This window comes from Hemitrygon akajei, unplaced genomic scaffold (genome assembly GCF_048418815.1).
Source record: "Hemitrygon akajei unplaced genomic scaffold, sHemAka1.3 Scf000037, whole genome shotgun sequence".
Lineage (NCBI taxonomy): Eukaryota > Metazoa > Chordata > Chondrichthyes > Myliobatiformes > Dasyatidae > Hemitrygon > Hemitrygon akajei.
The window spans coordinates 2,534,328-3,111,043 of record NW_027331923.1 but is presented as its reverse complement, the minus strand read 5'-3'; the positions used below and the strand labels follow the sequence as shown (position 1 = coordinate 3,111,043).

Below are 576,716 nucleotides of genomic sequence, written 5' to 3'. Positions count from 1 at the left end.
ACCCTCATTCTACAGACCACAAGAACCTTGAATAACTCCAGACCGCCAAACGCCTGAATTCACGCCAGGCCCGTTGGTCATTATTTTTTGGCCGGTGCAGGTTTACCCTCGCCTTTCGTCCGGGGTCCAAGAACGGGAAGCCCGATGCTCTCTCCCGTCAATACGTTTCCGAGAAGGACCTTCCCAACCCCGAGACCATCCTTCCACCATCCTGTGTAGTGGCTGCCCTCGCCTGGGAGATCGAGTCCAGAGTCAAAGAGGCCCAACGGACTCAACCTGACCCAGGCATCGGATCTCACAATCGCCTCTTTGTACTCGACTCTGCTCGATCGCAGGTTCTCCATGTGGGGGCACACTTCTCGTTTCGCCTGCCATCCCGGGATCGATCGGCCTCTGACCCTCCTGAAGAGACATTTCTGATGGCCCTCCATGGACGCCGACACCCGTTCCTGTGTTTCTGCATGTTCCGTCTGCGCCCGGGGAAAAGCCTCTATCCAGGCCCATATACAAGGTGCCGAAAGATCTGGGAAGACACACGCACGGCCCTGCCTCGCTCAGCCAACCGTAACCGAAAAATTGCCGAACGCCATCGTACCCCTGCTCCTGAGTATCGACCTGGGAAGATGGTGTGGCTCTCGGCTAGAGACATTCCTCTCAAGAACGAGCCCAAGAAGCTCGCCACCCGCTTCCTGGGACCTTCGAGTTTGAGAGCATTATCAATCCCACGGCAATCCGGCTCAAACTACCTACGTCAATGCAGATCCACCCTATAGTTCACGTCTCCCAGTTAAAACCGGTTTCTGTCAGCCCGTTATGCCCTCCGACCGAACCCCCTCTAACCCCACCTACCCTCCGATCATCGACGACCATCCGGCGTACACCTTCCGGCAGTTATTGGATGTTCGCCGTAGAGGGAGGGTCTCCAGTACCTGGTCGACTGGGAGGGGTACGGCCCGGAAGAACGTTCCTGGATTCCCCTCTCCTTTATCCTGGACCCTTCTGTCATCTCGGATCCCAATTGGGACCATGCAAACGAGCCTGGGGGGTCGCCTGGAGCCTCCCGTTGAGGGAGGGGTACTGTCATGTTTCCGTTTGGTTATTCACCTTTACCGCTCCTTTATCCCTGATTTATGCCCTAATATCACTCATTAGATTTCCAATTGCTCTAGTTTACTTTATTACAGTACACCTGGTTTTTATCAGAGACTGTGAAATAATAACGATGGCGTCACTATCACAGGCTGCCAGTTTGTTGGTTTATTCTCGTTTGATACTTCGTTCCCTTATCCAATCAGAACCGTTAGTTCTCTGTTCCGCTCTAGTTTCAAGACAGTCCCTATAAATCCCGTCTCCTTGTCAAGATTCCTCCGGTTTGCTGTTCTTCGTTCACGTCTAAGCCAGCATCCCCAACTCAGTCGACGTGCCGGTGTCCCGCACTTAGGTTCTCCTTAGTCGCCGCATGCAACAGTGAATTCTACTGATCAAACACCTCGTCCTACTGGGGAAATTAAAATTATTGTTACAGCTGCAGAAAGATATCTTGGTGTAACTGGTGTTACCAGTTTTATAAGGAAAAGGGCAGCGTATAGAGTTGTGAATGTGAGTTAAACGTATGTAGCATATGTAGTAGAAATATATCATTCAAAAGGTGGGGTATTAAAGTGGTTCATTTTTATAACTTGTGGAAAATGACTTGTATTGCCTATTTTAAACTCGGAGCTCCTCGTCTGATCCTTCCAGTTATGGACCAATATGGTTAACCTCTCATTTATGTAAACTTATGGACGTATAGTACTGAAACGGTTGAATTATATTTTTGAAGAGGGAGGCAATTTATCGTTTGATCAGAGTATATTTTGGAAGAGGAGAATGACATTGGATTCAGTTTTATATTTGGAATACGATATTAGGAAAACACAGTTAAAGTAAGTTGTTGCAATGACAGAACTTTTGACATTGAAAAGGCATGTAATATTTATGGAAGGAAGGACTTTTGGAAATTAGGAGAGGGGAGATTGCAGCATTTTTTATGATATTTTTTGTCATTTGGAAGGTCCCTGCAAGTAAGGGTGGGAAAGATATATCCTGGTGTGTATGAGATAGCGAATGGGACCGCACAAGACTGTATTTGTAACACTTTATTATTTAATAATGTGATTAATGATATTTCCCGAGATAGCGTCGGTAAATTACAATGTACAAATGAAGGAGCTTTCTGGATTAGAGGCAGAAATTTGAATTTTAGTGTATGGAGCTGCAATTATTTATTAATATTTTTGAAAAAAAAGAAATATATGACGATGTAAGCTTTCAGTAGCTAAACATAAGTTATGTGTTTTACAAATAAGATTAATTGATCTGCAGATGATTTGAACTTATATGGCCAAAATCTTGAAGACATGCCAGAACAAAGATTTTCAGGCATATGGGTGGACAATAAGCTGACATGGAAGCGCTACATCGTTATAATAACTGATCAATAAAAAGGAGCATTAAATATTCTCAGCTGTCTATGTGGATATTCTTGGGTGTTACACGAAAATCTTTGTTAATCATTTAGAATTGTTTAATTAGATCTGTTCTAGATTCTGACTGTGAGGCTTATGGATCAGCTTCATCTTCAGCTTTAAAATGGTTGTATGTGATGCAAGCATGGACTTTAAGATTGTGTTGTTATGCAGTAAAGTCGTCCCATGTTTCGGTTTTACTGGGTGAAATGGGATAATCACCCTCACGATTGCGGCGGCTGAAATTGATATTAACATACCCGATTAATTTCAGGGGGCAGAGACATCATCATGCTGTTGAAAGTGTGTTAGAGGACGGGTGGGAACACTCAGGAAGAGTGTTTTCAGTTTTCGATATCTGGGCTCTTATCACGCTTGGAGTATGGGCTTGTTGGATTATGCAATATGTCCCAGTGTCGCGTTCTCAGTAACTCTACTTTGTTTTCTTTTCCCAATCACATTAGTCGATTTCGGGTTGAACAGTTTAATACAATGTAAATATTCTGTTCTGCCGGAGAATCTGTTGTCTCATCAGTATATTAAGGAAAATTATTATGATATGTTAACCATCAATGGTTACGAATCGTGTCAAGTTTGTTAGCATTTTTACAGATGGAACGAAAGATAATTTGACTGGGAATGCTGGAGTAGCCCATTCTTTTTGCCTAAAGTACAGAAAACGATATGAAATTACTTTGCAACCATTTATCAGTATATACAGCTCAACTGGTTACCATCATTTTAAGCTTAAGGTGGGTGAAGAAATTTTTTCCCATGTAATGTTATATTTGTTCAGATTACATTTCGGTTTTGATGACTCTTAAACATGTTATGCTAGCAGTCGGTCAGATTTACTGTTGGAAACTCACCAGGCATTAATTCATAGTCAAGTACTTGTTTATATATTTTCTTCTTATAGGTCCCTGAACACAGAGGTATTGAGGGGAATGAATGGGTTGACTCTGTGTTACAAAAGTTCAACAGTGGATAAAGACGCTTCACTTAGCAAATCAGAAGTTCAGAGTTATGTATGTTGAGAATTAGGAGCTTATGGAAAGACTGATGGGAAAATGGGTACACCTTTACCGAATACAGAAACGGGTTGGGTGTATGGGGAGAAAGGGGTAAAACAAGAACGGACGGAATTATATTGATGTGAACTAGAATGGGAACATAGAAGTTTATGGTTTATGGGAGAACCAAGAAGGGAAGGAATTATATCGCCATAACTTACTATGCTTAATGATTCCTTTTGTCCTGTTGCAAAACATGTTTCCGGATCGTGCAGGCTTTTTCATTATGAAACGGTTGAACACAGGCCATTTCAGGGTGAAGCATATCAGGGAATAAATCATGCAGGCTTCATTGCAATCCTGGGAGGGCTTGATTGATTTCATTTAACCGTTTTCTTGGTTAAAGTCATGGGTGTGCCTTTAATTAAATTCGCAGTATTGTGCGTGCAATTACGTATATACGTGTAATCGGATAATACGTATAATCGATTTGATTTATTGGGGGTAATTTAGCTTTCATTAGAAGACAGAAGTAGTCAAGATGTTATTTCCCAATTGTCTACATCACACTCCAGTCCAGTTGACAGCGGGAAAGCGCCTTTAAGTTGCAGTGTCAGCCGCCGTTTATCCAATGCCCGACCTACTTCAAAATTTAGTCAATCATTCAAGGAGATAGCGGAGACTGGTGTGATTCGCATTGGGTTAGTAAATGAGCATCTGACTTGACTCACACCGTCTTGTGGGAATGTCTGACAGTGAAGTTGGTGAGCGGAATGGGAATAGATGGACATATCCGCAGACGAATGTGCGGGCGGCATTCCGGACTAGTTCTTTGTCTGGCATCTGGCGGGAAGAATAAGGTACCTAATCTCTTGGACGGTGTTTTGCACCTCCCGACGCAGACACTATCTCAACGTCCCGGACTGCCGGTCGATGGGACAATCCGCCCGGGAATAACACCTGGAAGATCAGGCGGTGAATCTGAGGAGCTAGAGTCCGGACTGGAGACTCTGCCGCCGCCTGTGGCGACTACTCAGGATGCGGCGCCATTAATCAACTGAAGCATCGAAGTGACGGGATATTTAACAGGGCTGATCACCTGCTGCCTGAATTTCGACTGAGTCACCATGTAAATAAATGTGTTTGTGCAGCAGCTGAGATCCATCAGGAAAATCTCGAAGTTATAAAAGATCCTTTCAGAATCATTGAAATCGTGTCCTTTTCCTGAGACCTGATAATATATGAAATTTACAACCATTGTCATGCACAGGAGGATGAAGCTGCCGGAGATGGTGAAGAGTAAAACCACAGATCTCCTCCTGCTCTCCGTCTCCGGGTCACGGCGGTTCTCCCCCTTGCTCTGACCCTTCAGCCCCTTACGGACCCGACTGGCCACTAAAATGTGCCTGACTGTAGGAGCGTTGAGCAGCAGGATCCCAGCGAAAGGGATGAACGGAGTTAAAACCGTATCGAACCAGTCATATCCTACCCACCCGGGGTCAGTGAAAACATTGTCCTTGGTAATACAGAGCCACGGTCCATTGTTGATGATCTCATTGGGTTCCCGTACAAAGAATCGGGGAACGTTTCTCAGACAGAACAGTCCGCCGGTTGTTGTTAGAACCACAGCCGCAGTTTTCCCGATGCAATATTTCCTTTTCCGTTTCTGGCAGCAAATGCGACAAACCGGTCAAAAGTGAAAGTGACGGTGAACCAGACAGAACAGTGTGTGGCTGTGTAGCTCAGTACATCGATAACACTGCACACAGGGGTGATGCCCAGGAAGATCCACGGGAAGTGATGCATTCTGATTCGAGTCAAAATGACGTTCGTGACAATGGTCAGTAGATCGGCCGCTGCCATGGCCACCAGGTACCGAGTAGTGCAGGTAGAGAGGCCGCACTTTCCCCGGGACAGGATCACAATGCCACTACATTCACTGGAGAGAGAGAATAGACACTGGGCATTACTGAAACAGAGAGAGGGATCGGACTGTGACAGACTCCACAGGGAGACGTGAAGCGCAGGACTAGAGTTTCCGTCTGATCAATAACCTCGGAAAAGTGTACTTCAGAATGCAAACATCTCCTAGTCACAACTTCCCGGAGAGATCCCTGGCCCCAGCACTGGAACATCTCTGGACAAGGTGTCATTCAAGGCAAGAACAGCGTTCTATTCGATCCCGTGAGTTAGAGGAGAAACATAGACTTAGTTCCACTTGTTATTAAATATGAAAATTCAGAATGTGAAATTGACTGGATCAATATCTCTGATGGATATTTGCGCAGTGATGATCAGGTTGTAAGCTTGTAACATTATCTTAAACAGGTTCACACCGATTACCACACAGAAATACCAAACATGAAATGCTCTGCTCATTCACCCGGAACTCCAATGACGGCAATGAACATGTAGAGCATTTTCTCCACACTGATTTACCGATCTATCATTGCAGATATTTTTTCCTGGCCAGTGATTTGTCTCTTTGTGCGACAGGCGATCTCTCGGAATGAAATGTTAAGGCAGCACATGCCTAGGGTTTTTAAAGCCATTTAGTAATTCCACAGGGACAGATTTCAACAGATTGAAAAATAAAGGTTTTAAAATTATTTACAAACCAATTACTTCAGATAGGTGCAGTCCTTGCGATGACAGATTGTGATTAAATTAATGAATAATATTTAGATCATTTGTGGGAGTTAGATTATACAACAAAGGTGACTGAACCGTCCCAGGTGTCTTATCAATTAAAAATGACTCCTGCCTCCCAAGGTCTCAACAATGTTCCGTTCTATGTGGATTCAATATTCGATAGCTTTCAAACTGATTTCAGAGGGCTCGTCTAGGGAGGCTATTTGGGTGGAATTGAGAATGGGAAACACGCACAGAAACACACTGACACACACTAAGACGTATAGACAGACAGACACACACACACACACACACACACACACACACACACACACACACACACACACACACACACACTTACTTTCTTACCGCCTCTGCGGCACTCAGTTGTGTTCTTTGACACATATAGTGTGCTATGATGAGAACATGCTCCCCCACACTAGACTGGTGAGTTTGATGGCGATTTGTCAGGGTTAGTGGTGGGTCCTGGACGAGCCCCCAAATGTTCTGAGTATGACTGAGTCACTGAAGTCTTTGAGCGTTTCATGGATAGAAAAGTGTTTAATCATCACCACAGACAGACATTATTTTGGAAAACCCCTCGGTAGAGTCCCCTAAACATAAACTTCATCAAGAGTTTATGCTCTTGAGGAGATTGGTAAGGGTCGGTGATTCAATACAGTTTCACAAGCTACTATGACATAATTTACTTCCATATTCTGTGTCTGACAAATGGTGCATATGTACAGTGGAAGCACCATTAGCTGCTAAGACACCTCGGGAAGTTCAGTCTTCATTGTTGGGTCAAATTAAATGCAGCAAATGTTCTAAATAATAACTCATCAGTTTTTTTCTGAATCGGTCACAGCGAGGATTGCACCTGCTTGACGTAATTGGTTTGTAAGGAAATTAAAAATGTTTACTCTAAAACCTGTTGAAATCTGTCTCCCTGGAGTTGCTAAATTATATTAAAAACCTTTGGCATGTGTAATCTCAACATCTCATTCCGAGAGATCGTCTGTAGCACAGGAGGACAAACCACTGGACAGAGAAAATGCCTGCAATGTTGGATAGGTACTTGAGTGTGGAGAAAATATTGTACCTGTTCATTGCGGTCATTGGAGTTCCTGGTGAGTGAGCAGAGCAATTCATGTTCGCTATTTCTGTCAAGGCTCTGGAGTAGGGATCCAATCGCAGACCCAGTACAGCGCACACAGTGATATATACTGAGTCACAAATCCCGAGGTACAAACAAAGTCAGCGTCAAAATTCAGGTAGAGATCAAAACATCCAGAGAAATCCAAACACCAGAATCGGGAAACAGGCAGAGTCGATATTCAGACGGACAGGGTACAGATACGAATGCTGGAAACGCTCAGGAAAATTCACTGACACAATCTGGCAACAAACCGGTGAAAGTACCGGACTGAAATACACTGAGCAATAAGCAGAGCGGCAGGTGATAGGTGGAGCACAATGAGACACAGGTGGCAGCAATACAGGTAATAATGAGAAACAGATGAGAGACGGAGTACTCAGTAACACGGGGGACGGAGTAGAGTAGGAGCGGGGACAGGAACACATGGCAATGCTAAACCACAGACTGACAGCTGGAGGAAACATACAAAAAGACAGAGTTCAACTGGAGGTACTGACAGTACCCCCGCCCCCGGCACACACACACTACGGACGCCTCCTGGCGTCGCGGCGGGTAGAGCTGGGTGCTGGCGATGAAAGTCCCTCATGAGCCAGGCCTCCAGGATATTACGAGTTGGGACCCAGCACCTCTCCTCAGGTCCGTAGCCCTCCTAGTCCACAAGGTACTGGAGGCCACGCCCCCGGTGACGAACGTCCAGCAGCCGACGCACCGTGAACACCTCTGACCCATCGATGAGCCTGGAGGGAGGGGGGTTTGGTACAAGACACAGTGGTGGCCTATAATACGCTGTATGCGGGAGACGTGGAAGGTGAGTTGAATACGGCGGAGAATGGAGGGGAGTTTGAGACGGACTGCAGCATGGCTGCTGACTTAGCAATGGCAAAGAGGCCGATGAAGCAGGGGGGTGGGGTGGTACGAATTTGTGGGGATTCACCTTGCGGGGTAGGTCTGAAGTTGAAAACCACACACGCTGTCCCTGTCGGTAATGTGGGGCCTTGGAGCGATGGCCGTCAGCTTGACGATTGATCCTGACAGAGGCTCGGAGAAGAGCATTGAGGTGAAAAGTCAGGAGATTAATCTGCAACTTTTTAAAACTCTGGCTCGGCCACATCTGGAGTATTTCATACAGTTCTGGTCATCCCACTTTTGGAAGGATGCTGACATTTTGGAGAGGGTGACTTCGTCAGTGACTTCGTTCTGCTGACATTTGATTTTATGCCGCAGTTTCGTTTCGAAAGTGGAGTTTTCATTTCTACTGTAAGAAAAGTTATGCCGGCAGTTCTGAAAATCACTGCTGGTTAAACTCCAGTCGGAGAGTGAAGAACTATCTAAGTTTGGGAAGTTGAAGGATGGAGAAAAATTGTTGTTGTCGGCGATACAACAGGTTCGACCTTACTTAATCTTCATTCGGAAGGAATCAGTAACCTGCTATCCAAGATAGTCCCTGCTAAAGAGCAGAAAGGACTGGAGCAGGGTTTTTCCAAGGAAAGGTCAGCGCCTTTAAGCCGTTTTATTTCCTTCATCGTAAATCCTTCGGGCAAGGCATTTTTCACTTGGGATCGGCAGTAACGTCACGTCGTAGGATAATTTAGTACTTCAAGGAAAGTCTCTCCTAATTGACTGTGTAAATCAATTGGACTTTTGTATTTACTACTTTAAAGAACTGAGTTCCCGTTTCTCGTTATAAGAACTGTTCGAGCTGCCGTATAGCAGTCCACTTCCGGTTAAGTAAGTCGTTTGTTTACTTTTATGTTTTCTTGAGCAGTGTTTAATAAAAGATTCATTTGATGATTAAAAAAAAACCTGTCTCAATTCTATATTCATTGTTGCCATATCGTAACAGCTAATTAAGGTCTGACACCTTTGTAAAAGTTATCTGAGAGCTTAATTCTTTTGGGATGCCCAACATTTTGCATGGTTCTCCTTTCCTTTTATTCACTCTAAAATTGTACAAAACAGAAATAATACACTAATCTTGCTTAAAATGTTGAAAAGAATGTTTTGTATTTAACCGTATGACTTTCGGAGACCAGTTCATCTTCTATTCACTAAGCGATTCACAGTAACAGAAATTTTGACCAGGGGTGCCCAAACCTTTGCATGCCACTTTAAGTATTTGGATTTCAGTGGTAATATGGTAAACTGGATTTACAGATGACACCTAGATTCAGAGCGCGAGTGGACAACGAAGTAGATTATCGAAAGTTGAAGATGTCTGTAGCAGCTGGGTAAATCGGCTGAAGATTTTGTAGTGCAATGAATTGTGGACCAGTGTGATGTGTTGCACTTTGCCAGGAACAGCCAGTGTAGGGTGAATGGTAAGAGATTGTGGTCTGCAGAGAGCAGAGGAATCTGGGAATGCAGGAAAAATATCAGGAAGTTTGAAAAATACAGACAAAAGTTCGCAATGGTGACCCCTGGTCTGTCTTGGTGGGCACCAAGTTCGGCCTGTAAGTGCCGGTGGCAATATTGAAAGTGAAGGGTATCATCCGCTCATTAGATGGTGCCTGGCCTGGTATGTTTCCTGAAATACTGCATTCAGCTCCCGTTAGCATTTTATACAAAGGATAGTTTGTGCTGGAGGACTCCGCAGGACATCAAGCGGGATTGTGGCGGATCCCAGTGTATAACTCCCTGAAAGTGGCTACTCAGGGTGGGTGGTAAAGGCGGTGTCGGGACTGCCTGTCTTTAGTAGTCGAGGCACTGTGGTCCAGTGTCAGCCAGATACTGTATTTTGCAGTTTTACTGAATCTGAAGCGCTGCCATTCTATTATAGGAAAATATGGAGGTTTTGGACCGTGGGTATAGAGGTTTGCCAGGATTCTGGCTAGATAAGGAGAGTTTGGAAAATTAGGGATATTCGTTCTGGAGCGGTAGATCCTGAGGGGTGTCTGGCAGAAGTTTATTGGAATATGAGAGGCGCAGACAGAGTGGACAACATGTATCTTCGTCCCCCCAGAGGGAAATGTCTAATTGCAGAGCGCATGTACTTAAGGTAAAAGTTAGAACCCCAACTGATGAGTCAGTGTAATTTTGTATCTTTTCTTAATACCGCTGATATCAGCAACTGGCTGCACTTCGCCAGGGTGATGGAGTGGAAGAGGAGGGGCTGAGGATGGCACAGATTTCCACGCGGCCTATCGTAGTTCAGACCCACCGCTGTCCCCTGCTCTTACTGGCTGAGCTACCTGTCGTTCAAGTAGCTCATCTGAACGTCACTCACGAGAGAGGTGGAAATGTGAAAATAGTATCTATGTTGCTTGAGAAAATAGAGGCAGTTACAGTTCAACGCGCTAAAGTACAGTTGAGTGTACTCCGCAACGTCGAAGGAGCAGAAGAAGAGGGGCTGAGCATGGGGCAGATTTCCACCCGGCCTATCGTAGCTCAGACGGACCGCTGTCCCCTGCTGTCACTCGCTTAGGTGCCTATCGGTTAATTGAGAAGATTAGTTGATATGAAAGTCAGTAATGGAGAGAGGTGGAAATGTGAAAATGGTATCTATGTTGCTTTATGAAAACAGAGGCAGTTTCAGTTCAACCGATTAAAGTGAAGTTCTACGTGTCTTATCCAGAGGCCTTCAAAAAGTTTAACATGTCTGTCACTGGTAAACTTGATAACTTTTCCCAAACAGAGAACAGGCAGTGAAGTCAGTGAATATGTGTCGTCTTCACAGTTCTCTCAATAAAGATACTTTATTGCTGGATGAAATGGAGCTTGTGATGTTTATAACATGTGGTGAATTGTACTGAGCAAATACCTCGTCCTACTGAGGAAATTAAAATTATTATGACAGCTGCAGAAAGACATCTTGGTGTAACTGGTGTTACCAGTTTCATAAGGGAAAGGGCAAGGTATAGAGTTGTGAATGTGAGTTAAACGTATGTGGCATATGTAGTTCAAATATATCATTCAACAGGTGGGGTATTAAAGTGGTTAATTTGTACAACTTGTGGAAAATGACAGTAGTATTGCCTATTCTAAACCCGGAGTTCCCTGTCTGATCCTTCCAGTTATGGACCAATATGGTTAACCTCTCATTTATGTAAACTTATGGACGTATAGTACTGGAATATTTGAATTATATTTTTGAAGAGGGAAGCAAGTTATCGTTTTATCAGAGTATATTTTCGAAGGGGAGAATGAAATTGGATTCAGTTTTGTGTTTGGAATACGATATTAGGAAAGCACAGTTAAAATAAGTTGTTGCAATGACAGAACTTTTGGCATTGAAAAGGCATGTAATATTTATGGAAGGAAGGACTTTTGGAAATTAGGAGAGGGGAGCTTGCAGCATTTTTTCTGATTTTTTTTTGTCGTTTGGAATGTCCCTGCAAGTAAGGGTGAGAAAGATATATCCTGGTCTGTATGAGATAGCGAATGGGAGCAAACAAGACAGTATTTGTAACCCTTTATTATTTAATAATATGATTAATGATATTTCCCGAGATAGCGTCGGTAAATTACTATGTACAGATGAAGGAGCTTTCTGGATTAGAGGTAGAAATTTGAATTTTAGTGTATGGAGTTGCAATTATCTATTAATCTGTTTGAACAAAAGGGAAATAGATGACGATGTAAGCTTTCAGTAGCTAAACATAAGTTATGTGTTTTACAAATAAGCTTAATTGATCTGCAGATGATTTGCATTTATACGATCAAACTCTTCAGGACGTGTCAGTATAAAGATTTTCAGGCATATGGGTGTATAATAAGCTGGCATGGAAGCGCTACATCGGTATAATAACTGGGAAATGAAAAGGAACATTTAATATTCTCAGCTGTCCATGTGGATATTCTTGGGTGCTAGACGAAAATCATTTAGAATTGTTTAATTAAATCTGTTCTAGATTCTGTCTGTGTGGCTTATGGATCAGCTTCATCTTCAGCTTTAAAATGCTTGGATGAGATGCAGGCATAGACTTTAAGATCGTGTTGTTATGCAGTAAAGTCGTCCCATGTTTCGGTTTTACTGGGTGAAATGGGATAATCACCCTCACAATTGCGGCAGCTGAAATTGATATTAACATAGCCGATTAATTTCAGGGGGCAGAGACATTATCATGCTGTTGAAAATGTGTTAGAGGACGGGTAGGAACACTCAGGAAGAGAGTTTTTAGTTTTGGATATCTGGGCTCTTATCACGCTTGGAGTATGGGCTTGTTGGATTATGCAATATGTCCCAGTGTCGCGTTCTCAGTAACTCTACTTTGTTTTTTTCCCAATCACATTAGTCGATTTTAGGTTGAACAGTTTAATAGATTGTAAATATTCTGTTCTGCCGGAGAATCTGTTGTCTCATCAGTATATTAAGGAAAATTATTATGATATGTTAACCATCAATCATTACTAATCATGTCATGTTTTTAAGCATTTTTACAGATGGAACGAAAGATAATTTAACTGTGAATGTTGCAGTAGCCCATTATTGTGCCTGAAGTATAGACAATGATAGAGAAATTAATTTGCAACCATTTATCAGTATATACAGCTCAACTGGTTGCCATCATTTGAAGCTTAAGGTTTGTGAAGAAATTTTTTCCCAAGTAAAGTTATATTTGTTCAGATTACTTTTACGTTTTGATCAATCTTCAACACATTATTCTAGCAGTCGGTCAGATTTACTGTTGGAAACTCACCAGGCATTAATTCATATTCAATACTTGTTTATATATTTTCTCATTATACGTCCCTGCACACAAGGTATTGAGGGGAAGGAATGGGTTGACTGTGAGTTACAAAAGTTCAACTGTGGATAAAGACCCTTAACTTAACAAATCAGAAGTTCAGAGTTATGTATCTTGAGAATTAGGAGCTAATGGAAAGACTGATGGGAAAATGGGTACACCTTTACAGAATACATAAACGTGTTGGGTGTATGGGGAGAAAGGGGTAAAACAAGAACGGACGGAATTATATTGATATGAACTAGAATGGGAACATAAAAGTTCTGGGTTTATGTGAGAAACAAGAAGGGAAGGAATTATATCGCCATGACTTACTATGCTTAATTATTCCTTCTTTCATTCTGCAAAACATGCTTCCGGATCGTGTAGGTTTTTTTTTCATTATGTAACGATTCAACAGATGCTATTTCAGGGTGAAGCATATCAGGAAAGAAATCATGCAGGGCTTTGGAGGGCTTGATTGGTTTCTTTTAACCGCTTTCTTAAGTCATGGATGTGAATTTAATTAAATTCGCAGTATTGTGTTTCATGATGTAGAATCGATAGGATTTGTTGGGAGTAATTTAGCTTTCATTAGAAGACAGAAGCAGTAAGGATTTTATTTCCCAATTCTCCACACCACAGTCCAGTCCAGTTGATAACGGGAATGCGCCATTAAGTTGGAGTGTCTTAGTTTTGCCAATCATTAAACGAGATGGCGGAGACTGGTGTGATTCACATTGGGTTAATAAATGAGCATCTGACTCGACCTGCGCCGTCTTGTGGGAATGTCTGACAGTGAAGTTGGTGAGCGGAATGGGAATAGATGGACATAACCGCAGACGAATGTGCGGGCGGCATTCCGGAGTAGTTCTTTGTCTGGCATCTGGCAGGAAGAATGAGATTCTGACTCTCTTGGACGGTACTTTGCCCCTCCCGACACACACACTATCTTAACGTCCTGAACTGCCTGTCGATGGGACAATCCGCCCGGGAATAACAGTTGGGAGATGAGGCGTGTGAATCCGAGGAACTGGAGCCCGGACTGGAGACTCTGCCGCCGCCTCTGGCGACTACTCAGGATGCGGCGCCATTAATCAACTGAAGCATCGAAGTGACGGGATATTTTAATGCGCAGATCACCTGCTCCCTAAATTTCGACTGAGTCACCCGTAAATAAATGTGTTCGTGCAGCAGCTGAAATTCATCAGGAAAAACCCGACGTACTGAAAGATCAATACAGAATCATCGAAATCGAATCCTTTCCCTAAGACCTGATAATATATGAAATTTACAACCATTGTCATCCACAGGAGGATGAAGCTGCCGGAGAGGGTGAAGAGCAAAACCACAGACCACCTCCTGCTCTCCATCTCCGGGTCATTGCGGTTCTCCCCCTTGCTCTGACCCTTCAGCACCTTACGGACCCGACTGGCCACTAAAATGTGTCTGACTGTCAGAGCGTTGAGCATCAGGATCCCAGCGAAAGGGAGGAACGGATCTAAAACCGTATCGAGCCAGTCATATGCTATCCACCCGGGGTCAGTGAAGATGTTGTCCCTGAGATCACAGAACCACGGTAGATTGTCGATTATTACCCTGGGTTCCCTTGTGAAATATCGGGGAACGTTTCTCAGACAGGACACTGCGCCGGTTGTTGTTAGAACCACAGCTGCAGTTTTCCCGGTGCAATATTTTGTTTTCAGTTTCTGACAGCAAATGGCGACAAACCGGTCAAAGGTGAAAGTGACGGTGAACCAGACAGAACAGTGTGTGGCTGTGAACCTCAGTACATCGATAACACTGCACACAGGGGTGATGTCCAGAAAACTCCACCGGAAATAATACGCTCTGAATCGAGTCAGAATGACCTCGGTGACAATGGTCAGTAGATCGGCCGCTGCCATGGCCACCAGGTAGCGAGTGGTGCAGGTAGAGAGGCCGCACTTTCCCCAGGACAGGATCACTATCGCCACTACATTCACTGGAGAGAGAGAGGGAGAGAAACAGACACTGGGCATTACCTGACACATTCTCCGGGAATTAACACCGGATCGATTTGCAGCTAAAGATATCTGTGAACGGCTGCTAATCTAGATTCAGACGGGTCACACTATCTCTGAACTGTTTTCTTCAGTGTGGAGATAAAGCAATGTGTGGGCAATCGTCGGTGATATAAACGAGCTGAATGAACAACAACGATCGCTGTTGATCCCGATTCCAGTCGCTGATGGGGCCGGTTTCACCGACTTAACCGTGAATGACCAGGACACTGGAAAATCAGCATCTGATGTTTCCAAGATGAGATACAGAGGGGAGAAACACATTGAAAACACTGGAAACAGTATTAGCAAACAGAGACTGAGTGGCTCAGTTAACGGATTATTTCTACACCGCAGATCAATTCGATAACACTCGTGAGCAGATCCCTGGACACTAGATCGGGTGATCGGACCAAATTATTGACCAAAAGGCAGTGGGATACGATTGTGACAGACTCCATAGGGAGACGCGAATCACAGCACCAGGGGTTCTCTTTGATCAATAACTCAGAAACAATGAACATGACAATGAACTCCCCCCTCCCCAGTCCCACCTTCTCGGAGAGCTACCTGTCCTCAGCACTGCGACAAATCTGGACAAGGTATCATTAAAGGCAAGAACAGCGTTTTGTCGATCACGTGAGTTAGAGGAGATTCAGAGGTTTAGTTCCCTTTGTCAGTGAATATGAAAAATCGGAAAGTGGAATTGACAGGATCGATATCTCTGACGGATATTTGTACAATGATCATCAAGTTGTAAGATTGTAAAATGATCATGAATAGGTTCACACCGGTAACAATCAGAAATTCCAAACATGAATCCCTCTGCTCACTCACCGGGAACTCCAACAACAGCAATGAACACGTACAACTTTTTCTCCACACTCCTGTACATTTCCAACAATGCAGACATTTTCTCTGTCCAGTGATATGCCCCCCGCCCCCCCCCCCCCCCGTGTTACAAGCGATCTCTCGGAATGAAATGCTGAGGCAGCACATGCCTCGGGTTTTTAATACAATTTAGTCACTTCACAGGGACAGATTTAAAAATAAAGATTTTAAATTATTTACAAATCGATTACATCAGACAGGTGAAATTCCCGCGGTGACGGATGGCGATTAAACTATTCAATTAATATGAAGACCATTGGGAGCTAATTTGTCCCAACGCAGGTGACTGAACCGTCCGAGTTATCTTATCAATTAAATGTGCTTCCAGTGTAAATATGCACTTCAAAGTAACCATTTATCAGACACAAAATATTGAAGTAAATTATGCCATTGTAGCTTGTGAAATTGTATTGAATCACGAACACTATTCTGGCTGGTGTTGTCGTGGGATCAGCGCCGGACTTCGGAGCGAAAGTTACCGAGTTCGAATCCAGCTGGCTGCAAAAAAACCTTTGTGTGTCTGTGTGTGGGAAGACCCACTGTCTCTGCCTGACCCTGCCGGACTGTACACGTGTCCATCTCCAATTCACTTTATCCCCTTGGTTTAGTCCCTTCTCATCTGTCTCCGCAAACTGCACAGTTCCAACCCTTCACAAAATGGCTGCCTGAACAATAAAAGAGACAAGAACAGAGGGCATAATTCAAATTGCATTTATTAGTAATGAATGTACAAATGAAATAACTTTGAGACCTGTCGCAGCTCCAAATCAGGAGGCACGCCCACATGCACATTAGATTATCCCAGAGAAAGAATCATTTCAAACAGTTCACAAAAAGTTCTTCTCCATTTAAAACAGAGCAAGAACAAAGGTGAACGTTTGATATTGCATTTATTATTAAAGTATGGATAAACGGAAAAACCTCGAGATTCAACATCCCTCCAGATGCCCCGGCTCACCCAAGTTAAAGTTCACCCCCAAATCCGCCAACACACCCAACTCTGTGCAAATCAGTCTGCACCCAGAAATCTGTGCTCACCAGAAAACCCTCAACCAACCTTCAAATCAGTGTCCACCCCAAAGCCTCCGACACCACGAAATCCTTGTGCACTCACACATTCGCTGACATACCCCTGAAGCTGAGCACATCCGCAAATCTGGATGCTCCGCCAAACCCGTCCGCACCACTAGATTCACTGGCAAACCCCGAAATATGCCTGCATCCCCATTTATCTGACCAAACAATAACATGTATCATCCTGTCCTGGTGACGTCTGACCTACCGATCCCCTGAAATATTGTCACAGTATGTCCCCAGAAAATTTTTTTCACAATCTTCACCACTTTCCTCACCACGGCTTCTGCCCTTTTATACTTAATAAGGTTACTGGGACACTGATACTTCTTCACTTTCCTAAACGCCTTGTCCCACTCCCTAATCGCCTCTGCACACTCCTCAGTCCACAGTGATACAGCCTTTCTCCTATTAATTCTGTTTGTAATGGGAATCACTTCCATCTCAGTTTGCTGAATAACGTGACATAACCTTTCATTGTAAAAATACACATCTTCGTTAATATTCTGCAGCGGTTCTAGAACTACTGTGAATATTAAATCTCGTACCCATTCAGACACACAAGTTGAAAAACTGTTCTTTAATCAAACCATTACCATCATTCCGCAAACAAACACTCAGTGAACTGCGTTAAAATCTCAGCAGCAGACAACTCTTCCTGAGCGGGAACAAAATATAATTTCTCACAACTCAGTGGAATGTTTTCCACAAGCGTTGTAAACCATAATCAGTTTTATACAACTGCCTGCTGAATCAAATATTTCTACAGCAAATCCCACATACGGTTCATTCACATTCACAACTATACACCCTGCCTCCTTCCTTATAAAACTGTCAGCACTACCTCTCTATCAAATGACCAATCCCGCCAAACGACAATATAATCCTGCACAGAAAAAAACTTAACTGAAAATAATCTCTTTTCCTGAATACTCAAACCATCGGGGGATTCTGACAAATGAGAAATAGACTTCTTAATGTGTTGACGATGAAAAATCAGGCTGGGACAGACTAGGATGCAGATACTCCACCCATCAGATATTCATTTACAGCTTCCAACATAACACCGGTTACACCGAGATACCTTTCTGCAGCTTTCACAATCATTTTATGTTTTTGCCAGTAGGACGAGATGTCTGATCAGTGCAATTCACCACATCCATTATAAACATCACAAACTCCATTGTATCCACCAGTACAGAGTCTATTCCCTGACTGGGAATACTTTATTAAGTTTAGCAGTCAGAGTCAGGTTTAACTTTTTGCAAGGTCTCTCCATATGACACACCCAACTGTACTTTAACCTGTTGAACTGATCCGCCTCTATTTTCCTGAGGCAATATAGTTGCTGTTTTCACATTCCCACCTCTCTCCATGACTGAAATTCACATTATCTAATCTTCTCATTTGACCGACAGGTTCCTCAGCCATTGACAGCAGGGACAGTGAAGGGCCTGAACTACGATAGGACTGGTAGAAATCTGCCCCAAACTCAGACCCTCCTTGTCTGTTCTATCGCTATGGCGGAGTTCAGCGATACTGCTGTCGGTGGCCGTCGGCCGCGGCATCTACAGGGACCGGCGTGGCTCTCTGTCCACACCTCCGAGTGTCTGTCCCGGCGATGTTTGCCAGACCTCCCTCAGCCTCCGCCGATGCAGAGAAAATTGCGCCACTAGCCGGCAGCAGGCACTCTGGGAGTTATGAACTACGATCCTCCACACTCCTGGTGAATCTCCTCTGGAGACCTCCTGCACAAAATATACTTCGCTTAGAATTCAACAGTTTAAAAAACATACCAGGTCAGGCACAATCTCCTGAGAGGAATACTGTCGAAGCTTCGGATGAAACCCTGCAGTTTCAGCATTGAGAGTGGCCCTTTCAGGCTGCACTGGTGCCCATCAAAATTATCCCATCTGCCTGCGTGTGAGCCATTTCCTCTGGGCATGAGTTAGCTTGAATAGTCACATGGGGACAGGTGCTGGAAGCTTATTTTCCCTGCTGCAGGAGACTTTCACTAAACCTTTCCTATCCTATACTTAATCACAATGCCTTTTAAATTTGTATCAGTATTGGACCACAAAGGAGGTAGTGTTTAGTCTCTTATCGAGCAGTAAGGTGGATTATTTACTAAGAGCCTGGTAGGATATACTGCAGATTATTGAGAGAGGCAGGAAATGACATCACAAGTGACTTGACCAATATATTTGTGTTCTCTGTAGCCACGAGTAAGATCTCAGAAAAGCGCTGATCGAACTTATTCTGTTATTTAAGTAGGGGGATGGATAATCCTGGAAAATATAGAGTCACGTTAGCGGTAGACACGTTTCTGGAGAAGATTCTTAGGGATTGGATGTAGAGTTATCACACTCCTCACACATCAACATACCCAGCGTCTCCTCCAGAGTGTGATAGTCTGTTTCCCAACGGCCCTTTCGGCCGGCACCAGGACCATCCCTCCCGTCCATGTACCTGTCCACGTGTCTCAATGGAACCTCGTTTCTTCACTTCCACTGGCGTCTCATTCCACACTCACACTGTCCTCTCAGTAAAGAAGTTCCTTCACATTTTATCCTTAAACCCTTTTCCTTTCACCCCGAACTTATGACCTCTTATTCAAGCCTCACCCAACCTGAGGGGGAAAAGCCTCAGCTCCGGTGCGACAAAACCCTTTGAATCTTTCTCTCCAACTCAGATCCTCACCTCCTGGAAACATCATTATAAATGTTCGCTCTGATCGTTCAAGGTTCTTGATGTATTTTTCCGTGTAGATAGGTGACCCTGGGTAGACACACGGAGCTTAGAAAAATAGAGGGCTATGGGTAAGCCTAGGCAGTTCTAAGGACAGGTTCAGCACAGCTATGTGGGCCGAAGGACTTGTATTGTACTGTAGGTTTTCTATGATACAAACTGCACACAATACTCCGGGATTGTCCTCAGTAACGTCCTTTACAACTTCAGCATAACTTTGCAATTCGTGTGCTCAGTACATTGATTCATGAAAGCCAATGTGGCAAAGGCTCTCTTCATGACCCTGCCCGGAACTGTGGAACTGTATTCCCGGATCCCTCTGCTCTCCGCAGACCACAATCCCCGACCAGTCACTGTCTGAGTCCGACCCTGTTGTTCCCGGCAAAGCGCAACACCTCACATCGGTCCTCATTACATTCCAGCTGCAAAACCGTCAGCCCATTTATCCAGCTGCTAAATTCATCTACAAGTTTTGATAATCTGCTTCACTGCCACTCATGCTCTGTAACCCGGTGTCAGCTGCAAACCCAGTTTACCATATTCCCATTGAAATCCAAAGTTATGTGGAGCTGAGGAGGACAATGGCGCCTAACAGCGACTACTTGTTTGCAACTTCTGAAAGAGCTCTAGTTATATTTTAATATCTCTATCTTTACCTTTCATGTTTCTTTTGAAGACCCCGACCTGGAATTACAAACTGACTTTGGTTCTTTGCGGGAATGGGACCCGTTCTCGGAGTCTGACGACTGGCCGTTATTCGATATACCAAGGACGAGGGCTAAAACACCAGCGCGCCTTCAGTATTCCGGGATTTCGTGGCTCTGGACAACTAACATAAGCTGTTAGTTATGTCCCCGCTGTCGTTGTGAAACGGGGACACCCATTTTTCCCTTATTAGAGAGAGGCTGGTATGTTGAATTACCGGGTGAATGTGCACTCTTTGGGGTTTCTGCAAGTCTGTGTCCCTATTGACGCTTTGCTGCACGTTCACGCTCGGGGGGAGGGCGCTGATGCTTTCGTTTACTGGTGGGTGGAGGGGAGATGGTTGCTTTGCCACTGCTTATGCGTGGGTGGGGTGAACTGGGGGGAACTTGGGGTGCTAGCATTTAACTGTCATTCATTCTTTGGGGTAATCTGTTTTCGTGGATGATTGCGAAGAGAAGAATTTCAGGCTGTATATTGTATACATTTCTCTTACATTAACTACACATTTGAAACATTTGATACCTTTGAAATACTTCTATATCCTGTCTCTTAGAATGTCTGACAATAAGTTAACCGCTGGTGTCAGGCTCATCCGCCTCTACTTTCCCGGCTCATCGTCAGAGCCTTTCTTGAACAATGGAAGCTAATCTACAGCATCTCACAGGTGTCTAAAGACATTTTAAATACTCCTGGAGAAAGGCTAAGGCCCCTGCAGTTTCCGGACTCGACTTCCACAAGGGTCGATGCGATGCTTTGTCACTAATTGAAAATTGATCTGCCCTGATTGAGACCATTAATCTATAAGTTACAGGAGCACAATTAGGCCATTTGTCCCATCGCGTTTGCTCCGCCATTTCATCATGGCTGATCCATTTACTGTTCGCCACTGGCCCCCATCTCCATCCTTCTCTCCGTATCTGTTCATGCCCTGAGCAGTCGAGAATCTGTCAACCTCTCCCTTAAATATACGTAAGGACTGCACCCACTGCTGCCTGTGACAACGAGCGAATTCCACAGATTCGCCATTCTCCAGCTAAAGATATTCCTCTTGCTTTCATTTTAAATGGATGCCCCTCCAATCTGAGACTGTCCTCTAGTCTTACACTCTCCCACCAGTGGTCTGATCCTCTCCACAACAACTCTGTCAGAGGCATTCACCATTCGGTAGGTTTCAATCGGGCCAACCCTCATTCTACAGACCACAAGAACCTTGCATAACTCCAGTCCGCCGAACGCCTGAATTCCCGCCAGGCCCGGGGTCCGGGGTCCAAAAACGGGAAGCCCGATGCTCTCTCCCGTCAATACGTTTCCGTTTTCCCAGCCCCGAGTCCATCCTTCCACCATCCGGTGTAGTGGCTGCCCTCGCCTGGGAGATCGAGTCCAGAGTCACGGAGGCCCAACGGACTCAACCTGACCCAGGCATCGGATCTCCCAATCGCCTCTTTGTACTCGATTCTGCTCGATCGCAGGTTCTCCAGTGGGGGCACACTTCTCGATTCGCCTGCCATCCCGGGATCGATCGGACTCTGACCCTCCTGAAGAGACATTTCTGATGGCCCTCCATGGACGCCGACACCCGTTCGTGTGTCTCTGCATGTTCCGTCTGCGCCCGGGGAAAAGCCTCTATCCAGGCCCATATACAAGGTGCCGAAAGATCTGGGAAGACACACGCACGGCCCTGCCTCGCTCAGCCAACCGTAACCGAAAAATTGCCGAACGCCATCGTACCCCTGCTCCTGAGTATCGACCTGGGCAGATGGTGTGGCTCTCGGCTAGAGACATTCCTCTCAAGAACGAGCCCAAGAAGCTCACCACCCGCTTCCTGGGACCCTTCGAGTTTGAGAGCATTATCAATCCCACGGCAATCCGGCTCAAACTACCTACGTCAATGCAGATCCACCCTATAGTTCACGTCTCCCAGTTAAAACCGGTTTCTGTCAGCCCGTTATGCCCTCCGACCGAACCCCCTCTAACCCCACCTACCTTCCGATCATCGACGACCATCCGGCGTACACCTTCCGGCAGTTATTGGATGTTCGCCGTAGAGGGAGGGTCTCCAGTACCTGGTCAACTGGGAGGGGTACGGACCGGAAGAACGTTCCTGGATTCCCCTCTCCTTTATCCTGGAGCCTTCTGTCATCTCGGATCCTAATTGGGACCATGCAAACGAGCCTGGGGGGTGGGGGTCGCCTGGAGCCTCCCGTTGAGGGAGGGGTACTGTTAGGTTTCCGTTTGGTTATTCACCTTTACCGCTCCTTTATCCCTGATTTATGCCCTGATTTCAGTCTTTAGATTTCCAATTGCTCTAGTTTACTTTATTACAGTACACCTGGTTTTCATCAGAGACTGTGAAATAAGTACGATGGCGTCACTATCACAGGCTGCCAGTTTGTTGGTTTATTCTCGTTTGATACTTCGGTCCCTTGTCTGATTAGAACCGTTAGTTCTATGTTCCGCTCTAGTTTCAAGACAGTCCCTGTAAATCCCGTCTCCTTGTCAAGATTCCTCCGGTTTGCTGTTCTTCGTTCACGTCTAAGCCAGCAGCCCCAACTCAGTCGACGTGCCGGTGTCCCGCACTTGGGTTTTCCTCAGTCGCCGCATGCAACAGTGAATTGTACTGATCAAACACCTCGTCCTACTGGGGAAATTAAAATTATTGTGACAGCTGCAGAAAGATATCTTGGTGTTCCCAGTTTTATAAGGAAAAGGGCAGCGTATAGAGTTGTGAATGTGAGTTAAACGTATGTGGCATATGTAGTAGAAATATATCATTAAACAGGTGGGATATTAAAGTGGTTCATTTTTACAACTTGTGGAAAATGACTTGTATTGCCTATTCTAAACTCGGAGCTCCTCGTCTGATCCTTCCAGTTATGGACCAATATGGTTAACCTCTCATTTATGTAAACTTATGGACGTAGAGTACTGGAACGGTTGAATTATATTTTTGAAGAGGGAGGCAATTTATCATTTTATCAGAGTATATTGTGGAAGGGGAGAATGATATTGGATTCAGTTTTATATTTGGAATACGATAGTCTGACAGTCTCCCAGCTGCCTGCCTCCTGACTTTTAGGGGTGACTATCTCCCTGTAACTCCTGTTTATTTCTGCCTCTGCCTCACGAATGATCCGAAGTTCATCCAGCTGCAGCTCCTAACAAACCGAGTTAGTTTCACCCGCTCCCTTAATCTATAGGGAGAAGCACTGTCGACGTTTCGGCCGAGACCCTTCGTCAGGACTAACTGAAAGGAAAGATAGTAAGAGATTTGAAAGTGGGGGGGGGGGGGGAGGGGGAAATGCGAAATGATAGGAGAAGACCAGAGGGGGTGGGGTGAAGCTGAGAGCCGGAAAGGTGATTGGCGAAAGGGATACAGAGCTGGAGAAGGGAAAGGATCATGGGACGGGAGGCCTCAGGAGAAAGAAAGGGGGAGGGGAGCGCCGGAGAGAGATGGAGAACAGGTTGTGATGGGCAGAGAGAGAGAACAAAAAAAAACTAAATATATCAGGAATGTGGTAAGAAGGGGAGGAGGGTCATTAACGGATGTTAGAGAAGTCAATGTTCATGTCATCAGGTTGGAGGCTACCCAGCCAGTATATAAGGTGTTGTTCCTCCAACCTGTGTGGCTTCATCTTGACAGTTGAGGAGGCCATGTATAGACATCAGAATTGGAATGGGATGAGGAATTGAAATGTGTGGCCATTGGGGAAACCTGCTTTCTCTGGCGGACAGAGCGTGGGTGCTCTCGTACCGGCTGGGTAGCCTCCAACCTGATGGCATGAATATTGATCCTGGTGGTGATGGACCTGAGGAGGGCTAAGGCACCGGTGGCCCCTGTTTCCATCCAAGGGGTCAGTGTGGACATGGTGGAGGATTACAAATACCTGGGGATACGAATTGACAATAAACTGGACTGGTCAAAGAACACCGAGGCTGTATACAGGAAGGGTCAGTGCCGTCTCTATTTCCTGAGGAGACTGAGGTCCTTTACGAGTCTCTGGTGGCCAGTGCTGTCATGTTTGCTGTTGTGCGCTGGGGCAGCAGGCTGAGGGTAGCAGACACCAACAGAATCAACAAACTCATTCGTAAGGCCAGTGATGTTGTGTGGGTTGAACTGGACTCTCTGACGGTGGTATCTGGAAAGAGGATGCTGTCGAAATTGCATGCCATCTTGGACAATGTCTCCCATTCACTCCATAATGTATTGGTTAGGCACAGGAGTACATTCAGCCAGAGACTCATTCCACCGAGATGAAACGCTAAGCGTCATAGGAAGTCATTCTTGCCTGTGTTCATCAAACTTTACAACTCCTCCCTCGGAGTGTCAGACACCCTGATCCAATAGGCTGGTCCTGGACTTATTTCCACTTTGCATAATTTACTGATTATTATTTAATTATTTATGGTTTTATATTGCTATGGTTCTACCTGTTCTTGGTTGGTGCGAATGTAACGAAACCCAGTTTCCCTCGGGATCAATAAAGTATGTCTGTCTGTCTGTCTGTTTTCTAGTTATGGACCAATATGGTTAACCTCTCATTTATGTAAACATATGGACGTGTAGTACTGGAAGGGTTGAATGACATTTTTGAAGAGAGAGGCAATTTATTGTTTTATCAGTGTATATTTTGGAAGGAGAGAATGACATTGGATTCAGTTTTATGTTTGGAATACGATATTAGGAAAGCACAGTTAAAATAAGTTGTTTCACTGACAGTACTTTTGACATTGAAAAGGCATGTAATATTTATTAAAGGAAGGACTTTTGGAAATTAGGAGAGGGGAGATTGCATCATTACTTTTCTGATTTTTCTTTTGTCATTTGGATGGTCTCTGCAAGTAAGGGTGGGAAAGATATATCCTGGTGTGTATGAGATAGCGAATGGGACCGCACAAGACGGTATTTGCGAACCTTTATTATTTAATAATATGATTAATGATATTTTCCGAGATAGCGTCGGTAAATTACTATGTACAGATGAAGGAGTTTTCTGGATTAGAGGTAGAAATTTCAATTTCAGTGTATGGAGTTGCAATTATTTATTAATATGTTTTAAAAAAGGAAATAGATGACGATGTAAGCTTTCAGTAACTGAACATAAGTTATGTGTTTTACAAATATGAGTAATTGATCTGCAAATGATTTGAACTTATACGATCAAACTGAAGACGTGCCAGTACAAAGATTTTCAGGCATATGGGTGGATAATAAGCTGACATGGAAGCGCTACATCGTTATAATAACTGATAAATAAAAAGGAGCATTAAATATCCTCAGCCGTCTATGTGGATAATCTTAGGTGGTAGACGAAAGTCTTTGTTAATCATTTAGAATTGTTTAATTAGATCTGTTCTAGATTCTGTCTGTGTGGCTTATGGATCAGCTTCATCTTCAGCTTTAAAATGCTTGGATGTGATGCAAGTATAGATTTAAGATTGTGTTGTTATGCAGTAAAATCGTCTCGTGTTTCGCTTTTACTGGGTGAAATGGGATAATCACCCTCACAATTGCGGCCGCTGAACTTGATATTAACATACCCGATTAATTTCAGAGGGCAGAGACATTATCATGCTGTTGAAAGTGTGTTAGAGGACGGGTGGGAACACTCAGGAAGAGAGTTTTTAGTTTTGGATATCTGGGCTCTTATCACGCTTGGAGTATGGGCTTGTTGGATTATGCAATATGTCCCAGTGTCGTGCTCTCAGTAACTCTACTTTGTTTTTTTCCCAATCACATTAGTCGATTTAAGGTTGAACAGTTTAATACAATTTAAATATTCTGTTCAGCCGGAGAATCTGTTGACTCATCAGTATATAAAGGAAAATTATTATCTGTGAACCACCAATCGTTACTAATCATGTCAAGTTGCAGTGCCAACCGCCGTTTATCCAAATCCTGACTTAATTCCTTAATTTAGCCACTCATTAAACTAGATAGCGGAGACTGGTGTGATACACATCGGGTTAGTAAACGGGCATCTGAGTCGACCCCCGCCATCTTGTGGGAATGTCTGACAATGAATGGGAATAGATGGACATATCCGCAGACGAATGTGAGCCTTGGCGACTACTCAGGTCGCGGCTTTATTAATGAACTGAAGCACCGAGGTGACGGGATATTTCACCGCGCTGATCACCTGCTCCCTGAATTTCGACTGAGTCACCGCGTAAATAAATGTGTTCGTGCAGCAGCTGAAATTCATCAGGAAAGTCCCGACGTAGAGAAAGATCCATTCAGAATCATTGAAATCGTTTCCTTTTCCTGAGACCTGATAATATATGACATTTACAACTATTGTCATCCACAGGAGGATGAAGCTGCCGGAGAGGGTGAAGAGTAAAACCACAGACCTCCTCCTGCTCTCCATCTCCGGGTCACTGCGGTTCTCCCCCTTGCTCTGAACCTTCAGCCCCTTACGGACCCGACTGGCCACTAAAATGTGCCTGACTGTCAGAGCGTTGAGCAGCAGGATCCCAGCGAAAGGGAGGAACGGAGTTAAAACCGTATCGAGCCAGTCATATCCCACCCACCAGGGGTCAGTGAAATAATTGTCCTTGGTAATACAGGACCACGGTACATTGTCGATGATCATCCAGGGTTCCCATATGAAGTATCGGGGAACGTTTCTCAGACAGGACAGTACGCCGGTTGTTGTCAGAACCACAGCCGCAGTTTTCCCGGTGCAATATTTTGTTTTCAGTTTCTGACAGCAAATGGCGACAAACCGGTCAAAGGTGAAAGTGACGGTGAACCAGACAGAACAGTGTGTGGCTGTGAACCTCAGTACATCGATAACACTGCACACAGGGGTGATACCCAGAAAACTCCACGGGAAGTAATACACTCTGATTCGATTCAAAATGACGCTGATGACAATGGTCAGTAGATCCGCCGCTGCCATTGCTACCAGGTAGCAAGTGGAGCAGGTAGAGAGGCCGCACTTTCCCCGGGACAGGATCACAATCGCCACTACATTCACTGGAGAGGGAGAGCAGACACTGGACATTACTGAAAACATTCTCTGGGAATTAACATGGGATCGGGCTTTAGCTAATACTTGGGAGTGCTAGAGTCTGTAAAATGCTGCTAATCTAACACCAGAAATGGGTCGCACTGTCTCTGACCTGTCCTCTTCAGTGTGGAGACAAGACGATATGTGGGGAATCGTTGGCGATAAAAGCGATCTGCATGAACAACAACGATCTGTGCTGATCCCCATTCCAGTCACTGATGGGGCCGGTTTCACTGAATTAACTGTGACTGACCAGGACTCTGGAAAATCAGCATCTGATGAGGCCGAGAAGGGATACAAAGAGGAGCCACACACAAAACTGAAGGAACACACTAGGTCAGGCAGCATCCATGAAATTGAATCATCTTTCGTTTCGGGTCGAGACCCTCCCTCAGGTCGAAGCGCTGCCCCGATTTATTTCGGGTTTGAGAGGGAAAGAAGGGACCATTTAGTGACCTGTGGCTGAGTTACTCCGTTAATGGATTAATTCTACAGCGCAGTTTAATTCGATAACACACGACAGCAGATCCGTGAACACTAGTTCAGGTGATCAGACACAATTATTGACCAACAGACAGTGGGATCCGACTGTGACAGACTCCACAGGGAGACGTGAAGCACAGGACTAGGGTTTCCCTCTGATCAATAACTTCGGAAAAGTGTACTTCAGAATGCAAACATCTCCCAGTCACAACTTCCCGGAGAGATCCCTGGCCCCAGCACTGGGACATCTCTGGACAAGGTGTCATTCAAGGCAAGACCAGCGTTCTATTCGATCCCGTGAGATAGAGGAGAAACATGGACTTAGTTCCACTTGTTATTAAATATAAAAATTCAGAATGTGACCTTGGCAGGATCGATATCTCTGATGGATATTTGCGCAATGATGATCAGGTTGTAAGCTTGTAACATTATCTTAAACAGGTTCACATCGGTTAACACACAGAAATACCGAACATGAATTGCTCTGCTCACTCACCAGGAACTCCAATGACGGCAATGAACACGTACAATATTTTCTCCACACTGATATACCGATCGAACATTGCAGACATTTTCTCTGGCCAGTGATTTGTCTCTTTGTGCGACAGGCGATCTCTCGGAATGAAATGTTAAGGCAGCACATGCCTGGGGTTTTTAAAGCCATTTAGCAATTCTACAGAGACCGATTTCAACAGATTTAAAATAAATGTTTTTAAATTATTTACAAACCAATTACGTCAGACAAGTACAATCCCTGATAATTTTTAGATAATTTGTGGGAGTTAAATGTGAACCGTCCAAGATGCCTTCCCAATTAAATGAGCTTCCACTGTAAATATGTACTTTAAAGGAACCAGTTGTTGGACACAGAATATTGAAGTAAATTATGTCACTGTGCCTGTGAAATTGTACTGAATCACCTACTGTTACCATTCTCCTCAAGAGTATAAACTGTTGATGTAGTTTGTGCTTGTTGGACTCTACTGAGAGGGCCTCGAAGAAATTGTCTGTATTGATGAATAAACACAATTTCATATCCACTAAGTCCTCCAATTGCTTCAGTGACTTAGTCAAACGCAGATCGTTTGGGGGATCATCCAGGACCCATCCCTAACCCGATCACATGCCATGAAATTGAGCAGTCTGGTGTGTGGGTGTGGGGGTATGTTTTAATGATATCACTCCGTATGTGTTAAAGAACAGGGCTGAGAGCTGGAGAGGCGGATAAGGAAGTGCAATTTTGAGTGCGTGTGTGTGTGTGTGTGTGTGTGTGCGTGCGTGCGTGCGTGTGTGTGTGTGTGTGTGTGTGTGTGTGTGTGTGTGTGTGTGTGTGTGTGTGTGCGTCAGTGTCTTTTTGTGTCTGTGTCTCTGCTTGTCCCTGCCTGACTATACATGTGCCCGTACACCTCCAATTCAGTTTATCCCCCTTGGTTCAGCCCCTTCCCATCTGTCTCCGCAATGCAGATGTTCCCGAACTCTCATTTCAAACGCTTCACAAACGGCCGCTAAACCGTAACAAAGCAAGAACAGAGGCCAAATTTCAACTTGCATTGATTATTAATGTATGTAGAAATAAAACAACCTTGAGACTCGTCACAGCTCCATTTCAGCAGACAACCCCAAATGCACATTAGATTATCCCGGAGCAAGAATCATTTCACAAAATAGCTATCTCCATAAAAAAAACCAAGAACAGAGGTTAAAGTTCATATTGAATTAATTATTATTACATTTGTTATGCCGTTGGCCCCCTCCTTTGTGAAAATCGCAAGAACTCTAGTTAAGGGGGGCTCAGCTGACCCAAAAGAGAGAGACGTGCGGAAGACCACGTTCTCTCAAAAAGCAGAATAACGGTGACTTCGATTATCGTCTCATGGAAACCACGTGAAAAGCCCTCGGGCAAAGTGGGCTGGTTGAGAGAAAGATCGCATTACCTGCAACTTGATTGATACCTGCGATCCCGTGAAGAAGTATAAAGGCGGGTCTGAGGGGAGGACCCTCAGATGCACCCAGCAGACACGAGATCGATTCCCGTGGGAGCGGGACGCCATTTTGAAGGAAGCCACGTACGCTAGATTCCGACTTTGAATCTGTGGCTAAAACCAACGAAAGACTGCTTTTAAAATAACAACGGGGAAGTCTGCTTCCCTGATTCCAAGGATTTGCTCTGCCAAGACGACGGGCAAGTGTGCATCTTTTCTAAATTATAAAGGAAAAAGCCTGCAAACTTCTGAGTGACTCTTAAGACTTCCGTTGGACTCAGTATTACCCCCCCCCCCTAGACAACTGTAGAGCTTATTTCTGATTGATTATGGTTACACCGGTGTTTTAGATTGAGTTTTGACGATTTGAATGTTTTGTATTAACCATACGTTTGTGCCCTTGTTGAATAAAACGTTTGAAAATAGTAGCATCCGACTCAGCTGATCCATCTATCTTTGCTGGTAAGTTACCTGGTTACGGGGTTTTCGTAACAAGTGGGGTTCTCGTCCAGGATTTGAAACCAAACGGGAGGGTCAGTGAATCGGGCTGTAAGTCCAAACTTAAATCTGGTTACGCAGGTAGCCAGACGAGAAACCAGCAAAGATGGATGTGCAGGAATTTAGGAGAAACCCGACGGTAGAGGCGCTATGGAAAGCTACAAAATCAGACTTAGTAAGTTTGGCGCAGGCATTAGACCTCACAGCGGTGAAGCCAGCAATGAAAACGCAGGAAGTGCGAAGGGTCATACAACAGCATTACGTTGGGAAGAAGGTGTTTACAGCTGAGGATTTGGAAAATATTCCCGAAAGGAGATTAGCGAGTGGGACAAATCAGGCAGAGTTGGAGAAAGCAAGGCTGGAACATGAGTTTAAAATAAAGCAGCTAGAAATAGAAGCAGCTCAGAAGGCTGCAGAGAGAGAAGCCGAGAGAGCAGAGAGGGCAAAAGAAGCCGAGAGAGCAGAGAGGGCAAAAGAAGCCGAGAGAGCAGAGAGGGCAAAAGAAGCTGAGAGAGAAGCCGAGAGAGCTGAGAGAGAAGCCGAGAGAGCTGAGAGGGAAAGAGAGCAGGTGTTCAAACTAAAGCAGCTAGAAGCAGAAGAGAAAGAGAAACAAAGGAACCATGAATTGGAGCTGGACAGGCGAAAGCAATAGCGAAGAACTCAAGGGGGAGAGAGAGTGGAGGGGTTTGATATTAGTCGGGCGTTGAGGTTGGTCCCCCCGTTCGAGGAGACAGATGTTGATAGTTATTTCTTGCTCTTTGAAAAGGTGGCAGGGAATCAGCAGTGTCCCAGAGAGCAATGGGTGGCGTTGTTACAAAGTGTGTTACGAGGAAAAGCACAGCGGGTATATGCCGCGCTGCCCACAGAAAGGGACGGGAATTATGATCAAGTAAAGGAGGCCATTCTCCGAGGTTACGAGTTAGTACCTGAGGCGTATAGACAAAGGTTCCGAAATTTAAAAAGAGGGTGGAATCAAACGTATACCGAGCTAGCCCATGAGAAGGGTGTGCTCTTGGACCGTTGGTGCACAGCTGAAAAGGTGGCCGAGAACTATGGGCGTCTCAGGGAGCTAGTTTTGATTGAGGAATTTAAAGGTTGCGTTCCGGAAGAGATCCGAATGTATTTAAATGAGAGGACGAATCAGTCCATCTCAGAGATGGCTAGGCTCGCAGATGAATATGCCCTAACCCACAAGACAAAGTTTTCCTCGCCAAAAAGTTACCCGAGAGACCGTCGGAATGATAGGGACAGTCCGCCGGCTAAGGGAGAGACTCCACCGGGAGCTAGCACAAAAAGTGAGGATAACAGACAGGAAACCTGGAGATCTCCTGGTTTCAACTGTTTTAATTGTGGAAAGGTGGGACATATTGCATCAAAATGCACTGCTCCGAGGAAGGAGTCGGAACGAGGGAAAGCAGCTATTTCCATAGGCTGTGTTGCGTCGATCCGAAAATCGACAAGCAGGCCCCAGACAGATGGAATACAGGAGGGGCGGGAGACATTTAGGTCCGAAGGAACCGTGGCTTTGAAGGAAGGGGACCCCCCAATTCCCGTACGAATTTGGAGAGACACGGGGGCGGAACTATCGTTAATTAGCCGTAATGTGTTAAAATTCGGCCCTCGCACGGGGGAGGTAGCCCTTAGAGGTATCGGGAACCGAACCGAGGTCGTGCCTTTGCATAGGGTCTTTCTAGATTGTGAGTTGGTGTCGGGACCAGTAGATCTGGGGGTCCTGCCGGAATTGCCTGGAGAAGGAGTGGACGTCCTTCTGGGTAACGACCTAGCGGGTGGGAAGATGGGTGCCGCCGTGAAGCTGACCACCCAGCCCGTGAGAGTTGAAGACCCTCCCTCAGAAAAAAAATTATATCCCGCATGTGCGGTCACTCGCAGCATGTCGAAAAGGGCCGCTGAGACCGAGAGCGGGTGGAATCTGGCCAGTTTTGATTTGGCCGAAACTTTTTTACCGACTCTGTACCAACGAGAGTCCGAGGAAAGGAAAACGGAGAGTAGGGAGGAACGAGTGGGAAATCGGGAAGAGGTAGACCGGTCCTTAGCCAGAAGAGAGTTTGTACGGGAACAGAATGGTGACGAGGAGCTGGTAGCCTTGAGAGAGTCGGTTCTCTCCGAGACTGAACTGGAGGCAGAGCCAGAGGGTTATTATCTCCAGGAGGGGGTGTTGATGAGGAAGTGGAGACCCCCTGCGGTGCAGGCCGATGAGGACTGGGCGGTGCTACATCAGATAGTAGTCCCGAAAGTATATCGGGACGACATTCTTGACTTAGCCCATAAGGGACCTTTAGGCGGGCATTTAGGAATAAAGAAGACCGTGGAGCGGGTTCAGAGGGAATTCTATTGGCCCAATCTGAGGAAAGATGTTACTGAGTATTGTAAAAGATGTCATACCTGCCAGGTGGTGGGTAAGCCGAATCAAGTTATCCCTAAGACCCCCCTCCGACCTATTCCCGCATGTGAGGAGCCTTTCTCCCGAGTCATTGTGGATTTTGTGGGACCCTTACCTAAAACTGCGAGTGGGCGGCAGTATATCATGACCCTGATGTGTGCCGCTACACGATTTCCCGAGGCCGTGCCTCTGGGTAGTATTAGGACCTCTGCGGTGGTGAAGGCCCTTATCAAATTCTTTACCACCGTGGGGCTACCCAAGGAGATACAATCAGACCAGGGAAGTACATTCACGTCGAACGCATTTCGGCAGATGATGACCCAGCTCGGGGTGAAGCAGATTATGGCCTCTGCGTACCACCCAGAGTCACAGGGAGCGTTGGAAAGGTTCCACGCTACCCTAAAGACCATGCTTAAAGCTTATTGCCAGGAGAACGTTCGAGACTGGGATGAGGCTTTACCCCTTTTGTTATTTGCCGTAAGGGATACAGTTCAGTGCTCCCTGGGGTTCAGTCCGTTCGAGCTGGTTTTCGGTCACAGGCCCAGGGGACCCCTAACCCTACTGAAAGAAAAATGGTCTAACCCGACCGCCCAAGTCAGTGTGGTCGACTATGTGCTGAAATTCCGGGAAAGGCTGCGTCAAGTATGCGCCTTGGCAAACGAAAACCTTAAAGCCTCTCAGGAAAAAATGGGTCAGTGGTATAACAAGAGAGCGAGAGAACGAGAGTTTCACGTGGGCGACCGGGTCCTGGTCCTATTCCCGGTATACAATACTTAACTCAGTAATAATATGATATGCATCTAAATCACTAACTCAAAAAAGCATTAATAATAGCTTTAAAAAAAGTTCTTAAGTCCCGGCAGTTGAATTGTAAAGCCTAATGGCATTGGGGAGTATTGACCTCTTCATCCTGTCTGAGGAGCATTGCATCGACAGTAACCTGTCACTGAAACTGCTTCTCTGTCTCTGGATGGTGCTATGTAGAGGATGTTCAGGGTTTTCCATAATTGACCGTAGCCTACTCAGCGCCCTTCGCTCAGCTACCGATGTTAAACTCTCCAGTACTTTGCCCACGACAGAGCCCGCCCTCCTTACCAGTTTATTAAGACGTGAGGGAGTTTTTGCTACAACAAGTGTATGGGACATTGGAAAAAATGTTGAATTTCCCCATGGGGATGAATAAAGTATCTATCTATCTATCTATCTATCTACTCACCCCCTGGGGGCGAGGTTTCAAGGACCATATACAGTGCGTAAGAAAATAGACTCGCTGAATTACGTGATCGAAACCCCCGACCGACGAAAGCCGACCCAGTTAGTTCACGTGAACATGATAAAGGGGTATAACGAACCCACCCCCCCCCCCGGTTGTTGGCGCGGCCATGAAAGCCGATGAAGTTGGGGGGGACGGTAAGGAGGAACCAGAACGGTTCGACAAGATAGGTATAGTCCCTACCAGATTAGAGAACTCTGTCGTATTGGCGAATCTTGCGGGTAAAGTTGGCCACTTAAAGCCTGAACAGCGGGAGCAGGTAATACAGCTCGTTAACTGGCATGCAGACTTATGCCCAGATGTTCCCCGAAGGTGTAATGGGACACAACATGATGTGATAGCTACCTCAACCCAACCTATTAAACAAGCCCCTTATCGGATGAATCCTGAGAAAAGCCAGCTGGTAGAGAAGGAGATTGAACATATGCTAGCTGCTGGGATAATCCGCGAATCCTCATCCGCGTGGGCTTCTCCTTGCCTGGTTGTCCCAAAGCCGGACGGGACCATAAGATTCTGTACCGATTATCGGAAGGTCAACGCGGTTACCCAGACCGATGCTTACCCTCTTCCCCGGGTGGATGATTGCATTGATCAACTGGGGAAGGCAAGGTACATCACAAAAATTGACTTGCTAAAGGGGTACTGGTGCGTTCCTTTAACGGACAGGGCTCGAGAGATTTCAGCCTTTGTCACCCCGTCTGGGTTGTACGAGTACAACGTTATGCCGTTTGGGATGAAAGATGCCCCAGGGACATTTCAGCGGATGATAGACGCTGTGATAAAGGGGTTAACCCACACCAAGGCTTATCTTGACGATGTGGTAGTTTGGAATGACACCTGGGAGGAGCATCTGGGGGCTGTAGAAAGTTTGTTTACCCGAATGTCGGCAGCCCACCTTACTGTAAACCTCGCCAAGAGTGAGTTTGGTCATGCCACGATCACCTATCTGGGGTATGTGGTGGGAGACGGGCAGTTGGCCCCTGTGCAGGCGAAGGTCCGGGCTATTTCCGAGGTCCCGGTACCCTCCAATAAAAGGGCCCTGAGGAGGTTTCTGGGCATGGTGGGATACTATCGGAAATTCTGTAAAAATTTTGCGGACATTGCGCTCCCCCTTACAAAATTACTGCAGAAGGAGGAAAAATTTGAGTGGGGTCATTCTTGTCAGAATGCCTTTGAAAAGTTAAAAGCCGTACTGTGCCATGACCCGGTGTTAAAAGCGCCCGATCTGTTAACCCCCTTCTCCTTGGCCACGGACGCCAGCGATGAGGCGGCAGGAGCAGTCCTATTGCAGCAAGCGGGGGATGGAGTGGAGCACCCGGTAGCATATTTCTCTCGGAAGTTCAATAGACACCAGAGGAATTACTCTACCGTGGAAAAGGAATTGTTAGCGCTTGTGTTAGCGATACAACATTTCGAAGTGTACATTTGTCCGGCGCAAAGACTCCTAGTGGTCTATACCGATCACAACCCGCTGGTATTCTTGAACAATATGAAAAATAAAAACAGAAGGTTATTAAGCTGGAGTCTGATGCTACAAGAATTTGATATTAAGATCCAGCACATAAAGGGGAGTGATAATGTGCTAGCGGATTGTTTATCCAGGTGCTGAATTAAGTATACGATGTATGGCACGGTAGGGTAAGGTATTAAAGAAAAGGGGCACTGTACTTGTTACCTGTTTAGATAATGACTTGAATGTATAACAGTAGTACTCTGTGAAGAGAAAAGCTTGTGTAGTATGTAGATTCAAAAAGAAAGAGAGAGAAAAAAAATCCGGTGTCAACCTGTTTTTAACCGCTGGTTAAAAACCCATTATGGGGGAAGGTGTTATGCCGTTGGCCCCCTCTTTTGTGAAAATCGCAAGAACTCTAGTTAAGGGGGGGTCAGCTGACCCAAAAGAGAGAGACGTGCGGAAGACCACGTTCTCCCAAGAAGCAGAATAACGGTGACTTTGACTATTGTCTCATGGAAACCACGTGAAAAGCCCTCGGGCAAAGTGGGCTGGTTGAGAGAAAGATCGCATTACCTGCAACTTGATTGATACCTGCGATCCCGTGAAGAAGTATAAAGGCGGGTCTGAGGGGAGGACCCTCAGATGCACCCAGCAGACGCACCGAGGAGACACGAGATCGATTCCCGTGGGAGCGGGACGCCATTTTGAAGGAAGCCACGTACGCTAGATTCCTACTTTGAATCTGTGGCTAAAACCAACGAAAGACTGCTTTTAGAATAACAACGGGGAAGTCTGCTCCCCTGATTCCAAGGATTTGCTCTGCCAAGACGACGGGCAAGTGTGCATCTTTTCTAAATTATAAAGGAAAAAGCCTGCAAACTTCTGAGTGACTCTTAAGACTTCCGTTGGACTCAGTATTACCCCCTAGACAACTGTAGAGCTTATTTCTGATTGATTATGGTTACACCGGTGTTTTAGATTGAGTTTTGACGATCTGAATGTTTTGTATTAACCATACGTTTGTGCCCTTGTTGAATAAAACGTTTGAAAATAGTAGCATCCGACTCAGCTGATCCATCTATCTTTGCTGGTAAGTTACCTGGTTACGGGGTTTTCGTAACAACACAAAAATAATTCCGGACATTGTCCGTGGTGTAGTGGAAAAAAAACCTAAAATATGAAAAGAGGTGCAGATTGTGTTCAATGATGCAGATAATGAAATACACTGGGGAACATAAAAATATCGAGACTCCATCACTTACAGCTTTACACAGCTGCTTCTTTTTCTGATCTCGCATACCGCCAAGAACAGAATAAATAAGTATAATTTAAAATATTGCGCACGGAAGTAAACATACGTATAACTCTGAAAAATATTGTGAATAGTGCTGCAAATAAACGTTCAGGCTGATGTTGTTCCGAGCAGGCTGTGCACAACAAAGAGAATTATTGCACATCACAAATCAGATTAATTACAGTCAGAAATAGATGTTGTTAACCCGTTGTAGTTCAGCACAGGCAGAAATACGGGATACACCACATGTTGGTATATAATGAAAATGGGACACATTATTATTAAAGGTTTGACATAATTTGATTTGTTGCTCTGATAGGAGTAAACATTCCAACGAAGATTTCTCTGCAGCTGGGGAAGGATGTGAAACACAGACTTGATGAATCTGCCCAAAATCTCCACTAGTCACACTCAGACTCTTCTCTCTGACCTCCTGGGGAACCACTTCCTGGATTGGAACTGCAAGACAGCGGACACGAACAGACACATTGAGTGTGAAGCGGGAACGTCAGAACGGTTACGGGCTCTTGTATTCAATTTGCAAAATGGTCTGTACTTTCAAAGCACGTCACTGACCACTCTGATGTCGTCATTGCTTCTCTGGATCTCAGCTCACTGAACTGAGATGATGATATCACTGCAGACCAAGCTGCCGAAGTCATTACTATTACACGCGCACCGTTGACCATGATGATAATGTAACCTCTGGAGTCTTCACACTGACCACAGTGGCAACGTTACAGCGTGTCCTGGTCATTCCCATGGCACCCTTATTTGAAATTCCTCCTCTGCGTGGAATTCAATTTGGTCACGCTTCTCCTATCCGAAGCTTGTACTCTGGGTGTGGCCACCTCTTCAGATGTTTCTTTTCAAATCTTATTAATATTATTATTATTATTCAAAAATAACACAGGTACATTGAAGTAACAACACTCACAATGCCTCAAAACAAATTATCTTAAAGATTGAACACTTTTGTGAATTAAAAAACCCTACTAAGCAAGAAAAGTGAGAGAAAAGAAACCCATTGGGGGTACAACCTCGGAGCTATGCGTCATACAGAAAGCTTCTAAAAATAAACATCAAACCGCCAACAAGAAAGAAAGATATATCAAAACACAATTAGATAGTGGAGGAAATCTATCAGTCAACTAAAATGATAATAACGAACAAATGAACCCCATCTCTTCTCAAAATCAAATAAAGTTTCAAAGGTTCGACTTCTAATTTTCTCCAAACTAAGACACAGCATCACTTGAGAGAACCATTGTGGCAATGTAGGAGCTGATATGTCCTTCCATTTCAATAAGATGACCCTTCTAGCTATCAATATAACAGACGCAATAACATGTTGGTCAGACACAGAAATACCATGGATATTTTGAGGAATTATTCCAAAAACCACAGTCAATTTATTAGGCTGTAAGTTGATTCTGAGTGCTTTAAAATTGTCGACAAGACTGACTTCCAAAACTATTTTAATATAGAACATGACCAGAACATATGTGTCAGTGTAGCTATCTCAGTTTTACATCTATTACAATACTTGTCAACATTGGAAAATATTTTAGTAAGTCTCTCCTTCGACAAATGGTAACGATGTACAATTTTAATTTGAATCAGTGAATGACTAGCACAGATCGAAGAAGAGTTAACCAGCTTCAGATTCCGTGTCCAATCCTCCCATATCAACGTCAAACTGAGTTCCTTCTCCCAATCTTGTTTAATCTTACGTAAAGGATGCTTATCCCATTGTAATAATAAATTATAAATTCTTCCAATAGAACCTTTCATCGAAGGGTTCTTATTCATAATAGTCTCGAATAAGTCAACCTCCAATATGTAAGGAAAATTACTTAAATATTTTTGAATTTTTGAAACAATATCTAACTTGAAGGTATTGTAAAAAAGTATGAATATGAGAGAGAATATTTATCGACTAATTGTTCAAAATACATCATTCAGCCTTCTTTAAATAAGTCTAAAGAAGAAGTAATACCTTTATTTTTCCAAAGTAAAAAAAAATTGGATCGCTCCAGGAAGCTTTAAAAAAGTGATTACGATAAATTATACTACAAAGTTCAAATTTTTTAAGATGAAAAAAATTGTGGAACTGGAGCCAATTTTGCAAAGAGTGCTTAGCCGCAGGATATAGGTTTTAAATTGGCAACTTTAGCCAATTGTATAGGTTGAGCAACTCCTAATAACGGAGTTAAATAAAACTGTTTCGCAGCTCTCAGTTCCAGGTTTACCTAAATTGGCCGATCATTCCTATCACCCTAATATAAGCAAAAGGACATATATCGCAAATTAACAGCCCAATAATAAATTCTTAGATTAGGCAAAGCGAGACCTCCGCCCCTTTTCAACTTTTGTAAATGACATTTACTAATTCTTGGTCTTTTATTATCTCAAATAAATGATAGAATAATAGAAAAAATCCCATCAAAATCCCCTCATAGCTGAAAAAAGGAGACCTAAAGTTATTAGTGACAACAGTGGCAATAGGAGCTTTATATATCATTTTAATCCAATTATTAAAGTTAATACCAAAACCAAATGTTTCTAAGACATTAAGTAACAATTTCCATTCAACTCGATTAAATTCTTTTTCAGCATCCAAACATACAACGCATTGTGGAGTTTTAGAATCGGGCGAATATATAATGTTAAATAGTCTCCAAACTTTTGAAAAGAATAACGACTCTTTATAAAGCCTGTTTGATCATTAAAAATGATTTTACCCAAAACACACTCCAACGGATTGGCCATTATCTTTGACAGAATCTTAGCATCAACATTCAATAATGAAATAGGTCTGTATGAGGCACAGTCAGTAGGATCTTTATCCTTTTTGAGGATTAAAGAAATAGAAGCCTCATAAAAAGTAGAGGGTAAATCACTTTTCACAAAAGAATCTCCAAGCATCTCCAACGTATATGGGGAAAGCAATTTTCCAATTTTTTATAATATTCTACAGGATAACCATAAAGTCCAGGAGCCTTACCAGATTGCATTGAAAAAATAGCTTTATGAATTTCGGATTCAGTAATTTGGGCATCCTAATGACCTACTGGTCTTCCTAATGGCCCTTACCTCTGTTGGTGGTCACGCTTCTCCTATCCAAAGCTTGTACTCTGGGTGTGGCCATCTCTTCAGATGTCTCATTGATAGTACCTTCAGGCTCCCGAATGATCCTGAGTACATCCAACTCCCTGAACCAGTCAGTCAGGCGCTGTGATTGGGTCCACCATGCAAATAATCATGAGGGAAACTGTTAGATATCCAGAATTCCCACATCTGACCGGAGGAGCATCCCATCTGCTCTGCACTAATACACACCACTGTGGGTCAGGAAGGAATTAACATATGCAAAAAAAACATCAAACGTGAATGGGTCAATGACAGTGGAAGTAGAGTGATCAATTGTCTGTGTTTTTGCCATGAGATCGAAGGAATAGAGGCTGCCATTTTTTGAAGCTGCTCTGTAACCCCCATTTTGTGAACTGATTGCTGTGGGATAACCTAATCAGATCAACTGAACACAAGAAGTTTCTGGTATTCCCATTCTAAGCCTGAAATCACTCTCACATAAACAATGTATTATGTACACTGTCAGGTTTGCAGAAGGAATCTCGTTATCTCTGAACCTGAAGTCACTCTGAGATAGGGTGTGTATGATGTACAGTGGCAGGTTTGCAGAAGGAATCTCGTTATCTCTGAAACTGAAGTCACTCTGAGATAGGGTGTGTATTATGTACAGTGGCAGGTTTGCAGAAGGAATCCCGTTATTTCTGCCGAGTGTCTGAACCAGAGCTGAAGAGAACAAAAGAATTCACCTTTGGCATGAAGTTGTGTAGCCTTTGGACTACATCCAGTGGAAATCTGTCAATCAACAACCTGATGAACTTCAGCCAACAAGAATTACATGCATCCTCTGAACTGATAAGAGTTTCTTATCAGAGTTTCTTAACAAGAGTTTCAAATGCAAAGCTGTGATAACTCCTGAGACTAGCCCTCACAAGGAAGAAACCCCATGGAAGGGACTGGAGAAGAAATGATGGCTCATTTGAACAAAATAGGATACCCTGTTTCAATGTTGTGAATTTGAGAAGTGGTCAGGGTGCGTATTACTACAGAGGGAACATGGAATTCATGTTTTAAGTTTTAGGCCTGAGATCAACATAGTTACTTTGTTGTTTGTGCAGGAACTTGATTAAATTGAACTTGAATTTGATTAATTGCGAGTTGCCTGGTGAGTTTCCAAACTGATCTCAGTTAATGAGCGGTGAACATATTTTTGCGCCCTAGGGTGCACTCGAAAAGACAGAAAAGTGGTCTGGGACCCTGGTGTCGAGTTGAACCACACACTAGGTTAGAATATTAAAATGTGAAAGGGAAAGGACAGGAAGAACCCAGGAATTCAGAGGATTTCAGAGATTACTTTCATGGTTAATTATGACGGAACTGGTCAGATTATGAGGAGTTGTTAGGAAAGTTTAAGAGTCGAGGGTCAGGGACTCTGGAGGAAGAATTGTGGAAAATAGTGAAAATAAATTAAAGAAATTATAAGGGATTAAAAATGTTATAATGTGATGTTTGTTGGATTATCTAATTGAAGTGAAGAGAGAAAACTGAAACTGGCGGAGGAATTGTGTAAGTGTCAGTTTCAGGCTCAGTGTGAAGCGTTAACAAGAGAACATGAGAAAACTGAAGAGGAGTATAAACAGGCGGATACAGAATTAGAGAAAGGAAAAGTCAGGGTCGGGATTTACGGCTGTTGTGAATGTCATGAAGAAATCGGCAGCTGAGAGGAAAGGCTGCGATGATCGCAAGTGTTTAAAACAGATGGGAAATCTGCAAAGTGAACTCTCAGCTCGGAGAGGAGTGATATGTGCGAGGACTGACGATGATGGTGATGCAGATTGGGGTGATTTAGCGAATGAAGCGACGCTTGTATCACACACCGGGTTGCTCTCTTCAGTCCCCTGATGAGGTATTCGTAGCCTTTGTACAGGGGCACATATGGTCAGGTAATGCCCAACCAGAGTGTTTCAACCCTTAACCACTACACTGTCCAGCTGGTGGATCAGAAGTGAGGGCCAAGTCACTGCCCATCTGTTCCTGACCTCCAGATCAACCCCTCTCTCCAGCTCCATACCCAGTCAGGGGCTCTTTCTGCTTCCTCCCCCATCCTGCCAGCTGCTTGCTTCTTGCTCTTTTCATCAAGGCCCAGCACAGACAGCAACCTCCATTCTGGCCGTGCCGGGAATCCACTACAGTCGATCTCCATGAGGAACAGCCACGTCTGCCATCCTTTGTCCCTGCACTCCGGGACTAACAGTACAAATACCAGGATTATTGGGGAAGTGGCCCGCCTCCCAGCTGATTTTTCCGAGCATGGGTGGAACCTTCAACACTCAGTGCCCCAATGGCGCCTGTAGTAATGGAGGGACTGCAGGACACACCAGAGCCGGGGGTGTGGGGCGTGTGTGACACGGTATTCTGTCCCTTTGACGTTTCCCAATTGAGTGCTGGAGTGGTGAATGAGGGATGATTCTCGGAAACTTTCCCAGTGCACTCAGCAGACAGGATAACTCACGGTTTATATGAAACAGACGGAGTTAAGCTAAACCTTTTCTGTCTAACTTCAGCTTTCCCTTCAGCCCTGCCGGAGGAACAGGCACCCGCCCAGGGGACACGGGGTGATTTACAGAAGGCACCATTAGAAGCTGCTGGACTAATAGAGGTGACAGTGGAGATTTTGCATAACTGCAGACAGTGGAAAGGAAGGAACCTTCTATATCTGTGACGAGGTTGTGGCCGGTTTTATCGAGTGTTTTGGGTCCTACTTTGGATACGCAGAATTTGACTCCGTGACAGAGTAGGAACTGGCCGAGGAACTTGGTATCGCACAGTACCGAGGAGAGCAGAAGGGTGTGTGAAATGATTGATCCATTCAAATCCCACACATGCTGAAGCATGGGCTCTCAGAAGGATGATGCGAACGAGGGAAAAGGGATTGAGGGAGAAAGGTACAGAGGAGGGTAAGGGGAAACAGGGTTCTAAAACGACCCTATCACAGAACAAGGTTTGCAGTGGTAGAATGAAGGGAGACGGGGTGCTGATCAGGATGACCTGCCACCGAGCTCAACAGCGCCGCCTAATGGCTGGGTTAGCAAACACGTGGTTGGAACACTTACGTTCCCACTGTTATGAGTACTGGATCCCCAAAGAAATGATGCAATTCTGGAGACAAAGTTTATTTTGCCGTTGATTGCCCACAGCCCAGGTGGGTTGGGATTTGTCAGGATGTAACAATGGCCCATTGCCCCTGGAAGGACAACTGTGTTACGTACAATGCATAGCCCATGATGCTGATGAAAAGCCACGACTTGTATCCAGAGTTACCTATGGGGAATCCAAGTTGAATGTGTGTTCACCACGTGGTTGGATGGTGCAGCTGGACCGCTTGTAGAAACTAAAGTAGGAATCCGCCCCGTAAACTTTATTTGGAATGCCGGAGACTCTTGACCCACCCTAAACATGGCCACGTTCAATGCAACACTTTGGAAAAGAGAAGATACGGGACTGAATCGAGGGGATAAATTGAACTTGAGGTCTGTGGATACGTGTATAGTCAGGCAGAGACAATGGGTCGATACACAGAGACACAGAGACACGCTACACACTTTCTTATCCGCCTCTCCAGCGCTCCGCCGTGTTCTTTATCACATACGTGGTGATATGATTGAAACATACTCAACCCCCTACTAGACTTTATGGCCATGTATTAGGGTTAAGGGTGGGTCCTGGACCGAACCGAAATTTTCTGACTGTGACTAAATCACTGAAGATGTTGGCGGGTTTTGTGGATATGAAAGTGTTTATTCACCATCACAAGCAGATCTTTTCTTGGCGACCCCCTCGTTAGAGACCCCAAACACAAACTAATCCAAGTGTTTATACTCTCGAGGAGAATGGTAACAGTAGGTGATTCAATACAATTTTACAAGCTACAATGACATAATTTACTTCAATATTCTGTGTGTCTCAGTTGGCTCCATTGAAGTACATATTTACAGTGGAAGCACATTGAATTGATAAGAAACCACTGAAGGTTCAGTCACCTTTGTTGGGACAAACTAATTCACACAAACAGTCCAAACATTGCACTAGTTAATTATTTAATCGCAATCTGTCACCACGGGGATTGTACCTGCCTGACATAATTGTTTTGTAAATAATTTTAAAACTGTTATTTTTAAATCTGTTAAAATGTGTCCCTGTGGAGTCGCTAAATGGTATTAAAAACCGCAGGCATGTGCAGCCGTAACATTTCATTCCGAGAGATCGCCTGTAGCACAGTGGGGACAGGTCACTGGACAGAGAAAATGTCTGCATTGTTCGATAGGTACAGAAGTGTGGAGAAAATATTGTACGTGTTCATCGCCGTCATTGGAGTTCCTGGTGAGTGAGCAGAGCAATTCATGTTTGGTATTTCTGTGTGTTAACCATGTGAATCTGTTTATGGTCATTTGACAAGCTTCTAACTTGATGATTATTGTAGAAATATCCGTTAGAGATATTGATCCTGTCAGTTCAACACTCTGATTTATCATATTTAATGACAAGCGGAACTAAACTCCTGTCTCTCATCTAACACACGGAATCGACTCGAGCGTTGTTCTTGCCTTCAATGATACCTTGTCCGGAGTTGTCCCAGTGTGGGGACAGGCAGCTCTCCCGCAAGCTGGGACTGGGATCGGTTTACGTTGTAAAGGTCACTGTTTCTGAGTTATTGACCAGAGAGAAACCCTGGTCCTGTGTTTCATGTCTCCCTGTGGAGTTTTTCACTGTCGGATCTCACTGCCTGTCGGTCAATAACTGGGTCTGTAAACACAAAGTACACAGCTGGGGTCAACGCAACACGTACAGCAAGCTGGATGAACTCAGCAGGTCGGACAGCATCCGTGGAAACGAGCAGTCAACGTTTCGGGCCGAGACGCGTTTCCACGGATGCTGTCCGACTTGCTGAGCTCCTCCAGCTTGTTGTACGCGTTAATAATTGGGTCTGATCATCTGAACCAGTGTCCGCGGTTCTGCTGACGAGAGTTATCGAATTGAACTGCGCTGCAGAATTAATCCATTAACGGAGCCGCTCAGCCTCAGGTTACTGAGTTGTTTCTGTTTTTTCTCTGAGACGCATCGTAAATAGATAGATAGATACTTTATTCATCCCCATGGGGAAATTCAACTTTTTTCCAATGTCCCATACACTTGTTGTAGCAAAACTAATTACATACAATACTTAACTCAGTAAAAAATATGATATGCATCTAAATCACTATCTCAAAAAGCATTAATAATAGCTTTTAAAAAGTTCTTAAGTCCTGGCGGTAGAATTGTAAAGCCTAATGGCATTGGGGAGTATTGACCACTTCATCCTGTCTGAGGAGCATTGCATCGATAGTAACCTGTCGCTGAAACTGCTTCTCTGTCTCTGGATGGTGCTATGTAGAGGATATTCAGAGTTATCCATAATTGACCGTAGCCTACTCAGCGCCCTTCGCTCAGCTACCGATGTTAAACTCTCCAGTACTTTGCCCACGACAGAGCCCGCCTTCCTTACCAGCTTATTAAGACGTGAGGCGTCCCTCTTCTTAATGCTTCCTCCCCAACACGCCACCACAAAGAAGAGGGCGCTCTCCACAACTGACCTATAGAACATCTTCAGCATCTCACTACAGACATTGAATGACGCCAACCTTCTTAGGAAGTACAGTCGACTCTGTGCCTTCCTGCACAAGGCATCTGTGTTGGCAGTCCAGTCTAGCTTCTCGTCTAACTGTACTCCCAGATAGTTGTAGGTCTTAACCTGCCCCACACATTCTCCATTAATGATCACTGGCTCCATATGAGGCCTAGATCTCCTAAAGTCCACCACCATCTCCTTGGTCTTGGTGATATTGAGACGCAGGTAGTTTGAGTTGCACCATATCACAAAGTCCTGTATCAGTTTCCTATACTCCTCCTCCTGTCCATTCCTGACACACCCCACTATGGACGTGTCATCAGCGAACTTCTGCACATGGCAGGACTCCGAGTTATATTGGAAGTCTGATGTGTACAGGGTGAACAGGACCGGAGAGAGCACGGTCCCCTGCGGCGCTCCTGTGCTGCTGACCACCGTGTCAGACCTACAGTCTCCCAACCGCACATACTGAGGTCTATCTCATTGGGGCACCGCTTCGTCCTGTTGAAAAGTCTCGGCCCAAAACCGAAGTTTGTTCAATTCCATGGATGCTGCCTGAGCTGCTGAATCCCTCCAGTACTAACTTGTGTGTTGCTTCCCTCCGTATCATTTCCCGGCCCCATTAGACGCTGAGTTTCCAGTAGCCTGGTCAGTCACGGTTAAATCAGTGAAACCGGTCACGTTAGGTCACGTTAGGATGCTATCACGTATTTGCTGCACAAATCCCTCTCTCACCTGGATGGGGTCAGTGGTGCTGTGAGGATTACATTCCTGGACTTCTCTAGTGCCTTTAACACCATCCAGCCCAAGATCTTAAGGCACAAACTAACGGAGATGGGACTAGACTCTCACATGGTGGATTGGATAGTGGACTACTTGACAGATAGACCTCAGTATGTGCGGTTGGGAGGCTGTAGGTCTGACACGGTGGTCAGCAGCACAGGAGCGCCGCAGGGGACCGTGCTCTCTCCGGTCCAGTTCACCCTGTACACATCAGACTTCCAATATAACTCGGAGTCCTGCCATGTGCAGAAGTTCGCTGATGACACGGCCATAGTGGGGTGTGACAGGAATGGACAGGAGGAAGAGTATAGGAAACTGATACAGGACTTTGTGATATGGTGCAACTCAACTACCTGCGTCTCAATATCACCAAGACCAAGGAGATGGTGGTGGACTTTAGGAGATCTAGGCCTCATATGGAGCCAGTGATCATTAATGGAGAATGTGTGGAGCAAGTTAAGACCTACAAGTATCTGGGAGTGCAGTTAAACGAGAAGCTAGACTGGACTGCCAACACAGATGCCTTGTGCAGGAAGGCACAGAGTCGACTGTACTTCCTTAGAAGGTTGGCGTCATTCAATGTTTGTAGTGAGATGCTGAAGATGTTCTATAGGTCAGTTGTGGAGAGCGCCCTCTTCTTTGTGGTGGCGTGTTGGGGAGGCAGCATTAAGTAGAGGGAAGCCTCACGTCTTAATAAGCTGGTAAGGAAGGCGGGCTCTGTCGTGGGCAAAGAACTGGAGAGTATAACATCGGTAGCAGAGCGAAGGGCGCTGAGTAGGCTACGGTCAATCATGAAAAACCCTGAACATCCTCTGCATAGCACCATCCAGAGACAGAGAAGCAGTTTCAGCGACAGGTTGCTATCGATGCAATGCTCCTCAGACAGGATGAAGAGATCAATACTCCCCAATGCCATTCGGCTTTACAATTCAACCGCCAGGAGTAAGATATGTTAAAGTGCCGGGGTTAGGACTGAGCTTAAGTTATCATTCAATGTATTTAAGTAAACTACTTAAGAACTTTTTAAAAGCTATTTATTAATGCTTTTTTAGAGGGTGATTTTAGATGCATATCATATTTTTACTGAGTTAAGTATTGTATGTAATTAGTTTTGCGACAATAAGTGCACGGGACAAAAAATGTTGAATTTCCCCATGGGGATGAATAAAGTATCTATCTATCTATCTATCTGTCTATCTATCTATCTAGTGACTGGAATCGGTATCAGCACTGATCTTTGTTGTTCATGCAGATCGCTTTTTTGGCCGACGATTGTCCACACATTGTCTTATCCCCACACTGAAGAAGGCAGGTTAGAGACAGCGACCCATTAAATTAGCAGCCGTTCATAGACTGTAGAGCTCCAGACCTTTAGTTGAAACCCGATCCCTTGAGGAATTGTTTCAGTAATGCCCTCTGTCTGTTATCTCTCTCTCTGCCTCACTCTCTCTACCCCGTCCCCCTCCCTCACCACATCGCTCTCCCCCTCCCCTTTCCTCTCCCTGTCTCCCACCCCCTCTCCCTCCTCTTTACCCCCCCTCCCCACCCAACACACAGTGAATTTAGTTGCGATTGTGATCCTGTCCCGGGGAAAGTGCGGCCTCTCTACCTGCACCACTCGCTACCTGGTTGCCATGGCAGCGGCGGATCTACTGACCATTGTCATCAGCGTCATTTTGATTCGAATTGGAATATATTATTTCCCGTGGAGTTTTCTGGGCATCACCCCTGTGTACAGTGTTACCGAGATACTGAGCTACACAGCCACAGACTGTTCTGTCTGGTTCACCGTCACTTTCACCTTTGATCGGTTTGTCGCCATTTGCTGCCAGAAGCTGAAAACAAAATATTGCACCGGGAAAACTGCGGCTGTGGTTCTAACAACAACCGGTGTACTGTCCTGTCTGAGAAACGTTCCCCGATACTTCACATGGGAACCCGGAGTGATCATTGACAATGTACCGTGGTTCTGTAAACTGATGGACAGTTATTTCACTGACCCCTGGTGGGTTGGATACGACTGGCTCGATACGGTTTTAACTCCGTTCCTCCCTTTTGCTGTGATCCTGCTGCTCAACGCTCTGACAGTCAGACACATTTTAGTGGCCAGTCGAGTCCGTAAGGGGCTGAAGGGTCAGAGCAAGGGGGAGAACCACAGTGACCCGGAGATGGAGAGCAGGAGAAGGTCTGTGGTTTTACTCTTCACTCTCTCCGCCAACTTCATCCTCCTGTGGATGACGGTGGTTGTAAACTTCATATATTATCAGGTCTCAGGAAAAGGATTCGATTTCAATGATTCTGAATTGATCTTTCACTACGTCGCGATTTTGCTGAGTGATTTCAGCTGCTGCACAAACACATTTATTTACGCGGTGACTCAGTCAAAATTCAGGGAACAGATAATTAGGGCGGTGAAATATTCTGTCCCCTCGGTGCCTCATTTCATTAATAAAGCCGCGTCCTGATCACAAGCCGGAGGCGGTCGCAGTGTCTCCAGTCCGGTAGCAGTTCCTCACATTCACCGCCTGATCTCCCAGTTGTTATTCCGAGGCAGACTGTCCCATCGACTGGCAGGACTGGGACATTAGGGTAGTGTGTTTCTGGGGAAGGACAAACCACTGTCCTGGACTCGCCAGCTGTCAGTCAACGAACGACTCTGGAATACCAGCCACCCATTAGTCTGTGAATATGTCCATCTATCCCTATTCCCGCCCACCAACCTCACAGACCGACTTTCCCACAGAACAGAGGGAATTCTAGTCTGATGCTGGTTGGATAATCCAATGTCAAACGCACCAGTTTCTGCCTTCTCCTTGAATGATTGGCTAACGTGAATATAAATAAGGCGGGCTTTGGATACATGGTGGTTGACACTCTAACTTAATGCGCGTTCCCGCCACTAATTGGACTGTAATTTGGTGTAGGGTATTGGGAAATAAAACTCTCGCTGCTTCTTTGTTCTAAGGAAAATTAAATTACCCCCCAAAATCCTACAGATTGTACCAAGTGAAACCCAATAGAGAGAATCAAATTAAACTCATTCCCACAACTGAAATGAAATATATCCGCCCCCAGCGATTGCAATGAAATCTGGATTTGATTTCTATCTACCTGGTCACCTTCACCCTGAAATATTCTGCAAATGTGTCTCCCCTTGTGCCCAGTGCCCCACTAGATTTACCATAAGCCCTTAATTCTTAACCCTGCAAACCCTGAAGCAGGTTCTGATTTGCAAAGTGGAAGGTCTTTATCTGGAGTTGAATCTTTAACAGCTTTTGTAACGAAATAGTCAACCCGCTCATTCACACCCAATTCTGAATGGACACCCAATCCAAGTGAACCACAGTATTGGACAACACAACCCGATCTGCACACATCCGCAAATCCGTGTGTACCCCGTATATGGCCTACATACCACTAAACCTGTATCCATCTGCAAATTAGTGTGCATCCCATATTGGCCGACGCATTCCCAAATCCGTGTACACCCCAAATCCATGTTCACCCCCAAATCGGTGCACTGCTCCAAATCCGCAAATCAGTGTGTACACCCAAATCCACAGACATCCCCACCCCTCGTGCTCCCCCAAATTCTCATGCAACGCCAAATCCGTCCGTCCCAAACACTCTGACACCTCGACATGCACATTAGATTATTCCTGAGCAAGAATCTTTTCAGTGCATTGATAAGGAAAGAATCTATAAATGAAACGACCTTGAGATACGTCACAACTCCAAACCCGCAGACACCACAACTCTGAGAGATCCCGAAATTCGAAAAAATCGCTATGTTGAGCTACTCACTCCTAATTCAACGAGCAACACCAAATCAGTGGGCATCCCCCTGTTTGCCGAGGTTCCCCTAAATTTACACAATCCACAAATTAGTGCGCACCACCGCATGCATAATGGGTTATGGAACAGTCGAAATCAGTTCAAACAGTTCAGAAAATGGCTGTCTTTACGCAACCGAAACCTAATTTGCAACTCCAGACCGGCTGACGTTACCAAATCGGGCTGTAACACTAAATCCGTGAGCACCCCCATATCTGCGCACATCCCGAAACAGGAGCGTACTCCATAATCCATCTGCACACCAACCAGCTGAAAACTCCACATGCACATTAGCTAATCCGAAAGAATCATTTTCAAACAGTACACAAAACGGCTGACTCGATATTAAACACTCGCACGCAACCCGGAATTCTTGTGTAAATCTAAACCGGCTGGCACACGCTGATTCGAGTGCAATCCCATATTCGACAACACACATCCCCGAATAAGAGCGCACCGCAAAATCTATGTGCGCCAATTGAAAGGGCAAAGTACATAGGTTATAAAAGTATTGGAAATTAAAACACGTCACAACTCCAAATCCGCAGTCTCCAAAAAATCTGTGATTTCAGCTGCTGCACAAACACATTTATTTCGGCGGTGACTCAGGTAAAATTCAGGGGACAGATAATTAGGGCGGTGAAATATTCTGTCCCCTCGGTGCCTCATTTTATTAATAAAGTCACGTCATGAGCACAAGCCGGACGCGGCCACAGTTTCTCCAGTCCGGAGGCCAACTCCTCACATTCATCGCCTGATCTCTCAGTTTTGATTCCGGGGACGACTGTCCCATTGACCAGCAAGTCTGGGACATTAGGATAGTGTGTTTCTGGGGAGGGGCAAACCACTGTCCTGGACTCGTCAGATGTCAGTCAACGAACTACTCTGAAATGCCGGTCATCCATTGGTCTGTGAATATGTCCATCTATCCATATTCCCGCCCACCAACCTCACAGACCGACTTTCCACCAAGACAGCGGGAGTTCTAGACTGGTGCTGACTGGATAATCCAAAGTCAAACACACCAGTTTCCGCCTTCGCCTTGAATGATTGGCTAACATGAATATAAACAGGGTGGGCTTTGAATACATGGTGGTGGACACTCCAAATTAATGGACGTTCCCGCCACTAACTGTTCTGGAATTTGGTGTAGAGAATTGAGAACTAAATCCCTCCCTGCTTCTTTGTTCTAATGAAAACTAAATTACCCCCAAAACCCTACAGATTGTACCAAATGGAGATGGCGGCGCGACGGCAGCGCGCGCGGCCACTCCAGAATGAATATCTGTAATCTGTTAAGTAGGAGGCAGTGAACAATCCTGATTTGATGGGGATGGACGTGAGAAACACCGAGGAACATCCGGTGAAATTTCTGACATGCCTGTTTCGCTGCCCGCTGCTACTGTGCGTTCGAAAAATCTCCGGAGAGAAAAGCCCCGAATCCTCGGCTTTGCCTGTTGCTTGGCGGCCGGGGCCGGGGTCGTAGCGCTCGGCAGAGACGGTGCTCGGTGTCGGAGGCTCGAAGTTTTCGGACAGACTCAGAGTTGGCTGTGATCGGATGTTTCCAGAGGCTTCATCCGGACATTTTGCAGCGCTGGAGGTTCATGGCAGGAACCTTCCTTCTACCGTCTGCGTGAGATGATGGGCTATCGAGGAGTTTGAGACTTTTTTTTTACCGTATCCATGATCTGCTCTTATCAAATTACGGTATTGCTTTGCACTGTTGTAACTATGTGCTATAATTATGTGTTTTTTGTCAGTTAGTCTTGATCTGTCTTGTGTTTCTGTGATATCATACTGGAGGAACATTGTATCATTTCTTAATGCATGCATTACTAAATGTCAATAAACGAGGACTGAGTGTCCTCATAATCTAAAGTGAAATCCAATAGAGAGAATAACACATATCAAAGATATTTCTTTTATACAAACTGTAATAATAATTTCACTTTGAACGCTGAAAATTGTTTTTATGCATTATTTAAATGTTAGGCAGTCATTTGGGGAAATTCTGAAAATGATATTTGCTCCAGGATAATCCAGGTGCACGTGGGAGAGGCAGTGCGTCAGAGGAACAGAGCGGGTGGACAGCCTGAGGTTGAAATGTCCAATACCAGAGGACACGTGCTGCAGGTGTAAGGGAGAACAGGGCCTCATTAGTCCTTTCTTGCACTGTTAGTTTATTTTGTAATTTAGTGTAATCTGTATATTTTCCTGACTGCTGCTGTAAAAAGCAAATGTTATTAGACGTTAATGTTAAACATGACTCAGAATGTTTAAAGGAGTTATGTGCTGCAGGTTTATTGGACAGCCGGTGTCTATCCCTTGGGTGAAAAGCCTAATACCAGAGGGCATGTATTCATGGTGAAAGGGGGAACACTACCTCGTTAGTCCTTTTTGAACAATTTATTCTGTAATTTAGTGTAATTTCCTGGCAGCTGCTGTAAAAAGAACAACTTACATAAGAGAGTGATGGTAAAGCTGACTCAGAATGTTTAAAGGAGATGTACGTTGCAAGTTATTTTCTCATACCCATAGTGGTGATTGACTGGGCTGAATACCAGGGGTAGAGGTGGAGGCAGATGCACTGGGGGCTATCGGATGCCATGTCAATATGTGGAGAATGGAGGGATGTGGACATTGCATAGACTGAAGGGATTGGTTTAGTAAGGCAGGAAATGACCAGTTCAATTGGTTCAGAAGAACACAGTGAGCAGAATGGACTGTTCCCTGCTGCATTGTTCTATGTTTTGGAGATCACATTTGGAGTACTGTTTGCATCTATGGACAGCCGCCACCTCGTGATTAATCGAGAAAGGCAAGACTAACCGGGACTCAAGGACTAGAGTCAGAAGGGAATTGGATAGTGACTGTCTACTGATCCCAGAACTGAAGGTGACGGATTCCCCGCTCCGCCACCACAAGCCCCATTGTTATGATGCCATTGTAGGGTAATGTAAAGGGTGATAAATGACATAAATTGTTCTTAATAGAAACTGCTACACATAAAGCACAAAAGACACGCTTTACTGGAACTAGAACTCCCGTCGGGCACCGCGCTCAATCGGCGACAACTGCCGAACAGGATGGATAATAAGCAGACATGGAAGCGCCATATCAGTAAAATAATTGATAAATGTAAATGAGCATTAAATATCTCCAGATATTTATGTGGGTATTCTTCGGGTGCAACACGGAAATATTTGTTGACCGTTTATATTTGTTTAGTTCGATTTGTACTTGAATATGACTGAATCAGTTTCATCTTCAAATTTAACATCTGTTGATGTGCTACAAGCTCAGGCTTTCAGGTTGTGCTGTGGTGCAGTTAGGTCGCCCCCTTCTTCGGCTTCACTGGTTGAAATGGGACAATTGTTCTTACAATTACAGAGGTCGAAGTTGATGCTAACATAGTAGATTAATTGGAGGAGACAAAGAAATGTTAAAGGTGTGTTGGAGGTCTGTTGTGAACATCGCTCAAAGAGTGTTTTAAATTTTAGGTGCCTGGGTTCTTATCATGCTGGGAATATGGGTGCATTGGATTATGCAATATGGATTATGAAATATGCAAGATATTTCTCGCTAGCACCACTTTTTTTCAATTGTCGTTAGGATACACGATTTAATAAATTCTTAGGATTCTGTGCTGCCTGAGAGTCTGTTTGTTCAGCAGTATATTAATGGAAATAATGGGGGCTATCAGATGCCATGTCAATGTGTGGAAAATGGAGGGATGTGGACCTTGCATAGACTTGCATATGTTAACCATTATTACACATGGATCAAAAAGTACCAATAGCTTTTTAAAAGCTATTATTAATGCTTTTTGAGAGAGTGATTTAGATGCATATCATATTTTTACTGAGTTAAGTATTGGTTGTAATTAGTTTTGCTACAATAAGTGTATGGAACATTGGAAAAAAATGTTGTATTTCCCCATGGGGATGAATAAAGTATCTATCTATCTATCTATCTATCTATCTATCTATCTATCTATCTATCTATCTATCTATCTATCTATCTATCTATCTATCTATCTATCTATCTATCTATCTATCTATCTATCTAATAGGAAATGCTGTTGTGGCTCATTTTTCTGCCTCAGTTGCAGGTAACAGCAAAGAAATAACTTACCAGTATCTGAAGCAGAATTGTTTGCCATCATTTTAGGTTTACAGTGGGTGGAGAAAATTTGTCCTTACAAACGTGTAATTGGCTCAGATTCCTTTTCTGTTTTTATGAGCCTTAAAACCGGCCATTCTAGCAGTAGGTCAGATTTACTGTTGGAAACTCATCAAACACTATTTCATATTGAAAGTTTGGTTCATATGTCTACCCCTTATGGGCCCTGCACATCGCACTGTTGAGGGAAATGATGCGGTTGACTGTTTAGCAACAAAAGCTGTTAAAAATCAGCTGTGTGTGTAAACATTCCACTTAACACATCAGTAAGATTTTGTAACTTGTAAGATAATGGACTTAATGGCAGAGACTTTTGCAGAATACATAACCCTATTGGGACAATAGAAGAAGGGGTTAAAACAAGTAACGGACGCGGAATTGCCTATCCTCTGCATAATAATGCTTTATGTCTTGTTGGAAAACATCATTCTGCGACGTGTATGTTTTGTAATTATGAAACGGTTACACATATACTATTTCAGTGTGTCGCAAATAAGGTCGAAATAAATCAAATACAGACTTCTTTACAAACTTCGGGCGTTGATAGTTTTAACGTAAACTCATTATTAAGTTATGGGAGTGACTTTAAGTTAACTCGCATAATTGAGCTGGAAAAGCCATGTATTAGGGGTAATGTCACAATTGTATCGTGGGACATAAATATGCAGGGGGATTGGGAAAATCAGGTTGGTTAGGACAGCTTGTATTTGGGCCTACTCAGAGAAGAGCTATCTTTGATTGGGTGCTGTGGAATAACCCTGACCTTATTCGGGAGTTTAATCTAAAGGAAGCCTTAGGAGGTAGTAATCGTAATATAATTCAATTCATACTGCAATTTGAGAGGGCGAAGCCTCAGTCACATTTATCTGTCTCTCAATGAAATAAAGGGAATTACAGGGGCATGAGAGAGAAACTTGCCTCAGGTGAATTAGAGGAGGATACTGGAGGGGATGACGGTTGAACAGAGGTATCTGAAGTATCTGGTAATATTGTACAACGCATAGGATAGACATGTCCCACAGAAGAAGTTCTCAAATGGTAGGGGTAGGCATCCGTTGCTGACAAGGGAAGTTAAAGACAATGTGAAACCTAAGGAAATGACAAATAAAGTAGCAAAACTGAGTGGGGTGTTCGATTATTGGCATGCTTTTAAAATCCAACAAAAGGCAACTAAAAGAGCGATAAGAATGGTAAAGATGAAACATGAGGGCAAACCAGCCAATAATATAAAACAGCATACGATTTATTTTCAATTACATAAAGAATGAAAGGGATTTGAGAGTTGATATTGGACCACTGGAAAATGATGCTTGTGAGGTAGTAATGCGGGCAAAAAAATGGCAGATGAACTTAAAGAATACGTTGCATTAGTCACTGTGGAAATAACAGCAGGAGTGATTGACTTTGCTATTACAAATGAAAAAGTGGTAGACAGCCTCAAAGGTCTTAAAGTGGACAAGTCATCCGGACCGGATGGACTAGATCGCAGAGTCCCGAGAGAGGTTGCTGAAGAGATAATGGATGCATTGGTAATCACTTGGTTCTGGAATGGTCCTGGAGACTGGAAAAGGGAAAATTGCACTCTTTAAGACGGGAGGAAGGCAAAAGAAAGGGATTCTAGGCCAGTTAGCCTGACTTCAGTGGTTGGGAAAGTATTGTAGTCTTTCAGTTTTCAAGGTATTTGGTGACTAATGTTGAACTAATTCAATGTCAGCTTTGTTTCTGCAAAAGGAAATCGTGCCTGACAAATCCTTTAGAGGGCTTTGAGGAAGTGAAAAGGAGCGGTGGATATCATTTACAGAAGGCCTTTGATAAGGCACCACACATGAGGCTACTTTTCACATAGTTTGTCAACAATTTAGATACTGGAATTAATGGCTTTCTGGCAAAGTTTGCAGATGGTATGAAGATAGGTGGAGTAGTAGGTGGTGCTGAGGAAGCAATGCGATTGCAGCAGAACTTAGATGAATTGGAAGATTGGTTAAAAAGTGGCAGAATGTATACAGTGCTGGGAAATGTATGATAATGCATTTTGGTCATAATGAGGGTTATTATGTAAATGGAGAGAAAATTCAAACATCAGAGGTGCAGGGGGACTCATTAATCTTCCTGTAAGAGTTGCCGCAGGTTATTTTGCAGATTGAGTCTACGGTAAAGAAAGGAAATGCAATGTTGGCATTTCTTTGAAGGGGAATAGAATATTTAAGAAAGGAGATAATGCATGTGCCTCTGTAAGACACAAGTAAGACCGTACTTGGAGTTTTGTCAACATTTTGAATCGCAAATCTCAGAAGGCGGGGGGGGGGAGGGTGGCAGTGGTGTTACACTTTGAAACCTATCCAGTGTTGAAAAGACTAGATAGGGTGGATATGTAGAGATTGTTTCGTGTGGTGGGGTATCCAGACTAGAGGGCACAACCGCAAAATTGTAGGGATATATTTTTGAACGGAGACAAGGGGCAATATTTGCAGCCAGAGAATAGTGACCCTGTGAAATGCTCTGTCGCAGACTGTTGGTATATTTAAGGCGGAAGTTTATCATTTCCTGATCGATCCGGGCATCACTCCACAAAGGATATGGCGAGAAGGCAGGTGTATGGGGTTGAGTTGGATCCGGGATCAGCCATGATGGAATGGCGAAGCGAAGTCGATGGGCTGAATGGCCTAATTCTGCTCCTATGTCTTACGGTCTTTCCAAGATGCACCTGACTCCCCTTTTCTAGTCAGCACCAACCCCAATTATCCCATTTAACCATGAAAGAATTTTAGGGTGGACTTTAGGACCCGGGGGTGGGGGGGGGGCGCTCAGGACAACCGCCCGCGGCTGCTGCTGAATCCGCAGTGTTTCTGTTCCGTTGACGGATGCAGTAAACGAGTTAAAATTAACGGATCGATAATTCTCATCTCGTGTTTATTTCACACTCCGCAGATCACAATCACTGGGTTTCATCTTCATTCACGAAGAGAGGATAAAGTTTCCCCGTGAAATTATTCCCAGTGAAGGTATGGAGATGGGCCTTCGTCTTCGCGTTGTAAAATGAAACAGTCCCGGACTCGTAACTGAGATAAACTCCCACCCTCCCTGGAGTGGGACCGGCAGAGAGACGGGATTCAGGGGTGGTGTCAACATTGATCACGTCATAACCCCGTTGGAACACGTCACAATAACGTCTGATGGCCCAGAATCGGGTCTCCAGTCTCAGTCCGACCCCTCTCTTCGTTTCCACAGACTATGCGGCGATTCCAAGCCACCAGACCCGAATCCCAGCCACATCCACCTCACAGTAATGTCTCCCTGATGTAAATCCCTCTGATCCCAGCACATAAGCTCAGTCTGTGAATCTCTACCCGGTGTCAGGGAGATCCCTTCGGGTCCGGGTCAGTCTCACACTCTTCCGATCCTCAGACACCTCGAGCCACGGACTCGCCATTTCCACATCCAGGGTGACAGAGGCTGGAGTGGTGGGGAAGAAAGCAGAGAATTAGAGAATATCCGGGACTGTGGGAACACTCGGACAGCGCGGTCCCAGGAAGTGAGGGGAGTCTCGGGCAGCTCTTGTCAACCAACTTGAGCTAGTCTCATTTACCAGTTATTCCTTTCCACCTTTCTTATCCACGTACCTGCCAAGAGCTATTTTTCAACATGTCACTCCACCCAACTCTAGAGTTGATCAAGTTGATCTCTAAACATAGAGATCCCTCTTCGTTGTTCACTGTACCGTGAATGTTAGTGTCATCCACAAACCTACTATCTTTGTCACCTACATCTTCACCCAAATCATTAATATGAATGTCAAACAACAGCGACACCAGCACCGACTCCCGCAGGTCACAGGCCTTCAGTCCTCTGTTTAAAACACACTTGGTCTGACACTGTAACAGGCAAGACACAGAAGGAGACTGACCTAATGTCGACCATTGTGATGAGTATAGGTGGGTAAGTAGGTCAGCACAGAGATGATGGGCTAAAGTGCAAAAATTCTATACTCTACAACGAATGGCTGTGTGACTTTAAATTAACTGTATGACGAGACTCCACAGACTCCCACCACCAGACATCCCCCACTACCCAGTTCTTCACTCCTCAGACAGGGGAAACATCCTCATTCAATCCTGCCTGTTGAGCCCTGAAAGAATTTTGTGTTTCCCTGAGATCTCCTCTCGTTCTTCTGAACAGGGAACAGAGAACATGGAACAGTACAGCACAGAAACAGGCCCATCATTCAACGTTAACATTCATTTGTGAGAGTGAAGTCTGAAATGGGGGAATCAGAATCTGAAACAGGTTTATTATCACCGGCATGTGTCCTGAAGTTTGTTACATTAGCAGCAGCAAATCATAATATCGAAGAAAAAAACAAACAAAAAATAAATTATTATTATTATTATTATTAATAATAATAATAATAATAATAATAATAATAATAATAATAATAATAATAATAATAATAATAATAATAATAATAATAACAACAACAACAACAACAACAACAACAATAACAATAATAAGTAATTTTATAGTATAGGTACTATATATTGAATAGATTAAATATATAAATATTTTTTTAAAAGTGAAGTAGTGTCCAAGGGTTCAATGTCCATTTAGGAAGAGGAGAAGAAGCTGTTCCTGAATCGCTGAGTCTGTGCCTTCGGTCTTTTGTACTTTCTACCTGATGGTAACACTGAGACCAGGCCATGCCCTGGGTGATGGAGGTTAATATTGGACGCTACCTTTCTGAGACACCACTCCTTGAAGATGTCCTGGGTACTTTGTCGGCTAGTACCAAAGTGCAGCTTTCTGCAGCTTCTTCGGTCCTGTGCACCACCCCCCACCCCCACCCCGATACCAGACAATGATGCAGCCTCGCAGAACGCTCTCCGTGGTACATCTATAGAAGTTTTATTTTGAGAGTATTTGTTGACATCCCATATCTCTTCAAACTCCTAATGAAATGTAGCCGATGGCTTGCCTTCGTTATGACTGCATCAGTATGTTGGGAGCAGTTTAGATCCTTAGATATCTTGGAACTGTTCACTCTCTCCACTTCTGATCCCTCTACGAGATAATTAGATAATTAGAGAATCCCCGGGGAATGTGGGAACACTCGGGCAGCGCGATAACAGGGACCGAGGGGAGACTCGGGCAGCTCTTGTCAACCAACCTGACGTAGTCTCATTTACCAGTTATTCCTTTCCACCTTTCTTATCCACGTACCTGCAAAGATCTATTTTTCAACATGTCACTCCACCCAACTCTAGAGTCGATCAAGTTGATCTCTAAACATAGAGATCCCTCTTCGTTGTTCACTGTATCGTGAATGTTAGTGTTATCCACAAACCTACTATCTATGTCACCTACATTCTCACCCAAATCATTAATATGAATGACAAACAACCGCGACACCAGCACCGACTTCCGCAGGTCACAGGCCTTCAGTCCTCTGTTTAAAATACACTTGGACTGACACTGTAACAGGCAAGACACAGAAGGAGACTGACCTAATGTCAACCATTAGGATGAATATAGGTGGGTAAATAGGCCAGCACAGAGGTGATAGGCCAAAGGGCAAAAATTCTATACTTTACAACGAATGGCTGTGTGACTTTAAATTAACTGCCTGGCTCAGACACCACGGGCTCCCACCACCAGCCGCTCCCCTACCCAGTCCTTCACTCCTCAGGCAAGGGATCCATTCTCTTTTAATCCTGCCTGCTGAGCCCTGAAAGAATTGTGTGTTTCCCTGAGATCTCCTCTCACTCTTCTGAACAGGGAACAGAGAACATAGAACAGTACAGCACAGGAACAGGCCCTTCTTTCAATTTCAGGATTCATTTGTGAGTGTGAAGTCTGAAATGGGGGAATCAGAATCTGAGACAGGTTTATTATCACCGGCATGTGTCGTGAAATGTGTTAACTAAGCAGCAGTCCATAACATCGAAGTAAAAAACAAAGCAATAAAAATAATAATAAATAATAATTTTACAGTATAAGTGAAGTAGTGTCCAAGGGTTCAATGTCCATTTAGGAAGAGGGGAAGTAGCTGTTCCTGAATCGCTGAGTTTGTGTATTCAGTCTTTTGTATTTTCTACCTGATGGTAACAGTGAGGCTAGGGCAACTCCTGGGTGATGGAGGTTAATAGTGGACGCTGCCTTTCTGAGACACCACTCCTTGGGAAGATGTCCTGGGTAACTTGTAGGCTAGTACCGAAGATGCAGCCGACTAAGGGTAAAGTTTTCTGCAGCTTCTTCGTTCCTGTGCACCACCCACCAACCCCCACCTCCACCCCCATACCAGACAGTGATGCAGCCTCTCAGAATACCCTCCGCGGTACATCTATGGAAGTTTTTGAGGGTATTTGTTGACATTCCAAATTCCTTCAAACTGCTAATGAAGTGTAGCCGATGTCTTGCCTTCGTTATAACAGCATCGGTATGTTGGGACCAGGTTAGATCCTTAGAGATCTTGACACCCAGGAGCTTGAAACTGTTCAGTCTCTCCACTTCTGATCCCTCTACGAGGATTGGTATGTGAACGGTCGTCTTACCCTTTCTGAACTCCACAATCATTTCTTTCATCTTACTGATGTTGAGTGGGAGGTTGTTGTTGCGACACCACTCCACTAGTTGGCGCAACTCGCTCCTATACGCCCTCTCATCATCATCTGAGAATAAGATAAGGATCCCTTTGTCCTATTTTCCACAACCCCATGGCCGGCAGTCCATAATTAGAACAGTGAAGAATTTGTAGGGACCTTTGAGCAACACAGGTCCTGATGAAGGGGTTCAGCCTGAATCGTCGACTGTTTACTGTTTTCCATAGATTCTCCGTGGCCTGCTAAGTTCCTCCAGCAATATGTGTTTGTTGCTCCGCCTTAGATATGCTCAATTTTTTACCGTCCACTGCTGCCTGTGGCAGACTCACTATCCTGGGGCAAAAGGAATTCCTCCTCATCTCTATTCACAATGGACAGCCCTCCAGTCATCCATGATAGGAAACATCCTCCTGACATCAACTCGATCCTTATAGGTTTTAGGGAGATCAGGCCGAGACCCTTCATCGGGACCTGTGTTGCTTGGATTCTAGAATCTGCAGATTTTCTTGTGTTCTATATATAAAGCGGAAGTTCGTAGGTTCTTGATAGTCAGGGGAGGAGGCATAAGAACGGCACTGAGAGGGATAACTGATCAGCCATTCTGATATTGTCCCTGCGAGACATTTCTGCCATCGTATTTCAACCATCCTGCACCACAAAACAATTCTGTTTGGCCATCCAATTCCCTGCTGTATCTGCAGTTATTTCTATACAAGAACACCCAGGTCCCTCTGAACATTTCACTCTGACATCATGTAATATGTGCTCTTCATTTCTACTTCCATTCCCGGAACCGATGATCTCACAGAGCCATCAAAGGCTCTTCATATGACACGTCCTTCAGTCCCGGAGTCATTTTCGTGAATGGCCTTTGAAACTTCTCCTGTTTCAGCACATCCTTTCGAAGATGACTGTATCGAAACGGTTCACAACGCCTGACGTGAAACCTCAGCAGTGTTTTATAAAGCCTCACCATTTAATCCTTGCATTTATATTCTAATCTTCCTGAAATTAATGGAGGATTGCGTTTGCCTTCGTCACGACTGACTCAACCTGCAACAAAGCTTTAGAGAATCCTGCACTTGGACTTCCAAGTCCCTCAGCACCTCAGTTGTTGTTGGATATTTGGTCATCCACTTCCCGACAATGTATTTCATCCGTCACTTCTTTGTCCATTCTCCTCACCGGTATCTGTCCTTCCACGGCTTTCTGCCTCCTCAAACTTTCTAAAGTCTACCCACTTGACCACAAAGCCATCAAGGATTTCAGCAAAGGCGAGGAAATCTGCAAATGCTGGAAATTCAAACAACAACACACACAAAATGCTGGTGGAACGCAGCAGGCTAGGCAGCATCTATAGGGAGAAGCGCTGTCGACGTTTCAGGCTGAGACCCTTCGTCAGGACTAAACAAAAGGAAGAGATTTAAGTAGTGGGGGGGGAGGGGGAAATGTGAAATGACAGGATTTCAGCCACAGTATTGACATATAATGTAAAAAGAAACGATCCTAACACAAACCCCTGTCGGCATCAGCCCTGTAATCAGCGGCATCAACCAGAAAATGCTCCCTGTGTTCCTGCTCTTTGATTCCTGCAAATCAGCCACTGCTTCACCCATGCTATTGTACTTCATGTAACAACATGCGCTCAAAACTTGTTAGGTTTCAAAAGTGTGTTTTTCCCCATTCAATCGAGAGTATAATACTTGATTGGAGATACTCGCTCTGCATGTCTGTGACTTGCATGGAGATATGGGTGGTTGCACTTCTGTCCTGACAGAAACGTTCAATGTTTTCTCTTTTCCGTAGTCAATGCCTGGCCTGCTGAGTTCCTCCAGCATTATGTGTGTGTGTGTTGGTTGGATTTCCAGCATCTGCAGATGTTCTGGTGCCCTGTGTGTGGGTGGAATGCTCTGTCTGTGGATGATACAACGATTGGTGGCATTATGGATTGTTTAGAAGGGATACAGCAGGATATATTTCCATTGCGGATGAGGAGAGGGAATCACCAGATGGGTTTATTGAGAACAAGTCTGTGTCATTGCATCTTTGAAAACCAAATGATAAGAGACAAAACACCGCTAATGATACGACTTTAAACAATTTGACGGACAGAGAAACCTTCGCGTCCAACTCTGTATCCTACTGAAAATGACTCCCATGTTGATGGAGTGACTGAGAAAGCACATGCCATGACGGGCTCTGGAGCAGGGAAAGCTGAGGAAAGCTCCTGATACCAGTTTATGAGACCCTGAGAGTCATAGATTAGGGAGCGAATAGCTGTCATTCTCCGAGAGATAAAGGGTTTCATATCATAGGCCATGAGCTTGTGGTCAGACGGGTAACTTCAAAGGACATGTGTTGGGCACTAATGTAGTCCCAGGGAAAATGAAAGTCGACACTGCGGCTCCTCCGTTGCTTTTATGTATTTCCATGCACGATTCGAGCATTGCAAACCAGAGCTGCACTAACCCTCTCCGCGGAATATGTTTCGAAACAGGATTAAATGAATGTCTTTCTAATTCTCTTTGAAGAGCTAAATATAAACGACAATGACTCAATAAGTAGTTACACTGCGTGTTTGTTCATTCGATTGTGTCTAATCAGACCACTGGGAGCACTAAGTGATTTAAGCGCGGTTCCTACTGGTGTATAAGAAGTCTTTGAATCAGAGCATGCAGACATTTGGGACATTTTGTGCAACCGATCGCTGCTTCACGTAGAGAATGGGATACTCCGCAATTTACAACATCGTCAGAATTTACTGCCCGGTGGTTGCTGCACTCGGAATTCCGGGTAATGTTATGTGTTTGTGTTACTCTCGGGGTATCGTAGACTAAATGAATCTTGATTCATTGTTGCATTTGCGGTCCAGTGCAAAGAAACCTTCACTCCAATTATAATTCTACTTGTAATTCTCGTTAATTAATATGTTTAATCTTACACTGATATATTATTTAGGTGTTTGATACAGTTTTATACCATCGTGGACACAACTGTATGCCAGAAATGTTCAAGTGTGCTTACAAAACGCGCAGACCGAGACTACCGCACCCACAATGCCGGCGAAACTCAGTCCAACAGGCAGCATTTATTTAGAGGAAGAAATGTTCGAGGAGACCCTTCAGCAGGACTTCATCAGATCAGTTTGCAAAGATATCGCTTCGCGTAACATCCTGATAGCGACAGTACTGACTTACCAGATCCGGTCAACGCTGAGCCTGCCCTGTGACGTAATATCTTCCTCTGACGTCCGGCTTTCCCGGCACGATTCCTCTCATAAAATCCTCAGAGTTCACTGTAGGGACGAGGAAACGCGATGCACCTCAGTTATTAAATCCCAAAGTATTATCAGCTGTTCCCGCATCTCCCCATGTTAGATTACTTCTTCCTCCCCTGTCATCATAAGCTGAAGGAATTATATATATATATGTCGTCTATTTATGCTCCACATGGTTTAGGTTTAAAATCCAAATTAATTCATAACCTCTGCAGTATTATTCAGTGAAGTAATTAAATGGTAGAACGGTCCCGCGCCCTTTTCTATTTGTTCTGAAATTACATTAAATTTGGCCAACCCTCCGAGGTACCTCGATCCTGAATGTTTCAGTGAAGTTACCTTGGTATCTGCCATTGATGTTCAATCAGCGAACGTGACTCTTTCTCATGGGTCCTCCCCGATAGCGGAGAAAATGCAGCTTTGCAGATGAAATATGATTTTTCAGAGTAGTCTGTCGGACAATTATTTATCTGTTTCTCCAAAGAAGAATAGGATTCTCCTCAAACCAGCGGCTGCGGCCATTACTCCATCACTTTGTCCTTTCCAGCGCGACTGTCTGCTGAAGTGAGGAGTATCATGTGTGTCCTGTTGTATTAACCTCCCGTTCAGTGGCTTCCCCCTTTCTCATTTTCTTTTTAACGATCCCAACAATTATTATTCAATGTGCGGTATTTAATGTTCGGGCATTGCTTTCAAATTCATTTTGATTTTTATGAGCATGCGCATTTCCCACGATTAATTCACTGATCACAACTGTCTCGGCAAAGCTCTGTTTAGCTCACCCGTGGTGCCCATTCGCAAGTTTGGCATCTCTCTTTTCGTGGGCATTTAGTATTCAGGACACATCGCTGGTACGTCCCTTGTTCTGACAGAGAGCGTAGCGTGTGAATGTGGATTTAAAATGCATTCATGATCTTTATTCGATGTAATTATGAAGCCAATTAAATGATCGCTTTTAAAGAATTGTAATTACGTAATATCGTCTGAAATTAAAATCAATCTGTCCGCCATCCGTGCCGCTTTCCGCAAGACGCTTTCCTATTAGGGACAGCTCTTGAAAACCTCGCCTTCCCTGACTGGGACACGGCCCGTTACTAACTACACAACAGAGCCGCCTGAGGATTAACTGCTGGATGCGAAACTGGCGAGATGTAAATCGTGTATTAAGTGGAATGATACCCTGACACCAAACTATGGCCCATTCGACTATTACTCACAGTAGGCAAATTAAGTCACACGAATCATTCTGCGGTTACCGATGGTATGTTTTAATAATTTATTTCAGTTAATTTAACGGCGATTGTGATCCTGTCCCGCGGGAAGTGCGGTCTGTCCAAGTGCATCACTCTCTACCTTGTGGCCATGGCGGTGGCCGATCTGATGGTGGTTATCATTGTTATTATACTACAGAGGATAAATTATATGTATTTATTTGCTAATTTCTTGCTTGTAACTCCGACGTGTTCTCTGCTACTGATCCCGATTCTCGCAAGCTTGGACTGTTCTGTTTGGTTGACGGTGGCTTTCACTTTTGATCGGTGCGTCGCCATTTGCTGTGAAAAGCTGCGGAACCGATATTGCACCGAGAGAACAGCGACTGTGGTGGTAGCAACAGTGAGTGCGGCGTGTTGTGCCCAGGCCGTTCCATATTACTTTGCAGTGGATCGATGGCGTTGTGTCCCCGTGGCTGAATACTTCACATCACCCCTGTGGAAAGCCTACGAGGTATTTGACATCATCTTAACACCGTTACTACCAATATGTTTAATTGTGCTCTTTAATGTTTCAACCGTCAAACGTATCATAGCGACAAATAGAGTTCGCCAGGTACTTCGAAAAAACAGTGAAAATTGTAATGTTCCGGAGATAGCAAACCGGAGAAAGTCTATGATACTGTTGTTCGCACTTTCAGCCAATTTCATATTATTTTGGATGCCCTGTGCTGTGTATTCTGTGAACTGGCAATCCGAAAATTATTTCTACACCGACAGATATTTCAGCTCACCGTCATTCATCCTACAGGTATGTGGGTTTATGTTGTCTTCTCTCAGTTGCTGCACCAACACGTGTATCTATGGCCTGACACAGAGAAAATTCAGGGAGGAGCTGAAGAATGGCGTAAAGTATCTGCTTGTAGCAACGGGAAGGATTTACAAATAAAATGCAAACACAATTATTCCTTCTTGCAACTTCAAAACTTCAAAACGATTACTTAGAATAGTATTTTATTTGAGCTTCAGGCGACCATGTTTTGGTATCTCACTGTTCAAACGATTTGCGGAAATAATGCAACAGTGTTTAAATTATTATTATCATCAAGGAATGTAATTCACTCGGATATCGTGAAATTTCAATCCATTGTATTTGATTACACCGTATCTAAGAGGATGCTATCACGTATTTGCTGCACAAATCACTCTCTCACCTAGATGGGGTCAGTTGTGCTGTGAGGATTACATTCCTTGACTTCTCTAGTGCCTTTAACACCATCCAGCCCAAGATCTTAAGGCACAAACTAACGGAGATGGGGGTAGACTCTCACATGGTGGATTGGATAGTGGACTACTTGACAGATAGACCTCAATATGTGCGGTTGGGAGACTGTAGGTCTGACACGGTGGTCAGCAGCACAGGAGAGCCGCAGGGAACCGTACTCTCTCCGGTCCTGTTCACCCTGTACACATCAGACTTCCAATATAACTCGGAGTCCTGCCATGTGCAGAAGTTCGCTGATGACACGGCCATAGTGGGGTGTGTCAGGAATGGACAGGAGGAGGAGTATAGGAAACTGATACAGGACTTTGTGATATGGTGCAACTCAAACTACCTGCGTCTCAATATCACCAAGACCAAGGAGATGGTGGTGGACTTTAGGAGATCTAGGCCTCATATGGAGCCAGTGATCATTAATGGAGAATGTGTGGAGCAGGTTAAGACCTACAAGTATCTGGGTGTACAGTTAGACGAGAAGCTAGACTGGACTGCCAACACAGATGCCTTGTGCAGGAAGGCACAGAGTCGACTGTACTTCCTTAGAAGGTTGGCGTCATTCAATGTCTGTAGTGAGATGCTGAAGATGTTCTATAGGTCAGTTGTGGAGAGCGCCCTCTTCTTTGTGGTGGCGTGTTGGGGAAGAAGCATTAAGAAGAGGGACGCCTCACGTCTTAATAAGCTGGTAAGGAAGGCGGGCTCTGTCGTGGGCAAAGTACTGGAGGGTTTAACATCGGTAGCTGAGCGAAGGGCGCTGAGTAGGCTACGGTCAATTATGGAAAACTCTGAACATCCTCTACATAGCACCATCCAGAGACAGAGAAGCAGTTTCAGCGACTGGTTACTGTCGATGCAATGCTCCTCAGACAGGATGAAGAGGTCAATACTCCCCAATGCCATTAGGCTTTACAATTCAACCGCCAGGACTTAAGAACTTTTTAAAAGCTATTATTAATGCTTTTTGAGATAGTGATTTAGATGCGTATCATATGTTTTACTGAGTTAAGTATTGTATGTAATTAGTTTTGCTACAACAAGTGTATGGGACATTGGAAAAAAGTTGAATTTCCCCATGGGGATGAATAAAGTATCTATCTATCTATCTATCTATCTATCTATCTATCTATCTATCTATCTATCTATCTATCTATCTATCTATCTATCTATCTATCTATCTATCTATCTATCTATCTATCTATCTATCTATCTATCTATCTATCTATTTATCTATCTATCGACGAACAGGAATGAATCTCACCGATTTGGAAGAGCATTTGATTTGAGTTTCAAGCCATTGCTATTTCAGAATCTCACTCTCCAGTCATCAGCGGGTATTAAGGAACAGGGATCAACTTATTAATATCTTCATGGAAAGACCTGACTGGGATGTCATAAAAATTCAATAAACTATGGCTGATTACAGGGTATCTGAGTATTTGAACAGGAATTAAACTGATTCGTGCAGTGGGCAAACTGTTGACAAAATATCTGCATTGTATTAAAACATACATAATATATAAAAATATATTATTGCCTAATCCGAAATTCATCATTATTGCCTCGGCTTCTACAGCATTTATGTTTCATATTACTGTCTCTGAATATCAACATCAGACGGTAAATGCAATATACTAGTTGTAGAATGATTTAGATGTTCTCCCCATCTCAGTAACATTTCCGTGCCAGAATAGTCCGGAATCGCGACGTAACAAGGATCCCTTTATACTTCCCAGTCACGAATGTGGCGTGATCAGCAGGGGCTTGGTCTTTGTACTTAAGTAATGCTGACGCTTTGAAATGCATTAATGCGAGCTGCTTGACAATTGTCATGCTTTGGTCATTGACAGTTGATATGCTTTGGTCATTTGGAGATTGCGGAGGGATGGATTCCGATGGATTCCGGCATTGTACCGGATTTCTCGAAAATTGCAAATGTTACTCTGCCAGTTAAGAAGGCAAAAATCAGAAAGGCAACTATGGACTTTTAGCCTGACATCAGTGATTGGGAAGATTTTGGAATCCGTTGTTAGGGATGAGGTTATGGAATACCTGGAGGCACACAAGATAGGCCAAAGTCAGCATGGTTTCCTGGAAGAAAAATCCTTCTTGACTAACGTACTACAGTTTCCAAGCAGGGTGGACAAAGGAGATGCAGTAGATGTTGTGTATTTGAATTTTCAGAAAGCCTTTGACAAAGTGCAGCACATGAGGCTGCTTAGCAATATTAGAGCCTATGGTATTACAAGGGAGTAAACAGCATGGATGGAGCTTTGGCTGATCAGCAGAAAGCAGAGCTTGGGAGTAATGTGATCCTTGTTCTGGCTGGCTGCCCTTTACCAGTGGAGTTCCACAGTGCTCAGTTTTGGGACCGTTGGTTTTTGCACTTGTTACGTTCCCCAGTAACCGGGTGACTTATCAGCAAAGATAGATAGGTTAGTTGAAGCCTGATGCTACTATTTTCAAACGTTTTCATTTATAAAGGGGCAAAAACGTATGGTTAATACAAAACATTCAGATCATATACGTCGTCCCAACTCAATCTAAAGCACAGGTATAGTAATAATCAATCATAAATAAGCTCTATCGTTGTCTAGGGGTAATGTAGATCTATATTGTTTACTGGATATCTAAAAGTCTTTGCGGTCACTGCAGTTCCACCAGCTGCCGTCGTTGTGGTGTCGCGTTGGTGCACTTTTGTTAGAAAGAGAGAGAGAGATGGGATTAAACAGTTACTCGACCGGTTTTCCAACCTGGAGGCGTTCGGTTTGTCGTAGCCTCGTTGGGGGAATGAACGCTCATCTGTGGCCTCCCCTGTACCTAAGCCGTTCTTCCGTTGTGGGGTCGCTAATCCCAGGCAAGGAAAAGACGCACACGAATCCCACCACCGGCTGTCGCTATCAAAACGCTGTCACAGGATCTCAAGCGCGTCTTCTGGTGCGTCTCAAGGGGTCCTCCCCCCCAGACCCTCCTTTATACTTCCTCACGGGATCGCGGGTGTCAATCTCCCTCTCAACCAGCCCACTTTGCCCGAGGGCTTTACACGTAGTCTTCATGAGAAAATAGTCAAAGAGTCGCTTTATTCTGCTTCCCGGGGAATGAGGTCTTCAGCACGTCTCCCTCTCACTCTTGGGTCATTTGACACCCCCCCCCCCTTTACTAGGGCTCTTGCGAATCACACAAAGGAGGGGGCTGGGGTCATAACACCTCCCCTCTTAAAAGTTTTTTACCAGCGGTTAAAAGCAAGTTGGTACAGAGTCTTATAGGATTTTTTTTCTAACATTTTTTTTTTTACAGTGTCCCTTTTATTTAATATCTTAACATCGCGTACCGTACTAAAGTCTGGTAGCATCAAACTTCAGCTCAATAACCACCTATTTATTTATTTTCTTCAACAACAAAACTAAGGAGGTGTGATCTTAGCTTAGGTGCATCTACAAAAGTTTATACAAATACTAATCTTTTCGGTCGTGTTATTTCACCGGCAGGTCTCCAAAGGGGTTGTCTTTATTAGGCACAGGCTTTGGCGCAAACCCGTACAACCGGCGTTGCTGTTTAAAAATGGCATTTACTATTAAACATCGCCTCTTTTCCGGAGAGTCCCCCCTTGGGGAACTTGAGTAATTTGGCGAGGTACTCTCCCGCCTTTCCTTTCCACGAGGGTTATTCTCTTAACTCCGTGTCCCCAACCTAGTCCATCATGGGAATTTTCCACCCAATTCTTTAATGCTCCACAGGTAGTTAACCCTTTTGTCAAGACCATGCAGGCTGATGTGTTTCAGTTCGAACCTTTTTCTCCGGCCGCATTTAAATTTTGGCTTCCTCACAGCGCTTTATTGAATAACAATAGCGTGTGGGGCACCTTTACATTCCAAATCAACCTGTAATCGATGCGCAGGCATCAATCTAGACTTTATTTTTTTTTTCATTCGATTTGGGAACTACAGATTTACCGTTCTCCTCCACAACAACAGTTATCTCCCCATTCGTAAACTCCACATTAACTCTGAACACCCCCTTCAGCACAACCATCGGGGAACTCACACTTCCCAAAGTTAACCCTTTCTTCCCCGAACCAAGTCTATCTGATCCAAAAGGACGGCCGTCTCGTCCAGCTGAGTCAAATACCTCAGACTTTTTCTGAGCTCCGTGACTAGGTTCGGGACCACGTGCATCTCCGTCTTGGACACACTCAAACGGGGCATTGGCCTCTTCCAGGCTTTCAATACCCGTACTCTTTTCACATTCTAACTTCCCCCAGTCCTCCCAGTTCCTCTCTGGGCAACTCACTTCCGGTGTAAACTCAACCCCGCGGGCTGAAACAACTTCATCTGTCAACCCAGCAGACTTCTTCAAGGTAATGGCATCCTTTTCATCTAGGACTGCCCTCATTTCATTATCGGGAACACCTTTAGAATTTTCAGCTTCTTCAAACAGTCCTGCCAAACCAGACAGATCATCCATGTCCAACCCTGGACCTTTTAACAGCTTTATCTGTTTCTCATCTTTATTTCCTACCTCTAGGACCTTTTTCTTCGCTAAGGGCAGTTCTACCTTCTCTCCCTTACCCCCTTTTACGTTACTATTCCTCGTTTTACCACCCTCGAAGCCCTCGTGGCACAGGGTCGGTAAAGACGTCTCGGCCAAATCAAAACTGGCCAATTTTAAACTGCTCTCGTTCTCAGCTGCCGCTCTCGACAGGCTGCGAGTGTCCGCGCATGCGGGATAGCTCGGGGACTCTATGGGCGGGGCCTCAACACGCACCGGTCGGCGGGTCATAGTCATGGCCAACCAAACTTTTCCTCCTGCTAAATCGTTCCCAAGGAGGACATCCACGTCAGTTCTCGGGAATTCTGATGGCACCCCCATTTCAACTGATCCATACACCAGCTCACAATCCAAAATGACCCTACGCAAAGACACCCTTTCTATCCCTTTTCCTATTCCTCTCAGGGCTACCTCGCCCATCGGAGGTCCGAATTGTAATACGTTACGGCTAATTAATGATAGCTCCGCCCCCGTGTCTCTCCAAATTCGTACGGGAATTGGCGGGTCCCCCTTCCTCACAGACACGGTTCCGTGTGACATATAAATCTCCGACCCCTCGCGCTCTCTGCTCCCCTGGGACCCTCTTGCCGATTTTCTGATTACCACTACACACCCGATAGGAATCGCTGCTTTCCCTCTCTCTGGCTCCTTTCTCGGAGCAAAGCATTTAGATGCAATATGATCCACCGTTCCACAATTAAAACAGGTCAAGCCAGGACCTCTCCTGCCGTCTTGCCTCTCCTCCTCAATTTTACCACTAGCTCCCAGCGGGATCATCGCCTCAGCCGGCGGACTTTCTCTACCGTTCCCACGGTCTCTCTGGGAACTTTTTGGCAAGGAAAACTTTGTCTTGTGGATTAGGGCATATTCATCTGCGAACCTAGCAATTTCTGAGATGGACTGATTCGTCCTCTCATTCAAATACATCCGGATCTCTTCCGGAACACAACCTTTAAATTCCTCAATCAAAAATAACTCCCTGAGACGCCCATAATTTCGGCCACCTTTTCCGCGGTGAACCAACGGTCCAAGAGCACACCCTTCTCATGGGCTAGCTCGTTATACGTTTGATTCCATCCTTTTCTTAAATTTCGGAACCTTTGTCTATACGCCTCAGGTACTAACTCGTAACCTCGGAGAATGGCCTCCTTTACTTGATCATAATTCCCTTTCCCTTCTGGGGGCAACGCGGCATATGCCCGCTGTGCTTTCCCTCGTAACACACTGTGTAACAACGCCACCCACTGCTCTCTGGGCCACTTCTGATTCACTGCCACCTTCTCAAAAAGCAAGAAATAACTATCAACATCCGTCTCCTCGAACGGGGGGACCAACCTCAACGTCCGACTAACATCAAACCCCTCCTCTCTCTCGTGCCCTTGAGCTCTTCGCTCTTGCTTTCCCCTGTCCAGCTCCAATTCATGGCTCCTTTGTTTCTCTTTCTCGTCTGCTTCTGCTTTTAGATGCCTTAGCTGGAGCTCATGACCTCGTTTCATCTCTAATTCCTTTAGTTTGAACACCTGCTCCCTTTCCTTTTCCTTTTCCTTTGTAGCCCGTTCCTCAACCTTTTCAGCTGCTTCTAGCTGCTTTACTTTAAGATCATGGTCCAACCTTACTTTCTCCGACTCTACCTGATCTGTCCCACTCACTAATCTCTTTTCGGGGATATTTTCCAAATCCTCAGCTGCAAACACCTCCTTTTCAATGTAATGCTGATTTATGACCCCTCGCACTTCCTGCTTTTTCATTGATGACCTCACCTCTGCGAGGCCTAACCCCTTTGCCAGATTTAACAAGTCTAATTTGGTGGCCATCCCTAGCGCCTCTACAGTCGAGTTTCTCATAAATTCACCCACATCCATCTTTGCTGGTTTCCTGTCTGGCTACCTGCGTAACCAGATTTAAGTTTGGACTTACAGCCCGATTCACTGACCCTCCCCTTTGGTTTCAAATCCCGGACGAGCTCCCACTTGTTAAGTTCCCCAGTAACCGGTTGACTTATCAGCAAAGATAGATAGGTCCGCTGAAGCCTGATGCTGCTATTTTCAAACGTTTTTATTTATAAAGGGGTACAAACGTATGGTTAATACAAAACATTCAGATCATATACGTCGTCACAACTCAATCTAAAGCACAGGTATAGTAATAATCAATCAGAAATAAGTTCTATCGTTGTGTAGGGCTAATGTAGATCTATATTGTTTACTGGATATCTAAAAGTCTTTTGCGGTCACTGCAGTTCCACCAGCTGCCGTCGTTGTGGTGTCGCGTTGGTGCACTTTTGTTAGAAAGAGAGAGAGAGAGAGATGGGATGAAACAGTTACCCGACCGGTTTTCCAACCTGGAGGCGTTCGGTTTGTCGGAGCCTCGTTGGGGGAATGAACGCTCATCTGTGACCTCCCCTGTAGCTAAGCCGTTCTTCCGTTGTGGGGTCGCCAATCCCAGGCAAGGAAAAGACGCACACGAACCCCACCACCGGCTGTCGCTCTCAAAACGCTGTCGCAGGATTTCTAGCGTCTCTTCTGGTGCGTCTCACGGGGTCGTCCACCCCCCCCCCCCCAGACCCTCCTTTATACTTCCTCCCGGGATCGCCGGTGTCAATCTCTCTCTCAACCAGCACACTTTGCCCGAGGGCTTTACACGTGGTCTTCATGAGACAATAGTCAAAGAGTCGCTTTATTCTGCTTCCCGGGGGAACGTGGTCTTCAGCAGGTCTCCCTCTCTCTCTTGGGTCATTTGACCCCCCCTTGACTAGGGCTCTTGAGAATCTCAGAAAGGAGTGGGCTGGGGTCATAACACAATGTGTGTCAATAATTTGGACTATGCGATTAATGGACTTGTGGCTAAATTTTCCGATAGTACAGAGATAGGTGGAAGAGCGGGAAATGTTGAGGAAATAGAAAGTTTGCAGAGACACTTAGATATTTTAGGGAACTGGCAAAGAGGTGGCAAATGCAATACAAACTTCGAAAATGTTTGGCCATACACTTCGTTGGAAGAAATAAACAACCGGGCGATTATTTCGATGGAGAGAGACTTCATTTCATTTTTCAATCGTTTTATTGATTTTCCAGCAAAAATGTATAAATCAGAGGAGAAATTTTAGCAAACAGATAATACAAAGTACGCATATATTGTCAAAATCAGATCAGTATAATGTTACGCTGTTAAATATACAATATAATCAAGAAACTCCTTTTAACAAATCGTAAAAAAAAATTGGAAATTTTATTTAATAATCGGAAAAAAACACTAAACTAAACTGGAGCAAAAAAAAGGAACAAAAAAGGAAAAGAAAAGAAAGGTTGGGCAGTCCATTTGAGGAAAAAATTAGAAGAAAGGGAAAGAGAGAAAACATCCTTCCAGTCACCTCCGAAACTTCGCAGATAAGGATTTTCCCTAAAGAGAATAAAGATAGATAGATAGATAGATAGATAGATAGATAGATAGATAGATAGATAGATAGATAGATAGATAAATAAATAAATAGATAAATAGATAGATAGATAGATAAATAAATAAATAAATAAATGGATCAATCAATCATATGAAAAATTGAATGAAGTGTCTTCAGACTTGCTCAAAATTAAAAGATGCATTTAAACGTCCGGCTTCTAATTCTGTCCAAACTGAAACATGACACAATGGAGGAGAGCCAATAAAAACAGTATGGGGATTAGAATCTTTCCAGTATAACAAGATAGCTCTCCCAGCCAGTAAAGTTGAAAAGGCCATCACATGTTGAGTGGAAGCAGAACCTCTACCTGCTCCTCTGGAATAATCTCAAAAATTGTCGTAAGTGAATTGGGTTGAACATCCACATCTATAACATTGGATAGTATTATAAACGCATCGCTCCAAAAATTATTTAAGCTTACACAGCACCAAAACATATGAGTCAGAGTAGCCACCTCTGCGTTACATCTGTCACAAATAGGGCTTATATTAGAGAAAATAAAAACATGCACCAATTTATCTTTGGACATATGGGCCCTGTGTACTATCTTAAACTGAATTGACGAAAGGCGTGCACCGATAGATGAATTACTAACTAGATAATAAATTTGACTCCATTAATCACCTGAAAGTGAATGTTGAAGTTCTATTTCCCTGGTGCGTTGAACCCTATCATGAGGCGACATGCGAGCATTCATTAACTGTTTATAAATGATAGCTATTTAGAGAGACTTCAAATTTCAGAATTGTAAAGGGAAATTGTGAATCCATGTGCAGGATACCCTAAAGGTTAACCTCCAGGTTGAGCCGGCTGTGAAGAAGGGGAATGCAATGTTAGCATTTATTTTTAGAGGTATAGGATATAAGAGCAGGGATGTCATGCTGAGGCTCTATAAGGTTCTCGTGTGACCACACTTGGAGTATTGTGTGCAGTTTTGGGCTCCGTATTTTGGAAAGGAGGAAATACTGACATTGGACAGGGTTCAGAGAAGATTCACGAGAATAATTCCAGGACTGAAAGGGTTACCGTATGGGTGACGTCTGTCAGCGCTGGGGTGTATTCCCTGAACTTCAGGAGAATGAAGGGGATCTTAAAGAAACTTTACGAATGCTAAACGGCTTGAAAAGATTAGATATGGCAAAGTTATTACCCATGGTAGGGGAGTCTAGGACAAGAGGGCACGGCTTCAGGATTGAAGGACGTCCATTTAGAACAGAGATGCGGAGAGAGCACTTCAGTCAGAGGGTGGTAAATCGGTAGAATTTGTTGTAGAGTGTAAGTCATTGGGGGCATTTAAGGCAGATATAGATAGGTTCTTAATTAGCCAAGGCAGGGGAGTGGGGGGGGGGGGGGACTGGAAGAATTGGATCAGCCCATGATTGAATGGCGGAGCAGACTCGATGGTCCGAATAGCCTCTTTCTCGTTGTATATCATGTAGTCTTATGACCATAAAAAACTTGAAACATGCTCCTCTGAGCTTATCAGTTGGATCAAAAGACTCCAAGATATAGGGGAAGAAGTAGGCCTTTTTCCCATCGAGTAGGCTCCGCCATTTTATCATGACTGGTGCCATGATATCTTGCGACCAAAATTCTACTCCCTTCTCACCATATCATTCATGCCCCTTACCAATTAAAAATATGTCAACTCTGTCTTAAATATACATAAAGACTAGTCCTCACAGCTCCCTGCGACAAAGAATTCCACAGATTCCCCACTCTCTGGCTGCAGAAACTCCTCCGTATCTGCATTCTAAAAGGAAACCCTTCCTTTCTGGTACTGTGTCTTCTGATCATAGACTCGACCACCACAGGAAACATCCTCTCCACATCCACTCTATTGAGCCCTTTCACCATTCAACAGGTTTCCATTAGGGCAGCATTCATACTTCTGAATTCCGCTGACTAGAGATCATTTTCGGGAACCTCCTTTGAACCCTCTCCAGTTCAGCACATTCTTTCTAAGACAGTGTACTGGGAACTACTCACTTACAGGAAGTGAAACCTCACGAGTGCTTCTAAAGTCTCAGCATTACATCCTTTCTTTTATATTCTAGTGTTCCTGAAACGAAGGTTAACATCCCGTTTGCCTACTTCAGCACAGGCACAAACTGCATATTAACCCTGACGAAATCCTGCCCAAGAGCTGCCAGGTCCCTTTGCGACTCGGTAGTTTTGTATCTTCTCTCCATTTAGAAAATGATCAAACTTTTCATTTCTTCTAAAAAAGAGCATGACCATAAACTTCCCGATATGTATTCCATCTGTCATTTTTTTGCCAGTTCTCCTAATCTGTCTAAGTCCTTCTTCAGCCTGTCCACCTCCTCAAAACTACCTGCCCCTCCATGTATCTTCAGATCGTCTGCAACCGTTGCAACAAAACCATCAATTCCATCATCCAGATCATTGATATGCAACGTAAAAAGAATTGACCCGCCACAGACCCCTATGAACACAATTGGACACTTGCCGCTAACGAGAACAGGCTTTCTGTATTCTCCAGTTTTGCCTCCTGCCAGTTAGCCGATGTGTTATCCATGCTCGAATCTTTTCTGCATTACCGCGATCGCATGGCTTGTTAAGAGGCCTCACGCGTGACACTTTGCCGTAGACATTCTGAGCATCAAGCGCACATTCACCGACTCACCTGGGTCTGTGCTGCTTGTCATTTCTGCAGCGAATTCCAAAAGGTTTTCAGGTAAGATTTTCCCTTGAGAAAACTCTGCTGCCTACGGCCTATTTTATCATGTGCCTTCAAGTGATCAGAGACCTCACCCTGCATCATCGTCCCCAGCAGCTTTCCACACACTGAGGGCAGACTAACTAGCCAATGTTTCATTTCTCCTGCCCCTGTCCGTTCCTGAAGAGTGGAATGACATTTGTAATTTTCCCGTCTTCCGGAGACATTGCAGTCTCCAGAGATTCTGAAAAGATCATTATTAATGCTTCCACGATCTCTTCAGCGTGATCGTGCACCACCTGGTCCAGGGGGCTTTTCTGCCTTCCGCAGATCTCCTTTGTTGTCTATACCGAAGGAGGGAACACAAGACTAATTAAGCAACCCCCGTGAATACTGACCACATTATGAACCGGAAGCCAATGCGACTGAGCGATCTGATATCCGGGTACAGGAGAACTCACAGGATCACTCCGAAGTTTGCTGGTTAACTGGAACCGACGCTACGTAGACAGAAACTTCTTCCACCGTCAACAGAGATGTTCCCAGATTCCTTTTCGCTTCGTCTACTCCTTGCGTCAAGCACTGGCTGAAGGAGACTCACTAATTGTGCTCTCAGTTTCTGGTAGTGAAAACAATATTTACCAACATGATTTATTGACCGAGTAATTGATCCAGAGAACGATTTGTCAGTCACGGACCTGCGGAGAGTGTTGTTGATTGTAAATCCTTCCGGACCATTCTTCAATGAATCGGGTTACCCTTCCTTACCACTGTTGTTGCCCTTACTCGCATCTTCCCCATGTCACCGCCACCCGTCCCGAACACATCTTCGCGCCTGCCTAACAGGAATACAGTTTACCTTGTACTTACCTGCCACTCCATGAGCTTCCGCATCCAGCACGTCATTCTCTATCACTTCCGCCTATTCTCCCACCAATCGTGTCTTTACTTCCCCTCTCCCGCACCACTCTTCGTTTTCTAGTGGGACCACTCTCTCTGTGATTCCTTCGGCAATTCTTCCCTACCCACCGATTTCCATTCTGGCACGTATACCAGCAGTGCTACCCCTGCCCATTCAGGCCCCCAAACAATATTCCCAGGTGAGGGAACACGTCACCGCGCCCAATCTATCGGTGCCATCCATTATATTAGGTAGTTCCGTTGCAGGCATCTCTACATCGGTGAGACCGACATAGTTTGGGGGACCGTTTTGAGCAAATCCTTTGCCCCATTCATAATATACAGGATTTCGCAGTGGTTGAGCATTTGAATTTTATGACCCATTTCCATTCCGACATGTCGTTTCACCCCCTTCTCTCATGCTGCGATGAGTAAAATTACAGATTGGACACCTCATATTCCGACCGGTTAGTGGCCAACCAGTGGAATAAACACTGATTTTGTTAATCCAGTGATTTTTAAAATCCCCTTCCCTCTGTTTTATTTTTATCATTCCCCGTCTGGATTTCCTCTTGCCTCATCTCTTCACCTCACCTGCGTTTCGCCTCTCTCGTCTCTCCCTCCTCCTCTTTCTCCACTCCCCTTTCCCATTCTTCAACCCGTTGCCTTTTGCGCCTATTATCTCCCAGCTTCTCACTTCATTCCACTCTCCAATTATCCCACCTTTACCCTGAACTGTCTCATCTTTTAACTGCTAGCTTGGACTCATTCCACCTTATTCCTACGGTGACTTCCCCCTTATTTCCCGTTCTGCTGAAGGGTCTCGAGTCGAAACGTCGCCGCTTTATTCTTCTCCATGGATGCCGGCTGACCTGCTGAGTTCATTCAGCATTTTGTATGTTTCTCTGATCTATGTGCCAGAAATTTCCATCTTGGCCCGTCATCCATCTGCCAATTAGCCTTTTTTTGTATTTATAAGACCAAATGGCCAGAAGACAAACGAGCAGAGTTATACCATTCAGCCCATCATGACTGCTATCCTATACAATCATAGCTGATCCAATTTTTCCACTCTGCAGCCACATTCCTTCCCTCTGATCCCTCTTCCTCCCATCACCTCGCTCTTCCTGAATTTCCCAACACCTCTCCCTCCAGAGACCTTCCACACTTTACCCTCCTCTGAACCCAGCCCCAACCCTTGCCGTGTCTTCACCATCCCCCTCCCCCTCCCGTCCCCATCCCAGTTTCACTCTGCCTCCACTTCCAGCTGCCTGTCACCTCTCTCATGATTTGGCCTTCTTCTACTACCCATCGTGATTTCCCCTTACATTCCTCTTCACCTCTCCTGCCTATCCCCTCCCTGCTTCCCCTCCCCCACCCCTTGATCTTTCCTCTTACTGGTTTTAATCCTGGCACCTACCACACTTCTCCTCCCCATCCTCCCCCCGCCTTCTGTATAGGGCCCCCGCCCCTTCCCTCTTCAGTCCTGATGAAGAGTCTCGGCCCGGAATGTTGACTGCTCGTTTCCACGGATGCTGCCCGACCTGCTGAGTTCATCCAGCGTGTTGTTCTGTGCATTTGCCTTCCTCACCGACGACGCAACCTGCAAGTTAACCTTCAGGATGTTTTGCACAAGGACTTTCAAGACTCATTGCAGATTCCTGTATTCTCTGATTCCTGTATTTTATTTCCATGTCGAAAACTGTCTACTCATTTACTTGTTCCACCAGAGTGCATAACCATGTATTTACCAGCGTTATATTTCATTTACCACTTACCTGCCAAGTACACCATAACGTTCTCTTAACAATTGACTCAGACATCTCCCCCAACCATTGAGTTCAGGCTGACTGGCCTATAATTGTCTTTCTGCTGCCCCTGTCCTTTCCTAAAGAGTGGAAAGACATTTGCAATTTTACAGTCCACCGCAAACACGCTGGACTCCAATGTTTCCTGAATGATCTATACTAATGCCTCCACAATCTCCAGGGTGCGGATCATCTGATCCGGGTGACAAATGAACTTCTAGGTTTTTGAGCACCTTCTCCTTTGTAATAGTAACTGCGTTCACTTCTATTACCTAACCCCCTTCAACCTGTCTTCCGCAGTGAGGACTGATGTAAAATACTCATTTAGTTCATCTACCATCTCGTTGTTCCACTTTATTCTGTCTCAGACCTCATTATCTGGCAGTCTTACATCCATTCTCATTTCTCTTTTATTTTTCAATGTGTAGTTTTCTAACCAACTTGATAGTGCATGCTAGCTTGCTTTTGACAAATTTTGCAATTTGAATATTTATTACTTTTTTCGAATTCATCTGTCCTGTATCTTCCTCGTTTTTCCTGGAAACCCCTGCAATTTCAGCTCTGCTATCAGCCCTGCCTGCCCCGCCTTCCAATTTACTTTTGACATCTCATCTCTCATAGGACTGTAATTTCCTTTACACCACTGAAGTACTGTGACGTCAGACTCGTGCGATCACCTTCTATTCAGAAGTCAGCCCGAGTCCACAGCACTTTTGTGAACTTTTGCCAGTACCTGATTCTACGAAGTTCTTTAAGTTCAAAATGAGGCGGAGAAACCCTCGTGGTTCCCCCTGTGGCAGGGCAGGGTATAGTTAGGCAGTGCATAAGGGACTTGGTAGTTAGCTGTACAAAACAGGAGATACTGTGACCACAAAAGCGACGCAGGATGCTGCCTTGCCTCCCAGGTGAAAGGGTCCAGATGTAATCGAGCGGCTGCAAGATGTTCCGAAGGGGAAGAGTGCACAGCCAGAGGTCGTGGTGCATATTGGCACCAATGTCGTTGTAAAAAAAAAGGGGAAGAGGTTCTACAGGGGGAGTATATAGAGTTAGGAAATAGGGTGAAGAGAAGGACATACAAGTTCATAATTTCTGGATTACTCCCAGTGCCATGGGCTAGTGTATCTAAGAATGTTACGATAGTACAACTGAATGAAAAACTGAGGAGACGGTAAAGAGGGCAGTGGTTTAAGCTTCTATTAATGGAACATATTTTGGGCAAGTGTGACCTGTAGAAGAGGGTCGGTTAGCAGCTGCCCTGGATGTGAAGTAATATGCTGGACTAATGCTGGACTAATTTGTTGGCTAATGCTACTCGGGAGGATTAAACTGGTATTGCAGGGGGCCGGGAATCGGAACACCAGGTCACTTTTTGAAGGACTGCACACAAAGGTAGTTATCAGTGAAAGTACGGCCAGGCAAAATCAAATAAATAGGTATGATGAGATATATATATATATATATAGTTTGAATGGTGTGTATTTGAATGCAGGGAAAAGTTGATGAACATAGAACATGGATCAATGCATGGAGGTACAATGCTGTGGCCATTACAGAGATTTGGTTGAGAGATGGGCAGGGATGCGTGATTAATCTACCAGGCTTTTGAAATTTTTCAAAAGCTGGAGAAGGAAGTAGAAGAGGTGTAAGTTGCACTACGAATCAGGGAGAATATCACAGCCGCACTCAGGGGAGACATAGTGGAGGGTTCAGACACTGAGTCCATTAGAGTAGAACTCAGGAACGGAAAGGGGGCAATCAAGCTATTGGGATTTTACTACAGCCTGCTGTTGGATAATGAATCTAGTCAGATGCCCTCTCAGTGGGTGAGCAGTAAGGTGACAGAGACCACAACTCCCTCACTTCCAAGATAGCGACAGATAAGGATGGGGTATTTGTAAACTGGAAATTACGAGGGTATGAGGCAGGAACTAAGAGCAGTTCATTGGAAGTAACTTCTCTTCTGACAAATCCACATCGGACATGTGGAGAGTGTTTAAAGAATTAATTGCACCGAGTACAGGAAAGTTATCTGCCTGTTAGAGGAATGGACAGGGATGAAAAGAGAAGAGAAATTTGGATGCCCACAGAAGTGAAGAATTTAGTCAAGAAGATAAAGAAAAATATGTTACGTCTTAGAAGTTAGGATCAAATGGAGTATGTGAAGATTATACAGAATCCAGAAAAGAGCTAAAAAAAAAGGATTTTACGAAAGCCAAGAAGGGCAATGAAATGTCCTAAGCAAGTAGAATTAAAGTGTATCCCAAGGCACTCTATACATATATCAAGTCAAGAGGATAACTGGGGAGAGGGTAGTACGCCTCAAGGGTGAAGAGGGAAACACTTGCTCGGATGTGGAGAATATGAGTAAAATACAAAATGTGCACTTTGCTTCAGTATTGTGTGTGTGTGTTGGTTGGATTTCCAGCAGCTGCAGATGTTCTCGTGCCCTGTGTGTGGGTGGAATGCTCTGTCTGTGGATGATACAACGATTGGTGGCATTATGGATTGTTCAGAAGGGATACAGCAGGATATATTTCCCTTGCGGATGTGGAGAGAGAATCACCAGATGGGTTTATTGAGAACAAGTCTGTGTCATTGCATCATTGAAAACCAAATGATAAGAGACAAAACACCGCTAATGATACGACTTTAAACAATTCGACGGACAGAGAAACTTTCGCGTCCAACTCTATATCCGACTGAAATTGACTCCCATGTTGATGGAGTGACTGAGAAAGCACATGCCATGACGGGCTCTGGAGCAGGGAAAGCTGAGGAAAACTCTTGATACTAGTTTATGAGGCCCTGAGAGTCATAGATTGGGGAGCGAATAGCTGTCATTCTCCGAGAGATAAAGGGTATCATATCACAGGCCATGAGCTTGAGGTCAGACGGGTAACTTCAAAGGACATGTGTTGGGCACTAATGTAGCCCCAGGGAAAATGAAAGTCGCCACTGCAGCTACTCTGTTGCTTTTATGTCTTTCCATGCACTGTCTGCATGCAAGTGTTATGCAGTTGCTCCACTGACCCTCGTTGGCATTTGGGAGACCTCTGGTACAACCCGATCATTGCCCGTTGCTCCCTTTGCTTTTAGAACAGTAATAATGGTTCCCCTTCTCTGTCTGTCCTTGGTAACACACAGGTATAGAAATATTCTACATTGATATTTTTACCACTCATTCTTGCTAACTCTGAGCTGAACTCCGTACCTGGAGTACGGGTTGGCCACTCTTGGTCTGGCCTCTACCGTTTGAGGTGTTTGGCAAGGGTGATTATACCCAGAGTCCAAGCACAAGTTCCTGACTCCAGACAGCACAGCTCTCAGCCACACTGAAGCACGCAACTCTCCAAACCCCTTGCGGTCCTCTTGAAGGTTCACGGATATTTCAGCTTCCGTATCGCTGAACACAGGAAATTCAGTGGTTGGAACCTGCACCAGGGCTGGATCATCCTGATGGGGTTTTCGGCCGAAACACTCACCATTTATTTCACTCCATAGTCACTGCCTGAACATGTGGAATTCCTCCAGGAATGTGTGTGTGTAACGTTCCGTATTACAATGCTCCACCGTACAGTGTCATATCGAATGAACCCTCCAGCCTGTCCTCGGTGCCACGTAGAAGATCATGAATGATCCCTCTTGCGCTCCAGAAGTTACATCTCTCTCGCTGGAAAACCTATTACAACTCCATTCCCCCCCCCCCCCCCCGAGTAGAACAGCCCTCAATCCATGATAAAACACGTCTAATATTTACATATATTTTGGGTTTTTTTGTTTATAACCCTATATCTCAAGTGGAGACTTGAAATCCACCCTTTCTGAATTGGAGTTCAAGTCAAGAGGTTCAATACAAGAGTTCTCTCATGTTTACGCTACAAGATGCCCAGGAGGGAGGAGATTGCTCGTGTCTGTTGTCAGTTTTTTACCGATTTCTGTCCTTGAAGTGCTGGTGTTGTACTCGGTTCTAACAGTGGACAAGAGTGCCGAGTGCGAGCTAGTTAGAGTCTCCACTGCCCAGCGCGTTGCGTTATTTACAGTATGTGTGCGTTTTCATTTGTAGAGTTCATTGCCCTCACAGAAAACCTCTGACAATTTCTGTACTGTTCAGTTTCTGTGTGTACGGGCTGGGCAGACTGGGAGGAGGGGGGAGGGGTGGGTGTTGGGTTGGGCGGACTGGGGGGAGGGGTGGGTGTTGGGCAGGTCGGACTGGGGGGAGGGGTGTGTGTCGGGATGGGGGAGTGGGATCTTTCTCGTGTTGAAATATTCCGGTGTAAAGCTCCTGTCCACACTGGGCAGAGTGTGGTCTGTGTTGGGTTGGGACTCCACAATGTAGATTTCGTTTTCCATGTCTAATCTGCACAGCCGAGTGGTTGGTGCTGTGAATGCGCTCTGTGGTGTATCGCTACAGAAATAAACCAACAATTCAGTACTTCCGTCCACCATTATTCTGGCCCCGCTGCAATTCCGTTCAGCGTGACTCGATCGCCCCTTCACCGGCCACTAAATGGTATCTGCTGAGCTGCAGCATCGGTGTGAGACCTGGCCATACAACTGTAAAATACCAAGTATTGCCAGCGAACCCACTGGTTAGGGTTGCTGGGCCCCTTCATCTTAGATGATGCCCCTCGTTATTGTAACGGACCCACCTGCCTTGGAAGAGAGCCCAATGATTCCCAAAACAGAAAGTATTTCACAGAAAACTTCTGACTAATTCTGTACTGTTCAGTTTCTGTGTGTACGGGTTGGGTGGACTGGGGGGAGGAGTGGGTGTTGGGCTGGGGGAGTGGGTATTGGGTTGTGTTGAGATACAGAAAGTATCTCTCTGTGACCAGTGGGGTACCGCAAGGTTCCGTGCTGGGACCTCAGCTGTTTACAATATACATTAATGATTTAGATGAAGGGAGTAAAAGTAACATTAGCAAATTTGCTGATGACACAAAGCTGGGTGGCAGTGTGAAATGTCAGGAGGATGTGATGAGAATGCATGGTGACTTGAACAGGTTGGGTGAGTGGGCAAATCGATGGCAGATGCAGTTTAATGTGGATAAATGTGAGGTTATCCACTTTGGTGGCAAGAACAGGAAGGCAGATTACTATCTATATCAGGGGTGTCAAACTCATTTTAGGTCACGGGCCGGATTGGGCAAAATGCAGCTTCATGCGGGCCGGATCAATTGGGCGCGTGCGAACGCAGCTTTCATTGCCTCCGTTTTTTCAGCCCGTTCTTATGTGTCTCAGTCTCTGCTATAACTACAAAGTGTTTCACTTCACAAATTCCGTTTCTTATGAAGAAGACTGCTGAGCAAGCATTATTTTTATGATTGGTATTAACTTACAATCATAGGCTTCATATCGCCGGGCCATTAATAATTAAAATAATAGATCTACCTAAAATGATCTCGCGGGCCGGATATAATTGTAAGCCGGGCCGGATATGGCCCGCGGGCCTTGAGTTTGACATCACTGATCTAAATGGTGTCAAGTTAGGAAAAGGGGAAGTAAAACGAGATCTAGGTGTTCTTGTACATCAGTCAATGAAAGCAAGCATGCAGGTACAGCAGGCAGTGAAGAAAGCTAATAGCATGCTGGCCTTTATAACAAGAGGAATTGAGTATAGGAGTAAAGAGGTTCTTCTGTAGCTGTACAGGGCCCTGGTGAGACCCCACCTGGAGTACTGTGTGCAGTTTTGGTCTCCAAATTTGAGGAAGGACATTCTTGCTATTGAGTGAGTGCAGCATAGATTCACAATGTTAATTCCCGGAATGGCGATACTTTCATATGTTGAAAGATTGGAGCGACTGGGCTTGTATACACTGGAATTTAGAAGGATGAGAGGGGATCTGATTGAAACATATAAGATTATTAAGGGATTGGACACGCTGGAGGCAGGAAGCATGTTCCCGCTGATGGGTGAGTCCAGAACTAGAGGCCACAGTTTAAGAATAAGGGGTAGGCCATTTAGAACAGAGATGCGGAAAAATGTTTTCACCCAGAGAGTGGTGGATATGTGGAATGCTCTGCCCCAGAAGGCAGTGGAGGCCAAGTCTCTGGACGCATTCAAGAGACAGTTAGATAGAGCTCTTATAGATAGCGGGGTCAAGGGATATGGGGAGTCGGCAGGAACGGGGTACTGATTGTGTATGATCAGCCATGATCACAGTGAATGGCGGTGCGGGCTAGAAGGGCCGAATGGCCTACTCCTGCACCTACTGTCTATTGTCTATTGAACCAACTACTCAGCCACACATTTAACTGCACTACCTTCCCAGGTCTCAGCCCGCTTTCACGCAGAACAGGGAATAATCCTGGGAACAACACAATAAAGGACATTCTCACTGTGTCTGCTCGAAGTCAATCTTAGCACTGGCATCAGTGAAGTAACGCTTTTTTCTCAAGGATTACTATAACACGATATTCCAGCACCGCTGACGCCTCTGTGATGACGACAAGCATGTTGCGCACTTCCTTCTCCATCCGGTCTGCATGGCCCAGAACAGAGGCACGTCCATTCACAAGAGAGATGACGAGGAATTTCTTCAGGCTGAGGGTGCTGAATCTGTGGTATTCATTGCCACCGGCTTCTGCAGGTTCTTATATTTGTTCGGCTTTTTGAAATCATGAGGTATACGGGCAGATATACATAAAATCAGTATTTTATGTCCCCTCCAAGGAAGGCACATCGCTCATTTTACCCACATTGAACTCAGTTCGTCTTATTGGGGCAGCTGATACTGGCAATGTTATATTGATCACAACTGAAGGAGATAGTGTTTATTAAAAAGAAATGACGGTGTATAATGATAAAATGTATGTTTAACGATTCGAGCATTGCAAAACAGAGCTGCACTCACCCTCTCCACGGAATATGTTTCGAAACAGCTTTAAATGAATGTCCTTCTAATTCTCCTGGAAGAGCTAAATATAAACGACAATGACACAATAAGTAGTTACACTGCGTGTTTGTTCATTCGGTTGTGTCTAATGAGACGAATGGGAGCACTGAGTGATTTAAGCGCGGATCCGACTGGTGTATAAGAACTCTTTGAATCAGAGCATGCGGGCATTTGGGACATTTTGTGCAACGGATCGCTGCTTCACGTAGAAAATGGGATACCCCGCAATTTACAACATCGTCAGAATTTACTACCCGGTGGTTGCTGCACTCGGAATTCCGGGTAATGTTATGTGTTTGTGTTACTCTCGGGGTATCGTAGACTAAATGAATCTTGATTCATTGTTGCATTTGCGGTCCAGTGCATTGGACGGTGAAAAAAAAAACCTTCACTCTAATTTAAATTCTAATTGTAATTCTCGTTAATATGTTTAATCTTACTCTGGTATATTATTTAGTTGTTAGTAACTGTTTTATACTATCGTGGACACAACTGTATGCCAGAAATTTTAAGTGTGCTTACAAAACGCACAGACCAAGATGACCACACCCACAGTGCCGGCGAAACTCAGTCGAACAAGCAGCATTTATGTAGAGGAACAAATGTTAGAGGAGACCCTTCAGCAAGATTTCATCAGATCCGTTTGCAAAGATATCACTTCGCGTAACATCCTGATAGCGACATTACTGACCTACCAGATCCGGCCAACGCTGAGCCTGCCCTGTGACGTAATATCTTCCTCTGACGTCCGGCTTTCCCGGCACGATTCCTCTCATAAAATCCTCAAAGTTCACTGTAGGGTCGAGGAGACGCGATGCACCTCAGTTATTAAATCCCAAAGTATTATCAGCTGTTTCCGCATCTCCCCGTGTTAAATTACTTCTTCTTCGCTTGTCATCATAAGCTGAGAGAATTGGAAAAAAATCATCTTTTTATGTTCCACGTGGTTTAGGTTTAAAATCCAAATTAATACATAACCTCTGCAGTATTATTCAGTGAAAGAATTAAATAGTAGAACGGTTTCACGCCGTTTTCCATTTTTTCTTAAATCGTGTATTAAGTAGAATGATACCCTGACACGAAACTATGGCCTGTTCGACTATTACTCACAGTATGCAAATAAAGTCACACGAATCATTCTGCGGTTTCCGATGGTATCTTTTAATAATTTCTTTCAGTTAATTTAACGGCGATTGTGATCCTGTCCCGCGGGAAGTGCGGTCTGTCCAAATGCATCACTCTCTACCTTGTGGCCATGGCGGTGGCCGATCTGATGGTGGTTATCATTGTTATTATACTGCAGAGGATAAATTATATCTATTTATTTGCTAATTTCTTGCTCGTAACTCCGACATGTTCTCTGCTACTGGTCCTGAGTCTCGCAAGCTTGGACTGTTCTGTCTGGTTGACGGTAGCTTTCACTTTTGATCGGTGCGTCGCCATTTGCTGTGAGAAGCTGCGGAACCGATATTGCACCGAGAGAACAGCGACTGTGGTGGTAGCAACAGTGAGTGCGGCGTGTTGTGCCCCGGCCATTCCATATTACTTTGCAACAGATAGATGGCGTTGTGTTACTATACCTGAATATTTCACATCACCCCTGTGGAAAGCCTACGAGGTATTTGACATCATCTTAACACCGTTATTACCAATATGTTTAATTGTGCTCTTTAATGTTTCAACCGTCAAACGTATCATAGCGACAAATAGAGTTCGCCAGGTACTTCGAAAAAGCAGTGAGAATTGTAATGATCCGGAGATAGCAAACCGGAGAAAGTCAATGATACTGTTGTTCGCACTTTCAGCCAATTTCATATTATTTTGGATGCCCTATGCTGTGCATTCTGTGAACTGGCAATCCGTAAACTATTTCTATACAGACAGATATTTGAGCTCACCGTCATACATCCTGCAGGTATGTGGGTTGATGCTGTCTTCTCTCAGTTGCTGCACCAACACGTGTATCTATGGCCTGACACAGAGAAAATTCAGGGAGGAGCTGAAGAATGGCGTAAAGTATCTGTTTGTAGCAACGCGAAAGATTTGCAGATAAAATGCAAACACAATTATTCCTTCTTGCAACTTCAAAACTTCAAAACGATTAATTAGAATAGTATTTCATTTGAGTTTCAGGCGAACCTGTTTTGGTATCTCACTGTTCAAACGATTTGCGAAAGTTAGGCAACAGACTTTACATTATTATTAGCATCAAGGAAGGTAATTCACTCGGATATCATGACATTTCAATCCATTATTGCACAGTATCTAAGCATACGGACGGGAATGAATCTTACTCATTTGGAAGAGTATTTGATTTGAGTTTCTAGGGATTTCTATTTCAGAATCTCACTATACAATTAATTAGCGGGTATTAAGGAACAGGGATTAACTTTTTAATATATTCGTGGAAAGACTTCTGGCTGGGAAGTTATGAAACTTCAATAAACTATGGCTGATTACAAGGTATCTGATCATTTGAACAGGAATTAATCTGATTCGTGCAGAGGGAAAACTGTTGACAAAATCTTTGCATTGTATTAAAACATGCATAAAATATAAAAATATATTATTGTATAATCTGAAATTCATCATTATTGCCTCGGTTTTTACGGCATTTATGTTTCATATTATTGTCTCTGAATATCAGCATCAGACGGTAAATGCAATATAATAGTTGTGCAATGATTTAGATGTTCTCCGCGTCACAGTAAAATTTCCGTGCCAGAATAGTCTGTAATCGCGACGTAACAAGGATCCTTTTATACTTACCAGTCATGAATCTGAAGTGATCAGCAGGGGCTTGGTCTTTGTATTTAAGTAATGCTGACGGTTTCAGATACATTAATGTGAGCTGGATAAATTGTTATGCTTTGGTCATTGCGGAGGCATTAACAGTTGGTATGCTTTGGTCATTCGGAGTTTGCGTAGGGATTACTGATGATTTTTCAAGAATCGATGGATTCTGGCATTGTGAGAAATTCTAAGGGTAGAAAGACCCTAATGGGAGTTATCTACAGGCCCCCAAACAGAGGTCAGGATGTAAGGTGTAAGTTCAATGAAGAGATAAAATTGGCATTTCGCAAAGGTAATGATACAGTTGTTATGGGGGATTTCAACATGCAGGTAGACTGGGAGAATCAGAATGGTACTGGACCCCAAGAAAGGGAGTTTGTGGAGTGCCTCCGAGATGGATTCTTAGAACAGCTTGTACTGGAGCCGACCAGGAAGAAGGCAATTCTAGATTTAGTGTTGTGCAATGAACCGGATTTGATCAGGGACCTGCAGGTAAAGGAACCATTAGGAGGTAGTGAACATAATATGATATGTTTTAACCTACAATTTGCGAAGGAGAAGGGAAATATCGGATGTGTCAGTATTACAGTTGAACAAAGGGAACTCTGGAGCTATGAGGGAGGAGCTGGCCAAAGTTCAATGGAACAATACCCTAGCAGGGAAGACAGTGGAACAACAATGTCAGGTATTTCTGGGTATAAAGCAGAAGGTGCAGGATCAGTTCATCCAAAGAGGAAGAAAGATCCTAAGGGGAGTAAAGGGCGGCCGTGGCTGACGAGGGAAGCAAAAGGCAGTATTAAAATAAAAGAGAAGAAGTATACGATAGCAAAGATGAGCGGGAAACCGAAGGACTGGGAAGTTTTTAAAGAGCAACAGAAGATAAGAAAAAAGGCAATACGCCAAGAAAAAAAAATGAGGTACGAAGGTAAACTAGCCAAGAATATAAAGGAGGATAGTAAAAGCTTCTTCAGGTATGTGAATAGCAAAAAAAAAAATAGTTAAGACCAAAATTGAGCCATTGAAGACAGAAACGGGTGAATTTATTATGGGGAACAAGGATATGGCAGATGAGTTGAACAAGTACTTTGGATCTGTCTTCACTAGGGAAGACACAAACAATCTCCCAGATGTAGTAGTGGCCAAAGGAACTAGGGTAAAGGATGAACTGAAGGAAATTTATATTAGGCAAGAAACGGTGTTGGATAGACTGTTGAGTCTGAAGGCTGATAAGTCCCCAGGACCTGATGGTCTGCATCCCAGGGTACTTAAAGAGGTGGCTCTAGAAATCGTGGACGCATTGGTAATCATTTTCCAATGTTCGATAGATTCAGGAACAGTTCCTACTGACTGGAGGGTGGCTAATGTTGTCCCACTTTTCAAAAAAGGAGGGAGAGAGAAAACAGGGAATTATAGACCGGTTAGCCTGACGCCAGTGGTTGGAAAGATGCTGGAGTCAATTATAAAAGAGGAAATTACGACACATTTGGATCGCAGTAGAAGGATCAGTCCGAGTCAACATGGATTTATGAAGGGAAAATCATGCTTGACTAATCTTCTGGAGTTTTGTGAGGATGTAACAATGAAAATGGACAAGGGAGAGCCAATGGATGTAGTGTATCTGGACTTCCAGAAAGCTTTTGATAAAGTGCCACATAGGAGATTAGTGGGCAAAATTAGGGCACATGGTATTGGCGGCAGAGTACTGACATGGATTGAAAATTGGCTGGCTGACAGGAAACAAAGAGTAGCGATTAACGGGTCCCTTTCGGAATGGCAGGCTGTGACCAGTGGGGTACCGCAAGGTTCGGTGCTGGGACCGCAGCTGTTTACAATATACATTAATGATTTAGATGAAGGGATTGAAAGTAACATTAGCAAATTTGCTGATGACACAAAGCTGGGTGGCAGTGTGAAATGTCAAGAAGATGTTATGAGAATGCAGGGTGACTTGGACAGGTTGGGTGAGTGGGCAAATGTGTGGCAGATGCAGTTTAATTTCGATAAATGTGAGGTTATCCACTTCGGTGGCAAGAACAGGAAGGTAGATTACTATCGAAGTGGAGTCAAGTTAGGAAAAGGGGAAGTACAACGAGATCTAGGTGTTCTTGTATGGCTAGGTAAGTACAACGAGATCTAGGTGTTTCATATGTTGAAAGATTGGAGCGACTGGGCTTGTAACACAGGAATTTAGAAGGATGAGAGGGGACCTGATTGAAACATATAAGATTATTAAGGGATTGGATACGCTGGAGGCAGGAAGCATGGTCCCGCTGATGGGTGAGTCCAGAACTAAAGGCCACAGTTTGAGAATAAGGGGTAGGCCATTTAGAACTGAGATGCGGAAAAACTTTCTCACCCAGAGAGTGGTTGATATGTGGAATGCTCTGCCCCAGAAGGCAGTGGGGGCCAAGTCTCTGGATGCATTCAAGAGAGAGTTAGATAGAGCTCTTATAGATAGCGGGGTCAAGGGATATGGGGAGAGGGCAGGAACGGGGTACTGATTGTGTATAATCAGCCATGATGACAGTGAATGGCGGTGCTGGCTAGAAGGGCCGAATGGCCTACTCCTGCACCTATTGTCTATTGTCTATTGTGTATTGTACCTGATTTCTGGAAAATTGCAAATGTTACTCCGCCAGTTAAGAAGGGTGAGAGGCAGCAGAAAGGCAACTATGGTCTTGTTAGCCTGATATCAGTGGTTGGGTAGATTTTGGAATCCGTTGTTAGGGATGAGGCTATGGAATACCGGGAGGCACACAAGATCGGCCAAAGCCAGCATGGTTTCCGAAAAGGAAAATCCTTCCTGACTAACCTACTGCAATTGCTTTGAGGAAATTACAAGCAGGGTGGACAAAGCAGATGTAGTAGATGCGGTGTACTTGAAGTTCCAGAAGGCCTTTGACAAAGTGCAGCACATGAGGCTGCTGAGCAAGATTAGAGGCCATGCTATTACCAGGGAGTCACTAGCATGGATGGAGCTTTGGCTGATCAGCAGAAAGCAGAGCGTGGGAATAAAGGAATCCTTTTCTGGCTGGCTGCCGGTTGCCAGTGGAGTTCCACAGTGGTCAGTTTTGGGACCGCTGCTTTTTACGATGTACATTAATGATTTGGACTATGCGATTAATGGATTTGTGGCTAAATTTTAATAGTAATGACTTCGGAAGCTTGGCCTGCAGTGATATCATCATCTCAGTTCAGTGAGCTGAGATCCAGAGAAGCAATGACGACATCAGAGTGCTTTGAAAGTACAGACCATTTTGCATATTGAATACAAGAGCCCGTAACCGTTCTGACGTTCCAGCTTCACACTCAATGTTTCTGTTCGTGTCCGCTGTCTTGCAGTTCCAATCCAGGAAATGGTTCTCCAGGAGGTCAGAGAGAAGAGTCTGAGTTTGACTAGTTGAGATTTTGGGCAGATTCATCAAGTCTGTGTTTCACATCCATTCCCATCTGCTGAGAAATCTTTGTTGGAATGTTTACTCCTATCAGAGCAACAAATAAAATTATTTCAAAACCTTTAATAATAAAGTGTCCCATTTTCATATTATACCAACATGTGGTGTATCCCGTATTTCTGCATGTGCTGAACTACAACGGGTTAACAAAATCTATTTCTGAATGTAATTAATCTGATTTGTGATGCGCGATAATTCTATTTGTTGTGCACAGCCTGCTCGGAACAACATAAACAATGTTTATTTGCAGCATTATTCACAATATTTTTCAGTGTTTAACTACGTTATACGTATGTTTACTTCCGTGCGCGACATTTTAAAAATTATACTTATGTATTCTTTTCTTGGTGGTACGCGAGATCAGAAAAAGAAGCAGCTGTTTATAGCTGTAAGTGATGGGGACTCGATATTTTTCTGTTCCCCAGTGTGTTTCATTATCTGCATCATTGAACACAAGCTGCAACTCTTTTCATATTTAAGTTCTTTTTCCACTACTCCGCGGACAATGTCCGGAATTATTTTTGTGTAAACTAACATTAACGTGAATTCATTCACTAAATGCCTTGTGTGCACACCGGCTAATATCCCTGACTCTCCTGTAAAGTCAAATAATAGCAAAGGTATGACCCGGGCAAAGGAGTTCCTCCTTGCCCCGATTCAGTCACCACGTGTTTCACACAGGGTTGCTCACGTTTATTTCCGTGATGGTTAATCTTCGAAGTTAATGTTACCAGCACACACGAAGTGTCGACTTTTATATCCATTCCTTATCAATTCAAATATCGCATTCCTGTGTCACTGACCACAGGTCATTTGTCTGCCAATAATACCTTGTTATTGGCTCTGCTCCAAGCCAGCATCTATTTATTGCCCTCTTCCCGTCAAGTGACAGTGGATAATTTATGGCTCTTTGTTTTCAATCAGCAATGAGCTCGAAACACTCCAGGCAGGCACCAACCCTAACATTCACAAATATGCGTGTTATATCCAATCAAAGAACATCTTACAAATAACTTCTTATTTGGAAATGATCCCCAGTCCTTCTGATTACTTGCAGTATCATTATGTGGCCTTTAAAGCATTCAACGAACTCAGCATGTCAAGCTCAGAAAATGAAGAACAGAAAATCTTCACAAAATATCAGCCTCCATCCCCAAGCATGCGGCAGAATCAAAGACAATTTTCTTTTTTTTTTACTGAGTTAAGTATTGTATGTAATTAGTTCTGCTACAACAAGTGTATGGGACATTGGAAAAAAAGTTGAATTCCCCCATGGGGATGAATAAAGTATCTATCTATCTATCTATCTATCTATCTATCTATCTATCTATCTATCTATCTATCTATCTATCTATCTATCTATCTATCTATCTATCTATCTATCTATCTATCTATCTATCTATCTATCTATCTATCTATCTAATTAGTCTGTCTGAACCACTGTTCTTGACGAATTTGAACTCGCTGATTTGTAGATTGACATTATTTTTGGCCAACATCTACCTCCTCTTGATCCAAAGATATTTATCTGAGGATCACTCTTTTCCTCTATTCTGTTGACTATCCGTTGGATTGCCCTCTTCCCTTCTCCCTACCTCCCCATCTCAAACCACAACCAGCACCACCTCGAACACTCTGACATCTCCACATCATATTATCCCTGAGCAAGAGCTCCCAGAACCTGTGCCGCAATGTTACAGCCTTCAGATTCGACTTACTTCAGAATCTGCAGATACACCAATATCATATATAAATGACACAAATTTGATAGTCATTTCAGACACAAATCCATCGACACACCAAATCCGAATGGACCCACAAAATTGTGTGCAACATCAAATCCGTCGAGACACCCGAATACGCGTTCCTCCGCAAGTCCGTGTGCACTCCAAAGTCAAAGCACATCCACAAACCTTCGCACGAAATGGCTGCCTCCACCAAAATATACACGTCACAACTCCAAATCCGCAGCCACTTCGGCACTGTGAGAACAGCGAAATCCGTAAACATCCCTACACACCGCTAAATCAATGAGCAACCCCATTTTGTGTACACCTCTGTATCGGCAGACATATCACTGCATCTGTTCGCATCCCTCAAACCACTCGACGACACCGACTTAAAAGTGTGAACCCCAATTGGGGAGATGGCACCCCCACATGCACATTCGGGATTCCAGAGCCCCACCAACAAGTGTATTGATAATAGTCCGAAGTGCATTGATTATGGAATCATCTATAAAGGAAACAAACCTGCTTGTAACGCCGTATCCGTGTGCAACTACTAAATCTGCGGCCATCCCCAAATGCACATGAACCACCAACAGCCAAGGACACCTTTCATTTTACAACAAACCTCTAAAGCTACTCAACCCACAAATCAGTGCGCATCCCCAAATCATGTTCACCCCCAAACCTTGTGCGCACACATATTCGCAGTGACTTCCCTAATACTGCGTTATCCCCAATGAGGGTCGCTCCCCAAACCCGCTGACACGCCCGCATGCAGAATAGACTCTTTCAGAGCGACAATCATTTCAAACCCTTTAGAAAATTGTTGCCTCGGCAAGAAAGCACCAGAAAATCCTTTGAAACTCCAGATTGACCGACACACACAAACCCTTGTGCAACTTCAAACAAGTGTGCACTCCCATATTGAATCACTAAATGCGTGCGTATCCCCATCTCTGCCGACACATTCATAAATCTCCAAATTCCCCAAATCAGTGCGCACCCGCATATTCGAAAATTCACCGATGAGAATCCCGAAAAACATGTTCAACTCCAATTCGCCGACAATCTGCGCTACCGCCAATTCACTGCGCAACTCGAACACGATCACATAGACATTAGTATCCCAGTCTCGGAATCATTTCTTATCAACATATTCATAATTAGAAAAATCTTGAGAAACGTGAGAATTCCAAATCCGCGGACATCACAACTGTATGAAAAACCCGAAATCTGCAAACATCCCTATATTGACGTACGCATCACTTAATCTGTTCGCATCCCCAAACCATTGTGCATTTTTATATTTTCCGACACCGCCCTAAATCTGCACAATCCCAAGCTCCGTGTGTGCCCAAATACGCTGACATCCGCACAAGCATAACAGGTTATCTCAGAGCAGGAATAATTTTTACCGTCCAAGTTGGTCGACACGGTCAAATCAGAGTGCAATCTCCAAATCCGTGTGCACCCCCATATTCGACAAAACACACCTAATACTACGAGCATCACCAAACCCATGTGCACAGACCCATCATTTCTCCGTTATTTGACGACACATCCCTAATTATACACAATCCACTAAGCAGTGAGCACCAACATTTTCTGGAATACACCACTAAATCCGTGCATTCCCGATATCCATGGGCACCCCTAAATCTGCCTGACAGAATACATTAGAACAGGAATCATTTCAAACAGTTCATCAAACGGCTGTCTCGACATTGAAGACCCCCACGCACCCCAAAATTCATTTGTAATACCAGATCGGCCGACACACCCGAATCTGGATGTAACACCGAAAGAGTGTGCACACCCTTATTTGCCAGCAAACCTCTAAATTGCTCAATCCCTAAGTCGGTGCGCACCCACATTTTTGAGAACACATCCCGAAATCCATGTGCACCACCAAAGCCGTGTGCAGACCCGCAATGGCCGTCACTAATTCAGTGCTCTATCCCAAATCCGCTGTGCACCTCAGAAGCACATGCAGATTGGATTATCTTAGAGCAAGGATCGTGTCAAACAGTTCGGAAAATAGCTGCCTCGACGTTAAAAAACCAGGCCTAAAGTTCGTGCGCAAATCTTGAGTAACAACGTCAAACTTAAAAACACAATACGAACAGATTTTTTTAAAATGTAAGTGCATTGATTAATAAATGAAATAAACTTGAGATTCATCACGATCTTAAATCCAGAAAACCTGCTCGCACCCGAGTATGCCAAAGAAAGAATAAATTCAAACACTTCACAAAATATCTGTCTTCACAATTTTACAGTGCAGTTCAATGTTTAAGTTTAAAGTTCAAAGTTTGAAATTAAATTATTTTAAAGCCTGGATAAATTAAACGACTTTGTGGCTCGTCATATCCCATATCGATCGACAGCCACAATTTCGTATGCACCGACACATCCCTAACGCTGCCTGCATCCCCAAATCCGCTTCCACCCAATATTGACGTGATTCCACCCAATGCGCACGGACTCCTAAACCCCTGTATAACCATATTTGCCGATACATTCCTAAATCCATGCACACCACCAAATCTGTGTGCAAACCCAAATCCGCTTCCACCTCACATGCATTTCAGATTATGCCAGAGGTAGAATCATTTTCAACCGTTCGCAAAACACTCCCCACCTGAAATGTCCCTCTTCTCCACAGTTACAACAGACAATATCAGCCGCTCCTCATCTTGCGAGACCCCGGCTGCTAGCAACCCTCTTCATAGTCTCTCCCCTCAGAGAATCCGTCTCCCTATCAACTCTATCAGTGGGCCACACCGGGACAGCTCAGTTCTCAACTCTGCCACAATCTCCTCTACCAATCCTTTCGGTCAGTTCAACGAAGGACACCACTAGCGAGGACCGTACCCTGCTGACGGAGGCGTCCCGGGCCTCTTACGCATTCTCTTCCTCTTGTACTTAACTGATCAGCTGAACAAATGTGGGGCGCGTCTTACGCGACGGTCAAACTCCCCAAGTGATCAGGTTCAGGGACTGGGCGCCTTTCGTTATCTGGTCCATTCTCAACTGATTCAATTCAGCCGTCCGTATGACCTCTCTGTGCCACAGGCAATTTAGCTGCCCTTTCAGCCGAAAAAAATAGCTGTAGGCGGAAAACTTCTCCCCCTCCTCCTGACACACGCTCCGAAACCCAATCATGAGCGCCACTGGGCTCTCCGTCGCAACGAGCTCCTTTTCTAGTGCTTGCATTTAGGCTGCCGGAGTGACGGCGGGATTGTGAGTTTTAAGGCTCTCAATTGGTCAGCAGCCCACCCGCTCAAACATTCACCCAATCACTGTCGGTTTACATTATCAGAGGAATGCCACTCATCTAACAACTGAGTGGGCTGCTCCGCCCAAGTCTCATACTCCTTTTCCCCTTCAGCGATGGGCTCCGTTCCTGAAAACAGAGTGACCATATCACAGCTGGGACCTTGAACTTGGGCATTTTTTCCATTTATTTACCAGGGAGTTAACCCAACGTACTCCTCGCTTGGGAGCTAAATAGACTTTCCAAATCACACTGCCCCCTGCCTCGCTTCGTAGAAACAAGAGAACCCTGTCTTTGAGGTCCCCGCCCCCGGCTTCGGGAGTCTGGACTTGCGATTCGACCCGCTCTTCCAGACTCTCCTTTTCACGGAAGTGCGGACAGTCCACGGCCCCGCCTCCTCTCCTGGGGCCCCAATATAACCAGGCAGTTCCACTGCCTTTATGTCGGCGCTGGTCTGAACTAGAACGAAGCTTGTGCCCATTATTTTATCAAATCTCCACCCCACAATCGTAACTTTCCCTACAGTTTAATTGTACTTAAAACTGGAAATAACAATTCACCAGGAGTACGAATATCGATCCCACTCGATACGCTCGCATTCATTGCCAGTAACCCCGTGGATTCACACCACCGCTCAACCCCGGCAGCATCCACACCCCCGCATCGTCATCACTTTACCTGGCCATAGTTTAGCACAGAATTAAACACACAACGCATTGGTTCAATGCAGCATCACAGAGCTTCCCAAATCACGGACCAGCCCCCACAATGGTAACCATTAGGTTCCGTTGGTTTCGTAAGTCAAGGGAAGACAATTTCTGGCCCTGCCAAGCGGGTGAGATGGAGGTGCGAGTCCACCTCGAAAATCCCTGTTTTTTGTGGACGCTGCGTCATTTGTTACCCTGTAACAAATCAGTACCACGAAATGACAGACAATACAGTGCATAAAGTTCAGCTTTATAATTCTTAATTCGACTACAGAGTTAATGAGGAGAAAGCGAAAAAAAAGAAAGGTCCCATTTTAATGAAACAGTCTAATGTGCACTCGTTGGAGATCACGGTTTATCCTTCGCTGATTCTCTTTCTATCTCCACGGCCTTCGTCGGATCATGACTCCATTTCGGCGTCTTCTCTCTTCATGTCCGCCGAACAGAAGACCCAGATCCTCGATCCTCAGAACGTGGGGTGTCACGGGCAATTTTCTCAGCAGCCGAAACGTAACTTGTCCCAACTCATTCCGAACAACCATTTCAATATCCGACTTTTCGCTCTCTGAGTTTTTTTAAAGATCAGGGTGGAATCAAGTTTGAGTAATTTATAAAATTTAAAAAAAAAAACAGAGTGGAAAGTGAAAAAAGAGCTCGCATTCTGCGGTTGGAATCTTATCGTCTCTGTGTCTCTGAAACTGTAAACAGACTCACGTAACTGACGTCCGCAATTACTTTTTATGAATTCCATTATTTTATTATAACTATGCGTCTATACAATAATTCAGCATACTTAAACACATGAATGACAAGAATCGTATCTGCTCATTAGCATTTTAGAAGACAGTCACAGTCCTTACGTGATGCAATTTTCTATATTAACTCGAAATTCAGAATCAGTGTACTAGAAATCTTGTGCAACATATTTTAACATTCTATAGAAACGCAGTGTGGAAAGGCAATTTTTCAGATTGCTCCCGAATTATACCGATCTGTCTCCCAAAATACCACATGTAAATTCGTGACTTAAATGAACACTAATCATTAATTTCCCCAATGCTCTATTCTCACTGAATTTGTTAGACTCACATCCAGGAGAGAGACCTGCACATTTCCAACACGTTGTCATGGATTCCACCTGGGCGAATGAAACTGAAAACACAGATTTAAAATGCAGAAGAATCCATGCTCCTATTTTACTTCCTTCAGAAACTTCGCAAACAACTGAAAATCTTAGAATAGTCATTACACAGTAACAGATCACTCCAGCGTAGACATCCACTTTGCTATCATCTATTTGCATGTGGAGATTTTGATAAATGCTCCTAACACATCTAGCTCTATTACCGCCCCGAGCAGGGTGTTGCACGCACCCAGCACTCTGTATAAACTGCTGTCCTCTGACGCCCACCGAAATGCTTACTTCCAATCACTTTAAAATAATGCCTTCTTATATTAGCCATTTCGGAGATGGGGAAAAAAAAGCATCTAGTCACATATTCTATCAATGCCTCTCATCATCTAGTATACCTCTGTCAATTCACACCTCATCCTCCTTATCTCCGAAGAGTAAAGTTTTGGCTCGGTTAACTTACATTCAAAAGGCATTACCTTAAGTCCAGACAGTATCCTGGTGTATCCCCCTGCACCCTCACTGAAGCTGCCAAATCCTTCCATTAATAAACTTCTACCTACGCAGAAATAATATCACCAATACTTAGTTGTTTGCCCCAATTTCCCATCCAGACTAAACTAAATTTGCAACCTCCGGCGGATGTAAGTGGATCCAGTGATCAAGCAGATGCCTCCATGAATTAATCTGTTTACCATGGAAAGGGACAGGAAATATGGAGCGTTCAGCTTACAGCGATGCCCGGAAACATGTCAACACTACGATTTAACATGCTAACGAAGAAAGGATTTTGAAGAAACATTGTTGAAATTATGAAACGAACTGACAGACAGCTAGAGATAAGTAAAACTGAAATGATTAACAGACATTCGGATAGTTACATGGATGGACTAGGTGTATCTGGATATGGCTGACAAGCGGGCATGATATAAGCGTAGGTAGGGGCCTTGACTATAAAGACCAGTTGGGCTAAATACATATTCCAGTCTTTGTAATCCCATAAATCTATGATTCAATGGATAAATGGCAGATCTGGCAAATGCACTAATGCTTCACAACATTTGCTCCCATACTCTGCCAACCTGCAACTCGCGTCGCTCGTTATCCGCACAGCAGCCCCTTAATAAACATATATACTTCATTACATTCTTCAGCTGTTTTTTGCACCCCGTCTATATTGGCCCACAAACTTATCATTTGCAAGGTAAAGCAAGCTGTTGTTTGGTAAATGGCAAACGATAGAAGATACTAACTAGGGTCTTTGAATTTGCCTGATAGAGCGAACGACATAATCATTATAACTACAAAGGCTGTTCTCTTGGTGCAGTATCATACCGCAGAGTTTGTCAACAAATTGTGATAGTGTTATGATATGGCAACAATGAATATAGAAATCAGACAAGGTTTTCATAAACAAAGAAATATTTATTTAAACACAGCTCTACAACAAATGAAAAGTAAATAAACGACTAACTTAACCGGAAGTTAACTGCTATATGGCAACTCGTACAGTTCTTAAAGCGATAAATGCGAACACAGTTCTTAAAAGTGGTAAATGCCAAAAGTCCAAATGATTTCACTGCTGATCCCCGCCGAAAAATGCCTTGCCCGAAGGATTTACGACGAAGGAAATAAAAACGGTTTAAATGAACTGATCTTTTTCTTTGGCGAATAACGTTGCACCCAACCCTTTTTGCTTTTACAGCAGGGATTATCTCGGATGCAGGTTACTACCTTCTGAACGAGGATTCAATAAGGTTGATCCTGTAGTAAACTGCTGACGACACCAACTTTACTCGATCCTTCGGGTTCTCGCAGTTCGATAAATCTTCACTCTCTGACTGGACAAAAACTAGCAGCGTTGTGGCGAAATTGCCGGCAATACCCTTTGAGACTTAAGACATAAATTAAAACTCCACTTTAAAACAAAACTGCGTCATCAGACATACGCAGCATAACGAAGTCACTGACGAATTAAACCACGAACTGACCTGCGTCACAGCAAAGCTTTCCCGTTTTATACCTGTTGAAACAGGCCATCACATGACCTCTCACTGGCGGGAAAATTACATCATGTGACCTCTCACTGGCGGGAACTTACATCACCCCATCATCACAAGACCGTTACATCATGCTCACCGGATACTTAATTACATCATGATCATAAGACAGTCACCCACGGGGTATGTAACAAGAGAAATTGAAAGAGAAACCCACTGTTAGTCAAATGACACTGTCGCTATTTACAACATTCGGTGCAAGAGCCTGACCGCAAATATGAGTGATCTGCAATAAATTAACATAATAATAGATGCAGTTCCTGTACACAATCGCAACGAAGACAACTAGTATGAGATCTCTTTTTGCCATTTCTACCTGGTACAGGGGATAGATTTCCAAATTCCACATATTCCCAGAGACAGGATCGCAATCGCCGTTAAATTAATCACAAAGAATTGAAAAGTTATTCCAGCAGAGTGAAAACTGAACCGTTTGACTTGCTGTATTGTTGATATTAAAGACAAATACTGACCGATATCAAACAAGATTTCTCACTGGCTGACATGAGACGGAAAGTCCTTCTTGTCCAAAGTCAAATGGCAAGTTCACCGAAGGAGCTGTCATGTTGTTGTTGCTGTAGAGACCCATTATTTTCTAAAGATACAAGCTGCGACATAGACACTATATATGGTAATCCTTCTTTCACTGGACACCATGACTGGCCGTGCAGGTGTTTCACGTGGGAAAGCGTGTGAGTTCCCAAACAAAATATTTATCAGAAACAGATTCTACAATAAAACAACGTGCGACTGGCGACAACAAAAACAGTTGCGAAATGATTTATCAGAGATATATTGAAGGCAGGGGTCTTCTCACAAACACGGAAAGCGCGAGTATAAGTTATTGTTATTTCGAGCGGATATCAACTCATTTCACTTTACCGCAACATGTCTTAACCCTTACATACTGTTCGGGTCAAATTTGACCCATTTTGACATTTGGCAGCAGTAACAATACCCTAAACGCCACTTTAAGCCGACATTTGATTACTTTTTCTAAAGTGACCTATTAATGTCAGACAGGCGATTTATACATTCTAAATAGACTTGTGGCTCAAAATTTGCTACAAACACTTGTTATGAGGGGATTCTCGGGCCGGGTCATAATTGATCCGGAACAAACTGTGAAGGTATAGAATATGAATAGGTTGCCTGGGTTAAATCCACTAACGGAAATATTGAGAATGCACCACCTGTGGATAAATCACCGATGTTGGACGTCATTTTCGTCCCAACATTGGACACTCTGAGCCTCGTAAAACTTGCAAAATGATGAAAGAAAAAAGATTAAGTGAACATTGTATGAAAATAACACACCTGGAAGAGATGTTAATGGAGAGAGATGGAGTGGATCGATATGTTATTGGGAGAAATACGAGTACTTCTTGTTAAACAGTACAGTTCTGTAGGAAAAATGGTATGGAATAAATCTACTTTTACGGAGAGTTTTGTGAAACAGTCTCCTGACATTAATCACAGATGACACTGCGACCCCCATATCGGTTTAGACATTAGACAATAAGTGCAGTAGTAAGCCATTCGGCCCTTCGAGCCAACACCGCCATCCACTGTGATCATGGCTGATCATTCACAATTAGTACCCTGTTCCTGCTTTCTCCCCATATCCCTTGACTCCGCTATATTTAAGAGCTCTATCTAACTCTTTCTTGAAAGCATTGGCCTCCACTGTCTTCTGAAGCACAGCATTCCACAGATCCACAACTCTCTGGGTGAAAAGTTTTTCCTCAACTCCGTTCTAAATAGCCTACTCATTATTCTTAAACTGTGGCTTCTGGTTTTGGACTCCCCCAACATCAGCAACATGTTTCCCGCCTCTAGCGTGTCCAATCCCTTAATAATCTTATATGTGTCAATCAGATCCCCTCGCATACTTCTAAATTGTGTATACAAGCTCAGTCGCTCCAATCATTCAACATATGACAGTTGTGCCGTCCCGGGAATTAACCTCGTGAACATACGCTGCACTCCCTCAATAGCAAGAACGTCCTTCCTCATATTTGGAGAACAAAACTGAACACAATACTCCAGGTGGGGTCTGAACAGGGCCCTCCACAACTGCAGAAGGAAATCTTTGCACTTATACTCAACTCCCCTTGTTATGAAAGTCAACATGCCGTTAGCTTTCTTCACTGCCTGCTGTACCTGCATGCTTACTGTCAGTGACTGATGAGCAAGGACACATAGATCTCCTTGTACTTACCCTTTTCCTAACTTGACACCATTCAGATAGTAATCTGCCTTCCTGTTCTTGCCACCAAAGTGGATAACCTCACATTAATCCACATTAAACTGCATCTGTCATGCATCTGCCCACTCACCCAACTTGTCCAAGTCACCCTGCATCCGACTGACACCCTCCTCATATTTCACTCTGCCGCCCAGCTTTGTATCATCTGCAAATTTGCTAATGTTACCTTTAATCCCTTCATCTAAATCGTTAATGCACACTGTAATGTATAATGTATAAGACTGCAGTCCCAGCACCGAGCCTTGCGGTACCCCACTATCACTGCCTGCCATTCTGAAAAGGACCCTTTAATCCCCACTCTTTGTTTCCTGTCTGACAACCAATTTTCTATCCATGTCAGTACCCTGCCCCCAATACCATGTGTTCTAATTTTCCCCACTAATGTCTTATGTGGGACCTCATCAAAGGCTTTCTGAAAGTCCAGGTACGCTACATCCACTGGCTCTACTTTGTCCATTTTCATAATTACATCCTCAAATAATTCCACAAGATTAGTCAAGCAGGATTTCCCCTTCGTAAATCCATGCTAACTCGGACCGATCCTGCCACTGCTATCCAAATGTACCGCTATTTCATCTTTTATAATTGACTCCTGTATCTTCCCCACCACTGATGTCAGGCTAACTGGTCTATAATTCCTTGTTTTCCCTGTCTCTCCTTTCTTAAAAACTAGGATAAAATTAGCTACCCTCCAATCCTCAGGAACTGATCCTAAATCTATAGAACATTGGGAAATGATTACCCATGCGACCACGATTTCCAGAGCCATCTCTTTAAGTACCCTGGGAACTGAAGTACCACCAGGCCCTGGGGATTTATCAGTCTTCAGTCCCATCAGTGTACCCAACACCATTTTCTGCCCAATCTGTATTTCCTTCAGTACCTCCGTCACCCTAGGTCCTCTGACCGCTGTTAGAACTGTCTGTGTCTACCCTAGTGAAGACAGATCCAAAGTACCTGTTCAACCCGTCTGCCATTTCTTTGTTCCCCAGCATATATTCACCCATTTCTGTCTTCAAGGTCCCAACTTTGTATTTTTTTTCCTCTTCATATACCTAAAGAAGCTTTTACTATCCTCTTTATATTCTTGGCTAGCTTACCTTCGTACCTCATCTTTGCTACCTGCATTGCCTTTTTGGTTATCGTCTGTTGCTCTTTAAAAGTTTCCCAATTTTCTGGCTTCCCACTCATCTTTGCTATGTTATACTTATTCTCTTTTAATTTTCTACTGTCCTTGACATCCCTTGTCAGCCACGTTCGCCCCTTACTCCCCTTAGAATCTTTCTTCCTCTTTGGAATGAACTGATCCTGCACCTTCCGTATTATTCCCAGAAATAGCTGCCATTGTTGTTCCATTGTCATCCCTGCTAGGGTATCCTTCCAGTTAACTTTGGCCAGCTCCTCCCTCAAGGCTCCATAGTTGACATTAGAACCGTAGTATTACCTTTGCGACATGCTACTTTTAGCTCTTGATTCAACTTGCACCCTATATCCAGGCTACTATTTGGGGGCCTGTAGATAACTCCCATTAGGGTCCTTTTGCCCTTACAATTTCTCAGTTCTATCCATACTGACTCTACATCTCCTGATTCTCTGTTACCCCTCGCAAGGGACTGAATTTCATTCCTCACCAGCAGAGCCACCCCACCCTCTCTGCCCACCTGTCTGTCCTTTCGATAGGACGTATACCCTTGAATATTCATTTCCCAGCCCTGGTCCTCTTGCAGCCATGTCTCTGTTATTCCTACTTGCCAATTTCCAACCGAGGCTCAAGCTCATCTACTTTATTTCTCACATTCGTACATTCATATATATTACTTTTTATCCATTACTCCCCTCACTTCTCACACCGATCCCTACTCCACTTGGCCATACTCTCTGATCCCTTCCTGAGCTTTCTGCCCCTTTAATTCTGTTGTCCTTCGTAACTTTTCTTATTCTCTCTTTTCCTTTAACTACATCCTTATATTTCCAGTTCGTCTCCTCACCCCCCACTTCCCGTGTTTAGACGTGATGACCTTCGAGATACATAACTAATATAATCGTTTACGAAGTTGTTTATCATCCAGACTGGCCACTGCTGTTGCACCAAACCGATCTGAAAGCAGTTGTGAGCACTCCCCTTCCAGGAAAAGATTACTGAATTCAAAAATCAAATTAACTGTCCTCCCTTAATCTCAGAATCTTAATTCATTTCGCCTATTCTTACTACTGATAATTATTTGAGAGTGATAGTCCACGTTGTAAAAGTATTGAGACGAAGGATTATTTTATGTGAAACGCACCAATTATGTGTCATGGAGAAAGAATGTACAACGTTCTCGTTTGAAGGTGTGAATAAACAAAATTAAACATAGTTGTTATTTTGTGATTCCACCGAGGAAGCGATTTTAATTGCACGATGACGAAATTGATACAAATGAAAACAATTCTGAAGTGTTTGTTCAGTGGACTATCACTGATGTGACTGACCACGTGGTGTGATTAATTGTCAGAGTGCCCGTTCCTCTCCTCTATAAGAACTTGCAAAGCAAACAACAGTAGATATCGGCAGTTGGACTATTTTCAACTGATCACCAATTCAAACAGAAAATGGGATATCCAGCAATTTACTACATCGCGAGTATTTACTATCCTGTACTAGCAGCGACTGGTGTCCCTGGTAAGTAACTGGATTTGGTTACTGCTGTACGTGCGTGGTGCCTCATCTGATGAGTGTTTGAAACGTATTTGGGTTTAAATATGTATTTTAATTTATTCTTTCATTTTTCTCTCGAAGTGTTACTCTATTCTGGTATCCGATCATTTGGTCAATATTAACAAGTGATTGAGTGTTAATATTGCTACAGTTCTAGCATTTTACCTTACTCCAACTTCCAGTGTCCCCATCAGGTATTGTTCTGAATCTGATTCTGCATCAACATTGAGACTCCCACGATTACTAACATCAAAACAAAATCTTAATCATCGTTACAGCTCTCTCTGCGAGACCCTGGCTTTTCGGCGTCGCGGGTTTTTTTTTAAAATCTCTGATATGTATATTTTTTCTGTTTATTTGTCTTTGAAATTGCCACAATAACGTGCAAAACTTCTCCGTTTTAGAACATAGAACATTGAACAGCACAGCACAGACAGGTTCTTCGGCCAACAATGTTGTGCCGGCCCTTAAACGCTGCCTCCGATATAACCCGCCTCCACCTTAAATTCCTCCATATACCTGTTTTTCTGCGTCCTTCTTCCTTAGGCGGGTTTTAATTTAGATAAAATATGATATATTGTATTTCTTACATCCATCTCACAACGTGATAATGCCATTTTTTTCTATTGCGTCTCGGTCCCAATGTACAAATTCAACATTATTTGCCACCTGTAAATCAAAGAATCAATTTAGCTCTGCCGTCGCTCCTCTCCAAAATGTTATCTCCGAAGAAGCAGCTTCCACGAGCGCATTTTATGGCCGCAATATATAAAACCTTCAACATTCTCAGCTATAATCATGGGTCTGTCTAGATCAGGGGGTCGATAAGCAGGCGATTGGAAAACCTGCTGTCAACTGCAAAGCTGCGGTTCAACTGTTACTCGGTTGCGTCGTTATCATCCAATCGTAGGACAGTGATGGAGCCTGTGCGAACAATATTTCCACTCTCGGAATCGAGGGCCGCCTGATCCCGCATACGATCAGATGTCTGAGGCTCACTCAATCCGATACAACACATTTATTTGCACCTATATCAAGTAAAAATTTCAGGGATTTTGCGCATGAACCTAACTCGTCTTTGGTTTCTTGCAGTTAATTTAGTGGCGATTGTGATCCTGTCTCTGGGAAACTGCGGACTCTCTAAATGCATCTCCCGTTACCTGTTGGCAATGGCAGCAGCTGATTTAATGTGTGTTATTATTGCTGTTGTACTCGGTGATATAAATAATATTTATATGTATTCCCTTACTTTGCTCATTACACCGGTTTGCGCCATGACTCTTGTCCTGAGGCTCGCAACCATGGACTGTTCTGTTTGGCTCACGGTGGCTTTCACGTTCGATCGCTGTATTGCAATCTGCAGTCAAAAGCTGCGGGAACGATACTGCACCGAGAGGACGGCGACTATTGTGATCGTAATTGTGTGTTTAGGAAGTTGTGCGAAAAGTGTTCCATTCTACTTTGTGGTAGAACGTTACATTATCATTGACAACATACCCTGGCGATGCATTGCGAGAGTGGAATACCGAACTTTACCAACATGGAAAGCATACCAGTTGTTTAACACTATCACTACACCTTTATTGCCGATCGGTTTGATTCTACTTTTTAATGCTTTAACAGTCAGTCATATTATCGCGGCAAACAGAGTTCGCCGGGGGCTCAGGAACAGCGGAGAGAAAAAGAATGATCCAGAGGTGGAGAACCGGAGAAAGTCAATAATTTTATTGTTTACTCTGTCAGCCAATTTCATATTGTTGTGGATCCCCTATATTGTATATACTATGAACTGGCAAGTTCAGAATTATTCTTACACTGACAGATATTTGAACACCCCGACATATATCCTGCAACAGTTTGGGTTGATGTTGCAGTTTCTCTCCACCTGCACCAACACGTGTATCTACACTCTGACACAGAGGAAATTCAGGGAGCAATTGACGTATTGACTCAAACATCTGCTCAGATTAAGTGGTCGGCTCTGTAGATAAAACGCATGTCCGATTGTAAAGTTTGTTGGGAGTTCAAATAAATGCTGATATCATTCAGATTTCCGGGAAGTTAACCATATTTTCATGTAGCCTGGTGAGAGAACGTTAATAACCTGACATTACCGGTTCGTTCAGCAAAATTAACTCAATTAACTTGGGCAGATGTGCCAACGAATGAAGACTCGCTAATGAGATCTTCACGTGAGCAGAGACTGCATTAAAAAATTCCAACCACCCACGTGATGCTGGTGTGATTTTTCTTCCATTGCTACAGGTCCATTACAATTCACAGATTAGCGGTTTCTAGCACACGAGTGGACTTTCTCGTTGAGAACCTGAGCAATATGTCGAGAACATGGAAAGCCCGTGACGGTTAAAGTGAGCTAGAATGATTGTAACATCCATTGCATTGGTGCTTTTAGAATGTCTTTCCGTTCTGGAAAAGCGTTGTCCCTTACATAAACGGAAGTTTAATAACGATACTATCGTCTGACCCATAAATGGACATGCTTAGCAGCTGACTTCAATTGGGTGTTATGCAGCTGCGGCGTGTAAATGCAAGCAGGTTTGTCTTCCACTGAGGTTTGGTGCTTATACCCAATCTAGAACCATGGTAATTCTAAGATAAGAGCCGCTTATCTTTGGAAGGATGTGCTGAAACTGGAGAGGGTTCAAAGGCGGTTACTAAAATGGTTCCAGGATTGAATGGCTTATCAAATAAAGAACATTTAATGGCTATCACTACAGCTTTATTCCCAATTGGTTTGATTCTATTGGTGAAAGTAATATTTGTAATGTTGTTTCGCTTAGGAAGCACGCGGCTCTTTTTGAAAACTGGTTTAAAGTGCCTGGTAAACGAAACTCTCATTTGACCTGTGTTACGTACCCCGTAACTGGGTTTACAGAGCAGCAGAAATAGAAAGATCCGTTGGAGTCTGGTGGTACCAAAAAACTAAAGGTGTTTATTAGTAAACTATACAATACAGTATCAAAAATGCAAATATACATATAAAACAGGTTAGCAATAATAAACATAGAAGTGTAGGAATAATAATCAACAATAATAAACAAGCTCTATCAATGTCTAGGGGTAAATGAATTGTCATAGAAGAATATAAAGTTCAGTTCAGTCCATGTGTGCAGAGGTAGTTATGGTTTTGCTGCAATCGTTGGAGAGAGAGAGAGAGAGAGTGAGAGAGATTGACCAGCTGCAGCCAGCAAACCTTCTGTTGTGTTCTGATTTCGTTGTACCGTTGTGGTCATTCGGTTATGAATGGACATGAGTGGACACACACACAAGTCCCCACCGGCCCTGCCGTCACACTGTGAGCTTTGTTGACCGATCTCCTGATTCGGTCCTCGAAGCCCCCACCTTCCTGTGGGTGCACAACACTCGGTCAGTGTCCACTGGTGTGTCTGAGGGTGTCTCCCCACACCTGTCTTTTATCCCCATTGACGGGGTATCAGCCATCCGTCAACTCAAAATGACCATGTCCATCAAATCAGGCCACACCTGCTGTCTCCTTAGGAACGTTAACGAGCAAAGTAACGCCCTTGTAGCGAAAGGTAAACAATCCAGGAAGAAGCCATAATACATAAATCAACTGTGTCTCTCTCTTATCTGTAGCAGATGTTCCTGCCTCTGTGCTTCATCTCTCTCTCTCATTAGCAGCATAGCAATAGCAATAGTTCATAGTTCTCAAAAGGTTAACTCTGCACCCCATTTCCATCAGGTCTGTTCAGCACTCATAACACCTGTAAATGGACATGTTTAGCAGTCTGATTCCGTGGAGTTCTTATCAGAAATTAAGTTGGTGAGTGAAGCTTCTCTGTACAATCAAGCATCGCTAAATAACGTTGTATTCTCGGGGGTGGGAGAAGTGACTGATCTCATCGAAGCTCTTGATTCTACCAAATACACCGCACCGAAAACCAGATGCACAGAAAGTTCCTGACTTTCTTCACCGCCGATGTAGTCTGCTGTCTGAACCTCTGGTTTCTTCCTCCTGAAACCAATAATCAGCTCCTTGGGTAACGTTGTTATTGTGTTTATTTTAGTGTTGTTGTTTATTTCATCTCCCTGCTATGGTTGCAAGGACGAGGCTGAGGATGAACCCTAGCGCAGGACAGAGGCGCGGAGGCAGAGTTGTGAGGCGTTAGCACCGTGGCGACCGGGAAACCGGTATCCAGCAGAGTCTTTACACGGAGACAGTGTTTACGTAGAGTATCCAGGAAATGATGCGGAGCTTAGAACTGGCAGTCCTGAGGAATCAGGAAACGAGGTTTACTCACACTAGAGTCGAACAACGAACTGGCAAAGCATGGCCGTGACGCCCGAGTTTTACCCTGTTTTCGCTAATGGGAACCATGTGTTCTGTAATTAGTAGAACTGAGAATGATCGGAAATCAGACGAGGGGATTAATGCCCAATTAAGGAGGTAATAGCAAGATGGGGAATTGCCAGACGGGTCCATGATAGTACCGAACCCCCCCCCCCCCCCCACTTCAGCGGGAGCCTCCAGGCGATCCTCCAGGCTTGTCCCGATGGTCCGGATGGAAGTCTTGGATGTGAGTGTAAACTGAAATTTACCAGACCAAATAACTACACCACAAACAAGTCTTTATTTAATCTTTCACCCGTTTATTTGTTCGAACTCAGCCGGCGAGAAAGGACCCGGAGCCGATCATCAGGAAGACTGAGTATCTCTCTCTCTCTCTCTCTCTCCCCGGCAGCTCGCAACGAGCTTTCTGTCTAACACTCAGAAACATGACAATTTATAGAACTGGCGAAACAAAGAACAGTCCGTTCCATGGACATTCCCACCAAATCAGTTACAGCAAAACTTAATTAATTAGATAAGAGTGTACATTAAATCACGGGTTTTACTTACAAATTCTAGCTTCATCAGTAAAACTTCAACAGACAAAGGTGGGAACATAGATCAATGACGTCACATTGTGGGGCATGATGTGGGCAACCTAGGGCTAAGGGTAAAACCTTCAACCAGGTCAGTCCAGTTTCTGGTGTAAGTTTGGTCAGCTGATCATTCACGGTACTATTGGCTGGTTCCACGATGCCGGCTGCTTTCGGAAGGCAGGTGCAGTGGAACTGCTGTTTTATAGCAAGTTCTTTACAGACTTCCGCATTTATTTTGGCTACAAAATGTGGCCCATTGACCGAGTTTATCATTTCTGGAAGTCCACAGCGAGGAATTATTTATTTTGGAAATATTTTCACAATAGTCATAGTGGTATTATTAGTTGTAGGAACAGCTTCAATTCATCTGCTAAATGCATCTACTGTCACTAAGCAATACTCATAACAATGTACTCTAGGAATTCTATAAAACCAAGCTGTAAACAAGAAAAAAGGCCCACCAGACAAGGGGGTAGATCCGGAAACACAAGGCACTTGCTTTCCAACATTCATCCTTTTACAAATTAAACATGCTTTGGCTCGCTCTTCAAGTCAAGTCAAGTCAGTTTTACTGTCATTTCGACCATAACTGCTGGTACAGTACATAGTTAAAATGAGCAACGTTTTTCAGGACCATGGTGTTACACGACACAGTACAAAAACTAGACTGAACTACGTAAAAACCAACACAAAGAAAGCTACACTACACTACATACCTACACAGGACTGCATAAAGTGCACAAAAACAGTGCAGGCATTACAATAAATAATGAACAGGACAATAGGGCAGTAACGTGTCAGTCCAGGCTTCAGGTGTTGTGGAGACTGATGGCTTGGGGGAAGAAACTGTTATATCATCTGGTCGTGAGAGCCCGAATGCTTCGGAGCCTTTTCCCAGACGGCAGGAGGGAGAAGAGTTTGTATGAGGGGTGCGTGGGGTCCTTCATAATGCTGTTTGCTTCGCGGATGCAGCGTGAAGTGTAAACGTCCGTGATGGCGGGAAGAGACACCCCGATGATCCTCTCAGCTGACCTCACTATCCGCTGCAGGGTCTTGCGATCCGAAATGGTGCAATTTCCGAACCAAGCAGTGATGCAGCTGCTCAGGATACTCTCAATACAACCCCTGTAGAATGTGATGAGGATGGGGGGTGGGAGACGGACTTTCCTCAGCCTTCGCAGAAAGTAGAGAAGCTGCTGGGCTTTCTTTGCTATAGAGCTGATGTTCAGGGACCAGATGAGATTCTCCGCCAGGTAAACACCAAGAAATTTGGTGCTCTTTACGATCTCTACCAAGGAGCCGTCGATGTTAAGCGGGGAGTGATCGCTCCGTGCCCTCCTGAAGTCAACAACCATCTCTTTTGTTTTGTTCACATTAAGAGACAGGTTGTTGGCTCTGCACCAGTCCGTTAGCCGCTGCACCTCCTCTCTGTAAGCTGACTCGTTGTTCTTGCTGATGAGAACCACCACGATGGTGTTATCGGCGAACTTGATGATATGCTTCGAGCTGTGTGTTGCAGCACAGTCATGGGTCAGCAGAGTGAACAGCAGTGGGCTGAGCACGCAGCCCTGGGGGCCCCCGTGCTCAGTGTGATGATGTTGGAGATGCTGCTCCCGATCCGGACTGACTGAGGTCTCCCAGTCAGGAAGTCTAGGATCCAGTTGCAGAGGGAGGTGTTCAGGCCCAGTAGGCTCAGCTTTCCAATCAGTTTCTGAGGGATGATTGTGTTGAATGCTGAACTGATGTCTATGAACAGCATCCGAACGCATGTGTCTTTTCTGTCCAGGTGGGTTAGGGCCAGGTGGAGGGAGGTAGCAATGGCAGCATCTGTTGAGCGGTTGGGACGGCACGCAAACTGCAGGGGGTCCAGTGAGGGTGGCAGCAGGGTCTTGATATGCCTCATGACGAGCCTCTCGAAACACTTCATGATGATAGATGTGCGTGCAACGGGACGGTAGTCATTCAGGCAGGACATTGAAGACTTCTTCGGCACGGGGACGATGGTGGCGGCCTTGAAGCACGTTGGAACGGTGGCGCTACTCAGGGAGATGTTGAAGATGTCAGTGAGAACATCTGCTAGCTGGCCTGCAGGTGATGTTGTCTTGTAATTGGTGATGTCCTGGATGCCCTTCCACATGCGCCTCGTGTCGCCGCTGTCCTGGAAGTGGCTGTGGATTAGCTGGGCGTGTGCACGCTTTGCAGCTGCTTTCTGGAAATCTGGGTGCCAGCAAGATTGTAATAATGTATTAACCATTCAACCATTCCCTCCTTGCCCAGGCGTGTACAATTATATACATAATCTATCAAAATAGGTAAGAACACAGAGGGAACACAGGCCTGACCTGCAGAGGTCACCCATAAATTGTTCTGAAGTTCAAGGTGGCAAACCATGTGGGACCATAGTTTGCGCTCTCCTTCAGGGGCGTCCTCCTGAAATGTACGTATCTCCTCCATGTCTGGCATGCCCGTCCTTCGATTGTGTCTAATAGGAGCTTGCTGGGTTCCCGAGGGGTCTAAACGTGTGGGATTCGAGGCTGTCTGTCTCGCTGCTGCATCAGCCCTGGCATTACCCTAGATATCTCATCAGATACCCCAGTATGGGCTGCACATTCCATACTAGCCAAAACTCGAGGTAGCTGTAGAGTGCTGAGTAAGTTGTTTGCAAAGGTAGGTTAAAATGGGGTAGCCAAAACAAGTCAGGAATCCCTCAAAGCTCCGTAGTCCGTGCATAACGGGAGTCTGTGTAAAAATTCTCATTTAAAGCTGTTGCTAGGATACAGGCACAAGTCAGAGTGAGCAGCTCAGCCTTCTGGGCGGAAACAGCTGTTTCGAAAGAGGCTGACGTCACTGTCCGTCATTATCACATAGCCAGAACATCGTCCCCTCGGTGGATTACCAGAGACCTTCCATCCTCATAAAACGTTGCCTCGGGCTTGAGGGGGTAATGCGGAAGGGGTGGGAGAGTCTGTCCTTCGTTCACGGTGATCCAAACAGGGGGTGGGGGGGGGGGTGAACGGTGCGGCCGACTTCATGGCCTGAAATTGTCCGGAGATGTGGTACAACGTCTTGGGTTCGGTCAATATTAAGAGTGTCTTACAAGATGTCCCGTCTTCACCTCTGACTCCTTCCAGTATCGGAGTTGGCCCACGGCCAAGTCTTGCCAGTCTCCCTTGGTGCTAGAGGCTTGTTTCGTCAGGGTGTAGGCAAGAAACCCACGCTCTTTAGCTTGAACCCAGGACAAGCCCTAATGGTGGTATGGGGAATCACCAATCCTGTCTGTCACCAAAGGAAACCTGGAACTTCGGCCAGTAATGCACTGCCCTCTTTTCCTTTAGCCTCTCCAGTCATCTTTTGAGGCTTCCAGGGTGCATACACAGGAATCACTGAGAGCTGTCCCTCCTCCGCTGCTCATGGACTAGGCAGCATTCGGGTGGGCAATTGTCTCTGTGGAGCCATTAACTCTGGGGTTTCAGTGGATTCTTCCCTCCCTGTCTCGGAATAATCCTCTGTATTCCCTTTCTGAATCTGAGGATATAGACAGCCTCCCCTTCCCCGCTGCCGCTGTTTTACCCGAGCGGCCACCGTATCTGAGTACTGGGAGGATTGGGGTTCGGGAGCACTGGGTGCACTCGGCCCCTGGTAAGGTACGGTGGGTGCCCACTCCTCATCACGGTCACCGTCCTCAAACGGGGTCGTATCCCAGACATGGGTTCGGGATCCCTTGTTTCCCTGTCAGTTCGAACTTTAGACTGACGTTCCTGCCCTTCTCTCCTACCTAGGCCGGCCTTGGTTTGCTGACGTTGTTTTTCCTGCTCTCGCTTTCGACGCCCATTCACCCATTCACACTCCGCCTTTAGCGTCTCGCAACCTTCTGCAGTATGTACCTCTCTCCCTTTGTCACACGCATTATCCCTCCAACTTGCTAATCATGTACTGTTCCACTTTGCATCTGCATTATCCTTCCATTGCCTTTTCAACAATTTCCACTTCTTCCCACAGTTCTTCTTCCATATCAAATTTACTGCTTGTTCTCAAGAGGTGATATCGCAGGCTCCCGCTCAGTGGCCACATTTCCCCCCCCCCCCCCACCCAATCTTTTTATTCAGCGCTGCGGTCAATATTCACAAATCTGTTTCCTTGTCTGGAAAACTCTCACACACATTGTGTAGGGCTGCTCTCGGCCCACTCGTATCACTCGACTCCATGCCCTCTAAGTAATTTACCCGGCACAAAGCCTCCTGCTCAATTAACAATCAGATAAATTCACCCAGCAGGCACCACCTGCTGAATTGATAAATTTACCCAGCACGTCTGTCTCCTGCCCAGTTAGTAAAATTTACCTGGTACCTTCTTCTGCTCAATTAATATATTTACCAGTATCCGACTCCTACTCAATTAATAACATTTGCCTAGCTTCTACAAGTCTTCCGACAGATACTTTCCCGATCCTGTCATGGTATGCAAGCAGCCCTCGGCGAGGAACCGTGCCTCCAAAGGAACTACCGGAGAGCGACAAAAGGTGAAATACCCGTTGGGCGCCCGGTCGGTCTCCACAGTCCCCGGAGTGGTCCGGCCGCTTACTCAGTCTGTCTGCTTCGCACTCTCTGTATTGGGATCCTGTTCGTGACGCCCAATGTTAAAGTCGAATCTGTATAAAACTCGGGAGACCAGTTTCCTCTCGGCACCACAGTTTATTGGATTCTCTTGCAAGAGTTTGAGACCCAGTTATCAAAGGGAAGGCATGTCAGTGCTGCCAACCATCTGACAAGTGGACTCTCTCAGTCAGGTTACAGCAGTATATTCATACATAGTAAGTCCCATACATCAAGTTGCAATAGTTGCAAGCTGCTATTAGAACTGGTACACCCACCAAGTCTGTTGGTGCAAAACTTAATGTCTTAGATAACAGAGTGCACTAACTCAAGGTTTGAATATAGATGGATATACAGTCCAGTCCTTATCAGCTATTCCCTTTGCAAGGTCCTGACTTCATTCCAGGCAGATGTTCATTGCTGTCCTTATCGATGAGTCCTTACTCAAACACGGGTACAATATACATTATCAAATTCTCAATGTCCCTCTGACAATTAAATGGTAACCAGTATAAGCCGTTTACTTTCTTAACTGCTGAAGACAGAGTTTACTTTAGTTCAAAAATTCCTGTTCAGTCCCAATTATTCTTTTAGCTAGAGGTTACTTGGGTTCAAAATGATTTTTTATATATCCGCATTTCCTCAGAATGGTTTATCCCCAGTGTGAATTTGCTGATGTCTCGAGAGCTGAGATGAACGACTGAATCCTTTCCCACATTCAGAGCAGGTGAACGGCCTCTCCCCAGTGTGAACAAACTGATGTTCTTTCAGCTGAGCTGAATCGGTGAATCCCTTCCCACATTCTGAGCAGATGAATGGCTTCTCCCCAGTGTGAATTCGTTGGTGTCTCAAGAGCTGAGAAGAACGACTGAATCCTTTCCCACATTCAGAGCAGATGAATGGCCTCTCGCCAGTGTGAACTCGCTGATGTAACTTCAGTTGAGATGACTGAGCGAATCCCTTCCCACATTCAGAGCAGACGAACGGCTTCTCCCCAGTGTGGATTCGCTGATGCTCCTTCAGTTGAGATGACTGGGTGAATCCTTTCCCACATTCAGAGCATGTGAATGGTTTCTCCTCACTGTGATCTAACTGGTGCGTTAATAGACTAAAACGCCGAGTGAATCCTTTCCCACAGTCTGAGCAGGTGAACGGCCTCTCCACAGTGTGAACAAACTGATGTTCTTTCAGATGAACTGAATCGGTGAATCCCTTCCCACATTCTGAGCAGATGAATGGTTTTTCCCCAGTGTGAATTTGCTGGTGTCTCAGGAGTTGAGATGAACGAATGAATCCTTTCCCACATTCTGAGCAGCTGAACGGCCTCTCACCAGTGTGAACTCGCTGATGTACCTTCAGTTCAGATGACTGAGCAAATCCCTTCCCACATTCAGAGCATATGAATGGCTTCTCTCCAGTGTGGACTCTCTGATGTATCTTCAGTTGACATGACTGGGCGAATCGTTTCCCACATTCAGAGCACGTGAATGGCTTCTCTCCAGTGTGAACTCGCTGGTGTCTGTGTAGGTTGGACGAGTGAGTGAATCCCTTCCCACAGTCAGAGCAGGTAAACGGCCTCTCACTAGTGTGAACTCGCTGATGTAACTTCAGTTCAAATGACCGAACAAATCCTTTCCCACATTCTGAGCAGGTGAATGGCTTCTCCCCAGTGTGGACTCGCTGATGTGACTTCAGTTCAGAAGACTGAGCGAATCCTTTCCCACATTCAGAGCATGTGAATGGCTTCTCCCCAGTGTGGACTCGCTGATGTCTCTGTAGGTTGGACGAGTGAGTGAATCCCTTCCCACAGTCTGAGCAGGTGAACGGCATCTCCCGAGTGTGAACTCGCTGATGTAACTTCAGTACAGATGACCGAACGAATCTTTTCCCACATTCTGAGCAAGTGAACGGCTTCTCCCCAGTGTGGACTCGCTGATGGGACTTCAGTTCAGATGACTGAGCAAATACCTTCCCACATTCAGAGCAGATAAATGGCTTCTCCCCAGTGTGAACTCGCTGGTGTCTGTGTAGGTTGGACGAGTGAGTGAATCCCTTCCCACAGTCTGAGCAGGTGAATGGCCTCTCCCCAGTGTGAACTCGCTGATGTACCTTCAGTTCAGATGACCGAGCAAATCCTTTCCCACATTCAGAGCAAGTGAACGGCTTCTCCCCAGTGTGGACTCGCTGATGTGACTTCAGTTGAGATGACTGGGTGAATCCCTTCTCACAGTCTGAGCTTGTGAATGGCATCTCCCTAGTGTGAACTAACTGATGTTGCAGCTGGTGATTTGACTGAGTGAATGCCTTCCCACAGTCTGAGCAGGTGAACGGCCTCTCCCCAGTGTGAACTCGCTGGTGTCTATGTAGTGTGGATGAGTGAGTGAATCTCTACCCACAGTCTGAGCAGGTGAATGGCCTCTTCGCGGTGTGAACTCGCTGCTGTTCATTCAGTTGAGATGATTGAGTGAACCCGTTCCCCTATTCAGAGCAGGTGAATGGCTTCTCCCCGGTGTGAACTGATTGGTGTCACTGTGGTCTGGTTGAGCGTGTGAATGTCTTCCCACCATCCGAGCAGGTCAATGTCCTCTCACTGGTGAACTTTAGGATATACCTTCAGCATCGACAATGGAACGAATTGCTTCCCACAGTCAGAACAGGTGGAGCATCTCACTAAGGTGTGAACTTGCTGATGTATCTTCAGACTGGATGACTGAGTAGTTCCCCTCCCTCACACAGAGCAGGTGAATGGCCTCTCCCCACTGTGAACTCACTGGCGTGTCTGTGGGTAGGCTGTGAGTGAATCCCCTCCCACACTGAGAGAAGGAGAATGATATCTCACTGCGATCAATTCTCTGTCAATTCAGAAAGTCAGATGTTTGAATCCCTTGTACAATCAAAGCAGCTGAAGAACTGATCTCCAGTGAACAAATGCTGATGTGTTCTCAGCACCCCGGTTCCAGTGGATTTCACTGAGTTACAACAGAAAACTTCATTTCAGTGACAGAACACATTACCAGCTGGTATGAGATAATTCTTCATCTCCGTGGATCAACAACAGATGTGTTGGTGTCGCAAAGAAAATATTTGGTCACTCCTTAAATATCCAGAGTCAGCAAAACTGATGTGTTGTTGTGTTTGAGATTCCCGTGCACAAGTGTTCTGTCATTTCAAACCTGTAAAAATATTTGCAAAAGACATCAATGGGTGAAGGACAGTATTTCAGGAGAGATTATAGTCTGTGGTAAGAACATAAGAAATAGGAGCAGGAGTCGGCCATCTGGCTCGTCGAGCCTGCTACACCATTTAATAAGATCATGGCTGATCTGGCGATGGACATCTCCACCTACCTGCCTTTTCCCCATAACCCTTAATTCCATAACTATGCCAAAATCTATCCAACCTGGTCTTAAATATATTCACTGAGGTAGTCTCCACTCCTTCATTGAGCAGAGAAATCCACAGATTCACCACCCTCTGGGAAAAACAGTTCCTCCTCATTTCCATCCCAATTTCCCCCAAATCTTGAGGCGGCGTCCTCTAGTTCTAGCCTCATCTACCAGTGGAAACAACTTTCCTACCTTTATTTTATCTATTCTTTTCATAATTTTACACGTTTCTATATGTTCCCCTCTGAATGAGAGCTCTGGCATCACAATTTTACCAATTTCAACTCAAGTTGGGGGTACTCATCTTGAGATATACCCCAGGCTACCATGGGAAGTGAGGGAGGAAAATGCTGGACGTCTGGTAATGATCTTTGCACCATCAGTAGGGAGGGGAAAAGTACCAGAGGATGAGGAGACATTGTTCCCTTTTCAGGTAAGCCAGATAAGCCAGGAAATTACAGACCAGTGGTTCTTACTTCAGAGGAGGGCACGCTGTTGGAGAAGCTCCTGAGAGGCAGCATTTCTGAGCATTTGGAGAAGCATCATCTGATGTGGGATAGTCAGCGTGGCTCTGTCTAGGGCAGATCGTGCCTTACGAACCCGATTGATTTCTTTGAGGATGTAACAAAACACACTGATGAAGGTAGAGCATTGGGTGTAGTGTGCATGGCTTTCAGTGAGACTTTTGATAAGATTCCTCATGCGAGGCTCATTCAGAAAGTAATGACGCAAGGATCCAAGTAGACCTTGCTTTGTGGATCCAGGATTGGCTTGCCCACAGAAGCCAAAAGGTGGTTGCAGATGGTTCGTATTCTGCATGGAGGACGGTGACCAGTGGTGTTCCGCAGGGATGTGTTCTGAGACTCCTTCTCTTTGTGATCTTTATAAATGGTCTTGATGAGGAAGTAGAAGGGTGAGTCAGTAAGTTTGCTGATGACACAAAAGCTGAGGGTTTTGTGAATAATCTGGACAGTTCTCCAGAGGTTGCAGCAGGACATCGATAGGATGCAGAACTGGCAGATGGAGTTCAGCCCAGATAAGTGTGCTGTGGTTTATTTCAGTACATCAGATTTGAAGACAGAATGCCATATTATGTTAGGACTCTTGGCAGTGTGGAGGATCAGTGAGATCCTGGGGTCCATGTCAATTCTACACTTAAAGCTGCAGCGTTGATTGACGTTGTTAAGAAGGCCTTCATCAACCATGGAACTGAGTTCACGAGTGGTGAGGTAATGTTGCAGCTATATAAAACCTGATTTATACCCCACTTAGAGTATTCTATTACCTCATTACAGGAAGGATGTGGATACTATAGAAAGAGTGCAGAGGAGATTTACAAGGATGTTGCATGGATTGGAGAACATGCCTTATGAGAATAGGTTGACGTCTCAAGATGGCGCTCATGGAGTAAACCACTTCTAGGCTTTGCTCCAAACCTTTTACGTCTTTTTAACCTCCAAACACCCCTTAAAGGATCTTCTTATACTTATTCTAAAGGGGTCTAAACATACAGAATTTTTCTTTTTAACTATTTGAATTATTCTCAACTTGCTGAAATGTCTAGAGCAAAAGAATCGAAACAGACGAAAGAACCGATAACTTTAGAAACAATTGTGAAGCTTATAGAAGACAACTTTGAAGAACTGGAGAGAAAAATAACCGTAAAGCTTTTTCGGTTTGATGAGCATTTGAAGCTGGTTGAACAAAAGCTCCAGACACTTACACTGGAATCACAAAAACAACAAGTAAGTATTTTGGATCTTGAAGAAGCCGCTCGCAGGAAAGATCGTATAATTGAAAAAATACAAGAAGAGCAAACTTCGACTTCTCAACAGATGGATCGTTATAAAGTTAAAATTACTGATTTTGAAAATCGCTCTCGAAGACAAAATCTTCGGTTAATTGGGATTCCGGAAAAATTTGAGAGCGGTGATCTTACCGTTTTATTCTCTAAATTTCTAATGGATGTCTTGGGTCCAAAGGTACTGGACTCTCTCCCGGTAATCGATCAGGCACACCGTGTCTCCTGTTTTCGGTCTGATTCAAGTTTGAAACCACAACATGTAATTCTCCGGATCCATTACCCTCATACCAAAGAACGTTTGATTCGGGCGGCTCGGAAAAAGGGTATGATCAGCTATCAAGAGTTTAAATTTCGCATTCTGAAAGATTATAGCCCTGAAGTCTTAAGGGCAAGAATGGCTTTTAGATCGGTTATGTCGAAATTTCACCAGAAAGGCTGCAAGCAAGTGCTGTTATTTCCAGCACACTTGAGAGTCACTCTTGAGGACGGAACTTTTCGGCTGCTTAAATCTCCAGCGGATGCTCAAAGTTTCATGGAACAATGACATTCTATCGGGCTGACTAATGTAATTTAGCCTATAGATTTGGATCTGTTACAGAATGATGTTTGGTTTTTTTTTGGGTATGGCTTACATGTATTTCTTATATACGGTTAAAGCTCTTTTTGCTGGGTTTATTTTGACTTTATTATTTTTCCGTATTATTAATCTATTAGCGTTGAAAATAACTTATTAGGGTTTTTTTTCCTTTTTGCTTTTCTGTTTAAGCTGATATACGCTTTTTTATACTCTTAACATTTAAATATTAAGATTTTTTTAAAAATAAAATGTCGTTTCTTCTTCCCGACAGACTTTAGTGCTTGGAACGTCATATCTGTTTTGATGTGTTTGAAAGTTTTAAACTTTCATTTAAAATACCAATCCAGTATTAGTTATTTATGGGTTTTATCATTTTAATTCTTTTTTAACCCTTTTGTTTATATACATTTATAATACTAATTTTATATTTTAACTTTTGTTACACCAACCCTCTCTTATAATGTGGGTTGTTTGTATTTTTTTTCAAACTTTGTTGTGTCTGAGTTGCCGTCTTGAGACACGGGGGTAATTAGATAATTAGTATTAGATTGCTTGCTTGCTTGCCTCTTTTTGGCTTTTTTCCTGGGGTTTCTAGGGTGGAGGGAGGGGGATTTTTCTTTTTTCTTTTCTTTTTGCTTGCTTTCTGCTTAGTTTTATTTCATGGGCTTATATGAAACTACAAAAATGGTCGCAGTGCCGTGACTTCCGGTTTCTCTCTGAACTTACTTCCTTCTTCCGGGTTCATGAGCTCACTTCTTTTTCAAACTTATGTGTTAACTGTAATAAATATTGTCAATATGGATAGGACTATTAACTTTGTTTCTTGGAATACTAATGGTTTAAATCATCCGATCAAATGGAAAAAAACAGTCAAAGTATTCCATAGAATGAATGCTAATGTTATTTTTGTACAAGAGACTCATGTAAGGAAGGTGGATAGTCAACGGTTGTTTAGGTTTTGGAAGGACCAACAGTATCACTCAAATTCGCAAGCCAAAGAAAGAGGTGTTTCCATTTTTATACATTCATCAACTTCTTTTATACATCATGAAACAATTTCAGATCCACAAGGTAGATTTTTGCTTATTACTGGTCTACTTTTTAATCAAAAAGTTGTTTTAGTTAATGTTTATGCTCCAAATACTGATTGTCTTGAATTTTTTAAATGTTTATTTACATCCTTTCCTAATTTGAATCAATATAGATTGATAATGGGTGGGGATTTTAACTGTTGTTTAAACCCTTTGATGGATAGATCCAAGCCCACCCAAACTCTTCCGAATAAATCGGCTTCTCTCATTAACTCTTTTATGATTGATTCAGCTATTTGTGAAATTTGGTGTGTTTTACACCCTTTTAAATATAAATATAAAATATATATATTTTAAAACTCTTTTACACAAAGAGTTTTCATACTTTTCCCATGTTTACCATAATTACTCAAGAACTGATTACTTTTTCATTGATCACCATTTACTTACAGATGTTATGGATTGTAAATATGACTCTATTACCATATCTGATCATGCACCTTTGAAGTTATCTATTAAGATGACAGATTCATATATTAATACTAAAGGTTGGAGGTTTAATCCTGTTTCATTGCAGGATTCTGACTTTGTCAACTTTATTAAACAGCAAATTGATTTGTTTTTCTCAACAAATTCTGCAGCAGAGATCTCTAGTGGAACTTTGTGGGATACTTTTAAGGCATATATTCGTGGACAGATTATTTCATATTCTGCTGGAGTTAGGAAACGAACTAATTCTAAAATATTAACACTAGTTGATAAAATCAAAGCAATTGACAAGATTTATTCAATGACCCCTAGCAAAGAACTTTATAAAGAAAGAGTGGAACTTCAAATGGAGCATAGCTTACTATTATGCTCCTTGATTGAAAGTCAGTTAATTAAATCAAAAGCCCAATTCTATATATATGGAGATAAGTCTGGTAAATTACTAGCTAACCAATTGAAAATTGCTTTGGATAAACGACAGATTACTAGGATTCGTAAACAAGATGGTACTTTGACGAGCGATCACAAAGAGAAAAATAAAGCCTTTCAAGATTTTTATAATCCCTTATATCAATCAGAATATACTAAGGACTCTTCTATAATAAATGAATTTTTAAGGAAATTGAATATTCCAAAAGTAACTGTTGAGGATAGTGTATTTTTGGATACACCTATTACGGAGTCTGAAATAGAAAAGGCTATTTTTTCAATGAATTCGGGTAAAGCTTCTGGTCCAGATGGTTTTTCTACAGAATTTTTAAAATCTTTTTCTTCCATACTTTCTCCTTGGCTTTGTAAAATTTTTAAAGATGCATTAAGTATAGGCAAACTTCCACAATCTTTTTATGAAGCTTCTATTTCTTTAATTCTTAAAAAAGATAAAGACCCTACTGAATGCGCATCCTATCGGCCTATATCCTTGTTGAATACGGATTTTAAGATTTTTAGTAAAATTTGGGCTATTAGATTAGAAAATATATTACCTCGAATTATTTCTGAAGATCAGACTGGATTTATTAAAAATCGCTATTCATCTTTTAATATTAGAAAATTAATTAATATTATTTATACCTCTTCATCTAAAATACCAGAATGTGTCATTTCTTTAGATGCCGAAAAAGCATTTGATAGAGTCGAATGGCCAAATTTATTTAATACAATGCAACATTTTAATTTTAGTTCAAAATTTATATCATGGATTAAATTAATATACCATAAACCCTTAGCTTCGGTTTTTACCAATAATCAAAGATCCCCTTTTTTTCAGCTATTTCGTGGTACAAGGCAAGGTTGTCCTTTAAGTCCTTTATTATTTGACATTGCTTTAGAACCCTATTCGCCTATTCGTGAATCACCCAATATTTTCGGTATTACCCGTGGGGAGATGACGTATAAGGTATCGTTATATGCGGATGACTTGTTATTATATATATATGACCCTGAAAGATCTATTCCTGCTCGCTCAATTTAGTAACTTTTCTGGTTATAAATTGAATTTTAATAAGAGTGAACTATTTCCATTAAATATGCATGTTCCAATTTATAATCATGTACCATATAGAATTGTTACAGATTATTTTACTTATTTAGGTATTAAAATTACTAAAAAACATAAAGATTTATTTAAAATTAATTTTCTACCTTTAATCGATCAAATTAAGCAACTTGCTAATAGGTGGTCTCCTCTATGTTTGTCTTTGGTAGGCAGAGTTAATGCCATTAAGATGATGATACTACCTAAATTTTTATATTTATTTCAAGCATTACCAATTTTTATTCCTAAATCTTTTTTTGATATGGTTGACTCTAAAATATCTTCTTATTTGTGGCAGAACAAAAATCCTAGACTAGGCAAAAAATATTTACAGAAGCCTAAGAAGGAGGGCGGCTTGGCTCTACCAAACTTAAGATTTTACTATTGGGCAGTTAATATACAGTATTTAATATTCTGGATACAAGAATCGACTACAGCTGCTTGCCCACAATGGGTAAATTTGGAATGTAAATCTGTGCAAGATTTTTCACTGATCTCAATCTTAGGATCTTCACTTCCTTTTTCGTTATTCAAAATGAATAAACAGATAACTAATCCCATAGTCAAGTATACATTACGAATTTGGTTTCAATTTCGTAAATTTCTTGGCTTGAATAAGTTTATGCTGTCATGTCCTATAATATCTAACTAGTTCTTTCGACCTTCATCTACAGATCAAGCTTTTCTTTTATGGAAAACAAAAGGTATAACATGTTTTCGTGATCTGTTTTTGGATGATAACATTATGTCCTTTGAACAGCTATCTAATAAATATAATTTACCTAAAACCCATTTTTTTAGATATTTGCAAGTCAGAAATTTTCTGTGTAATGAATTAAAGTCTTTTTCGAAAGAATGTCCATTGAACATTACAGAAAGAATTTTAGCCCTCAATCCTTGTCAAAAGGGTTTAGTAGCTATCATTTATAATATGATTATGAGTGTACAGCCAGATGTATCAAAAAAATTACGAAGGAATGGCAAGAAGAATTGCATTGTCCTATATCTACTGAGCAATGGGAAAATTTTTTATCATTGGTAAATTTGTCCTCTATTTGTGCTAAACATGCCCTAATACAATTTAAGGTTGTACATAGAGCTCACATGTCTAAAGATAAACTTGCTCGATTTTATTCTTATGTTAATTCAACCTGTGACAGATGTCATTCTGATGTTGCTTCATTGACTCATATGTTTTGGTCTTGTCCTTGTTTACATAATTATTGGAAAGATATTTTTAATATTATTTCAAGAGTTTTAAATATCAATTTCCAACCGCATCCTTTTACTGCAATTTTTGGTTTACCAATGATAGATAATAATTGTCTATCCGCTTCATCTCAACGAATGATTGCATTTGTTACATTAATGGCTAGAAGATCTATTTTACTGAATTGGAAAGAAATTAACCCTCCAACTGTATTTCAGTGGTTTTCTCAAACTACTTCTTGTTTGAGTTTAGAAAAAATTAGAAGCGTGGTTTTTGATTCATAAGTTAAATTTGAGGAAACTTGGAGACCATTTATTCAACATTTTCATATGAGTTAAATGGTCTGATCCTAAACCTTACTGTTATTATCCTTAATTATTTGGATGGAGGTTCGGAGTTATCGGCACTACTGTATGTACTTAACATTATGCAATTGCCCATGTTGGTTAGTTTTTTTTTTAAGTTTTCTTTTAGTTTTTTGGGGTTTTTTTTCTCTTTTTCGATTCTTTTACATTAATACTATGAGTTTGGGAGGCCTTATATACTGATTATTACATATCTGATTGTCTATTTAAACTATTAATTATGTACTCTCAAACGTTTTGTATTCATATTTCACTTATGGTTTTCTTTAAATTAATAAGAAGATTTAAAAAGAAAGAAAGAGAATAGGTTGAGTGAACTTTAGAGTGACAGAGGATGAGAGGTGACCTGATAGATGTGTATAAGATGATGAGAGGCATTGATCATGTGGACAGTCAGAGGCTTTTTCCTGGGGCTGAATTGTGCCTTGTGCAGGAAGGCACAGAGTCGACTGTACTTCCTTAGAAGGTTGGCATCATTCAATGCCTGCAGTGAGATGCTGAAGATGTTCTATAGGTCAGTTGTGGAGAGCGCCCTCTTTGTGGTGGCGTGTTGGGGAGGCAGCATTAAGAAGAGGGACGCCTCACGTCTTAATAAGCTGGTAAGGAAGGCGGGCTCTGTCGTGGGCAAAGTACTGGAGAGTATAACATCGGTAGCTAAGCAAAGGGCGCTGAGTAGCTACGGTCAATTATGGAAAACCCTGAACATCCTCTACATAGCACCATCCAGAGACAGAGAAGCAGTTTCAGCGGCAGGTTGCTATCGATGCAATGCTCCTCAGACAGGATGAAGAGGTCAATACTCCCCAATGCCATTAGGCTTTACAATTCAACCGCCAGGAGTAAGATATGTTAAAGTGCCGGGATTGATTGTATTTAATGTATTTAAGTAAACTACTTAAGAACTTTTTAAAAGCTATTATTAATGCTTTTGGAGAGAGTGATTTAGATGCATATCATATTTTTACTGAGTTAAGTATTGTATGTAATTAGTTTTGCTACAACAAGTGTATGGGACATTGGAAAAAATGTTGAATTTCCCCATGGGGATGAATAAAGTATCTATCTATCTATCTATCTAATTGGGAAACACAAGGGGCATTGTTTTAAGGTGCCTGGAAGTAGGGTTGATGGGGATGTCAGAGGTAGGTTTCCCACACAGAGAGTAGCAGGTGTATGGAATACACAGCCAGCGATGACAGTACAGGCAGATACCATACAGTCTTTTGAGAGACTCAGATAATTTCATGGAGCTTAGAATACACAGAGTGCAATGCAGTTGGGAAATATGTGGCAGTTTCTAGAATAGGTTACATGGACGGCACAACACTGTGGGCAGAAAGGCCTGTATTATATTGCAGACTTCTATGTTTCCATATGCACTTCTAACAAGGCACAGATCAGACATTCTGACTGACCATCAAATTATCTGACTATATCCCTGTCTTTATGAGAATGGGCTGTTTCTGACTTCAATCAGCCTGTGACTTGGCTCAATTTGTTTCTCTCCTTTGGGATTATTTCAAGTTCTGGGCATGTTCCACAATACTACAAAGATCACTGGTTACTGCATGTACGATCCTGGAGATTTACTAATTACTTGGATCGCCCCCCCATCTGCTGATTGACAGTGATGAACCCATGGATGGCAATGCCAATGAATATATAGTGGAGGGCAGTGGTTATTCTCATTGGAGTGCGGCACCTTTGTGATCTGAAAGCCAGAAGTCACGTCATCGAGGTAAAGGTGTTTCATATCGTTATTAACCCGGAGAGAACTAAATCTGCCGAAAGGTTTTATTTCCATACAGCACTAATTGACATTTTCACTGACTGGAAGGTAAACTCTTCAACCGAGCTTAACTGGGAACTATATTTTCGTTCGGATTCATAATCCTCGGATTTACATAGTGGAGCTCGGCGATGTTTGGGAGATACATCCGCTCGCACTTCCTTCGACTGAACGGAACAACACCGGCAATACCACCCATGGCTGCCTCTTTACCCAGAAACCCTCACAAAGAGAAACCTCCCGGTGTTGTTGGGCTGGTCGTGGGCTGGGCTGAGAGTTTGGAAGGTGGTGGTGCATGTGTGAATGTGGTTTGGAACTTGTTGAGGGAAAGAAAGTGGGGAAGGAGCGGGAATTGCTGGGAGGGGGTTGCCTGGGTCTGGTAATGGCAGACAAGGTGAGAGGAGGGGCTGAGGGAAAGAGAGTGGAGAAGGAGCGGGATAGGGATTTGGGATCAGAGGTAGGCAGCTGGGGAGAAATGGATTATTGTGAAGGGAGAAATAAAGGGAATAAGGAGATAGTGAGGGGATGGATGAATGAAAACCGAGACAAAGGGAATAAAAGAATAAGAAATGACAGTGGAGAGAGTTCTGAAAGTGAGGAACATGAACAAGTTCAGAGAGGAGGTGTTGTCATAATTCGGTTTAATGAGAAGGCGCAAGGACACATGAAGAAAATTAACCCGTTTGTGCTAACAACAACTCTGGCAAATAAGATAGGGGAAATAGTATTTGCAAAAGTTCTTAATGATGGCAATCTATTGGTAAGATGTGCGAATGAGGAACAACTTAAGAAAGCACTCAAGCTAAAAAAGATAGGAAAATGCAAGGTGGAATATACAGGGAGGGTGGAAGCACGAAATGGTGGTTGTAAAAGAGTGATCACGGGTGTACCAATGAGTATAAACATGAGGAGTTGAAGAGGAATATCAAAGGGGGGAAAGTAATTAATGTTCTAAGACTGAAAACAACAAAGGAGGGAATGAAAAAGGAAAGTGAAACAGTATTGATTGAATTTGAAGAAGAAAGAGTGCCAAGGAAAGTTTTCCTGGGTTTCATGAGTTACCCAGTAAGGGTGCATGTGCCAAAGCCATTGAGGTCTATAATTGTCAAAGGTTTGGACACATAGCTAAAAACTGTAAAAGGCAGAGTAGATGTGCTAGATGTGGGGATGATCATGAATATGGAAAGTGCGGAACGGGAGCGCAACCAAAATGCTGTAATTGTGGAGGAGCTCATAATGTGGCGTATAGTGGGTGTGAGGTTATGAGACGGGAGAATAAAATTCAAGAAATAAGAGTGAAAAGAAAGATCACATGCAGAAGCTGTAAGAATGTCAAGAGAACAGAGTAATGCTCCTAATGATCAGAGAGCAATAGGGATGCAAGAGATGCAGCGAAGAGTAAATGACAGGATTTATGTGGAAAAAAAAGCTGTAGTAACATTCATTGCAGGAGTCATTATTAGTACGGCAGAGGTAAAGTCAAAAAGTGACAAAATTCAGCTGGTGGTCAAAGCAGCAGTAAACCATTTAGGGTTAGTAGGACTGACATGGGAAGACGTGAGGGAGAACCTCACTAGTCAGTCAAGCCAGGAAGTGTCATAGGTTGGTTAGTACTCATTTATGGTGATTCTTTTGCAATGGAATGCAAGGAGTTTACTGGCCAATGGCCAGGAATTGAAGGAATTTATTAAGGAAATGGTTGTAAAACCGGATGTAGTGTGTATTCAGGAAACGTGGTTGAAACCAGTTTTAGACTTTGTGGTACATGGGTATACAATGATAAGGAAAGATAGAAATCTAGGGGGAGGAGGAGGTTGTGCTATGTTAATCAAGCAAAGTACACCGTAGAGAGAACTGGAAAAAGGAGTCGATCAGGAATACATAGTGCTGGAAATATGGGAGAGAGGGGAGGGAGTGGTTATAATTAACTACTACAATCCATGTAAAAGGTTGGATTTGGATACAAATACTAAGGATACAAGGACAAAATAGACACAAAGTAGTGTGGTGTTCAGATTTCAATGCTCATAGCACAATATGGGGGGATCCGATTACAGATTCAAATGGAACGGTAATTGAAGATTTGATGGAAGAAAGGGATTTGGTATGTATGAGTGATGGTAGAGGAACAAGGATAAACATGACAACAGGAACTGAGTCGGTATTAGATATTACGTTAGTGTCTAATGTCTTGGCTGGCATCAGTAACTGGGGAGTTTGGACTGCTTCAACAGTAGGCAGTGATCACTACCCAGTTTTATGTTCAGTGGGTGAAAGAGTTGAAATAAGACCAGGTGGGGGAGTCCCAAAGTGGGTGTTTGGAAAAGCAGATTGGGGTAAGTTCCAGAAGTTAAGTGAAGAAGCATTGACAAAGATTGACATTTCTGAAGATACAGATGAATTAAACAGTCAGGTGACTTCAGAGTTTAACATCGGTAGCTGAGCGAAGGGCGCTGAGTAGGCTACGGTCAATTATGGATAACTCTGAACATCCTCTACATAGCACCATCCAGAGACAGAGAAGCAGTTTCAGCGACAGGTTACTATCGATGCAATGCTCCTCAGACAGGATGAAGAGGTCAATACTCCCCAATGCCATTAGGCTTTACAATTCTACCGCCAGGACTTAAGAACTTTTTAAAAGCTATTATTAATGCTTTTTGAGATAGTGATTTAGATGCATATCATATTTTTTTTACTGAGTTAAGTATTGTATGTAATTAGTTTTGCTACAACAAGTGTATGTGACATTGGAAAAAAGTTGAATTTCCCCATGGGGATGAATAAAGTATCTATCTATCTATCTATGGCAGCAGAAGGATCTATACCCAGGAGTAAAAATAGGATGAATAGAAAAATAGTGCCATGGTGGTCAGAGGAATGTTGTCAGGCTGTAAAAACCAGAAATAGAGCACTCAGACTAGTTAAAAGAACCCATAATATGCAGCATTTGATTCAATATAAGAAGGCACAGGCAGTGGTGAGAAGAACTATACGTCAAGCTAAAAGGGCAAGTTGGAGGAGTTTTTGCAACAAAATAGGAAGAACAACGCCTGTGGGAGTGGTATGGGGAATGATTAAGAGGATGCGGGGAGATAGAAAGGATTGGGAGTATCCAGTAATGCTGTCTGAGGAGGAAACAGCAGCTTCCAGCAGGGAAAAGGCTGAGATCATGGCCAAGTCATTTGTAAAGATATATAGTTCAGAAAATTTGTCTGAAGAAGGGAGAAGGAGAAGGGAAAGAACAATGAGTCAATACCCAGGTGTGTTAAACAGGAGGGAAGAAACATATGATATAATTGATGATCCATTTACTTTGGCAGAAATGGTGAGAGCAATAAAGAGATCAAGACCAGGGAAAGATCTAATATGCTACTTTATGCTAAAAAATCTAGAAGGAGCGCTCTTGAAGTTACTGCATTTTTACAACAGTGTGGGAGGAGGGAAGATTGCCAAGTGCATGGAAAGAAGCAGTAGTAATTCCAATAAGGAAACCTGGCAAGGATCCGTCAAAACCCACTAGCTACAGGCCAATAACACTAACATCAAATATATGTAAGGTAATGGAAAGGATGATAACTGAAAGGTTATCATATGATCTTGAGAAGAGAGGAATGCTGGCAAGTTATCAGAGAGGTTTTAGGAAGGGAAGGAATTCCATGGACTCAGTGATAAGGTTAGAGACTGAAATAAGAAAGGCCCAGGCAAATAAAGAAGCAGTAGCCTATGAAAATTGAAAAAGCCTATGATATGATGTGGAAGGAAGGATTATTAATTAAACTGCACAAGATGGGGTTTGGGGGGAGAGTTTTTAATTGGATTAAAGATTTTTTGTTTGGTAGACAAATTCAAGTTCGGATTGGATCAGAATTATCAAAACAGTACATAGTGGGAAATGGCACACCTCAGGGTAGTGTGATTAGCCCCTTACTTTTCATCATTATGATCAATGATGTCTTCACAAAGGTACCAGTGGATATAGGTAGGTCACTGTTTGCGGATGATGGGGCCTTGTGGAAAAGAGGCAGGAACACGGAGCATATAATCACGAAACTACAAGGAGCAATTGATGAAGTGGTAGAGTGGGGTTATGATTGGGGATGTAGATTTTCAGTGGAAAAAACTCAAACTGTATTTTTCACTAGGAAAAGAATAGAAGTAGGGAAGAAGTTAAGGATGTATGGGATTGATTTAGAAAGGGTTGGATCATTTAAATTTCAGGGAGTTATATTTGATTCACGATTAACATGGGCAGACCATATCAGGAAAGTTGAGGAGAAATGTAAAAAAGTAATAAACGTGATGAGATGTTTGACTGGTAGGGAATGGGAGCAAGTTGTTCAGCATTAAAGAGAATGTATGTGGCTTTACTAAGATCTGTGTTGGATTATGGAAGTGTAGCATATGGATCAGCAGCTAGGTCTCTTATAAGGAAACTGGATGTGATTCAGGCTCAGGTTTTGAGAGTGTGCAGTGGGGCTTTTAAAACATCACCAGTATCAGCCTTGCAGGTAGAAATGGGAACAATGCCTTTGGAATTAAGAAGAATGCAATTGATGACAAACTACTGGGTTAATTTGCAGGGACACAATGATTCCCACCCTGCTAAAGGAGTGTTGCAGGACTCCTGGGAAAATGGGAGGTTTCAGAGGGAAAACTTTAGTCGGGTAAGGAATGATATTGCTAGATCATGTGGAGTGTTTGATCTAAGGATAAGTCCTTCAGTAGTTTATCTGGTTGTAGCTCCATGGAAGCTGGTATGGCCTGATGTAGACTGGCATTTGTTAGAGGTAAAAAGGAAAGGAAAGTATAAAACTGATTTGGTAAGTGCATTTAACTGTTATGTGATGGAAATGTATAGTGATTATACTCAGGTCTATACAGATGGTGCTAAGGAACCTGAGACAGGAGTGACAAGGTTTGGGGTGGCAATACCAGCAAAAGCAATTGCAATCAGCAGAAGAACATCTGATAAGTTAGCGGTGTGTACAGTGGAGATGATGGCAGTGTTGGTTGTGTTGCGTTGGGTGGAGAAAACTAAACTAGTCAAAGCGTTGATATGCTCAGATTCATCTTCAGTACTAGCAAGTTTAAGGTCTTCTCACTCAAACTGCCGGCAAGATGTACTTCATGAAGTCCTTCAGTCAGTCACAAGAGTTGCAAATCAGGGAGGTCAGGTTAAATTTCTATGGGTTCCAGCTCATGTAGGGGTGAAGGGCAATGAAAGGGTGGATGAGTTGGCAAAGAGGGCAATAAAGAAAGAAAATATAGAAATGCACATTAGTATTAGTAAAACAGAGGTTAAGTGTGTAATCTGGGAAAAAATTAACCAAATGTGGCAAGAAAGATGGGACAGGGAGGGGAAAGGGAGGCATTTATATCAAATACAAAAAAGTGTTGTAGGTACTAGGGTAGGAAGTAGATACAGAATAGAGGAAATTGTGTGGACTAGGTTAAGGCTGGGGCACTGTGCACTAAACCAAACACTGAAATTGATAGGGAAACACCAGGCAGGACTGTGTGAGGAATGTCAGGAAGAGGAGTCAGTAGAGCATGTAGTTCTGAGTTGCAGGAAATATGGGATACAGAGAGAGATGATGAGAATTAATCTAAGGGAACTGGGGGTGCAGGAATTCACATTAAAAGGGTTGCTGGGCATGGGTGAGAGAACACAGGTCAGGGTATTTTTAGCTTTCTTAAGGGGTACAGGGGTTTTTAATAGGATATGATGGATACACAGAAATAGGGTTCTAGGATGGGGAGGATAAAGTGTAGGTTATGTGTATGTGTCCGATTGGATGAAGGGATTCAGAATGTGAGTCCATCGCATACTCCGGAGCAGAAGGTGACGGTAATGCACCATTAAGCTGGGTGCCAACCGCTGTAAAACAAGAGAGGGAGGGGGAGAGAGAGGGAGGGGGAGAGAGAGGGAGGGGGAGAGAGGGGGGAGGGGAAGAGGGAGGGGGAGAGAGGGGGGAGGGGAAGAGGGAGAGAGAGGGGGAGGGGGAGAGGGAGAGGGAGAGAGAGACCTCCCTGGCCGCATCGAAAGGCCCAAGAATGCGCATGCGCCGGTAAGCATGCTTTGGGGCCGGGTACGGATCGTGGGGCTGCGACAGCGGGAGAGGACCAGGACCGCCGTGGGGTGCAGCACCAGTGTTGCTGGAAATCACAGTAATTGTCCTTCGGTCGCGTTTCAGACGCCGGTGAATTAGAACCCGCCCGGAACCCGCTCTTACCTTTGTCCGGTCGTTTTCGGCCTCCGGGCTACTCAGCGCATGCGCGATACTCGGGAATGGTGGCGCCGACCGCGCATGCGCAATGATTTATCAGGCGAGAATCTGCAGATGCGGAAACCCAAAGCAACACAGACAAGATGCTGGAGGAACTCAGGGGGGCAGGCGGCGACTATGGAGAGGAGTGAACAGTCGGCGTTTCAGACCGACACCCTTCCTCAGGACTGGAAAGGAAGGGAGGCAGTCAGATTGTGGGGCGACATGAGGTGATAGGAGAAAACGGGAAAGGGGGAGGCGTAAAGTCAAGAGCGGTGAAGTCGCTGAAAGAGATATAGGGCTGGAGAATAATAATAATAATAATAAATACTTTATTGGTCCCGAGTGGGGAATTCTTTCGTTACAGCAGCAATATTTAAAATCGCACTTAGCAGTGTGAAGACTTTACTAAAAATAGAGAATAATAACATACACAATACTACTGTACCAATGTGCAATAACAATGTATGAAACAATATTGCAGAGACTATTGAACTATGATCTGTCGCAGAAAGATGTATTGAATTGACTTTATTTTTTACATCCTTCCCATACATGTGGAGTAAAACTGTTTACGTTATGCCTCCGTCTAAATGTGCAATGTGCAATCGTAGTATTTCATAGTAATTTATAATAAACAGAACAGTCAAGGTAACATAGAAATGCACTCAAATCAGCGTGAGTTAAGCAGTCTGATTCCTGGTGGAAGAAGCTGTCCCGGAGCCTGTTGGTCCTGGCTTTTCTGTTGCCGTAGCGTTGCCCCGATGGTAGCAGCTGGAATAGATCATGATTACAGTGACTCAAGTGCCCCATGATCCTGCGGACCCTTTTTATACGCCAGTCTTTGTAAATTTCCTGAATCATGGGAAGTTCACAACTACAGATGCGCTGGGCTGTCCGCACCACTCTCTGCAGAATCCTTCGATTAAAGTAGGTAAAGTTCCCATACCAGGCAGTGATGCAGCCAGTCGGGATGCTCTCAGTTGTGCCCCTGTAGAAAGTCCTTGGGATTTGGGGGCCCATACCAAACTTCCTCAACGGTCTGAGGTGGAAGAGGTGCTGTTGTGCCTTTTTCACCGCACAGCTTGTGTGTACAGACCACGTGAGATCCTCGGTGATGAGGATCCTGAGGAACTTAAAGCTGTTTACCCTCTCAACCCCAGATCCATTGTTGTCACTAGGGGTTAGCCCGTCTCCATTCCTCCTGTAATCCACAACCAGCTCCCTTGATTTTCCGACATTGAAGGAGAGGTTGTTTTCTCGACACCATTGTGTCAGAGAGATGACTTCTTCCTTGCAGGCCACCTCATTATTGTTTGAGATTGGGCCAATCAATGTGGTGCTGTCGGCAAATTTAATGAAGAGATTGGAGCTGTGGGTGGCCGGTTAGCAGATGGACTGTTGTATGTGGTTATTACATCTGATAGGAAAGAGCTTCCGTAACGATCCTTGTGACAGCGGTGCTGAGTGAGTCTGTTCGAAAGGGTGCTCCGCTGCCTGTGCAGTCGCTCATGGAGAGGATGTGACCGATTGTCCCTAATGGGTGTCCATTTGTTTAGTGACACCACTCCTCTCCACCACTCACTCCAAAGAGCCCCGGTTGTGGCCAAGGACGGTTCCAACCTTTCTGATGGGTTTATTTTGCATCGATGCTGCTCCCCCAACGTAAAGCGGCAAAGAAAACTGCAGTCGCTACAACAGACTGGTAAAACATCTCCAGCATCCTGCCTGACACATTCAAGGATCTCGGCTTCCTTAGAAAATGGAGACCGCTCATCCCCTTCTTGTAAACAGCCTTACTTCTGTTACTTGTGTTCTCAGCGCCCGGTTCCAGTGGATTTCACTGAGTGACATCGAAAATATTTCAGTCACGTTTCCGGCTGAGATGAGAAACTACTTCATCCCCAAGGATCAACAACTGATATATCGGTGTTTCAATGGAAATATCTGGTCACTCCTTAAATATCCGGACAGAGGTGTGCTGTGTTTGAGAATTCCCGGACACAAATTGCTGTTTCTTTCCTGTAGAAAGATTTACAGAAGACATCAATGGATGAAGGACTGAATTTCGGGGACGGCATGGTCGTGTACTTTGGTAGAAGAAATAAAAGGGCAGACTGTTTTGTAACTGGAAAAAATATTAAAAAAAACATTAAAAATTAAAGGGCCTTCTGAATCCTCGTGTAGGATTCCCTGGAGGATAATTTGCAGGTTGAGTCGATGTTGAGGAAGTTCTCTGTGATGTTGACATTCACTTCGAGAGGAAAGGCAAGGATGCATTGGTGAGGCTTTACAAAGAGGCCTCACTTGGAGCATTGTGAACAGTTTCCGGCCTCATATCTAAGAAAAGATGTGCTGACCTCGGAAGGGGCTCAAAGGAGCCACAGGAATTTGAACAGGACCCCACTAAGTCTGTTGATGGGACATTAACCGTCTAGATTTCAACGTCCTCTCTCCAATTCCAGCCTCACCCCTTCCGAGCGTTGGACTCTCCACTCCCACCGCACTGATCCTAACCTCACCATCAAACCCGCAGATAGGGGAGGTGCTGTAGTTGTCTGTCGGACTGACCCCTACCTTGCTGAGGCCTATCGCCGACTCTCAGACACCTCCTCTTACTGACCCCTCGAACAGGACCCCAGTAAGGATCACCAGGACATCGTCTCCCACACCATCACCAACCTTTTTGACTCTGGGGATCTCCCAGCACCACCACCAACCTCATACAGTAGCTGAGCCTACTGGGCCTGAACACCTCCCGCTGCAACTGGCTCCTAGACTTCCTGACTGGGAGACCTCAGTCAGTCCGAATCGGGAGGCAGCATCTCCAACACCATCACACTGAGCACGGGGGCCCCCCAGGGCTGTGTGCTCAGTCCACTGCTGTTCACTCTGCTGACCCACGACTGTGCTGCAACACACAGCTCGAACCATATCATCAAGTTCGCCGATGACACAACCTTGGTGGGTCTCATCAGCAAGAACGACAAGTCAGCTTACAGAGAGGAAGTGCAGCAGCTAACGGACTGGTGCAGAGCCAACAACTTGTCTCTGAATGTGAACAAAAACAAAAGAGATGGTTGTTGACTTCAGGAGGGCACAGAGCGGCCACTCCCCGCTGAACATCGACGGCTCCTCGGTAGAGATCGTTAAGAGCACCAAATTTCTTGGTGTTCACCTGACGGAGAATCTCACCGGATCCCTCAACACCAGCTCCATAGCAAAGAAAGCCCAGCAGCGTCTCTACTTTCTGCGGATGCTGAGGAAAGTCCATCTCCTACCCCTCCCCCCCATTTTCATCACATTCTACAGGGGTTGTATTGAGAGCATCCTGAGCAGTTGCATCACTGCCTAGTTCGGAAATTGCACCATCTCGGATCGCAAGACCCTGCAACGGATAGTGAGGTCAGCTGAGAAGATCATCGGGGTCTCTCTTCCCGCCATTACAGACATTCAGACTACACGCTGCATCCGCAAAGGAAACAGCATTATGAAGGGCCCCACCCACCCCTCATGCAAACTCTTCTCCCTCCTGCCGTCTGGGAAAAGGCACCAAAGCTTTCGGGCTCTCACGACCAGACTATGTAACAGTTTCTTCCCCCAAGCTATCAGACTCCTCAATAGCCAGAGCCTGGACTGACACCTTACTGCCCTACTGTCCTGTTTATTATTTATTGTAATGCCTGCACTGTTTTTGTGCACTTTATACAGTCCTGGGTAGGTCTGTAGACTAGTGTAGTAGTTTCTTTTTTCTCTCTGTGTTGTTTTTTTACATAGTTCAGTCCAGTTTTTGTGACATGACACAGTAACACCATGGTCCTGAAAAACGTCGTCTCATTTTTACTATGTACTGTACACAGCAGTTATGATTGAAATGACAATAAAAGTGACTTGGCTTGACTTGACAATACTACCCGGGCCCCGAAGCTCCTGTTTCTGCCTCCTCCGCAAAATCCTAAACCCCGTGTCCAGGTAGACCCATTGTTCCAGCTTGTTCCTCCCCAATGAACACATAGCATACCCCGACTCTGTCTTATCCCCAATCTCCCACGGTTCAGTCTCTCCCGACCTACAGCGGCATGCAAAGGTTTGGGCACCCCGCTCAAAAATTCTGTTACTATGAATAGCTAAGCGAGTAAAATATGACCTGATTTCCACTTTCCATTCCCATTCTGATATGTCAATCCATGGTCTCCTCCACTGTCATAATCACGCCACACTTACACTGGAGAACCAACGCCTTATATCCCGTTTGGACAGACTGCAACCTGGTGGCATGAACGGCGATTTCTCAAAGTTCCGGTGATGTCCCTCATTCACCATTTCCCATTCCCTTTTTCCACTCTCATGTTACCTCCTTGCCTCCCTCTGGTGTTCCACTCCCGATTTTTCTCCCAATGCCTTCACCAATCAACTTCCCACCTCATCCCCCCTCCCGATTTCACCAATCACGCTGTTTCACTCCCCGCTCCTCCGACCTTTTGGATCTAATCTGAGATTTTTTTAAATCTCCAGTCCTGCCGAAGGGTTTCGACCCGAAAGGTCGACTGTTCTTTTTCTCCATAGATGCTGCCTGGCCTGCTGAGTTCCTCCGGCATTTTGTGTGTGTTGCTCACAAAAATGATTCCGGGGATGAAAGTCTTGTCATATGAGAAGCATTCGATGATTCTGGGCCTCTCTCACTGGAATTCAGAAGAATGAGGCGGACCTCATTGAAAACCCATCAGGTGTTGAAATGTCTCGATGGAATCGATGTGGAGAGGATGTTTCCTGTGGTGACCCAGAGGACAGAGGCTCAGAATAGAGCGACGTCCTTTTAGAGTGGAGATGAGGAGGAAATTCTTTACCAAGAGAGTCGCGAAACTGTGGGATTTGTGGCCTCTGGACTGACCATAAACGTCAGCCTGTGACGTAGCACAATGTCAATCTCTCATTGGTGTTACTCCCTGTTGCCGCTGTGCTGCGCGTGTGCGCGGTTGCACAGTATCTGAAACACTCCCACGCAGATCGCAGTCGGTGCGGCACTGATGGAATTTCCTTTCATTGGAAGTGCCGTGCAGTGTTCAGGCCATGCAGAAAGATTCCTGCCCAGATCAGTGGCCATGTTCCACAGCGCCACAAAGAGCTCGTGATGTTACATGGCTAATCCGGGAGACTTCCCAATTACTCTGACCCACCCACTCCAGCTGACTGACGGTGGTGAACCCATCGATGTCCAAGATCTTGTCTCTCTGCTGCCATCACATGGACGGTACAAGAACTTCAGGACTCGCACCACCAGGTTCAGGGACAGCGGCTGCCTTCCCCAGGGACAGATCCCTTCCCCAGTGATCAGGATCGTGAACAACAGAGGATAATTACACTGCCTTGTCCATCCATTGAGATGCTCCCACAACCAATGATCGCACTTTAGCGAATTTACATCTTGTTATTTCATCTCCCGTTATTTATCGGAATTTATTTATATTTGCATTTGCACAGTTTGTTGTCTTCTGGTTGATATTTCACTGATGTCACCATTCTATGGATTTTCTGAGTATTCCGCAGGTAAATGAATCTCGGGGTTGTAGGATGTGCTTTGATAATAACATTTACTTTGCACTTTGAGTTTCAGGGAGTCTCCCCTGATTCTGGGAACAAATGGAGACTGACATCTCCGGCTCTCGATAGCGTCATCAACACAATCAGCCAATCAGTGAACACCGCTGAGAGCAGCATGTTTTCATTGGCGGAGGAGTGTAGATGGGCGGGACGCTGAGCACTGGAAGACACAAGTTCTCATTGGTGGATGAGTGTAGGTGGGCGGGGGCTGAGCTCGGAGCAACATGTTCGCATTGGCGAAGGAGTGTAGGTGGGCGGGTCGCTGGGAGACGCATGTTCTCATTGGCGAGTGAGTGTAGGTGGGCGGGACGCTGAGCTCTCGGAGCGGGCCGAACATGGATCCGTGGAGAGGCGGCAGATCGCGAGTTGTATCTCGAGTAAAGGCTGCAACACCGGCCGGGGGTTTGAATCCTTCCGATAGCAGAGGTGAAGAGACTATGAGATGTTTCAGCTACACGGAGGGCACACGCCCTTTCCCCGCCGTGGATCAGGGCCTACTGTCTGGAGCTGTCTCCCAGACGGGAGCTGCCCCGCAGCGGCTGCCGATGGATCTCCGGAGCAATCCGAACGGCTGAAGGTCAAAGGAGAACAAAGCGCAAAGGTAAACCCGTGCTTTAGAAGATAAGAAACAGGAGTAGGCGTGGTCATTCGGTCCTTTACGCTTGTTCTGTCCTTTCCTGCGATTACGCCCGATCTTTGACATCAGCTCCACTTTCCTGCAACGTTCCCATAATCGCTGGGCCCCGAAATTTTTCTTTAAATTCCTAAACCTAGTGGAGAAAATTCCAAAGTTTCGCCACACTGTGGTTGAGAAAAACTCCCCTCATCCTGATGAGCTGGCCTCGGATTTTGAGTCTGTGACCCCCGGTCCCACACCCCAGTCAGGGGAAACATCATTCCTGCCCCGACCCTGTCAGTACCCTGTGAGACGGTGTCTGTCTCAGTCTGACCACCTCTTATTTCTCTCATTTTGAGACAGGCCCAGTCAGTGTAATCTCTCTGAGGACACCAGCACAACCCCGGAATCAATCTGGGAAACCTCTTCATTCCTTTTATCCCACAGACTGACTCTGAGAGGGGAGCAGACCTGTGTACTCTCTCACCAGGACCCCGGATAACTTCAGAGGAGTTCGTCATTCTTGTATTAGACCCCATAGGACCATTTTGCCGATCACGTCTGCTCCGTCATTTCATCATGGCTGATCCATTTTACCTCTCTTTCGCAGTCTCCTGCCTCACCCCCTCCACACCGCCCCGTATCCCTTCATGCCCTGACTGATCAAGGGTCTTATCAACCTCTGTCTTAAATATACATAATGACTTGGCCTCGGTAGCAGCCTGGGGCAACAATTTCCACAGATTCAGTCCTCTCTGCCACAGAAATTCCTCCTCATTTCGGTTCCAAAAGGAGAACCCTCTATTCCGAGGCTACATTCTCTGGTCTTAGACCCGCCCACCAGAGAAAACATCCTCTCCACATCCACTCTGTCAGGGTCTTTCAACATTCAATTAGGTTACCCGTCAGTCTTCTGAATTCCAGTGAAAACTGGCCCAGAGCCATCAGACGCTCTTCACATTACAAGCCGTTTAATCCTGGAATCATTTTCATGAACCATAGAACCCTTTCCAGTTTCAGCACATCTTTCCAGGATAAGGGCCCAACACTGCTTCAATACTCCAGGTGAGGCCTCACCAATGCTTTATAAAGACTCAGCATTACATCGGTGTCTTTATATTCTCATCCTCTTCTAATGAATAGTGAGATCACATTTGCTTTCCCCACTCCTGCAAATTCACCCTGCACACGGAATCCCACTTCCCTTTGCATCTCAGTTTCTGCATTTTTCTCCATTTAGAAAATAACTAACCCTTTTATTTCTGAGACCAAAGAGCATGAGCGTACATTTCCCGACAGTGTGTTCCATCTGCCACTTCATTGCTCAGTCTCCGAAGCTGTCTAAGTCCTTCTGTAGTCCCTCAAACCCCGAGTCCAATCCTCTGTATATGAAATAATGTTTGATGAGTAAATCTGACTTGCTGTGAGAATTACCTCTTTTAAGACTTTTGAAAACCGAAGGGAATCTGAACAAATGACAACTTTACATGGACAGATTCCCTGCACCCACTGTAAGCAAGAAATGATGGTGACCAGTTCCTGATAAATGGATGGTAGGTCGTTTCTTTATCATTACCTATCATTCACGCATAACACAGCAACACCAACATTCCCAGTTCAATTATATTTTCATCCTTCTGTAAAAATGGTTAAGCTAGGTCAATAACTTCCTTAATATATAGCAAACCAACACATATTCCCAGTGTGATAAAAACCCAGGCACCCAAAACTAAAAACACTCTTCTTGTGAAGTTCCCAACAGTCCTCCAATACACCTTGAACAGATTAATCATTTCTTTCCCCTTATATTAAACCAGTATGTTAACATTAAATTGAAACTCCACAATTTCAACCAGTAAAGCCGAAACAGGGGACGACCTGACTGCACCACAACACAATCTCAAAGCCTGTGCTTGTATCACACCCAAACATAATAAAGTTGAAGATGAAGCTGATCTATAAACCACAACCATAATCAAGATCAATGAAATTGGTTAACAAATATTTTCATGTAACACCCCAGAATACTCACAGGGATAACTGAGAATATTTAATGTTTCTTGATATTCATCAACTATTTTCTGCTCATCTAAATGGAAAGAACCTACTCGCATTTACGGTCTATATCCCCCATAATTTTGTAAACCTCTATCAAATCCCCCATCATTCTTCTACGCTTCAAGGAATAAAGGCCTAACCTGTTCAATCTTTCCCTGTAACTCAACTCCTGAAGACCTGGCAACATCCTAGTAAATCTCTGCACTCTTTCAATCTCTCCAACCTCTCCATGGATACCTCATGTCTGAACCTTCTGAACTGACCTCGCATGTGGGACCTTGTCAAAGACCTTACTAAGGTTCATGTAGACAACATCCAGAGCCTTTCCTTCATCTACTTTCTTGATCACCTCCTCGAAAAACTCTACAACATTCATTAAACACGATCTACCATGCACAAAGTCATACTGACTATCCTTAATCAGCCCTTGGCTGTCCAAATACTTGTAAATCCGATCTCTCTGAACATCTTACAATAATTTACATACTACTGATGTCAGGCTCACTGGCCTGTAATTACCTGGTTTACTATTGGAGCCTTTTTTAAACAATGGAATAACAAGAGCTACCCTCCAATCCTCCGGCACTGCACCCGTGGCTGAGGATATTTTAAATATTTCTGTCAGGGCCCCTGCAATTTCTACTCCAGTCTCTCTCAAGGTCCGATGAAATATCAAGTCAGGCCCGGGGGATTTATCTACCTTTATGCGCTGTAAGGCAGCAAGCACCTCCTCCTCTTTAATCTACAAATGTTCCATGACACTACTGCTTGTTTCCCTTCCTTCCACATACACTATGCCAGTTTCCTGAGTAAATACTGATGCAAAAAAACTGTTTTAAGATCTCCCCCATCTCGTAAGGCTCCACACACAGACGACCACTCTGATCTTCTCGGGGACCAATTTTGTCCCTTACTATCCTTTTACTCTTAATATACTTGTAGAAACCCTTCAGGTTTTCCTTCACATTATCTGCCAAAGCCACCTCATGTCTGTTTTTTTCTTCCTGATTTCCTTCTTTAGAATTTTCTTACGCTTTCTATACTCTTTAAGTAACTCATTTGCTCTTTGTTGCCTCTACCTGCTATACACTTCTCTCTTTTTCTTAACCAGATCGCCAATATCGGTTGAAAACCAAGGTTCCCTATGCCTGCTAACTTTGTCTTTAATCCTGGCAGGAAAATGCAAACTCTGCACCCTCAAAATTTCACATTTGGAGGCCTTCCACTTACTGAACACATCCTTGTCAGGAAAAAAAAAAACTTACCCCAATCCACTCTTCCTAGATCTTTTTTCATTTCCACAAAATTAGCCCTTCTGCTATTTACAACCTCAACTCAAGGACCAGACCTATCCTTATCCATAATTAACATGAAACTGATCACATTATGGTCACTTGATTCAAAATGTTCGCCTACACATACTTCTGTCACCTGACCTGTCTGGTTCCCTAATAGGAGATCAAGTATTGCATCCTCTCTCGTAGTTATCTCTATATATTGATTTAGAAATCTTTCCTGAAAACATTTCACAAACTCCAAGCCATCTCGCCCTATTACAGTTTGGGAGTCCCAGTCAATATGTGGAAAGTTAAAATCCCCTACTATTACAACTTCCTGTTTCTTACATCGGTCTACTAACTTTATACAGATTTGCTCCTCCAATTCTCTCTGACTATTGGGCGGTCTATAATACACCCCTATTAGTGTGGTCACACCTTTCCCGTTCCTCAGCTCCACTCATATGGCCTCTGTAGACAAGCCCTCCGGTCTGTCCTGTCTACGCACAGCTGTGATATTTTCCCTGACTAATAATGCCACTCCTCCCCCTTTCATCCCTCCCCCTCTATCACGTCTGAAACAACGAATATTTCTATCATGTATAAACCTCAGGTGGGAGGTTATCTTTTTGTATTAATGTATTAAAAATAAATTATAAATTCTACCAATGAGAATTACAAATTCTGTTACTAAAGGATTCATATTCAAAATAGTATCCAACAAATCAGATTCTTGCAAAAATGGAAACTTAGATAATTATTTTTGTAAAAAAGTCTAACCTGAAGATGTTGCAGTAAGTGTGTATGAGAGAATATTTGCTAATCAGAAAATAAATGATAATAAAAATAAATAAATCTGCAAAAAATACAGATCCCCTTAATCACTAAAGAATAAAAAGTTTGGGAGAGAGAAATTAATATGACCTTTGTTAATGAAGATGGTCAATTCTTCTTTAATATGTGCCAATCAGTGTTTAATTCAATTTAAAATTGTTCACTGTTACTATTTAACAAAGGAGAGACTATCCAAAATATTTCCTAACATAGACAATTATTGCGATAGGTGTAAAACTGAAGTATCCACTTTTTCACATATGTTCTGGTTATGTTCTTCATCAAAATCTTTTTGGAAATCTTTAGTTTCTACAATTTCTAAAGCTCTGAAAATTAATTTACAACCTAATGTACAAACCTTTGATTTCTGTCTATACATGCAGTCCTCGCATGACCTTTATCCTCCTCCACCTCACTATCTGCTCTAACACTCTGGTTCCCCTCCCTCTGCAAATCTTTTTTACCCCCCCCCCCCCCGGAGCAGCACTGGCAAATCTACCCGCAAGGATGTTAGTCCCCCTCCAGTTCAGGGGCAAATCATCCCGTCGGAACAGGCCCCACCTTCCCGGGAACAAAGCCCAATTGTCCAGAAACATGAAGCCCTCCCTCCTGCACCATCTCCTTAGCCACGTATTTAGCTGCACTCTCCGCACATTTATATTTACAGGGACTTTACTCCGGACGCCGGTCCGGGGATCCGACCCGTTTACAGACCCGGAGCGGAACCGGAGCAGATTCTCAGCCACTGGTTGACATTCCCAGTCCGGAAGAAAGGATAAAGTTTCTCTGTGAATTTATTCCCAGTGAAGGTGTGGAGGTGGGACTTGGTCTCCGCGTTGTAAAATGAAACTGTCCCGGACTCGTAACTGAGATAAACTCCCACCCTCCCGGGGATGGGACCGGCAGGGAGACGGGACTCGGGGGAGGGGAGATCACGGTACACGTCATAATCCCGATATAACACGTCATCAACCCGCCTGATGACCCAGAATCCGGTCTCCGGACTCAGATTGACCCGTCCCTTCCTCTCCCCAGACTCTGCGACGACTCCCAGACACCAGCTCCGATTCCCTGTCACCTCCGCCTCCCAGTAATGTCTCCCCGATGTGAATCCCTCCGATCCCAGCACACAAGACCAGTTTGTGAATATCTTCCGGGTGTAAAGGACATTCCTCTGGGTCCAAGTCCATCTCACACTCTTCCGATCGTCAGACACCTCGAGCCGCGGATTCGCCGTTTCCACATCCAGGGTGACAGACACTGGGGGGAGAAGCAGAGAATTAGAGAGTCCCCGGGGATCGGGGGGAGACTCGGACAGCGCGGCCCCTGGGATCGGGGGGGGGGGGGAGACTCGGGCGGCGCGGCCCCGGGGATTGGGGTGGGGGGGAGACTCGGTTAGGGCGGCCCCGGGGATCGGGGGGGAGACTCGGGGAGCGCGGCCCCGGGGATCGGGGGGTTTTCCGCTGGACGGAGAGCAGAGAGACCCCTGGCCCTTGACTCCTCAGACAGGGGAAACATCCTCCCTCACTCCTGCCTGTTGACCCCTGAAAGAATTTTGTGTTTCCATGAGATCTCCTCTCATTCTCCGAAACTGGGAACAGAGAATATAGAGCAGTACAGCACAGGAACAGGCCCGTCATACAATGTTCACATTCATTTGTGAGTGTGATGGTTTGAGACAGTAAAGGAGGTGATAATGGGAACCAGTAGGAGAGAGATGAATGGCAGATTGAACCAGGAGGGGGAGGGGTGGAAAGCCCGTGGGTGAACTGTGTGTGTAGACGTAATGAGAAGCTGGAGGGGGCAAAGATGGCAGATGAGGAATACTTTGTCCCCTTTCCCATAACCCCGTCCCCCGCAGCCCCTCTTTAGGACAGGGGATGAATTTGCAGGGACCCTGAAGCAACACAGGTCCTGATGCAGTGTTTCAGTCTGAACCGTGGACTGTTTACTCTTTTCCATTGAAACTTCCCGGCCTGCTGTTCCCCCAACAATTTGTGTGTGTTACTTTCATTTTCAAATAGGTTACAGAAAGAAAAAAACCCTTCCCCCTCCCCACAACATCGCGATAGAAAAAAAAGAAAAAATAAAGAAAGAATGCCTGGATATCGGAAGATACCCACATGCTCCATGGAGTTCATAATAGCTTTAATATGTATATTTATTTCTTTCCCCAGATAACCAATAATTTTATCTTCGGAGCACCTATATATTTATTCGTATTTTTTTGTAAATAAGGGCGCCAAATTTTCAGAAATATTTCATATTTATCTCTTAAATTATAAGTAATTTTTTCAAGTGGAATGCAGCAATAAATTCCATTCTTCCGACGATCTATAGTTAAGTATGATTCCGATTTCCAAGTAACTGCAATAGCCTTTTTGGCTACTACAAATGCAATTTTTATGAATTTTTATCCCTTCAATATTGCCTAGTAAAAAAAAATAATGGATTGTGTGGAAGTTGTATCCCAATAATTTGTTCCAGTAAAACTCTTAAATTTGTCCAAAAATGTTGAACTTTAGAACAAGACCAAGCAGAGTGTAAACAATTACCAATTTCTTGATTACATCGAAAACATTGATCAGATAAATTTGAGTTTAATCTATTTATTTTTTGTGGTGTAATATATATTTGATGTAAAAAGTTATATTGTACTAATCTGTCGAACATTTATTGTATTTGTCATACTGTCAAGACATAATCTTGACCAACTTGTTTCATCAATTTTAATATTCAAATCAGTTTCCCATTTTTGTCTTGACTTATGAATTCCTTGTTTAATTGCCTGTTTTTGAATCAAATTATACATACCAGAAATATGTTCTTAAATTTTTCCTTTATGAAATAAAGTTACTATTTCATTAGGTTTCAGCAATAACATTGTTTGACCCATTTTACCTCTTAAATAAGTCCTTAATTGGAAATAACAGAAAAGGGTGTTATTTGATATTTTATAATTATTCTTTAATTGGTCAAATGACATTAATATACCTCCTTCAAAACAGTCTCCTATATATCTAATCCCTTTGTGAAACCAGTTATATAAAAGATGATTATCCATTGTAAAAGAGATAAGTTTATTTTGAATTAAAGGTCTCTTTGCTAATAAAGATTTCTTTATCTCATCATCAACATTTATCTTATTCCATAAATCAATTAAATGTTTTAGTATAGGAGATTCTTTCTTTTCCCGTATCCATTTAGATTCCCATTTATATATAAAATCTTCTGGTATATTTTCTCCTATTTTGTCTAATTCTATTCTAATCCATGCTGGTTTATCTTCATCAAGAAAAGATGCAATAAATCTAAGTTGATTTGCTTTGTAATAATTCTTAAAATTTGGTAATTGTAACCCTCCTAGGTCAAATTTCCATGTCAATTTTTCCAACGATATTCTTGACATCTTACCTTTCCAAGGGAATTTCCTCACACATTTATTTAACTCTTGAAAAAATTTCTGTGATAATTGTATTGGTAATGTTTGGAATAAATATTGTAATCTAGGGAATATATTCATTTTTACAGCATTGACTCTACCTACTAATGTTATTGGTAACATTTATCAAGATCCTCTTGAATTTTTTTCAATAATGGCAAATAATTTAATTTATATAAATTCTTTATATCATTATCAACTCTTATACCTAAATACTTTATACCATTTATTGGCCATCTAAATAGAGTTATTAATCTACATTGACTATAATCTCCTTTCGTAAGTGGTAGAAATTCACTTTTATTCCAATTTAATTTGTATCCTGATATTTTCCCATATTCTTCCAATCTAGAAGATAATTTACGCAACGAATGTAATGGGTTAGTTAGATAAATCAGAACATCATCAGCAAATAAGCTAATCTTATATTCCTCCAGATTAACTCTGAAACCCGTAATATTTGAGTCAGTTCTAATTAATTCAGCTAATGGTTCTATCGCCAACACTAGTAAAGCAGGTGATAATGGACAACCTTGTCTAGTTGACCTTTTTAACTGAAATTATGTTGAAATTTGGCCATTTGTCACCACTTTAGCTTTGGGGTTAGTATTGAAGGTTTTAATCCATTTTATAAAAGATACTCCTAATCCATATTTTTCCAATACCTTAGATAAAAAATCCCATTCCAATCTATCAAATGCTTTTTCTGCATCCAAAGAAACTGCTACACTCATTTCTTCCCTCTTTTGTGCCAAATGAATTATGCTAAGTAACCGAGTTACATTGTCTGCCGATTGTCTATTTTTAATAAATCCTGTTTGGTCCATGTGTATTAATTTTGGTAAGTATTTAGATAATCTGTTAGATAAAATCTTTGCTCTTCTTTGTGGTGGTGTGTTGGGGAGGAAGCATTAAGAAGAGTGACGCCTCACGTCTTAATAAGCTGGTAAGGAAGTCGGGCTCTGTCGTGGGCAAAGTACTGGAGAGTTTAACATCGGTAGCTGAGCGAAGGGCGCTGAGTAGACTACGGTCAATTATGGATAACTCTGAACATCCTCTACATAGCACCATCCAGAGACAGAGAAGCAGTTTCAGCGACAGGTTACTATCGATGCAATGCTCCTTAGACAGGATGAAGAGGTCAATACTCCCCAATGCCATTAGGCTTTACAATTCTACCGCCAGTACTTAAGAACTTTTTAAAAGCTATTATTAATGCTTTTTGAGATAGTGATTTAGATGCATATCATATTTTTTACTGAGTTAAGTATTGTATGTAATTAGTTTTGCTACAACAAGTGTATGGGACATTGGAAAAAAGTTGAATTTCCCCATGGGGATGAATAAAGTATCTATCTATCTATCTATCTATCTATCTATCTATTATTTTATAATCCATGTTCAACAAAGAAATAGGTCTATATGGTGTTGGTTTTAAAAGATCTCTGTCTTTTTTTGGCACTACTATTAAAATAGCTGTCGAAAAAGTTTCTGGAAGTTTATGTGTTCTTTCCGCTTGGTGTATTAGCTCCATAAAAGGAGGAATTAATAATTCTTTAAACCTTTTGTAAAATTCAGGCGGAAAACCATCTTCTCCTGGAGATTTATTACTCTGAAGTGATCCTAGAGCTTCTTCGACCTCTTTTAATGTAAAAGGCACATCTAATCCCTTCTGTTCTTCCAAATTCAATTTTGGGAGAGTTATTTGTGATAAAAACCTTTCTATCTCAACAATATCATTCTGTGATTCTGATTGATACAATTCAGAATAAAAAAATTTAAAAGTTTATAAAGGTTTATAAATAATTTTATTTACACTCGTTCTAATTGCATTTATCGTTTTGGAAGCCTGGTCTGTTTTTAACTGCCAAGCAAGAATCTTGTGTGATCTTTCACCTAGTTCATAATATCTCTGTTTAGTTCTCATAATTGCTTTTTTCTGTTCGGTATGTCTGAAGTGTATTATATTAACAAGTTGTCTTTGTTTTTCTTCTGTCATATATCTTTGAGATTCTTTTTCTAATTTTGTAATCTCTTTTTCCAATTGATCTATTTCTACCATATATTCCTTCTTAATTTTAGAAGTATAACTTATTATCTGGCCTCTCAAATATGCCTTCATCGCTTCCCATAATATAAATTTATCATTAACTGAATGTGAGTTTGTATCTAAAAAACTTGAATCTGTTTTTTTCATAAAATCACAAAAATCTTGACGTTTTAATAATATTGAATTAAATCTCCATCTGTAAATCGCTTCCTCCTTATCCATCAAGAGGGAATGATCTGACAATATTCTTGCTTTATATTCCATATTTTTCACTCTGTCTTGAATATTCGCTGATATTAAGAAAAAAACTATCCTTGAATAAGTTTTATGTCTATTTGAATAAAATGAATAATCTCTTTCTTTTGGGTTAATTCTTCTCCATTTATCAATCAAATTTAAATCTTTCATCAATAATAAAGTTAATTTTGCTACTTTTGGTTTTGTAACAACCTTTGCTGACCTATCTAAAACTGGGTCTGGACAAAAGTTAAATTCTCCGCCTATTAATATTTTATCATGTGTGTCAGCCAAATTCAAAAAAGCCTCCTGTATAAATTTTACATCGTTTTCATTTGGTGCATAAATATTCATAAGAGTCCATAGTTCTGAAAAGATTTGACAATGTATAATTACATATCTTCCCGCAGAATCAATTAGTACATTTTGTATTTTAATTGGTAAAGTTTTGTTGACCAAAATTGCAACTCCCCTCGCTTTTGAAGTAAATGAAGCTGCTATAACATTTCCGACCCAATCTCTCTTTAATTTCTGATGTTCTATCTCTGTTAAATGTGCTTCTTGTATAAAAGCTATATCTATTTTCATTTTCTTAATGTATGTTAAAATTCTTTTTCTTTTCATCAGTCCATTAAGCCCATTAACATTAAGACTTTAAAAAATCAGGAAATTAGTCATTATTTTTAACGTGGTTACTCTGGCCTATAATCATACATAATATTTCAACTCTCATAGTACCGTGGGGAATTATTTTAAAATTCTCCATGTTGCTATGTGTCTCCCCTCCGATCATCCAGGCAAAGAAAGAAAGATAAAAGAAAAATAAAACCCCTGGTAATTTTGTGAATAAAAAAAACACAACATTACCCCCCTCCGTTGTGCGGGTCATGGCAAACGCCATGATTACACACGTGAATCCCGCAGCGATCGATCCGAAGTTCCCCCAGCTCCCCCGTAACATGAAAAAAGTATATATAAGAAAAAATATCACTACTCGATTAATATTTCTCAAATTTTAACCTGTATCATATAATTAAAAGTATATTTAAATATTCTTCTGTCCTTAATGTCCATCAACTCACTTCAGTGTCCCTGTCTTCATCTTTAATCTGTTTCACTTTTAAATCTTTACTATGACTAGCGAATATTTGGGAGTTCTTGTGCAAACTCCTCTGCACCCCGATGATCAGTAAAAATCTTCTTTTTCCGTCATCCAAAAAAATTATCAGTGTTGCTGGGTGGCGCAATAGAAATTTATAACCCTTTTCCCATAAAACATTTTTCGCTGGCTTAAATTTCTTCTTTCTCTTCAAAAGGTCATAACTTATATCAGGATAGAAAAGAACTGCTTTCCCTTCTATCATCAATGGCTCATTTTTCTTTCTGGCATATTGGGCAGCCGCCTTCAAGATCTTTTCTTTATCTTGATATCTTAAGCATTTTATCAAGATTGGTCGAGGGTTTTGATCTTAAAGCTCTGTGGACCCTTTCGATTTCAATCAACTGGGTTCCCTCTTCCATTTCCAAATTTTCCGGGATCCATTTTTCAAAACATTTTATTGGATCCTCTCCTTCTATCCCTTCTTTTAAGACCAACAATTTTAATATTATTTCCTCTACTAAAATTTTCAAGCACGTCTATTTTTTCCAACAGTCGTTTTCTTTCTGATGTCCAGGCAAGAGTATTATCCTCCATTTTCTTCACATTCTCAATAGTGTCTCCCGTTATTTCTTCCAGGTTTTTAACTTTCTTGTCCATTTTCTCCTGTTTTTTTCACCATTTTATCAAACATAGCCTTCATATTTTTAATATCTTCTTGTATTATTTTTAATATTTTAATTTCTTTTAATTCATGCATTATTTGCACCAAAGAAGGAACTCTTATGTGTCCAGAATATCTCCCACCTCCAATCTCTTCCTGTTGTTCTTCTTTTACATGTTCATCTTCATCCGTATGTTCCAGAGAATCCGAATCCACCACGGCTTCATTGTCACTTCCGCTTCCAATCGTAGCTGGGATTTGTAGTTCAATGTGCTAATGTTTGCGCATGCCCTTTCCGGCGCGCACGCGTAGTTCCTGCTGTTCCTTGGAGACGATTGATGCTGCGGGCGATTTCTGTTTTGTGTCGCCGGATTGAGATGCACTTGAGTCCGAGGCTTCTTCATGGTGGCCGGCTCCTTGTACTATCTTCAAAGTAATAGTTTTCTTCTTTGTCTATTTAGGAGGCATATCTAAGGAAAATCCTGAGTAGTTTAGACGTAGTTTTTAGGAAATATTTACTAACTTTTCTTCACTTAAACATTAATTTATTAGTTTTTTTTACGGGAGAGCTGGATATCCGCGTCTCGATCCCACGTCATCACGTGACGTCCCCCCCCCCAAACAATTTGTGTTTGATACTCCGCTTTAAATATACTCAATTATTTGGCCTCCACAGTTGCCTGTGGCAAATTCACTATCCTGTGGATAAAGGAATTCCTCCTCATCTCTGTCCTAAATGGACATCCCTATAGTCGGAGGCTGTGCTTACCGTTCTCGACCCACCCACATCCTCCCAACATCAACTCTCTCCAGACAGGTGTCAGCGAGATCTGGTGAGACCCTTCATCAGGACCTGTGTAGCTTGGATTACCAGCATCTGCAGATTTTCTCCTGTTTGATTTTTAAAGCAGAAGTTAATAAGTAAACATCTTGATTAGTCAGATTCTCAAAAGTTATGGGGAGGAAGCGGGAGAATAGGGTTCAAAGGGATAATAAATCAGCCATTCTTCTAAACTCCGGTGAGTACAGGCCCAGAGCCATCAAACACTCCTCATATGTTAACTCTTTCATTCCCGGAATTTTTCTTGTGAATCTTCTGGACCCCCTCCAATGCCAGTACATGTTTTCCGATAGAAGGGATCCAAAACTGCTCACAATACTCCGTGTGTTCTGACCAATGCCTTATAAAACCTCAGCATTACATCCTTGCTCTTGTACTCTAATCCTCTCGAAATTCAAGTTTCTGGATCATTGGGACCTCTTCTGGGGCAGGCGTGACCTGTTCAAGAAGGACGGGTTACACTTGAATCCTGGGGGGACCAATATCCTAGCGGGGAGGTTTGCTAGGGCTACAGGGCAGACTTTAAACTAGTAAGATGGGGGAACGGAAATCAATTTGAGGAAACTATGGGAGAGGAGGTTAGTTCACCAGTAGAGCAAGTAAGTAGACAGTGTGTGAGGGAGGAAAGGCAGGTGATGGAGAAGGGATGCGCTCAGCCCGAAGATGTAGGGGAGAAGAAAGAAAAGGATAATAAATTTGAATGCATTGTTAGGGATGAAAAGAGAGGAGGAGGTGGAGAGTATCTTAAATGTATCTATTTTAATGCTAGGAGCATTGTAAGAAAGGTGGATGAGCTTAAAGCGTGGATTGATACCTGGAATTATGATGTTGTAGCTATTAGTGAAACATGGTTGCAGGAAGGGTGTGATTGGCAACTAAATATTCCTGGATTTAGTTGCTTCAGGTGTGATAGAGTAGGAGGGGCCAGAGGAGGAGGTGTTGCATTGCTTGTCCGAGAAAATCTTATGGCGGTGCTTTGGAAGGATAGATTAGAGAGCTCCTCTAGGGAGGCTATTTGGGTGGAATTGAGGAATGGGAAAGGTGTAGTAACACTGATAGGAATGTATTATAGGCCACCTAATGGGGAGCGTGAGTTGGAAGAGCAAATGTGTAAGGAGACAGAAGATATTTGTAGTAAACACAAGGTGGTGATTTTGGGAGAATTTAATTTTCCACACATAGATTGGGAAGCTCATTCTGTAAAAGGGCTGGATGGTTTAGAGTTTGTGAAATGTGTGCAGGATAGTTTTTTGCAACAATATATAGAAGTACCGACTAGAGATGGGACAGTGTTGGATCTCCTGTTAGGGAATGCGATAGGTCAGCTGACAGATGTATGTGTTGGGGAGCACTTCGGGTCCAGTGATCAAAATAGCATTAGCTTCAATATAATTATGGAGAAGGACAGGACTGGACCTAGAGTTTTTAACCTTTTTTGATTTTTGATTGGAGAAAGGCTAACTTTGAAGAGATGCGCAAGGATTTAGAGAGAGTGGATTGGGACAAGTTGTTTTTTCGGAAGGATGTAATAGAAAAATGGAGGTCATTTAAGGGTGAAATTATAATGGTACAGAATCTTTATGTTCCTGTTAGGTTGAAAGGAAAGGTTAAAGGTTTGAAAGCGCCATGGTTTTCAAGGGATATTAGAAACTTGGTTCGGAAAAAGAGGTATGTCTACAATAGATATAGGCAACATGGAGTAAAGGAATTGCTCGAGGAATATAAAGAATGTAAAAGGAATCTTAAGAAAGAGATTAGAAAAGCTAAAAGAAGATACGAGTTTGGTTTGGCAAATAAGGTGGAAGTAAATCCGAAAGGTTTCTACAGTTATATTAAAAGCAAGAGGATAGTGAGGGATAAAATTGGTCCCTTAGAGAATCAGGGTGGTCAGCTATGTGTGGAGCCGAGGGAGATGGCAGAGATTTTGAACGATTTCTTCTCTTCAGTATTCACTAAGGAGAAGGATATTGAATGGTGTAAGGTGTGGGAAACAAGTAAGGAAGTTATGGAAGCTATGACAATTAAAGAGGTGGAATTACTGGCGCTTTTAAGAAATTTAAAAGTGGATAAATCTGCGGGTCCTGACAGGATATTCCCCAGGACCTTGAGGGAAGTTTGTGTAGAGATAGCAGGAGCTCTGACGGAGATCTTTCAGATGTCATTAGAAACGGGGATTGTGCCGGAGGATTGGCGTATTGCTCATGTGGTTCCATTGTTTAAAAAGGGTTCTAGAAGTAAGCCTGGCAATTATAGACCTGTCAGTTTGACATCAGTGGTGGGTAAATTAATGGAAAGTGTTCTTAGAGATAGTATTTATAATTATCTGGATAGAATGGATCTGATTAGGAGTAGCCAGCATGGATTTGTGCGTGGAAGGTCATGTTTGAAAAACCTTATTGAATTTTTTGAAGAAGTTACGAGGAATGTTGACGAGGGTAAGGCCGTGGATGTAGTCTATATGGACTTCAGCAAGGCCTTTGACAAAGTTCCACATGGAAGGTTAGTTAAGAAGGTTCAGTCGTTAGGTATTAATGCTGGAGTAATAAAATGGATTCAACAGTGGCTACATGGGAGATGTCAGAGAGTAGTGGTGGATAATTGTTTATCGGGATGGAGGCCGGTGACTAGCGGGGTGCCTCAGGGATCTGTTTTGGGCCCAATGTTGTTTGTAATATACATAAATGATCTGGATGATGGGGTGGTAAATTGGATTAGAAAGTATGCCGATGATACTAAGGTAGGAGGTGTTGTGGATAATGAGGTGGGTTTTCAAAGCTTGCAGGGAGATTTATGCCGGTTAGAAGAATGGGCTGAATGGTGGCAGATGGAGTTTAATGCTGAGAAGTGTGAGGTTCTACATTTTGGCAGGAATAATCCAAATAGAACATACAAGGTAAATGGTAGGGCATTGAGGAATGCAGTGGAACAGAGAGATCTAGGAATAACAGTGCATAGTTCCCTGAAGGTGGAGTCTCATGTAGATAGGGTGGTGAAGAAGGCTTTTGGAACGCTGGCCTTTATAAATCAGAGCATTGAGTACAGGAGTTGGGATGTAATGTTAAAATTGTACAAGGCATTGGTAAGACCAAATTTGGAATATTGTGTACAGTTCTGGTCACCGAATTATAGGAAAGATATCAATAAATTAGAGAGAGTGCAGAGACGATTTACAAGGATGTTACCTAGGTTTCAGCACTTAAGTTACAGAGAAAGGTTGAACAAGTTAGGTCTCTATTCATTGGAGCGTAGAAGGTTGAGGGGGGATTTGATCGAGGTATTTAAAATTTTGAGAGGGATAGATAGAGTTGACGTGAATAGGCTGTTTCCATTGAGAGTAGGGGAGATTCAAACGAGAGGACATGATTTGAGAGTTAGGGGGCAAAAGTTTAAGGGAAACACGAGGGCGTATTTCTTTACTCAGAGAGTGATAGCTGTGTGGAATGAGCTTCCTGTAGAAGTAGTAGAGGCCAGTTCAGTTGTGTCACTTAAGGTAAAATTGGATAGGTAAATGGACAGGAAAGGAGTGGTGGGTTATGGGCTGAGTGCGGGTAGGTGGGACTAGGTGAGATTAAGAGTTCGGCACGGACTAGGAGGGCCGGAATGGCCTGTTTCCATGCTGTGATTGTTATATGGTTATAAATGGAAGCAAACATTGAGTTTGCCAATCTTACCACTGACACAAACTGCAAGTTAACCTTCAGGGAATCCTGCACAAGGACATCCATGTCCCTTTGCAACTCTGATTTTTGAATTTCGCCCTGTTTACAGAATTGTCTATGTCTTTATTCCTTCGACCAAAGGCGTACCTGCCTAGGTTTGTACTTGCCAAACTCTACCTGTGCTACAAGATCCTTATTACGTATACTGGTTCATTCAAATAAGACCATAAGACAAAGCAGTAGAAGCCGGCCATTCGGTCGTTCGAATCTGCTCCGCCATTTAATCATGAGCTGATCCATCCTCCCATTTATTCCCACTCCCCCACCTTCTCACCATGACCTTTGATGCCCTGGCTATTCACATACCTATCAATCTCTGTCTTAAATACACCCAATGACTTGGCCTCCACTGCCGCAAGAAATTCACAGATTCACCACCCTCTGTCTAAAAAAATTTCTTCGCATCTCCCTTCTGAATGGGCGCCCGTCAATCCTTAAGTCATGCTCTCTTGTACTAGACTCCCCCATCATGGGAAACAACTTTGCCACATCCACTCTGTCCATGCCTTTTAACATTCAAATGTTTATGTGAGGTACCCCCTCATTCTTCTGAACACCAAGGAGTACAGTCCAAGAGCGGTCAAATGTTCCTCACATGTTAACCCTCTCATTCCCGGAATCATTCTAGTGAATCTTCTCTGAACCCTCTCCAATGTCAGAACATCATTTCTTAAATAAGGAGCCCAAAACTGCACACAGTATTCCAAGTGAGGTCTTACCAGTTCCTTATAGAGCCTCAACCTCACTTCCCTGCTCTTATACTCTATTCCTCTAGAAATGAATGCCAACATTGCATTCGCCTTCTTCACCACCGACTCAACCTGGAGGTTAACCTTAAGGGTATCCTGCACGAGCACTCCCAAGTCCCATTGCACCTCAGAACTTTGAATTCTCTCTCCATCTAAATAATAGTCTGCCCGTTTATTTCTTCTACCAACGTGCATGACCATACACTTTTCAACATGGTATTTCATTTGCCACTTCTTTGACCATTCTCCCAATCTATCCAAGTCTCTCTGCAGACTCTCTGTTTCCTCAGCACTACCGTCCCCTCCACCTATCTTTGTATAATCAGCAAACTTAGCCACAAAGCCATCAATTCCATAATCCAAATCGTTGATGTACAACGTAAAAAGCGGCCCCAACACGGACCCCTGTGGAACACCACTGGTAACCGGCAGACAACCAGAATGGGATCCCTTTATTCCCACTCTCTGTTTCCTGTCAATCAGCCAACGCTCTATCCACATATGTAAATTTCCAGTAATTCCATGGCCTCTTAACCTGGTTACCACCTTCATGTGTGGCACCTTGTCAAAGGCCTTCCGAGATTCCAAATTTACAACATCCCTGCATCCCCTTTATCTATCCTACTTGTAATCTCCTCAAACAATCCCAACAGGTTTGTCAGGCAGGATATTCCCTTAACGAAGCCATGCTGACTTGTCCTGTCTTGTCCAGTGTCACCAAGTATTCCATAACCTCATACTTAACAACTGACTCCAATTTCTTCCCAACCACAGGTGTGATTGTTAACTGGTCAATAATTTCCTTTCTGCTGTCTTCCTCCTTACTTAAAGAGTTAAGTGACATTTGCCATTTTCCAGTCCTCTGGCACCATGCCAGGGTCCAGTGATTTTTGAAAGATCATTTCAAATGCCTCTATAATTTCTACTGCGATCTCTTTCAGAACACTAGGGTGCAGTTCATCTGGTCCGCGTGACTTATGTACCTTTAGGTCTTTCAGCTTTTTGAGCACCTTCTCCCTTGTAACAGTAACTGCACTCACTTCTCTTCCCTCACACTCTTCAACACCGGGCACAGTGCTAGTGTCTTCCACGGTGAAGACTGGTGCAAAATATTTGGTTCATCTGCCATCTCTTTATTCTGTGTTATTATATATCCAGCCTCATTTTCCAGCGGTCCTATATCCAGTCTCATCTCTGTTTTTTTTTACAATACTTGAAAAACAATTTGATATTGTTTGCTAACTTGTTTTACAAAGACCGGTGTGTAAAAAGGGCCTGAAGGATCATTGGAGACCAGAGTCACCCCAACCACAAACTGTACCAGTTGCTACCATCCGGGATATGGTACCACAGATTAAAAGCCAGGAGCAACTGGCTCTGGGACAGCTTCTTCAACCAGGCCATCAGACTTAACTCATGCTAACACAACTGTATTTCTGTGTTATATAAACCAGCCTGTTGTACATATAATTCATCATAAATTACTATAAATTGCACATTGCACATTTAGATGGAGATGTAATGTAAAGATTTTTAATCCTCATGTATATGAAGGATGTAAGTAATAAAGTCAATTCAATTCAAATCGATTTCTTGTTTATTTTTTCCCACCCAATCATCCTTTTAGTTCCTCTCTATAGATATTTAAAAGCTTCCCAATCCTCTGTCTTCCTACTAATTTTTGTTTTGTTGTATACCCTCTCTTTTGCCTTTACATTAACTTGTCTTCCCTTGTCAGCCACGGTTTTACTATTTTGCCATTTGAGTATTTATCTATTTTTGGTATACATCTATCCTTCACCTTTCTCATTTTCCCAGAAACTGACACCATTTCTGCTCTGCTCTCATCCCTGCCAGCATCTCCTTCCAATTTGCTTTGGCCAACTCCTCTCTCAGACCTCTGTAATTTCTTTCACTTCTCTGAAATACTACAATATCAGACTTTACTTTCTCCTTATCAGATTTCAAGTTGAACTCAGTCATGTTGTGAGCACTGCCTCCTAAGGTTTCTTTTAACTACTCACCTCTGGTTCAATACATAACACCCAATCCAGTAGAGCTGTTCCCCGAGTAGGCTCAACGACAAACTGCTCCAGAAAACCATCACATTGCATTCAACAAACTTTCTTGAAATCCTTTACCAACCTGATTTTCCCAATTGCCCTGCATGTTGAAATCTCCCATGATTATCATAACATTGTCCTTTTCATCAGCCTTTTCTATTTCCAGTTGTAATCTGTGGGCCTCAACCCACTGACTGTTGGGAGGCCTGTATATGACTCGTGTCGGTGTCATTTTTACTTTTGCAGTTCCTTACCTCAACCCACAAGGATTCAACATCTTCCAATCCTATGTCACATCTTGCTGCTGATTTACCAGCAGAGCCACACCACCCCATCAGCCTTCCTTCCTTCCTCCGACACATTGTGTAATCTTCAACATTCAGCTCCCAACTACAACCATCCTTCAGCCACGATTCCGTGATGGCCACAACATCATACCTGACAATCGGTAATAGTGCAACAAGATCATCCACCTTACTTCTCATACTCCATGCATTGAGATATAACACTTTGTGTACTGTATCTGCTACCCTTTTTAATTCTGCATCCCTAATGCACTGATACTCACCTTGCTGGCTGCAATTTTCTCTTCGCATCTGTCCGCCCTATCTGACAGTCTGACTGCACGCTATCTTTGCATTTTAACCATTAGTCCTATCTCTTCTCTCCAGTTCCCGACACCCCCCCCCCCCCCCACCAAATTAGTTCAGACCCTCCCCAACAGCTCTATCAAACCTCTCTGTGAGAATATTGTTCTCGCTCGGGTCGAGGTGCGACCCATCCCTTTTGAGCAGGTCATTCCTCCACCAGATGAGATCCCAATGATCCAAGAACCTGAATCCCTGTCCCCAGCACCATCTTCTCAGCCATGTTTATCTGTCAAATTATCCTGTTTCTACCCTCACCAGCACGTGGCACAGGCAGCAATCCAGAAATTACAACCCTGGAGGTACTGCTTCTGAGCTTTCTACCAAGCTAGCCAGATTCTTTTCAGGACCTCTTTGCTTTTACTTCCAATGTCATTGTCCCAAAATTTACCAAGATGTCTGGCTCTGTTCCCTCCCTCTCTAAAATGCTGCAGACACGATTTGAGGCATCCCTGACCCTGGCACCCAGGAGGCAACATACCATTCGAGTGTCCCGTTCACACCAATAGATTCTCCTGTCTGTTCCCCTGACGATTCAGTCCCCGATCACGACCACTCCCCTCTTCTGCCTCTAACAACAGTGAGAGATGCTGATCCGGAAGGGGGAAGACCTGTGTCAGTCAGAGTCTGCACTCACAGGGAACAGAGGACGTGTGTATTTTCCAGACAATCCCAGTCACCACACTGATACCTGCTTTTATTCCCTACAATATCATCATCAGTATTAAATTCCCAGTTCCTTTGGTAGATCCAAACTCATGTCCTGGTGTGTTAGTGTATTTGCCTGGGATTGGAACACAGTGGTTCATCTGCCAGTCCGTGTATTGGTTGTATTGTGACACTGTGCTTGTGTGTCCAGGGGTCTGACATCTCCAGCTGACCATGTGACAGTGATGCCTCCCAGTGGGTGGGGTTGATGTGAAATAAACTTCACTTCCCCTTCAGCCCAGTATTACAGACAATCTTTGCATCAAATTGGAACTAAATTGAGCTTCATAAACAAGGAGAAATGAATTTTTGTAAGTTTTACCTCGATTAATAGCATCAAGCATTTCTCTCAGCACTGTGTTCAACAAATAGAGGTGATCGAATTTTTCAACTGGTAGGGTCTCATCTGTCACTGCCAATTCCTGGACATCGTCATTAATCCTGTAAGTATTAAATTGCTGGTTATAAATTGATATTCTGAACTATTTTACAAATCCATTCAGGGTTTTAGTAAAGAGCCTGTCCTACCTTCTGTTCCGACGAGCTTCCTCCTGAAATAAATAAAACACAAATCTGATTACACTTGGACTTACCGTCCACATCCTGAATTTCATCCAAATCATTACAAGGTGTTGAAAATTCCCACTCCCGCAATCACTCACACACACGGACAATACAGAACCACGGGGTAAATGACAGGGAAAGTTTCTGAATGTCAGACCATTACTGAGAGGATGAAACTTACAGGGAAGACAGGACAGGCTGTGCATTTTCATCTGGATATGACGTCAGTGTGATAGGATGGAGGAATTTAAGATCAATGATGTATGTGATTTTGTGCGGGTGGAGGAAGTACCTCTATTTATGGGGAGACTTGTGGGAAGATGTAATTCCAGATGGACTTTTAACAAATTCCACAAGAAATTTAGTGAGGAGGATGTGGAACTCAGTGCCACAGGAGTGGCTGAAATGGAACAGCAGAGATTGAATGTAATGGGGAGGCTGGATAAACACATGAGGGACCAGAGATTTCGGGGCACTGTTGCTGGTTGTGGTGAGTAGGTGGGTGGAGGATTGTGAAGCAGGGAAACTGATAGAAGATGGACCTAATGGCCTGTTTATGATAGAGAATGGGATATAATCCCATGCGAAATATATCCAAAAAATAAAGAGGCAGTGAAAATTTCCGTAATCTGATGGAAACCGGACATGGAAGATAAGTCTGATGTGTGGGTCACATTCTTTGTTCTCACTGATTGACAGAGAGACCCTCACACCCACTCACAGCCTGTGACTGGAACTGGGTGTTAATGGGAGTTTTAGAGGATATTTAATGCGGTAATTAAGGAAACAGTCAGCAGCTCTGTGTTATGATCAGAGTAAATAATTTCAGAGAGATTTGCCCAGTTTTGGGACAATAAACAATAGGTGCAGGAGTAGGCCATTCGGCCCTTCTAGCCAGCACTGCCATTCACTGTGATCATGGCTGATCATACACAATCAGTACCCCGTACCTGCCCTCTCCCCATATCCTTTGACCCCGCTATCTATAAGAGCTCTATCTAACTCTCTCTTGATAGCATCCAGAGACTTGGCCTCCACTGCCTTCTGGGGCAGAGCATTCCACATATTTACCACTCTCTGGGTGAAAAAGCTTTTCTGCATCACTGTCCTGAATGGCCTACCCCTTATTCTTAAACTGTGGCCTCCAGTTCTGGACTCACCCATCAGCGGGAACATGCTTCCTGCCTCCAGCGTGTCCAATCCCTTAATAATCTTATTATTATGGGACAACAACAACCCTGAATAGATGCATCAATTGTCTGGTGAGAAACAGTTTACTGTCATTTTAAAATGCTGTGTGTCGGAGCAACGCATCTGTTTTCCGTCTGCATTGTATTCTGTGCTATGTGTTTATTATGGTAACGCGTCACGTGAGTGGGGACGTGGTAAAAGCGAAGGGAAAAAGTTACGTATCTGTACTTTGTTCTGGGCGGTTTTGATCTGGGGTCGGGCGGATGTCATTCTGTTCTTGACCGCTGTGTTGCAGCTTACTTTACAATTAATTACCCTGAAGTTTCATCGCTTCAAGATTGTATTTTGCTAATGAAGGACTGAAAGCGTATCTTGGACATTTTGAAATGTCATTATTGGAGTGATGGGAGGGTGCATCATGCAAATATAACAACTTGTGTGAGGTCGTCAGCAGCGGCAATTGATTTGATAGAATTGGCCACTGTGCTGTGTTTATTTCGAATATACGACTGTTCATTTAGTGTCCTTTGACAGAAACAATTTGAAATATAATCCCTCACCTTGAGAAACATCACACTGTCTTTTTGATCCATCTGTTCCTTTAACTTAGTGATTTCCTCCTGAATAATCCTTATATTCTCTTGAAAAGCGAGAAGATTTTTCTCCAGTGGGTTGAGAATCCTCTTCTCTTCTTCCCTGAGATCCCTGAGTAAGCTCTGCTCTTTCTCAGTGATAATCTGGCGCAGTTCAGCAAACTGGGATGTGATGTGGGACTGAAGGCTGTGTGACTGTTCCTATCGAATGAAAGGTGAAGATTAATATACTGCATTGCTGTGCTCTGTTTCCTTTTGTCGTTAAGTTCGGTCTGTTAGAGTCCATGCTACTTCTGAGAGCATTCCCGCCAACACCATTCCCTCACGTTTTCCTGAAACCTATTCTCACTTATTGACCCATAAACTCCCATATGATTCACGCACACCCTCCCCACCTTTTCACGGTTAACGGTAATTAGCTATTCATCCGGCATGTCCTTGATATGTGTCGGAATCTCTCGTGGTCACAGGGGGAGCATGCAAACTCCACACAGACAGCAGCAGAGGTCAGGATCGAACCCAGGTCACTGGAGCTGCGATACTCGGCTATTCTGCATTAAATGGAGCAAAATTCGACAGTAATATCTGAAATTCCGCTCAGGAAGCCTCACCTGAACTCCGGAAATCTTCTCTTTCAGTTGTTGCTCCTTTTCCTGGAAGTCTGATTTCTTTTTTGTGAGAGAGTCTAAGGAAGATTTTAGCTGATCCTGGAAGTCAGAGAGTGAAGGAAATAGAAACAAAGATGCATCAAAAGAAACAGGTGATCAAACCCGATTATCACACAAAATGCCGGAGGAACTCAGTGAGTCAGGCAGCTTCTATTCAGGGGAAATAAACAGTCGGTGTTTCGGGATGAGACCCTTCATTAGGACTGGGAAGGAATGGGACAGAAGCCAGAATAAAAAAGGTTGGGGATGAGAACCAGCTGACAGGTGACGGGTGAGACAACGTGAGGGGGAACGTGGGGGAGGGTGATGAAGTGAGAAGCTGAGAGGGGCAGGTGGAAGAAGTAAAGGGCTGGAGAAGAAGGAATCTAATTCGAGAGGACAATCGACCATGGAAGAAACGGGAGGAACCGGGCTGTTTGCGGCCCTGAATGGTGACGAGGGAGGAGGTTAGGAGTCAGGTGTAGCACTTGTCCCGCTTGCAGTTGTCAGTGCCAGGAGGGAGATCAGTGGGGATGAGCGAGTGGATCAGGGCGATACAGGACGGGGAGCGATCCGTATCGAGAGCGGAGACTTGCGGGGTGAGGAGGTGGGCTGTGGGACGGAGAGATGCTAGAATCCCGTTGGAGAAGGTGGAAGTTGCAGAGAATCATGTGTTAGTTATAGAGGCTCGTGTGATGATATGTTGGATAAAAGAAATGTGTTAAGTATTTAATTAACGTTAGTTTTATCTTGTAGAGATTAACAGCTTCTTTAATCGGCTTGAAGCGGTGCTCTCTGTGTTCCTCCGCCACTGCACAGATCACACAGATCAGTGTCTTGTCCGTTTCACAAAACAGCTTCAGTTCTTCCTCATGTTCCTCGCAGTGACGTTTACTTTCCTTCCCCTTCGGATTCAGATTTATATTTTGAGCTTCTTCAGCCAGATTTGCTAAGGCCCGATTCACCCTGAGGGTGCGGTCAGCAAATACCTCTCTACATTCCGGGCAGGAGTTTCTCTCCTCCCTTTCCCAACACCGTGTGATACAAGAGCGACAGAAGTTGTGTCCGCACTCCAGTATAACCGGATCGGTGAAGAAATCCAGGCAGACGGGACAAATTACCTCATCGCTCAAACTCTCGGCCGGTCCTTTCGAAGCCATGTTAACTCCCAGCACTTCCTGATTCAGAATGATTTCACTTTCCGGGAGCTGCTGATCCCCTGCAGTACCGCGATTGTCCACTACGCGCGTTGCAGACTCGGGGAATCAAACAACACACACACAATGCTGGTGGAACACAGCAGGCCAAGCAGCATCTGTAGGGAGAAGCACTGTCGACGTTTCGGGCCGAGCCCCTTCATCAGGACAGCTGGTGTGGTATACTGCATCCGGTGCTCCCGTTGAGGCCTTTTATATATTGGTGAGACCCGACGCAGACTGGGAGACCGTTTCGCTGAACACCTACGCTCTGTCCGCCAGAGAAAGCAGGATCTCCCAGTGGCCACACATTTTAATTCCACGTCCCATTCCCATTCTGATATGTCTATCCATGGACTCCTCTAATGTCAAGATGAAGCTGTCAGGTTGGAGGAACAACACCTGGGTAGCCTCCAACCTGATGGCATGAACATTGACTTCTCTCACTTCCGTTAATGCCCCTCTTCCCCTTCTTACCCCATCCCTGACATATTTAGTTGTTTGTTTTTTTTATCTCTCTCTCTCTCCCCATCACTGCCTGTTCTCCATCTCCCTCTGGTTATCCCCTCCCCCTTTCTTTCTCCCTGGGCCACCTGTCCCATGATCCTTTCCCTTCTCCAGCTCTGTATCCCTTTTGCCAATCACCTTTCCAGCTCCGGTCTTCTCCTATCATTTCACATTTTCCCCTCCCCCTCCTACTTTCAAACCTCTTACTATCTCTCCTTTCAGTTAGTTCTGACGAAGGGTCTCGGCCCGAAACATCGACAGCGCTTCTCCCTATAGATGCTGCCTGGCCTGCTGTGTTCCACCAGCATTTTGTGTGTGTTGTTTGAATTTCCAGCATCAGCAGATTTCCTCGTGTTTGCTCAGGGAATCAACATGGTTTTGCTGGATGTGTTCAGTGGAAATTCTGACCATTTCTATGTTTAGTGTGGGATCAAAAACACATTAAACAGGCAGCAGATAAGAAAACGCGGCCATGGACTGTCTATGCCCGGCTACGAGCGGAGGAGGGTTGGCCATATGGCCAGCAACCCCATCTCTTAAAAACCTGGTGCGACAAAAACGTCAGCTGAATCTCCAAAGGCCTCATCCCTGCGGTCGGAAGGACCTTCCCCTGGAAGATGATTGAAGTCCTGCGCTGAAAGGAGAAGCCATGTGCCTCCCTGGGGTGGTTCACCACTACAATAACTGTGAGGCTTCCTCAGCCAACCCGGCCACTCCCTGTCCAGTGTAGAGGATCCCTGTAGTTCCAATGGTGTCCCTGTAGTCTGGAATGAGCCAGTCGGGTTAATGCCAAGGACCAATACCAGTAACCGTGGTCCCCAGGTTGGGAACCCCTGCTCTCCGGACATCTCGATGTGATGGCAGGCCAACAAGTTTCGAGCGTCTTTCCCCGAGTTGATGATCTTCCAGCAGCACTCGCTGTCCGTTTTCCTGCGCGTCCTGGGAACAGCCCGAGGATCAGTGAGCCTTCTGTCACGCAGATGCTGTGGCACAGGCCCTTGCATCTTTCTCCACAGATCTTCGCCAGCCCACAGTCCGCAAAGAGGTGAGTGACCGTCTCGTCTCCACTGCGCACTGTGGGAGTGATCTCCGGGCATGCAGCAAGGATCAGACTGGGAGGGGCCCTCTCGTCTCCACGGCAGTAATCTCGGGGCAGCGCGCTGTGGGAGTGATCTCCGGGCATGCAGCAAGGATCAGACTGGGAGGGGCCCTCTCGCCGCCAGACAAGTGAGGTCTTGGTGCCTGTTGGTGAGATCTGGTGATGAGGCATTCTGCCAGATGGTCTGGGCTGTCTGCTCAGGGAACCACTCCACTGTGTCCATCCAGTCCTTCTCCTGCAGTAACTGCAGGACATTCCGTGCTGACCACTGTCTGGTGTTCTTGTGGACAAAGCAGCTGGTCTGAAAGAACTGTCATCAATTTCATGAACACCAGGTTCACATGGAGAAGCTTCCTGATTGAGACAGACACAGTCTCACAGGGTATTTACAGGGTAGGGGCAGGAATGATGTTTCTCCTGGCTGGGCAGTGGAACCGGGGATCACAGTCTCAAAATCCGAGGTCACCTCAGCAGGACTGAGATGAGGAGAAATTTCCCCACCCACAGTGCAGTGAATATTTGGAGTTTTCTCCACAGGTTTTCTAAATTAAACGGACATATTCAGGGGCTCGGCGATGTTGGGAACGTTGCAGGAAAGTGGTGCTGAGGGCAAAGGTCAGCCATGTTCTGAGTGAGGGACAGAACAGCGCAACGGGCCGAATGGCAACGTCTGTTCCTGTTTCTTATTTTCTAAATCACGAGGTTACCTTTGCGCCTTGTTCTCCCTTGGCCTTCAGCCTGTCGGATTGCAGAGGGGAGCGGTGAGAGCTCCGGAGATCCATCAGCAGCCGCTGCGGTTATTTCATGTTCTTGTTCTTTATCATTATTTTTGTATTTGCATTTGCACAGATCAGCACTCTGGCTGATCTTTCACTGCCTGCTTCTGTTGTGGTTACTATTCTATACTTTTTCTAAGTATGTCCGCAGGAAAATGCTTCTCGGGGTTGTATGTGGTGACTTATCTGGACTCTGAAAATAAAATTTATTTTGAAATTTGAGTATCGGGAAACTTGCTTTAATTCTGAGAACAAACTGTGACTGACATCTCCAGCTCCCAGCAGCAGCCCGTCCTCAGACACACTCACAGCCAATCAGCGATCACCGTTGGGAGAAGGATGCTCTCATTGGCTGAGGGGAGTCAGTGGGCGGGACGCTGAGCGCCCGGCCGAGCCGGTGTTTGGAACCAGGACCGAGTGAGGCCGGAGACCGGGAGCTGAGCCTCGGGTTTCGGCTGCACCACCGGCGGGTCGTGAATCCTTTCGAAGGCAGAGCTGAAGAGACCGGCGGAGATTCCGTGAGATGTTTCAGCTACACGGAGGGCGCCCGGCCATTCCCCGCCGAGGATCGGGGCCTGTTGTCTGGAGTTGTCTCCCAGACACGTCCCTTCCTGCTGGGAGACGGGAGCTGCCCCGCAGCGGCTGCCGGTGGATCTCCGGAGCTCTCACCGCTCCCCTGTGCAATCCGAACGGCTGAAAACCAAGGGAGAACAAGGCGCAAAGGTAAACTCGTGCTTTAGAAAATAAGTAACATGAGCATGCCTGGCCGCTCGGCCCGTTGCGCCTATTCCACCCTTTCCTCAGAATACTCCTTTTTAAATCTTTTTATTGATTTTAAACAAACACAAAAATGAAACATGAATACAAAGAGCTTGAGAGTACATAATTAATAGGTGAAGGTATAAATACAAATAGATGATAATAACCTCCAAAACTCATAGTGGTTACAAAAAAATGGAGAAAATAAGAAATCCTCCCCCCAAAAAAAATGAAAAAAATCCTAACCGACATGGGCCATTGCATTATATCAATTATACACAGTAGCGTCAGTAACTCCGCACCTCCATCCAAATAATTAAGGACAATAAAAGTAAGGTTTAGGAAAAGTCAGTTTAGCTCATATGAAAATGTTGAATAAATGGTCTCCAAGTTTCTTCATATTTAACTGAAGGGACAAAGACAACACTTGTAATTTTTTCTAAACTCGAACAAGAAATAGTTTGAGAAAACCACTGAAATATAGTTGGAGGATTAATTTCTTTCCAGTTCAATAGGATAGATCTTCTAGCCATTAACGTAACAAATGCAATCATCCGCCGGGCTGAGGGGGGATAAACGACTTTTATCCACCATTGGTAAACCGAAAATTGCAGTAATAGGATGTGGTTGCAATTTGATATTCAGAACTGTTGAAATAATACCAAAAACATCTTTCCAATAATTTTGCAAACAGGGGCAAGACCGGAACATGTGGGTCAATGAAGCGACTTCAGAATGACATCTGTCACTGGTTGGATTAACATAAGAATAAAATCGAGCGAGTTTATCCTTGGACATGTGAGCCCTATGAACAACCTTAAATTGTATTAGGGCATGTTTAGCACAAATAGAAGAAGAATTGACTAATTGTAAAATTTTCTCCCACTGCTCTGTGGGTATAAGACAGTGAAGTTCTTTTTCCCATTCCTCCTTAATTATTTCTGATACTCCTGGCTGTATTTTCATGATCATATGATAAATGATGGCTACTTAACCCTTCTGGCAAGGATTCAGAGTTAGAATTTTTTCTGTAATGTCCATTGGACATAATTTCAGAAAATACTAACATTCAAGAAATTTCTAACTTGCAAGTATCTTAAAAAAAATGAGTTTTCGGCTGGATAGCTGTTCAAAGGACATAAAACTGTTATCTAAAAATAGATGACGAAAACATGTTATACCTTTTGTTTTCCAAAACACAGGGGCTTGGTCCATAAAAGAGGGCTGGAAAAAGAAGTTAGATATAATAGGGCTTGATTATTCAAGCCAAAGAATTTACGAAATTGAAACCATATTCTTAATGTATGTTTAACTATAGGATTAGTTATTTGTTTATTCAGTTTAGATAAAGCAAAAGGAAGCGAAGATCCTAAAATAAAAACAATGAGAAGTCTTGTACAGATTTACACTCCAAATTTACCCATTGTGGGCACGGTACTATGACCGATTCTTGTGTCCAAAATATTAAATACTGAATATTAACTGCCCAATAGTAAACTCTCAGGTTTGGCAAAGCAAAACCACCTTCCTTCTTAGGCTTCTGTAAATATTTTTTACTTAATCTAGGATTTTTATTCTGCCACACATACGAGGATGTTTTGGAGTCAATAATATCAAAAAAAATTTAGGAATAAAAATTGGTAAGTGTTGGGGTTAATTCGAGACTGCCATTACAGGTCAGGAGTGGCTCACGTAACACACATAATGTTAGGAGGCCGGAATGCGAGGGAGGGGGGAGCGAAACTGGGGACCCCGCTACACCGATACTATTAGTGTCACGCGATTCAGTAAACAAAAGAAACAGGTAACTCGTGAGCATATGGCTGCGGGCCAATAAGATGGACACAAGTGCCCGATATTACCTAATATGTAGCGGGGTTGTGCTGGGGGGAAAAGGGGTATAAATAAGAGCAGATTGTAAGGGGAAAACAGAACGCCTTCTCCAGCGACTCCGTGGATTCGCTGTGCCAGTTACGAATTCTGCAATAAAGCCACGTTTTGTAATATTCCGGTGTAAGTTGTCTCTCTTCCTAAACGAACACAGGGCAGAATTTCAAGCCCAACAGTAATGTTTGGAATAAATATAAAAATTTGGGTAATACTATCATCTTGATAGTATTAATTCGACCAACCAATGACAGAGGTAATGGGGACCACCTGGTAACAAGTTGCTTGATTTATTCAATTAAAGGTAAAAAATTAACTTTAAATAAACCCTTATGTTTCCTGGTAATTTTAATACCCAAATACGTAAAATGATCTGTGACAACTTTAAATGGTAAGTGTTTATAAATTGGAACTTGCATATTTAATGGAAATAATTCACTCTTATTAAAATTCAGTTTGTAGCCAGAAAAGCTACTAAACTGAGCAAGCAAGGATGAAATAGCAGGAATAGATCTCTCAGGGTCAGATATGTATAGTAACAAATCATCAGCATATAATGATAACTTATAAGTCCCTTACCCACCGAATATAAAAATTCTGCAACGTATTAAATAAATATAGCCATTCAACTCTATCGAATGCTTTTTCAGCATCTAAGGAAATGACATTCTGGTATTTTAGATGAAGAAGTATAAATTATATTAATTAATTTCTAATGTTAAAAGATGAATAACAGTTTTTAATAAATCCGGTCTGAACTTCAGAGATAATGTGAGATAATTTTCTAATTTAGTGGCCAGAATTTTGGTAAAAATCTTAGAATCGATATTCAGCAAGGATATTGGCCGATAGGATGCACATTCAGTGGGGTCTTTATCTTTTTTTAGAATTGGAGAAATGGATTGTGGTTATTTACCTACAGTTAACGCATCTTGAAAAACTTTACAAAGCCAAGGAGCGAATATAGAAGAAAAGGATTTTAAACATTCAGCAGTATAACCGTCCGAACCAGGGCTTTACCTGAATTCATTGAAAAATTCCCCTTTCCAGACCCTGCCCGGGGACTTGCCTGCACTCCTCAGGGTTATATATGGAACCTCTCGGACAGGGACAGGGAGTGGGTTCCCCTTTCCAGACCCTGCCTGGGGACTTGTGCCACTCCTCAGGGCTATATATGGAACCTCTCGGACAGGGACAGGGAGTGGGTTCCCCTTTCCAGACCCTGCCCGGGGACTTGTGCCACTCCTCAGGGTTATATATGGAACCTCTCGGACCGGGACAGGGAGTGGGTTCCCCTTTCCAGACCCTGCCCGGGGACTTGTGCCACTCCTCAGGGTTATATATGGAACCTCTCGGGCAGGGACAGGGAGTGGGTTCCCCTTTCCCAGGCAGATGCCCGAAGGTGACCGGGAGCCACCAGAGGGGCTGATGTAATATAAGCCATGGCACGGTGGGTCACTGAGGTAAGGGAACCCATTTGAATGACAGCCCGACTGCATGCGGATTTTTGTGAATTTACCCGATAACTACAGAAAAAAGGAGAATCCCTTGCGTACTTTATAGCTCGTTTTAAGGATACGTGAGAGTCCAATGCCGGCAAACCCCTGGACAGATCAGTATGTCCAGCTGGCAGTGCAGACTTTTCTAAACTGTCTCAGACCCAAGCCTGCCCACTCCTTTAAGTTAACTAATCTCAATTCGCTGTGTCAGACCTGGCCCCGAGTGACATAAATTCTGATGAATAGGGAGCGCTATTGACTCTTTAAGGGGACTGGGGAAAAGCGAGAGTGTGCACAGAGAACCGGTAGTGAGGAAATGGAGTTTGGGTCCCGACGAAGAACCCAGAACGGGTGGCAGGATCGTGCGGACGGTGCAGTTTAAGAGGACACTTGGCTAAGGACAGAGACGGGGTTTGTAGAAAGAGGGGACATTGGGCCAGAGATTGTCGCACTGCAATCACAGACAAGAATAATAAGGGGCTGGAAGACAGCCCGGATCACAGTGATACTCGACAGAGTACCATATTTACTCTCCACAAACCCTTTGGTCCCGGATAGGGCAGCCCAGAGGGGACGGTTCACAGTGATACTCGACAGAGTACCACATTTACTCTCCACAATCCCTTTGGTCCCGGATAGGGCAGGCCAGAGGGGACGGATCACAGTGATACTCGACAGAGTACCACATTTACTCTCCACAGTCCCTTTGGTCCCCGATAGGGCAGGCCAGAGGGGACGTATCACAGTAATACTCGACAGCTGGTAAGGAAGGCGGGCTCTGTCGTGGGCAAAGTACTGGAGAGTTTAACATCGGTAGCAGAGCGAAGGGCGCTGAGTAGGCTGCGGTCAATTATGGAAAACCCTGAACATCCTCTACATAGCACCATCCAGAGACAGAGAAGCAGTTTCAGCGACAGGTTACTATCGATACAATGCTCCTCAGACAGGATGAAGAGGTCAATACTCCCCAATGCCATTAGGCTTTACAATTCTACCGCCAGGACTTAAGAACTTTTTAAAAGCTATTATTAATGCTTTTTGAGATAGTGATTTAGATGCATATCATATTTTTTTACTGAGTTAAGTGTTGTATGTAATTAGTTTTGCTACAACAAGTGTATGGGACATTGGAAAAAAAGTTGAATTTCCCCATGGGGATGAATAAAGTATCTATCTATCTATCTATCTATTTACTCTCCACAATCCCTTTGGTCCCGGATAGGGCAGGCCAGAGGGGACGGATCACAGTGATACTCGACAGAGTACCACATTCACTCTCCACAATCCCTTTGGTCCCGGATAGGGCAGGCCAGAGGGGACGGATCACAGTGATAATCGACAGAGTACCACATTTACTCTCCACAATCCCTTTGGTCCCGGGTAGGGCAGGCCAGAGGGGACGGATCACAGTGATACTCGACAAAGTACCACATTTACTCTCCACAATCCCTTTCGTCCCGGGTAGGGCAGGCCAGAGGGGACGGAACACAGTGATACTCGACAGAGTACCACATTTACTCTCCACAATCCCTTTGGTCCCGGATAGGGCAGGCCAGAGGGGACGGATCACAGTGATACTCGACAGAGTACCACATTTACTCTCCACAATCCCTTTGGTCCCGGTTAGGGCAGGCCGGAAGGGACGGATCACAGTGATACTCGACAGAGTACCATATTCACTCTCCACAATCCCTTTGGTCCCGGGTAGGGCAGGACAGTAGGGACGGATCACAGTGATACTCGACAGAGTACCACATTTACTCTCCACAATCCCTTTGGTCCCGGATAGGGCAGGCCAGATGGGACAGATCACAGTGATACTCGACAGAGTACCACATTTACTCTCCACAATCCGTTTGGTCCCGGGTAGGGCAGGCCAGTAGGGACGGATCACAGTGATACTCGACAGAGTACCACATTTACTCTCCACAATCCCTTTGGTCCCGGATAGGGCAGGCCAGAGGGGACGGTGATACAGGTGGCTGTGATCAGGCTCACCACACAGACAGGCTCTTTTCTCACTGCTGTAATCAGGTAGAAGGTACAAGAGCCTCAGGACTCGCCCCACCAGGGTCAGGAACAGTTACTACCCCTCAGCTATCAGTCTGTGGAACAACACAGGATAACTGCACTCACCTGCTGTCCATAGAGATGCTCCCACAACAAATCATCGTACTGGGACTGTCTCAAAATGAGTGAAATAAGAGGTGGTTTGACTGAGACAGATCACATTCCTGTCTCAGAATTAGAGAAATTCAATCTCACAGGATATTTACAGCGGAAGGGCTGGAATGAAGTTTCCCATAAGGTGTAGAACCAGCGCTCACAGACTCTAAATCCAAGGACAACTCAGCAGGACTGAGATGAGGAGAAATTTCCTCACCCAGATTGCGGTGAATCATTGCAATTATCTCAACAAGATTTCTAAATTGAATAGACATATCCTGGGGCTCAGTGGTGATGGGAAGTTGCAGGAAACTGGTGCTGAGGTCAAAAGTCATGCATGTTCTGAGTGAAGGGTAGAAGAGGCGCAAGGGGCCGAATGGCCACACCTTCTCTATTTCTGATTTTCTGAAACACGAGTTTACCTTTGCGCCTCACTGTTTCTTGTCCTGTCAGATTGAACAGGGAGCGCTGAGAGCACCGGACATCTATTGGCAGCCGCTGCGGTTATTTCATGTTCTCGTTGTTTATTTGCATTGGCGAAGTTTGTTGTCTTCTGCACTCTGGTTGATCTTTCAGTGATCCAGATATAGTTACCGTTCTGTAGCTTTGCTCTGTATGTTTGTACGAGTTGTATGTGGCGACTTATATGTACTCTGTTAGTTTTTGGAATAGTCGCTTGGGGAATCTGAAGTGGAGGAGTATTTGGGGCTTATTTAAAATTATACATAGATATTATCCAAACAGTGTTTATTTGACAAGGGTTAATTCTGATATTGAAACTAACTGTTTTTTTTCTGGTTTATATCCAGAGAATTTATTTCATCTGTTTTGGGATTGTGAATATGTTAAAACATTTTAGTTTGATGTTGGTCAATTTATAGATCAATATATTAATGTGGATTTTACTTTTTGTTTTCAAAACATCTTATTTGGGTTTACTAATAACACCAAATCTCATAGGGATCATTTCTTTATCATAAATCTTTTGTTAATTTACAGCAAATTTTATATCCATAAATGCAATCACAGCAATAAGAAACCTTCATTTATATTTTGATGTCAGACTTCAAACTATACGTTTATCCTCTGAAAACTTCCCATCGCCAGACTGTAAAGACTGTACAAATCAGTCAAAGTTTTGGGTTATCTCTGTAAATGTTCCTGTTTTGTGACTCCTCTTAGATACAGTTCCTTCTGTCCAACAGTATTTAGAGCGGATTTCCTTGTTTATTTGTATATTTTTGAAATTAATAGTTATATATTTGTTGCTGCTTTTGTGTGACTCCCTGGCTTTTTTTTAGCATATGTTTAGTGTTTCTGTTTTTGTTTGTGTTTAATAAAAATTTAAAAAATTTAAAATGATAATAAAATTTACTTTGAACTTTGAGCCTCGGGGAACTTGCTTTGATTCTGAGAACAAATTGTGACTGACATCTCCAGCCCCCCGGCAGCAGCCCGCCCTCGGATACACTCACAGCCAATCGGAGAACACCACTGATAGACTCTTGCCTCCATTGGCTGAGGAGTGTCAGTGGGCGGGACGCTGGGCGGACCGAAGTTTGGAATCGGGAACGAGTGGACCCGGTGAGAGACCCGAGATTGGGAGCAGCTCCCCGGGTAAAGGCTGCAACAGCGGCCGGAGTTTTGAATCCTTCCGATGGCGGAGGTGAAGATTCGGGCGGAGATTCCGTCAGATGTTTCAGACACACAGGGGGAGCCCGGTCTTTCCCCGCCGTGGATCGGGGCCTGTTGTCCGGAGTTTCCTCCCAGTCCTGTCTCCTGCTGCTAGGAGACGGGAGCTGGCCCGCAGCGGCTGCCGATGGAACTCCGGTGCTGTGAGCGCTCCCCTGTGCAAAAGGACAGGCTGAAGGTCAAGGGAGAACCAGGCGCAAAGGTAAACTCGGACTTTAGAAAATAAATAACAGGAGCAGGCCTGGCCACTCGGCCCGTTGCGCCTATTCCACCCTTTCCTCAGAGTAGTCCTTTCTTTTTAAATCTTTTTATTGATTTTAAACAAACAGAAATGAAACATGAATACAAAGAGCTTGAGAGTACATAATTAATAGGTTAAGGTACAAATCAAATAGATGATAATAACCTCCCAAACTCATAGTGGTTACAAAAAATGGAGAAAATGAGAAACCCTCCCCCCCCAAAAAAAATGAAAAAATCCTAACCGACATGGGCCATTGCATTATATCAATTATACACAGTAGCGTCAATAACTCCGCACCTCCATCCAAATAATTAAGGACAATAAAAGTAAGGTTTACGGAAAGTCAGTTTAGCTCATATGAAAATGTTGAATAAATGGTCTCCAAGTTTCTTCATATTTAACTGAAGGGTCAAAGACAACACTTGTAATTTTTTCAAAACTCGAGAAAACCACTGAAATATAGTTGGAGGATTAATTTCTTTCCAGTTCAATAGGATAGATCTTCTAGCCATTAATGTAACAAATGCAATCATCCGCCGGGCTGGGGGGGGGATAAACGACTATTATCCACCATTGGTAAACCGAAAATTGCAGTAATAGGATGCGGTTGCAATTTGATATTCAGAACTGTTGAAATAATATCAAAAATATCTTTCCAATAATTTTGCAAACAGCGGCAAGACCAGAACATGCTGGTCAATGAAGCGACTTCAGTATGACATCTGTCACTGGTTGGATTAATATAAGAATAAAATCGAGCAAGTTTATCCTTGGACATGTGAGCCCTATGAACAACCTTAAATTGTATTAGGCATGTTTAGCACAAATAGAAGAAGAATTGACTAATTGTAAAATTTTCTCCCACTGTTCTGTGGGTATAAGACAGTGAAGTTCTTTTTCCCATTCCTTCTTAATTATTTCTGATACTCCTGGCTGTATTTTCATGATCATGTGATAAATGATAGCTACTTAACCCTTCTGGCAAGGATTCAGAGCTGGATTTTTTTCTGTAATGTCCATTGGAGATAATTTCAGAAAATACTAACATTCAAGAAATTTCTAACTTGCAGGTATCTACAAAAAATGAGTTTTAGGCTGGATAGCTGTTCAAAGGACATAAAACTGTTATCTAAAAATAGATGACGAAAACATGTTATACCTTTTGTTTTCCATAACACAAAGGCTTGGTCCATAAAAGAGGGCTGGAAAAAGAAGTTAGATATAATAGGGCTTGATTATTCAAGCCAAAGAATTTACGAAATTGAAACCATATTCTTAATGTATGTTTAACTATAGGATTAGTTATTTGTTTATTCGGTTTAGATAAAGCAAAAGGAAGCGAAGATCCTAAAATAGAAAACAATGAGAAGTCTTGTACAGATTTACACTCCAGATTTACCCATTGTGGGCAAGGTACTATGACCGATTCTTGTGTCCAAAATATTAAATACTGAATATTAACTGCCCAATAGTAAAATCTCAGGTTTGGCAAAGCAAAACCACCTTCTTTCTTAGGCTTCTGTAAATATTTTTTACTTAATCTCGGATTTTTACTCTGCCACACATACGAGGATATTTTGGAGTCAATAATATCAAAAAAAGATTTAGGAATAAAAATTGGTAATGCTTGGAATAAATATAAAAATTTGGGTAATACTATCATCTTGATAGTATTAATTCGACCAACCAATGGCAGAGATAATGGGGACCACCTGGTAACAAGTTGCTTGATTTGTTCAATTAAAGGTAAAAAATTAACTTTAAATAAACCCTTATGTTTCTTGGTAATTTTAATACCCAAATAAGTAAAATGATCTGTGACAACTTTAAATGGTAAGTGTTTATAAATTGGAACTTCCATATTTAATGGAAATAATTCACTCTTATTAAAATTCAGTTTGTGGCTAGAAAAGCTACTAAACTGAGCAAGCAAGGATGAAATATCAGGAATAGATCTCTCAAGGTCAGATATGTATAGTAACAAATCATCAGCATATAATGATAACTTATAAGTCCCTTACCCACAGGTAGTACCAAAAATATTAGGTGATTCACGAATGGCAACGGCTAAAGTTTCCAAAGCAATGTCAAATAATAGAGGACTTAAAGGGCAGCCTTGCCTCGTACCACGGGACAACTGATAAAAAGGAGATCTTTGATTATTGGTAAGAACCGAAGCCAAAGGTTTATAATACATTAATTTAATCCATTATATAAATTTTAAGCTAAAATTAAAATTCTGCAATGTATTAAATAAATATAGCCATTCAAATTTATTGAATGCTTTTTTAGCATCTAAGGAAATGACATTCTGTTATTTTAGATGAAGAAGTATAAATTATATAAATTAATTTTCTAATGTTAAAAGATGAATAACAGGTTTTCATAAATCCGGTCTGATCTTCAGAGATAATTTGATGTAATACATTTTCTAATCTAGTGGCCAGAATTTTGGTAAAAATTTTAGAATCCGTATTCAGAAAGGATATTGGCCAATAGGATGCACATTCAGTGGGGTCTTTATCTTTTTTAAGAATTGGAGAAATGGAGGCATCATAAAAAGATTGTGGTTATTTACCTACAGTTAACGCATCTTTAAAAATTTTACAAAGCCAAGGAGCGAGTATAGAAGAAAAGGAATTTAAACATTCAGCAGTATAACCGTCTGGACCAGGGGCTTTACCTGAATTCATTGAAAAAGGGAGTGGGTTCTCCTTTCCAGACCCTGCCCGGGGACTTGTGCCACTCCTCAGGGTTATATATGGAACCTCTCGGGCAGGGGCAGGGAGTGGGTTTCCCATTCCGGACCCTGCCCGGGGACTTGTGCCACTCCTCAGGGTTATATATGGAACCTCTCGGATAGGGACAGGGAGTGGGTTCCCCTTTCCCAGGCAGATGCCCGAAGGTGACCGGGAACCACCAGAGGGGCTGATGTAATACAAGCCATGGGACGGTGGGTCGCTGAGGTAAGGGAACCCATTTGAATGACAGCCCGTCTGCACGCGGATTTTGGTGAATTTACCCGATAACTACAGAAAAAAGGAGAATCCCTTGCGTACTTTATAGCTCGTTTTAAGGATACGTGAGAGTCCAATGCCAGCAAACCCCTGGACAGATCAGTATATCAGATCAGAATGTCCAGTTGGCAGTGCAGACTTTTCTAAACTGTCTCAGACACAATCCTGCCCACTCGTTTAAGTTAACTAATCTCAATTCGCTGTGTCAGACCTGGCCCCAGGTGACATAAATTCTGATGAATATGGAGCGCAATTGACTCTTTAAAGGGACTGGGGGTAGTGAGGAGATGGAGTACGGGTCCTGACAAAGAACCCAGAACGGGTGGCAGGATCGTGCGGACGGTGCAGATGAAGAGGACACTTGGCTAAGGACAGAAATGGGGTTTCTAGAAAGTGGGAACATTGGGCCAGAGATTGTCGCATTGCAATCACAGACAAGAATAATAAGAGGCAGGAAGAGAGACTGGATGATTGTGATACTCAACAGTAATATGTATAGTAACAAATCATCAGCATATAATGATAACTTATAAGTCCCTTACCCACCTAATATATAAATTCTGCAGCGTATTAAATAAATATAGCCATTCAACTCTATCGAACACTTTTTCAGCATCTAAGGAAATGACATTCTGGTATTTTAGATGAAGAATTATAAATTATATTAATTAAGTTTCTAATATTAAAAGATGAATAACAGTTATTAATAAATCCAGTCTTATCTTCAGAGATAATTTGAGGTAATACATTTTCTAATCTAGTGGCCAAAATTTTGGTAAAAATCTTAGAATCCGTATTCAGCAAGGATATTGGCCGATAGGATGCACATTCAGTGGGGTCTTTATCTTTTTTAAGAAATGGAGAAATGGAGGCATCATAAAAAGATTGTGCTTATTTACTACAGTTAACGCATCTTTAAAAATTTTACAAAGCCGAGGAGCGAGTATAAAAGAAAAGGATTTAAAATATTCAGCAGTATAACCGTCCAGACCAGGGGCTTTACCTGAATTTATTGAAAAAGGGAGTGGGTTCACGTTTCCAGGCCCTGCCCGGGGACTTGTGCCACTCCTCAGGGTTATATATGGAACCTCTCGGGCAGGGACAGGGAGTGGGTTCCCCTTTCCAGACCCTGCCCGGGGACTTGTACCACTCCTCAGGGTTTTATATGGAACCTCTCGGACAGGGACAGGGAGTGGGTTCCCCTTTCCTGACCCTGCCCGGGGACTTGTGCCACTCCTCAGGGTTATATATGGAACCTCTCGGACAGGGACAGGGAGTGGGTTCCCCTTTCCTGACCCTGCCCGGGGAGTTGCCTGCACTCCTCAGGATTATATATGAAACCACTCGGGCAGGGACACGGGGTCGGTTCCCCTTTCCAGACCCTGACCGGGGACTTGTGCCACTCCTCAGGGTTATATATGGAATCTCTCGGACAGGGACAGGGAGTGGGTTCCCCTTTCCAGACCCTGCCCGGGGCCGTGCCACTCCTCAGGGTTATATACGGAACCTCTCGGACAGGGACAGGGAGTGGGTTCCCCTTTCCAGACCCTGCCCGGGGACTTGTGTCACTCCTCAGGGTTATATATTGAACCTCTCGGACAGGGACAGGGAGTGGGTTCCCCTTTCCAGACCCTGCCCGGGGACTTGTGCCACTCCTCAGGGTTATATACGGAACCTCTCGGACAGGGACAGGGAGTGGATTCCCCTTTCCAGACCCTGCCCGGGGACGTGCCACTCCTCAGGGTTATATATGGAACCTCTCGGACAGGGACAGGGAGTGGGTTCCACTTTCCAGACACTGCCCGGGGACTTGTGCCACTCCTCAGGGTTATATTTGGAACCTCTCGGACAGGGACTGGGAGTGGGTTCCCCTTTCCAGACACTGCCCGGGGACTTGTGCCACTCCTCAGGGTTATATATGGAACCTCTCGGACAGGCACAGGGAGTGGGTTCCCCTTTCCAGACACTGCCCGGGGACTTGTGCCACTCCTCAGGGTTATACTTGGAACCTCTGGGACAGGGACAGGGAGTGGGATCCCCTTTCCTGACCCTGCCCGGGGACTTGCCTGCGCTCCTCAGGGTTATATATGAAACCTCTCGGGTAGGGACACGGGGTCGGTTCCCCTTTCCAGACCCTGCTCGGGGACTTGTGCCACTCCTCAGGGTTATATATGGAACCTCTCGGACAGGGACAGGGAGTGGGTTCCCCTTTCCTGACCCTGCCCGGGGACTTATGCCACTCCTCAGGGTTATATACGGAACCTCTCGGACAGGGACAGGGAGTGGGTTCCCCTTTCCAGACACTGCCCGGGGACTTGTGCCACTCCTCAGGGTTATATACAGAACCTCTCAGGCAGGGACAGGGAGTGGGTTCCCCTTTCCAGACCCTGCCCGGGGACTTGCCTGCACTCCTCAGGGTTATATATGGAACCTCTCGGACAGGGTCAGGGAGTGGGTTCCCCTTTCCAGACGCTGCCCGGGTACTTGTGCCACTCCTCAGGGTTATATATAGAACCTCTCGGGCAGGGACAGGGAGTGGGTTCCCCTTTCCAGACCCTGCCCGGGGACTTGCCTGCACTCCTCAAGGTTATATATGGGACCTCTTGGGAGGGACAGTGAGTGGGTTCCTCTTTCCAGTCCCTGCCCGGGGACTTGTGCCACTCCTCAGGGATATATATGGAACCTCTCGGGCAGGGACAGGGATTGGGTTCCCCTTTCCATTCCCTTCCCGGGGACTTGTTCCACTCCTCAGGGTTATATATGGAACCTCTCGGACAGGGACAGGGAGTGGGTTCCCCTTTCCAGACCCTGCCCGGGGACTTGTGCCACTCCTCAGGGTTATATATGGAACCTCTCGGACAGGGACAGGGAGTGGGTTCCCCTTTCCAGACCCTGCCCGGGGACTTGTCTGCACTCCTCAGGGTTATATATGGAACCTCTCGGACAGGGACAGTGAGTGGGTTCCCCTTTCCAGACCCTGCCCGGGGACTTGCCTGCACTCTTCAGGGTTATATATGGAACCTCTCGGGCAGGGACAGGGAGTGAGTTCCCCTTTCCCAGGCAGATGCCCCAAGGTGACCGGGAGCCACCAGAGGGGCTGATGTAATACAAGCCATGACACGGTGGGTCACTGAGGTAAGGGAACCCATTTGAATGACAGCCCGACTGCATGCGGATTTTGGTGAATTTACCCGATAACGACAGAAAAAAGGAGAATCCCTTGCGTACTTTATAGCTCGTTTTAAGGATCCGTGAGAGTCCAATGCCGGCAAACCCCTGGACAGATCAGTATGTCCGGCTGGCAGTGCAGACTTTTCTAAACTGTCTCAGACCCAAGCCTGCCCACTCCTTTAAGTTAACTAATCTCAATTCGCTGTGTCAGACCTGGCCCCGGGTGACATAAATTTTGATGAATAGGGAGCGCAATTGACTCTTTAAAGGGGACTGGGGGAAAGCGAGAGTGTGCACAGAGAACCGGTAGTGAGGAGATGGAGTTCGGGTCCCGACGAAGAACCCAGAACGGGTGGCAGGATCGTGCGGACGGTGCAGATGAAGACACTTGGCTAAGGACAGAGACGGTGTTTGTAGAAAGAGGGGACATTGGGCCAGAGATTGTCGCACTGCAATCACAGACAAGAATAATAAGAGGCAGGAAGACAGCCCGGATCACAGTAATACTCGACAGAGTACCACATTTACCCTCCGCAATCCCTTTGGTCCCGGATAGGGCAGGCCAGAGGGGACAGATCACAGTGATACCCGACAGAGTAACACATTTACTCTGCACAATCCCTTTGGTCCCGGATAGGGCAGGCCAGAGGGGACGGATCACAGTGATACCCGACAGAGTAACACATTTACTCTCCACAATCCCTTTGGTCCCGGATAGGGCAGGCCAGAGGGGACGGATCACAGTAATACTGGACAGAGTACCACATTTACTCTCCAGAATCCCTTTGGTTCTGGATAGGGCAGGCCAGAGGGAACGGATCACAGTAATCATCGACAGAGTAACACAAATACTCTCCACAATCCCTTTGGTCCCGGATAGGGCAGGCCAGAGGGGACGGATCACAGTGATACTCGACGGAGTAACACATTTACTCTCCAAAATCCCTTTGGTCCCGGATAGGGCAGGCCAGAGGGGACGGATCACAGTGATACTCGACAGAGTACCACATTTACTCTCCACAATCCCTTTGGTCCCGGATAGGGCAGGCCAGAGGGGATGGTGATACAGGCGGCTGTGATCAGGCTCACCACACAGGCAGGCTCTTTTCTCACTGCTGTAATCAGGTAAAAGGTATGAGAGCCTCAGGACTCGCCCCACCAGGGTCAGGAACAGTTACTACCCCATCAGGCTGTGGAACAATACAGGATAACGGCACTCACTTGCTGTCCATGGAGATGCTCCCACAACAAATCATTGTACTGGGACTGTCTCAAAATGAGTGAAATTAGAGATGGTTTGACAGAGACAGATCACATTCCTGTCTCAGAATTAGAGAAATACAATCTGACAGGATATTTACAGCAGAAGGGCTGGAATTATGTTTCCCATAAGGTGTGGAGCCAGCGCTCACAGACTCAAAATCCGAGGACAACTCAGCAGGTCTGAGATGAGGAGAAATTTCCTCACCCAGAGTGCAGTGAATCATTGCAATTATCTCCACAAGGTTTCTAAATTGAATGGACATATCCTGGGGCTCATCGGTGATGGAAAGTTGCAGGAAAGTGGTGCTGAGGTCAAAAGTCAAGCATGTTCTGAGTGAAGGGCAGAAGAGGTGCAAGGGGCCGAATGGCCATGCCTTCTCAATTTCTGATTTTCTGAAACACGAGTTTACCTTTGCGCCTCACTGTTTCTTGTCCTGTCAGATTGAACAGGGAGCGCTGAGTGCACCGGACATCTATCGGCAGCCGCTGCGGTTATTTCATGTTCTCGTTGTTTATTTGCATTGGCGAAGTTTGTTGTCTTCTGCACTCTGGTTGATCTTTCAGTGATCCAGATATAGTTACCGTTCTGTAGCTTTGCTCTGTATGTTTGTAGGAGTTGTATGTGGCGACTTATATGTAGTCTGTTAGTTTTTGGAATAGTCGCTTGGGGAATCTGAGGTGGACGAGTATCTGGGGCTTATTTAAAATTATACATAGATATTATCCAACCAATGTTTATTTGACAAGGGTTAATTCTGATATTGAAACTAACTGTTCTTTTTGCGGTTTATATCCAGAGGATTTATTTCATCTATTTTGGGATTGTGAATGTGTTAAAGCATTTTGGGTTGATGTTTGTCAATTTATAGATCAATATATTAATGTGGATTTTACTTTTTGTTTTCAAAATGTCTTATTTTGGGTTTACTAATAACACCAAATCTCATCGGGATCATTTCTTTATTATAAATCTTTTGGTAATTTGCAGCAAATTTTATATCCATAAATGCAATCACAGCAATAAGAATCCTTCATTTAGATTTTTACGTCAGACTTCAAACTATACGTTTATACTCTGAAAACTTCCCATAAACAGAAAGCTGTAAAGACTGTACAAATCTGTGAACGTTTTGGGTTATCTCTGTAAATGTTCCTGTTTCGTGACTCCTCTTAGATACAGTTCCTTCTGCCCAACAGTATTTAGAGTGGATTTCCTTGTTTATTTGTATATTTAAAGTTAGTGGTTATATATTTGTTGCTGCTTGTGTGATTCTCTGGCTTTGTTAGCATATGTTTAGTGTTTCTGTTTTTGTTTGTGTTCAATACAAATTAAAAAAAAAATAAAAAAAAATAATAAAATTTACTTTGAACTTTCAGGCTCGGTGAACTTGCTTTGATTCTGAGAACAAACTGTGACTGACATCTCCGGCTCCCGGCAGCAGCCCGCCCTCGGACACACTCAAAGCCAATCAGAGAACTCCGCTGGGAGGATCTTGCCTCCATTGGCTGAGGCGTGTCAGTGGGCGGGACGCTGGGCGGACCGAAGTTTGGAATCGGGAACGAGTGGACCCGGTGAGAGACCCGAGATTGGGAGCAGCTCCCCGGGTAAAGGCTGCAACAGCGGCCGGAGTTTTGAATCCTTCCGATGGCGGAGGTGAAGATTCGGGCGGAGATTCCGTCAGATGTTTCAGCCACACAGAGGGAGCCCGGTCTTTCCCCGCCGTGGATCGGGGCCTATTGTCCGGAGTTTCCTCCCAGTCCTGTCTCCTGCTGCTGGGATACGGGAGCTGGCCCGCAGCGGCTGCCGATGGGACTCCGGTGCTGTGAGCGCTCCCCTGTGCAAAAGGACAGGCTGAAGGCCAAGGGAGAACCAGGCGCAAAGGTAAACTCGGACTTTATAAAAAGGAAACAGGAGCAGGCCATTCGGCCCTTTGTGTCTGTTCTGCCTTTCACTCAGAACATGCCTGATCTTTGACCTCAGCGCCACTTTCGCGCAACGTTCCCAGCATCGCAGAGCCCCAAAATTTGTCTTTCGAATTTAGAAACCTTGTGGAGAAAATTCCAAAGATTCACTGCCCTCTGGGTGAGGAAATTTCTCCTCATCTCAGTCCTGCTGAGGTGAACTCGGATTCTGTGACCCCCATTCCTCACCACAGCCAAAGGAAACATCATTCCTGCCTCTACCCTGTCAATACCCTGTGAGACTGTGTCTGTCTCAGTCAGACGGCCTTTTATTTCTCTAATTTTGAGACAGGTCTGGTCAGTATAATCTCTCCGAGGACACTACCTCACCTCCTAAATCAATCTGGGAAATCTCTTCATTCCCTTTATTCCACAGGCTGACTCCGGGAGGGAGACCAGACCTGTGCACAGTGTTCCATGTACGCTCTCACCAGGGCCCCATATACCTTCAGAGGAGATCTCTATTCTTCTATTCAAACCTTCCTTCCCATTCAATGCTCTTCATTTAATATCGAACTCAAACAGTGAACAGACACAACACAGCCTCAGCCATGAATTTAAAGGGCAGGTGTTGCAACAGTTTGAGCTTCATACCGGGGGCCACGGAGCAAGCAGGGTGTCACAAAGGGAGGAATGTGGGAGTGTTGTATGTCTGAGCCCAGCTGTGTGTGTTTGTGTATCAGAATCAGGTTTAATATCATCCGCATATGTGGTGAAATTTGTCAGCAATATCTAGAAATAAAAACTACAAATTACAGTAAGTATTTATAAAATTATATTTTAAATGTAGTGCAAAAAGAGAAGGAAAATCCCGAGGAAGTGTTTATCGGCACATTGTCCATTCAGAAATCTGATGGAGGGGAAGAAGCTGTTCCTGAACCGGTGAGTGTGTCTTCAGGGTCCTGTACATCCTCCTTGATGGTAGCAATGAGAGGAAGGCATGTCCTGGGTGATGGGGGTCCTTAATGATGGATGCCACCTTTTTGTGGCATCATCTTTTGAATGTGTCCTGGATGCTGTGGAGTCCAGTGCCCATGAAGGAACTGGCTGAGTTTACAACTTTCTGCAGTATTTTCCGATCCTGTGTCGTGGCCTCTCCACACCAGGCAGTGATGCAACCAGTTAGAATGCTCTCCAAAGTACATCTGTAGAAATTTGCAAGTGTCTTTAGTGACAGACCGATTCCCCTCAATCTCCGAATGAAATATAGCCGATGTTTTGCCTTCATTGTAACTGCATCAATATGTTGGGCCCAGGGTAGTTCCTCAGAGATGTTGACAGGCAGGAAATGGAAACTGCTCACCCTTTTCACTTCTGATCCCACGATGAGGACTAGTGTGTGTTCCCTCGACTTCCCCTTCCTGAATCCACAATCAATTCCTTTGTCTTCATGATGTTGCGTGGAAGGTTGTTGCTGTGACAGCACTCAACTTGCTGATCTATCTCACTCCTGTACTCCTCCTCGTCACCATCTGAAATTCCAGCAACAATAGTTGTGTCATCAGCAAGTTTATAGATGAGCCTAGACGCACAGACGTGGGTGTAGAGAGAGTAGAGCAGTGGGCTGAGCACTCATCGTTGAGGTGTGCCAGTGTTGATTGTCAGCAAGGAGGAGATGTTATTTCTGATCCACACAGACTGGGGTCTCCTGGTGAGGATCCAGTTGCAGAAGGAGGTACAGAGGCCCAGGTTTTGGAGCTTGTTGATTACAATTGAGGGTCTGATTTTGTTGAACGCTGATCTGTAATCAGCATCCTGACTTGTGTATTGCTATTGTCCAGGTGATCTAAGGCTGAGTGGAGAGCCAATGAGATTGCATCTGCTGTAGATATATTGTGGTGATGGGCAAATTGCAGTGGGTCCAGGTCCATGCTCAGACAGGAGTTGATTCTAGTCGTGACCAACCCCTCAAAGCACTTCATCACAGTAGATGTGAGCGCCGCTGGGTGATAGTCAGTGAGGCAGTTCACCGTGTTAATGTTGGGCACTGGTATGATTGTCGCCCTTTTGATAGTATAGTGTGTGTGTGTGTGTGTGTGTGTGTGTGTGTGTGTGTGTGTGTGTGTGTGTGTGTGTGTGTGTGTGTGTGTGTGTGTGTGTGTGTGTGTGTTTGTTTTTGCTTGAAACAGGGAGCCAGAGAATCCGAGGTTCAGTTCGATTCAGGAATATTTCGTTTAACTGGGCTGCCTCGAAAGAGGGGTCACAGTGATGAACGACCATTCAGGTCAGAACAAACTCATTTACTCAGCTGATGGCGAACCTTTGGAGCTCGCAACCCGCTCTTGTGTTTGCGAGAGACATTTACAAATTTGAATGTGCAATTTAAAATGAACACAGTAAATTCATTATTTTTATAGTTTTAGTTTTTTGTGAGCATGCTCAGTAAATGCAAGAATCATAATGGAAACAATGAAAGACCACACCCAACAGGACAGACCGAAAAAAACACAACAATGTGCAAAGGACAACAAACTGTGCGAATTGAAATGAGAAAAAAATAAATAAACAAGAAATAAATATCAACAACGTAAGATGGAGTCCTTGAATGTGTCCATTGGTTGTTGGGAATTGTTCAGTCTTGGCGTGAGAGAATTTCTGTAAATTTATCCCCTTTGGTTCAGGATCATGAATCACTCCAATAAAAACGCTCTATCATTTCTCTTTTCCAAAATATAACTCAAGCGCTCGATTACCAGACATTCCATCAGTTTACATAAACGAGGCATTAACACGAGGAAATCTGAAGATGCTGGAAATTCAAACAACACACAAAAAATGCTGGTGGAACACATCAGGCCAGGCAGCATCTATAAGGAGAAGCACTGTCGAGGTTTCGGGCCGAGACACTCTGTCAGCACCAACTGAAGGGAAAGATACTAAGAGATTTCAAAGTAGTCGGGGGGGGGGGGGGGGGGTGGGTGGGGGAGTGGGAAATGCGAAATGATCGGAGAAGACCGGAGGGGATGGGATGAAGCTAAGAGCTGGAAAGGTGATTGGCAAAAGTGATACAGAGCTGGAGAAGGGAAAGAATCATGGGACTGGAGGCCTCGGGAGAAAGAAAGGGGGAGGGGGGAGCACAGAGGGAGATGGAGGACAGGCAGAGTGATGGGCAGAGAGAGAGAAAAACAATAACTAAATATGTCATGGATGGGGTAAGAAGGGAAGGAGGGGCATTAACGGAAGTTAGAGAAGTCAATGTTCATGCCAATATTCAACGATGTAAACCCACAACTGGAAGGATCAGATAGGGATCTCACAGATTTTATAAGAGGCAGTACTGCTGCCATTTCCATGGGGCCGGAAGATAATCTAACCTCCAAATACGATTGAAAACTGTGAATATTTTCTCAAGAGAGCTGTCATTCATATGTCTGGTCATACGATCATCCTTTCATGCGGATGCCAAACCTGCATTAATAATATTCTTAAATTCACACAAAAAATACTCGACATCTGTGATACTATCATTGTTACAGCTGACTTCCAACACATCAGGGTATTCACTTAGAAACATATTCCGACATTGTTTAACTTCTTCACTTAAATGATCGTGAATACGAATCGCAGCAAATGACCCAGTCAGTAACACAACCGGCCCCATTTCTGTAACGATTATTTTAACCACATTAATCAGTACTGGAATATTATGATCCCTTCAAATTCCCCAATTTTCTCAATCATTCCCCAAACATTTCCAACTTTAATGTCCCTTCCAGAATTATTTCAATATGATTCCAGTAAATCACCGCCGTCCCCACCATGGCCTGTACCGTTCTATTCTAAATAATATCACTCGGAGACTGAGACGCCATCACAGAAAACCTTTCATTTCTCTCAATTTGTTTTACCAAAAATTCCACCTCCTACAAGTAGCTTCCTGTCCCCGATATAAATCCAAACTCAGGCTTATAAAGACCGGAAAATGATCACTCCCCAATGTTTCATAATCCATAACATCCCACATACAGACTCCAGCAAGTATGTTCGAAACGAATGTTAAATCTTCTGCCGTTTCAGAATTATTATGGACACTAAATCTGGTGGTAGCAACCGGGATACCTGTATCCATATAACATCCGGAGGTTTAACAAATCAGAAATTTGTTCTTCAGTTCAACTCCCTTGTATCTGCACTCAGGATCTGTGAGAGGGAGGTGAGTCAGCTGTTCCGGAGGCAGAAGACCAGGAAAGCGCCAGGCCCAGACGGTGCGTCGCCCTCCTGCCTGAAGACCTGCGCTGATTAGCTGGCCCCCATCTACACACGGATCTTCAGTAGATCACTGGAGCTGTGTGAAGTCCCTCATTGCTTCAAGCGCTCCATTATCATTCCAGTCCCTAAGAAACCCACTATCCAGGGACTAAATGACTACAGGCCTGTTGCTTTGACATCTGTGGTCAGGAAGTCCTTTAAGAGACTAGTGTTGGCTCACCTGAAGGACATCATAGGCCCCCTGTTGGACCCCCTGCAGTTTGCTTATCGGTAAATAAGTCAGTGGATAATGCGGTCAACATGGGTCTGCATTACATTCTACAACACCTCGACAACCCAGGAACTTCTGTGACGGTCCTGTTTGTTGACTTCAGCTCGGCGTTTAACACCATCGTCCCAGAAATCCTCCACTCCAAACTCACCCAGCTTACTGTCTCCCCCGCCATCTGTCAGTGGATCACAAGCTTCCTGACTGACAGGGTACAGCAAGTGATGCTGGGGAGCATCATCACTAGCACCCGGACAATCAGTACCGTATCCCCCCAGGGATGTGAGCTCTCCCTACTGCTCTTCTCCCTTTACACTAATGACTGCCCCTCACAGTATCCATCTGTTAAACTCCTGAAGTTTGCAGCCGACACAGCTGTCATTGGCCTTATCCGAGACGGTGATACAGACGGGAGGTGGAACGGCTGGCCCTCAGGTGTGGTCAGAACAATCTGGAGCTAAATACGCTCAAGACTGTGGAGATGACAGTGGACTTCAGGAGGACCCCCCCCAATACTCCCCCCACGCACTATACTCAACAGTATTGTGTCTGCTGTGGAGACCTTCAGATTTCTGGGTGTCACAATCTCCCAGGACCTGAAGTGGACACCCAACGTGGACACTCTTATCAAAAAGTCTCAGCAGAGGTTGAATTTTCTACGTCAACACAGGAAGTACAACCTGCCTCAGAAGCTGCTGATTCAATTCTATTCAGGAATAATCCAGTCTGTTCTCTGTTCGTCCATCACTGTCTGCTTTGGATCAGCTAACAAACAAGACAAGAATAGACTCCAAAGAACCGTCAGGGCTGCGGAAAGGATTATTGATGTGAAGCTGCCCTGGATCCAGGACTTATATGCATCTAGAGTCAGGAAGAGAGCAATCAGCATTTTTGTAGACCCATCACACCCTGGACATCACCTGTTCCAACTCCTTCCTTCTGGTAGGCGCTTTAGATCACTGTATGCCAGGACAAATAGGTACAAGAACAGTTTATTCCCGTATGCCATCAATCTTATGAACACTTGAATTTTAGTCTATTATAAATCAAGTCCACCTGTACATTCATTGAGGTGGACCTCATTGTATATAGTTTATGATTATTTGCACTATTGTTTTGTTTGCTTTTAATTCTGTACAGAGAGAGCTCAGGGAAACCGGCATCAAATTCCCTGTTTGTGTCCTCATACTCGGCGATAATAAAGGATTCTGATTCTGAAATAAACTTCTTAAAGTATTAACCTTTAGAAATTAGGTTTCTCGCACTCCACTGCAATATTTTTAATCACATTATGTACCTTCACAAGTAGAGTGGGATACAGATACCACACCCAACAGAGCTTCATTTACAGCTTCCATGTATCACCAATGACAACAAAATATCTTTCTGCAGCTTTCACAATAATTTTAATTTCCTCAGTATACCGAGATGTCTGATCAGTACAATTCACCACATCCGTTATAAACATCACAAACTTCATTTTATCCACAAGTTAAGTTTATTTATTGAGAGAACTTGATGACGACATATATCCACTGACGTCAGTCCGTTCTGTGGTTGGGAACAACGAATCAACATTCCCTTTATTTGTTTGCAAGGCTGACTGACGTTCATCTTAATAAATCACCGTGTGAGCTCTCGTTTGACCGATAGGCATCTCAACCACTAAAAGCAGCAAACAGAGGTAAGTCTGAGCTACGATAGGCCGGGTTGAAATCTGCACCATACACTACCCCTCCTCTTCCGCTCCGTGCCCATGGCAGAGTTCACCGATGGTCGCCAACGTTGTTGTCCTTCAACGCCTCGGCGAGTCCGTCCGGCGTTGTTTGTGGTGGCTGAGGAGGAGTGATTTTGAAGGAAAAGTCCCGGTGAGCGAGGAGGCGAAATATTGAACTACAGCAGATGGCACCGCGGTCGCTCCAGATCGGCAGCTTCCGCCGACTGAGCGTGATGCCCGACGGGAGTTGAAGTTCATTATAAAGTGATTATACATTATGTACAACAGATTTTGTCACCCTTTGCATTACCAGACAATTGCACCGTGACAGTGGTGGCGGAGAGGAGAATCAGTGTTGCATCACACTCAGATTTGGGATCAGTGCACAGTCACTATCCAATCAACACACACAAAATGCTGGAGGAACTCAGCAGGCCAGACAGCATCTGTGGAAAATGCACAGTCGAAGTTTGGGGCCGAAACCCTTCGGCAGGACTGGAGGGAAAAAAAAAACTGAGGAGTAGATTTAAAAAGTGAGGGGAGGGGAGAGCCTACACTGGACAATAGGTAAAAGTGGGAGGGGAAGTTCATTGGAAAGTTGATTAGTGAAAGGGACAGAAGGCCATGAAAGAAAGAAAAAGAGGAAGGACGAGCAGAGAGAGGCGATGGAGACGTGCGTGAAATGGAAGAGATGCGGTTGAGGGCAGCGTTGATGGTAGAAAGGTAGCCTCTTTCTTTGAAAAAGGAGGATACCTCCTTGATTACTGCAGATTTTCTCTTGTCTGCGACAGTCACTGTCCAGTCTCCTTCTGACTCGAGTCCTGCAGTCCCGGCGGCAAAAGCCGTGAATCCCTACTCCGCAGTTCCGGGTTAATCACGTCCTTCCAGAGGTGACCACCCAGAGGTGCGCACGGTCCTCCAGCTGTGACCTCACCAACATGGAGCAGTACGGGCCCTTCTGCTCACTGTGTTGTTCTGAACCAATTGAACTGGTCATTCAATGCCTTACTATACCAAACCCTCCTGCCCGCACAAGGTCCACATACCTCCATTCGCCTCACACTCACGTGGTATCTAATAGCCTCTATCGCGTCTGCTGCCTCCATCACCTCCCCAGGCATTCATTCCAGGCACCCACCACTATGAGTGTGAAAAGAAAACTTGCACGCACATCTCCTTTAAACATTCCGAGTCAGGTTAAATATTATCGTATTACTCAGTGGTTTGCAGTAGCTAATTAAGTAGGTGGTTTCGGGGTTCCTGAAGGCACATGGTAGAATAGGCCGTAGTGAGAATGATTTTGTCAGTGGAAATCTTGCCTGAAATTTTGCTTGAGGTCTTTGAAGAAATAACAATCAGGGTAGACGAAAGAGAAACAGAGGATGTTGTCTGCTTGGATTTTCAAAAGGCCTTTGACAAGGTGCCACACATGAGGGAACATAACAAATTAATAGCACATGGTATTACATAAAAGCTGCTGGTATGTAGAAAGCATTGGCTGTTTGGCGGGTTGCGAAACGTAGGAATAAAGGGAACCTTTTCTGGTTGGCTGCCGGTAACTAGTGGTGTTCCACAGCAGGCTGTGTTGGAACCGTTTCTTTTCACATTATATGTCAATGGCTTGGATGGCGGAATTGAGCGATTTGTGGCAAAGTTTGCGAATGATACAAAGATAGATAAAGGCGCAGATAGATTTGAGGAAGTAGAGAGGCTACAGAAGGTGTTAGGCAGATTAGAAGAAAGGGCAGAATGTAGCAGATGGAATATATTGTCAAGAAGTTTATGGTCATGTACTTTGGTAGAATAAATCAAAGGGTAGTCTATTCACCAGGTGATAGAATTTTTTTTTAAAAAATGAGGCGCGAAGAGTCTTCGGAGTCTTTGTGCAGGTTGACATGAAGGCAAATTTGCAGGTTGAGTCGGTGGTGAGGAAGACATGTGCAGTGTTAGCATTCACCTCGAGAAGTCAAGAATATGAAAGGAAGGACGAAATGTTGAGACTTTATAAACCACTGGTGAAGCCTCACTTGGAGTATTGTGAGCAGTTTTGTGCCCCTTATCTTAGGAAGGATGTGCTGACGTTCACAGGTTGTTCACATGAATGGTTCCTGGATTGATCCCCTTGTCGTATTAAGAGCCAATGTGGATCTTCATTTGGTTTTATCACGTGTAGAATCACCTGCTCTTATAATGGTCGATGTGACAGAAGCTCAATTTATGACCCAATCTATGACCTGCCTAGGAATTATGAACCTGCATTCCCAGATTCCTCCATTCTCCCATACTCCTCAATTGCCTACCATTCACTGCGTATGTCCTTCTCTACTTGGTCTTCCCAAAGTGCAACACCTCACACTGATCTGCATTAAATCCCATCTGCCATTTTTAGAATTTTTCCAGCTGCTTAATTCATGCTGAAAGTTTTGATCACCTACTTCGCTGCCCACTCACGCTCTGAATTTAGGTATCATCTGCAAAACCAGTTTACCAGAATACTATTGATACTCAGAAGTTTCTATATCCTGTCCCTTAAAACGTCTTCCAATAAGTTACCCACGACTGATGTCAGGCTCTCCTGCCTCTAAGTTCCAGGCTTATTCTTCGAACTTCCCTTGATCAGCGGAAGCTAATCTGCAGCACCTCACCCGTGGCTGAGAACATTTTAAATCCCTCTGCCAAGGTCCCTGCAATTTCTTCATTTACCCACCGACATGAATCGGGGAGGACTCCCTATCTGCACCTAGGCATTCATCCACCATAATTTGTCGCAAGTCCGCAAACACCCCTTTCCCCATAATCCGTATATGGTCCATGACCTCAGTGCTGTTCTGCCCCATTTCCTTTGTCCATGTGCCTGTTTCTGAAGCACCTACAGACACAAAACATTCAAAATATCTTCCCCGTCTCTCTGGGAAGACTATTCTGATCGCCAATGGACACAATGTTTGTCCCTTGCAGTTTTCGTGCTCTTTCTACATCTCCAGAGACCCTTTGGATTCTCCTTCACCTTGTCTGCTCGAGAAAACTCATGCCTTCTTTGATTCCTGCTGAATTCCCTGTGAAGTAGTTCATGTTTTCTTATGCTTCCCGAGTGACTCATTTCATATGAGCTGTCTATGCCTCTTTCGTCGTCTTAATCAGACTCTCAGTATGTCTCTAAAATCAAGATCCCTGAAGCCTTGGCCTTTATTCCAACAGGAACATATAAACTCTGCACTGCTGAATGTTTTCAACTTAGAAAGCATTGTGACCCAATCGACACCGGCCTGAACTCTGCTGATGACATCGAAATTGTAGTGTTTCCAAACTACAGTCAGATTCCGAGGACCAGTTATATCAATCTACACAATTATCTTGAAACTGATAGAATTATAATCACTAGATACTGAGTTTTCCCGGGCACACATTTCTGTCACTTGTAAACTACGACCTCCAGCATCTCATCCACTCACTGAGGAACACTACTTCCTCGATCCGAGGTGTTTCTCACCCTGGCATGTGAGATTCAACATACCTTTCCGGAGTCTCATTCTCGTCAACAGAACCCACAGTCTGTCCCCCTAACTGGTGAATTCCCGCTTAGTACTGCTGAAAGGATGTGTAACGATTTGTAATGATTTGGAAACGTATGGCCTAATTAGGGACAAACAGTAGAATTAGAATCATAGAGAAGTACAGCAAAGAATCAGGCCATTTGCAACGCGCAGGCCACGCTGAACCATTAAATAGTCTTCTCTACCTCTACCATATTTGTACCTATCCACACTTCGCTTAAACCTTGTAATCGAGCTCACAATGACCAGCTGCTGGCAACTATTTCAACTATTGAGCGAAGAGGCTACCTGTCATGTTCCGCTTAAGCTTTTCACCTTTCACCATTAGCCCATGACTTTTGGTTGTAGTCCCACACAACGTCAGCAGAAAAATCTTGCCGATCTATACCCCCTTAATTCTGTACACCTCTATCAAATCTACTCTCAATCTTGCACTTTGCAAGGATAAAGTTTTAAGCTATTCAGTTTTTAACTCAGATAATCCAGACCTGGCAACATCTTTGTAAATTTCCCCTGTGCTCTTTCAACCTTAGTTACAGCTTTCCTGTAGCTAGGTGACGATAACCGAACACAGATCTCGTAGAAGGCCTCATCAGTATCTCACACGTTACATCCCATCTCCTATAATCGATGCATTGATTTATGAAGGCCAATGTCCCAAACAGTCTGTATCCTTTTGAAGCCACTTTGAATGAATTATAGATCTGTATTGCCAGATCCGTTTGATCTTCTACACTCCTCAGTGCCCTTCCGTTCACTTGGTAAGACCGACCCTGTTTGGTTCTATGGAAGAGCAACACCTCCCTCTTGTCTGCACTGAATTCGATCTGTTATTTTTCAGCCCGTTTTTCCAGCTGGATCAGATCATGCTGCAAAAACAGGAAAGCCATCTTCACTGTTGACTACACCCCGAATCTTGGTGGCATTCAGAAACTTGCTGATGTACTGTATCATATTATCATCTAGACCGTTGATATCGATGGTAAACAACAACGGACCCAGCACCGATCGCTGCGGCACTCCACTGGTCACAGGCCTTTATTTAGAGAGGAGACCATCTAATACCACACTCTGGCTTCTCACACAAAGCAAATGTGGCAGCGTCGGCGCATCTGAGGGTATGACGAATCTCAGGTTGTTTCATTTATAGATACCTTAATAATGAATACACTTCGAAGCTTGAACTTTGTTCTTGCTATCTTTTAGGGTGGGGCAGCTACTTGCGAACTGTTTGAAATCATTCTTGCTCTGGGATAATCAAATGAGCATGTGGAGAGTGTCAGCGGGTTTGGGGTGCGCACGAATTCGGCAGTGCACATAGATTTGGAGGTGCTCACTGATATGTGGGTGCACACAGATTTGGCGTGTCTGCGGAATTGGTACTTTGACAAAACACAAGATTGTTTCATTTTTGAATACTTTAATGATAAATGCACCTTGAACTTTGTTCTTGCTGTTAGTTTAAGATGGAGGCCGCTATTTACTGAACAGTTTGGCATGATTATTGCTCTGAGATAATATTCCATGCAGGAGGGTGTTACTGGGCTGAGGAGTGCGCTCAGATTTGGGGATAAGCGCAGGTTCTGAAGTGTGTCAGCAAACATGGGGAATTAGGGGGTGTAGGTCGATTCGGGGTGTGACGAATCTCAAGGTTGTTTCATTCAAAGTTACTTTACTGATGAATACAGTTTGAATTCTGAACTTTGTTCTTGCTGTTTTTGTAAGTTGGAGGCAGGTATTTTGTAAACGGTTTGAAATTGTTCTTGCTCTGGGGTAATCTAATGTGCAGGTGGGGTGTCAGCGTGTTGGGGCTGCACACTGATATAGGGGTACAGACCGATTTTGTGCACACAGGTTTAGGGGTGCCCCTAAACAGGGGCTGCACACTGATTTGGGGATGTCGGTGGATTTCACTCTGCACAGAGATGTGTGGGGTTCATTGGGATTTAGGGGTGCATATGGATTTTGGGATGCACACAGATCTCGGAATGTGCCGGCCAGTTTGTGGGCACACACTGATATGGGGTGTGTTCTCAAATGTGAGGGTGCACACGAATTTGGGAGAGCGGACAGATTTGGGTGCCTCGTTATATTTGGAGCGTACACACGGATTTGGGGGTGTAGGTCGCATTCGCGATGTTATGAATCTCAAGGCACTTTATGAATAAATACCGTTTGAACTTGAACTTTGTTCTTGCTGTTTTTGTCAGGTGGAGGCAAGTATTTTGTAAACGGTTTGAAATTGTTCTTGCTGGGGGGTAATCTAATGTGCAGGTGGGGTGTTAGCGTGTTGGGGCTGCACACTGTTTTGGGGGTGCAGATAGATTTTGTGCACACAGGTTTAGGGGTGTCCCTAAACAGGGGCTGCACACTGTTTTGGGGGTGTCGGTGGATTTCACTCTGCACAGTGACGTGTGGGGTGCATATGGATTTTGGGATGCACACAGATCTATGAGTGTGTCGGCCAGTTTGTGGGCACACACTGATATGGGGTGTGTTATCAAATATGAGGTTGCACACGAATGTGGGAGAGCGGACAGATTTGGGTGCCTCGTTATATTTGCAGTGTACACACGGATTTGGGGGTGCAGGTCGATTTCGGATGTGATGACTCTCAAGGTACTTTATGAATAAATAAATAAATATTGAAGTTGGACTTTGTTCTTTTTTTTTGCTATTTTTGTAAGGCGGAGGCAGCTATTTGGTGAGCTGTGTGAAATGATACCTGCTCTGGGATAATCTAGTGTGCATTTGGGGCGTCACACTTCGCTATCAGGTGTGGGGAGAGAACCCGACGAGGTCACCTGTTGAATGACAAACCGACGGACGGCAAGCCGCAACAGCAAGGAGTTTTATTTAGTGCCGGATGGAAAAGTACAAAAGCTGCCGGAAATGTGTGTAGAGAAAAATATATTTATAAAGAAACAAATGAAAACAAACGCCCATGCACAAAAAGTACAAATATACAGACGCTTTCTCAACGACAAACTTTGTCTTTTAACTTTCCCTTATAACTATTCCACAACCGTCAAATCCAACCTCGCAACGAAAGACTGGGCGTTTAAATCTGCATCCGCCGGCTGAGATTCTAACATGCTAGCGTTTTATTTCACAACATATGCCACAGTTAAATCCATAGATCAGTGTACATCTGCCCGGATGAATATAAAGTAATAATGCCCTCCCCACCAGTGGTGTTACCTGTTCAGGGTGTGGGGCACCTGACCCCACTAACCCGGGTTTTATTTCAGGACCCCTCAAACAGTCCTTCTGGTCTTTTGGGGCCGTTCTGCTGTCCACAAGCCCCTGTAACGGTATGAGTGAAAACAAATGAAAGTGTTTGGAATGACTGTGTCTAGAATCCTTATTTTTATGAGTTATAGACCAGCAGTGCAAGTTAAATGAAAGGATCGTTTTGATTAGCCAAGCCCGCCATTGTTTCACTGCGGGGTGTGTAAACGGTGAACTCCCAAGAGCTGCGGAACGGGGTGGGGGTGGGTGGGGGGGGGGAGGCGTGAACCACTGGGGAACCTAAACCATGGACAGAACGAGGACTGACTAACCGGGCAAAGGGTCAAGGTTAGCAGAGAATTATCATTCCCAACCTGTTCAGTCACAGTCTGTTTCGTTGCTGTACTGTGTCTGTGACTGTCTCTAAGGTGAAAGGAACAACAGGAAGATGGGCCGGAGAGTTTGTTTCCATGCCGTAGTGTCTGTGACTGACTCTAATGGGGGAGATGCGGCAGGAGGATGGGCCGAAATGTCTCTCCTTGTGTCTCTCCCTCTCCCATTTTCTACTGCTAATGGGATAGAATGGGTACAATGATGGGCTGAAGGGTCTGTCCCAGTGTCTGTGGACAATGGGATAGAACGGGCAGGAAGATGCGCTGAAGAGTGTTTCTGTGCTGTCGTTTCTGTGATTCACTGTAATGGGACAGAATCTGCAGGATGATGGGCAAAATGGCCTTCTCCTTCGCTGTCACGTCTGTGCCTGACTCTAACGTGACACGATTAACGGGATAATGGCCTTAACGGGCTACGTGGTGTTGTGTCTGTAACTGTCTCTTACAGCCATGATGATGTACGAAGGGTCTCTTTCTGTGCTCTACGTTTTGAGACTGACTCAAACGGGACAATAATGTTAGGTTGATGGGACCGGTCGGGTTAGTGAGTCAGTCTAACGGGACTGGAATGAACCGGTGATGGGTCGAACGGACTGTGTCTGTTGTGTCGTGTCTGTGTCTCATACTCAAGGGACAGGAACGACATGGTAATGGGCAAAGTGTCTGTTTCTGCCCTGTGGTTTCTTTGACTGTTTCTCGCGGGAGAGGAGCAGCAGGGTGACGGGCCGAAGGGCAGTTTCTGTGCTGTCATGTCTGTGACTAACTCTAAGATTGGGGAATTACATGAACAATTAAAATGGTTAAAGCCTAACTGAGTTATTGGCAGCTTGACAAGTCGTGCTGTGAGAATAATGTATGAACAAAGAAGTGTTTGTTGCATGAGAGAAGCTGCCTTGTGTGCCTTATCAGAATGTGTGTGTGTGTGATAAGGGAAGGTTTTAACAGCCGCCCAAATCGTACTCAGGAACTCAACTGACTTGTAGGTTTTCCCAAGCTCTCTGTGCGTCAACACAGCAACGCAAGCTTGCTAATAAACAGTTTGTTCCCTCATCTTGGCGGGGAAAAGCCACTAACGGGACCCAAAGAGAATAACGAGGTTCCGTTTTCTCCGGAACAGTAAGTGAAGACGGGTGATTGGAGTTCTCCGAATAGTAAGTCATGACGGGTGGTTCCAGACCCCTGGAATACGACTTAGACAATCATCGTTCCAATTGTTTAAACATTTAGGAAAAGACAATTGGCCTGCAGGAAATGCATTCGATTTGAATTTAATATGGCAGGCGGAGCAGCGAATATGGAAAGGGAAGACAGGGAAAGAGTGTGGTCGCCTGATTGGCCGATGGAGGAAAGAGGCAGAAATAAAGACATAAATTAAATTGTCGGACGGATAGCGGAAAGCGAAGATGGATAGACATCCGTGAGAAAAGAAGCAATCCTCGTAGCTGGCAGGAGCTGAGAGCAATTTGTGAAGAATGGGATAGGGGACAAAAACAGAGGAGACGGGGAATGAAATTGTATTGAAGACAAAACATACTGACCATGAAAGAACGAATAAAGGTAAAAAGGAAACGGAAAATAACAATAATTCTGGAGTAACCCCGCCGCTATCCAGACATACCGACGATGCCCCCAACGTTACTGATAATGACTGGGAATCTATAAGGCGATCTCAGCATCCCGCCGTACTACCCACAGCTGCCTCGGGGCCCGTTTTACCACGGTCAGGATCCCCACCCCCATATGGCTCTCCACCTGGTGCGACAGTCGGTACCTCGACAGTCGTTGCATCGCCACCGACCGAGGAAGCTCCTCCAGAACGGTTGCGATGCCCAGTTCCCGTTTCCGCACGCACACGCAGTCAGACTGGACCTCTCCCAGACTGGCTGCCTGAACAAGGGCCATTGGTTTTACCGGGACCGACACAGACTCAGCATCAATTACCCATGGGGGCCGTTCCTCACCCACAAGCCGGAGTGGCGGGACAAGCACCCACTATCCAAATCCATAAGCCCTGGACACCTTCCGAACTCTGCGGTTACTGAATGCCGCCCCTGACATAAACGGCCGAACCCCAAGGTATGTAAGAACCGTCCTGACTCCCGAGATTTGTTCCCTCTGGTTCCGGCCGCCCTTACTCCTACTGATCAGACGCGATTCACCACTCGGCTCGGACATGGCAACTGCGACCAGTTAATCGTGACCGGGAAAACCGAACCGCAGGTGTCTGAAAATATACTGAACGCCTTGTCCCACGTTCTGCCCCCCACCACGGATGTACCTAAGGTAATCCCAGTAAACCTGGGATCCCTGATCATTTCCTGGAACGCTTTAGTGTTGTTAATTCTCCACGACCGGGAAATCCACTTTACGCAGCGGGGAACCAGTCACCACCGTTGGTGCTCTGCTCCTCCAAGCCCTGCCCAGCAAGGTGGCTGACAGGGTCAGAGTGAACAATATCAACCGGTCAGGACCCACTCAAGTGCAACTTAATCGGGCTGTGAAGGCCTTTTGGGATCGTTCTGAAAATCCCCCTGACCAGAGTTAAGACGGAGCATGTGCAGCAAAGGAGACCCGCCTCACGCATTCCGCCCGGATTAAATCAGAGACCCGCATGGGATCCTTTCTCAGATCTGCCTAATGCCCCGTTCGCACCACCTCCCCGTCCTCGCCCCGTCTCTCGGCATGAACGCTGCAATTGTGGCCGAAGGGAACACTGGCAGCGGGATTGCTCTGATCGCCAGCGGGGCCAGAGAGACACAGCTCGGCCTGGACTCGCCGAGCCCCTTTCCAGCTCATAACCCTTTTGCGTGACAGACTGCCCTCGAGATGCCCATCCTCAACACCAATCCAGCTGATGAACCCCTCTTCACCCTCACTGTCAGCGAACATCCTTTACAGTTTATGGTCAACACTGGAGCAACTTGCTCCTCCGTACAACAGTCAGTTGTTAGCCAACTCCTTCTACCCCTTTCTGATAAGACGGCCTCCCCCCAAGGACTGGGAGATTACGTAATTAGCAAGCCCCTCCCACTTCCTGTGACGTAGTATCCCGAAAGGAGGATGAGTTTGCTGCCTCTGGCAACACTGGGATGAACATAGCGGCAAGGATATACTGTGTGGTCTGAGTTTACAGATCGAATGCAGTAATGACGGCGTATGGGTCTCTGGCCCAGTTACAATGCGACAGTATCCTAATTTCCCATCTCACAATGGTAGTGGCTCGATATAGATCCCTCGGTAATCCCATCTCCTGCCCCTCGAGACTCTCATATTGCTTTACCGATAATTCAGATTTCAAATCCTTCTACTTTCTATTGTAGCAGACTATCTCTGTGTCAGTGATGGGAGAGATTAAGGAGCTCAAAGGAACTGCTCTTGTATTAGCATAGATCCCCCGTGTGGAAACTGTCCCACCTCGTTTTTCCATATATCACCCTTACTGTTGCCCCTCATCACAAACCAAAGGATCTGGGATTTCTAGCCCGCATCCTCGTGGATCAGGCTAACACTCAGTGTTATACCCTCCAAGGTTTCCCGAAGGAATCATCCTGTACTACCACGAATCATATACCGTGACTGTGGCGTACTTACTCGCCATCTGCCCACTGTTCCAAAGAGCAAAGTGGAACCGAACTATAGGCCTCTAGTAAAGCGGAGGTGGGAAGGGTTTACATTGACAGCGTCCATATTGCCATTAGGGAAGAGGTAAAGTTACCCGCGATTTCACAATATCCACTCAAATTCCAAGGCCGAGTTTGGTTTTGAGCCTCTGATCCGTTCTTTCTTACTACACGGAATCATAGTCCGGTGCACCTCGCCCTCCGGTACGCCCATTTTCCGTGCGAAGCCCGGACGTACGGAATATCGCTTAGTACAGGACCTCAGAGCCATTAGCGATGTGGTTGCACTTGTATGCATGCTGTAGGGCGCAACCCAGCCACCATACTGGGTGGCGTCCAGTCTGACGCCTCAGTCTTTTCCCTCGTGGATTTGCAAAACGCTTCTTTATCCATCCCAGTAGCCGACACGTGCCAATGTCTCTTTGTCATTCCCTATAAAGGCCAGCAGTATACCTGGACCAGCCTAACGCAGGGTTTCATTCAGTCTCCAACAAACTTCTCCCGGTGGAGAATTGATGGCTCAGTTGACCACTTTCAAGCCCCTGAGGGCTCGACGATAGTCTAATATGTTGAGCAAGCATGTCTGAAGGATTCTACAGCCCTTCTGAATTTCCCACATCACTGTGGCTACATTGTTTCTCCCTCCAAAGTCCACGTCCCTCAAAGTCCGCATCTGAAGATCCTGGGGATGGTCATCTCTGGTTCCGACACATCTCTCCCCTCAGAACGCATAACCCCTTTTGTTAATACCTCATCCCCCACTACGCTAGCTCAGATGCGTTAATTCCAGGGCCTTGTCAATTTCTGCCGCACTTGGATTCCCCCATGTTGCCCTACTCACCAAACCCCTCGCCCCTTATTTCTCACCCAAATGCGAGATTCCCTTTCAAATCTCAGAGCAGGCCCGACAGGACTTTGCTTCCTTCAAGCAAGCGCTGATGTTGCACCCTTCCTTGGCCGGCCCCTATATGATCGCCGTTTTACACTCTGTGTGACAATCAAGGACGGGTGAGTCACCGCTGTCCTTTCCCAGAGCCACGGGGATCGACAACGATCTGCCACCTACTTCTCCATGAACTCGATCCGGTAGCTTCCGGTTTGGCTCCCTCCAATCAATTTTTCTCTGCAGTATGCAGTATGCAGTATACCTTACCTTGCACCAGCCGGTGGACAGAGTCACCTCTCAGGACGTAGTCACCTCGCTGAACATCCGCTAAACTCAGTGCTTTACACTGTCCCGCCGCACTAGATATGAGGTCCTTTTTCTACAGAACCCAGGTCTCCAATTTACTCCTGGCCTACTGCGAACCCAGCCACGTTTTTGAATGCCCACCTGAGCGTTCAGATTCAACGCCCGATGACTGTGCAACAATAAACCACCAATCGACAGAACTCCCACCTGACGCGAGTGACGTCCCTCTCGTTAACCCGGGCTTAGTCTCTTATATTGATGAACGCTCCATTACAGACAGGGAAGGCCAGCGCTGTGCATGATCTGCTGTTATTTTCAACATAGAAACCGTGGAGTCCGCTTCCTTCCTTTCACTTCACTCGGCGCAGTAAGCTGAGCTCTTTAACTCACCAAAGCATGAGCCACTGGGAAACGGCAAATATTTTACAGACATTACATATGCCTTTGGAGTCGCTCATGACTTCGGATTAGGGATTATGTCACCTCCTCTGGTATGCCCATCACTGATAAATTTACATTGACAGCCTTCTGTCCACCATCTGCCTTCCTTCACAGTTGGCCATTATTAAGTGTTCTGCACACACTCAAGGCACTACGGAGATTAACCGTGGAATCAACAGGGAGGACTCAGCTGCTCTCACGGGAGCACTGATTGTTCCCCAAATGACGAATCGACGGGGAAAAACTGAAAACCCTGGTTCCGAATCGGAGGATGTGCCTGGAACTGAGGAAGAGCGTGTTTTACAGAGGGACGACTCTGAAAAAGAGAAAGCCACCTGGGAATCGGCTGCATGTTTCCAGTCATCGACCGATGACCTCTGGCTTATTCCTGCCCGTCAGGTCTGCGGACCTGAAAACATACTGGGCTAAATAGTAGATTTTTTACACACCAATACTCACCTTGGCAAGGAGGGAATGGTAACACAGTGTTTGGAATCATGGTGGAGCCCGGACACGGAGGAAGTAGCAGAGAATATTGCCAGACGATGTCTGATATACTACGAACATAATCCAGGAAAAGGCACCCCATGCCAAAGGGCTATAGCCCGTTGCCAGGATACCCTTTCTGCCAACTACAACTCGATTTTATTGATTTACCGCGAATGCACTGTTGTAAGTATTGTCCTGTAATTCTTGATGTTTTTACTGGATGGATAAAAGCATATCCTTCTAAAGAGTCCCCCTGGAAGAAAGGAGACATCAGAGAGACAGAGGTGCAAATAATAAGGATGATGCGGAAAACCCTTCGGCTTATCCCAAGGATTACACAAATATGGACATTGATAATCTTGGTGTCATGGAATGGAAAGAAGGAAATGTGGAATTACGTGCAGAATTAAAAGAGCTAAAAACTGACTGGCTAATTGGCATCTTGACAGGTCGTGCAGTGAGAATAGTGTATGAACAAAGAGGAGTTTGTTGCATGAGAAAGCTTCTCTGTCTACCCTTATCAAAGAATGCACATAATAACGAATGTATTTCAGCAGCTGCAATCGGGACTCACTTGGGTTGAAGATTTTCCGAGGCACTGTGAGCGGGGTCCCTGTAGATCAACTGAGCGCGCAAGCTTGCTTAGACAGAGGTTGTAATTAAAAAAAAAAGCACTGTGCTTGACAATTATTCCCTGGATCTGATCCTAAAGACCTCTGGTGAAGAGGTAGAATTACAGGATGAAAGAAGATCATATAGAAGAATATGACATTATGGAGAGATAAGATAGAGGCAGGAAAGTTATTTACAATGGTAGCTGAGACGACTAGAGGGAATAGACTCAAGATTCGGAAGAGTACATTGAGGACGGAGATGACTAGGAATTGATTGTATGGAATTATTTTCCCAATACTGAAGAGATAGTTGGATAGATATTGCACAGAGGGGGGATTAAGGGTTATGGGGAAAAGGCAGGTAGGTGGAGATGAGTCGATAGTCAAATCAGCAATGATCTTACTGAATGGTGGAGCAGGCTCGACGGACCAATCGGCCTACTCCTGCTTGTATTTCTTATGTTCTTATGTCACAACTTGTGTCTCCTTGTTCAGGAAAGGAAGCAGAGCTAACACTGGAAATTATAGACCGGTGTATTTTTTTTTTAGTGGTGGGTACGATGTTGGAGAAGATCCTGAGACGCAGGATTTATGAGCATGTGGAGGAGATAATCTGATTGGGGATAGCCAGTATGGTTTTGTCAAGGGCAGGTCGTGCCTTACGATCCTGATTGAATTCTTTGAGGATGTAACAAAACGCAAAGATGAAGGTTCAGCAGTAGATGTAGCGTGTATGGATTTCAGTATGGCGTTTGATAAGGATCACCATGCCAGGCTCCTTCTTAAAGTAAGGCGGTGTGTGATCCAAGGAGACCTTGCTTTGTGCATCCAGAGTTTGCTTGCCCACAGAAGGCAAAAGATGGTTGGAGATGGTTCGTATTCTGCATGGAGTACGGTGACCAGTCGTGTTCGGCTGGGATCTGTTCTGGGACCCCTCCTCTTTGTGATTATTATAATTGACCTGGGTGAAAAAATTAGAAAGGTAGGTAAGTAATATTTCTGATGAAACAAAATGAGTGGGGGTGTTGTGGACCTTTATTCCCAGATCCGTTTGATCTTCCACGCTCCTCAGTGCCCTTCCGTTCACTTTGTAAGACCTACCCTGCTTGGTTCTATCGAAATGCAGCACCTCTCTCCTTGCTGCATTAAATTCCATCCTCTATTTTGCAGCCCATCTTTCCAGCTGGTTCAGATCCTGCTGAAGTCCACGAAAGGGTTCTTCAGTGTCAACTACACCGCCGTATGGAGTCATCCGCAAAGTTGCTGATCCAGGCTCTCACGTGATCATGCAGATCGCTGATATAGATGGCAAATAACAACGGGCCCAGCACCGATCCCTGCGGCACTCCACTGGTCTCAGGACTCCAGTCAGATAGGCAACCATCTACTGCCACCCTCTGGCTTCTCACTCACAGCAGAATTTGGAGTGTTGGTGGATTTGCGGTTGTGACACAATACAAGGTTGTTACATTTATAGACACTTTAGTAATAAATGCACTTTGATGCTTGAACTTTGTTTAAGGTGCGGCAGCTATCTGTCAACTGTTTGAAAGGATTCTTGCTCTCTGATAACCTGATGCGCATGTGGAGGGTGTCAGCAGGTTTGGGGTGCGCACAGATTTCGGAATGGACACAGATTTGGGGATGCGCAGAGATATGTGGGTGCAAACAGATTCGGGGTGTCTGCGGATCTGGGTTATGATAAAACCCAAGGTTGCTTCATTTTTGATACATTAACAATAAATGCACTTTGAACATTGCTCTTTCTATTAGTTTACAGTGCAGCTATTTATTGGAAAGCATGAAATGAATCCTGCTCTGGGATAATCTACCATATATGTGGGGTGTTTCTGGGTGCTCACAGATAAGGCGATGTGCGCAAATTTAGGGGTATGTCGACGAAAATGAGGGGTCAGGGTATGTAGGTCGATTTGAGCTGAGAGATTTCATTCACAGATTATTTGCCAATATATACAGTTTGAATTCTGAATTTTGTTCTTGCTGTTTTTGTCAGGTGGAGGCAGGTATTTTGTAAACGGTTTGAAATTGTTCTTGCTCTGGGGTAATCTCATGTTCACGTGAGGTCTCAGGGGTTTTGGCTGCACACGGATTTCGGGGTGCAGATAGATTTAGGTGTTCACACAGATTTATGGGAGTCGGTAAACAGTGGATGCACACAGTTTTTTTGCGGGGGGTCGGTGGATTTGGCGGTGCAGACTGAAGTGTGGTGTGCATTGGGATGGGGGGGGACATGGATTTTGCGATGCGCACAGTTCTCGAGATGTGTCGGCCAAAATGGGGGTGCACACCTATGTGGCGATGTATGCAAATACAGGGCTGTGTTGTCGAATATGACGGTGCGCACGAATTTGGGAGTGTTGGCAGATTTGGTGGTGCACACTAATTTGGAGGTGGAGGTCGGTTTGGGGTGTGCTGAATCTCAAGGTACTTCACTGATAAATGCACTTTGAAATAATTTGAACTTTGCTTTTGCTATTTTTGTAAGGCGGGGAAAAGTATTTTGTGAACTGTTTGAAATGATCCTTGTTCTGCACTAATCTAATGTGCACTTGGGGGTGTCACATCTCCCTGTCAGGTGTGGGGAAGCAAACCTGACGAGGGTCTACAGTTGAAAAGCAAACGGGTGGCAAGCCGCAACAGCGCGTTAGTGCGAGGGGTTTTATTCAGTGCCAGGTGGAAAAGGTGCAACACCTGCCCAAAAGCTGTGAAGAAGAAATATACTTACAAATAGACAACATGAACACAAACATGTCTGCATTAAAATTTGCAAATATACAGAGGCTTTCTCCACGACGAACATTGTCTTTTAACTTTTCCACATAACTATTCATCAACCGTCAAATCCAGACTGAGGGTTTGCATCTGCCTCCGCCTGGTTGAGAAGAACTAGGAAACCTACCGTTCATCTGCGGGCCACGTAGTCCAGACAATTCTAATTTTTCCCGATGCAGAAATGGAACATTCTAAACAGCAATCTGAAATGCTACAGTTTTATTTCTGAGTTAAACCCATAGATCAGTGTCCACATATTCAGATGAATACAAAAGAATGTTGCCCTCCCACCAATGGCCTTACCTGTGCAAGGTGTGGGGCCCCTGACCCCATAACCCAGGTATTATTTCAGGACAACCCAGACGGTCCCTCTGATCTCTTGGGGCCGTGCTGCTGTTTATAAACCGATGTAACGGTGTGAGTAAAAATGAATGAATCTGTTTGGACTGACTGTGTCTAGAATCCTTTTCTTTATCAGTTATGACCGGTAAAGCGGGTTAACTGATGGGATTGTTTTGATTAGCCAAGCTAGTCATTGTTTAACTATTGGGGAAGGTAAACGGTGAACTCCCAAGAGCTGCAGAACAGGAGGGCAAAGGGCGTGAACCACTGGGGAAAACAGACCATGGACAGAACGAGGAGGTGTGACTAACCGGTCAAGACCGAAGAATTATCATTAGCATGACAGGATGATGCGCCGAAGTGTCTGTTTCTGTGACTGTGTCTGTAACTGACTAAAGGGACAGGATTTTCAGGATGATGGGCTGAAGCGTATAGTTTGTGGTATTATGTCTGTAATTGACTGCAACAAGACAACCACTGCAGGATGATGGGCCGAAGGATCTGTTTCTGACCAAAATTACTCGCCCCTTCACTTACCGTCGCATCATAAGACCCCATGATATCGGAGCAGAATGAGGCGATTTGGCGCACCGATTCTGCTCAGCCATTTCATTATAACCGTATAACCATATGACAATAACAGCACGGAAACAGGCCATCTCAGCCCTTCCAGTCCGTGCCGTACTCTCAACTAGTCGCACTCAGCACATAACCCTACATTCCATTCCTGTCCATATACCTATCCAATTTTACTTAAGTGACAATACCGAACCTGCCTCTACCACTTCTACTGGAAGCTCGTTCCACACAGCTACCACTCTTTGAGTAAAGAAACACCCCCTCGTGTTACCCTTAAACTTTTGCCCCCTAACTCTCAACTCATGTCCACTTGTTTGAATCCCCCTACTCTCAATGGAAAAAGCCTATCCACGTCAACTCTATCTATCCCCCTCATAATTTTAATTACCTCTATCAAGTCCCCCCTCAACCTTCTACACTCCAAAGAATAAAGACCTAACTTGTTAAACCTTTCCCGGTAACTTAGGTGCTGAAGCCCAGGTAACATTTTAGTAAATCTTCCCTGTACTCTCTCTATTTGTTGACATCTTTCCTATAATTCAGTGACCGGAACTGTACACAATACTCCAAATTCGGCCTTACCAATGCCTTGTACAAATTTAACATTACATCCCAACTCCTTAACTCAATGCTCTGAGTTATAAAGGCCAGCATACGAAAAGCTTTCTACACCACCCTATCCACATGAGTTTTCACCTTCAAGGAACTATGCACCAGTATTCCTAGATCACTCTGTTCTACTGCATTCTTCAATGCCCTGTGTTACGTACCCGTGACACGTGACAGTGGTACCCTTGTCACGTGACTGGGGTTGAAGTTATACTGGACATGAGGTAATGGTTTTGTGATGGTGGAGTGATGTCATTTTCCCGCCAGTAGAGGTCATGTGACAGGTTTTTTCTACAGGGTATAAAAGGAAGACCCACCCTGTCAGGTGGGGCAGTTTGTGGCGGAATTTGCTAAGATGACTTCATGTCACTGCGTGATTTAATGTGATGACGCAGTTTAGTTAAAAATGAAGTTTTATACAATGCCTAAAGTTTAAAAGGTCACTGCCAACGGTTTCTTTGCTGATGGAGATTGGACAAAAGTTTGGAAGGATGGAGATCGAGGAAAATCGATTTTCGACGGTGGATTGAGTTCGACCTTGTTTGATCCTCATTCGGAAGGATTTCGTTGACTATTCTCGTTGGTAATCCCTGGGTTGACCAGAAAGGATTGAGAATAGTGTGGGAAGAAAGGTCAGTACTTTTGAGCCATTATATTTTATAAAATTCTTCGTGGGAAAGTTCGACGCCGGGGAATCGAAGGACATCGACGTGGAAGAGAATTTGCATCGCTTTAAAAAGTCTCTCCTTTTAAAAGTACTGTGAGCTTTTGAACTTTTGGCATATCGCTATAAAGAACTGTTTTCTTTCGCCATATCGTTCTAAAGAACTGTTTTTTCCCAATACCGCTTTAAAGACTGTTTGGGACTGCAAAGCTATTAAGAACTGTGAATGTGTCGCACAGCAGCTGTTTTCCGGTTACGTTTGGGTTTGTTTACTTTTGAGGGGGTTTGTTTCAGTGTTTAATAAACGTGTTTTTTGTTGTTAAACCCTTGCCTATCTCATCTATATTTATTGTTGCCTGAATACGTAACATTAATTATGGGGGCTACGTCCGGAATTGAATCGTTTGAGTTTAAAATGCTTTTTGAATTTTGAATCGGTGTTTTGGTAACGGGGATTGCTCGATTTTTTTTGTTTGTTTGGCTTGTGAGTGGTATTCGGCAACGATGAATATTGATGAGTTTCTGGATTCGCCAGACGCGGATTTGTTAGCGACGGCGAAAAAATCTGAAGTATCTGTGATTGCTAAGAGATTGCAATTTAAAGGTATTTTGGCGACTACATCAAAAGCTGCAATACAGAGAAAGATCGCATCACATTTTGTGGCTTCGGGTCATTTTGATGAATCGATTTTAGAATCGTTTCCAATAAGTAATCTGGAGATGCAGTTGCAAATCGAACAAATGATGTTAGAGAGGTGTAAAATGGAAGCTGAACAAAAGCAGAGAGATTTTGAATATGCAATGGCGAAATTAAGGTCTGGGAATCAGTCTTCTGATTTTAAAAAACCGTTTGTTGCTAGTCAAGAAATTAAATTGGTCCCTCCATTTAGTGAAACAGAAGTGGAAAGATATTTTCAACATTTTGAAACTATTGCTCGGATGTCAGAGTGGCCGAAAGATAAATGGTCAGTGTTGTTACAGAGTGTGATTAAAGGCAAGGCACAACAGGTTTACACAGCTTTAACTGCTGCGCAAGCATTAGATTATGATATTGTGAAAACGAATATTCTCAAAGCATACGAATTAGTCCCAGAAGCGTATAGGGAAAGATTCAGGAGTTTGAAAAAGTCTGTGGAAAAGACTTATGTGGAATTTGCCTATGATAAAGCTATGTGTTTTGAGAGATGGGTTTCTTCCAAAAATGTAAATGAGGACTATGATACATTGAGAGAGCTGATTTTAATGAAGGAATTTAAAAGAAGGATTCCTGTTGAAGTAAGGACCTACTTAAATGAGAGGGATACTGATAAATTGCAGGACTGTGCTAGATTAGCTGATGAGTATGTTTTAATCCATAAGAATAAATTTCCTCAGGGTAGAATTTTCAAGAGGAAAAATAATATGGAGACTCCCGGTAAATTAGAAATTAAATCAGAGGTTAATGAGAGAGGTAAGGAGGAAGGAAAACCTGTGAAGGAAAGACAGTTTGGTCTTATTTGTAACTATTGTAAGAAGCCTGGCCATGTAATAGCTAACTGTTTCAAATTGAAAAAGAAAGAGAAGGAAGCTGTTCCAGATGCTTGTGTGCAACATACTGAAGCACCTGTAAAGTTACAGGGTTTGGTAAACACAAATGAGGATTTGTTAGAGTCTGACAAAGTTAGAAAGGGATATGATCATTTTATAACTGAAGGGTTTGTATCCTTGAAAGAAGGATCTACTCTGGTGCCAATAAAAATTCTTAGGAATACTGGAGCTTCTCAATCACTGATGATAGATAGTGTGTTGAAGTTTAATGAAGAGAGTGATACTGGTGAGGTAAATTACATAAGAGGTGTTGGAAGTGATTTTATGCCTGTACATTTACATGAAGTAAATTTAAAGTCAGGGTTAGTTACAGGATTTGTTAAAGTAGGACTACAGCATAGCTTACCTGTGAAGGGTATTTCTTTATTGTTAGGTAATGACTTGGCAGGTGGACAAGTTTTTCCTGAAGTGCATTTGACAATGGAGTCAGAGGAACCAGAGATGAATTCTAACACAGATTCTTCCTGTGTTGTGACTAGAGCGATGGCTAAAAAAATTGATGTGAAGAATGAGGTTGTTACTCATGACTGTTCGACTCAGGATGTGAGTTTTGAGGATGTGTCAGAAACTTTCTTACCTTCGTTGTTTGAACAAGATTCTGGGAGTAAGTCTGACTATGAAGATTTATCTCTGTCTCGGAAGGAGATGATAGCAGAGCAGAATAGAGATCCTGAGATTGTAAAATTAAGGGAACAAGCTTTACTAGGTAGTGAAATTGAGAAGGTGTCAGTAGGATATTACTTGGAAAAAGGAGTGTTGATGAGGAAGTGGAGGTCGCCTACAATTCCTGCAAGTGAGGAATGGAATGTTGTTTATCAGGTAGTTGTTCCTAAAGTTTATCGAAATGAGATTTTGACTTTAGCTCATAGTGTGCCTTTAGGTGGACATCAAGGGGTAAGGAAAACTGTGGACAAGGTTTTAAAACATTTTTACTGGCCTGGTTTAAGAAAAGATGTGGCGATGTTTTGTAAGACGTGCCATACTTGTCAAATTGTGGGTAAACCAAATCAGGTTACACCAGTAGCTCCATTACAACCTATTCCAGCATTCGGTGAACCGTTTTCTAAAGTTATTGTAGATTGTGTTGGTCCATTACCAAAGACAAAAACTGGTTATCAGTATTTGTTGACTATCATGTGTACTTCGTCTAGGTTTCCAGAGGCAGTACCACTTAGGAATATAAAAGCTAAAACTGTGACGAAGGCTCTTATAAAATTCTTTACTTATTTTGGATTGCCTAAGGAAATACAAACTGATCAAGGTAGTAATTTTATGTCTGGATTGTTTCAACAGATAGTTTATAAATTGGGAGCTAAGCAAATCACTTCGTCTGCATACCATCCAGAATCGCAAGGTGCCTTAGAGAGGTTTCATTCTACTCTCAAGAATATGATTAGGACATATTGTGTGGAAAATGAAAGTGACTGGGATGAGGGTATAGTCTTACTTTTATTTGCATTAAGGGAATCGGTACAGGGATCTTTAGGTTTTAGTCCATTTGAACTTGTGTTTGGGCATAGAGTTAGAGGACCTTTAGCTTTATTGAAGGAACAGTGGATTAGTAAGGAAGTGCATGCTAATTTGTTGGACTATGTTTTGAAATTTAAGGACAGGTTACATAAAGCTTGTAGTTTAGCCAAGGAAAATTTAAAGTTGGCTCAGGAGAAAATGAAAACTTGGTATGATAAGGAAGCTAGGATGAGGATGTTTAAGCCTGGAGATAAGGTGTTGGTTCTTTTCCCAATGCAGACAAATCCTTTACAAGCTAGATTTCATGGACCTTATGAAATTGTGTCTAGAATCAATGATGTGGATTACGTAATAAAAACTCCAGATTGCAGAAGGTCAACACAACTTTGCCACATAAATATGATTAAACCATATTTTGAGAAACAATCTGATACTGTGACTGTTGTGGTTAGTGAGAATGAGTTTGATTTAACTGGGAACATGATAGATGATTCATCTGACTTTCATTCTAAATCTAACATTGTTTCTGTTAGGTTACCTAATTCGACCATTTTGGAAAATATGGATGAGAAATTAGCACATTTACAGCTAGAGCAGAAACAACAGATGAAGGAATTGATTTTTAAGTATAAGGATTTGTTTCCAGATGTTCCCAGAAGGACTACTATAGCTTCACATGATGTAGATGTTGGAGATGCCAAACCTATTAAACAACATCCATATAGGATGAACATGGAAAAATGTGAACTTGCTGAGAAAGAAATTAAATACATGTTAGAGAATGATATTATTAGACATTCTAACTCGAATTGGAGTTCGCCATGTGTTATGGTGCCAAAACCTGATGGTAGTATTAGGTTTTGTACGGACTATAGGAAGGTGAATGCTGTAACGAAAACAGATGCATATCCAATTCCTAGAGTAGATGATTGTGTAGATAAAGTTAGGAAAGCAAAGTTCCTTACAAAGATTGATTTATTGAAAGGGTATTGGTGTGTTCCATTAACAGACAGAGGTAGAGAGATTTCTGCATTTGTAACTCCATCTGGGTTATATGAGTATAATGTTCTTCCATTTGGGATGAAGAATGCCCCAGGTACTTTCCAGAGGATGATTAATTATGTGATTCAGGAATTGAAAGATACTGATGCTTATATTGATGATTTAGTGACAGGAAATGATACTTGGGAAGCACACGTAATTGCGGTGGAGAAATTGTTTGAAAAGCTTTCAAAAGCTAACTTGACTATTAATTTAGCCAAGAGTGAATTTGGACATGCCACTGTGACTTACCTTGGTTATGTTGTAGGTCAAGGTAAGGTAGCTCCTGTTCAGGCAAAAGTTCAGGCAATTTTAGAGATTCCCACTCCGACGGGGAAAAAAACTCTCAGAAGATTTTTGGGAATGGTAGGATATTATAGAAAATTTTGTAAGAATTTTGCTAATGTTGCCCTTCCATTAATTAATCTTCTGCAGAAGAATGTGAAGTTTGTGTGGACAGTGCCTTGTCAGGAAGCATTTGAAAAATTGAAAACAATGACATGTCAACAACCTGTGCTTAAGGCACCTGACTTTGAAAAACCTTTTTCATTAGCTGTAGATGCTAGTGATGAAGCTGCGGGAGCAGTATTGATGCAAAGGAATGAGGGTGATGAGGTTGATCATCCAGTAGCTTGCTTTTCTAAGAAATTTAATAAGCATCAAAGAAACTATTCAACAATAGAGAAATAATTGTTATCTCTTGTTTTGGCTTTGGAATATTTTGAGGTATATGTTGGTACAACTCAAAAACCACTTATTGTTTACACTGATCATAATCCGTTAGTTTTTCTGAGTAAGATGAAAAACAAAAACAGAAGATTGTTAAATTGGAGTTTGATGTTACAAGAGTACAATATTGTGATAACTCATATTAAAGGTAGAGATAATGTGGTTGCTGATTGTCTATCTCGATGTTGAATGTACAATGTAATATTTTTTTTGTTTGGAGTGGTTTTTTTATTGTAACATTCCTACTGTATTATATATTGTGTATGTTATATAATTTATACATTTGTTTTTTTTGTAAGAAATTGTTAAAATTTTTGTTCTTGTCAGACCAAAAATGTTTTTTTTGGAGGGAGGTGTTACGTACCCGTGACACGTGACAGTGGTACCCTTGTCACGTGACTGGGGTTGAAGTTATACTGGACATGAGGTAATGGTTTTGTGATGGTGGAGTGATGTCATTTTCCCGCCAGTAGAGGTCATGTGACAGGTTTTTTCTACAGGGTATAAAAGGAAGACCCACCCTGTCAGGTGGGGCAGTTTGTGGCGGAATTTGCTAAGATGACTTCATGTCACTGCGTGATTTAATGTGATGACGCAGTTTAGTTAAAAATGAAGTTTTATACAATGCCTAAAGTTTAAAAGGTCACTGCCAACGGTTTCTTTGCTGATGGAGAGTGAACAAAAGTTTGGAAGGATGGAGATCGAGGAAAATCGATTTTCGACGGTGGATTGAGTTCGACCTTGTTTGATCCTCATTCGGAAGGATTTCGTTGACTATTCTCGTTGGTAATCCCTGGGTTGACCAGAAAGGATTGAGAATAGTGTGGGAAGAAAGGTCAGTACTTTTGAGCCATTATATTTTATAAAATTCTTCGTGGGAAAGTTCGACGCCGGGGAATCGAAGGACATCGACGTGGAAGAGAATTTGCATCGCTTTAAAAAGTCTCTCCTTTTAAAAGTACTGTGAGCTTTTGAACTTTTGGCATATCGCTATAAAGAACTGTTTTCTTTCGCCATATCGTTCTAAAGAACTGTTTTTTCCCAATACCGCTTTAAAGACTGTTTGGGACTGCAAAGCTATTAAGAACTGTGAATGTGTCGCACAGCAGCTGTTTTCCGGTTACGTTTGGGTTTGTTTACTTTTGAGGGGGTTTGTTTACTTTTGAGGGGGTTTGTTTCAGTGTTTAATAAACGTGTTTTTTGTTGTTAAACCCTTGCCTATCTCATCTATATTTATTGTTGCCTGAATACGTAACACCTGCCATTTACGATGTATGTCCTATTTGGATTATTCCTACCAAAATGTAGCACCTCACACTTAACAGCATTAAACTCCAACTGCCATCGTTCAGCCCAGTCTTCTAACTGGCCTAAATCTCTATGCAAGCTTTGAAAACCTACTTCATTATCCACAACGCCGCCTACCTTAGTATCATCTGCATACTTACTAATCCAATTTACCACCCCATCATCCAGATTATTAATGTATATGACAAACAACATTGGACACTGTACAGATCCTTGAGGCAAACCACTAGTCACCGACCTCCAACCAGACAAACAGTTTATCCACCACTACTCTCTGGCATCTCCCAGCCAGCCACTGTTGAATCCATTTTACTACTTCATTAATACCTAATGATTGTACATTCCTAACTAACCATCCATTTGGAAGCTTGACAAAGGCCTTACTGAATTCCATATAGACAACATCCACTGCTTTACCCTCATCAACTTTCCTAGTAACCTCTTCAAAAAATTCAATGATTTGTCAAACATGACCTTCCACGCACAAATCCATGTTGACTGTTCATAATCATACTCTGTTTATCCAGATAATTATATATACTATGTTTAAGAATACTTTCCTTTAATTTACCCACCACTGACGTCAAACTGACAGGCCTATAATTGCTAGGTTTACTCTTAGAACCCTTTTTAAACGATGGAACCACATGAGCAATACGCCAATCCTCCGGCACCATCCCCGTTTCTAATGACATTTGGAATATTTCTGTCAGAGCCCCTGTTATTTCCACACTAACTTCCCTCAAGGTCCTAGGGAATACCCTGTCAGGGCCTGGAGATTTATTCACTTTTATATTCCTTAAAAGCTCCAGTACTTCCTCCTCTTTAATCGTCATAGTTTCCATAACTCCCCTACTAGTTTCCCTTACCTTACACAATTCAATATCCTTCTCCTTAGTGAATACAAAAATCTAAGGTATTTTTGTGTCCTCTCTAGCCACAGGCGAGGACTGGTTCATGGCAAATGTTGTATCTATATTTAAAAAGGGAACAAGGGAAAATCCTAGAAATCTTAGCCCGTTGATTCATACATCAGTTGTGGGGAAATTCCTCACAAAATTCTTCAGTAAAGGCAATGCAAGCATTTAGAAACAGTTGCCTAACTGGATAGAGCCATGATGGCTTTGTGTGAGGCGTAGCATGTCTTAACAACTTGGTTGAATTGTTTGACAAGATAACAAGTGAGATTGATGAAGGTAGGGCAGTGGATGGTGTCCACATGGATTTTAGTAAGGTGTTTGACAAAGTCCCTCGTGGGAGGTCAAACCAGAGGATTAAGACGCATGGGGTCTGTGGTGTATTATCTTTTTGGATTCAGAACTGGCTTGCACACCGAACACAGAGGGTAGTGTTTGAAGGGACTTATTCGAGCTGGAGGTCTGTAGTTAGTGAAGTTCCGCAGGGATCTGTGCTGGGAACTCTGCTGTTAGTAACAGATATAAATCAACTGAATGAAAATGTATGTGGGTGAGTCAGTAAATTTGCCAATGAAACGAGGACTGGTGGACTTGTGGAGAGTGCAGAAGACTGTCAAAGAATAGAACGCGATATAGACCAGTTGCAGATATGGGCTGCGAAATGGCAGATGCAGCTTAACCCACATAAGTGTGAGGCGTGCTGTGTTCCACCATTTTGTGTGCGTTAAGTGTGACGCGTTGCAGCTCGGCACGACAAATGCAAAAAGACAGAACTCTGTTTAGGGCACGATCTTTCACAGTATTGCTGAGCAGAGAGATCTTGGGATCCAAGGTCACAGCTCGATGAAAGTTGCTAAATAAGTTGATAAGGTGCTTAAGAAGGTTTATTGAATACTTGTTTTCATTAGTCGAGGCACTGAGTTCAAAAGTCAGGAGGCTCTGCTGCAGCTTGAAGAAAAAAAAAACACTGGTGAGGCCACATCTGCAGTATTGTGAACAGTTCTAATCGTCTACTATTGGAAGGATGCTGAGGATTTGAGAAGCTGCAGAGGATACACAGCTGTCTGATTTAGAGGACATGTGCTATCAGGAGAGGCTGGAGAAAATCGTTTTTTTTTTCTTCTGGAGTGTCGGAGCATGAAGAGTGATCTGTTGGATGTTTAACCGATTATAAGAGGCATAAATAGAGTGGACTGAGTATCTTTTTCCCCAAGGTTGGAATGTATAATCCTGAATTTAAAGAAGGGTTGCTTTGAAGGTATGAGACGTGAATTAGCTGAGATAGACTGGTAAATTATACTTAAGGATTTGACGGTGGATATGCAATGGCAAGCATTTAAAGATCGCATGGATGAACTACAACAAGTGTTCATCCCAGTCTGGCAAAAGAATAAAGCAGGGAAGGTAGTGCACCCGTGGCTAACAAGGGAAATTAGGGAGAGTATTAATTCCAAGGAAGAAACATACAAATTAGACAGAAAAAGCGGCACACCTGAGGACTGGGAGGAATTCAGAGTCCAACACAGGAGGACAAAGGGTTTAATTAAGAAAGGGAAAAAAAGATTATGAGAGAAGGCTGTCAGGAACATAAGAACTGACTGTAAAAGCTTTTATAGATATGTGAAAAGTAAAAGATTGGTTAAGATACATGTCGGTCCCTTACAATCAGAAACAGGTGAATTGATCATGGGGAACAAGGACATGGCAGACTAATTGAATAACTACATTGGCTTTGTCTTCACTGAGGAGGACATAAATAATCTTCCGGAAATAGTAGGGGACCGAGGGTCTAGCGAGATGCAGGAACTGAGGGAAATACATGTTAGTAGGGAAGTGGTGTTAGGTAAATTGAAGGTATTAAAGACAGATAAATCCCCAGAGCCAGATGGTCTGCATCCCAGAGTGCTTAAGGAAGTAGCCCAAGAAATAATCGATGCATCAGTGATAATTTTTCAAAACTCCTTAGATTCTGGATTAGTTCCTGAGGATTGGAGGGTGGCTAATGTAAACACACTTTTTAAAAAAAAGAGGGAGAGAAAAACCGGGGAATTATAGACCGGTTAGTCTGACATCGGTGGTGGGGAAAATGCTAGAGTCGGTTATCAAAGATGAGATAACAGCACATTTGGAAAGAGGTGAAATCATCGGACAAAGTCAGCATGGATTTGTGAAAGGAAAATCATGTCTGATGAATCTTATAGAATTTTTTGAGGATGTAACTAATAGAGTGGATAGGGGAGAACCAGTGGATGTGGTATATTTAGATTTTCAAAAGGCTTTTGACAAGGTCCCACACAGGAGATAAGTGTGCAAACTTAAAGCACACGGTATTGGGGGTATGGTATTGATGTGAATAGAGAATTGGTTGGCCAACAGGAAGCAAAGAGTGGGAATAAACGGGGCATTTTCAGATTGGCAGGCGGTGACTAGTGGGGTATCGCAAGGCTCAGTCCTGGGACACCAGTTGTTTACAATATATATTCATGATTTAGACGAGGGAATTAAATGCAGCATCTCCAAGTTTGCGGATCAGACGAAGCTGGGCGGCAGTGTTAGCTGTGAGGAGGATGCTAAGAGGATGCAGGGTGACTTGGATAGTTTAGGTGAGTGGGCAAATTCATGGCAGATGCAATTTAATGTGGATAAATGTGAGGTTATCCACTTTGGTTGCAAGAACAGGAAAACAGATTATTATCTGAATGGTGGCCAATTAGGAAAAGGGGAGGTGCAACGAGACCTGGGTGTCATTGTACACCAGTCATTGAAGGTGGGCATGCAGGTACAGCAGGCGGTGAAAAAGGCAAATGGTATGTTGGCATTCATAGCAAGAGGATTCGAGTACAGGAGCAGGGTGGTTCTACTGCAGTTGTACAAGGCCTTGGCGAGACCACAGCTGGAGCATTTTGTGCAGTTTTGGTCCCCTAATCTGAGGAAAGACATTCTTGCTATAGAGGGAGTACAGAGAAGGTTCACCACATTGATTCCTGGGATGGCAGGACTTTCATATGAAGAAAGACTGGATCGACCAGGCTTATACTCGCTGGAATTCAGAAGATTGAGGGGGGATCTTATTGAAACGTATAAAATTCTAAAGGCATTGGACAGGCTAGGTGCAGGAAGATTGTTTCCCATGTTGGGGGAGTCCAGAACGAGGGGTCACAGTTTAAGGATAAAGGGGAAGCCTTTTAGGACCGAGATGATGGAAAACTTCTTCACACAGAGAGTGGTGAATCTGTGGAATTCTCTGATGCAGGAAACAGTTGAGGCCAGTTCATTGGCTATATTTAAGAGGGAGTTAAATATGGCCCTTGTGGCTAAAGGGATCAGGGGTTATGGAGAGAAAGCAGGAACAGGGTTCTGAGTTGGATGATCAGCCATGATCATACTGAATGGCGATGCAGGCTCTAAGGGCCGAATGGCCTACTCCTGCACCTATTTTCTATGTTTCTATGTTTCAGAGGGCGTGTATTGAAGATGAGAGGGGATAGATTCAAGGGGGATGTGAGGGGTAAAATTTTTTATTCAAGTGCCTGGAATGCGCTACCTGGTATGGTGGTAGAGGCAAGTACTTTAGAGGTTTTCAAGAGACATTTGTATAGGCACATGGATGTAATGAAGATGGACATGGTGTCGCTCGAGGTGATTAGTGCTTGGGTGTTTTTCATTCGCATTTGTTTGGTTTCGGCACAACACTGAGGGCCGAATTGCCTGTTCCTGTGCTGTACTTTTCTCTGTTTAAAATAGATTGAGGTGGATTTCATGCAGATATAGAATATTTTGATGGATATGGATAGGACATATGCACATGGGCTTTTTCCACTGAAACCAACGGGTACGACTACGTGGAGGATATGGATTAAGGGTGAAAGGTGAAAGGTGAAATTCTTAAGGAAATATGAGAGGAAACGTCTTCACGGAAGATTATGCGAGTGTGGAATGAGCTGCCAGTGCAAGTGGTGCGTACGAATTCGATTTCCACGTTTAAGCGTATTTTGGATAGGTGAAGCGAGTACGCAGTTTTCATGGTTGGACATGGGCAGGATGGGCCGAATGGCTTGTGTCTCTACTGCATTGCGTAATGGCTCTGTGACAAATTGCTTTCGGAGAGCTAGAATGGGGTATGAGAAGTCATTAGCGAGTAGGATTAGGGAAAACCCTAAGGCGTTCTACAAGCTCAAAGTACATTTATTACACTGGACAACAATTTTTTTTTAAAGTGTTGCTTCCTCAGAAATGGACTTCGGTTGCTTTTGATAGACTGACTGAAACTGAAGACAAATATAACTTCAGTCTACTTGAATCACGAAGGAATTTGGACAAACAGGAAATTAACTTTTATTCAATATAACACGTTTCATTGAATATCGGTGCTGATGCTTTGCCACAGATGAACTGAGCTGAAACTCTTTTGCTGATGATTTCAAATTTCAACTGTTTATGAGGAAAGTACCTTGAGAGTCATCACACCCCAAATCGACCTCCACCCCCAAATCCGTGTGCAACCACAAAACTGCCAACACACCCAAATCTGTGTGTACTATCAAATTCGTGTGCAACCTCTTATTTGACAACACACCCCTAATTTGTGCACATCCCCATATCAGTGTGCACCCCCATATTGGCCAACACATCCCTATATCTGCGCACTTCCCAAAATCGACGGGAAACCCAAATTCTAATGGACCCCACAAATCAGTGTGCATCGCCAAATCCAACGACACCCCGAAAATCGTGTGCAGCCCGTTTCCTGGCACCACTAAATCTGTGTGCCCACTGAAATCTATCTACAGCCCAAAGCCGCTAACACCCCCACACGCACATTACATTATCCCAGAGCAGGAATAATTTCAAACAGTTTTCAAAATAGCTGCCTCCACCTTGTAAAAATAGCAAGAACAAAGTTCAGAATTCAAACTGCATGAAACAACGTTGAGATTCATCACACCTCAAATCGTCCTACACTCCCTAATACCCCATATTGGCAGACTCATTCCTAAATCTGCGCACTTCCCCAAATCTGTGGGAACTGCTAAACCACTGTCATTCAAGAGCAAGAATTATTTCAAACTCTTCAGTAAGTAGCTGTTTCCACCTTAAACTAATATCAAAAACAACGTTCAAAGTACATTTTTATTATTATTTTTATTAAGTGTCGACAATGAAATAACCTTGGGTTTTGTCATAACCCTAAACGCGAAAACACCCAAAACCTGTTTGCACGCACTTATCAATGTGTACCCCCAAATCTGTGCATTCCCAAATCCGTGCACAGCCCAAACCCATTTCCATCCTCCACATGCACATTAGATAATTGGAGAACAAGAATAATTTCAAACAGTTCACAAATAGCTGCTCCACCTTAACAAATTGCAAGAACAAAGTTCAAACTTCAAAGTGCATTTATTATTAAAGTCTTTATAACTGAAACAACATTAACACGGGCAACCTGTTCATATTCTATACCTTCACAGTATGGTCCGGGTCAATTTTGACGCGGCCCAAGAATCCCGTCATAACAAGTGTCCATTCCAAATTCTGAGCCACAGATCTATTTAGAATGTATAAATAACCTATCCGACGTTAATAAATGAGTCAGTGATCCTTAATTAAAGTTTCAGAGATGTAAAATCCTTTTCAATAGACACGGTCAAATTTGACCCGCAACAGCTTCAATGTACAAAAATTTTGTACCACCTGTAGAAAAGTATAAGATTATTAAATATTTTCATATTTGCACATTTTGGGTCACTTTAGGAAATATCGTCACATTTCGGCTAAAATTGAATTTGTTTTTTTTTACTGCTGTCAAGTGTCAAAACGGGTCAAATTTTACCCGAATAGTATGTAAGGGTTAAAATTCGTCGCAATCCCAAATCCACCGATACTCCAAACCTGCTTTGCGGGAGAAGCCACAGTTTGCTAGTAGATGGTTGCCTCTCTCACTGGAGGTCTGAGACGAGTGGAGTGCCGAAGGGATCGGTGCTGGGTTCATTTCTTTTGTCATATATATCAATGATCTGGATTATCACATGAAAATCTAGATCAGAAAATTTGTGAATGTCACAAATGAAGATTGGGGGAGTAGCAGTCAGTGACGAAGCCTATCATGGTTTCCATCTGGTTCTATAACAGCTGGAAAAATGAGCTGCAAAATAACAGATGGAATTTAACGCAGACAAGAGAGAGATGTTGCATTTGTATAGAAACAAGCAGGGTCGTCTTACAAAATGAACGGAATGGCATCGAGGAGTGTGGAAAATGAAACGGATATGGGAATACAGGTCCATCATTTCCTGAAAATTGCTTCACGTGCATGAAGAATGTTTGAAACATTGTCCTTCATAAATTAAAATATCGAGTATAGAGGATGGGATGAAATATAAAATATTTTGGTGAGGCCTCGATGGGTGTATTGCATGAAATTCTGGTCACCCACCTACAACCTACAGGAAGAGTAGAGGGAAATAATTGCAAGCATATTGCTGCGTTTGGAATGCCTGAGTTTCTTCGCAAAGACTGAATAGCTGAGGACTTTAATTGTTGTAACGTACATGATTGAGAACAAATCTGATAGACGTGAGTATAAAATTATGGAGGGTTTAGATAAGGAAGAATTTTCCACTTAAGTTGAATGGGACTAAACCCAGAATTCATGAGTTAATGGTGAAAGTTGAAAATCTTAAGCGAAACATGGAAAGGAACATCTTCACGAAGAGGGACACGATAAGTGAAGTTTGAATGGATGGTAGGAGTACGGAGGGCTATGGTCCTGGTGCAGGTCGATGGAAGTGAGGAAGTTCGAATGTTTCAGCCTGGCCATCATGTTTCTTTGCTGTGCTTTACTATGATTCTCTAATTCTGTTTTTCTTTTCTTAATTATACCATATTTTTTCCAAATCGTTTCAAGTTCTGATCGGAGATTAACTGATGAGGGATGTGTGTGCCAGGTTATGATAACTATTATGATAACTATTATCATAATGCTATTAGTTTCATGACAATTGTGAAGATTGATCTAAGTGGTCCTCGTATTGTCATTCTAAGTTGGAAAAAGACCAATTTTGACCAAGGTTTTAGGAATTTTGGTTTTAGAGGGATATTGAGGTTTTGGTTAAGTAGATGAAAGAGGCATAGACAGCGAGGATCAAATGAGTCACTTGATAAGTATAAGTCATGCATAAAATACTTCACAGAGAATTCAGCAGGAATCAAAGGCATGCGTTTCCTCCAGCGGCCAAGCTGAAAGAGAATTTCAAGGGTCTCTGGAGATATACAGGGACTGCAAGGAACAAAAACGGAGCCATTGCAATCAGAATTGTCATCCGAGAGAGTCGGAGAAGATCTTTAAAATGATTTCTATCTGCATTTTCGTCAGAGACAGGCAGTTGGACAAATGGAAATAGGCCAAAACAGCATTGAAGTTATGGACTATATACAGATTATGGGGGAAGAAGTGTTTGCCGACTTGAGACAAATTAGATGGATGAATGCCCAGGTCTAGACAGGGTGTCCGCTCGCTTCTTGAGGGTGGCTAGTACAGAAATTATGAGGACCTTGGCAGCGGGCCTTGAAATGTCCTCAGCCACGGGTGAGGTGCTGGAGTTCAGCTTCCGATGATCAAGGGATGCTCAAAGAATGAGTCTGAAAATTAGAGGCAGGTGAGTCTGACACCAGTCGTGCGTAACTTACTGGAAGACATTTTAAGGGACAGAATATAGAAGTACTTGGATTTTAGTAGTAATATGGTGAACTAGATGTAGAACTTGAGTGGGCAGCGACGTAGGAAATTAAATCTTTCATCATGCGTTACACAGTTGGAAAAATTGGTTAAAATGGCAGATGAAGTTTAATACAGTTTACTATGAGGTGATGCACTTTGGGAAGACCAAGCAGGGGCGGATTTACAATGTGAAAGGTAGGGAATGGCATTGTGTGGGAGAGCAGAGGGATCCTGGAATAGAGATCCATAATTCCTAGTTCTGTTATAGATAGGGTGACAGGGTGACAGGTGACAGGTATGACAGGGATTTCAATCCGGGAATCATTAATGTGAATCTCCTTTGAACCCGCTTCAATGATAGCACCTCCTTTTCGAGATAAGGCGTCTAAAGCTGCTCACAGTACTCCAAGTGAGGCCGCACCAGTTATTTATAGAGCCCCAATATTATATCCTTGCTTTAATTTTCTAGTTGTCTCAAAGTGAATGATGACACCGGATTTGCCTTCCTCACCATGTATTCAAACTGCAAGTTAACCTCTTAAGAATCCTGCTCAAGGAAACCGGAGTACCTTTGCACCTCATATTCTTTTTAAAATTTCTATCTATCCAGTAAAGAGTCTACCCTTCTATTTATTCTACCAAAGTACATGACTATATACTTCTTGACAATATATTACATCTGCCAGGTTTTTGCCCTTTCGTCTAAGCTGTCTAACTCCTCTGTAGCCTCTCCAGTTCCTCAAATCTCTCTGCCCATCAATCCATCTGTGTATCATCCGCAAACCTGGCCACAAAGCCTTCGATTCAGTCATCCAAGTCATTGACATACAAGGTGAAATGAAGCGTTACCAACACAGACTTCTTTGGAAAACCACTAATTTCTGGCAGCCAACCAGAAATGGTTCCCTTTATTTCCACATATTTCCACCTGCCAAACAGCCAATGCTTTATACATGCTTGCAGCTTTTGTGAAATACTATGTGTTCTAAGTTGGTTATGCAGCCTCATGTGCGGCACCTTGTCAAATGCCTTCTGAAAATCCGAACACAAAATCCTCTGATTCTCCTTCATCTATCCTGTTTGTTATTTCTTCAAAGAATTACAAATGATTTTTCAGGCAAGACTTCCATTCAGGAAGCCATGCTGACAGTGGCATATGATATCAGGTGTCTCCTCGGACGCTGAAACGATATTCTTAACAAATAATTCCAACATCTTCCCAACCCCTGGGGTCAGGTTAACAGGCCTATAGTTTCCTTTCTTCAGCCTCTCTCCCGTCCTGAAGAGTGAAACATTTCCAATGGTAATTGAGTGCTTGAGTTATAAATGAGAGGTGACATAATCTTTTATTAGAGTGGATTTCAGAAGGACATTGGGCTTAGTTTTAGTTTTGGAAGATAACGTAAGAAAACACAACTAATAAAGCTATTGAAATAGCAGTATTTTTGACATTGAAAAGTTATATGATATTTTATGGAAGGAGGACATCTGATTAAATTATGAAAGTTAGGAGTGCGGAAAAATTGTATAATTTGTGTGAGTTTTTATTTGGACGGTCTGTGCCAGTCAGGCTGTGCACATATGCATTTCTATTTCTGTGTGACACCTTATCAGTAAAATAACCTACATGTAAACGAGCATTCTCTCCTCAGGCATCGATGTGGGTGTTCTTGGTTTGCAACACGAAAAGATTTGTTAACCATTAATATTCATTTATTCGATCAGTTATTTATGTCTGTGTGGCGTATGGATCAGTTTCATCTTCAACTTTATAATGTTTGGATTTAATGCAAGCACAGGGATAAGGATTGTGTTGTGGTGCAATAATGTCGACCCCTGGTTCGGCTTTACGGTTTGAAATGGAACAATTACCCTTACAATGACAGAGGTTAAAGTTGATGTTAACATACTGGATTAATTTAAGGTGGGAAAGAAATGATCATCCTGTTAAAGGTGTGTTGGAGGACTGTAGGAAACAATACAAAAATAAAGATTTTTCTTTAGCTTTAGGTGGCTGGGCTCTTATCACTCTGGGAATATGGGTATATTGGATTATACAATAAGTCCCACTCGGTAATTCCACCTTGTTTTTTCAGTGACTTTAGTTGATATTAGGTTACATGATTGGATTCTGTTCTGTCTGATGGTTTGTTGGTTCATCAGTATTTAAATGAAAGTTATTATCATACAGTAACCATTTTTACAGATTACTCAATAGATAATTAAACGGAATGTTGGTGTGACTGTTCTAGTTTAGGGTATTCAGAATTGCAGGTAACGACAAGTAAACGACTTACCAACCATTTATCTGTTTATGAAGCAGAATTGTTTGCCAGCATTTTAGGCTGACAGTGCGTGGAGGAAATTAGTCCTTGTAATCTTGTAATTGGTTCAGATTCCTTTACGGTTTTGATGAGTCTTAAAACAGATCATTCTAGCTGTAGGTCAGATTCACTGCTGGGAACACATCAAACAGTATTTTGTATCCAAAGTTTGGTTTATATGTCTGCACCTTATGGTCCCTGCAAATAGCGCTGTTCAGAGAAATGATGGGGATCACTGCCGAGCTACAAAAGCTGTTAAAAGATTAACTGTGGATATGGACATTACACTTAGCAACTCAGAAGTTTTAAGGGGGTGTTAGGGTTAAGAAATAGGTGCTTATGTGAAATCTTGGAGGATAATGGACATAAGGGCAGACACCTTTACAGAATACATAAACCAGTTGGGTTTACCGAAGAAAGGGTTAAAACCAGAAGGGAAGGAATTATATTGACATGACATAGAATTGCCCACAATATGCTTAATTATGCCTTGTATCCAATTGAAAAAAACTTCATTCTGTGTCGTGTGAATTTTGTCGATATGAAACAGTTACACATACTATTTCAGTGTGAAGCATATAAGGTTGAAATAAATCAGGCTTCATGACAACATTTGGGGGTTGATAGTTTTCATGTACAAAATGTTATTAAGTTACGGGAGTGACTTCAGTTTAATTCAAATCTTTGAGCTGGAAAAGGCACGTAACAAGGATAATGTTAAAAGTGTATTGGGGGAATTAAATATACTGCGGAATTGGGAAAACAATGTTGGTGTCGAAGTGCAAGACAGGGAATCTGATGCATGAGATCGGAATTTGTTGTAAGAAATCTTACGAGATGCATTTTTGGAGTCACTTGTGCGTGAGCCTACTCGGGGAAAGGCTATTTCAGTTTGGGTGTTGTGTTATAACCCCGACCTTATTCGGGAGCATAAAGAAAAGTATTCCTTTGGAGTCAGTGATCATTATATGATTAACATCACACTACAATTTGAGAACGAAAGGCTTGTCACATGTAACAGTATCGCAATGAAATAATGGGAACCTGACAAATCGGTTAGGAGTTCTTCGAGAACGTAAAAAGCAGGGTGGACAGAGGAGAGCAGTGGATGTCATTTACTTGGATTTTCAGAAGTCCATCGATAAGGTACCACACATAAGGTTGCCGAAAAAGATAAAGTTCAATGCCATGACAGGAAAGATATTGGAATGGACAGAGGAATGGCTGACAGGCAGGAGGCAGCGAGTGGAAATTATGGGGGCCTGTTCAGGTTGGCTGCCAGTAATTAGTAATGTTCCTCAGGCGTCAGTATTGGGACCGCTACGTTTCACATCGTTTGGCAACAATTTAGATGAATGGTATTGCAGGCTTTGTGGCAAAGTATGCGGATGATCCGGAGGTTGGTGGAGGGGTAGGTAGTGCTGAGGAAGTAATGCGATTGCAGCAGGAATGAGACAAATTAGAAGAATGGAAAATAATTTGGCAGAAGGAATACAGTGTTGGGAAATGTATGATAATGCATTCTGGTAAAAGGAACACGAGTGCGGACTATTATCTAACTGGAGAGAAAATTCAAACATCAGAGGTACAGATGGATTACGGTATCATCGTGCATGACGCTCAGAAGGTTAATTTACAGGCTGAGTCTGTGGTAAGAAAGTCAAATGCAATGTAAAGGATAAAAAGGGCAACATGTGCCCGGAGGAGGAGGGGGCTGTGGAGGTCCTAAATGAATACTTTGCTTCAGTATTCACAAGTGAAAATAATCTTGATGAGGGTGAGGTCGACATAGAGCAGACCTGTGTGCTGGACAATGTGGCGATTAAGGAAGAAGAAGTGTTGGATTTTCTTAAAAACATGAAGATTGATAAATCCCCAGGGCCAGATATGATACACCCCAGGTTGTTGTGGAATTGAGAGAGTATATCGCAGGATCATTAGCCATGATCTTTGAATCCTCTTTAGCTACAGGGGAAGTGCCGGAGGACTGGATAATGGCAAATATATTCCCTTGTTTAAAAAAGGTAATAGGGAGAAACCTGGGAACTATAGACCGGTGAGTCTTACGTCGGTGGTCTGTAAACTACCGGAAAAGATTCTTAAGGATAGGATCTACAAGCATTTGGAGAAGTACAGTCTACTCATGGATAGTCAACATGGCTTTATGAAGGGAAGATCGTGCCTCACGAGCCTGATTGAGTTTTTTTTGAAGAGGTAACAAGAGAAATTGATGAGTGTAGGGCAGTGGATGTGGTCTACATGGAATTCAGCAAGGCATTTGACAAGGCCTTTCACGAGAGACTCATTCAGAAAGTTATGAGGCATGGGAAAAGTGGAACCTTAGCTGTTTGGATTAAAAATTGTCTTAAAGGAAGAAAGCAGGGGGTAGTTGTGGAAGGAAGGTATTCTGCCTGGAGGTCGGTGACTAGTGGAGAGACGCAGGGATTTGCCCTGGGACCCCTGCTATTTGTGATTTTTATAAATGACCTGGATGTAGAGGCGGAAGGATGGGTGAGTAAGACTGCGGATGACACGAAGATTGGAGGAGTTGTGGATGGAGCTGCAAGTTGTCAAAGGATATAGGCAGGCTGCAAAATTGGGCAGAAAAATGGCAGATGGAGTTCAATCCGGATAAGTGTGAGGTGATACATTTTGGAAGGACATGCCAGAAGACTGAGTACAGGATTAATGGTCAGTTAGCTAAGAGTGTGGATGAACAAAGGTACCTTGGGGTTCAAATCCATACATCCCTCAAGGTCGCTGCACAGGTTTATAGGGTAGTTAAGAAGGCCTATGGGATGCTGGGCTTCATTAACCGGGGGATTCCGTTCAAGAGTAGAGAGGTCATGTTGCAACTCTGCAAATCTCTGGTGAGACCACACTTAGAGTACTGTGTTCATTTCTGGTCACCTCATTATAGGAAGGATTTGGAAGCTAAGGAGAGGGTACAGAGGAGATTTACCAGGATGTTGCCTGGTTTGGAAAACATGTCATAGGAAGCAAGGTTAGCAGAGCTGGGACTTATCTCTTCGGAGCGTAGAAGAATGAGAGGGTACATGATAGAGGTCTACAAGATTATGAGAGGCATAGATAGGGTGGATAGTCAGTACCTGTTTCCCAGGGCACCAATAGTAAACACCAGAGGGCATATGTACAAAATTAAGGGAGGGAAGTTTAGGGGAGACATCAGGGGTAAGTGTTTTACACAGAGGGTTGTGAGTGCCTGGAATGACTTGCCAGGGATGGTGGTGGAGGCTAAATCAGTAGGGGTATTTAAGAGCCTCTTGGACAGAAACATAGATGAAAGAAAATGGAGGGCTATGGGGTAGTGTGGGTTTAATAATTTTTTAAGGATTATATAGGTCGGCACAACATGAAGGGCTGAAGGGCCTGTACTGTGCCGAAGTGTTCTATGGTTCTATAGTTTGCATTTATTTCAACAATATTGTCAACTGTTTTCGGCCCCATATCTCAGAAAAGATGTGTTGTCGTTGGAGAGAGCCCAGAGGAGGTTCACCAGGATGAATACGGGAATGAAAGGGTTAACATAAGAGGAGCGTTTTGCCCCTGTACTCGCTGGAATTTAGAAGAATGCGGGGTCACCTTATTGAAACCTACCGAATGTTGAAAGCATTAGATAGGGTGGATGTGGAGAGGATGTTTCCTATTACGGGAGTACCCAGAACTGGAGGGCACTGCCTCAAAATTGAGGGTCAATCTTTTCATCAGAGGTAAGGAGGAATTTTATTTTAGCCAGAGTAGCGTATCCACAGGCTGCGGGGGTGGCCAATTCCTTCGGTATATTTAAAGCGGAGTTTGATGTATCATGATCAATTAGGGCATCAGAGGATATGGCAAAAAGCAAGCCGACGGCGTTGAGTGGGATCCAGGAGATCAAAGAGATTCAATGGGCTGAATGGCTTAATTATGCTCCTATATCTTATGGCATTACCAAGAATCACCTTGTCTTCCCTCTTCCCGTCAGCACGGCCCCCGCTCGACCTATATTACTGTATCCGTGCAGGTGGATTTTGGGACCCGGGGATCTTATATCCGCAGTGTTTCTGTTCGTTAACGGATGAGGCGAACGAGTTAATAATAATGGATCATCTCGTGTTTATTTCACTCTCTGAACATTTATATTTACAGGGACTTTACTCCTGACTCCGGCACCCGGAACCAATCCTTTTACAGACCCGGAGCTGAACCGGCGCAGATTCTCAGCCACTGGTTTCTACCCCAAGTCCAGAAGAAAGGATATAGTTTCTCCGTGAATTTATTCCCAGTGAAGGTGTGCAGATGGGACTTGGTCTCCGCGTTGTAAAATGAAACTGTCCCGGAATCGTAACTGAGATAAACTCCCACCCTCCCGGGGATGGTATCAGCAAGGATACGATATTCAGGGGAGGGGAGAACTCCAAACAAGTCAAACACCCGTTTGATCACGTCATACTCCCGCTGGATGACGTTATATTACCGCCCGATGACCCAGAATCCTGTGTCCGGACTCAGTCTGACCGCTCTCGTCCTCTCCACAGACTCTGCAGCGACTCCCAGACACTAGTCCCGATTCCCCACCACATCCACCTCCCAGTAATGTCTCCCCGATGTGAATCCCTCCGATCCCAGTACACATTCCCAGTTTGTGAATCTCTTCCCGGTGTCAGGGAGATCCCTCCAGGTCTCGGTCCGTCTCACACTCTTCCGATCCTCAGACACCTCGAGCCGTGGATTCGCTGTTTCTACATCCAGGGTGACAGAGACTGTGGGGAGAAGCAGAGAATTAGAGAGTTCCCGGAGACCGGGGGGTAGTGGTTGGGGTCTTTGATTACAATCTGCCAATCCTGTTTGTGTGTGTGTGTGAGGGATCTTTGCCAGGCCGCTTAAGCTGTGTATGCTTCTCCCGAGATGTAATTTTGACCGGCATCAATGATGATCGGAGTGTACGGGCTCAGTCTCACAATGCTTCCGTGTGGTTGTTTGATAACCATAAGACATAGGAGTAGAAGTGGGCCGTTTGTCCCATAGAGTCTTCTCCGCCATTCAACCATGTTGAATCTTTTAATACCCTCCTCAAACACAGTTCCCGGCCTTCTCCCCGTAACCTTTGATGTTGCGTTCAACCTAGAAACTATCAAACTGCCTTAAACACATCCAATGACATAGCCTCCACAACTGTATGTGGTAACAAGTACCTGGAATTCCCCACACTCTGCCTAAAAAAAAAATAATTCTCTCTATCTATCACTTAAATTCCCTCCCCACTATCCCCACATGGGGAATATCCTTTCCACATCTATTCTGTCAACATTCGAAAGTTTTCAATGAGATTCACCCCCAAACCCTCATCTTTCTAAACTCCAGCGAGTACAGACACAGAGCTTTCAAACGTCCCATGTATGATAACCCTTTCACTCCTGAAATCATCCTTGTGAACCTCCTCTGAACCCTCTCCAATACGAGTACATGTGATCTGAATTGAGGAGTTAAAGAGAATTTACAGTATTCAGTGTGAGTCCTCACCAGTGCCTTTGTGAAGCCTTAGCATCTCATCCCAGCTCCCGGATTCTAAACTTCTGGATGTGAACGCTGAGATTATTTTTGCCTTCCTCACCACCGACTCCACATGCAGGTTAACCTTTAGGGTATTCTGCAGGAGACTCCTCAGTCCACTTTCATCTTTGCTTTTTGCAGTTTATCCCCATTCAAAAAATAATCCGCACATTAGTTCAACTACCAAGTTGTATGGCCATGATTTTGCCAGCATTGTATGTCATTGGGCACTTTCGTGCCCATTCTCCTCATCTGGGACTTTGTGCAGCCGACCTGTTTCCTCAACAGCACCTGCCGCTCCACCAATCTTCGTATCATCTGCAACCTGTCAACAAATCCTTCTATTCCGTCAAGTATTTCATTGATATGTCCCAACACCGACCCCTGCGGAACACCACTAGCCATTCATATTCATGATTTGCGTGAGAATGAGGGTAACATAGTTCGTAGGTTTGTGGTTGATACTAAAATGCATGGTACAGTGGAAGAGGATTATCTACGTTTACAAAGGACACTTGATTAACCGTACAGGTAGGCACACTGCTACTGCTTTAAAATGTTAATGCTGCCTTCCTAATTACTTAAAGAGTGGTGTGATATTTACAAATTTCCGGTCCTCTGGCGCCATGCCAGAGTCCAATGATTTTTGAAAGATCATTACTAACGCCTCCACATTGGCTACCGCTACCTCTGTTAGAACCCTAGGGCGCAGTTCGTCTGGTCCGGGTGACTTATGTACCTTTAGGTCTTTCACCGTTTTGAGCACCTTCTCACTTGTAACAGTAACTTCTCTTCTCTTCCCTCGCACTGTTCAACACCTGGCACAGTAGTAGTGTGTTTCACAGTGAATACTGATGCAAAATACTCATTTATTTCATCTTCCATCTCTTTGTGTCACAAGTACGCTTTCGGCAGCGCAGCAGCTTCGGCAATTGCGCTCGCGAATATGCACGTGCCAGCTAATTATTACTTCATTGTGTTCGTATTACTCCATTCATTCCGTTGTAGCGTTTGCCGAGACTTGGAACACAGCAAACGCTTCACTGCCTGCATTCGGCCTTGCCTGGGAAATTGGACTGTCCAGACAACTGACTATGAAGACTAGCGTTGTTGGTTTTATGTATAGTTGTTCTTTTCAGTCGCAGTGTAGGCTTCGTTGTAGTTAACGGCCCTGGTTGGCCTAGTCTTCTTTTCCCTTTAACACTGTCTGAACTATTAAAGTCTGAACTATTGACCCGCGCCAGTTTCTCTCAATCCGCAGTTTGGCCAATTACGCAACATTTATGCCACTTTGTCCCCCGTATTTATATATCCGCCCTCATCTTCTAGCGGTCGTACATCGACTCTCATCTCTATTTTACTGGTTTTTTTTACGTACTTGAAAAAAAAAAACACTTCTAATATCCACTGTGACATTGTTTGCTCATTTGTTTTACACAGGTGTGTAAAAATGGCTCGAACGTTCCCTGGAGACGAGTATACCCCCAACCACAAATTGTTCCAGCTGTTTCCATCCGGAAAATGGTGCCGCAGCGGAAAAGTCAGGACCAACAGACTCCGAGACAGCTTCTCAAGTCATGTCAAGTCACTTTTCATTGTCATTTCGACCATAACTGCTGGTACAGTACACAGCAAAAACGAGACAATGTTTCTCAGGACCATGGTGCTACATGAAATAGTACAACAACTACACTAAACTACGTAAAAAGAACGCAGAGCAAAAAAAAAAACTACACTAGACTACAGACCTACCCGGGACTGCATAAAGTGCACAAAACAGTGCAGGCATTACAATAAATAACAAACAAGACAGTAGGTACAGTAGTGGGCAGTAAGTTGGTGTCTTCTACAAGACCGCCAGGCTGCTTAACTCATGCTAACACAACTGTATTTCTGTGTTATATTGACTATCCTGTGCACATGCTAATTATTATAAATTGCACATTTCACATTTAGATGAAGATGTAACGTAAGGATTTTTACTCCCCGTGTACATGAAGGATATAAATAATAAAGTCAATTCAATTCAATTTTATATTTCATTTTTCCCCTTGCAATGATTCGTTTAGTTGCTCTCTAGGTATTTAAAAGTTTCTCAGTCCTCTGTCTTCCTACAAATTGTTGCTTTATTATATGCCCTCTCTTTTGCTTTTACATTAACTTGTCTTCCCTTGTCCGCCACGGTTGAACTATTTTCCCATTTGAGTATTTATTTATTTTTGGAATACATCTATCCTTCACCTTCCTCATTTCCCCAGAAACTGACACCATTTCTGTTCAACTCTCATCCCTGCCAGCATCTCCTTCCAATTTGCTCTGGTCAACTCCTCTCTCAGACCACTGTAATTTCTTTTACTCCTCTGAAATACTCCAATGTCAGACTTTACTTTCTCCTTATCAAATTTCAAGTTGAACTCAGCATGTTGTGAGCACACTGCTTCCTAAGGTTTCTTTTAACTGCTCACCTCTGGTTCAATACATAATACCTAATCCAGTAGAGCTGTTCCCCGAGTAGGCTCAACAACAAACTGCTCTAGAAAGCCATCACATAGCAATCAACAAATTCACTCTCTTGAGATCTATTACCATTCTGATATTCCCAATTGACTTGCATGTTGAAACCTCCCATACTTATCATAACATTGTCCTTTTGACATGCATTTTCTATTTCCAGTTGTAATCTGCGGACCACCTTCCAGCTGCTGCTGGAAGGCCTGTATGTGACTGCCATCAGGGTCCTCTTTACTTCTGGAATATCTTAACTCAACCCACAAGGACTGAACATCTTCCTATCCTATGTCACATCTTTTCATCGATTTACCAGCAGAGCCACGCCAGCCACTCTGCCTACCTTCCTATACCACCGATACAATGTGTAACTTTGGATACACAATTCTCAACTACAACCATCCTTCACCCACGACTCAGTGATGTCCCGAACATCAGATCCTTCAATGTGGCAAGGAGCAATAATATATCGCCCTTACTTCCTATAATCCGCGCATTGAGACACAACACTTTGAGTATTGTATTTGATATTCTGACTGCACGCAACCTTCGCGTTTTTTTGCCATCAGTCCTCTCCAGAGACCCTTCTCTTGTTTGCACACCCCAGAATTAGTTTAAACCCTCCCCAACAGCTCTAACAAACCTGTCTGCGAGAATACAGGTCCCCCCCCCCCGAGTTTAAAGTGCAACACGTCACTTTTGAGCAGGTCATACCTCCCTCTAAAAGAGGTCCCAATGATCCTGAAACCCTGCCCCCTTTACCAGCTTCTCTGTCACACATTAATCTGCCAAATGCTCCTGTTTCTACCCACGCCAACATGTAGCACAGGCGGCAATCCAGATATTACTATATTAGAGGTATTGCTTCTCAGTTTTCTACCGAGCTCTCTAAATTCTATTTTCAGGACGATTTTCCTTTTACCTCTTATGTCATTGGATCCAATATGTACCAAGATATCTGACTGTTTTCCCTCACTCTCTAAAATGCCGCAGACGGGAGCGGAAACGCCCCTGACCCTGGTATCTTGGAGGCAACAGGGTGCCTTGTTCACGTCCACAGAATATCCTAACGATTGGGCCCCCTATCACTACTGCTCCCTTCTTCTCCCTCTGACCGCAGTGAGAGTTGCGGAACCAGAATGGGGAGGACCTGTGTCAGGCACAGTCTGCACTGACAGCGCATGAAAGACTAGTGCACTTTTCTGTCAATCCCTGTCACCACACTGATACCCGCTTTTATTCCCTACAAAATCATAAAGACAGTATTAATTTCCCAGCTCCTGTGGTAGGAATCAAACTCATGCCTGCTGTGTTAGTGCAGTGTGCCTGGGATCAGGACACAGTGGTTCAATTGCCAGTCCCGTGTATTAGTTGCATTGTGACCCTGTGCTGGTGTGTCCAGGGGTCTGACATCTCCAGCTGACCATGTGACAGTGATGTCTCCCAGTTGGTGGGGCTGATGCGGAATAAACTTCAGTTCCCCTTCAGCCTGTTATTACAGCCAATCTTTGCCTCAAGTTATGAATTAATTGTGTCTGATAAACAAGAAAAAATGAATCTTTGTAGTTTTACCTCGATTAATGGCATCAAGTGTTTCTCTCAGCACTGTGTTCAACAAATAGAGGTGATCGAATTTTTCAGCCGGTAGGGCCTCATCTGTCACTGACAATTCCTGGACATCGTCATTAATCCTGTAAATATTAAACTGCAGGTTATAAACTGCAATTTTGAGCTATTTTACAAATCCCTACAGGGTTTCAGTAAAGAGCCTGTCCTACCTCCTGTTCCGACGAGCTTCCTCCTGAAATAAATAAAAACACAAATCTGATTAGACTTGGACTTACTGTCCACATCCTGAATTTCATCCAAATCACTACATGGTGTTGAAAATTGCCACTCCCACAGTCACTCACACACACGGGCAATACAGAACCACGGGGTAAATTACAGGGAAGGTTTCCGAAAGTTAGACCATTAATGAGAGGATGAAACTTACACAAAAGACAGGACAGGTTGTGGATTTTTTTATCTGGATATGATGTCAGGGAGATAAAATGGAGGAATTTAAGATTATTGATGGAATTGATTGTGTGGAAGTGGAGAAAATATCTCTATTTATGGGGAGACGTGGGGAGATGAAATTCCAGATGGATTTTAGTAAATGCCGTAAGAAATTTATTGAAGAGAATGTGCAACTCACTGCCACAGGCGTGTTTGAAGCAGAACAGCAGAGATTGAGTGTAATGGGGAGGCTGGATAAACACATGAGGGATCAGGGCACTGTTGCTGGGTGTTGTGAGTAGGTAGGAGGGGGATCGTGAAGCAGGGAAATGGATAGGGGAAGATGGTAAAATGGCCTGTTTATAATGGAGAATGTGATAAAATCCCGTGTGATACTCATCTAGCAAAGTAGAGACAGTGAACGTTTCCCTAACCTGATGGAAACCGGATATGGAGGATAAGTCTGATGTGTGGGTCACATTCATTGTTCTCACTGATTGACAGAGAGACCCTCACACCCACCGCACCAGACACACTCACAGCCTGTGACTGGAAATGGGAGTTAATGAGAGTTTTAGAGGATATTTAATGTGGTAATTAAGGACACAATCAGCAACTCTGTGCTATGATCAGAGTAAATCATTTCAGAGAAGATTGCATTCTGTCCTGGGATGCACAGAAGTCGTGGAAGTCCAGTTTCAGAACAGCAATAGTGAAAATCTGCATCAATTGTCTGCCTAAAAGCAGTTTATTCTCATTTGTAATGCTGTCAGAGGAGCAAAGCATCGGTTTTCTGTCTGCATTGTATTCTGTGTTGCGTGTTTATTATGGAAACTAGTCACGTGAGTGGGGGTGTGGTAAAAGCGAAGGGAAGAAGTTATGTATTCGAACTTTGTTCCGGGCAGTTTTGAGTTGCAGACGGACTGACGTCATATCTTTTGTTAACCACTTCATTGCTGTTTAATTTATGATTAATTACGCTTCCGTTTCATCGCTTCAAGTATGAAGGATAAGATACACATCTTTGACATTTTGTGAGGGGGTTGTCATACATGTATAACAATGTGCCCGAGGCTGCCAGCAGGGCCTATTGATTTGTTAGAATTGGCCGTTATGCTGTGATCATTTCAAACATACCACTGTTCCTTTAGTGTACATTGACAGAAGCAAACTGAAAGATAATCCCTCACCTTGAGAAATATCACACTGTCCTCTTTTTCCATCTGTTCCTTTATCTTTACGATGTTCTTCTCAATGAACCTTATATTATCTTGAATCTTTAGAAGTTTTTTCTCCATTCGATTCAGAATTCTCTCCTCTGCTTCCCTGAGATCCCTGAGTAAGCTCTGCTCTTTCTCAGTGATAATCTGGCGCAGTTCAGCAAACTGGGAGGTGATGTGGGTCTGAACGTTGTTGGACTGTTCCTATTGAATGAAACGTGAAGATTAATTTACTGTATTGCTGTGTTATATTTCCTTATGACCTTCCATTAATTTTCGGGTCCATTAAAGTCCCTGTTAGTTGTCAGAGCATTCCTCTCAAAGTCATTCCATCACGTGTTCCTGAAAGCTCTTCCCTATCACTGACCAATTATCTCCCACTTGACTCACATACACCCTCCCCCCACGTTCACAGGGTTAATTGTAATTAACCATTCATCCAGCATGTCCTTGGAATGTGTCTGAAACTGTCATGGTCACAGGGAGAGCATGCAAACTCCACACAGACAGCAGCAGAGGTCAGGATCGAACCCAGGTCACTGCAGCTGCGATACTCTGCTATTCCGCATTAAAGGGAGCAAAACTCGACAGTAATATCAGAAATTCCGCTCAGGAAGCCTCACCCGAACTCCGGAAATCTTCTCTTTCTGTTGGTGCTCCTTTTCTTGGAAGTCTGACTTCTTTTTTGTGAGAGAGTCTAGAGAAGATTTTAGCTGATCCTGGAAGTCAGAGAGTGAAGGAAATAGAAACAAAGATGCATCAAAAGAAATAGATCAGCAAACCCGATTATCACACAAAATGCCGGAGGAACTCAGTGAGTCAGGCAGCATCTGTTCAGGGGAAATAAACAGTCGGTGTTTCGGGATGAGACCCTTCATTAAGACTGGGAAGGAATGGGACAGAAGCCAGAATAAAAAGATTGGGTGTGAGAACCATCTGGCAGGTGACAGGTGAAGCAACTGGAGGGGGGCGGGGGGGGGGAGGGTGATCAAGAGAGAAACCATAAGGGAACGGGTGGAAGAAGTAAATAACTAAATACAAAGGAATCTAACAGGAGAGGGCAATCGACCATCGAAGAAACGGGAGGAATTCGAGCTGTTTGGGACCCTGAATGGTGGCGAGGGAGGATGTGTAGAAATGCGGTGTAGCACCTGATCCGTGGCAGGTATCAATGCCAGGAGGGAAATCAGTGGAGAGGAGCGCAGATAAGTGATTTACAGTCAGTAGAGAGCGATCCCTACAGATGAGCGGAGAGTTGCTCGGGTGGGTTGGGACTGGGCTGTGGGAGTGACAAATGTGCTTGGTGGTAGAATTCTGTTGGAGATGGCGAAAGGTGGGGAGAATCTTGGTTGTGGAGACCCGTGTGGAGTTAGGTAGGACAAGGGAGGATGGGGTAGGTATCGAATTCGGGTTCGTTTTACCTTGCATGTTTTAAAAGCTTCTTTAATCGGCATGATGCGGTGCTCTCTGTGTTCCTGCGCATCTCTGCAGATCAGACAGATCAGTGTCTTGTCCGTTTCACAAAACAGCTTCAGTTCTTCCTCATGTTCCTCGCAGTGAAGTTTACTTTCCTTCCCTTTTGGGTTCAGGTACATATTTCGAGCTTTTTCAGCCAGATTTGCTAAGGCCCAACTGACCCTGAGGGTGCGGTCAGCAAACACCTCTCTACATTCCGGGCAGGAGTTTCTCTGCTCCCTTTCCCAATACTGTGTGATACAAGAACGACAGAAGTTGTGCCTGCAGTCCAGTAAAACCGGATCGGTGAAGAAATCCAGGCAGATGGCACAAATTGCCTCCTCGGTTAAACTCTCGAGCTGGCCTTTCGAAGCCATGTTAACTCCCGGCTCTTCCTGATTCAGAATGCTTTCACTTTCGGGGAGCTGCTGATCCCCTGCAGTACCGCGATTGTCCACTACGCGCGCTGCAGTCTCAGGGACTTAATATTATGTCGCTGCATTTATTCAATGGGAAAGAACTGTGGCCATTATCATATCAGGATGTTATCAGAAACAAATTAAGCAGGTTGGAACAGAAATGAAAACTCTGCTATGGACTGCCCAAGCCCAGCTGCGAAAGAAGGAGGGTCGGACATGGGGCTAACAACCCCATCCAGTAAAGAAGCCAGTGCGACAGAAACGTCAAATGAATCTCCAAAGTCCTCATCCCTGGGATAGGAAGGACTTTCCCCGCAACGACGATTGAAGCCGTGTGGTGGTAAGAGAAGCCATATTGAACCTTCGCCCTAGGCAAGGGTCAATGTCGAGTTGCTGTGGGCGGCCTGTTTCCCAGTAGGCGTGATGGGCTGAAGAAGAAGTAGAACAGAAATGAAGCCGGAGAGAAGAGCCGGGTTCAGTCTGAGGCAGAACTGAAAGGGGCAACTTCTGAAAACAGAGGCACAATAGACTGCAGATTCCAGAATATCGAGTAAGAAACATGGTGCGAGAGGAACTGAGCGTGTCAGGCAGCATTTGTAGAGAGAAATGTACAATCGACTTTCCGCGTCGCGATCCTTCACCTGGACTGTTTCAATCCGAAATTTCGATTGGCACCTTGCCTCCACAGATGGCGTCTGATCGGTTGATTTCCTCCAGCAGTTTGTTTTTATTTTTCTCTAGATCTGAAGAGATTCAGACTGGGTGTAAAACGGCGACTAAGTAGATATTTGAAATAACTATTAAATTAATTTATGCCAGGCAGCTTGGAATGTAGAGAGAATATTGTGCTGCGAGGAGACAGATGCAATGGTGATGATGCAATGTGGCTGCAGGACTGGACACTTTACGTCACGGGATGGAAAACATTCTTTTTTGGTGAAGTTCTGATTTCAGCAGCCCATCATGTGAAGAAACTTTCGGACTTAACACATGTCCGTCCCAGTTTAAATGAAAGGCCCGGCCTCCCTCACTCTGAATACAGCCCAGAAGATTTTATTTTTAAATCAAATTAAACTTAATTCATCCTAAACTATTCACATGGCTAAACCGTGCAGTACCTTTACGTGGTGAATTTAGATTCGTTGGCAATGCGGTATTTAGTGTTCTTATACATTCGATAAAACCGATAGGACTGTTGTCGCTCATGTGTCCCCCCTGTGGTTCACTACTACAATAACTGTGAGGCTTCCTCAGTCAATCCGGCCACTCCCTGTCGAGTGTACAGGATCCCTATCGTTTCAATGGTATCCCTGCAGCCTGGAATGTGCCAGTAGGCAGCATTCCTGTACAACAGGGGTTCCCAACCTCTTTTATGTCATGGACCAATACCAGTAACCGTGGACCCCAGGTTGGGAACCGCTGCTCTCCGGACATCTCGATGTGATGGCAGGCCAACCAGTTTCGGGCGTCTTTCTCCGAGTTGTTGATCTTCCAGCAGCACTCGTTGTCCGTTTTCCTGCGCGTCCTGAGAACAGCCCGAGGATCAGTGAGCCTTCTGTCACGCAGCTGCTGTGGCACAGGCCCTTGCATCTTTCTCCACAGATCTTCGCCAGCCCACAGTCCGCAAAGAGGTGAGTGACCGTCTCGTCTCCACTGCAGTAATCTTGGGGCAGCGCGCAGTGGGAGTGATCTCCGGGCATGCAGCAAGGATCAGACTGGGAGGGGCCCTCTCGTCTCCACTGCAGTAATCTCGGGGCAGCGCGCTGTGGGAGTGATCTCCGGGCATGTAGCAAGGATCAGACTGGGAGGGGCCCTCTCGCCGCCAGACAGGCGAGATTTTGCTGCCTGTTGGAGAGATCTGGTGATGAGGCATTCTGCCAGATGGTCTGGACTGTCTGCTCAGGGAACCACTCCACTGTGTCCATCCAGTCCTTCTCCTGCAGTAACTGCAGGACATTCCGTGCTGACCACTGTCTGGTGTTCTTGTGGTCAAAGCCGCTGGTCTGAAAGGTTCACATGGATCGCGATGAACAAAGTAGTTCATCGCTCCGTTGATGAACCGACACAAGGTATTGTTTTCGGCCCGGTACATCACGGCTGGATCCTCCCAACCACTGAGCACATCGACATGAAACGCTGTCGGAGTAGAGCAGCATCCACCATCAGAGATGCTCACCACCCAAGCCAGGCTCTTTTCTCGCTGCTGAAATCAGGTACATGGTTTATTAGCCTCAGGACTCGCACCACCAGGTTCAGGAACAGTTACCCCTCAACCATCAGGCTCTCGAACAACAGAGGGTATCTACACTCTCTTGCCGTCCACCACGAAAAGTGATGGAACTGGGCCTGTCTCCGAATTAGAGAAATAAGAGACAGACACAATCTCACAGGATATTGACAGGGTCGGGGCAGGAATGATGTTTCGGAGGTCACCTCAGCAGGACTGAGATAATGAGAAATTTCCACACCCTGAGGGCAGTGAATCATTGGAATTTTCTCCACAAGGTTTCTACATTCAAAAGACGTATTTAAGGGTTCAGTGATGATGGGAATATTGACGGTACGTGGAACTCAGGTAAAAGATCAGGCATGTTCTGAGTGAAGCGCAGGATCCGCGTGAGGGGCCGAATGCAAAGCCTACTCCTGTTTCTTTTTTTTATTTTCCAAAGCACGAGTTGACCTTTGCGCCTTGTTCTCCCTTGGCCCTCAGTATGTCGGATTGCAGATAGGAGCGGTGAGAGCTCCAGAGATCCATCAGCAGCCGCTGCGGTTATCTCATGTCTCGTTATTTATTGCGAATTATTTATATTTGCGTTCGCACAGTTTGTTGTCATCTGCACTCTGGCTGATCTTTCACTGATGCTGGTACAGTTAAAATTCAATAGATTTTCTGAGTATGTCCGCAGGAAAATGAATCTTGGTGTTGTATGTGGTGACTTACCTGTACTCTGATTATAAAACTTACATTGAACTTTGAGTTTCGGGGAACTTCGTTTGATCCTGAGAACCGACTGTGACTGACAGCCCCTGCTCCCGGCAGCAGCCCGCCCTCAGACCCACCCACAGTCAATCAGTGACCACCGCCTGGACTAATATGCTCTCATTGGTTGAGGACTGTCAGTGGGCGGGACGCTGAGCGCGCGGTACGGAATGGCGTTTAGATCCGGGAGCGAGTGGACTCGGGGAGAGACCAAATATCGGGAGCTGCACCTCGGGTAAAGGCTGCAGCACAGGCCGGAGTCTTCAATCCTTCAGACGGCGGAGGTGAAGTGACTGACGGAGATGCCCGGCCTTCTCCTGCCGTGGAGAGGGTCTTCTTTTCCGGAGCTTCCTTCCAGATCCGTCACCTGCTGCTGAGAGACGGGAGATGCCCCGCATCGGCTGAGGATGGATCTCCGGAGATCCCACCACTTCCTTGTGACATCGGACAAGCTGAAGGTCAAGGGAGCACAAGGCGCAAAGGGAAAATCGTGCCTTCGAAAATCAGAAACAGGAGGATGTTTGGCCGTTCGGCCCCTCTCGCCTCTTCTACCCTTTGCTCAGAACATGGCTAATATTTGACCTCAGCGCCACTCTCCTGCAGCGTTCCCATCACTGCTGAGCCTCTAAATTTGCCTTTTGAATTTTTTTACAAAAGCATCCTCATCTCAGTCCTGCTCAGGTGTCTTCGAATTTTCAGTCTGTGATCCTGGTTCCGCATCCCTGCCAGGGGAAAAATCATTCCTGCCCCTACCCTGTAGGAATGTGACTGTCTCTGTCAGACCACTTATTAGTTCTCTAATTTTGAGACATTCTCAGGTCGTGTTATCTATTGGAGGACCTGACCTCACCCCCAAATCAATCTGGGAAACCTTCTCTTCATTCCCTTCATCCCACAGGCTGAGTCTGGGAGGGAGACCAGACCTGTGCACCGTGTTCCATGTACGCTCCCACCAGGACCCCATTTACCTTCTGAGGAGATTTTTGTTCTTATATTCAACCCTTCCTATTCAATGCTCTTTATTTAATATCGAACTCAAACAGTGAACAGATACAACACACCTTCAGACATGAAGTTTTCAAGTTTTATTTGATACTGATCAACAGAAATGGACTATTTCGTGGCAAATTGAAAACAGTTCTCGACAAAGTGATCTAAATTAATTACAAATATAAAACACAAAATAACTGATTGCATAAGTATTCACCCCTTTTAAGTCAGTACTCTACACCTTGCAATCCTGCGTCTCCATTTTCGAAGATTTGAGTATTTTTTTGCCAACAGAGCCTCCCCACCCCCCCTGCCTACCTGACTGTTCCTTCAATACAATCTGTATCCTTGGACATGAAGCTCCCAGCTATCATCTTCTTTTAGGCACGATTCAGTGATGCCAACAACGACATAATGCTGTTCTAAAACTGCGACACATGTTCCTCTCCCTTATTCCATATATGGCACGCAATCAATTATAACACCTTCTGTTCTGGATTCATCACCCTTTCGATTTTCTCAACATTTTGTATTGCATCTCATCTTATCCTCTGAAATTTTGTCCTATCATCAGCCTCTTATTGCTGGCAGTCTCACTACACACTGCCGCTGTTTGTAAACCAACTACCCTCTTCCTCAGCCCTATCACTCCAGTTCCCATCCGCTGCCAAATTAGTTTATACCTTTTCGAGGAACTCTAGAAACCTACCTGCATGGATATTAGCCCACATCGAGTTCAGGTGTAAGCAGTCCCATTTGTATAGATCATACACTCACTAATGATCCCGGATTCTGAAGCCCTGCCCCTCTACACTAGTTTCACAGCCACACTTTCATATGTCAAATCATCCTATTCTTCCCTTCACTGGCATGTGACACAGGCAGAACCGAGTGATTACTGTGCTGGAGGCCCTGCTTTTCAGCTTTATACCTAGCTCAAGAAAATATCTCTTGAGGACCTCCTTACCTTTCCCCCCGATGTTAATGGTGCCAATATGAACCAAGACTTCTAGCTCTTCAACCTTCCTCTTTAAAATACCGTGGAACCGATCTGAGACATCCCTACCCTCGCACCTGGGAGGCAACATACCATCCGGGTGTCTCTATCGCGTCCACAGAATCTCGTGTCTCTTCCTCTAACTATGGAATTACCGATCATTCCTGCAATACTCTTCATTTCACTTCTCCTGTGATTCACAGCGCTGGACTGTGTGGGTAAGGTCAAGTCTGCCTATAACAACACTTCCGTAGGCTGAATTAACGGTGATGATTCAGCATCGAGGAATGAGATTGAAAATGGCTGACAGGTGCCGAGAGCAACTACTTACTCAATGTCAGTAAGACAAAGGAAATGATTATTGACTTTAGCAGAAGGAAAGCATAGGACAAATCAAACCTTATCGGGGCTCACAGGTGCAGAGGGTCAGCACCCCTGAATTCCTCGCTGTTATTACTTTAGAGGACCTGTCCTGAGCACAGCACTTAGATCCAGTTATGAAGGAAGATCTGCAAAAACTCTACTTGTTTTGGAGTTTGCAGACATCTGGGATAACATCTAATACTTTGACACACTTCTAGAGATGTGTAGAGTGAAGAGTGTATTCACTGGCTGCATCACAGCCTGGTATGGAAACACCGATGTCCTTGTCTGCACTAACACTACATCTGTATCTGCCTCAAAATCAAAGTTCCGCGATACAATCTCCACTTTGCCAAAAGTTTTAACCGCACTCAAACCTCGAAGTAACTCATCATCCGGTACGCCAGTCTCCACCCCCCCCCCCCCCCAGCACGCACGCATTGCTCTCTGCCCCCTTCGCAGCCGCACACCATCGCCGAAAAGCAGCTGCCGCCATCCCGACTGTATTTTATTTAAGCCGAGTACAGCATCCACAGAATTCAATCCTGGGACGAGCAGCCCACAAATGTAACTCCCAGGGCTATCGGCTTGTATTTGTCTCGAGGAAAATCCGTCCACCCGCCAAACCGTGTCTCCCGTTTGCGTGGATGCTGTGTAATGCACACTGGTACAATCTCACACACACAATATCAGGCAGCACACAATGCACGTTTACAGAGTACACTTTATAAATCTTACTGGAACTAGGTAATTAATAGCGATACAATATAAAAAGAAAGAAGCGGGCACCAAAACTTATTAGAGTTCGATCAGTTCATGCACAACCGCTGGAGCTCAATTATTGAAGCTTTCTGTCCACCATTCGATCTTCTCCGACCTCCTCGATCCGCCGCCTGGGACCAACCTCGGTGGTGGACGAGAGCGCGTCCAGCACGTCCTTCCTCTCAGGTTCTCGTCCCGAAAAAAAGACCCGCGCCCTCAATCCAGATTCCCACTCATACAGATAGAACAACATTGCTACCATTGGTTAGTTCCTCCGTTGCCAATAATTATAACCCAAACATTCCAACTAAACAGAGCCTTACCTTATCAGTTACCCACAAATAAGCCATTTCATTATAACGCTACAGAGAAGCCATTTTGTATATGCAGTTAGCAGTTAACTGATTTGAGGAACGGGGAAGTATGAGTGTGAGGGCAGCTTGCTGTTTCGGTGTCGGATGTTGGAGGTCCTGGAGTCTCCTAGCCTCCCGGAAGACCACATACTTTAAAAGCTATTATTAATGCTTTTTGAGAGAGTGATTTTAGATGCATATCATATTTTTACTGAGTTAAGTATTGTATGTAATTAGTTTTGCTACAATAATATACAATAACATTGTTATATGTTATATGGTTATAAGTGTATGGGACATTGGAAAAAATGTTGAATTTCTCCATGGGGATGAATAAAGTATCTATCTATCTATCTATCTATCTATCTATCTATCTATCTATCTATCTATCTATCTATCTATCTATCTATCTATCTATCTATCTATCTATCTATCTATCTATCTATCTGCGCCAGGTGCACCGAGCTGCAGCTCCTAAGGGACCGTGTTAGGGAACTGGAGCTATAGCTCGATGACCTTCGCCTGGTCAGGAAGAGTGAGGAGGTGATAGAGAGGAGTTACAGGCAGGTGCTCACACCGGGACCACGGGAGGCAGACAGGTGGGTCACGGTTAGGAGGGGGAGGGGGAAAATTAAGGTACTAGAGAGTACCCCAGTGGCTGTATCCCTTGATAATAACTACTCCTGTTTGAATACTGTTGCGGGGGGGACAGCCTACCTGGGGGAATAAACAGCGGCCGTGCCTCCAGCACAGAGTCCGGCCCTGTAGCTCAGAAGGGTAGGGAAAGGAAGAGGAAGGCAGTAGTAATAGGGGACTCGATAGTTAGGGGGTCAGATAGGCAATTCTGTAGACGCGATCAGGAGACCCGGAAGGTAGTTTGCCTCCATGGTGTCAGGGTCCGGAATGTTACTGATCGCGTCCAAGATATCCTGAAGTGGGAGGGTGAGGAGCCAGACGTCGTGGTGCATATAGGTACCAATGACATAGGTAGGAAAAGGGAAGTGGCCCTGAAAGGAGAATTCAGGAAGTTGGGAAGGCAGCTGAGAAGTAGGATCGCAAAGATAGTAATCTCAGGATTACTGCCTGTGCCACGCGACAGTGAGAGTTGGAATAGAATGATGTGGAGGATAAATGCGTGGCTGAAGGTTTGGAGCAGGGGGCAAGGATTCAAGTTTCTGGATCATTGGGATCTCTTTTGGGGCATGTCTGACCTGTCCAAAAAGGACGGGTTACACTTCAATCCTAGGGGGACCAATATCCTGGCGGGGAGATTTGCTAAGGCTACTGGGGAGACATTAAACTAGAATGGTTAGGGGTGGGAATCAATTTGAAGAGACTAGGGGAGAGGAGGTTAGTTCACAAATAGTGAAAGTTAGTACACAGTGTGTGAGGGAGGATAGGCAGGTGATAGAGAAGGGGAGCGCTCAGACTGAAGATGTAAGGGAGAAGGAAGAAAGAGATAATTGATCACATTGTTAGGGATAAACAGAGAGGAAGAGGTGGAGAGATTCTTGAATGCATCTAATGCTTGGAGCATTGTAAGAAAGCTGGATGAGCTTAGAGTACGGATTGAAACATGGTTGCAGGAGGGGTATGATTGGCAACTAAATATTCCTGGATTTCGTTTCTTCAGGTGTGATAGAATCGGAGGGACAACGGGGAGGGGGAGGGTGTTGCGTTGCTTGTCACAGAAAATATTACAGTTGTGCTTTGGCAGGATAGATTAGGGTGCCCATCTAGGGATACTATTTGTGTGGAATTGAGGAATGGAAAGCTGTAGTGACACTTATAGGGGTGTATTGTAGACCACCCAATAGGCAGCGAGAATTGGAGGAGCAAATTTGTAATGAGATAGCAGATATTTGAAGTAAGCACAATGTTGTGACTATGGGAGATTTTAATTTTCCACACATAGACTGGGAAGCCCATTCTGTAAAAGGGCTGGATGGTTTGGAGTTTGTAAAATGTGTGCAGGATAGTTTTTTTGCAGCAATACATAGAAGTACCGACTAGAGAAGGGGCAGTGTTGGATCTCCTGTTAGGGAATGAGGTAGGTCAGGTGACGGACGTATGTGTTGGGGAGCACTTCGGGTCCAGTGATCACAATACCATCAGTTTCAATATAATTATGGAGAAGAATAGGACTGGACCCAGGGTTGAGATTTTTGATTGGAGAAAGACTAACTTTGAGGAGATGCGAAAGGACTTAGAAAGAGTGGATTGGGACAATTTGTTTTATGGGAAGGATGTAATAGAGAAATGGAGCTCATTTAAAAGTGAAATTTTGAGGGTACAGAATCTTTCTGTTCCTGTTAGGTTGAAAGAAAAGGTCAAAAGTTTGAGAGCGCCATGGTAGTAATTAATTGCTTTCTGGCTAAATGTTCCTTGCCTCTCAAATTCAAAATCTACGACAAGACATCCTTTCTTAGATATGGGGTCAAAACTGTTGGCATCTGTCTTCACTGCGGAAGAATCTATCATTGTGCCAGGGTCTGTGAGTATCAGTGAAACAGGAGAGGGTGTCATTGCTCTTACAAAGAAATATGTACTAGGCAAACTCAAAGGTCGTATGGTGGATAAGTCACCTGGGCCAAATGGACTAAACCCCAGCATCCTGAGGGAGGTTCTTTAACAGATAACGGATGCATTGGTTAAGATCTTTCAAGAATCAATTGGTTCTGGGATGACGCCGCATGGCTGGAAATTTGCATATTTCACTCTTCTGCTTGAGAAGGAAGGAAACGAAAGGAAATTATACGCCAGTTATCCTAACCTCAGGGGGTAGGATCATGTTGGATAGTTGAAGAGGAGGTCTCCAGGTACTTGAGACTGAAGATGAAATATATCAAAGTCAGCATGGTTTCTGCGAAGGGAAATCTTGCCCGATAGACCTGTTAGATTTCTTCGAAGACGTGACAAGATGGACAAAGGAGAGGCAGTGAATATTATATACTGGGATTTTCAGAAAAAGTTTGATAAGGTGCCTCACATGAGGCTGTGTAGCAAGGAAAAATCCCAGGGCGTTGATAGAGGAATGGCTGACAGACTGGAGTGGGAAGAAGGGGGACATTTCCGCTTGGCTGTCCGTGACTCATGATGTTCCTCAGCGGTCAGTATTGGGACCGCTGCAGGTCATATTGCTCGTCAATGATTTAGATAAGGGAATTGATGACTTAGTGTCATTCTTTGCCGATGAAATAAGTGGAGATGTCGGTTGTGCTGAGGAAGCAATGCAATTGTAGAAGGACAAATTGGAAGAATGAGCAAAATGTGGTCGATGGAATACAGTGTTGGGGATGTATGATTATGCATTTTGGTGAAAGGAGCAGTAGTGCGGACTATTATGTAAATGGGGAGAAGGCTCAAGCATCAGAGGTACAAAGGGACTTAAGAGTCCTCGTGCAAGACTCCGAGAAGGTGAATTTACAGGTCGAGTCTGTGAAAATGCAGGTAAATGCAATGTTGGCACTTATTTCAAGGAAATTAGAATATGAAAGCAAGGAGATAATGCCGAGTCTGTAGGGGACAGTAGTCAGGCTGCACTTGGAGTATTGATAACAGTATTGAGCCCATATCTAAGAAGGGATGTCTTGTCGCAGGTTTTGAATTTGAGAGCCAAGAAACATTTGGACAGAAAGCAAACACGAGTTCTCATCTGCCGATATCTGTTTGTCGAAAGGGAACTAGAACATTCACCAAAACAGCTGTCATGTTGTTGCTTCAAATCGCGAGTTTTTGTCAAGATTCAGTCCCCGTCAAAGAAGACTATATCACGGTTATCCTTATTTCACTAGACATCAACGACTGACCGTACAATGTCTCATAAACGGTATGAAGGTGTTGTCTTCCTAAATAGAAGCAGCTGGAGCAGTTTGTGTTAGGGATGACTCGGGTCCCCAGTGATCTATCGCACCCTTTTTACACACCTGTCTTTGTAAATGTCCTGAATCGTGGGAAGTTGCGCTGGGCTGTCCGCACCTCTCTCTGCCAAGTCCTGCGATTGAGGGAAATACAGCTCCCATACCAGGCAGGGATACAGCCAGTAAGGAAGCTCTCAATTGTGCCCCTGTGGAAAATTACTAGGATTTCGGGACTCTTGCCGATCTGGGGTGAAAGAGGCGCTGCTGTGCTTTCCTTTAACCACACAGCCGGGATATACAGACCACCCGAAGTCCTCGGTGATGTGCACACTTCCAGCTGTTCACCCTCTCTACCCTAGATTGGGGGCGATGGTGCCTGTTATAAAAATTATTCAGACATGGAATGGTTTCATTTGATTCGTGCCAACTCTCCGAGAACACACTGTTTCTGTGGCTCCTGGCGGGAAAACTTTAATTACCGGTGCCATCAGATATCCAAATGGACATTGAATGCATGAACAGTACTCGTTTTCCTTTCTGCACCACCACTTTAATTTAATTTGCTTCTTATTGTGATTAATAGTTTTATTTATTATTCGTTGTAAGTATTCCCGCTAGTAACAGTATATCCCAGTCACCTTGTGCCTGATTCAGATCTTGTTTCCAAATCTGAGCTACTAAGCTTCGGCGACCAGCCTGCTAGAATATGTGACGTATTTACAAGAGATGATTTATATAGAAATTAATTTGATCTGCCAGGAAAAGTTACAGTTGAATTTGTGTTTTATCCACAGAGCCGACCATATAATGTCACTAGATGTTGGGCCCAGTTCCTCATATCCACCGCGTCACGGTTTGGAATGCTTGGAAGTACGAGGACATCAAGTGTTCAGAACAGGAAATGCAACTGAGGTAGGAATGCTCCCTCAAGATGCAATTTGACTGCTTCTTCACGCTGACGTTTTTTTTAATGATTTCTATATAATTCAGCAACCGTGCCGGGTGAAGCATTGGACATGTCCTGTTCGAAGATGATCGCAATTTGCGATATTTTAAATCCATAACATTAATAGACACAATATATTAGATTCAACGCTTCTGCAGAGTGGGCATTTTAATTACGGGGAAAAGTAACACAGAAATAAAATCCACAGCTGCATCCTAATATCGTCCCCTATCAGTAAGACTGCTACACATCTCCATTTATGGGTCAGATTGGGGCATCGTGCAGTTTTAACTTCCCGCTTTGGAAGGGACCGCTCGCTTTTTGAATGAAAAGGCAGTTGTCACATATTTCGCACTGTTATAATGGAAGTTGTAGGTATTCTTTCTGACTTTAACTGACTCCGGTTTTCCATTTTTTAGGCACATTTCTCAGCAATCCCTGGAATGATCCATAGTCCAGAAAATTAGAATAGAATTCTACCAATGTAAGAGAAATCATATTTGCTTCACAGCGTTCGTATGTCGCGATTCGGTCGTTAATACAATATTAATACAAATCTCTGCTGATGTTGCGGTCGCATCAGCGCCTTTTGTTGTTTCTTCCTCCACACAATGGAATTAATTTTGCTGACCTCACTGGAAGCCGCAAACTACTAACATTCGCTCAGTCGGCTGAAGGAACATAGGCACATTTACCAGATATAAGTAATATAGAAATAGGCTTGAACTCCCGTCAGAGCTTTCAATTGGACTTGCGTTTTACTTACAGAACCGACCATTTAATGTAACCAGATATTTAAATCCATGGTTCAGCTCCGCCCTGAATTTCCTCTGTGACAGAGTGTAGATACACGTGTTGGTGCAGGTACAGAGAAACTGCAACATGAACCCAAACTGTTGCAGGATATACGTCGGGGTGTTCAAATATCTGTCAGTGTAAGAGTAATTTTCAATTTGCCAGTTCATAGTATATACAATAAAGGGGATCCACAACAATATGAAATTGGCTGACAGACCGAACAACAAATGTATTGACTTTCTCCGGTTCTCCACCTCTGGATCATTCTTTTTCTCTCCGCTGTTCCTGAGCCCCCGGCGAACTCTGTTTGCAGCGATGATATGACTAACTGTTAAAGCATTAAAAATTAGAATCAAACCGATCGGCAGTAAAGGTGTCGTGATGGTGTTAAACAGCTGGTATGCTTTCCACATTGGTAAAGTAACATATTCCGGTTTCAAAATGCATCGCCAGGGCACGTTATCAATGATAAGGTAGGGTTCTACCGCAAAATATAATGGGGCACTTTTTGCACAGCTTCCTAAACCCACAATTGCAATCGCAATAGTCGCCGTTCTGTCGGTGCAGTATCGTTCCCGCAGCTTTTGACTGCAGATTGCAACGCAGCGTTCGAACGTGAACGCCACTGTGAGCCAAACAGAACAGTCCATGGTTGCGAGCCTCAGGGCATGGGTCAGGGCGCAAACCGGTGTAATGAGTAAAGGGAGGCCATAGCTATAAATATTATTGATCTCAGAGAGTATAACAGCAATAATAACACCCAATAAGTCAGCTGCTGCCATTCCCACCAGGTAACGGGAGATGCATTTAGAGAGTCCGCAGTTTCTCAGAGACAGGATCACAATCGCCACTAAATTAACTGCAAGGAAGCAAAGAAAAGTTAGGTTCATGCGCCTAAACCCTGATCATTTATACTTGTTATACTTGCATAGAAATATGTTGAATCGGATTGAGTGAACCTCAGACATCTGATCCTATGCCGGATTAGGCAGGCTTCGATTCGGAATATGGAGATCTTGTTTGTCCGTGCTCCGTCACTGTCCTTCGATTGGATGATAATGACCGAACAGAGTAACAGTTGAGCCACAGCTTTCCAGTTGACAACTGACATTCCGGTGGGCGCCTTATTGACCCACACATCTAGACAGTCCCACCATTGTAGCGGATATTGCTCAAGGATTTATATGTTGCGGAAATAAAATGGACTCAGGGAGACCGTTTCTTTGGAGATAACATTTTGCAGTGGACTACGGGCTTCGAAGTACAGGTGGCAAATAAACCTGAATCTTCTACATCGCGACAGAGACGCAACATAAAGATTTTAACTCGCACATGTTGTGAGAAGGATGTAAGAAGTAAAATAATGCTTACCTAAATTAAAGCCGCCCAAACAAGGAGAATATGGTAAAACAAAAGAGTTTTCAAAGTTACCGTGAGAATTTCAAAGACAGTTTGACAAATAAGAGAAAAAATATACATTATGTTGTGTTACGATGAAGAATAAGAATTGGTAGACTACCAAAAAATCCGGAGAGCTCGCAGAGAGAGAAGTGCTAAAGATCTTATTTTAATTTATTAAACGTTTGAGGTTCTGCATCGATGCAGAATCAGATTTAGTGCAATATCTGCTGGTAAAGCTGTCGAGTAAGGTAAGAATGCTAGAATGGTATTGATATAAACATTCAATCAATTGTTAATATTAGCAAACAGACCGAACTTAAGAAACGAGTAACAATTCCAAAGAAACATGAAAGCATAAAATAAAATATATATTTGAACCTGAACAAGATTGAAACACACAAGACGAGCAACCATCTGTAGCAAATGCTACAAGAACAAACCACACATATAGAGCAGTAGCGAATTCCAGTTACTGACCAGGGATACCAATCGCTGCCAGTACAGGATAGTAAATACTTGCAATGTAGTAAATTGCGGGATATCCCATTTTCGGTGTAGATTGGTGATCATTTGAAAACAGTCCAACTGTCGATATCTACAGTTGATTGCTTTGCACGCTCTTATACAGGAGACGAAAGTGCACTCTGACAATTAATCACACCACATGGTTAGTCACATAAGTGACAGCCCACTAAACAAACAATTCAGATTTGTTTTCAGTTATATTAATTGTGTCATCTGCAATTAAAATCGCTCCCTCGAAGGAATCCCAAAATAACAATAATGTTTAATTTTGTTTATTCACACCTTCAAACGAGAACGTTGTACATTCTTTCTCCAAGACACAGAGTTGGTGCTTTTCACTTTTCATTTTCATTTTAGAATCTTTTTATTGATACATAATCTTCTACAGCTATACAATGATACAAAATTTCAATGAATTGATATAAGTACAATTAATAAAGCTGAAGATAAAAATCTGATCGTAATATATGAAAATGAAAAAAATTATAAGGAAAAGAAAGAAAAAAAGAGAACACCAACTAATTAAAAGAACAATAACTGCAAAAAAAAAAGAAAAAAAGGAAAAAAAAGAACATTAGGAACGCAGCAATGCGTTGTTGAAAATTTAAATAAAAATTTCGCTTCAGAGAACTAAACAATATAAGTTGTTTAAAATTTTAAAAATTGCGACACTGAAACCAAATCCGTAAAGACTGTTTAATATCAGGGTAGGGATTTAAATTTGGAATTTCAAAGAGCTGTATAGTTAATGGAGTTCCTAATAATGAGGTTCAATAAAATTGTTTGACAGCTTTTAACTCCAAATCAATCCATTTTTTTTTGGCTCCTATCGAGCCAATATAACCAAAAACATAACTGTCGGATATTAACAGCCCAATAATACAGTCTTAAATTAGGAAGTGCAAGTCCACCATCTTTTTTAGATTTTTGTAACTGATACTTATTTATTTTGGTCTTTTATTGTTCTAAAGAAATGACGAAATAGTAGAGTCAATTTGTTCAAAAAAATTAGTTTAAAAGATAGGTATATTTTGAAAAATATATAAAAGTCTTGGTAAAATCATCATTTTCACGGCATAGATACGACCTATTAAAGAAAGAGTAAGTGGATTCCATCCAGTAAATAGTTGTTTCATGGAGTCCATTAAAGGAACTACATTAGCCTTACAAAGATCTTTATATTATTTAGTAATTGTAATACCTAAATATTTAAAAGAATTAACAATTCTTAATGGAATATCATTATAAATAAAACAGGGGCATTTATGGAAACAATTCACTTTTATTTAAGTTAAGTTTATATCCTGAAAATTTTCCAAATATATCCTGGTATTTCCAAAAGATTAGGAATTAATTCCTCAGGGTTCGAAATTAAAAACAAAAGATCATCTGCGAAAAGAGAAGTCTTATGTATGGTCCCATGCATAGAAATCCCATGAATATTTTTAGCTTCACGGAGTGTTATGGCCAAAGGCTCCAGTACAAGATTAAATACTAAAGGGCTTAATGGACATCCCTGTCTAGTACCACGTGAAAATGAAAAAAAGAAGAGGACTGGAAATTATTAGTATTAACCGTAGCCCTAGGATTCTTATAGATCATTTGAATCCACCTACTGAAATTATTCCCAAAACCAATTTTTTTTCTAATACTTTAAACAAATATGACCATTCAACTCTATTAAATGCCTTTTCTGCGTCAAGAGAAATAACACATTCGGGTTCCTTAGATAATGATGAATATATAATGTTCATCAATCTCCGAACATTGGAGAAAGAGGAACGACATTTAATAAAGCCTGTTTGATCCATAGAGATGATTTTAGTTAAACTATTTTCCAAATGGTTATCCATTATCTTAGAGAGAATTTTTTCATCCACGTTCAATAACAAAATAGGTCTGTATGATGAACATTCAGTGGGATCTTTAACTTTCTTAAATATTGAGGAAATAGAAGCTTTATAAAAAGAAGAAGGTAAGCTAACCTTCTCAAAGGATTCAGGAAGTGTTTCCAAAAGGTATGGAGAAACTAATCTTCCAATTATTTTGCAAAATCCTACCGAATAACCATCATGTCCAGGTGCTTTACTTGATTGCGCTAACATCATAATCTTCTGAATTTCATGCTCAGTAATTGGACTATCAAGCATCTGTTGATCTTCAACAGTAATTTGAGGAAATTTTATCTTATCTAAAAATATCCTTCATTTTGGAGGATTCTACAGGAAATTGAGATCTATAAAGATCGAAATAATAATTCTGAAAAATATTATTGATGTCTTCATGGTAACTTGCTATATCTCCATTTTCTTTACGAATCTTTAATAATTGTCTTTTAGCCCTAGCTGCCCTTAATAGGGAAGCTAAGCGCTTATTATTTTTATCCCCAAAAATATAAAACTGTCTTTTCAATTTAAGCAAATATCCTTCAATAGGATAAGTTAATAATAAATTATATTGAGATTGTAATTCCACTCTTGTTTTGAACAAAACAACATTTGCAGAGGTTGCATTGATGTTATCTAAGTCTTTAATCTGTTTAGAGATTTTATCTAATTCCATTCTTGTCTGTTTCTTCAGTTCAGTTATATATGAAATAATCTGACCACGTAAATAGGCATTTAACTTTGAAACGTGATCAATCAACCCATAATCAATTAAAAATGAATTAATAAGTGATGCAGAACGATTAGGGAGTCGATGTTTGGATGATGATTTATCCATTAATGGATTGCAACAAGTATTAAAATCACCACCCATTAATAACATATATTCATTTAGATCAGGTAACAGAACAAAGACAGCCTTAAAAAATGAGGGATCATCAACTTTTGGTCCATAAGTATTAACCAAAACCATTTTCCTGTTATGAGCTGTTCCATTAACTATCAAAAATCTACCATTAATATCGGCTATAATATCCTCCTGGATAAAAGGATTATTGGAATCAATAAAAATAAAAACCCCTCTAATTTTATTTCAAGCGTTTGCATGAAACTGAGAAACCTTCAAAAATTTAAAAAATCGATTTTTATCACATAGCCTGATTTGTGTCTCTTGTGCAAAGATTATATCAGGTTGGAATAGGTTAATAGTTTTAAATGTTTTCTTGCGATTAATAGGATGGTTCCAACTACGGACATTCCAACTTAAAACATTTAACTATTTAAATATCATCATGAAACTTTGCATTAAAAAAGGTAGTTAGAAGCATGTCAGGATAAGATAGTCGAGAATAGCGGAGATAAACAACTTTAGTAATAATTAGCGTACGCTCCGGGATTCCATAATAGGGACAAAGAATAAGAAAAGAAAACAAAGAATAAATTCCACCAAACTACAAAGCCCGGGAAAAAAATAAGTCGATATCGATTGACGCAAGCCCCAAAGAATGCATAAAAAGCAATTATAATTCCACCTGCCTAAATGAAAAGTTAAAATGAAAAAAGTAATATCTGTCTCCTTCTTCTGGATATAAAACTCATTACAGTCGACATATAACTCAATGTAGTTGATTTGGAAGGAACAGCGTTTTTTTTAAAAAAAAAATGAAATACGACCTTCAATTTTGAGAATAGCTTTCATAATATTAGATAAGCAAAGAAAAACACGTCCAAAAATCTTGAAATGTTTGCACAGATGAAAAACAATCGCCATCTTTAAATTATCGAATCTATCTTTAAAAACTAAAGAGATCCAGATAATTACTTAAAAAAAGACCTTTACAAAAGCATGCGGAGCAAAAAAGCAATTGATTCAGTTAAATGTTACAAACAGAAAAAAAATCTAGATGGTTCAAAGTTATCTACAGTCTTTCATCAGTAGTCCCGCTTTGTCTTCTAGGGTTAAAACCATCCAAACCAGTCCATTTCAGAGATAAAGGTTCATTTTAAGGTAAAAACTTTCTATAACCATCAAATCTTCCGATTTCACCACTCCTTAGGTCGCGAGATAATCAAATATTTGTAAATCATTCAAACCTCAGGCTTCAGACTCGTCGGGCAGAGAGTTAATAAAACGCAATGCATCGGCTGGGTCATTAAAAAATACGAACCCCAGAATTTTTGACAAAAAGCCTTAATTTAGCTGGATATTGGAGCGATGAGTAGAGCTTTTTTTTTTGATAAGCTGAACGCATGACCGGAGCAAATCCAGCACGCTTCTTAACAATTTCACGTGGAAAATCTTCAAAAAGCGGATCTCCGAACTTTGAAATTGAAACAACCTTTGTTTTCTTGCAAGCTTAACAATGCGGTCTTTGTCTCTATAACGAAGAAAACGCACAACATTATGTCTGATTTACCTTGGTCCAAAAGATTTAAAGCACCGATACTGTGAGCCATTTAAATCTCTGGCGGTTGTGAGCAAGCCTCCGGAAATAAAGACTGAAATATTTTTGCAAAATACTCAACTGTGTCGGCAGGTTCTGATATCCCTATTAATCTAACAATTCGGATATTGTTCCGACGCGACCGAGCTTCCAGATCGACGATCCGTTGTTGAGCCTTTTCCAAACGAGAAGAAAGGTCAGCCGCATTTCGATTAACTTCTATAAGATTGAGGCTCAGAGAGTCATTTTTTTTTCCTAAAAGGAAGAAATTTCTCTTTTAGTTGAGTTATTTCAGTACCGATACAGCTGATTTGAGACTCTAATCTCTTTATCAACGGGGTTTCCTCCAAGAACTCGCAGCTTTTTTTAGGCTTTCCGTTGCCTGGGTCCGGGTTCCTGTTAGTGCTTCTAAGTGTAGACATAATTATAACTGTTGCTCTACAGATCCGACTGAATAAAGTTGAAATTTCAAAGTTTAAGTCGGAAAAAGGAGAGATTAAAGGCGGATAGAGAGATACTATATCTTACATGGAGAGTGATGGAGGGTTATGGGCTGAGTGCGGACCAGTGGGACCAGGTGAGAGTAAGCGTTCGGCATGGACTAGAAGGGTCCAGACGGCCTGTTTCTGTGCTGTAATTATTGTACGGTTATATGGTTAAATGGTTACATGTCCGTCAGCGGGAGGCGGAGTCCCCTAAATCTTAACTTGACTTGTAACACTGCGCATCCTTGACCGTAAATCTTAATGTGAACCTTAGCTTCCCATATCTCGGCCCCCAAACCCTAATCTGACGTCTAACTCCACTAAGACATCTGTCCCTGAACCACATTCTGACCTCTCTCTCCACACATCTCTGTCTCACTACCCCAATCTGAACAACTCCAACACACATTCTTGTCACTAAACCCAATCGGATCCCTAACCGCTTAACAAACCTATCCCTCATCCTAACCTGTCTACTAACCCCCCGTACCCCGGCCCTGAAACTAAATCTGACATCTCACAACATCGCATCCCATCCCCTGAATCTTAACCTCCACACTGCCACAACCCAGTCACTAATTATATTCTAACTTGATCACTAGCACTCCACCCCTTAATAATAATTTGATCTAACTCTCCACATCCTGGTCTCTAAAGCCCAGCCTGTCCTATGCTCCCAGATCCCTGATCCCAAACGTAAGTATGGATTCTCATAATTTCGCATCCCTACACCTTACCCTAATACGATCACTAAATCCCAGCATATCTTTCCCAAAATCCTGACTTGAACTCTAAATCCCCTGATCAGTCTCCCTGAACTTTAAACTGACCTCTAGCACTCCACCTAACTGAAACTAACCCCTCATCTAATCTGACCACCAACACGCCACAGACTTGTCCCTAAACCCTGAATTGACTTCCAGCCCAAGATAACCATGTCCGTAAACGCCAGACTCACCTCTGATTCACCACATACCTGACCCGAAACCCGAATCAGAGCTCTAAATTCCCAAATCACTGTCCCGAAAGTTTAATGTGACCTCGGAAATCCCACATCATTTAACGTAAACTCGAATCTAATCTGACCTCTAATACCTCACATACCTGTCCCTAAACCCTAACCTGAACTCTAACCCACCACAACCATGTCTCAACACGCTAATATGACCTTTGACTTCCCACATACTGACCCTAGACATAATCGGACCTCTAACCTCCCATGTCCCCGTCCCTGAACGCTAATCAGACCTGAAACACTTCGCATCTCTGACTCTGAATCATAATCGGAACTCTAAATCCCCATCCCTGGCCCTAAATCCTCATCTGAAGTAAGTCTAATGCATGGGCCAGAGCAAAGTTACAGGGTTGTGTGACACGGAATCTCGAGAGAGGAGATCAAGAAGGACAATGGCGATGCTTTTCCCACTGCCAGCATAATCACAACCGAGACAAACAGAGGCACGCTTTTCATCGCCCGGCTCACGAAATACCAATGAAAAAGATGTGATACCAAGAAACAATAGGGAACCAGATAGTTAAACCCAATTTGGGAGTTCACAAAACTATTCACCACTAAGCTCAAAGTGACAGGGTGGAAAGGCACTGAGTCGCCAGTAAACTCTGTTAATTTAACCCACGCGATCCCACCCACCCCGGTGCAAAATAAAAACCAGTGTAAATTTAAACCAGGGAAGTTGCATCTCACTTTGAAATTAAGCCTAATAACTAGGCCTCAAAACATTCCACTCCCCATATGGTAAAAAACTCATAACGAGGTCTAAGATATGTGAAACCTCGAACAGACATTGTCTTTATTACCTTGGTCCACGGGAGTAACACAAGCCGGGTGATCAGTTCTGGCCGGGTCGCCTGCCCAAGGGTGTTTAGTGATTAAAAACCCAAAAGGCACAATGACCCCTGGTTACATTACTGATGGTGTGTCCCCATGAACTTCCAGTTATAGAACCCAAGTGGTGCTGGACCAGCTGAATGAAAGGGGAGGATTAATGTGGCTCCACAACCCTATCTGCCACAGACACACATATAGATCGCCCAACTCTACCCTTAAACAGAATCCTAACATCCAAGAGCCCACACCTGCTGCTCCCTGACTAATCTTAGCATCACAAACGAACACATTTAACACCATGTCCCATTCTACTCTCTCTCCCAATGGGGAGGCTTGCATCTCCATCTCACAACCCTAATGCCTACTCCTCTCCTATAAATACAATAAACCCTAACCCACACCACAGAGCTTATTCCTTACAATCCATCATCACCCCATATCCAGCATAAGTCGAAACCCCATCACCTTAGCATAGTCATGACCATAATTTATAATTTTTTTGTTAAGGCGGAAGAATATCCCAATAAAGGCAAGTGTTGGTCCAATTTAAAGAAGTGGTAGGTCAGAGCAAAATGACAGCGTTGCATGATAGTGAATTTCGAGTGAAGTGATCAGGAAGCACAAGAGAGATGATCTTCCCACTCCCGAGTAATCACAGACCTACAAATCCCATAAAACCTAGCCAGTACAGTGCACACCGGTTAATTAGGCCAAGTGATATTCGACGAGTTTAGTGAAAGGCACGGGCCAGATTAAAGTGGCTACACAACCCTATCTGCCAGAGCCACACATATCTTCCGACACTGAACTCCAACATGCTCTTTCCTCCAGCCCCATATATACATCCACAACTTACCCTTAAAACTAATACTGAAGGCTAAGGGTCCACAACACAACGAGCCCGGACCGCACCCCATCTATGCCTGGCCACAGCCCCACGAACAAGTTTAGTTAACACCAGGACCGTTCCACGCCCCTCTCTTCCCATGGGGAGGGCTGCATTTCCATTTACCATTCCTCCCCTTAACATCACCGACCCCCCTCCTATAGATACCTATAGACACTAACCCAGCTGTCATTCACTACAATCCAACATCACCCCCACATCAATCACAAGTAGCAACCCCATCAGTGTAGCATATTAACAACCATAGACCTTAACATTTGTGTTAGGAGGAGGAAGACCCCAGTAAAGGCAAATATTGAACCGAGTTAATGAAGATGTCTACCAGAGGAAAGAGTCGGGTTTCATTGACACTGAATCTCTGTGACGAAATCAAGAAGCGCAAGAGGCATGATTTCCCCACTGCCCGCATAATCACAACATAACTATTACTTTGTGGTGAGGAGGTAGGAAAAGACAAACTTTTATTTTGCATTACTGGAAACATGGAATAGGCTATTCAGTCCTCAGTGTTGTGACATGCCAGCTAAAAATCAAAACAAAAACTCACAAATATTACTCCTTCCTACCTACACTGTACCCACCCAAATTGTCTGTTCAAAACCTCTATTATATTTTCCTCCACCACTAAACCCAGGAAGCGCATTCCAGGCATCTATGACTCACTGAGTAAAATAACTGCCTTCACATGCCCCTTGAGCCTACCCGCTCTCACCGTCAATGCCTGCCCTATGGTATTAACCATTTCAACCTTGGGAAACAGATAGAGTCTTTCCACTGTATCTGTGCCTCTCATAATCTTATAGACCTCTAACGGATCTTCCATCAGCCTCCAACTCTCTAGAAGAAACAACACAAGTTTATCCAGACTTTAATGACAGCACATGCCCTCTAAACCAGGCAGTGTCCTGGTAAATCTCCTCTGCACCCTCTCCCAAATATCAGCATCCTTCCTATAGTGGGATGACCAGAACTGTGTGAAATACTCCAGATGTGGACGAGCCAGAGTTTTAAAATGTTGCAGCTTAATCTCCTGACTTTGACCTGAGTGACTCATATGGTGAAAACAAGCATTCCATGAGTCTTCTTAACTACCTCATCGACCTGCATAGCCACTTGCAAAAAGTAATGGCTTTCGATCCCAAGATCTGTCTGCTCAGTGGCACTGAAAAGGATCTTGTCTTTAAAGGTGTATTGTCTCCTTGTATTTATCGTAGTTAACCTCCATCTGCCATTTCTCAACCCTTATCTGCAATCGATCTACAACATGTTGCATTCTTTGCAAATCTTCTACACTAATCCAAAGCTCCACAAATCCTGGCTAAGTTACTAACCCACCTATATGCATCTTCATCCAGGTTATTTATATACATGTCAGTATCTCCAGTTGAACTTGTCTTTTTGTGTGTTTCCCCCTAGCTGTCAGTCTGTTGTTTTGTATTGCCATGTGTTCCTGCTCTATTCCGGCCCCTGTGTTACTGAGAACTCCGTCTCTCATCTGTTTCTCATTGTTACCTGTATTGCTGCCACCTGTGTCTCATTGTGCTCCACCTATCACCTGCCTCTCTGTTTATTGCTCAGTGCATTTCAGTCCGGTGTTTTCACCTAAAGCCATGAATAAGTACATTCAAGAGTCTCTGGCTGGAGGCCTCATCCGGCCGTCTGCCTCCCCGGCTGGTGCCGGATTTTGTCTTTTTGACAAGAAGGACGGCTCCTCGCGTCCATGCATTGATTACCGGGGACTGAATGAAGTCACTCTTTAGAACCGTTACCCTCTTCCGCTCATGACCTCGGCATCTGAACTACCACAAGGAGCCTCAGTTTTCACCAGTCTTGATCTCCGTAACGCCTTCCATCTTGTCCGCTCCGTGAAGGCGACGAGTGGCAGACGGCCTTCAACACCGGCTCAGGCCGTTACGAGTAGCTGAGCATGCCGCTCTGTCTCGCCGTCTTCCAAGCCCTGGTGAATGATATTCTTAGGGACATGCTGAGCCAATTCGTTTTTGTGTATCTCGACGACGTTTTGATTTGTTCCAAGTCCCTTGCCGAACACACAGGTCACGTCCGCAGAGTTCCCCAGCGACTTCTGGAGAGCCAAATTGTTTTGAAGGTTGAGAAATGTGAGTTTCATCGCAATACAGTCCCTTTCCTGGAGTATGTAGTTTCAGCCGGTTCCACTCAGATGGACCAACAGAAGGTGAAGGCGGTGGTCGAATGGCCCAGACCCTCCGCTCGTCGGGAGTTGCAACGCTTCTTGGGCTTTGCAGACTTCTATCGCTGCTTCATCAGAAATTACAGTCCACTGGCTGCGACACTCACTGCTCTTACCTCATCGGCTGTCAGATTCTCCTGGTCCCCAGCTGCTGAAAAAGCATTCCCCGCCCTGAGGGAACGTTTCACTTCTGCCCCCATCCTGATTCAACCCGACACCGGCCGGCAGTTCATTGTGGAGGTGGATGCGTCTGACATTGGTGTAGGGGCTGTTCTCTCTCAGCGCTCGGCCAAGGATGAGAAGGTCCACCCCTGCGCCTCCTTCTCTCACCGCCTCAGCTCTACCCGCCGTGACGCCAGGAGGCGTGTGTGTGTGTGGCGGGGTCTGGGGTACTGCCAGTACCTCCAGTTGAACTCTGTCTTTTTGTGTGTTTCCTCCAGCTGTCAGTCTGTGGTTTTGCACTGCCATGTGTTCCTGTCCCCGCTCCTGCTCTACTCCGGCCCCTGTGTTACTGAGTACTCCGTCTCTCATCTGTTTCTCATTATTACCTGTATTGCTGCCACCTGTGTCTCATTGTGGTCCACCTATCACCTGACGCTCTGTTTATTGCTCAGTGTATTTCAGTCCGGTGCTTTCACCGGTTTGTGCCAGGGAATTTTCCTGAGCGTTTCCAGCATCCGTATTTGTACCCTATCCATCTGAATATCGACTCTGCCTGTTTCCCGATTCTGGTGTTTGGATTTCTCTGGATGTTTTGATCTTTACCTGAATTTTGTCGCCGACTTTGTTTGCACCTCGGGACTTGTGACTCGGTATATATCACTGTGTGCACTGTACTGGGTCTGCGATGGGATCCCTGTTCCAGAGCCTTGACAGAAATAGCAAACATGAATTGCTCTGCTCACTCACCAGGAACTCCAATGACCGCAATGAAACGTACAATATTTTCCCCACACTCAAGTACCTATCCAACATTGCAGACATTTTCTCTGTCCAGTGGTTTGTCCTCCTGTGGTACATACGTGCTCTCGGAATGAGATATTCCGATTACACATGCCTGAGGTTTTTAATATCACTTAGCGACTCCACGGAGACAGATTTCAGCAGAATTAAAAGTAAAGATTTTTAATTTACCTACAAACTGATTACGTCAAGCAGGTGCGATCCTCGCTGTGACAGATTCAGAACAAACTGATGAATGTATATTTAGACCATTTGTGGGAGTTAGATTGTCCCAACAATGGTGACTGAAACTTCCAAGGTGTCTTATCAGCTAAAGGTGCTTCACTGTACATATGCACCATTTGTCAGACACAGACTATGGAAGTAAATTTTGACACAGTAGCTTGTGAAACTGCATTGAATCACCGACTCTTACCAATCTCCTGAAGAGCATAAACTCTTGATGAAGTTTATGCTTAGGGGACTCTACCCAGGGGGTCTCCAAAATAATGTCTGTCTGTAGTGATGAATAAACACTTTCCTATCCATGAAACGCTTAACGACTTCCGCGACTCAGTCATACTCAGAACATTTGGGGGCTCGTCCAGGAGCCGCCCCTAACCCTGACATATCGCCATCAAACTCATCAGTCTAGAGTGGGGGAGCATGCTTTAATCGTAGCACCCTGTATAGGTCAAAGGACACTGCTGAGAGCCGGAGGCGGTAAGAAAGTCTGAGTGAGTGAGTGAGTGAGTGAGTGTGTGTGTGTGTGTGTGTGTGTGTGTGTGTGTGTGTGTGTGTGTGTGTGTGTGTGTGTGTGTGTGTGTGTGTGTGTATGTGTGTGGGTGTGTGTGTAGACCTATTGTCTCTGCTTGACCTTGGATGACTATACACTTGTCCGTCTCCAATTCAGTTTATCTCTCTTGGTTCATGCCGCTAATTTAATCTCCCTAGGCATTTAATAAGGTACCCCATGCAAGGCTTATAGAGAAAGAAAGGAGGTATGGGTTCCAAGGGGACATTGCTATGTGGATCCAGAACTGGCATGCCTACAGTAAGCAAAGAGTGGTTGTAGACGGGTCATATTCTGCATGGAGGACGTTCACCAGTGCTGTGCCTCAGTAATCTGTTATAAGACCATAACACCAAAAGATTTCGGACAGAAATAGGACATTCTGCCCAATAATCAAGAACAGAGGTCAAAATTCAAATTGTATTTATTATTATTTTATGTATAAACGAAACAGCCTTGAGAATCGTCACCTGTGCGGATCAACAGACTCCCCCACATGCACAGAGTAAGAACCATTTCATATAGTTCACAAATCGGCTGTCTCTATTAACAAAAGCAAGAACAGAAGTCAAAAATCATATTGCATTTATTATTGAAGTCTGTATAAACGGAAGAACCTTGAAATTCGATACACCTTGAAATCCAACGGTTCCCGAATCCGCCAACACACCGAACTCTGTGCAAATCAGTGTGAGCCCACAAATCTGTTCTCACTGGTAAACACGCATTCAATCCTTAAATCCGTGTGCACCCCGAAAGCAACGGCACCTCACAATTCCTGTGCACCCACCCTTCACATCCATAGCCCTAAATCTTAGCACATCCGTAAAAGCAAGATCAGCCGTCGAATCACTGCTGCCTCCCCAGGTCTTCACTGTGCCCCGTTCCGTGTGCATTCAATATTCGATAGGTTTCAAACTGATTTCTCCCTCATTTTTTAAGCCCAGAACCATCAAACGCTCCTCAAAGGTTCACTCGTTCATTCCCTGTTCAACCTCCTTAGAGTTAAGCCCACGATATTGCTGTATCCCTTACAAGCAATGCAATGCTATATAGTTCCCCGAACCAGTGTATACACATCCCTCTGTTGTCCCAGCCAAGTGTTCTCAGTAGCCAAGCCGTCACGACAAAGCGCCAGCGTTGTCTGCTAGCTACCCTCTGACACAAAGACACACACGGGAGCTTATATAAAACTCATAGATGCAGACACACAATGATACATTAATGTCGCATCTGTCGGATCGGAGACCGAACAAAGGAATCGGTCAGTTTAACTCACAGTGTTATAGCAGGGCCGGTGGGGGCTTGTATGTGTGTCCACTCGTGCCCAGAGTGACGAGTCCACCACAGAAGAATGGTCTAACTGAAGGACGGAGGGGTCATACCTCAATGGCCTCAGCAGAACGACGGATCAAGAACGTAAAGGTTTGCCTGCCTGTAGCTGTTACAGCTCACTCGCTTTCTTTCTCTCTCTCTCTCTCTCTCTCTCTCTCTCTCTTCTCTCTCTCTCTCTCTCTCTCTCTCTCTCTCTCTCTCTCTCTTCTCTTCTCTCTTCTCTCTCTCTCTCTCCCTCTCTCTCTCTCTCTCTCTCTTCTCTCTCTCCTCTCTCTCTCTCTCTCTCTCTCTCTCTCTCTCTCTCTCTCTCTCTCCAACAATTACAACACAACGACCAAGCATTTACCTCAGCACGTAAAAACTGAACTGAACTTTATATTCACATATGACAATGAACTTTGAACTTTTTTAACATGGAGGCAGCTATTTCGAGAACTGTATGAAATGAGTTTTGCTCTCGGAAGCTCGGATGTGTCTGTGGCGATTTCAGCGGGTTTGGGTGCATGAAATGGGGCTGCACATTGATTTGCTGGTGCACGGACGTTTCAGGGCATGTTGGCGAATATGGGTGTACACACTGATTTCGGAGAGTCAGTGAATTTCGGGGTGCACACAACTTCGGGAGTGTGTGAGGGTGCACAGAGATTTGGGAGTGCAAATCTATCTGAGGCACCGCACAGAATTGGGAGTGTCGGCTGGTTTGGGGTGCGCACGGATCTGGGTATGTAGGTGGATTTGGGAGTGTCGGCAGGTTTTGGGGGGTGTGCACGGATCTGGGTATGTGGGTGGATTTGGGAGTGTCGGCAGGTTTGAGGTGAGCACGGATCTGGGTATGTAGGTGGATTAGGGAGTGTGTTTAGTTTTGGGGTGAGCACGGATTTGGTGCGTTTATAGGGCACGGTAAATAGGTGGATTTGGGAGTGTCGGCAGGTTTGGGGTGCGCATGGATTTGGGGTACACACTGATTTGGGAGCGAACACTGAGTTGTGGTTTTCCTGCGGTTTTGCGGGTGTGCACAAATTTGGGAGAACACACAGTTTGCAGATTAGCGCAGATTTGGGAATCCCGGTGGATTCGGAGGTTGTCGAATCTCAAGATTGTTTCATTGATACAAACTTTAATAATAAATGCAATTTGACCTTGACCTCAGTTCTTGCTTTTTTTTTAGGGTGGAAGCAGATATTTTGTGAACTGCTTGAAATGATTCTTGCTCTGAGATAATATAACTTGCATGTGGGGGCGTCAATAGGTTTGGGGTGCGCACAGATCTGGGTAGCTCCGTAGATTTGGGGGTGTCTGCTGGTTCGGCATGGGCACGGATTTCGGGGTGCACAGGGATTTGTGGATGTGAGCAGACATAGGGGTTTGTCAGCGAATAATGGGGCTCGGTGGATTTGGGACTCCCATTGTTGAGGGGATAAAGATCGGTTTGGTGAGGTGCGAGATTCAAGGGGATGTTAATGGTTATACGAGGAATATGCACGTGGGCGTGGTGTTTGCAATTTAAACTTTGTTCTTGCTGTTTTTAAGGTGGAAGCAGCTATTTTTGTAAAGTGGTTGAAGTGAATCCTGCTCGAGTCAAAGTGTAATGTGTAGGTGTGCGCACAGATTTGGGGTGCGAACGGATTTGCGGATGTGCGCATATTCGGTATCTCTCGGTGAATCCAGGGTTGCATACGGATTTGGTGGTAAATGTTGATTTGAGGATGTGCCGAGATTTAGTAGTATGTCAGAGAATGTGTGAGTGCACTGGAATTTTCGGGTGCCGGTTGCTTTTGGGGTGTACGCTGATTTGCGGGTTGAATGAGGTTTTGCCAGTGAGCACAGATTTGTGAGTGCACCACTGATTTGCACAGAGTTGGGGTGTTGGCGGATTCGGGGGTGAGCACTGGCTTGGGGGAGCTGGAGGATTTGGAGGTGTGTCAGAACTCAGGGTTGTTCTGTTTTCAATGCAATAGCAATTAATTCAATATGTACCTTTGTTCTTGATTTTTTTAATGGAGATAGCTATTTTATGAACTGTTTGAAATGATACTTGCTCCGGGATAATCTAATGAGCATGTGGGGGTGTCTGCTGAAATGGTGTTGTGACGAGTCTCAAGGTTGTTTTATTTCTGACACAGAAATTGAAATTTTTGAAAGTTTGAAATGTGACCTCTGTTCTTGCTTTGTTACGGTTCAACAGCCATTTGTGAAGCGTTTGAAATGAGAGTTGAAAAAACATCTGCATTGCGGAGACAGATGGGAAGGGACTGAACCAATGGGGATAAACTGAATTGGATTGTGTACGGGCACGTGTATAGTCAGGCAGGGACAAGCAGAGACACAGACACAGAAACACACTGACGCACACTAACACTCATCGACAGACAGAAAGATACACACACACGCGCACACACACACACACACACACACACACACACACACACACACACACACACACACACACACACACACACACATACACACACACACACACACACACACACACACAAAACTGCACTTCCTTATCTTCCTCTCCTGCTCTCAGCCGTGTTCTTTAACACATGATTAAAACAGACCCCTCCCCCCACTGACTGCCAATTTCCATGGCATGTGTTCGGGTTAGGAGTGGTTCCTGGATCTGCTTTTGACTGAGTCGCTGAAGCAATTGGAGGATTTAGTGGATATGAATTGTGTTTATTCATCAACACAAACAGACATTTTCTTCGGGCCCTCTCAGTAGAGTCCCACAAGCACACACTACATCAAGAGTTTATACTTTTGAGGAGAATGGTAACAGTAGATGATTCAGCACAATTTCACGAGCACAGTGTCATAATTTACTTCAATATTCTGTGTCAGAAAACTGGTTCCTTGGAAGCACATTTAATTGAAAAGACACCTCGGACGGTTCAGTCACCTTTGTTGCAAACAAACTAACTTACACAAATGATTTAAATATTATTTAATAATTTATTCACAATCTATCATAACAGGGATTGTACCTGCCTGACGTAATTGTTTGTAAATAATTTTAAAACCTTTATTTTTCAATCTGTTGAAATCTGTCCCTGTGGAATTGCTGAATGGCTTTAAAAACCCCAGACATGTGCTGTCCTTAACATTTCATTCCGAGAGATCGCCTGTCGCACAAAGAGGACAAATCACTGGACAGAGAAAATGTCTGCAATGTTCGATAGGTATATCAGTGTGGAGAAAATATTGTACGTGTTCACTGCCGTCATTGGAGTTCCAGGTGAGTTAGCAGAACATTTCATGTTCCGTTATTTCTGTGTTTTCTGAGCCTGTTTAAGATAACGTTACAAGCTTACAACCTGATCATCACTGCACAAATCTCCATCAGAGATATCGATCCTGTCAATTTCACAGTCTGAAATTTCAGATTTAATAACAAGTGGAACTAAGCTTATTTCTCCTCTAACTCACGGGATCGAATAGAACGCTGTCCTTGCCTTGAATGAAAACTGGTCCAGAGATGTCCCCAGTGCTAGGGCCAGGGATCTCTCCGGGAATTTGTGACTTGGAGATGTTTGCATTCTGAAGTGCACTTTTCATAGGTTATTGATCAGAGGGAAACCCTAGTCCTGTTCTTCACGTCTCCCTGTGGAGTCTGTCCCTGTCGGACCCCACTGTCTGTTGGTCAGTTATTGGGTCTGATCGCTCTGAACCAGTGTTCGCGGATCTGCTGCCGTGTGTTATCGAATTAAACTGCGCTGCAGAATTAATCCATTAACGGATCAACTCAGCCACAGGTCACTAAGTGGTTCCTTCTTTCCCTCTGAAACCTGTCATAAATCGGGTCAGCTCTTCGTCCTGAAGGAGGGTCTCGACCCGAAACGAAAGATTATTCAATTCCATGGATGCTGCCTGACCTGCTGAGTTCCTCCAGTTTTGTGTGTGTTGCTTCTCTCTGTATCCCTTCTCGGCCTCATCAGATGCTGATTTTCCAGAGTCCTGTTCATTCGCAGTTAATTTAGTGAAACAGGCCCCATCAGCGACTAGAATGGGGATCAGCACCGATCGTTGTTGTTCATGCAGATCGCTTTTTTTCGCCAACGATTCCCCACACAACGTCTTATCTCCACACTGAAGAAGACAGGTCAGAGACGGTGCGACTCATTTCTGGTGTTAGATTAGCAGCCGTTTACAGACTCTAGCACTCCCGAGTATTTAGCCCAAGCCCGATCCCATGTTAATTCCCGGAAAATGTTTACTCTCTCTCTCCAGTGAATGTAGTGGCGATTGTGATCCTGTCTCGGGGAAAGTGCGGCCTCTCTACCTGCACCACTCGCTACCTGGTGGCCATGGCAGCGGCGGATCTGCTGACCATTATCATCAGCGTCATTTTGAATCGAATCAGAGTATATTACTTCCCGTGGAGTTTTTCTGGGCATCACCCCTGTGTGCACTGTTATCGATGTACTGAGCTACTCAGCCACACACTGTTCTGTCTGGTTCACCGTCGCTTTCACCTTTGATCGGTTTGTCGCCATTTGCTGCCAGAAACTGAAAACAAAATATTGCACTGGGAAAACTGTGACTGTTGTTCTAACAACAACCGGCGTACTGTCGTGTCTGAGAAACGTTCCCCGATACTTCGTACGGGAACCCAGAGTCATCATCGACAATGTACCGTGGCTCTGCAAACTCAGGGACAATTATTTCACTGACCCCTGGTGGGTCGGATATGACTGGCTGGATACAGTTTTAACTCCGTTCCTCCCTTACGCTGCGATACTGCTGCTCAACGCTCTGACAGTCAGACACATTTTAGTGGCCAATCGGGTCCGTAAGGGGCTGAAGGGTCAGAGCAAGTGGGCGAACCGCAGTGACCCGGAGATGGAGAGCAGGAGGAGGTCTGTGGTTTTACTCTTCTCCCTCTCCGGCAGCTTCATCCTCCTGTGGATGACATACATTGTATATTTCATATATTATCAGGTCTCAGGAAAAGGACACAATTTCAATGATTCTGAATTGATCTTTCAGTACGTCGGGTTTTTCCTGATGAATTTCAGCTGCTGCACAAACACATTTATTTACGCGGTGACTCAGTTGAAATTCAGGGAGCAGGTGATCAGCGCGGTGAAATATCCCGTCACTTCGATGCTTCAGTTGATTAATAGCGCCGCACCCTGAGTAGTCGCCAGAGGCGGCGGCAGAGTCTCCAGTCCGGGCTCCAGCTCCTCAGATTCATCGCCTGATCTCCCAACTGTTATTCCCGGGCGGATTGTCCCATTGACCGGCAGTCCGGGACGTTAAGAAAGTGTGTGTGGGGAGGGGCAACGCACCGCACAAGAGAGTCAGAACCTCATTCTTCCCGCCAGATGCCAGACAAAGAACTACTCCGGAATGCCGCCCCGCACATTCGTCTGCGGATATGTCCATCTATTCCCATTCCGCTCACCAACTTCACCGTCAGACATTCCCACAAGTCAGATGCTCAGTTACTAACCCAATGTGAATCACACCAGTCTCCGCTATCTCGTTTAATGATTGGTAAAATTAAGACACTCCAACTTAAAGGCGCATTCCCGGTATCAATTGGACTGGACTGTGGTGTACAGAATTGGGAAATAAAATCCTCACTGCTTCTGTCTTCTTATGAAAGCTAAATTACTCCCAACAAATCCTATCGATTATACGTAATGAAACACAACACTGCGAATTTAATTAAAGTCAAACCCATGACTTAAGAAAGCGATTAAGTGAAATCAAACAAACCCCCCAAAATTGCAATGAAGCCTGTACGATTTATTTCCTGATATGCTTCACCCTGATAGCATCTGTTCAACCGTTTCATAATGAAAAAACCTACCCCATCCGGAAGCATGTTTTGCAACATGACAAAAGGAATCATTAAGCATAGTAAGTCATGGCGATATAATTCCTTCCCTTCTTGTTTCTCCCATAAACCCAGCACTTTCATGTTCCCATTCCAGTTCATGTCAATATAATTCCGTCCGTTCTTGTTTTACCCCTTTCTCCCCATAGACCCAACACGTTTATGTATTCTGTAAAGGTGTACCCATTTTCCCATCAGTCTTTCCATCAGCTCCTAATTCTCATCATACATAACGCTGAACTTATGATTTGTTAAGTGAAGTGTCTTTATCCACAGTTGAACTTTTGTAACTTACAGTCAACCCACTCATTCCCCTCAATACCTCTGCGTTCAGGGACCTATAAGAAGAAATTATATAAACAAGTAATTGAACATGAATTAATGCCTGGTGAGTTTCCAACAGTAAATCTGACCGACTGCTAGAATAACGTGTTTAAGAGTCATCAAAACATAAAAGTAATCTGAACAATTATAACGCTACGTGTGAAGAAATTTTTCCACCAACCTTCAGCTTAAAATGATGGCAACCATTTCTGCTGAAAATACTGATAAATGGTTGCAAAGTAATTTCTCTATCATTGTCTATACTTCAAGCCCCAAAATGGGCTACTCCAGCATTCCCAGTTAAATTATCTTTCGTTCCATCTGTAAAAATGTTAAAACTTGGCATGGTTAGTATAATGCTTGGGTCTATCGGCTTGTATTTATCCAGGGTAAAACCCGTCCACCCGCCAAACCGTGTCTCCTGTTTGCGTAGATGCTGTGTAATGCACACTGGTACAAACTCGCACATACAATATCAGACAGCACACAATGTACGGTTTACAGATTACTCTTTATAAGCCTTACTGGAAATAGGTAATTAATAGGGATACAATATAAAAAGAAAAGAAAAAAAGGCGCCGACTTATCAGAGTTCAATCAGTTCGAGCACAACCATTGGAGCTCAGTTATCGAAGCCTTCTGTTCACCATTCGATCTTCTCCGACCTTCTCGACCCGCCGCCTGGGACCAACCTGGGACCAAAGGGTCAGGCACGTCCTTCCTCTTCGGTTCTCCTCCCGAAAAACCCGCGCACTGACTCCAGGTTCCCACACATACAGACAGAACAACATCGCTTCCAGTTGTTAGTTCCCCCGTTATCAATAATTATGACCCAAATATTTCAACTAAACAGAGCATTACCTCGTCAGTTACCTGCAAAGAATCCATTTCATTGTAACGTTACAGAGAAGTCATTTTATATATGCAGTTTACAGTTAACTTTAGAGTTAATAATCTGAGAACCCTGAATCTCCCCCCCCCCCCCCCACCGAATTAAGTCATGCCCTCATGACGTTCAGATAATTCGCCAACCCCTCCTGCAGAACACACCGCCCAATCCAAGTGCAGAAAGCAGTTGCATAACTCCCCAAATCAGTGGAGATCACACCCTGTTTCCCAGGTGCCACATAGGCCAACCTGTCTGGGGGGGTGCCTACTTCTCTGAGGCCTGCGCACTTCCTCTTCTAACTCCTCCACTTCGGACAATGCGGGAGGCTCATGGGAACTACGAGGCGAACCCTCCCGCGAATGGCCACCCAACCCCCTCTGCACCTTGGAACCCTCTATCACTTGCTGTGGCCCCACATCCTTTATTCCAACGCCTGTGGTACCCCCAACTGCCCAACACTATCCCCGTTTAACCTCTCAAACTCAGTGGTGGAAGGGCCAGGAGCTTCCCCCCCCCACCCCCCCATCTCCGGGGCGTCAGCGAACGGCAGCATGAACCGATCGTCCGAGTCATCATCCTCCGAGTCAGTATCCCTCACAGGGTCTAGGCCCGGGCCCGACTCTCCCGGTGTGGGCTCTTCCTCCACCCTGCGTGGACGCAGGGTCCTGGTACTAGGTGCAGCAGGCAGCTCGGGCTCCCGCTCTACCTGTACATCTCGCCCCACAGGCAACAAGTGATTCCGATGGAGAATGTTGATGGGCCCCCTCCCATCCTTGGGCCTCACCTGGACAACCGGTAGATTTGGCATCTGACTCTCTACTACATAGGGCGTGCCCGACCAGCGATCAGCCAGCTTGTTCCCAGGTAGTCCCAAATTCCTTTTCTCCCGGAAGTAGTTGGGAGAACTTCACCTTCTTCCCCCTCACCTCCGCCTTCATTCGGAGCCAGTAAAACCTGTCTTTGAGCAACCCATAGGTCTTCTCCACCCCAAATGTCCAGAATCATCGTGCAGGGACTTCAACAATCTTCCGATAATTCTCGGTCCGGGGGTGACGTGACCTGGTATAAAACCAATTTCCTCAACTTCAACTGAGGCCATTCCCTCAATAATGGAGGCACTGAAGCGTGTTTTGTCTTCTCCGCCCACGCCAGATCACCCTTTTCCACCGCGCACCAAACAGTGCCAACGTCCTTGTCCTCCCGCTGAGCAGATGCCACTTCCCCCGGACTGAATTCCGGCAACTGCCTAGTATTCAGCGCAGTCAGGTCACAGTAAACTGAGTGTAGCGCGTCATCAAAAGTCCCCAAAGGGTCAGCTGCTCGCTCCGGCCTCTCATTTTCCTTGGCTTTCACGATGATATCAAACTGACACATGGCTTTCACCCCAGGGGCAGGAACACTCTCCCACTCCCCGTTTGTCTCCTGTTCCTCATGGTCCCATCGTGACAAAAGCATCCGCATCGACATCTGGAGTTTTTTGAGGATGTAACTATGAAAATGGACAAGGAAGAGCCAGTGGATATAGTGTACCTGGACTTGCAGAAAGCTTTTGATAAAGTGCCACATAGGAGATTAGAAGGCAAAATTAGGGCACATGGCATTGGGGGCAATGTACTGACATTGATTGAAATTTGGCTGGCAGACAGGAAACAAAGAGTAGCGATTAAGGGGTCCCTTTCGGAATGGCAGGCTGTGACCAGTGGGGTACTGCAAGGTTCGGTGCTGGGACCACAGCTGTTTACAATATACATTAATGATTTAGATGAGGGGATTAAAAGTAACATTAGCAAATTTGCCGACGACACAAAGCTGAGTGGCAGTGTGAAATGTCAGGAGGATGTTATGAGAATGCAGGGTGACTTGGACAGGTTGGGTGAGTGGGCAAATGTATGGCAGATGCAGTTTAATATGGATAAATGTGAGGTTATCCACTTTGGTGGCAAGAACAGGAAGGCAGATTACTATCTAAATGGAGTCAAGTTATGAAAAGGGGAAGTACAACGAGATCTAGGTGTTCTTGTACATCAGTCAATGAAAGCAAACATGCAGGTACAGCAGGCAGTGAAGAAAGCTAATGGCATGCTGGCCTTTATTACAAGAGGAATTGAGCATAGGAGTAAAGAGGTCCTTCTGCAGCTGTACAGGGCCCTGGTGAGACCCCACCTGGAGTATTGTGTGCAGTTTTGATGTCCAAATTTGAGGAAGGACATTCTTGCTATTGAGGGAGTGCAGCGTAGGTTCACAAGGTTAATTCCCGGAATGGCGGGACTGACATATGTCGAAAGATTGGAGCGACTGGGCTTGTATACACTGGAATTTAGAAGGATGAGAAGGGATCTGATTGAAACATATAAGATTACTAAGGGATTGGATACGCTGGAGGCAGGAAGCATGTTCGCGCTGATGGGTGAGTCCAGAACTAGAGGCCACAGTTTAAGAATAAGGGGTAGGCCATTTAGAACAGAGATGCGGAAAAAACTTTTTCACCCAGAGAGTGGTGGATATGTGGAATGCTCTGCCGCAGAAAGCAGTGGAGGCCAAATCTCTGGATGCTTCCAAGAGAGAGTTAGATAGACCTCTTATAGATAGTGGGGTCACGGGATATGGGGAGAGGGCAGAAACGGGGTGCTGGCCAGAAGGACCGAATGGCCCTAGTCCTGCACCTGCTGTCTATTGCCCATTGTGTATTGAAGTCAGGATATTAAGTGGGTTGTTGTCCGTTCTCACTCAAACTTGGCTCCGTAGAGTTAGTCACTCAGCTTATACACCTCTGCCCACTTCAACGCCAGCAACTCCAACTTATGGGTGCGATAGCTTCTTCCGGAGGGCGACAAACTCCTGCTGACAAACGCGACAGATCTCAACCCGGTGCCGTGATCTTGATACAAGATCAATCCCTCTCGGCTGGCGTAGCGTGCAGTACATAGGGTAAACGGGGGTCAGCAAAAGCCAGCACCGGTGCCTGGGTCAGCAACTCTTTCAGCGATTTAAAAGCTTCCTCACATTTTGTATGCCACCTCTGTCCGAAGGGCTCCAACGGGTTGAGATATTCTCCAACCTGCCGTCCCCATTTTCCTTTCTTCCCCAAGGGAGGGTAACCACGCAGAAGCTGGTTCAAGGGGTGACTCACTGTGGCGTAGCCCTTCACGAATCTCCGATAATAACCACAGAACCCCAACAACGAGCGCAGAGCGGTCACAGTCTGGGGTCTCGCCCAAGTGGTCACCGCTTCTATCTTATCCGGGTCTGTAGCTACTCTAATTTGCAAGATTATGCGTCCAACATAGCTAACAGACGTCTTGCAGAACTACCACTTGTCCAGGGAGCGTTTGAACCCTTCCTTCTTCAGCCGACTTAGCACCTTCAGTAATCTCGCTTCCTGTTCTTCCAAGGTGGATCCAAACACTACCAAATCATCCAAATACACCAACACTTCAAGCAAATTCATATCCCCCACCGTCATCTCCATGACCCTCTGGAAGGTGGCAGGGGCTGCCGATATGCCCTGGGGCATCCGTTCGAACTGGATAAACCACAGCGGGCATATAAATGCCGCCTTCTCTTTGTCGGCCTCACTCATCGCGATCTGGTAATATCCACTCTTCAAGTCTAGCAAACTAAACCACTTCGCTCCACTCAGACAGGCCAACGCGTCTTCGACCCTCGGGAACGTATACTGGTCAGGGACAGTGCGCCGGCTCAGGGTCCTATAGTCCACACAGATGCGTACCTTTCCGTTCTTCTTCCGGGCCACTACTATTGGGGACGCATAGGGCCTTCGGGACTCAGTGATGATTCCAGCTTTCTTCAGCTGGTACAATTGCTGCCGCACGTTTTCCACATCTGCAGCGGCCAGTCGCCGTGACCTCTCCCTGAACAGGGTGTCCTCAGTCACTGGGTGATATGGCGAGTGCTCTTGGAACATCCCACATCAAACTCACCAAGAGAAAAAAACATCTTCCTGCTTCAACATCTTCTCCAGTAGCCTGCGTTTCCACTCTGGCGGCACAGGAGAGTCCCCAAAGTTAAAGGCCTCAGCGGCCAGCTTTCCTGTTTTCCAATCCTTCCCTCCCCCCCCCCCCCCCCCGCCTAGTGGGCCTCTCAGGGGCGCTAGACATTACCATCACCGGGAACAAATGCCCCAGCGGCATCCCTCTCTTAAATATGATTTCTCTTTTCGTAGTGTTCCTGACACTCACAGCTATCCGCCTCGTCTGTACCCCCGAGGGCCTCTGCACTTCGGCCCTCACCAGCTCCCCAGCCGGAAATCGTGTCTCCCCCTCGTGGTCCACTAAACGGGCCTCGCCATGAGGCACTCCGGGAAATCTGGGGGAAGATTTCCCATCACTCTTGTTACTTCCCCGGGCCTTATTATCACAGGCTTCGACTGGGTGCACCACACAGTCCCTCGTTTAAATTCAGTCTCCGGCCCAGGGAGATGCCGCCCTTCCTCAAACGCAGCATGAAACGCTGGGTGCACGGCCCGGGCCCCCAAGCAGTTCTCACTCGCCCTCTCCTGGCAGCCTCCGCACCACAGGGGTGATGGTCCCTACCAAGATCGAACCGCCCCCCGTGTCAACTGGGTCCGGACAAACCAGCACTAACATCTCCCAAACTTCAGACACTCCCACATCGGCTTCTAAAAACTCCAGTTTCACTGACAAATACCCGTCATACGGGTAATCCCCAGCACTGACGCCCCAAAGCTCCAGTGCACAGAATGGGGTCAATGGCAAATGCTTTAATTACTGATTGTAAAACGAACGGTATAGCAGCGTGACCCGGTGTCGAGTATGGCTTTAGCAGAGATTTCCTCTATCCGTAGTGACACGCTCGAGCGGGGTTTCACTAACCCTTCCGGAATAGGGTCTATTGATTTCGGGGGTTGCTTGGTACATTGCTGGGAACGTGTTCCCTTAGTGACATCAGGCCGTTCCCACACTGGGACCGCTCTAAGTTTCCTGACACCCCTCCCTTCTCGGATACCCGGGGACGCGCCCTCCTAGAAGTTTCCGGCCGCTCACATTCCCGCTGGAAGTGGCCCTCCTCCCCGCAGTTATAGCACACCCCTGTCTCTCACAGTCTGTCTGGAAGTTACCCACTTTCCCAATCTTTCACGCTCTACCAGCCGCCCCTCATCTCGCAGACCTCTCGCCACTCGCAGCATCCTGCGCTGTCCGTCCTCTGGGGGAGTGGGGGGCAAAGTCCTCCATACCGACCCCTCAGCCCTCAGCTCGGCCATCACCTCCTTTATCAGTTGCCGGGTGGAGCCGGCTCCTCTCTTGTCCCAACAACTGAGGATCTCACCCTGCTGACAGAGTCCTCCCGCGGCCTCAACGCGCCCTCATCCCCCCTCACATCTCTGATCAGTTGAACGAACGTCGGAGGCGGACGCGTTTTACAAGACTGCCGGAGACTCTAAATCCTCGGACTGGGTACCTGATCCATCCTGAACTGATCCACCTGTTCTGCCCGAATGACCCCCCGGCGCCGCAATCCATTAAGCTGTCTCTCCAGCCGATAAAAGGTGCGCAGAGAGCTTCTCACCCTCCTCCAGATACATGTTTTGAAACTCCCCGAGGAGCTCCCAGTCAACCCAAAAGCTCTTTCCAAAACCTCCATATCGTCCTTCAGAGTGGCCAAAGGCTGGTTAAACTTCTCACCTCGCATTAACCCAGCCGCCTCTCCCCGCAAACTTTCAACTAATCTCTGTCGCTTTTCCTCATCCGAGCACTGACACTCCTTCAACAACTGTGAAGTTTGCTCAACCCATGTCTCATAATCCTCCTCACCTTCGGGAGTGGGCGTTATCCCCGAGAAAACTCTTATCTTCTGGCGGGGACCCTCTGCCCTTCTCGCTAAGGAGGTAAGTGCAGAGGCCAACTCAGAGCTCTCGCCTTTCACGGTGGAACGGGGACTGACCAACTTTTCCAAATCTGACCACTCTTTCCCTTCATCCTCCAACACCGGTAGAATCCGTTCCCTGAGATCTCCTCCCCGCTCTGCAGGCAACTCTGCTCGCTGAGCATTGGCCCCTCCCTCCCCGACACTCTGCAGGCGCCATGGCCCCGCCTCCCCGGGGACGCTAATCTCCTCTGGCAACTCCGCCCCTGTTATGTCCTCACTTGTCTGCACTAACACTATATCTGTACCTGCCTCAAAATCAAAGTTCCGCGATACAATCTCCACTTTGCCAAACGTTTTAACCGCACTCAAACCTCGGAGTAACACTTCATCCGGTACGCCAGTCTCCACCCCCCCCCCCCCCCCACCTCAGCACGCACGCATTGCTCTCTGCCACCTTCGCAGCCGCACACCATCGCCGAAAAGCAGCTGCCGCCATCCCGACTGTATTTTATTTAAGCCGAGTGGTCACACAGCATCCACGGAATTCAATCCCGGGACGAGCGCCCCACAGATGTACCGCCCAGGGCTATCGGCTTGTATTTGTCTCGGGGAATATCCGTCCACCCGCCAAACCGTGTCTCCCGTTTGCGTGGATGCTGTGAAATGCACACTGGTACAATCTCGCACACACAATATCAGACAGCACACAGTGTACGTTTACAGAGTACATTTTATAAATCTTACTGGAACTAGGTGATTAATAGCGATAAAATATAAAAAGAAAATTTAAAAAAAAGGTGCCGACTTCTCAGAGTTCAATCAGTTCTAGCACAACCGCTGGAGTTCAATTATCGAAGCTTTCTGTCCACCATTCGATCTTCTCCGACCTTCTCGACCCGCCGCCTGGGACCAACCTGGGTGGTCGACCAGAGCGCGTCCAGCTCGTCCTTCCTCTCCGGTTCTCCTCCCGAAAATCCCGCCACCCACTCCAGGCTCCCACACATACAGATAGAACAATATCGCTTCCTCCGTTATCCGTTAGTTCCTCCGTTATCAATAATTATAACCCAAACATTTCAACTAAACAGAGCATTACCTAATCAGTTTCCCGCAAAGAAGCCATTTCATTCTAACTCTGCAGAGCAGCCATTTTATATAAGCAGTTGATAGTTAACATTACAGTTAATAATCTGACAACCTTGCATATATATTGGTGAGAACCGACGCAGAATGGGAGACCGTTTTGCTGAACGCCTACGCTCTGTCCGCCAGAGAAAGCAGGATCTCCCAGTGGCCACACATTTTAATTCCACGTCCCATTCCTAGTCTGATATGTCTATACATGGCCTCCTCTCCTGTCAAGATGAAGCCACACTCACGTTGGAGGAACAACACCTTACATTCAGTCTGGGTAGTCTCCAAACTGTTAGGATGAACATTGATTTTACTAACTCAATTAACGCCCCACCTCCCCTTCTTACCCCATCCCTCATTTATTTATTAATGTATTTATTTATTATTCTCTCTGCCTCTCTCACAATCAGTGCTTGCCTGCTCTCCATCTACCTCTGGTGCTCCCTTCCCCCTTTCTTTCTCCCTAGGCCTCTTCCCATGATCCTTTCCCTTCTCCAGCTGTGTATCCCTTTTGCCAATCAGCTTCCCAGCTCTTAGCTTCATCGCTCCCCCTCCTGTCTTCTCCTATCATTGGGGATCTCTCCCTCCCCCTCCCCCACCCACTTTCAAATCACTTAATATCTTTTCTCTCAGTTAGTCCCGACAAAGGGCCTCGGCCAGAAACGTGTTCTGTACTTATTCCTATAGATGCTGCCTGGCCTGCTGTGTCCTACCAGCACTTTGTGTGTGTTGCTAAAACTTACAATGATTCATTTCTATTTGTTTATGAGACACAGTTAAGTTATAACTTAAGGCAAAGATTGTCGATAATAATGGCTGAAGGGGAACTGAAGTTTATTCCACATCAACCGCACCGACTGGGAGACATCACTGTCACATGGTCAGCTGGAGATGTCAGACCCCTGAACAAACCAGCACAGGGTCACAATACAACCAATACACGGGACTGGCAGATAAACCACTGTGTCCTGAACCCAGGCAAATGCACAAACACACCAGGACATGAGTTTGAATCCTACCACAGGAGCTGGGATTTTAATACTGACGATGATATTGTAGAGAATAAAAGCACATATTAGTCTAATTACCGGGATTGTCAGGAAAATACGCAAATCCTTCGTGAATTGTGAGTGCTGTGTCTGATTGGCACAGGTCTTCCCCCTTCTGGATCAGCAAATCTCACTATTGTTAGAGGCAGAAGAGGGAAGTGGTCGTGATAGGGGACTCAATCTTCAGGAAGTAGACAGGAGAATTGATGGACATGAACTGGACACCTGAATGGTATGTTGCCTCATAGGTGCCAGGGAGGGTCAGGGATGCCTCGAATTGTGTTTGCAACATTTCAGAGAGGGAGAGAGAGGTAAAACAGCCAGATATCCTGGTACATTTTGGGACCAATTACATAGGAATTAAAAGCAAAGAGGTCCAGAAAATAGGATTTGGAGAGCTTGCTAGAAAGCTCAGAAGCAGTACCTCCAGGGTTGTAATTTCTAGATTGCTGCCTGTGCCACGTGCTGGTGAGGGTAGAAACAGGGTAATTTGGCAGATTAAAGATGGTTCAGAAGCTGGTGTAGGGGACCGGGCTTCACGTTTTTAGATCATTAGAAATTGTAGTCTAAGAGAGGAATTGGCCAAAGCAAATTGGAAGGAGACGCTGGCAGGGATGAGAGCAGAGCAGAAATGGGGTCAGTTTCTGGGAAAATGGGGAAGGTGAAGGATAGATATATTCCAAAAATAAATAAATACTCAAATGGCAAAATAGTAAAACCGTGGCTGACAAGGGAATTCAAGCTAATGCAAAGGCAAATGAGAGGTTATACAACTAAGCACAAATTAGAAGGAAGACAGAGGATTGGGAAGCTTTTAAATATTTACAGAGAGCAACTGAAAGAATGATTGGGAGGGGAAAAATTAAATATGAATTGACTTTATTGCTTACAGCCTTGATATACACGAGGAGTAAAAATCTTTATGTTACTTCTCCGTCCAAATATGCAATGTGTAATTTACGTAATTTATGATACAGACGTTTATAAATACAATGTACACCATGCTAGTCAATATAACATAGAAATACAGTTGTCTCAGCACGTGTTAAGCAGTTTGATGGCCTGCTTGAAGAAGCTGTCCTGGCGACTGTTGCTCCTGGCTTTTACGCTGCGGTACCGTATCCCGGATGGTAGCAACTGGAACAGTTTGTGCTCGGGTTGACTCCAGTAATCCTTCGAGCACTGTTAATAAACCTGGCTTTACAAAACAAGCCAGAAAACAATATCAAATTGTTTTTCAAGTATTGTACAAAATAAAACAGAGATGAGAGTGGATATAGAGCCACTAGAAAATGAGGCCGGATGTATAATAACGCGGGATAACGAGATGACAGATAAATTAAATATTTTGCACCATTCTTCACCGTGGAAGACACTAGCACTGTGCCAGAATTTGAAGGGTTCGAGGGAAGAGAAGTGAGTGCAGTTACTGTTACAACGGATAAGGTGCTCAAAACGCTGAAAGACCTGACGGTACATGAGTCACCCGGAGCAGATGAACTGCACTCTAATGTTCTGAAAGAAGCAACAGTGGACATTGTGGAGATATTAGGAATGATCTTTCAAAAATCAATGGACCGTGGCATAGTTTCACAGGACTGGAAAACTGCTAATGTCACTCCACTCTTTTAATCAGGAGGAAGTCAGCAGAGATGAAGTTATAGACCAGTTAGCCTCACCTCTGTGGTTGGGAAGAAGTTAGTGTCATTTGTTAAGTATGAGGTTATGGAATACTTGGTGACACTGAACAAGGTAAGACAAGTCAGAATGGCTTCCTTAAGGGAACATCTTGCCTGACAAACTTGTTTGTAATTCTTTGAGGATATTACAATTAGGATAGATAAAGGGGATGTGGTATATTTGTAATTTCAGAAGGCCTTTGACAAGATGCACAAATGAAGCTGCTTACCAAGTTAAGAGCTCATGGTATTACAGAACATTTATTGGCGTAGTCAGAACGTTGGCTGATTGGTCAGAAAAAGTGAATGAGAGTAAAGGGATACTTTTCTGTTTGGCTGCCAGTGACTAGTGGTGTTCCACAGGGGTCGGTGTTGGGACCGCCTCTTTTTATGTTATATATCAGTGATTTAGATAATAAAATATTTTGCTTTGTTGTCAAGTTTGCAGATCATACAAAGACTGGTGGAGGGCGGTAGTGTTGAGGAAACAGGCAGACTGCACAAAGACTTGAATGAGGAGAAAGGGCAAGAAAATGGCAAATGAAATACAATGCTGGAAAATTCAGGTCATGAGCTTTGGTCGTAGAAATAATGTGCAGATTATTTTTTTTTAAATGGGGAGAAAATCCAAAAAAGTTGAGATGAAAACGGACTAAGGAGTCCTTCTGCAGAACACCCTTAAAGTTAACTTGCAGGTCGAGTTAGTGGTGAGGAAGGTGTTAGGAAGGCAAATCCAATGTCAGCGTTCAATTCAAGAGCTTTAGAACAGCACTCAAATCAATAGCAGCCAAATTATGCTGTTCCTACACTAACCAGCAGGTGGCACAGACAACAATCCAGAAATTACAACACTGGAGGCACTGTTCTGAGCTTTTTACCAAGCTCTCACAATTCTATTTTCAGGACCTCTTTGCTTTTACTTCCAATGTCATTGGTCCCAGAATATACCAAGATACAGTATCTGGTTCTTTTCCCTCCCTCTCTAAATTATGCAGACACGATCCCAGGCGTTCCTGACCCTGCCACCTCGGAGGCAACACACCATTCAGGTCTTCAGTTCATGTCCATAAATTCTCCTGTCTGCTTCATGAAGATTGAGTTCCCGATCACTACCAGTCCCCTCTTCTGCCTCTGACAACAGTGAGAGTTGCTGATCCAGAAGGGGGAAGACCTGCGTCAATCAGACACTGCACTCACAATTCACGAAGAACTTGTGTATTTTCCTGACAATCCCGGTAATCACACTGATACCCACTTTTATTCTCTACAATATTATCAAGTCAGTATTAAATTCCCAGCTCCTGAGGTAGGATTCAAACTCATGTCCTGGTGTGTCAGTGCAGTGTGCCTGGGATCAGGACACATGGTTCATCTGCCACTCCCGTGTATTGGTTGTATTGTGACCCTGTGCTGGTGTGTTCAGGGGTCTGACATCTCCAACTGACCATGTGACAGCGATGCCTCCCAGTCGGTGGGGTTGATGTGGAATAAACTTCAGTTCCCCTTCAGCCCAGTATTACGGCCAATCTTTGTAAGTTTTACCTCGATTAATGGCATCAAGTGTTTTTCTTAGCACTGTGTTCAGCAAATAGCGGTGATCGGATTTTTCAACCGGTAGGGCCTCATCTGTCACTGTCAATATCCTGGACATCATCATCAGTCCTGTAAATATTTAAACTGGTGGTTATAAGCTGCTATACGGAACAATTTTACGAATCCATCCATCCAGGGTTTCGGTAAAGAGCAGGTCCTACCTCCTGTTCAGTCGAGATACCTCCCGAAATAAATAAAAACACAAATCTGATTAGACTTGGACTTCCTTTTCACATCGTGAATTTCATCCAAATCATTACAAGGTGTTCAAAATCCGCACTCCCACAGTCGCTCACACACACACACACACAAACATCACAGAACCACGGGGACCCAGTGCTGGTGTGTTCAGTGGTCTGACATCTCCAGTTGACCATGTGACTGTGATGCCTCCCAGTAGGTGGGGTTGATGTGGAATAAACTTCAGTTCCCCTTCAGCCATTTTTGCAGCCAATCCTTGCCTCAAATTATAACTTACCTGCTTCATGACAAAGCTCAGTCTTTTAACGAGGAGATGCTGGAAATTCAAGCAACACACACAAAATGCTGGTGGAACACAGCAGGCCAGCAACATCTATAGGGAGAAGCACTGTCGACGTTTCGGGCCGAGACCCTTCGTCAGGACTAACTGAAAGGAAAGATAGGAAGAGATTTGAAAGTAGGAGGGGAGGGGGAAATGCGAAATGATAGGAGAAGACCGGAGGGGGTGGGGTGAAGCTAAGAGCTGGAAAGGTGATTGGCAAAATGGATACAGAGCTGGAGAAGGGAAAGGATCATGGGACGGGAGGCCTAGGCAGAAAGAAAGGGGGAGGGGAGCACCAGAGGGAGATGGAGAACAGGTAGAGTGATAGGCAGAGAGAGAGAAAAGAACAAACAACTAAATATGTCAGGGATGGGGTAAGAAGGGGAGGAGGGTCGACGGTTCGGGCCAAGACTTTTGGACAGGACTAACTGAATGAAAAGCTAGTAAGAGATTTGGGAGGGGGAGGGGTGATCCAAAATGATAGGAGAAGACAGGAGGGGGAGGGATGAAGCTCAGAGCTGGAAAGTTGATTGGAAAAAAGGATACACAGCTGGAGAAGGGAAAGGATCATGGGACGGGTGGCCTAGGGACAAAGAAAAGGGGAGGGGAGTACCAGAGGAAGATGGAGAGCAGGCAAGGAGGGATTGCGAGAGGGGCAGAGAAAATAATAAATAAATGCATGAGGAATGGGGTAAGAAGGGGAGGAGGGGGATTAATGGAAGATAGAAACATCAATGATCATGCCATCAGCTTGGAGCCCACTCAGACAGAATATAAGGTTTTGGTCCTCCAACCTGAGTGTGGCTTCATCTTAACAGCAGAGGAGGCCATGGATAGACATATCAGAATGGGAATGGGACGTGGAATTAAATTGTGTGGCCACCGGAAGATCCTGCTTTCTCTGGTGGACCGAGCGTAGGTGTTCAGCGAAACGGACTCCCAGTCTGCGTCGGGTTTCAACAACATATATGGAGTGTTCTCTGATTATTAACTACAATGTTAACTGTTTATTGCTTACATAAAATGGCTTCTCTGTAGCGTTATAATGAAATGGCTTCTTTGTGGGTCACTGATGAGGTAATGCTCTGGTTAGTTGAAATGTTTGGGTTATGATTATTGGACAGAAGGCTTCGATAATTGAGCTCCAACGGTTGTGCACGAAATGATTGAACTCTAAAAAAAAAAGTTTTGGCGCCCATTTCTTTCCTTTTATATTGTATCGCTATTAATTACCTAGTTCCAGTAAAATTTATAAAGAGTAATCTGTAAACGTACACTGTGTGCTGTCTGATATTCTGTGTGCGAGTTTGTACCAGTGTGCATTACACAGCATCCACGCAAACGGGAGACACGGTTTGGCGGGTGGACGGATTTCCCCCTGGACGAATACAAACCGATAGTCCTAAGCGTTACACTAATCATGTCAAGTTTTTAACATTTTTACAGATGGAACGAAAGATAATTGAACTGGGAATGTTGGAGTAGCCCATTTAATGTGCCTGAAGTATAGACAAGGATAGAGAAATTTCTTTGCAAACATTTATCAGTTTCTACAGCAGAATTGGTTGTCATCATTTTAGGCTTAAGGTTGGTGGAGAAATTTCTTCCCACGTAACGTTATAATTGTTCAGATTACTTTTATGTTTTGATGACTCTTAAACAGGTTATTCTCGCAGTCGGTCAGATTTACTGTTGGAAACTCACCAGGCGTTAATTCATATTCAAGTACATGTTTATATATTTTCTTCTTATAGGTCCCTGCACACAGAGGTATTGAGGGGAATGAGTGCGTTGACTGTAAGTTACAAAAGCTCAACTGTGGATAAAGTCCCTTCATTTAACAAATCAGAAGTTCAGAGTTATGTATGTTGAGAATTAGGAGCTGATGGAAAGACTGATGGTAAAATGGGTACACCTTTACAGAAAACATAAACGTGTTGGGTGTATGGGGGGAAAGGGGTAAAACAAGAACGGACGGAATTATATTGACACGAACTAGAATGGGAACATGAAAGTGCTGGGTTTATGAGAGAAACAAGGAGGGAAGGAATTATATCGCCATGACTTACCATGCTTAAATATTCTTTTTGTCATGTTGCAAAACATGCTTCCGGATCGTGTAGGTTTTCTCATTATGAAACGGTTGAACACAGGTGAAGGATATCAGGAAAGAAATCATGCAGGCTTCATTTCCATTTTGGCGGTCTTGATTGATTGATTTCATTTAACCGCTTTCTTAAGTCATGGGTGTGTCTTTAATTAAATTCGCAGTATTATGTTTCATTACCTATAATTGATAGGATTTGTTGGGGGTAATTTAGCTTTCGTTAGAAGACAGAAGCAGTGTGGATTTTATTTCCCAGTTCTCTGCACCACAGTCCCACCCAGCTGATAACGGGAATGCGCCTTTAAGTTGGAGTGTCACCCGTCGTAAATCCATAGCCTGACCTACTTCTTAACTTAGCCAATCATTCAAGGAGATGGCGGGGAATGGTGTGATTCACATTGGGTTAGTAAATGTGCATCTAACTCGCCCTGCGCCGTCTTGTGGGAAAGTCTGACGGTGAATTTGGTGAGCGACTACTCATGATGCGGCGCCATTAATCAACTGAAGCATCGAAGTGACGGGATATTTCACCGCGCTGATCGCTTGCTCCCTGAATTTCGACTGAGTCACCGCGTAAATAAATGTGTTCGTGCAGCAGCTGAAATCCATCAGGAAATACCCGACGTACTGAAAGATCGATTCAGAATCATTGAAATCGATTCCTTTTCCTGAGACCTGATAATATATGACATTTACAACCAGTGTCATCCACAGGAGGATGAAGCTGCCGGAGATGGTGAAGAGTAAAACCACAGAACGCCTCCTGCTCTCCACCTCCGGGTCACTGCGGTTCTCCCCCTTGCTCTGACCCTTCAGCCCCTTACGGACCCGACTGGCCACTAAAATGTGTCTGACTGTCAGAGCGTTGAGCAGCAGGATCCCAGCGAAAGGGAGGAACGGAGTTAAGACCGTATCCAGCCAGTCATAACCCACCCACCAGGGGTCAGTGAAATAATTGTCCTTGATAATACAGAGCCATGGTACATTGTCGATTATTATTACAGGTTCCACTGTGAAGTATCGGGGAACGTTTCTCAGACACGACAGTACGCTGGTTGTTGTTAGAACCACAACCGCAGTTTTCCCGGTGCAATATTTTGTTTTCAGTTTCTGGCAGCAAATGGCGACAAACCGGTCAAAGGTGAAAGTGACGGTGAACCAGACAGAACAGTGTATGGCTGTGAACATCAGTACATCGATAACACTGCACACAGGGGTGATGTCGAGAAAACTCCTGCGGAAGTAATACGTTCTGATTGAAATCAAAATAACGCTGGTGACAATGGTCAGTAGATCCGCCGCTGCCATGGCCACCAGGTAGCGAGTGGTGCAGGTGGAGAGGCCGCACTTTCCCCGGGACAGGATCACAATCGCCACTACATTCACTGGAGAGAGAGAGAACAGACACTGGGCATTACTGAAAACATTCTCCGGGAATTAACATGGGAACGGGCTTTAGCCTGTAAACGGCTGATAATCTAACACCAGAAATGGGTCGCACTGTCTCTGACCTGTCTTCTTCAGTGTGGAGATAAGACGATGTGTGGGGAATCGTTGGCGATAAAAGCGATCTGCATGAACACCAACGATCGGTGCTGATCCCGATTCCAGTCGCTGATGGGGCCGGTTTCACTGAATTAACTGTAACTGACCAGGACTCTGGAAAGTCAGCATCTGATGAGGCCGACGAGGGATACAGAGAGGAGCAACACACACAAAACCGGAGGAACTCAGCAGGTCAGGCAGCATCCATGGAATCGAATTATCTTTCGTTTCGGATCGAGACCCTCTTCAGGACGAAGCGCTGCCCCGATTTATGACATTGCAGGGTTTCAGAGGGAAAGAAGGAAACACTTAGTGACCTGTGGCTGAGTTGCTCCGTTAATGGATTAATTCTACAGCGCAGTTTAATTCGATAACACACGGCAACAGATCCGCGAACACTGGTTCAGGCGATCAGACCCAATAACTGACCAACGGACAGTGGAATCCGACTGTGACAGACTCCACAGGGAGACGTGAAGCGCATGACTAGGGTTTCCCTCTGATCAATAACTTAGGAAAAGTATGCTTCAAAATGCAAACATCTCCCAGTCACAACTTCCCGGAGAGATCTCTGGCCCCAGCACTGGGACATCTCTGGACAAGGAGTCATTCAAGGCAAGAACAGCGTTCTCTTCGTTCCCGTGAATTAGAGGAGAAACACAGACTTAGTTCCACTTGTTATTAAATCGGAACATTCAGAATGTGAAATTGACAGGATCGATATCTCCGATGGGTATTTGCGCAATAATGATCAGGTTGTAAGCTTGTAACATTATCTTAAACAGGTTCACACCGGTTAACACACAGAAATAACTAACATGAAATGCTCTGCTCACTCACCAGGAACTCCAATGACGGCAATGAACATGTACAATATTTTCTCCACACTGATATCCCTATCGAACATTGCAGACATTTTCTCTGCCCAGTGATTTGTCTCTGTGCGACAGGCGATCTCTCGGAATGAAACATTAAGGAAGCACATGCCTGGGGTTTTTAAAGCCATTTAGTAATTCCACAGGGACAGATTTCAACAGATTGAAATATAAAGGTTTTTAAATTATTTAGAAACCAATTACATCAGACAGCTGCAGTCCCTGCGATGACAGATTGTGATTAAATTAATGAATAATATTTAGATCAGTTGTGGGAGTTAGTTTGTTACAACAAAGGTGACCGAACCGTCCGAGGTGTCTTATCAATTAAATGTGCTTCCACTGTAAATTTGTACTTCAATAGAACCAGTTGTCCGACAGAGAACATTTAAGTATTGAAGTATCGGGGAACGTTTCTCAGACAGGACAGTACACCGGTTGTTGTTAGAACCACAACCGCAGTTTTCCCGGTGCAATATTTTGTTTTCAGTTTCTGGCAGCAAATGGCGACAAACCGATCAAAGGTGAAAGTGACGGTGAACCAGACAGAACAGTGTGTGGCGGTGAACCTCATGACATCGATAACACTGCACACAGGGGTGATGCTCAGAAAACTCCACCGGAAGTAATACCATTTGATTTGAATGAAAATGACCTCCTTTAACAAAGGTCAGTAGATCCGCCGCTGCCATGGTCACCAGGTAGCGAGTGGTGCAGGTAGAGAAGCCGCACTTTCCCCGGGACAGGATCACGATCGCCACTACATTCACTGGAGAAAGACAGAGGGAGAGAGAGAAAGAGGAACAGATACTGGGCATTACTGACCCCATTCCTCAGGGGATTGGGTTTCAGCTTTAGATCTGGAGCAGCACAGTCTGTGAACGGCTGCTAATCTAACATCAGACACTGGTCACACTGTCTCTGACCTGCCTTCTTCAGTGTGGAGATAAGACGATGTGTGGGGAATCGTCGGCGATAAAAGCGATATGCATGAACAACAACGATCGGTGCTGATCCCCATTTCAGTCATTAACGTGGCCGGTTTCACTGATTTAACCGTGACTGACCAGGCCCTTGGAAACTAAGCATCTGATGGGGCCGGGAAGGGATACAGAGGGGAGCAACACACACTAAATACTGGAGGAACTCAGCAGGTCCAGCAGCATCCGTGGAATTGAACAAACTTCGGTTTTGGGCCGAGACTTTTCAACAGGACGAAGCGGTGCCCCAATTTACGACGCGTCTCGGAGGGAAAGCAGGAACAACTCAGTAACCTGAGGTTGAGCGGCTCCGTTAATGGATTAATTCTACAGCGCAGCTCAATTCGATAACTCTCGTCAGCAGATCCGCGGACACTGGTTCAAGTGATCAGACTCAATTATTGACTGACAGGCAGTGTGATCCGACTGTGACCAACTCCACAGGGAGACGCCAAACACAGGACCAGTGTTTCTCCCAAGGTGTCTTTGAAGTCAAGAACAACGTTCGAGTCGATCCCGTGAGTTAGATGAGAGACAGGAGTTTAGCTCCGCTTGTCATTAAATATGATAAATCAGAGTGTTGAACTGACAGGATCAGTATCTCTGACGGATATTTCCCAATGATCATCTAGTTAGAAGCTGGTCAAATGATCATAAACAGATTCACGTGGTTAACACACAGAAATGCCAAACATGAATTGCTCTGCTCACTCACCAGGAACTCCAATGACGGCGATGAACACGTACAATATTTTCACCACACTCTCGTACCTATCGAACAATGCAGGCATTTTCTCTGTCCAGTGACCTGTCCCCACTGTGCTACAGGCGATGTCTCGGAATGAAATATAAAGGCAGCACATGCCTGCGGTTTTTAATACCATTTAGCGACTCCACAGGGACACATTTCAACAGATTTAAAAATAAATGTTTTAAAATTATTTACAAAACAATTATGTCAGGCAGGTGCAATCCCCGTGGTGACAGATTGCGATTAAATAATTAACTAGTGCAATGTTTGGACAGTTTGTGTGAATTATTTTGTCCCAACAAAGGTGACTGAACCTTCAGTGGTTACTTATCAATTCAATGTGCTCCCAGTGTAAATATGTACTTCAGTGGAGCCAACTGAGACACACAGAATATTGAAGTAAATTGTGTCATTGTAGCTTGTAAAATTGTATTGAATCACCTACTGTTACCATTCTCCTCGAGAGTATAAACACTTGGATTAGTTTGTGTCTGCGGGACTCTAACGAGGGGGTCGCCAAGAAAAGATCTGCTTGTGATGGTAAATAAACACTTCCATATCCACAGAACCCTCCGCATCTTCAGTGATTTAGTCACAGTCAGAACATTTCGGTCCTCGTCCAGGACCCACCCTTAACCCTAATACATGGCCATAAAGTCTAGTAGGGGTTTGGGTATGTTTCAATCATATCACCACGTATGTGTTAAAGAACACGGCGGAGCGCTGGAGAGGCGGATAAGAAAGTGTGTAGCGTGTTTCTGTGTCTCTGTGTGGATCGACCCATTGTCTCTGCCTGACCCTGCTTGACTATACACGTATCCACAGACTTCGAGTTCAATTTATCCCCTCGCTTCAGTCCCTTCTCATCTGTCCCTGCAAACTGCACATGCTCTCGAACTCTCATTAAAAACACTTCACAAAATGGCTGCCTGAACCATAAAAATCAAGAGCAGAGGTCAGAATTCAAATTGCATTCATGATTAATCTGTGTACAAATGAAGCAACATTGAGATTCGTCAGAGCTCCAAATCAGCAGACACACTTGCACATTGGATCATCTCAGCAAAATTATTTCGAATAGTTCACAAAACGGCTGCCTCTTCCTTAGAAAATAGCAAGAGCAAACTTCAACGTACAAAATACATTTATTAATGAATTATCTCTAAATATAACAAGTCTGATAGTCGTCAGCCCTCCAAATCCTCAGAACCTTGAAATACATACACACCCCCAATGTGTGCTCCAAAACCAGCGAATCCCCAAAATCCGTATGCACCCTGAAATCCACCGACATTCCCAAATCTCTGCACACACTCAAATTCGCAATGACACACAAATAAATGTGCGCCCTCAATCCGCATGCATCCCAATTTTACCTAGAAAACACCCATTCCTGCCCACATTGCCAAATCCCTGTTCATCCACCATATTCTCCAAAGCACTCCTAAATCGGTACATATTATAAAATCCGTCTGCACCCCCGAATCCGTTGCGCACCTGAACCCACTGATTTTCCAACATGCACATTAGATTATCCCAGCGCAAAAATCATTTCAAATAGTTCACAAAAGGACTGCTTACATTTTAAAAAAAACAGCAAGTACAGAGATCAAAGTTCATATCGCGTTTATCTTTAAAAGAAACAACCTTGTGATTCGACACATCTCCAAATCCAGCAGCTCCTCAAAGTCAGTGTTCACCCCCGAACCAGCCAACACACCCAACTCTGCATATACAGTATCTGCAAATCCGTGTACACCCATAAATCTCTGCTGACCGGCAGACCCTCATTCAACTCTCAAATCAGTGTGCACCCCCAAAGCAACTGAGACCCGGACCTGGCTCTGTTGTTCATTGCCATCTGTATGTCTTGTGAATTTCTCCGGGTCTGTCAACAAAGAACCAGAAACACAGAGTGGATCTGTTCAGAGTCATGCTTACTGCGAGCTGTAATGAGAAGCATCTCCACTCTCCATGGCGAGAGATCGCTTCTGCTTTGCAGCTTACGAAGTTTGCTGGTCAATACAAATTGTCAGTCTGTGCTTTGGCTGTCATCTGTTCTGCCGGTGGCTGCTCCAGTGCATATCAACCTCCTCTCAGTAACACAGTGAACAGTGATCAATTACATGGTGCCTGTCAAGTACACACTCAGCATATAGCAAACAACTGTGGCATCTTACAGGTTCCATTCTGTTACATGACAAAGGTTCGAATATATTTTACACATTCCCGCCTTTGAGTCAGCACAATCGTCTTTTCCTGGTCCGCATCAAAGGGTAACCATTTTCAATATCATCTCTTTAGTCCTACACAAAATTACAAGATGGTGGCTGCCAATATTATAATACCGGTGGTCTTTCCATAATGTAGGGCAGCAGTCCACCATCCCAGACGGCCGCCAGCTTCCTCGGGGTTGTAATGATAGAAATGGTCTCCTTCTTCCTTCAGCTTCTCGGTGCCCTCACGGATGTGAGCTGTTACGTGAAGTATATTCTCCTGATTCATCATGTGCGTACGTGCAACGGTCTTGGCCAATCAGGACACACGTGGCCCCTTTCCCCGCGAAAACAAAGTCCAAGCCATTCGGATTTGCAATGCCACTTTACGAACCGTCACCGATTTCGCCAACAATTTAGATTTTGCTTGTAGGGTTTGTTCCAGAGTATAAGTAATTTCATTTGCTAACTTTTCCAATGCTGCTGCCATGTTAATGAGCTCCGGAGTTGCCTTGCTGATTTCCTTGGCAAGTGTCACCTTCCCTGTGAGGTTAAGAAAGCATTGAGTTCAGGAGCCGAGAGGTAACGGTACAGCTATATAGGACCCTGGGCAGACTCCACTTGGAGCGCTTTGCTCACCTCACCACAGGAATGATGTGGAAACTATAGAAAGGGTGCAGAGGAGATCCACAAGGATGTTGTCTTGTTTGAGGAGCATGGCTTAGAGAATAGGTTGAGTGAACCTGGCCTTTTCTCCTTAGAGCGACGGAGGATGAGAGGTAACCTGATAGATGTGCATAATGTGATGAGAGACATTGATCATGTGGATAGTCAGAGGCTTTTTCCCAGGGCTGAAATGGCTAACAGGAGAGGCCATAGTTTTAAGGTGCGTGGAAGAAGGGCCAGAGGAGATGTCAGGGGTAAGTTTTTTTTTGTGGTGAGTGCGTGGAATTAGCTGCCGGCGATGGAGGTGGAGACGGATACAATAGGGTATTTTAAGAGACTCATGGTTAGTTGCACGGAGCTAGAAAAATAGAGGGCTATGGGTAACCGGACTTAATTTCTAAAGTAGTTACATGTTAGGCATTGCATTATGGGCCGAAAGGCCTATAACGTGCTGTAGGTTTTCTATCTTTCTACGTTTCTATGAGGACATCACCAAGTCTTTTTAACCTTGGTTAACATTGTTGTCCTGGGGCAAATCATTCTCTACAACACTCGTTTTCAAATTTATATCTTCATTTAGACAAAGTGACATTCTGACTGTACTGATAAGGGAATGAAAGAGGTCTATGTTTCCAAGTCCCATCAGCCCTGTGCTAGAACCCAAACATACCCTGGCCTGAGGACCTGGACCAGTTAAAGTAACAGTTCATCGGTATCTCATTGAAGATCACAGTTAAACGGGACACATCCATTTCTACATGTGCCAGGACACCCATACAAACTCAGCAGCTTGGATGTTTGTGGTGACCACATCCGTCCGGGAAAGGACAAGAGCCAATCCAACCGACACCATTCGGTCTCTCAGTGGTTTTATCTTTTTCCCGTCGTCAAGCATCTTCTTGCAGTGAGAGGCGTGAATCCACGACGGCCTTTCTCTCACCATGATTAGTGACCAGCAATACCGGAAATGGTACTTCAAACCGAGGCTCCAAACACATCTCCCTTTTAAATGTCCGCACCACCACGTAGTCACCGGTTCACTGTAGTAGCATTTAACGGTCTCTACAGTTTGCTGGGCCTCTCTTACCTGTTGATGATATTCAGTGATTTTTTCAGGCGATACGATAATTGAACATGCTTTCATTCAAGTGGTGTACACGCACTTGTTTAATTCCTGATGGCGTATCAGACGGCAGTCCCGTTGTGAGGACAGCCCGATAGTTCCATTGGCAGTGGCTTCTGTAGTCATCAGAACCAAATGCAGCTCCTATTTCCACTTTAGTCTCATTTCCTCACAAATCTTCCTATGTATATTCTTAATGATTCCGTTCATATTTTCGACTCGTACCGCTGACTGTGGATGGGAGCTACAATGGAAATTTTGACCCGCTTGTTAGGCTTTGCATCCATCTTCAATGACTTTACCAGTGAACTGAGTACCGTTGTCACTGGATAGTTTGCAGGGGATCCCAGATCCCGGGTTACTTCCTTTAAAAAAACATTTTGTCACTGCAGCTGCATCAATTGATTTCCACAAACAAATGCTTCAGCCCATCGTGAGAACACATAAATAATGTCTAATACATTCTTTCACCCAAAGTGGGAGATGTCATCAGGATCAACTGAGTAGGTCGCTCGCCTTTGACACCACAAGGGTGGGCCTAACAATACCTGCACAATCTAAAATCCATTGTCTACAATATCAGATATCATTCTTAGAAAGTGTATCAGTTCTCTGTGAGTCGTTCGCATCCATCTTTAACAGAAGTCTTAATCGATGACCTTCTGTCCTGGGTACATCCTAGGTAAATAACTTCTGGTTGTAGAAACTAATTTCTGCTTTGATACTTTTTGAACTTTCATAACTGGCTTATGTACCTAGCTTATGGAGCCCTGATCACAAGTTTCCTTTCGGGGGTTTCAACAGGGGGTCATCTACGTACTGTATTAATATGGTGCCAACCAGAAAACTCTTTACCTTTTTTTCCGTTTGCAATTTACATGACAAAACACTGATTTCATCAAAACTATTTTCCAAGAAATCACAAATTCAGAATATGTCAAAAGTTTTGACATCTTTTCTGTTCTATAAAAGAACGGTATCTTGTTAGTTGAACAACTTTTAGGATTGCTCTCAAATTATTCCAATTTAAACAAAATTGTTAATTTCAAATTCCCAAACGTAACGGTACACCAATGAGTAATTTTCTCCTGGAATGTAGGCATCTCATATCCGAATACAGATGCACGGATTTCCATCTGCTAAACCAGGATTGCACATTGCCAGTGTGGAATTCGTGTGGCTTTAATATCAGTTACATGGAAAACAAATAGGGAAACACAAAGAAACACACACACACGCGTGTGCACAGAGAGAGAGAGAGAGAGAGAGAGAGAGAGAGAGAGAGAGAGAGAGAGAGAGAGAGAGAGAGAGAGAGAGAGAGAGAGAGAGAGAGAGAGAGAGAGAGAGAAGACAGCACAAAAATCCATGTTTGTATCATTCTTTCATTCCTTCATTCATGTCATTTCATGTATTATCAGAATATGTATGCAGTACACAATCCTGTGGTTCTTCTTCTCCAGATAGTCTCGAAACCAGGATAAGGAAGAACAGCAACACGATCAACAACTCCTCTTCCGCACCAAATGCACAAAAACAAATAAAAACGGAACAGAAACGTTGTCCCCTGCAGCTGTTTTGGGCCACAAAAATAATTGCAAAACTTAAAATAACCAGTCCATTTTCACATATTATAAAGAGACTGGGGTGAAGGGGGGGGGGGGTGGGGGGGTGGTGATTACTGCTGCGTGAGGCCCAGACACAATAATACATTTTTAACACAAAAGCGAATTCAAGTCAGAAAAAAATATTTCCCTTGATCACCTTATTTTTGGTCTTTCGAAGTCCAAGATTCATTCGAACTCTCTCTTATTATCGATTGAGCAAACACAGAACAACTTTTCCTCTCCCACGCTCACTCACAGAAACATACACACATACACACACACACACACACACACACACACACACACACACACACACACACACACACACACACACACACACACACACACACACACACACACACACACACACACACACAGAAATACACATACACACAGTGCGCTTATCACTTATAATGAGAAAGCCAACTCCATTCCTCAGAATAGATGGATCATTTACAGCTTACAAATTTCACTTTTATACAAGTGTTCAGGCTATTCTGGGTGTCAGCTCCTCTACTTAGCGACTGCAATACTTTTATTCAAGGACACGCAATGTGGAGACCTTTCCAGTTACACAATGAACAATGATCAGAGCACCACATGCCTCCTGCCACATCCTCACTCAGCAGATAGCAAAGCACTCTGGTATAATTCAGGGTCCATTTGTGACATTACAAGATTTAATACATAAAAAATCTCAAAGTTTCAAATATATTTCAACGGTACTCAAATTCCACGCTTCTGAATGTCAATTCAATCAATTTATAATAACCGTATCTTGTATTTCCCAAAGTGTTGCATTGAACGTAGCCATGTTTGGGGTGGTTCGAGACTCTCCTGCATTCCTAAGAAATTTTACGTGGTGGATTCCTACTTTAGTTTCTACAAGGGGTCCAGCTCCAACCATTTGCTGAACACACATACAATTTGGACTCCCCCTGGGGATAACTCTGGATGCAAGTCGTGCCTTTTCATCAGCATCATGGGCATTGCTTTTTAGGTAACGCTGTTGTCCTTCCAGGGGCGATGGGCCATTGTTACAACCTGACAAGTCTCAACCCACTTGGGTTGTGGGTAATCAATGGCAAAATAAACTTTGTGTCCGGAATTGCATCATTTCTTTGGGGATTCATAACAGTGGGAACGTAAGTACGGTATTCCAACCGCGTGTTCGACTACCTAGCCATTAGGCGGCGCTGTTGAGCTCGGTGGCAGCACATCCTGATCAGCACCCCGTCTCCCTTCATTCTGCCACTGCAAACCTTGTTCTGTGATAGGGTCGTTTTAGAACTCTGTTTCCCCTTACCCTCCTCTGTACCTTTCTCCCTTACTCCCTTTTCCCTCATTCACATCATCCTTCTGAGAGCCCATGCTTCAGCATGTGTGGGTTTTGAATGGATCACTCATTTCACACACCCTTCTGCTTTCCTCGGTACTGTGCGATACCAAGTTCCTCGGCCAGTTCCTACTCTGTCACGGAGTCAAATTCTGCGGATCCAAAGTAGGACCCAAAACACTCGAGAAAACCGGTCACAACCTCGTCACAGATATAGAAGCTTCCTTCCTTTCCACTGTCTGCAGTCATGCAAAACCTCCACTGTCACCTCTATTAGTCCAGCAGCTTCTAATGGCGCCTTCTGTCCATGACCCCGTGTCTCCTGGGCGGGTGCCTGTTCCTCCGGCAGGGCTGAAGGGAAAGCTGAAGTTAGACAGAAAAGGGTTAGCTTCCCCTCCTCCGTTTCATATAAACCGTGAGTTATCCTGTCTGCTGAATGCACTGGAAAAGTACCGGAGAATTATCACTCATTCGCAGCTCCAGCACTCAATTGGGCCACGTCAAAAGGGACAGAATACCGTGTCACACACGCCCCACACCCCCGGCTCTGGTGTGTCCTGCAGTCCCTCCATTACTACAGGCGCCATTGGGGCACTGAGTGTTGAAGGTTCCACCCACTCTCGGAAAAACCTGCTGGGAGGCGGGCCACTTCCCCAATAATCCTGGCTTTTATACTGTTAGTCCGGGAGTGCAGGGACAAAGGATGGCAGACGTGGCTGTTCCTCATGGAGACCGACTGTAGTGGGTTCCCGGCACGGCCAGAATGGAGGTTGCTGTCTGTGCTGGGCCTTGATGAAAAGAGCAAGAAGCAAGCAGCTGGCAGGATGGGGGAGGAAGCAGAAAGAGCCCCTGACTGGGTATGGAGTTGGAGAGAGGGGTTGAGCTGGAGGTCAGGAACAGATGGGCAGTGACTTGGCCCTCACTTCTGATCCACCAGCTGGACAGTGTAGTGGTTAAGGGTTGAAACACTCTATGAAGGTTGGGCACTACCTGATCATATCTGCCCCTGGCCAAAGGCTACGATTACCGCCGATTTCTTCATGACATTCACAACAGCCGTAAATCCCGACCCTGACTTTTCCTTTCTCTAATTCTGTATCCGCCTGTTTATACACCTCTTCAGTTTTCTCATGTTCTCTTGTTAACGCTTCACACAGAGCCTGAAACTGACTCATGTGGATCAAATTCACCTGAACCTGCTCCGTCAGAATTTCTAACTCTTCCCTACACTTACACAATTCCACCGCCACTTTCAGTTTTTTCTCTCTTCACTTCAATTAGATCATCCAACAAACATCACATTACAACATTTTTAATCCCTTATAATTTCTCTAATTTCTTTTCACTAACTATTTTCCACAATTCTTCCTCCAGAGTCTCTGACCCTCGACTCTCAAACTTTCCTAACCACTCCTCATAATCTGACCATTTCCTTCATAATTAACCATGAAAGTAATCTCTGAAATCCTCTGAATTCCTGGGTTCTTCCTGTCCCTTCCCTTTCACAGTTTAATATCCTAACCTACTGTGTGGTTCAACTCGACACCAGGGTCCCAGACCACTTTTCTGTCTTTTCAAGTGCACCCCAGGGCGCCAAAGTATTTTCACCGTTCATCAACTGAGATCAGTTTGGAAACTCACCAGGCAACTCGTAATTAATCAAAGCTCGCATATTATTGTTCCTGCACAAACAACAAAGTAACTACGTTGATCCCAGGCCAACAACTTAAAACATGAATTCCCCTTTCCTTCTGTAGTAATACACACCCAGATGACTTCTCAAATTCACAACATTGAAACAGGGGATCACATTTTGTCCAAATGCTCGATCATTTCTTCTCCAGTCCCTTTCATGGGGTTTCTTCCTTGTGAGGGTTAGTCTCAGGAGTTATCACACCTTTGCATTTGAAACTCTTGTTAAGAAACTCTGATAAGAAACTGTTATCAGTTCAGAGGATGCATGTAATTCTTGTTGGCTGAAGTTCATCAGGATATTGATTGACGGATTTCCATTGGATGTAGTCCAAAGGCTACACAACGTCTTGCCAAAGGTGACTTCTTTTGATCTCTTCAGCTCTGGTTCAGACACTCGGCAGAAATATCGAGATTCCTTCTGCAAACCTGCCACTGTACATAATAAACACCTTATCTCAGAGTGACTTCAGGTTCAGAGATAACGAGATTCCTTCTGCAAACCTGCCCCTGTTCATAATACACACCTTATCTCAGAGTGATTTCAGGTTCAGATATAAAGAGATTACTTCTGCAAACCTGACCGTGTACATAATACATGGTTTATGTGAGAGTGATTTCAGGCTCAGAATGGGAACACCAGAAACTTCTTGTGTTCAATTGATCTGATTAGATTATCCCATAGCAAACAGTTCCTCAATCAGTTCACATAATGGGGGTCACAGAGCAGCTTCACAAAATGGCAGCCTCTATTCCTTCGACCTCATGGCAAAAACACAGACAATTGTTCACTCTCCTTCCACTGTCATTGACCAATTAACGTTTAATGTTTTTTTTGCATGTTAATTCCTTCCTGACCCACAGTGGTGTGTTTTAGTGCAGAGCAGATGGGATGCTCCTCCGGTCAGATGTGGGAATTCTGGATATCTAACAGTTTCCCTCATGATTATTTGTATGAAGTGCACCTAATCACAGCGCCTGACGACTGGTTCAGGGAGTTGGATGTACTCAGGATCATTCGGGAGCCTGAAGATACTATCAATGAAACATCTGAAGAGATGGCCACACCCAGAGTACAAGCTTCGGATAGGAGAAGCGTGACCACCAGCAGAGGTAAGGGTCATTAGGAAACCCATTAGGTCATTAGGATGCCCAAATTACTGAATCCGAAATTCATAAACCTATTTCTTCAATGCAATCTGGTAAGGCTCCGGGACTTTATGGTTATCCTGTAGAATATTATAAAAAATTTGGAAAATTGCTTTCTCCATATATGTTGGAGATGCTTAAAGATTCTTTTGTGAAAAGTGATTAACCCTCTACTTTTTATGAGGCTTCTATTTCTTTCATCCTCAAAAAGGATAAAGATCCTATTGACTGTGCTCATACAGACCTATTTCATTATTGAATGTTGATGCGAAGATTCTGTCAAAGATAATGGGCAATCGGTTGGAGAGTCTGTGGGTAAAATCATTTTTGAAGCTCAAACAGGCTTTATAAAGGGTCGTTATTCTTTTTCAAATGTTTGGAGACTATTTAACATTATATATTCGCCCGCTTCGAAATCTCCACAATGCGATGAATCTTTGGATGCTGAAAAGGAAATTGATCGCGTTGAATGGAAATATTTACTTAATGTCTTAGAAACATTTGATTTAGGTATTAATTTTAATGATTGGATTAAAATCATATATAAATCTCCTATTGCTACTGTTGTCACTAATAACTGTAGGTCTATTTTTCAGCTATCAGGGGATTTTGATGGGATTGGTTCTATTATTCTATCTTTTATTTGGGATAATAAAAGACCAAGAATTAATAAATGTCATTTACAGAAGTTGAAAAAGGACGGAGGTCTCGCTTTGCCTAATCTAAGAATTTATTATTGGGGTGTTAATTTGCGATATATGTCCTTTTGCTTATAATAAGGTGATAGGAATGATCGGCCATTTTGGGTAAACCTGGAACTGAGAGCTGCGAAACAGTTTTATTTAACTCCGTTATTAGGAGTTGCTCTACCTATACAATTGGCTAAAGTTGCTAATTTAAACCTATATCCTGTGGTTAAGCACTCTTTGCAAATTTGGCTCCATGTCCACAATTTTTTTAATCTTAAAAAATTTAAACTGTGTAGTTTATTTTATCGTAATCACTTTTTTAAACCTTCCTGGAGCAATCCAATTTTTTTTTACTTTGGAAAAATAAAGGTATTACTTCCTTTTTAGATTTATTTAAAGAAGGCAGAATTATGTCTTTTGAACAATTAGTCGATAAATATTCTCTCTCATATTCATACTTTTTACAATACCTTCAAGTTAGATATTGTTTCAGAGATTCAAAAATATTTAAGTAATTTTCCTTACATATTGGAGGCTGACTTATTAGAGACTATTATGAATAAGAACCCTTCGATTAAAGGTTCTATTGGAAGAATTTATAATTTATTATTACAATGGGATAAGCGTCCTTTACTTAAGATTAAACAAGATTGGGAGAAGGAACTCAGTTTGACGTTGATATGGGAGAATTGGACACGGATTCTGAAGCTGGTTAACTCTTCTTCGATCTGTGCTAGTCATTCACTGATTCAAATTAAAATTGTACATCGTTACCATTTGTCGAAGGAGAGACTTTCTAAAATATTTCCCAAAGTTGACAAGTATTGTGATAGATGTAAAACTGAGAGAGTTACACTGACACATATGTTCTGGTCAAGTTCTATATTAAAATAGTTTTGGAAGTCAGTCTTTTCGATAATTTCTAAAGCACTCAGAATCAACATACAACCTAATAAATTGACTGTGCTTCCATTTAAGCAAGATTGCTCTCCTTGCTAAAAGAGAGGTAAAAACTAAACCCTGTAGGTTAGAAGTATTTAAAGTTATATCTTCATCTGCAATAATACCAAACAAGGCAGTAAAGGGATTTGGGTCAAATTGGACCCTAAAAAGTTGTGAGAAGGTATGGAATACTTCCCGCCAAATCTTTTAAATTTTAGGGCAAAACTAAAACATATGAATTAAAGAGGCATCAGCAGAGTTATATTTATTACAAAGTGGAGAAACATTCGGATAAAAACTGGACAGCTTCTTAGTCTATCCCTCCTACACATCTTCAATGGCTACGTGATATTATGTCTGATTTAAATTTAGAAAAGATCCGCTGCTCAGTCTTAAATTCGAAACAATATTTTTATGATATTTGGGGACCTTTCCAAAATTACTTTTCCAATTTATAAAGTTTAACAGTGCACAGACTTTTATGTATATTTTTATCTTCTCTTCTTAAGCGAATATGTTTTCTTTTCTAATTTATTCATTATCATCCATCAACTTTTTTCCTTTGGTAGTTGGTAGGGGGTTGACTTTTTATATATTTTTTTATGATGTATTACCTATCTTTCAATTTTTGATTACAGAGTGGTATACCTTTATGTGATATGTTATAACATTTTGATCAATTTTATCACAATATATGAATGTACACAAGTTATGTTGAGATGTATCTATGTGTTGCTCTCTGTAAATCATTCTTTTCTTCTGAATAAAAATATTGTAAAAAGAAAGAAAAGAAGTTGACTGTGCTTTTTGGAATAATTCCTCAAAATATCCGTGGTATTTCTATGTTTAACCAACATGTTATTGCATTTGTTACATTGATAGCTGGGAGGGCCATCTTGTTGAAATGGAAGGACATATCAGCTCTTACTTTGTCACGATGGTTCTCTCAAGTGATGCTGTGTCTTAGCTTGGAGAAAGTTAGAAGTCGAACCTTTGAACCTTTATTTGATTTTGAGAAGAGATGGGGCTCATTTGCTCGTTATTATCATTTCAGTTAACTGATAGATTTCCTCCACTATCTAAGTGTAATTGTTTTTTGATATATCTGTCTTTCTTGTTGGCGGTTTGATGTTTATTTTTAGAAGCTTTCTGTATGACGCATGGCTCCGGGGTTGTACCCCCAATGGGTTTCTTTTCTCTCTCACTTTTCTTGCTTAGTAGGGTTTTTTAATTCACAAAAATGTTCAATCTTTAAGATAATTTGTTTTGAGGGATTGTGAGTGTTGTTACTTCAATGTACCTGTGTTATTTTTAATAATAATAATAATAATAATAATAATAATAATATTTGAAAAGAAACATCTGAAGAGGTGGCCACACCCAGAGTACAAGCTTCGGATAGGAGATGTGTGACCACCAGCAGAGGTAAGGGTCATTAGGGAGACAGTGCGGGGCTATCCTGTGGGCGTTCTCCTCAGCAGAATACCCTGTTGGATACTGCTGGGTGGGTGGGGAGTTGATCCTTTGAGGCACGGCAGCAACAGAAAGGCCGGTAGTACTGTTGGCTCTGATGCTCAACAGGGAAGTGTAAATTCAGGCCTTGCGGTAGTTATAGGAGATGACAGTCACGGGAGAGAAAGGAGATTCTGTCAATGTGGTCATAATTTAAATGAGAACTGATTTCTGTGTCACAGATCCAAACCATTAAACTCCAGTCCCATTAAACGGGAACATTAGCCGAGGAATACCTCCCACGTCCAGTGACCAGAGTGCAGAACTGGGTTTGATAAACAGCAGCAATAATTACCGAGTTCGGCACCAACAGTCACTTTTGAACTTGATTCAGTAACTGTGATGGTGAAATATCCAGCCTGTAGCCTGTCACCTATTTAAATAGTTTCCCCAGTGTGAACTCGGTAGTGTGTCACAAGGTGGGATGACTGAGAGAATCTCTTCCCACATTGGGAGCAGGAGAATGGCCTCTCCCCAGTGTGGACTCGTCGGTGTGTCTGTAAGTCGGATGACTGACTGAATCTCTTTCCACATTCAGAGCAGGTGTACGGCCTCTCCCCAGTGTGAATACGCTGATGTATCATCAGTTGAGATGACTGAGTAAATCCCCTTCCACAGTCTGAGCAGGTGAACGGTCTGTCCCCAGTGTGAACTCGCTGATGCACCTTCAGTTGATATGACCGAATAAACCCTTTCCCACAGTCTGAGCAGGTGAATGGCCTCTCCCCAGTGTGAATTCGCTGATGTGTCTTCAGTTCAACTGATCGAATAAAGGACTTCCCACAGTCTGAGCAGGTGAATGGCCTCTCTCCAGTGTGGACTCGCTGGTGCACCTGTAGGTCAGATAAATGAGTGAATCTCTTCCCACATTCATAGCAGGAAAATGGCCTCTCTCCAGTGTGAATTCGCTGATGTACCATCACTTGAGATGACCGGGTAAATGCCTTCCCACAGTCTGAACAGGTGAACGGCCTCTCTCCAGTATGAACTCGCCGGTGGGCCTGTAGCCTGGATGAGTCAGTGAATTTCTTCCCACAGTCTGAGCACGTGAATGGTCTCTCCCCAGTGTGAATTCGCTGATGTACCTTCAGTACAGATGAATGAGTGAATCCTTTTCCACAGTCTGAGCAGGTGAACGGTCTCTCCCCTGTGTGAATTTGCTGATGCTCCTTCAGTACAGATGACTGAGTGAATCCTTTCCCACAGACTGAGCAGGTGAACGGCCTCTCCCCAGTGTGAATTCGCTGATGTACCTTCAGCTGAGATGACCGAATAAACCCTTTTCCACAGTCTGAACAGGTGAACGGCCTCTCCCCAGTGTGAGTTCGCTGATGTATCTTCAGTTCAGATGACCAAGTGAATCCCTTCCCACAGTCTGAACAGGTGAATGGCTTTTCCCCGGTGTGAACTGACTGGTGTCTCTGCAGTTGCGATGACTGAGTGAATCCCTTCCCACAGTCTGAGCAGGTGAACGGCTTCTCACCAGTGTGAACTCGCTGGTGTGTCAGTAGGCTAGATGACCGAGTGAATCCCTTCCCACAATCAGTGCAGGTGAACGACATCTTATCAGTGTGAACTCGCTGGTGTGCATGCAGGTCAGATGAGTGAGTGAAGAGTGAATCCCTTCCCACAGTTCTTTGTCAATTCATAAGTCAAATGTCAGATGTAGTAAACCCCTTGCACAATCAATGTATTTGAAGAACTGATCTCCAGTGAACAAATGCTGGTGTGTTCTCAGCTCCCCGGTTCCAGTGGATTTCACTGAGTTACCACAGGAAACTTCATTTCAGACACAAAGTACTTTTCCAGCTGTGATGACATAATTCTTCATCTCCAAGGATCGACAGTGATACATTGTTAAATATCTAGTAACTCCTTAAATATCTGGGCAGAGACAGCAAACTGACATTTTGTTCTTTTTAAAATTCCCGTACACAATGTTTGCCATTTCTAACCTGTAAAAAAGATTTACAAAAGACATCAATGAATGAAAGTCATCATTCAGAGAAGTGTATGGTCATCCACTTTGTTAGAAACAATGAGTGCAGACTGTTTTCTCAATAGAGAGGAAATAATGTTGAAGAGTACGAGAATATAAAAGCAAGGGTGTGTTGTTGAGTATTTATAAAGTGTGGCCTCACTTGGACTGTTGAGAGCAGATTCAGGCCCCTTAAGTAGAACTCATGTACTTACATTGCAGAGCGTTCAAAGGAAGTTTACAAAAATATTTCCTTAATTATAAGGTTTGTCAGATGAAGAACATTTGATGGCTCAGGGCCTCTACTCACTGGAGTTCAGAATAATGAAGGGGTCCTCATTGAAATCTACCGAACATTGAAAAGTGGAGAGTATGTTTACTTGAGTGGGGGAGTCTGAGACCAGAGGACACAGCCTCAAAATCGAGCTTTGTTCTTTCAGAATGGAGATGAGAAGGAATTTCTTTAACTGGAGTGTGGTGAATCTGTGGAATTTGTTGTTATGAGTTGCTCTGGAGGCCAAGTAATTGGGTATATTTTAGGGAAGAGGGTGATGGATTCTTGATTAGTCAAGGCAGGAAGGGATATGGGGAGAAGGCAGGAGAGTGGGGCTGAGAGGGAAATGGATCAGCTGTAATGAAATGGTGGAGCAGACTCGATGGGACAAACGACCTCATTCTGCTTCTGTATCTGATTAATTTTCACAGCCGATATATTATGAGATAATTTTAGTTTCCTTTCTGAGCTCTGACATCACACTGTTGCAGCGACGATCAACCCAAGTTTGGGGAAAAACTCACCTTCTAACTGTTCATGGTGCCAGCAACTGGTCTGTCCATCGAATTCCCCGACAGTCTTCCTGTCTGTGTGAGAATGGGACATTCAATCTGTGACTTGGCCCAGTCTGATTCCTTCCATTAGTATTATTCTCTGTCCCATATTATTCTCAGCTGTGCAGTAACTGAAATGCTCCCACACAGAGAGCCTTTCTTGCTGCACAGCTGGTATTTTGTTGATGCCGTGCTGTTTTCAGGCTGTTTAAACATTTAACTTTCAGACAAATCGTCGGTCCATATGTTGTGAGAAAAATAAATTAGGGAAAACATTGGTATTATTTCAAGTTCTGGTCATGTATGACAGCACTACAAAGAGCATGTGATGTTACATGGCAAACCCTGGAGAGTTTCAAATTACTCTGCCCCTCCGCACAGGTGATTGACGGTGGAGAGCCCATCAGAGGCAATGCCAATGAACATGATGGGGAGGGCAGTCCCGGTTCTCATTGGAGTGTGGCATATTTGTGAAGTGAAAGCTACAGGTCACTTGGTACCCAGGCCAAAGGTAATTGGTATCATTATGTACTCAAAGCGAATGGTTCTAAACATGTTCTCACAGGCAGAAAGGTCCAGATTTAGACGGAACAAAGGTGATTTCCACAAGGACTAAAACTGATGCAAGGATTTTGTTTCCTTCTTTTCATACAGTAAAAATTGACATTTTCATTGACTGGAAGGTCAGTTCCTCAGTGTTCAGTGGTGCCCGAGTGATCCATCTACTCCCCTTCCCTTCCCTTGCGATTCCAAATACGGCCTACGGACTAACTCTCACATGGCGGATTGGATAGTGGACTACTTGACAGATAGACCTCAGTATGTGCGGTTGGGAGACTGTAGGTCTGACACGGTGGTCAGCAGCACAGGAGCGCCGCAGGGGACCGTGCTCTCTCCGGTCCTGTTCACCCTGTACACATCAGACTTCCAATATAACTCGGAGTCCTGCTGTGTGGAGCAGGTTAAGACCTACAAGTATCTGGGAGTACAGTTAGACGAGAAGCTAGACTGGACTGCCAACACAGATGCCTTGTGCAAGAAGGCACAGAGTCAACTGTACTTCCTTAGAAGGTAGGCGTCATTCAATGTTTGTAGTGAGATGCTGAAGATGTTCTATAGGTCAGTTGTGGAGATGCCGGGGTTAGGACTCAATGTATTTAAGTAAACTACTTAAGAACTTTTTAAAAGCTATTATTAATACTTTTTGAGAGGGTGATTTTAGATGCATATCATATTTTTACAGAGTTAAGTATTGTATGTAATTAGTTTTGCTACAATAAGTGTATGGGACATTGGAAAAAATGTTGAATTTCCCCATGGGGATGAATAAAGTATCTATCTATCTCTCTAACGGGGAAAACGCAGGCCCTGTCATCTATGGCTGCCTCTTTACCCAGAAACCCCCACGACGAAGAGACCCATCTATCCGCCACGGCTCCAGCACCTTCGCTGGTCAGCAGAAAGTTCCCCGGAGCCCTCGTAGAGAGAGAGAGGGAAAGGACTCGGACTGTCCCGGGGTGCGGAGGAAAGGTGTGTCCGGAGCTGACAGTAATTGGACTTCGGAGTCCCGGTTCGGAGGCCGGTACCGATAATAATCCGCCCAGATCCCCGCTCCTACCTGCAGCGGAGTCTCCGAGCCTTTTGTCCACCGTGCGCACGCGCGAAACTCCCCGCGCACCGTACGCATGCGCATCTGATCGCCTGGTCACGGACGGCGATTTCTGGAACTAACAGGAGAAAGTCTGCAAATGCTGGAAATCCAAAGCGACTCACACAAAACGCTGCAGGAACTCAGCACCTCAGGCAGCATCCATAGAAAATTATAAACAGTCGGCGCTTTTTGACCGAAAGCCTTCTGCAAGGCAGAGAAGCACGGGGGAAGATGCCAGAATAAAAATGTGGTGGGGGAGGGGAGGAGGCGAGCTGGAAGCTGATGCCGGGTGGGTGGGGAAGGTCAAGAAAGGGTGGGCTGGAGAATAAAGAATCTGATAGGAGAGGAGAGTGGACCAGAGAGAGGGCAGGAGGTGGGTCCCGGGAGGAGTGTAGGCAGGTGAGAAGAAGTACAAGGTCAGAGTGGGGCACAGAGGAGGGTGACGGTAATTTGTTCTCCTGAGTGGAAATCGATGTTCATGCCATCAGATTGGAGGGTATATAATGTGACGGAATATAATGTGTTGCTCCTCCACCCCGGAGGGGGGGGGGAGCTCATCTTGGCACAAGAGGAGTCCATGGATCGACACGGCGGAACAGGACTGGGAATGAAGAATTAAAATGCTTCCTGACTGGTAAGTCACACTTGTGGAGGATGGTGCGAAGTTGCTCCTATTTGATGACTGCACCCTCAGGGTGGCGGAGCAACAACTTATATTCTGCCGTGGTACCTTCAAACGAGATGAACCAGTGCACCAGTCTTGTCTGTTTGAATCCAGAGCCCAAGAAAAGCTCTCTTTCGTGTCTCAGTCGTCTTTGACCCCCTGAAGAACTGTTTCTGAGTGACAGCTAAGATCCACCTGCAATTCCTCGGCCCACTTTCCCAACTGGTCTCGATCTCACTTATCTTAGACAACCCTCACTTTCTCCACACACCGGTTTTGGTGACATCCACAACCTCACTAATTGTTTGATCTGCATTCTCCAAATAATTAACACACTTCATTGTCCAGTTGTAAGCGGGTGAATTGACTTTCTCTTTCATCTCCCAGGGGGACGAGACTGCATGGACCCGGGGGGGGGGGCTGGGCAGGGAAACACGGGCTTTCAGTGTCTGAGCCGGTGAGGAAGCCGTGAGTGGCCAGTCCACAAGACAAGACAGCAGATTCCCTCGGCAATCAAACCGACCCTCATCAGGCCTGTCCCTCCGTGTCCAATCGCCACTGCCACTCCTTCAATGGCTCGACTGAGTCGTGCAGACGGTGTGAAACCACCTCCTTTGCCTCGGGACCATTTCCATTCCATCCATCCTCAGGCAAAGGAGCTGGTTTTAAATTTGTTTTTACATTGGTTTATTTCTGATTTTAAAAGTTGTCATTTCTGTGTACCGATGTCTGTTTGTCATCCTGACCAGTTCTGCCTGAAGTTGTTTGTCCTGATTGTTTCTTGGTGAAATTTGACAATGGCTTCTCCCCGGGTTTGGACCTTCATGTCCGTATCTCAACAGGAACCGTCCCTGCTCCCACTCCAGGCTCAGCCGAGAGTGACTGTACTGGCACTGGAGACGGCCCAGTCCCTGACCTCCCAGACTGGACCGTCGGGTAAACTCCGTTACAACTGGTACCAGGACCTCCCAGAATAAAGGACGAGCCCTTGTCTGGCATCTACTGGCTCTGAGATATCTCTACCCACCCGTACAAGTACAACACTGCCCTCCCCCCAAGCGCCGACACCTACCGTCAGTGTGTCCATCATCAGGGGCACACATCATGTTCTCTGGTGGCAACAAACCAGCCCGAAGACCCCGGTCTCCGGTTGGCAGCAGCTCATTTGAGGGACCCGCCATTTGGGCTCCACCTCATTCGGGGGCAGACGTTTTGTGGGTGGGTGAAGCTCATTTCACACTCCTGTGACCCTCTGAGTGAAGAGGTATCCCCTCATGTGCCCCATAACCTCCCCACCTTTCACCCTTAACCCCTTGTCAAGTATCTCTCTGCTGAGAATCACAGAACACAATCCCAACACTGAGTGTTTCTTCATCAAGCAGCTTTATTCTTTATTACCTGCAGGGGGTAAGTTCACCTCCATTCTCACCAGGGATGGGAGGGGACTTCAAACACAGCGTTTACAAAATATTCCTTCTGTACATAAGAACGAGACGAGGTTACTCTTCCCAGCGAGCTCCGTGTTCCCGATACATTTGTTGTTGCTGCCATCTCCGGTTGAGTCGTCTCCGCTACTTCCTCCTTTCTGCACAGCGTTCAGTGTTTGCAGTCACGAGTTCCTTTAGTAAGCACATTTCTTCTCGTTTCCTCCGGCTACTTTAGTCACCTACATATATTGCATTTACTAGCTCAAAATCCGGGGTTTGTACAGCTCCATTTTGTCTCATCAGATACTCACAATAAAATGCAAAGTTCAGTACATATTTCCCCATTCCCTCCTCTTTGTTGTCCCATGACAACAGACATCCAATATCATCAGGACTTAGGAAGTAAATGATGTCTTTATGGCGATAATGCTTCAGATCTCAGGGCTTTCTTTCCCCTTTTATCCCGTCCATTCATCATGAGGACCAGGAACCCTGATGTCGCCTCCTTTTCTGGCTCCCGACTGAGCACGAGAATCATAATCAGATTGTTGGCATTATTATTGCTCCAATGGTTATTCCATCATGTAAACCAATATCCCACCACCCTCCCAGAGTCTCAAATGGCCACCGGCTTCCTGAGGGGTTACCATTGTGGACATGTACAATGTAAACCAGTATCCCACCATTCTCCCAGAGTCCCAAATGGCCACCGGCTTCCTGGGGGGTTATCATTGTGGAACTGTACAATGTAAAACAGTGTCCCACCGTCCTCTCAGAGTCTCAAATGGCCACCGGCTTCCTGAGGGGTTATCATTGTGGAATTGTACAATGTAAACCAGTGTCCCACCATCCTCCCAGAGTCCCAAATAGCCACCGGCTTCCTGGGGGGTTATCACTGTGGAACTGTACAATGTAAAACAGTGTCCCACCATCCCCCCACAGTCCCAAATGGCCACCGACTTCCTGAGGGGTTATCATTGTGAAACTGTACAATGTAAACCAGTATCCCACCATCCTCCCAGAGTCCCAAATGGCCACCAGCTTCCTGAGGGGTTATCATTGTGGAACTGTACAATGTAAACCAGTATCCCACCATCCTCCCAGAGTCCCAAATGGTCACCGGCTTCCTGAGGGGTTATCATTGTGGAACTGTACAATGTAAACCAGTATCCCACCATCCTCCCAGAGTCCCAAATGGCCACCGGCTTCCTGAGGGGTTATCATTGTGGAACTGTACAATGTAAACCAGTATCCCACCATCCTCCCAGAGTCCCAAATGGCCACCGGCTTCCTGAGGGGTTATCATTGTGGAACTGTACAATGTAAACCAGTATCCCACCATCCTCCCAGAGTCCCAAATGGCCACCGGCTTCCTGAGGGGTTATCATTGTGGAACTGCTCTCCCAGTTCTCTCATTCTATCTGCTGCCTCTCAAATATAATCCATCAGGTGAGTTACATTTTCAGATTTGTCTGGTGTGTTGGTGCAACGTCCAATTAATGCACATGCACCCCACTTTTTATCTAATATAAAGTCTCGGGTGGCTGGAAAACGATGCTGGAGAGGCAGTGACGAGAGACAAGGAAATGGCAGACAAACTGAATAAGTATGTTGTGTCTGTCTTCACTGAGGACGACACCAGCATAATGGTGGAACTTCCAGGTGTCAGGAGTCAGAAGTTTGCAAAGTTACCAGAACCAGAGTGAAGGTTCTTGGGAAACTGAGAGGCCAAGTTAGATAAATCACGTGACCCAGATGGTGTACACCCCAGCGTTCTGAAAGAGGTGGCTAAAATGATTGTGTACCCATTAGTAATGAACATTCAAGAATCACAAGGTTCTGGAATAGTTTGGCAAGAATGGAAAATTGCCAATGTCACTCGACTCTTCAAGAAGGGAGAGTGGCAGAAGAAAGGAAACTATAGGCCAGCCAGTCTCTCCTCAGTGATTGGGAAAATGCTGGAGTCGATTATTAATGATAAGGTCTGAGAGTACCGTGTCACAAGATAAAATAGGCCATAGTCAGCATGGTTTCCTGAAGGGAAAATCTTGCCTGACAAACCTGTTGAAATTATTTTAAGAAATAACAAGCAGGATAGACAAAGTAGAATCGATTGATGTTGTTCACCTGGATTTTCATACGGCTTTTGACATGATGCCTGACATGAAGCTGCTTTAACAACCCACGAGCCCATGGTATTGCAGGAAAGATTCCAGCATGGACAGAGCCGTGGCTGATTGAGAGGAAGCAAAGAGTGGGTATAAAGGGAGCCTCTTGACGAGTGGGTTCCACAGTGGTCTGTGTTGGGACTGATACTCTTTATGTTAAGTGTCAGTGATGTGCATGATGAAACTAATGACCTTGCTGCAAAGTTTTCAGACGATATGAAGATGGTTGAGGGTCAGGTCATTTTAAGGAAATAGAGAGGCTATGGAAGGTCTTCAACAGATGAGGGGAATGGGCAAAGAAGTGTCAGATGGAATACAGTGTCAGCAAAGGGTATCAACATGCACTTTGGTAGCAGAAATGACAGGGCTGACTATTTTCTAAATTGTCCCTAAAGGTCAATTTGCAGATCGAGTCTGTGGTGAAGAAGGCAAATGTAATGTCAGCATTCATTTCAAGAGGAATGGAATATAAACGCAGGGATGTAATGCTGAAAATTTTGAAAGCACTGGTGAGGCCTCACTGGGAGTACTGTGAGCAGTTTTGGACACCTTATCTTAGAAAAGATGTGCTGAAACTGGGGAGTGTCCAAAGGAGATTCACGTAAATGATTCCCAAATTAAACGTGTTGTCATATGAAGAGTATTTGATGGTTCTGGGCCTGTGTTGATTGGAATTCAAAAGAATGAGAGGAGACCTAATTGAAATATATCAAATAGTGAAAGGATTAATAGAGTGGATATGGAGAGGATGTTTCCTATCTTGGGAGAGTCTAAGACCAGAGGACACAGCCTCAGAATAGAGGGGTGTCTTTAGAATGGAGATGAGGAGGAATTCCTTTAGCCAGAGAGTAATGAATCTATGGACTCTATGGATTGTGAATCATTGGCAGCTGTGGAGGCCAAATCTTCATGTACATTTAAGGCAGAGGTTGATAGTTTCTTGATTGGTCAGGGCATGATGGGCTACCAGGAGAAGGCAGGAGATTGGGGCCAAGAGGGAAATTGGATCAGCTAAAATGAAATGGCGGAGCAGACTCGATGGGCCAAATGGCCTAATTCTGCTCCTATATCGTATGGTCTTAAAGCAACCTCTCATTTAACTTCAGCAAGAGCCAGGAGCTGATTATTTGACTTCAGGAGGAGGAAACAGGAGATCCGTGAGCCAGTGCTCATCAGAGATCAAAGGCGGAGAGGGTCAGCAACCTTAAATTCCTCAATGTCATCACTTTCCAGGATCTGTCTTGAGCCCAGCATGGAAGTGCAATTACGAAGAAAGCACAGCAACATCTCCATTTCCTAAGAAGCCTGCAAAGATTCAGCATGACATCTACAACCTTGCCAAACTTCTATAGATATGTGTGGAGCATATGTTCAGTGGTTACATCATGGCCTGGTATGGAAACACCAAAGCCCTTGAAAGGAAAATCCTACAGAAAGTAGTGGATACGGCCCAGTACATCACGGGTAAAACCCTCCCCACCACTGCGCACATTTCTCTGGTGCGCTGTCATAGGAAAGCTACATCTATCATCAAGGAACCCACCAAGTGGCACATGATCTCTTCTCACTGATGCCATCAGGAAGAAAGAGCAGGAGTCTCAGGACCCACACCACCAGGTTCAGGAACTGTTATCACCCTTCAAACATCAAGTTCTTCAAACAGAGGGGATAATCTTACTCAAATTTAATTGCCCCATCACTGAGCTGTTCCTATAACCAAAGGAAACTTTCGCAGATTCTTCATCTCCTGTTCATGATAATTATTTCTTACTTATTATTTTCTATTTAATATTTGCACAGTCTGTTGTCTTTTGCACGTTGTATTTTATCTATGATGTTGGGTTCGGGTTTTCATTGATTCAAACATGATTCTTGGATTTACTGAGTTTGTCCGAAAAAAAACAATCTCAGGATTGAACATGGTGACATGCGTGTACTTCGAGAATAAACTTACTTGGTAAATTTTGAATTCTACAATTAAATCTGTAAATACTCTCTCAAACACACGTGTGATTTGTGATTTCTAAAGGTTCAGCATTTACTGGCTAAATTATTTGGCTCTGATCAGAATGATCGTCCCATCACGATGACCCCTCTTCTGAGGTACCCCAGCTACAGGAAAGATTCCTGAATCAAACTGGGATCACTGTTTCAAGCGTGCACGCACACACACAGACACCCAGCATTGATGAAGTACTTTGAGCGTTTGGTCATGTATAGAATCAACTGCCTGTGCATGAACCTGGACCCACTGCAATTTGCCGATTGCCACAACATGTCTACAGCAGATGCACTCTCACTGGCTCTCCACTCGGCCTTAGATCACCTGGACAATAACAATACACAAGTCAGGCTGCTGATTACAGCTCAGCGTTCAACACAATCAGACCCTCAATTGTAATCAACAAGCTCCAAAACCTGGGCCTCTGTACCTCCTTCTGCAACTGGATCCTCACCAGGAGACCACAGTCTGTGTGGATCAGAAATAACATCTCCTCCTTGCTGACAATCAACACTGGCACACCTCAACGATGCGTGCTCAGCCCACTGCTCTACTCTCTCTACACCACGTCTGTGTGTCTAGGCTCATCTATAAACTTGCCGATGACACAACAATTGTTGCTGGAATTTCAGACGGTGACGAGGAGGAGTACAGGAGTGAGATAGATCAGCAAGTTCAGTGGTGTCGCAGCAACAACCTTGCACTCAGCATCATGAAGACAAAGGAATTGATTGTGGATTCAGGAAGGGGAAGTCGAGGGAACACACACCAGTCCTCATCGTGGGATCAGAAGTGAAAAGGGTGAGCAGTTTCCATTTCCTGCCTGTCAAAATCTCTGAGGAACTATCCTGGGCCCAACATATTGATGCAGTTACAATGAAGGCACAACATCGGCTACATTTCATTCGGAGATTGAGGGGAATCGGTCCGTCACTAAAGATAATTGCAAATTTCTACAGATGTACTGTGGAGAGCATTCTAACTGGTTGCATCACTGCCTGGTGTAGAGAGGCCACTGCACAGGATCGGAAAATGCTGCAGAAAGTTGTAAACTCAGCCAGCTCCTTCATGGGCACTGGACTCCACAGCATCCAGGACACATTCAAAAGATGATGCCACAAAAAGGTGGCATCCATCATTAAGGACCCCCATCACCCAGGACATGCCTTCGTCTCATTGCTACCATCAAGGAGGATGTACAGGACCCTGGAGACACATTCACCAGTTCAGGAACAGCTTCTTCCCCACTGTCAGATTTCTGAATGGACAAAGAACCCATGAACATCCCCTCAGTATTTTCCGTCTCGTTTTGCACTACATTTTAAATATAATTTTACACATTCTAATTGTAATCTGTAGTTTTTATTACTAAATATTGCAATGTACTGCAGACACAAAGGAACAAATTTCATCACATTTGCCGGTGATATTAAACCTGATTCTGATACACAAACACACACAGCTGGGCTCAGACATACAACACTCCCACATTCCTCCCTTTGTGACACCCTGCTTGCTCCGTGGCCCCCGGTATGAAGCTCAAACTGTTGCAACACCTGCCCTTTAAATTCATGGCTGAGGCTGTGTTGTGTCTGTTCACTGTTTGAGTACGATATTAAATGAAGAGCATTGAATGGGAAGGAAGGTTTGAATAGAAGAATAAAGATCTCCTCTGAAGGTATATGGGGCCCTGGTGAGAGCGTACGTGGAACACTGTGCACAGGTCTGGTCTCCCTCCCGGAGTCAGCCTGTGGGATGAAGGGAATGAAGAGATTTCCCAGATTGATTTAGGAGGTGAGGTAGTGTCCTCGGAGAGATTATACTGACCGGGCCTGTCTCAAAATTAGAGAAATAAAAGGTCGTCTGACTGAGACAGACACAGTCTCACAGGGTATTGACAGGGTAGAGGCAGGAATGATGTTTGCTTTCGCTGTGGTGAGGAATGGGGGTCACAGAATCCGAGTTCACCACAGCACGACTGAGATGAGGAGAAATTTCCTCACCCAGAGGGCAGTGAATCTTTGGAATTTTCTCCACAAGGTTTCTAAATTTGAAGGACAAATTTTGGGGCTCTGCAATGCTGGGAACGTTGCGCGAAAGTGGCGCTGAGGTCAAAGATCAGGCATGTTCTGAATGAAAGGCAGAACAGACACAAAGGGCCGAATGGCCTGCTCCTGTTTCCTTTTTCTAAAGTCCGAGTTTACCTTTGCGCCTGGTTCTCCCTTGACCTTCAGCCTGTCCTTTTGCACAGGGGAGCGCTCACAGCACCGGAGTTCCATCGGCAGCCGCTGCGGGCCAGCTCCCGTCTCCCAGCAGCAGGAGACAGGTCTGGGAGGAAACTCCGGACAATAGGCCCCGATCCACGGCGGGGAAAGACCAGGCACCCTCTGTGTGGCTGAAACATCTCACGGAATCTCCGCCCGAATCTCACCTCCGCCATCGGAAGGATTCAAAACACCGGCCGCTGTTGCAGCCTTTACCCGGGGAGCTGCTCCCAATCTCGGGTCTCTCACCGGGTCCACTCGTTCCCGATTCCAACCTTCGGTCCGCTCAGCGTCCCGCCCACTAACTCCCATCAGCCAATGGAGGCAAGTTTCTCCCAGTAGCGTTCTCTGATTGGCTGTGAGTGTGTCCGAGGGAGGGCTGCTACCGGAAGATGGAGATTTCAGTCACAGTTTGTTCTCAGAATCAAAGCAAGTTCCCCGAGGCTCAAAGTTCAAAGTAAATTTTATTATTATTTTTAAATTTTTGAAATTTTTATTAAACACAATCAAAAACAGAAACACTAAGCATACGCTAACAAAGCCAGGGAGTCACACAAAAGCAGCAACAAATATATAACTATTAACTTTAAATATACAAATAAACAAGGAAATCCACTCTAAATACTGTTGGACAGAAGGAACTATATCTAAGAGGAGTCACAAAACAGGAACATTTACAGAGATAACCCAAAACGTTGACAGATTTGTACAGTCTTTACAGCTTTCTGGTTATGGGAAGTTTTCAGAGAATAAACGTATAGTTTGAAGTCTGACATCAAAATATAAATGGTTTCTTATTGCTGTGATTGCATTTATGGATATAAAATTTGCTGTAAATTAACAAAAGATTTATGATAAAGAAATGACCCTGTGAGATCTGGTGTTATTAGTAAACCCAAATAAGACATTTTGAAAACAAAAAGTAAAATCCACATTAATATATTGATCTATAAATTGACAAACATCAACCCAAAAAGTTTAAACATATTCACAATCCCAAAACAGATGAAATAAATCCTCTGGATATAAACCACAAAAAGAACAGTTAGTTTCAATATCAGAATTAACCCTTGTCAAATAAACACTGTTTGGATAATATCTATGCATAATTTTAAATAAGCCCCAAATACTCCTCCACTTCAGATTCCCCAAGCGACTATTCCAAAATCTAACAGAGTACATATAAGTCACCACATACAACTCCTACAAACGTACAGAGCAAAGCTACAGAACAGTAACTATATCTGGATCACTGAAAGATCAACCAGAGTGCAGAAGACAACAAACTTCGCCAATGCAAATAAATAACGAGAACATGAAATAACCGCAGCGGCTGCCAATAGATGTCCGGTGCACTCAGCGCTTCCTGTTCAATCTGACAGGCCGAGAAACAGTGAGGCGCAAAGGTAAACTCGTGTTTCAGATAATCAGAAATAGAGAAGGTGTGGCCATTCGGCCCCTTGCACCTCTTCTGCCCTTCACTCAGAACATGCTTGACTTTTGACCTCAGCACCAATTTCCTGCAACTTTCCTTCACCGCTGAGCCCCAGGATATGTCTATTCAATTTAGAAACCTTGTGGAGATAACTGCAATGATTCACTGCACTCTGGGTGAGGAAATTTCTCCTCATCTCAGACCTGCTGAGTTGTCCTCGGATTTTGTGTCTGTGAGCGCTGGTTCCACACCTTATGGGAAACTTCATTGCAGCCCTTCCGCTGTAAATATCCGGTGAGATTGTATTTCTCTAATTCTAAGACAGGCATGCGATCTGTCTGTCAAACCACCTCTTATTTCACACATTTTGAGACAGTCCCAGTACGATGATTTGTTGTGGGAGCATCTCTATGGACAGCAAGTGAGTGCAGTTATCCTGTGTTGTTCCACAAGCTGATGGTTGAGGGGTAGTAACTGTTCCTGACCCTGGTGGGGCGAGCCCTGAGGCTCTTGTACCTTCTACCTGATTACAGCAGTGGGAAAAGAGCCTGCCTGTGTGGTGAGCCTGATCACAGCCGCCTGTATCATCGTCCCCTCTGGCCTGCCCTATCCGGGCCCAAAGGGATTCTGGAGAGTAAATGTGGTACACTGTCGAGTATCACTGTGATCCGTCCCCTCTGGCCTGCCCTATCCGGGACCAAAGGGATAGTGGAGAGTAAATGTGGTACTCTGTCGAGTATCACTGTGATCCGTCCCCTCTGGCCTGCCCTATCCGGGACCAAAGGGATAGTGGAGAGTAAATGTGGTACACTGTCGAGTATCACTGTGATCCGTCCCCTCTGGCCTGCCCTATCCGGGCCCAAAGGGATTCTGGAGAGTAAATGTGGTACACTGTCGAGTATCACTGTGATCCGTCCCCTCTGGCCTGCCCTATCCGGGACCAAAGTGATAGTGGAGAGTAAATGTGGTACACTGTCGAGTATCACTGTGATCCGTCCCCTCTGGCCTGCCCTATCCGGGTCCAAAGGGATTCTGGAGAGTAAATGTGGTACTCTGTCGAGTATCACTGTGATCCGTCCCCTCTGGCCTGCCCTATCCGGGACCAAAGGGATAGTGGAGAGTAAATGTGGTACACTGTCGAGTATCACTGTGATCCGTCCCCTCTGGCCTGCCCTATCCGGGACCAAAGGGATTGTGGAGAGTTAATGTGGTACTCTGCGAGTATCACTGTGATCCGTCCCCTCTGGCCTGCCCTATCCGGGACCAAAGGGATAGTGGAGAGTAAATCTGGTAATCTGTCGAGTATCACTGTGATCCGTCCCCTCTGGGCTGCCCTATCCGGGACCAAAGGGATTGTGGAGAGTAAATGTGGTACTCTGTCGAGTATCACTGTGATCCGTCCCCTCTGGGCTGCCCTATCCGGGACCAAAGGGATTGTGGAGAGTAAATGTGTTACTCTGTCGAGGTGCTCTCTTCCTGCCGCTTATTATTCTTGTCTGTGATTGTAGTTCTGTCCTTAGCCAAGCGTCCTCTTCATCTGCACCGTCCGCACGATCCTGCCACCCGTTCTGGGTTCTTCGTCGGGACCCGAACTCCATCTCCTCACTACCGGTTCTCTGTGCACACTCGCTTTTCCCCAGTCCCTTTAAAGAGTCAATAGCGCTCCCTATTCATCAGAATTTATGTCACCCGGTGCCTGGTCTGACACAGCGAATTGAGATTAGTTAACTTAAAGGAGTGGGCAGGCTTGGGCCTGAGACAGTTTAGAAAAGTCTGCACTGCCAGCTGGACATACTGATCTGTCCAGGGGTTTGCCGGCATTGGACTCTCACGTATCCTTAAAACGAGCTATAAAGTACGCAAGGGATTCTCCTTTTTTCTGTAGTTATCGGGTAAATTCACCAAAATCTGCATGCAGTCGGGCTGTCATTCAAATGGGTTCCCTTACCTCAGTGACCCACCGTGCCATGGCGTGTATTACCTCAGCCCCTCTGGTGGCTCCCGATCACCTTCGGGCGTCTGCCTGGGAAAGGGGAACCCACTCCCTGTCCCTGTCCGAGAGGTTCCATATATAACCCTGAGGAGTGGCACAAGTCCCCGGGCAGGGTCTGGAAAGGGGAACCCACTCCCTGTCCCTGTCCGAGAGGTTCCATATATAACCCTGAGGAGTGTCACAATTCCCCAGGCAGGGTCTGGAAAGGGGAACCCACTCCCTGTCCCTGTCCGAGAGGTTCCATACATAACCCTGAGGAGTGGCACAAGTCCCCGGGCAGGGTCTGGAAAGGGGAACCCACTCCCTGTCCCTGTCCGAGAGGTTCCATATATAACCCTGAGGAGTGGCACAAGTCCCCGGGCAGGGTCTGGAAAGGGGAACCCACTCCCTGTCCCTGTCCGAGAGGTTCCATATATAACCCTGAGGAGTGGCACAAGTCCCCGGGCAGGGTCTGGAAAGGGGAACCCACTCCCTGTCCCTGTCCGAGAGGTTCCATATATAACCCTGAGGAGTGGCACAAGTCCCCGGACAGGGTCTGGAAAGGGGAACCCACTCCCTGTCCCTGGCCGAGAGGTTCCATATATAACCCTGAGGAGTGGCACAAGTCCCCGGACAGGGTCTGGAAAGGGGAACCCACTCCCTGTCCCTGTCTGAGAGGTTCCATATATAACCCTGAGGAGTGGCACAAGTCCCCGGACAGGGTCTGGAAAGGGGAACCCTCTACCTGTCCCTGTCCGAGGGGTTCCATATATAACCCTGAGGAGTTGCACAAGTCCCCGGGCAGGGCTGGAAACGTGAACCCACTCCCTTTTTCAATAAATTCAGGTAAAGCCCCTGGTCCGGACGGTTATACTGTTGAATGTTTAAAATCCTTTTCTTCTATACTCGCTCCTTGGCTTTGTAAAATTTTCAAAGATGCGTTAACTGTAGGTAAATAACCACAATCTTTTTATGATGCCTCCATTTCTCCAATTCTTAAAAAAGATAAAGACCCCACTGAAGGTGCATCCTGTCGTCCAATATCCTTGCAGAGTATGTATTCTAAGATTTTTACCAAAATTTAGGCCACCAGATTAGAAAATGTATTACCTCAAATTATCTCTGAAGATCAGACTGGATTTATGAAAACCTGTTATTCTCTTTTAACATTAGAAAATTAATTAATATAATTTATACTTCTTCATCTAAAATACCAGAATGTCATTTCCTTAGATGCTGAAAAAGTATTCGATAGAGTTGAATGGCTATATTTATTTAATACGTTGCAGAATTTTTATATTAGGTGGGTAAGGGACTTATAATTTATCATTATATGCTGATGATTTGTTACTATACATATCTGACCCTGAGAGATCTATTCCTGCTATTTCATCCTTGCTTGCTCAGTTTAGTGGCTTTTCTGGCTACAAACTGAATTTTAATAAGAGTGAATTATTTCCATTAAATATGCAAGTTCCAATTTATAAACACTTACCATTTCAAGTTGTCACAGATCATTTTACTTATTTGGGTATTAAAATTACCAAGAAACATCAAGGTTTATTGAAAGTTAATTTTTTACCTTTAATTGAACAAATCAAGCAACTTGTTACCAGGTGGTCCCCATTATCTCTGTCATTGTTTGGTCGAATTAATACTATCAAGATGACAATATTACCCAAATTTTTATATTTATTCCAAACATTTCCAATTTTTATTCCTAAATCTTTTTTTGATATTATTGACTCCAAAATATCCTTGTAAGTGTGGCAAAATAAAAATCCTAGATTAAGTAAAAAATATTTACAGAAGCCTAAGAAGGAAGGTGGTTTTGCTTTGCCAAACCTGAGATTTTACTATTGGGCAGTTAATATTCAATATTTAATATTTTGGACACAAGAATCGGTCATAGTACCTTGCCCACAATGGGTAAATTTGGAGTGTAAATCTGTACAAGACTTCTCATTGTTTTCCATTTTAGGATCTTTGCTTCCTTTTGCTTTATCTAAACCGAATAAACAAATAACTAATCCTATATTTAAACATACATTAAGAATATGGTTTCAATTTTGTAGATTCTTTGGCTTGCATAATCAAGCCCTATTATATCTAACTTCCTTTTCCAGCCCTCTTTTAAGGACCAAGCCTTTGTGTTATGGAAAACAAATGATATAACATGTTTTCGTGTTCTATTTTTAGAGAACAGCTTTATGTCCTTTGAACAGCTATCCAACTTAAAACTCATTTTTTCAGATACTTGCAAGTTAGAAATTTCTTGAATGTTAGTATTTTCTGAAATTATGTTCAATGGACATTACAGAAAAAATTCTAGCTCTGAATCCTTGCCAGAAGGGTTAAGTAGCCATAATTTATCATATGATCATGAAAATACAGCCAAGAGTATCAGAAATAATGAAGAAGGAATGGGAAAAAGAACTTCACTGTCTTATACCCACAGAACATTGGGAGAAAATTTTACAATCAGTCAATTCTTCTTCTATTTGTGCTAAACATGCCTAATACACTTTAAGGTTGTTCATAGGGCTCACATGTCCAAGGATAAACTCGCTCGATTTTATTCTTATGTTAATCCAACCTGTGACAGATGTCATTCTGAAGTTGCTTCATTGACCCACATGTTCTGGTCTTGCCCCTGTTTGCAAAATTATTGGAAAGATATTTTTGGTATTATTTCAACAGTTCTGAATATCAAGTTGCAACCGCATCCTATTACTGCAACTTTCGGATTACCAATGGTGGATAATAGTCGTTTATCCCCCCTCAGCCCGGCGGATGATTGCATTTGTTACATTAATGGCTAGAAGATCTATCCTATTGAACTGGAAATAAATTAATCCTCCAACTATATTTCAGTGGTTTTCTCAAACTATTTCCTGTTCGAGTTTAGAAAAAATTACAAGTGTTCTCTTTGACCCTTCAGTTAAATGTGAAGAAGAAACTTGGAGACCATTTATTCAACATTTTCATATAAGCTAAACGGACTTTTCCTAAACCTTACTTTTATTGTCCTTAATTATTTGGATGGAGGTGCGGAGTTATTGACGCTACTGTGTATAATTGATATAATGCAATGGCCCATGTCAGTTAGGATTTTTTCTTTTTTTTTGGGGGGGGGTTCTTATTTTCTCCATTTTTTGTAACCACTATGAGTTTGGGAGGTTATTATCATCTATTTGTATTTATACCTAAACCTATTAATTATGTACTCTCAAGCTCTTTGTATTCATGTTTCATTTATGCTTGTTTAAAATCAATAAAAAGATTTTTAAAAGGACTATTCTGAGGAAAGGGTGGAATAGGCGCAACGGGCCGAGTGGCCAGACATGCTCCTGTTACTTATTTTCTAAAGCACGAGTTTACCTTTGCGCCTTGTTCTCCCTTGGTTTTCAGTATTCGGATTGCACAGGGGAGCGGTGAGAGCTCCGGAGATCCATCGGCAGCCGCTGCGGGGCAGCTCCCGTATCCCAGCAGGAAGGGACGGGTCTGGGAGACAACTCCAGACAACAGGCCCCGATCCTCGGCGGGGAAAGGCCCGGCGCCCTCCGTGCAGCTGAAACATCTCACGGAATCTCCGCCAGTCTCTTCAGCTCTGCCTTCGAAAGGATTCACGACCCGCCGGTGGTGCAGCCGAAACCCGAGGCGCAGATCCCGGTCTCCGGCCTGACTCAACCCCGGTTCCAAACCCCGGCCCGGCCGGGCGCAAAGCGTCCCGCCCACTGACTCCCCTCAGCCAATGAGAGCATCCGTATCCCAACGGTGATCGCTGATTGGCTCTGAGTGTGTGAGGACGGGCTGCTGATGGGAGCTGCAGATGTCAATCACAGTTTGTTCTCAGAATTAAAGCAAGTTTCCCGAAACTCAAATTACAAAGTAAATTTTATTACCAGAGTACAGATAAGTCACCACATACAACCCCGAGAAGCATTTTCCTGCGGACATACTTAGAAAAAGTATAGAATAGTAACCATAACAGAAGCAGAGGCAGTGAAAGATCAGCCAGAGTGCTGAAGGTAACAAACTGTGCAAATGCAAATACAGAGAAACAGGAAAAATAACAAGAGCATGAAATAACCGCAGCGGCTGCTGATGGATCTCGGGGTCTCTCACCGCTCCCCTGTGCAATCCGACAGGCTGAAGGCCAAGGGAGAACAAGGCGCAAAGGTCAACTCGTCATTTAGAAAATAAGAAACAGGAGCGGGCGTTGCCATTCGGCCAATTGCGCTGTTCTGCCCCTCACTCAGAACATGGCTGACTTTCCTGAAACGTTCCCAACATCGCCAAGCCCCTAAATATGCCCGTTTAATTTAGAAAACTTGTGGAGAAAACTACAAATATTCACCGCAATGTGTTGGGGAAATTTCTCCTCATCTCAGTCCTGCTGCGGTGACCTCTGATTTTGAGTCTGTGATCCCTGGTTCCACTGCCCAGCCAGGAGAAACATCATTCCTGCCCCTACCCTGTAAATACCCTGTGAGACTGTGTCTGTCTCAGTCAGGAAGCTTCTCCATGTGAACCTTGTGTTAATGAAATTGATGACAGTTCTTTCAGACCAGCAGCTTTGACCACAAGAACACCAGACAGTGGTCAGCACGGAATGTCCTGCAGTTACTGCAGGAGAAGGACTGGATGGACACAGTGGAGTGGTTCCCTGAGCAGACAGTCCAGACCATCCGGCAGAATGCCTCATCACCAGATCTCTCCAACAGGCACCAAGACCTCGCCTGTCTGGCGGCGAGAGGGCCACTCCCAGTCTGGTCCTTGCTGCATGCCCGGAGATCACTCCCACAGCGCGCTGCCCCGAGATTACTGCAGTGGAGACGAGAGGGTCCCTCCCAGTCTGATCCTTGCTGCATGCCCGGAGATCACTCCCACAGCGCGCTGCCCCGAGATTACTGCAGTGGAGACGAGAGGGCCCCTCCCAGTCTGATCCTTGCTGCATGCCCGGAGATCACTCCCACAGCGCGCTGCCCCGAGAATACTGCAGTGGAGACGAGAGGGCCCCTCCCAGTCTGATCCTTGCTGCATGCCGGAGATCACTCCCACAGCGCGCTGCCCCGGGATTACTGCAGTGGAGACGAGAGGGCCCCTCCCAGTCTGATCCTTGCTGCATGCCCGGAGATCACTCCCACAGCGCGCTGCCCCGAGATTACTGCAGTGGAGACGAGACGGTCCCTCCCAGTCCGATACTTGCTGCATGCCCGGAGATCACTCCCACAGCGCGCTGCCCCGAGATTACTGCAGTGGAGACGAGAGGGCCCCTCCCAGTCTGATCCTTGCTGCATGCCCGGAGATCACTCCCACAGCGCGCTGCCCCGAGATTACTGCAGTGGAGACGAGACGGTCACTCGCCTCTTTGCGGACTGTGGACTGGCGAAGATCTGTGTAGAAAGATGCAAGGGCCTGTGTCACAGCAGCTGCGTGACAGAAGGCTCACTGATCCTCGGGCTGTTCCCAGGACGCGCAGGAAAACGGACAGCGAATGCTGCTGGAAGATAATCAACTCGGGGAAAGACGCTCGAAACTTGTTGGACTGCCATCACATCGAGATGTCCGGAGAGCAGCGGTTCCCAACCTGGGGTTCACGGTTACTGGTATTGGTCTTTGGCATAAAAATGTTTGTTTTTAACCCCTGTCGTTCAGGAATGCTGCCGAATGACACATTCCAGACTACAGGGACACCATTGGAACTACAGGGATATTCTACACTGGACAGGGAGAGGCCGGGTTGGCTGAGGAAGCCTCACAGTTATTGTAGTAGTGAACCACCCCATGGGGGCACATGGCTTCTCCTTTCAGCGCAGGACTTCAATCATCTTCCAGGGGAAGGTCCTTCCGACCGCACGGATGAGGCCTTTGGAGATTCAGCTGACGTTTTTGTCGCGCTGGGTTTTTACGGGATGGGGTGGCTAGACTAACCCTCCTCCGCTCGTAGCCGGGCTTAGATAGTCCATGGCCGCGTTTTCTTATCTGTTGCCTGCTTAATGTGTTTTTGAACCCACACTAAACATAGAAATGTCCAGAATTTCCACTGAACACATCCAGTAAAACCATGTTCATTCCCCGAGACTGCAGCGCGCGTAGTGGACAATCGCGGTACTGCAGGGGATCAGCAGCTCCCCGAAAGTGAAAGCATTCTGAATCAGGAAGTGCCGGGAGTTAACATGGCTTCGAAGGGAGAGACCGAGAGTTTGAGCGAGGAGGTAATTTGTCCCGTCTGCCTGGATTTCTTCACCGATCCGGTTATACTGGAGTGTGGACACAACTTCTGTCGCTCTTGTATCACACGGTGTTGGGAAAGGGAGGAGAGAAACTCCTGCCCGGAATGTAGAGAGGAGTTTGCTGACCGCACCCTCAGGGTGAATCGGGCCTTAGCAAATCTGGCTGAAAAATTTCGAAATCTAAACCTGAATCTGAAAGGGAAGGAAAGTAAACGTCACTGCGAGGAACATGAGGAAGAACTGAAGCTGTTTTGTGAAACGGACAAGACACTGATCTGTGTGATCTGTGCAGCTGCGCAGGAACACCGAGAGCACCGCTTCAAGCCGATTAAAGAAGCTGTTAAATTCTACAAGGTAAAAACTAACGTTAGTTTAATACTTAACACATTTCCTTTCTCGTACATACCGTCACACGAGCCTCTATAACTAACACATCATTCTTTGCAACTTCCGCCTTCTCCAACGGGATTCTAGCATCTCTCCGTCCCACAGCCCACCTCCTCACCCCGCAACTCTCCGCTCTCCATACGAATCGCGCTCCCCGTACTGTATCGCCCTGATCCACTCGCTCCTCCCCACTGATCTCCCTCCTCGCACCGACACCTGCAAGCGGGACAAGTGCTACACCTGACTCCTAACCTCCTCCCTCGTCACCATTCAGGGCCGCAAACAGCCCAGTTCCTCCCGTTTCCTCCCTGGTCGATTGTCCTCTCGTATTAGATTCCTTCTTCTCCAGCCCTTTACCTCTTCCACCTGTCCCCTCTCAGCTTCTCACTTCATCACCCTCCCCCACGTTCCCCCTCACGTTGTCTCTCACCCGTCACCTGTCAGCTGGTTCTCATCACCAAGCTTTTTATTCTGGCTTCTGTCCCATTCCTTCCCAGTCCTAATGAAGGGTCTCATTCCGAAACACCGACTGTTTATTTCCCCTGAATAGATGCTGCCTGACTCACTGAGTTCCTCCGGTATTTTGTGTGATAATCGGGTCTGATCACCTGTTTCTTTTGATGCATCGTTGTTTCTATTTCCTTCACTCTCTGACTTCCAGGATCAGCTAAAATCTTCCTTAGATTCTCTCACAAAAAAGAAATCAGACTTCCAGGAGAAGGAGCAGCAACAGAAAGAGAAGATTTCCGGAGTTCGGGTGAGGCTTCCTTAGCGGAATTTCTGATATTACTGTCGGGTTTTGCTCCATTTAATGCAGAATAGCCGAGTATCGCAGCTCCAGTGACCTGGGTCCGATCCTGACATCTGCTGCTGTCTGTGTGGCGTTTGCATGCTCTCCCTGTGGCCAGACACATCCCAAGGACATTCTGGATGAATGGTTAATTACAATTAACCCTGTGAAGGTGGTGGAGGGTGATGCGAATCTGCTGGGAGTTAATGGGCAACTGAGGGAGAATAAGCTTCAGGAAAATGTGCGGGAAAGGGGTTGACCGGAATGACTCAGAAGTAGTATGGACCCCAATGGACCGAATGGTCACCTTCATGTCATCAGGAAATACAACACAGCAAGGCAGTATATTAATCTTCACCTTTCATTCGACAGGAACAGTCACACAGCGTTCAGACCCACATCACATCCCAGTTTGCAGAACTGCGCCAGATTATCACTGAGAAAGAGCAGAGCTTACTCTGGGATCTCAGGGAAGAAGAGAAGAGGATTCTCAAACCAATGGAGAAAAATCTTCTTAAGATTCAAGAGAATATAAGGATTATTGAGGAGGACATCACTAAGTTAAAGGAACAGATGGATCAAAAAGACAGTGTGATGTTTCTCAAGGTGAGGGATTACATTTCAATTTATTTCTGTCAAATTGAACTAAATGAACAGTGGTATATTTGAAATAAACACAGCACAGAGGCAAATTCTACCAAATCAATTGCCACTGCTGGTGTCCTCACACAGAGAGTTCTCCTTGCATGACGAACCTCCAATCACTTCGCTAATGACATTCTAAATATCGGACATTGATATTCGATCCTTTATCAGCAACATACAATATTTAAGCGATGAAATTTCAGCATAATTAATCGTAAATTAAACTGTAATTAATCGGTCAACAAAAGATATGGCATCTGCCAGTCCCAGGCTCAAAACAGCCCAGAACAAAGTATGAATACGTAACTTATTCCCTTCACTTTTACCACGTCCCCACTCACGTGACTGGTTATCGTAATAAACACATAACACAGAATACAATGCAGACAGAAAACAGACGTGTTACTCCTACACACAGCATTTACAAATGGCAGTAAACTGTTTCTCACCAGACACATGATGCAACTATCCAGGATTGCTGTTGTCCCAAAACTGGACTTCCACAACTTCTGTACATCCCAGGACAGAATGTAATCTTTTCTGAAAAGATTTACTCTGATCATAACACAGAGCTGCTGATTGTGTCCTTAATTACAGCATTAAATATCCTCTAAAACTCCCATTAACTCCCAGTTCCAGTCACAGGCTGTGAGTGTGTCTGGTGCGGTGGGTGTGAGGGTCTCTCTGTCAATCAGTGAGAACAAAGAATGTGACCCATACATCAGACTTATCCTCCGTATCCGGTTTCCATCAGATTACAGAAACTTTCACTGTCTCTACATTTTCAAATTAGTTTTACATGGGATTGTGTCCCATTCTCCGTCATGAGCAGGCCATTCGGTCCATCTTCTATCAATTTTCCCTCGGCCACAAACCTCCTGCCACCTACTCACCGCACCCAGCAACAATGCCCCGAACTCCCTGGTCCCTCACGTGTTTATCTAGCCTCCCCATTACATTCAATCTCTGCTGATCCATTTCATCCACTCCTATGGCACTGAGTTCCACATCCTCCTCACTAAATTTCTTGTGGGATTTACTAAAACCTCCTGGCATTTTATCTTTGACTGAAGGTCTCCCCATAAATAGAAACATAGAAACAAAGAAAACCTACAGCACAATACAGTCTCTTTGGCCCACAATGCTGTGTCGAACATCTACTCACTTTAGAAATTACCTCGAGTTACCCATAGCACTCTAGTTTTCTAAGCTCTATGTACCTGTGTAGGAGTCTGTGTAAGACCCTGTCGCATCCACCTCCATCTTCGTTGCCGGCAGCTCATTCCACCCATTCCAAAACACTTACCCCTGACATCTCCTCTGTACTACTTCCAAGCACCTGTGTCCTCTCGTGTTCGCCATAATGAGGTACTTTTTCCACCTTCGCGCAAGCAAATCCATCACTGATCTTAAATTGTTCCATTTTATCATTCTGACGTCATATCCAGATGATAATGCACAGCCTGTCCTGTCTTTCCTGTAAGTTCCATCCTCTTAGGATGTGGACATTAAGTCCAAGTCTAATCAGATTTGTGTTTTTATTTATTTCAGGAGGAAGCTCATCGAAACAGGAGGTAGGACATGCTCTTTACTGAAAACCTGTATGGATTTGTAAAATAGTTCAAAATTCCAGTTTATCACCAGCAGTTTAATATTTACAGAATCAGTGACCATGTCCAGGAATTGTCAGTGACAGATGAGGCCCTACCGGTTGAAAAATTCGATCGCTTCTATTTGTTGAACACAGTGCTGAGAGAAACATTTGATGCTATTAACCGAGGTAAAACTTACAAAGATTCATTTTTCCTTGTTCATGAAACACCATTAATTTATAAACTGAAGCAAAGATTGGCTGTGATAATGGACTGAAGGGGAACTGAAGTGTATTTCACATCAACCCCACCCACTGGGAGGCATCACTGTCACATGGTCAGCTGGAGATGTCAGAGCCCTGAACACACCAGCACAGGGTCACAATACAACCAATACACAGGACTGGCAGATGAACCACTGTGTCCTGATCCCAGACACACTGCACTAACACACCAGGACATGAGTTTGAATCCTTCCTCAAGAGCGGGGAATTTAATACTGACTTGATGATATTGTAGGGAATAAAAGCGGGTATCAGTGTGGTGACCGGGATTGTCAGGAAAATAGACAAGTCCTTCGTACCCTGTGAGTGCAGACTCTGACTGACGCAGATCTTCCCACTTCCGGATCAGCATCTCTCACTGTTGTTAGAGGCCGAAGAGGGGAGCAGTAGTGACAGGGGACTCAATCGTCAGGAGACAGACGGGAGAATCTGTGGACGTGAATGGGGCCCCCGAATGGTATCTTGCCCCCTAGGTGCCAAGGTCAGGGACGTCTCAGATCGCGTCTGCAGCATTTTGGAGAGGGAGGGTGAAGAGTCAGCCATCTTGTTGCATTTTGGGACCAATTACATTGGAAGGAAAAACAAAGAGGTCCTGAAAAGAATCTGGCTAGCTTGGTAGAAAGCTCAGAAGCAGCACCCCCAGGGTTGTAATTTCTGGATTGCTGCCTGTGCCACGTGCTGGTGAGGGTAGAGAGATAGGGTAATTTGACAGATAAACATGGCTGAGAAGATGGTGCTGGGGACAGGGATTCAGGTTCTTGGATCATTGGGATCTGTTCTGGTGGAGGAATGACCTGCTCAAAAGGGATGGGTCGCACCTCGACCAGAGGGAGAACAATATTCGCACAGAGAGGTTTGATAGAGCTGTCGGGGAGGTTTTAAACTAATTTGGTAGGGTTTAGAACTGGAGTGCAGGGATAGGACTGATGGTAAAAATGCAAAGATAGCGTGCAGTCAGACTGACAGATAGGGCGGACAGATGAGAGGAGAAAATCACAGCCAGCAGGGTGAGTATCAGTGCATTGGGGATGCAGAATTAAAAAGGGTAGCAGATACAGTACACAAAGTGTTATATCTCAATGCATGGAGTATGAGAAATAAGGTGGATGATCTATTACCGATTGTCAGGTATGATGTTGTGGCCATCATGGGAACGTGGCTGAAGGATGGTTGTAGTTGAGACCTGAATGTTCAAGGTTACACAATGTATCGGAGGAATGATGGAAGACTGATGGGGTGGTGTGGCTCTGCTGGTAAATCAGCAGCTAGATGTGACATAAGATTGGAAGATGTTGAATCCTTGTGGGTTGAGGTAAGGAACTGCAAAAGTAAAAATGACACTGACACCAGTCATATACAGGCCTCCCAACAGTCAGTGGGTTGGGGCCCACAGATTACAACTGGAAATAGAAAAGGCTGATGAAAAGGACAATGCTATGATAATCATGGGAGATTTCAACATGCAGGGCAATTGGGAAAATCAGTTTGGTAAAGCATCTCAAGAGACTGAGTTTGTTGAATGCAATGTGATGGCTTTCTAGAGCAGTTTGTCGTTGAGCCTACTCAGGGAACAGCTCTACAGGATTGGGTGTTGTGTATTGAACCAGAGGTGAGTAGTTAAAAGAAACCTTAGGAGGCAGTGCTCACAACGTGACTGAGTTCAACTTGAAATTTGATAAGGAGAAAGTAAAGTCTTGACGTTGTAGTATTTCAGAGGAGTAAAAGAAATTACAGTGGTCTGAGAGAGGAGTTGGCCAAAGCAAATTGGAAGGAGATGCTGGCAGGGATGAGAGCAGAGCAGAAATGGTGTCAGTTTCTGGGAAAATGAGGAAGGTGGATGTATTCCAAAAATAAATAAATACTCAAATGGCAATATAGTAAAACCGTGGCTGACAAGGGAAGACAAGTTAATGTAAAGGCAAAAGAGAGGGGATACAACTAAACAAAAATTAGTAGGAAGACAGAGGATTGGGAAGCTTTTAAATATCTACAGAGAGGAACTGAAAGAATGATAGGAATGAAAAAATAAACAATAAATTGATTTGCGTTGTATTGACTTTATTACTTACATCATTCATATACATGAGACTTAAAAATCTTTACGTTACATCTCCGTCTAAATGTGCAATGTGCAATTTATAGTAATTTATAATGAATAATATGTACAACAGGCTGGTTCATAAAACATAGAAATATTGTTGTTTCCACATGAGTTAATCAGTCTGCTGGCCTGGTTGAAGAAGCTGTTCCGGAGCCTGTTGCTCCTGGCTTTTATGCTGCGGTACCGTATCCCGGATGGTAGCAACTGGTACAGTTTGTGGTTGGGGTGACCCTGGTCTCCAATGATCCTTCAGGCCCTTTTTACACACCGGTCTTTCTAAAACAAGTTAGCAAGCAATATCAAATTGTTTTTCAAGTATTGTAAAAAAATAAAACAGAGATGAGAGTGGATATAGGACCGCTAGAAAATGAGGCCGGATATATAATAACGCGGGATAAAGAGGTGGCAGATAAACCAAATATTTTGCACCAGTCTTCACCATGGAAGACACGAGCACTGTGTCCGGTGTTGAAGAGTGTGAGGGAAGAGAAGTGAGTGCAGTTACTGTTACAAGGGAGAAGGTGCTCAAAAAGCTGAAAGACCTAAAGGTACATAAGTCACCCGGACCAGATGAACTGCACCCTAGTGTTCTGAAAGAGGTTGTGGTAGACATTGTGGAGACATTTCAAATGATCTTTCAAAAATCACTGGACCCTGGCATGGTGCCAGAGGACTGGAAAATGGCAAATGTCACTTAGCCTTTTAAGTAAGGAGGAAGGCAGCAGAAAGGAAATTATTGACCAGTTAGCCTCACCTCTGTGGTTGGGAAGAAATTGGAGTCAATTGTTAAGTATGAGGTTATGGAATACTTGGTGACCCTGGACAAGATAGGACAAGTCAGCATGGCTTCGTTAAGGGAATATCCTGCCTGACAAACCTGTTGGGATTCTTTGAGGAGATTACAAGCAGGATAGATAAAGGGGATGCAGTGGATGTTGTATATTTGGAATCTCGGAAGGCCTTTGACAAGGTGCCACACATGAAGGTGGTACCCAGGTTAAGAGGCCATGGTATTACAGAAAAGTTACAGGCATGGTTAGAACATTGGCTGAGTGGTAGGAAACAGCGAATGAGAGTAAAGGTATCCTTTACTGGTTGGCTGCCAGTGACTCATGTTCCACAGGGGCCAGCGTTAGGACACCTTCATTTTATGCTGTATATCAAGATCTAGCTGATGGGATAGACCATAAGATATAGGAGCAGAAATAGGCCATTCAGCCCATCGAGTCTGCTCTACCATTCAGTCATGAGCAGATCCAATTCTTCCGGTCATACCCGCTCCCCTGCTTTCACCCTATATCCCTTGATGCCCTGGCTAATCAAGAACCTATCAAGCCTTAAATATGACTTGGCCTTAACAGCCACTTGTGGCAACAAATTCCACACACAGACTAAAGTAATTTCTCCGCATCTCAGTTCTAAAAGGACGTCCTTCAATCCTGAAGTCATACCCTCTTGTCCTACAGTAGATGGCTTTGTTTCAAAGTTTGCAGATGATACAGAGATTGGTGGAGGGGCCGGTAGTGTTGAGGAAACAGTTAGGCTGGACAAGGACTTGAATGAGGAGAATGGGAAGGAAAGTGGCAAATGATATACAATGCTGGAAAATGCATGGCCATGCACTTTGGTCGTAGAAATAATGTGCAGATTTTTTTTCCAAATGGGGAGAAAACCCAAAAAGCTGAGATGTAAATGGACTTAGCAGTTATTCTGCAGAACACCCTAAAGGTTAACTTGCAGGTAGAGTCAATGGTGAGGAAGGCAAATCCAATGTTAGCATTCAGTTCAAGGGGTTTAGATAGCATTCAATTCAAGAGCAGGGATGTGATGCTGAGGCTTTATAAGGCACTGGTGAAGCCTCACCTTGAGTATTGTGAACAATTTTGGGCTCCTCATCTAAGTAAAGATGTGCTGGCATTGCAGAAGGTTCATTTCATAAGGATGATTCCGGGAATGAAAGGGTTATCATACGAAGAACGTTTGATAGCTCTGTGTCTGTACTCGCTGGAATTTAGAAAGATGAGGGGGAATCTCATTGAAACCTTTCGAATGTTGAAAGTCCTAGACAGAGTAGATGTGGAAAGGATGTTTCCCATGGCGGTGGAGTTTAGGACAAGAGGGCACAGCCTCAAGATAGAGGGGGGTCTATTTTAAACAGATGCGGAGAAATTTGTGCCAGCAGCTGGTGAATTTGTGGAACTTGTGTTTATTTAAGGCAGAGCTTGATAGGTTCGAGATTGAACACAGTATCAAAGGTTACGGGGAGAAGACCAGGGAGTGGGGCTGAGGAGGGAAAAAAGGGATCAGCCATGATTGAATGGCGGAGCAGACTCGATAGGCAAGTGGCCTAATTCTGCTCGTATGTCTTCTGGTTATCAGACCACTACATTGAAGCATTGTGAGAATGAGCTCGGACACACCAACCAGCATTGACATGGGTCAAGATTTCATCTCGGGAGAAGTACACACAGCATAACCGGCCTGGCAAAGCTCCCTCACACACATACACAGGAGGGACTGGCAGATTGTAGTCAGAGCCTCAGCAATGTAAGTTATTTCCCTCAGTAACCTGGAAACCAATCTCTTCAGAGACAGTCATTTATTTATTTATTTAAACAATTCAATCAAGTGTGACACACGGCCACAGAAATAGGCACAAATTCCCATTTAGGATTGAAATCTGCCGTCCTTACCCAGTCTGTCTGTTCTGTGGCACTGAGCTGCCCTCTGACGTGACGTCACATCAACACTTCACAGACAGACTCCGGGATGAGATTCCTCAGGAGGATGATCTGGGAGGGTTTGACGGATGTTGAACTCACGGCCCACTTCATCAATCTGCAAGACTAAGATGTCTTCTTGAGCATGGCCCATTTGTGTGTGTTTGCCCCCCCCCCACCATCCCCCTAAACATTTCCCATCTGTGTACCGGCCCAAATTTATTTTAAAATATTTTATTTTTACCTTTTTCTACAGCGTCTGAGGGCAAATTCCATTTACCAACCCCCCTCTCTATGAAAATGTTACCCGATAGACCGCTCAGAAAAGTTTCCTGTCTCACTTTTAATCTGAGGCGTCTGGATCTGTACTCCCATTTCTTGGAAAAAGAAATGTTATTTAAGCCCCTTATGAATTATTTACCTCGATAAGGGGTCATACCTGAACATCCGACACTACAGCTGAATAGCCCAAGCTTATCCACTCTCTACTTTTAACCCAAGCCCCCAGTCCTGGTAACATCCTCCTGAAGCCTCCTGTCCAGTGTAATGACATCCTCCCCATATTCGGGAACCGGAAATGCAGACAATGCTCCAAGTGTGGTCTATCATCGACATCAAAGGCCTTGCTGAATTTCATGTGGATAGTGTGGAATAGGCTGATGAATACATGACTGAAGGTGTCTTTTTAGATTGGGACAAGAAGGGCGGCGTGAGAGCTAAATTCTGAAGGAAGGAAGTTTTTTTAAATTCTGATTCTGATTCTGATTACAGAAAATGAAGAGATGATAGACAGGAGCTACAGGGAGGTAGTCATCCTAGGCTACAGGGGTCAGAAAACTGGGTGACTGTCAGGAGAGGGAAGGGAAATGCCCGGATAGTGGAGAGCTCCCCTGTGGCTGCCCCCCTCAGCAACAAGTATATCGTTTTGGATGCTGTTGAGGGGGATGACCTGACAGGGGAAGGCCACGGTGACCGGGTCTCTGGCACTGAGCCTGGCGCTGTTGTGCAGGAGGGAAGGAGGGAGAAGAGGAATGCGGTAGTCATAGGGGATTCCATAGTCAGGGGAACAGACAGGAGACTCTGTGAGCCTGGTAGAGATACCCGCATGGTGTGCTGCCTCCCAGGTGCCAGGGTACGGGATGTCTCGGATCGGGTCCAGGATATTCTGAAGGGAGAATATGTTGGTACCAATGACATAGAGAGGAAAAGGGAGGAGGTCCTGAAGAGAGATTTCCGGGAGTTAGGAAGGAAGCTGAGAAGCAGGACCTCCAGGGTAGTAATCTCGGGATTGCTACCTCTGCCACGTGCTAGCGAGGGCAAGAATAGTAGAATCAGGCAGATGACTGCGTGGCTGAGAGACTGGTGCAGGGGGCAGGGCTTCAGATTCTTGGATCATTGGGATTTCTTCTGGGGGAAGTATTACCTGTTCAAAAAGGACGGGTTACACCTGAACCATAGCGGGAATGTTTAATAGAGCTGTTAGGGAGGGTTTAAACTAATTTGGCAGGGAGATGGTAAACCGGAATGGTAAAGTGGAAGAGGGGGAAAACAGAAATAAATCTAAGATAGTGAGTAGGAAAGATGTCAGGAAGGACAGGCAGGTGATGGGGCAAATTTGCAGCCACTGGGATGAGTTGCAGTGCAATCAAAACAAAAAGTACCAAATACTGGACTTAAAGTGTTATACTTAAATACACACAGCATAAGGAATAAAGTGGATGATCTTGTCGTACAGCTACAGCTTGGCAGGTATAATTTTGTGGCCATCACTGTGACGTCGCTAAAGGATGCATGTCTCTGAGAGCTGAACGTCCAAGGATACACGGTGTATCGGAAGGATAGGCAGGTGGGCAGAGGGGGTGGCGTGGCTTTATTGGCAAGAAGTGATATTAAATCATTAGAAAGAGGTGACAGAGGATCGGAATGTGCAGAATCTTTCTGGGTTGAGCTAAGAAATAGCAGGGATAAAAGGACCCTGATGGCTGTTATCTAACATCTGCAGTGAGGTGGACTACAAGTTACAACAGGAAATAGAAAAGGCTTGCCAGAAGGGCAGTGTTATGATAATTGTGGGGGATTTTAACATGCGAGTGGATTGGGAAAATCAGGTCGACACTGGATCTCAATAGAGAGAATTTGTAGAGTGTCTACGAGATGGCTTTTCAGAACAGCTTGTTGTTGAGCCCACTAGGGGATCAGAGGTACTGGATTGGATATTGTGTAATGACCCAGAGGTGATTAGAGAGATTGAGGTGAAGGAACCATTAGGAGACAGTGATTGTAACATGATTGAGTTCACTGTGAAATTTGAGAAAGAGAAGCCGAAATCCGATGTGTCGGTATTTCAGTGGAGTAAAGGAGATTACAGTGGCACGAGAGAGGAACTGGCCAAATTTGACTGGAAAGGGACACTAGCGGGAGAACGGCAGAGCAGCAGTGGCTGGAGTTTATGCGAGAAGTGAGGAAGGTGCAACACAGATATATTCCAAAAAAGAAGAAATTTTCGAATGGAAAAAGGATGCAACTGTGGCTGACAAGAGAAGTGAAAGCCAAAGTAAAAGCAACCGAGAGGGCATTCAAGGAAATAAAAATTAGTGTGAAGACAGAGGATTGGGAAGTTTTTAAAAGCTTACAAAAGGAAACTACGATGGCCATTAAGAGGGAAAAGATGATCTATAAAAGGAAGCTGGCAAATAATATCAAAGAAGATACTTAAAGCTTTTTCAAGTATATAAAGAGTAAAAAACAGGTGAGAGTGGAGAAAGCACCGATAGAAAATGATGCTGGAGAAATTGTAATGGGAGATAAGGAGATGGCTGAGGAACTGAACGAGTACTTGCATCAGTCCTCACTGAGGAAGATATCAGCAGTATACCGGACACTCAAGGGTGTCAGGGAAGAGAAGCGTGCGCAGTCACAATTACGACAGAGAAAGTACTGAGGAAGCTGAATAGTCTAAGGGTAGATAAATCTCCAGGACCAGATGGAATGCACCCTTGTGTTTTGAAGGAAGTAGCTGTGGAGATCACGGAGGCATTAGCAATGATCTTTCAAAAGTCAATAGATTCTGGCATGGTTCCGGAGGAGTGGAAGATTGTAAATGCCACTCTGGTATTTAAGAAAGGGGCAAGGAAGCAAAATGTAAATTATAGACCTGTTAGCTTGAGAAATGGTTGGGAGGTTTCTGGAGTCAATTGTCAAGGATGAGGTTACGGAGTCATATGACAAGATAGGCCAAACTCAGCATGGTTTCCTTAAAGGAAAATCCTGCCTGACAAACAAGATAAGAGCCCATGGAATTACGGGAAATTTACATATGTGGATAGATCGTTGGCGGATTGGCAGGAAACAGAGAGTGAGAATAAAGGATCCCATTCTGGTTGTCTGCCGGTTACCAGTGGTGTTCCACAGGGGTCCTTGTTGGGGCCGCTTCTTTTTACGTTGTATATCAACGATTTGGATTATGGAATAGATGGCTTTGTGGCTAAGTTTGTTGATGATACGAAGATAGGTAGAGGGGACGGTAGTGCTGAGGAAACAGAGAGTCTGCAGAGAGACTTGGATAGATTAGGAGAATGGTCAAAGAAGTGGCAAATGAAATACAATGTTGAAAAGTGTATGGTCATGCACGTTGGTAGAAGAAATAAACGGGCTGACTATTATTTAAATGGAGAGAGAATTCAAAATTCTGAGATGTGTTACGAACACCGTAACTGGGTCACTTACCAGCAAAGATAGAGAGGTCGGTTGAAGTCTGATGGTACTATTTTTAACAGTATTTATTGTTAAAAATACACAAAAATAATATCAATGCAAACATACAGATAATATACGTCGTCAATACTAAATCTAAAAGTGCGGGTATAATAATAATCAATAAGAAATAACTATCGTTGTCTAGGGGATAATGTATTGTACGATAGAAATATAAAAGTCACTCAGTTCATGCAGGATTCAGCATTTGGTTGGAGTCAAGAGAGAGTTTTTAGAAACTTGCCAGCTTTTCCTTTTTATGATGTCGATCCTTCGAAATTTCGTTGGTGGCCTCTTCTTTAGCGAAGCCGTTCTTCCGTGGTAAGGCCCCAATCCCAGGCAACGGGAAAGGACGCACGCGAGCCCTCCACCGGCTGTCGCTATTAAACGCTGTCACGGGATTTCTAACATTTCTCCTGGAGCGTCTCAAGGGGTTGTTTCCCAGACCCGCTTTTATCCTTACTCACGGGGTCTCAGATGTCAATCAGGTTGGGATGATGCAATCCCTCAACCAGACCACTCCGGTCATTCCCCGAGGGCTTCAATGAATAGTACAGTACTCAATACACAATTCCGTCTCCAAGAGACAATGGCCGTTATCCGTGGCTTAGTCTTGCTGGGGGGCCAGGACACATTGCAAAAACCTTGAGGATTCTCTCTCATTTCCTGGGTCCCAGACCCGAATTAAAAGCCATTTTGCGATTCTCAAGAAGGAGGGGACGAATTTGTACCCTTCGGCCCGTGAGAGTTGTTGCACATTCGGAACAGATGCAATGGGACTTGGGAGTGCTCATGCAGGATACCCTTAAGGTTAACCTCCAGGTTGAGTCGGTGGTGAAGAAGGCGAATGCAATGTTGGCATTCATTTCTAGAGGAATAGAGTATAGGAGCAGGGATGTGATGTTGAGGCTGTATAAGGCACTGGTAAGACCTCACTTGAAATACTGTGTGCAGTTTTGGGCTCCTTATTTAAGAAAGGATGTTCTGACATTGGAGAGGGTTCAGAGAAGATTCACTAGAATGATTCCGGGAATGAGAGGGTTAACATATGAAAAACATTTGACCGTTCTTGGACTGTACTCCTTGGAGTGTAGAAGATTGAGGGGGAACTTCACAGAAATATTTCGAATGTTAAAATGCATGGACAGAGTGGTTGTGGCAAAGTTGTTTCCCATGGTGGAGGAGTTTAGTACGAGAGGACATGACTTAAGGATTGAAGGGCGACCATTCAGAACGGAGATGTGAAGAAATTTTTTTAGCCAGAGGGTGGTGAATCTGTGAATTTCTTGCGGCAGTGGAGGCCAGGTCATTGGGTGTATTTAACGCAGAGATTGATAGGTATCTGAGTAGCCAGGGCATCAAAGGTCATCGTGAGAAGGTAGGGGAGTGGGAATAAATGGGAGAATGGATCAGCTCATGATAAAATGTCGGAGCAGATTCGAAGGGCCGAATGGCCGGCTTCTGCTGCTTTGTCTTATGGTCTTATTTGAATGCACCAGTATACAGAATGAGGATCTTGTAGCACAGGTAGAGTTTGGCAGGTACAAACTTAGGCAGGTACGACTTTGGTCGAAGGAATAAAAGCAGAGACAATTCTGTAAACCGGGCAAAAACTGAAAAATCAGAGGTGCAAAGGGACATGGGTGTCCTTGTGCAGGATTCCCTGAAGGTTAACTTGCAGTTTGTGTCAGTGGTAAGATTGGCAAACTCAATGTTTGCTTTCACTTCGAGAGGATTAGAGTACAAGAGCAAGGATGTAATTCTGAAGTTTTATAAGGCATTGGTCAGACCACACTTGGAGTATTGTGAGCAGTTTTGGGTCCCTTCTATCGGAAAACATGTACTGGCATTGGAGAGGGTCCAGAAGATTCACAAGAATGATTCCGGGAATGAAATAATTAACATGTGAGGACTGTCTGATGTTTCTGGGCCTGTACTCACGGGAGTTTAGAGGAATGTCTGATTTATTATCTCCATCAATCCTATTCTCCCGCCTCCTCCCCATAACATTGGAGACACTGACCAATCAAGAAGTTTACTTATTAACTTCTGCTTTAAAAATCAAACATGAGAAACTCTGCAGATGCTGGTAATCCAAGTTACACAGGTCCTGATGAATGGTCTCGCCAGATCTCTCTGACACCTGTCGGGAGAGAGTTGATGTTGGGAGGATGTGGGTGGGTCGAGAACGGTAAGCACAGCCTCCGACTATAGGGATGTCCATTTAGGACAGAGATGAAGAGGAATTCCTTTATCCACAGGATAGTAAATCTGCCACAGGCAACTGTGGAGGCCAAATAATCGAGTATATTTAAAGCAGAGTAACACACACAAATTGTTGCGGGAATAGCAGGCCGGGAAGTTTCTGTGGAAAAGAGTAAACAGTCGACAGTTCAGACTGAAACACTTCATCAGGACCTGTGTTGCTTAAGGGTTCCTGCAAATTCATCCCCTGTCCTAATGAGGGGCTGCGGGGGATGGGGTTCATCCTCATCTGCCATCTTTGCCCCCTCTAGCTTCTCATTACGTCTACACACATAGTTCACCCACGGGCTTTCCACCCCTCCCCCTCCTGGTTCAATCTGCCATTCATTTCTCCCCTACTGGTTCCCATTATCACCTCCTTTACTGTCTCAAACCATCACACTCCCCCACTTCACACTCACAAATGAATGTGAACATTGAATGACGGGCCTGTTCCTGTGCTGTACTGTTCTATGTTCTCTGTTCCCAGTTTCGAAGAATGAGAGGAGATCTCATAGAAACACAAAATACTTTCAGGGGTCAACAGGCAGGAGTGAGGGAGGATGTTTCCCCTGTCTGAGGAGTCAAGGGCCAGGGGTCTCTCTGCTCTCCGTCCAGCATAAAACCCTTGGGGAGACATTAGTTGTCCATCCGCTTTCGTCGGGTCAAACAACGGGAAAGGTTCGTGTCGGCCACCCGACCGCGCCTGAGGCCCAGTGGCCTTTCCCGGATCCCCGGGGCCGCGCTGCCCGAGTCTCCCCCCGATCCCCGGGGCCGCGCTGTCCGAGTCTCCCCCCGATCCCCGGGGACTCTCTAATTCTCTGCTTCTCCCCCCAGTCTCTGTCACCCTGGATGTGGAAACGGCGAGTCCGTGTCTCGAGGTGTCTGAGGATCGGAAGAGTGTGAGATGTACCGGGACCCGGAGGAATCTCCCTGACACCGGGAAGAGATTCACAAACTGGTTTTGTGTGCTGGGATCGGGGGGATTCACATCGGGGAGACATTACTGGGAGGTGGAGGTGACGGGGAATCAGTACTGGTGTCTGGGAGTCGCCGCAGAGTCTGTGGAGAGGAAGGGACGGGTCAGACTGAGTCCGGAGACCGGATTCTGGGTCATCGGGCGGTTTGGTGACGTGTTACATCGGGATTGTGACGTGTACGCTCTCCCCTCCCCCGAGTCCCGTCTCGCTGCCGGTCCCATCCCCGGGAGGGTGGGAGTTTATCTCAGTTACGAGTCCGGGACAGTTTCATTTTACAACGCGGAGACCAAGTCCCATCTCCACACCTTCACTGGGAATAAATTCACGGGGAAACTTTATCCTTTCTTCGCGACCTGGGTTGTGAACCAGTGGCTGAGAATCTGCTCCGGTTCCGCTCCGGGTCTGTAAACGGGTCGGGTCCCGGGACCGGCGTCAGGAGTAAAGTCCCTGTAAATATAAAAGTGCGGAGAGTGCAGCTAAATACGTGGCTAAGGAGATGGTGCAGGAGGGAGGGCTTCATGTTTCTGGATAATTGGGCTTTGTTCCCGGGAAGGTGGGACCTGTTCCGACGGGATGGTTTGCCCCTGAACTGGAGAAGGACTGACATCCTTGCGGGTAGATTTGTTAGTGCTGCTCGGGGGGTCGGGGGGGGTGGAGGGGGTTAAGCTAGATTTGCAGAGGGAGGGGAACCAGAGTGTTAGAGCAGATAGTGAGGTGGAGGAGGATAAAGGTCATACGAGGACTGCATGTATAGACAGAAATCAAAGGTTTGTACATTAGGTTGTAAATTAATTTTCAGAGCTTTAGAAATTGTAGTAAAAAAAGATTTCTAAAAAAGATTTTGATGAAGAACATGACCAGAACATATGTGAAAAGGTGGCTAATTCAGTTTTATACCTATCGCAATAATTGTCTATGTTAGGAAATATTTTGGATAGTCTCTCCTTTGTTAAATAGTAACAGTGAACAATTTTAAATTGAATTAAACACTGATTGGCACGTATTAAAGAAGAATTGACCATCTTCATTAACAAAGGTCATATAAAGTTCTCTCTCCCAAAGTTTTTTAATCTTTAGTGATTAAGGGGATCTGCTTTTTTTTTTGCAGATTTATTTATTTTTATTTTCATTTATTTTGTCATGGTTGATTGATGACTTTTGAAGTTAATTAGCAAAAATTCTCTCTCTCATACACACTTACTGCAATATCTTCAGGTTAGACATTTTTTTACAAAAAATAATTATCTAAGTTCCCATATATGCAAGAATCTGATTTGTTGGATACTATTTTGAATATGAATCCTTCAGTAAGAGAATTTGTAATTCTCATTGGTAGAATTTATAATTTATTTTTAATACATTAATACAAAAAGATAACCTCTCACCTAAGGTTTATACATGATAGAAATATTCCTTGTTTCAGACGTGATAGAGGGGGAGGGATGAAAGGGGGAGGAGTGGCATTACTAGTCAGGGAAAATATCACAGCTGTGCGTAGACAGGACAGACCGGAGGGCTTGTCTACAGAGGCCATATGGGTGGAGCTAAGGAACGGGAAAGGTGTGACCACACTAATCTAGGAAGAGTGGATTAGGATAATTTCTTTCTGGCAAGGATGTGTTCAGTAAGTGGACGGCCTTCAAAGGTGAAATTTTGAGAGTGCAGAGTTTGCATGTTCATACCAGGAACAGGCAAAGTTAACAGGCACAGGGAACCTTGGTTTTCAAGGGATATTGGCGATTTGGTTAAGAAAAAGAGAGAAGTGTATAGCAGGTAGAGGCAACAAAGAGCAAATGAGTTACTTGAAGAGTATAGAAAACATAAGAAAATACTAAAGAAGGAAATCAGGAAGGCAACAAGAAGACATGAGGTGGCTTTGGCAGATAATGTGAAGGAAAACCCGAAGGGTTTCTACAAGTATATTAAGAGTAAAAGGAAAGTTAGGGACAAAATTGGTCCCCTAGAAGATCAGAGTGGTCGTCTATGTGTGGAGCCTTACGAGATGGGGGAGATCTTAAACAGTTTTTTTGCATCAGTATTTACTCAGGAAACTGGCATAGTGTATATGGAAGGAAGGGAAACAAGCAGTAGTGTCATGGAACATTTGTAGATTAAAGAGGAGGAGGTGCTTGCTGCCTTACAGCGCATAAAGGTAGATAAATCCCCCGGGCCTGACTTGATATTTCCTCGGACCTTGAGAGAGACTAGAGTAGAAATTGCAGGGGACCTGACAGAAATATTTAAAATGTCCTCAGCCACGGGTGCAGTGCCGGAGGATTGGAGGGTAGCTCATGTTATTCCGTTGTTTAAAAAAGGCTCCAATAGAAAACCAGGTAACTAAAGGCCAGTGAGCCTGACATCAGTAGTATGTAAATTATTGGAAGATGTTCAGAGAGATCGGATTTCCAAGTATTTGGACAGCCAAGGGCTGATTAAGGATAGTCAGTATGACGTTGTGCGTGGTAGATCGTGTTTAATGAATCTCGAAGAGTTTTTCGAGGAGGTTACCAACTAAGTAGGTGAAGGAAAGGCTCTGGATGTTGTCTACATGAACTGTAGTAAGGCCTTTGACAAGGTCCCACATGGGAGGTTAGTTCAGAAACTTCAGACATGAGGTATCCATGGAGAGGTTGGAGAGATTGAAAGAGTGCAAAGATTTACTAGGATGTTGCCAGGTCTTCAGGAGTTGAGTTACAGGGAAAGATTGAACAGGTTAGGACTTTATTCCTTGGAGCATAGAAGAATGAGGGGAGATTTGATAGAGGTTTACAAAATTATGTGGGGTATAGACAGTAAATGCGAGTAGGTTCTTTCCATTTAGATTAGGAAAGATAAATACGAGAGGACATGGTTTTAGGGTGAAAGGGGAAAGGTTTAGGGGGAACATTAGGAGGAACTTCTTCACTCAGAGAGTGGTGGGAGTGTGGAAAGAGCTACCATCTGATGTGGTAAATGCGGGCTCACTCTTAAGTTTTAAGAATAAATTGGATAGATACCTGGATGGGAGAGGTCTGGAGGGTTACGGACTGGGTGCAGGTCAATGGGACGAGCGGAATAAAGTTTCCGCACAGACTAGAAGCGCCAAATGGCCTGTTTTCTGTGCTGTAGTGTCTATGGTTCTGTGGAGTGAAATAAACACGAGATGAGAATTATCGATCGATTATTTTTAACTCGTTCACCGCATCCGTCAACCGAACAGAAACACCGGGGATTCAGCAGCAGTTGCGGGTGGCGGGTCCTGAGCTCCCCCGGGTCCTAAAGTCCACCCGTAATGAGACAGGTTAATTGGGACAAGTGAGTGCGGTGCTGACCAGAAAAGACAGTGAAGATTGTTCATTAAGTTCATCTGCCATTTCTTTGTCCCCCATTACTACTTCACCAGCATCATTTTCCAGTGGTCCAGTATCAACTCTCATCTCCCTTTCACTCTTCATGTAACTGAAAACTAAACTTTTAGTATCTTGATTTATATTACTGGCCAGTTTGCCCTCATATTTCGTCTTGACCATTCTTATGGCTTTTTTCGTTGTCTTTTGTTGGATTTTAAGAGCATCCCAATAATCCAACATCCCACTCACCTTTGCTACCCTATATGTCATTTCCTTAGGTTTAACACAATTATTACATGCCTTTTCCAGCTCAAACTGTGAATTGATTTAAAGTCAGTCCCATAATGTAATAGTTTTTTTCTGAAAACTATCTACCCTCGCAAAGATTGTACTGAAGACTGCATTTGATTTTTCTTCAGCCTTGTATGCTTCACATTGAAATAGTATGGGTTTCGACAGTTTCATAATGACAAAATGTACACGACACAAATGAAGTTTTCCAATTAGTTACAAGGCATAATTAATGTGGACATTTCTATGTCATGTCAATATCATTCCTTCCCTTGTTTTAAGCCCTTCTTCTATAAACCCAACGGGTTTATGTATTCTGTAAAGGTGTCTGTCCTTATGTCCATTATCCTACGTCTTGCCATAAGCCCCTAATTCTTAACACTACCAACCCTTTAGCTTCTAATTTGCTAAGTGGAAGGTCTATATCCACAGCTTAACATTTAACAGCTTTTGGTGCTAAACAGTCAACATCATCATTTCCCTCAACAGTGTGATGTGCAGGGCCCATAATGTGCAGACATATAAATCAAACTTTATATATGAAATACCGTTTGACAAGTTTCCAACAGTCAATCTGACCTACTGACAAAATGACCTGTTTAAGACTCATCAGAACCGAAATGTATTCTGAGCCAATTATGAGGACCAATTTCCTCTACCCACTGTAAACCTATACTTTTGGGAAAGAATTCTGCTTCCTATGCTGATAAATGGCTATAAGTCATTTCTTTACCATTACCTGCAATTCAGGCACACAAAAACAGCCACACCAACATCCCCAGTTAACTTATCTTTGGATTCATCTGTAAAAATGGTTACTGTATGATAATAACTTTCATTAATATACTGATGAACCAACAGACTCTCAGGCGGAACCGAATCCGATCGTGTAACCTAAAATCAACTGAAGTCATTGGAAAAAACAAGGTGGGGTTACAGAGAAAGCTACAGTGGGACATATTGTATCATCAAATACACCCGTATTCCCAGCGTCATAAGAACCCAGCTACCCAATACAAAAAACACTCTTCTTGTGATGTCCCCAACCATCCTCCAGCACACCTTTAACAGGATGATCATTTCCTTGTCCCCGCAAATTAATCCAGTATGTTGACATCAACTTGAACCTCTGTTACTTTGACGGCAATTGTCCCATTGCAATCAGTAAAGCCAAAACAGGAGACAACATTACCGCACCAGAACACAGTCTTAAAGTCTGTAATTGTATCACATACAAACATTTTTAATTTGAAGATGAAGCTGATCCATAAGCCACACAGACATAATCAAGAACAGATCAAATTAAACAAATATAATTGATCAACAAAGATCTTCATGTTGCACCCAAAGATACACACATAGATGTCTGAGGAGATTTAAAGCTCCTTTACATTTATCAATTATTTTACTGATAGGTGCTTCCATGTCAGCTTATTATCCATCCACATACTGAGAAATCTTACCACTGACACTTCCTCAAGAGATTAATCATATAATTTAAAATCAAGTGCAAGTCTATCAATGCTGTTTGTAAACCACGTAACGTGTTTTAACGACTGAAAACTTAACATTCTCAACAATCTGTCCACTGTTTGACCTATTAATTGTAAATTTCATTTAATACCTCTAATCTATAAAGCTACGCCATCTGTATATTGTGATTTACCCAGGGTATCCCATTTTCTCATCTCAGAGAAAATATCGTTAATCATAATATTAAATAATGAAGGGCTACAAATACTGCCTTGTGGGATCCCATTCTCTATCTCATAGAAACACAAACATACCATGCCGACCGGTACTTGGACAGTCCATCCAAAAAAAAACTCAGAAAAATTATACAATGTCCCCCTCACTCCCATTTAATCAAAAGTCCTTTCTTCCATATCATTTCCCTTTTCAGTATCAAGAAATACTGCTATTACAAAATCTTTATTTAATTGTGCTTTCCGAATATCATCTTCCAAACCTAAAACTGAATCTAACTTCATTTCACCCTTCCAAAATCCACTCTAATAAAACACTTTATCACCACTCTTTCCAAAATATAACTCAAGCGCTTGATTACCATATATTCCATCAGTTTACATACATGAGACATTCACGATATAGGCCCTTAACTAGAAGGATCAAATGGGGATCTGCCAGGTTTTAGAATAGGCACTACTATTTCCATTTTCCATGAAGAAAGTAGATGCACAATTCAAACATTTAATATTTTCACAAAAGAGAATTATATACAATTACAATTTCAAATATCACTCTGTCCAGTGGATACCTGACCTGCATTATTAATAAAATTCTTAAATTCATACAAAGAAATCTCTTCATCAGTGATACTATCATTGCTACAGCTGACTTCCAGCACATCAGGGTATTCACTGAAAAACATATCCCTTCATTGTTTAACTTCTTCACTTAAATTATCCTGATTATGAATCTCAGCAAATGACCCAGCCAGTAACACAACCTTCCCTGTTTCAGTAACAATCATTTTGCCCTCATTAATCAACACTGGAATATTATGATCCCCACAAATCCCCCCATTTTCTAAATCATATCCCGAACAATTCCAAGTTCGATATCTCTTCCAATATTATCTCCATATAACCTCCAGTAAATCACCTACTTCCTCACCACGGCCATTGCCCTTTTATTGTTAATAATGTAACTCGGAGACTGATGCACCATCACATAAAAACTCACATTTCTCCCAATTTGCTTCCTGTCCCGTTATAAATCCAAATCCAAACTCATAAAGACAGGGAGGCTGACTGACGTTCACATAAACTAATCACCCTCTGAGTTCCCATTTGAGCGACAAGCACGGCAGCCAATGACAGCAGGGGTCAGTGTTAAGCCTGAGCTACGATAGGCTGGAGGAAATCGGCCCAAGATCAGCCCCTCCTCTTCCGCTCCATCGCCATGGCGGAGATCAGCGTATCGCTTCTGTCGGTGTCGCCGGCCTCGGCGCCCACAAGGACGGGTGTGATTCCCCTTCGCGCCTCGGTGGGTCTGTTTCGGTGACGTCTGTGGTGGCTGACGAAACATGCTTTGACCGGGAGCGAGCGAGGAATAATGACTACAACTCCCAGAAGGCCCCACTGATGACATTGTGGTGTTTAGGGGTAAGGTATAAAAGCAAAATGGAGGAACATGTAATGCATTACGTTTTCTGTACTGTGTCGTGCCTTCAATGAAAAATTAAATTGTCAGAAACGAGCCACGCTCCCGAATAATGGCTTCAAGACAAATTCAAGGAAACAAAGTTTATTAACAGTTCTGCAGAGCTGGGCCCCTTCAGAGAACCTTACATGGCAGCAGGTTTTATCCTTCTTCCTTACCACCCCTCCTCCCTGACTCGGGAGGTACATAGTCTTATCCCATTCCATATTTGGAGTTGTTTTTTTACACGTTTCTGTAAAACAATAGTCCATATCTCAGGACTTCAATGATTCCACAAACAGTTAATTTTATCAAGGCTTCTGCATTCATAATTAGATCACACTTGTTTACAGACTTTAACCCAAACATAATTAAATCACAGTTGTCCCTAAACATAATTAAATCATACTTGTCCCTAGACATAATTAAATCATACTTGTCCCTAGACTTTAACCCGGACCTGTCAGAAACGCACATCTTAATTTTGAATCTTACATAAATTAAAAGAGAGATTCCAGCGAGGAATAGATAGAACATAGAACAATACTGCCGTTCGGCCCACAATGTTGTGCCGACCCTTAAACTCTGCCTCCCTCAGCTTAAATTCCTCCATATACCTGTCTAGTAGTCTCTTAAACTTCACTAGTGTATCTGCCTCCACCACTGACTCGGGCAGTGCATTCCACGCACCAACCACTCTCTGAGTATAAAATCTTCCTCTAATATCCCCCTTGAACTTCCCTCCCCTTACCTATAAACCATGTCCTCTTGTATTGAGCAGTGGTGCCCTGGGGAAGAAGTGCTGGCTGTCCACTCTATCTGTTACCCTTAATATCAACTATACCTCTATCATTTCTCATGTCATCCTCCTTCTCTCCAGAGAGTAAAGCCCTAGCTCCCTTAATCTCTGATCATAATCCATACTCTCTAAACCAGGCAGCATTCTGGTAAATCTCCTCTGTACCCTTTCCAATGCTTCCACATCCTTCTTATAGTGAGGTGACCAGAACTGGACAGAGTACTCCAAGTGTGGTCCAACAAGAGCTTTATAGAGCTGCATCATTACATCGCGACTCTTAAACTCTATCCCTCGACTTATGAAAGCTAACACCCCATAAGCTTACTTAAATACTCTGTCTACCTGTGAGGCAGCTTTCAGGGATCTGTGGACATGTAGCCCCAGATCCCTCTGCTCCTCCACACTTCCAAGTATCCTGCCATTTACTTTGTACTCTGCCTTGGAGTTTGTCCTTCTAAAGTGTACCACCTCACACTTCTCGAGGGTGAACTCTATCTGCCACTTCTCAGCCCACTCCTGCGTCCTATCAATGTCTCTCTGCAATCTTTGACAATCCTCTGCACTATCCACAACACCACCAACCTTTGTGTCTTCTGCAAACTTGCCAGCCGATCCTTCTTCTCCCACATCCAGGTCGTTAATGAAAATCACGAAAAGTAGGGGTCCCAGAACTGATCCTTGTGGGTCACCACAAGTCACAACCCTCCAATCCAAATGTACTCCCTCCAGCACAACTCTCTGCTTTCTGCAGGCAAGCCAATTCTGAATCCACCTGGTCAAACATACCTGGATCCCATGCCTTCTGACTTTCTGAATAAGCCTACCATGTGGAACCTTATCAAATGCATTACTAAAATCCATGTAGATTACATCCACTGCACTACCCTCATCTATGTGCCTGGTCACCTCCTAAAAGAACTCCATCAGGCTTGTTAGACACGATCTTCCCTTAAGAAAGCCATGCTGACTGTCACTGATCAGACCATGATTCTATAAATGCCAATAGATCCTATCTTTGTGAATCTTTTCCAACAGCTTTCCCACCACAGATGTAAGGCTCAATGGTCTATAATTATCCGGACTATCCCTACTACCCTTTTTGAACAAGGGGACAACAATCGCCTCCCTCCAATCGATGTTAAAGCTATATTTCTCCTAACCTGTACATAGGTAATTGTACCCCAACACGGCAAGGCTGTGGGCTTAGTTGGACCCCACTTGGGAGTCCTGTGTTCAGTTCTGGTGACCTCACTACAGGAAGGATGTGGATACTATAGAGAGTGTAGAGAAGATTTACAAGGATGTTGCTCTTGGATTGGAGAGCATGCCTTATGAGAATAGATTGAGTGAACTTGGCCTATCCTTCTTGGAGCGAAGGAGGATGAGAGGTGACCTGATAGAGGTGTATAAGATGATGAGAAGCTTTGACCATGTGGATAGCCAGAGACATTTTCCCAGGCTTGAAGTGACTAACACGAGGGGACGTAGTTTTAAGCTGCTTGGAAGTCGGTACTGAGGGAATGTCAGGGGTAAGTTTCTTACACAGGGAGTGGTGGGGGCATGGAATGCACTGCCTGCAGCGATGGTGGAGGTGGATACAATAGGATATTTTAAGAGACTCTTAGATAGGTTCATGGAGCTTAGAAACATAGAGGGATATACGATCAGGAAATCCTAGGCAGTCTCTAGAGTAGGTTACATGGTGGGTACAACATTGTGGGCTGAAGAGCCTGTAATGTGCTGTAGATTTCTGTGTTCTGTGTCAAAGACAGGTATAGGGATTAGTTTAAATGGACAGGAGGACAGCATGGAAAGGTTGGGCCGAAGGGCCTGTGTTAGTGCTGTAAGGGAGGGGTTCTGTCCCAAACATCGACTCTATTCCCCTCAACAGATGCTGCCTGACTTGACAACGTTCTTGAAAAGTTGCATTCAGTTCCACTTAGCATTCTGTACAAAGGATGCTGGAAGAGTGCAGAGGAGATTCATCATGATTGAGGGGGCTTGTGTTCATAAGTCAATAAGGCATAGGAACAGAATTAGGCCATTCAGCCCATTGAGTCAGCCACCTTTCCATCATGGCTGATCCCAGATCGCACTCAATTCCAGATATCTGACCTCCTGCCATATCCTTTGATGCCCTGACTGATCAGGAAACGGTCAACTTCCGCCTTGAATATACCCACACACTCGGCCTCCACCGCAGTCTGTGGCAGAGCATTCCACAGATCCAATACACCTTGGCTAATAAAATAAATAACCTGCTTACCTCTGTTTGAAAAGGTGGCCCCTCAACTTTGTGGCTGTGCCCCACCACAGGAAATACCTTCTCCACATCCACCTTATCCAGTCCTTTCAACATTCGGTAGGTTTCAATGAGATGCCCCGCATTTTTCTGAGTTCCAGGGAGCACAGGGTCAAAGCTGCCAAGTGCTCCTCATATTTTAACCCCTTCATTCCCAAAATCATCTTTCTGAACCTCCTCTGGACTCTCTCCAATGACAACACATGCTGTCTGAGATTTGGGGCCTAACGCAGCCTGACTAGTGTCTTATAAAGCCTCAGCATTATCTCTTTGCTGTTATATTCATGGGGCGAGATTGGACTGTGTTGATCTACAGGGAGATCTTGGAATCCGAGTTCATAACTCCCAGATAGTGGTTCCATTGTCGGACAGTAATGTTGCAGTTGTATAAATCTCTATTTTAACCACATCAGGAGAATTGCATTCGAATACAGGAATAATGCGGAGATTTTGGATGGTGAGTGGAAGAGGCTAAACAGGATGCTGCCTGAATAAAGTGAGACTGGACAATCTCGGGTAATTTTCTCCGGAGTGGCAGAGGCTGAGGGAGGTCTGACAGACGTTTACAGGAATGTGAGAGGCACAGACAGAGTGGACAGCCGGGATTGTTTCTCGAAGGAGGTAATGTCCAATGCCAGTGGACATGCACTTCAGGAGAAAGGGGGAACACATCCTCATTGGTCCTTTTTGCACTATTGAAGTATTTTGTAATTTAGTGTAATTTTGTATCTTTTCTTTGCATAGCTGCTGTTAAAAAAAAACAATTAGAAAAGACAATGATGTTAAAAACCTGACTCAGAATGTTTAAAGGAGATTTGCGTTTCAAGTTTTGTTTCTCATTCCCATAGTGGTGGGTGTCTGGAGTGAATGTCAGGGGTGGTGATGGACGCAGATGTGACAGAGGCTATTAGATACCACGTGAATGTGTGGAAAATGGAGGGATGTGTTCCTTGTGTAGGCAGAAGTGATTGGTTTAGTAAGGCATGAAGTGACCAGTTCAATTGGTTCAGAACAACACAGTGAGCAGAAGGGCCTGTTCAAGGACAAGTACAGCAAGCAGAGCAGGTAAACTGGATAAAGTGATCCCACTCAGAGAACAGACTGTGACGTCAGTGGATAAATGCCGGCGTCACAGTTCTCTCACCAAAGATACTTCACTGCTGGATAAAATGAAGTTTGTGATGTTTATAACCGATGTGGTGAATTGTACTGATCAGACATCTCATCCTGCTGAGGAAATTAAAATTATTGTGAAATCTGCAGAAAGGTATCTTGGTGTACCTTTTTTTTTGGGAAGCTGTAAATGAAGCTCTGATTTGTAGGGGTTTCTCCATCCCAGCTGCTTGTGAAGACATCTAATAGGATTGAAATATTGAAGTGAAATGCAAGAAGCCTGATTTTACATGGTCAACACTTTAAGCAGTTTATTTCTGATTTGTTAGATTCTTCCGATGTTATATCTGCTCAGGAAACCTGCACATTTTAAGTTTTATTCCTGTGCAGGATTATATTGTCGTTTGGCTTGACGGGTTTGTTGGTAGAGGGGTGGTGTTGTCAGTTTTACAAGGAAAAGGGCAGAGTATAGTGTTGTGAATGGGAATAAAATGTATCATGAACTTGTAGAAAATCTTGATTCAACAGCTATGTGTGTAATTTTCTTTTGTGAGAATATGAACTTTCTGAATCGTATTTGGAGGTTTGGCCACCTACTTTTCTCATGGAAAATGGTTGTAGTAGTTCCCATTCTAAAACCTGGATCTCCCCGTCTGATCCTCCTTCTTGTAGGCCAATATCATTAAAGTCTCATTTATGTAAACTTGTGGAATCGAGTGTTTGAATTATATTTTCGATAAAAGAGGTAATATCACGTTTTATCAGAGGGGAATTTGGAACGGTAGAATAAGACCATAAGACAAAGGAGCAGAAGTCGGTCATTCGGCCCATCGAGTCTGTTCTGCCATTTTATCATGAGCTGATCCATTCTCCTATTTAGTCCCACTCCCCCGCCTTCTCACCACAACCTTTGATAACCTGGCTACTCAGATACCCAGCAATCTCTGCCTTAAATAACATTGGAATCAGTTTGGGTTTGGAAGATCATATTAGGAAAGTACAGTTAAATAAAGATTTTGTAATAGCAATATTTTTGATATTGAAAAGGCAAATAATATTTATTGAAGGATGGACTTTTGATTAATTTTTGGAAATGCAATTGAGAGGGCTATTGTACAATTTTTTTCCGATTGTTTCTATTTGTACATCTTCTAAAGGTATGAATGGGCAAGGATGACATTGAATTCATTTTTATATTTAGAAGATGGTATTAGTAAAGCCAGTTAAATATAGATGTTGTAACTGCAGTATTTTCACTGTTCAAAAGGCAGATGGTATTTATGCAAGGAAAGAATTTTTATAAATTGTGGAAATGAGGATTGAGGGGCTATTATCTAACTTTGAGTTGTTTTAATTGAATGTTTTGTGTCAGGTATGGGTGGGAAAGTTATATTCAGGTTGTAATGAGATAGAGACTGGGATTCCACAGGCAGTGTTTATTATTTATAATTCATAATATTTTTCTCTGAGACAGGTTTTGGAGTGTGTAAATCACTATATGCAGATGATGGAGGTTTATGGATTAGAGGTAGAAATTTCAATGTTACTGTATATAGGATGCATTCGCAATTAATAAGGTCGATAAGTCAGGAAATAGATGGGACAAGTTATGTGTTTTACAGACAGGATTAATGAACCTGCATTTGATAGGAACTGATATGGTCAAACTCCTTAAAAGGTGTCAGTGGTAAGATTTCCAGGCATGTGGACGGATAATAAGCTGACATGGAAGCACCTGATAAGAAAATAATTGATAAATATAAAGAAACATTAAATATTCTCAGTTATCCCTGCGGGTATTCTAGGGTGTTACATGAAAGTATTTGTTGACCAATCTCATTTGTTTAATTGGATCTGTTCTTGATTATAGTTGTGGTTTATAGATCAGCTTCAGCTTCAACTTTATAATGTTTGGGTGTGATGCAAGCACAGGCTTTGAGATTGTGTTGTGGTGCAGTAAAGTTATCCCCTGTTTCGGCTTTTCTGCATTGGTCAGGCCTAATCTGGAGTATTGTGTGTAGTTTTTGTTACTGGCCTGAAGGAAAGTTATCAACAACATTGAAAGAGTGCAGAGAAAATTTACAATACGTTTGCTGGGACTTGAGGACTCGAGCTTTAGGAAAAGCTGAGGACTTTATTCCCTTTAGTGTTGGAAAATGAAGGGGGATTTTGCAGATTTATACAAAATTATGAGTGTTGTTGACAAGGTAAATGCACGCAGGATTTTTCCTCTGAGTTTGGGTGAGATGGGAACTGGAGGTCGCAGTTTAAGGGTGAAAGGTGAAATATTTAAGAGGAACCTGAGTGGGAATTCCTTCACTCAGAGGGTGGTGAGGGTGGGGGAAGAGCTGTCAGTGGAAGTTATGGATTTCATTGCAGAGAAGTTTGGATCGGTACATGGACGGGAGGGGTATTGAGGGCCATGGTCCAGCTGCGGTTATGGGACTCGGCAGAATAACAATTCGGTCCGGACTAAATGGGAAAAAGGGTTTGTTTGTTTGTTATAGTGCTCTCTGACTCAAAATAATGTGTCGATGAAGGGGAATTGGTTGGGGCTGTTGTCGGGAAGCAAACAATGTGCTTTCAGGATTTCCTGCTGGGGATAGAAGTGAATTGATACTGGACATCCATGGTCAAAGTGTGGCGATCAGAGCCAGGGATTGTAAAGTTGTTGAAAACAAACACACACACACACACACCCACACACACACACACGCACACACACACACACACACACACACACACACGCACACACACACACACACACACACGCACACACACACACACACTCCCTTCAACTTCACATTGGCGTTCACCCCACTTCCCAAAAATAACTCGTTCCTCCTCTTTGGCTCAAACTCTCCCCACTCTCCTGCCCCCATCTTCACCCCTTCCCACTTTTGCCACCTCTGCTTCCCCTTTCCCTCACTGTCTCTTTCTCTCCATCTATTGTCTCCCACTACCTCATTCTTTCTCTTCCTCCTCTCCCCTCACCTATTTCCCTCTCTTCCACACACTCTCTGTCTCTCTCCTCTCTTCATCCGTTCCCTTCCCCACTGACACACCCTTGTCCTCAGCACATTCCTCCCTACCCTACCCACTCACTCCCTCCTCCTTTACCTTGTTGTCTCTTTCTCCCTTTCTACCCAACGCTTCCCCTGCCTCTCACACTCTCCACAGTTCCTCCTTTACTACAGCTCGTTTTCCTGGCCATCCTCCCGTCCCCACATCCCCCACCCGCACTGTGATGACGGTTGACACGCACAGTGAATTGTCTGATGTTGTGCAATTCTTCGTTTTTTGGACAGTGACAGTGTTTTCTCGGAAGATGAAGGCTTGTGGTTTCCGGGAGAGGCCAGTTTGTTCCCTTTTTATGTGCTACAGAATAGGCGGGGGAAGGGAGTGTGGAGGAGAGAGGACGGAAAGAGAGAGAGAGAGTAAATATACGTAGCCTCAATTTCTTTCTCCCTGTCCTCCTCTCTTCATCCGTTCTCATCCACACTGCCCGACTCTTTCCTCCACACATTCCTCACTAATCCTCCCCCTTTTCTCTCGCCCGCTTTCCCGGCCACCCTCCCGTCCCCACATCCCCCCCCCCAACCCCGCACTGTGATGACGGTTGACATTCACAGTGAATTATAGATGTTGTGTAATGTTCTCTCAGAGATGAAGGCTTGTGGTTTCCGGGAGAGGCCAGTTTGTTCCCTTTCTGTGCGCTACAGAATAGGCGGGGGAGGGGATGTGGAGTAGGCGGGATAGCCGTGTGTGCTCAGTAGCTACGCCGTCACGACAAAGACCGAGTACCGTCTGCGAGCTGGTCTCTGACACAAACATACACAGACACACAAAGAGACGGACAGACACATACGAGGAAGCATAGGAACACACAGAGATTCAGACATACAGAAATACTTTAAATATGAATGCAGTTTGCATTTTCAGCGTTTTAAGATGGATGTCGCTATTTTGTGAACTGTTTGAAATGATTGTTGCTCTGCGATAATCTAGTGTGCTTGTGGGGATGTCAGCGGGTTTGGGGGTTCACATGGAAATGGGTCTGCACATTGATTTGCGGATGTGCGAATGTTTCAGGGTATGTTGGTGAATATGGATTTTGGAGTGTCGATGAATTTGGGGGTGACACTGCTTTGGGCATTTGAGGGTGCACGGGGATTTGGGAGTATTTAGGGCTGCGCACAGATTTGAGTGTCTCAGCGGATTTGGGGTTGCACACGGATTTGAGGATTGTGCTGACTTAGAAACGTTTTGGCGAATATGGGGTGCACAGGGATTTGCGCAGACATAGGGGTTTGTCAGTGAATATGGGGGTGTTGGTGGATTTGCGGGCACCCACTGACACCGGGGTGAGGATGGTTTGGGGAGTTGCGTAGATTTAAGGGGATGTCAACTAGAATATGGGGACTATGCATGTGGACGTGTGTTTGAAATTTAAACTTTGTTCTTGCTACTTTTCAGGAGGAGGCAGCTGTTTTGTGAACACAGTTCTTAAATATTCTCTCTCTCTTCGGCTGTCACTCAGAAACCAGCTCCAGCCTCTGAAAGTGACACTCAGAGTTAAGGAAACGAGATGGTAACAGGTGTGTCGGTTGCTTTGGGGTGCACACTGACTGGAGGGTTGAATGTGGGTTTTTCGGTGAGCACAGATTTGTGGGTGCACACCGATTCGCAGATATGTGAAGAGTGGGTGTGTTGGCGGATTCGGGGCTGAACACTGACTTGGGGGAACTGGTGGATTTCGAGGTGTTACAAATCTCATGGTTTTTCCCTTTATACAGACTTCAATAATAAATGCAATATGACCTTTGATCTCTGCTTCTAATTTTTTTTTAATGGAGACAGCCATTCCGTGAAATGATTCTCGCACTTCATGTGTATCTGGGGCTGTGTGCAGATTTGGAGCTGTGACGAGTCTCAAGGCAAATTTACACTGGCAGCATATTCCATTGATCCCAACCTTTGTTGAGACAGCTGACTCCCACAAATGGTCTAAATATTAACTCATTAATGTAATCACAATCTGTCACCGTGGGGATTGCGCCGGTCAGACGTTATCAGGTGATGAGCGCGGTGAAATATCCGGTCACCTCGGGGCTTCAGTTCATTAATAAAGCCGCGTCCTGAGCACACGGCAGAGGCGGCCGCAGTGTCTCCGGTCCGGGCTCCAGCTCCTCACATTCACCGCCTCATCTCCCAGGTGTTTCTAAGGTGAGGACATGTTCGGCACAGCAACCTCCTGTTTTGTGCCGGAGGTTTCTATGTTTATTCCCGGGCGGATTGTCCCATCGACCGGCAGCTCCGGGAGGTTACCAGAGTGTGTGTGTGTGTGGGACGGGGCAAAGCAACGGTCTGGAAACTCGGTACCTCATTGGATCCGTCAGATGGCAGTCAAAGAATTACTCCTGAATGCCGCTCGCCCATTGGTCTGGAAATATGCGTATCAGTTCCCATTCCCGCCCACCGAACTCGCAGCCCGACGTTGCCAGAAAGTGGCGGAGATCTAGTCGACACGTACAAACAAGCTGGAGGAACTCAGCAAGTCGGGAAGCAACATTTCGGTCCGAGACCCTTCGTCAGGACCACTTTGATGGCGACGGTCTAGTCGGATGCTGGTTGGCTAATCCATTGTCAATCACACCAGTCTCCGCCTTCTATATGAATAATTGGCTGACGTGAGAACGAGGGCGGGGTTTGTATAAACAGCAGCGGACGAACTGGACTGGAATGTGGTGCAAAGAATTGGGACATAAAACCCTCACTGCTTCCTTTTTCACTCTGTCCTACTGCAAGAATTACCTGTTTTAAGACTCATCAAAACCGAACAGGCATCTGAACAAATGACAACTTTACATGAACAAATTTCCAACACCCACTGTAAGCCTAAAATGATGGAAACAAATTCTACTATATATACTGATAAGTGGTTGGTAAATTGTTTCTTTATCGTTACTTGTAATTCATGAACAAAAAACAGCTACACCGTCATCCCGGTTTAGTTATCTTTTGATTCTTCTGCAGCAATGTTTAACATATCATAATAATTTACCAAAATATACCGACGAATCAAGATTGTCAAGCAGAACAGAATCCTGAGACCTCAGTAAATTGTGTATCCAAAAATCAACTAAAGGCATTGAGAAAAACAATGTGGGGTTACAAAGAACGCGACAGTGGGACATATTGCATAATCCAATGAACGCATATTCCCAGCGTGATTAGAACCCAGTCTCTGGACAACAAGCTGTGTGAACTGACAGCCAGAATCTCTCACCAGCGGGAAACAAAATAATGTAACGTTTTGTGCTTTGCGGAGACCTGGTTGACGGAGGAGACACCGGACCACGCCATCGAACCCTCTGGGTTCTCCCTGTTCCCTATGGACAGTTGGAAACCCCTCACTGGGGTGAGTAAAGGAGGTGGGGTATGCTTCATGGTCAACAATGCTTGGTGCAACCCCCAGAATATGCATGTGCTCCAATCCTTTGTTCCCCAGATGTGGAGCAGCTGTTTAGTCCCTACTGGCTGCCCAGGGAGTTCACGGTGTTATCATCACAGTAGTGTACATTCCGCCACAGGCTGATACTGACCTGGCTCTCAAGGAACTGTACGAAACCCTCAACACGCTGAAGACTGCCCACCCAGAGGCTGCCTTCATTGTCGCCGTGACTTTAATCCAGCATCGCTGACTGAAGTCCCTCCGAAGTGTTGTCAGCACATCCAGGTGAGCGCTCGGGGAGCTGGCACACTCGACCTTTCCATAACGCTTACAAAGTGCTCCTCCGACCACACTTCAACAATCAGATCACTCTCTGATCTGGCTTCTGCCGATGTACAGGCAAAGCTGAAACAAGAGGCGGCCATAGGTGATCCGTCCACTGTTGGTCCGACCAATCGGTCTTCATGCTACAGGACCGCTTGGATGACATCAATTGGATTATCTTCCATGATGAGGATGTGACCAAGTTCACGATGGGGTCACGTGCCTCATCTGAAAGTGCATCGAGAATGTTGTTCTCTAGAAATCGGTCAATGTCGTTTCTTTATCGTTACCTATAATCTGGGCACGAAAACAGCCACACCAACAATCCCAGTTAAATTATATTTTCATCCTTCTGTACAATGGTTAATATTTCACAATAAATTTCCTTAATATACCAATGAACTAACAGATTCTCAGGCATAACAAAATCCTGAGACTTTATTAAATCGTGTACCCCAAAATCAATAAAGGCATTTACAAAAACAAGTTGGGGTTACCGAGAATGCCTCAGTGGAACATATTGCATAATTCAACGAACCCACATTCCCAGCGTAATAAGAACCCAAGCCCCCAAAACTATAACACTCTTCTTGTGATGTTCCCAACAGTCCTCCGACACACCTCTGACAGGATGATCGTTTCTTTGCTCCTTTAAATTAATCCAGTACGTTAACATTAAATTCAATCTCCGCAAAATCAATCAGTAAACCTGAAACAGGAGACGACCTTACTGCACCACAACAGAATCTTAAAGCCTGTGCTTGTATCACAGCCAAACATTTGAAAGTTGGAGATGAAGCTGATCCATGAGCCACAGAATCAAGACAAGATCTAATGAAACAAATGTAAATGGGCAGCAGAAATTTTCATGTCGCTCCCGAAGAATATCCACAGAGACACCGAGAATATTTATTGCTCCTTTATATTGATCAATTATTTTACTGACACGGTGCTTCCATGTCAGCTCATTGTGCACCCACCTGTCTGGAAATCTCACCACTGACACGTCTTCAAGAGTTTGATTAGATGATTTCAAATCAAGCGCAGGTCTATTAATCCTGTTTATAAAACACTTGACTTGTGTTTTTTGCCGCTGAAAGCTCAAGTCCCATCGATTTGCCAACTGATTAATTGTTAATGGCATCCTATAGACAGTTAAATTGACATTTCTACCTCTAATCCATAAACCTCCATCATCTGCAAATAGTGATTTACCCACCCCTGTACCTATCTCAGAGAAAATATTATTCATTATAATAAGAAATAATAAATACTGCCTTGTGGGATCCCAATCTCTATCTCAGAAACCCGTGTATAACTTGCCCACCGGCACCTGTACAAGGTGTCTAAATTTTAAAAAAAATCTCATAAAATTTTATAGTCGAACTTCCAAAAATTAATCAAAAGGCCTGTGTAAAAGCTAAGAAAATGGCATATAAGTAGCAAAAGTGAGTGGGATGTTGGATCATCGGGATGTTTTTAAAGTTCAACAAAATGCAACTAAGAAACCATAAGAATGGTAAAGATGAAACACGAGACCAAACTAGCCAATAATATGAAACAGGATACTATTTTTTCAGCTAAATAAGGAGTGAAAGGGAGATGAGACCACCGGAAAATGATGCTGGTGAGGTAGTAATGGGGGACAAAAATGGCAGATAAACTTAATGGATACTTTGCATCATTCTTCACTGTGGCAGACACAGAAGGAGTGAGTGCCTTCGCTATTACAAAGGAAAAAGCGCGTGACTAACTCAAAGTTCTGAAGGTGGACAAGTCACCTGGAACAGATGGACGACAACCCAGAGTCCTGAGAAAAGCTTTTGAAGAGATACAGATGCATTGGTCACGGTCTTTCAAGAATCACTTGATTCTGGCATGGTCCCGGAGGATCGGAAAGTAGAAAATTGCACTCTTGACGAAGGGAGGAAGGCAAAAGAAAGGAATTTCTAGGCCAGTCAGCCTGACTTCAGAGGTTGGAAAAGTATTGTAATCATTTAACGAGGATGAGTTTCCGAGGTACTTGGAGACTGATGATAAAACAAGTCAATGTCAGCATGGTTCCTATAAAAGGAAATCGTGCCTGACAAACCTGTTAGAGGTTATTGAGGAAGTGAAAAGGAGGATGGACAAATGAGAGGCAGCTCATATCATTTACTTCGATTTTCAGAAGGCCTTTGATAAGGTACCACACATGAGGTTGCCGAGAAAGATAAAATCCTATGTTGTTACAGGAAAGATACTGGCATGGACAGAGGGATGTCTGACAGGCGGGAGGCAGCAGGTGGGAATAAAAGGAGCCTTTTCAGGCTGGCTACCAGTGACTAGTGTTCCTCAGGGGTCAGTATTGGAACAGCTACTTTTCACATTGTGTATCAACGATTCAGATAATGGAATTGATGGCTTTGTAGCAAAGGTTGCGGATGATACAAAGATAGGTGCAGGGGAAGGGCGTGCTGAGGAAGCAATGAGATTGGAGCAGGACTTAGACAAATTTGAAGAATGGTAAAAAAAATGTCAGATTGAATACGGTGTTAGGAAATGTATGATAATGCATTTTGGTCAAAGCAGTAATAGTGCCGACTATTATTTAAATGGGGAGAAAATTCAAACATCAGAGGTGTTCGGAGTTCTCGTTCAAGAGTCCCAGGAGGTTATTTCACAGGTTGAGTCTTTTGTAAAGAATCGAAATACAATGTTGGTTTTTTTTGAAGGGTAATAAAATATTTAATTAGGGAGATAATCCTGAGACTCTATAGGACACGTCAGGTTGTACTTGGAGTTTTGTCAACGTTTTGGGTCCCATACGTCAGGAAGGAAGGGGGATCTCATTGAATCCCACCAAGTGTGGAAGGGACGAGATAGGGTGGATGTGGAGAGGTTGTTTCATATGGTGGAGCATCCAGACTAGAGGGCACAGCCTCAACATTGAGGGGAGATGTTTTGGAACAGAGGGAAGGAGGAATAGTTTTAGCCAGAGAGTAGTGAACCGGTGGAATACCCTGCCACGGGCTGCGGTGGAAGCTGTCTGTGGGTATGTTTATGGCGGAAGCTGATCATTTCCTGATCGATCAGGCCATCAAAGGATATGGCGAGAAGGCAGGTGTATGGGGTTGAGTGGGATCCGGGATCTGCGATGGTAGAATAGCGGAGCAGAATCGATGGGCTGAACGGCCACATTCTGCTCTTATGTCTTACGGTCTTTCCAAGATTCAACATGACCTCCCTTTTCCAGTCAGTACAGCCCCCATCTCAAGTCCAGAAGAAAGGATGAAGTTTCCCCGTGAATTTATTCTCAGTGAAGGTGTAGAGATGGGACTTGGTCACCGCGTTGTAAAATGAAACTGTCCCGTACTCATAACTGAGATAAACTCCCACCCTCCCGGGGTTGGGACCGACAGGGAGACGGGGGTCAGGGGAGGTGGCAACACTGAACAAATCATAATTCAAGTCATAACCCTGTCCGATGACCCAGATCAGCGAGATCGTGGCGTCTGTGTCCACAGGACACTTGAAGCAAGCTGCGTAGGTTGACAGTGTTGTTAAGAAGGCGTATGGCGTAATGGGCTTCAACAACTGTGGGATTGATTTCAAGAGCTGTGAGGTGATGTTACAGAGAAACAACGTCTTAGTTAGACGTCACTTGGAGTCCTGTGTTCAGTTCTGGTCACCTCACTACAGGAAGGATGTGGATACTATAGAGTGAGTGCAGAGGAGATTTACAAGGGTGTTGCTTGGATTGGAGAGCATGCCTTATGATAATAGGCAGAGTGAACTTGGCCTTTACTCCCTGGAGCGCCGGAGGGTGAGAGGTTACCTGATACACGTGTATAAAATGATGAGAGGCACTGATTGTGTGGATTGCCAGAGGCTATTTCCCAGGACTGAAATGGCTAACACGAGGGGGGCACAATTTTAAGGTGCTTGGAAGTAGGTCCAAAGGGGGTGTCAGAGGTAAGTGTTTTACACAGAAAGTGGTGGGGCATGGGATGCATTGCGAAGATGGCAGAGGTGGATAGAACATGGTCTTTTAAGAGACTCTTAGTTAGTTACATGCAGCTTAGAAAAACAGAGGGTTATGCGGTAGGGAGGTTCTTGACAGTTTCTAGAGTATGTGACATGGTCAGCACATCATTGTGGGCCGAAAGGCCTGTAATGTGCTGTAGAAACATTGTTCACTGCCAACGGCAAGATGCTGAACAGTGTTGCGGAGAGACAGTTCTTGGGATGCAAGTTCACAGCTCGTTGGATGTGGCTAAACGGGTCGATTAGGTGGTGAAGGAGGCTTATAGAATACCGGCTTTTATTCGTGAAGCACTGAGTTCAAAAGCCAGGAGGTTATGTTGTAATTTATAACACTCTGGTCAGACCATGTCCGGAGTATTTATCTGAGGCTTCTGTGGTGCATATCTGGACAGTTAGGACGCAACATCCATGGTCGACCCTCTCCGACGGAGGCCTCACACACTCACATTGAGAAATATACAAATAACCAATGTCCCAGCACCCGACCCTGCGGTACACCACTTGTTCCAAACTTCCCTCAGAACAGAGATGAGGAGGAATTTCTTCAGAGTGGGGTGGTGAATGTGAGGCATTAATTGCCCTAATTCCTGTTATCGGTGGTTGCCGGCCTCTGCGTCCACAACGACAGGCGTAGTTCCCCTCCGACGTCACGGTGAATCTGTTCCAACAGGAGCGCCGCAGGGAACCGTACTCTCTCCGGTCCTGTTCACCCTGTACACATCAGACTTCCAATATAACTCGGAGTCCTGCCATGTGCGGAAGTTCGCTGATGACACGGCCATAGTGGGGTGTGTAAGGAATGGGCAGGAGGAGGAGTATAGGAAACCGATACAGGACTTTGTGATATGGTGCAACTCAAACTACCTGCGTCTCAATATCACCAAGACCAAGGAGATGGTGGTGGACTTTAGGAGATCTAGGCCTCCTATGGAGCCAGTGATCATTAATGGAGAATGTGTGGAGCAGGTTAAGACCTACAAGTATCTGGGAGTACAGTTAGACGAGAAGCTAGACTGGACTGCCAACACAGATGCCTTGTGCAGGAAGGCACAGAGTCGACTGTACTTCCTAAGAAGGTTGGCGTCATTCAATGTCTGTAGTGAGATGCTGCAGATGTTCTATAGGTCAGTTGTGGAGAGCGCCCTCTTCTTTGTGGTGGCGTGTTGGGGAGGAAGCATTAAGAAGAGGGACGCCTCACGTCTTAATAAGCTGGCAAGGAAGGCGGGCTCTGTCGTGGGCAAAGTACTGGAGAGTTTAACATTGGTAGCTGAGCGAAGGGCGCTGAGTAGGCTACGGTCAATTATGGATAACTCTGAACATCCTCTACATAGCACCATCCAGAGACAGAGAAGCAGTTTCAGCGACAGGTTACTATCGATACAATGCTCCTCAGACAGGATGAAGATGTCAATACTCCCCAATGCCATTAGGCTTTACAATTCTACCGCCAGGACTTAAGAACTTTTTATAAGCTATTATTAATGCTTTTTGAGATAGTGATTTAGATGCATATCATATTTTTTACTGAGTTAAGTATTGTATGTAATTAGTTTTGCTACAACAAGTGTATGGGACATTGGAAAAAAAGTTGAATTTCCCCATGGGGATGAATAAAGTATCTATCTATCTATCCATCTATCTATCTAACAGATGTTTGTGATGGCTGAGTAATAGTGTTGAAGCAGGGAGCGAGTGAGAAGCTGAGACATTTGGACTACAACTGCCAGATGGCCCCGCGGCCCCGCATGTTTGGCAGCTGAAGCTGACATCGGGCGGTGCCCGATGGGAGCTGTAGTTCCAATGTAAAGTGAGCGTTTGTGACTTATGTACAACTATTTCTATCGTTGAACAATTTGTGTCATTTGCCACCCTTTACACTACCCTAAAATTACATCGTGACAGTGGGGTCTGTGGTGGCGGAGGGTAGAATCAATGTTGTATCACGCTGAGGTTTGGGATCCGTCCGCATTCACTATCGAGTCTCCTTCTGACTCACGTCCTCCACAGTCGGCAACAAAAGTCGTGAATCCTTACTGCAATTTTCTAAGATAATCACGACCTTTCTGAGGCGGCCGACCAGAGTTGTACACAGTTCTCCAGCTATGGCCTTAGGGAAGTGTCCCAGGACCAACCATCTTCAGCTGCTTCATCAATGACCCTCCTTCCGTCTGCAGGTCCGAAGTGGAGATGTTCGCGGATGACTGCACAATATTCTGTACCAGTCCTGACTCCTCAGATACTGAAGAAGTTCACACCCAAATGCCGCAGCACCCGAACAATATCCAGGCCTGGGCTGACAAGTAACATTCCAGCTACGCAAGTGCCAGGCGATGACCATCTCCAACAGGAGAGACTCTGACCATCATCCTTTAACATTCAGTGGCATCACCATTCCTGAATCCCCTACTAGCAACATCCTGGCGGTTACCATTTACTGGAAACCGAACTGGTCTGGACATATAAACACCGTGACTACCAGAGCAGGTCAGAGCAGGCCACCCGACTGTTCATGTTCCCCAGTTAAAGCCAGTCTCCGTCATCCCATTGTGTCCTCCAGCTGAGACTCCCCCACTTGCCCGTATCACCGACAACCATCCGGCATACACCGTCCGAAGACTACTGGATGTGCGCTGTAGGGGCAGGGGTTTCCAATGCCTGGTAGACTGGGAAGGGTACGGTCCAGAAGAGCTTTCCTGGGTCCCCCGCTCCTTCATCTTAGACCAGTCCCTCATCCAGGATTTTCATCGGGACTATCCGGACAGGCCTGCAGGATCGCTGGGAGGCTCCCGTTGACCCTCCTGGCAATCCCCCACCTTGCTATTTACCTCAGGAATTATTCCTCAATTCCCTCGTTTAGCTTTCAATCATTCCCAGGTTCCACTAACTACACACACCTGCATTCCATTAGCAAATGCCGGATAAAAACCCTGTAATCACAACAAGGAGCTGCCAGTTTGTGGGTCGACTCCGATGTGAGTAACCTCGTTTCATGGTTCTTAGGACTGTCAGTTCTAAGTCTAGCATCGCTCCTGGATACCGATTCCACGCTCCCTACGTCAAGAACGCCTCCCGACTCCGCCTCCGCCCCCTTGTTCTGCACTTGGGTTCATCCACAGCCACGCTCGTGTAACACATCGAGGAAATAACAAGCAGGGTAGACAAAGGAGAGGCAGAGGATGCCATTTACTTGGATTTTCAGAAGGTGTTTCATAAGATGTTACACATGAGGCTGGTTAACAAGATAAAATCCTATGACGTTACAGGAAGGAAGCAACACGATTGCAGCAGGACTGAAGACAAATGGGAAGAATGGGCAAAAAAGTGGCAGATGGATAACAGTGTTGGGAACTGTATGATGATGCATTTTGGTAAAAGGTAATAGGGAGAAGGTGCAGATGAACATAGGGGGTCCTCGTTCACGACGCCCAGAAGGTTAACTTACAGGTTAAGACTGTGGAAATGTAGGCAAGTACAATGTTGGCGCTTATTGCAAGGAGAATAGAACATAAAACAAGGAGATAATGCTGAGCCTTTAGAGGACCGTGGTCAGGCCGCATTTGATGTGTCGGCAATTGTTCTGGGCCCCGTATCACATAAAGGGTGTGTTGTTGTAGGCTTGGAATTTGAGAGGCAAGAGACATTCAGACAGAAATAAAACGCAAGTTCTCATTTGCTGATATGCGACGGAAAGATCTGTCTGTCTAGAGGCAACTAAAACGTTCACCAAAGCCACTGTCATCTTGTTGTTCTAAAGTCTCACGTTTTTATCAAGATTCAGACTCCGTCAAAGTTCACTCTATCCCGGTTATCCTTCTTTCATTTGCAAACGAGGACCGACCGTACAATGTTTCATGAAGGGTGAGAAGGCGTGGGTCTTCCCAAACAAAATATTTATCAGGGCTGATTATGGAATATTCCGACATGATTTGTTGGAGTTATAATGAAGGTACAGGACTTTACACGCACAGGAATAGCGCGAGTAAAACTTATTGTCAATTCAGGCCTCTGTGTTTAGGCGATGATCACGCATATGCCTTAAAAACGAAGTGTCTTAAATATAGTCAGGAAAATATGGCAACTATCATCAGCTATAGATAACATCCGCCTTTATCAGTTACATCCACTGCCACTTGATGCCCTTTGATTAATATAACTATTCTCATCGTTTACTCAGTTATTTCACATAACTGGGTGTCTCGGTCTCTGATGAGAATCTGAATAAACACGGTTTTACTTAGTGGAAGAAGTTATTCAGGTAGGTCTGTGAAATTGAGTCGCCGACAGAATGGGCGAAGATATTCGAGCTGCACCTTTCCTACGGTGCCGGGTAAACTGTAGAAGAACCAACATCGATGAGAAAACAAATACTTCTCCCGCTCCAGAAAGGAAAACATTAATTAACGATGGGAACAGGTTTCTAAATGGACAGTTAAGGCATGAACACAAGCACAGCATTTTCCATCTCTTTTTGCATCACGTTTTCAATTTAATTTGATCTTTTATATATGCACCCAGGTGTAATTTATACCTTTATTATTATTTGGAAGTTTTGTCGGCGGTAAGCAACATACTTCGGGATATATACCAGTGTTATTAAATCTGATTCACAGTGAGATTCCCAATCTGAGCTACTAGTCCTGACGAAGGGTCTCGGTCCGAAACGTCGACAGCGCTTCTCCCTATCGATGCTGCCTGGCCTGCTGTGTTCCACCAGCATTTTGTGTACTGAGCTACTAGTGTTCGCCCACCAGGTCACCTGAATATGTGACATATTTAGCAGACATACACATGACACAGAAAAGTATTTGAGCTACCAGGAAAGCTTACAATGGGATCTGTGTTTTATCTACAGAGAGACCAGTTGTTTCACTCCATTCTACAGCTCCCCCTCCCCCCCATCCCCACGAATGACCTCTCTTCACCGTGTAGTTGGCGCCATCTAGTGGACAGAACAGTAAATGCAACGGAGGTGGGAATGCTCCGGCAGGACCCAATGGATCTACTTCGTGAAGCTTTTTTTTTTTAAATTTCTCTTGTTTATCTTTATGGAATTCAACAACCGTGCCGTGTGCTGTGTGGTCGGGTCCTGTTCCGAGGTCATCGCAATTTGCGAAACTTTAATTTTACATTCACAACATTAGTGGACACAAAATATTAGATTCAACACTTCTGCAAAGTGAGCATTTTAATTACGAGGGAGTTTAAAACGAAACAAAATCCAGGCTGGCGTTGAAATTACAAGTAAATGTGCAGTTATTGCCAAAAAAATGGATCGGGAATGAAATTCCTTCCTGATGAATTTCCCTTGATGAATGGATGACTACAGATTCCCGTTGTAACGCTAATTCGTGTTCCCATCGGCAAATGCCAACACATCCAAGTGATGTGCTTCTTGCGAGTGACATCAGTGTTCCTGTAACCTCTGACAGCCTTGCTCGGGAGAGGGTGGGATGCATTGCTTTTTCACGCCACAGCTGCATTACTGATACCATCATCTTCTCAGTATGTTTGCTACACACGCTCATTCATTGGTCAGGCAGGGGCGTCCTGAAGCTTCAGACTTCCACTTTAGAAGGGCTCACGCGATTTCTGGATGAGAAAACAGTCGTCACATATTTTGCATAAATTGGCGCATATTTTTCCTAATAAGCCCTATTTGTGACAGATGTAACGCGGAAGTGGCTACTCTAACTCATATGTTTTGGTCATGTGTAAGTTTAAATAATTTTTGGAGGGATGTGTTTGGAATATTATCTAAAGTTATAGATATGGATGTTCAACCTAATCCACTCACAGCAATTTGTGGGATTATTCCAGAGGAAGCAAGCAAAGTGTCTGCTTCCGCTCAACATGTGATAGCTTTTTCAACTTCACTTGTTAGGAGAGCTATTTTGCTACATTGGAAAGAATCTAATCCACCTACTGTTTTTTATTGGCTCTCCTCCACTATGTCATGTCTAAGCTTGGTGAAAATTAAAAGCCGGACACTTGATACATCCTTTAATTTTGAACAAGTCTGGCGACCCTTTATTCAATATTTTCACATGATTTAATTTTATTTATTTATTTATTTCTCTTTATTCTCTTTGGGGAAAATCCTTATCCGTGAAGGTTCGGAGATGTCTGGAAGGATGTGGCTTTTTTTTCTCTCTTTTTTTAAAAAAAATAATTATCCTCAATTGGACTGCCCAATCTTTCTTTTTCTTTCCTTTTTTCTCTTTCTTTTTTTCAGTTTAGTTAGTGAGGTTTATTTTTCTTTATTAATAAAATTTCCAATTTTATTTATGATTGCTATGAGGGGTTGTAGTTTTTTTTTTACCATTGTATATATAACAGCATAATAGTTTACCTATTTGATTTTGACATTATATACATTCGGTTTTTATTATTGCTGTTTATATGTCTTTTATATTATCTCTTTGCTAAACTCCTCCGATTTGTCTATTCTTCATTTGAAAATCAATAAACATTGAAAAATGAAATGAAATTGTACAATTAGAGCTCACTTCGACTGACGCAGGTGTTCCATGTTTCAGGCACATTTTTCCAGTTGTCACAGAAAACCCGGGAATTATCCATTAGTCCAGTGAATTCGTATGGAATTCTACCGATGTGAGAAAACTCACACTGACTTCACACAGTTTGTTGGACCAGATTCTAGCATTAATCCAAAATTTTGAAAGGAAAATTGGATTAATAGCAGCACCTTTTATTGTTTGTTAAATTTAATTAATTTTGCTGCCATTACTGGAACAAAAAACTACTAACATTCTGTCACCTGGCCACAGGAACATAGGCACATTTGCAACGCTTATAAATCACATAGAAATTAATTTGATCTCCCGTCAACGCTTGCATTCGATTTGCGTTTTACCTACAGAGCCGACCATTTAATGTAACCAGACGTTTGATTCCAATTTTCAGCTCTTCCCTGAATTTCCTCTGTGACAGAGTGTAGATACACGTGTTGGTGCAGGTACAGAGAAACTGCAACATGAACCCAAACTGCTGCAGGATATACGTCGGGGTGTTCAAATATCTGTCTGTGTAAAAGTAATTCTGAACTTGCCAGTTCATAGTATATACAATAAAGGGAATCCACAACATTATGAAATTGGCTGACAGAGCGAACAACAAAATTATTGACTTTCTCCGGTTCTCCACCTCTGGATCATTCTTTTTCTCTCTGCTGTTCCTGAGCCCCCGGCGAACTCTGTTTGCCGCGATAATATGACTGACTGTTAAAGCATTAAAAAGTAGAATCAAACCGATCGGCAGTAAAGGTGTCGTTATAGTGTTAAACAATTGTTGTGCTTTCCACGTTGCTGAAGTAAGGTAATCGGAATTTAGAATGCATCGCCAGGGTATGTTATCAATGATAAGGTAAGGTTTGATTATAAAGTACATTGGAACATTCTCTACACAGCTTCCTAAACCCACAGTTACTATCACAATAGTCGCCATCCTCTCGGTGCAGTATCGTTCCCGCAGCTTTTGACTGCAGATTGCAACGCAGCGATCGAACGTGAAAGCCACCGTGAGCCAAACAGAACAGTCCATGGTTACGACACTCAGGACAAGCGTCACGGCGCAAACCGGTGTAATGAGCAAAGGACGGGCATAAATATAAATATTATTGATTTGAAGGAGTACAACAGAAATAATAACACCCAATAAATCAGCTGCTGCCATTCCCACCAGGTAACGGGAGATGCATTTAGAGAGTCCGCAGTTTCCCAGAGACAGGATCACAATCGCCACTAAATTAACTGCAACGAAGCAAAGAAAAGTTAGGTTCGTGTGAAGAAACTCTGATCATGTTTACTTGTTATGCCTGCATAGAAATGCGTTGAGTCGGATTGAGTGACCTTCAGACATCTGATCCTGTACCGGGTCTGACAAGTTTCAATTCGGAGAGTGGAAATGTTGGCCTTACGGGCTCCGTCACTGTCCTTCGATTGGATGATAAACGCGGAAACGAGTCACAGTTTAGACGCAACTTTCCAGTTGACAGCAGATTTTGCACTGGGCGCCTTATTGACCAAATCGTCTAGACAGACCCACTATTGTAGCTGAGAATGCTGAAGGCTCTATATATATATATATATATGGGATTAAAATGGACTCAGGGAGACCGTTTCTCCTAGGACAACATTTTGAAAAGGAGGAATCGCTGAGATCAATGCATGTTTCGATGTGCAGGTGGCAGATGAACTTGAATCTGTCCATTAACAATACGTGCAGGTAAAGGTGGAAGGTCGAGTACGGTAAAATGCTGGAACACTCTCAATATTAACATTAAATAATTGTTAATGTCGACAAAATGAACGCACATCAGAAACGAACAAAAGTTCCAGACAACAATGAAAGAATAAAACGAAATATATAGTTAAACCTGAACTGGCTTAAAACATTTATCTGATGAGGCATCATCTGTAAGAAATTTTACAGGAACAGAACACACACTTAAAGTACCTGCCAATTCCAGTTACTTACCAGGGATGCCAATCGCTGCTAGTACAGGATAATAAATACTTGCGATGTAGTAAATTGCTGGATATCCCATTTCCTGTGTGAATTGGTGATCAGTTGAAACTAGTCCAGCTGCCGATATCTACAGTTGTTTGATTTGCAAGCTCTTATACAGGAGAGGAAAGTGCACTCTGACAATTAACCATACCACGTGGTCAGTCACATCAGTGACAGTCCACTGAACAAACACCTCAGGTTTGTTTTCATTCATATGAATTGTGTCATCGTGCAATGAAAATCGTTCCATCGGAAGAATCACAAAGCAAACATTATCTTTAATTCTGTTTATTCACATCGACAAATGAGAACAGTTCACATTCTTTCTCTATGGCACAGAGTCTTTTCATTTCAAATAGAATAATTCTTGGTTTCAGTATTTTTTTACAGCGTACACGATCACGCTCAAATAATTATCCATTGCAACAATAGACGAACCGCATTAAGGTTTTGAGCTTAAGCAAAGAAATTTAGCTTGATGGTTCAATTCAATGTTCCTTTCCAGGAAGGGGAATGTTCACACCTCATTCCAGATTTCAGTTTGGTGTGGTGCCACAATAGTGGTCATTTTGTTTGGGAATTCATTCAGTGAACGATTAGATTAGTTATATATCTCGAAGACGATCTTCACGACGAAAACTGTTCTGGGAGCACAAGGGTTATCCGTGTTTAATGTAAGGAGTCTGTTTCATAAAACCTTCTGTAAAAATAGATATAATCGATAGCATTTAATGCATAGAAATGCACTGTTTAACGCGAAGTACTCTTATTTCTCCTACTGACATAATGATCTATTTCCCCTCTCTCGATTGACATTTTGTGCCATTTCTTGCAGGTGTGATAATTCCATAAATTGTTCACAGAGTTTTTGTCCCCCTTTATTTTATTTTGCATAATACCATGAGATATAGGAGCAGAATTGGACGCATGCAGTCTACTCCGCCATTTCATCATGGCTGGTCCAATTTCCCTCTAAGCCACAACCTCCTATCTTCTCCTCGTATGCGTTCATGCCTTAACCAACCAAGAAGTTGTCAAACTCTGCCTTCAAAATACGGAACAAACTTGCTTCCATAACTGCCGTTGGTAAACATACCACAGATTCACCATTCTCTGCCTTAAGAAATTCTTCCCCATTTCCGTTCTAAACGAAAGCCCTACTATTCTGAGGCTGTGCCCTCCGGCCTTAGACACTCCTACCTCGTTAAGGATATAAACCGACAAGTAAAACGATCAAACAGGGCATCGAGAACAAGCACCGCCTCTGCTATTTTCCAAGAGGAAGGAAGATTCAAAAATGTGATCATATCAACAGAGTTGTCAGGCAGATGCATGATCAATAATCAACATGCATCATCCTTTCCTGGAGACGTTTCACCTGCAGTAAAATAATCCGACCGCAAATTGAACAAAATCTACAGGTGGTGGAAATCCAAGCAGAACACAGACAAAATGCTGGGGAACTCAACAGTCCAGTTTTTCTTCCCCCAGTCCTGCTGAAATGTCTCGGCCCAAAATGTGGACTATACTCTGGGTCCTCCAGCATTTGTGTGTGTTCCCTGATTTAACAACAGACTTCTTAGATTCGCAGAAAGCAAACTCTACACCAGTGATACTAACATTGCCACAGCTGACCGAAAACCTCAGGGTTTTTACTTAGAACGTAGTTTTTATATTTAAATCATCTTGATATGAGTCATAGCAAATGACCCAGCGAGGAAAACAACTTTCCCTATTTCACTGAAACTCATTTTACACTCATCAGTCAATACTGGAATATCATGACCCCCTAAGAATTCTCCCATTTTATTATCATTCCCCAACGCATCACCAAGTTTAATATCACATTTATTTTTTTATATAAAATTACTCGAGTAAACGTTTTTCACAATCTTATTCATTTTTCCGAACACTTCGTGTGTACTTTAATATTTAATGTCACTCGGAGATTGACACTTCTTAACTTTCCTAAATGCACTATTTCTCTCCCTACAATCCTCAGTCCACTATTAGTAGCCATTCTCCTACCAATTCCCTTTGCAATGTGAATCACTTCCAACGCAGTTTACTGAATAACGTGTCATAACCTTTCATTGCAAAACTACACATCTTCCTCGACATTTTGTAGCAGCTCCAGAACTAATAAGAATATTAAATCTCGTGCCCATTCAGAAACAAAAGGTGAAAAACTCTTCTTTAATCAAGCCAATACCATTATTCCGCAAACAATCCCGCAGTGAACTATGTTCGTTAAAATCCCCACATCATACAACACTTACTTAGCGAAAACTCCATACACTTTCTAATAAATCAATAGAGAGTTTTCCACAAGGGTTGTAAAGATTAACCACTTTTATACATGTAAGGTTCTCAGATTATTAACTGTATGTTAACTGCATAAATAAAATGACTTCTTTTTGGGTAACTGATGAGGTAATGCAGGAGGGGTTGGCGAATTATCTGAACGTCATGAGGGCATGACTTATATCGGTGGGGGGAGAATACAGGGTTCTAAGATTATTTACTGTAATGTCAACTGTTAACTGCTTATATAAAATGGCTTCCCTGTAGCGTTATAATGAAATTACTTCTTTGTGGGTAACTGATGAGGTATTGCTCTGTTTAGTTGGAATGTTTGGGTTATGATTATTGATAACGGAGGAACTAACCACTGGAAGCGATGTTGTTCTATCTGTATGTGTGGGAAACTGGAGTGAGTGACGGGCTTTTCGGGAGCAGAACCGGAGAGGAAGGACGTGCTGGACGCGCTCTGGTCGACCACCGAGTCGAAGAGATGGAAGAACTTCGATTAGTTGACCGAAGACTTCGATAATTGAGCTCCAACGGTTGTGCACGAATAAATTGAACTCTGATAAGTTTTGCAGCCATTTCCTTTCTTTCTATATTGTATCGCTATTAATTACCTAGTTCCAGTAAGATTTATAAAGTGTACTCTGTAAACGTACACTGTGTGCTGTGTGATATTGCATGTGCGAGTTTGTACCAGTGTGCATTACACAGCATCCAGGCAAACGGGAGACACGGTTTGGTGGTTGGACGGATTTTCCCCGAGACAAATACAAGCCGATAGTCCTGGCCGTTACATTTGTAGGCTGCTCGTCCCAGGATTGAATTCTGTGGATGCTGTGTGACCACTCTGCTTAAATAAAATAAAGTTGGTGTGGCGGCAGCTGCTTTTCGGCGATGGTGTGCGGCTGCGAAGGTGGCAGAGAGCAATGCGTGCGTGCTGAAGGGGGGTGGAGACTAGCGTACCGGTTGAAGCGTTACTTCGAGGTTTGAGTGCGGTTAAAACTTTAGGCAAAGTGGAGATTGTATCGCGGAACTTTGATTTTGAGGCAGGTACATATATAGTGTTAGTGCAGACAAGTGAGGACATAACAGGGGTGGAGTTGCCAGAGGAGATTGGCGTCCCCGGGGAGGCGGGGCCATGGCGCCTGCAGAGTGTCGGGGAGGGAGGGGCCAAAGCTCAGCGAGCAGAGTTGCCTGCAGAGCGGGGAGGAGATCTTAGGGAACGGATTCTTCCGGTGTTGGAGGATGAAGGGAAAGAGTGGTCAGATTTGGAAAAGTTGGTCAGTTCCCGTTCCACCGTGAAAGGCGAGAGCTCTGAGTTGGCCTCTGCATTTACCTCCTTAGCGAGAAGGGCAGAGGGGCCCCGCCAGAAGATAAGAGTTTTCTCGGGGATAACGCCCACTCCCGTGGGTGAGGAGGATTATGAGACATGGGTTGAGCAAACGTCACAGTTGTTGAAGGAGTGTCAGTGCTCTGATGAGGAAATGCGACAGAGATTAGTTGAAAGTTTGCGGGGGGAGGCGGCTGGGGTGGTGCGAGGTGAGAAGGTTAACTAGCCTTTGGCCACTCTGAAGGACGATATGGAGGCTTTGGAAAGAGCTTTTGGGTTGACTGGGAGCTCCTCGGGGAGTTTCAAAACATTTATCAGGAGGAGGGTGAGAAGCTCTCTGCGTACCTTTTTCGGCTAGAGAGACAGCTTAATGGATTGCGGCGCCGGGGGTTCATTCGGGCTGAACAGGTGGATCAGTTCAGGATGGATCAGGTATTTCGGGGTACCCAGGCCGAGGACAAGATTGCTTGGAGTCTCCTGCAGTCTTATAAAACGCGCCCTCCTCCGACGTTCGTTCAGCTGATCAGAGATGTGAGGGGCGATGAGCGCGCGTTGAGGCCGCGGGAGGACTCTGTCAGCAGGATGAGATCCTCAGTTGTAGCCCTTGGTGGGGATGGGAGAGGATCGGGCTCCACCCGGCAACTGATAAAGGAAGTGGTGGCCGAGCTGAGGGCTGAGGGGTCGGTAGGGCGGGCTTCGCCCCCCAGAGGACGGACAGCGTAGGATGCTGCAAGAGGCGGGAGGTCAGCGAGAAGAGGGGCGACTAATAGCGTGTTCTATAACTGTGGGAAAGAGGGACACTTCCGCCCTCCTAGAGACTTCCGGCAGCACACATTCCCGCCGGAAGTGGCACTCCACCCCGCAGTTATAGCACACCCCTGCCAGGAGAGCGCGAGTGAGAACTGTTCGGGGACCCGGGCCGGAGACTGAATTTAAACGAGAGACTGTGTGGTGCACCCAGTCGAAGCCTGTGATAATAAGGCCCGGGGAAGTAGCAAGAGTGATGGGAAATCTTCCCCAGATTTCCCGGAGTGCCTGATGGCGAGGACCGTTTAGTGGAAGACCTCGAGGGGGAGTCACAATTTCCGGCTGGGGTGCTGGTGAGACCCGAAGTGCAGAGGCCCTCGGTGGTAGATGCCAGGCGGATAACTGTGAGTGTCAGGAACACTACGAAGAGAGAAATCACCTTTAAGAGAGGGATGCCGCTGGGGCATTTGTTCCCGGTGATGGTAATGTCTAGCGCCCCTGTGAGGCCCACTAAGGGGGAAGGATTGGAAAACAGAGGAAAGCTGGTCGCTGAGGCCTTTAACTTTGGTGACTCTCCTGTGCCGCCGGAGTGGAAACGCAGGCTGGTGGAGATGTTGAAGCTGGAAGATTTTTTTTTCTCTTGCCGAGTTTCAGTCGGTTGTTCCAAGAACACTCGCCATACCATCCGAGTGACTGAGGACACCCCGTTCAGAGAGAGGTCGCGGCGACTGGCCCCTGCAGCTGTGTAAGACGTGCGGCAGCACTTGTGCAAGTTGAAGGAAGCTGGAATCATCACTGAGTCCCGAAGCCCCTATGCGTCCCCAATAGTGATGGCCCGGAAGTAGAACGGAAAGGTACGCATGTGTGTGGACTATAGGACCCTGAACCGGCGCACTGTCCCTGACCAGTATATGGTCCCGAGGGTCGAAGACGCGTTGGCCTGTCTGAGTGGAGCGAAGTGGTTTAGTGTGCTGGACTTGAGGAGTGGATACTACCAGATCCCGATGAGTGAGGCCGACAAAGAGAAAACGGCAACACACACAGGATGCTGGCGGAACGCATCAGGCCAGGCCGAGACCCTTCGTCAGGACAGACGAAGACGGCATTTCAGGACAGAAAGAGAAGGCGGCTCTTATATGCCCTATGGGGTTTTCCAGTTCGGAATGATGCCCGAGGGTATATCGGGAACCCTGCCACCTTCCAGAGGGTCATGGAGAAGACGGTGGGGGATATGAATTTGCTTGAAGTGTTGGTGTATTTGGATGATTTGGTAGTGTCTGGATCCACTTTGGAAGAACACGAAGCGAGGCTACTGAAGGTGCTATGTCGGCTGAGAGAGGAAGGGTTAAAACTCTCCCTGGACAAGTGTCAGTTCTGCAAGACGTCTGTTAGCTATGTTCGACACATAATCTCGCGGGATAGAGTAGCTACAGACCCAGATAAGATAGAAGCAGTGACCACGTGGCCGAGGCCCCGGACTGTGAGTGCTCTGCTCTCGTTCTCGGGGTTCTGTGGTTATTATCGGAGATTCGTGAAGGGCTACGGCAAAGTGAGTCACCCATTGAACCAGCTTCTGCGTGGTTACCCTCCCATGGGGAAGAATGGAAAAGAGGGACGGGAGGTTGGAGAATATCTCGAACCGTCGGTGCCCTTCGGACAGAGGTGGGATGCAAAATGTTAGGAGGCTTCTAAATCGCTGAAAGAGTTGCTGACCCAGGCACCGGTGCTGGCTTTTGCGGACACCCGTTTACCCTGTGTACTACACACCGACGCCAGCCGAGATGGATTGCGGGCCATCTTGTATCAAGATCACGGCACCGGCTTGAGACCTGTCGCGTTTGTCAGCCGAAGTTTGCCGCCCTCCGAGAGAAACTATCGCCCCCATAAGTTGGAGTTCCTGGCGTTGAAGTGGGCAGTGGTGGATAAGCTCAGTGACTATCTCTCCGGAGCCACGTTTGTGGTGAGGACGGACAAATACCCACTTACTTATATCCTGACGTCAGCGAAACTGGATACTACAGGCCATCGGTGACTGGCAGCTTTGTCGGTGTATGATTTCAGTCTGAGGTACCGGCCAGGGAGCAGGATTGTACATGCGGATGCTTTGTCGCGACGGGAGCATGGGGAACAGGAGACGGACGAGGAGTGGGAGAGTGTTCCTGCCCCTGGAGTGAAAGCCATTTGTCAGTTTGCTATCAGCGTGAAGGTCGAGGAAAAGGAAAGGCCGGAGCGAGCAGTGGACCCATTGGGGACTTCTGATGACGCCCTACCCCCAGTTTACTGTGACCTGTCTGCACTGAAGACTAAGCAGTTGCAGGAATTAAGTCCGAGGCAACTGGCAGCTGCTCAGCGGGCTAACCCGGTCATTGGCGCTGTTTGGTGCGCGGTGGATAAGAGGGATGTGGCGTGGGCGGAGAAGATGAAACACGCTTCAGTGACTCCGTTTATGAGGGAATGGCCTCAGTTGAAGTTGAGGGAACAGGTTTTATATCGGGTACCGTCACCACGGGCCACCCTCCTGCCTGAGAAGTATCGGAAGGTCGTGTTGAAGTCCCTGCACGATGATTCTGGACATTTGGGGGTGGAGTAGATCTATGGATTGCTCAAAGACAGGTTTTACTGGCCCCGAATGAAGGCGGAGGTGGAAGAGTATTGCCAGTCGTGCATTCGCTGCATACGCCGGAAGACGCTGCCTGTGCAGGCTGTTCCGTTGTCACACTTGCAAACTGAGCGGCCGCAAGACCTGGTGTGTGTGTATTTCTTGGCCATGGAACCCGATGCCAGCAATAAGGCGAATGTCTTCGTCATCACATACCACTACACCAGGTATGCTCAGGCGTTTCCTACCAAGGACCAAAGGGCGACTGCTGTGGCGAAAGTGCTATTTGAGATGCATTTTGTGCATTATGGCCTTCTCCGGCGGATACACAGTGACCAGGGAGAAGACTTTGCTTTGGGAGTAATCTCATCTACGAGCTACTGGTTATGTTGGGGGTTGAGAAATCGAGGACTACTCCCTGTCATCCGCAGGGCGATCCCCAGCCGGACAGATTTAACCGGACGCTGCTAGACATGCTGGGAACTCTGGAAATTAGCAAACAGAGACGATGGAGTCAACATATTGGGCATCTGTTTCACTGTTACAACCCTAAAATAGGGGAAATAAGAGGAGGTTTGACAAGAAGGTGAAGTTCTCCCAACTACTGCTGGGAGACCGAGTCTTCATAAGGAATTTGGGATTGCCTGGGAAACACAAGCTGGCTAATCGCTGGGTGGGCACGCCTTGTGTAGTAGAGAGTCAGATGCCAAATCTACCGGTTTTCCGGGTGAGGCCCAATGATGGGAGGGGGCCAGACAAGATACTCCATCGGAATCACCTTTTGCCCCTGGGTCGAGATGTACAGGTAGAGCGGGAGCCCGAGGTGCCGGCTGCGCCTTGTACCAGGACTCTGCGTCCACGCAGGGTGGAGGAAGAGCCCACACCGGGAGAGTCGGGCCCGGGCACAGACTCTGTGAGGGATACTGACTCGGAGGATGATAACTCGGACGATCGGTACATGCTGCCGTTCGCTGACGCCCCCGTGATGGAGGGGGAGGCTCCCGGTCCTTCCCCCATTGGGTTAGACGGAGGAAGGGGGGCTAGTGATGGGCAGTCGGGGGTACCACAGGGCGTTGGAGTAAATGATGTGGGGCCCAAGCAAGAGATAGAGGGTTCCGAGGTGCAGAGGTGTTTGGGTGACCACTCGCGGGAACCCCTCGTAGTTCCCATCAGTCTCCCGTATTGTCCGAGGTGGAGGAGTTAGAAGAGGAAGTGCGCAGGTCTCAGAGAACTAGGCACCCCCCGATAGATTGGCCTATGTGGCACCTGGGGAGCAGGACGTGATCTCCACTGCTTTGGGGAGTTATGCCACTGCTTTCTGCCATTGGATTGGGCGGTGTGTTCTGCAGGAGGGGTTGGCCAATTATCTGAACGTCATGATAGCATGACTTAATTCGGTGGGAGCAGAATGAGCGGTTCTCAGATTATTAACTGTAAGGTTAACTGTTATAAAGTGGGTCTTCTGTAGCGTTATAATGAAACGACTTTGTAGGTAACTGATTTGGTAATGCTCTGTTTAGTTGAAATATTTGGGTTATAATTATTGATAACGGAGGAACTAACCACTGGAAGCGATGTTGTTCTATCAGTAAGTGTGGGAACCTGGAGTCAGTGCGCGGGTTTTTCGGGAGGAGAACCGAAGAGGAAGGACGTGCTGGACCCTTTGGTCCCAGGCGGCGGGTCGAGAAGGTCGGAGAAGATCGAATGGTGGACAGAAAGCTTATTTGAGCTCCAACGGTTGTGCACGAACTGATTGAACTCTGATAAGTCGGCGCCTTTTTTCTTTTCTTTTTATATTGTATCGCTATTAATTACCTATTTCCAGTAAGGCTTATAAAGAGTAATCTATAAAACGTACATTGTGTGCTGTCTGATATTGTATGTGCGAGTTTGTACCAGTGTGCATTACACAGCATCCACGCAAACGGGAGACACGGTTTGGCGGGTGGACGGGTTTCATCCTGATACAAGCCGATAGACCCAAGCGTTGTACTAACCATGCCAAGTTTTAACATTTTTACGGATGGAACAAAAGATAATTCAACTGGGAATGCTGGAGTAGCCCATTTTTGGGCTTGAACTATAGACAATGATAGAGAAATTACCTTGCAACCATTTATCAGTATTTTCAGCAGAAATGGTTGCCATCATTTTAAGCTGAAGGTTGGTGGAATAATTTCTTCACACGTAGCGTTATAATTGTTCAGATTACTTTTAAGTTTTGATGACTCTTAAACAGGTTATTCTAGCAGTCGGTCAGATTTACTGTTGAAAGCTCACCAGGCATTAATTCATATTCAAGTACTTGTTTATATATTTTCTTCTTATAAGTCCCAGCACACAGAGGTATTGAGGGGAATGAATGGGTTGATTGTAAGTTACAAAAGTTCAACTGTAGATAAAGACCTTTCACTTAACAAATTAGAATTTCAGAGTTATGTATGTTGAGAATAAGGAGCTTATGGAAATACTGATGGGAAAATGGGTACACCTTTACAGAATACATAAACGTGTTGGGTGTATGGAGAGAAAGGGGTAAAACAGGAACGGACGCAATTATATTGACATGAACTACAATGGGAACATGAAGGTGCTGGGTTTATGGGAGAAACAAGAAGGGAAGAAATTTTATCCCCATGTCTTACTAAGCTTAATTATTCCTTTTGTCATGTTGCAAAACATGCTTCCGGATTGAGAATTTTTTCCCCATTATGAAACGATTGAACACAGGGCATTTTCGGGTGAAGCATATCAGGAAATAAATCATGCAGGCTTAATTGCAATTTTGGGGGGCTTGATTGATTTCATTTAACCGCTTTCTTAAGTCATGGGGTGACTTTAAATAAATTCGCAGTGTTGTGTTTCTTTACGTATAATCGATAGGATTTGTTGGCGGTAATTTAGCTTTCATTAGCAGACAGAAGCAGTGAGGATTTTATTTCCGGAGTAGTTCTTTGTCTGGCATCTGGCGGGAGAATGAGGTTCTGACTCTCTTGGACGGTGCTTTCAACCTCCCGACACACTCACTATCTTAACGTCCCGGACTGCCGGTCGATGGGACCATCCTCCCGGGAATAACACCTGGGAGATCAGGCGGTGAATCTGAGGAGCTGGAGCCCGGACTGGAGACTCTGCCGCCGCCTCTGGCGACTACTCAGGATGCGGCGCCGTTAATCAATTGAAGCATCGAAGTGACGGGATATTTCACCGCGCTGATCGCCTGCTCCCTGAATTTCGACTGAGTTACCGCGTAAATAAATGTGTTTGTGCAGCAGCTGAAATTCATCAGGAAGTACCCGAAGTACTGAAAGATCAATTCAGAATCATTGAAATTGTGTCCTTTTCCTGAGACCTGATAATATATGAAATATACAATGTATGTCATCCACAGGAGGATGAAGCTGCCGGAGAGGGTGAAGAGTAAAACCACAGACCTCCTCCTGCTCTCCATCTCCGGGTCACTGCGGTTCTCCCCCTTGCTCTGACCCTTCAGCCCCTTACGGACCCGACTAGCCACTAGAATGTGCCTGACTGTCAGAGCGTTGAGCAGCAGGATCACAGAGAAAGGGAGTAACGGAGTTAAAACTGTATCAAGCCAGTCATATCCGACCCACCAGGGGTCAGTGAAATAATTATCCTTGGTATCACAGAGCCACGGTACATTGTCGATGATCACTCTGGGTTCCCGTACGAAGTATCGGGGAACGTTTCTCAGACACGACAGTACGCCGGTTGTTGTTAGAACCACAGCCGCAGTTTTCCCGGTGCAAAATTTTGTTTTCAGTTTCTGGCAGCAAATGGCGACAAACCGGTCAAAGGTGAAAGTGACGGTGAACCAGACAGAACAGTGTGTGGCTGAGTACATCAGTACAGCAATAACACTGCACACAGGGGTGATGCCCAGAAAACTCCACGGGAAGTAATATACTCTGATTCGATTCAAAATGACGCTGATGATAATGGCCAGCAGATCCGCCGCTGCCATGGCCACCAGGTAGCGAGTGGTGCAGGTAGAGAGGCCGCACTTTCTCCGAGACAGGATCACAATCGCCAGTAAATTTACTGGAGAGAGAGAACAGACAGTGGGCATTACTGAAAACATTTTCCAGGAATTAACATGGTATCGGGCTTTGGCGAAATACTCGGGAGTGCTAGAGTCTGTAAACGGCTGCTAATCTAACACCAGAAATGGGTCGCACTGTCTCTGACCTGTCTTCTTCAGTGTGGAGATAAGACGATGTGTGGGGAATCCTCGACGATAAAAGCGATCTGAATGAACAACACCGATCGGTGCTGATCCCCATTCCAGTCGCTGATGGGGCCGGTTTCACTGAATTAACTGTGACTGACCAGGACTCTGGAAAATCAGCATCTGATGAGGCCGACAAGGGATACAGAGAGGAGCAACACACACAAAACTGGAGGAACTCAACAGGTCAGGCAGCATCCATGGTATTGAATCATATTTCGTTTCCAGTCGAAGCCTTCCTTAGGACGAAGCGCTACCCCGATTTATGACGGGTTTCAGAGGGAAAGAAGGAACCACTTAGTGACCTGTGGCTGAGTTGCTCCGTTAACGGATTAATTCTGCAGCGCAGTTTAATTCGATAACACACGGCAGCAGATCCGTGAATACTGGTTCAGGTGATTAGACCCGATAACTGACCAAAAGACAGTGGGTCCGACTGTGACAGACTCCACAGGGAGACGTGAAGCGCATGACTAGGGTTTCCCTCTGATCAATAACTTAGGAAAAGTGTACTTCAGAATGCAAACATCTCCCAGTCACAACTTCCCGGAGAGATCCCTGGCCCCAGCACTGGGACATCTCTGGACAAGGTGTCATTCAAGGCAAGAACAGCGTTCTATTCGATCCCGTGAGTGAGAGGAGAAACATAGACTTAGTTCCACTTGTTAATAAATATGAAAATTCAGAATGTGAAATTGACAGGATCGATATCTCTGATGGATACTTGTGCAGTGATGATCAGGTTGTAAGTTTGTAACATTATCTTAAACGGGTTCACACCGGTTAACACACAGAAATACCGAACATGAAATGCTCTGCTCACTCACCAGGAACTCCAATGACGGCAATGAACACGTACAATATTTTCTCCACATTGATATAACTATCGAACATTGCAGACATTTTCTCTGGCCGGTGATTTGTCTCTTTGTGCGACAGGCGATCTCTCGGAATGAAATGTTAAGGCAGCACATGCCTGGGGTTTTTTTAAAGCCATTTAGCAATTCCACAGGGACACATTTCAACAGTTTTAAAAATAAAGGTTTTTAAATCGTTTACAAACCAATTACGTCAGACAGATACAATCCCTGCGTTGACAGATTATGATTAAAATAATGAATAATATGTAGATCTTTTGCGGTGTTAGTTTGTTACAACAAAGGTGACTGAACCATCCGAGGTGACTTACCAATTAAATGTGCTTCCACTGTAAATATGTCATTCAAAGAAAGACGTTGTCTGACACAGAATATTGAAATATTGAAGTATCGGGGAACGTTTCTCAGATAAGATAGTACGCCGGTTGTTGTTAGAACCACAGCCGCAGTTTTCCCGGTGCAATATTTTGTTTTCAGCTTCTGGCAGCAAATGGCGACAAACCGGTCAAAGGTGAAAGTGACGGTGAACCAGACAGAACAGTGTGTGGCTGTGTAGCTCAGTACATCGATAGCACTGCACACAGGGGTGATGTCCAGAAAACTCCACCGGAAGTAATACCATTTTATTCGTATCAACGTGACCTCGAAGACAATGGTCAGTAGATCGGCCGCTGCCATGGCCACCAGGTAGCGAGTGGTGCAGGTAGAGAGGCCGTGCTTTTTCAGGGACAGGATAACAGTCGCCACTAAATTCACTGGAGAAAGACAGAGGGAGAGAGAGAAAGACAGAACTGATACTGGGCATTACAGAACCCATTCCTCAAAGGGATTGGGTTTCAGCTGAAGATCTGGAGCAGCACAGTCTAGGAACAGCTGCTAATCTAACATCAGACATGAGTCACAGTGTCTCTGACCTGCCTTAATCAGTGTGGAGAGAAGACGATAAAATCGTTGGCGATAAAAGCGATCTGCATGAATAACAACGATCGGTGCTGATCCCGATTCCAGTCGCTGACGTGGCCGGTTTCACTGATTTAACCGTGACTGACCAGGCCCCTGGAAACTCAGCATCTGATGGGGCCCAGAAGGGATACAGAGCGGAACGACACACACAAAACTAAAGGGACTTCGCAGGTCCGGCAGCATCCGTGGTATAGAACAAACTTCGGTTTTCAGCAGAGACTTTTCCACAGGTCGAAGCGGTGCCCCAATTTACCACACGTCTCAGAGGCAAAGCAGGAACAACTCAGTAACCTGAGGCTGAGCGGCTCCGTTAATGGATTATTTCCACAGCGCAGTTCAATTCGAATACTCTCGTCAGCAGATCCGCGGACACTGGTTCAGGTGATCAGACCCAATTACTGACCGACAGGCGGTGAGATCCGATTGTGACAGATTCCACAGGGAGACATGAAACATAGGACCAGGGTTTCTCTCTGATCAATAACTCAGAAACAGTGAACTTTACAATGTAAACCCATCCCAGTCACAGCTTGCGGGAGAGCTGCCTGTTCCCACACTGGGACAACTCCGGACAAGGTGTCATTGAAGGCAAGAACAACGTTCGAGTCGATCCCGTGAGTTAGATGAGAGACAGGAGTTTAGTGCCGCTTGTCATTAAATATGAAAAGTCAGAGTGTTGAACTGACAGGATCAATATCTCTGACGGATACTTGTACAATGATCATCAAGTTAGAAGCTTGTCAAATGATCATAAACAGATTCACATGGTTAACGCACAGAAATAGCAAACATGAATTGCTCTGCCCACTCACCAGGAACTCCAATGACGGCAATGAACACGTACAATATTTTCTCCACACTGATATACCTATCGAACAATGCAGGCATTTTCTCTGTCCAGTGACCTGTCCCCACTGTGCTACAGGCGATCTCTCGGAGTGAAATGTTAAGGCAGCACATGCCTGCGGTTTTTAATACCATTTAGCGACTCCACAGGGACACATTTCAACAGTTTTAAAAATAACTGTTTTTAAATTATTTACAAACCAATTACTTCACGCAGATGCAATCCCCGTGGTGACAGATTGCGATTAAAAAATTAACTAGTGCAATGTTTGGACTGTTTGTGTGAATTAGTTTGCCCCAACAAAGGTTACTGAACCTTCAGTGGTTTCTTATCAATTCAATGTGCTCCCACTGTAAATATGTACTTCAATGGAGCCAATTGAGAGACACAGAATATTGAAGTAAATTATGTCATTGTAGCTTGTAAAATTGTATTGAATCACCTACTGTTACCATTCTCCTCGAGAGTATAAACTCTTGGATTAGTTTGTGTTTGGGGTACTCTAACGAGGGGGTCGCCAAGAAAAGATTTGCTTGTGATGGTGAATAAACACTTTCATATCCAGAAAACCCGCCAACATCTTCACTGACTTAGTCACAGTCAGAACATTTCGGTGCTCGTCCAGTACCCACCCTTAACCCTAATACATGGCCATAAAGTCTAGTAGGGGGCTGCGTATGTTTCAATCATATCACCACGAATGTGTTAAAGAACACGGCGGAGCGCTGGAGAGGCGAATAAGAAAGTGTATAACGTGTTTCTGTGTCTCTGTGTGGATCGACCCATTGTCTCTGCCTGACCATGACTGACTATACACGTACCCATTCAATTCATCCCCTCGGTTCAGTCCCTTCCTATCTGTCTCCGTAAACTGCACATGCTCTCGTACTCTCATTTCAAACACTTCACAAAATGGCTGCCTGAACCATAAAAATCAAGAGCAGAGGTCAAAATCTAAATTGCATTCATGATTAATCTGTGTACAAATGAAACAACATTCAGATTCGTCAGAGCTCCAAATCAGCAGACACACTTGTACATTGGATCATCTCAGCAAAATCATTTCAAATAGTTCACAAAACGGCTGCCTCCGCCTTAGAAAATAGCAAGAACAAACTTCAACGTTCAAAATGCATTTATTAATGAATTATCTCTAAATATAACAAGTCTGATTGTCGTCACACGTCCAAATCCTCAGAACCCTGAAATATATACACACGCCCGCTGTATGCTCTAAATCCACCGAACCCTCAAAATCCTTATTCACCCTGAAATCCGCCAACATTCCTAAATCCCTGTGCACCCCCATATTCTCCAAAGCACACCTAAATCCGCGCATATTCTCAAATCCGTCTGCACCTCCGAATCCGTTGCGCACCCGAAGCCGCTGATAGTCCCACATGCACGTTAGATTATCCCAGAGCAAGAATTATTTCAAATAATTCACAAAATGGCTGCTTCCATTTAAGAAAAGCAAGTACAGAGGTCAAAGTTCATATCGTCTTTATCTTTAAAAGAAACAGCCTTGAGATTCGACACATCTCCAAACCCAACAGCTCCTCAAAGTCAGTGTTCACCCCCGAACCCGCCAACACACCCAACACAGCATATATCTGCAAATCAGTGTACACCCGTAAATCCCTGTTCACCGGCAAACCCTCATTCAACCCTCAAATCAGTGTGCACCCCCAAAACAACTGACAACACAAAGTCCATGTGTACTCACACAGTCACTGACAAACTCCGAAATATCTGCGCATTCCCAAATCCTAGCGCACCCCAAATCTGAGGTACACCTACACATTAATCTATCCTAGAGCAGGAAGCACCTACACCTATCCCAGAAGAGGAAAATCTCTGCGAAATCTCACAATATAGCTGCCGCCACCTTAAAAACAGTAAGAACAAAGTTCACAGACCAAACACATGTCCACTTGCGTATTCACCCGCATATTCGTTGACGGCCCCTTAAATCAGCGCAAATCCCAAATCTGTATCCACCGAATCAGTGTGCACCCCAGTTCCATGTGCAACTTAAACCCGCCGACACCCCGACGGACACATCAAATTATACCAGAGCAAGCATCGTTTCAAGCATGTCCGCATTAATAATTTAGCAAGAACAAAATTCAAAGTTCTAACTGCATTTATTATCAAAATTATCTATAAATTAAACAACTTTTTGATTCACCACATCTCCACATCGCGCACACTCCAAATCCATGAACACCTCCAAGTCTTCCATATCCCACATTCCTTGTGCGACCCCAAATCCGCTGTCATTTCCAAATACGCGCATCTCCGCAAACCCATCTTTATGTCAGTGGGTGCCCCCAAATCCAGACAACCCCATATTCGCTGACAAACCCCTATTTCTGCGCTCACCCACAAATACCTCTTGCACCCCCATATTCGCTAAAACACCCCTAAATCAGTGCAATACTCAAATCGGTCTGCACCACCAATTCCGTGCTCACCTGAACCTACCAACACCCTAAAATCCAACCACAGACACAGATCTGTTCGCACTCCATTCCCACGATACCCCCACAACTCATTGACTCATTTCCAACAATTCACAGAATAGCTGCTGAAATCAAATAGCAAAATCAAAGTTTGAAGTGAATTTGTTATTAATATATATATATATATATATATATATATATATATATATATATATGTATATGAAATAACCTTGAGAATAGACACACCCCAAAACAGTGTGCATCCCCACATCCACCGACACACAGAAATCTGTGTGCAAACCCAAACCCATGTTCACTCTCAAACGCTCATGCAACCCCCACATCAGTGTCACCCCCAAATTCGTCTACACTCCGAAATCGGTGTGCACCCCCAAATGCACCGACACATCCTGAAATGTGCGCACATCCGCAAATCAGTGTACCCCATTTCCATGTGCACCCCCAAACACGACGACATCCCCACCTGTACATTAGATTTTCCCGCAGCATGAATAACTTCAAAGAATTTACAAAATATCTGCCTCCAGCTTAAGAATTTCAAAGTTTCAAATGCATTCTTTATTAAAATATCTCAGTGTGTCTGCATCTCTGTGTGTTCATATGGGTCCGCATGTGTGTGTGTCGGTCTCTTTGTGTGTGTGTGAGTGTTGTGTCGGAGACCAGCGAGCAGACAGCTCTCAGTCTTTGTCGTGATGGTGTGACGACTAAGAACAAATGGCGAGTGTGGAGGAAACCCTTCAGGACACCAGAGGGATGTGTGGACACTGGCTCAGGGAACTGGATAGCATTACATTGCTTGTCAGTGATACAGAAATATCATGGGCTTAATTCTGAAGAGGGGAGAGCTCGGACAGTCTCTCCGCAATGCATTCGGGAGGCAGAAAAGGGAATGAGAGACTGAACCTATGGGGAGCGCTTGATGGCTCCAGGCCGGAACTCGAAGAGCTCAGAAAAATGAGGGAGAAATCAGATTGAAACCTGCCGAATATTGAATGCAGACCGAACAGAGTGGAGACCTGGAGAGGGAGATGTGAAAGTAAGTGTGTGTGTGTGTGTGTGTGTGTGTGTGTGTGTGTGTGTGTGTGTGTGTGTGTGTGTGTGTGTGTGTGTGTGTGTGTGTGTGTGTGTGTGTGTGTGTGTGTGTGTGTGTGTGTACCTACCTGTGGGCGCGTGTGGGTGTCTGTGTCTGTTTGCTCTTCAACAACTTTACAATCCCCGGCTCTGATCGCCTCACTTTGACCATGGATGTCCAGTATCAATTCAATTCTGTCCCTAGCAGGAAAGTCTTAAAGCACATCGCTTTCTTCCTGACAACAGACCCAAACAATTCCCCTTCATCGACACTTCATTTGGAGTTAGAGGGAACTATAACAGAGAAACAAACACTTTTTGCCCATTTACTCCATACCGAATTGTTGTTCTGCCAAGTCCCACAACCGCAGCTGGACCATGGCCCCCAATACCCCTCCCGTCCACACACTGATTCAAACTTCTCTGCAATGAAATCCATATCTTCCACTGACAGCTATTCCCCCACCCTCACCACCCTCTGAGTGAAGGAATTCCCACTCAGGTTCCTCTTAAATATTTCACCTTTCACCCTTAAACTGCGACCTCCAGTTCCCATCTCACCCAACCTCAGAGGTAAAATCCTGCCTGCATTTACCCTGTCAACAGCATTCATAATTTAGTATACGTCAGCAAAATCTCTCGTCGTTTCCCAACACTAAAGGAAATAAAGTCCTTACCTTTTCCTGAAGCTCGAGTGCTCAAGTCCCAGCAAGTGTATTGTAAATTTTATCTGCACTCTTTCAATGTTGTTGATAATTTTCCTTCAGGCAGGTAACAAAAATTACACACAATACGCCAGATTAGGCCTCATCAACATCTTCAACATAACATCCCATCTCTTGTACTCAATACTTTGATTGATAAAGTTCAATGTGCCAAAAGCTATCATTTCGATGCTATCTACCGGTGACGCCACTTTCAAGTAATTATGAATCTGTGTTCCCAGATCCCTCTGGTCTACCGACTCCTCAGGACCCGACTGCTCACCGTTTCTTCATACACCCCAAATCAGTGCACACACAGAATCCAAATCTTTGAATATAATTCTTAAAGCGAGAATGACCTGCTTTAAGGCTCTTCAAAACCGAAAGGAAATCTGAACAAATTAGAACTTTTCAGGGACAAATTTCCTCCACCCACTGTAAGCACGAAATGATGGCAAGCGATTCTGTTGTAAATCCTGATAAATGGTTGGTAGGTTGTTTCTTTATTGTTACCAATAATTCACGCATAACACAGCAACGCCAACATTCGCAGTTAAGTTATATTTTGATCCTTCTGTACAAAGATTAAACTGTCTCAATAAATTTCCTTAATATATACTGAACTAACAAATTCTCAGGCATAACAGAATTGTTGGAGTTCATTAAATCGTGTATCCTATAATCAAATAAAGGCATTGAAAGAAACAAGGTGGGGTTACCGAGAACGCGACTGTGGGACACTTTTCATAACCCAACGAACACATATTTCAAGCGTGATACCAAGCTCCCAAAACTAAAAACACTCTTCTTGTGAAGTTCCCAACAGTCCTCCAGAACACCTTTAACAGGACGATCATTTCTTCCCCCTTAATTCCCCCTTAAGTTAATCCAGTATGTTAACATTCAATTCAAACTCCAACATATATGAAGAGAGCAATTTTTCAATTTTTAAAATAAAATCCTACAGAATAACAATCCAGTCCAGGAGCTTTACCACATTGTATTGAAAAAAAAAATAGCTTTCTGAATTTCGCTTTCAGCAATAGGAGCATCAAGAGTTTGTTGATCGTCAACTGAAATTTGAGGAAAATCAATCTTTTGTAAAAAGGCATTCATTTTAAAAATCAACTGGAAACTGAGATTTATAAAGTTTCATATAAAAGTCTAGAATTTTTTTATTTAATATCTAAACTACCATCTCCCTTACGAATTTTTAAATGTGTATTTTAGCTCTAGCTGCTTTTAATTGAGATGATCATAGTTTATTACTTTTACCTCCAAACACATAAAAATGACTTTTCAATTTAAGCATATTACTTTCAATAGGATAAGCTAATAACAAATTATATTGTGATTGGAGTTCAACTCTGTTTAAACAAACCAATGTTAGGAGAGACTGCAGAAATATTATCCAACACTTTAATTTGTTTGGAATCTTATCTAACTCTGTTTTTGTCTGTTTCTTAAGCTTAGCGGAATAGAAAAGTATCTGACCGCGCAAATATGCTTTAAATGTGTCCCATATAATCAATTTCGATACATCTCCCGTATTGTTAAAAAGGAAAAAAATACTTTTATCTGAGTCTCAATAAATTCGACAAAGTCCAGACTTTGTAATAAATTTTCTGAAAAACATCAGGGCAAATTTGCAATAGCGACATCATTGAATTCAAAAGCTAAACTTAAAGGTGCATGATCCAAAAGAACTATAGCATCATATTCACATTCCCGGACTTTGGTCAAAAATCGGGGATCAACTATAAAGTATTCGATTCTCGAATATTTTTTGTGAACGTGTGAAAAAAAAGAATAATCTCTATCATTTGGATATAAATGTCTCCAAATTTCAACCAGGCCAAAATCAATTAGAAAAGAGTTAATAAGTGATATAGAACAACTCGGAAGCCGCTGATTGGTTGAACTCTTCTCAAGCAAACGGTATAAACACAGTTAAAATCACCACCCTTTAATGACATATATTCATTTAATTCCCGCAATAAAGCAAATACATTTTTTTAAAAAGGAAGGATCATCTACATTAGGTCCATAAAGGTTAACCAGAACAATTTATCTATTACAAATTGTTCCTTTAACAATTAAAAATCTACCACTAATATCGGACACAATATCTTCTTGGATAAATATTAGATTTAATAAAAATAGATACTCTTTTTGTTTTATTTTGACATGTATCGTGAAATTGAAGGCCCATCTACATTTTTAAAAAATCTATTTTGATCACTCCTTTTGATATGCGTTTCTGGAACAAAAATTATATCGGGTTGGAATCGATTAATGATTTTAAGTCTTCTTTCGCTTAATAAGATGATTCCAACCACGTACATTCCAACTTATAACATTTATCTCTTTAATTGCCATAACAATATTTTACTTAACATATAAATGATCGCATACCAGTGCAGGCTAATCAAAACTGGTGGTGTTAAGTACAACCATACACAAAATATGCATGCTCCGGAACTCTGTAATGGGAAAAAAATACCAAAAAATAAAACTAAAATTAATCTTACAATTCATTCTGTAAACCAAAACTAGCCCCAATCCTCGCACCACCCCAAAAAGCCCGAAATTCGGCAAAAGAAAAGCCGAAATGCCCCCCCCCCCATAGAGTACAAAAGAGAGAGACTCCGCGAGCAGCCCATTTTATAGTGGTTTTAAAAAGCTTTCCTTAATTACTCCCCCAAGTTACAAAGAAAACAACATACGGCCCTAAAATAGAAAAGCCCTGCAAAGGAAAAAAAAAATGCTAAATATAAAAAAGCCAAACACTACAAAGAAACACACCACCATATCAAGTCATGTTAACTGGTTCTTCTGCCCACTTACAGGCCTTGCTTCTAACCGATATATATGCAATTTGAATATCAATTTGCTTTGATGCCTTCCATTGTTTTACAGAGTATTACTGCGCTGGAACAATGGACAGGGTGAGGCTGGGTAATCACTAAAATATGGAACAGATTCCCAGCTGAAATTGCTAATACAAGAGTGCACAATTTTACGGTGATCAGAAGAAAATATAGGTATCGCAGAGATGTTTTTTTTTTCTTAGACCAGTGGGTATGTGGAAAGATCTGCCAGGGATCGTCCTCGAGGCAGACACAGTTAGGACATTTAAGAAACTCCGAGATAGGATTATAATGAAAGACGAATAGAATTCTCTACAGAACGGAAGCATTAGATGACTCACGAAGTAGATTGAAAGGTAAGCAGAACATCATGGGCCAAAGGGCCTGCACTGTGCAGTTTTTCTCTACAACATCTGGCTCCCCATATCCAGCATAAAAGTTCAGAGAAAAAAATGTTTATACTTAATCCTTTAAAACAATCTTGGAAAAGCAGAAACAATCTCCAAAAACGCAAAAAACAATAAAATTAAAGAAAGAGAAAAATGCGTATGTAATTCCTAGTGGAGAAAAATCAGCACAATTTTCCATTTACCTGACACGCCCAATGAAAAACTGTGTTTAAAAAAAAACTAATTATCTATCGACTAAGCACTCCCAACGATACATAAAAGAAAAAGACCTTATGAACTATGGAAACTATCACTTAATTAATGAAAAACAGAGAGTAAAAACAAATAATCAAACAATCTGTCCGTCGTGTTAATTCACTCAGTAGACCAAACAGATTTCGGAAAAGCCATTCATCATTCACATCAAAAAGTTCACATCTTCTTTAAATGGTCGATCGATCAAAGGACATCTTAAGCAAATCAGAAATATTCAGAGATTATCTTCTTTCCAAAATTAAAATTATTCAACAGTCCTAAAACCACTCAAAGCTCGGCTACAACCACAATAGAGTTAACATAGTCCAATGCCTCTCTGAGGTCCAGAAAAACACGTGGAGTCGAATCTTTGAGAAATAAATTTAACCAGGCTGGATATTGAAGTGATGGGAATAATCCCTTATCATAGGCTATCTTCATGGTTGGAACGAATTTAGACCGCAGGTCCATGACTTCCTGTGGATAATCTTCATAAACTCGAATCTCTGAACCTTTAAATTGAAAAACTCTGCGTCTCCTTGCATATTTTAAGATTTGGTGTTAAACTATAAAATGAAGAAAGGAAACCAAAACTGACCTTGGTTTATCTGGGTTCCGAGATTGCGAAGTGAAAATACTATGCGCTCTTTCGATGTCGGGAGGTTGAGGTAAAGTATCCAGAAACAGAGATTGAAACAAGTTAGCAAAACATTCTAATAGATCTCTATTCTCAGATCCTTCCTTCAATCCAACAATTCGAATATTATTCCGACGAAATCTTGCTTCCAAATCGACAATCTTATGTTGAGACTTTTCCAAATGAGCTGAAATCTCCGCGATTTGACACTTCGCCGCTTTAAGATCAGAATTCAGGGGAGATAATGTTTTCCTGCACAAATTGAAAACTCTGTCGTAACGACTTCATCTCAGAAGAGGTAGCATCAAGTTTTACCGTGTTGTTGTCTATTTTCTTGACGAGACCCATCAACGAATGTTCTAGATGTTCAGCCCAAGATGGTGTTTCATCTGATTTGTTTCGCATTCCATTGCTGGATTCAGGAAGCTGCTTTCCACTTTTTAAAATTATTTTATTTATAATTTTCTACAAAGTACAACGAAGAAAATCAATAATATATATAGAAGGATCATTGCCAAATAAACAAAAATAACATTAAGACATGTCTTAACAAATAAGCAAGTCGCCCATAGTAAAAAAAAAGGAAACAAAGAGAAAAAGAAAGAAAAGCATCAAATCCATCACCTACCCAAGTCCAAGCCAACCATTATATGAGATACACTTTTATTACCCCAGTACTACATATTGTAATAAAAGAAAAAGGGGGGCAGCCTGCTAGCTGATCAGAAAAAAACAAAAGGCAAAAGAAAAACTGGAAATGTAGGGTCCAATTATCAAGGGGAAAAAAGAACAAACACCTGTCAATCTAGGTGAGAATTATGAAAATATTCGAGAAAAGATCCCCACACCCTATGGAACTTTATGCCGGAATTAGAAAGTGAGTAGTGAATCTTTTCGAGATCTAAACAAGACATAATATCCCTAAGCCATTGAGCATGGGTAGAGGGAACTACATCTCTCCATTTGAGGAGTACTGCTCGTCTGGCTAGAAGAGAGGCAAAAGACAATGTCCGTTGTTTAGCCGGGGACAAATGCTTGTCAGGGTCTCGAAGAATACCAAAAAGAGCGATCAAAGGATCAGGTTCCAAATGACAATTTAATATAGAAGATAAAGTTAAAAAAAATCTTTCCAAAATTTTTCCAGAGTAGGACAGGCCCAATACAAATGGAAAAGGGAGGCCTCACCTCCTTTGCATTTGTCACAGCAGGGAATAATATCAGGATAGAACTTCTATAATCAGTCTGCTTGTCCAACATGGGTGGCAAAGGAATTAAACGCCTATAAGAAATTATCTATTCCAGCTTTACTTGGATTTGTTCTTCCTTGCCAATTGCCAAAATCTATTACTAACCCTGTAATCAGGCATACTCTGACAATATGGGCTCAATTTAGAAAATACCATAGTCTTTATAGTTTTTCCCTCTCTAGTCCTATTTTATACAATCATTTATTTCAACCGTCTATGCAGGATTCCACATTCCAAGACTGGTGTAGGAGAGGTATCAGGCGTTTTGAAGATCTTTTTATAAACAATCGGTTTGCGTCTTTTGAACAGTTGTCTATAAAGTTTAATTTACCGAATACTCATTTTTTTTAGATATCTTCAAATTAGACATTTTACTAGCCCTTTAATACCACATTTTCCTGAACAACCTGATACAAATGTAGGAGACTTGTTTCTTCAAATGAACCCTTTGGGCAAAGGCGTCATTTCTTCTATTCGTGTTAAATTTATGACTCTCAGACGAGCCCCTTGTGATAAAATTAAAACTGCTTGGGAGCATGACTTAGGTTTTTCTTTGTTCGACAAGGTTTGGGATTCAATTCTTAAATCCGTCAATTCAATCTCTTTTGGAACCAGCTCGTCATTGTCTCCTGCAGTTTAAAGTCGTCCACAGTGCTCATATGTCCAAAACCAAACTGGCTTTCCACTTCTTAAAGATTGTGACGTAGTAACAACTATTCCCCTCTAAGATCGGACAAATAAACGTTAAAAATTCAAAGTTTAAACTGGGGAAAAGGAGAATTAATTGCAGACACACAAATGCTGACAATAGGCGGAGTATACACCGCCCCCCCCCTCCATTCTTTGCTTTCCTCAAGGATTCTATTCACATCTTCCCACTAATCTCCCTCTTGGAACATATCCCTGCAAGCGAGATATGTTCTGCACACTCCCATTTACTTCCTTCCTCAGCTCCATTCACCCTTCCAGGTGAGGCAACACTCCACCTGCGAGTCTGTCAGGTTGGTCTACTGTATCTCCTGGTCACGGTCGGGGAATCCTGGACTGAACACGAGAAAGTCTGCAGATGCTGGAAATCCAAAGCAACTCCCTCAAAACGCTGGAGGAACTCAGCATCTCAGGCAGAATCTACGGAAAAGAATAAAGAGACCGTGGTTCGAGCCGAGTCCCTTCGTCAGCACTGAGAAGGACGGGGGGAAAGGCCAGAATTCAAAGGTGGGGGGTATGATCGGACGGGAAAGAGATTAGCAAGAAGGTAATAGTTGAAGCCAGGTGGGTGGGAAAGGTCAAGGGCTGGAGAAGGAAAATCTGATAAGAGCAGAGAGTGAACATAGAACATCGAAAACTACAGCAGATTACAGGCCCTGGGGCCCACAATGTTTTGCCGGCCATGTATCCTACTCCAGACACTGTCCAGAATGTGCCTACCGTACAGCCCTCTATTTTCAAACTCAAATAATCAGAACATCGTATCCCCTCCCTCCTGCACCAGCTCCTTAGCCACGTGTTAAACTGTACAATCTTCCTGTCTCTGGTGTGTGGCACAGGTGGTAACCCTGAGATGACAACCCTGGATGAGCGGCCCTTGAACATAGCACTTCACTCCCTGAACCTTCTTTTTCTGAACCTCGTTATTCCACCTGCCCATATCATTGGTACCCACATGGACCACAACGTTCACTGTTTACCTTCCTTAAGAATGCTGAACACTCGACCAGAGATGTCCCGGACCCTGGCACACAGGAGGCAACATACCATCCTGCAATCTTGTTCTCACCCACGGAATCCAGTCTGTTTCCTTAACTACTGAATCGTCTATCACAAAGCTCGACTCTTCTCCCCTCTTCCCTTCTGAGTTACAGAGTGAGAGACCCAACGGCTGTGACTTTCCTCTGCTGGGTCCCTCCCCACTCCGCCTGCAACAGTATCCAGAATGACACCCCAGTTGTTCAGGGGATGACCACAGGGGTACTCTGAGTGGCTGTTTAACCCCTTACCTTACCCTGGCTGTGTCCTGCACTTCGGGTGCAACTACCTCTCTAAACATCCCATCCATCACCCCTGAAGCCTACAGAATGATCTGGTATTCATCAAGTTCCAGACACTTTAATGCAGATTGTTAGAAGCTGTATCCGGATCCACTTCTTGAAGGTAGATAGATAGATAGATACTTTATTCATCCCCATGGGGAAATTCAATATTTTTTCCAATGTCCCATACACTTATTGTAGCAAAACTAATTACATACAATACTTAACTCAGTAAAAATATGATATGCATCTAAAATCACCCTCTCAAAAAGCATTAATAATAGCTTTTAAAAAGTTCTTAAGTAGTTTGCTTAAATACATTGAGTCCTAACCCCGGCACTTTAACCTATCTTACTCCTGGCGGTTGAATTGTAAAGCCGAATGGCATTGGGGAGTATTGATCTCTTCATCCTGTCTGAGGAGCATTGCATCGATAGCAACCTGTCGTTAGACGAGAAGCTAGACTGGACTGCCAACACAGATGCCATGTGCAGGAAGGCACAGAGTCGACTGTACTTCCTTAGAAGGTTGGCGTCATTCAATGTTTGTAGTGAGATGCTGAAGATGTTCTATAGGTCAATTGTGGAGAGCGCCCTCTTCTTTGTGGTGGCGTGTTGGGTGTCCCTGCCTCCCCACATCCCTCAAGAGGGGTATTCCACTACACCACCTGTAATCCCTACTGTTCTCACTGAGGAAAATTTACCTTCAGCTTACTTATACCTGCTATGACTGAAGGCCATCATCACTGACATCCAAAGCTTCAAAATCTCCACTCCGACTCTATTCACTCTGACACTGACCGCTCCACTTGCTCCTGCCCAACTTTAAGTTCTTCTTTCTGATTAAATACAAATGCTGATTGGCCACAGCTCAAAGCTCCAACAAAAAACTGCAGCAAGCTGCTGCCTTTAAAAGAGATGGTTGTTGACTTCAGGAGAGCACGGAGTGACCACTCTCCGCAGAACATCGACGGCTCCTCTGTTGAGATCGTTAAGAGTACCAAATTTCCTGGTGTTCGCCTGGTGGAGAATCTCACCTGGTCCCTCAACACCAGCTCCATAGCAAAGAAAGCCCAGCAGCGTCTCTACTTCCAACAAAGGCTGAGAAAAGTCTATCTCCCACCACCCATCCTCACCACATTTAACGGAGGATATATCGAGAGCACCCTGAGCAGCTACATTACTGCCTGGTTCGGGAATTGCACCGTCTCGGATCGTAAGACTCTGCAGCGGATAGTGAGGCCAGCTGAGAAGATCATCGGGGTCTCTCTTCCCGTCATTACAGACATTTACACCACACACTGCAGCCGCAAAGCTAACAGCCTTGTGAAGGATCCCACGCACCCCTCATACAAACCCTTCGCCCTCCTGCCATCTGGCAAAAGGTACCGAAGCATTCGGGCTCTCACATCCAGACTGTGCAATAGTTTCTTCCCCAAGTCATCAGACTCCTTAATACCCAGAGTCTAGACTGACATTTACATAATTATTATTATATTGAAATTTGTCCTCTACTGTGCCTATTGTCTTGTTTATCAATAATTATTTTTAATTAATTATTGTACAGCCCTGCACTGTTTTGTGCACTTTATGCAGTCCTGTGTAGGTCTGTAGTCTAGTGTAGCTTTTGTGTTGTTTTACATAGTCCAGTGTAGCCTTGAGTTGTCTCACATAGTCTCGTGTAGTTTTGTGTTGTTTCATGTAGCACCATGGTCCTGGAAGAACATTGTTTCTTTTTTACTGTGTACTGTACCAGCAGTTTATGGTCAAAATGACAATAAAAAGCGACTTGACTTGACTTTAATCCTCGACCACTGACCGCAGGCCAAAGTCAGCAATGTTTCCACAAGGGACAATCTTGCCTGACAAATCTGTTGGCATTCTTTGAAGTGTTACGTATTCGGGCAACAATAATATAGATGAGTTAGGCAAGGGGTTTTATAACGAATAACACGTTTATTAAACACTGATAACAAACCCCCTTCAAATGTAAACAAACCCAAACAATGGTCCGAGCTCAGCTGCTGGCAGCTGGTCAGACAGTTCTTAATAGCTTTGCAGTCTCAAACAGTCTTTAAAGTAGTATTGAAAAAAAACAGTTCTCCAAAGCGAATTGCCGAATAAAAACAGTTCAAAGAATGATATGCCGACAGTTCAAAAGCTCACGGTACTTTTAAAAGGAGAGACTTTTTAAAGCGATGTAAATTCTCTTCCACGTCGATGTCCTTCGATTCCCAGCGTCGAACTCCCACGTCGAATTTTATTAAATATAACAACTTAAAGTGACTGACCTCTCTTCCACACTATTCTCAAACCCTTTCTGGTCATCCCAGGGGTCAACAGCGAGAATAGTCAACGAAATCCTTCCGAATGAGGATCACACAAGGTCGAAGTCAATCCATCGAAAATCGATTCTTCTTGATCTCCAAACTTTACTCTCCATTAGCAAAGAAACCGTTGGCTCTGACCTTTTAAACTTTTGGCATTAACAAAACTTCATTTTTAACTAAACTGCGTCATCACATTAAATCACACAGTAACATGAAGTCATCTTGGCAAATCCAGCCACGAACTGCCCCACCCGACAGGGTGGGTCTTCCTTTTATACCCTGTAGAAAAAACCTGTCACATGACCTCTACTGGCGGGAAAATGACATCACTCCACCATTACCTCATGTCCAGTATAACTTCAACCCCAGTCACGTGACAAGGGTACCACTGTCACGTGTCACGGGTACGTAACACCTCCCTCCAAAAAAAAAACATTTTTGGTCTGTCAAGAACAAAAATTTTTAACAATTACTTACAAGAAAAAAAAACAAATGTATAAATCATATAACATACACAATATACAATACAGTAGGAGTGTTACAATAAAAAAAACCACTCCAAAAAAAAACATTGTACATTCAACATCGAGATAGACAATCAGCAACCACATTATCTTTACCTTTAATATGAGTTATCACAATATTGTACTCTTGTAACATCAAACTCCAATTTAACAATCTTCTGTTTTTGTTTTTCATCTTACTCAGAAAAACTAACGGATTATGATCAGTGTAAACAATAAGTGGTTTTTGAGTTGTACCAACATATACCTCAAAATATTCCAAAGCTAAAACAAGAGATAACAATTCTTTCTCTATTGTTGAATAGTTTCTTTGATGCTTATTAAATTTCTTAGAAAAGTAAGCTACTGGATGATCAACCTCATCACCCTCATTCCTTTACATCAATACTGCTCCCGCAGCTTCATCACTAGCATCCACAGCTAATGAAAAAGGTTTTTCAAAGTCAGGTGCCTTAAGCACAGGTTGTTCACATATCATTGTTTTCAATTTTTCAAATGCTTCCTGACATAACACTGTCCACACAAACTTCACATTCTTCTGCAGAAGATTAGTTAATGGAAGGGCAACATTAGCAAAATTCTTACAAAATTTTCGATAATATCCTACCATTCCCAAAAACCTTCTGAGAGTTTTTTTCCCCGTCGGAGTGGGAATTTCTAAAATTGCCTGAACTTTTGCCTGAACAGGAGCTACCTTACCTTGACCTACAACATAACCAAGGTAAGTCACAGTAGCATGTCCAAATTCACTCTTGGCTAAATTAATAGTCAAGTTAGCTTTTGAAAGCTTTTCAAACAATTTCTCCACCGCAATAATGTGTGCTTCCCAAGTATCATTTCCTGTCACTAAATCATCAATATAAGCATCAGTATCTTTCAAACCCTGAATCACAGAATTAATCATCCTCTGAAAAGTACCTGGGGCATTCTTCATCCCAAATGGAAGAACATTATACTCATATAACCCAGATGGAGTTACAAATGCAGAAATCTCTCTACCTCTGTCCGTTAATGGAACACACCAATACCCTTTCAATAAATCAATCTTTGTAAGAAACTTTGCTTTTCCAACTTTATCTACACAATCATCTACTCTAGGAATTGGATATGCATCTGTTTTCGTTACAGCATTCACCTTCCTATAGTCCGTACAAAACCTAATACTACCATCAGGTTTTGGCACCATAACACATGGCGAACTCCAATTCGAGTTAGAATGTCTAATAATATCATTCTCTAACATGTATTCAATTTCCTTCTCAGCAAGTTCACATTTTTCCATGTTCATCCTATATGGATGTTGTTTAATAGGTTTGGCATCTCCAACATCTACATCATGTGAAGCTATAGTAGTCCTTCTCGGAACATCTGGAAACAAATCCTTATACTTAAAAATCAATTCCTTCATCTGTTGTTTCTGCTCTAGCTGTAAATGTGCTAATTTCTCATCCATATTTTCCAAAATAGTCGAATTAGGTAACCTAACAGAAACAATGTTAAATTTAGAATGAAAGTCAGATGAATCATCTATCATGTTCCCAGTTAAATCCAACTCATTCTCACTAACCACAACAGTCACAGTATCAGATTGTTTCTCAAAATATGGTTTAATCATATTTATGTGGCAAAGTTGTGTTGACCTTCTACGATCTGGAGTTTTTATTACATAATCCACATCATTAACTCTAGACACAATTTCATAAGGTCCATGAAATCTAGCTTGTAAAGGATTTGTCTGCACTGGGAAAAAAACCAACACCTTATCTCCAGGCTTAAACATCCTCATCCTAGCTTCCTTATCATACCAAGTTTTCATTTTCTCCTGAGCCAACTTCAAATTTTCCTTGGCTAAGCTACAAGCTTTATGTAACCTGTCCTTAAATTTCAAAACATAGTCCAACAAATTAGTATGCACTTCCTTACTAATCCACTGTTCCTTCAATAAAGCTAAAGGTCCTCTAACTCTATGTCCAAACACAAGTTCAAATGGACTAAACCCTAAAAATTCCTGTACCGATTCCCTTACTGCAAATAAAAGTAAGTTTATACTCTCATCCCAGTCACTTTCATTCTCCACACAATATGTCCTAATCATATTCTTGAGAGTAGAATGAAACCTCTCCAAGGCACCTTGCGATTCTGGATGGTATGCAGACGAAGTAATTTGCTTAGCTCCCAATTTATAAACTATCTGTTGAAACAATCCAGACATAAAATTACTACCTTGATCAGTTTGTATTTCCTTAGGCAATCCAAAATAAGTAAAGAATTTTATAAGAGCCTTCGTCACGGTTTTAGCTTTTATATTCCTAAGTGGTACTGCCTCTGGAAACCTAGACGAAGTACACATGATAGTCAACAAATACTGATAACCAGTTTTTGTCTTTGGTAATGGACCAACACAATCTACAATAACTTTAGAAAACGGTTCATCAAATGCTGGAATAGGTTGTAATGGAGCTACTGGTGTAACCTGATTTGGTTTACCCACAATTTGACAAGTATGGCACGTCTTACAAAACATCGCCACATCTTTTCTTAAACCAGGCCAGTAAAAATGTTTTAAAACCTTGTCCACAGTTTTCCTTACCCCTTGATGTCCACCTAAAGGCACACTATGAGCTAAAGTCAAAATCTCATTCCGATAAACTTTAGGAACAACCACCTGGTAAACAACATTCCATTCCTCACTTGCAGGAATTGTAGGCGACCTCCACTTCCTCATCAACACTCCTTTTTCCAAGTAATATCCTACTGACACCTTCTCAATTTCACTACCTAGTAAAGCTTGTTCCCTTAATTTTACAATCTCAGGATCTCTATTCTGCTCTGCTATCATCTCCTTCCGAGACAAAGATAAATCTTCATAGTCAGACTTACTCCCAGAACCTTGTTCAAACAACGAAGGTAAGAAAGTTTCTGACACATCTTCAAAACTCAAATCCTGAGTTGAACAGTCATGAGTAACAACCTCATTCTGCACATCAATTTTTTTAGCCATAGCTCTAGTCACAACACAAGAAAAATCTGTGTTAGAATTCACCTCTGGTACCTCTGATTCCATTGTCAAATGCACTTCAGGAAAAACTTGTCCACCTGCCAAGTCATTACCTAACAATAAAGAAATACCCTTCACAGGTAAGCTATGCTGTAGTCCTACTTTAACAAATCCTGTAACTAACCCTGACTTTAAATTTACTTCATGTAAACGTACAGGCATAAAATCACTTCCAACACCTCTTATGTAATTTACCTCACCAGTATCACTCTCTTCATTAAACTTCAACACACTATCTAACATCAGTGATTGAGAAGCTCCAGTATCCCTAAGAATCTTTATTGGCACCAGAGTAGATCCTTCTTTCAAGGATACAAACCCTTCAGTTATAAAATGATCATATCCCTTTCTAACTTTGTCAGACTCTAACAAATCCTCATTTGTGTTTACCAAACCCTGTAACTTTACAGGTGCTTTAGTATGTTCCACACAAGCATCCGGAACTGCTTCCTTCTCTTTCTTTTTCAATTTGAAACAGTTAGCTATTACATGGCCAGGCTTCTTACAATAGTTACAAATAAGACCAAACTGTCTTTCCTTCACAGGTTTTCCTTCCTCCTTACCTCTCTCATTAACCTCTAATTTAATTTCTGATTTACCTTGAGTCTCCATATTATTTTTCCTCTTGAAAATTCTACCCTGAGGAAATTTATTCTTATGGATTAAAACATACTCATCAGCTAATCTAGCACAGTCCTGCAATTTATCAGTATCCCTCTCATTTAAGTAGGTCCTTACTTCAACAGGAATGCTTCTTTTAAATTCCTCCATCAAAATCAGCTCTTTCAATGTCTCATAGTCCTCATTTACATTTTTAGAAGAAACCCATCTCTCAAAACACATAGCTTTATCATAGGCAAATTCCACATAAGTCTTTTCCACAGACTTTTACAAACTCCTGAATCTTTCCCTGTACGCTTCTGGGACCAATTCATACGATTTGAGAATATTTTCTTTCACAATATCATAATCTAATGCTTGCGCAGCAGTTAAAGCTGTGTAAACGTGTCGTGCCTTGCCTTTGATTACACTCTGTAATAACACTGACCATTTATCTTTCGGCCACTCTGACATCTGAGCAATAGTTTCAAAATGTTGAAAATATCTCTCCACTTCTGTTTCACTAAATGGAGGGACCAATTTAATTTCTTGGCTAGCAACAAACGGTTTTTTAGAATCAGCAGACTGTTCTACAGACCTTAATTTCGCTATTGCATATTCAAAATCTCTTTGCTTTTGCTCAATTTCCAATTTACACCTTTCTAACATCATTTGTTCAATTTGCAACTGCATCTCCAGATTACTTATTGGAAACGATTCTAAAATCGATTCTTCAAAATGACCCGAAGCCACAAAATGTGATGCGATCTTTCTCTGTATTACAGCTTTTGATGTAGTTGGCAAGATCCCTTTAAGATGCAACCGATTAGCAAGTTCAGAGACTTCAGTTTTTTTCGCCTTCGCTAACAAATCCGCGACTGGCGAATCCAGAAACTCATCAATATTCATCGTTGCCGAATACCACTCACAAGCCAATCAAACAAAAAAAAATCGAGCAATCCCCGTTACCAAAACACCAACTCAAAATTCAAAAAACTTTTCAAACTCAAATAATTCAATTCCGAACGTAGCCCCCATAATTATGTTACGTATTCGGGCAACAATAATATAGATGAGTTAGGCAAGGGGTTTTATAACGAATAACACGTTTATTAAACACTGATAACAAACCCCCTTCAAATGTAAACAAACCCAAACAATGGTCCGAGCTCAGCTGCTGGCAGCTGGTCAGACAGTTCTTAATAGCTTTGCAGTCTCAAACAGTCTTTAAAGTAGTATTGAAAAAAAACAGTTCTCCAAAGCGAATTGCCGAATAAAAACAGTTCAAAGAATGATATGCCGACAGTTCAAAAGCTCACGGTACTTTTAAAAGGAGAGACTTTTTAAAGCGATGTAAATTCTCTTCCACGTCGATGTCCTTCGATTCCCAGCGTCGAACTCCCACGTCGAATTTTATTAAATATAACAACTTAAAGTGACTGACCTCTCTTCCACACTATTCTCAAACCCTTTCTGGTCATCCCAGGGGTCAACAGCGAGAATAGTCAACGAAATCCTTCCGAATGAGGATCACACAAGGTCGAAGTCAATCCATCGAAAATCGATTCTTCTTGATCTCCAAACTTTACTCTCCATTAGCAAAGAAACCGTTGGCTCTGACCTTTTAAACTTTTGGCATTAACAAAACTTCATTTTTAACTAAACTGCGTCATCACATTAAATCACACAGTAACATGAAGTCATCTTGGCAAATCCAGCCACGAACTGCCCCACCCGACAGGGTGGGTCTTCCTTTTATACCCTGTAGAAAAAACCTGTCACATGACCTCTACTGGCGGGAAAATGACATCACTCCACCATTACCTCATGTCCAGTATAACTTCAACCCCAGTCACGTGACAAGGGTACCACTGTCACGTGTCACGGGTACGTAACAGAAGAAGTAACAAGCAGGATAGGCAAAGGAGAATTGTTTCCACAACTGAAACTCTTGGTGGAATTCATTGAAAATGCAACCCGAAGGACAGATAAATAAAAATCGGTTTATGTTGTACACTTGGATTTTCAGAAGGCCTTTGACAAGGTGCTGCACGTGAGGCTGCTTAACAAGCTGTGTGCCCTGTATCCAGAGATACCGGCCACGTGACAGATGCACTGTCACCTGGCTAGTTGGAGGACACACAACATGCCAATCAACATTTGGTCCCTCCCAACTAATCAATGCACACCTAAATTATCGGTCACCTTAATTGGATTATCTCACCCAGCCCCATGCTTTAAAAGGTGAGACTTGCCCTTGGCTCGTCCTCTCTTACAGACCACCACATTGGAGGTAAGTGCATTGATTTATGTTTGGGAAGGTCTATCGTTTGTCCTGGTAAGGGAGCCGCAGCTACCCAAGGTCAAGGGGGATAGCTGTTGTAGTGCTTTCCCCTTGTTCTTTGTTTGTGTAACCGTACCCTGTCCCCACACCGCTCCCTGTGTATTGTAGTTGCTTGTGTTGACCCGACTTCCCCTTGTAAATAAATTCCATATTATTAAAACTGTGTGAGTTCAGGCCTCTACTGTTGAGATTCAAAGAACCAGTTATTTTCCATCACAACAGCCCGTGTTATTACAGGGGAGACTCCAGCACGGATTGAACCCTGGCTGATTGGTAGGAGGTAAAGTGTGGGGATAATGGGAGCCATTTCAGTTTGGTGTCACTCAGGGTCTGTGCTTGGACTGGTGCTTTTTACATTATATTCCAATAATTTGGAAGATGCAATTGTTGGCTTTGTGACAAACTTTGGAGAGGGCATGAAGACATGAAGAGGGGCTGGTAGTTTCAGGTTGGGAGGCTTAGACAGACTGGAGAATGGGTAAAGAAGTAGCAGATGGAATACAGTGCTGTGAAGTGTATGTTCATGAACTTTGACAGAAGAAGTTGACTTTTTGTTCCAAATGGACAGAAAATACCAAACAACTGAGGTGCAAAGGGACACGGGGAGTCCATGTTCAAGATTCCCTAACAGCTAATTTGCAGGTTGAGTCTGTGGTGTGGAAGGCAAATGCAAAGTCAGCATTCATTTCCAGAGATCTACAATATATAAGCAAGGATGTAATTTGGGAAGTTGGTAATCACTGGTGAGGCCTCACTTGGAGTACAGGTTTGGGCCGCTTATCTTGGAAAGGATGTGCTGAAACTGGAGAAGGTTCACTGTAGGTTCACAAAAAAGATTCCAGGATTGAATGGATTGTCATATGTAGAGTGTTTAATGGGCCTGAGCCTGTATCAGCAGAGGAATTAGGGCTGATCTCATTGAAACTTATCAAACTGTGGAAGGGCTTGATAGAGTGGATGTGGAAAGGATGCTTCCTGTGGTGGAAGAGTCTACGACCAGGGAACGGAGCATCAGAATAGAGGGGTGTCCTTTTAGAACGGAGATGACAGAGAACAGACAGAGAGTGCTGAATCTGCACAATTCTTTGCCACAGGCAGCCGTGGAGCCCAAATCACTGGGTCCATTTAAGGCAGAGAGAGATAGGTTATTGATTAGCCGGGGCATCAAAGGGGATGGGGAGGAGGCAGGGGAGTGAAGACGACTGGAAGAATTGGATTAGCTCATGATGAAATGGTGGAGCAGATTCGATGGGCTGAATGGCCTACTTCTGCTCCTATATCTTATGGTCTTATGTTCTAACGGTCTGTCCCCGGTGTGACCTGTCTGATGCAGCTTCCAGTCAAATGACTAAGTGAATCCCTTCCCACAATCTAAGAAGATGAATGATTTCTCCTCAGTGTGAACAAACTGCTGTCTCTGTAGTTTGGATGAGTGAGTGAATCCCTTCCGACATTCGGAGCAGGTGAATGGCCTCTCCCCAGTGTGAACCAGCTGGTGTCTCCGTAGGGTGGATGAATGAGTGAATTTCTTCCCACACACAGAGCAGGTGAACAGCCTCTCCCCAATCTGAACACGCAGATGCATTTTCAAGTCTGATGACCCATCAAACTCCTTCCCACTGTCTGAGCAGATGAACGGCCTCTCCCCAGTGTGAACTCGCTGATGTATTTTTATGTTAGATGACCGAGTGAATCCCTTACCACATTCAGAGCAGCTGAACGGTTTCTCCCCAGTGTGAACCAGCTAGTGTCTCTGCAGTTTGTATGAATATGTGAATTCCTTCCCACAGTCTGAGCAAGTGAACGGTTTCCCCAGGTGTGAATTCGCTGATGTTCCTTCAGTTGAGATGACCAAGTGAATCCCTTCTCACATAGTGAGAAGGTGAACAGTTTCTCCCCAGTGTGTGCCAGCCAGTGTGTCTGTAGTTTGGATGACTGAGTGAATCCCTTCCCACATTCAGAGCAGGTGAACGACTTCTCCCCAGTGTGAACCAGCTGGTGTCTCTGTAGTTTGTATGAATATGTGAATCCTTTCCCACATTCAAAGCAGGTGGACTCGCTCCAATGTGAACTTGCTGATGTGCCTTTAGTTGGTTTGACCGATTGAATCCCTTTCCACATTCAGAACACGTAAACAGTTTCTCCCCAATGTGAATTTGCTGACGTTTCTTTAGTTGAGATGACCGAATAAATACCTTCCCACAGTCAGAACAGATGAATGGTATCTCCCCAGTGTGAACCAGCTGGTGTCTCAGTAGGTTAAAGGACCGAGTGAACTCCTTCCCACAGTCTGAGCAGGTGAACGGCCTTTCCCCAGTGTGTGCCAGCCAGTGTGTCTGTAGTTTGGATGGCTGAGTGAATCCCTTCCCACATTCAGAGCAGGTGAACGGCCTCTCCCCAGTGTGAACTCGCCCGTGTACCTTCAGTTGAGATGACGAAGTGAACTCCTTCCCACAGTCTGAGCAGGTGAACGGCATCTTCTCAGTCTGAACTCAGTGACGTTTGTTCAGTTGAGATGACTAAATGAATCCGTTTCGCCATTCAGAGGTGGGGAAAGGCCAAACACCGTGTGAACTTGCTGGTGTCTCTGTAGTGTGGTTGATTGTGTCAGTGCCTTCCCACACTCTGAGAAACTTTTGGATATATCTTCGGCATCGATGACAGAATGAATCCCGCTTGCAGAAAAGGTGGAGCATCTCACTGTGGTGTGAACTTGCTGATGTATCTTCAGGCTGGATGAATGAGTAGTTCCCCTCCCTCACACAGAGCAGGTGAATGGCCTCTCCCCACGGTGAACTCATTGGTGTGTCTGTGTGATGTGAAAGCCACAAGTGACTTGTCATTCAGGACAAAAGTGTTTCATATCGTTATTTACCCAGAGTGAACTAAAGTTGACGGTAGGATTTTTGTTTGGCCATACAGCACTAATTGACATTTTCATTGAATGAGATTAACTAGGAACTATATTTTTGTTCCGAGTTCCTAATGCTCCAATTTACATAGTTGGAGCTCGGAAATGTTTGGGAGACACATCCCCTCACATTTCTTTTCACCGTACGGGAACAACGCTGATACTGCCAGCCATGGCTTCCTCTTCACCCAGAAGGCACCACGAACGAGAAACCTATCAATCTGCCATCCGAGGAACCAGCAATGCGCATGCGGAGACGCCGCCAGCGCTCATCGACCGAAAGCTCCCGGCGGTTCGGGTACGGATCGTGGGGCGGAGAGAGATGGAAGGGACCGGGACTGTCCTGGGGTGCGGGATCAGTGTGCCCGGAGCTCACAGTAATTTTCCTTCAATCGCGGTTTTGACGCCGGTGACTAAAATACGGGACGGAGACCCCGATCCTACCTGCGTCCGACTCTTGTGAGCCTGTCGTCTACTCAGCGCATGCGCGATAGTAGAGGGTTACCTCCGACCTCTGCGCGTGCGCATTGAGCAAACAGGCGAACAGCGGCAGATGCGGAAATCCACAGCAATACACGCAAAATGAAGTTGGAACTCGCGGGGGGTGGGGGGGGGTATAGGGAGCAGCTATGGAAAGGAGTGAACAGTCGACGTTTCAGACCGAAAGGACCGGAGAATAATGATGATGATAATAATAATAAATATTGTATTGATTCCGGGCGGGGAATTCTTTCGTTACGGCAGTAACATTTCAAAACACACTTAGCAGTGTGCAAACTTTACTAAAATAGAGAATAATAATATACACAACAATAATATACCAATGTGTAATAATAATGTATGAAGTAATAATGCAGAGATTATTAGACTATGACGTGTGTTCTCCTGTCTGATAAAGATGAACTGCTGTGTATGCTTATTGCATTTGTTAGGAAATATTTTCTGTAACGATCCACCTGTTCTCTGTACTCCGACTCCTGCCCATCTCTGATGCACCCAACTACCGCAGAGTCATCAGAGAACTTTTGCAAGTAGCCAGACTCAGAGTTGTACTGAAAGTCTGAGGTGTACAGTGTGAACAGAAACGGAGACAGGACAGTCCCTGGTGGGGCTCCAGTGACACTCACCTCCACCTCAGGCAGAGAACCACCCAGCAGTACAAACTGGGGTCTGTCTGTCAGGAAGGCGGTGATCCAGGAGAGAGTGGATTTGTCTACACCCATCCTTTGCCGCTTCTTGCTGAGAAGACGTGGCTGAATTGTATTGAAAGCAGAAGAGAAATAAAGAAACATGCTTCCCACAATGGCATCCCGGTGGGATGATGTTCGCTGCAACGGGGAGATGTCGGTGAAACACTCGGGCTCTGTTGGCTGTGTAAGTCTGGGGAAAACCATCTCTGGCCCCGCCAAGCACGTGAGATTGATGTGTGAGCTCACCCGAGACCCCCTGTTTGGGTGGAAGCTGCGTGATTTTTTACCCTGTTACAAATCAGTACCAAGAAACAACAGACAGTACACCATACAAAATTAAACGATTTAGCTTTATAAATCTTATTATGACTGAAGGGTTAGTAAAGAGAAAGCAAACAAAAAGAGAAAAGGGTCCATTTTACCGACCCGGTCCGATGTGCACAAGTTGGAGCTCACGGTTCCCCCTCCTTCCATCACCCCGGCCTTCGTCGGATCATGGCACCGCTCCAGGTGGAGTACTATACCCTCTCCACTCCGGCATCTTCTCCCTTCATCTCCCACCGGACAAACACCCAGATCACCCTGGTGCCAGGCAGGTGGCGTGAAACGCCCTCCATCTCCCACCGGACAAACACCCAGATCACCCTGGTGTCAGGCAGGTGGCGTGAAACGCACTCCCTTCATCTCCCACCGAACAAACACCCAGATCGCCCTGGTGTCAGGCAGGTGGCGTGAAACGCGCTCCTTTCATCTCCCACCGAACAAACACCCAGATCGCCCTGGTGTCAGGCAGGGGGCGAGAAACGCACTCCCTTCATCTCCCACCGAACAAACACCCAGATCACCCTGGTGTCAGGCAGGTGGCGTGAAACGCACTCCCTTCATCTCGCACCGAACAAACACCCAGATCACCCTGGTGTCAGGCAGGTGGCGTGAAACGCACTCCCTTCATCTCGCACCGAACACACACCCGGATCATCCTGGTGTCAGGCAGGTGGCGTGAAACGCACTCCCTTCATCTCCCACCGAACAAACATCCGGATCACCCTGGTGTCAGTTAGGTGGCGTGAAAAGCACTCCCTTCATCTCCCACCGAACAAACACCCAGATCACCCTGGTGTCAGGCAGGTGGCGTGAAACGCACTCCGTTCATCCCCAAACGAACAAACACCCAGATCACCCTGGTGTCAGGCAGGTGGCGTGAAACGCACTCCCTTCATCTCGCACCGAACACACACCCGGATCATCCTGGTGTCAGGCAGGTGGCGTGAAACGCACTCCCTTCATCTCCCACCGAACAAACATCCGGATCACCCTGGTGTCAGTTAGGTGGCGTGAAACGCACTCCCTTCATCTCCCACCGAACAAACACCCAGATCACCCTGGTGTCAGGCAGGTGGCGTGAAACGCACTCCCTTCATCTCCAACCGAAAAAACACCCAGATCACCCTGGTGTCAGGCAGGTGGCGTGAAACGCACTCCCTTCATCTCGCACCGAACACACACCCGGATCATCCTGGTGTCAGGCAGGTGGCGTGAAACGCACTCCCTTCATCTCCCACCGAACAAACATCCGGATCACCCTGGTGTCAGTTAGGTGGCGTGAAACGCACTCCCTTCATCTCCCACCGAACAAACACCCAGATCACCCTGGTGTCAGGCAGGTGGCGTGAAACGCACTCCCTTCATCTCCCACCGGACAAACACCCAGATCACCCTGGCGTCAGGCAGGTGGCGTGAAACGCACTCCCTTCATGTCCCACCGGACAAACACCCAGATCGCCCTGGTGTCAGGCAGGTGGCGTGAAACGCACTCCCTTCATCTCCCACCGAAAAAACACCCAGATCACCCTGGCGTCAGGCAGGTGGCGTGAAACGCACTCCCTTCATCTCGCACCGAACACACACCCGGATCGTCCTGGTGTCAGGCAGGTGGCGTGAAACGCACTCCCTTCATCTCCCACCGAACAAACACCCAGATCACCCTGGTGTCAGTTAGGTGGCGTGAAACGCACTCCCTTCATCTCCCACCGAACAAACACCCAGATCACCCTGGTGTCAGGCAGGTGGCGTGAAACGCGCTCCTTTCATCTCCCACCGAACAAACACCCAGATCACCCTGGTGTCACGCAGGTGGCGTGAAACGCGCTCCTTTCATCTCCCACCGGACAAACACCCGGATCACCCTGGTGTCAGTTAGGTGGCGTGAAACGCACTCCCTTCATCTCCCACCGGACAAACACCCAGATCACCCTGGCGTCAGGCAGGTGGCGTGAAACGCACTCCCTTCATGTCCCACCGGACAAACACCCAGATCGCCCTGGTGTCAGGCAGGTGGCGTGAAACGCACTCCCTTCATCTCCCACCGAACAAACACCCAGATCACCCTGGCGTCAGGCAGGTGGCGTGAAACGCACTCCCTTCATCTCGCACCGAACACACACCCGGATCATCCTGGTGTCAGGCAGGTGGCGTGAAACGCACTCCCTTCATTGAACAGCTCACATTCTAATGCACCCCTTATCTTTAGCCATAACGCAAACACTCCTTCTATAGAAAGAACATTGTGTTAGCAGTGAAACAGGGTGCTGCACTGTCCGCCACCAAAATTAATCATGTTGCTGTGACATTGGAATGATTTGCCACCCCTTCATGCAAAGCACACAGACTAACCCAGGTGTAAATGGCAGTGACACAGCTCACCAAGGCGATAGGTGCCACAGTCTGTTCCCCCGGTGCTCCACAGGCCAGCCTATCTCGTAGTCTCCTGTTCTTTCAGACCTCCTTACCCCGTCATCTACCTCTTCAGGTTCAGAAACTGTGGTCCACGTGCCGAAGCCGCCCCCGGTCTGTCACTCGTCCCCTCCTGAAACTCGGACCCCTCTGCCACTTGGCTGAGCCCCACTTCATCCCTTCCCGGCGTCCCGCTGAAATCCAGTCTGTCCACAGATAGACATCCTCCCCACTCCTCCGATTTCATCTAACTCACCACTCACCGTGAGAAGGGTTAGGAATCTCTTCCTAAATCAGTGGCGAGTTTGCAAAGGCACCATATACCACACCCCCATTTCCTCATCCTCCGAAATAGTATCCCTTTCAGGGGCGGGGACCGGTATAATCTCTCCTTCAGTCGCTCCGTGTCGCCACAGAATCCTCTCACTAGTTGTAGCCTCTGGGTCAACCCGCAACTCTTGTCCCAGAGGCAGAAGGTGGGTCCGATGGAAATTTTGACAGGCCCGTTCTCATCCTCTGGTTTCACCCGGAAAACTGGTACGTTTGACATCTAACTCTCCACAACACAGGCCCTGCAGTCAGCCAACTTACACTTCCCAGTCAGCATCGAATTCCTTATGAAGACCCGGTCTCCCGGCATGAGTTGGGAGAACCTAACCTTTTGATCAAAGCTCCTCACACAAAACGCTGGAGGAGTTCGGCAGCTCAGGCAGCATCCATGAGAAAGAATAAACAGTCGGCGTTTTGGCCCGAGACCCTTCGGCAGGGCTGAGAAACAACGGGGAATCAGAATCAGAATCAGGTTTATTATCACCGGCATGAAACTTGTTAACTGAGCAGCAGTTAATCATGTTGCTGTTAACATGAATAAGTAAATCAAATACAGTATAGTATATTGAATAGATTTTTAAAATGTGCAAAAAAACAGAAATACAGTATATTAAAAAAGTGAGGTCGTATCCAAGGATACCATGTCCATATAGGAATCGATGGTAGAAGGAACGAAGCTATTCCTGAATCTCCTAGTGTGTGTCTTCAGGCTTCTGTACCTCCTACCTGACAGTAACAGAAGAAAAGGGCATGCCCTGGGTGCTGGATGTACCCAGAAGAAGCCAAAATAGAAAAAAAAAATAACGGGTGGGGAAAGAGGCTAGCTAGAAGGTGATAGGTGAATCCAGGTGGGTGGGAAAGGTCAAGGGTTGGAGAAGAAATAATCTGATCGGAGAGGAGAGTGCCATCACAGGGGTCTCATCGCGGCACAAGAGGAGGCCGTGGATCGACAAGTCAGAACGGGGATGGAAATCACTAGTAAAATGTTTGGCCCTGGGAAGTTCTGCTTGCGACGGATGGCGTGAAACTGCTCGTCGAAGTGTTCCCCTAATTGATGACGTCACGCTCAGGATGGAGGAGCAACACCTTATATTCTGTCTTGGTTCCCTCCAACCTGATGAGCTGAACCACAGCACCATTCTTGTCTGTTGAATCCAGAGCCCCAAGGGAAGCTGTCTCTCCATCTGAATGATGGTCTTTTTGAACCCCTGAAGACCTGTTTTTGAGTAACGGTAATGATCCGCTGCTCTCCTATGCCCACTTCCCCAGCTGGTCTCCATCCCACTGCAACCTCAGACAACCCTCACTTCCCCAGCTGGTCTCCATCCCACTGCAACCTCAGACAACCCTCACTTCCCCCACACACCAGTTCTGGTGCCATCCACAATCTCACTAATTGTTCGATCTGCATTCCCCTCCAAATCATTCACACACGTGACCAACACCAGGTCACTGCAAGGTGACAGAAAGAAGTGACAGTAGAGCTCAGCTCAAACAAAGAAGACAAGCGAAACAAAGAGCAGGAGAGTGGTGGTGGAGGGGAACTCGTTGGGTCTGGTGTCCAGAGGAAACGGAGAGCTCTGTGACTTCCCTGGTGGGAGAGGGAGGTGTACATGAACGGGGTATCCACAGTGACAGTACGATGATCGTGGCCAGGGGACATGAAATCGTTGAAAAAAATTCTCCTGTGTTGCTTGGATTTCCAGCATCTGCAGATTTTCGCCTGTTTGTGACCGGGAAATTCCATCTGTTGTGGACAGAGCAAAGGTACTTGACAAAGTGGACTCCCGATCTACATTGGGCCTCACTGACGTAGCGGAGGCTGAACCAGCAGCATCAGGTAGAGTAGATCAACCTGACAGACTCACAGGTGAAGTGTTACCTCACCTGGTAGGACGAATGGAGCTGAGAGGGAAAGAAAATGGGAGCGTGTAGAACTTCCCTCGCTTGCAAGGATATGTTCCAGGAGGGAGATTAGTGGGAAGAGACGAACGGAATCCTTGTGGAAAGCAGAAAGTGGAGGGGGAAAGTAAAGATGGGAAGGTAGGAAGAGGTTTAGTGAAGATCACCATGCAAATCGATAGGTTTACTAAATCAGCCAGTGTGAATGTGTTTTGTGAGCCCTGCCACCTGCCACGGTCGGTGTCTTTCTCGGGTCAGCTGTCACCTGAATGCGCCGGGGTGGACGGTGGAGGGTTTTCCAGAGATGGCGAGTGGCGGAGGGGTGAGGCGGGTTTACAGAATGGTGATGGGTGTAGGGTCAGAAGGGTTTTCACAGATGGTGAGGGCTGCAAGGATCGGAGGTGTTAACAGAAATGGGGAGTGGTGTCTGGGTTGGAAGGGTTTTCACAGGGGGTGTTAACAGAAATGGGGAGTGGTGTAGGGGTTGGAAGGGTTTTCACAGGGGATGTCTTATTAAGCTGGTAAGGAAGGCGGGCTCTGTCGTGGGCAAAGTACTGGAGAGTTTAACATCGGTAGCTGAGCGAAGGGCGCTGAGTAGGCTACGGTCAATTATGGAAAACTCTGAACATCCTCTACATAGCACCATCCAGAGACAGAGAAGCAGTTTCAGCGACAGGTTACTATCGATGCAATGCTCCTCAGACAGGATGAAGAGGTCAATACTCCCCAATGCCATTAGGCTTTACAATTCAACCGCCAGGACTTAAGAACTTTTTAAAAGCTATCATTAATGCTTTTTGAGATAGTGATTTAGATGCATATCATATTTTTTTACTGAGTTAAGCATTGTATGTAATTAGTTTTGCTACAACAAGTGTATGGGACATTGGAAAAAAGTTGAATTTCCCCATGGGGATGAATAAAGTATCTATCTATCTATATATCTATCTATCTATCTATCTATCTATCTATCTTAACAGAAATGGGGAGTGGTGTGGGGGTTGGAAGGGTTTCACAGAGGATGTGGAGTGTAGGAATCCTTCTCCACCACTGTGGAAATGTACTTCATTTGTCACACCAAAATGGCCTGTAACCAGCTGGAACCTGTGTTGTATCAGAGACCTTTGCTAATAATGTTCGTGCAACATGGTACCTGAGCACTTGAGTGCAGACCCGCAGCTGTGATTCAGCAGACAACGGAGTGCACCCTGTCCGTGAACTTGTGTCCATCGGGGTGACCGTACTGTCTGTGTTTCGTTTTCGGACAAAGCTATTACCCGCTCTTGTGCATTGCTCATCGTCCCTTCTGCAAGTAAATATAAAAGCACTTATGATCGATCCACTCTGAGTCAATTGCTGTTGGTTTGGAAGACGTAGTGAAAAGCTGCTGAACACCATCTCCTACCTGGACACTCACTCTTACCTGCACCCGCAGCTTCCTCCGCATCGCTTCGCCATCTCACCGCTACACCGCTCATCGTAGGAACTGAAATACTCATTCCGTCCATTGAGTCTTCTCCACCACTCGGATTTCCCTCTAAACTCCATACTGCTGCTTTCTCCACGTCAGCTTCGACACCGTTATTAATCAACAACCCACCATGTACTACTCAAAGCCCGTTACGCCGCTGGTGTTCAGGGCAGCCACGAAGAGGTTCACCGGGATGTTGTCTGAGCTACTGTGTAAGGAGAGTTCGGACAAACTTGGGCTGTTTTCCCTGGAGTGGAGGAGGCTCAGTGTGACCGGAAAGAGCTGGATCAGATTACAAGAGGGATAGAGAGAGTAGACAGGTGCCATTTTTAACCTTCTGCGTCAGAATGTCTAATCCCAGACAGCATGCATTTGGAGAGATGAGGGAGCTGTGGAATTCATTGCCACGGACGGCTCAGAGGCCAAGTCATCGGGTTTATTTAAAACAGAGGCTGATCAGTGCTTGATAAGTTAAGGTGTCAAAGGTCATGGGGAGAAGGCAGGGAATGCGGTTGAGAAGGAAAATAACAGACACTGGGATAGGTACAGAAAGAGGAAACTTTAGAGTGAGACGTGTCAAGCTCAGACAGATGGGACAGACTCCGATAGGGGTTCTTGTCCGACATGGAGCAGTGGGGCTGATCACCGGTTCATTTTCCACTCTCGGACCTTCACTGAGACCATTTCTCATCAGTACACGTTTTTAAAAGAGTACATTTCAATGTTGAAGTTCAAAGTAAACATATTATCAAAGTGTGTTAACCAGATATTATCGAACAATTCCTTTTCTTGTTGGCAAGGCAACTTAACGCTCACCCCCAGCCTGGGGGAGGGAATGGGACCAATTCCAGAGGGGGAAGGTTGGGTGAGTCTGGGACTTTGTGAAGGAGCCCTAACTCCATCCTCCTCATTCCGCTTTTCCCTTCTCACCCCTTCAGCGAGAGAGAGAGAGAGAGAGAGAGAGAGAGAGAGAGAGAGAGAGAGAGAGAGAGAGAGAGAGAGAGAGAGAGAGAGACCTGCGTGCCCAGTCACACTCCAACAACGCCCTCTCCCCCAACACACTCACACTCCTCTGTACGCAGCAATCCTCACCAGCTCAAATGATCCAAAAATCTTAAACCCTCCCTCCTGCACCAACTCTTTAGCCACGTGTTAAACTGTATAATCTTCTGATTCCTGCCACATCACACAGATGGCAGTCCTGAGATCACAGGCCTGGAGAAGCTGCCCTTTCAATTAGCACCTCACTCCCTGAACTCCCTTTACAGAACCTCGTTACTCTACCAGCCCATCTCATTGTTACCCACATGGACCACGACCTTCACTGTCCACCCTCCTGAGGAATGCTGAGCACTCGACCTGAGATGTCCCAGATGCCAGCATGCAGGAGGGAACACACCATCCTGGAATTTCATTCTCACCTACAGAACATCCTGTCAGTTCCCTGAGCTAACAAGCCACGTATCACCACAGCTCACCTCGTCTCCTCCCTTCCCTTCTCAGTCTCAGAGCCAGACTAAGTGCCAGAGACCCTGTTGCTGAATCACCTCTGACCACAGCTCACCTCGTCTCCTCCCTTCCCTTCTCTGTCTCGGAGCCAGACTAAGTGCCAGAGACCCTGTTGCTGAATCACCTCTGACCACAGCTCACCTCGTCTCCTCCCTTCCCTTCTCAGTCTCAGAGCCAGACTAAGTGCCAGAGACCCTGTTGCTGAATCACCTCTGACCACAGCTCACCTCGTCTCCTCCCTTCCCTTCTCAGTCTCAGAGCCAGACTAAGTGCCAGAGACCCTGTTGCTGAATCACCTCTGACCACAGCTCACCTCGTCTCCTCCCTTCCCTTCTCAGTCTCAGAGCCAGACTAAGTGCCAGAGACCCTGTTGCTGAATCACCTCTGACCACAGCTCACCTCGTCTCCTCCCTTCCCTTCTCAGTCTCAGAGCCAGACTAAGTGCCGGAGACCCTGTTGCTGAATCACCTCTGACCACAGCTCACCTCGTCTCCTCCCTTCCCTTCTCAGTCTCAGAGCCAGACTAAGTGCCAGAGACCCTGTTGCTGAATCACCTCTGACCACAGCTCACCTCGTCTCCTCCCTTCCCTTCTCAGTCTCAGAGCCAGACTAAGTGCCAGAGACCCTGTTGCTATATCACCTCTGACCACAGCTCACCTCGTCTCCTCCCTTCCCTTCTCAGTCTCAGAGCCAGACTAAGTGCCAGAGACCCTGTTGCTGTGACTTTCCTTTGCCAGGTCAACCCACCATCCCCGACTGTACCTAAAGTGATACCTGTGTTGTTCAGAGGGATGGACACAGGGGTAAACTGCACTCTCTGTTTCCCCCTTCCCCTTCGTCACTGTCACCCAGTTTCCTGTGCCGTGCACCTTGGGTGCAACTACCTCTCAAATGCCCTACCTATCACCCCTTCAGCCTCCTGAATGATCTGGAGTTCATCCAGTTCCAGCTCCAGCTCCGTAATGTGGATTGTTCAGAGCTGAAGCTGGATGCCCTTCTCACAGGTGTAGTTGTCAGGGACACAGGAGGGTCCCCTGCCTTCCCACATCCCGCAAAGCAGCTTTCCACTATCCTGCCCAGCATCTCCACTGTTCCAACTGAGAAAATGTAAAGAAGGGGCAAAAAACATTCTACCTCCATCATGATTTTGCCTTCTCCGACTGACTGCTCTCCCCACTGAAACCTCAAAGAATTAAAGCCTCAAAGTCTCCGCTCCAACTCTGTCCACTCCAACAATGACCGCTCCACTTGCTCCTGCTAATGAAGGTTTTCTTGATAATCCATCCTGACTGTGAAGTGGCCACTGCTGAAAGCTCAACAATAACCTGCCCTAAACCACTGCCTTTAATACTCCATGGGCGAACCTGAGTGAATTACGTCCTCTCAAGCTACTGACCTCTCCGATTCACGATGGGTCAAAGCTTGATATGGCGACACAAGGATGAATTACTGATTGAAACCCATCCCTTTATTCAGTGACCCCCAGTAAAGAACTTTATAAAAAGGGGGTTAAAATTCAAATGGAGCACAGTTTGTTATTATCCTCCTCGATTGAAAATCAGTTAATTAAATCCAGAACCCAGTTTTAATCACTTATTGGCTAATCAACTGAAAACTGCTTTGGTTAAACGACAAATCATTAAGATTCATAAACGAGATGGCAATTTGACGATTGATCATAAAGAGATAAATAAAGCCTTTCAAGATTTTTATAACTTTTTATATCAATCAGAATTTGTTGAGGATTCTTCCATAATGGATGCATTTTTAAGAGAATTGAATATCCCAAAATTAACAGCAGAAGATTGTGTATTTCTAGACTCACCTATTATGGAAAACGAAATAAAAGAGGTTATTTTTCAATGAATTTGGTTAAAGCCCCTGGTCTGGATGGTTATACTGCTGAATTTTTTAAATCCTTTTCTTCCATACTCACTCCTTGGCTTTGTAAAATTTTTAAAGATGCGTTAATTGTAGGTAAATTACCACAATCTTTTTATAGTGCCACCATTTCTCCAATTCTTAAAAAAAATAAAGACCCCACTGAATGTGCATTCTATCGGCCAATATCTTTGCTGGATACGGATTCTAAGATTTTTACCAAAATTCTGGCCACTAGATTAGAAAATATATTACCTCAAATTATCTCTGAGTATCAGACCGGATTTATTAAAAACCGTTATTCATTTTTAACATTAGAAAATTAATTAATATAATTTATACTTCTTCATCTAATATACCAGAAAGAGCGTTCGATAGAGTTGAATGGCCATATTTATTTAATACATTGCAGAATATTAATTTTAGCTTGAAATTTATATCATGGATTAAATTAATATGTTATAAACCTTTGGCTTCGGTTCTTACCAATAATCAAAGATCTCCTTTTCTTCTGTTGTCCCGTGGTACGAGACAAGGCTGCCCTTTAAGTCCTCTATTATTTGACATTGCTTTGGAACCTTTAGCCGTTGCCATTTGTGGATCACCTAACACTTTTGGAATTAACCGTAGGGAAGGGACTTAAAAGTTATCATTATATGCTGATGATTTGTTACTATTCATATCTGGCCCTGAGAGATCTATTCCTGCTATTTTATCTTTGCTTGCTCAGTTTAGTAGCTTTTCCAGCTACAAACTGAATTTTAATAAGAGTGAATTATTTCCATTAAATATGCAAGTTCCAATTTATAAACACTTACCATATAAAGTTGTCACAGATCATTTTACTTATTTGGGTATTAAAATTACCAAGAAACATAAGGGTTTATTTAAAGTTAATTTTTTACCTTTAATTGAACAAATCAAGCAACTTGTTACCAGGTGGTCCCCATTATCTCTGTCATTGGTTGGTCGAATTAATTCTATCAAGATGATAGTATTACCCACATTTTTATATTTATTCCAAGCATTACCAATTTTTATTCCTAAATCTTTTTTTTATATTATTGACTCCAAAATATCCTCAGATGTGTGGTAGAATAAAAATCCTAGATTAAGTAAAACATATTTACAGAAGCCTAAGAAGGAAGGTGGTTTTGCTTTGCCAAACCTGAGATTTTACTATTGGGTAGTTAATATTCAATATTTAATAATTTGGACACAAGGATCAGTCATAGTGCCTTTCCTACAATGGGTAAATTTGGAGTGTAAATTTGTACAAGACTTCTCATTGTTTTCTATTTTAGGATCTTCATTTCCTTTTGCTTTATCTAAACCGAATAAACAAATAACTAATCCTATAGTTAAACATACATTAAGAATATGGTTTCAATTTTGTAAATTCTTTGGCTTGAATAATCAAGCCCTATTATATCTAACTTCTTTTTCCAGCCCTCTTTTATGGACCAAGACTTTGTGTTATGGAAAACAAAAGGTATAACATGTTTTCGTCAAATATTTTTAGATAACAGTTTTATGTCCTTTGAAGAGCTATACAGTCTAATATTCGTATTTTTTTAGATACTTGCAAGTTAGAAATTTCTTGAATGTTAGTATTTTCTGAAATTATGTCCAATGGACATGACAGAAAAAATTCTAGCTCTGAATCCTTGCCAGAAGGGTTAAGTAGCCATCATTTATCATATGATCATGAAAATACAGCCAGGAGTATCAGAAATAATTAAGAAGGAATGGGAAAAAGAACTTCACTGTCTTATACCCACAGAGCAGTGGGAGAAAATTTTACAATTAGTCAATTCTTCTTCTATTTGTGCTAAACATGCCTAATACAATTTAAGGTTGTTCATAGGGCTCACATGTCCAAGGATAAACTCGCTCGATTTTATTCTTATGTTAATCCAGCCTGTGACAGATGTCATTATGAAGTCGCTTCATTGACCCACATGTTCTGGTTTTGCCCCTGTTTGCAAAATTATTGGACAGATATTTTTGGTATTACTTCAACATTTCGGAATATCAAATTGCAACCACATCCTATTACTGCAACTTTCGGATTACCAATGGTGGATAATAGTCGTTTATCCCCCCGCAGCCCGGCGGATGATTGCATTTGTTACATTAATGGCTAGATCTATCCTACTGAATTGGAAAGAAATTAATCCTCCAACTATATTTCAGTGGTTTTCTCAAACTATTTCTTGTTCGAGTTTAGAAAAAATTACAAGTGTTGTCTTTGACCCTTCAGTTAAATTTGAAGAAACTTGGAGACCATTTATTCAACATTTTCATATGAGCTAAACTGACTTTTCCTAAACCTTACTTTTATTGTCCTTAATTATTTGGATGGAGGTGCGGAGTTATTGATGCTACTGTGTATAATTGATATAATGCAATGGCCCATGTCGGTTAGGATTTTTTCCATTTTTTTGGGGGGGGAGGGTTTCTTATTTTCTCCATTTTTTGTAACCACTGTGAGTTTGGGAGGTTATTATCATCTATTTGTATTTATATCAATTTGTATTCATGTTTCATTTATGTTTGTTTAAAATCAATAAAAAGATTTAAAAAGGACTACTCTGAGGAAAGGGTGGAATAGGCGCAACGGGCCGAGTGGCCAGGCCTGTCCTGTTACTTATTTTCTAAAGCACGAGTTTACCTTTGCGCCTTGTTCTCCCTTGGTTTTCAGCCGTTCGGATTGCACAGGGGAACGGTGAGAGCTCCGGAGATCCACCGGCAGCCGCTGCGGGCCAGGTCTCGTATCCCAGCAGCAGGAGACAGGACTGGGAGGAAACTCCGGACAATAGGCCCCGATCCCCGGCAGGGAAAGACCGGGCACCCCCTGTGTGGCTGAAACATCTCACGGAATCTCCGCCCGAATCTTCACCTCCGCCACCGGAAGGATTCAAAACTCCGGCCGCTGTTGCAGCCTTTACCCGGGGAGCTGCTCCCAATCTCGGGTCTCTCACCGGGTCCACTCGTTCCCGATTCCAAACTTCGGTCCACTCAGCGTCCCGCCCACTGACACTCCTCAGCCAATGGAGACAAGATTCTCCCAGTGGTGTTCTCCGATTAGCTGCGAGTGTGTCCGAGGGAGGGCTGCTACCGGAAGATGGAGATGTCAGTCACAGTTTGTTCTCAGAATCAAAGCAAGTTCCCCGAAGCTCAAAGTTCAAAGTAAATTTTATTATTATTTTTAAACTTTTTAAATTTTTATTAAACACAATCAAAAACAGAAACACTAAACATATGCTAACAAAGACAGGGAATCACACGAAAGCAGCAACAAATATATAACTATTAACTTTAAATATACAAATATACAAGGAAATCCGCTCTAAATACTGTTGGACAGAAGGAACTATATCTATGAGGAGTCACAAAACAGGAACATTTACAGAGATAACACAAAACGTTCACAGATTTGTACAGTCTTTACAGCTTTCTGGTTATGGGAAGCTTTCAGCGTATAAACGTATAGTTTGAACTCTGATGTAAAAAATATAAATGAAGGTTTCTTATTGCTGTGATTGCATTTATGGATATAAAATTTGCTGTAAATCAACAAAATATGTATGGTAAGGAAATGATCCCTATGAGATTTGGTATTATTAGTAAAACCAAATAAGACAATTTCAAAACAAAAAGTTAAATCCATGTTAATATATTGATCTATAAATTGACAAACATCAACCCAAAATGTTTTAACATATTAACAATCCCAAAACAGATGAAATAAATACTCTGGATATAAACCACAAAAAGAACAGTTCATTTCAATATCTGAATTAACCCTTGTCAAATAAACACTGTTTGGATAATATCTATGTATAATTTTAAATAAGCCCCAAATACTCCTCCACCTCAGATTCCCCAAGTGACTATTTCAAAAACTAACAGAGTACGTATAAGTCACCACATACAACTCCTACAAACATACAGAGCAAAGCTACAGATCGGTAACTATATCTGGATCACTGAAACATCAGCCAGAGTGCAGAAGACAACAAATTTCGCCAATGCAAATAAACAACGAGTACATGAAATAACCGCAGCGGCTACCAATAGATGACCGGTGCGCTCAGCTCTCCCCTGTTCAATCTGACAGGCCAAGAAACAGTGAGGCGCAAAGGTAAACTCGAGTTTCAGAAAATCAGAAATAGAGAAGGTGTGGCCATTCGGCCCCTTGCACCTCTTCTGCCCTTCACTCAGAACATGCTTGACTTTTGACCTCAGCACCACTTTCCTGCAACTTTCCATCACCGCTGAGCCCCAGGATATGTCTATTCAATTTAGAAACCTTGTGGAGATAATTGCAATGATTCACTGCACTCTGGGTGAGGAAATTTCTCCTCATCTCAGTCCTGCTGAGTTGTCCTCCGATTTTGAGTCTGTGAGCGCTGGTTCCACACCTTATGGGAAACATCATTCCAGCCATTCCGCTGTAAATATCCTGTGTGATTGTATTTCTCTAATTCTGAGACAGGAATGTGATCTGTCTCAGTCAAACCACCTCTTATTTCACTCATTTGGAGACAGTCCCAGTACGATGATTTGTTGTGGGAGCATGTCTATGGACAAGTGAGGGCAGTTACCCTGTATTGTTCCACAGCCTGATGGCTGAGGGGTAGTAACTGTTCCTGACCCTGGTGGGCGAGTCCTGAGGCTCTTGTACCTTCTACCTGATTACAGCAGTGAGAAAAGAGCCTGCCTGTGTGGTGAGCCTGATCACAGCCGCCTGTATCACCGTCCCCTCTGGCCTGACCTATCCGGGACCAAAGGGATTGTGGAGGGGAAATGTGGTACTCTGTCGAGTATCACTGTGATCCGTCCCCTCTGGCCTGCCCTATCCGGGACCAAAGGGATTGTGGAGAGTAAATGTGGTACTCTGTCGAGTATTACTGTGATCCGTCCCCTCTGGCCTGCCCTATCCGGGACCAAAGGGATTGTGGAGAGTAAATGTGGTACTCTTTCGAGTATCACTCTCATCCGTCCCCTGTGGCCTGCCGTACATGGGACCAAAGGGACTGTGGAGAGTAAATGTGGTACTCTGTCGAGTATCACTGTGATCCGTCCCCTCTGGCCTGCCCTATCTGGGACCAAAGGGATTGTGGAGAGTAAATGTGGTACTCTGTCGAGTATCACTGTGGTCCAGGCTCTCTCCCTGCCCCTTATTATTCTTCTCTCTGATTGCAGTACGACAATCTCTGGCCCAATGTCCCCTCTTTCTACAATCCCCGTTTCTGTCCTTAGCCAAGTGTCCTCTTCATCTGCACCGTCCGCACGATCCTGCCACCCATTCTGGGTTCTTCGTCGGGTCCCGAACTCCATCTCCTCACTACCGGTTCTCTGTGCACACTCTCGCTTTTCCCCAGTCCCTTTAAAGAGTCAATTGCGCTCCCTATTCATCAGAATTTATGTCACCCTGGGGCCAGGTCTGACACAGCGAATTGAGATTATTTAACTTAAAGGAGTGGGAAGGCTTGGGTCTGAGACAGTTTAGAAAAGTCTGCACTGCCAGCCGGACACACTGATCTGTCCAGGGGTTTGCCGGCATTGGACTCTCACGTATCCTTAAAACGAGCTATAACGTACGCAAGGGATTCTCCTTTTTTCTGTAGTTATCGGGTAAATTCACCAAAATCCGCATGCAGTCGGGCTGTCATTCAAATGGGTTCCCTTACCTCAGCGACCCACCGTGCCATGGCTTGTATTACATCAGCCCCTCTGGTGGCTCCCGGTCACCTTCGGGCGTCTGCCTGGGAAAGGGGAACCCACTCCCTGTCCCTGTCCGAGAGGTTGCATTTATAACCCTGAGGAGTGGCACAAGTCCCCGGGCAGGGTCAGGAAAGGGGAACCCACTCCCTGTCCCTGCCCGAGAGGTTCCATATATAACCCTGAGGAGTGGCACGTCCCCGGGCAGGGTCCGGAAAGGGGACCCCACTCCCTATCCCTGCCCGAGAGGTTCCATATATAACCCTGAGGAGTGGCACAAGTCCCCGGGCAGGGTCTGGAAAGGGGAACCCACTCCCTGTCCCTGTCCGAGAGGTTCCATATATAACCCTGAGGAGTGGCACAAGTCCCCGGGCAGGGTCTGGAAAGGGGAACCCACTCCCTGTCCCTGTCAGAGAGGTTCCATATATAACCCTGAGGAGTGGCACAAGTCCCTGGGCAGGGTATGGAAAGGGGAACCCACTCCCTTTTTCAATGAATTCAGGTAAAGCCCCTGGTCTGGATGGTTATTCTGTTGAATTTTTTAAATCCTTTTCTTCTATACTGGCTCCTTGGCTTTGTAAACATTTTAAAGATGTGTTAACTGTAGGTAAATAACCACAATCTTTTTATGATGCCTCCATTTCTCCAATTCTTAAAAAAGATAAAGACCCCACTGAATGTGCATCCTATCGGCCAATATCCTTGCTGAATACAGATTTTACCAAAATTTTGGCCACTAGATTAGAAAATGTATTACCTCAAATTATCTCTGAAGATCAGACCGGATTTATTAAAAACTGTTATTCATCTTTTAACATTAGAAAATTAATTAATATAATTTATACTTCTTCATCTAAAATACCAGAATGTAATTTCCTTGGATGCTGAAAAAGCGTTCGATAGAGTAGAATTGCCATATTTATTTAATACGTTGCAGAATTTTAATTTTAGCTTGAAATTTATATCATGGATTAAATTAATGTATTATAAACCTTTGGCTTCGGTTCTTACCAATAATCAAAGATCTCCTTTTTTTCAGTTGTCCCGTGGTACAAGGCAAGGCTGCCCTTTAAGTCCTCTATTATTTGACATTGCTTTGGAACCTTTAGCCGTTGCCATTCGTGAATCACCTAATATTTTTGGTATTACTCGTGGGTAAGGGACTTATAAGTTATCATTATATGCTGATGATTTGTTACTATACATATCTGACCCTGAGAGATCTATTCCTGCTATTTCATCCTTGCTTGCTCAGTTTAGTAGCTTTTCTGGCTACAAACTGAATTTTAATAAGAGTGAGTTATTTACATCAAATATGCAAGTTCCAATTTATAAACACTTACCATTTAAAGTTGTCACAGATCATTTTACTTATTTGGGTATTAAAATTACCAAGAAACATAAGGGTTTATTTAAAGTTAATTTTTTACCTTTAATTGAACAAATGAAGCAACTTGTTACCAGGTGGTCCCCATTATCTCTGTCATTGGTTGGTCGAATTAATACTATCAAGATGATAGTATTACCCAAATTTTTATATTTATTCCAAGCATTGCCAATTTTTATTCCTAAATCTATTTTTCATATTATTGACTCCAAAATATCCTCGTATGTGTGGCAGAAGAAAAATTCTACATTAAGTAAAAAATATTTACAGAAGCCTAAGAAGGAAAGTGGTTTTCCTTTGCCAAACCTGAGATTTTACTATTGGGCAGTTAATATTCAATATTTAATATTTTGGACACAAGAATCGGTCATAGTACCTTGCCCACAATGGGTAAATTTGGAGTGTAAACCTGTACGAGACTTCTCATTGTTTTCTATTTTAGGATCTTCGCTTCCTTTTGCTTTATCTAAACCGAATAAACAAATAACTAATCGTATAGTTAAACATACATTAAGAAGATGGTTTAAATTTCGTAAATTCTTTGGCTTGAATAATCAAGCCCTATTATATCTAACTTCTTTTTCCAGCCCTCTTTTATGGACCAAGCATTTGTGTTATGGAAAACAAAAGGTATAACATGTTTTCGTCATCTATTTTTAGATAACAGTTTTATGCCCTTTGAACAGCTATCCAGCTGAAAACTCACTTTTTTTTAGATACTTGCAAGTTAGAAATTTCTTGAATGTTAGTATTTTCTGAAATTATGTCCAATGGACATTACAGAAAAAATTCTAGCTCTGAATCCTTGCCAGAAGGGTTAAGTAGCCATCATTTATCATATGATCATGAAAATACAGCCAGGAATATCAGAAATAATAAAGAAGGAATGGGAAAAAGAACTTCACTGTCTTATACCCACAGAGCTGTGGGAGAAAATTTTACAATTAGTCAATTCTTCTTCTATTTGTGCTAAACATGCCTAATACAATTTAAGGTTGTTCATAGGGGTCACATGTCCAAGGATAAACTCTCTCGATTTTATTCTTATGTTAATCCAACCTGTGACAGATGTCATTCTGAAGTCGCTTCATTGACCCACATGTTCTGGACTTGCCCCTGTTTGCAAAATTATTGGAAAGATATTTTTGGTATTATTTCAACAGTTCTGAATATCAAATTGCAACCGCATCCTATTACTGCAATTTTCGGTTTACCAATGGTGGATAATAATCGTTTATCCCCCCTCAGCCCGGCGGATGATTGCATTTGTTACATTAATGGCTAGAAGATCTATCCTATTGAACTGGAAAGAAATTAATCCTCCAACTATATTTCAGTGGTTTTCTCAAACTATTTCTTGATCGAGTTTAGAAAAAATTACAAGTGTTGTCTTTGACCCTTCAGTTAAATATGAAGAAACTTGGAGACCATTTATTCAACATTTTCAAATGAGCTAAACTGACTTTTCCTAAACCTTACTTTTATTATCCTTAATTATTTGGATGGAGGTGCTGAGTTACTGATGCTACTGTGTATAATTGATATAATGCAATGGCCCATGTCGGTTAGGATTTTTTTCATTTTTTGGGGGGGAGGATTTCTTATTTTCTCCATTTTTTGTAACCACTATGAGTTTTGGAGGTTATTATCATCTATTTGTATTTATACCTTCACCTATTAATTATGTACTCTCAAGCTCTTTGTATTCATGTTTCATTTTTGTGTTTGTTTAAAATCAATAAAAAGATTTAAAAAGGACTATTCTGAGGAAAGGGTGGAATAGGCGCAACGGGCCGAGTGGCCAGGCATGCTCATGTTACTTATTTTCTAAAGCACGAGTTTACCTTTGCGCCTTGTTCTCCCTTGGTTTTCAGCCGTTCGGATTGCACAGGGGAGCGGTGAGAGCTCTGGAGATCCATCGGCAGCCGCTGCGGGACAGCTCCCGTCTCCCAGCAGGAAGGGACGGGTCTGGGAGACAACTCCAGACAAGAGGCCGCGATCCACGGCGGGGAAAGGCCAGGCGCCCTCCGTGTAGCTGAAACATCTCACGGAATCTCCGCCAGTCTCTTCAGCTCTGCCTTCGAAAGGATTCACGACCCGCCGGTGGTGCAGCCGAAACCCGAGGCGCAGCTCCCGGTCTCCGGGCTCACTCGATCCCGGTTCCAAACCCCGGCCCGGCCGGGCGCTCAGCGTCCCGCCCACTGACACCCGTCAGCCAATGGGAGCACCCTTCTCCCAGCGCTGGTCGCCGATTGGCTGTGAGTGTGTCTGAGGACGGGCTGCTGATGGGAGCTGGAGATGTCAGTCACAGTTTGTTCTCAGAATTAAAGCAAGTTTCCCGAAACTCAAATTTCAAAATAAATTTTATTTTCAGAGTCCAGATAAGTCACCACAAACAACCCCGAGAAGCATTTTCTTGCGGACATACTTAGAAAAAGTATAGAATAGTAACCACAACAGAAGCAGGCAGTGAAAGATCAGCCAGAGTGCTGATCTGTGCAAATGCAAATACAAAAATAATGATAAAGAACAAGAACATAAAATAACCGCAGCGGCTGCTGATGGATCTCCGGAGCTCTCACCGCTCCCCTGTGCAATCCGACAGGCTGAAGGCCAAGGGAGAACAAGGCGCAAAGGTAACCTCGTGATTTAGAAAATAAGAAACAGGAACAGACGTTGCCATTCGGCCCGTTGCGCTGTTCTGTCCCTCACTCAGAACATGGCTGATCTTTGCCCTCAGCACCACTTTCCTGCAACGTTCCGAACATCGCCGAGCCCCTAAATATGTCGGTTTAATTTAGAAAATCTGTGGAGAAAACTCCAAATATTCACTGCACTGTTGGTGGGGAAATTTCTCCTCATCTCAGTCCTGCTGAGGTGATCACGGATTTTGAGTCTGTGATCCCCGGTTCCACTGCCCAGCCAGGGGAAACATCATTCCTGCCCCTACCCTGTAAATACCCTGTGAGACTGTGTCTGTCTCAATCAGGAAGCTTCTCCATGTGAACCTTGTGTTAATGAAATTGGTGACAGTTCTTTCAGACCAGCAGCTTTGACCATAAGAACACCAGACAGGGGTCAGCACGGAATGTCCTGCAGTTACTGCAAGAGAAGGACTGGATGGACAGTGGAGTGGTTCCCTGAGCAGACAGTCCAGACCATCTGGCAGAATGCCTCATCACCAGATCTCACCAACAGGCAGCAAGACCTCACCTGTCTGGCGGCGAAAGGGCCCCTCCCAGTCTGATCCTTGCTGCATGCCCGGAGATCACTCCCACAGCGCACTGCCCCGAGATTACTGCAGTGGAGACGAGAGGGCCTCTCCCAGTCTGATCCTTGCTGCATGCCCGGAGATCACTCCCACAGCGCGCTGCCCCGAGATTACGGCAGTGGAGACGAAGAGGGTCCCTCCCAGTCTGATCCTTGCTGCATGCCCGGAGATCACTCCCACAGCGCGCTGCCCCGAGATTACTGCAGTGGAGACGAGAGGGCCCCTCCCAGTCTGATCCTTGCTGCATGCCCGGAGATCACTCCCACAGCGCGCTGCCCCGAGATTACTGCAGTGGAGACGAGAGGACCCCTCCCAGTCTGATCCTTGCTGCATGCCCGGAGATCACTCCCACAGCGCGCTGCCCCGAGATTACTGCAGTGGAGACGAGAGGGCCCCTCCCAGTCTGATCCTTGCTGCAAGCCCGGAGATCACTCCCACAGCGCGCTGCCCGGAGATTACTGCAGTGGAGACATGACGGTCGCTCACCTCTTTGCGGACTGTGGGCTGGCGAAGATATGTGGAGAAAGATGCAAGGGCCTGTGCCACAGCAGCTGCGTGACAGAAGGCTCACTGATCCTCGGGCTGTTCCCAGGACGCGCAGGAAAACGGACAGCGAGTGCAGCTGGAAGATCATCAACTCGGGGAAAGACGCTCGAAACTTGTTGGCCTGCCATCAAATCGAGATGTCCGGAGAGCAGGGGTTCCCAACCTGGGGTCCACGATTACTGGTATTGGTCGATGGCATATAAAAAAAAGTTTACGAAGCCCAGTCGTACAAGAATGCTGCCGACTGGCACATTCCAGACTACAGGGACATCATTGGAACTACAGGGATCCTCTACACTGGACAGGGAGTGGCCGGGTTGGCTGAGGACGCCTCACAGTTATTGTAGTAGTGAACCACCCCCGGGGGGACACATGGCTTCTCCTTTCAGCGCAGGACTTCAATCGTCTTCCAGGGGAAGGTCCTTCCGACCGCAGGGATGAGGCCTTTGGAGATTCAGCTGACGTTTTTGTCGCTCTAGGTTTTTAAGAGATGGGGTTGCTGGCCATATGGCCAACCCTCCTCCTCTCGTAGCCGGGCTTAGACAGTCCATGGCCGCGTTTTCTTATCTGCTGTCTGTTTAATGTGTTGTTGATCCCACACTAAACATAGAAACGGTCAGAATTTCCACTGAACACATCCAGCAAAACCATGTTGATTCCCTGAGCAAACACGAGGAATTCTGCTGATGCTGGAAATTCAAACAACACACGCAAAATGCTGGTGGAAAACAGCAGGCCAGGCAGCATCTATAGGGAGAAGCGCTGTCGATGTTTCGGGCCGAGCCCCTTCATCAGGATTAACTGAAAGGAGAGATAGTAAGAGATTTGAAAGTAGTGGGGGGAGGGGAAAATGCGAAATGATAGGAGAAGACCGGAGGTGGTGGGATGAAGCTAAGAGCTGGAAAGGTGATTGGCAAAAGGGATACAGAGCTGGAGAAGGGAAAGGATCATGGGACAGGAGGCACAGGGAGAAAAAAAGGGGGAGGGGATCATCAGAGGCAGATGGAGAACAGGCAGAGTGATGGTCAGAGAGAGAGAAAAAAGCAAACAACTAAATATGTCACGGATGGGGTAAGAAGGGGAGGAGGGGCATTAACGGAAGTGAGAGAAGTCAATGTTCATGTCATCAGGTTGGTGGCTACCCAGGTGTTGTTCCTCCAACCTGACAGCTTCATCTTGACAGTCGAGGAGTCCATGGATAGACATATCAGAATGGGAATGGGACGTGGAATTAAAATGTGTGGCCACTAGGAGATCCTGCTTTCTCTGGTGTTCAGCGAAACGGTCTCCCAGTCTGCGTCGGGTCTCACCAATATATAGAAGGCCACACCGGGAGGACCGGACGCAGTACACCACACCAGCTGTCCTGATGAAGGGGCTCGGCCCGAACCGTCGACAGTGCTTCTCCCTACAGATGCTGCCTGGCCTGCTGTGTTCCACCAGCATTGTGTGTGTGTTGTTTGATTCCCCGAGTCTGCAGCGCGCGTAGTGGACAATCGCGGTACTGCAGGGGTTCAGCCGCTCCCGGAAAGCGAAAGCATTCTGAATCAGGAAGTGCCGGGAGTTAACATGGCTTCGAAAGGACCGGCCGAGAGTTTGAGCGAGGAGGTAATTTGTCCCGTCTGCCTGGATTTCTTCACCGATCCCGTTACACTGGAGTGCGGACACAACTTCTGTCGCTCTTGTATCACACGGTGTTGGGAAAGGGAGCAGAGAAACTCCTGTCCGGAATGTAGAGAGGAGTTTGCTGACCGCACCCTCAGGGTGAATCGGGCCTTAGCAAATCTGGCTGAAAAATTTCGAAATCTAAACCTGAATCCGAAAGGGAAGGAAAGTAAACGTCACTGCGAGGAACATGAGGAAGAACTGAAGCTGTTTTGTGAAACGGACAAGACACTGATCTGTGTGATCTGTGCAGTGGCGGAGGAACACAGAGAACACCGCTTCAAGCCGATTAAAGAAGCTGTTAAAATCTACAAGGTAAAAACTAACGTTAGTTCAATACTTAAAATATTTCCTTTGTCCTACATACCATCACACGAGCCTCTATAACTAACACATCATTCTCTGCAACTTCCGCCGTCTCCAACGGGATTCTAGCATCTCTCCGTCCCACAGCCCACCTCCGCACCCCGAACTCTCCGCTCTCTATACGGATCGCGCTCTACGTACTGTATCGCCCTGATCCACTCGCTCCTCCCCACTGATCTCCCTCCTGGCACCGACACCTGCAAGCGGGACAAGTGCTACACCTGACCTCTAACCTCCTCCCTCGTCACCATTCAGGGCCACAAAAGCCCAGTTCCTCCCGTTTCTTCCATGGTCGATTGTCCTCTCGAATTAGATTCCTTCTTCTCCAGCTCTTTACCTCTTCCAGCTGTCCCCTCTCAGCTTCTCACTTCATCACCCTCCCCCACGTTCCCCCTCACGTTGTCTCACCCGTCACCTGTCAGCTGGTTCTCATCCCCAACCTTTTTATTCTGGCTCGGCCAGAAGGGGCTCGGCCCGAACCGTCGACAGTGCTTCTCCCTACAGATGCTGCCTGGCCTGCTGTGTTCCACCAGCATTGTGTGTGTGTTGTTTGATTCCCCGAGTCTGCAGCGCGCGTAGTGGACAATCGCGGTACTGCAGGGGTTCAGCCGCTCCCGGAAAGCGAAAGCATTCTGAATCAGGAAGTGCCGGGAGTTAACATGGCTTCGAAAGGACCGGCCGAGAGTTTGAGCGAGGAGGTAATTTGTCCCGTCTGCCTGGATTTCTTCACCGATCCCGTTACACTGGAGTGAATGAAGGGTCTCAACCCGAAACACTGACTGTTTATTTCCCCTGAGTAGATGCTGCCTGACTCACTGAGTTCCTCCGGCATTTTGTGTGATAATCGGGTTTGATCACCTGTTTCTTTTGATGCATCTTTGTTTCTATTTCCTTCACTCTCTGACTTCCAGGATCAGCTAAAATCTTCCTTAGACTCTCTCACAAAAAAGAAATCAGACTTCCAGGAAAAGGAGCAGCAACAGAAAGAGAAGATTTCCGGAGTTCTGGTGAGGCTTCCTGAGCGGAATTTCTGATATTACTGCCGAGTTTTGCTCCCTTTAATGCAGAATTTCCGGGTATCGCAGCTCCAGTGACCTGGGTTCGATCCTGACCTCTGTTGCTGTCTGTGTGGAGTTTGCATGCTCCCCCTGTGACCACGAGAGATTCCGACACATCTCAAGGACATGCCGGATGAATGGCTAATTACCGTTAACCCTGTAAAGGTGGGGAGGGTGTGTGTGAATCAGATGGGAGTTTATGGGTCAATAAGTGAGAATAGGTTTCAGGAAAACGTGAGGGAATGGTGTTGACGGGAATGCACTCAGAAGTAGCATGGACTCCAATAGACCGAACTTAACGACAAAAGGAAACAGAGCACAGCAATGCAGTATATTAATCTTCACCTTTCATTCAACAGGAACAGTCACACTGCCTTCAGTCCCACATCACATCCCAGTTTGCTGAACTGCGCCAGATTATCACTGAGAAAGAGCAGAGCTTACTCAGGGATCTCAGGGAAGAAGAGAAGAGGATTCTGAATCCGATGGAGAAAAATCTTCTAGCTCTTCAAGAGAATATAAGGATTATTCAGGAGGAAATCTCAAAGTTAAAGGAACAGATGGATCAAAAAGACAGTGTGATGTTTCTCAAGGTGAGGGATTATATTTCAATTTGTTTCTGTCAGAGGGCACTAAATGAACAGCGGTATATTTGAAATAAACACAGCACAGCGGCCAATTCTAACAAATCAATTGCCGCTGCTGGCGACCTCACACAAGTTGTTATACTTGCATGATGCGCCCTCCCATCACTCCAATGATGACATTTCAAAATGTCCAAGATACGCTTTCAGTCCTTCATTAGCAAAATACAATCTTGGAGCGATGAAACTTCAGGGTAATTCACTGTAAAGTAAGCTGCAACACAGCGGTCAAGAACAGAGTGACATCTGCCCGTCCCCAGCTCAAAACAGCCCAAAACAAAGTACAGATACGTAACTTTTTCCCTTCGCTTTTACCATGCCTGCACTCACGTGACGAGTTACCATAATAAACACGTAACACAGAATACAATGCAGACAGAAAACAGACGTGTTGCTCCTACACACAGCATTTACAAATGGCAGTAAACTGTTTCTCACCAGACAATTGATGCATCTATTCAGGGTTGTTGTTGTCCCATAATAATGAGATTATTAAGGGATTGGACACACTGGAGGCAGGAAGCATGTTCCCGCTGATGGGTGAGTCCAGAACTAGAGGCCACAGTTTAAGAATAAGGGGTAGGCCATTTAGAACAGTGATGCAGAAAATCTTTTTCACCCAGAGAGTGGTGGATATGTGGAATGCTCTGCCCCAGAAGGCAGTGGAGGCCAAGTCTCTGGATGCTTTCAAGAGAGAGTTAGATAGAGCTGTTACAGATCGTGGGGTCAAGGGATATGGGGAGAGGGCAGGAACGGGATACTGATTGCGTATGATCAGCCATGATCACAGTGAATGGCAGTGTTGGCTAGAAGGGCCGAATGGCCTACCCCTGCACCTATTGTCTATTGTCCCAAAACTGGACTTCCACAACTTCTGTACATCCCAGGACAGAATGCAAATTTCTCTGAAATTATTTACTCTGATCATAACACAGAGCTGCTGACTGTGTCCTTAATTCTACATTAAATATCCTCTAAAACTCTCGTTAACTCCCATTTCCAGTCACAGGCTGTGAGTGTGTCTGGTGCGGTGGGTGTGAGGGTCTCTTTGTCAATCAGTGAGAACAAAGAATTTGACCCACACATCAGACTTATCTTCTGTATCCGGTTTCCGTCAGATTAGGGAAACTATTATTGTCTCTTAACTTTTACAGATAACATTCAAATAAACGTTCAATCGTTCAAAACATAACCAGGCCATTCAGCCCATTTTCTCCTCTCAATTTCCCTGCTTCACAATCCTCCTGCCACTTACTCACCACAACCAGCAACAGTGCCCCGAAATCTCTGATCCCTCACATGTTTATCCAGCCTCCCCATTACATTCAATATCTGCTGTTCCATTTCAGCCACTCCTGTGGCAGCGAGTTCCACATCCTCTTCACTAAATTTCTTGTGGAATTTGTAAAAATTCATCTGGAATTACATCTCCCCACAAGTCTTCCTCCACCCACACACAATCACATACATCACTGATCTTAAATTCCTCCATCATATCACACTGACGTCATATCCAGATGAAAATGCACAGCCTGTCCTGTCTTCCCTGTAAGTTTCATCCTCTCAGTAATGGTCTGACATTCAGAAACTTTCCCTGTAATTTACCCCATGGTTCTGTATTGTCCGTGTGTGTGAGTGACTGTGGGAGTGGGAATTTTCAACACCTTGTAATGATTTGGATGTAATTCAGGATGTGGACAGTAAGTCCAAGTCTAATTGGATTTGTGTTTTATTTATTTCAGGAGGAAGCTCGTCGGAACAGAAGGTAGGACAGGCTCTTCACTGAAACCCTGAATGGATTTGTAAAATAGTTCAGAATAGCAATTTATAACCAGCAGTTTAATATTTACAGGATTAATGACGATGTCCAGGAATTGTCAGTGACAGATGAGACCCTACCGGTTGAAAAATTCGATCACCTCTATTTGTTGAACACAGTGCTGAGAGAAACGCTTGATGCTATTAATCGAGGTAAAACTTACAAAGATTCATTTATCCTTGTTTATGAAGCTCAATTTAGTTCCAATTTGAGGCAAAGATTGTCTGTAATACTGGGCTGAAGGGGAACTGAAGTTTATTCCACATCAACCCCACCGACTGGGAGGCATCACTGTCACATGGTCAGCTGGAGATGTCAGATCCCTGGACACACCAGCACAGGGTCACAATACAACCAATACACGGGACTGTCAAATGAACCACAGTGTTCCAATCCCAGGCAAATGCACTAACACACCAGGACATGAGTTAGGATCTACCAGAGGAACTGGGAATTAAATACTGACGTTAATATTATAAGGAATAAAAATGAGTATCAGTGTGGTGACAGGGATTGTCAGGAAAATACACAAGTCCTTCATGTGCCCTGTGAGTGCAGACTCTGACTGACACAGGTCTTCCCCCTTCCGGATCAGCATCTCTCACTGTTGTTAGAGGCAGAAGAGGGGAGTGGTCGTGATCAAGGACTGAATCGTCAGGGGAACAGACAGGAGAATCTCTTGATGTGAACGGGACACCCGAATGGTATGTTGCCTCCTGGGTGCCAGGGTCAGGGATGCCTCGAATCGTGTCCGCAGCATTTTAGAGAGGGAGGGAAAAGAGGCAGATATCTTGGTAAATTTGTGACAATGACATTGGAAGTAAAAGCAAAGAGGTCCTGAAAATAGAATTTGGAGAGCTTGGTCGAAAGCTCAGAAGCAGCACCCCCAGGGTTGTAATTTCTGGATTGCTGCCTGTGCCACATGCTGGTGAGGGTAGAAACAGGATAATTTGACAGATAAACATGGCTGAGAAGATGGTGCTGGGGACAGGGTTTCAGGTTCTTGGATCATCGGGATCTGTTCTGGTGGAGGAATGACCTGCTCAAAAGGGATGGGTCGCACCTCGACCCGAGGGAGAACAATATTCTCACAGAGAGGTTTGATAGAGCTGTTGGGGAGAGTCTGAACTAATTTGGTGGGGGGGGGGGTGCTCGGGAACTGGAGTGAAGGGATAGGACTGATGGTAAAATGCAAAGATAGCGTGCAGTCAGACTGTCAGATATGGCGGACAGATGAGAGGATAAAATTGCAGCCAGCAAGGTGAGTATCAGTGCATTAGGGATGCAGAATTAAAAAGGGTAGCAGATACAGTACACAAAGTGTTATATCCCAATGCATGGAGTATGAGAAATAAGGTGGATGATCTTGTTGCACTATTACAGATTGTCAGGTATGATGTTGTGGCCATCACGGAAACGTGGCTGAAGGATGGTTGTAGTTGGGAGCTGAATGTTCACGGTTACACAATATATCGGAGGAAGGAAGGAAGGCCGATGGGGTGGTGTGGCTCTGCTGGTAAATCAGCAGCAAGATGTGACATAAGATTAGAAGATGTTGAATCTTGTAGGTTGAGGTAAGGAACTGGAAAAGTAAAAATGACACTGACAACAGTCATATACAGGCCTCCCTACAGTCAGTGGGTTGAGGCCCACAGATTACAACTGGAAATAGAAAAGGCTGATGAAAAGGACAATGTTATGATAATCATGGGAGATTTCAACATGCAGGGCAATTGGGAAAATCAGGTTGGTAAAGGATCTCAACAGAGTGAGTTTGTTGAATGCAATGTGATGGCTTTCTAGAGCAGCTTGTCGTTGAGCCTACTCGGGGAACAGCTCTACTGGATTGGGTGTTATGTATTGAACCAGAGGTGAGTAGTTAAAAGAAACCTTAGGAGGCAGTGCTCACAACATGACTGAGTTCAACTTGAAATTTGATAAGGAGAAAGTCTGACATTGTAGTATTTCAGAGGAGTAAAAGAAATTACAGTGGTCTGCGAGAGGAGTTGGCCAAAGCAAATTGGAAGGAGATGCTGGCAGCGATGAGAGCAGAGCAGAAATGGTGTCAGTTTCTGGGAAAATGAGAAAGGTGAAGGATAGATGTATTCCAAAAATAAATAAATACTCAAATGGTAAAATAGTAAAACCGTGGCTGACAAGGGAGACAAGTTAATGAAAAGGCAAAAGAGAGGGCATACAACTAAACAAAAATTAGTAGGAAGACAGAGGATTGGGAAGCTTTTAAATATCTACAGAGAGGAACTAAAAGAATGATTGGGAGGGGAAAAATAAACAAGAAATTGATTTGAATTGAAATTACTTTATTACTTACATCCTTCATTTACATGAGGATTAAAATTCTTTACCATACATCTCCATCTAAATGTGCAATGTGCAATTTACAGTAATTTATGATGAATTATATGTATAACATGCTGGTCAATATAACATAGAAATACAGATGTGTCAGCACGAGTTAAGCAGTCTGATGGCCTGGTTGAAGAAGCTGTCCCGGAGCCTGTTGCTCCTGGCTTTTATGCTGCGGTACCGTATCCCGGATGGTCGCAACTGGTACAGATTGTGGTTGGGGTGACTCTGGTCTCCAATGATCCTTCAGGCTATTTTTACACACCTGTCTTTGTAAAACAAGTTAGCAAACAATATCAAATTGTTTTTCAAGTATTGTAAAAAAATAAAACAGAGGTGAGAGTGGATATAGGACCGCTAGAAAATGAGGCTGGATATATAATAACACAGGATAAAAAGATGGCACATAAACCAAATATTTAGCACCAGTCTTCACCGTGGAAGACACTAGCACTGTGCCCGGTGTTGAAGAGTGTGAGGGAAGAGAAGTGAGTGCAGTTACTGTTACAAGGGAGAAGGTGCTCAAAAAGCTGAAAGACCTAAAGGTACATAAGTCACCCGGACCAGATGAACTGCACCCTAGTGTTCTGAAAGAGGTTGCAGTAGAAATTATGGAGGCATTTCAAATGATCTTTCAAAAATCACTGGACCCTGGCATGGTGCCAGAGGACTGGAAAATGGCAAATGTCACTTAACTCTTTAAGTAAGGAGGAAGGCAGCAGAAAGGAAATTATTGACCAGTTAGCCTCACCTCTGTGGTTGGGAAGAAATTGGAGTCAATTGTTAAGTATGAGGTTATGGAATACTTGGTGACACTGGACAAGATAGGACAAGTCAGCATGGCTTCGTTAAGGGAATATCCTGCCTGACAAAACTGTTGGATTCTTTGAGGAGATTACAAGCAGGATCGATAAAGGGGATGCAGTGGATGTTGTATATTTGGAATCTCGGAAGGCCTTTGACAAGGAGCCACACATGAAGGTGGTAACCAGGTTAAGAGGCCATGGTATTACAGAAAAGTTACAGGCATGGTTAGAACATTGGCTGATTGGTAGGAAACAGCGAATGAGAGTAAAGGTTTTCTGGTTGGCTGCCACTGACTCGTGTTCCACAGGGGTCAGTGTTAGGACACCTTCATTTTATGCTGTATATCAAGATTTAGCTGATGGAACAGACCATAAGATATAGGAGCAGAAGTAGGCCATTTGCCCATCGAGTCTACTCCACCATTCAGTCATGGGCTGATCTAATTCTTCCGGTCATCCCCACTCCCCTGCTTTCACCCTATACCCTTTGATGCCCTGGCTAATCAAGAACCTATCTATCTCTGCCATAAATATGACTTGGCCTTAACAGCCACTTGTGGCAACAAATTCCATAGATTTTCCACACACTGATTAAAGTAGTTTCTCCGCATCTCAGTTCTAAAAGGACGTCCTACAATCATGAAGTCATACCCTCTTGTCCTAGAGTAGATGGCTTTGTTTCCAAGTTTGCATATGATAACGAAGATTGGTGGAGGGGCCGGTAGTGTTGAGGAAACAGTTAGGCTCTTCAGAGACAGTCAATTATTCATTTAAACAACTCAATCAAGTGTGACACACGGCCACAGAAATAGGCACAAATTCCCATTTAGGATTGAAATCTGCCGTCCTTACCCTGTCTGTCTGTTCTGTGACACTGAGCTGCCCTCTGACGTGACGTCACATCAACACTTCACAGACAGACTCCGGGGTGAGATTCCTCAGGAGGATGATCTGGGAGGGTTTGATTGATGTGGAACTCACGGCCCACTTCATCAATCTGCAAGACTAAGATGTCTTCTTGAGCATGTCCCATTTGTGTGTGTTTGCCCCCCCCCATCCCTCTAACCATTTCCCATCCGTGTACCTGCACAAATTTATTTTAAAATCTTTTATTTTTACTTGTTTCTACAGCGTCTGATGGTAAATTCCATTTACCAACCTCCCTCTCCATGAGAATGTTACCCGATAGACCACTCAGAAAAATTTCCCATCTCACTTTCAATCTGAGGCCTCTGGTTCTGTACTCCCATATCTTGGAAAAAGAAATGTTATTTAAGCCCCTTATGAATTATTTACCTCAATAAGGGGTCATACCTGAACATCCTACACGACAGCTGAATAGCCCAAGCTTATCCACTCTCTGTTTTTAACCCAAGCCCCCAGTCCTGGTAACATCCTCCTGAAGCCTCCTGTCCAGTGTAATGACATCCTCCCCATACTCGGGAACTGGAAATGCAGAGAATGCTCCAAGTGTGGTCTATCAACAACATCAAAGGCCTTGCTGATTTTCCTGTGGACAGTGTGGAATAGGCTGATGAATACACAACTGAAGGTGTTTTTTTTAGATTGGGACAAGAAGGGCGGCGTGGGAGCTAAATTCTGAAGAAAGGCAGTTCTGTAAAAAACTTTGCGTACAAGAATGGCGAGACTGCGCAGGACAGCGCGGAGAGTTTAAAAAGATGACCACCCTATACAGCGGGCAGCGGAGTGGGTGGCAGCAGAGTGTAGGGCTTTGGCTCAACGGGCTTAGGCGGTAACGGGAAGAGGCAAGAGCGAGGCACCGACTCTTTTTCTCCCCTTGGCAAATCGGCCCGGACGGACGGGGGAACAGCAGGGCACATTAGCTAACGGTTTAAAAAGTTCGTGTGTTTGGCGAAGTAAGTGGGTGAGTAGACCTATCTTTCTTTGTTTCATTCCTGTAGAATTAGGTCGCATGTCTGCAGGGTTAGTGCTTTGTTCAGGGTGTCAGATGTGGGAATTCTGGGAGACCTCCAGCCTCCCTGATAGCCACATCTGCACCAGGTGAACCGAGATTCAGCTCCTCGGAGACCGTGTTAGGGATCTGGAGCTGCAGCTTGATGACCTACTGCTTATTAGAGAAAATGAAGAGGTGATAGACAGGAGCTACAGGGAGGTAGTCATCCCTAGGCTACAGGGGTCAGAAAACTGGGTGACTGTCAGGAGAGGGAAGGGAAATGCCCGGATAGTGGAGAGCACCCCTGTGGCTGCCCTCCTCAGCAACAAGTATATCGTTTTGGATGCTGTTGAGGGGGATGACCTGACAGGGGACGGCCACGGTGACCGGGTCTCTGGCACTGAGCCTGGCGCTGTTGTGCAGGAGTGAAGGAGGGAGAAGAGGAATGCGGTAGTCATAGGGGATTCCATAGTCAGGGGAACAGACAGGAGATTCTGTGAGCCTGGTAGAGATACCCGCATGGTGTGCTGCCTCCCGGGTGCCAGGGTACGGGATGTCTCGAATCGGGTCCAGGATATTCTGAAGGGAGAGGGCGAGCAGCCAGCTGTCTTGGTACATGTTGGTACCAATGACATAGAGAGGAAAAGGGAGGAGGTCCTGAAGAGAGATTTCCGGGAGTTAGGAAGGGAGCTGAGAAGCAGGACCTCCAGGGTAGTAAGCTCAGGATTGCTACCTGTGCCACGTGCTAGTGAGGGCAAGAATAGTAGGATCAGGCAGATGAATGCGTGGCTGAGAGACTGGTGCAGGGGTCAGGGCTTCAGATTCTTGGATCATTGGGATCTCTTCAGGGGGATGTATTACCTGTTCGAAAAGGACAGGTTACACCTGAACCCGAAGGGGATCAATATCATAGCGGGAATGTTTAATAGAGCTGTTAGGAAGGGTTTAAACTAATTTGGCAGGGGGATGGGAAACCGGAATGATAGAGTGGAGGAGGGGGAAAACAGAAATAAATCTAAGATAGTGAGTAGTAAAGATGTCAGGAAGGACAGGCAGGTGATGGGGCAAATTTGCAGCTACTGGGATGACTTGCAGTGCAATCAAAACAAAAAGTACCAAATACTGGACTTAAGGTGTTATACTTAAATACACACAGCATAAGGAATAAGGTGGATGATCTTGTCGTACAGCTACAGATTGGCAGGTATAATTTTGTGGCCATCACTGAGACGTGGCTAAAGGATGCATGTCTCTGAGAGCTGAACGTCCAAGGATACACGGTGTATCGGAAGGATCGGCAGGTAGGCAGAGGGGGTGGCGTGGCTTTATTGGTAAGAAATGATAATAAATCATTAGAAAGAGGTGACATAGGATCGGAAGAATCTTTATGAGTTGAGCTAAGAAATCGCAGGGGTGAAAGGACCCTGATGGCAGTTATATACAGGCCTCCTAACAGCTGCAGTGAGGTGGACTACAAATTACAACAGGAAATAGAAAAGGCTTGCCAGAAGGGCAGTGTTATGATAATTGTGGGGGATTTTAACATGCGAGTGGATTGGGAAAATCAGGTCGACACTGGAACTCAAGACAGAGAATTTGTAGAATGTCTACGAGATGGCTTTTCAGAACAGCTTGTTTTTGAGCCCACTAGGGGATCAGAGGTACTGGATTGGATATTGTGTAATGACCCAGAGGTGATTAGAGAGATTGAGGTGAAGGAACCGTTAGGAGACAGTGGCCGTAACATGATTGAGTTCACTGTGAAATTTGAGAAAGAGCAGCCGAAATCCGATGTGTCGGTATTTCAGTGGAGTAAAGGAAATTACAGTGGCATGAGAGAGGAACTGGCCAAGTTTGACTGGAAAGGGACACTAGCGGGAGGACAGCAAAGCAGCAGTGGCTGGAGTTTATGCGAGAAGTGAGGAAGGTGCAAGACAGATATATTCCAAAAAATTAGAAATTTTCGAATGGAAAAAGGATGCGACCGTGGCTGACAAGAGAAGTCAAAGCCAAAGTAAAAGCGAGAGGGCATTCAAGGAAGCAAAAATTAGTGGGAAGACAGAGGATTGGGAAGTTTTTAAAAGGTTACAAAAGGAAACTAAGAAGGCCATTAAAAGGAAAAAAGATGAACTATAAAAAGAAACTAGCAAATAATATCAAAGAAGATACTAAAAGCTTTTTCATAAATAACGAATAAAAAAACAGGTGAGAGTGGATACAGGACCGATAGAAAATGATGCTGGAGAAATTGTAATGGGAGATAAGGAGATGGCTGAGGAACTGAACGAGTATTTGCATCAGTCCTCACTGAGGAAGATATCAGCAGTATACCGGACACTCAAGGGTGTCAGGGAAGAGAAGTGTGCGCAGTCACAATTACGACAGAGAAAGTACTCAGGAAGCTGAATAGTCTAAGGGTAGATAAATCTCCAGGACCAGATGGAATGCACCCTTGTGTTTTGAAGGAAGTAGCTGTGGAGATCGCGGAGGCATTAGCAATGATCTTTCAAAAGTCAATAGATTCTGACATGGTTCCGGAGGAGTGGAAGATTGTAAATGCCACTCTGGTATTTAAGAAAGGGGCAAGGAAGCAAAAAGTGAATTATAGACCTGTTAGCTTGAGAAATGGTTGGGAAGTTTCTGGAGTCAATTGTCAAGGATGAGGTTACGGAGTACCTGGAGGCATATGACAAGATAGGCCAAACTCAGCATGGTTTCCTTAAAGGAAAATCCTGCCTGACAAACCCATTGAAATTTTTTGAGGAGATTACAAGTAGGCTAGACAAGGGAGATGCAGTGGATGTTGTGCATTTGGATTTTCAGAAGGCCTTTGACAAAGTGCCACACATGAGGCTGCTGAACGAGATAAGAGCCCATGGAATTACGGGAAAATTACGTACGTCGATAGAGCGTTGGCTGATAGGCAGGAAACAGAGAGTGGGAATAAAGGGATCCCATTCTAGTTGTCTGCCAGTTACCCGTGGTGTTCCACAGGGGTCCGTGTTGGGGCCGCTTCTTTTTACGTTGTATATCAACGATTTGGATTATGGAATAGATGGCTTTGTGGTTAAGTTTGCTGATGATACAAAGATAGGTGGAGGGGATGGTAGTGCTGAGGAAACTGAGAGTCTGCAGAGAGACTTGGATAGATTGGAAGAATGGTCAAAGAAGTGGCAAATGAAATAAAATGTTGAAAAGTGTATGGTCATGCACGTTGTTAGAAGAAATAAATGGGCAGACTATTATTTAAATGGAGAGTGAATTCAAAGTTCTGAAATGCAACGGGACTTGGGACTGCTCGTGCAGGATACCCTTAAGATTAACCTCCAGGTTGAGTCGGTGGTGAAGAAGGCGAATGCAATGTTGGCATTCATTTCTAGAGGAATAGAGTATAGGAGCAGGGATGTGATGTTGAGGCTGTATAAGGCACTGGTAAGACCTCACTTGGAATACTGTGTGCAGTTTTGGGCTCCTTATTTAAGAAAGGATGTTTTGACATTGGAGAGGGTTCAGAGAAGATTCACTAGAATGATTCCGGGAATGAGAGGGTTAACATATGTGGAACATTTGACCGCTCTTGGACTGTACTCCGTGGAGTTTAGAAGAAGGAGGGGAAACCTCACAGAAACATGTTGAATGTTAAAAGGCATGGACAGAGTGGATGTGGCAAAGTTGTTTCCCATGGTGGGGGAGTCTAGTACGAGAGAGCATGACTTAAGCATTGAAGGGCGACCATTCAGAACGGAGATATGAAGAAATTTTTTTAGCCAGAGGGTGGTGAATCTGTGAATTTCTTGCGGCAGAGGAAGCCAAGTCATTGGGTGTATTTAAGACAGGGATTGATAGGTATGTGAGTAGCCAGGGCATCATAGGTTGTGCTGCCTTTATGGCAGTTATTTAGTTTATAATATTTTCGCATAGTAATTTGTTAGCATTTTTTAGTTAAAGTTAGGATTGTTTAAATCAATTGATTTGTCTGTAATACATCGCGGCTGTGATGACGTCACATCCGGGTTCGCCGCGTCTTGTGGGGAATTACCGGTTTGAGATTCACGCAAGGGCGGGGGTCACTCACATGTGCGACCATAACGCTGACTAGGGTCTCTCTATGCACCAAAGACACAGTGAAAGCAACGCTGTAAGTCATTAGATAATCGGTATTTTGAGTTAAAATGTTAACGCCGATTCTGTTAAAAGTAACGACGGTCGGTAAGGTTTACCTTTTCGTCAGTTAAAGAGTCGGGATAGTTTGTATTGAAGTGTGTCTAAAGCAGCCAATGGAGCAGCTAGATTCTGACTGTATGCTGCACTTTAATGTAATGTAGTTATTGTAGTTTTACCTTTGCAAGTATTCACAATGTAAATGTGATATTTAGAAGGGAACAAACACTGTACCAATCTTGTATTGTTTTTCAACAGTTTTCACCATGCGTTAATGTGAAGAGTGAACAGTAAATGGTTAATCTTACTGCGGTCTCGTTTGCATTGATTCTGGTTTATCTCGACGTTTACCTCGGCGTTACTTCACACCCGAGCGAGAACGTTACAGTGAAAAAGCGGCATTATCAGGTGTTTAAGGTGCAGCCATGTCAACCCGATCCAGCATCAAGTCGTTGTCAAAGTCATCGTCATCCTGCGATAGGGGCAGTAGGGCATCAAGTAAGGCCACCCAAGCAAGAGCGAAAGCAGAAGCCGCCAAGGTGCGGGCGCGCTTTGCCAAAGAAGAATTAGAAGTAAAGCTGAAAGCGGCTGCCAGAGAAGCCGAAAACCAGAAGGAAGCGGCTGCCAGAGAAGCCGAAAACCAGAAGGAAGCGGCTGCCAGAGAAGCCGAAAACCAGAAGGAAAAGGCTGCCAGAGAAGCCGAAAACGAATTGGAAAGGAAAAGGGTAGAGGCACGGTTAGAAGCGCTGAAGCTAGAACGAGAAGCAGCAGCTGCCGAGGTGGAAGCAGAGTTAATAGAAGACGCCGAAGAAATGCACGATCCGAAGGACGGAAAATCTACCTCAGAAAAGATCGGATTGGAACGTACAAGGGACTATGTCCAATCTCAGATGGAATGGAAGACTCTTTCTTCCTCTCCTTACTTATTCGATAACGTCCCACTTCACGAGGAGTCTTGGAGAGGCCCAACGGCATCACGTCCATCCGAGGAAGATAATTTACCCTCGCAACTCCGCGATGAACCCAGGAATGCAAGGGCTCACGACAAGTACTTCTCGACACCGAACTTACCGGATTTGGGGAGAAGAGAGGCAAAGACTGAGTCCAGACCAGCAAATCCCATAACAGATGTACGCCCTCAGTCATGTACCTGTGGACATGTTCCCTCAGCCCGCACGCCACCTGCAGATGAATCCGCAGCACGGTATTTCGCACGACGGGATCTCGTCACTTCAGGACTATACCGGTTTGACGATAAACCCGAAAATTACCGTGCATGGTACTCCACTTTCACCAACGCTATCGACGGATTCCAGCTCAGAGCAACCCAGGAGTTGGATCTTATGGCAAAATGGCTGGGAAAAGAATCATGCGAACAGGTGAGACGCATGCGTTCAGTGTACATCAACAAACCCGAGCTAGCATTGAAGAAAGCATGGGAGAGACTTCAGGAGGGCTACGGAGCCCCCGAAATTATTGAGGCGGCGCTATGCCAACGTTTGGGAAATTTTCCTAAGGTGTCAGCCAAGGACCACACCAAGCTAAGAGAATTTGGAGATTTACTCATGGAGATTCAAGGCGCCAAAGAAGATGGCCACTCAGCTGGTCTAGTATACCTAGACACTCCAACCGGGATTAGACAACTCGTGGACAAACTTCCATTTGGGCTGCAGGACAGGTGGTTGTCCGTTGCCTCAGATTACAAGGAAGAACACGAAGGTCAATTCCCTCCCTTCGAGTATTTCACCAGGTTCGTGTGCAAGGAGGCGAAGAAGCGAAACGATCCTAGCCTCATAGGTCCAGGAAGCAGTACAATTTACACCAAGCCAGATAAATCCACTTCGAATAATTCCAACATTACTAAACCAGTCTCAGCGCTTAAGACTGAAGTCCTTACAACTAACAACGACTCTAGCAAGAATTGTCCATTGCATAACAAACCCCACCCCCTCAAAAGATGCAGAACGTTTAGGGAAAAACCCCTCGAAGAGAAGAAGGCCCTCCTCGAGGAGAAAGGAATATGCTTTAGATGCTGTTCCTCGACCTCTCACTGTGCGAGAGAGTGTACGATCGCCGTGAAGTGCCTGGAATGTGATAGCACTAATCACGACTGGGCCATGCATCCTGGCCCGTCACCGCAAACCGACAACGCTCCTTCACCCCCACAACAGGACGGCGGGGAGGGAGAAGCTCACTCCAGGACAACTGTTGTCAGCTCGAGCTGTACGGAAGTTTGCGGTCAAGCTCGGGCAAGCCGTTCTTGTTCAAAGATCTGTCTCACTAAGGTGTACCCTAAGGGAGCCAAAGACAAGGCCATCAAAGCCTACGTAATTCTGGACGATCAGAGCAACCGCTCGCTAGTCAGTCCAAAGTTCTTTAACTTGTTCAACATTGAGAGTGAGCAGTTCCCATACTACCTTAGAACTTGCTCAGGCAACATGAAAACTTACGGAAGGAGGGCCGAAGGCTTCCAGATCGAGTCCCTGGATGGTAAAGTCCTCATCTGTCTCCCCCCACTCGTAGAGTGCGAGAAAATCTTGAATAACCGCACTGAGATCCCGACGCCAAGTGCGGTGCTACACCAACCACATCTCCACCACATCGACAAACACATCCCAGAGCTGGATCCAGAAGCAGAAATACTCCTGCTATTAGGAAGAGATGTTCTCCGGGTACATAAGGTTAGGCAGCAGGTCAATGGACCACACGACGCCCCCTTCGCCCAACGCCTGGATCTGGGCTGGGTGGTGATAGGAGAGGTGTGCCCTGGCAACGAACACAAATCAACGGCTAACACACTCAAGACCAATGTGCTAGAGAGTAGCCGCCATATGATTCTTCAACCCCGCACAAGTTCCATGTGCGTCCAGGAAGCACCACAAGGCTTTAACAAGCGCAAAGTAACTGACGAGACGCTCGGTCAGTCTGTCTTTGCTCAAAAGGAGCATGATAATAAACTCGCTCCATCGGCTCAAGACGCCACCATCTTAAAAACGGAGGACACCAAGGTCTTCAGAGACAAAGCAAATAGTGGGGTCGCCCCACTACCTTTCAGAGAATCACGCCAGTGCTTGCCAAACAACAAAGAGCAGGCAGTCAAGCGGTTCACGCCCTTGCAAAAAACCACGAAAAGGAGACCCGAGATGCAGCAAAGCATCCGATCGACCCACGAGGTACTGGGCACACCAATGGCAGAGGTCACAGCCATTATGAATGCACGACCACTCCTACCCGTGTCTCCTGACCCGGAAAACCCCTTCATACTGTCGCCATCAATGCTCCTTACGCCGAAGGCAGGAGCTGCCCCTCCACCAGGGGACTTCTCCGATAAGGACCTGTACACAAAGCAATGGAGAAGGGACCTTCAAGTTGGAGATTTAGTCCTGCTCAAGGACAAGCAAATCGCCGGCAACTGCTGGCCAATGGCCAGAATCACTGCCACATTCCCTAGTAGGGATGGACATGTCAGGGAAGTCGAGTTGAAAACTACCGACCAAGGCGATGGGAAAATTTACCAAAGGCCTGTTACAGAAGTCATTTTACTTCTACCTAACGACTGATTTAGAGACTGAAGTTTGTATTACGTTCATTGTGACCTTACGAAGGCCAAGCGGGGAGTGTGCTGCCTTTATGGCAGTTATTTAGTTTATAATATTTTCGCATAGTAATTTGTTAGCATTTTTTAGTTAAAGTTAGGATTGTTTAAATCAATTGATTTGTCTGTAATACATCGCGGCTGTGATGACGTCACATCCGGGTTCGCCGCGTCTTGTGGGGAATTACCGGTTTGAGATTCACGCAAGGGCGGGGGTCACTCACATGTGCGACCATAACGCTGACTAGGGTCTCTCTATGCACCAAAGACACAGTGAAAGCAACGCTGTAAGTCATTAGATAATCGGTATTTTGAGTTAAAATGTTAACGCCGATTCTGTTAAAAGTAACGACGGTCGGTAAGGTTTACCTTTTCGTCAGTTAAAGAGTCGGGATAGTTTGTATTGAAGTGTGTCTAAAGCAGCCAATGGAGCAGCTAGATTCTGACTGTATGCTGCACTTTAATGTAATGTAGTTATTGTAGTTTTACCTTTGCAAGTATTCACAATGTAAATGTGATATTTAGAAGGGAACAAACACTGTACCAATCTTGTATTGTTTTTCAACAGTTTTCACCATGCGTTAATGTGAAGAGTGAACAGTAAATGGTTAATCTTACTGCGGTCTCGTTTGCATTGATTCTGGTTTATCTCGACGTTTACCTCGGCGTTACTTCACACCCGAGCGAGAACGTTACATAGGTCATGGTGAGACGGTGGGAGAGTGGCACAAAATGGGAGAATGGATCAGGTCATGATAAATTGGCGGAGCAGATTCGAAGGGCCGAATGGCCGGCTTCTGCTGCTTTGTCTTTTGGTCTTATTTGAATCCACCAGTATACGTAATAAGGATCTTGTAGCACAGGTAGAGTTTGACAGGTAGAAACTTAGGCAGGTATGATTTTGGTCGAAGGAATAAAGACATAGACAATTCTGTAAACAGGGCTAAAATTCAATAATCAGAGGTGCAAAGGGACACGGGTGTCCTTGTGCAGGATTCCCTGAAGGTTAACTTGCAGTTTGTGTCAGTGGTAAGATTGGCAAACTCAATGTTTGCTTTCATTTCGAGAGGATTAGAATACAAGAGCAAGGATGTAATGCTGAGGTTTTATAAGGCATTGATCAGACCACACTTGGAGTATTGTGAGCAGTTTTGGGTCCCTTCTATCGGAAAACATGTACTGGCATTGGAGGGGGTCCAGAAGATTCACAAGAATAATTCCAGGAATGAAAGAGTTAACATATGAGGAGTGTTTGATGGTTCTGGGCCTGTACTCATGGGAGTTTAGAAGAATGGCTGATTTATTATCCCTCTCAACCCTATTCTCACGCCTCCTCCCCATAACTTTTGAGACTCCGACTGATCAAGAAGTTTACTTATCAACATCCGCTTTAAAAATCAAACAGGAGAAAATCTGCAGATGCTGGTAATCCAAGCTACACAGGTCCTGATGAAGGGTCTCCCCAGATCTCTTTGACACCTGTCGGGAGAGAGTTGCTGTTGGGAGGATGTGGGTGGGTCGAGAACGGTAAGCACAGCCTCCGACAGAGATGAGGAGGAATTCCTTTATCCACAGGATAGTGAATCTGCCACAGGCAGCTGTGGAGGCCAAATAATTGAGTATATTTAAAGCAGAGTAACACACACAAATTGTTGGAACAGCAGGCCGGGAAGTTTCTGTGGGAAAGACTAAGCTCGTCCCCGGGGCCACGCTGCCCGAGTCTCCCCCCGATCCCCGGGGACGAGCTGCCCGAGTCTCCCCCCGATCCCCGGGGCCGTGCTGCCCGAGTCTCCCCCCGATCCCAGGGGCCGCGCTGCCCGAGTCTCCCTCCGATCCCCGGGGCCGCTCTGTCCGAGTCTCCCCCCGATCCCCGGGGACTCTCTAATTCTCTGCTTCTCCCCCCAGTCACTGTCACCCTGGATGTGGAAACGGCGCATCCGCGGCTCGAGGTGTCTGAGGATCGGAAGAGTGTGAGACGGACCCGGACCCGGACCGATCTCCCTGACACCCGGAAGATATTCACAGACTGGTTTTGTGTGCTGGGATCAGAGGGATTCACATCGGGGAGACATTACTGGGAGGTGTAGGTGACGGGGATTCGGGTCTGGTGTCTGGGAGTCGCCGCAGAGTCTGTGAAGAGGAAGGGACCGGTCAGACTGAGTCCGGAGACCGGATTCTGGGTCATCGGGCGGCGTGGTGACGTGTTACATCGGGATTGTGACGTGTCCGGTGTCCCCTCCCCCGGGGCCCGTCTCGCTGCCGGTCCCATCCCCGGGAGGGTGGGAGTTTATCTCAGTTACGAGTCCGGGACAGTTTCATTTTACAACGCGGAGACCAAGTCCCATCTCCACACCTTCACTGGGAATAAATTCACGGGGAAACTTTATCCTTTCTTCGTGACTGGGGATGGAAACCAGTGGCTGAGAATCTGCTCTGGTTCCGCTCCGGGTCTGTAAACGGGTCGGGTCCCGGGACCGACGTCAGGAGTAAAGTCCCTGTAAATATAAATGTGCGGAGAGTGCAGCTAAATACGTGGCTAAGGAGATGGTGCAGGAGGGAGGGCTTCATGTTTCTGGACAATTGGGCTTTGTTCCCGGGAAGGTGGGGCCTGTTCCGACAGGCCGGTTTGCCCCTGAACTGGAGGGGGACTAACATCCTTGCGGGTAGATTTGCCAGTGCTGCTCGGGGGGGGAGGGGTAAAAAAATTTGCGGAGGGAGGGGAACCAGAGTATTAGAGCAGATAGTGAGGTGGAGGAGGATAAAGGTCATGCGAGGACTGCATGTATAGACAGAAATCAAAGGTTTGCACTTTAGGTTGTAAATTAATTTTCAGAGCTTTAGAAATTGTAGAAAATAAAGATTTCCAAAAATATTTTGATGAAGAACATGACCAGAACATATGTGAAAAAGTGGCTACTTCAGTTTTACACTTATCGCAATAATTGTCTATGTTAGGAAATATTTTGGATAGTCTCTTCTTTGTTAAATAGTAACAGTGAACAATTTTAAATTGAATTAAACACTGATTGGCACATATCAAAGAAGAATTAACCATCTTCATTAACAAAGGTCATATTAAGTTCTCTCTCCCAATGTTTTTTAATCTTTAGTGATTAAGGGGATCTGTTTTTTTTGCAGATTTATTTATTTTTATTTTCATTTATTTTGTGATGGTCGATTGATGACTTTTGAAGAGTTAATTAGCAAATATTCTCTCTCTCATACACACGTTCTGCAATATCTTCAGGTTAGACATTTTTTACAAAAATAATTATCTGTTTCAATATATGCAAGAATCTGATTAGTTGGATACTATTTTGAATATGAATCCTTTAGTAAGAGAATTTGTAATTCTCATTGGTAGAATTTATAATTTATTTTTAATACATTAATACAAAAAGATAACCTCTCACCTAAGGTTTCTACATGATAGAAATATTCGTTGTTTCAGACGTGATAGAGGGGGAGGGATGAAAGGGGGAGGAGTGGCATTACTAGTCAGGGAAAATATCACAGCTGTGCGTAGACAGGACAGACCGGAGGGCTTGTCTACAGAGGCCATATGGGTGGAGCTGAGGAACGGGAAAGGTGTGACCACACTAATAGGGGTGTATTATAGACCGCCCAATAGTCAGAGAGAATTGGAGGAGCAAATCTATATAAAGATAGTAGACTGATGTAAGAAACAGTAAGTTGTAATAGTAGGGAATTTTAACTTTCCACATATTGACTGGGACTCCCAAAATGTAATAGGACTAGAAACTTTAGAAAGTTTTCTAAATCAATATATAGAGGTACCTACGAGAGAGGATGCAATACTTGATCTCCTATTAGGAAACCAGACAGGTCAGGTGACAGAAGTATGTGTAGGCGAACATTTTGGGTCCAGTGACCATAATGTCATCAGTTTCAAGTTAATTATGGATAAGGATAGGCCTGGTCCTCGAGTTGAGGTTCTAAATAGCAGAAGGGCTAATTTTGTGGAAATGAAAAAAGATCTAGGAAGAGTGGATTGGGGTAAGTTTTTTTTTTCCTGACAAGGATGTGTTCAGTAAGTGGAAGGCCTCCAAATGTGAAATTTTGAGAGTGCAGTGTTTGCATTTTCCTGCCAGGATTAAAGACAAAGTTAACAGGCATAGGGAACCTTGGTTTTCAAGGGATATTGGCGATCTGGTTAAGAAAAAGGGAGAAGTGTTTTGCAGGTATAGGCAACAAAGAGCAAATGAGTTACTTAAAGAGTATAGAAAACGTAAGAAAATACTAAAGAAGGAAATCAGGAAGGAAAACAGACATGAGGTGGCTTTGGCAGATAATGTGAAGGAAAACCTGAAGGGTTTCTACAAGTGTATTAAGAGTAAAAGGACAGTAAGGGACAAAATTGGTCCCCTAGAAGATCAGAGTGGTCGTCTATGTGTGGAGCCTCACGAGATGGGGGAGATCTTAAACAGTTTTTTTGCATCAGTATTTACTCAGGAAACTGGCATAGTGTATATGGAAGGAAGGGAAACAAGCAGTAGTGTCATGGAACATTTGTAGATTAAAGAGGAGGAGGTGCTTGCTGCCTTACAGCACATAAAGGTAGATAAATCCCCCGGGCCTGACTTGATATTTCCTCGGACCTTGAGAGAGACTAGAGTAGAAATTGCAGGGGCCTGACAGAAATATTTAAAATGTCCTCAGCCACGGGTGCAGTGCCGGAGGATTGGAGGGTAACTCATGTTATTCCGTTGCTTAAAAAAGGCTCCAATAGTAAACCAGGAAATTGCAGGCCAGTGAGCCTGACATCAGTAGTATGTAAATTATTGTAAGATGTTCAGAGAAATCGGATTTACAAGTACTTGGACAGCCAAGGGCTGATTAAGGATAGTCACTGTGGCTTTGTGCATGGTAGATCGTGTTTAATGAATCTTGAAGAGTTTTTCGAAGAGGTTACCAACAAAGTAGGTGAAGGAAAGGCTGTGGATGTTGTCTACATGAACTTTAGTAAGGCGTTTGACAAGGTCCCACATGGGAGGTTAGTTCAGTAAGTTCAGACATGAGGTATCCATGGAGAGGTTGGAGAGATTGAAAGAGTGCAGAGATTTACTAGGATGTTGCCAGGTCTTCAGGAGTTGAGTTACAGGGAAAGATTGAACAGGTTAGGACTTTATTCCTTGAAGCGTAGAAGAATGAGGGGGGATTTAATAGAGGTTTACAAAATTATGGGGGGTATAGACAGAAAATGCGAGTAGGTTCTTTCCATTTAGATTAGGACAGATAAATACGAGAGGACATGGTTTTAGGGTGAAAGGGGAAAGGTTTAGGGGGAACATGAGGAGGAACTTCTTCACTCAGAGAGTATTGGGAGTGTGGAACGAGCTGCCATCTGACGTGGTAAATGCAGGCTCACTCTTAAGTTTTAAGAATAAATTGGATAGATACATGGATGGGAGAGGTTTGGAGGGTTACGGACTGGGTGCAGGTCAATGGGACGAGCGGAATAAAGTTTCCGCACAGACTAGAAGTGCCAAATGGCCTGTTGTTTGTGCTGTAGTGTTCCATGGTTCTATGGAGTGAAATAAACACGACATGAGAATTGTCGATCGATTAATTTTAACTCGTTCAACGCATCCGTCAACCGAACAGAAACACCGGGGATACAGCAGCAGCCGTGGGCGGCTGGTCCTGAGCTCCCCTGGGTCCTAGAGTCCACCCGTAATGAGACAGGTTAAATGGGACAAGTGGGGGCGGTGCTGACCGGAAAAGACAGTGAAGATTGTTCATTAAGTTCATCTGCCATTTCTTTGTCCTGCATTACATCCCCATTTACATCCCGGATGTAAATGTAGAATTACTTGGTTTTACTACGGTAAGATTTGACAGAGATGCCAAAAAGTGTGGGAAGAAGAAAGGAGGGGGACTCGCTGTCTACATTAACGAAAGATGGTGTAACCCCGGGCATGTGACTACAAAGATCTCCGTTTGTGAAAGAGATATTGAGCTGATCGCCGTGAGTATGAGGCCATATTACCTGCCTCGAGAATTCGCAAGCGTCATTGTGGTGAATGTGTATGTCCCGCCGCATGCCGACGCAACGGTAGCGTGTGACGTCATCAGCTCCGCTGTTGCTAGGCTTCAGACACAGCACCCTGAGGCACTGGTGATAATTACAGGGGACTTCAACCATGTGACTTTGGACAAGACACTACCTGCTTTCTCCCAGTACGTGGATTGCTACACCAGGGGTAATAGGACTATTGACCTACTGTATGCAAACGTAGAGGAGGCATATAGTGCATCCCCACTGCCTTCATTGGGGAAAGCTGATCACAACCTGGTTTTGTTACAGCCCAGATATAAATCAATTGTGATGAGGCATCCCACTACCACACGCTCTTTTAGGAAGTGGACTCCTGAAGCTGAACAGGCCCTGAGAGACTGCTTCGGTACTACTAACTGGGATGTACTGCAAGGGGGACTCTGTGGGGGCGTTGAGGAGGTCACTGAATGCACAACGGACTATATTAACTTTTGTGTGGATGCAGTTGTCCCTGTTAGAACTGTTCGCTGCTATCCCAATAATAAGCCCTGGATTACTAGTCACATCAAAGGCCTCCTAAACCAGAAGAAGAGGGCCTTTAAAGATGGTGATCGGTTGGAGCTTAAAAGAGTTCAGAAGGAACTCAGAGTACAGATAAGGGGGGCAAAGGAGCAGTATAGGAGGAAGCTAGAACAAAAGCTGCAGAAAAAAAGCATGAAGGAGGTGTGGGATGGGATGAAGATCATCACCGGATGCGGTGCAAAGCGGGGGGCGAACATAAGTGGAGATGTGAACTCCAGCTGAACAACTTCTTCAACAGGTTCGACAGCTCAATCTCATCCTCACCGCAGAAATCCACACCAGGCTTACTTCCCTCACAGGAAAATAGCCACTCACAGGAGACCTTGCCCACGCCCAGGATTACGGCTGCACAGGTGGAAGGTCAACTGAGGAAGATCTGTACCAGCAAGGCGGCTGGACCGGATGGAGTTTCCCCACCATTACTGAGGGCCTGTGCGACTGAGCTGGGAGAACCACTACAGCGCATCTTCAACATGAGCCTGGAGCAGAGAAGAGTACCCAGACAGTGGAAAACATCCTGTATTGTCCCGGTACCGAAGAAACCACAACCAAAGGAGTTGAATGACTTCAGACCTGTTGCCTTGACGTCGCACGTGATGAAGACCATGGAGCAGCTGATAATACAGAATCTGAGGCCACAAACCAGGCACGCCCAGGATCCTCTTCAGTTTGCATATAAGGAGAAGGTGGGAGTGGAGGATGCTATCACGTATTTGCTGCACAAATCACTCTCTCAACTAGAGGGGGTCAGCTGTGCTGTGAGGATTACATTCCTTGACTTCTCTAGTGCCTTTAACACCATCCAGCCCAAGATCTTAAGGCACAAACTAACGGAGATGGGAGTAGACTCTCACATGGTGGATTGGATAGTGGACTACTTGACAGATAGACCTCAGTATGTGCGGTTGGGAGACTGTAGGTCTGACACAGTGGTCAGCAGCATAGGGGCGCCGCAGGGAACCGTACTCTCTCCGGTCCTGTTCACCCTGTACACATCAGACTTCCAATATAACTCGGAGTCCTGCCATGTGCAGAAGTTCGCTGATGACACGGCCATAGTGGGGTGTGTCAGGAATGGACAGGAGGAGGAGTATAGGAAACTGATACAGGACTTTGTGATATGGTGCAACTCAAACTACCTGCGTCTCAATATCACCAAGACCAAGGAGATGGTGGTGGACTTTAGGAGATCTAGGCCTCATATGGAGCCAGTGATCATTAATGGAGAATGTGTGGAGCAGGTTAAGACCTACAAGTATCTGGGAGTACAGTTAGACGAGAAGCTAGACTGGACTGCCAACACAGATGCCTTGTGCAGGAAGGCACAGAGTCGACTGTACTTCCTAAGAAGGTTGGCGTCATTCAATGTCTGTAGTGAGATGCTGAAGATGTTCTATAGGTCAGTTGTGGAGAGCGCCCTCTTCTTTGTGGTGGCGTGTTGGGGAGGAAGCATTAAGAAGAGGGACGCCTCACGTCTTAATAAGCTGGTAAGGAAGGCGGGCTCTGGCGTGGGCAAAGTACTGGAGAGTTTAACATCGGTAGCTGAGCGAAGGGCGCTGAGTAGGCTACGGTCAATTATGGATAACTCTGAACATCCTCTACATAGCACCATCCAGAGACAGAGAAGCAGTTTCAGCGACAGGTTACTATCGATGCAATGCTCCTCAGACAGGATGAAGAGGTCAATACTCCCCAATGCCATTAGGCTTTATAATTCAACCGCCAGGACTTAAGAACTTTTTAAAAGCTATTATTAATGCTTTTTGAGATAGTGATTTAGATGCATATCATATTTTTTACTGAGTTAAGTATTGTATGTAATTAGTTTTGCTACAACAAGTGTATGGGACATTGGAAAAAAGTTGAATTTCCACATGGGGATGAATAAAGTATCTATCTATCTATCTATTACTACTTCACCGGCATCATTTTCCAGTGGTCCAGTATCAACTCTCATCTCCCTTTCACTCTTCATGTAACTGAAAACTAAACTTTTAGTATCCTGATTTATATTATTGGCCAGTTTCCCCTCATATTTTGTCTTGACCATTCTTATACCTTTTTTCGTTGCCTTTTCTTGGATTTTAAGAGCATCCCAATAATCCAACATCCCACTCACCTTTGCTACCCTATATGCCATTTCCTTAGGTTTAACACAATTATTACATGCCTTTTCCAGCTCAAACTGTGAATTGATTTAAAGTCAGTCCCATACTTTGATGAAGCTTTTACCTGAAAACTATCTACCCTCGCAAAGATTGTACTGAAGACTGCATTTGATTTTTCTTCAGCCTTGTAGGCTTCACATTGAAATAGTATGTGTTTCAACAGTTTCATGATGACAAAATGTACACGACACAGAATGAAGTTTTCCAATTAGTTACAAGGCATAATTAAGCATAGTGTGGGCATTTCTATGTCATGTCAATTTCATTCCTTCCCTTGTTTTAAGCCCTTCTATAAACCCAACAGGTTTATGTATTCTGTAAAGGTGTCTGTCCTTATGTCCATTATCCTACGTCTTGCCATAAGCCCCTAATTCTTAACACTACCAACCCTTTAGCTTCTAATTTGCTAAGTGGAAGGTCTATATCAGCAGCTTAACATTTAACAGCTTTTGGTGCTAAACAGTCAACATTATCATTTCCCTCAACAGTGTGATGTGCAGGTGCCAGAATGTGCAGACATATAAATCAAACTTTATATATGAAATACCGTTTGAGGAGTTTCCAACAGTCAATCTGACCTACTGCCAGAATAACCTGTTTAAGACTCATCAAAACTGAAATGTACTCTGAGCAAATTGTAAGGACCAATTTCCTCCACCCACTGTAAGCCTATACTGTTGGGAAAGAATTCTGCTTCCTATGCTTAAAAATGGCTATAAGTCATTTCTTTACCATTACCTGCAATTCAGGCACACATAAACAGCCACACCAACATCCCCAGTTAACTTATCTTTTGATTCATCTGTAAAATACTGTACGATACTGTATGATAATGGTTACTGTATGATAATAAATTTCATTAATATACTGATGAACCAACAGACTCTCAGGCAGAACTGAATCCGATCGTGTAACCTAAAATCAACTGAAGTCATTGAAAAAAACAAGATGGGGTTACAGAGAAAGCTACAGTGGGACATATTATATCATCAATTACACCCATATTCCCAGCGTGATAAGAACCCAGCCACCCAAAACAAAAAAACTCTTCTTGTGATGTCCCCAACCGTCCGCCAGCACACCTTTAACAGGATGATCATCTCCTTGCCCCCGCAAATTAATCCAGTATGTTGACATCAACTTGAACCTCTGTTACTTTGAGGGCAATTGTCCCATTGCAATCAGTAAAGCCAAAACAGGAGACAACATTACCGCACCAGAACACAATCTTAAAGTCTGTAATTGTATCACATACAAACATTTTTAATTTGAAGATGAAGCTGATCCATAAGCCACACAGACAAAATCAAGAACAGATCAAATTAAACAAATATAATTGGTCAACAAAGATTTTCATGTTGCACCCAAAAATACCCACATAGATGTCTGAGGAGATTTAAAGCTCCTTTACATTTATCAATTATTTTACTGATAGGTGCTTTCACGTCAGCTTATTATCCATCCACATAGTGAGAAATCTTACCACTGACACTTCCTCAAGACATTAATCATGGAAGTTAAAATCAAGTGCAAGTCTATTCATGCTGTTTGCAAACCACGTAATGTGCTTTAACGACGGGAAGCTTAAAATCCTCATCAATCTGCCCACTGTTTGACCTATTAATTGTAAATTGCAATTAATACCTCTAATCTATAAAGCTACATCATCTGTATATTGTGATTTACCCAGGTATCCCATTTTCCCATCTCAGAGTAAATATTATTACTCATAATATTAAATAATGAAGGGCTACAAATACTGCCTTGTGGGATCCCATTCTCTATCTCATAGAAACACAAACATAACATGCCGACCGGTACTTGGACAGTCCATCAAAAAAAACTCAGAAAAATTATACAATGTCCCCCTCACTCCTAATTTAATCAAAAGTCCTTTCTTCCATATCATTTCCCTTTTCAGTATCAAGAAATACTGCTTTTACAACATCTTTAATTAATTGTGCTTTCTGAATATCATCTTCCAAACCTAAAACTGAATCTAATAACATTTCACCCTTCCAAAATCCACTCTAATAAAACACTTTATCACCACTCTTTACAAAATATAATTCAAGCGCTTGATGACCATACATTCCATAAGTTTACATAAATGAGACATTCACGATATAGGCCCTTAACTAAAAGGATCAAATGGGGATCTGCCAGGTTTCAGAATAGGCACCACTATTTCCATTTTCCATGAGGAAAGTAGATGCATAATTTAAACATTTAATATTTTCACAAAAGCGAATTATATACAATTACAGTTTCAAATATCACTCTTTCCTGGGGACACCTGACCTGCATTATTAATAGACTTCTTAAATTCATACAAAGAAATCTCTCCATCAGTGATACTATCATTGCTACAGCTGACTTCCAGCACATCAGGGTATTCACTGAAAAACATATCCCTACATTGTTTAACTTCTTCACTTAAATTATCCTGATTATGAATCTCAGCAAAGGACCCAGCCAGTAACACAACCTTCCCTGTTTCAGTAACAATAATTTTTCCCTCATTAATCAACACTAGAATATTATGATCCCCATAAATCCCCCCATTTTCTAAATCATATCCCAAACAATTCCAACTTTGATATCCCTTCCAACATTATCTCCATATAAACTCCAGTAAATCACCTCCTTCCTCACCACGGCCTTTGCCCTTTTATTGTTAATAATGTAACTCGGAGACTGATGCACCATCACATAAAAACTCACATTTCTCCCAATTTGCTTCCTGTCCCGTTATAAATCCAAATCCAAACTCATAATTCCAGGAAGGCTGATTGACGTTCAAATAAACTAATCACCCTCTGAGTTCCCATTTGAGCGACAGGCACTGCAGCCAATGACAGCAGGGGTCAGTTTTACGTCAGAGCTACGATAGGCTGGAGGAAATCGGCCCATGATCAGCCCCTCCTCTTCCGCTCCATCGCCATGGCGGAGATCAGCGTGTTGCTTCTGTCGGTGTCGCCTGTCTCGGCGCCCACAAGGACGGGTGTGATTCCCCTTCGCGCCTCGGTGGGTCTGTTTCGGTGACGTCTGTGGTGGCTGATGAAACATGCTTTGACAGGGAGCGAGCGAGGACCAATGACTACAACTTCCTGAAGGCCCCACTGATGACATTGTGGTGTTGTTTAGGGGTAAGGTATAAAAGCAAATGGAGGAAAATGTAATGCATTACGTTTTCTGTACTGTGTTCAGCTTTCAATAAAAATTAAATTAAAAGAGAGATTCCAACGAGAAGTAGATGGAACATAGAACAATACAGCGCAGTACAGGCCCTTCAGCCCACAATGTTGTGCCGACCCTTAAACTCTGCCTCCCTAACCTTAAATTCCTCCATATTCCTGTCTAATAGTCTTAAATTTCACTTGTGTATCTGCCTCCACCACTGACTGGGGCAGTGCATTCCACACACCAACCACTCTCCAAGTATAAAATCTTCCTCTAATATCCCCCTTGAACTTCCCTCCCCTTACCTTAAAGCCATGTTCTCTTGTATTGAGCAGTGGTGCCCTGGGGAAGAGGCACTGGATGTCCACTCTATCTATTCCCCTTAATATCAACTATACCTCTATCATTTCTTCTCTCATCCTCCTTCTCTCCAGAGAGTAAAGCCCTAGCTCCCTTAATCTCTTATCATAATCCATACTCTCTAAACCAGGCAGCATTCTGGTAAATCTCCTCTGTACCCTTTCCAATGCTTCCACATCCTTCTTATAGTGAGGTGACCAGAACTGGACAGAGTACTCCAAGTGTGGCCTAACCAGAGTTTTATAGAGCTGCATCCTTAAATTCTTAAACTCTATCCCTCGACTTATGAAAGCAAACACCCCAGAAGCTTTCTTAACTACTCTGTCTACCTGTGAGGCAACTTTCAGGGATCTGTGGACATGTAGCCCCAGATCCCTCTGCTTCTCCACACTTCCAAGTATCCTGCCATTTACTTTGTACTCTGCCTTGGAGTTTGTCCTTCCAAAGTGACACTTCTCCATGTTGAACTCTGTCTGCAACTTCTCAGCCCAATCCTGCATCCTATCAATGTCTCTCTGCAATCTTTGACAATTCTCTGCACTATCCACAACACCACCAACCTTTGTGTCTTCTGCAAACTTGCCAACTCATCGTTCTACCCCGACATCCAGGTCGTTAATAAAAATCACAAAAAGTAGGGGTCCCAGAACTGATCCTTGTGGGATACCACTAGTCACAACCCTCCAATCCGACTGTACTCCCTCCACCACAACTCTCTGCTTTCTGCAGGCAAGCCAATACTTAATCCACCTGGTCAAACATCCCTGGATCCCATGCCTTCTGACTTTCTGAATAAGCCTACCGTGTGGAACCTTATCAAATGCATTACTAAAATCCATGTAGATCACATCCACTGCACAACCCTCATCTATATGCCTGGTCATCTCCTAAAAGAACTCCATCAGGCTTGTTAGACACGATCTGCCCTTCAGAAAGCCATGCTGACTGTCACTGATCAGACTGTAGTGGGGTGCTACGCGCAGCGCTGAAATTACGACTCGGAGTCGATAAACTGCAGCCACAGAATTAGTTTATTTCAAAAACACAGTCTTGCTTTAAAGCCTGTCTCCCCCATTCGATACTTCGAGAGGCACGTAACTGAAACTCCTTGAGGCTATCTACCTTTGTCTCTGGCTCTGGCTAATTGTCAGCCGGTTCGAGTGTGCTAGTAATTGGGTCGCCACATACCCCCCCCCCCCCAGAACCGGCGGTACACCCCCCAATGTCCACAGTCTGGGCCGGGCTCTGTTTGGGAGGTCGGCCTCTGCGCCGCGGTGCCGGAAACTCGACCGGTTGCGCCAAGTCCACATGGGCCGGTTTGAGTCGGTCTACCCTCTCTCCCCCCAACGTCCAGCACGAACGTGGACCCGTCGTTTCTGATCACCGTGAACGGCCCCTTGTAGGGCCGTTGCAGCGGTGGCCGATGCCCGCCCCGGCGTACAAACACAAACTTACAGTTCTGCAGATCTTTGGGTACGCAGGTCGGGTGTTGCCCATGCTGCGAAGTGGGTATGGGGGCCAGGGCACCGAGTCTCTCGTGTAGTCTGCCCAGGACCGCTGCGGGTTCTTCCTGTCGCCCCCTTGGGGCTGGTATGAACTCCCCGGGAACGACCAGGGGCGCGCCATACACCAACTCGGCCGACGAAGCGTGCAGATCGTCTTTGGGCGTCGTGCGGACGCAGAGTAGGACCCAGGGAAGCTCGTCCGCCCTGTTAGCTCCTCGCAGGCGCGCCATAAGAGCCGACTTCAGGTGGCGGTGGAAACGCTCCACCAGTCCGTTCGACTGTGGGTGGTAGGCAGTGCTGTGGTGCAGCTGAGTCCACAACAGGTTGGCCATCGCTGACCAGAGGCTGGAGGTGAACTGGGCGCCTCTGTCGGAGGTAATGTGGGCCGGTACACCAAAGCGGGACACCCAGGTGGCGATCAGTGCCCGGGCGCAAGATTCAGAGCTGGTTTCGGTGCGTGGGACCGCCTCTGGCCATCTTGTGAACCGGTCCACGATAGTGAGGAGGTGCCGCGCCCCGCGCGACACTGGCAGGGGGCCCACTATATCCACATGAATGTGGTCGAAACGCCGGTGGGTGGGGTGGACCTGCTGCGGCGGGGCCTTGGTGTGTCGCTGCACCTTGGCCGTCTGGCAGTGCAGGCACGTTCTGGCCCAGTCACGGACCTGCTTGCGGAGTCCGTGCCAAACGAACCTGCTGGAGACCATCCGGACGGTAGTGCGGATGGAGGGGTGGGCCAAGTTATGAATGGAGTCGAACACACGTCGTCGCCAAGGTGCCGGGACGACGGGACGGGGCTGGCCAGTGGCGACGTCACAGAGTAGGGTCCTCCTACCTGGGCCTACGGGGAGGTCCTGGAGCTGCAAACTGGAGACTGCGGTTCTGTAACACGGGATCTCGTCATCTGCCAGCTGTGCCTCGGCCAGTGCCTCAAAGTCTACCCCTTGGGAAAGGGCGTGAATGTTAGGGCGAGAGAGCGCATCCGCCACGACATTGTCCTTACCCGAGACGTGCCGGACGCCCGACGTGTATTCAGAGATGTAGGACAGATGGCGCTGCTGGCGGGACGACCAGGGATCGGACACCTTTGTGAATGTAAAGGTAAGCGGTTTCTGGTCCGTGAACGCGGTGAAGGGCCTACCTTCTAAGAAGTACATGAAATGCCGGATTGCCAGGTATAGCGCCAACAGCTCCCGGTCGAAAGCACTGTATTTGAGCTCGGGTGGCCGCAGGTGTTTGCTGAAAAACGCCAGGGGTTGCCAGCGGCCCGCGATGAGCTGCTCCAGTACCCCACCGACTGCCGTGTTAGATGCGTCCACTGTGAGGGCGGTAGGGACGTCCATTCTGGGGTGCACTAGCATCGCGGCATTCGCCAAGGCATCCCAAGGTAATGTCCTTGCCCGGACCGGACAGCAAGGTGAACAGGGGGCGCATGATCCGGGCAGCTGAAGGGAGGAAGCGGTGGTAGAAAAAGACGGAGAAACAACCAATGGTCTGGGAAAATAAATAGCAAGCAAGAGCACATGTCGAAAGCTGCCAAATGTTTATCATATGTTAACCCTTTCATATCCGCAATCATCCTTGTGAACCTGGAATCAACCAGAAAGGACAAAAGTACCCAACAAAGCAGTGCCCCAATAGCTGTCAGGTCTGGTCATTGCGGAAGAGACCGGATACACTTGGTGACCTCGACAAACTCACAGGCGAATTGTCATCTCCCCTGAGGGGACTCTTTGGGACCTTGAATATTGGTAGGTAAGGAGATGAATTGGCAGGTGTAACACTTGTTGAGACATGAGGTAGATAACAAGCAGAGATTGGACAAACGTGTTGTTTTCTCTGGAGCTGCGGAGGCTGAAGGATAATTTAACGAACGTTTGTAAGATTACGGAGTCACAGATAGAATAAGCAATTGGTTTTGTTGTCCCAAGAGTGCAATATCACAGACTAGGTGGTACGCATGTGCGCCAAGAGTGTTTAAGATGAAAGGAGGTGTGCGGGGCAATTTTTGTTGACACATTGTGTTGCCCTTCCAGGGCTGATATTCGAAACAAATACAACGAAGAATACTCGAGAACAAATAGAAAGAGAATGTGAAGAGAATGGACAAGTGGGGGCTTTGAGCTCACCAACTAAGTTTTCCTGACCTATGAAGGGTCAAAGAACAGGAGATACAAGACCAGTGAAAAAGGACTTTCTTCTGCAGGCCGCATGTTCCTCGTAGTCCCGTTTCCAACCTCACATCTGCGATAGTTGGTCTCCTACAAAGTTACACCCGCCTGCACACTTGAAGCGTCTGCTTTTATGCTCCTTTCTTACAATTCAATTCTTGTATTCCAGTGTTATTGGCTGTAGGTCATGTAGGCCAGTCCCACACGGCACGTGGTTTTTCGGGGTCCATAAGAAGATTTCTTTGGGAGATGAGAAATCCCAACTGGGGATGTGGAACCCACTCTTCTCTATTTTCACAGACAGGCGATTCCTGAACAGGTACTGAAGAACCGGACTTACATCTGTTACCTGCTCCCCAGAAGAGTTTCAAAAGATCAGAATGTCATCGAGGTGCACGAACACGAACTTGTCAAGCATTTCCCTCAGAATGCCATTAATAAATGTCTGAAAGACAACTGGATATTATCAATCAGCTTTCATAATGATCTGTCGGGGCATTAAAAGCTGTCTTCCACTCGCCCCCTTAATGAATACAAATTAAGTTAGAGGCATTCCTCAGGTTCAGTTTTACGAGAATAGTTGCCCCTTGCAGTGATTCAAACACTGTGTTAATTATTGACAAGTGGGAGTGATTCACACTGTTATTTTTGTTAAAGCCACTATAATCGATGCAAGGTGTCAGACGCCCATCTTTCTGATCACACAAAGAACCCTGCTCCCGCTAGGGAAGTGCAGGATCTGAAAAACCCTGCGGAAAGAGCCTCTTGAATATACTTGTCCTTGACCAGCATTTCGGGTCCTGAGGGAGAGAAGGAGTCGTTCATGCGCTGGGCTGGCCCCTAAAATAACTTTATGACACAAACATAGCGCCGATGGGGCGGTGTGTGCGTTTGCAATCTGTTTACTGGAAACCCCGAGGAGGTCGGAATACTCCTGGGAAACCTCTTGGGATCGTCATAGGTCGAAAACTCAGGAATGTCAGAGGCAGGAACGGAAACAGGGGTTACAGTCTCGGGAACTCCGTGAGTTTCTGGGAATCGGCCCAGGATAGAGCCATTCCCAAGTTTCTGACCTATGATGATCCCAGGAAGATTCCCAGGACCATAACGGGGCCATGCTATGAAAACCACAGAAACCCTCAGCAGAAGCGGACCCCAAGGGAATAGATAAAGTGAAATCTGTCAGGAAGCACAGGGCCTCTGAGACGTGATAAACATTTCCTGGCTCAAGTGGTCTCCCGTCAAGAGCGCTGGTACTCAGGTGATGGTCTAACTCAGATACTGGTACTCCTACTGATCGGTTCAACCGCAGATCGTAAAAAAATACCTGTCGGTCTGGAGTCTATAAATGGCCAGGGACCCCAGAGGTTGTGGGATCTTAGGGACAGTCAGGGAACTACATCCAACAACTAGTACGTCTTTGGACTGTGGGAGGAAACCAGAGAAACCGGAGGAAACCCACACGGTCTCGGGGAGAAAGTACAAACTCTTTACAGGCAGTGTCCTATACGGCACCCTGTACTCTACGGCCACCTGTACTGTAAAGCACTGTGCGAACCACCACGCTACACAGGAGTACGGTCGGATTACAATTATACTTCAAAATGAATTTGAGGATTATTGACAGCACCCGCTATAAATCGGACAGGGGGGGGGGGGGGGGTATTTCCACGTTGTCTCTCTCTGCCCCTGAATCACTCCGTCTACTCACACTCACGTCCCAGTGGGATTTTGCACCGCTCGGTAAAATCGGCAACAATTCTTCGGAATGGCACAGAAAATATGAAGCTAATTGTTTTAGTTGTTTTTGTTTGTGAAGAATGAATCTCTGTCAGACCGTTTCCAATGTTAATGTACTGTTCACTTTCTTACACAGGGGTCCTGAACCATAATCGATATTAAAATTCCGCCTCACCAACACCCTGACCAACTGCATTTGAAACCCTAAACCATTACCTGGAGCAGTCTAAACAAACACATCATGCCGGTATCCTAGCAACAGTAAGGACTTGCAGCCGAAGCAGACAAACAGGTTTGATAAAACAATGTCGAGGACTGTTGGGGGTTGGGCAGAACACTCCGGGAGGGGGAGGCACAGAATCCCAACTTTAAACGGAGCCCGTCTGAGGGGCGAACAGCAGATTCCCTTGAGAAAGCCACAGGACAGAGCGAAACAGTGCAGTGCAGTGCAGTCCATAACTAATAACCCCACCACTGATAATGATAAACTTTAAAATGGATTTAACGAGGAGGAAGAATCCAATAAAGACAAGTGGCGGATCCGGACAATAAAGAGGTGTCCAAATCAAAGTGGCAGGGTCAAGGGAGGCGGTATTTTTCCCCTGCACGCATCATTCGTGCATATTAAAATTATTGTTTAGTTTTAGCTGTGTGCTGAATCACGACAAACTGGAACTTGAACCTGAAGCGGTCGGGGAAAGGCTGCTGGAATGTAAACATCCCTCACTGTAGACCAGCCAGCTCTACATTAACCCTCCTTCTCCCGCGGCATATTATTACACTTCTGAATGTGAAGATATTGAAGGATTCTGTACAAAACAAATCAAAGCACAATGGAGTGTATGAAAAACGATGCAGGAAGAGGCAGAGACGGACAAAACAATCAACGTGCAGGGAAAATAAAAGGTGCAAATAAAAATACTAAGACTACATTGTGTTGTAGACTCTGTGAAAGTGAGTCTGTAGGTTGTGGAATCAGTTGTAGACTCTGTGAAAGTGAGTCTGTCGGTTGTGGAATCAGTTGTAGACTCTGTGAAAGTGAGTCTGACGTTTGTGGAATCAGTTGTAGACTCTGTGAAAGTGAGTCTGACGTTTGTGGAATCAGTTGTAGACTCTGTGAAAGTGAGTCTGTAGGTTGTGGAATCAGTTGTAGACTCTGTGAAAGTGAGTCTGTAGGTTGTGGAATCAGTTGTAGACTCTGTGAAAGTGAGTCTGACGTTTGTGGAATCAGTTGTAGACTCTGTGAAAGTGAGTCTGACGTTTGTGGAATCAGTTGTAGACTCTGTGAAAGTGAGTCTGACGTTTGTGGAATCAGTTGTAGACTCTGTGAAAGTGAGTCTGACGTTTGTGGAATCAGTTGTAGACTCTGCAAAAGTGAGTCTGTCGTTTGTGGAATCAGCTGTAGACTCTGTGAAAGTGAGTCTGTCGGTTGTGGAATCAGTTGTAGACTCTATGAAAGTGAGTCTGTCGGTTGTGGAATCAGTTGTAGACTCTGTGAAAGTGAGTCTGTCGGTTGTGGAATCAGTTGTAGACTCTGTGAAAGTGAGTCTGACGTTTGTGGAATCAGTTGTAGACTCTGTGAAAGTGAGTCTGACGTTTGTGGAATCAGTTGTAGACTCTGTGAAAGTGAGTCTGTAGGTTGTGGAATCAGTTGTAGACTCTGTGAAAGTGAGTCTGTAGGTTGTGGAATCAGTTGTGGACTCTGAAAGTGGGTCTGTCGGTTGTGGAATCAGTTGTAGACTCTGTGAAAGTGAGTCTGACGTTTGTGGAATCAGTTGTAGACTCTGTGAAAGTGAGTCTGACGTTTGTGGAATCAGTTGTAGACTCTGTGAAAATGAGTCTGTCGGTTGTGGAATCAGTTGTAGACTCTGTGAAAGTGAGTCTGTAGGTTGTGGAATCAGTTGTAGACTCTGTGAAAGTGAGTCTGTAGGTTGTGGAATCAGTTGTGGACTCTGAAAGTGGGTCTGTCGGTTGTGGAATCAGTTGCAGACTCTGTGAAAGTGAGTCTGACGTTTGTGGAATCAGTTGTAGACTCTGTGAAAGTGAGTCTGTCGTTTGTGGAATCAGTTGTAGACTCTGTGAAAGTGGGTCTGTCGGTTGTGGAATCAGTTGTAGACTCTGTGAAAGTGAGTCTTTCGTTTGTGGAATCAGTTGTAGACTCTGTGAAAGTGGGTCTGTCGGTTGTGGAATCAGTTGTAGACTCTGTGAAAGTGAGTCTGTCGGTTATGGATTCAGTTGAGATTTGTTGCTGATTTAAATTATCCACACTGCTTCAGGAGCCTGACGGCTGTAAGATAACGACTGGTCCTGAACCTGGTGGTGTCAGACCGAAAGGTCTCCAGATGTAGTGGTGATAAGAGGGCATATCCTGAATGCTGGGCGTCCTTGATGATGGATGCTGCTTTCTTGCGGCAGTGGTCCATCTGAATGTATTCAATGGTGTGGAGAGGTTTGCCTGTGATGGACTGGCCTCTGTCCATCACATTCTCTTCACCAGGTTCCTGAAGTAAATATGACTGTCGGCTGTCCCTGAATATCAGAACGTGGAACAAATTGATGGATCAGATGTGCAAAGGGAATTGGGAGTTGATCAAAAGTCTGAAAGCCTATAATTGCAAATGTCACTCCACTCCTCCAGAAGTGATTTAGCCAATAGCCTGAGTTCAGTGGTTGGGAAGGTGTTGGAGTCGATTAATAAGGAAAAGGTTTCGGGGTACTTGGAGGCCCATTATAAAATAGGCCAATAGCTGCACAGTTTGAGTAAGGGAAATTTCTGCCTGACTTATCTATTGGAATTCGTTGAGCCAACAACAAGCAAGATGGACAAAGTAGTATCTGTGGATGTTGTGTAGTTGGGTTCTCAGAAGGGATTTGACAAGGTGAGGCTGCTAAACAAGGTAAGAGTGCAGGGTATTACAGGAACGATACCAGCATGGATAAAGTATTGGCTGACTGGCAGCAGACAAAGAGTGTGAATAGTGGGAGCCCTTTCTGGTTCACTGCCGCATGGGTCTGTGTTGGGGTCGTTTATTTTCATATCACGTCTCAATGATTTGAGTGATGGATTGGTGGCCAAGTTTGCAGACAATACGAGAGCAGGAAGGGGGCGGGGGTGCAGGTCGTGTTGAGGAAACAGGGTTATAGCAGACGAAATTAGATGGATTAGTAACGTAGGAATCAGTGCACAATTGTAGGTAGTTTTGAACCCATAATATAGGAAACGATGGAGAGGGTACAATAAAGGTTCACAATACTGATTCAGAAATGAAGGACTTATATGAAGAGTGTCTGAGCACACTGGGCCTGTATTCACTGGAATTTAGAAGAATGAGGGGTGCTAATTGAAACTTACTGAATATTAAAATGGCCTAAAGTCGATGTAGAGTGGACGTTTGTAGTGTTGCAGCCTACGACCAGAGGACACGGGTTCAGAATAGAGGGACATTCCCTTTGAATGAAAATGGGGAGGAATTTTGAAGAGTGTGGTGAATCAATAAAATTTTATTTTACAGACGGTGGCGGAGGACTCATTACTCGGTGTATTTAAGGCAAAGGTTGATCGTTTCTGGTTTGGTCAATGTGTGAACATTATGGGGAAAAGGCAGGAGGATGTGGTTGAGAGGGCTAATAAATCAGCCATGATGGAATGGCCGAGCGGAGGTGATGGAGCAAATGACCTAATTCAGCTCCTGTGTCTTATGGTCTAGTGATCTAATTGATTCTGGAAATGAATTACTTGAGGTACAGGCGCGGGGAACTGGAATTGCTGACACTGTAAGGGATGGTGTTGGTGGAAAACAGGAAGCTTGTGAAGTACTATGGGAATGGGAAAGGACCCTCATGCAGACCTTAGCACAGCAGGACAACAGTGAAAGCTGATGTGCCTGAGCATGAAGTTGGTACAGCTTTTACATTCCCATTTGACAAAATTACCAGTAGAGCTCAATTTTGATAACAGAAAGAATTCATGAAATAATAGTCTGGGTCCTGATGATTGAATACAATTTTTATGCACATGTCTAACAGTACAACAAATTCTCTATGACAACAACTGGTGTACACCATAACGTCATTAGTGAAGTTCCTGAAACTTGGGTGTCGTCACTGTTCCAATATACTGTTACTTACTCTTTGAAATTACTCTAGTACTACTTATTTGAGCACTACAGCACAAAAAGGCCATTCAGCTCATCTAGTCCTTATTGAACTATTATTTTGCCTGGTCCCACCGACCTGTACTGGCCCATACCCCTGCGACACATGTCGTCATCCAAACATCTCATCAATGTTCAAATTGATCTTCCACTGGCAGCACATTCTACACACACCACACTCCCAGTGAAAAAGTTCCTTTAAATTTTTCACATTTCACCCTTAATCTATCATCTCTAATGTTGAATTTTTTGAGGATGTGACAAAGTGTATTGAAGTTAGAGCAGTGGATGGGCGTATTCAGAGAGTCAGGAGGCATGGGATACAGGGAGACAAGGCTGTGTTGATACAGAATTGGCTTGTCTCCCAGAATTAACTTATAGAAGGCAGAGGGTAGGTGCATGTAGAGGTATTTCGCCTAGAGGTCAGGGACATGTGGTGTTCTGCAGGGATCTGAGCAGAACAATTGTTCTTTGCGATTTTATAACAGTCAAATGCACACAAAATGCTGAAGGAACTCATCAGATCAGACAGCATCTATGGAGATGAATAATAAATCTACAGTTCAGGTCGAGACCCTTCTTGCGGACTGGAAAGGAAGGAGGCAGAAGGTAGAATGAGAATGGTTTGAGAGGGGAAGGAATGCAAGCAGACAGGTAATAGATAAGGGTGAAGGAAGAGAAATGAAGTAAGAAGATGGGAGGTGATAGGGAGGAGAGATAAACATCTGAAGAAGGAATCTGAGAGGAGAGGAGTGCGGACAATTGCAGAACCGTAAGCAGGAGAGGTATCTGAGGAAGGTGCTGGAGATGTGAGGAGAAGACAGGAGGTGAAAGGAAAGCCAAACTGGAGGAGGGGAGAATTTTCTGTAAGTTGGGGAAATCAATATTCATGCTGTAATGTAGGCAGCCGGAGTATGATGTTGCTCCTCCAACCGGGGAGTAGGGTCATTGTGGCAGAAGGGTCGGCCATGGACAGGCATGTTGGAATGGGAATGGGATGTGGAATTACAATGGGTAGCCAACAGGAGATGCTGTCCATCAGACCGCATGACATAGGAGCAGCGTTAGGCCATTCAGTCCATCAAGGCTGCTCCGCCAGTCCTTCATGGCTGATCCCAAATCCCATTCAACTAAAATACGCCTGCTTGCTTGTCATATCCTTCGAGGTCCTGACTAGTCTGGAAATATCAATTTCCGCTTGAAATGTACCCATGGACTTGGTCTCCACCACATTCCACAGATTCGTTACTTTGACTAAAAAGAAACAAATCTTCCTTCCCTCTGTTCTAAACGGTCTCCCCTCAATTTGGAAGCTCAGCCATTTAGTTCGGGATACCCCCACCACAGGAAACATCTCTCCGCATCCACCACGTTTCAACATTCGGTACGTTTCAGTGAGATACCCTGAATTCTTCTAAATTCCAGCTACCAAACGCTCCTCATATGTATATCCCTTAATCATCCCCGTGAACCCGGAATCATATGCCATGGTGAATATAGCAAAATTACTGAACAAAATTTTCCCCAGTAGGTATCAGGTCTGGTCACTGCAGAGGAGACTGGAAAGAGTCCCTGTCCCCATCAATCTCACAGGTGAAGGGTCACCTCTCCTGTGAGTACTGTTTCTGACCTTGAATATTGGTGTGTGAGTAGGTGAATAGGCATTTGTAGCACTTGCTGAGATCTGACGTTGATTATAAACAGAGTTTGACCAAACACATTGTTTTCTCTGGAGTTGTGGAGGCTGAAGGGAAATTTAACAAATCTTTGTACGATCACAGAGTTATAGAATAGACAACTGGCGTAGTTGTCCCAGGACTGAAATATCACAGACTAGCAGGCATGCATTTACACTGAGGGGAGTTAATCTGAATGGAAATATGCCGGGCAAGTTTTTGTTCACATATTTTGGTGGGTGCATGAAATGCCCTTCCAGGGCTGATACTCGAGGCAAGTATGACAGAGGCGATAAACTCCCTTTTAAATAGGTGTTTGAATGAGCAGGGAATGGACAAGTGAGGGTATTATATCAGCCAATGGCATTAGTTTAGTGGGGCATTAAATGATACTTTAATGATATGTTTCTGGACTGCATTGCTCAGTGTTCGATGTTGATCGGAATGTTGTTCCACCCTGGGACTGGATACAGCAAATCCGGCTGATTATATCAGTTCTTGTGAAATCTTCATCACCATCCACACCCTCATAGCAATAAATCAAACCTACATACTTTCTTGACAGTTCCAAGCAAAGTTATTATCAAAACCCGCATACATTACCACATACCTCATGGGCAGATTCCATTTCTTGTAGCTGCTTAGAAGAAAAATAAACACAACAGGATTTAATAAACACAACGCAGGGAGAGTAAAAGATGGAGAAACAACCAACGTACAGGGAAAATAAATTTGCAAATAAAAAAAAAATGATGATGACATTGAGTTGTAAACTCCTTGAATGTGAGTCTGTAGGTTGTGGGACGAGTTGAGATTTGTTGGTGATTTAAGTTAGCCACAGTGGTTCAGAAGCCTGATGGTTGTAGGGGAACAACTGGTCCTGAACCTGGTGGCGTCGGACCATAAGGGTCCAGTATCCCTCTCCCAGATGTAGTGGCGAGAAGAGGGCATGTCCTGAATAGTGGGCTTTTGTCAGTGTTCTGTGGGAATGTTTAGAATGGTGTGGACGGGTTTGTCTGTGATGGACGGGGCTGTATCCACCCCTTTCTCTACACTTTCTCTTCACTAGATCGCTTTAGTAAACATGACAGGAGATCGTCCAAGAATACAATACCTCACATCTGCGATAGTTAGTCATAAATATTCATTCTGACCTGTCGGGGTATTAAAAGCTGTCTTCCACTCATCCCCTTTATGAATGCAAATTCAGTCAGAAGGGTTCCTCAGGTTCAGTTTTGTGACAATCATTGGAATAGTCCTGGTAAATTTCCCGGGATCATCATGGGTCAAAAACCTGGGAATGTCAGAGGCAGACTCGGAAACAGGGATTACAGTCTCGGGAACTCGGTGAGCTTCTGGGAGTCAGCCCAGGATGCTGCCATTGGACCATAACGGGACCATGCTATGAAAACCACGGATACCGTCAGGTGAGATTGCCCTCAGGGGAAGAGATAAGGAGAGGTCTATCGGTAACCTCAGGGTCCATCAAACATGACACACGTTTCCTGGCTCAAGATGTTGCTTGTCAGGAGCAGAGGCTCTCAAAGGGTAGTCGAACTTAAAGGTTGGTACTCCTACTGGTTGGGTCACCCGCAGATCTAAAAAAAACCTGTGGAAACAAAGTCTATAAACGGCCGGAAGGGCCAGTTCCTTGGTTCCAAGGCCAGGTTCCCGAAAGACTGTGGGATGAGAAGGTATCTTCGAGACCATCACGGAAGTCCCTTCACCAACTGTTATGAAGGATGAACAACTCTGATGGGCAGAAGGGTATAGAGTTGCCCATGTTTCCCCCACCTGGGAGAATCACAAACTGTTACTGTTACCACGCTGCTAATGAGAGAGAAAGAGAGACAAAGGGAAAACATACTGGGACTGGAACATCTGCTTCAGATAAGGGAGAGATAACACCGGGAGAGAGAGACTTGTTGACCCACCATATTGTGACTCCTGAAAGACTTATGGCTCCGGAGAGGGCTGTTTACTTGATACCATTCTGTTCATTAAAATTCCTCAGTGGACAGCCAGAGTGGGCTGGTTTAATGGGCTAAGCCATTCAAAACTGATTGACACCTGAGACCCCGTGAGTGGGGATAAAAGTGAGGTCTGGAGAGACACTCTTCAGACACACCAGGAGACACACTAGTGAGCACTGCTTGAGTGTTGGAACCCACGAAAACGTGTTGGGCATCGGGGACTGAACAAAGGATCGGTCAGTTTAACTGACAGTGTTATAGCAGGGCCGGTGGGGGATTGTGTGTGTGTCCGCCCTTGCCTGGGTGACGAGTCCACTACAGAAGAACGGTCTAGCTGAAGGACAGAGGGGTCATACCTGAATGGCCACAACACATCGATGGATCAAGAACGTAAAGGAAGGTTTGCCTGACTGTAGCTGTCACTGTTTGCTCTCTCTCTCTCTCTCTCTCTCTCTCTCTCTCTCTCTCTCTCTCTCTCTCTCTCTCTCTCTCTCTCTCTCTCTCTCTCTCTCTCCCTCTCTCTCTCCAACGATTAAAACACAAGAACCAACTACTACCTCAGCACGTATGAACTGAACTGAACTTTATATTCATATATGACAATTCATTATCCCCTAGACATCGATAGAGCTTGTTTATTATTGATTATTATTATACCCACACTTTTAGGTTTAGTATTGCTAACGTGTATTATCTGTATATTTTCATTGTTGATATTGATTTGTATATTTTACTAATAAACACTGTTTGAAAATAGTACCACCAGACTCCAATGGATTCTTCTATCTTTGCTGGTAAGACACCCAGTTACGGGGTACGTAACACAACCAGTACATTTTGAACTAACACGGACACAGGGAGAATGTACAAACCCATTAAAGGCAGCGTCCTATCTGAAACCCTGTACTGTAAGGACCCTGTACTGTAAAGCATTGTCACCACTACGCTACCGTACGGTCTCGTAAACCGGAGTACGGTCGAATGACAACTACACTTCATGATGAATTTGAGGATCATCGACTGTAGCCGCCATCACTCGGAAAGGGGTGTGCTTCCACTGTGTCTAATCTGCACCTGAATCACTCCGTCTACTCACACTCACGTCCCAGTGGGATTTTGTACCACTCGGTAAAATCAGATAGATAGATAGATAGATAGATAGATACTTTATTCATCCCCATGGGGAAATTCAACATTTTTTTCCAATGTCCCATACACTTGTTGTAGCAAAACTAATTACATACAATACTTAACTCAGTAAAAATATGATATGCATCTAAATCACTCTCTCAAAAAGCATTAATAATAGCTTTTAAAAAGTTCTTAAGTCCTGGCGGTTGAATTGTAAAGCCTAATGGCATCCTCATCCTGTCTGAGGAGCATTGCATCGATAGTAACCTGTCGCTGAAACTGCTTCTCTGTCTCTGGATGGTGCTATGTAGAGGATGTTCAGGGTTTTCCATAATTGACCGTAGCCTACTCAGCGCTCTTCGCTCAGCTACCGATGTTAAACTCTCCAGTACTTTGCCCACGACAGAGCCCGCTTTCCTTACCAGCTTATTAAGACGTGAGGCGTCCCTCTTCTTAATGCTTCCTCCCCAACACGCCACCACAAAGAAGAGGGCGCTCTCCACAACTGACCTATAGAACATCTTCAGCATCTCACTACAGACAAGTCTGATATTGGAAATCGGAAAACATTCTTCTAAACGACACAAAGAATCTGGAGCTAATTGTTTCAGTTGTTTTTCTTTGTAAAGAATGAATCTCTGTTGGAGCGTGTTTAATGTTAATGTACTGTTCACTTGCTGAGACAGGGGGTCCTGAAACAAAATCAATATTAAGATTCCGGCTCACCAGCACCCGATCCAGTGCTCTTTCTAAACCCGAACCCCTTACATACCTCGAGCGGAATAAACCAACACACAGGCCCGTATCCCAGCAACAGCAAGGACTTGCAGCCGAAGCAGACAAACAGGTTTGGTAAAACAATGCCGAGACCTGTTAGGGGTTGGGCAGAACACTCCGGGGGGGGGGGGAGGCACAGAGGCTCATGTTTACACGGAGCCCACCTGAGGGGGGTTGGGCAGAACACTCCGGGAGGTCGGGGGGTGGGGGGAGACACAGAGACTCATGTTTACACGGAGCCCACCTGAGGGGGGGGTTGGGCAGAACACTCCGGGAGGGGGGGGGAGACACAGAGACTCATGTTTACACGGAGCCCACCTGAGGGGGGTTGGGCAGAACACTCCGGGAGGGGGGGGGGGAGACACAGAGACTCATGTTTACACGGAGCCCACCTGAGGGGGGTTGGGCAGAACACTCCGGGAGGGGGTGGGGAGGCACAGATGCTCATGTTTACACGCAGCCCGTCTGAGGGGTGAAAAGCCGATTTCCTTGACAGTGTGTAACTGTGGGGGCTCTCCCAGTCCGCGGGTAATAGCCCCATACTGAGCATACACGTAACTTTAAACGTTAAAATGGGTTTAACGAGGTGGATGATCCCAATAAAAACACGTGGGATGCCTGGATAATGAAGACGTGAGCCAATTCAAAGTGGCAGGGTGAAGGGATACGGTTTGTCCATTAGGAGGTCACAAACATGGGGGATATTTCCCCGCTGCTGCATCGTCACACCCTTACCATGAAGCTGGTGGTGTGTTTCAGAATGCGTATGGTGTGTTGGCCATCAGTCGTGGCATTTATCTCAAGAACCATGTTGCAGCTCTCCAAAAGTCTAGTTAGACAACACTGAGAATGTTGTGTCGGGTCTCGTCTCCTCCTGATAGGAAAGACGTGGATGTCTTTCGAGAGGCAGAGGGATTTTACCGGGGCATGTTTAGTTTTCTCTGTGTGCTGGTGTACGGCTGAATCACGACCAGCTGGAACTGGAACCTGAAGCGGTCGGGGAAAGGCTGCTGGAATGTAAACATCCCTCACTGTAGACCAGCCAGCTCTACATTAACCCTCCTCCTCCCGCGGCAGATTCCTACACTTCTGAATGTGAAGACATTTGAGGATTCTGTACAAAACCGGGCCCCGATGGTTACGCTGTGGATAAAATCTTCTGGAATGATGAGCTGGATTGTTGTTACCTGTGAGACTGGCCACACTCAGGGTGGAAGGCTGATCATCAGCAGACATCCTACCATCGTGATGTAGGAGCCACTCAACATGTTTAAATGACAAAAACACAAAGTAAAAAGCAAATTAAAATATATCTGAATCGCTGCTGCCTGTCGGTTACTGGTTCATATCCGCTTTACCTTGGGAAAATCATTGTGAGAGGGCAGAAATGCGGGATCCACTGTCAGAGAGCCGCTGCTGACCGTGGTGAACATAGAATCATAGAACCGAAACAGACCATTCGTCCCATTTAACTAGTGCCGAACTACCATGCTGCCTAGATCCATCGACCCGGTACCCCTCTTATACATGTACATATCCAAATTAATCTTAAATGTTACCCGTTTCCACCACTTGCGCTGGCAGCTCGTTCCACACTCTTACTACCTGAGTGAAGTTTCCCCATCTCACCTTCCCGTTGAGCATTTCAACAAACAAAAGGCTGAAATTGCGCTCTTGCATAAACAAAATTATCTGTCTGTATCCAGTATACAAACGACATTTACACATTTACCCATCCCCATTACCAGAGACATTAAATATTCCACCGGGTGTGTTGGGAAACGCACCACAAAGCCAACCCGAGCGTGTCCCCTCTGTTTAAAACCCTTTTATGAACACATTGAATTGAGTACATTCAGCCGAACGACAGCAGGACGGCGAGTGTGTTTACCAAACGCTCTCTGTCACAAACCGAGTGGCCAAGTTCTGCTCCTATATATTATGGTCTATGGTCAGAGATCCCTCAAAGTAGCTGGTGAAGTTGGTAGACAAAAGATCATGTTACAAAGGATCAGGCCATTCGGCCCTATGAATCTGTCCTGTCGTTCCGTCATGATTGATTTCTTCTCCTGTTGGATCTCTCTTCAGTTTCTCATCCTACTGTTCTATAGGGAGTCAAACATAACGTGTGACCTTATTTTCAAGATTTTAGCTTATCTAAGAGGACAAGCTAAGAAATAGTAAGGAAACCATATACAGAGCTGAGAAACGATGCTAATGCTAAGAACTGTAAGGCAAAGAAATAAAAGCTGGTGCTTCTTAGGTCTATTATTTTGATAATAAAAGACTATTCACAAGATACCAATTAATTAACTAATAGGCTACTAAACTCTTCCCGGGCTTCCAGCCGGGTGCAGGTATCGATTCAAACGATATTCCGATGACAACCTCTGCCATCTTCATCAGGGATGATGCAGGGACATATCTAGTCCAATGATACCCAGGCATCATCATCCGGAGTCATTTCAACTCGCCTGCAGTGGCTGGCGTCTATCCACATACTTTTAACTTCTACCTGAAATGCTGAATTGGTAATCAACCATACTTGGTCAGGAGCTTCCCGCCGAGCTTCCAGGGGTTCCTTATGCAGCTTCCTGACCAGGACCCAGTCGACATGGATCAGGGTGTGTCCTCCTGCTAATGGACCACTTCAAGCAGCAGAAACCGGCTGAGAATCAGACTGAACAGATTTGTCAATTTTGCAAAATTATCTACTAAACTATCTGACATAACATGTCTATCAGCCTCTCTGAGATCGAGAGCTTCCTAGAGGTCATCCCGTCACCACCTCTAATTGCCTACATTTCGTTCTCATTGTTGGGGCTGTCCTGATGCTCCATTTCATCTAACAGGGGCCATGGTACGTCTTCCTTGTGAGAGCTGGTCAGCCGTTGTTTGATGATGCCCATTTATTCCATCAACTTGTCTTAATCTCTCTGGTGGGTGTGAACAATGAAAAGCCAGTCAATATTCATCATTCAACATAATTATTGACAAACATTTCCAGTGAGATGTGGTTCTGGCTTCTACCCATCCTGCAAATGTGTCCTCTGCTGATAGATATAAATATCCTTGGCTCGTTGGTGAAGTGACGTCATCCACTTGCAGATGTAAAAATGCATCAGGTGGGCAGCTGAGCTTGGTTGAGGTAGCTTCCCCGGTGATCCAGGTCTGTTTTCTGTTTCATACATCTCTCGGCTGTCAGTTGGGCTTGCATCATGAACTATGGATTTCACCTCCATTGGAAAAATGTCAATTACCTTTTGCACTCGAGTGTGTCCTCAGGAGTGGATTAGCCGAGCGAGATAAGGAAGCAGTTCAGCTGGCGCTACCAGACTATGAGTATTACCCCAGTCAGCGTCAGAAAAGTTTCTGTTATTCCCACTCTCTGTCTGCTGCCAATCAGCCAATGCTTTATCCATGCTACTATCATTCCTGAAATACCCTTCACTCTTATTTTCTTTAGCAGCCTCACCTTGTCAAAGGTTCTGAGAATCCAAGTGCACAATACCGACCACTTTTCCTGTCATGCTTTTTAAAGTCCTCAACGAAGTCAAACTGATTCGTCAGGCAAGGGTTTCTCTTCAGGGAACTCTGCAGACTCCGGCCTATTTTCTTATTTGGCTCCAAGTACCCCGAACCCTCATCCTTACTAATCGACTCCGACATCTTCCCAACCTCTGAGCTCAGCTACTCACTCCTTCCCTTCTTGAAGCATGGAGTGACATTTGCAATTTTAGACTTTCAGACATTTAATCCTAACTCCCTTTGCACATCACCATCAAATCTCAACTGATTCCTCAAATGACAGCCTCTACAACTCAATGTTATCATCATTTTTGTTTTATTTGCACCCTTTATTTTCACTGCACATCAGTTGTTTCTCTATCTTTGTCTTTTCTTGTGTAGTTTTAATAAAATTGGTTGTGTTTTTTTCATACAGTATAAGCAGCAACAAGAAATTGATTCTCCATGAAGTATGTGATTTGATAATAAATTTACCTAGAACTGCTAAGAAAGGATTGTTGGCTTGATTTATTGCTAAAAGCCTTTGAACGATGATCACGGTTTCAAAAGAACAGATGCAATCAGCCAAATTTGCTATCTGCCAATATAATGTCCCTAATTGTCCATTCCCTGCACATTCATTTACCTATTTAAGAGCCTCTTGATCCCGCCTGCCATATTTGCCTCCAGTATCACTCCTGGAAGGGCATTTCATTCACCCACCACAGTGTGTCAACAAAAAATTGCCCCGCACACTTCCTTTCAGCTTAAACCATCTCAGCTAAATGCTTGCCGCCCAGTCTGTGATATTTCAATCTTGGGACAACAAAACCAATTTTCTATTCTGTCTGTGACTCTGTAATCTTACAAACATTTGTTAAATCTTCCTTCAACCTCCACAGCTCCAGAGAATACAAATTTGTCCAGTGTCTGCTTATAACCTACGTTGCATCTCAACAATTGCTACACCTGCCCATTAACCTCCTCACATACCAATATTCTAGGTCCTAAACAGTGCCCCCAGATGAGGTAACACTTCGCTTGTGAGTTTGACCAACTGTTCCCCGTCCCCTCTGCAGTGACCAGCTCTGACCACTAGAGGGAACTACTTTTCTTCTTTCCGGGTGATTCCGTGTTCACGAGGATAATTCCGGGAACGAAGAAGTTAACGTATGAGGAGCGTTTGGCATTTGGGCCTGTACTCCCTGGAGTTTAGGTGAATGCGGGGGGAGGGGGGGGGGGCGGTCATTGAAAACTACCGAGTGTTTGAAAAACTAAATAAGGTCGATGTTGAAAGAATTTTTCCTGTGTTGGGGGAACTACATGACAGAGCCTCAAAACTGAGGGTATTTTTTAGCCAGAGAATAATGGATCTGTGGAATGTGCTGGAGGTCAAGTCCGTGGGTAGATTTAAAGTGGAAGTTGACAGTTTCCTGTCTGCTCTGGACGGCAAAGCATATGGTGAAAAGATATGGAGTTGTTTGGGATCCGGAGTCAGCCATGCAGTGATAGTGGAACAGACTCGATGGGTTGAATGGCCTAATTCTTCTCCTACGTCATATGATCTTATGAAAAGCATCTCCTGTTGGCTGCTCATTGTAATTCCACTTCCATTCCCATTCCAACATGCCTGTCCATAGCCTTTCCTACCGCCACAATGAGATTACTCTCAGGTTGGAGGAGTAACATCATACCCTGGCTGCCTACCGACCTTACAGCATGAACATTGATTTCCCAACTTCCAAGAATTTCTCACCCCCCCCCCCCCCCATTCTCCATGTTGGCTCCCCTCTCATCTCACCACATCTCCAGCAACTTTATCTGGTACCTCTCCTCCTTATCATTTTCCCATGGTCCACACTCCTCTTCCATCAGGTTCCTTCTTCAGCTGTTTATCTCTTCTCCGTATCACCTCCCAGTTTCCAACTTCACATCCTTTCCCCCAACCACTCACCTTTCCCCTCATGTATCACCTGCCCCCTTGAACTCCTTCCACTCCCACACCGCCCTTATTCTCCCTTCTGCCCCTTTCCTTTCTACTCTGCAAGAAGGGTCCCGACCTGAACCAGTAACTCATTATTCATCTCCAGACATGCTGCCTGATCTGATGAGTTCCTCTAGCATTTTTTGTGTATTACACTGTTATATAAATAGGAAAGAGAAAATCCCTGCAGAGCACCACCTCCAGGCAGAATACTCTCTACCTGCAACCACACTCTACCTTCAATGGAGAAGACAATTCTGTATCTGCACAGTCCAGCGCAGATCCCTGCAGAACACCACATGTCACTGACCTCCAGGCAGAATCCCCTCTATCTGAACCACCCTCTACCTTCTATGGAGAAGACAATTCCGTATCCACACATCCCGTGCCTCCTGACTCTGAATGAGCTTACCATGAGGAACTGATGCCTTGTTAATATCCATATACACCACATCCACTGCTCTAACTTCATCAGTACACTTTGTCACACCCTCAAGGAATTCAATACGATGTTTACGAAGATGTTACTGACACCAGAAGCTCTTGGTTATAGGGAAAAATTGAATGGGTTAATTTCAGTTCGAAGAAGGAGAGGTGATTTGATAGGTGTGTATAGTTTACGAGGGTATAGATAGGGTGGATAAAATTTTCCAGTTAGCTTGGGCGAACTACATGCGGAGATGATCGGTTAAGGGCGAAAGGTGAAAATTTTAAGGGAACATCCTCACTGAGAGTGTGGTGGGTGTGTGGAATGAGCTGCCAGCAGAAGTTCAACATTGACGAGAGTTTTGGATGACTACATCCAATATCTGGTCCTCGTGCCGTCTCCATACAGGACTACATGTGTGGGAGAGTTCAGTACAGATCGGTGGGAGCAGGCAGAGTAATAGCTCGGCAAAGTCTAGACCGGCTAAATGCCCTGGTCTGTGCTGGAGTGTTTAAAGAAAAAATGCTAACGTGAAGGGAAACTGCTGGCAAGTTCTAGAAGTAGAGACATGGATTGGAGCAGTGACGACACCCATGTTTCAGGAACTTCACTGATGATATTATAGTGTGTATCACTTGTTGTCATAGAGAACTGGCTTTGCTGTTAGACCTGGGCATCAGTATTTTATTCAGCCAACAGGACCTAGTCTGTTTCTTCGTTAAGTCTTTCTGTAATCACCGACACTCTCGGTTGCCGGTGTCAAATTACTGTTAGTGACAGGATCGTCATTGTGAGGTAAGTCTAGTGGCTGTAATGTGTCCGTCTTGTTGGATGCAATTGACCCAGATTTGTTCTTCAGCTGAGCATCCAATATCTGGTCCTCGTGCCGTCTCCATACAGGGTCTCCAGCATCCACTGGTCCTCTCGGTGATCAACTGCCAGGACTTTTTCTCCAATCTCGAAGTTCCGTGCCGATCTGCTGGAAACCGGCTCAACTGCTCTTCTTCCATAGATCCGGTTTCAGGGTGTCTCGGCAAGATCTCAAACTCCTGTTCATGAACATCATTGCAGGTGTTTGATTTGTCGTCACATGGACTGAGTTCCAATGCACCAAAAAGAAAAAAGCTGTTCACCTTGTGTTTCAGAGAAATGTCCTCCTTGTCCATAGTTTTGTTCGAATGCTTGAAGGTTTGGATAAAACTTTCAACTAACCCATTCGTTTCTGTGTGGTGGAGAGCTGATTTGAAATATCTGATGCCATTTTCCTGCATGAATAGTCTAAACTCCCCTGACGTCTATTCTGGTCCATTGTCACACATAATTTGTTCACCATCAGCAACTTGTGGAGAAGGAAGTTGTCAGAGTGGAGAAAGAGCAGAGTGATCGAGTTCACTGGTATGACCTTCTGCCACTTCGAATGAGCATCCACAGCAGCCAGAAACACGGAATCCATGAAAAGCCCAGCAAAGTCAATATGCACATCTATCCACAATGAAGACGGCCATTCCCACAGGCGTAATGTGCCTGTAAGGGTGCATTTTGAACTTCGTGGCATCCCAAACGGCTTTTGCCCAAGTCTGCAATCTATCTCCTACTCCTGGCCAACACACGTAACTCCGGACGAGACTCTTCATCTTCACTGTATCCAGCTGTCTTTCGTGCAGAGTTTCTAAAACCCTGGTGCACAGTTTAGAGGGAAACACGGCACGAGGCACATCAGCGTTCTTTGACTTACCAACAGTTGGTCTCATCTCACTGAGAGCGCTGGAAACATAGGGCTGCCTATGAGCTGGCCATCCTTGCATGGTGATTTCATAGACTTCCGACAATGTTGGGTCAATCCTTGTTTCTCTTTCTGTTACTGAATGTGTTACTGGAGTTGATACACCAATGAAGTCCCAAAACGTCGACTGCACTCTTTTCCATAGATGCTGCCTGGACTGATGAGTTCCTCCAGCATTTTGTGTGTGTCGCTTGGACTTCCAGCATCTGCAGATTCTCTCGTTTTCCTTTAAAAAGGGAGCATGCCTTATGAAAAGGGAGCTTTGCATATGAGAATAGGGTTGAGTGAACACGGCCTTTCCTCCTTGGAGCGACGGAGGATGAGAGGTGACCTGATGGAGGTGTACAAGATTGTTATGGGTGATGAACAGACCTGATGGACAATGGGGTGAAGAGTTAACCATCCCCCCCTGAGAAACATGAACTATTACTGTTGCTATGATGACCATGAGAAAGAGAGATGGAAAAACAAGCAAGAACATCGGCGACAGGTAAGAGAGAGGGGGAAATTGCTGATTAACCGTATTGTTACTCCTTTTTGAATTATTTACTGTTTCGCTGAAAGGACAATAATTTGCTCATAAACATTCCTCAGCGGACTGAAGGAGTGGCCTTATTTGATAGACACAGTCATTCAGGAGAGATGGATAGCTGAGTCCCCGTGAGTAGGGATAAAAGACAGGTCTGGAAAGACACGCCAGTGGACACTGATTGAGTGTTGGAACCCACAAGAAAGGTGAGGGCTTCGGAGGTGGGTCAGTAAAGCTCACAGTGTTAAAACAGGGCCGGTGGGGACTTGTGTGTGTGTGTCCACTCATGCCAGAGTGACGAGTCCACCACAGAAGAACGGTCTAGCAGAAGGACCGAGAGGTCATAACTGAATGACCACATCGATACGACGGATTAAGAAAGCAAAGGAAGGTTTGCCTGACTGTAGCTGTTACATCTCTCTCTCTCTCTCTCTCTCTCTCTCTCTCTCTCTCTCTCTCTCTCTCTCTCTCCCTCTCCCTCTCTCTCTCTCTCTCTCTCTCTCTCTCTCTCTCTCGCTCTCTCTCTCTCCGATGACAATACAACAACCATAATTACATCAGCACTCATGAACTGAACTGAACTTTATACTTTTCTATGACAATTTATTTACCCCTAGACATCAATAGAGCTTGTTTATTATTGATTATTATTATTCCTACACTTTTAGGTTTGTTACTGCTAACTTGTTTTATATGTATATTTGCATTATTGATATGATCTTTGCTTATTTTTATTAATAAACACCTTTAGTTTGTTACCACCAGACTCCAACCAATTCTTCTTTCTCTGCTGGTCAGACACCCAGTTACGGGGCAGGTAACAAGATAATGAGAGTCATTGATCGTGGGGATAGTCAGAGGCTTTTTCCCCAGGGCTGAAATGGCTAGCACGAGAGGACATAGTTTTAAGCTGCTTGGAAGTAGATACAGAGGAGATGTCAGGGGTAAGTTTGTTTACCCAGATTGTGGGGAGTGCTTGGAATGGGCTGCCGGCGGCAGTGGTGGAGGCGGAAACAATAGGGTATTTTAAGAGACTCCTGGATGGGTATATGTAGCTTAGAAAAATAGAGCGCTATGGGTAAGCCTAGGTTGTTCTAAGGTAGGGACATGTTCAGAACAGCTTTGTGGGCCGAAGCGCTTGCATGGAGCTGTAGGTTTTCTGTGTTTCTATGTTACATACCTCGAGCAGACTAAGCAAACACACAGGCCGGTATCCTAGCAACAGTCAGGACTTGCAGCCGAAGTAGACAAACAGGTTTGGTAAAACAATGCCGAGGACTGTTGGGGGTTGGGCAGAACACTCCGGGAGGGTGAGGCACAGAATCCTAACTTTAAACGGAGCCCGTCGAGGGGCGAACAGCAGATTCCCTTGAGAAAGCCTCAGGACAGGGCGGCACTGTGTTGTCTCTCCCAGTCCATCAGTAATAACCCCACCAGCTGAACATACAGGTAACTTCAAACATTAAAATGGGGTTAATGAGGAGAAAGATCCCAATGAAGACACTTGGGGGACCTGGATAATGAAGACGTGGGCCATCTCAAAGTTGGGATAGTGAAGGGTTACGGTGTATCTACGAGGAGGTTGACAAACCTAGAGGAATATTCTCCCCGCTGCCCACATCATCACATCCTTACAATGAAGCCGGTCGGGTGTTTAAGAATGCGTATGGAGTGTTGGACTTCATTAGTCGAAACATTAATCTCAAGGGCCATGTTGAGCTCTCTAAAAGTCTAGTTAGACGACACTGAGAGTTTAGTGTCAGTTCTGGTTTCCTCCTGATAGGAAAGTCGTGGAGGTTTTAGAGAGGGAGAGTAGGAAATTTACCCAGGGCATTGTTTTGTTTCAGCCAGTATGCGGGTGTACGGCTGAATCACGGCAAACTGGAACTTGAACATGAAGCGGTCGGGGAAAGGCTGTAAACATCCCTCACCGTAGACGAGCCAGCTCTACATTAACCCTCCATCTCCCTCGGCAGATTCCAACACTTCTGAATGTGAGGACGTTGGAGGATTCCCTCAAAGCAGCTGCACAAGTTGATAGACCGAAAGGCCATGATAGAAAGGATCACAATGGGAACATTAGGCCCATCGAGTCTGCCTGCCGTCCCACCATGACTGATTTCTCCTTCTGTGCACATTCTGTTTGATTTCTGATCCTCAGGGTTCTTCCGGGGCCGTGTCCGTATAGTGACGCAGTGGGCAGAAGCTTCTGGAATGATGAGCTCGATTGTTGTTACCTGTGAGACAGGCCACACTCAGTGGGGAGGACTGATCATCAGCAGACACCCTCCCATCGTGATGTAGGAACCACGAGTCATATTTAAATGACAGAAACACAAATTTTAAACAAATAAAAATAGCCGAATCAGACCGAATCGGTGGTCACTGATTCCTACCCGCTTTACCCTGGCCAAAGCAGCGTGAGGGAGAGAAATGCGGGACACACCGTTAAAGAGTCGCTTCTGACCGTGAACATAGAATTATAGAACCAAAAACAGGCCATTCATCCCACCTATCAGACGCCAAACTACCGTGCTGCCTCGACCCATCGACCGGATGCGTCACTCCCCAAATCCCAGCCCTCATTACCTGTGCAGATCACTCTGAAATGTGGAAACCGAAGCCGCATCCACCACTTGCGCTGGCAGCCCGTTCCACACTCTCACCCCCTGAGTGAATGTTCCCACCTCACCTTCCCCTTCGGCACTTCAATGAATAAACATCTGACATAGCTTCTCACATTTTTGCAAGAGCGACCAGCCCCATTTATTGGGCACCAGGACACACCATCTTTAATTACCCACAAAGTTTATTGAAGACTGCACCCAAACTAGACCATCACAATGTAGTTACAATCATGTTACAAAATAAACATAATTATCTATCTGTATACAAACAACATATACACATTTACACATCCCCATCACGAGAGACATTGAATATTCCACCGTGTATGTTCGGAAAAGCACCACAAAGCCAACCCGGGCATATCAAACCGGTTTAAAACACTTTATTAAATATAACGGGGAAGACATTGAAGTGCGTACAGACAGCTGAATGACACCAGAACGACAAGACAATATTTGCGCGTGTAAGGAGTGTGTTTATCGAGCGCTGCCCGTCACAAGCCGAATGGCTGAATCCTGCTCCTGTATCTTATGGTCTCCCATCGTCGTGGAGCCTCAAATGCGGCTGCACAAGTTCAGAGACTGAAGGGCGATGAGATAAAGGAGCAAAATTAGAACATTCAGCCCTTCCAGTCTGCCTGCCATCCCATCATGACTGATTTCTTCTCCTGTGGAAACTGTTTAATTTCTGATGCTTGGAGTTCTCCCGGGAGTTAAAAATAACAAGTGACCTTAATTTCAAAATTTCGGTTTATCTTAGAGTACAAACAAACATACAAATCCTCAGCAAACTAAACAAAGAGCTGAGAACGATGGCAAGAAGTGTAAGGCAAAAACGTCAGCGCTTCTGAAAAATCTATCACTTCTATAATAAGATAAAGGAACTCACTTCGATGATGATGAAATAATTAACAGGATAATAAATCCTTCTCCTGCTTCCAGCCGGGAACAGGTGTCAATTTTAACCGATGTTTCCATTACAAACTCTGCCATCTTCATCGGGGATGATGCCTGGGCATGTCTAGTCCAGTGGTATATATATTTCCATCAGCCGCCCCGATTAGACATGCCCAGGCGTCGTCCCTGACGAAGATGCAGAGTTTGGTATTGGCATGTTGATTGAAATAGACACCTGTACCCGGTTGGAAGCCTGAGAAGAGTTTAAACGTCATCTATGCCGGGAAAGCACTGGGTCCTTTATTTTAAATTAATACGCTGCATAATTTCAGTAAATGTAGCACATGTGTAATGTGCTCATCCTTAAACAACGAAAAGTGAGAAAGGTGATATATCGGTATGGAGAGGCCACTGCACAGGATTAGAAAATGCTGCAGAAGGTTGTAAACTCAGCCAGCTCCTTCATGGGCACTGGACTCCACAGCATCCAGGACACATTCAAAAGATGATGCCTCAAAAAGGTGGCATCCATCATTAAGGACCCCCATCACCCAGGACATGCCTTCCTCTAATTGCTACCATCAAGGAGGACGTACAGGGTCCTAAAGAGCCACTCACTGTTTCAGGTACAGCTCTTTTCCCCTCTGCTATAAGATTTCTGAATGGACAATGAGCCCATGAACACTTGCTCAGTATTTTCCCTCTCTTTTGCACTACTTCTTAAATATAATGTTGTACATACTTCTTGTAATTTATACTTTTTATTACTATGTATTGCAATATACTGCGGTCACAAAACAACAAATTTCACACATGTGTTGGTGATATTAAACCTGATTCTGATACTCAAACACACACAGCTGGGCTCAGACATACAACACTCCCACATTCCTCCCTTTGTGACTCCCTGCTTGCTCCGTGGCCCCCGGTATGAAGCTCAAACTGTTGCAACACCTGCCCTTTAAATTCATGGCTGAGGCTGTGTTGTGTCTGTTCACAGTTTGAGTTCGATATTAAATGAAGAGCATTGAATGGGAAGGAAGGTTTGAATACAAGAATAAAGATCTCCTCTGAAGGTATACGGGGTCCTGGTGAGAGCGTACATGGAACACTGTGTACAGGTCTGGTCTCCCTCCCAGAGTCAGCCTGTGGGATGAAGGGAATGAAGAGAAGGTTTCCCAGATTGATTTGGGGGGAGGGAAGGATGAGGAGGTGTTCTTAGAGAGATTATACGGACAGGGTAGCGGTAGGTATGATGTTTCCCGGCTGTGGTTTGGAACCAGGGATCCAGACTCAAAATCAGTGGTCAGCTCAGCAGCACGGAGATGAGGAGAAAGTTTCTCACCCAGAGTGCGGTAAATATTTTTGTATTTTCCCCACAAGTTTTCTGAATTGAAAAGGCAAATTTGGTGTCTCGGCGATGTTGGGAACTTTGCATGAAAGTGGCGCTGAGGTGAAAGGTCAGGCATGTTCCGAATGGCGATGCATCCTCCTGTTTCTTATTTTCTAAAGCACAAGTTTGCCTTTGTGGTGAGAGCACCTCAGATCCATCAGCAGCCGCTGCGGTTATTTCATGTTCTCGTTATTTATTTCCCGAGAAAAATTTAAAAAAAAACAAACCGCTGGAGGAACTCAACGGGTCAGGCAGCAACTGCAGCGATCTGTGGAGGGAAGTGGACTATCGACATTTTGGGTTGAGACATTCCAGATGAAGGATCTCGACCAGGAAGGGCGACTGTACATTTCTCACCACAATTCTTCCAGGATCATGTTTCTTACTGCAGGTTCCAGCATGTACAGTCTCTTGGGCCTCTCTTTTCAGAACTTCTCCCTTTCAGTCCTGCCTCAGACTGAACCAGGCTCTTCTCTCCGGCTTCATTTCTGTTCTGCTTCTTCTTTAGCCCATCACGCCTACGGGTCGCCAACAGCAGCTCGCCAGAGACCCCAATCCAGGGCCTGGGCTGGTGGGCCCTGTGGCTTCTTTTTTCACCACACGACTTCAATCGTCTTCCGGGGGATGGTCCTTCTGATCCCGGGGGTGGTCCTTCTGATCCCGGGGGTGGTCCTTCCGATCCCGGGGGTGGTCCTTCCGATCCCGAGGGTGGTCCTTCCGATCCCGGGGATGGTCTTTCCGATCCCGGGGATGGTCCTTCTGATCTCGGGGATGGTCCTTCTGATCCCGGGGATAGTCCTTCTGATCCCGGGGATGGTCTTTCTGATTCCGGGGATGGTCCTTCTGATCTCGGGGATGGTCCTTCTGATCCCAGGGATGGTCCGTCTGATCCCAGGGATGGTCCGTCTGATCCCAGGGGATGGTCTTTCTGATCCCGGGGATGGTCCTTCTGATCCCGGGGATGTTCCTTCTGATCTCGGGGATGGTCTTTCTGATCCCGGGGATGGTCCTTCTGATCCCGGGGATGGTCCGTCTGATCTCGGGGATGGTCCTTCTGATCCCAGGGATGAGGCCTTTGGAGATTCAGTTGACGTTTCTGTCCCACTGTTTTTTTTTCACAAGCCCAACCCTCCTCCTTTCACAGCCGGGCTCAGGCAGTCCAGGGCCACGTTTTCTTTACTGTTCCCACCTGTTTAACATTTTTCTGATCCCACCCTGATATGGAAATAGCCACATTTTTCCCCAATGAACACATCCAGCAAAACCACAATCAGTGCCCGACACTGCAGTGTGCAGGGGATCAGCAGCTCCCCGAAAGTGAAAGCATTCTGAATCAGGAAAGTGCTGGAGTTAACATGGCTTCGAAAGGACAGGTCGACAGTTGGACCGAGGAGGTAACTTGTCCCGTCTGTCTGGATTTCTTCACCGATCCAGTGTCACTGGAGTGCGGACACAACTTTTGTCACTTTTGTATCACACGGTGTTGGGAAAGGGAGGAGAGAAACTCCTGCCCGGAATGTAGAGCGGTGTTTGCTGACCGCACCCTCAGGGTGAATCGGGCCTTAGCAAATCTGGCTGAAAAAGCTCGAAATCTAAACCTGAATCCGAAAGGGAAGGGAAGTAAACTTCACTGCGAGGAACATGAGGAAGAACTGAAGCTGTTTTGTGAAACAGACAAGACACTGATCTGTGTGATCTGTAGAGACGCGCAGGAACACCGAGAGCACCGTTTCATGATGATTAAAGAAGCTGTTAAAATGTACAAGGTAAAATCAACCTGAATTCAATACTGACCCCATCGTCAAGTGTATCTCCAAACTCCTACCTACCGCAACACGAGCCTCTATATCCAACTTATCCTGATATCTTTCACCATCTCCAGCCAGATTCTACCACCAAACACATCTCTCCCTACACCCAGCCCACTCAGAATCGCTGTCTACGTCACTCCTTTATCCACTCGCTCCTCTCCCTCCTGGCACTGACACCTGCAAGCGGGACAAGTGCTACACCTGTCTCCTACCTGTCTCCTGCTGCTGTTATGTACTGAACCAGAGGTGATTAGGTAAAATAACCCTTAGGAGACAGTGCTCACAACATGACTGAGCTCAACTTGAAATTTGATAAGGAGAAAGTAAAGTCTGATGTTGTAGTATTTCACTGGAGTAAAGGAAATGACAGTGGTCTGAAAGAGGAGCTGGCCAAAGCAAACAGGAAGATGCTGGCAATGATGACAACAGAGCAGAAATGGTGTTAGCTTCTGGGAAAATGAGGAAGGTGCAGGATCGATGTATTACAAAAATGAATAAATAATCAAATGGTAAAATAGTTCAACCGTGGCAGACAAGGGAAGACAAACTATTGTAAAGGCAAACGAGAGGGGCCACAACAAATCAAAAATTAGTAGGAAGACAGAGGATTCAGAAGCTTTAAATACCTACAGAGAGGAACTAAAATAATAATTGAGAGGAGAAGAATGAAATTTCAAACCAAGCTAGCAAACAATATCAAAGTGGATAGTAGAAGTTTTTTTTTCAAAGTAGGTAAATAAAATAAGAGATGAGAGTGGTAATAGGATCGCTAGAAAATGAGGCTGGATATACATTAACGGGGGACAAAGAGATGGCAGATGAGCTAAATGAGTACTTTGCACCAGTCTTCACCGTGCAAAACACTAGCACTGTGCCCGGTGTTGAAGGGTTCGAGGGAAGAGAAGTGAGTGCAGTTGCTGTTACAAGGGAGAAGGTGCTCAAAAATCTGAAAGACCTAAATGTACATAAGTCACCCGGACCAGATGAACTGCACCCTAGTGTTCTGAAAGAGGTCGCAGTAGGCATTCTGGAGGCATTTGAAATGATCTTTCAAAAATCATTTGACTCTGGCATCATGTCAGAGGACCTAAAAATTTCAACTGTCGCTGCACTCTTTTAGTAAGGAGGAAGGCAGCAGAAAGGAAATTATAGATATATAGATAGATAGATAGATACTTTATTCATCCCCATGGGGAAATTCAACTTTTTTCCAATGTCCCATACACTTGTTGTAGCAAAACTACTTACATACAATACTTAACTCAGTAAAAAATATGATATGCATTTAAATCACCGTCTCAAAAAGCATTAATAATAGCTTTTAAAAAGTTCTTAAGTCCTGGCAGTAGAATTGTAAAGCCTAATGGTATTGGGGAGTATTGACCTCTTCATCCTGTCTGAGGAGCATTGCATCAATAGTAACCTGTCGCTGAAACTGCTTCTCTGTCTCTGGATGGTGCTATGTAGAGGATGTTCAGAGTTATCCATAATTGACCGTAGCCTACTCAGCGCCCTTCGCTCAGCTACCGATGTTAAACTCTCCAGTCCTTTGCCCACGACAGAGCCCGCCTTCCTTACCAGCTTATTAAGACGTGAGGCGTCCCTCTTCTTAATGCTTCCTCCCCAACACGCCACCACAAAGAAGAGGGCGCTCTCCACAACTGACCTATAGAACATCTTCAGCATCTCACTTAGATTCACCTCTGTGGTTTCGAAGATGTTGGAGTCAATTGTATGGAAATATGGAATACTTCGTGACACAGGACAAGGTAGGACAAAGTCAGTATGGTTTCCTCAAGGGAAAATCTTGCCTGACAAACCTGTTGGAATTCCTTGAGGAGTTACAAGTAGTATAAAGGGGATGTAGTAGATCAGGGGTGTCAAACTCATTTTAGGTCACGGGCAAAATAGTGAGAATTTCGTCTTGAGCTGACTAAAGACTTGAAAATGATTCTGAAACTTACTTTCCAGCCGTGATATTTTGTCCTTATAGCTGTCCATGTTGTCATTATTACCATGAGCGACACACACAGACTGCAAAGAGGGGAAATGAGCTGGGTTGCTCCGGGATAGTTGCATCTCCCACAGGCTTAATTCAATTTGAAAGGCACAAATGCTGTCGTAATATTCGGTAACAAGTTTGTTTGGGCCTTGCATGTTAACATGCTCTGTTATATCCACCAAAAATGCAAGATCGTGAAGCCAGTCTGGGTCATCGAACTCTGCCACTGACTTCCCTTTCTCATTGATGAATAATCAAATTTCCGCACGTAATTGAAAGAAAATGTTTGAGCACAACACCTCTGCTCAACCAGTAGACTTGAGTGTGGTAGGGTAGGCCGTGTCCAATATTACTTCTGGTGCCAAGAGTCGCGAAGGTCGTGTTTAACAAAACCCCCACCCCCCCCTTCCGTCGGCTGGTCTGCAAGAATATTCTCAATATTAAACCGGTCCACGGTACAAAAAAGAGTGGGTACCTCAGGCGCTTATGCATTATTTCTACTTCCGGGTTGCGGGATTTTACTTCCGGTCTTTTCTGCCCCGGTGCGCATGCGTGTGACTAATCTATTTGGAGTCGATCTCGCCTTTTACTGAGGCCGTGGTAGTAGATGTTGGGCTTATAAAGGTTGGTGACCACTACCCTAGAAAATGACACTGGAGAGGAGAAATGTGACAAAGGACATGGCAGAGGTACTTATTTAATATTGTGTGTCAATCCTCACTGTGAATGATAACAGCTATACGTCAGAAATGTGAGAGTGTCAGGGGAGAGAAATGAGTGCTGTTGCTAATACTAAGGAGAGAGTGCATGGGAAGATCGAAGGTCTGAAGGTACCTGGACCAGGTGGACCACACCCCAGTGTTTGGAAAGAGTTAGCTGAGGAGAATATGGGGGCATTAGTAATGATCTTTCAAGAATCACTAGATTATTCAAGATGACTGGAAATTGCAAAGGTCACTTCACTCTTTAAGAAGGCACAGCAGCTGGGGAAAGAAAATTATAGGTGAGTTAGTCCGGTTGTGGTGTGCTTGGGAAGATGTTAGAGTCCAGAGTAAAGGACGAGCTTTCGGGTACATGGAGACACATGACAAAATAGAGCAAAGACAGCATGCCTTCCCTTAAGGGGAAATCTTGCCTGACAAATCTGTTGGAATTCTTTGAGGAACACAAAGCCAAGATAGACAAAGAATGATTTGGATGACAGAATTGTTGCCTTTTGTGGCCAAGCTTGCAGACGATATGAAGATAGGTGAAGGGGCAAGTAGTGCTGCAGAAGCTCGGAATCTGGGGAAGGACAGAGACAGATCAGGAAATGGGCAAATAAGTGATAGATGGATTATCGAGTAGGGAAATCGTGCATGCACTTTGGTAGAAGCAATAAAGGCATAGACAATTTTGTAAACAGGGAGAAAATTCAAAAATCAGAAGTGCAAAGGGACTTGGGTGTCGTTGTGCAGGATTCCCTGAAGGTTAACTTGCAATTTGTGTCAGTGGTAAGATCGGCAAACTCAATGTTTGCTTTCATTTTGGGAGGTTTAGAATACGAGAGCAAGGATGTAATGCTGAGGTTTTATAAGGCATTGTTCAGACCACACCTAGAGTATTGTCAGCAGTTTTGGGTCCCTTATATCGGAAAAAATGTGCTGGCATTGGAAAGGGTCCAGGAGGTTCACAAGAATGATTCTGGGAATGAAAGAGTTAACATATGAGACATATTTGTTGGTTCTGGGCCTGTACTCACTGGAGTTTAGAAGAATGGCTGATTTATTATCCCCCTCAACCCTATTCTCCCGCCTCCTCCCCATAACTTTTGAGACTCTGACTAATCAAGAAGTTTACGTATCAACTTGTGCTTTAAAGATCACACATGAGAAAATCTGCGGATGCTGGTAATCCAAGCTACACAGGTCCTGATGAAGGTCTCGTCTGGTCTCCTGTCTGGAGAGAGTTGATGTCTGGAGGATGTGGTTGGGTCGAGGACCAGATGGCACAGCCTCCGACTGGAGGATGAAAATCTGCGGATGCTGGTAATCCAAGCTACACAGGTCCTGATAAAGGTCTTGCCTGGTCTCCTGTTGGGAGAGAGTTGATGTCTGGAGGATGTGGGTGGGTCGAGGACCAGATGGCACAGCCTCCGACTGGAGGATGAAAATCTGCGGATGCTGGTAATCCAAGCTACACAGGTCCTGATGAAGGTCTTGCCTGGTCTCCTGTCTGGAGAGAGTTGATGTCTGGAGGATGTGGGTGGGTCGAGGACCAGATGGCACAGCCTCCGACTGGAGGATGAAAATCTGCGGATGCTGGTGATCCAAGCTACACAGGTCCTGATGAAGGTCTTGCCTGGTCTCCTGTCTGGAGAGAGTTGATGTCTGGAGGATGTGGGTGGGTCGAGGACCAGATGGCACAGCCTCCGACTGGAGGATGCTCATTTAGAACAGAGATGAGGAGGAATTCCTTTCGCCAGAGAATAGTGAATCTGCAGCAGGCAGCTTCGGAGGACAAATAATTGAGTATATTTAAAGTAGATTAACACACACAAAATGCTGGAGGAGCTCAGCAGGCCAGGAAGCATCTCTGGAAAAGAGTAGACAGTCGACGGCTTGGGCTGAAACCCTTCATCAGGACCTGCATTGCTTAAGGATCTGTGCATTTCCATCCCGTGTCCTAATGAGGGGTTGTGGGCAATTGGGTTGTGGGAAAAGGGACAAAGGAATACTCATCCCCCATCATTGTTCCCCTCCAACTTCTTGTTATGTCTACACACACAGTTCACCCACAGGCTTTCCACCCCTCCCCCACCTGGTTCTGGTTCAATCGCCCGTTCATCTCTCCCCTACTGGTTCCCATTATCACCTCCTTTACTATCTCGAACCTTCTACTTTCCACTTCACACTCAATGAATGTGAACATTGAATGAAGGGCCTGTTCCTCTGCTGTACTGCTCTATGTTCTCTATTCCCAGTTTAGAAGAATGGGAGCAGATCTCAGGGAAACACAAAATTCTTTCAGGGATCAACAGGCAGGATACAGGGAGGATGTTTCCCCTGTCTGAGGAGTCAAAGGTCAGGGGTCACTGTCCGTTTGGAATTATCAGCACGGGGGTGCATACAGCATAGAAATGTTCCCTTTGACCCATCACCTCTGAGATGATCTATTTACCCATCTACATTCATCCCATTGGCCGGCATTAGGTCAGTTTCCCTCTGTGCCTTGCCTGTTGAAGTGTCTGTCCAAGCGTCTCTTAAACACAGAGGACTGGAGGCCTGTGACCTGCAGAGGTCGGTGCTGGGGCCGGGTTGTTTGTCATTCATATTAATGATTTGTATGAGAATGTAGATGACACAGTTAGTAGGTTTGTGGGTGACACTAAAATTGATGGTATAGTACACCGGGCTCTTGATCAACTGTAGAGTTGGGTACAGTGACAATGTTTTAAAATACATCTTGCCAGGGACGTGGATCAGAAGGTGGAAAGGAATAATGGGCAAATGGGACCAGCTCATTAAAGCAAGATGGTCGGCACGAACAAGTTGGGCCAAAGAGCCTCTGTGACCTCCTTTCAATCAACCCCTTCCCATCTTAATCCACCCCTTTCCCACACTGTCTCTGTCCCCTATTCATTTTTGTTCTTGTGGGAAGATGTCGATCTGAAACGTAGACTGTCCATCTCTCTCCACACATGCTGCCTGACCCGCTTGGTTCCTCCAGCATTTTGTGTCTGTTTGATCAGGAAATCTCTGCTCTCCGTCCAGCGGAAAGATATTGGAGAGATATTAGTTGCCCACCCGCTTCCCTGGGAAAGGTTTTCACGGGCTTTCCACTGGTCCTGGGGACTCTTTGTCCGAGTGTTCCCCCAATCTCTGGGGCAGCGCTGCCTGAGTCTCCCCACAATGCTCGGGGACTCCCTAATTCTCTGCTTCTCCCCCTAGTCTCTGTCACCCTGGATGTGGAAACGACGAATCAATGGATCGAGGTGTCTGTGGATCGGAAGAGTGTGAGATGTACCCGGACCCGGAGAGAGCTCCCTGACACCGGGGGGAGATTCACAAATCGGGCTTGTGTGCTGGGATCGGAGGGATTCACATCGGGGAGACATTACTGGGAGGTGGAGGTGGCGGGGAATCGGGACTGGTATCTAGGAGTCGCCGCAGGGTCTGTGCAGAGGAAGAGAGGGGTCGGACTGAGTCCGGAGACCGGATTCTGGGTCATTGGGCGGTATTATGATGTGTTACTTCGGAATTATGACATGATGAAAGTTCGTACCTCCGCAGTGTCCCATCTGCTGCCGGTCCCATCCCCGGGAGGGTGGGAGTTTATCTCAGTTACGAGTCCGGGACAGTTTCATTTTACAACACGGAGACCAAGTCCCATCTCCACACCTTCACTGGGAAACTTTATCCTTACTTTGCGAATGGGGATGAAAACCAGTGGCTGAGAATCTGCTCTGGTTCCGCTCCGGGTCTGTAAATGGGTTGGGTCCTGGGACCGGCGTCAGGAATAAGATCACTGTAAATGTAAATATGCGGAAAGTGAAATAATCATGAGATGAGAATTGTCGATCCATTAATTTTAACTCGTTCACCGCGTCCAACAACAGAATAGAATAGGGTCCTGAGCTCCCCCGGGTCCTACAGTCCACCCGAACTGAGACAGGTTAAATGGGAAAAGTGGGGGTGGTGTTGACTGGGAAAGACAGTGAAGATTGTTCATTAAGTTCATCTGCCATTTCTTTGTTCCCCATTACTACATCACCAGCATCATTTTCCAGTGGTCCAGTATCAACTCTCATCTCCCTTTGACTCTTCATGTAACTGAAAACTAAACTTTTAGTATCCTGATTTATATTACTGGCCAGCTTGCCCTAATATTTTGTCTTGACCATTCTTATGGCTTTTTTCATTGCCTTTTGTTGGATTTTAAGAGCATTCCAATAATCCAACATCCCACTCACCTTTGCTACCTTATATGCCATTTCCTTAGGCTTAACACAGTCCTTAACTTCCCTTGTCAGAGACGGATTCCTACCCCTGCCATTTGAGAACTTCTTCGGTGGGACATGTCTCTCCTGCTATTCCCACATCCGTCAGCCTCCTCTGTTAAGCCGTCATCCCTAGAGTAACGTCCCGATACAATTGGGACGTTTCCATTATTATATGCCTTTGCCTGTTCAATACTGTGAATTAATTTAAAGTCAGTCCTATAACTTAATAAAGTTTTTATCTGAAAACTATCAACCCCTCAAAGATTGTACTGAAGGCTGCATTTGATTTTTTTCACCCATATCTGCTTCACACTGAAATAGTATGTGTTTAAAAGTTTCATAATGACAAAATGTACACGACAGTGATATGAAGCAAGGTTAGCAGAGCTGGGACTTTTGTCTTTGGAGCGTAGAAGAATGAGAGGGGACTTGATAGAGGTCTAAAAGATTATGAGAGGCATAGATAGGGTGGATAGTCTGCACCTGTTTCCCAGGGCACCAATAGCAAACACCAGAGGGCATAGGTACAAGATTAAGGGATGGAAGTTTAGGGGAGACATCAGGGGTACGTTTTTTCCACAGAGGGTTGTGAGTGCCTGGAATGACTTGCCAGGGATGGTGATGGAGGCTAAAACATTAGGGGTATTTAAGAACCTCTTGGACAGGCACATGGATGAAAGAAAATTAGAGGGTTATGGGGTAGTGTGGGTTTAGTACTTTTTTAAAGGATTATATGGGTCGGCACAACATGGATGGCTGAAGGGCCTGTTCTGTGCTGTCGTGTTCTATGGTTCTATGGTCCTATGACACAGAATGAAGTTTTCTAATTAGATACAAGGCATAATTAAGCATAGTGTTGGCAATTCTAAGTTGTGTCAATATCATTCCTTCCCTTCCTGTTTTAAGCCCTTCTTCCATAAACCCAACTTGCTTATGTATTCTGTAAAGGCATCAGTCCTTATGTCAATTTTCCTACAGATCTTGCCATAAGTCCTGAATTCTTAACCCTACCATCCCCTTAGCTTCTGATTTGCGAAGTGGAATGTCTATATCCACAGTTGAACTTCTAACAGGTTTTGTTGCTAAACAGTCAACCCCATCATTTCCTTCAACAGTGCGATGTGCAGGGCCCAGAAGGTGCAGACATATGAACCGAACTTTGTATATGAAATAATGCCTGATGAGTTTCCAACAGTCAATCTGACCTACTGCTAGAATGTCCTGTTTTAAGGCTCATCAAAACCGAAAGAGAATCTGAACAAATTACAAGTTTGCAAGGACCAATTTCCTCCACACACTGTAACCCTAAAATCAAAGCAAAGAATTCTGCTCCATAGACCCACAAATGGCTGGTAAGTGATTTCTTTATCATTACCTGCAACTCAGGCACACACAAAAAATGAAAACAGACGCACCAACATTCCCAGTTAAATTATTTTTTAATCCATCTGTAAAAATGCTGACCGTATGATAATAACTTTCATTAATATAATCATGAACCAACAGACTCTCAGGCAGAACAGAATCCAGTTGTGTAACCTAAAATTAACTACAGTCATTGGAAAAAACAACAAAGTGGGGTTACCGAGAAAGCTAGAGTGGAACATATTGTATCATCCAATACACCCATATTCCCAGCGTGATAAGAACCCAGCCACCCAGAACTGAAAGCATTCTTCTTGTGATGTTCCCAACCACCCTTTAGCACAGGATGTTCAATCCAATTTGTTAACATCAACTTCCACCTCTGTCCCTGTAAGGGCAATTGTCCCATTTCAACCAGTAAAGCCGAAACAGGGGACGACCTGACTTAACCACAACACAATCTTAAAGCACAAAATGTATCACACCCAAACATCATAAAGTTGAAGAGGAAGGTGATCTATAAACCACAAACATAATCAAGAACAGATCCAATTAAACAAACGAGATTGGTCAACAAATATTTTCATGTAACACCCCAGAATACTCACAGAGATAACGAAGAGTATTTAATGTTTCTTTACATTTATCAATTATTTTCTGATTGGGTGCTTCCATTTCAGCTTATTATCCGTCCACATGTCTGGAAATCTTACCACTGACACCTTTTAAGGAGTTTGACCATATCATTTCCAATCAAGTATAGGTCCATTAATCCTGTCTGTAAAGCACATAACTTGTGTTTTTGCTACTGAAAGCTTAAATCCCATCTAGTCGCCGACTGTTCGACCTTATTCATTGCTAAAGCATCCTATATACAGTAAAAGTGAAATTTCTACCTCTAATCCATAAACCTCCATCATCTGCATATAGTGATTTACACACTCCAAACCCTATCTCAGAGAAAAATATTATTAATTATAATATAAAATAATAAATACTGCCTGTGGGATCCCAGTCTCAATCTCATAACAACCTGAATATAACTTTCCCACCCATACCTGACACAAAACGTTCAATTAAAACAACTCAAAGTTAGTTAATCACCCCTCCATCCTCATTTCCACAATTTCATAAAAATTCATTCCTTCCATAAATACCATCTGCCTTTTGAATAGTAAAAATACTGCAGTTACAACATCTATATTTAACTAGCTTTACTAATACCATCTTCCAAATATAAAAATGAATTCAATGTCATACTTGCCCATCCAGACCTTTACAAGACGTACAAATAGAAACAATCAGAAAAAATTGTACAATAGCCCTCTCAATTGCATTTCCAAAAATTAATCAAAAGTCCATCCTTCAATAAATATTATTTGCCTTTTCAATATCAAAAATATTGCTATTACTACATCTTTAACTGTACTTTCCTAATATGATCTTCCAAACCCAAACTGATTCCAATGTTATTTAAGGCAGAGATTAAACCCTGAGTAGCCAGGGTATCAAAGGTTATGGTGGAAGGTGGGGGAGTGGGACTAAATGGGAGAATGGATCAGCTCATGATAAAATGGCAGAGCAGTCTCCATAGGCCGAATGACCGACTTCTGCTCCTGTGTCTTATGGTCTTATTCTACCGTTCCAAATTCCCCTCTGATAAAATGTGAAGTTACCTCTTTTATCGAAAATATAATTCAAACACTCGATTACCATACATTCCACAAGTTTACATAAATGAGACTTAAATGATATTGGCCTACAAGAAGGAGGATCAGACGGGGAGATCCAGGTTTTAGAATGGGAACTACTACAACCATTTTCCATGAGAAAAGTAGATGGCCAAACCTCCAAATACGATTCAGAAAGTTCATATTTTCACAAAAGAAAATTACGTACATACCTGTTGAATCAAGATTTTTTACAAGTTCATGATACATTTTATTCCCATTCACAACACTATACTCTGCCCCTTTCCTTATAAAACTGACAACACCACCCCTCTACCAACTAACCTGTCAAGCCAAACGACAATATAATCCTGCACAGGAATAAAACTTAAAATGTGGAGGTTTCCTGAACAGATATAACATCGGAATAATCTGACAAATCAGAAATAAACTGTGAGCAATAATCAGGCTTCTTGCATTTCGCTTCAATATTTCAATCCCATTACATATCTTCACAAGTAGACTGGGATGCAGAAACCCCCACAAATCAGAGCTTCATTCACAGCTTCCCACAAAACACCAGTTACACCGAGATACCTTTCTGCAGCTTTCACAGTAATTTTAATTTCCTCAGCAGGATGAGATGTCTGATCAGTACAATTCACCACATCGGTTATAAACATCACAAACTTCATTTTATCCAGCAGTGAAGTATCTTTGGTGAGAGAACTGTGATGCCGGCATATATCCACTGACGTCACAGTCTGTTCTCTGAGAGGGATCACTTTATCCAGTTTACCTGCACTGCTTGCTGTACTTGTCCTTGAACAGGCCCTTCTGCTCACTGTGTTGTTCTGATCCAATTGAACTGGTCACTTCATGCCTTACTAAACCAATCCCTTCTGCCTACACAAGGAACACATCCCTCCATTCTCCTCACATTCACGTGGTATCTAATAGCCACTTTCACATCTGCCTCCACCACCACCCGATATTCACTCCAGACACCCACCACTATGGGAATGAGAAACAAAACTTGAAACGCAAATCTCCTTTAAACATCCTGAGTCAGGTTTTTAACATCATTGTCTTTTCTAATTGTTTTTTTTTAACAGCAGCTATGCAGAGAAAAGATACAATTTGCACTAAATTACAAAATACATAAATAGTGCAAAAAGGACCAATGAGGATGTGTTCCCCCTTTCTCCTGAAGTGCATGCCCACTGGCATTGGACATTTCCTCCTTTGAGAAAAAATCCCGGCTGTCCACTCTGTCTGTGCCTCTCACATTCCTGTAAACGTCTGTCAGACCTCCCTCAGCCTCTGCCACTCCGGAGAAAATTCCCCGAGATTGTCCGGTCTCACTTTATCCAGACAGCATCCTGTTAAGCCTCTTCCCCTCACCATCCAAAACCTCCGCATTATTCCTGTCTTCGAATGTAATTCTCCAGATGTGGTTAAACTAGAGATTTATACAACTGCAACATAACTGCCTGACAATGGAACCACTATCTGGGAGTTATGAACTCGGATTCCAAGATCCCCCTGTAGATCAACACAGTCCAATCTCGTCCCATGAATATAACAGCAAAGAGATAATGCTGAGGCTTTATAAGACACGAGTCAGGTCACACTTGGAGTATTGTCAACAGCGTTGGGCCCCATATCTCAGTCAGGATGTGTTGTCATTGGAGAGAGTCCAGAGGAAGTTCAGAAAGATGATTTCAGGAATGAAGGGGTTAAAATATGAGGAGCACTTGGCAGCTTTGACCCTGTACTCACTTGAACTCAGAAAAATGCGGAACATCTCATTGAAACCTACCGAATGTTGAAAGGACTGGATAAGGTGGATGTGGAGAAGGTATTTCCTGTGGTGGGGCACAGCCACAAAGTTGAGGGGCCACCTTTTCAAACAGAGGTAAGCAGCTTATTTTTTGTATTAGCCAAGGTGTATTGGATCTGCGGAATGCTCTGCCACAGACTGTGGTGGAGGCCGAGTGTGTGGGTATATTCAAGGCGGAAGTTGATCGTTTCCTGATCAGTCAGGGCATCAAAGGATATGACAGGAGGTCAGATATCTGGAATTGAGTGCGATCTGCAACCATGATGGAAAGGTGGCTGACTCAATGGGCTGAATGGCCTAATTCTGTTCCTATGCCTTATGGACTTATGAACAGAAGCCCCCTCAATCATGATGAATCTCCTCTGCACTCTTCCAGCACAAAACATCCTTTGTACAGAATGCTAAGCGGAACAGAATGCAACTTTTCAAGAACGTTGTCAAGTCAGGCAGCATCTGTTGAGGGGAATAGAGTCGATGGTTGGGACAGGACCCCTCCCTTACGGCTCTAACACAGGCCCTTCGGCCCAACCCTTCCATGCTGTCCTCCTGTCCATTTAAACTAATCCCAGTGCCTGTCTTTGACACAGAACACAGAAATCTATAGCACATTACAGGCTCTTCAGCCCACAATGTTATACCGACCATGTAACCTACTCTAGAGACTGCCTAGGATTTCCTGATCGTATATCCCTCTATGTTTCTAAGCTCCATGACGCTATCTAAGACAATAGACAATAGACAATAGGTGCAGAAGTAGACCATTCGGACCTTCGAGCCTGCACCGCCATTTTGAGATCATGGCTGATCATCTACTATCAATACCCGGTTCCTGTCTTGTCCCCATATCCTTGAATTCCCCTATCCATTAGATACCTATCTAGCTCCTTCTTGAAAGCATCCAGAGAATTGGCCTCCACTGCCTTCCAAGGCAGTGCATTCCAGACCCCCACAACTCTCTGGGAGAAGAAGTTTTTCCTTAACTCTGTCCTAAATGACCTACCCCTTATTCTCAAACCATGCCCTCTGGTACTGGACTCTCCCAGCATCTGGAACATATTTCCTGCCTTTATCTTGTCCAATTCCTTAATAATCTTACATGTTTCAATCAGATCCCCTCTCAATCTCCTTAATTCCAGCGTGTACAAGCCCAGTCTCTCTAACCTCTCTGCGTAAGACAGTCCTGACATTCCAGGAATTAACCTGGTGAATCTACGCTGCACTTCCACTACAGCCAGGATGTCCTTCCTTAACCCTGGAGACCAAAACTGTACACAATACTCCAGGTGTGGTCTCACCAGGGCCCTGTACAAATGCAAGAGGATTTCCTTGCTCTTGTACTCAATTCCCTTTGTAATAAAGGCCAACATTCCATTAGCCTTCTTCACTGCCTGCTGCACTTGCTCATTCACCTTCAGTGACTGATGAAGAAGGACTCCTAGATCTCTTTGTATTTCTCCCTTACCTAACTTTACACCGTTCAGATAATAATCTGCCTTCCTGTTCTTACTCCCAATGTGGAGTAACCTCACACTTATTCACATTAAACGTCATCTGCCAAGTATCTACCCACTCACCCAGCCTATCCAAGTCACCCTGAATTCAACTAACATCCTCATCACATGTCACATTGCCACCCAGTTTAGGATCATCAGCAAACTTGCTGATGTTATTCTCAATGCCTTCATCTAAGTCATTGAAGTAAATCGTAAACAGCTGTGGTCCCAATACCGAGCCCTGTGGCACCCCACTAGTCACCACCTGCCATTCCGAGAAATACCCATTCACCGCTATCCTTTGCTTTCTATCTGCCAACCAGTTTTCTATCCATGTCTATAAGAGTCTATTAAAATATCCTATTGTATCCACCTCCACCATCGCTGCAGGCAGTGCATTCCATGCACCCACCACTCTCTGTGTAAGAAACTCACCCCTGACATTCCCTCGGTACCGACTTCCGAGCAGCTTAAAACTACGTCCCCTCGTGTTAGTCACTTCAAGCCTGGGAAAATCTCTCTGGTTATCCACATGGTCAAAGCCTCTCATCATCTTATTACAATTACTTATGTACAGGTTAGGAGAAATATAGCTTCAACATCACCTCACAGCTCTTGAACTCAATCCCACGGTTGATAAAGGCCATCACACCAGACGCCTTCCTAAAACACTGCAAACTTCCACAGCAGCTTTGAGTGTCGTATGGTCATGGACCCCAAGATCTCTCTGACCCTCCACACTGCCAAGAGTATTACCATTAATATTATATTCCGTGTTCAAATTTGACCTGCAGAAATGAACCTCTTCATGTGTTGAACTCCATCTGCCACTTCCCAGTTCTGCATCCGAGGCGAGGAAATAGATTGCTGAGCCTCTAGCTAGGATCATTATGTCCTTATTGCCCACGGGAATGGTACCGGAGGATTGGAGGGAGGAGAATGTTGTCCCCTTGTTCAAAAATGGTAGTAGGGATAGTCCAGATAATTAAAGACCATTGAGCCTTACGTCTGTGGTGGGAAAGCTGTTGGAAAAGATTCACAAAGATAGGATCTATTGGCATTTCGAGAATCATGGTCCGATCAGTGACAGTCAGCATGGCTTTCTGAAGGGCAGATCGTGTCTAACAAGCCTGATGGAGTTCTTTTAGGAAGTGACCAGGCATATAGATGAGGGTAGTGCAGTAGATGTGATCTACATGAATTTTAGTAATGCATTTGTTAAAGGTGCCACACGGTAGGCTTATTCATAATGTCAGAAGGCATGGGATCCAGGGATGTTTGACCAGGTGGATTTAGAATTGGCTTGCCTGCGGAAAGCAGAGAGTTGTGGTGGAGGGAGTACATTTGGATTGGAGGGTTGTGACTAGTGGTGTCCCACAAGGATCAGTTCTGGGACGCCTACTTTTTGTGATTTTTATTAATGACCTGGATGTGGGGGTAGAAGGATGGGTTGGCAAGTTTGCAGAAGACACAGAGTTAGGTTGTATGTGGATAGTGCAGAGGATTGTCAAAGATTGCAGAGAGACATTGATAGGATGCAGGAGTGGGCTGAGAAGTGGCAGATGGAGTTCAACCTGGAGAAGTGTGAGGTGGTATACTTTGGAAGGACAAACTCCAAGGCAGAGTACAAAGTAAATGGCAGGATACTTGGAAGTGTGGATGAGCAGAGGGATCTGAGGCTACATGTCCACAGATCCCTGAAAGTTGCCTCACAGCTTATGGGGTGTTAGCTTTCATAAGTCGAGGGATAGAGTTTAAGAGTCGCGATGTAATGACGCAGTTCTATAAAACTCTGGTTGGGTCACACTTGGAGTACTCTGTCCAGTTCTGGTCACCTCACTATAAGAAGAATGTGGAAGCATTGGAAAGGGTACAGAGGAGATTTATCAGAAAGCTGCCTGGTTTAAAGAGTATGGGTTATGATCAGAGATTAAGGGAGCTAGGGCTTTACTCTCTGGAGAGAAGGAGGATGAGAGGAGAAATGATAGGTATAGTTGATATTAAGGGTAACAGATAGAATGGACAGCCAGCGCCTCTTCCCCAGGGCACCACTGCTCAATACAAGGGGACATGGCTTTAAGGTAAGGGGAGGGAAGTTCAAGGGGGATATTAGAGGAAGATTTTATACTCAGAGAGTGGTTGGTGCCTGGAATGCACTGCCCGAGTCAGTGGTGGAGGCAGATACACTAGTGAAGTTTAAGATACTACTAGACAGGTATTTGGAGGAATGTAAGCTTAAGGAGGCAGAGTTTAAGGGTCGGCACAACATTGTGGGCCGAAGGGCCTGTACTGTGCTGTATTGTTCTATGTTCTATCTGTTTCTCGCTGGAATCTCTCTTTTAATTTAATTTTTCATTGAAGGCACGACACAGTACAGAAAACGTAATGCATTACATGTGCCTCCATTTTGCTTTTATACCTTACCCCTAAACAACACCACAACGTCATCAGTGGGGCCTTCTGGGAGTTGTAGTCATTTGTCCTCGCTCGCTCCCTGTCAAAGCATGTTTCGTCAGCCACCACAGACGTCACCGAAACAGACCCACCGAGGCGCGAAGGGGAATCACACACGTCCTTGTGGGCGCCGAGGCCGGCGACACCGACAGAAGCGTATCGCTGAACTCCGCCATGGCAATGGAGCGGAAGAGGAGGGGCTGATCATCGTCCGATTTCCTCCAGCCTATCGTAGATCAGACTTTACACTGACCCCTGCTGTCATTGGCTGCACTGCCTGTCGCTCAAATGGGAACTCGGAGGGTGATTAGTTTATAGATAGATAGATAGATACTTTATTCATCCCCATGGGGAGATTCAACTTTTTTTCCAATGTCCCATACACTTGTTGTAGCAAAACTAATTACATACAATACTTAACTCAGTAAAAAATATGATATGCATCTAAATCACTATCTCAAAAAGCATTAATAATAGCTTTTAAAAAGTTCTTAAGTCCTGGCAGTAGAATTGTAAAGCCTAATGGCATTGGGGAGTATTGACCTCTTCATCCTGTCTGAAAACGTCAGTCAGCCTGCCTGTCTTTATGAGTTTGGATTTGGATTTATAACGGGACAGGAAGCAAATTGGGAGAAATGTGAGTTTTTATGTGATGGTGCATCAGTCTCCGAGTTACATTATTAACAATAAAAGGGCAAAGGCCGTGGTGAGGAAGTAGGTGATTTACTGGAGGATATATGGAGATAATATTGGAAGGGATATCAAACTTGGAATTGTTAGGGATATGATTTAGAAAATGGCGGTTTTGTGGGGATCATAATATTCCAGTGTTGATTAATGAGAGCAAAATGATTGTTACTGAAACAGGGAAGTTTGTGTTACTGGCTGGGTCATTTGTTGAGATTCATAATCAGGATAATTTAAGTGAAGAAGTTAAACAATGTAGGGATATGTTTTTCAGTGAATACCCTGATGTGCTGGAAGTCAGCTGTAGCAATGATAGTATCACTGATGGAGAGATTTCTTTGTATGAATTTAAGAAGTCTATTAATAATGCAGGTCAGGTGTCCCCAGGAAAAAGTGATATTTGAAATTGTAATTGTATATATTTCTCTTTTGTGAAAATATTAAATGTTTGAATTGTGCATCTACTTTCCTCATGGAAAATGGAAATAGAAGTGCCTATTCTGAAACCTAGCAGATCCCCATTTGATCCTTCTAGTTAAGGGCCTATATCGTGAATGTCTCATTTATGTAAACTTATGGAATGTATGGTAATCAAGCGCTTGAGTTATATTTTGGAAACAGTTGTGATAAAGTGTTTTATTAGAGTGGATTTTGGAAGGGTGAAATGACATTAGATTCAGTTTTAGGTTTGGAAGATGATATTCGGAAAACAATTAAATAAAGATGTTGTAATAGCAGTATTTCTTAATACTGAAAAGGGAAATGATATGGAAGAAAGGACTTTTGATTAAATTAGGAGTGAGGGGGACATTGTATAATTTTTCTGAGTTTTTTTTGGATGGACTGTCCAAGTACCGGTCGGCATGTTATGTTTGTGTTTCTATGAGATAGAGAATGGGATCCCACAAGGCAGTATTTGTAGCCCTTCATTATTTAATATTATGATTAACGATATTTTCTCTGAGATGGGAAAATGGGATACCCTGGGTAAATCACAATATACAGATGATGTAGCTTTATAGATTAGAGGTATTAATTGCAATTTACAATTAATAGGTCAAACAGTGGGCAGATTGTTGAGAATTTTAAGCTTTCAGTCGTTAAAACACATTACGTGTTTTACAAACAGGATGAATAGACACACTTGATTTTAAATTATATGATTAATATCTTGAGGAAGTATCAGTAGTAAGATTTCTCAGTATGTGGATGGATAATAAGCTGACATGGAAGCACCTATCAGTGAAATATTTGATAAATGTAAAGGAGCTTCAAATCTCCTCAGACATCTATGTGGGTATTCTTGGGTGCAACATGAAAATCTTTGTTGACCAATTATCTTTGTTTAATTTGATCTGTTCTTGATTATGGCTGTGTGGCTTATCGATCAGATTCATCATCAAATTAAAAATGTTTGTATGTGATACAATTACAGACTTTAAGATTGTTTTCTAGTGCCGTAATGTTGTCTCCTGTTTTGGCTTTACTGATTGCAATGGGACAATTGCCCTCAAAGTAACAGAGGTTCAAGTTGATGTCAACATACTGGATTAATTTGCGGGGCAAGGAAATGATCATCCTGTTAAAGGTGTGCTGGAGGACGGTTGGGGACATCACAAGAAGAGTGTTTTTTGTTCTGAGTGGCTGGGTTCTTACCACGCTGGGAATACGGGTGTATTTGATGATACAATATGTCCCACTGTAGCTTTCTCTGTAACCACACCTTGTTTTTTCCAATGACTTCAGTTGAGTTTAGGTTACACGATCGGATTCGGTTCTGCCTGAGAGTCTGTTGGTTCATCAGTATATTAATGAAAGTTATTATCATACAGTAACCATTTGTACAGATGAATCAAAAGATAAGTCAACTGGGGATGTTGGTGTGGCTGTTTTTGTGTGCCTGAATTGCAGGTAATGATAAAGAAATGACTTATAGCCATTTATCAGCATAGGAAGCAGAATTCTTTGCCAACAGTTTAGTCTTACAGTGGATGGAGGAAATTGGTCCTTATAATTTGCGTGGAATACATTTCGGTTTTGATGAATCTTAAACAGGTCATTCTGGCAGTAGGTCTGTTGAAAACTCCTCAAATGGTATTTCATATATAAAGCAAACACGAGGAAATCTGCAGATGCTGGAAATTCAAACAACAACGCACACAAAATGCTGGTGGAACACAGCAGACCAAGCAGCCTTGTTTTCATATATAAAGTTTGATTTATATGTCTGCACATTATGGGCCCTGCACATCACACTGTTGAGGGAAATGATGGGGTTGACTGTTTAGCACCAAAAGCTGTTAAATGTTAAGCTGTGGATATAGACCTTCCATTTAGCAAATTAGAAGCTAAAGGGTTGGTAGTGTTAAGAATTGGGGGCTTATGGCAAGACGTAGGATAATGGACATAAGGACTGACACGTTTACAGAATACATAAGCCTGTTGGGTTTATAGAAGAAAGGCTTAAAACAAGGGAAGGAAATATATTGACTCGACTTAGAAATGCCCACACTATGCTTAATTATGCCTTGTATCTAATTGGAAAACTTCCTTCTGTGTCGTGTACATTTTGTCATTATGAAACTGTCGAAACACATACTATTTCAATGTGAAGCGTATAAGGCTGAAGAAAAATCAAATGCAGTCTTCAGTACAATCTTTGCGAGGGTAGATAGTTTTCAGATAAAAACTTTATTAAATTATGGGACTGACTTTAAATTAATTCACAGTTTGAGCTGGAAAAGGCATGTAATAATTGTGTTAAACCTACGGAAATGGCATATAAGGTAGCAAAGGTGAGTGGGATGTTGGATTATTGGGATGCTCTTAAAATCCAACAAAATGCCACGAAAAAAGCCATAAGAATGGTCAAGATATGAGGGCAAACTGGCCAACAATATAAATCAGGATACTAAAAGTTTAGTTTTCAGTTACATGAAGAGTGAAAGGGAGAGGAGAGTTGATACTGGACCACTGGAAAATGATGCTGGTGAAGTAGTAATGGGGGACAAAGAAATGGCAGATGAACTTAATGAACAATCTTCACTGTCTTTTCCGGTCAGCACCGCCCCCACTTGTCCCATTTAACCTGTCTCATTACGGGTGGACTTTAGGACCCGGGGGAGCTCAGGACCCGCCGCCCGCAACTGCTGCTGAATCTCCGGTGTTTCTGTTCGGTTGACGGATGCGGTGAACGAGTTAAAATTAATCGATCGACAATTCTTATGTTGTGTTTATTTCACTCCATAGAACCATAGAACACCACAGCACAGAAAACAGGCCATTTGGCGCTTCTAGTCTGTGCGGAAACTTTATTCCGCTCGTCCCATTGACCTGCACCCAGTCCATAACCCTCCAGACCTCTCCCATCCAGGTATCAATCCAATTTATTCTTAAAACGTAAGAGTGAGCCTGCATTTACCATGTCAGATGGCAGCTCGTTCCACACTCCCACCACTCTCTGAGTGAAGAAGATCCTCCTAATGTTCCCCCTAATCCTTTCCCCTTTCACCCTAAAACCATGTCCTCTCATATTTATCTTTCCTAATCTAAATGGAGAGAACTTACTCGCATTTACTATCTATACCCCACATAATTTTGTAAACCTCTATCAAATCTCCCCTCATTCTTCTACGCTTCAAGGAATAAAGTCCTAACCTGTTCAATCTTTCCCTGTAACTCAACTCCTGAAGACCTGGCAACATACTAGTAAATCTCTGAACTCTTTCAATCTCTCCAGCCTATCCATGGATACCTCATGTCTGAACTTTCTGAACTAACCTCCCATGTGGGACCTTGTCAAAGGCCTTACTAAAGTTCATGTAGACAACATCCACTGCATTTCCTTCACCTACTTAGTTGATTACCTCCTCGAGAAACTCTTCGAGATTCATTAAACACGATCTACCATGCACAAAGCCATACTGACTGTCCTTAATCAGCCCTTGGCTGTCCAAATACTTGTAAATCCGATCTCTCAGAACACCTTCCAATAACTGACCTACTACTGATGTCAGGCTCACTGGCCTGTAGTTACCTGGTTTACTATTGGAGCCTTTTTTAAACAATGGAATAACAAGAGCTACCCTCCAATCCTCTGGCACTGCACCCGTGGCTGAGGACATTTTAAATATTTCTGTCAGGGCCCCTGCAATTTCTACTCTAGTCTCTCTCAAGGTCCGAGGAAATATCAAGTCAGGCCCGGGGGATTTATCTACCTCTATGCACTGTAAGGCAGCAAGCACCTCCTCCTCTTTAATCTACAAATGTTCCATGACACTACTGCTTGTTTCCCTTCCTTCCATATACACTATGCCAGTTTCCTGAGTAAATACTGATGCAAAAAAACTGTTTCAGATCTCCCCCATCTCGTGAGGCTCCACACATAGACGACCACTCTGATCTTCTAGGGGACCAATTTTGTCCCTTACTATCCTTTTACTCTTAATATACTTGTAGAAACCCTTCAGGTTTTCCTTCACATTATCTGCCAAAGCCACCCCATGTCTTCTTTTCCTTCCTGATTTCCTTCTTTAGTATTTTCTTACGTTTTCTATACTCTTTAAGTAACTCATTTGCTCTTTGTTGCCTCTACCTGCTATACTCTTCTCTCTTTTTCTTAACCAGATCGCCAATATCCCTTGAAAACCAAGGTTCCCTATGCCTGTTAACTTTGTCTTTAATCCTGGCAGGAAAATGCAAACTCTGCACCCTCAAAATTTCACATTTGGAGGCCTTCCACTTACTGAACACATCCTTGTCAGGAAAAAAAAACTTATCCCAATCCACTCTTCCTAGATCTTTTTTCATTTCCACACAATTAGCCCTTCTGCTATTTAGAACCTCAACTCGAGGACCAGGCCTATCCTTATCCGTAATTAACTTGAAACTAATGACATTATGGTCACTGGACCCAAAATGTTCGCCTACACATACTTCTGTCACCTGACCTGTCTGGTTTCCTAATAGGAGATCAAGTATTGCATCCACTCTCGTAGGTACCTCTATATATTGATTTAGAAAACTTTCCTGAAAACATTTCACAAACTCCAAGCCATCGAGCCCTATTACAGTTTTCTGGAGTCCCAGTCAATATGTGGAAAGTTAAAATCCCCTACTATTACAACTTCCTGTTTCTTACATCGGTCTACTATTTTTTTTTATTAGTTTTTTAATGCATTTTCTACATCGCCACAGATAGAAAAAAAAACCCAAATCAAAATGAAGAAAATTAATACAGTGCAAAAATAAACATACAATAATAATATAATACAAAAAAGATAATTGAGAAAGCACCCAAATTGAAGACATGTAAAATTAGTATCCTCCTCAAGCCCCGTAACAAAAAAAACTGCAGTCCAACCACAACTCCAGTCCATAAATCAGGACATTCAAACCCCCAAAACTGTAAATACACTTAAAAACAGAAAATAATAATGCCGACTACCAAAAAAAAAAAAGAGCTGAAAGCAAGGGACTGAAAAAAAAACCTTAGTTAAGTGGAAGGGTATGAAAGTCGGTCTACTATCTTTATACAGGTTTGCTCCTCCAATTCTCTCTGACTATTGGGCGGTCTATAATACACCCCTATTAGTGTGGTCACACCTTTCCCGTTCCTCAGCTCCACCCATATGGCCTCTGTAGACAAGCCCTCCGGTCTGTCCTGTCTACGCACAGCTGTGATATTTTCCCTGACTAGTAATGCCACTCCTCCCCCTTTCATCCCTCCCCCTCTATCACGTCTGAAACAACGAATATTTCTATCATGTATAAACCTTAGGTGAGAGATGTATTAATGTATTAAAAATAAATTATAAATTCTACCAATGGAACCTCTTACTAAAGGATTCATATTCAAAATAGTATCCAACAAATCAGATTCTTGCATATATGGAAACTGAGATAATTATTTTTTGTAAAAAAAATGTCTGACCTGAAGATATTGCAGTATGTGTGTAAGAGAGAGAGAATATTTGCTAATTAACTCTTCAAAAGTCATCAATCAACCATCACAAAATAAATGATAATAAAAATAAATAAATCTGCAAAAAAAAGCAGATCCCCTTAATCACTAAAGATTAAACAAGTTTGGGAGAGAGAACTTAATATGACCTTTGTTAATGAAGATGGTCAATTCTTCTTTAATATGTGCCAATCAGTGTTTAATTCAATTTAAAATTGTTCACTGTTACAATTTCACAAAGGAGAGACTATCCAAAATATTTCCTAACATAGACAATTATTGCGATAGGTATAAAACTGAATTAGCCACTTTTTCACATATGTTCTGGTCATGTTCTTCTTCAAAATCTTTTTGAAAATCTTTATTTTGTACAATTTCTAAAGCTCTGAAAATTAATTTACAACCTAATGTACAAACCTTTGATTTCTGTCTATACATGCAGTCCTCGTATGACCTTTATCCTCCTCCACCTCACTATCTGCTCTGACACTCTGGTTCCCCTCCCACTGCAAATCTTTTTAAACACCCCCCTCCCCCGAGCAGCACTGGCAAATCTACCCGCAAGGATGTTGGTCCCCCTCCAGTTCAGGGGCAAACCGTCCCGTCGGAACAGGCCCCACCTTCCCGGGAACAAAGCCCAATTGTCCAGAAACATGAAGCCCTCCTCCTGCACCATCTCCTTAGCCACGTATTTAGCTGCACTCTCCGCACATTTATATTTACAGGGACTTTACTCCTGACGCCGGTCCCGGGACCCGACCCGTTTACAGACCCGGAGCGGAACCGGAGCAGATTCTCAGCCACTGGTTTTCATCCCAGTTCATGAAGAAAGGATAAAGTTTCCCCGTGAATTTATTCCCAGTGAAGGTGTGGAGATGGGACTTGGTCTCCGCGTTGTAAAATGAAACTGTCCCGGACTCGTAACTGAGATAAACTCCCACCCTCCCGGGGATGGGACCGGCAGCGAGACGGGACTCGGGGGAGGGGATACCGTACACGTCACAATCCCGATGTAACACGTCATCATCCCGCCTGATGACCCAGAATCCGGTCTCCGGTCTCAGTCTGACCCGTCCCTTCCTCTCCACAGACTCTGCGGCGACTCCCAGCCACCAGAGCTGATTCCCCGTCACCTCCACCTCCCAATAATGTCTCCCCGATGTGAATCCCTCCGATCCCAGCACACAAGGCCGGTCTGTGAATCTCTTCCCGGTGTCAGGGAGATTCCTCCAGGTCCAGGTCCGTCTCACACTCTTCCGATCCTCAGACACGTCGAGATACGGATTCGCCGTTTCCACATCCAGAGTGACAGAGACTGGGGGGGAGAAGCAGAGATTTAGAGAGTCCCCGGGGATCGGGGGGAGAAGCAGAGAATTAGAGAGTCCCCGGGGATCGGGGGGAGACTCGGGCAGCGCGGCCCCGGGGATCTGCGGGAGACTCCGGCAGCTCGGCCCCGGGGATCGGGGGGGGAGACTCGGACAGCGCGGCCCCTGGGATCGGGGGGGGGAGACTCGGGCAGCGCGGCCCCGGGGATCGGGGGGAGACTCGGGCAGCGCGGCCCCGGGGATCGGGGGGAGACTCGGACAGCGCGGCCCCGGGGATCGGGGGGAGACTCGGACAGCGCGGCCCCGGGGATCGGGGGGAGACTCGGGCAGCGCGGCCCCGGGGATCGGGGGGAGACTCGGACAGCGCGGCCCCGGGGATCGGGGGGAGACTCGGGCGGCACGGCCCCGGGGATCGGGGAGAGACTCGGACAGCGCGGCCCCGGGGATCGGGGGGAGACTCGGGCGGCGCGGCCCCGGGGATCGGGGGGGAGACTCGGGCGGCGCGGCCCCGGGGATCGGGGAGAGACTCGGACAGCGCGGCCCCGGGGATCGGGGGGAGACTCGGGCAGCACGGCCCCGGGGATCGGGGAGAGACTCGGACAGCGCGGCCCCGGGGATCGGGGGGAGACTCGGGCAGCACGGCCCCGGGGATCGGGGAGAGACTCGGACAGCGCGGCCCCGGGGATCGGGGGGAGACTCGGGCGGCGCGGCCCCGGGGATCGGGGGGGAGACTCGGGCGGCGCGGCCCCGGGGATCGGGGAGAGACTCGGACAGCGCGGCCCCGGGGATCGGGGGGAGACTCGGGCAGCGCGGCCCCGGGATCGGGGGGAGACTCGGGCAGCGCGGCCCCGGGGGTCGGGGGGAGACTCGGGCAGCGCGGCCCCGGGGATCGGGGAGAGACTCGGACGGCTGGGGATCGGGGGGAGACTCGGGCAGCGCGGCCCCGGGGATCGGGGGGAGACTCTGGCAGCGCGGCCCCGGAGATCGGGGGGAGACTCGGACGGCTGGGGATCGGGGGGAGACTCGGGCAGCGCGGCCCCGGGGATCGGGGGGAGACTCGGACACCGCGGCCCCGGGGATCGGGGGGAGACTCGGGCAGCGCGGCCCCGGAGATCGGTGGGAGACTCGGGCAGCGCGGCCCCGGGGATCGGGGGGAGACTCGGGCAGCGCGGCCCCGGGGATCGGGGGGAGACTCGGGCAGTGCGGCCCCGGGGATCGGGGAGAGACTCGGGCAGCGCGGCCCCGGGGATCGGGGGGAGACTCGGGCAGCGCGGCCCCGGGGATCGGGGGGAGACTCGGACAGCGCGGCCCCGGAGATCGGTGGGAGACTCGGGCAGCGCGGCCCCGGGGATCGGGGGGAGACTCGGGCAGCGCGGCCCCGGGGATCGGGGGGAGACTCGGGCAGTGCGGCCCCGGGGATCGGGGAGAGACTCGGGCAGCGCGGCCCCGGGGATCGGGGGGAGACTCGGGCAGCGCGGCCCCGGGGATCGGGGGGAGACTCGGACAGCGCGGCCCCGGGGATCGGGGGGAGACTCGGGCAGCGCGGCCCCGGGGATCGGGGGGAGACTCGGGCAGCGCGGCCCCGGGGATCGGGGGGAGACTCGGGCAGCGCGGCCCCGGGGATCGGGGGGAGACTCGGGCAGCGCGGCCCCGGGGATCGGGGGGAGACTCGGGCAGCGCGGCCCCGGGGATCGGGGGGAGACTCGGGCAGCGCGGCCCCGGGGATCGGGGGAGACTAATGTCTAATGTCTCCCCAGGGTTTTCCGCTGGACGGAGAGCAGAGAGACCCCTGGCCCTTGACTCCTCAGATAGGGGAAACGTCCTCCCTCACTCCTGCCTGTTGACCCCTGAAAGAATTTTGTGTTTCCATGAGATCTCCTCTCATTCTTCGAAACTGGGAACAGAGAACATAGAACAGTACAGCACAGGAACAGGCCCGTCATACAATGTTCACATTCATTTGTGGGTGTGAAGTGGGGGAGTGTGATGGTTTGAGACAGTAAAGGAGGTGATAATGGGAACCAGTAGGGGAGAGATGAATGGCAGATTGAACCAGGAGGGGGAGGGGTGGAAACCCCGTGGGTGAACTGTGTGTGTAGACGTAATGTGAAGCTGGAGGGGCAAAGATGGCAGATGAGGATGACTTTGTCCCCTTTCCCACAACCCCATCCCCCGCAGCCCCTCATTAGGACAGGGGATGAATTTGCAGTGACCCTTAAGCAACACAGGTCCTGATGAAGTGTTTCAGTCTGAACCGTCGACTGTTTACTCTTTTCCATAGAAACTTCCCGGCCTGCTGTTCCCCCAACAATTTGTGTGTGTTACTCTGCTTTAAATATACTCAATTATTTGGCCTCCACAACTGCCTGTGGCAGATTCACTATCCAGTGGATAAAGGATTTCCTCCTCATCTCTGTCCTAAATGGACATCCCTATAGTCGGAGCCTGTGCTTACCGTTCTCGACCCACCCATATCCTCCCAACATCAACTCTCTCCCGACAGGTGTCAGACAGATCTGGCGAGACCCATCATCAGGACCTGTGTAGCTTGGATTACCAGCATCTGCAGATTTTCTCCTGTTTGATTTTTAAAGCAGAAGTTAATAAGTAAACTTCTTGATTAGTCAGATTCTCAAAAGTTATGGGTAAGAAGCGGGAGAATAGGGTTGAGAGGGATAATAAGTCAGCTGTTTTGCTAAACTCCCGTGAGTACAGGCCCAGAACCATCAAACACTCCTCATATGTTCATTCTTGTGAATCTTCTGGACCCCTCCAATGCCAATACATGTTTTCCGATAGAAGGGACCCAAAACTGCTCACAGTACTCCAAGTGTGGTCTGACCAATGCCTTATAAAACCTCAGAATTACATCCTTGCTCTTGTACTCTAATCCTCTCGAAATGAAAGAAAACGTTGAGTTTGCCAATCTTACCACTGACACAAACTGCAAGTTAACCTTCAGGGAATCCTGCACAAGGACACCCATGTCCCTTTGCACCTCTGATTTTTGAATTTCGCCCTGTTTACAAAATTGTCTATGCCTTTATTCCTTCAGCCAAAGTCATACCTGCCTAAGTTTGTACCTGTCAAACTCTACCTGTGCTACAAGATCCTTATTCCTTATACTGGTTCTTTCAAATAAGACCATAAGACAAAGCAGCAGAAGCCGGCCATTCGGCCCTTCGAATCTGCTCCGCCATTTTATCATGAGCTGACCAATTCTCCCATTTATTCCCACTCCCCCACCTTCTCACCATGACTTTTGATGCCCTGGCTACTCACATACCTATCAATCTCTGTCTTAAATACACCCAATTACCTGGCCTCCACTGCTGCAAGAAATTCACAGATTCACCACCTGAAAAAATTTCTTCGCATCTCCGTTCTGAATGGGTGCCCTTCAATCCTTAAGTCATGCTCTCTCGTACTAGACTCCCCCACCATGGGAAACAACTTTGCCACATCCACTCTGTACATGCCTTTTAACATTCGAAATGTTTCTGTGAGGTTCCCCGTCATTCTTCTAAACTCCACGGAGTACAGTCCAAGAGCAGTCAAATGTTCCTCGTATGTTAACCCTGTCATTCCTGGAATCATTCTAGTCAATCTTCTCTGAACCCTCTCCAATGTCAGAACATCCTTTCTTAAATAAGGAGCCCAAAACTTCACACAGTATTCCAAGTGAGGTCTTACCAGTGCCTTATAGAGCCTCAACATCACATCCCTGCTCCTATACTCTATTCCTCTAGAAATGAATGCCAACATTGCATTCGCTTTCTTCACCACTGACTGAACCTGGAGTTTAACCTTAAGGGTATCCTGCACGAGCACTCCCAAGTCCCATTGCACCTCAGAATTTTGAATTCTCTCTCCATTTAAATAATAGTCTGCCCATTTATTTCTTCTACCAACGTGCATGACCATACACTTTTCAACATTGTATTTCATTTGCCACTTCTTTGACCATTCTCCTAATCTATCCGTCTCTCTGCAGACTCTCTGTTTCCTCAGCACTACCGTCCCCTCCACTTATCTTTGTATCATCAGCAAACTTAGCCACAAAGCCATCTATTCCATCATCCAAATCGTTGATATACAACGTAAAAAGAAGTGGCCCCAACACGGACCCCTGTGGAACACCACTGGTAACTAGCAGCCAACCAGAATGGGATCCTTTATTCCCTCTCTCTGTTTCCTGCCAATCAGCCAACGCTCTATCCACATATGTAAACTTCCCGTAATTCCATGGGCTATCTTGTTCAGCGGCCTCATGTGCGGCACCTTGTTAAAGGCCTTCTGAAAATCCAAATACACAACATCCACTGCATCTCCCTTGTTTAGCCTACTTGTAATCTCCTCAAAAAATTTCAATGTGTTTGTCAGGCAGGATTTTCCTTTAAGGAAACCATGCTGAGTTTGGCCTATCTTGTCATATGCCTCCAGGTACTCGGTAACCTCATCCTTGACAATTGACTCCAACATCTTCCCATCCACCGATGTCAAGCTAACAGGTCTATAATTTACTTCTTGCTTCCTTGCCCCCTTCTTAAATACCAGAGTGGCATTTGCAATCTTCCACTCCTCCGGAACCATTGCCAGAGTCTATTGACTTTTGAAAGATTATTGCTAATGCCTCCACAATCTCCACAGCTACTTCCTTCAAATCACAAGAGTGCATTCCATCTGGTCCTGGAGATTTATCTACCCTTAGACTATTCAGCTTCCTGAGTACTTTCTCTGTCGTAATTGTGACTGTGCACACTTTTCTTCCCTGACACCCTTGAGTGTCCGGCATACTGCTGATATCTTCCTCAGTGAGGACTGATGCAAATACTCGTTCAGTTCCTCAGCCATCTGCTTATCTCCCATTACAATTTCTCCAGCATTATTTTCTATCGGTCCAATATCCACTCTCACCTGTTTTTTTACTCTTTATATACTTGAAAAAGATTTTAGTATCTTATTTGATATTATTCGCTAGCTTCCTTTCATAGTTCATCTTTTCCCTCTTAATGGCCTTCTTAGTTTCCGTTTGTAAGTTTTTAAAACCTTCCCAATCCTCTATCTTCCCACTAATTTTTGCTTCCTTGAATGTCCTCTCCTTTGCTTTTACTTTGGCTTTCACTTCTCTTGTCAGGCACAGTCGCATCCTTTTTCCATTCGAAAATTTCTTCTTTTTTGGAATATATCTGTATTGCACATTCCTCACTTCTCGCATAAACTCCAGCCACTGCTGCTCTGCCGTCCTTCCTGCTAGTCTCTCTTTCCAGTCAAATTTGGCCAGTTCCTCTCTCGTGCCACTGTAATTTCCTTTACTCCACTGAAATACCGACACATCGGATTTCGGCTTCTCTTTCTCAAATTTCACAGTGAACTCAATCATGTTACGATCACTGCCTCCTAACGATTCCTTCACCTCAATCTCTCTAATCACCTCTGGGTCATTACACAATATCCAATCCAGTACCTCTGATCCCCTAGTGGGCTCAACAACAAGCTGTTCTGAAAAGCCATCTCGTAGACATTCTACAAATTCTCTGTCTTGAGATCCAGTGTCGACCTGATTTTCCCAATCCACTCGCATGTTAAAATCCCCCACAATTATCATAACACTGCCCTTCTGGCAAACCTTTTCTATTTCCTGTTGTAATTTGTAGTCCACATCACTGCAGCTGTTAGGAGGCCTGTAGATAACTGCCATCAGGGTCCTTTTACCCCTGCGATTTCTTAGCTCAACCCATAAAGATTCTGCACCTTCCGATCCTATGTTACCTCTTTCTAATGATTTAATATCATTTCTTACCAGTAAAGCCACGCCACCCCCTCTGCCTACCTGCCTATCCTTCCGATACACCGTGTATCCTTGGACGTTCAGCTCTCAGAGACATGCATCCTTTAGCCACGTCTCAGTGATGGCCACAAAATTATACCTGCCAATCTGTAGCTGTACGACAAGATCATCCACCTTATTCCCTATGCTGTGTGTATTTAAGTATAACACCTTAAGTCCAGTATTTGGTACTTTTTGTTTTGATTGCACTGCAACTCATCCCACTGGCTGCAAATTTGCCCCATCACCTGCCTGTCCTTCCTGACATCTTTACTGCTCAGTATCTTAGATTTATTTCTGTTTTCCCCCTCCTCCGCTCTATCATTCCGGTTTCCCATCCCCCTGCCAAATTAGTTTAAACCCTCCCTAGCAGCTCTATTAAACATTCCCGCTATGGTTCAGGTGTAACCCGTCCTTTTTGAACAGGTAATACTTCCCCCTGAAGAGATCCCAATGATCCAAGAATCTGAAGCCCTGCCCCCTGCACCAGTCTCTCAGCCACACATTCATCTGCCTGATCCTACTATTCTTGCCCTCGCTAGCACGTGGCACAGGTAGCAATCCTGAGATTACTACCCTGGAGGTCCTGCTTCTCAGCTTCATTCCTAACTCCTGGAAATCTCTCTTCAGGACCTCCTCCCTTTTCCTCTCTATGTCATTGGTACCAACATGTACCAAGACAGCTGGCTGCTCGCCCTCTCCCTTCAGAATATTCTGGACCCGATCCGAGACATCCCGTACCCTGGCACCTGGGAGGCAGCACACCATGCGGGTATCTCTACCAGGCTCACAGAATCTCCTGTCCCCCTGACTATGGAATCCCCTCTGACTACCGCATTCCTCTTCTCCCTCCTTCCCTCCTGCACAACAGTGCCAGGCTCAGTGCCAGAGACCCGGTCATCGTGGCGGTCCCCTGTCAGGTCATCCCCCTCAACAGCATCTGAAACGATATACTTGTTGCTGAGGGGGGCAGCCACAGGGGTGCTCTCCACTATCCGGGCATTTCACTTCCCACTCCTGACAGTCACCCAGTTTTCTGACCCCTGTAGCCTAGGGATGACTACCTCCCTGTAGCTCCTGTCTATCACCTCTTCATTTTCTCTAATAAGCAGTAGGTCATCAAGCTGCAGCTCCAGATCCCTAACACGGTCTCCGAGGAGCTGAATATCGGTTCACCTGGTGCAGATGTGGCTATCAGGGAGGCTGGAGGTCTCCCAGGATTCCCACATCTGACACCCTGAACAAAGCACTAACCCTGCAGACATGCTAACTAATTCTACAGGAATGAAACAAAGAAAGATAGGTCTACTCACCCACTTACTTCGCCAAGCACACGGACTTTTTAAAGCGTTAGCTAATGTGCCCTGCTATTACCCCGTCCGTCCGGACCGATTTGCCAAGGGGAGAAAAAGAGTCGGTGCCTCGCTCTCGCCTCTTCCCATTACCGCCTAAGCCCGTTGAGCCAGAGCCCTACAATCTGCTGCCACCCACTCCGCTGCCCGCTGTATAGGGTGGTCATCTTTTTAAACTCTCCGCGCTGTCCTGCGCAGTCTCGTTGTGCTTGTACGCGAAGTTTTTTACAGAACTGCCTTCCTTCAGAATTTAGCTCCCACGCCGCCCTTCTTGTCCCAATCTAAAAAAAAACACCTTCAGTCCTGTATTCATCAGCCTATTCCACACTGTCCACAGGAAATTCAGCAAGGCCTTTGATGTCGATGATAGACCACACTTGGAGTATTGTCTGCATTTCCGGTTCCCGAATATGGGGAGGATGTCACTACACTGGACAGGAGGCTTCAGGAGGATGTTACCCGGACTGGGGGCTTGGGTTAAAAGTAGAGAGTGGATAAGCTTGGGCTATTCGGCTGTAGTGTAGGATGTTCAGGTATGACCCCTTATTGAGGTAAATAATTCATAAGGAGCTTAAATAACGTTTCTTTTTCCAAGAAATGTGAGTACAGAACCAGAGGCCTCAGATTGAAAGTGAGACGGGAAATTTTTCTGAGTGGTGTATCGGATAACATTCTCATAGAGAGGGAGGTTTGTAAATTGAATTTGCCCTCAGATGCTGTAGAAACAGGTAAAAATAAAATATTTTAAAATGAATTTGGGCAGGTACACAGATGGGAAATGGTTAGAGGAATGGGGGTGCAAACACACACAAATGGGCCATGCTCAAGAAGACATCTTAGTCTTGCAGATTGATGAAGTGGGCCGTGAGTTCAACATCCGTCAAACCCTCCCAGATCATCCTCCTGAGGAATCTCACCCCAGAGTCTGTCTGTGAAGTGTTGATGTGACGTCACGTCAGAGGGCAGCTCAGTGCCACAGAACAGACAGACTGCGTAAGGACGGCAGATTTCAATCCTAAATGGGAATTTGTGCCTATTTCTGTGGCCGTGTGTCACACTCTGATAGTATATTGTGTGTGTGTGTGTGTGTGTGTGTGTGTGTGTGTGTGTGTGTGTGTGTGTGTGTGTGTGTGTGTGTGTGTGTGTGTGTGCGTGTGTGTGTGTGTGTGTGTTGATTGTGGTAAATATCCATGTGGTGTGTATACACATTGAAGGAGAGTGTGCACATTGAAGAATTTGTATGTTACAGTGTGTCATCACATGTCTTGTGTGTGTTGACAATGTGTCACACGTGATTGAGTTGTTTAAATGAATAAATGACTGTCTCTGAAGAGATTGGTTTCCAGGTTACTGAGGGAAATAACAACGTACATTGCTGAGGCTCTGACTACAATCTGCCAGTCCTTCCTGTGTATGTGTGTGAGGGAGCTTTGCCAGGCCGGTTATGCTGTGTGTGCTTCTCCCGAGATGAAATCTTGACCCATGTCAATGCTTGTTGGTGTGTCCGAGCTCATTCTCACAATGCTTCAATGTAGTGGTCTGATAACCATAAGACATAGGAGCAGAATTAGGCCATTTGCCCATCGAGTCTGCTCCGCCATTCAATCATGGCTGATCCTTTTTTTCCCTCCTCAGCCCCACTACCTGGTCTTCTCCCCGTAACCTTTGATGCTGTGTCCAATCTAGAACCTAGCAAGCTCTGCCTTAAATACACACAACAAGTTCCACAAATTCACCAGCCGCTGGCTCAAATTTCTCCGCATCTGTTTTAAATTGACCCCCCTCTATCTTGAGGCTGTGCCCTCTTGTCCTAAACTCCACCGCCATGGGAAACATCGTTTCCACATCTACTCTGTCTAGGCCTTTCAACATTCGAAAGGTTTCAATGAGATCCCCCCTCATCTTTCTAAATTCCAGCGAGTACAGACACAGAACTATCAAACGTTCCTCGTATGATAACCCTTTCATTCCTGGAAACATCCTTATGAAATGAACCTTCTGCAATGCCAGCACATCTTTTCTTAGAAAAATTGTGCACAATACTCAAGGTGAGGCTTCACCAGTGCCTTATAAAGCCTCAGCATCACATCCCTGCTCTTGGATTGAATGCTATTCTGAACCACAGATTAACAGCCAGGAGCAACAGACTCCGGGACAGCTTCTTCAACCAGGCCATCAGACTGATTAACTCGTGTTGACACAACTGAATTTCTATGTTATATTGACCAGCCTGTTGTACATATTATTCATCATAAATTACTATAAATTGCACATTGCACATTTAGGCGGAGATGTACCATAAAGATTTTTAATCCTCATGTATATGAAGGATTAAAGTAATAAAGTCAATTGAATTCAAATCAATTTCTTGTTTATTTTATACATCCTAATCATTCTTTCAGTTCCTCTCTGTCGATATTTAAAAGCTTCCCAATCCTCCGTCTTCCTGCTAATTTTTGTTTAGTTGTGTGCCCTCTCTTTTGACTTTACATTAACTTGTCTTCCCTTGTCAGCCACGGTTTTACTATTTTGCCATTTGAGTATTTATTTTTGGAATACATCTATCCTTCACCTTCCTCATTTTCCTAGAAACTGACACCATTTCTGCTCTGCTCTCATCCCTACCAGCATCTCCTTCCAATTTGCTTTGGCCAACTTCTCTCTCAGACCACTGTAATTTATTTTACTTCTCTGAAATACTACAATGTAAGACTTTACTTTCTCCTCATCAAATTTCAAGTTGAACTCAGCATGTTGTGAGCACTGCCTCCTAAGGTTTCTTTTAACTACTCTCCTCTGGTTAAATACATAACACCCAATCCAGTAGAGCTGTTCCCCGAGTAGGCTCAACGACAAACTGCTCTAGAAAGCCATCACATTGCATTCAACAAACTCACTCTCTTGAGATCCTTTACCAATCTGATTTTCCCAATTGACCTGCATGTTGAAATCTCCCATGATTATCATAACATTGTCCTTTTCATCAGCCTTTTCTATTTCCAGTTGTAATCTGTGGGCCTCAACCCACTGACTGTTGGGAGGCCTGTATATGACTGGTGTCAGTGTCATTTTTACTTTTGCAGTTCCTTACCTCAACCCACAAGGATTCAACATCTTCCAATCCTATGTCAAATCTTGCTGCTGATTTACCAGCAGAGCCACACCACCCCATCAGCCTTCCTTCCTTCCTCCGATACATTGTGTAATCTTGAACATTCAGCTCCCAACTACAACCATCCTTCAGCCACGATTCCGTGATGGCCTCAACATCATACCTGACAATCGGTAATAGTGCAACAAGATCATCCACCTTATTTCTCATACTCCATGCATTGAGATATAACACTTTGTGTACTGTATCTGCTACCCTTTTAAATTCTGCATCCCTAATGCACTGATACTCACCCTGCTGGCTGCAATTTTCTCCTCACATCTGTCCGCCCTATCTGACAGTCTGACTGCACGCAATCTTTGCATTTTTACTATCAGTCCTCTCCCTTCACTCCAGTTCCAACCGCCGGCCCCCCACCACCACCAAATTAGTTTAAATCCTACCCAACAGCTCTATGAAACCTCTCTCACCGAGAATATTGTTCTCCCTCGGGTCCAGGTGCAACCCATCCCTTCTGAGCAGGTCATTCCTCCACCAGAAGAGATCCCGATGATCCAAGAACCTGAATCCTTGTCCCCAGCACCATCTTCTCAGCCATGGTTTATCTGCCAATTGTCCTGTTTCTACCCTCACCAGCACGTGGCACAGGCAGCAATCCAGAAATTACAACCCTGGGGGTGCTGCTTCTGAGCTTTCTACCAAGCTAGTCAGATTCTTTTCAGAACATCTTTGTTTTTAATTCCTATGTAATTGGTCCCAAAATGCAACAAGTTATCTGGCTGTTTTCCCTCCCTCTCTAAATGCTGCAGACACGATCGGAGACATCCCTGACCCTGGCACCTAGGAGGCAACATACCATTCGGGTGTGCAATTCACGTCCATACCATCTCCTGTCTGTCTGTCTCCTGACAATTGAGTCCCCTGTCACTACTGCTCCCCTCTTCTGCCTCTAACAACAGTGAGAGATGCTGATCCGGAAGGGGGAAGACCTGTGTCAGTCAGAGTCTGCACTCTCAGGGAACATGAAGGACTTGTGTATTTTCCTGACAATCCCGGTCACCACACTGATACCCGCTTTTATTCCCTGCAATATTATCATCAGTATTAAATTCCCAGTTCCTCTGGTAGATCCAAACTCATGTCCTGGTGTGTTAGTGCAGTGTTCCTGGGATCAGGTCACAGTGGTTCATCTGCCAGTCCCGTGTATTGGTTGTATTGTGGCCCTGTGCTGGTGTGTTCAGGGATCTGACATCTCCAGCTGACCATGTGACAGTGATGTCTCCCAGTTAGTGGGGCTGATGTGGAATAAACTTCAGTTCCCCTTCAGTCCATTATCACAGCCAATCCTTGCTTCAGTTTATAAATTAATTGTGTTTCATGAATAAGTAAAAATGAATCTTTGTAAGTTTTACCTCGGTTAATGGCATCAAGTGTTTCTCTCAGCACTGTGTTGAACAAATAGAGGTGATCGAATTTTTCAACCGGTAGGGCCTCATCTGTCACTGACAATTCCTGGACATCGTCACTGATTCTGTAAATATTAAACTGCTGGTGATAAACTGGAATTTTGAAGTATTTTACAAATCCATACAGGGTTTCAGTAAAGACCATGTCCTACCTCCTGTTTCGATGAGCTTCCTCCTGAAATAAATAAAAGCACAAATCTGATTAGACTTGGACTTACTGTCCACATCCTGAATTTCATCCAAATCATTACAAGGTGTTGAAAATTCCCACTCCCACAGTCACAAACACACACCAGCAATACAGAACCACGGGGAAAATTACAGGGAAAGTTTCTGAAATTCAGACCATTACTGAGAAGATGGAACTGACAGGAAAGACAGGACAGGCTGTGCATTACCATCTGGATAAAGCGTCAGAATGATAAAATTGAACAATTTAAGATTAGTGATGGATTTGATTGCGCGAAGGTGGAAAAAGTACCTCATTATGGCGAACACGAGAGGACACAGGTGCTTGGAAGTAGTACGGAGGAGATGTCAGGGGGTAAGTGTTTTGGAATGGGTGGAATGAGCTGCCGGCAACGAAGGTGGAGGTGGATGCAATAGGGTCTTTCAAGAGACTCCCACACAGGTACATGGAGCTTGGAAAAATAGAGAGCTATGGATAACTCGAGGTAATTTCTAAAGTCAGTAGATGTTCGACACAGCATTGTGGGCCAAAGAGACTGTATTGTGCTGCAGGTTTTCTTTGTTTCTATGTTTCTATTTATGGGGAGACCTTCAGCCAAAGATAAAATGCCAGGAGGTTTTAATAAATCCCACAAGAAATTTAGTGAGGAGGATGTGGAACTCAGTGCCACAGGAGTGGTTGGAATGGATCAGCAGAGATTGAATGTAATGGGGAGGCTGGATAAACACGTGAGGGACCAGGGAGTTCGGGGCATTGTTGCTGGGTGCGGTGAGTAGGTGGCAGGAGGTTTGTGCAGAGGGGAAATTGATAGAAGATGGACCGAATGGCCTGCTCATGACAGAGAACGGGACACAATCCCATGTAAAAATAATTCGAGAAAGTAGAGACAGTGAAAGTTTCCGTAATCTGATGGAAACCGGATATGGAGGCTAAGTCTGATGTGTGGGTCACATTCTTTGTTCTCACTGATTGACAGAGAGACCCTCACACCCACCGCACCAGACACACTCACAGCCTGTGACTAGAACTGGGTGTTAATGGGAGTTTTAGAGGATATTTAATGTTCTAATTAAGGACACAATCAGCAGCTCTGTGTTATGATCAGAGTAAATCATTTCAGAGAAGATTGCATTCTGTCCTGGGATGTACAGAAGTTGTGGAAGTTCAGTTTTTGGAAAACATCAACCCTGAATAGTTGCATCAATTGTCTGGTGAGAAACAGTTTACTGCCATTTGTAAATGCTGTGTGTAGGAGCAACACGTCAGTTTTCTGTCTGCGTTGTATTCTGTGTTAGGTGTTTATTACGATAACCAGTCAGGTGAGTGGGGACATCGTAAAAGTGAAGGGAATAAGTTACGTATTCATACTTTGTTCTGTGTTGTTTTGATCCTGGGACTGGCAGATGCCATATCTTTTGTTGACCGATTAATTGCAGTTTAATTTATGATTAATAATGCTGAAATTTCATCGCTTAAATATTGTATGTTGCTGATAAAGGATCGAATATCTGTCTCCGACATTTTAGAATGTCATTAGCGGAGTGATTGGAGGTTCGTCATGCAAGGAGAACACTCTGTGTGAGGACACCAGCAGCGGCAATTGATTTGTTAGAATTGGCCGCTGTGCTGTGTTTATTTCAAACATACCACTGTTCATTTAGTTCAATTTGACAGAAACAAATTGAAATGTAATCCCTCACCTTGAGAAACATCACACTGTCTTTTTGATCCATCTGTTCCTTTAACTTAGTGATTTCCTCCTGAATAATTCTTATATTCTCTTGAATCTTAAGAAGACTTTTCTCCATTGGGTTGAGAATCCTCTTCTCTTCTTCCCTGAGATCCCCGAGTAAGCTCTGCTCTTTCTCAGTGATAATCTGGCGCAGTTCAGCAAACTGGGATGTGATGTGGGACTGAAGGCTGTGTGACTGTTCCTGTTGAATAAAAGGTGAAGATTAATATACTGCATTGCTGTGTTGTATTTCCTTATGACATTAAGGTGACCATTCGGCCCATTGGGGTCCATACTACTTCTGAGACATTCCCGTCAACCCCATTCCCTCACGTTTTCCTGAAACCTATTCCCCCCATTGACCCATTAACCCCCACCTGATTCACATATACCCTCCCCCACCTTCACAGGGTTAATTGTAATTAACCATTTAACCAGCATGTTCTTGGGATGTGTCTAAAACCGTCATGGCCACAGGGAGAGCATGGAAACTCCACACAGACAGCAGCAGAGGTCAGGATCGAACCCAGGTCACTGGAGCTGCGATTCTCGGCTATTCTGCATTAAATGGAGCAAAACTCGACAGTAATATCAGAAATTCCGCTCAGGAAACCTCACCCGAACTCCGGAAATCTTCTCTTTCTGTTGCTGCTCTTTTTCCTGGAAGTCTGATTTCTTTTTTGTGAGAGAGTCTAAGGAAGATTTTAGCTGATCCTGGAAGTCAGAGAGTGAAGGAAATAGAAAAAAAGATGCATCGAAATAAACAGGGGATCAAACCCGATTATCGCACAAAATGCCGGAGGAACTCAGTGAGTCAGGCAGCATCTATTCAGGGGAAATAAACAGCCGGTGTTCCGGGATGAGACCCTTTATCAGGACTGGGAAGGAATGGGACAGAAGCCAGAATAAAAAGGTTGGGGATGAGAACCAGCTGACAGTTGACGGGTAAGACAACGTGAGGGGGAGCGTGGGGGAGGGTGATGAAGTGAGAAGCTGAGAGGGGACAGGTGGAAGAGGTAAAGGGCTGGAGAAGAAGGAATCTAATACGAGAGGACAATCGACCATGGAAGAAACGGGAGGAACTGGGCTGTTTGCGGCCCTGAATGGTGACGAGGGAGGAGGTTAGGAGTCAGGTGTAGCACTTGTCCCGCTTGCAGGTGTCGGTGCCAGGAGGGAGATCAGTGGGGAGGAGCGAGTGGATCAAGGCGATACAGTACGTACAGCGCGATCCGTATGGAGAGCGGAGAGTTGCGGGGTGCGGAGTTGGGCTGTGGGACGGAGAGATGCTAAAATCCCGTTAGAGATGGCGAAAGTTGCAGAGGGTCGTGTGACAAGTGTGATGGTATGTAGGACAAATGAAATATTTTAAGTATTAAGCTAACGTTAGTTTTTACCTTGTATATTTTAACAGCCTCTTTAATCGGCATGAAGCGGTGCTCTCTGTGTTCCTGCGCAACTGCACAGACCAGACAGATCAGTGTCTTGTCCGTTTCACAAAACAGCTTCAGCTCTTCCTCATGTTCCTCGCAGTGAAGTTTTCTTTCCTTCCCTTTCGGATTCAGAATCAGATTTCGAGCTTTTTCAGCCAGATTTGCTAAGGCCCGATTCACCCTGAGGGTGCGGTCAGCAAACACCTCTCTACATTCCGGGCAGGAGTTTCTCTGCTCCCTTTCCCAACACCGTGTGATACAAGAGCGACAGAAGTTGTGCCCGCACTCCAGAATAACCGGATCGGTGAAGAAATCCAGGCAGACGGGACAAATTGCCTCCTCGGTCCAACTCTCGGCCGGTCCTTTCGAAGCCATGTTAACTCCCAGCACTTCCTGATTCAGAATGCTTTCACTTTCGGGGAGCTGCCGATCCCCTGCAGTACCGCGATTGTCCACTACGCGCGCTGCAGTCTCAGGGAATGAACATTCTGCTGCTGGATGTGTTCAGTGGAAATTCTGGCTATTCCCATGTTAGTGTGGGATCAAAAACAAATTAAACAGGGAAAAGATAAGAAAACGCCCAATGGACTGTCTAATCCCGGCGACGAGCGTAGGTGAGTTGGCCATATGCCCAGCGACCCCGTCTCGTAAACACCTAGAGCGACAAAAAAAGTTAGCTGTATGCCCAAAGGCCCCATCGCTCCGATCGGAAAAACCTTTCCGGATCGAGATCCTTCATCTGAACTGTCTCAACCCGAAATGTCGATTGACCATTTCCCTCCACAGATGCTGCCCGACCCGCTGAGTTCCTCCAGCAGCTCGTTTTTTATCTTTCTCCATGTCTAACAGATTCAGAGTGGAGTGTAAAACGGTGGATAAGTAAACAGTGAAAACATGCCATTAAACTGGGGATGCGGAGAGAATATTGTGCTGTGAGGAGAGAGATGCAGTGGTGATGACCGACCCGTGGCTGCAGGAAAAAGCACAGGACTGGAGATTCTACGTCACAGGGTGGAAAATGTTATTTTTTCGGTAAGGTCCTGATTTCAACAGCCCTTCGTGAGAAAAACTTCGTGACTTCACCCATGTCCGTCCTGTCTCCAATAGAAGGCCTGGTCTCCTTCACTCTGGGCACAGAGCAGATGTTGATACTTTTTTTGTATCAAAATAAGCTTTATAAGCTTTATTCAGAATGATAAAACGTGCCAATACCTTTACCCAATGAATTTACATTCGTTCTCTATGGCGTCTGTTGTCGCTCATGTGCCCCCTGGGGTGGTGAACAATAATTGAGAGGCTTCCTCAGCAAACACGGCCTCTCCCAGTCGAGCAGTAGAGCGACCCGATAGTACCAATGGTGTCCCTGTAGTCTAGAATGTGCCAGTCGGCAGCATTCCTGTACGACAGGGGTTCCCAAACATTTTTTTAATGCCAAAGACCGATACCAGTAACCGTGGACCCCAGGTTGGGAACCGCTGCTCTCCGGACATCTCGGTGTGATGGCAGGCCAACAAGTTTCGAGTCTTTCCCCGAGTTGATGATCTTCCAGCAGCACTCGCTGTCCGTTTTCCTGCGCGTCCTGGGAACAGCCCGAGGATCAGTGAGCCTTCTATCACGCAGCTGATGTGGCACAGGCCCTTGCATCTTTCTCCACAGTCCGCAAAGAGGTGAGTGAACGTCTCGTCTCCACTGCAGTAATCTCGGGGCAGCGCGCTGTGGGAGTGATCTCCGGGCATGCAGCAAGGATCAGACTGGGAGGGGCCCTCTCGTCTCCACTGCAGTAATCTCGGGGCAGCGCGCTGTGGGAGTGATCTCCGGGCATGCAGCAAGGATCAGACTGGCAGGGGCCCTCTCGTCTCCACGGCAGTAATCTCGGGGCAGCGCGGTGTGGGAGTGATCTCCGGGCATGCAGCAAGGATCAGACTGGGAGGGGCCCTCTCGTCTCCACTGCAGTAATCTCTGGGCAGCGCGCTGTGGGAGTGATCTCCGGGCATGCAGCAAGGATCAGACTGGGAGGGGCCCTCTCGTCTCCACTGCAGTAATCTCGGGGCAGCGCGCTGTGAGAGTGATCTCCGGGCATGCAGCAAGGATCAGACTGGGAGCGGCCCTCTCGTCTCCACTGCAGTAATCTCGGGGCAGCGCGCTGTGAGAGTGCTCTCCGGGCATGCAGCAAGGATCAGACTGGGAGGGGCCCTCTCGTCTCCACTGCAGTAATCTCGGGGCAGAGCGCTGTGGGAGTGATCTCCGGGCATGCGGCAAGGATCAGACTGGGAGGGACCCTCTCGTCTCCACTGCAGTAATCTCGGGGCAGCGCGCTCCGGGAGTGATCTCCGGGCATGCAGCAAGGATCAGACTGGGAGGGCCCCTCTCGCCGCCAGACAGGTGAGGTCTTGGTGCCTGTTGGGGAGATCTGGTGATGAGGCATTCTGCCAGATGGTCTGGACTGTCTGCTCAGGGAACCACTCCACTGTGTCCATCCAGTCCTTCTCCTGCAGTAACTGCAGGACATTCCGTGCTGACCACTGTCCGGTGTTCTTGTGGTCAAAGCTGCTGGTCTGAAAGAACTGTCACCAATTTCATTAACACAAGGTTCACATGGAGAAGCTTCCTGATTGAGACAGACACAGTCTCACAGGGTATTTACAGGGTAGGGGCAGGAATGATGTTTCTCCTGGCTGGGCAGTGGAACCAGGGATCACAGACTCAAAATCCGAGATCACCTCAGCAGGACTGAGATGAGGAGAAATTTCCCCAACACAGTGCGGTGAATATTTGGAGTTTTCTCCACAAGTTTCCTAAATTAAACAGACATATTTTGGGGCTCGGCGATGTTGGGAACGTTGCAGGAAGGTGGCGCTGAGGTCAAAGATCAGCCATGTTCTGAGTGAGGGGCAGAACAGTGCAACGGGCCGAATGACAACTCCTGCTCCTGTTTCTTATTTTCTAAATCACGAGTTTACCTCGGATTGCACAGGGGAGCGGTGAGAGCTCCGGAGATCCATCAGCAGCCGCTGCGTTTATTTCATGCTCTTGTTATTTATCCTTTTTCTCCATATTTGCATTTCCACAGTTTGTTACCTTCAGCACTCTGGCTGATCTTTCACTGCCTGCTTCTGTTATGGTTACTATTCTATACTTTTTCTAAGTATGACCGCAGGAAAATGCTTCTCGGAGTTGTATGTGGTGACTTATCTGGAGTCTGGTAATAAAATTTATTTTGCAATTTGAGTTTCGGGAAACTTCCTTTAATTCTGAGAACAATCTGTGATTGACATATCCAGTTCCGAGCAGCAGCCCGTCCTCACCCACCCTCAGCCAATCAGCGATCACTGCTGGGAGAAGGATGCTCCCATTTGCTGAGGGGTGTGAGTGGGCGGGACGCTGAGCCCCTGACCGGCCGGAGTTTGGAACCGGGACCGAATGAGGTCGGAGACCGGGAGCTGAGCCTCGGGTTTCGGCTGCACCACCGGCGGGTCTTGAATCCTTTCGAAGGCAGAGCTGAAGAGACTGGCGGAGATTCCGTGAGATGTTTCAGCTGCACGGAGGGCGCCCGGTCTTTCCCCGCCGAGGATCGGGGCCTGTTGTCTGGAGTTGTCTCCCAGACCCGTCCCTTCCTGCTGGGATACGGGAGCTGGCCCGCAGCGGCTGCCGATGGATCTCCGGAGCTCTCACCGCTCCCCTGTGCAATCCGAACGGCTGAAAACCAAGGGAGAACCAGGCGCAAAGGTAAACTCGTGCTTTAGAAAATAAGTAACAGGAGCATGCCTGGCCACTCGGCCCGTTGCGCCTATTCCACCCTTTCCTCAGAATAGTCCTTTTAAAAATCTTTTTATTGATTTTAAACAAACATAAATGAAACATGAATACAAAGAGCTTGAGAGTACATAATTAATAGGTTTAGGTATAAATATAAATAGATGATAATAACCTCCCAAACTCATAGTGGTTACAAAAAATGGAGAAAATAAGAACCCCCCCCCCCCCCCAAAAAAAAGAAAAAATCCTAACTGACATGGGCCATTGCATTATATCAATTATACACAGTAGCGTCAATAACTCCGCACCTCCATCCAAATAATTAAGGAAAATAAAAGTAAGGTTTAGGAAAAGTCCGTTTAGCTTATATGAAAATGTTGAATAAATGGTCTCCAAGTTTCTTCAAATTTAACTGAAGGGTCAAAGAGAACACTTGTAATTTTTTCTAAACTCGAACAGGAAATAGTTTGAGAAAACCACTGAAATATAGTTGGAGGATTAATTTCTTTCCAGTTCAATAGGATAGATCTTCTAGCCATTAATGTAACAAATGCAATCATCCGCCGGGCTGAGGGGGGATAAACGACTATTATCCACCATTGGTAAACCGAAAGTTGTAGTAATAGGATGCGGTTGCAATTTGATATTCAGAACTGTTGAAATAATACCAAAAATATCTTTCCAATAATTTTGCAAACAGGGGCAAGACCAGAACATGTGGGTCAATGAAGCAACTTCAGAATGACATCTGTCACAGGTTGGATTAACATAAGAATAAAATCGAGCGAGTTTATCCTTGGACATGTGAGCCCTATGAACAACCTTAAAGTGTATTAGGCATGTTTAGCACAAATAGAAGAAGAATTGACTGATTGTAAAATTTTCTCCCAATGTTCTGTGGGTATAAGACAGTGAAGTTCTTTTTCCCATTCCTTCTTCATTATTTCTGATACTCTTGGCTGTATTTTCATGATCATATGATAAATTATGGCTACTTAACCCTTCTGGCAAGGATTCAGAGCTAGAATTTTTTCTGTAATGTCCATTGAACATAATTTCAGAAAATACTAACATTCAAGAAATTTCTAACTTGCAAGTATCTGAAAAAATGAGTTTTAAGTTGGATAGCTGTTCAAAGGACATAAAACTGTTATCTAAAAATAGAACACGAAAACATGTTATACCTTTTGTTTTCCAAAACACAAAGGCTTGGTCCATAAAAGAGGGCTGGAAAAGGAAGTTAGATATAATAGGGCTTGATTATGCAAGCCAAAGAATCTACAAAATTGAAACCATATTCTTAATGTATGTTTAAATATAGGATTAGTTATTTGTTTATTCGGTTTAGATAAAGCAAAAGGAAGCAAAGATCCTAAAATGGAAAACAATGAGAAGTCTTGTACAGATTTACACTCCAAATTTACCCATTGTGGGCAAGGTACTATGACCGATTCTTGAGTCCAAAATATTAAATATTGAATATTAACTGCCCAATAGTAAAATCTCAGGTTTGGCAAAGCAAAACCACCTTCCTTCTTAGGCTTCTGTAAATATTTTTTACTTAATCTAGGATTTTTATTTTGCCACACTTACAAGGATATTTTGGAGTCAATAATATCAAAAAAAGATTTAGGAATAAAAATTGGAAATGTTTGGAATAAATATAAAAATTTGGGTAATATTGTCATCTTGATAGTATTAATTCGACCAACCAATGACAGAGATAATGGGGACCACCTGGTAACAAGTTGCTTGATTTGTTCAATTAAAGGTAAAAAATTAACTTTCAATAAACCTTGATGTTTCTTGGTAATTTTAATACCCAAATAAGTAAAATGATCTGTGACAACTTGAAATGGTAAGTGTTTATAAATTGGAACTTGCATATTTAATGGAAATAATTCACTCTTATTAAAATTCAGTTTGTAGCCAGAAAAGCCACTAAACTGAGCAAGCAAGGATGAAATAGCAGGAATAGATCTCTCAGGGTCAGATATGTATAGTAACAAATCATCAGCATATAATGATAACTTATAAGTCCCTTACCCACCTAATATAAAAATTCTGCAACGTATTAAATAAATATAGCCATTCAACTCTATCGAATACTTTTTCAGCATCTAAGGAAATGACATTCTGGTATTTTAGATGAAGAATTATAAATTATATTAATTAATTTTCTAATGTTAAAAGAGAATAACAGGTTTTCATAAATCCAGTCTGATCTTCAGAGATAATTTGAGGTAATACATTTTCTAATCTGGTGGCCTAAATTTTGGTAAAAATCTTAGAATACATACTCTGCAAGGATATTGGCCGACAGGATGCACCTTCAGTGGGGTCTTTATCTTTTTTAAGAATTGGAGAAATGGAGGCATCATAAAAAGATTGTGGTTATTTACCTACAGTTAACGCATCTTTGAAAATTTTACAAAGCCAAGGAGCGAGTATAGAAGAAAAGGATTTTAAACATTCAACAGTAGAACCGTCCGGACCAGGGGCTTTACCTGAATTTATTGAAAAAGGGAGTGGGTTCACGTTTCCAACCCTGCCCGGCGACTTGTGCAACTCCTCAGGGTTATATATGGAACCCCTCGGACAGGGACAGGTAGAGGGTTCCCCTTTCCAGACCCTGTCCGGGGACTTGTGCCACTCCTCAGGGTTATATATGGAACCTCTCAGACAGGGACAGGGAGTGGGTTCCCCTTTCCAGACCCTGTCCGGGGACTTGTGCCACTCCTCAGGGTTATATATGGAACCTCTCGGCCAGGGACAGGGAGTGGGTTCCCCTTTCCAGACCCTGTCCGGGGACTTGTGCCACTCCTCAGGGTTATATATGGAACCTCTCGGACAGGGTCAGGGAGTGGGTTCCCCTTTCCAGACCTTGCCCGGGGACTTGTGCCACTCCTCAGGGTTATATATGGAACCTCTCGGACAGGGACAGGGAGTGGGTTCCCCTTTCCAGACCCTGCCCGGGGACTTGTGCCACTCCTCAGGGTTATATATGGAACCTCTCGGACAGGGACAGGGAGTGGGTTCCCCTTTCCAGACCCTGCCCGGGGACTTGTGCCACTCCTCAGGGTTATATATGGAACCTCTCGGACAGGGACAGGGAGTGGGTTCCCCTTTCCAGACCCTGCCCGGGGACTTGTGCCACTCCTCAGGGTTATATATGGAACCTCTCGGACAGGGACAGGGAGTGGGTTCCCCTTTCCAGACCCTGCCCGGGGACTTGTGCCACTCCTCAGGGTTATATATGGAACCTCTCGGACAGGGACAGGGAGTGGGTTCCCCTTTCCAGACCCTGCCCGGGGACTTGTGCCACTCCTCAGGGTTATGTATGGAACCTCTCAGACAGGGACAGGGAGTGGGTTCCCCTTTCCAGACCCTGCCCGGGGACTTGTGCCACTCCTCAGGGTTATGTATGGAACCTCTCGGACAGGGACAGGGAGTGGGTTCCCCTTTCCAGACCCTGCCCGGGGAATTGTGACACTCCTCAGGGTTATATATGGAACCTCTCGGACAGGGACAGGGAGTGGGTTCCCCTTTCCAGACCCTGCCCGGGGACTTGTGCCACTCCTCAGGGTTATATATGGAACCTCTCGGACAGGGACAGGGAGTGGGTTCCCCTTTCCAGACCCTGCCCGGGGACTTGTGCCACTCCTCAGGGTTATGTATGGAACCTCTCGGACAGGGACAGGGAGTGGGTTCCCCTTTCCAGACCCTGCCCGGGGACTTGTGCCACTCCTCAGGGTTATATATGGAACCTCTCAGACAGGGACAGGGAGTGGGTTCCCCTTTCCCAGGCAGACGCCCGAAGGTGATCGGGAGGCACCAGAGGGGCTGAGGTAATACAAGCCATGGCACGGTGGGTCACTGAGGTAAGGGAACCCATTTGAATGACAGCCCGACTGCATGCAGATTTTGGTGAATTTACCCGATAACTACAGAAAAAAGGAGAATCCCTTGCGTACTTTATAGCTCGTTTTAAGGATACGTGAGAGTCCAATGCCGGCAAACCCCTGGACAGATCAGTATGTCCAGCTGGCAGTGCAGACTTTTCTAAACTGTCTCAGGCCCAAGCCTGCCCACTCCTTTAAGTTAACTAATCTCAATTCGCTGTGTCAGACCTGGCACCGGGTGACATAAATTCTGATGAATAGGGAGCGCTATTGACTCTTTAAAGGGACTGGGGAAAAGCGAGTGTGCACAGAGAACCGGTAGTGAGGAGATGGAGTTCGGGTCCCGACGAAGAACCCAGAACGGGTGGCAGGATCGTGCGGACGGTGCAGATGAAGAGGACGCTTGGCTAAGGACAGAACTACAATCACAGACAAGAATAATAAGCGGCAGGAAGAGAGCCCCTCGACAGAGTAACACATTTACTCTCCATAATCCCTTTGGTCCCGGATAGGGCAGCCCAGAGGGGACGGATCACAGTGATACTCGACAGATTACCAGATTTACTCTCCACTATCCCTTTGGTCCCGGATAGGGCAGGCCAGAGGGGACGGATCACAGTGATACTCGCAGAGTACCACATTAACTCTCCACAATCCCTTTGGTCCCGGATAGGGCAGGCCAGAGGGGACGGATCACAGTGATACTCGACAGTGTACCACATTTACTCTCCACTATCCCTTTGGTCCCGGATAGGGCAGGCCAGAGGGGACGGATCACAGTGATACTCGACAGAGTACCACATTTACTCTCCAGAATCCCTTTGGACCCGGATAGGGCAGGCCAGAGGGGACGGATCACAGTGATACTCGACAGTGTACCACATTTACTCTCCACTATCCCTTTGGTCCCGGATAGGGCAGGCCAGAGGGGACGGATCACAGTGATACTCGACAGAGTACCACATTTACTCTCCACTATCCCTTTGGTCCGGGATAGGGCAGGCCAGAGGGGACGGATCACAGTGATACTCGACAGTGTACCACATTTACTCTCCGCAATCCCTTTGGTCCCAGATAGGGCAGGCCAGAGGGGACGGATCACAGTGATACTCGACAGAGTACCACAGTTACTCTCCACAATCCCTTTGGTCCCGGATAGGGCAGGCCAGAGGGGACGGATCACAGTGATAATCGACAGAGTACCACAGTTACTCTCCACAATCCCTTTGGTCCCGGATAGGGTAGGCCAGAGGGGACGGATCACAGTGATACTCGACAGAGTACCACATTTACTCTCCACAATCCCTTTGGTCCCGGATAGGGCAGGCCAGAGGGGACGGATCACAGTGATACTCGACAGAGTACCACATTTACTCTCCACAATCCCTTTGGTCCCGGATAGGGCAGGCCAGAGGGGACGGATCACAGTGATACTCGACAGAGTACCACATTTACTCTCCACTATCCCTTTGGTCCCGGATAGGGCAGGCCAGAGGGGACGGCGATACAGGCGGCTGTGATCAGGCTCACCACACAGGCAGGCTCTTTTCTCACTGCTGTAATCAGGTAGAAGGTACAAGAGCCTCAGGACTCGCCCCACCAGGGTCAGGAACAGTTACTACCCCTCAACCATCAGCTTGTGGAACAACACAGGATAACTGCACTCACTTGCTGTCCATAGAGATGCTCCCACAACAAATCATCGTACTGGGACTGTCTCAAAATGTGTGAAATAAGAGGTGGTTTGACAGACAGATCGCATGCCTGTCTTAGAATTAGAGAAATACAATCTCACCGGATATTTACAGCGGAAGGGCTGGAATGATGTTTCCCATAAGGTGTGGAACCAGCGCTCACAGACACAAAATCCGAGGACAACTCAGCAGGTCTGAGATGAGGAGAAATTTCCTCACCCAGAGTGCAGTGAATCATTGCAGTTATCTCCACAAGGTTTCTAAATTGAATAGACATATCCTGGGGCTCAGCGGTGAAGGAAAGTTGCAGGAAATTGGTGCTGAGGTCAAAAGTCAAGCATGTTCTGAGTGAAGGGCAGAAGAGGTGCAAGGGGCCGAATGGCCACACCTTCTCTATTTCTGATTATCTGAAACACGAGTTTACCTTTGCGCCTCACTGTTTCTCGACCTGTCAGATTGAACAGGAAGCGCTGAGTGCACCGGACATCTATTGGCAGCCGCTGCGGTTATCTCATGTTCTCGTTATTTATTTGCATTGGCGAAGTTTGTTGTCTTCTGCACTCTGGTTGATCTTTCAGTGATCCAGATATAGTTACCATTCTGTAGCTTTGCTCTGTACGTTTGTAGGAGTTGTATGTGGTGACTTATATGTACTCTGTTAGTTTTTGGAATAGACACTTGGGGAATCTGAAGTGGAGGAGTATTTGGGGCTTATTTAAAATTATACATAGATATTATCCAAACAGTGTTTATTTGACAAGGGTTAATTCTGATATTGAAACTAACTGTTCTTTTTGTGGTTTATATCCTGAGGATTTATTTCATCTGTTTTGGGATTGTGAATATGTTTAAACTTTTTGGGTTGATGTTTGTCAATTTATAGATCAATATATTAATGTGGATTTTACTTTTTGTTTTCAAAATGTCTTATTTGGGTTTACTAATAACACCAGATCTCACAGGGTCATTTCTTTATCATAAATCTTTTGTTAATTTACAGCAAATTTTATATCCATAAATGCAATCACAGCAATAAGAAACCTTCATTTATATTTTGATGTCAGACTTCAAACTATACGTTTATCCTCTGAAAACTTCCCATCGCCAGAAGGCTGTAAAGACTGTACAAATCTGTCAACGTTTTGGGTTATCTCTGTTAATGTTCCTGTTTTGTGACTCCTCTTAGATATAGTTCCTTCTGTCCAACAGTATTTAGAGTGGATTTCCTTGTTTATTTGTATATTTAAAGTTAATAGTTATATATTTGTTGCTGCTTTTGTGTGACTCCCTGGCTTTGTTAGCGTATGCTTAGTGTTTCTGTTTTTGATTGTGTTTAATAAAAATTTCAAAAATTTAAAAATAATAATAAAATTTACTTTGAACTTTGAGCCTCGGGGAACTTGCTTTGATTCTGAGAACAAACTGTGACTGAAATCTCCATCTTCCGGTAGCAGCCCTCCCTCGGACACACTCACAGCCAATCAGAGAACGCTACTGGGAGAAACTTGCCTCCATTGGCTGATGGGAGTTAGTGGGCGGGACGCTGAGCGGACCGAAGGTTGGAATCGGGAACGAGTGGACCCGGTGAGAGACCCGAGATTGGGAGCAGCTCCCCGGGTAAAGGCTGCAACAGCGGCCGGAGTTTTGAATCCTTCCGATGGCGGAGGTGAAGATTCGGGCGGAGATTCCGTGAGATGTTTCAGCCACACAGAGGGTTCCCGGTCTTTCCCCGCCGTGGATCGGGGCCTGTTGTCCGGAGTTTCCTCCCAGACCTGTCTCCTGCTGCTGGGAGACGGGAGCTGGCCCGCAGCGGCTGCCGATGGAACTCCGGTGCTGTGAGCGCTCCCCTGTGCAAAAGGACAGGCTGAAGGTCAAGGGAGAACCAGGCGCAAAGGTAAACTCGGACTTTAGAAAAAGGAAACAGGAGCAGGCCATTCGGCCCTTTGTGTCTGTTCTGCCTTTCACTCAGAACATGCCTGATCTTTGACCTCAGCGCCACTTTCGCGCAACGTTCCCAGCATTGCAGAGCCCCAAAATTTGTCCTTCAAATTTAGAAACCTTGTGGAGAAAATTCCAAAGATTCACTGCCCTCTGGGTGAGGAAATTTCTCCTCATCTCAGTCGTGCTGTGGTGAACTCGGATTCTGTGACCCCCATTCCTCACCACAGCGAAAGGAAACATCATTCCTGCCTCTACCCTGTCAATACCCTGTGAGACTGTGTCTGTCTCAGTCAGACGACCTTTTATTTCTCTAATTTTGAGACAGGCCCGGTCAGTATAATCTCTCCGAGGACACTACCTCACCTCCTAAATCAATCTGGGAAATCTCTTCATTCCCTTCATCCCACAGGCTGACTCCGGGAGGGAGACCAGACCTGTGCACAGTGTTCCACGTACGCTCTCACCAGGGCCCCATATACCTTCAGAGGAGATCTTTATTCTTCTATTCAAACCTTCCTTCCCATTCAATGCTCTTCATTTAATATCGTACTCAAACAGTGAACAGACACAACACAGCCTCAGCCATGAATTTAAAGGGCAGGTGTTGCAACAGTTTGAGCTTCATACCGGGGGCCACGGAGCAAGCAGGGTGTCACAAAGGGAGGAATGTGGGAGAGTTGTATGTCTGAGCCCAGCTGTGTGTGTTTGTGTATCAGAATCAGGTTTAATATCACCGGCAAATGTGATGAAATTTGTTCCTTTGTGTCTGCAGTACATTGCAATATTTAGTAATAAAAACTACAGATTACAATTAGAATGTGTAAAATTATATTTAAAATGTAGTGCAAAACGAGACGGAAAATACTGAGGGGATGTTCATGGGTTCTTTGTCCATTCAGAAATCTGACAGTGGGGAAGAAGCTGTTCCTGAACTGGTGAGAGTGTCTTCAGGCTCCTGTACATCCTCCTTGATGGTAGCAATGAGATGAAGTCATGTCCTGGGTCATGGGGGTCCTTAATGATGGATGCCACCTTTTTGTGGCATCATCTTTTGAATGTGTCCTGGATGCTGTGGAGTCCAGTGCCCATGAAGTCGCTGGCTGAGTTTACAACTTTCTGCAGCATTTTCCGATCCTGTGCAGTGGCCTTTCCACACCAGGCAGTGATGAAACCAGTTAGAATGCTCTCCACAGTACATCTGTAGAAATTTGCAATTATCTTTAGTGACGGACCGATTCCCCTCAATCTCCGAATGAAATGTAGCCGATGTTGTGCCTTCATTGTAACTGCATCAATATGTTGGGCCCAGGATAGTTCCTCAGAGATTTTGACAGGCAGGAAATGGAAACTGCTCACCCTTTTCACTTCTGATCCCACGATGAAGACTGGTGTGTGTTCCCTCGACTTCCCCTTCCTGAATCCACAATCAATTCCTTTGTCTTCATGATGCTGAGTGCAAGGTTGTTGCTGCGACACCACTGAACTTGCTGATCTATCTCACTCCTGTACTCCTCCTCGTCACCGTCTGAAATTCCAGCAACAATTGTTGTGTCATCGGCAAGTTTATAGATGAGCCTAGACACACAGACGTGGTGTAGAGAGAGTAGAGCAGTGGGCTGAGCACGCATCGTTGAGGTGTGCCAGTGTTGATAGTCAGCAAGGAGGAGATGTTATTTCTGATCCACACAGACTGTGGTCTCCTGGTGAGGATCCAGTTGCAGAAGGAGGTACAGAGGGCCAGGTTTTGGAGCTTGTTGATTACAATTGAGGGTCTAATTGTGTTGAACGCTGAGCTGTAATCAGCAGCCTGACTTGTGTATTGCTATTGTCCAGGTGATCTAAGGCTGAGTGGAGAGCCAGTGAGATTGTATCTGCTGTAGACATGTTGTGGCAATCGGCAAATTGCAGTGGGTCCAGGTTCATGCACAGGCAGTTGATTCTATACATGACCAAACGCTCAAAGTACTTCATCAATGCTGGGTGTCTGTGTGTGTGCGTGCACGCTTGAAACAGTGATCCCAGTTTGATTCAGGAATCTTTCCTGTAGCTTGGTTACCTCAGAAGAGGGGTCATCGTGATGGGACGATCATTCTGATCAGAGCCAAATAATTTAGCCAGTAAATGCTGAACCTTTAGAAATCACAAATCACACGTGTGTTTGAGAGAGTATTTACAGATTTAATTGTAGAATTCAAAATTTACCAAGTAAGTTTATTCTCGAAGTACACGCATGTCACCATGTTCAATCCTGAGATTGTTTTTTTTCGGACAAACTCAGTAAATCCAAGAATCATGTTTGAATCAATGAAAACCCGAACCCAACATCATAGATAAAATACAACGTGCAAAAGACAACAGACTGTGCAAATATTAAATAGAAAATAATAAGTAAGAAATAATTATCATGAACAGGAGATGAAGAATCTGTGAAAGTTTCCTTTGGTTATAGGAACAGCTCAGTGATGGGGCAATTGAATTTGAGTAAGATTATCCCCTCTGTTTGAAGAACTTGATGTTTGAAGGGTGATAACAGTTCCTGAACCTGGTGGTGTGGGTCCTGAGACTCCTGCTCTTTCTTCCTGATGGCATCAGTGAGAAGAGATCATGTGCCACTTGGTGGGTTCCTTGATGATAGATGTAGCTTTCCTATGACAGCGCACCAGAGAAATGTGCGCAGTGGTGGGGAGAGTTTTACCCGTGATGTACTGGGCCGTATCCACTACTTTCTGTAGGATTTTCCTTTCAAGGGCTTTGGTGTTTCATGATGTAACCACTGAACATATGCTCCACACACATCTATAGAAGTTTGGCAAGGTTGTAGATGTCATGCTGAATCTTTGCAGGCTTCTTAGGAAATGGAGATGTTGCTGTGCTTTCTTCGTAATTGCACTTCCATGCTGGGCTCAAGACAGATCCTGGAAAGTGATGACATTGAGGAATTTAAGGTTGCTGACCCTCTCCGCGTTTGATCTCTGATGAGGACTGGCTCACGGATCTCCTGTTTCCTCCTCCTGAAGTCAAATAATCAGCTCCTGGCTCTTGCTGAAGTTAAATGAGAGGTTGCTTTAAGACCATACGATATAGGAGCAGAATTAGGCCATTTGGCCCATCGAGTCTGCTCCGCCATTTCATTTTAGCTGATCCAATTTTCCTCTTGGCCCCAATCTCCTGCCTTCTCCTGGTAGCCCATCATGCCCTGACCAATCAAGAAACTATCAACCTCTGCCTTAAATGTACATGAAGATTTGGCCTCCACAGCTGCCAATGATTCACAATCCATAGAGTCCATAGATTCATTACTCTCTGGCTAAAGGAATTCCTCCTCATCTCCATTCTAAAGACACCCCTCTATTCTGAGGCTGTGTCCTCTGGTCTTAGACTCTCCCAAGATAGGAAACATCCTCTCCATATCCACTCTATTAATCCTTTCACTATTTGATATATTTCAATTAGGTCTCCTCTCATTCTTTTGAATTCCAATCAACACAGGCCCAGAGCCATCAAATACTCTTCATATGACAACACGTTTAATTTGGGAATCATTTACGTGAATCTCCTTTGGACACTCCCCAGTTTCAGCACATCTTTTCTAAGATAAGGTGTCCAAAACTGCTCACAGTACTCCCAGTGAGGCCTCACCAGTGCTTTCAAAATTTTCAGCATTACATCCCTGCGTTTATATTCCATTCATCTTGAAATGAATGCTGACATTACATTTGCCTTCTTCACCACAGACTCGATCTGCAAATTGACCTTTAGGGACAATTTAGAAAATAGTCAGCCCTGTCATTTCTGCTACCAAAGTGCATGTTGATACCCTTTGCTGACACTGTATTCCATCTGACACTTCTTTGCCCATTCTCATCATCTGTTGAAGACCTTCCATAGCCTCTCTATTTCCTTAAAATGACCTGACCCTCAACCATCTTCATATCGTCTGAAAACTTTGCAGCAAGGTCATTAGTTTCATCATGCACATCACTGACACTTAACATAAAGAGTATCAGTCCCAACACAGACCACTGTGGAACCCACTCGTCAAGAGGCTCCCTTTATACCCACTCTTTGCTTCCTCTCAATCAGCCACGGCTCTGTCCATGCTGGAATCTTTCCTGCAATACCATGGGCTCGTGGGTTGTTAAAGCAGCTTCATGTCAGGCATCATGTCAAAAGCCGTATGAAAATCCAGGTGAACAACATCAATCGATTCTACTTTGTCTATCCTGCTTGTTATTTCTTAAAATAATTTCAACAGGTTTGTCAGGCAAGATTTTCCCTTCAGGAAACCATGCTGACTATGGCCTATTTTATCTTGTGACACGGTACTCTCAGACCTTATCATTAATAATCGACTCCAGCATTTTCCCAATCACTGAGGAGAGACTGGCTGGCCTATAGTTTCCTTTCTTCTGCCACTCTCCCTTCTTGAAGAGTCGAGTGACATTTGCAATTTTCCATTCTTGCCAAACTATTCCAGAACCTTGTGATTCTTGAATGTTCATTACTAATGGGTACACAATCATTTTAGCCACCTCTTTCAGAACCCTGGGGTGTACACCATCTGGGTCACGTGATTTATCTAACTTGGCCTCTCAGTTTCCCAAGAACCTTCACTCTGGTTCTGGTAACTTAGCAAACTTCTGACTCCTGACACCTGGAAGTTCCACCATTATGCTGGTGTCTTCCTCAGTGAAGACAGACACAACATACTTATTCAGTTTGTCTGCCATTTCTTTGTCTCCCGTCACTGCCTCTCCAGCATCGTTTTCCAGCCACCCGAGACTTTATATTAGATAAAAAGTGGGGTGCATGTGCATTAATTGGACGTTGCACCAACACACCAGACAAATCTGAAAATGTAACTCACCTGATGGATTATATTTGAGAGGCAGCAGATAGAATGAGAGAAGTGGGAGAGCAGTTCCACAATGATAACCCCTCAGGAAGCCGGTGACCATTTGGGACTCTGGTAGGATGGTGGGATACTGGTTTACATTGTACAGTTCCACAATGATAACCCCTCAGGAAGTCGGTGGCCATTTGGGACTGTGGGAGGATGGTGGGACACTGTTTTACATTGTACAGTTCCACAGTGATAACCCCCCAGGAAGCCGGTGGCCATTTGGGACTCTGGGAGGATGGTGGGACACTGGTTTACATTGTACAGTTCCACAATGATAACCCCTCAGGAAGCCGGTGGCCATTTGAGACTCTGAGAGGACGGTGGAACACTGTTTTACATTGTACAGTTCCACAATGATAACCCCCCAGGAAGCCGGTGGCCATTTGGGACCTGGGAGAATGGTGGGATACTGGTTTACATTGTACATGTCCACAATGGTAACCCCTCAGGAAGCCGGTGGCCATTTGAGACTCTGGGAGGGTAGTGGGATATTGGTTTACATGATGGAATAACCATTGGAGCAATAATAATACCAACAATCTGATTATGATTCTCGTGCTCAGTCGGGAGCCAGAAAAGGAGGCGACATCAGGGTTCCGGGTCCTCATGATGAATGGACGGGGTAAAAGGGGAAAGAAAGCCCTGACACCTGAAGCATTATCGCCATAAAGACATCATTTACTTCCTAAGTCCTGATGATATTGGATGTCTGTTGTCATGGGACAACAAAGAGGAGGGAATGGGGAAATATGTACTGAACTTTGCATTTTATTGTGAGTATCTGATGAGACAAAATGGAGCTGTACAAACCCCGGAGTGCTGAGCTAGTAAATGCAATATATGTAGGTGACTAAAGTAGCCGGAGGAAACGACAAGAAATGTGCTCACTAAAGGAACTCGTGACTGCAAACACTGAACGCTGTGCAGTAATGAGGAAGTAGCGGAGACGACTCAACCGGAGATGGCAGCAACAACAAATGTATCGGGAACACGGAGCTCGCTGGGAAGAGTAACCTCGTCTCGTTCTTATGTACAGAAGGAATATTTTGTAAACGCTATGTTTGAAGTCCCCTCCCATCCCTGGTGAGAATGGAGGTGAACTTACCCCCTGCAGGTAATAAAGAATAAAGCTGCTTGATGAAGAAACACTCAGTGTTGGGATTGTGTTCTGTGACTCTCAGCAGAGAGATACTTGACAGGGGGTTAAGGGTGAAAGGTGGGGAGTTTATGGGGCACATAAGGGGATAACTCTTCACTCAGAGGGTCACAGGAGTGTGAAATGAGCTTCACCCACCCACAAAACGTCTGCCCCCGAATGAGGTGGAGCCCAAATGGCGGGTCCCTCAAATGAGCTGCTGCCAACCGGAGACCTGGGTCTTCGGTCTGGTTTGTTGCCACCAGAGAACATGATGTGTGCCCCTGGTGATGGACACACTGACGGTAGGTGTCGGCGCTTGGGGGGAGGGCAGTGTTGTACTTGTACGGGTGGGTAGAGATATCTCAGAGCCAGTAGATGCCAGACAAGGGCTCGTCCTTTATTCTGGGAGGTCCTGGTACCAGTTGTAACGGAGTTTACCCGACGGTCCAGTCTGGGAGGTCAGGGACTGGGCCGTCTCCAGTGCCAGTACAGTCACTCTCGGCTGAGCCTGGAGTGGGAGCAGGGACGGTTCCTGTTGAGATACGGACATGAAGGTCCAAACCCGGGGAGAAGCCATTGTCAAATTTCACCAAGAAACAATCAGGACAAACAACTTCAGGCAGAACTGGTCAGGATGACAAACAGACATCGGTACACAGAAATGACAACTTTTAAAATCAGAAATAAACCAATGTAAAAACAAATTTAAAACCAGCTCCTTTGCCTGAGGATGGTTGGAATGGAAATGGTCCCGAGGCAAAGGAGGTGGTTTCACACCGTCTGCACGACTCAGTCGAGCCATTGAAGGAGTGGCAGTGGCGATTGGACACGGAGGGACAGGCCTGATGAGGGTCGGTTTGATTGCCGAGGGGATCTGCTGTCTTGTCTTGTGGACTGGCCACTCACGGCTTCCTCACCGGCTCAGACACTGAAAGCCCGTGTTTCCCTGCCCCGCACTCCCTGCCCCGCACATCCCCCCCCCCCCCACCCCGGGTCCAGGCAGTCTCGTCCCCTGGGAGATGAAAGAGAAAGTAAATTCACCCGCTTACAACTGGACAATGAAGTGTGTTAATTATTTGGAGAATGCAGATCAAACAATTAGTGAGGTTGTGGATGTCACCAAAACCGGTGTGTGGAGAAAGTGAGGGTTGTCTAAGATAAGTGAGATCGAGACCAGTTGGGAAAGTGGGCCGAGGAATTGCAGGTGGATCTTAGCTGTCACTCAGAAACAGTTCTTCAGGGGGTCAAAGACGACTGAGACACGAAAGAGAGCTTTTCTTGGGCTCTGGATTCAGACAAGACTGGTGCACTCGTTCATCTCGTTTGAAGGTACCGCGGCAGAATATAAGTTGTTGCTCCGCCACCCTGAGGGTGCAGTCATCAATTAGGAGCAACTTCGCACCATCCTCCACAAGTGTGACTTACCAGTCAGCAAGCATTTTAATTCTTCATTCCCAGTCCTGTTCCGCCGTGTCGATCCATGGACTCCTCTTGTGCCAAGATGAGCTCCCCCCACCCCCCAGGGTGGAGGAGCAACACATTATATTCCGTCACATTATATACCCTCCAATCTGATGGCATGAACATCGATTTCCACTCAGAAGAACAAATTACCGTCACCCTCCTCTATGCCCCACTCTGACCTTGTACTTCTTCTCACCTGCCTATACTCCTCCCGGGACCCTCCTCCTGCCCTCTCTCTGGTCCACTCTCGTCTCCTATCAGATTCTTTATTCTCCAGCCCACCCTTTCTTGACCTTCCCCACCCACCCGGCATCAGCTTCCAGCTCGCCTCTTACCCTCCCCCACCACATTTTTATTCTGGCATCTTCCCCCGTGCTTCTTTACCCTGCAGAAGGCTTTCGGCCAAAAAACGCCGACTGTTTATAATTTTCTATAGATGCTGCCTGAGGTGCTGAGTTCCTGCAGCGTTTTGTGTGAGTCGCTTTGGATTTCCAGCATTTGCAGACTTTCTCCTGTTTGTTCCAGAAATCGCCGTCCGTGACCAGGCGATCACATGCGCATGCGTAAGGGTTGCGGGGAGTTTCGCGCGTGCGCACGGTGGACAAAAGTCTCGGAGATTCGGCTGCAGGTAGGAGCGGGGATCTGGGCGGATTATTATCGGTACCGGCCTCCGAACCGCGACTGAAATCCAATTACTGTCAGCTCCGTCCACACCTTTCCTCCTCTCCCCGGGACAGTCCAAGTCCTTTTCCTCTGTCTCTACGAGGGCTCCGGGGAACTTCCTGCTGAGCAGCGAAGGCGCTGGAGCCGCGGCGGATAGATGGGTCTCTTCTTCGTGGTGCTTTCTGGGTAAAGAGGCAGCCATAGATGACAGGGCCAGCGTTTTCCCCGTTAGTCCGTAGGCCGTATTTAGAATCGCAAGGGGAGGGAAGGGGAGTAGATGGATCACTCGGGCACCACCGAGCACTGAGGAGCTGACCTTCCAGTCAATGAAAATGTCAATTTTTACTGTATGAAAAGAAGGAAACAAAATCCTTACATCAGTTTTAGTCCTTGTGGAAATCACCTTTGTTCCGTCTTGATCTGCACCTTTCCACCTGTGAGAACATGTTTAGTACCATTCGCTTTGGGTACATAATGATACCAATTACCTTTGGCCTGGGTAACAAGTGACCTGTAGTGTTCTCATCACAAATATGCCCCACACCAATGTGAACGAGGACTGCTCTCCCCATCATGTTCATTGGCATTGCCTCTGATGGGCTCTCCACCGTCAATCACCTGTGCGGAGGGGCAGAGTAATTTGAAACTCTCCAGGGTTTGCCGTGTAACATCACATGCTCTTTGTAGTGCTGTAGCACCTGACCAGAACTTGAACTAATACCAATGTTTTCTCTAATTTATCTTTCTCACATCATATGGACCGACCTTTGTCTGAAGGTTAAAGGTTAACACAGCCTGAAAACAGCATGGCACAAACAAAATACCAGCTGTGCAGCAACAAAGGCTCTCTGTGTGGGAGGATTTCAGTTACTGCGCAGCTCAGAATAATATGGGACAGAGAATAATACTAATGGAAGGAATCAGACTGGGCAAAGTCACAGATTGAATGTCCCATTCTCACACAGACAGGAAGACTGTTGGGGAATTCGATGGACAGACCAGTTGCCGGCACCATGAACAGTTAGAAGGTGAGTTTTTCCCCCAACTTGGGTTGATCCTCGCTGTAACAGTGTGATGTCAGAGCTCAGAAAGGAGACTAAAAATATCTCATAATATATCGGCTGTGAAAATTAATCAGATACAGGAGCAGAATGAGGTCGTTTGGCCCATCGAGTCTGCTCCACCATTTCATTACAGCTGATCCATTTCCCTCTCAGCCCCACTCTCCTGCCTTCTCCCCATATCCCTTCCTGCCCTGACTAATCAAGAATCCATCACCCTCTTCCCTAAAATATACCCAATTACTTGGCCTCCAGAGCAACTCATAGCAGCAAATTCCACAGATTCACCACACTCCGGTTAAAGAAATTCCTCCTCATCTCCATTCTGAAAGAACAAAGCTCGATTTTGAAGCTGTGTCCTCTGGTCTTAGACTCCCCCACTCTGGTAAGCATACTCTCCACATCCACTCTATCGAGACTTTTCAATGTTCGATAGATTTCATTATTCTGAACGCCAGTGAGTAGAGGCCCTGAGCCATCAAATGTTCTTCATCTGACAAACCTTATAATTACAGAAATATTTTTGTAAACTTCCTTTGAACGCTCTGCAATGTAAGTACATGAGTTCTACTTAAGGGGCCTGAATCTGCTCTCAACAGTCCAAGTGAGGCCACACTTTATAAATACTCAACCACACATCCTTGCTTTTATATTCTCGTACTCTTCAACATTATTTCCTCTCCATTGAGAAAACAGTCTGCACTCTCATTGCTTCTAACAAAGTGGATGACCATAGACTTCTCTGAATGATGACTTTCACTCATTGATGTCTTTTGTAAATCTTTTTTACAGGTTATAAATGGCAAAAATTGTGTACAGGAATTTTGAACAGAACATCATGTCAGTTTGCTGTCTCTGCCCAGATATTTGAGGAGTTACTAGATATTTAACCATGTATCACTGTTGATCCTTGGATTATGAAGAATTATTTCATCACAGCTGGATAAGTGCTTTGTGTCTGAAATGAAGTTTTCTGTTGTAACTCACTGAAATCCACTGGAACCGGGGAGCTGAGAACACACCAGCATTTGTTCACTGGAGATCAGTTCTTCAACTGCATTGATTGTGCAAGGGGTTTACTACATCTGATATTTGACTTATGAATTGATAAAGAAGTGTGGGAAGTGTGTGAATCTTCACTCACTCATCTGACCTGCATGTACACCAGCGAGTTCACACTGATAAGATGTCATTCACCTGCGCTGATTGTGGGAAGGGATTCACTCGGTCATCCAGCCTACTGACACACCAGCGAGTTCACACTGGTGAGAAGCCGTTCACCTGCTCAGACTGTGGGAAGGGATTCACTCAGTCATCACAACTGCAGAGACACCAGTCAGTTCACACTGGGGAGAAGCCATTCACCTGCTCAGACTGTGGAAAGGGATTCACTTGGTCATCTGAACTGAAGATACATCAGCGAACTCACACTGGGGAGAGACCGTTCACCTGTTCAGACTGTGGGAAAGGGTTTATTCGGTCATCTCAGCTGAAAGTACATCAGCGAATTCACACTGGGGAGAGGCCGTTCACCTGCTCAGTCTGTGGGAAAGGATTCACTCAGTCATCTGTACTGAAGGAGCATCAGCAAATTCACACCGGGGAGAGACCGTTCACCTGCTCAGACTGTGGGAAGAAATTCACTGACTCATCCAGGCTACAGGCCCACCGGCGAGTTCATACTAGAGAGAGGCCGTTCACCTGTTCAGACTGTGGGAAGGCATTTACTCGGTCATCTCAAGTGATGGTACATCAGCGAATTCACACTGGGGAGAGGCCATTTTCCTGCTCGGAATGTGGGAAGAGATTCACTCATTTATCTGACCTACAGGTGCACCAGCGAGTCCACACTGGTGAGAGGCCATTCACCTGCTCAGACCGTGGGAAGTCCTTTACTCAGTCAGTTGAACTGAAGACACATCAGCGAATTCACACTGGGGAGAGGCCGTTCACTTGCTCAGACTGTGGGAAAGGGTTTATTCGGTCATATCAACTGAAGGTGCATCAACGAGTTCACACTGGGGAGAGACCTTTCCCCTGCTCAGACCGTGGAAGGGGATTTACACAGTCATCTCAACTGATGATACATCAGCGTATTCACACTGGGGAGAGGCCGTACACCTGCTCTGAATGTGGAAAGAGATTCAGTCAGTCATCCGACTTACAGACGCACCGACGAGTCCACACTGGGGAGAAGCCATTCTCCTGCTCCCAATGTGGGAAAAGATTCTCTCAGTCATCCCACCTTTTGACACACTACCAAGTTCACACTGGGGAAACTGCTTAAATATTCTACAGGCTACAGGCTGGATATTTCACCATCATAGTTACTGAATCAAGTTCAAAAGTGACTGTTGGTGCTGAACTCGGTAATTATTGCTGCTGTTTATCAAACCCAGTTCTGCACTCTGGTCACTGGGCGTGGGAGGTATTCCTCGGCTAATGTTCCCGTTTAATGGGACTGGAGTTTAATGGTTTGGATCAGTGACACAGAAATCAGTTCCTATTTACATTCTAACCACATTGACAGAATCTCCTTTCTCTCCCCTGACCACCATCTCCTATAACTACCGCAAGGCCTGAATTTACACTTCCCTATTGAGCATCAGAGTCGACAGTGCTACCGGCCTTTCTGTTGCTGCCGTGCCCCAATGGGTCAACCACCACCCACCCAGCAGTATCCAACAAGGTGTTCTGCTGAGGAGAACGCCCACAGGACAGCCCTGCACTGTCTTCCTAATGACCCTTACCTCTGCTGGTGGTCATGCTTCTCCTATCCGAAGCTTGTACTCTGGGTGTGGCCACCTCTTCAGATGTTTCTTTTCAAATCTTCTTCTTCTTCTTCTTCTTCTTCTTCTTCTTCTTCTTCTTCTTCTTCTTCTTCTTCTTATTATTATTATTATTATTATTATTATTATTATTATTATTATTCAAAAATAACAGGTACATTAAAGTAACAACACTCACAATGCCTCAAAACAAATTATCTTAAAGATTGAACATTTTTGTGAATTAAAAATCCCTACTAAACAAGAAAAGTGAGAGAAAAAAGAAACCCATTGGGGGTACAACCCCGGAGCCATGCGACATACAGAAAGCTTCTAAAAATAAACATCAAACCGCCAACAAGAAAGAAAGATATATCAAAAATCAATTACACTTAGATAGTGGAGGAAATCTTATCAGTCAACTGAAATGATAATAACGAGCAAATGAGCCCCATCTCTTCTCAAAATCAAATAAAGTTTCAAAGGTTCGACTTCTAATTTTCTCCAAACTAAGACACAGCATCACTTGAGAGAACCATTGTGACAAAGTAACAGCTGATATGTCCTTCCATTTCAACAAGATGACCCTCCTAGCTATCAATGTAACAGACGCAATAACATGTTGGTCAGACACAGCAATACCATGGATATTTTGAGGAATTATTCCAAAAATCACAGTCAATTTATTAGGTTGTAAGTTGATTCTGAGTGCTTTAGAAATTGTCGAAAAGATTAACTTCCAAAACTGTTTTAATATAGAACATGACCAGAACATATGTGTCAGTGTATCTATTTCAGTTTTACATCTATTACGATACTTGTCAACATTGGGAAATATTTTAGAAAGTCTCTCCTTCGATAAATGGTAAAGATGTACAATTTTAATTTGAATCAGTGAATGACTAGCACAGATCAAAGAAGAGTTAACCAGCTTCAGAATCCGTGTCCAATCCTCCCATATCAACGTCAAACTGAGTTCCTTCTCCCAATCTTGTTTAATCTTAAGAAAAGGACGCTTATCCCATTGTAATAATAAATTATAAATCCTTCCAATAGAACCTTTCATCGAAGGGTTCTTATTCATAATAGTCTCTAATAAGACAGCCTCCAATATGTAAGGAAAATTACTTAAATATTTTTGAATTTTTGAAACAATATCTATCTTGAAGGTATTGTAAAAATATGAATATGAGAGAGAATATTTATCGAGGAATTGTTCAAAAGACATCATTCTGCCTTTTTTAAATAAATCTAAAAAAGAAGTAATACCTTTATTTTTCCAAAGGTAAAAAAAAAATGGATCGCTCCAGGAGGGTTTAAAAAAGTGATTACGATAAATTATACTACAAAGTTTAAAATTTTAAGATTTAAAAATTTGTGGAACTGGAGCCAAATTTGCAAAGTGTGCTTAACCACAGGATATAGGTTTAAATTAGCAACTTTAGCTAATTGTATAGGTAGAGCAACTCCTAATAACGGAGTTAAATAAAACTGTTTCACAGCTCTCAGTTCCAGGTTTACCCAAATTGGCCGATCATTCCTATCACCCTAATATAAGCAAAAGGACATATATCGCAAATTAACAGCCCAATAATAAATTCTTAGATTAGGCAAAGCGAGGCTTCCGTCCTTTTTCAACTTTTGTAAATGACATTGACTAATTCTTGGCCTTTTATTATCCCAAATAAAAGATAGAATAATAGAACCAATCCCATCAAAATCCCCTGATAGCTGAAAAAAGGAGACCTACAGTTATTAGTGACAACAGTGGCAATAGGAGCTTTCTATATAATTTAAATCCAATTATTAAAGTTAATAACAAAACCAAATGTTTCTAAGACATTAACTTGATTGATCAACATTAATTTGATCATTCAACATGATCAAATTTTTTTTCAGCATCCAAAGATACAACGCATTGTGGAGTTTTAGAAGCGGGCGAATATATAATGTTAAATAGTCTCCAAACATTTGAAAAAGAATAACGTCCCTTTATAAAGCCTGTTTGATCTTTAAAAATGATTTTACCCATAGACTCTCCAACTGACTGGCCATCATCTTTGACAGATCTTACCATCAACATTCAATAATGAAATAGGTCTGTATGAGGCACAGTCAGTAGGATCTTTATCCTTTTTAAGGATTAAAGAAATAAAAACCTCATAAAAAGTAGAGGGTAAATCACTTTTCACAAAAGAATCTTTAAGTATCTCCAACATATATGGAGAAAGCAATTTTCCAATTTTTTAAATAATATTCTACAGGATAACCATAAAGTCCCGGAGCCTTACCAGATTGCATTGAAAAAAATAGCTTTATGAATTTCGGATTCTGTAATTTGGGCATCCTAATGACCTAATGGTCTTCCTAATGACCCTTACCTCTGCTGGTGGTCACGCATCTCCTATCCGAAGCTTGTACTCTGGGTGTGGCCACCTCTTCAGATGTTTCATTGATAGTATCTTCAGGCTTCCGAATGATCCTGAGTACATCCAACTCCCTGAACCTGTCGTCAGGCGCTGTGATTGGGTCCACCATGCAAATAATCATGAGGGAAACTGTTAGATATCCAGAATTCCCACATCTGACCGGAGGAGCATCCCATCTGCTCTGCACTAAACTACACCACTGTGGGTCAGGAAGGAATTAACATATGCAAAAAAAAACATCAAACATGAATGGGTCAACGACAGTGGAAGTAGAGTGAACAATTGTCTGTGTTTTTGCCATGAGGTCGAAGGAATATAGGCTGCCATTTTGTGAAGCGGCTCTGTAACCCCCATTTTGTGAACTGATTGATGAACTGATTGCTATGGGATAATCTAATCAGATCAACTGAACACAAGAAGTTTCTGGTATTCCCATTCTAAGCCTGAAATCACTCTCACATAAACCATGTATTATGTACACTGTCAGGTCTGCAGAAGGAATCTCGCTATCTCTGAACCTGAAGCCACTCTGAGATAAGGTTTGTATTATGTACAGTGGCAGGTCTGCAGAAGTAATCTCGTTATCTCTGAACCTGAAGTCACTCTGAGATAAGGTGTGTATTATGTACAGTGGCAGGTCTGCAGAAGTAATCTCGTTATCTCTGAACCTGAAGTCACTCTGAGATAAGGTGTGTATTATGTACAGTGGCAGGTCTGCAGAAGGAATCTCGTTATCTCTGAACCTGAAGTCACTCTGAGATAAGGTGTGTGTTATGTACAGTGGCAGGTCTGCAGAAGGAATCTCGTTATCTCTGAACCTGAAGTCACTCTGAGATAAGGTGTGTATTATGTACACTGTCAGGTCTGCAGAAGGAATCTCGTTATCTCTGAACCTGAAGTCACTCTGAGATAAGGTGTGTATTATGTACAGTGGCAGTTCTGCAGAAGGAATCTCGTTATCTCTGAACCTGAAGTCACTCTGAGATAAGGTGTGTATTATGTACAGTGGCAGGTCTGCAGAAGGAATCTCGTTATCTCTGAACCTGAAGTCACTCTGAGATAATGTGTGTATTACGTACAGTGTCAGGTCTGCAGAAGGAATCTCGTTATCTCTGAACCTGAAGTCACTCTGAGATAATGTGTGTATTATGTACAGTGGCAGGTCTGCAGAAGGAATCTCGTTATCTCTGAACCTGAAGTCACTCTGAGATAAGGTGTGTATTACGTACAGTGGCAGGTCTGCAGAAGGAATCTCGTTATCTCTGAACCTGAAGTCACTCTGAGAGATGGTGTGTATTACGTACAGTGACAGGTCTGCAGAAGGAATCACGTTATGTCTGAACCTGAAGTCACTCTGAGATAAGGTGTGTATTATGTACAGTGGCAGGTCTGCAGAAGGAATCCCGTTATCTCTGAACCTGAAGTCACTCTGAGATAAGGTGTGTATTATGTACAGTGGCAGGTCTGCAGAAGGAATCCCGTTATCTCTGAACCTGAAGTCACTCTGAGATAAGGTGTGTATTACGTACAGTGTCAGGTCTGCAGAAGGAATCTCGTTATCTCTGAACCTGAAGTCACTCTGAGATAATGTGTGTATTATGTACAGTGGCAGGTCTGCAGAAGGAATCTCGTTATCTCTGAACCTGAAGTCACTCTGAGAGAAGGTGTGTATTACGTACAGTGGCAGGTCTGCAGAAGGAATCTCGTTATCTCTGAACCTGAAGTCACTCTGAGAGAAGGTGTGTATTACGTACAGTGGCAGGTCTGCAGAAGGAATCTCGATATTTCTGCTGAGAGTCTGAGCGACACAGTTTGTCTGTTTGGAACCATTGTTGAGGAGAACAAAAGAAATTACCTTTGGCATGAAATTGTGTAGCCCTTGGACTACATCCAATGGAAATCTGTTAGTCATCAGCCTGATGGACTTCAGCCAACAAGAATGAGATGCGTCCTCTGAACTGATAAGAGTTGTTTCAAGTGTTTCAAATAAGACTTGTTTCAAAACAAGTAAAGAGTTTCAAATGCAAAGGTGTGATAACTCCTGAGACTAACTATCACAAGGAAGAACCTCCATGGAAGGGACCGGAGAAGAAATGATCGATCATTTGGACAAAATGGGATCCCCTGTTTCAGTGTTGTGAATTTGAGAAGTGGTCAGGGTGTGTATTAGTACAGAGGGAGCAGTGGAATTCATGATTTAAGTTGTTAGCCTGGGGTCAACATAGTTACTTTGTTGTTTATGCAGGAAAAATAAAGTGCGAACTTTGATTAATTACGATTTGCCTGGTGAGTTTCCAAACTGATCTCAGTTGATGAACGGTGAACATACTTTGGCGCCCTGGGGTGCACTCGAAAAGACAGAAAAGTGGTCTGGGACCCTGGTGTCGAGTTGAACCACACAGTATGTTAGGATATTAAACTGTGAAAGGGAAAGGACAGGAAGAACCCAGGGATTCAGAGGATTTCAGAGATTACTTTCATGGTTTATTATGAGGGAACTGGTCAGATTATGAAGAGTGGTTAGGAAAGTTTGAGAGCCAAGGGTCAGGGATTCAGGAGGAATAATTGTGAAAAATAGTTAGTGAAAATAAATTAAACAAATTATAAGGGAATAAAAATGTTATAATGTGATGTTTGTTGGATGATCTAATTGAAGTGAAGAGAGAAAAAAACTGAAACTGACAGAGGAATTGTGTAAGTGTAGGGAAGATTTAGAAATTCTAACAGAGCAGGATCAGGTGAATTTGATCCACATGAGTCAGTTTCAGGCTCAGTGTGAAGCGTTAACAAGAGAACATGAGAATACTGAAGAGGAGTATAAACAGGTGGATACAGAATTAGAGAAAGGAAAAGTCAGGGTCGGGATTTACGGCTGTTGTGAATGTCATGAAGAAATCGGCAGCTGAGAGGAAAGGCTGCGCAGATCGCAAGTGTTTAAAACTGATGGAAAATCTGCAAAGTGAACTCTCAGCTCGGAGAGGAGTGATATGTGCGAGGACTGACGATGATGGTGATGTAGATTGGGGTGATGAAGCGACGCTTGTATCACACACCGGGTTGCTCTCTTCAGTCACCTGATGAGGTAATCGTAGCCTTTGGCCAGGGGCAGATATGGTCAGGTAACGCCCAACCTTCACAGAGTGTTTCAACCCTTAACCGCTACACTGTCCAGCTGGTGGATCAGAAGTGAGGGCCAAGTCACTGCCCATCTGTTCGTGACCTCCAGCTCAACCCCTCTCTCCAGCTCCATACCCAGTCAGGGGCTCTTTCTGCTTCCTCCCCCATCCTGCCAGCTGCTTGCTTCTTGCTCTTTTCATCAAGGCCCAGCACAGACAGCAACCTCCATGCTGGCCGTGCCGGGAACCCACTACAGTCGATCTCCATGAGGAACAGCCACGTCCGCCATCCTTTGTCCCTGCACTCCGGGACTAACAGTGTAAAAGCCAGGATTATTGGGGAAGTGGCCCGCCTCCCAGCAGGTTTTTCCGAGAGTGGGTGGAACCTTCAACACTCAGTGCCCCAATGGCGCCTGTAGTAATGGAGGGACTGCAGGACACACCAGAGCCGGGGGTGTGGGGCGTGTGTGACACGGTATTCTGTCCCTTTGACGTGGCCCAATTGAGTGCTGGAGCTGTGATTGAGTGATGATTCTCGAAAACTTTCCCAGTGCATTCAGCAGACAGGGTAACTCACGGTTTATATGAAACGGAGGAGGGGAAGCTAACCCTTCTCTGTCTAACTTCAGCTTTCCCTTCAGCCCTGCCGGAGGAACAGGCACCCGCCCAGGGGACACGGGGTGATGTACAGAAGGCACCATGAGAAGCTGCTGGACTAATAGAGGTGACAGTGGAGGTTTTGTATGACTGCAGACAGTGGAAAGGGAGGAACCTTCTATATCTGTGACGAGGTTGTGGCCGGTTTTCTCCAGTGTTTTGGGTCCTACTTTGGATCCGCAGAATTTGACTCCGTGACAGAGTAGGAACTGGCCGAGGAACTTGGTGTCGCACAGTACCGAGGAGAGCAGAAGGGTGTGTGAAAATATTGATCCATTCAAATCCCACACATGCTGAAGCATGCGCTCTCAGAGGGATGATGTGAACGAGGGAAAAGGGATTGAGGGAGAAAGGTACTGAGGAGGGTAAGGGGAAACAGGGTTCTAAAACAACCCTATCACAGAACAAGGTTTGCAGTGGCAGAATGAAGGGAGACGGGGTGCTGATCAGGATGAGCTGCCACCGAGCTCAACAGCGCCGCCTAATGGCTGGGTTAGCAAACACGTGGTTGAAACACTGACGTTCCCACTGTCATGAGTACTGGATCCCCAAAGAAATGATGCAATTCTGGACACAAAGTTTATTTTGCCGTTGATTGCCCACAATCCTGGTGGGTTGGGATTTGTCAGGATGTAACAATGGCCCATTGCTCCTGGAAGGACAACTGTGTTACGTACAATGCATTGCCCATGGTGATGATGAAAAGCCACGACTTGTATCCAGAGTTACCTATGGGGAGTCCAAGTTGAATGTGTGTTCACCACGTGGTTGGATGGTGCTGCTGGACCGCTTGTAGAAACTAAAGTAGGAATCCGCCCCATAAACTTTATTTGGAATGCCGGAGACTCTTGAACCACCCTAAACATGGCCACGTTCAATGCAACACTTTGGGAAAGAGAGGATACGGGACTGAATCGAGGGGATAAATTGAACTTGAGGTCTGTGGATACGTGTATAGCCAGGCAGGGTCAGGCAGAGACAATGGGTCGATCCACAGAGACACAGAAATACGCTACACACTTTCTTATCCGCCTCTCCAGCGCTCCGCTGTGTTTTTTTAACACATACGTGGTGATATGATTGAAACATACTCATCCCCCTACTAGACTTTATGGCCATGTATTAGGGTTAAGTGTGGGTCCTGGACGAGCACCGAAATGTTCTGACTGTGACTAAGTCAGTGAAGATGTTGGCGGGTTTTCTGGATATGAAAGTGTTTATTCACCATCACCAGCAGATCTTTCCTTGGCGACCCCCCCCCCCCGTTAGAGTCCTCCAAACACAAACTAATCCAAGTGTTTATACTCTCGAGGAGAATTGTAGCAGTAGGTGATTCAATACAATTTGACAAGCTACAATGACATAATTCACTTCAATATTCTGTGTGTCTCAGATGGCTCCATTGAAGTACATATTTACAGTGGAAGTACATTGAAATGATAAGAAACCACTGAAGGTTGAGTCACCTTTGTTGGGACAAACTAATTCACACGAACAGTCCAAACATTGCACTAGTTAATTATTTAATCGCAATCTGTCACCACGGGGATTGCACCTGCCTGACATAATTGGTTTGTAAATAATTTTAAAACTGTTATTTTTAAATCTGTCGAAATGTGTCCCTGTGGAGTCGCTAAATGGTATTAAATACCGCAGGCATGTGCTGCCTCCGGATTTCATTCCGAGACATCGCCTGTAGCACAGTGGGGACAGGTCACTGGACAGAGAAAATGCCTGCATTGTTCGATAGGTATATCAGTGTGGAGAAAATATTGTACGTGTTCATTGCCGTCATTGGAGTTCCCGGTGAGTGAGCAGAGCAAATCATGTTTGGTATTTCTGTGCGTTAACCATGTGAATCTGTTCATGATCATTTGACCAGCTTCTAACTTGATGATCATTGTACAAATATCCGTCAGAGATATTGATCCTGTCAGTTCAACACTCTGACTTTTCATATTTAATGACAAGCGGAGCTAAACTCCTGTCTCTCATCTAACTCACGGGATCGACTCGAACCTTGTTCTTGCCTTCAATGACACCTTGTCCGGAGTTGTCCCACTGTGGGGACAGGCAGCTCTCCCGCACGCTGTGACTGGGAGGGGTTTACATTGTAAAGTTCACTGTTTTCTGAGTTATTGACCAGAGAGAAACCCTGGTCCTGTGTTTCATGCCTCCCTGTGGAGTCTGTCACAGTCGGATCTCACCGCCTGTCGGTCAGTAATTGGGTCTGATCACCTGAACCAGTGTCCGCGGATCTCCTGACGAGAGTTATCTAATTGAACTGCGCTGTGGAATTAATCCATTAACGGAGCCGCTCAGCCTCAGGTTACTTAGTTGTTCCTCCTTTGCCTCTGAGACGTGTCGTAAATTGGGGCACTGCTTCGACCTGTGGAAAAGTCTCGGCCGAAAACCGAAGTTTGTTCTATACCACGGATGCTGCCGGACCTGCGAAGTCCCTTCAGTTTTGTGTGTGTCGTTCCCCTCTGTATCCCTTCTCGGCCCCATCAGATGCTGAGTTTCCAGGGGCCTGGTCAGTCACGGTTAAATCAGTGAAACCGGCCACGTCAGCGACTGGAATCGGGATCAGCACCGATCGTTGTTATTCATGCAGATCGCTTTTATCGCCAACGATTTTATCGTCTTATCTCCACACTGATTAAGGCAGGTCAGAGACACTGTGACCCATGTCTGATGTTAGATTAGCAGCCGTTCCTAGACTGTGCTGCTCCAGATCTTCAGCTGAAACCCAATCCCTTTGAGGAATGGGTTCAGTAATGCCCAGTATCTGTTCTGCCTTTCTCTCTCTCCCTCTGTCTTTCTCCAGTGAATTTAGTGGCAACTGTGATCCTGTCCCGGGGAAAGTGCGGCCTCTCTACCTGCACCACTCGCTACCTGGTGGCCATGGCAGCGGCGGATCTACTGACCATTGTCACCGAGGTCATTTTGATTCGAAATAGATCGTATCACTTCCCGTGGAGTTTTCTGGACATCACCCCTGTGTGCAGTGTTATCGATATACTAAGGTTCACAGCCACAGACTGTTCTGTCTGGTTCACCGTCACTTTCACCTTTGACCGGTTTGTCGCCATTTGCTGCCAGAAACTGAAAACAAAATATTGCACCGGGAAAACTGCGGCTGTGGTTCTAACAACAACCGGCGTACAATCTTATCTGAGAAACGTTCCCCGATACTTCAATATTTCAATGTTCTGTGTCAGACAACGTCTTTCTTTGAAGTACATATTTACAGTGGAAGCACATTTAATTGGTAAGTCACCTCGGATGGTTCAGTCACCTTTGTTGTAACAAACTAACCCCGCAAAAGATCTACATATTATTCATTATTTTAATCATAATCTGTCAACGCAGGGATTGTAGCTGTCTGACGTAATTGGTTTGTAAACGATTTAAAAACCTTTGTTTTTCAATCTGTTGAAATCTGTCCCTGTGGAATTGCTAAATGGCTTTAAAAACCCCAGGCTTGTGCTGCCTTAGCATTTCATTCCGAGAGATCGCCTGTCGCACAAAGAGACAAATCACTGGGCAGAGAAAATGTCTGCAATGTTCGATAGGGATATCAGTGTGGAGAAAATATTGTACATGTTCATTGCCGTCATTGGAGTTCCTGGTGAGTGAGCAGAGCATTTCATGTTCGGTATTTCTGTGTGTTAACCGGTGTGAACCCGTTTAAGATAATGTTACAAGCTTACAACCTGATCATCACTGCACAAGTATCCATCAGAGATATCGATCCTGTCAATTTCACTTTCTGAATTTTCATATTTATTAACAAGTGGAACTAAGTCTATGTTTCTCCTCTCACTCACGGGATCGAATAGAACGCTGTTCTTGCCTTGAATGACACCTTGTCCAGAGATGTCCCAGTGCTGGGGCCAGGGATCTCTCCGGGAAGTTGTGACTGGGAGATGTTTGCATTCTGAAGTACACTTTTCCTAAGTTATTGATCAGAGGGAAACCCTAGTCCTGTGCTTCACGTCTCCCTGTGGAGTCTGTCACAGTCGGACCCACTGTCTTTTGGTCAGTTATCGGGTCTAATCACCTGAACCAGTGTTCACGGATCTGCTGCCGTGTGTTATCGAATTAAACTGCGCTGCAGAATTAATCCGTTAACGGAGCAACTCAGCCACAGGTCACTAAGTGGTTCCTTCTTTCCCTCTGAAACCCGTCATAAATCGGGGCAGCGCTTCGTCCTAAGGAGGGCTTCGACTGGAAACGAAATATGATTCAATACCATGGATGCTGCCTGACCTGTTGAGTTCCTCCAGTTTTGTGTGTGTTGCTCCTCTCTGTATCCCTTCTCGGCCTCATCAGATGCTGACTTTCCAGAGTCCTGGTCAGTCACAGTTAATTCAGTGAAACTGGCCCCATCAGCGACTGGAATGGGGATCAGCACCGATCGGTGTTGTTCATTCAGATCGCTTTTATCGTCGAGGATTCCCCACACATCGTCTTATCTCCACACTGAAGAAGACAGGTCAGAGACAGTGCGACCCATTTCTGGTGTTAGATTAGCAGCCGTTTACAGACTCTAGCACTCCCGAGTATTTCGCCAAAGCCCGATACCATGTTAATTCCTGGAAAATGTTTTCAGTAATGCCCACTGTCTGTTCTCTCTCTCTCCAGTAAATTTACTGGCGATCGTGATCCTGTCCCGGGGAAAGTGCGGCCTCTCTACCTGCACCACTCGCTACCTGGTGGCCATGGCAGCGGCGGATCTGCTGGCCATTATCATCAGCGTCATTTTGAATCGAATCAGAGTATATTACTTCCCGTGGAGTTTTCTGGGCATCACCCCTGTGTGCAGTGTTATTGCTGTACTGATGTACTCAGCCACACACTGTTCTGTCTGGTTCACCGTCACTTTCACCTTTGACCGGTTTGTCGCCATTTGCTGCCAGAAACTGAAAACAAAATTTTGCACCGGGAAAACTGCGGCTGTGGTTCTAACAACAACCGGCGTACTGTCGTGTCTGAGAAACGTTCCCCGATACTTGTACAGGAACCCAGAGTGATCATCGACAATGTACCGTGGCTCTGTGATACCAAGGATAATTATTTCACTGACCCCTGGTGGGTCGGATATGACTGGCTCGATACAGTTTTAACTCCGTTCCTCCCTTTCGCTGGGATCCTGCTGCTCAACGCTCTGACAGTCAGGCACATTCTAGTGGCCAGTCGGGTCCGTAAGGGGCTGAAGGGTCAGAGCAAGGGGGAGAACCGCAGTGACCCGGAGATGGAGAGCAGGAGGAGGTCTATGGTTTTACTCTTCACCCTCTCTGGCAGCTTCATCCTCCTGTGGATGACATACATTGTATATTTCATATATTATCAGGTCTCAGGAAAAGGACACAATTTCAATGATTCTGAATTGATCTTTCAGTACTTCGGGTATTTCCTGATTAATTTCAGCTGCTGCACAAACACATTTATTTACGCGGTAACTCAGTCGAAATTCAGGGAGCAGGCGATCAGCGCGGTGAAATATCCCGTCACTTCGATGCTTCAGTTGATTAATGGCGCCGCATCCTGAGTAGTCGCCAGAGGCGGCGGCAGAGTCTCCAGTCCGGGCTCCAGCTCCTCAGATTCACCGCCTGATCTCCCAGGTGTTATTCCCGGGAGGATTGTCCCATCGACCGGCAGTCCGGGACGTTAAGATAGTGTGTGTGTCGGGAGGTTGAAAGCACCGTCCAAGAGAGTCAGAACCTCATTCTTCCCGCCAGATGCCAGACAAAGAAATACTCCGGAAATAAAATCCTCACTGCTTCTGTCTTCTAATGAAAGCTAAATTACCGCCAACAAATCCTATCGATTATACGTAAAGAAACACAACACTGCGAATTTATTTAAAGTCACCCCATGACTTAAGAAAGCGGTTAAATGAAATCAATCAAGCCCCCCAAAATTGCAATTAAGCCTACATGATTTATTTCCTGATATGCTTCACCCGAAAATGCCCTGTGTTCAATCGTTTCATAATGGGGAAAAAATTCTCAATCCGGAAGCATGTTTTGCAACATGACAAATGGAATGATTAAGCTTAGTAAGTCATGGGGATAAAATTTCTTCCCTTCTTGTTTCTCCCATAAACCCAGCACCTTCATGTTCCCATTTTAGTTCAAGTCAATATAATTGTGTCTGTTCTTGTTTTACCCCTTTCTCCCCATACACCCAACACGTTTATGTATTCTGTAAAGGTGTACCCATTTTCCCATCAACCTTTCTATGAGCTCCTAATTCTCAAAATACATAACTCTGAAATTCTGATTTGTTAAGTGAAGTGTCTTTATCTACAGTTGCACTTTTGTAACTTACAATCAACCCACTCATTCCCCTCAATACCTCTGTGTGCTGGGACTTACAAGAAGAAAATATATAAACAAGTACTTGAATATGAATTAATGCCTGGTGAGTTTCCAACAGTAAATCTGACCGACTGCTAGAATAACGTGTTTAAGAGTCATCAAAACATAAAAATAATCTGAACAATTATAACGCTACGTGTGAAGAATTTTTTCCACCAACCTTCAGCTTAAAATGATGGCAACCATTTCTGCTGAAAATACTGATAAATGGTTGCAAAGTAATTTCCCTAACATTGTCTATACTTCAAGCCCAAAAATGGGCTTCTCCAGCATTCCCAGTTAAATTAACTATCGTTCCATCTGTAAAAATGTTAAAACTTGGCATGGTTAGTATAACGCTTGGGTCTATCGGCTTGTATTTGTCCAGGGTGAAACCCGTCCACCCGCCAAACCGTGTCTCCCGTTTGCGTAGATGCTGTGTAATGCACACTGGTACAAACTCGCTCATACAATATCAGACAGCACACAATGTACGTTTTATAGATTACTCTTTATAAACCTTACTGGAACTAGGTAATTAATAGCGATACAATATAAAAAGAAAAGTAAAAAGGCGCCGACTTATCAGACAGCACACAAAGATTACTGTTTATACAGCTGACTGGAACGAGGTAATTAATAGCGATACAATATAAAAAGAAAGAAAATTGAGCCAAAACTTATTGGAGTTCAATTGGTTCGTGCACAACCGTTGGAGCTCAAATATCGAAGCTTTCTGTCCATCATTCGATCTTCTCCGACCTTCTCGACCCGCCGCCTGGGACAAACTTGGGACCAAAAGGGTCCAGCACGTCCTTCCTCTTCGGTTCTCCTCCCGAAAAACCCGCGCACTGACTCCAGGTTCCCACACATACAGATAGAACAACATCGCTTCCAGTGGTTAGTTCCTCCGTTATCAATAATTATAACCCAAATATTTAAACTAAACAGAGCAATACCAAATCAGTTACCTACAAAGTCGTTTCATTATAACGCTACAGAGGACCCACTTTATAACAGTTAACAGTTGTTACAGTTAATAATCAGAGAAACGTTCATTCTCCTTCCACAGAATTAAGTCATGCCATCATGACGTTCAGATAATTCGCCAACCCCTCCTGCAGAACACACCTCCCAATCCAAGTGCAGAAAGCAGTGACATAACTCCCCAAAACAGTGGAGATCACACCCAGTTCCCCAGGTGCCACATAGGCCAACCTGTCCGGGGGGTGCGTAGTTCTCTGAGGCCTGCGCACTCCTTCTTCTAACTCCTCCCCCTCGGACAATACGGGAGACTGATGGGAACTACGAGGCGAACCCTCCCGCGAGCGATCACCCAAACCCCTCTGCACCTGGGAACCCTCCAGCTCTTGCTTGGGCCCCACATCCTTTATTCCAACGCCCTGTGGCACCTCCGACTGCCCATCACTAGCTCCCCTTACTCCGTCTAACCCAGTGGGAGAAGGACCGGGAGCCTCCCCCTCCATCACGGGGGCGTCAGCGAACGGCAGCATGTACCGATCGTCCGAGTCATCATCCTCCGAGTCAATATCCCTCACAGGGTCTGGGCCCGGGCCCGACTCTCCCAGTGTGGGCTCTTCCTCCACCCTGCGTGGACGCAGAGTCCTGGTACAAGGTGCAACCGGCACCTCGGGCTGCCGCTCTACCTGTACATCTCACCCCAGGGGCAACAGGTGATTCCGGTGGAGAATCTTGACGGGCACCCTCCCATCCTTGGGGCTCATCCGGAAAACCGGTAGATTTGGCATCTGACACTCTACGACGTAGGGCGTGTCCGCCCAGCGATCAGCCAGCTTGTGTTTCCCAGGTAGTCCCAAATTCCTTATGATACTTCTCAGGCGGAAATAACTGCCAACACCGAGGTCGGTCCGGGGGTGACGTTACCCGATATAAAACTTGTTTCCTCAACTTCAACTGAGGCCATTCCCTCAATAACGGAGGCACTGAACCGTGTTTCATCTTCTCCGCCCACGCCACATCTCCCTTTTCCACCGCGCACCAAACAGCGCCAATGCCCGGGTCATCTCGCTGAGCAGCTTCCACTTCCCCCGGACTGAATTCCGGCAACTGCTTAGTCTTCACTGCAGTCAGGTCACAGTAAACTGGGGGTAGGGCGTCATTAGAAGCACCAATGGGTTCCCAGTTCGCTCCGGCCTTTCCTTTTCCTTGGCCTTCAAGGTGATAGCAAACTGACACATGGCTTTCACCCCAGGAGCAGGAATGCTCTTCCACTCCTCGTCCGTCTCCTGTTCCCCATGCTCCCGTCGTGACAAAGCATCCGCATCGACATTCCTGTTCCCCGACCGGTACTTCAGACTGAAATCAGATACCGACAAGGCCTCCAATCACCGATGTCCTGTAGCATCCAGTTTCGCTGAAGTCAGGATATAAGTATTGGGTTTTTGTCCGTCCTCACCTCAAACCTGGCTCCGGAGAGATAGTCACTCAGCTGATCCACCACTGCCCACTTCAACGCCAGTAACTCCAGCTTATAGTTTCTCTCGGAAGGCGGCAAACTCCGGCTGACAAACGCGACAGGTCTCAAGCCGGTGCCGTGATCTTGATGCAAGACGGCCCCTAATCCCTCTCGGCTGGCGTCGGTGTGTAGTACACAGGGTAAACGGGGGTCCGCAAAAGCCAGCACCGGTGCCTGGGTCAGCAACTCTTCCAGCGATTTAACAGCCTCCTCACATTTTGTATCCCACCTCTGTCCGAAGGGCTCCGACGGTTTGAGATATTCTCCAACCGCCCGTCCCTCTTTTCCTTTCTTCCCCATGGGAGGGTAACAACGCAGAAGTTGGTTCAAGAGGTAGCCCACTTTGGCGGAGCCCTTCACGAATCTCCGATAATAACCACAGAACCCCGAGAACGAGAGCAGAGCGCTCACAGTCCGGGGTCTCGCCAACGTGGTCACCGCTTCTATCTTATCCGGGTCTGTAGCGACTCCAATTTGAAAGATTATGTGTCCAACATAGCTAACAGACGTCTTGCAGAACTAGCACTTGTCCAGGGAGAGTTTTAACCCTTCCTCCCTCAGTCGACTTAGCACCTTCAGCAGCCTCGCTTCCCGTTCTTCCAAGGTGGCTCCAAACACTAACAAATCATCCAAATACACCAACACTTCAAGCAAATTCATATCCCCCACCGTCTTCTCCATGACCCTCTGGAAGGTGGCAGTGTGCCCCGATATACCCTGGGGCATCCTTTCGAAGTGGAAAAATCCCAGAGGGCATAAAAATAGGGGCTTCGGGACTCAGTGATGATTCCAGCCACCTTCAACTTGCACAATTGCTGCCGCACGTCTCCACATCTGCAGGGGCCAGTCGCCGCGACCTCTCTCTGAACGGGGTGTCCTCAGTCACTCGGATGGTATGGCGATTGCTCTTGGAACAACCCATATCAAACTTACCAAAAGGAAAAACCTCTTCCAGCTTCACCATCTTGTCCACCAGCCTGCGTTTCCACTCCGGCGGCACAGGAGAGTCCCCAAAGTTAAAGGCCTCAGCGGTCAGCTTTCCTCTGTTTTCCAATCCTCCCACCACCCCCCCCCCAGTGGGCCTCACAGGGGCGCTAGACATTACCGTCACCGGGAACAAATGCCCCAGCGGCATCCCTCTCTTAAAGGTGATTTCTCTCTTTGTAGTGTTCCTGACACTCACCGCTATCCGCCTGGCATCTACCACCGAGGGCCGCTGCACTTCGGGCCTCACCAGCACCTCAGCCGGAAATCGTGTCTCCCCCTCGAGGTTTTCCGCAACGTCCACGAATAGGGCCTCGCCATCAGGGATTCCGGGAAATCTGGAGGTTCACTCTTGCTAGTTTCCCGGGCCCTATTATCACAGGCTTCAACTGGGTGCACCACACTGTCCCTCGTTTAAATGTAGTCTCCGGCCCGGGGTGGTGCCGCGCTTGCTTCAAAGCAGCATGAAACGCTGGGTGCACGGCCCGGAACCCAAACAGTTCTAACTCGCACTCTCCTGGCAAGCCCCCATGAGCCTCCGCATCACAGGGGTGTTGGTCCCCACCAGTATTGAAGCTTCACCCCCGTCTCAGCCGGGTCCGGACAAACCAGCACTAACGTCTCCAAAACCTCAGAAACTCCCACATCGGCTTCTGAAAACTCCAGTTTCACCGACAAACACCCGTCATTCGGATAATCCCCAGCACTGACGTCTCCAAAACCTCAGGCACTCCCACATCGGCTTCTGAAAACTTCAGTTTCACTGACAAATACCTGTCATTCGGATAATCCCCAGCACTAACGTCTCCAAAACCTCAGACACTCCCACATCGGCTTCTGAAAACTCCAGTTTCACCGACAAACACCCGTCATTCGGATAATCCCCAGCACTGACGCCCCAAATCTCCAGTGCACGGAAAGGAGTCAATGACAAATGCTTTAATTGCTGGTTGTAAAACGAACGGTATAGTAGCGTAACTTGCGACCCGGTGTCGAGTATGGATTTCGTCGAGTACTGATTCCCTCTATCCGTAGCGACACGCTAGAGCGGGGTCCCACTAATCCTTCAGGAATCGAGTCTTTTGAATTCGGGGGTTCCTTGGTACAATGCTGGGAACGTGTTCCCATAGAGACAGCAGGCCGTTCCCACACTGGGACCCCTCTAATTTTCCCGACACCTCTCCCTTCTTGGATACCCGGGGACTCGCCCTCCTAGAAGTTTTCGGCCGCTCACTTTCCCGCTGGAAGTGGCCTTCCTCCCCGCCTTTACAGCACGCCATCTGCATCTCACAGTCTCTCCGGAAGTGCTCCTCGTTCCCACAGTTATAGCACACGCTACCAGCCGCCCCTCTTCTCGCAGACCTCCCGCCACTCGCAGCGTCCTGCGCTGTCCTTTCTCTGGGGGAGCAACGCCCTCCCTACCAACCCCTCAGCCCTCATCTCGGCCACCACCTCCTTTATCAGTTGCCGGGTGGAGCCGGCTCCTCTCCCATCCCCACTAGGGGCTACAACTGAGGATCTCACCCTACTGACAGAGTTCTCCTGCGGCCTCAACGCGCGCTCACCCCACCCCCTCATATCTCTGATCAGTTGAACGAACGTCGAAGGAGGGCGCGCCTTATATGACTGCCGGAGACTCCAAGAAATCTTGTCCTCGGCCTCAGCACCCTTTAAATTATCATCCTGTCACTTTAAAGACATGCATTCTCGAATTTGACATGTCCACCCTCGGAAAATGATTCTGACTGTTCACCTCATCTACAACTCACAACGTTGCATGAATTTCTGTCAGTATCTCCTCAGCCTCCTTCACTCCAGGGGAAACAGTCCCAACATGTCCGATATTTCCTTGTAAGTCAAGCCCTCAGACAAGTCAACATTCTTGTGAAAACTTTCTTTTCCTTTCCAGCTTATTCACATCCTTCCTCTCGTGTGGTGACCAGAAGAGCACAGTGTACTTCTGGTGGGACCTTGTTAAAGATTTGTTCAACTGCATGATGTCCCAACTCCTCTCAGAACCTTTGCCACCATGTCATTCATCTTCTCAACAAAATTGTCTGCCTGTGTTGTGACTTTCAGAGAACTTTGTACCCGTATCCCAAATTCTCCTTCTTCGCTATCACTCCCCATTAACACTGTTATTTACTCTATATGTTCTGGCTTGCTTTAACTTCCCAAAGTCCATCACTTTGCACTTGTCTGACAATGTAACAACACCTCTCTGTTTCTCTGCATCAACGACCGAGCAAAAGAATGTCAATGATCCTTTCACCACTCACTGCACCTGTCCGCTGTTTGTGTGGAACTTTTACAAGACAACACCTGGACCCTCTGTTTCTCGCTCATGCGCAGTTTGCCTTTTGATTCTTCCTACCACTGTGCCCACCATCAGTGTTTAACACATTATACTCCATTTCCAAGTATTCTCGCGTTTACCCAGCCTCTCTATATCCTGTTGTAGAGACCGAATACACTATCACAACATTACCCCCACCATATTCCCTGCCTTTAACCCAAAGCTATTTCACCAGGTGATGAATATCATTCATAAATACTTGAAAGACCCAAATTTACCACTACTCCCTCAGACAACCCATTAGCACCTCAGCCCAGGTCGCCATAATTTATTATTAATAGTAAATAAGTGAGATCCAGGACTGATCACGAGGATACTCCTGTCGGAAGAACAATACGTAAACTTGGATTATCGCTACAGCAATATTCTCCAATCCTGAAGCAGATCTGTTAATTGAGTTTCTGACTTTTATGAAATAAAAACAGCCTCTTATCCTTGTGAACTAATTCCCCTAGTCCTGTGATTTCTGGTGCCCTGCATCAGCATTTCATGAGGCATCTTTGCAATGCTTCCTGAAAATCTCACTCTCCCACCTCTACAGGTTCCCTTCCAACATCTAGAAAGACTCTCTTCATGTTGGTCAAATATAGGTCACCCTTCACCCAATGAGCTGACAGAGTCTCAAACTGGGTCACAGATAGACATATGGTGATAAAACCTTTTGCCACGCTGGCCTTCTTCAATCAGTGCACTGAGTCTGGTGGTTGGGATGTTTTGTTGCAGTTGTATAGGATCTGAGATGACATTGGAATATCCTATTTAGTTTTGGTCACCCTGTTACGGGAAAAATGCAATTCAGCTGAAATAAGGCCAGGGAAGTTTACAAGGTCAATGTTGGTACACAAACGACTGAGTTATGAAGAGAAGTTGAGCAGTTTTGCTGTTTTCCTCAGAATGTGGGACAATGAAGGGTATGATTATGTGCATGTATGAAATAATTAGGGTCACAGATAGGGGAATGCACAGAGATATTTTAACAGGGATGCGGAATCGGGAATTAGACAGCTCTAGATCGTGAGAGAACAGAGATCAAATGGGAATCTGACAGGCAGTTTCTTACAGCCAGACGGCGGTCAGTATATGGAGCCAACTGCCGCAGGAAGTGGTTGAGGCAGGTACATTAACAAGATTCAAAAACAATTAGACCTGGATGAAGTTAGGAAAGGTTTACTTTAGCCAGGTATAGATGCAAATTGAATGGGAGCTTAGGTTGCCCTGGATCCGATTGACTGAAAGATCCATTACCATGCAGTGTGATGCAACGAAGCTAAACCATGTGGACTCTGGTTGATGACTTCTCTCAATGGCTTACTACTGATTTATAGATCACAGAATCCAGCATCTTGCCAACAATAGATGAGTCATTAGCAGTTACAGCGGGGTACTTTTGCCTTCTTCCATTCTTGAACAATTGACACACATTTGAGATTTTCCACTTCATTGAGACCTTCCTTGAGCACAGTGAGCTGTGAAAACCATCAGATTAGTTACTCACTTTCTGTCCAACAAATTCCTTTAAAACCATTTAGTGCACGTCGTTGACACCAGGTGACGTTTACTGTTAGTTCCATTAGTTTTTCTCTCATGATTGTGATTGTAAAGTGTTGCACTCTGCTGAAAGTGAACAATGTTCACAGTGTTGACGGTAACACTGGAATTTCCATTTCAGTTGCTGCCATTGAGTCTCTTACCACTGTTTGCTGAAGTATTCTCAGTCCACTGGTCTACCTCTAGCCCTTCGCATTTT

The 576,716-nt window shown here is 44.6% G+C and overlaps 4 protein-coding genes across 9 annotated transcripts; 1 reads left to right on the top strand and 3 right to left on the bottom strand.

Annotated features, from left to right (window-relative positions):
• Positions 1 to 116,730: 116,730 nt before the first annotated feature.
• On the bottom strand, positions 116,731 to 510,271 carry LOC140720188 (uncharacterized). Of its 5 annotated transcripts, none has more exons than XM_073035073.1 (2): positions 510,160 to 510,271; positions 116,731 to 119,824 (listed from the first exon to the last, which is right to left on the bottom strand). In XM_073035073.1, exon 2 carries the CDS (start codon positions 118,899 to 118,901, stop codon positions 117,294 to 117,296), a length of 1,608 nt encoding a protein of 535 aa, XP_072891174.1. In that variant the 5' UTR covers positions 118,902 to 119,824; positions 510,160 to 510,271; the 3' UTR covers positions 116,731 to 117,293. The 5 variants fall into 5 exon arrangements, 4 of the variants coding, with proteins under 4 accessions (XP_072891174.1, XP_072891172.1, XP_072891176.1 ...); XM_073035071.1 differs by lacking the exon at positions 510,160 to 510,271 and adding an exon at positions 135,073 to 135,118; XM_073035075.1 differs by lacking the exon at positions 510,160 to 510,271 and adding an exon at positions 121,977 to 121,998.
• LOC140720189 (E3 ubiquitin-protein ligase TRIM39-like) lies at positions 146,006 to 153,791 on the bottom strand. 2 transcript variants are annotated; one of them, XM_073035077.1, is made up of 2 exons: positions 153,753 to 153,791; positions 146,006 to 146,751 (listed from the first exon to the last, which is right to left on the bottom strand). In XM_073035077.1, exons 1-2 carry the CDS (start codon positions 153,781 to 153,783, stop codon positions 146,198 to 146,200), a joined length of 585 nt encoding a protein of 194 aa, XP_072891178.1. In that variant the 5' UTR covers positions 153,784 to 153,791; the 3' UTR covers positions 146,006 to 146,197. The 2 variants fall into 2 exon arrangements, with proteins under 2 accessions (XP_072891178.1, XP_072891177.1); XM_073035076.1 differs by lacking the exon at positions 153,753 to 153,791 and adding an exon at positions 152,088 to 152,135.
• Positions 161,619 to 201,216, bottom strand: LOC140720156 (uncharacterized). The gene is made up of 6 exons (XM_073035041.1): positions 201,031 to 201,216; positions 164,670 to 164,765; positions 164,026 to 164,259; positions 162,239 to 162,261; positions 162,033 to 162,151; positions 161,619 to 161,629 (listed from the first exon to the last, which is right to left on the bottom strand). The coding sequence occupies exons 1-6, from the start codon at positions 201,214 to 201,216 to the stop codon at positions 161,619 to 161,621; spliced, it is 669 nt and encodes a 222-aa protein (XP_072891142.1).
• Positions 510,272 to 550,802: 40,531 nt separating the features above from the next.
• On the top strand, positions 550,803 to 556,084 carry LOC140720155 (uncharacterized). The gene is made up of 3 exons (XM_073035040.1): positions 550,803 to 550,911; positions 552,599 to 552,636; positions 555,098 to 556,084. The coding sequence occupies exons 1-3, from the start codon at positions 550,803 to 550,805 to the stop codon at positions 556,082 to 556,084; spliced, it is 1,134 nt and encodes a 377-aa protein (XP_072891141.1).
• Positions 556,085 to 576,716: the final 20,632 nt, after the last annotated feature.

Excerpts from the sequence above, each read along its gene's own strand:
- LOC140720188 (XM_073035073.1), bottom strand. The coding sequence starts at position 118,901 with ATGCCATTCACAAGCTCAGACTGTGAGAAGGGATTCACCCAGTCATCT.
- LOC140720189 (XM_073035076.1), bottom strand. The coding sequence starts at position 152,121 with ATGGCGTTTGCCATGACCCGCACAACGGAGGGGG. Across the intron at positions 146,752-152,087 it reads GACCCGCACAACGGAGGGGG|TGTCTGTCACCCTGGATGTG; the intron begins GTAATGTTGTGT and ends TTCTCCCCCCAG.
- LOC140720156 (XM_073035041.1), bottom strand. The coding sequence starts at position 201,216 with ATGGCCCTTGTTCAGGCAGCCAGTCTGGGAGAGGTCCAGTCTGACTGC. Across the intron at positions 164,766-201,030 it reads GGGTGGGGATCCTGACCGTG|GATCAGCTAAAATCTTCCTT; the intron begins GTAAAACGGGCC and ends TCTGACTTCCAG. Across the intron at positions 162,262-164,025 it reads ACAGTGTGATGTTTCTCAAG|GAGGAAGCTCGTCGGAACAG; the intron begins GTGAGGGATTAT and ends TATTTATTTCAG.
- LOC140720155 (XM_073035040.1), top strand. The coding sequence starts at position 550,803 with ATGGCGGGTCCCTCAAATGAGCTGCTGCCAACCGGAGACCTGGGTCTT. Across the intron at positions 550,912-552,598 it reads TGGTGATGGACACACTGACG|AAATCGCCGTCCGTGACCAG; the intron begins GTAGGTGTCGGC and ends TGTTTGTTCCAG. Across the intron at positions 552,637-555,097 it reads AGGCGATCACATGCGCATGC|GGATTCACTCAGTCATCACA; the intron begins GTAAGGGTTGCG and ends GACTGTGGGAAG.